This window comes from Delphinapterus leucas, chromosome 12, assembly GCF_059928025.1.
Source record: "Delphinapterus leucas isolate spDelLeu-1000000601 "Yukka" chromosome 12, BTC_Dleu_Yukka2, whole genome shotgun sequence".
NCBI classification, from domain to species: Eukaryota; Metazoa; Chordata; class Mammalia; order Artiodactyla; family Monodontidae; genus Delphinapterus; species Delphinapterus leucas.
The window spans coordinates 45,739,104-46,250,122 of NC_143140.1; the positions used below are offsets into that span (position 1 = coordinate 45,739,104).

Sequence of the window (511,019 nt, forward strand, 5' to 3'; positions counted from 1 at the left end):
GCACATGGTAAGTTCTCAAGAAATGTTAGTTTTCTTATTTTCTAATTCCAGCTCCAATAATGGATGTCTGGTGGCAAAGAGAACCACTATAGGCCTGTCATATCTCCTGTGTGGGCACCTCAGCTACACTCCTTTCAAAGTTTCCAGGGAGCTGTTTCCTGATGCATCTTGGAGCATGTGATGAAAACAATGAACCATACCCCCAGAAAATGCACGTTACCCAATAGTTTGTGTATTATTTTGGTGGGATTTCTGAATGCCTAAAGCCCATCATGGGTCCCAGGACTAAAGATTAAGTAGATTTTAACAGATTTTACAGCCAGTACTGCCCACTTAGTCCTCTTAAAAATGAGCAACATTTACCATACCATCCAACAATGGCACTCCTTGGTATTTATACAAATAAGTTGAAAACTTACATCTACACAAAAACCTGAACACGAATGTTTAGAGCAGCTTTATTCATAATTGTCAAAACTTGGAAGCAACCAAGATTTACTTGATGAATGGATAAATAAACTGTGCTACATCCGCACAATGGAATATTATCCAATGCTAAAAAGAAATGAGCTATCAAGCCATGAAAAGACAAAGAGGAAACCCAGATGCATACTACTAAGTGAAAGAAGCTAACCTGGAAAGGTTACATACTGTGTGATTCCAACTAAATGACATTCTGGAAAAGGCAAAACTATGGAGACAGTAAAACAATCAGTGGTTGCCAGGGGTTAGGGAGGGATGAACAGATGGAGCACAGGGGATTTTTAGGGCAGTGAAACTATTCTGTATGATACTACAGTGGCGGATACATGTCATTATACATTTGCCAGAATCCATAGATCTTACAACACAAAGAGTGAACCCGAATGTAAACTATTTATCTCTTTGGGTGACAAAGGTGCGTCAATATAAGTTCATTGATTGTAACAAACATACTACTCTGGTGCCAGATGTTGGCAGCGGGGGAAGCTGTGAGCGTGTGAGGGCAGGAAGCACATAGGAACTCTCTATAAACTCCACTCGATCACTCAGTTTTGCTGTGAACCTAAAGTTACTTTAAACAATAAAGTCTTTTTTGTGTTTTAAACAAGCACCTGGCCCTGTAGAGTGATGCCCGGTAGCTGTGCAACCATCTTCCCAGGAAACAACAACACAACGTACAAATATATTTTTTTGAGAGATACGTTCTCTGGAACGTTGGCATGACTCTCTGGTATCACCGTAGGCATGAAAAATACCGTTCTCTTTAGGGTTTCGAGAACTACTTAAACCAAGCAATAACCAGATTGTTGCAATCTTCCTGGGAATTTTTATTTTCTAGTACAGAGGATTACCAGCAGATGGCAATCAAAGAATATGAAACCTGAGTTTATCCTATTCAAGATATTTGACAAGTGGTTGAAGAATGAAAAGATGATAGATTGAAGGTGGGCAGACCACTGCATTCGACTTTTTTTTTTTTTTTTGCGGTACGTGGGCCTCTCACTGTTGTGGCCTCTCCCATTGCGGAGCACAGGCTCTGGACGCACAGGCTCAGCGGCCATGGCTCATGGGCCCAGTTGCTCCGCGGCATGTAGGATCTTCCTGAACTGGGGCACGAACTCGTGTCCCCCGCATCGGCAGGCGGACTCTCAACCACTGCGCCACCAGGGAAGCCCTGCATTCGGCCTCTTGAATACCAGTTCTCCATAGAGCCACGGTTTCTTATGCTCCAAACAAACAAGTCTTCTTCCACCAGGAATTGAAATAAATGTCTAGCCACAGAAGAGATACCAGGGACAAACTCCTAGATTTTTTTAGTTAAACAAATGGGGACTCTATGTGAAAATGAATTAGAAGAGCTTGTTGTTATTTAGACATTGCATTTCCTTTAGACTTTCTGCTTACATTGTGAGCCAGGGTAAATGTTCTTTGGTATAAAACTGAACATTTGTGTAAATGAGTTCCTAATGATAGAAAACAGACAGCTGTAGTAGAATAGAGCTGCAAAATCACCAGAGGAAAGGAATTTGCTCAAAACCGTCCGGTGTGTGTGTGTGGGAATGGGAGTGAGAAGGGTTCGTGAGGGTGTTCTTACCAAACTTAGGATTTTACAACCGATTTTACAAAATTAGGAATTTCTTCTTTCCTCCCTTTGCTTCTGGAGATGTACTAGTAAGTAGATTCTCAATTAAATCAAGCATTCTCAATAATGTGTCTATTAAGCATGGAAGACTTTGTCCCTGTTGGGTAAATTCTGGTATTTATGCTTTCCATTTGCTAAACTCACCGTGAGTCCACAGAGAGAGCTGCAGTATAGCAGAGCCTACAGAATATGAATATTGCTAATTTGTCTATTGAGACAAAGAAAATTTTGGTTTATAGTTTACAGTTCAGACATACTTGATGGCATAAGAGAACCCCGTTATACATGGCATGTGGATCATCACAGCAAATGATTAATCTGTTTTGTTTTGTTTATTGACAATATCTTTATGAAAAAAAGCCTCATAAAGCACTTGAAAAAAATAGACCTGGAGAGTTTGGGGAATATTCAATGTTTAAGAGAAGCAATGAACAGTAAATACTATTTTTTGGACTCCTACTATGTATTAGGCAATATTATCTCAAGACAGATAAATTATTTAGTCACATATTTACAGATTACGGAACTAAGGTTCAAAGAGATTCATAATTTGCCAAAGTTACATAGCTAGTAAGTAGCTGAGCTGGCATTTGAACCCAGGCCTGTTTAGGTAAATGTAAGTACTTCCCTACATTGTAATTTTTTATCTTATTCTGACAGGTGATGTTAAGCATTTGAAACCTAGCTAATTCAGAAATTTAACCAAATCAGCTGGGTAACTGTGAAAGAATCAGAGTCCCAGGTCATTCCCACAGAGATTCTAAATCAGAAGATTCAGATGGGGCCCAGGAATCTGAGTTTTTAACACGCTCCTCCTGCCCTCCCAGTGGTTCTGCAGCAGATAATCTTCTGACCTCAAACGATTGAAGAAAACACAGGCCCAACTCAGTGGACCAACTTTTCATGATCAAAGAATCCCCTGAGGACCTGATGAAAGCCCTGGACTTTTTTTTCAGAAAAATGCACATTTTACACCCAAAACTTTGCATACAACTTTAGGGAGTTCACAGATACTCTGAAGCCATGGACACTTGGTCTCCTACATGTCCCAATTAAAAGTGGCCTAATAAGAAGCCCCTTCCATCTCCCCACCGAAAGATGTCACTCTTCAGCCTCAAACAGCCTCAAAAAGCCACCCCAAAAGACACCAGTGTTTTTATTTGTTTTCCTTTCTCCTCAACTACAAAGTGAAGAGTTTCCCAGGAAAATGAGTTTACTGTTTGTAAAGGAGCTTCCCCTGTAAATAGAGCAGACTCTGGTTCGGTGCTTCAAAAAATTAGGTTGAAACAAATGATAATATTTTCTACAATCACGATGAAAGCTGACCTGGAAATTAAGGTGTTGTGATTAAAACCAACAGTAGGGACCACAGATTAATATGGGCACAACCAGAATGAAGGATCATGAAGTTTACTTTCCCAAAAGCCCCTTCTCTAACTTCTTTTCAATCTCTAGGTTTTCTCTTAGGTCTCCACCTTAAAGCTAGCTTTTGCATCAAGTAACTAAAGACTTATGCAGCATATCTTTTGAAACATGTACATAAGACGGAGTCCTCAAAAATTTTTACCATTAATAGGTTCTGGATTCTGTAAAATAGGAAAAGCATAAGGAGAACATGTAGTTCTCTGTGTAGGACTGGCGTCTTGATAAACCTATGGCTAGAAGTAAGAGGGGAAGTGTCTGCAAACACCCTGATTGTACATAAATGTCATGTTTACTATCTTTTCTGGGGAAAGAGTCCATGGCTCTCATCAAATTCTTAAAGGAATCTTTAACTAAAATGTAATCATTTGTAGGAGGAGTCTTGTCTCACAAGGCCGAGACAAGCAAACAGGGTGACAGAGCCATGTGGTATGGGCTTGGTGAGCATCTTCTTCAAACGTAAAGCAATAGTCCACATTGTATATGAAGTATGGACACAGCATTGTCAGAGCACGTGTCCTGATTTTGGTGCCCTTCTTCACCACTCTACCAGAAGGTCCACTTTTCCAGAAACGTGTTTTCCTTGGTATGAGAACAGAAGCATGTATTTTGGATCAGGAAGACTTTTATCAGTGACAACGCAGATTATATGTACCTCTCTGACACCGAATGTACTTGTAAATCAAGAATGATCATTCCTAATTCATCAGGTTACTGGGAGGCAGAAATGAAATAGCATATGTAAAGCTCCTGGCACAGTGTCTGCACAGAGGAGGCACTCAGAAATGTTTGTTTTTGTCCCTCTTGCCCACCACCACACTAAGATTTCCCCCATGACAGGAATGCTGAGCTCACACTACCTACTGCTCAGCTAGGGCTGCACCTATCAGCCTGAAGGAAATCAGGTTTCCTTAGGAATTCCCACTTTCCAGTCTCCCCTCCATCACTATTGTAAAGGTAAGCGAGGACCTCAGGCACAGAACATGCCTGAGGCTAACAAGAAGTCACAAGGGATGAAAAGACATCATCCCTCTCCTTGGAGTTGCCAGACCCTAATAGGGCAGACAGTACCAAAAATTAGTTAGCAGAAGCCACAGGGCATGGAATGCTAACAACACACATCTAAGCACCAATATTCTACACACATGAAAACAAGTTGTGATAGAAAGGACAAAGCCATGTGGAGTTGATTTAGGAAACTGTCACAAAGAAAATAATTATTGAGCAATATTTTTTAAAGTAGGGGAAGGGATATAATTTGAGACAAAGAAAGAGGAGGGGAAAAAGCTAAGAAAGGAGGCTAAAGTGCCATAGGGGCGGGCTTGGGAAGGAGGTGGGCATGGAGCAGATTTGCGGGGCAGCAGGAGAAGCCAGACTTGAGGGCTTGTGAAAAGCTGACAGCAGTTCTGTGTGGGGGAAGGCAGGCAGCTAATTGGTAGAGACCCTTGAAACCCATGATTAGGAGTTTTAATTTAATTCAAGAGGCAATTGGAGCTATTGTAGGCTTCTAAGAAGGGGAGTGATATGATCAAAACGATGCTTGAGGACAATGGTTCTTGCCGCTGTGAGCAGGGTGGATTAGATGAAGGAGACTCTCAGGCCAGGAGGCTGATCTGAGGTTATTCCAGGAATGCAGGGTTACAGGCACATGGCCTAGAGCAGGGCTCTGGGCGTGGGATGGAAGGAGCAGAACCAAAATATATTATGGAGGGTAAACATTCATTCTTTCATTTTAGAACCAGACACTGGGTTAGGTGCTGTGATAATATGGGGAACAGGCACAGAGGCTGGGATGGGGAGAGACAATTAGGCAATTATAATATGGTGAGAAAAGTGCTGTGACCATTGAACCAGAGACATATAAGAGTGCATAGCAGGAGCAGCACTTAACAGAGTCACGGGGAGGGATACAGGTGGTCAGGGAAGCCTTCCCTGAGGAAGTAGAGTTTACCTTGGCAATTTAATGAAGGATCGGAAATTAACTGACAGAAAAATCACTGGGGGAAATGTTCTAGGCAGGAAGCCTCAAGATGAAAGGGTAGGAGTGGAGCCATGAAGGAAAGGAAAGAATGCTTTCTAGAAAGGCTCAAAGGAGCAAGAAGGGTGGGACCAGACCAGGAAGGGCCTTGAGTCTGCAATATGAACTGTGGACTTTATCCTTAGGGCAGTGAAAGGCCAGGAGAGAGACATGGTTCGTTTTTCATCTTAGAAAAATCTCTCCGGCAATTGTGGGAGAAAAGGATTGGTGATGATTAGGATAGGAGACTTGCATAGTCTAGGCAGAGATGATTGGGAAATAGAGACGGAGACATAGATATTTAGGATAGAGAATTTATGGGATGAGAAAGAGATTGAGAGGAAGAGAGTATTAGCAGGATGTCATTAGCCCAGTGAGGGGAGGTCATTCTCTAGGGTCATACAGCCAACCTGTGGAAGCATCAATGTTAGAATCCAAGTCTCCCATTCTTTTCGGTTTTTTGTTTGTTTGTTTGTTTTTTGGCCACACCGCAAGGCTTGTGGGATCTTAGTTCCCCCACCAGGGATCAAACCCTGGGCCCCCTGCAGTGGAAGCATGGAGTCCTAACCACTGGACTGTCAGGGAATTCCCACCTGATTCTTTTTAAAATGAGTATCTTTCATATCTCTCCTCATCATGCTCATGTTTTCCTTTACATTGTCCAATATACCTGTATGATTTGTAATGGATGTTTTAAGCTCTTTGTCTGCTAATTCCATTACCTCTGTCATTTCTGGATCTGTCTCTACTGGTTGATTTTTCTCCTTGGTGTGGGTCATATTTTCCTGCTTCTTTGTATGGCTGGTAATTTTTATCAGATGCCAGACATTGTGCATTTTACATTGTTGGACACTAGATTTTGTTGTATTCTTAAAGAGTTTGGGACTTTGTTCTGACGTGCAGCTAAGTTATTTGAGTTTGATCCTGTCAATGCTTTCTTTTAAGCTTCTTTAGGGCAAATTTAGAGGAGGCTTTAGGACTTCTGCTTTCAGCCATGATGGCGTAACAGGGACTGGATCTACTCTCCCACCTGAAACAATAATAATGAACCAGATTAAATGTATGAAACATTGGTCATCAGGCAATGAAGGATAGTGACCCCTGAGAGATAGGAAACAAATGAGGTGAGTCCTATGACTGCCCCAGCTTTCTGCCTTGAAAAGTTACCAGGCCACAGCAAAGAAAGGTCGAACTCGTGTGGATCCTGTTGGACTCGTGAATCAAGGAGATGGAGCTGAGAGTCTGGGGAGATAAAGGCAGCTAAAGTTCACAGGACAGAGTGCCAGAGAAGAGAGAGCTGAACAAAGAAAGAACTCCAGAGATTTTCAGAAAAATCACCTTCAAATATTCAAGAGTATTTATCAGCACAAGCATGTGGAAAAATGATCCAAGGCTGAAGAAAGAACGATCTAACAGGATCAGAGAGAATACTACCTGGCACTTGCTCAGGGCTAAGAATAATGTCTGTTCCCACCAGCCAGTATAGAAAACCTCATAATTCATGGAGCATTGGTAGAGTCCTCAGAAGGTCTTGCCTCAATAATGGGGAATGATTATTAGTCCTGGACTAAACACTGCTCTAGTTTACTCTAAAATATCATAAATGCGAGGCCCCAAAAGAGCAAATGATTTCTAAGTAACTTAACTGCATTTCAGAACAATGTTGAAGAATATTTATAAAAATTCAAAAATACCCATCATCCAACAAGGTAAAATTTCTAATGCCGGTCATCCAATCAAAGATTACCAGGTGGGCTTCCCTGGTGGCGCAGTGGTTGAGAGTCCGCCTGCCAATGCTGGGGACACGGGTTTGTGCCCCGGTCAGGGAAGATCCCACATGCCGCAGAGCGCCTGGGCCTGTGATCCATGGCCGCTGAGCCTGCGCATCCGGAGCCTGTGCTCTGTGACGGGAGAGGCCACAAGAGTAAGAGGCCCACGTACCGCACAAAAAAAAAAAAAAAAAAAAAAAAAAAAGATTACCAGGTATGTAAAGAAACAAGAAAATACGCTCTATTTTGACGAGGAAAAAAATCAATTAATTGAAACCAATCCAGAACTAGAGGAAATGTTAGAATTAACAGAAAATATTAAAACTGTATTTTCCATATGTTCAAAAAGTTATGTAGAGACATGGAAGGTATTTTAAAAGACCCAAATCTAGAGATTAAACCTGAGATAAATTATACACTGCATGAGATTAGTAGCAGATTAGACATCGCAAATTAGTGAGATTGAAGAAAATATTCAAAATGGAATATAGAGAGAAAAAAGAAATTTAAAAAAAGAACAGAGCATCAGTGATCTGTGGCACAACTTCAAGCAGACTATATGCACATAATTAAAGCCTCCAAAGGGAATGGGTACAGAAAAATATTTGGAGAAATAATTTCCAAACTTTGATGAAAACTACAAGCTCACAGATCCAAGGAGCTCTAAAAACAAAACAAAACAAAACAAAACAAAAAAACCCAAGCATGAGAAACATAAAGAAAACTACTCCAAGGCATATCATAATCAAATTGCTGAAAATCAGTGATAAAGAGAAAATCATAGAAGCAGGAGAGGAGAAAAAATATACATTATATACAAAGGAACAATTAAAATGACAGCAGATTTTTCATTGGCAGTTAAACAATGGAACAACACTTTAAAGTACCGAGAAAAGAAAAACCCAACAAACTGTCAGCCTAGAATTCTACATGCAGCAAAAATATCTTTGAGCAAACCACAAAAAAAATGTTTTCAGACAGACAAAAGCTGGAAAAATTCATTACCAGCAGAACTGCACTACATAGGACTCATTATTGTAGAGTTAATTTAGCCCCTCTACAAGAGCAAGCACTCTATCTAAGGTCTCTATTCTGACTGGATGAAATACAGCTACTCCTAACCCTGTGTGGGCTTTGAGCATTGATCATCCTTACCGTTTTCGCAAGGCCGTTATTCCCAGGCCTTGCGGGGTTTCCTCTTATACATGTTCAGATCAGTACTCAGCCAAACACTCAAAGGGGGCTCCCCTGGAGCTCTCTGGAGCTCTCTTTCTGTTTACCTCCCTCCACTCTGGTACTGTATGCCACAAATTCCCCAGACTCTGATCTCTGTCTTTCAACTTGGCAAGATTATCAGGTTGTTTAGATTCCTTCTTCTTGCATCCAGACAATGAGCTAGAGTGCTGCTAAGGCATTCCTTGTTTCATTCCCTTTTCTCAGGGATTACAATTCATAACCCGTTGTCCAATGCCAGGAAACTGTTTCAAATATCTTGTCTGGTTTTCCAGTTGTTTATGGTAAAAGGAAATTCCTGTAGTATTTAATCCTTCCCAGACTGCAACAAAAATCTTTCAGGTTAATTTTAACTCTTCCAATTGTCACTGTGCTCACTGTCTTTGGGATTCAAACTCTGCCAAGTAAAATGCAACTCCAGTCCAGATTATAGGGGAAATTTGGGGTGGGTGGGGGGAATGTTTACCTGGAGGGGGACCTGAATGAATGAGGGGCAGAAAGAAAGCAGAGAAAGAAGTCAGGATGATGTCCAGGTCTCTGACTTGGGTGTTGAGGGGCTGGTGGTGCTATTAAAATGGCATGAGTAGAATCTGGGCATGTTGACATTGAAGTTTTGATAGACGATAACTTAAATCTTGGGAAAAGAGATCTGGGCTGGGCTGGAAAAACAGATTCCAGTGTTATCATTGTACAGGTGACCATTCAAGCTTGGGAATAAATGTAATTAGGAAGAGAAATATAAAGGAAAAGAAAAGTAAGTCAAGGGCAGAATCTTGAGTAATGACATTTTGGAGGATAACAGATAAAGAGAGAGGTGTACAAAAAAGAGACCGAGAAAGAGCTTTGGGAGAATTGGAAGAAAACCTGGAAGAGAAAAGAATGATCAGCTCTGTGAATGAAACAAAGATAGTACTGAAAATTGACCATTTGCCTTGGCAGTTATGAGTTCAGTGGTCTTTGCGAGAGCAAAGTCAGTTAGGTGGTCTGGAATGAAGCCAGGCCGGAACAGGTTTAGGAGTGAAAAGACAGAGAGCAAGTGAAATGAATGGAGGGGACTCAGAAAATTGGATGAGAAGGGAAGGAGGGAGATACAGTCACAGCTGGAGGAAATCAAGGACCTCAGTAGGATACATTTTTTTTCTTTTTTCTTTTTAACTAAAGAAAACTGGAGTTGTTCGTGGCATGGGGGCTAAGACCCAGTAGAAAGGAGAAGTTTAGAATTGGAGAGAGAGAAGATGCATGATGGAGGAAGTCCTACAGGAGCGCATAGGAGGACAGAATCAAGCACTCCAGGAACCCTGTGATGACTGCTTTCTGTGCAGTAAAACAACAATTTGTAAGGAAAGTAATTATGGATATTCTCTCTTTCCTCCTCTTCCTTCTCCTTTGCGCAACCCCTTTCCTGCTCTCCAAAAAATATACATGATTTATATACTCTGTAAGTTTGGATTGTCATATATCAGGTTTCCTTAAGGCAGAATGGCTTCTATATTAGAGTGCAGGGCCCAACACTCCCATTGTGTCCCTCTGAGATTGTTGGCTAGAGCATGGGCTAGACATCCAATTATCTTTTGTGAGTCAAACAGTGTTTTGGGACCTATTCAAATGTAATATATCCTGTCAGGGAAAGTCTCATGGGCTCAGTCATTCAGTGACTATTCATTGGGCATTGGATACCACTGGGGTAAAGGGAGGTCCCTGCCCTTGAGGAGTCTACTCTCCAGATGTGGAGGAGACAGGTACACAAAAGACACTAAACTGGCGATGCTAACCGTGTGTGCTGAGCGTGTACAGTGTGGACGTGCTGGAGAGAAGGTGATCAACAGTTTGGGTGGGTTGTGAAAGGCTTCTCAGAGAGGCAGGGCTTGAGCTGGTCCCTGGAGAAGGGCTTTCTGGGCTGGAACGTCACGTGAGCAAGTGCACAGAGGTTGTATTGTGTTGCGTGTTGAATGTGGTACATGTAAAGGGCAATCACACATACTGTCTGAGCGTGGCTGTGGGTCCAGAAGTGGGAAGAAGTAATGCTGGAAAGGTGGTTGAAACATTTCTCAAGATAGAGGCAGCAGGCAAGGCTGACACCAATTATCAGAAGCACCTGTACTCCTAATTGACAACAATAATTAAAAACAATGTGTTGGATAAGCACTATTCAGCGCCTATTGGAAAGAAATTGCTAAATGATGTTTTACAAAGTCATCTCAATTTGCCCACAAAGGCACAAACTGGACTTTAAGCAAAGTGAAATCCTTTAAAAATGGGAGCGGAGATTTCCTTTTTGTGTCAAACTGCTGCTAGCGAGTGAAGAAATTTGGGAGAATAATGGACATGCTCTATGTCTTGATTGTGGTGGTATTTATATGGGTGCAAATATTTGTCAAAACCCATCGAATTGCACACTTAAAATGGGTGTGTTTTATTGGATGCAAAGTATACCTCTCAAAAAAGTTTACTTTTGTTTGTTTTGGGTTTTTTTTTTTGCGGTACGCGGGCCTCTCACTGCTGCGGCACAGGCTCCGGGCGCCCAGGCTCAGTGGCCATGGCTCACAGGCCCAGCCTCTCCGAGGCACGTGAGATCCTCCCAGACCGGGGCACGAACCCTCGTCCCCTGCATCGGCAGGCGTACTCCCAACCACTGCGCCACCAGGGAAGCCCCCTTTTAAAAAGCAATTTGCACAATAAAAAATGAGAGTGAATCCAAAATAAACGAACAAACAAATAAATAACTGCCCCTGGAATTCCTTTCTTTCAGCTGAGCAATACCATTTTCGAGATAGTTTAGGACTTCTTGAGAGTAAGCAAGAAAATAAAAAGATTCTGAGTTACTAAGATGAGTGAAAACAAAAATTTCCAATGAACTATTATGGTTATTAACCAGCCAGCATGGGTTTACGTAATTAACTATCCCAGAGGTTTTATGACTTTCATTTTCTTTTGCCTTTAAACATGTTCTTCAATAAGCCAATCACGGGGATGCACTGCAGGTGGTGAGAGGCATAAATTGCTGGCTGTAATTATCTCCCTTAGACATTGCATTAGGGCACAGATACACTTAAACTAGCATTTTAGAATCTCTCTTTTCCAGCCTATAGTGTATGTGCTTGTTGCGTTATTTGAGAATATCCAATTCTACTACAGAAGAAAAAAAAACACGTGAGGTGGATAAAACTCATAAGAAGGATTCAGCATAGATAGAAAGTAAATGAGTAGTTTATGAGAAATAAAACTCAGGATCTGATAAGTATACATGAGTGAGCAAATAGCCTATGAAACACAGAATTCGTAAGATGTGCTAAGTATTAGGTAGTCATTGGTAACTCGTAAAATATGTTATATGTTAAAAAAGATCAATAAGAGTGTTACTCATAGACAAAAAGGGATAGAAAGACATGTCATACGTTATGGATTATGCTACCTCTAGGCTGGTAGTTATGTCATCCCTAAATCAGTAACCTTTCAGTGATCTCAGTATCATCCTTTATGGCCCCATGTGTGTGCTGCCCCAGAAATGCAGCTGAAACTCATAACTTTAGTAAACTAATTGGCACACTTTGACTCTGTGCAGGTGTACTTGCCCTGTGTCTTTCCAATAAAGCAAGCATGGGGTAGCTCTAGGTGCGTTCTTTCTACTGAACCCCCTACCTTGTCCAAACTCAACTCTGGTCCTTCTAACTACAACACAAGCAGAGAGAGAAGACTGATCTTCCTTCCATGCTGCTTGCCCTCATTCTAAGGATGTTAACCACCCCCCCATCTATGTCCCCCTGTTTCCCATTCTGTTTTAAATAGATTCAATAAATAATGTTATTTAAGAAATTTAATTTGGTCCATGAGCCTTTCTATTCCATGACCTCTAAGAAAGCTTTGCTGGGAGTGAAACTGGAAGCTGTCATTCCTTACAACACAGCCTGATTTGGTGGATAGTTAAAGCAGTCTTAAATTCATTTGATATTTTTAAACATATTTAAGATGCAAATAAAATTTTATTCCTGAGTTTCCAAGCTAAGTCAGTGTTTATCCAATCAAGTTCTTTTGTCACATGCCCTGCCAGGTAGCATGAGTGCTTATGTGGTTACAGAGAGGGGGTAAAAAAAAAACAAAACTTTTTTCTGCAGAGAAAGGAGAGGAGGAAGAGGGAGTTAGAGGAAGAGGCACATCCCTCCATGACTCTCATTCATTCACTGATTCAATAAACACTTAACGAGGCTCCACTATGTTCCACTTACTGTGGAAGGGCAAGAGTGATAAAGAAGACAGAGTTCCACCCTCAGGGAGCACACTTTCTCCAGAAGGCCCCAAAAGCCTGAAACATGAACAAATAAGTGAGCTTTGTGCAGGAGAAGCATTTGTAAAAGTCTATAGGAAAGAGAGGTGGTTGTGGATGCACCTGCTCAGGTGTGTGTGTGTGTGTGTGTGTGTGTGTAAAAGAAAGCAGACTTCAGAGGATGTTTCAGTTCAGCACTCTTGAAGGAGGAAGAGGAGTTTGCTTGGTGAACAAATGCCCACATTTTGGCACCCAGTAGGAAGAGTTATTATCAGCAAAGACCCAGGCATGTGAAAGAATCTGAGTGTGGGACATGGAGGAGATGGGTGTGAACAGAGCATAGAATATAGAAAGCGAGAGGGAGCTGACAGCACTGGAAGGTGGGCCAAATAGAAGACTGCAATGAAAAGTCCATAGGCCTCTCTCTCTCTCTCTTCCCCCTGCCCGCTTACATCCATTCTAATAGCAAGTCCTCCTGTTGGCTCTACCTCTACAAGACAGCGAGTCCAGCCACTTTTCACCACCTGTATGGCCCACCAGGCCCAGTTGACTGTCATCTGTGTTGAACTGTGGCAATAGCCTCTGAACAGGTTCCCCTACTTCTGTCCTTATGCAGCCCTCCCAGCATTCTACTCAACATAGGATAGCCAGAGTCATCTTTTCAAAGCTGAGGTTACATCAAAACTCTCCTCTGCTGAGAATCATTCAAAGCTCCTCATCTCACTCAGAGTAAAATCCAAAGTCCTTACAATGCCCCCAAAATCCAGCATGATCTCTCCCGACCTCTGCCTCTGATTCCAAGCACACTGGTGTGCTCCTCTCCACCACAGTGCCTTCCTTCCTCTGTGTTCCCTCTACCTGTGGAGCTTTCCTTGCCCCGGTTTCCACTTGGTTCACTCCCTCACTTCCCCTAGTCCCTACTCAGTGGCTTTCGCCCAGAAGCCTTTCCTGACCAAGCCAGGATAGCGCTGGCCTTCCCTTCGCTCGTGCCAGATCCCCCTCACTTGTTTTCTTTTCCCTGTAGTACTTATCACCATCTGACATACTATATACTTACTTGTTTATGTATTGTTTGTTTCCCCCATAGATATCAGTTCCACAAGTGCAGGGTTTTGGAGTGTTTTGTTCACTGCTGAATTCCCAGCTCCCAACACAATGCAAGGCACACAGCTCATGCTCTGTAAATATCTGGGGAATGAATGAATGAATGAATAAATAAATGAATGAATGAAGAACTGTGGAAGGATTTTAAGCAGAGGAGTCTCGTGACCATATTTGTGTCTTAGAAAGATCCCTCTCAAGGAGGCTGAGACTTAAGCGGGGAGATGGACAAGAGGTATTAAAGGTCCTGCCACAGAGGACTAGATTCTAGACATAGTTATTAAAAAACAGAGATCATGGGCTTCCCTGGTGGTGCAGTGGTTGGGAGTCCGCCTGCCGATGCAGGGGACACGGGTTCGTGCCCCGGTCCCGGAAGATCCCACATGCTGCGGAGCGGCTGGGCCCGTAAGCCATGGCCGCTGAGCCTGCGCGTCGGGAGCCTGTGCTCCGCAACGGGAGAGGCCATAACAGTGAGAGGCCCACGTACCGCAAAAAAGAAAAACAAAAAAAAACGAGAGATCAAATGTGTGTTTACAGACTGACTGAGATTAGAGGTACAATAAAGAGTAATTTCAGTGTGACCTAGCAGGTAGTAAGTATTAACTATAGGCAAGGGATCTTGGGAGGGAGAATGAGGGCATAGATAGGACAGATTCTGTCCCAAGGGGGTTACAATCAGGTGAGTCATGGGCACAAGAGAGGTTTGATGCAAATGCTGGGAGAGTGGAAGAGGGAAATATTTGATTTTCATGAGTGGGGGAAGTTAGAGAAGATGTCGTGCAAGAGGAAGTCTTCAAGTTGGGTCTCAAAAAATGGGTAGAATTTTGAAGGCAAAGACTGGAAAGGGCAGTGAGATGATAGATTTTCAATTTCACCATCTCTACCATCACTTACACAACTTTTGATGGAGTTGCTAATGAGTTGAGAAATAGTTCTTTCTATACCGTAAAATAAAATTTTTAAAAAGAGAGTGTGGGACACAGAAAAGCTGAAAGGAAGAGTCAGGATAATTCACTATCTGGATAATTTGGAGAACAAGTGAATCACGCCAATAAGATTTTAAGAAAACAGGGACAAAATCACTTCCTTGATCAGATGTGTCACAAAGGGAACAACAACAAAAATCATCCAAGCGAGTAACTCTGCTGACTCCTGGACTTCGACCTGGGATTTGAAGATCCTGGATAAGCAGGATTCCTACATAAAGGCTGGCAGTCATGCTGGCTTGCAGAGCTTGCCTACATTTTAAATAAAACTGTCAGATTAAGCAATGCCTGGCTGAAGCATATTATTAATACAAATTCTTAACTGTCAATTAGTTAACTCGCTAGTAGAAAGAACCTGGTTTATAAGATTGCTGCTAATGAATACAATGCTTTGTTCTCAGGCAAAACATCTGCTTTGGATATGTAATTAGAGGAAAGGCCCCTCCCACACTCCCCATAGGGAGAACATGTGCAGCTTTATTCAAAGGAGCTTATTATACCTGTGAGGGGTCAAAGTCTGTGGATTTGTGGCTTATGGTATTATGACAGATTACAAAATCACTCCATTATGCTAGTCAATCTGTTTCCAAGCACCTAGCGGGGAGCTAGCCGGCGGCACTGGATGCTCTGAAACAAGATTCCCATTGGTTTACTTCCTAAGGTCTTATGATAGGTCAGCTGTTGTTGACATCACCCGACAGCTCACATGTCAGAGCCTTTCTGTCTGACTTCTGCCTCTGTTACTGCCAAGCTGTCCTCTGAGAGCTGGCCTGTGCCTCAGGCCACAACCAGGCCCTAAGAAGAGCTCAAGTGGATTTGAAATCCACGGGTAGCCCCATCATTTGCGCTAATGACAAGGAAAAGGAAGCAGAACACTTAAACCCTATGTGTCCTTTGTTTCTGATTCTTCCTCTCTCCTACCCTTCCCCCATCCCCCCTCTTTTTATTTTCTATTATTTCCCTAGTTCCTCATCCCACTCCTCCCATAGGCATATGCCTTCTTATGAAACATTTAGAGAGGAGAGCAGCTAGTTCCAAAAGCCTTTGTTTCGAAGTCAATTGTCACATGTACCTACAAAACCATTTCAAACTCGAGGTTGAAAGATATTTGATACTTGCCTGATACTCCAAAGAAGTGGTTTGAAGGAAAGTCAATGTTATTTCCTCAGCAGAGTAATAATTACTTTTAAAGGGTTTTCTCCCTCATAGTCTACTTTTCCAGCAGTGCCTTGCTATGGGCTGGATAGTGTGTGCAGGGAGGGAGGGGGTGACTGTCTTCATTCCTGCCAACTATGCCCTCCTTGTCTAATTTCTGCAATTGTCCAAAGAACCCAGAGTTTACGAAGGTGAAATTGACTGGGGGATGTGACATGCCAAATCATAATATGTATAAGACTTAATGAGCTGGAATAAAACCGCAATTTTCAAGTAGTAACATCTGAAAGAAAAAAATAAAAACCATATCCACAGGGGCTAGGAGGAATGGAACTGCTTCCCTGAGATGGAGGAAGAGTTTGGCTCCAGTGGGAAACCAGCACTCACTGTTGCCAGTCGTTGGGGAAGTCACACCCCTTGGAAGACACAACTGCTTTTCATCAATGAATACTATTTAGGTGACCATTAGGAACTGAAAATACCTATGCTAAGACAAGACATGAGAGAAACCTGAATGGACCTAGGGGATAAATGGTGTCACCCAGAAGGGCTCTGCAGTTACCAAAGTGGGAACAGAAGCTGAGCTGATTAAGGGTCTTGTATCAGTCACATCTGTAATTGATAGTTTAGTGTTATTTTTGCCCCGTGTCTTCTACGTATCCTTAGAGCTCCTGCAGCCTTATTCAATGGTTCCATTAGTACAGTGTGCCATTGGACTGCACCCTCTTTGTAAGGAAGACTGCCTGGATCTACAGGGCTTTTACCTGGTGTGTATAAGATGTTCTCTAACACGTATAGAGAAGGGAAGTTAGGAAGAGATCCACTGTAGGTGAAAAATGGAGGAACTGGGTCCTGGAATATTTGAAACAAGAGCCTGTGGTATAGTGCAAGGAACGTGGGCTCTGGCACTAGGAACACTGGGATCTGATTCATGGCTTTCATTTACTAGTTCTGTAACCTCGAACCAGCTACTGAATTTTCCTGAGTCTCGGTCTCATCATATGTAAAAATGAGTTTAATATAATTGGAACGACCTTGGGAGAAAAACAATGTAAAAAATGCCCGGGGGGGCTTCCCTGGTGGCGCAGTGATTGAGAGTCCGCCTGCCGATGCAGGGGACACGGGTTCGTGCCCCGGTCCAGGAAGATCCCACATGCCACGGAGCGGCTGGGCCCGTGAGCCATGGCCGCTGAGCCTGCGCGTCCGGAGCCTGTGCTCCGCAACGGGAGAGGCCACAACAGTGAGAGGCCCGCGTACCGCAAAAAAAAAAAAAAAAAAATTGCCCAGGGTAGGGTCTAGCACATAACAGGAGCTCAGTAATGGGTAGCATTTTTTTTTTTCAAAAAATCATTATTTGTTTTGAAACACTGGGCACTTTTGTGGAGTCCAAAGGATCCTAGGCTTTGAAAGGTGAAGGATTCAGGAACCATTTCAAAATCTCATATTGTAGAACAACACTCCTGAGACTGCTTCATGTACTAATGAAAATTCTGTGGTCTGGGCCATTTACAAAAGACAAAGCCCCTTATGTCTTTACTCCCTTAGAGTACAAGATCTCTCAGGAAAGGGATGGAGGCTTTCTCATCTCTGTGTCTCTAGAACCTCCCAATACTGCTTGGATATTCTCTTATTGAGGAATTCAGACTGATATGTCTTGGGAAACATTACAAGGGACTGTTAGAATGCAGCCTAGTTTTAGGAAAATTCCAATTAGAAGAAATTGCCTTGGGGGTGGGCGGCAGGATGAATTGGCAGATTGGGATTGACATGAACACACTACTATGTATAAAGAGATAACTAATGAGAACCTGCTGTATAGCCCAGGGAACTCTACTCAGTGATCTGTGGTGACCTAAATGGGAAAGAAATCCAAAAAAGAGGAGATATATGTATACATATAGCTGATTCACTTTGCTGTACGGCAGAAACTAACACAACATTGTAAAGCAACTATACTCCAATAAAAATTAATAAAATAAATAAATGAAGTTGGATAGAAGAATGCCAAAAAAAAAAGAAAAGAAAGAAATTGCCTAGGGCCGATGAGTCTGTGTTTTCCTGTCCACATCGATATTCTTGGAGACTTCATTCCTGGCAGGCAATTCTGAATCCAGTTGGCATCATAATTGCACAGCTCATCGCTATTTGAACAATAATCTACTATCCTCCAGCTTGTTTTATTTGTTACTTCGTATATTCAACAAATACTGATCAAGCATCTACACTGTGCCAGGTAGAGATGCTGGGGCTGTGTACGGTGAACAAGACAAGAAAATTCTTACAGAACTTACCTTCTGGGGCGAGGGGAGAGGGCAGACAAACAGTAAAAAAGTAACTCAATTTCAGATTACGGCAGGTCTATGAAGGAAACAAATAGGATCATGGCCTGGAGACTGAGTGGATAGAGGTGGTGCCTGCTTCAGGTAAAGTGCCTCAGAAAGGCTTCCCTTGGGATGAGCAGCCAGTCCTAGGAAGGAAAAGCGTTCTAGGTCAAGGTATCAGGTGAGGACAGGGGCAGGGCCTGGAAGTGTGGAACAGCAGTTGGAATTTGAGGAACACAATAGAAAACAGCTGGGCTGGAGCATGGTGAACAAGGGGAGAGCGGTCAGCAATGAGCCTGGGCGAAGCAGGTGGGGTCAGTTCATGAGGACAATGCAGGCTAAACAAAGTGAGGGGTTTGGGTTGACTATGTGATTCTCTCATAGACTGTTTGGAGGATGCTTTCCATTTGTGTACACGGGCTCCTCTGCAGGCTACCAAGAGGGCAGTCTGCATCTCTATAAACCCCAGTATACTATAAGCGTTATTAAGTCAGTCTTTGTCTACCCCATGAACCACAGATCCCAATGAATTGGGAGCAGCCCTCCCTAGAAATATTTTTATTAAGGATAATCTATTTGATATTTTATTTTTGTTTCAACTTTAATTTTTAATGGTGCACCTGAATAAAGAGACATTGAATAGGTACCTTTCAAACATCTGGGAAGTAGTCAACAAAATCCATGAAAAGAAAGTAAAGAAACAGGTAAGGCATGTGAGAGAGTTCTAAGCCTCTTGCATTAGTCTAGGGCTAAGCGTCCCCGTGGCTCAATAGAGTATGATTAGAAGGACATTATCAGAGTTTTGAACTTAAGAACTACTGGGCAGCTAACTAGTGAACTGGAGAAACAAATCAGAGCTCTAATGATAAACTTCTACTCAAAGTATTTTTATTTTCTCATTTAATCAGGATTTTTCTCTTTTGTTTTGTGACCTGAGTTTAACTCTTTAACTCAGGAAATTAATATTTTGAAAGCACAAATTCATTTATATATATATTTTTCAAATAAAAGAAAAATACACTTTTTTTTTCCTGCCAGTACTGGAGCCTTCTTTCTTCTTACTATTCTCTTAGAGAAAGAAGCCAGGCAGCAGTACATAGTGGGACAAATTAGGGGTCATCAGTGAAAAACTGGTCTCCAACTGCTGTGGGCAAATCATTTCAAGTCTCTGAGCCTAGGTTTTCGCCTCAGGGGATGTTAAGCCAGATACTAGAGAGTCTATTGAGTCCCTTCCAGCTCTAAGAGCTGTGATTTTAGAAAGCAAGGAGATGTTTCTGAGGAAGGATGAAGAAAATATAATGAAAGATGAGGGAGGCAAGAAGAGACAGAATATGAGAAAAATAAAGTGAAGGTAGATTTCCCTCCTTACCCGACAAATTGACCCTGAAGTCCAAAAGATTAAAAGGGATCTCTACTCTGCCTGGGCTTCTCCCAACAACCTTAATTCAAAAGTATCCTGGTTGCTTAAATTATCCAGAATCGCCTCTTAAGCCCTTTGCAGTGCACTTCATCAAGGATTTCGACATGACAAAAAAGCCCTGAAGATTCTCTGATAGGTGAAGCTCAGAAAAGTTTCTTGGTTCTAAATCAAGTCTTATATTTTACTGTCTAAACTGACTAGGATTCATTTCAGGTCAAGTTATCCTTCGAAATATATCTGTGGGGTTTTTTTGTCTGTTTGTTTTTAGTGTCCAGAGGCCAGCCCTAGGGAAAGAATATTCTCGTTGAGTATACTAAGTAGAATTCCCAACTTCCTGTCTCCAGCAGTGACTTAGAAAATAGTGTCACTCAGATTCACTCATCTATTCGATACACCAGGCCCTGAGCTTGTGTGAGAGGAGGCAGGTGAGTAAACAGCAATTACAGCTCATGGCCAGGGGATGGTACAGGTGCTGAGGGGCTCATAGGAGGGCATTGCCAATGAGCTATGAGGGAGGCTTGCGCTAGGATGGTGCAGGGGAAAGGGAGAGAAGTAGATAGACTTGAGATACGTTGGAGGAAAAACTGACAAGAAGTGGCGATGGACTGCATGAGGAATACAGGGAAAGGGTGTGATTTTAATTTAAGCAACCGTGTGGGCATTGGTACTCATTTACCAAGATGGGAAATCATCTCAGTTTTTGACATGTTATCTGATAAACTATAACTCCTAAATTAAGCTATTACTCCTCCAAGGAGTATACGATTTTAAAAAAGAAAGCTCTCAAGAATCAAAAAGGGTGGGGACTTCCCAGGTGGCACAGTGGTTAAGAATCCGCCTGCCAATGCGGGGGACATGGGTTCGAGCCCTGGTCCGGGAAAATCCCACATGCCGCGGAGCAGCTAAGCCCGTTGCACCACAACTACTCAGTCTGCACTCTAGAGCCAGCGGGCCACAACTACTGAAGCCTACGCACCTAGAGCCCATGCCCCGAAACAAAGAGAAGCCATCACAATGAGAAGCCCGTGCACCGCAACGAAGAGTAGCCCCGGCTCTCTGTAACTAGAGAAAGCCCGCGTGCAGCAACAAAGACCCAATGCAGCCAAAAATAAATAAATAAATTTATAAAAAACAAACAATCAAAAAGAGTGGAGCTAGAGTGGTAGATGGGTGGGCAGTTGCATTGACTGTTGTTTGTTTGGGGGATGTTTTTGTTTTTTAATTTAGATATAATTGACATATTAGTTTTTTAGGTGTATGACGTAATATTCCAATATTTATATATATTACAAAATGATTCCCACAATAAGTCTAGTTAACATCACCATCACCATACATAGTTAAAGTTTTTTTTCTTGTGATGAGCACTCTTTTTTTTTTTTTTTTTGCGGTACGCGGGCCTCTCACTGTTGTGGCCTCTCCCGTTGCGGAGCACAGGCTCCGGACGCGCAGGCTCAGCGGCCATGGTTCACGGGCCCAGCCGCTCTGCGGCATGTGGGATCTTCCCGGACTGGGGCACGAACCCGTGTCCCCTGCATCGGCAGGCGGACTCTCAACCACTGCACCACCAGGGAAGCCCTGATGAACACTTTTGAGATCTACTTTCTTAGCAAGTGTCAAATATGCAATACAGTACTATTATCTATAGTCACTGTGCTGTACATTACATCCCAGGACTTATTCATGGGCTGTCATTTTTGAATCAAGGGCCTATGGGTAAGGGTACTTGGGGCATAATGACCATATTTTATGGAGGTGAGCACTTCCTCCTCTACCTCCTCTAGTCTAGACACACACCCTCCTTTAAAAAAAATAAAAATAAGAAAAAGGGCTTCCCTGGTGGTGCAGTGGTTGAGAGTCCACCTGCCAATGCAGGGGATACGGGTTCGTGCCCTGGTCCGGGAAGATCCCACATGCTGTGGAGCAGCTGGGCCTGTGAGCCATGGCCACTGAGCCTGCACGTCCGGAGCCTGTGCTCCGCAACGGGAGAGGCTACAACAGCTAGAGGCCCGCGTACCGCAAAAAAAAAAGATTTTGTTCTGGTGCTAGGAACCTGAGGTTTGGTGGAGAATTTTCCCTGAGTTGCTCCTGACTATATCTTGACCTAAAAGCCTGTATAAAATCTGTCTCACACGAAATGGCTTGTGGAAGTGACCACCATTCCCCCCCCAAAAGCAGCACCTCACCTCCGGCCCCTAAGCCCGCCACCCTTGAGGGAGGGAACAGCTGAAGCTTCCAAAAAGCTGCCAGTCTCTGTGTCTGGAAAAGGAGAAGTTGGGATAGGTAGAATTTCATATTCACAGAGAGCAAGGAAGAGAAAGAGACCATTGTCTGCCTGAAGCCAGGTTTTCTGATCCGATTCCCAGAAACCTCACTCTTCTCCAAATATCCAGGCACAGCAGTTCCTTCCAAACCCATCCTGAGGAGCACCTTTAAAAAAATCACAATCATCAGTTCAAAAGAATTTGTACCTAAAAATGTTGTTCATAAAAAATTTTTGTCTTGGGCTCCCATGGTGGCGCAGTGGTTAAGAATCCGCCTGCCAATGCAAGGGACACGGGTTCGAGCCCTGGTCTGGGAAGATCCCACATGCCGCGGAGCAACTAAGCCCATGTGCCACAACTACTGAGACTGCGCTCTAGAGCCTGCAAGCCACAACTACTGAGCCCGCGTGCCACAACTACTGAAGCCCGCACACCTAGAGCCCGTGCTCCACAACAAGAGAAGCCACCGCAATGAGAAGCCCACACACCACAATGAAGAGTAGACCCTGCTCGCCGCAACTAGAGAAAGCCTCCATGCAGCAACGAAGACCCAAGGCAGCCAAAAATAAATACATAAATAGATTCTTAAAAAAATAAAAATTTGTCTCTACATATGTGAACACCTACCATTCACTTAGCACTTAAAAGTTTTGAGTTATAACACCAGTCCTGAAGAAGATTTTAACTGGTCTCTACTTATTTTACTGAAATTAGAATATGCAGCCACCAAGTAAACTTGTTTACCCTTATATTATCCATAAGATCGGTTAATCTAGAGGGAAATCATCATGCGTTTATAGCCAACTTTGCTTTTCATATAAAATTAAAACAGCCAAAGAAACAAAAACAACTTTATTGAAAAGGATATACAATTTTAAATTTTAAATAAAATATAATTGCCTATTATGAATAAATTACAGTCTCCCTGTTCTTTATTAGTTAGTAATCCCTGGTTTTCTTACCTAGGACCTGCCTGGTTCCTGACATTGGCATTCTCATTAGATCAAGAACTTTGTGAGCTCAGGCTCATGTCTGTCTGGGTCACTGCAGGAGCCCCAGGCCCTGGCACACTGCCTGCCTCGCCTTAGGGGGCCAGAAATATCCCTTCAAAGACTGAGTGAGTGGACACAATCCAGCACCAGGGCTTTAGAATAAGCTGAATATGGTTGGATTATTTCTGGAGTGTCTGGAAGGAGACAGATAGAATTTAAGGGATAAATGTGAATCAGGGCAGAGGAAGGGAGCTAAGACCAAAGGATTATCAAATGTGTTTTGGTTTTTTTCTCCCCAAGCCCTCCCTAGGGGATTTTTATGAGACCAAAAATAAGAGATAAGGGGAAAGTTCAGGCAGAGGACGTCAGGAACTTCTCAGGAACTCAGGTGTGAATAGGGCAAAGAACAAAGCAAGGGTCTTGGATGTCATTCTTGCTGGTGCCTGGGGATGTGACATAAAGACCAGTTCTCCTACTTAAAGATTCGATTTGGTTCATTGAAATCAGACTCTTCCTGGGATGGCTTAAAAATTTCAAAACAATTTGACAATAAAAATCTTTACAGTGAGTTATACTGTAGTTAGGGGAACTTCAGTTCAAGGCCACATTCCCCAAAGTATATTTTTTGTTTTTTGTTAATAGTTTCAATGGGGAATTATAGGGTTTTGTGGAAGGAAAAATAATGGTGAGTAAAACAAATGTTAAGCAGATTACTTTCTTGCAGTAATTCTCAGAGCCTTTAATATGTTAATGTATATTATGAGTCTCAAAGAGAGAGAGAGAGAGAGAGAGAGAGAGAGAGAGAGTAGCATCTCTTGGGGGGGGGCGGGAAATATTGACTTAGTAATTCCACCTTCCTCTTAAGCACTCTTTGCTAAAAGAAATTCCCCATCTATGTCAACACTTTTCAGAGGGCTTCATTTTCTTTTTTTGTGGCATGGCAAAAGCCCAAATGAAAATGTAAAGACCAGAAGTATATATTTTTTCAGTAAGAAAGAAATATTCTTTTCTCCTAAATTTTGCCTACTGAAGCCAGAACTGGTATTATTACTTTATATAAATATAATAGCCATTCAGTGATCATGACAAACAGAAAAATATGACAAAACTGCTTTGTGAAAGAACACAAAGTTAGAAAAATGATTTACCAAAATATAACTTTAAAAAATACTTTAAAAATAAAACTTGGGCTTCCCTGGTGGTGCAGTGGTTGAGAGTCCGCCTGCCGATGCAGGGGACACGGGTTCGTGCCCCGGTCCGGGAAGATCCCACATGCCGCGGAGCGGCTGGGCCCGTGAGCCATGGCCGCTGAGCCTGCGCGTCCGGAGCCTGTGCTCCGCAACGGGTGAGGCCACAACAGTGAGAGGCCCGCGTATCGGAAATAAATAAATAAAACTTAACCATAAAAACAGAGATATAATGTGGTTTTATTAACAAGTATTTGAAAAGTAGAATGACTCATTATTTCTGTAATTCCTAAGGGTACCATTTTATAATTTGCCCAAGGATTTAATTTGATACTCTAGTGGCCCCAAAGGTGGCAACATCTGCTTATAAAAGACTTGATTTGGACTGTGTGGGCTGCTGAAGTTTTTTCAGGCTTTTTCTCATTAAAACAAGATTGTACGGTAGACTGGCAGTGTCACTTTCTCACTCATGCTTCCCAGAGGCTTAAGTGGTCAGAATTTACCTTTTCCTTTTCTTTGTAATACCAGTTTTGTTTCATCGTTAATGGGTGTAAAATATCCTCTGGGGAGAAGCTACAGAGTTTAGAATTTTTCCTTTTTCAGAAGTCAAAAGACAATAGAGACAATAGATTATCAATTTATTTATCCTTCATTTCCCACAAAATATTTTCTCACAGATTCCCTGCACCGCTCTTACCTCCTTTTAACAAAAACTTCATGAATGATATGAAGTAAACACAACTGATAGTGGTACGGGCCTTGGCCCATCATTGCTTACCATTTAAGAGGTGTCTACTGCAGTTGGAAACTAAGTTTTGGTTCCTGTGGATATAATATCCATGGATTTTCCAAAAATAAATGACTAGCAGCTTTTTGTCTGACCATCATCTACTCACTTCTTTACTCTGACAGCTGCCTCTCCTCCTGTGGCATGAAAGGATACAGCACTAAAGGTGGAGACTGTCCTAAAGGATGTCTGGAGAGGCTACATGGAGGAAAAGAGAACCCTGGGATTGCAGGGCTGAACTGCCTATGTGCCCTGAAGATTCCCTGCAGCAGGGTTATCCTTGCAAAGCAGGGTAAGAAAGGGAGTGGATCCTGAGCTCTGAGAGCTGCTCTCAGTCCTGTGGGATTTTTCCCTCAAAGAATTGCCCAAAGAGTCTGTTTTCTAGAAAAGTCTGAATGATGGCTGGATTACAGAGCTGTTGTAGCTCAGAGATGGACGGTGCTGGCTGTAATTCCTCTGCTTGCCTTCCTGACCCATTCTCCATCCTTCCCAGCCCTGCTCTGTGCCCAAGGAGACTGACCCCTTCTGATGAGAGGGCAAGAGGAGAGAGGGGTCAGGCTTTATTCTTTGCCCTCCCTCCTTAGTAGCTGCGTCTCTGTTGATAGCTGTGATGTTCCACACCTATGGCTCCCCTCAGGGAGCTCCAGCTCTCGCCAGGCTCCAAGACCACTTTTTCTTCTCCTTCAGCCCTAGGGGAATTAATGACTTTCTGCTGGTGCCAGACTCTGGGTGCCTCAAAATCCTTCATTCATTTCCTTAACCCTGCCCACACCTCTGGAGGCAGTCCCTTTATTACAGTCTCCCCATTATACTAACAGTCTTACCTGTCGGGATAAATTCTGTTTCCTGTGGGGAACCTGGCTGTTACACCAACTGACGCTCATTTTAATATGAAATTGTTAAAAGAGATCTCGATTTTGTAGAATATATTTCTTCACAACTTCAGTCAGAGTATTGCTTAGGAGTATGGGTGTTGGGGTCATGCAGATCTGTTATTAACTGTGTGATTCTAGGTATGCTTAATCTTTCCCTCCAAGTGTCAGTTAAGTATCTCTATGTATCTCATCCAGAAAATGGAGCTAAAAACAGTATTTAATTCATTTAGCACATAAATTGTTAGGATTAAATGAGATAATGTTTATAAAGTACTTAGCCTAGCACAGCGCTTAAAAGACTGTCGATAAGTTGGAGTGCTTCTTTCTTATTACTATTTAAGTGTATTTCAATTTTCAAACTGTGATACTGCAATTTCTCTCTATTAATTGTTCAGTGTTTCTTACTTGTGAAACTAAAAGCCAAACACATTATAAAACATTATTATTAGTTTACCAATATGGACACTGAATGCTCAAGGGATTTGCACTGGTTTAAGATTAAGGACCAATACCAGAGAAAGAAGGGAGTTCAAAAGCCTTGGCCTTGGTTACTTTTAGGAAGTAGCATTGTTCCTACCAACCCCCCAAAACGACTGCCCAGCTTTTCACGCTTTTCACTCCAGGCTGTCACACACCCAGCCCTTCCTGGGTGATATGACACTTTCCCTTGTCCTTTAGTACAAAATAGAATTCCTCTGCTCATCTGCTCCACCTGAAATATACTAAATCAATTGGTATTGGTTTAATTGTGAATGACCAAAATCTCAAGACAATAGTAGCTTAAGCAACATGGAAGTTTATTCCTCCTTCACATAAAATCTGAGTGGGCAGGCCTGAGTTGGTAGGGTGCTCCATGGTGTCAAGGACTCAGGCTTGTTACTCTGCTATGCATGGCCCTTGTCCTTTTCTTTCAAGATGGAGCTCCAGCCATCACAGCCACTTTCCAAGCAGCAGGATGGAGAAAGGGGAGAAAGATAAAGGGCCTTGTGAAATAATAGAAAATATATATTGGTCTCTGCCTCCCAGGTCCAGGCACAGAGATCCTAAAACCCTTGTAATTTCCTAAGTGATAAGGGCACTAGGAGCATCTTTTGTTCTAATATTTGGCCTTTGACCCCAGTTCCTGACACAGAGCTCCTAAAGCCCTTGGAAATTTGGATGATAGGAATTTTGTTATTCTAATGAGGCAACTCTTGGTGGGCTCTTGAATAGCTTCAGGATGGGGGCTGGTAACCAGAAAGACCAATCCATGATTAGAAGCTTGGAACTTCAATCCCACCCCTATCCTCTGGGAAGGTCTGGAAAGGGGCTGATGATTGAAGTAATAATTGATCATACAAAGCCTTTATAAAAATCCCCAAAGTATCGGAGGTTTGGAGAATTTCCAGGTTGGTAAACACATCCACATGTGGGGAGGGTGACAGACCCCAACTCCACAGAGACAGAAGCTCCTGCACTCAGGACCCGTCTGGACCTCTCCTTGTCATCTGGCTGTTCATCCGTATCCTCTACCACATCCTTAATTATATAATAAACTGGTAACTGTGTTTCCCTGAGTTCTCTGAGCCATTCACAAGGAGAGAGTCATGGGAACCCCAATTATAGCCAGTCAGTCAGAAGTATAGGTGACAAGCTGAAACTTGTGATTGACATCTGAAGTGGGGGTGGGATCTGAGGCTATCTCCAGGTAGTGTCAGAGTGGAGTTAGATTGTAGGACACCCAGCCGCTGCCAGAGAGTTGCTCGATATGTTAAACCCCACACACCTGGCATCAGAAGTGAAGTGTAGTAGTAGTGTGAGAGGAAAGGAGGAACGTGGGAACTCACCTACACCAGTTCTCTCTTAAAACAAGCGTCCTAAAAGTTGCCATTCAACACTCCTGCTGTGAGCCCGTGGGCCACTAACCTCAGTTGGATGCCGCTCCTCTCCCCCACATCAGGGAGGCTGGGAAATGTCTTTATCCTGAGAAGTCAGTCATCCAGTGCAAACTTCTATAGCTATGGAAGAAATGAAGAGCAGCCACTGGGGGCAACAAGCAACCTCTGTTAAAGACGTCTTCCTCTCTACCGCTCTCATTCCTCACCACAGTCAATAGGAAAAGAAGGCAAGGAGATTTTTTTTAAAAAAGCAGTGCCATCTTGACAGTAGAAGAGGGCATTTTATAGTGGTTTTCAGCTTCTCAGAAGAGGTATGGTGTGAAACTAAAAGAAAACCAGAGGGATTTCCCCGGTGGTCCGGTGGTTAAGACTCCACGCTTCGACTGCACGGGCCACGGGTTTGCTCCCTGGCCGAGGAACTAAGATCCTGCATGCTGCTGTGGCAAGGCCAGAAAAAACAACAAAAACAAAACAGAAAGCTGTACTGTCTCATTCTGCCCTACCTTGAACTCTGCTCAGAGCCTGGTTTCCAAACATGAGCAATCAGTAGACTTTGTCTTAGACTGTTGCCACTGCCCAAACATACCAAGCAGTCAGAGCACAAATCTGGGTAAAGATAGCATTGACTGTAACTGGAATTACAGAATACATTTCATATCTGAGAGGTGGAGACAGCCTGCCACGCGGCATGCGGGACCTTAGCTCCCCAACCAGGGATGGCCCAGCCAATCATAGCACCTCATTCTCCTGGGCACAGTGATTGGTCCAGGGAAGGGCATGTGCCCCAGTCTGGGCCAATTAGAGACCTTTTCTGAGACCAGTTTGGGGCTGGAGGAGAAGGGGTCTTGCTTTTTGGAAGTATTTCAATGATGACTGCCGGCAGCCATATTTTTTTTCACTACATGAAGAACACCTGTCTGCAGTAGGAAAGAATGAAGACAATATAGACAAATGGGTAGAGGGCACAGGTGGCAACCTCCCTGCAGTTCCTCAGTCCAGTCAAACCCGAAGCTAGATCAATTTCTGGACTTCCCAGTTAGGTAATCCAATAAATCTCCTTTAATGCTTAAGCTAGTCTGAGTTGGATTTCTGTCACTTGTACAAGTCTGAACTAAAAAAAAAGTAAAAGAAAAGTTAAACAACATGCTCTTTCTATTAGAAATACACTTAATAAACTTCTATGAGTCCACAGTAAATTCAACGAGATGAATGCTTAAGCAGGTTGGTATCTAAGAAATATTCGTTAGCATACTACGGACAAATCAAAGGTGTTTAGGAGAATGTTAACGAAGTCAGTTTTGCTCATTTTTGCTGTCTTCCTTCTTACACTGGCAGTTTTTGCTTTTGAAATTGTAAGAAGAAAAACAATGAGTCAGTCAAGAGAGAAGGGACAGAGAGGTAGTAAAAGGAGGTATGGGAACAGAGTGATGGAGAAGGGAATAGTGAGAGATGGCACAGAGTATCAGAGCTCCAGCCTGGGAGTCAGGGGACCTGGGTCACAGCCCTGGCTCTGCCACTACTGCTCCATCTGCTTGGGTGAACCACTTTGACTAGTTGTAATTTCTACACCTGAGAAATAAGGAGGCCTGGAATAGAGGTGATTAAGGTCCATCTTGGCTCTAATAGTCGATCCTTCTAGTATATCCTTATTTCTAGCAGGAAAATGAAGGACGCAAGGGAGTAGGGTGCATCACTGTTGGATTCACTGCTGTCAAGAGCATGACCTCAGGTTTCCCAAGAGGTCTAGCTCAGAAGGCAGCTGTTCCAATACCCCCAAACCAGCCTCAGATCATCCCAGGCAACTGAGGCTCTGGCTTTTCCCTGGAAGGGTCAAAACTTGGTCAACAATTATTGGGCTGGGGGTAGAGGTATATCCAAGACAGAGCTCCTTGTTTATAATTCATTAAAGAATTCATCAGACGCCCTGGGCAGACAGGGCAGAACCCACCTAATTCCCTTCTTCTCTCCCCACCCTCTTCCTGCCCACTGAGGAATCCTGATCCATATTAGATCCTATCCAGAGAAGCATGCTGGAGCTCATCCAACATAGCAAGTGCAGCCTGCCCAGCAGAGACCTGAGCAAACCAGTTTCACACAGGAAAATTCAATTGCCTGCTATTGTCACAGCCAGGGAGGCAGGGGAGGAGCACTCCTACCCATCACAGCAATTTTTTTTTTTTTTTTTTTTTTGCGGTACGCGGGCCTCTCACTGTGAGGCCTCTCCCGTTGCGGAGCACAGGCTCCGGACGCGCAGGCTCAGCGGCCATGGCTCACGGGCCCAGCCGCTCCGCGGCATGTGGGATCTTCCCGGACCGGGGCACGAACCCGTGTCCCCTGCATCGGCAGGCGGACTCTCAACCACTGCGCCACCAGGGAAGCCCCCCATCACAGCAATTTAAGTAGGAGGAGAGATGAGAATGGGAAGAAGTGATGAATAAACACGGGGAAAGAAAGCTCTACAGAAGTGTTCTCCTGCTCAAAAGTTGGGGTTGAAGGGTAGTGTCTGAGAAGAAAGGAGTTTTCTTCTAGCTCTTTTAAACCGTTTTCCCCATTTCAGCCAAAATAGCCAGCAAGAAGTTTCTCAGTTCTTACAGTACTGACGAGTAAGACTTAGCACACAGCAGGTGCTTAATAAATCTTCATTGAATGAATAAATCAGTGAACGGATGGAAAAATCTGTTGGTCACCATACTGACTCTCTTTGACGAATCACAAAAATGGAATATGCTCCACGGAAGAGAAGGCATGACGAGGATGGGGCTCCTTGCAGGCTTAGCTGAGGCTAACGGTCCCCTCTCCAGACTATCCAGACAGAGTCTGATGGGTCAGATGGGTCACATCACACAGAGGTTATTTCCTTCAGTCAAGGAGCAATTACTGGGCCCTTCTTTTGGGTTCAGGACCATATAGACGTTAGTCCCTGACTTCTGAGACCTTGCAGTCTAACTGAAGAGATAGTCTTAGCCCATATAGAACAATGATATGAATCATATAAATCACTAAATAAGCGGTCTTAAGTAATGTAGGGAGAACTATAATTGCAATTAGAGTCCAAAGAAAAGAGAGATGAGTGGGGCTTGAACAGTCTAGAAAGATCCATTAAAGTGGGATTTGACCTTGACGCAGAGAACAGACAAATGTGCATTCACTTGGGGAAAACTTGGGTTAATTTTCTGGACTCTGATTCCACCCGAGTCACAATGCTGTTTTCCAGATGCATAGTCAAGTCCCCTTCCACAGTCTGCATGGCAGGCGAGGTTTTCATCACCGTTAGAGCAGAGGGGGGCTTCACAAAGAGCAGTGTAATCTGAGTGCTGATGAGGCCAACAGGTTTGATTCTGAAGACTGTTATTGCTGCCAGGCTATAACCTAGACATATAAATGTACTGCTTCCAATGTTCCATCGGGAGAATCGGCTGGGGAGCACTAATCCTAAGTGAAACCATCTTGATTACAAAGGAAGAAATGACAACACCATATTGCTTAACTGCTGAACCTTACAATGAAACACAAAGTGGCATTAACGTTCTCTGCCTGTAATGCTGCAGTTTAAGCAGTTAATCTTATTTTAGCTGAATGGCATGTTCATTACAGTAAATAAGTAGGTAATGTGTGGGATTACTGAAAGGAAAGATAAATTAAACCAGTTATGGTTATAATGTTGATTTTAACTGTCTGATTTAACTTGGTATTTTCCAAGAGTCAGATCTAATATACACTCATTTAGCAGAGATTAAGCAGATGGGACTCTTGCCCAGAAAAGGTATTATATGCAACTTAAGATGCTACTTTTAAGGGCAGCAATCCATGACACCCGATACTGGCTCTAGCCTGGAATCTTCAGTGCTTAAACTGGAGGGGTCCTGAATGGTAAGATAGCACTTCTCTCTTTCCATTAAATAGTTATGTTTTCACCATTTATGCTTTTCAAGGGCAGCTGAAGGACTTTTCTTCAAGGTCTCAAACATCCTTCTGTGTGGACCTGCTACAAAACAGTGTAGTTCAACGTATATGTGCTTTCTTCAAACAAGTGTTACCCTGACTCCAAAAACCCTTCATTGAACTACAGGTACAAGAGGAAAAAGAGATATAGTCCCTGAACTGGAAAGGATTACAATCTGGTCAGGAGAGGAGGGATAATAATCTCAAACATAAGGAACCTAGGAAACAATGTGAGAGGGTGTCTAATCAAGTGCCAAATTGCATAGTGCAATTGAGCCGTATGAAGTACTAGATACTGGGCGCTGCACTGTAGGCTCTTCATATACCTAATCTCATTTAATTTCCACAATAATCTTGTGAGGCCAGTATTATTACCTCCTATTTGTCCAAGGAAGGGGAAGTAAATTGCCTGTCCAAGGAAGGGAAAAAGCAGGAGTTTAAACCCAGGTCTAATTCTAAAGGCCTCGTTTTTTCCTTTATGACAAGCTGCTTTCTTAAATATGAAGAGTCAAGAGCAGAAGAAAATCATAAAAGATGTCATGAAAGGAGTGGAATTGGATCTGAGTCAGAATGCACCTTCAATCCAATTTAAAAACAAAAAAATTCTTTACCAGTACCCACTTGACAATCAATTTTACTTCCAGAAACAGCCTAAAGAAATAACCTTCTTTCCACATAATACAACGACCTTAAAACATTTTAACTCCAAGAATCCTCTTTTGATTTTTATGCCATTGTTATGTGTTTTCATTATATATATGTTAATCCCACAGGGCATTATTGTTGTATAGTCAATAATTATTCAGATTTATTTATCTATTTTATCCTTCTTGTGCCTTTGGGTTTCCACCTAAGTTCATTTTATTTCTGCCTGAAGAACGATCTTTAGTATTCCCTTTAATGTAGGCCTGGCTTGTGAGAATTCTCTCAGACTTTATGCCCAGATATGCCTTATTCCCCTTTCAATTTGAAGAACACATTTTTGCTGGGCATAGAATTCTAGATTGTCAGTTACTTTCTTTCAGCACTTTGAAAATACTCCGTTTACCTTCCCGCTTTCATTATTTCTCTTGAGGAACTAACAATAAGTTTAATTATTGCTCTCATGAAGGTAATGTCTTTTTTCTCTAGCTGTATGTATGTATGATTCTCTCCTTGGTTTTCATTTACTATGAATGTGACTAGGTTTTGGGTTTGTTTTAAATCCTTTTTGAGCTTCTTAATTTGTGACAATGTTTTTCACCAGTTTGGGAATATTCTCAGCTATTATCTTTTCAAAAATTGTTTCTGTTCCATTTTTCTCTCTCCTTTGCTTCAGGGACTCTAAATACACTTATATTAAATCTTCTCACGATATCCCCTATATCTCTTACACACCCCACCCCCATCTGTATTTACAAACTTTTTTCTCTGCAGGTTTCCTTCTGGAGATATTCTTCTAATTTATTCTTAATCATCTCTTCAACCATGTCTTATTGGTTATAAAACCCTTCCACTGAGTTCATTTCAGCTACTATATTTTTTGGTTTGGGATTTAGTTCCTATTTATGTTTTCCATCATTATCCACCTTGCTTTTTTTGTTTCATCTCTTTACCCATTAAACAAATTGCACAGCAATTTGCTGTCAAGAAAAAACTTGACAACAGAGAAGCAATCAATGAGCTCCAGTCCCACTTAGGATATAGAAAAACAAGAAGCTCTGCTCCAACAAACTATGTTTCTTTGGGCAGAGTACAGAAGGAAGAGTAGCAGCCAAAACAGTAAGAGGAAAAACCCGAAATTTTAACAAATGCTTAAAGACAAAGTATGGGCCAGTGTGACAGCTTAGAATCTCCAGGAGCCACAGATACAAGAAGAGTCTGCCCTCACTTGCCAGCTCTTTTCTATAGGCTTCCACTGGGTGTTCATAAGAAAAATGGGGGATAGATCAGGAAAACTGAAAGAGCCACCCTTTGGTGACACAGGCATGCAGATAACAACCATCTGCCACTGGGGTAAAGGCATGAAACCCATGTTCTTTTATACAAAGAAAGAGCCATTTGCCACTAGTGGAGTGGTACAAAGCCTTCCTGTTCCCTGGTTCCAGGAAAAGGCTGTGGTAGAGAAGGAGTTGAAGGAAAAAGCATCAGATGCTGGAGGGGGGGTAGGAAACCCACCTGTGACCAGGATCCTGCCCTAATGCAAAGCATTAGGTCTGCTGCCAGTGAGAGAGGGACAGGAAACTTACTCTCATTTAAGAACCGCCCCCCCCATTACAATGCAGAGTCTGACTGCCATGGGGAGAAGGAGGTGCACCTATAAAGCTCAAGAGCCCGGGGCCTGAGGCTGAGGCTAGTGGGGAAAACACTGCCTGCCCCAACCACAAAACTTGCTCAAAGAAACAAGCAACAGATCCCTAGAGCTAAGGGAGGGGCAGGACTTGTAGAGATTCCACTTGTAGTACAGTTGTGCAGTCTGCTGAGAGCAAGAGGGTGAAGCAGGGACACTGAGAAAAACTCCCTGGCATTCTAGGCCACTCACTAAACACAAATTAGCAGCAGTTCACCACTGGATAAATTTTAAAGCTGTGGTATATTGAAGGTTACAATATCAACAATAAAACCCAAGCCCAGATCAACTACTACTGAGAGTTACTTGGTACCCCCACACTAATGGCCCAAGAGAAGGAGAGGCGTGCCCACTGTACGTATAAATACTATTTACCTCAGTTTCTACTGTTCTTTTACATGCAATGTCTGACATTCAATCAAAAATTATAAGGGCTTCCCTGGTGGCACAGTGGTTGAGAGTCCGCCTGCCGATGCAGGGGACGCGGGTTCGTGCCCCAGTCTGGGAGTATCCCACGTGCCGTGGAGCAGCTGGGCCCGAGAGCCATGGCCACTGAGCCTGCGTGTCCGGAGCCTGTGCTCCACAGCGGGAGAGGCCACAGCGGTGAGAGGCCCGTGTACTGCAAAAAAAAAAAAAAAAAATTATAAGACACATTAAAAAGCAAGAGGAAAAAATGACAATGATCCACTGTCAAGAGATAAAGTAGTTAACAGAACTAAATCCAGAGATGATCTAGATATTGACACTATCCAACAGGAATTTAAAATAACTGTGATTAAAATGCTAAGGGATCTAGTGGAATGAGTGGACAGCATACAAAAACAGAGAATTTCAGCAGAGAGATAGAAACTATAAAAGAGTTAAATGGAAACCCTGGGAATAAAAATACAGTATCAAGAGATGAAGAATCATTTTGACAGGCTTATTAGTAGACTGGACATAGCACAAGAAAGAATCAATGAACCTGAAGTAGGTCAATAGAAATGATGCACATTGAAACATAAAAGTAAAAGAGAGTGAATAAAACAGAAGAGTGCATCCAACAGAGCTGTGGGACAATATCAAATGGTCTAACATAAATCTAATTGGAGTCCCAGAAGGAGAAGAGAGAGAGAGTACAGGACAGAAGAATATTTGATGGTATAATGGATGAGAATTTTCCAAAATTAATGATATACAACCAAAAAATCCAAGAGGCTCAGAGAATCCCAAGCAGAATAAATACAAAAAGAAACATACCAAGACACGTCATAGTAAAACTGTTGAAAATTGAAAGTTAAGAGGAAATCTTGAAGGCAGTCAGAAAATAAAAATGTTACATAGAGAAGAACAAATATAAGAATCACAGCAGACCTGTCATCAGAAAATTTGCAAGCCAGAAGGCAATAGTGATTTCTTTAAGGTACAGTTGACCCTTGAACAACATGTCTTTGAAATGTGCAGGTCTACTCACACACAGATTCTTTTTTCAACATATATACAAAAATATATGTGTAGAACATCATGTGCAAGACTTGTATTGAAGTGGATAGCCTATCCCTACATAGGCACAAGGTGAGTGATATTTAACATAACATTAATGATATTAGTTTTCTTACTGTTTTATAACTTTGCTTTCAAAGAATTATGTAACTGTACAGTATGTCTCTCTCTTTCATAATTGGAGAAACTGTGTATCAGCCTATCATCACAGGGAAGTGTTTTTTAAAAATACATAATTATGTTTCCAATACTGTATCATGAATATGACTGCAATAATGCATGCCATAAAAATTTTATGCATGCCATAAAAATTTTATAACAATTCATTCATTAGTGAGCAGGCTAGGCTACCATGAAGCAATTGTATTGATTATCCTAGGCTACCATAAAGCAATCATATAGCTGTTTCTTCATTATCAATGCATGAATTGTTATACCTGTAAATAAACTGAATTTCTTTTTCACGTTATCTCTTCATTTCTGATGTCTAGTGTTAGTAATACGTATAACATCTACAGTATTTTGCATCATGTAAGACAATATTGATGTAGGTACTGACAGACAATTCATCTTGTAAACAGATGACATAAACTTATAGTATTGATAAATACAGTACAGTACTGTAAACATATTTTTCTTCCTTATGATTTTCTTAATAACATTTTCTTTTCTGTAGCTTACTTTATTGTAAGAATACAGCATATGGACTTCCCTGGTGGCGCAGTGGTTAAGAATCCACCTGCCAATGCAGGGGACACGGATTCGAGCCCTGGTCCAGGAAGATCCCACATGCCGCAGAGCAACTAAGCCCATGCGCCACAACTACTGAGCCTGCACTCTAGAGCCCACGTGCCACAACAACTGAAGCCCACGTGCCTAGAACCCATGCTCTGAAACAAAGAGAAGCCACCACAATGAGAAATCCGCGCACCTCAACGAAGAGTAGCCTCCACTCGCCGCGACTAGAGAAAGCCTGCGTGCAGCAACAAAGACCCAATGCAGCCAATAAATAAATAAATAATAAAAATAAAATATAGCACTTTAATTTCCTTAAGCTACTTTGTTTATTTCAAAGTGCCAAAAAACTAAAGGTGTTCTGGTGCACACACATATGCTGTGAATCTAAGAATTGAGAACTATGCAAAGAACTTTTCAATATGACTTTACAAGTGAAATATTTACACACTTTACTGGTAGTGCTTAATGCTTATTTTTGAAATCTATTGCTGATGCTCCTCTAAAGAGCAATGACTCAACCAGAAAAATATTAAAGGCTGCCTTTTCTTTTGTAAAGTGCTTATTAGCAACCATATCCAAAAGCAATGGTTTTCAGAAATACATGATATTAAAAGGTGCTCAAAGAGTCACCTCTTACAGAATCAAATATGCCATTTTGTAACTTTGTACATGTAAACTGATTTTATCTGCATTAATGAAAGATTGCTTTCAATGGCCCTCAACCATATGCTTCAAATCAAGATAGTGCTATTAGCATCAGCAGCATGAACAGTAACAGCAGAATAAACTCCAGCACATTTTAAATGGATCACAGCAGACTAGAAAAACTGTAACAGCTTTTGGATATGTTGCATATCCAAGGATGAGGCTTCTCTTTCACTCTGCATATATGGTAAACATTTTAAAAAATAATAAAAACACTTTCTTGTCTCTCTATAAGAGCATTTTACAGAGTATAAAAGGATTCAGATTCTTGTACCAATTAAGCAAACTGTTTTTCTATATAAAGTAGGCTTTATATTAAAGAAAGAAAGAAGGAAAGAAAGAGAAAAGAAAGCCTATTTCCACCAAGACAGCTAGAAGGAATTAACAAGTGAAACACCTAATGCTAAAAACCTGAGGGAAAAAAATGTGAACAATTCTGAAATGAAGCTTTTTTGAAAGGTTGATATAAACATTCCAAAAAGGAATTTGTTTTCGAGTGTGAAGTATCTGACTTCATTTCAATCATATATCACTTTTATCTGATTTAAATAATTTAGAAAAAAAATAAGCATCATCTTAACTGAACTACTTTCTGTATCAGATTCTCTTTCTGACTCATGCCCCCCAGTACGAACCATTCAATACTCTTATAGTGAGCATCCCCTCAGGTCCCTGTCTATTTTCTGAATCTTAAAAGCTTTTTTTACTCCTCCTTTTTTTTCCCCCTCCAAAACTCCCCACATATCCCAAGAGAAAATTTCTATTAAAAAATCATAATTTAAATACATTGTGACAATGTTACATTTGATTTAAAGTGGTAATAAATTATAAATTGCCAAATAATATAATTCACAATGCAAATCCCTGGTATAAAAAGAATCCATCTTGCCCTGAATATAATAAAGCAGTCCAGTGATTTCAAATTACTTATGCAATAAAGGCAAAAATAAGGTGTAAAACACTATTTATAAAAGTTAAGTAAGAAACCAGTTACCATAAATCTTTTTACAAAGATAAATGTAATGGGCCTTTCCATTTCTAAAAATTTTGGGGGAGGTTTATAACTAGTAGTTTCAAAAATGACTTTAAGGAAACCAGAGATTGAATTACATATTATTTGTAATATATGACATATTAAATATATGTGACAATAATACTGCAATGGTGAGAAACTTAAATTAATCTTTGGACTTGCTACTTTTCGGCAAGTAAATTTTTTTCAAAGTCTTTGCTATAACTGATTAATTTTTAAATGTTAGTTCTCAAAAACTTTGCTACTAGAGATACTATGTTAACTAAGGAGATACTGGAAGTCTCAAATAGTAACAATATGCCTACAAAATAAAACAAGATTGTTCTTGCATCTTTTGTTATTATAACAAATACACTTTAAAATAGACAACATTGCTATGCCTGTAAATTAAAAATACCCAAACCTTTAAAAAGGGGGTGGAACAGGAAAGAAAAATTGAAAATTCATATTTAAAAATAAATCTGAAGTCCTTGCATTTCTTAAGAACTTGACTTGTCAAATCATGGTTTATCTTCTTTTGGACCAAGCTGTGTCTTCCACCATTCATCCATGGGATATGATGTCAATTCTCCATTCTGTAGGTTTCAGTGTGAATTTTCTTGAATGTTTGCAAAGCTGGTACTGGACTTGAGACGTTTGGCTAAATAAATCAAAAGTATTATATTTTAACTTAAATTTAATTCTCTAAACATAATTATTCATTATTTTATGTAAACTATAGTATTCATCTATTAATTCTATGTTTGAATCTGAATAGATTCAATCTTATAAGAATTAAACCTAAATCTATTTTTTTCTACCAACCTCAAAAGATATAACTTTGCTAGAAGCTGCACATGATTTTGTTAGAAGCAGTGCCAAATAAAACAGATGTAATTTATATCATCCTGAACAATACAGTCTTAAATATGTAATAAAAATGAAAGTACTCTACTTTAAAAATGGAAGTGCTGTAAAGTATAATAATAAAATTATATATTTGAAAGTCTAATCTAGAAATCCAAATCTAAATTTCTCTTAAAAGAATTCAGTAAAAGAACTCTGTAATGTTTAAAAAAAAAACAAACATTCAAATGGCTTACAAAGAAAAGTGAGTTGGATATTACACACATGTGCACAAACATATATGGCAGCTAATAAAATATGTACAATCAGTTTTGATCATGATGCTAAAGGGACTGAGTCATTAGAGTTAATAAAGAAAATCATGGCTATTTGGCTTGGTAATATGTTTTGTTCTTCAGTTAAACATGAATGTTTCTCATGTTCCAGAAATTTAAAAACAACCATGCCATAGTGAAAGTATCTTACATTGGATAACTAGGAATCTCTCTACTTCAGAGGTTCTCAACACTAGAATACAGGTTATGATTTAGAAGGTCTACAATGGGATTCAGACATTTAACTTTTGTTTTTGTGTTTTGAAAGCTCTGCAGACAATTCTGATATGTGGCCAAGGATGAGAACCACTGTTCTAGTTTCTATCAGGGTCTCCCCTGACAACTGTAAGTAGAAGATGACAACATGGCTTCCTGGACCAGTGCATTGTTTCAGCCTAAACTTAAAAAGCAACTTAAACTAAAAAACAGCCTAAACTGAAAGTCTACTTCTTAAGCCTTCAGTGGATCTGGGAAGCAAACTAAATCAAAAGGGTTTTTTGTTTTAAATGTTGTTTAAAACTATTAAAAGTAGTCTAGTTTCTAATTACCAAATTCATTAAACTAACCAGGTAGCAATACCAGTGAGTACGTATAACTACAACTTCCTTGCTTCCTTATTCTCTGATAAATCCTTACATCCTCCAAAATTCTACTCCAGGGATCTTCTAATGGTGAATTCCAACACCCCAAATGCAGAGTTCGTCTTCTATGCCTCTGTGGTCCAACCACACTGTATGCACTTCTACTACATTTGTTGTAATGATTGGATTATGGTCGGTATGTTCTTTGAGGGCATCTATTGTGCTTTGTTCCTTTTTAAATCCCTAATTCCTACCATAGGACTTGATGAATGGAAGCATATAAAATGGTAGCATAAAGAAAAGTAAATTAAAATTTCTATGCGGTATCAGCACAAGAACTATTTGCTTACACTAGCATTTCCTTAAGTTCATCATTTAATTCGTAAACAATGCTTCTATGAAACATTAATAGGTATTATGCAAAGGTCCTATTGTCAAGTTTGGGGGATGTAATCTCAGAGGCCTTAATTTATATTCAGGTACATTATGAAGCTCATGAAAAGGAATTTCACAGGACTAGTATTTTAAGGAACTCACTCTAGGAGTTGCTCACATTAAGTACAATGTTCTTTTATTCAACAAATATTTTTGAGTATCTACTATGGGCCAGGTACTTTCTAGATGCTGGTGATATAGTGGTGAGCAACATAAACAAAATCCTTTTTCTGATGGAACTCACAATTGAGTCAGGGTAGACAAAAAATTAGGTAGAAAATAAGTGGAAAAGTTAATTGGAATAGACTAAATAGTGATTAAATGCTATTAAAGAAAGATGATACAGAAGAATTTTAAAAAGGGTGTATTCTTAGGTTGGGGGGGGTCATAAAAGTTCTCTTTGTGTCAGTAACCTTTGACCTAAGACCTGGATGACAAGGAGCCAGTCAAGGAAAGCAGGGAGGGAAAAATACAAGAACCTCAGAAAGAGGGCAGTGTGAATGAGCTTGGTGTTTGAGAGGAGCAGAAAGAAGGCCGGACTGCCTACATACAGCATCATGAGAAAGGAGAGGGGTAGACACAGGAGTTTACGAAGGCAGATGGGGACCAGGTCACATGCAGCTTGGAGAGCAGACCTTGGAATAAGTGTGTATTTTATTCTAGGTGCGACGGGTACACGGGAAGGGTTTCAAATGGGAGAGGAGCACGTGGTAAAATTTGTGTTTAAAAATTTACTCTAGCCACTATACGGACAATGGATTGTAGTGGGTCAAGAAGTAGAAGTAGGGATACCAGTTAAGGGACCTCTGCCTTAGTGCTGGTAAGAGACGGTGATGGCCTGGGCTAAGGTATTACCAGTGGGGATAGAGAAAAGATAATTTAAGATATATTTTTGGAAATAGAGCTGGCAGTACTTGCTGATGAATTGAATAGGGGTAGGGGAGGGAATAAGGGAATGGGGAAAGAAAAGAAAAGAAAAAGTTAAGAAATTGAAAGATATTAAAAGGATTTGTGGCTTATACAAGCAGATAGATGGTAATGACTTTTATTGTGAAAACAAACGAACAAAAACACTGATCAGAAGTACTATATATCTTCTGTAGAGTTAAACAGATTTGCAAAGCAAATAAGATGCTAAACTTTAAAAGTACACCAAGTCCTGAAAAATAAAGTTTCTCAACAGTGAGGTCCCTGCAATATTTTGTTATTACCCTAAAGAAGCACTTTTAGGCCCGAGTTATTACATATTTACAGAATGCTGGCAATCTTCAAAATACTTTACTAAATACACCCATGATAAAGACTCTCTCCTCTAGTAGCTAGCTTTTTGAGGTGACATTACAAATTCAATGTAAACTGATCTACAAGCAATCTGTTTTTTTTTTAAGTTAGATATATTAGACGTGAAGTTAGATAAATCATGAAAAAATGCCAGAAAGAAATTTATAAGGGAAAGAATTTTTATATCATAGGTTCCTAAACTAGGAATAATATTTAAGAGAAAAAAAGCCTGACTTTTTTTCTCCTGAAAATATTCTTTTTTAAAAAAACTAAAATTACTAAGGGATAAGCCCATACTTTCATTCTGATAATAAACAAGAAACCTATGAGATTTGGAGGTCACTTTTCTTTGGCTAGTTGGGACCTTCTAGTTAGTGTTTTTTTCTGCTCTGCCCTATTTGATGGGGAGAAAGGAAAGGAATGAACACATACTGAGCACATGCTATATGTCAAGTAACTTTCTTGCAACTACAATTCCAATTTGTTCATAAACAAATTGTCTGTGTGTAAGCTACAGTTTCTCCCTGCCTGCTACTTGTTTGGTGGTTCTGTCATGGGTGGTTCTGCCAATGGGCCTAAGAGCTCTCTACTATTTATCTCCCTATTATGGCCATTTCAGGTCTGCAAAGCCTTTGTTGCTATTCCTTTGTTGTTGTCAACCTTATTCCAGGGAATCTAGCCTTCTCAATTAAAGCTTCTGAAACATACTGTATGTCAAAGTTTGATTATAAAGTCACTTAACTTACACATCTCTTCTGGTAGTGAGCACAGTTGTAAAATTTGAAGAAGAGAGCTGTTTTAGGCTAATATACTTTGAGTTCTCAGAGTATATATTATTTCTAAAACAGGCTTAGATTTTTTTAAATACAGGTTTTTAATCTAAGTAAATAAACAACCATAAAAAGAAACTTACGTAGAATGAGTTTGCGTTTCTTTTGCTCTGAGTGAAGAAAACTACTAAGGTAGAAGACAACAGGTAGAAAGAGAATGAACACAGAAACAGCAATTACAGGCACTGTGTCACTGCAAGGGACTGAACAGTTGAAAGTTCGACTCCAAAGTTTTCGAGTAATATTCATCTGAAACAATAACAGATAATGTTACTCTATTTTATATTTAATTTGTCTTCAATTTCATAAAATTATTTTGTCAGTAACAAGAACCCCAAATTTAGACTAAATACACATCCCTAAAAAATCTATTAATGGTTGAGGACAATTTCTTCTGTCAGGGAAATAAGCTGGTTCACGATTAGTCATTGTATAAATTTATATCCATACAGAAATTTCATATTGTAAATTCATAATACTGTCCAAAGAATGTCAGCTTTTCACAGACTTCAAACACAGAACTTGTATCAATAGAAATATACTGTGCTTCATTCATTAAAAAAGATTTAAAAGGGTAACTATGTGAGGTGATGAATGTCAATAATTAGACTCTGGGAATCCTTTTGCAATATGTATGTATATCAAATCATCACACTGTACACTTTAAATATATTATAATTTTATTTGTCAAGTACACCTCAATAAAACTGGGGGGGAGGGGAAGTCTCACAAAACAAACAAACAAAATATTTTCTTTCATATGTTACCTACGTAATCTCACTGAGCTTGTTGTAATATTTTTAGAACGGAGATAAAAATATCAGCTTTATAGGGCTTCTCTTCAAGAGATGATATCTATGAAATGCTTAATAGCTTATCTAAGATATTATGAAAGATTCATACTCACAGCAAATAATTTTTTAAGTATATAATATCTAATGAGTCATGGAAACTTTATTAGACAATACTAATATCTTATTTAGCCCCTAGATACACTTAGGGGCTGCAGTACCTCACTTTCATTGAGCTCATGATTTCTGTCAAACAGGCTAAATGATGTAAGGAAACTATCAAATTTAGCATTTAAAACTGTTCTTGCCTGGATTTTGTTTAATTGAGATATGGTTTACAAATGGTGCACTGTACATCTGTTGTAATTTTTGCTTATTGCAAGATGGATGTTCTAAAATAGGTTGGTCATGTTGATTTCCTGTGTAATCCAACTTGTGTCATAGAACCAGTATTCATTTTTCTTTATTTTAAAAAAAATAAAGAGACTATTATTCTTTAAAAAGATGTTATTATTTATTGGGAACCTACTAGAAGCCAGGTACTACTCTAAACATTAGTAACAGGGCAGTAACAAACAAAAATCCCCATGGTGTATCCATTTTAAGTGCTTTTTACCATTCTGAATATTACAGATCCACTATGTTCACTCTGAGCTGCTATAATTCACACTCATCATTCTCAAACATTAAGTTTACCAACTTTGACCACAAGTTCTCTGCTTTTTGACAATAAATTTTCAGTTTCCTCTAATGCCTCAATAGTCAGGCATCGTATTCCCATAAAAAGGCATGATTGCCATCTAGTGGTGCTCCATGTAAAGGCAGGCTATTCAACGGAGGAAAAAAGAGTTTTTTTTGACTATTCATTCAATCAGTACATGTTACTAAGGGCCCACTATTTGGTAGGCGCTGTTCTAGATACCGAACAGTGAACAAAAAAGGACAATGATGTCCTTGTCTTCATATGGCTTATATTTTAGTAAGGGGAGAAAGACTACAAATAAGTAAACAAAACTTTTCAGATGGTAATAGATATAAAGAAATAAAGCAACAGGATAGGAAGTAACTGAGGAACGGCTTCAGAAACATATTGTAGCAAAACCTGGAGACTTCTTGAATTAGCAACAAGTGCACAAGAAACTGAAATGAAAACATTTAACAATATACCCACACCTCTGAAAATGACACACATTATCAAACTTAAAAAAACAAGTATAAATGGAGTATAATCTATAAAAATATTAAATCACTATGTTGTATACCTGAAACTAATATAATATTGTAAATCAACTATACTTTAATAAAAAGAAGTCAAATATACCAAATTATCAACTTACTTATGAAGTATCTGATTAATTTCCATTTTAGTTTGACACATCAGGATATTCTAAAACTTTACTACTTAGCAACTAGTTATTTCTGGTTGAAGACACCATATGCAAATTCCAATAATAATACCGAAGGCACATTCAACAACACTGCAGAACACGTGTTGTATCAGGAGCAAAGTACTTACTGCATCTTCCACATCAATGCATAAGTGCGTTCCAGATTCAGCCTTATTTTCAAGTTCATTCATTTTTTGCATTTCACTGTACAGACTACTCAGAGTTTTATATGCGTCATGACAGTTTTTGCATACTTCTGAATAATTTCTTAACTGAAGAAGACTGTGTGCGCTCCCCTAAAATGTCAAAGGCACATAAAATACACGCAATAAACATTACATTTTTAAAACTTATTTGCCCTCCTGGAGGAAATAATAGAATATGTTAAAGTGCTGAGCTGTGGTGTGGGGCAGGTTGCTAAACCACTCTGAGCCTCGGTTTTATCTATAAAATAGGGATACCCTTACCTGTATTACAGGTCCCAAGGAATAGAGACTGGTATGTAGCACACAGCAAAATATTTGGTACTTTCTAGTCGCCCCTGAATTTTGAAAACCACTGCACTAGCCACTGTTAACTGAGGGCAACACTAGCTCATATACCAAATTATTGATACCTAAATACCAAAAATTTACTAAGTTATCTTGTCATTTATACATCTGCCCTTATCTATCCTACAATCACCAAATAAATAAAGTATACCCTTGCCTGTGCTGACTTGAACCCTGAAGTCTGCCTTATTGAGACAGAGAAGACTTTATAATGAGTTAGGAAAAGGCACCCAAACTACATCCCTCCCCCAGCCCTCTTACCCCAATGCTTTTAATCCAGGCCTTTCAAGTCAACAAAAAGGGACTAATACCAATGAATCGTATAACCTAAAATATAACCTCAGGTACTGGATATAAGACATTATGTTAGTGACTCTCAATCTTTTCCACTTCTGGGACTGACGCTTGTATTTCAAGAACAAGTTTGCTAAACAGTCAATTCACACTTTTGTTTTCTATTCCCTTTATTCTTTACCTTATAGCCTGGAGAAATAATATTAACTGACTATCAGAATGAAAGAGAAAAGGAAAAATTAAAGGAATTAAGCTGATGTAGCCCCTACAACATTACCCTTACTATCTACTTGACAGAGAAACTCAAGACTCTCTTTAGTTCTGCCACAAGAAATAGCCTGTTTTTCACAGAACAATTGTACATTCAGCTAAATGTGTTTGATCAAAAATGGAGCACAAAAAAAAAAAATAAAAAAAAAATGGAGCACAGTACCTTGATGGGGGAGTATAATTTAGTCATTTATATTAAAACTTAAAATGTACATATCATTTGACATTGCAATTTCACTTCTAGGAATCTACCAGACAGATAAAGATACAAATACCTGCAAAAGACTATCCATATTTGTGATAGTAAAATACTGAACCAAACGAAATTCTCCATTGATACAGGGACTGACTGACTAAATGGTGGCATAGTCAAACAACAAAAAGCCCTGCAATGTTTAAAGCAAATGAGAAAGTAGGATTCTGGGAAAATGATGACATCAGCATGTGCCATTCCTGATTTCTTTTCTGAAGAGACTCAAGAACAGAAGAGTAAACCCAGGCCCTTGATAGCACTGTTAATTATAGAGGCATGACATGCACATTTCATCACAGGAAGGTTGTATGACAGCTGTCATACCACTCCCAGAGAAACTAGCCGGAACCACAGTCCCTTGTGACCCTCTATCCCCTGCAACCACCTACTGTCCTCTGGAGATGCGAGGGGCTGGAATAATAGCCCCACCCTATCTGCGGGACCACCCACAAAAAGCAGTCTCCACAGTCACCCAGACAGTCCAGGTTCCCAGAGAAGCCACCTGCAAACACATACTACATAAGGTGGAGCTGGTCTGGAACCTAAACCCACATCTCTGCCTCATCACTGAGCCAGAAGGCACTGCCACAGCCAATACCATTAATTTCACTGCTACCACCTATCTCTTTAGCTGGTTCTCCTCCCTTTTCAAACACACACACACACACACACACACACACACACACACACAACCTATAAAACACTGGCATTGCCCAGAACTCAGTCCTTGGGGCCTCTTCATCATCTCTATCTACACTCACTCACATCCAAGTCTCCAGGCTTGATACCATCTGTACCTGATGACTCTCAAATCTACAGCTCCAGCTCATACCTCTCCCCTGATAATAAACAACCTAACTAATTAGTTAATTAACTTTTAAAAACCATTCAATTTAAGGAAATAGAAAAATGACAAAACCAAAAGAATATAGGAGGAATTAATAAATGCAAAAGCATAACTTAACACATTAAGAAAAATAAAACAGAAACTGATAAAGCCAAAGGTGGGTTTTCAAAAAGATCAATAAATATAAATGTATCTTCAACAAGCCTAAAGAAAATTCAAGGGAAAAAAGGACTCACAAGCATAGCATTTGGAAATAGAAAGGAAATGTAGCTATATATATGATAGAAATTTTAAGGAGTAACCAATTACTAAATGCAATGCATTATCCTGGAATGAATCCTGAAACAGAAAAGGACATTAGTAGAAAAACTGGTGAAATCAGAATGAAGTCTGGCATTTAGTTAATAGTTATATACCAATGTTCATTTCTTATTTTTGACTAATGTACCTTGGTAACATAAGGTGAACATTAGGGGAAACTAGGTCAGGGATATACAGGAATTCTCTGTATTAGCTTTGCAACTTTTCTGTAAGTCTAAAATTATTCCAAAAAAAAAAAAAAACATTTAAAAATAGGCAGTTAAAATCTGTAGTGGGGCCTTTTTGTCCGACATCTTAGGGAGGTGAGGTGATAGCAGTTGCTCTCCCGGCTTCGCTATGCCGCCCAAGGATGACAAGAAGAAGAAAGATGCCGGAAAGTCGGCCAAGAAAGACAAAGACCCAGTGAACAAATCTGGGGGCAAGGCCAAAAAGAAGAAGTGGTCCAAAGGCAAAGTTCGGGACAAGCTCAATAACCTAGTCTTGTTTGACAAAGCAACGTATGACAAACTCTGTAAAGAAGTTCCCAACTATAAGCTTATAACTCCAGCTGTCGTCTCTGAGAGACTGAAGATTCGTGGCTCCCTGGCCAGGGCAGCCCTGCAGGAGCTGCTTAGTAAAGGACTTATTAAACTGGTTTCAAAGCACAGAGCTCAAGTAATTTACACCAGAAATACCAAGGGTGGAGATGCTCCAGCTGCTGGTGAAGATGCATGAACAGGTCCCACCAGCTGTATATTTTGAAAAATAAAGCTTTATTAAATCAAAAAAAAAAAATCTGTAGTGGGGGAAGAAAAGATATCGTTCATAAGGGCACCAAACACTATGTAATACCTTGAAATAGACTTAAGAAATGTATAAACCTATAGGAAATTTAAATAAATAAGTAAAACTGTGCTAGAGAACATTAAAAAATAAAGAATAATGGTGGTTACCAGGGGCTAGAGAAGGAGGAAATGGGGAGTTATTACTTAATGTGTACTGAGTTTCAGTTTGAGAAGATGAAACATTCTGGAGATGGATGGTGGTAGAGTTGTACAACAATGTGAGTGTACTTAATGCCACTGAACTGTACACTTAAAAGTTGTAATGTGGTAAATTTTATATTCTATTTTACTGAAATAAAAAATAGTGAATATATACTGTACTCCTAGATAGGAAAGCTTAATATCATAACAGGTCAATTTTTCCCAAATGATGACTCTAAAATGTAATGCAATACTAATAAAATATCAAAATGATTGATTATTTTGAACTTAGTTCTAAAATTCATTTCATGGATTTATTTAGTAAATCATGTTTTGAAAGTCAAGAAGCCAACAGGAAAAAAAGGTTGGCGCTAAACCTTACGTCTTACACCAAAATAAATTTCAAACAGATAAATAAATTTCAAACAGATAAAATGATGCTTAAATGTACAAAACAAAACCATGAAAGTCCTAAAACAATCACAGGAGAAATTTTTAAAATAATCTCAAAGTGGGAAAAGGCCTTCTAGTGTGACACAAAATCCACAAGCCATTAAATTAATTTTGGTAAATCTAACAATATAAAAATTAAAATTTTCTTCATATCAAAAAGAGAAGCATGATAAAAAGACAAACAACAAATGAGGAAAAAATATTTGCAACTAACATCCCAGGAAAAATGCTAATTTCCCTAAAGTACATTCATCAGAACTAATGTCTTTGGTCTCTAAAACCAGAGTTCCTAGTCAAATAGTCTTGGTAAATGCTGTATACAAAGTTACCATTTGAAGTTCTATATAATGTACATTAGTCCACTAAAGTTCTGCAGTCCTGTATTAAAGCATTTCTTACCTTTATTAAGAACACTAAACCTTTTTTATGGGCTATGTATTAAAATCTTGCAGAACATATTTTGGGAAATGTTCATCTAATAGTTTTTATTATACTCAGGGAAATTCATATTCTATGTTATCACATTTATTAAAGAGAAAGTTATACATACCTATATCCTAAATATATTTCTATCTATTTGTGGGGATTACCTACTTGTTAAAAAGCAAGTTTCAAAACTAGGATTTTACCAGAATTCCAATTTCACCCCTCACCACTACCAGGAACGTTCCAGTACTAACATTCAAGGGTCAGAAGTGGAGAAAACAAAACCCAAGAAGGTAGGTTTCTTAAAGGTTACCTTTTATATTATAATTCAAAACTCAAAGTTACCTTATTAAACAGCACCTTTTAAAGTAGGTAAGATATATTTAAGCAAATATTGAGGCAAAGAATAAGCTTTTTATAGACAGAATCATACTGAATTGCAAAATACATTATTGCATAAACAAAGTCAAGAAAAAGTACTGTCTGATAGAACAACACTGTGTTTTAATTAAACAATCACATGCCTCAGTTAATATGTTCACACTCATTAACTCATTGGATCCTGACTACAAAATACTGGAAGGTAGGCAGGGTAGATCTTACTATTCCCATCCTACAAATTAAAAAACTGAAGTTTTGATGATTTGCCTAAGGGCTAGTAATAGAAGAATTTAGCAGAAGTCCAGGTCTACCTCTACACTGTGTATGTAGATAAATATCAACAATTAATGCTATAAAAATTGGAATTATTTATTATTCACTTGGACAAGACAGCATTTTAATTTCAAGTGTCATATATAAAATACCTGAAGGTTATTCTCAAAGCAGGTCAAGGTGTGATTAAACAGATTCAGGAAGTATACTGTGCTATTTGATAATTCTTCACTTTTGTTCGTTAAACAATCTGTCAAGAAACCAAAAAGTAGATTAATATATCTCAAGCAGCAATTATATATAGTCATTTATCTCTCAAGCTGTTATCTTCTGTTTCACACTATCGTAATCCTTTATTCAAACAAGCATGAAGTGTTCCACATTAAGAGAATTTTCCAAATACATGAAGCTTACCCCTTTTAGTTTCCAAAAGGTTTTTTTTACATCATAACCATTTAAATGAAAATATTAAAATAGTCACATACTTTTCTCTCTTTGTAAAAACCATATACCAAGTAAAACTGAAATTGATTTTTGATGGTACAAAGTCTTACTCATGAATATCAGTTATCAAATGCCACCTTAATAGGAGTACTCTTAGTGCTGTTTAGGCATAAGACTATTTATCCTGCATTAATTTTAGCTAAACTCATATGCTGTTTGATTGTTTTCTGGGTTACATTTAGTAGTTCTGGGTCTCTTCCATCTTCACTAGTGGGTCAGTTATTGCATCTAAGAGGTTAATCTTTTAAAATGTGCTCTTTCTAATCTATTGTGAGTTGGGAGACCAGAGAAACAAGCTGGTGAGAACCTTGCATGAAATACTGATAAAGGGACTTCAAGTAAAATCTGGAAATAAATACACTTGTTTTATGTCTTTCTAAAAATCTTACATAAATGATATTCCTCTGCAACTTGCTACTCTCACTTAGCATTAGCTCAAGTTCATTCCTTTGAATTGTTTTCTATTTCTATGTATGAACATAGCACAATTTTTTAATCTATTCTCCCTTCTTGGATGGACTTATTCTTTATCCTCAGTTTGCTTTTACCTCTCCCTGTGCTCTCAGCTTACCCTCTGGGATCTAGGTTCAAGTGCCTGGCACCATATCCTGGAACTCACAGTCAACCATTTCAATCTCACTTTCCTAGAATCCTTGCCCTTTTTACATTCCACATACTCACAAATATTTAAAACCTTCATTAACTTTCTCTACTCCCAATTGTGGTTGTAGAACACTATTATAGAAAATTCTAAAGTTATAATGAGGAGACTCAATTCAAACTAGTTTCAGGGCCACAAAACAATCCTTGTAGATGCCCTATCAATTACTCCACAAGGGATGTTCAAATACTTTCTATTCTCTAGTACTCAACCATACTCTTGTTCTTCTTAAATTTAACTGAGAGCTGTATATTATACACACTCAGGGCCATCTATTATGATCTTTCAACTGGGAGGGGAGAGACAGGATAGAAGGCTGTTGCAGTTATCCAGGAGAAAGGTGGCAATGCAAACAGAAAGAAATCAATGGATAAGAGATACGCTGAATAGGTAGTGAAGAGTACCAGAATATGCCAACTCAAAATATGTCTCTTTGGCATATGGATTACTCTGAGCTAAAGGCCTTTAAGGACTTCCCTGGTGGCGCAGTGGTTAAGAATCTGCGTGCCAATGCAGGGGACGTGGGTTCGAGCCCTGGTTGGGAAAGGTCCCACATGCTGCACAGCAACTAAGCCCGTGTGCCACAGCTACTGAGTCTGTGCTCTAGAGCCCATTAGCCACAACTACTGAGCCCGCGTGCCACAACTACTGAAGCCTGCGTGCCTAGAGCCCATTCTCCACTACAAGAGAAGCCACTGCAGGGAGAAGCCCGCGCACCGCAAAGAAGAGGAGCCCCCGCGCGCCGCAACTAGAGAAAGCCCGCGCACAGCAACGAAGACCCAACACAGCCAAATATAAATAAATTTTTAAAAAGTAAAGGCCTTTAAGAACCAACAGATTCAGGAAAAACTCTAAAAACAGGGCACAAGTTTTTATTTTGTAGATAAAATTTACACTTGTAAAGGAAATTTCCATCTGTAAAGATGTCTCTCTCAAGAAAAAGAAAAGGGAGGACTCTTAACAACTAACTCTTAACAATAGAGATGGTTCTAACTTAAATCTATGTAACAAACCTTACTAAACAATCCCGTTTACCATACTTTTCCTGGTCACTTTCCCATAACTTGCCTCCTTCATCCAGAAGACCAAAACCCTTTCTCCTCTGATTATCCTAAGATGGTATATAAACCCAAATTCTAACCATCCATTTGGGTTACTCATCACTGGGTGCTCCCGTGTGTACATATGCAATGCACTTGTTAATAAACTTCTGTTTGTTTTCTCTTGTTACTCCGTCTTTGGCCAGTCTCATTAGAGAGTTCCAGCCAGAGAACCTAAAATGGATAGAGGAAAAAGATTTTTTCCCTCCCTTAGAGTAGACATTAGGATATGACACACTATATGATGCATGCACTATTATAAACAACAATCACTACAATGAAAGCTAATGTTAACTGAGTAGTTGCCATGTTCCAAGTGCCATGCTTGTACTTTAAACACATTTATTCAATTCTTACAACAATCCTATGAGGCAAGAACTATCATCTCCATTTTCTAAATAAGGAACAAAGGCAGAGAGGAATTAAGAAGTTACCCAAGGTCATAAAACTGGTAAGTAAAAACCTGGAATTTCTACTCAGTCTGATTCCTGAGCCTGCACTTGCAAACACTACAAATATAAAATATCTACACTCTAGACAATTAAAGTTCAATACTGGGAATCAATAAATACATGCCACTGCTCCTCCCTCCACCACCCATAGATTTCTTACACCATGCAGGGATTCAGGCAGTCGCTACCAACTGATCAGTGCTGGCAACTGAGATGAAGCCTAAAACTGGTAAACAGGGCAGCAACTAGCACATAAAGGCTCCTTTGTGCAAACTGGAAAAAGACATTCTGTCCAGGTAGATTATTTACAAAAAAGTGCTCCTACCTCCAGAAGCTGAGCTGGAATCCAGCCCCACTCATCCCCTTACATGGCCCCTAGTGTAGGACTTGGCCTGCACCTGGCATACCTGGGGCCCTGCTGATGAACCTATTCCAAGAGTCTTTCCCTCTCTGAACTCACACACTCTACATTCTCTGCAGCTTTATCTTCTCCAGCATGTAAGTCCTGTTCTGACTGTTCACCTTATCATTTAAAAATCTGAGGGATCACTTCACAAATTAGGAAACAGCTAGAGAAATAAAGTGATATACTGAGGATCATACATCAAGTTAGTAAGGCATTGAAATACAAAATATACTTTCCAGGCTCTTGATTAAGTATTATCTTAATTATACCATTTTTCCTTTACTATTTAAAAATGTTACTCTCTCTGTTGGCTTTCAGAAAGTTCACACACTAAATTCTTAAAAAAAAAAATAACATAAGTCTCTCTTAATCCTGGTTTAACGTCATCACAAAGTAGCCTTGAATCTTTTTACATGAGGTAGAGTATATATAAATAAAAACAAAGTTACAAATATGCATAATATTATTATATTGTGCTAACGAGATTGAAGAAGTTTTCAGTTTTTGTAGTTGACATTTTGGAGGGAAGTAGAGGGAATACAATTTCATCCACAACAACTGTACATCTGTGTATAATGAGCCACATCATGGCAACTGACATGCACAATATGGGGGTGTGTGTGTCCCTGGATTGTCTTACAAAAGCAGTATAAAGCATGAATGTGAGTGATTCATACTTCTATACAAAGTATGTAACTGAAATAATTTCTTTATAAAAAAGTAATTTATATGGGGCTTCCCTGGTGGCGCAGTGGTTGAGAGTGCGCCTGCCGATGCAGGGAACACGGGTTCGTGCCCCGGTCCGGGAAGATCCCACATGCCGCGGAGCGGCTAGGCCCGTGAGCCATGGCCGCTGAGCCTGCGCGTCCGGAGCCTGTGCTCCGCAACGGGAGAGGCCACAGCAGTGAGAGGCCCGCGTACCGCAAAAAAAAAAGAAATATTAGTAGTAATAAAGCTTCCTATAAGCACTAAGTGAAGTGGTCATTATGAATTTTCCTCATCTCAGATAATCAATGCAGCCTCATCAAGGACAGATTAGCATAGCTTCTTTCTCAGTGAGGGCTCAAGCATCAGCTCAAGAGGCATTCTTAAAGGTGTTAAGGATTCAAGTTAAGACCTTACATAGAAACCCACTAAATATCATAACAGGAATTATGTATGCATCTTTAGATAAAGTATTTGGCATCTATTAGGAGCTTGTATAAGGATCTCTGCTGTTTTTCAAAACTAATTCTATAGAGAACAACAGAGACGATTATCAATTTCTGAAAAATAGGGCAAGCTTCGGAAAACAGAGTATTAAACTATGGGAACTTTGTACTTAAACAACATAATTAAGTTTAATAAGTATGAAAACTAGGACATTTTAAGTTATAAGATATAAATGAGTCCAATGCTTAGTATGTTACCATTTAGATAAAATATGGGAAAGATGGGTTCTGATTAATTGATCTTCTGGTTAACTATCAAGTTTTATTATTGATTTTTAAAGAATCAAGACATAAAAAGTGAAGAGTGGCAGAATATTTGCCATACGGATTATTCTGAGCTGACGGCACTTGGAAAATAGCCAAGGCAGAGAGAAGCTTTCTGTGAATTCCCTTTATCTGCTTGAAGACAGAGCTTCCAAAAGAAAATCAGTTGTCATAAATCCCTTCTCCAGGAGTTTCATCAACTAGGGAAGATTTTCTCCTATCAGAGGAAAGGAGACCAATCAAACAGAATGGAGAGTCCAGAAATAAATTCCTGCATATACAGTCAACTATGAGCTGAACTCCCAGAAACAGAGAGCAGAATGGTGATTGCCAAAGGCTGGGGGGTGGGAGAAATGGGGAGATATTTGTCAAAGGGCACAAACCTCCAGCTGTAAGATAAGTTCTGGGGATCAAATGTACAGTATGGTGATTTTAGTTAGCAATACTGTATTCTATACTTGAAAGTTGCTAATAGAATAAATCTTAAATGATCTCACCACACACACACATACAAAATGGTAATTATGTGACATGACGGAGGTGTTACCTAACACTATGGTGGTAATCATTCTGCAATATATAAGTGTATCAAATCAACACACTGTACACCTTAAACTTAAACAATGTTACATGTCAATTGTATCTCAATAAAGTTGAAAAAAGAACAAAACAAAGTACCAAAACACTTTACCATAAAGCAATTCATAGTCTCATCAAATCTGGTCACTCTACTAATTATTCACCTGTCATATGCATAAGATAACCAAGAAGCATCTCAATAACCAGGCTATCCCTATATCAACAATACACTTCTTTTTTTTAAAAAAAACTTTTTTTTCAAACACATAGACATTTTTTAATTTATTTTTTTACACAGCAGGTCCTTATTAGTTATCCATTTTATACATATTAGTGTATATATGTCAATCCCAATCTCCCAATTCATCACACCACCACCCCCCGCCCCGCCACTTTCCCCCCCGTGGTGTCCATACATTTGTTCTCTGCATCTGTGTCTCTATTTCTGCCCTGCAAACCCGTTCATCTGTACCATTTTTCTAGGTTCCACATATATGCGTTAACAATACACTTCTGACAACAGCTTTAAAATTGTGAAGAGGAGAAATCCTTGATATATTTTCTTTACTTCTTAACAGTCACTCTCCACAAGAATTAATTTCCATGTTATTTGTAATATGAATTGGAAGAGTTGTGTATACTCCTTTTGAGTTTCAATCAGTTTCCAAAAACTCATTTCTAATGAAGACTAATATCATTCAAAGACACAGAAATTCTAAAGATAAAATAGATGGTAGTGGTAACGGATGGCACTCTTTTTTTTTTTATATTGGAGTATACTTGATTAACAATGTTGTATTAGGATGGCACTCTCTTTCATTGAGTGTCTAGCCTTCCTTTCATCAAGTAATAATGGCAAAGACTACGTGCCAAACCACAGCTAGATCAAGTAGAAAGGTGATTTTTTTGGCAATGTATTACTTTTAAAAGTATTCTTTTAAACAATATTTTAGCTTTTATAGCTTTACATGTTTATATTTTTAATAATATTATTTAGAAAAATTTTAATAGCCCCTTAAATTAACTTTAGAAGATATTTATAGGGTTTCCCTGGTGGCGCAGTGGTTGACAGTCCGCCTACCGATGCAGGGGACACGGGTTCGTGCCCCGGTCCAGGAAGATCCCACATGCCGCAGAGCGGCTAGGCCCGTGAGCCATGGCCGCTGAGCCTGCGCGTCTGGAGCCTGTGCTCCGCAACGGGAGAGGCCACAAGAGTGAGAGGACCACGTACCGCAAAAAAAAAAAAAAAAAAAAGATATTTATATAATTATAGTTTTGCATTTTCTAGCACAGAGGATGAAAAAGGAATAGTCATTTTATACCAAAATATATATTCTTACAAAATGGATCACATATTGGTTTAAGTCTCAATTAAAAACAAATTTTAAAAACACCTCAGTAGTTTTTGTTCTTCCTTCGTAATTTTTTTCCTTCCCATTTTATCTTTTAGGTGCCAGACTGAATAGACTCCAGATTATTTACCATTAAAGAGTTCTATTGCTGGCATCACTTATCAGCTCTGTATTTGCAAATTTAATAACTAGATCACCACAAAAAGTTAACTGAGACAAAAGGGTTCATAGCTTGTATTTAACAGTTTTACATAAGTTCTGAGAAAACTGACCAGTCTTTTTTTTTATGTCTATTTTTTTTTTTAACATCTTTCTTGGAGTATAATTGCTAAAAATATGGAACGCTTCACGAATTTGCGTGTCATCCTTGCGCGGGGGCCGTGCTAATCTTCTCTGTATCGTTCCAATTTTAGTATATGTGCTGCCGAAGCAAGCACGACCAGTCTTTTTATGTTTAAATAAAAAAGCAAATAATCTAGATTTTGGGGGGAATATTTATACTGTGTTTTCATGTATATACGGTAGGGGAGGAAACATAATTTTCCCTCTACCCTTGTAAGTTCTCAGTTGGGTCCCCTGTAACAAAAGACAGATCAATAGGAGAAAAACAAACAGAAGTTTGTTAACTTGTGTATCTTCCGCACATACACAGAAGATACAAAGGGAAACTGAGTAACTCAAAGGGGTGGCTTAGAAGTCAGACTTGAATATCATCTTCAGGTAAAAGCAAAGATGGGTGTGGGGGAGGTCAGTTATGGGGAAATGACCAGGAAAAGTGAGGTAAACAAGCATAAGGTTATGCAGATTATGTCCCTGCCTTCTCCATTTACAAGATTCTCTAGTGATTTAAAGTCATCCTTTTCTTCCTGGTACAGAGAGGGAGACACCCTTACAAGTGGAGATTTCCTTAATAAATATAAATTTCTCATACAAAATGGTTATTTCTACTCTGTTTTCAGAGCTTCTCCTGTGTCTGCGGTTTCTCAAAATAATCAGCTCAAAATAATCCTTATGCCAAAGAGGCATATTTTGGGATGGCACATTTTGGTCTCCTACAATACAAAATGACAACATCCTAGACAAACTTCTGATCAGGCACAAATTTATTTAAAACTATAGTGTGATATGATTGCTTTATTCCATTTTATTAAAAGAGTAAATATCCTTTGTATTCATTCTTTTACCTATTTCTAAAGGCCAAAGATTTTTTAAAAACAATGACTGGATAGGTAACAAATGGATTATCCTTTAAGTAAAAGGAAAAGAGAAGCCTTTAGCATCATTTATTAAGAAAATAAAAGAGTGAGGATTCCATGAAATCAGTGGTTTAATAGATCTGGTTGCTAGAGATGCGATTGTCTCAGAACCTGATGCCTGATTCCTGATCATTGCTGACCATTAACATTAGAAAATGTGCAACCCTATTAAAAACTTTTTTTTCACATTATCTAGTTTTAATTTTATGTAGTACTGATAGGTCTTTAGAAAAAAAAAGAGTATTTTACATTTATATTTTTAGTAAAAGACTAGGTTTTCCATAATATCAAACATGTATATAGCATAGATATTAAACTTTGTAGGGCTAAAGTGCAGGGCTAATATTTCTTAAAATGGAGACTGTGCAATGAATTTGTCAAATAGCACTTTAAAAACAAAATTAGGCCTTAACTCATGAACACTGTCTATTCAGATGAACAATCTTAAAGCCCTCCGATTTTAGTTCTAGGCTCTTGATCTGCAGTTCATTTACACTTTCTGAGCCCCCATTCTACCTCACAGGGCTTGGCTTATTGTGAAGTTCAAATGAACCAAGGGCCATGACATTGAGAAATATTATTTAATTTAATTGCTGACTTGCTATTCACCTTCTTTAGCTCATTTTCTCCTTCCTTCAAATTTCTTTTCTCACTGCTTTGTAACAGAAGACTATGTTGCTCAAGTAAGAATGCTTTATTAAATTTTGGTAAAAACTGCAAAGTTTTTTGAACAATTCTTTAAATTTTTCAGAAAATGTTCATGTTATCTTTATTACAGAGATTTGTAGAAAACATAATTAGAAGTGTTTCCAGGTAATTTGGTAAAGATTATTCATTTCTAGGTAAGGTGATTATTTTATTTTATTATTTTATTTAAAGATTTTTTTGATGGGGACCATTTTTTTTAAAGTCTTTATTGAATTTGTTACAATATTGTTTCTGTTTTATGTTTTAGTTTTTTGGTTTTGAGGCATGTGGAATCTTACCTCCCCAACCAGGGATCGAATCCACATCCCCTGCATTGGAAGGCAAAGTCTTAACCACTGGACCACCAGGGAAGTCCTAGATGATTACTTTAGAATGAATACCCAAGGGAAAACATCTGAGGAGCACAAATTTATAAAACTATTTTATTTCCATATAAAATACAGAATATAAATTATGATACATTTTAAAATGTGAATGAAACAATGAATGGAAAATAACTTTTTAAATGCATAATCTGGAAAAAGAAAGTAGCCAATCTCTCTGATTACATCTAACATATGAATAACCATGGCAGATTTGGACAGTCCATCAAGTTTTAAAAATTTTTATGTATTTTTGAATAGGTATTAAATGCTATGGTATACAATCCAAAGGGTACAAATGTAAGCAGAATGAAAACTAAGTCTTCCTGTCTTTCCTGCCCACTCAGCTATCTAATTCTCCAAAAGATGTCATATTTCTCTGCACCTTGCTTGGTCATATATTTTGGCCAAATTAATTTTAATTAGGAAGTAAACATTTCATTTTTTCTTCAGAAGAAGTTCAATCAAGGAATATTTTCAAGATAGGATGGCTCACAGAAAAACAAAAGTACCCTAAGAATTTATTCTAAAGAGTTTTAAATCTACCATACTGAGTAAATATGCAGCAAAATGTTTTCTTTCCTTTTTATTTTTTTTTAAATAGCCAGAGAAGAAAGCTATTTTAAATTAGTAAATTCATTACAAAATACCTTTTAAAGAAAACATGCTTTACCTCTCAAGTATGTAAATTAAGTAACATCAATCGAAAGAAGTGAATCCCAACACATACCCCACTTATTCTAATTAACTGATTTTATATTATTTGCAATTAACATATTTTTTCCTATATCAATGGATTTTTCGGAAGGGCTTAAGAATAATTAAAAACAGCTCTTCCGTATAAGTTAAGCAAACTCTGTTCAATCATATTTACACTAAAAAGTTTTACTCCAAAAAAGTAAAGATTTGCTTTAAAAAATAGTTAGCTGTCAGTCAAGCCTCTGTTCAAATTACCAGAAATTTTGAATTAATAGAGACAAAATTAAAAGTTAATATTCAATATCCATGGTATACTACAAAGGAAAAGAAACTTAGCAGGGAGTCTTTTTCCCATTTACAGATTTTCTTCATATGAACTAAACAAAAAGACAAAGTCCTTAAAAAGTTAAGCTCCTTAATGACTTACAGATACACAGATTTTTAATTTACTCTATCCTTTCTATTTCCACAGCCCATGCCCTACTTAATGTTTTCTTTGCTTCTTGCCTAAACCATTGTAAGAATTTCCTCACTGGTCTCTCTCTTCCAATGGGGTTCCACAAAAAAAAAAAGAAAAAGAAAGGGTCTTTGTAGTTTAAAAAAAAAAAAAGCTCAGAAAGTTCTAGGTTAAATGATGTTTAAAAGTTTTTTTTAACCTATAGTCCTTCTCACTGCCTTTAATATACTATGTGTATTGTAAATTCCCAAGATACTATAGTATATAACCATTTCTTAATACTATGCTGGTGTTCTAGGCAGTATGAAAAATGTTGGCATAAGTGATAAACTACTATATAGGTCAAGGTCTTACCTTCCCTTTCCAAGTTTACCTCCCATTGTGCTTCCAGCATCCTGTAATGTCTACTACTCTTTTATATACCTCTGTGCCTCTGTTCACGATGCCTCCCTATCTGCAATGTCCTTCCTCTCATCTCTACTTATTGAAATCATGCCCAGTCACAAAAGTGTAGGATCAAAAGGTACCTCCTCCAGGAAGTATTTCAAATTCTCTCCAATCTGATTTATTTTCAGCTTCCCCAAGACTCTATAACTTTATTATAGCAGTTATTTGTCTGCTTTAGGTTATATTGTAACTATAACTTCCTTCCTCAAACATTATAAGGAATAGAAAATAAGAATTTCCTAGTACATAGTTGGTATTCAAAACACTTATGAATTGAAATAGTGATTTTAATTTTCCTAAAGAATGCTTGAAAATAGATCTCATTTCATTATACAAATACATACAAGCCTGCAAAACTGGTAGAACAGACGTTATCACCTCCCCCTATCACAGATTATTATAAACATCATAACTACTATTATATTAAGCAGCTAACATTCCTTGAACATTAACTATATGCCAGATACTAAGCTAAGTGCTTTACACAGTTTATTTCATTTACTCCTCAAAACAATCATATAAAGTAGGTTCCATTATTACCACCAATTTACGGATGAGGAAACTGAAGCTCCAAGAGGTAAAATCACATGCCCAAGGTCTGACAGTAGTAGGTTAGGGCTAATAAATGGCAGAGCTTAGAATAAATTCCAGATCTGTCTGACTGCAAAGCTCACTGTTAACTGCTACACTTTTCTGCCTTTCAGTATTTGCCCAAGCATTTCTCACTAATAAACCGTGATGCTAATCACAGTTCATTTAAACTTAGTAACAAAAAATATTCAAAACTTTCAGACTCAAATAAAATGACATCTATACTGTTGAACCATGACAGCAACATGAAAATGAAAGAATTACTTACTTGCACAATTTGCCTTCTGCCATGTGGAATTGAAAAACTCAGACAGAATCACAACTATTTGCATTCTATCTGCCATTAAGAGACTTCTGGCACAACTATGACTCTCTGAGGAATTCTATAACGACAAAAGAAAAAGAAAGAAAAATACAATATGAATATTTTTAGACTTCCCAAACAACTACTTGAGGCAAAAAACCTTATAAAAATAATTCAAGTATTTATTATAAGCATTTAATTTTTTTTGCTATAATCAAATAATGATGTCATTAATAATAACAACTGTAATAAAACAATAGCAGCTAACATTTATTGGTACCAGGTTCACTTGCAAGGGAAGAAAATCTTTGCTTCTTAAATAAATAAATACTTGCTTCTATGATACAATCTCAACTGCTTAGGCCCACATGTAATATTTCTTACTCCTTACGCACAGGAAAAAATTCTGGAAAGCTATTCACCAAAATGTAGCAGTAGTTATCTCTGAAAATGGAAATACAGTGATTTTCATTTTCTTTTTTGCCTCTTTTACACTAAATTTTTCTACAATGAACATATATTATTTACACATTTTTAAAAACCTGGTGGATAAATGATCACAAAACATTGTTTCAGGGCTTCCCTGGTGGCGCAGTGGTTGAGAGTCCGCCTGCCGATGCAGGGGACACAGGTTCGTGCCCCGGTCCGGGAAGATCCCACATGCCGTGGAGCGGCTAGGCCCGTGAGCCATGGCCGCTGAGCCTGCGTGTCCGGAGCCTGCGTGTCCGGAGCCTGCGTGTCCGGAGCCTGTGCTCCGCAACGGGAGAGGCCACAACAGTGAGAAGCCCGCATACCGCAAAAAACAAAAAACAAAAAAAAAAATTGTTTCATCTTCTGGGCATTTTTTGGCTCAAAATCTTAAAATCCACAAGAAAATGTGATACATCTAGTTTGTACCGAAATAGTTTGTACCCAGATAGTACATGCTTTCCACAGATCGTTTTAATAATGAAACTCACACTATGCAAATAATAAATTCAAGTTCCTAAATTATTGGATCCTTATCTATTTCCTTTCCTTTTTGCCCCAAGCAAGGAACTAAGTCCTGCTGACTCTTCATTCTTTCAAAGTTATTTAACTCCTACTATTTACCAGGCACTATAAGAATCTTGGAGTTCTGAGTATACAAAGAGTATAAAGGAATGCCATCAACACTGGGTCTTCAAAACCTCCCCAGAGACATACAGATAAGGAATTAAATAGTGTCATTAGTAATAAAAGAGAGAATATGTTAACTCTAGAAAAGAACTGATCAGCCATATGGGATAAGAAAAGGGGGAAGGAGGGCTTAACAGCAGAATTCTTGTTTTAAAATATCTCTGAAGATCATTTTGGGATGATTACCCTTTCTGTGGCTTAGTTTTGTTGTCTCATTAAAACATGCAGCCAAATGAATGCTTGCCTTTAAAACAGTAAATTGAATAAAACATTTTACTTTTTTTTTTTTTTTTCTGTGGTACGCAGGCCCCTCACTGTTGTGGCCTCTCCCGTTGCGGAGCACAGGCTCAGCGGCCATGGCTCCCGGGCCTAGCCGCTCCGCGGCACGTGGGATCTTCCCGGACCGGGGCACGAACCTGTGTCCCCCGCATCGGCAGGTGGACTCTCAACCACTGCGCCACCAGGGAAGCCCTGAATAAAACATTTTAAAAAGCCCTTTTCTTGGAATTACTTTCTGAGCAATATCAGCTATAGAAGAAGATTTCATAAAAGATCAAACAATGGTTTGTGATAATTTACCCACCAGATTAAAGTAGAGCATGGCCTAAAGAGTCAGACAAACCTGGATTACTAGCTGGTAATCTTGGACAGCTGAGGTAAACTCTCTGAGGCTCAGTTTCATGATCATGAGTCCTACAGGTACAGCATTAAATGAAATACCATATGTTAATCACTTAGCACAATGTCTGGCACCTAGTAAGTAACTGATATATGCTATTTCACCTAGCTACCTGTTGTCAACAAGAAGTGCTCTAAGTGGGTGTAGCTGGCTAAGTATAAACAGTTACTTAAGTAGAGTCTTATAAGTGGATGATTGGATATTTTAAAAATCAATATAGATAGAAACTAGGGGCCTGAACCAAGATGGTGGAGTAGAAGGACGTGCTCTCGCTCCCTCTTGTGAGAACACCAGAATCACAACTAGCTGCTGGACAGTCATCGACAGGAAGACACTGGAACTCACCAAAAAAGATACCCCACATCCAAAGACAAAGGAGAAGCCACAATGAGATGGTAGGGGCACAATCACAGCAAAATCAAATCCCATAACTGCTGGGTGGGTGACTCACAGACTGGAGAACAATTATACCACAGAAGTCCACCCACTGGAGTGAAGGTTCTGAGCCCCACGTCAGGCTTCCCAACCTGGGGGTCCGGCAACGGGAGGAGGAATTCCTAGAGAATCAGACTTTGAAGACTAGTGGGATCTGATTGCAGGACTTCGACAGGACTGGGGGAAACAGAGACTCCACTCTTGGAGGGCACACACAAAGTAGTATGCGCGTCGGGACCCAGGGGAAGGAGCAGTGAACCCAGGCGAGACTGAACCAGACCTACCTGCTAGTGTTGGAGGGTCTCCTGCAGAGGCGGGGGTGGCTGTGGCTCACCGTGGGGACAAGGACACTGGCAGCAGAAGTTCTGGGAAGTACTCCTTGGCATAAGCCCTCCCAGAGTCTGCCATTAGCCCCACCAAAGAGCCCAGGTAGGCTCCAGTGTTGGGTTGCCTCAGGTCAAACAACCAACAGGGAAGGAACCCAGTCCCACCCATCAGCAGTCAAGTGGATTAAAGTTTTACTGAACTCTGCCCACCAGAGCAACACCCAGCTCTACCCACCACCAGTCGCTCCCATCAGGAAACCTGCACAAGCCTCTTAGATAGCCTCACCCACCAGAGGGCACACAGCAAAAGCAAGAAGAACTACAATACTGTGGGAAAAAACCCACAGCCTGTGGAACAAAAACCACATTCACAGAAAGATAGACAAGATGAAAAGGAAGAGGGCTATGTACCAGATGAAGGAACAAGATAAAACCCTGGAAAAATAACTAAATGAAGTGGAGATAGACAACCTTCCAGAAAAAGAATTCAGAATAATAATATGAAGATGATGCAGGACCTCGGAAAAACAACAGAGGAAAAGATCGAGAAGATGCAAGAAATGTTTAACAAAGACCTAGAAGAATTAAAGAACAAACAAACAGAGATGAACAATACAATAACTGAAATGAAAACTACACTAGAAGGAATCAATAGCAGAATAACTGAGGCAGAAGAACGGATGAGTGACCTGGAAGACAGAATGGTGGAATTCACTGCTGCAGAACAGAATAAAGAAAAAAGAATGAAAAGAAATGAAGACAGCCAAAGAGACCTCTGGGACAACATTAAATGCAACAACATTCACATTATAGGGGTCCCAGAAGGAGAAGAGAGAGAGAAAGGACCTGAGAAGATATTTGAAGAGATTATAGTCGAAAACTTCCCTAATATGAAAAATGGAATAGCCATCCAAGTCCAGGAAGCGCAGCGAGTCCCATACAGGATAAACCCAAGGAGAAAAACGCCAAGACACATACTAATCAAATTGGCAAAAATGAAAGACAAAGAAAAATTACTGAAAGCAGCAAGGGAAAAATGACAAATAACATACAAGGGAACTCCCATAAGTTTAACAGCTGATTTCTCAGCAGATACTCTATAAGCCAGAAGGGAGTGGCATGATATACTTAAAGTGATGAAAGGGAAGAACCTACAGCCAAGATTATTCTACCTGGCAAGGATCTCATTCAGATTCGATGGAGAAATCAAAAGCTTTACAGACAAGCAAAAGCTAAGAGAATTCAGCACCACCAAACCAGCTCTACAACAAATGCTAAAGGAACATCTCTAAGTGGGAAACACAAGAGAAGAAAAGGACCTACAAAAACAAACCCAAAACAATTAAGAAAATGGTCAGAGTAACATACATATCGATAATTACCTCAAACGTGAATGGATTAAATGCTCCAACCAAAAGACACAGGCTTGCTGAATGGATACTAAAACAAGACCCATATATATGCTGTCTACAAGAGACCCACTTCAGACCTAGGGAAATATAGATACTGAAAGTGATGGGATGGAAAAAGATATTCCATGCAAATGGAAATCAAAAGAAAACTGGATACTCATATCAGATAAAATAGACTTTAAAATAAACAATGTTACAAGAGACAAGGAAGGACACTACATAATGATCAAGGGATCAATCTAAGAAGATGTTACAATTATAAATATATATGCACCCAACATAGAAGCACCTCAATACATAAGGTAACTGCTAACAGCTGTAAAAGAGGAAATCGACAGTAACACAATAATAGTGGGGGACTTTAACACCTCACTTACACCAATGGACAGATCATCCAAAATGAAAATAAATAAGGAAACAGAAGCTTTAAATGACACAATAGACCAGATAGATTTAATTGATATTTATAGGACATTCCATCCAAAAACGGCAGATTACACTGTCTTCTCAAGTGTGCACAGAACATTCTCCAGGATAGATCACATCTTGGGTCACAAATTAAGCCTCAGTAAATTTAAGAAAATTGAAATCATATCAAGCATCTTTTTAGACCACAACACTATGAGATTAGAAATGAATTACAGGGGAAAAAACGTAAAAAACACAAACACATGGAAGCTAAACACTACGTTACTAAAACCAAGAGATCACTGAAGAAATCAAAGAGGAAATCAAAAAATACCTAGAGACAAATGACAATAAAAACACGACAATCCAAAACCTATGGGATACAGCAAAAGCAGTTCTAAGAGGGAAGTTTATAGCTATACAAGCCTACCTCAAGAAATAAGAAAAATCTCAAATAAATAATCTAACCTTACACCTAAAGGAACTAGAGAAAGAGGAACAAACAAAACCCAAAGTTAGCAGAAGGAAAGAAATCATAAAGATCAGAGCAGAAATAAATGAAATAGAAACAAAGAAAACAATAGCAAAGATCAATAAAACTAAAAGCTGGTTCTTTGAGAAGATAAACAAAATTGATAAACCATTAGCCAGACTCATCAACAAGAAGAGGGAGAGGACTCAAATCAATAAAATTAGAAATGAAAAGGGAGAAGTTACAACAGACACCACAGAAATACAAAGCATCCTAAGAGACTACTACAAGCAACTCTATGCCAATAAAATGGACAACCTGGAAGAAATGGACAAATTCTTAGAAAGGTATAACCTTGCAAGACTGAACCAGGAAGAAATAGAAAATATGAACAGACCAATCACAAGTAATGAAATTGAAACTGTGATTAAAAATCTTCCAACAAACAAAAGTTCAGGACCAGATGGCTTCACAGGTGAATTCTATCAAACACTTAGAGAAGAGCTAACACCCATCCTTCTCAAACTCTTCCAAAAAATTGCAGAGGAAGGAACACTTCCAAACTCACTCTATGAGGCCACCATCACCCTGATACCAAAACCAGACAAAGATACTACAAAAAAAGAAAATTACAGACCAATATCACTGATAAATATAGATGCAAAATTCCTCAACAAAATACTAGCAAACAGAATCCAACAAAGCATTAAAAGGATCATACACCATGATCAAGTGGGATTTATCCCAGGGATGCAAGGATTCTTCAATATACACAAATCAATCAATGTGATACACCATATTAACAAACTGAAGAATAAAAACCATATGATCATCTCAATAGATGCAGAAAAAGCTTTTGACAAAATTCAACACCCATTTATGATGAAAACTCTCCAGAAAGTGGGCATAGAGGGAACCTACCGCAACATAATAAAGGCCATATATGACAAACCCACAGCAAACATCATTCTCAATGGTGAAAAACTGAAAGCATTTCCTCTAAGATCAGGAACAAGACAAGGATGTCCACAATCACCGCTATTATTCAACATAGTTTTGGAAGTCTTAGCCTCAGCAATCAGAGAAGAAAAACAAATAAAAGGAATACAAATTGGAAAAGAAGAAGTAAGGCTGTCACTGTTTGCAGATGACATGATACTATACATACAGAATCCTAAAGATGCCACCAGAAAACTACTAGAGCTGATCAATGAATTTGGTAAAGTTGCAGGATATAAAATTAATGCACAGAAATCTCTTGCATTCCTATACACTAATGATGAAAAATCTGAAAGAGAAATTAAGGAAACACTCCCATTTACCATTGCAACAAAAAGAATAAAATACCTAGGAATAAACCTACCTAGGGAGACAATATACCTGAATGCAGAAAACTATAAGACACTGATGAAAGAAATTAAAGATGATACCAACATATGGAGAGATATACCATGTTCTTGTATGGGAAGAATCAATATTGTGAAAATGACTATACTACCCAAAGCAATCTACAGATTCAATGCAATCCCTATCATGTTACCAATGGCATTTTTTATGGAACTAGGACAAAAAAATCTTCAAATTTGTATGGAGACACAAAAGACCCCGAATAGGGCTTCCCTGGTGGTGCAGTGGTTGAGAGTCCGCCTGCATATGCAGGGGACACGGGTTCGTGCCCCAGTCTGGGAGGATCCCACATGCCATGGAGCGGCTGGGCCCGTGAGCCATGGCCGCTGAGCCTGCGCGTCCGGAGCCTGTGCTCCGCGGCGGGAGAGGCCACAACAGTGAGAGGCCCGCGTACCGCAAAAAAAAAAAAAAAAAAAAAGACCCCGAATAGCCAAAGCAGTCTTGAGGGAAAAAAACGCAGCTGGAGGAATCAGACTCTCTGATTTCAGACTATACTACAAACCTACAGTAATCAAGACAATGTGGTACTGGCACAAAAACAGAAACATAGATCAATGGAACAAGATAGAAAGCCCAGAGGTAAACCCACACACCTATGGTCAACTAATCTATGACAAAGGAGGCAAGGATATACAATGGAAATAATTGTATTTTCAATAAGTGGTGCTGGGAAAACTGGACAGCTACATGTAAAAGAATGAAATTAGAACACTCCCGAACACCATACACAAAAATAAACTCAAAATGGATTTGAGACCTAAATGTAAGACTGGACACTATAAAACTCTTAGAGGAAAACATAGGAAGAACACTCTTTGACATAAATCACAGCAAAATCTTTTTTGATCCACCTCCTAGAGTAATGGAAATAAAAACAAAAATAAACAAATGGGACCTAATGAAACTTAAAAGCTTTTGCACAGCAAAGGAAACCATAAACAAGACGAAAAGACAACTCTCAGAATGGGAGAAAATATTTGCAAATGAATCAACGGACAAAGGATTAATCTGCAAAATATATAAACAGCTCATGCAGCTCAATATTAAAAAAAACAAACAACCCAATCCAAAAATGGGCAGAAGACCTAAATAGATATTTCTCCAAAGAAGACATACAGATGGCCAAGAAGCACATGAAAAGCTGCTCAACATCACTAATTATTAGAGAAATGCAAATCAAAACTACAATGAGGTATCACCTCACACCAGTTAGAATGGGCATCATCAGAAAATCTACAAACAACAAATGCTGAAGAGGGTGTGGAGAAAAGGGAACCCTCTTGCACTGTTGATGGGAATGTAAACTGATACAGCCACTATGGAGAACAGTATGGAGGTTCCTTAAAAAACTAAGAATAGAATTACCATATGATCCAGCAATCCCACTACTGGGCATATACCCAGAGAAAACCACAATTCAAAAAGACACATGCACCCCAATGTTCACTGCAGCACTATTTACAATAGCCAGGTCATGGAAGCAACCTAACTGCCCATCAACAGATGAATGGATAAAGAAGATGTGGTACATAGATACAATGGAATATTACTCAGCCATAAAAAGGAACGAAACTGGGTCATTTGTTGAGACGTGGATGGATCTAGAGAGTGTCATACAGAGTGAAGTAAGTGAGTAAGAGAAAAACAAATATCGTATATTAACGCATATATGTGGAACCTAGAAAAATGGTACAGATAAACCGGTTTGCAGGGCAGAAATTGAGACACAGATGTAGAGAACAAACGTATGGACACCAAGGGGGGAAAGCTGAGGGGGGGTGGGTGTGGTGTGATGAATTGGGTGATTGGGATTGACATGTATACACTGATGTGTATAAAATTGATGACTAATAAGAACCTGCTGTACAAAGAAAAAATTAAAAATAAAAATAAGTCAAAATCAAAATCAATACAGAATAACCTGTATGAGTGGTCAATGTGCGGAACAGTTCAGTTGAGGAAGACATCAGAGTAGTTGGGAGAAATAAGGAGAGTTCATGGAGGAAGCAGGATTTGAACTAAGCCCTATACTAAGAAAGGGAAGAAGGTTTTAAAATGGGGTAAATAAAATGATCGAGGGGTGAAAGTAGGAATGGTTATGCAGTATTCAGGGAGTATTCAGGAGGCCAGTGGAAGGTACCTCTATGAAAGTAGAGGCAGTAGAGGGAGAAGTCAGGGCAAGGTAATGAAAGTTCTTGAGGGTTATGAGAGTCACACAGTGGGAAACCTTTTAAGATTTTTGAGGAAGATGGCATGAAAAGCAGAGTTTGGAGAGCACAGGTCTATGTCACAATATGTAGGGTGAAGCAGGAGACTAAATAGACTATTTCCATAGTTCATGTCTAATGAGAAGATAGTAGCAACAGTGAGAATGGAAGGTTAGTGATGAATAATCCCAACAACGATGATGTACTTCTGAATACCTAATGGTTCTAAAAGCTCTAAAGGTATAACTCACTTAATCCTTGTAACAACTCTATGAAATAGGCAGTAGTATCCTTTTGGATTCAAACCCAGCCTCTTTCACTGCATGGTCTTGGGTAAGTTACTTAATCACTCCGAGGCTCAGTTTCTTAAAGCCTGATATCCACCTATATATGTCTAGGTTCCTTATTTGGACAAAAGTTCCTTTAGGATGGAAACTTTGTCTTATATCTTTGTATTCCCAACACCTAGCATATGACAAAAAACATTGGCCTTTGGTTTATATTTAGAACTTTTAATACTCAAATCTGTCACAACCACTTAGCAGAAACCTAACCACAATGAATCCAACAATCCACTTTCATCATGCCTACTTGGCAAAATGCAAACAACCAAACAGATTATTTCCACAATAAATCCATAATCCCAAACTGTACTCCTCACTTTCCTGTCTGCTCATTCTCCCCTGATTAACACCACTATTGCAATCTTCTCCACTCTCCCTTGAAACTCTGATATCCCTCTCATCCTTTACTCTCAAGTGAAGATCTAGCCTCCTGGTTGACAGTGAAAACAGAGACCATCAAGCTGAAACTCTGATCTGCCTACCCCTCTACACCCAACCTCTCCTTCTACCCTCCTGTTAAGAGTGCAGAACATGCCTGCCCCTGTCAAAGGCTCCTCTCTCTCTCTCTCTCTCTCTGTGGATGCCTTAGATCTCAACTACTCTGCCTTCTCAGGAAAACTGACCTTGTTTACTTTCCCACTGTTTCCTATATCTTCACTGTCTCTATAGGATTCTTCCTATCAGCATTTGAACATGTTCAGTCTCTCCCATCTTAAGAAAGGAATAAGGGAAGTAGAGACAGAGGGATGGAGGGACAAAGGAACAGAAAGAAAGTAAAAGAAAATCCCTGAGTCTCAATTCCTCTTTAGTGACCTCTCTTTCTTATCTCTTCCTTATGGCCAAACTTTTAGTTGTGTAACATCACTATTCCCACTTCCTCATCTTCCATTCGCTATTTAATCTACTTTAATCTTACTCTCACCCCCAAGTGCTCCCTCAAAATGGCTCTTATGACACCAAGAATGCCAATGTTGATAAATTCACTTACGGTCCTCTCAGCTGGATTTGACACAAATAACCACCCCTTCCCTTTTCCCTGATTTATAGGACAGCACATTCTCCTGATTTTTATTAATCTCTCCGACTCTTCTTTCTTGGTCTCTTTCAATATTTTATCTTCTAACCAAATCTTCAACCCAGTATTTCTTATGTATTCTCACTTCTTACTCAAACTCATCATGCCATGGTTTCAAACACTACTTTTAAGCTGACTGCTCCCAAACCTATTATCCCCAATCCACATCTCTAGACATACATATCCAACCACATATGCAATATCTCCACCTAGATGTCTCATAAACACCTCAGAATCAACAAGTTCAATATCAAGTTCATGATCTTCCCCCACCAAACAGGTTCCTCCCTCCATCTTAGTAAATAGCAACCCTATTCACTAAGCTGCTCTTATTAAAACCCTGGAAATCATCGTTCCTTTCCTTCATATTCCATATTCAATTAACTACCAAGTTTTATCAGTTCTACCTCCTAAATATCTCTGAAATCTATCCATTTCTCCCCGTCACAATGGCCCCCATGTAGCCTAGCCACCACCATTTCTCACATCACTGTAAGAGTCTCTTAATTCATTTCCCCACACATACTCTTCCCCTACCCTCCCCAGTCCCTGTCCCCTCCATTTTCTCTCATGTAGCCGTAATGACCTTTTAAAGTACAAATCGGATCATATCATTCACAGAATTAAACCCTTCAGTAATATCACACTGCTTTAAAATCAAAGACTAAAACCCTTAGTAATACCCTACAGGTAATATGACCTGGCACCTGCCCACTTCCTCAGGCTCAGATCACTAGTCTCCTCCTGGCTCAGTGCTCTGAGTTCTTTCTGGTCCTTAAACATACCAGACTCCCATTCAGAGTCTTCACACCTGCTACTTGGTAACATGTATACATTCTCTCTCCTCCCCGACCTTCTCAAATTTTAGGTGTCAGCTTTAATCACTGACCACTTCTATCTACTCTCAGCTGATCTTGAATGCTCAAGATCTGCATTCTTGTTATATGCTTTGGCGGCATCTGGGATTTTTTTCTTTGCAACACTTATCACACCTGAATTAAATAATTACTTTTATAACAATATGTTTAATGTCTGTTTCCCCTACCAGACTACAAGCTCTGCTCATTCACAGCTATATGCCTAGTTACTACCACTACCCTGCACATAATAGGTACTCAATAATTTTTTTTTTTTTTTAGTGAATAAGAAGCACTACATTTTCTGATCTCCAATGAAAGAGACTAAAACTACACTAAAACTATGCTGAACACTTCCAGATACATACCTCCAATCATAGGTAATATATATATACATATCTATATGTCTATCTGCTTATATAAATTTTAAACAAACCAAGTATAATAAGATGAAGATTAGCAATTCAGAATTTGGGGGGCCAAAGCAACCTGGCAACCACTCTGGTGATGCTGAACAGCTCAATGAAACTACATCTCTTTTCAGTTTAAATTAAAGAAGAAACTATGACTCTAAGTAAGAGGGAATCCGTCAATTCTACTATTCAGGTTTCACAAATCACTGTATTCTTTACCTTGAGATAATAAAACTATATTATTAGTTTTATATTATTAGTCCTTGACCCAGTAATTCCAAGAGGAAGTGACTAGAAAATAGAATTCTCATCAGATAACTCTATTACAGTTAAATGAATCAGCTTGCTGTACCACAGAAATAGCTTGCTAATTTCTACCTTTGATTCTTTTTCTCCTTGTTATACTCCCCTCCTCTCTCAATCAATCCATGGACATTGATTCACCCTAAAGAGGTGAGAAAGAATGTCTTGTTCATAATTCCACTTGTAGGTATTCTCTGATTAACCCCACCTTGCTCTGTTCCCTCCTTTAATTCAGCATCTCCTTCACTCTTTTGTTCTAAAATCCTATTGTACAATTTATAACATTCACATTGATGATTTTTTCCCTTTTTCTTTTTCTCAGTATAGATTTATTTTTATTTCCCCAACTACACTGATAGTTTAAGGCCTGGACTTTACCCTCCTTTTCCTTCAAATACCCTTTAACCAGCCCAATATTTAAGAATAGCATGTGCTTGCTAATTAAGCTGATTTAAATGAAAGACTGAGTCTATGTGAGTCAAAGAAAATACATTACTCTCCAGAAACAATTCCCTGCCACACACACACAAAGGACAACTGATTCCTTTAAGTTCACTCCTAAGAAACTCAGACATAATTTTCCATAGGTTCATCATTACACATAATGGTTCAATTCCCAGACCAATCTGAAAAGGCCTATAAAATCCACGAAGTACCTCACAACTGCAGAAATCATGCTTTTGAGCTACCACATCCAGCTCTACTGAGGAAAGGGGGTGGGGGGTAGGCAAGATCTAGGATGAGTTGGAGAGGAAATACGGATTGGGGAAAGGGGTCTCTGCCTCTTTTTATCTCTTTACCCTGTTCCTTCACACAACAGTGAGGCGAGCTGGGTGTGCAGGTCACTGGTAGAATCAGACACAAAGCAGAGGAAGCAAGTTTCTGCCATTTCCACACTGGGAAGCCTCCTGTAGGCAGTAGGGAATTCAAGTGGAAATTCATATACAAATATGCCCATAATTGGCCCACAGATGCCCCCATATCACTGTGCCACCAGAGTTTGGGGTAATTTTTTAACCTCTTCTTAATTCCACAGAAACTACACAAATGAGGAATGTGTTTGCTGCCTCAAAAGATCCAAGCTTTGCTTCAGGACTCACGGTCATTCTGGCCACAGAACAATGCACCTAACTGCTTAAAACAGAATATGATGCTATATCATATCCTGCTGTAGTTGACAGGGACAAGTCTTTGGTGTTTTACTTTAAAATCATGGTGAGATATACTATATATATATGTATATATATACATACACACACACACACACACACACACACACACACACACACACACACACACATATATATCCCTTGCTATACCCAGTAGAAATATGCCTGAAAAATACTGCATGTAGGTCTACATTTACTTAAAGTACCTTGAAAAGTAGCTCTTTACAGAGGCTGGACACAGAATTTATTTAATGCAAATAAATTCCCTATTTTTGTAAAAAATACATATTTATGTCAAGTAATATCAGGCTGACAAAGTAGGATGCAACTATATATGTTTATATTTTGTCAAATCAACTATGATTTATGAAATAATTCCAACCACATTTTCATGAGACTTTTTCTCCCAGTACAAGAGGAACTTTCCACTCCATAATCGCAAAGTCATTTCTCCTGTTTTTCCTTTACAAGGCATATGCAGCCCATACCTCATGACTCCCACCAGCCCTGAAACTCTAATCCTTTCCTACTCTAGCCCCTTTAAGGTACTTAGGAACAAGGACATGTCTGTGCCTGCCTGTCTTCCTTCCTCCCTCCCTGCCTTCCTTTCTTTCTTTCTCTTTCTTTCTTTTAATTAAGACCCTCACAGCACCAACCACATGACCAGAAGAGCTTGAAGAGTACCAAGAGTGAAGGGCAGATTTACCCTTTTGTAAAATTTTAGTTCCCATTTACTGAGAACTGTTACTATGTGTAGTAATAGTTTTCTAAGAGTTCCTCTCATCCCCATCTTACAGATGAGACAACAGTTACAGAGAATATAACTTGCCCAGAGTACACCTCTAATAAGCAGAGAAGAACTGGTCTCCTGGCAGAATGGCTCCAGACTGTATTAATGACTAAAATGAACTCTCATGCATTATCTCTTTTTATTTTTTTAACAGTCACATCTGGCAGCGGTTTTTCTCCATTCTACAGAGGAGGAAACTCCAAGATAGACTCCAAGATAATTAATCCAAGGTCCAACTGCTAGAAAGTGGTGGATCTGAAAATGCCTGGCTACAGAGCTCAAGCTCCTTACCACCAGCACACTATAGTTTCCCCACTCCACCTGGGGTTTCAGGAAAGAGTCCTTCTTGGGAACTCCAGGTGGAGATGGGAAGAAGCTGTGGCAGACTGGGGGGAAAGAGATGACGAAAGGGAGAGTTGGGGTGCAGAAGCCCCAAGAAAACTAGTCATACCTATCTGCAAATATGTACCCAAAGATGCCCAACAGCAGCCATGAAAGCAAAAATCCAAACCCCACGCCCCATAATGCCACCCACTTTTCTGATACCCCTAACTCCACAGTCCCAATCCAACCTCTTTTTCTCACAAAAGGGGAAACTGAACACCCCACCACCCCGAGTTAACCATCATTCCATCCTCCTCCCTTTCCAACAATCCACGCCAGAGGTCCCGGGTGTGCCTTCTACCCACCCCCACGGCTCGGCTGATGTTGTCCATCTTGCTGGCGACCTGTTGGAAGAGTGGATAGCAGGTCTGACAGAGGCGCACCGGCCGGGCGCCGCGCACTAGACACCCGGTCAGCTCTGCGCTGCTGTTCGCGAAGTCCAGCAGCAGCTCCCGGCACTCGGGATCCAGATCCGGCAAGTCTGGGGGTAGTGACAGTGGCCCCATCCTTCCGCCCTGCAGTAGAGCCAGGGACAAGTCCTCCACCTTCAGCAACTGCTCCTCCGACAAGAGGTCGTGGAGGACCCGGTGGGAACTGCTGCCCAAGGAGAAGGTGCCCAGAGCCAGCCCCGACCACAGCAGCGCCACAAGCAGCAGCCGCAGCAGCAGCAACGATGACCTCCGCCGCGCGACTGTCCGGTCCGGGTCCATCGCGGGGTTGACGAACCCCAAGGTGCAGACCTCCACCTCTCCGCCCCTAATCGATGCTGCGGACAGCGGCCGCTTCCGGCTTCCTTGGGCGCAGGCCGCGAGCAGGGTCACGAGGCGCGCGCGTCACGGCCCCGCCTCCGGCGCGCGGCGCCCCGCCCCATTGGCTGCAGAGAGCCTCTCGCGCCGCGGGCCGGCGCGCGTGCGGGAGCGCGCACACAGGGGCGGTTTCGCGCTCCCAGCCTGTGGCAAGCGCCTGACCGAGGGGCGCGCGAGACCCGGTTGGCGTCTGCTGTGGAGGCCGGAGCTGAGGCTCGCTTGCCCTATGAATACAGGCGTCGGCCGCTTTGAGCAGTTAAATCTCGGGGGTCTTGCCCTCGGTTGCCCACCTCTTTAGGAGTTCGTTGAGTTCTAGAAGTCTGAGGAGTTATGTGCCACAGAAAGACGGACGGCCTCCGCCGTGGGAATTACGAGTGAGTTCTCTGAGAAAGCCTGCTGGCACGTGCCTTGGCAGGTTTTTTTACTTGGTATTTCTTAGCATAATTTTCCCCCTCAAAATATTTGGAAAGAGTAATGACGTGTGTTGATTATTTTTAATAGTGGAGCCTAGCGGCTTAAAGCTTTTTAAAAAAAAAAAAGCTCATCTGTGTCAGCGCTGTCCAATAGACTTCCTGAGGTGATGGAAAGATTCTGTATCTGCGCTCATACAGTAGCCACTAGCCACTTGCGGCTGTGGAACACTCGTAATGTGGCTACTGCCACCGGGGAACTGAATTTTTAACTGTATTTAATGTGAATGTAAATAGCCCTATCTGGCGAGCGGTGCTGTGTCGGACAGCGCAGGTCTAAGTTCTCTCACTGTGTAGTCTGGTCCTTGGGTGGCTAATGTCCAGGTTTCCTTGCGACTGAAGGGGTTCCTGGGGTGCAGCCCAAGCCCGTATCCCAGTGCAAAAACCTGGAAAATCCTTGCCAAACCGCTCAATATCAAACTCCTATCCAGTTTCTGACAAGCCCAGGGCAATCTTTGGGGACACTCGGAAAAGCTTCCTGATACCACTACTGGGCTGTAAAAAGAATTTAGCTAATGACCTGGAAAACGGTTTTCTGACAAGTATATGCGAACAAATTTGGTAGAAAAATTATTTCCTGGCTGTTCTGTGTCATCCCGCTTTCGTTTTTGCCTTGTAAATTGCAGAGCTACTGTACTAATTCCTATTCATCTTATGGTGCTAATTTATGTTTCTGAGAGTTGGTAGAGTCACTTTTTTAAGTCTGTTTGATTATTGTTTTGTGTTCCTAATGGGAAGGGAGAAAAGGCCCATAATTTCTTTAACATGCCTCTTTATTCTTTTACTGTTACAAACAATATTGCAGGTAATAATCATATCTATACAAGGTTGGTATATGTTTAAGATAAATTCCTAGCAGTAGACTTGCTGGGTCAGAGAGTATGTGTATTTGTGATGTTGTTGATTGTGCTATATTACTTTCCACGGAGGTTTAATAATTTACTCATAATGGTTCCTAAAGAACTCTTAAAGAATGGTAATTCTAACATGTAGAAAGACCTAAAAGTTATAGGATGACATTTGAGAAAATTAAGACAACCTTATTTTACTGGGGTGGCTAATGTCCAGGTTTCCTTAGGACTGAAGGAGTTCCTAGAGTGCAGCACAAACCTGCATCCAATGCAAAAACCTGGAAAATCCTGGACAAACCACTCAATTTCAAACTTCCCTTCCTGGAGCAATTCCATCCTAAAGCCGTTAGATCAAGTAGCGTAAGGTTGGCATCCATGCTTGGTGGGGTGGGGGTGTCAGAGGCCCAGAGAGGGGTGTCAGAGCACAGGGAAGAAGAAGAAGACATGACCGGGGTGGGGGCGGGGGTATCCTGATGCAGAGTATTGGATCCTGAGTTGGGTAAGAAGGGTTTCCCTGTAAGGGAGGGTACAGCAGTGACTGGGAGTTTGCTTACCTTCAGAAGGATTGATCAAATAGGTAAATATATTAAGGATAATGGGAGTCTGGTTTCTCCTTGTCCAAGAAGGGAGTTACAAATATGAAAAGGGAGAAAAGTAGAATGAACTCTGTAGTGTTGGATTAGAATTAGCAATGTATGTATTATTAGTGGCTGCAAATACATATAGAAATAGATTGTGGCTTCTAAATGTCATTCCCCACTAAAAGGAATCAAGAATCCTTGGAGGAATAGCCAATTCTACCACTGGGGTAGGAAAAGCAGAAGTTTAGCCTGGATCATCATTTTGTACCAGAAAGTAAGGAAGTGCTGAGAGAATGATGGGGATGTGTCAAGAACACACAGAAGCCAGCTTAACTAGGCTCCCACTGGCCAAATCTGGAACAATTTGAGCATCAAAATAAATAATGATGGTTAATGGGTCATAAACCATTGAATAAAACAGGAAACCATGAACCTATAGTGATATATTTAAATAAATGAATAAGCTGAATGTTTCATGGGGATTAAAATATTTACATATATTCAAAGTCATCTGCTAAAAAATGTATGAATTATAAATGGAAAAAATAAGTAAATTTACAGTGGAGAAGTCTGTCAGATCCCACATTAATCAAATGATCAACATGAACGTCATCATAATGGGACAAATAGAAATTGTATGCCACCTGATAGAATGCAGTTAGAAGAACATAGCACCAATTCTATTATATTCCTACCAAAGATGCATAACCTGATTCTAATCATGAGAAAACATCAGATAAATCAAGTTGTTTCATTCTGCAAAATATCTAGCCTATAATCTATAGTGTTATGTCTACAAGAGTCAAGAAAATATTGAGGAATTGCACCTGACATAAAGGACATTATTCAGATAACTAGCGAAATTTGAATGGGATCTGAGAATTAGAAGGTAGTAATGTATAATGTTAATTTCCTGATTTTTATAATTGTATTGTGGTTATGCAAGAGAATGTTTTTATTTGTAAATATAAAATACACAGGAAAGCATTCAGGGGTGATAGGACATCAGGTCAGCAACTTACTTTTTTTTTGAGGTATAATTGATTTACAATATTGTGTCAGTTTCAGGTGTACAGCAGAGTGATTCAGTCATATATTTTTTTTCAGATTATTTTCCATTATAGGTTATTACAAGATATTGAATATTTTTCCCTATTATACAGTAAATCCTTGTTGCTTATCTATTTTACATACAGTAGTGTGTATCTATTCATCCCATACTCCTAATTTATCCCTCTCCCCCTCCCTTTCCCCTTTGGTAACCATAAGTTTGTTTTCTGTCTGTGAGTCTGTTTATGCTTTGTATATACATTCATTTGTATTATTTTTTAGATTCCACATGTAAGTGATATCATATAATATTTGTCTTTGTCTGACTTACTTCACTTAGTATGATGTTCTCTAGGTACATCCATGTTGCTGCAAATGGCAATATTTCATTCTTTTTATGGCTGAGTAGTATTCCATTGGATATATGTACCACATCTTCTTCAGCCATTCATCTGTCAGTGGACGCTTAGGTTGCTTCCATGTCTTGGCTATTGTAAATAGTGCTGCTGTGAACATTGGGGTGCATGTACCTTTTCAAATTAGAGTTTTTCATCTTTTCTGGATATATGCCCAGGAGTGGGATTGCTGGATCATATGGTAGCTCTATTTTTTGTTTTTTAAGGAACCTCCATACTTTTTTCCATAGTGGCTGCACCAATTTACATTCCCACCAACAGTGTAAGAGGGTTCTCTTTTCTCCACACCCTCTCCAGCATTTATCATTTTTAGATTTTTTAATGGTAGCCATTCTGACCAGTGTGAGGTGATATCTCATTGTCGTTTTGATTCAGCAACTTACTTTCAGTTGGTTCTGGAAAGAAATGATTTGTACTGTGCTTCCAACTTTTTTGTAAGCTTGAAATTGTTTCAAAATTTAAAATACATTGTAAAAAAATTAGGGTACAGCAATGCAATAGAATTCTGTGCATTTGACGTCTTATGTACCCAATGTGGAACAATTGCCAACATAAATTAAATAGAAAAAAAGAAAGTGTCAAGAAAAAGAATTTTTAATCCTCATGCATACATATGCATAGACTGTCTCCAGAAGGATACACTAAGTGTGGTCACTTTGATAGAAGAGGAATTGAATTGAGTAGTATGGGAACAGGGCTAGAAGAGAGACTGTTCATTGTAAACTTTATTTTAAATTTTTGTTCCATGTGAATATTATTCTTACTCAAAAAATTAATAAAAATGAAAAGATAGTTTCTTAACTTGTCAGCTATCAGTGAGTTCAGGGCATTTGTGAATCCTACGAAACTTTTTTATAGAATTTTGTATGTATGTATATCTTTCTGAGAAGAATGACATAACTTTCATCATAGTTTTTTGTTTTTGTTTTTGTTTTTGCGGTACACGGGCCTCTCACTGTTGTGGCCTCTCCCGTTGTGGAGCACAGGCTCCGGACGCGCAGGCTCAGCGGCCATGGCTCACGGGTCTAGCCGCTCCGCGGCATGTGGGATCTTCCTGGACTGGGGCACGAACCCACGTCCCCTGCATCGGCAGGCAGACTCTCAACCACTGCGCCACCAGGGAAGCCCAAGAGTCTAGACTTTGAGCTTTATACAATGACAACATGGGACTTTGGAGCTGTTTCCCATGGAGGGGGAATGAGTGTGTATATTGCCTGCAGGGAGGAGAGTGAACCAGTTATTTAGGTGAGCTGTGGTAGTCATTAATATTTTTCACTAAATATTTCCAGTGTTTCTCCTGTGCACATGATAGGATTGCATTTTGCTGTGCCCTTGAAGTTTGTCCTGACTTGAAGTTAGGTTAGCCATTTGACTTAATTTGGCCAGTAAAATGTGAGCAAGAATGACAGGTGGAAGCTTTAGAGATGAGTGTATGATTCACCAGGGGTCCCACCCACCCGCCATCACAATGACTAACATTTTTCTAAATGATGGAAATTCTGTCGGCCTAAGTGAGAAAGCATAGAACAGAACTCCCAGCTGACTGACTTGTGATGGACGTGCAACTTGAATGAGAAATAAACCTTTGTTTTTATAAGCTACTAAGATTTAGGGATTGCTTTTTACCCCAGGAAAACCTAGTCATCTTAATATATATGTATTTGCTGATTTTCTCCCCACTATTTTCTCTGGTTCTCTCTCTTTGGATCTCCTTTTATTTGGATGTTAGACTTTATTGAGGAAATTGCTCAACTTCCTTCAATATCCATCCTCTCCTTCCTTTTAATAACTCTCTCCGGAGTTTTGATGGCATAGGCAGGACTACATCCCCCAGCCTCCCTTGCAGCTAGATGTGAACAGAAGTGATACATGTACCTTATGAGTCATATCTTTAAGTTTTGACTTCTCTTGACCTCCTTCCTGCTAGTTAGGGAATGTTAACAACTGAAACAGCAGCCCTGGCTACAGGGATGGATATGGATGTAACATGTTTGGCATGACAGAGCCAGCTGGTCATAAAGCAGAGCCATTTACCTACCCTAGGCTACAGAGAAATAAACTTCTTTGCTATTTAAGCCACTATATATTGGAGTCTCTTTGTTATAACAACTTAAGCTGCTTCCTAATATAGTCCCCCTAGGCTGTTACTTTAATTTTCTCATCTTCTATGTCCTCTCCTATTTTTCCATTTCTGTGTCTTTTTACCCTACTTTCTGGATATTTCATTACCTTTGTTTTCCAGTGCTTCTTCTAAGTTTTCATTTCTGCTGCTACATTTTTAATTTCCAGTAGTTCTTTTTTTGTAGATGCTATATGCTCTCTTTAACGTTTTCTTCTTCCTCATAGCCTGGTTCCTCCAAGCTGCTTTTTTCTTCATTTTTCCTTGGATTTCTGGTGAACTTTGGCTCTTTCTGCTTATATTTAAGAGAGAGGCACTACAAAGCTGAATGGAAGCTCATGGAAAGGGCTTTTTGACTGTAGGGATCACTATAGGCCAGTGGTTATCAACTGGGGACAATTTATCCTCCTCCACTGGGGACATTGGCAGTGTTTAGAGACATTTTTGGTTGTTACAACAGGGGGAGGAGTGTTGCTGGTATCTAGTGTGTAGAGACCAGGACTACTAAACATCTTACAATGCGCAGAATGGTCACCCAAAACAAAGAACTGAAAACATAAATATTTTAGATCTTTTCTCTTGTGCAGATCACGCTCTTCAGAGAAGACTTGCCAATATGCTATCTGGCTGCCAGCATTCTGAGATCCTAGCAATGGAAAAAGACTCAGTCTTTGCACTCTGTTAGTAAACCTTTATTTAATTACCCTATTTTTAGTAAAACACTCCTGCCCTCAAATATGCTTGTGCCTCTTGGTCCAGACTCCCTCTGTTTCACTTTCTCCAGAGATCAGAACTTCAGGGGTATTCTGATGGAATCAGAGTGAGACAGAGTTGTAGGGAGGGTATTGTAAACAAACTTTCAAACATCATCTTCTTTTTAGCTCCTCCACCTACATTTTCAGAGATACCTGAGGTCCCCCACTTCCTGGGTTATTTGAGAGTTCTATAATGTAATTCACTTGCTTTTTTTTTCCCTCCCACTGCAGGCTTAGGATTTAATTTTCCTGGTTCTGCTAAGTCAGTTATCATTAGTCCATCTGCTTTCCAGCTTCCAATATTCTTATTTTGTTTTCTTCCCTCCTGTTGTCTATGTCCTTGTGTGTCTTTAAAAAAAAATCCTTTTACTGTCATTTTGGTGAGATTTCAGGAAGAAGCAGATCTAATCATGCATTCAACTTGCTATCTTAAATGGCAGTTTCCCCTCTTTTACCTCACTCTTCGTTAAAGTAATTAGAATGTGTCCCTTATTCACCACCCCCCACTCCCATGAGATGATAACCTCATGGAGAATGTGAACTGTGTCCTATTTATATTTGTATACTCAGAAGTACCTGGCCTTAATAGGTACTCAGTACATTTGCTACACTGAACTTATGTAATGCAAATTCACATCTGCTTTAAATGCTTTTTCCATTAATATATCAGTGGAAACTTATACTTCTATTTTCCTAATTCTTTAATATGCAAAAATGCAATAAGTTAACTCCTAATGTCCGTAAACTTTGCATGCGTGACTAAAATGACCTGAACACGTGGAACACATAAATCATGTTGTTCATTCATGACACTTCGCAGAGAGTCTCATGTACTCACTCTGGTGGCCAATCTCATTTCCAAATCTCCTACTCCTAAATAGAGTATTTTATAGCCTCTGCGTTAGAAGATATTTTTAAAACAGTGAAGTTTAATTACATTTATCTGACAGACTATCTGATTGTAAATGTATATTTCTAACAGATGAATCTTATTAGGACTTCATGTTTGTATCTATATTTTAAATAAATATCTGCTCAATAAAGAAATGAATAGAGATACACATTAATATGTGTGTTCAGTATTTGTACATTATCAGTGACCAAATTCTGATCGCCGAATCCATGTCCTAATATAACAGGAAAATCTGGTTGTTAATTAGATACCTAATACATGATGCTGTTTCTCCCATTGCTAGGATTCACAGGTCCAGGACTCAAGGGGTAGAAATGGGAGTGTCACCACTCACTATCACCCCTAGTGACTTAGTAGCAAAATTTTTGCTTCCTGTCCATGTGACCTTATGTTTTGCTAGCTTAGAGGTCTTAGTTCCAAAAGGTGGAATGCTTCCACCAGGAGACACAATGATTCCATTGAACTGGAAGTTAAAACTGCTGCCTGACCACACTGGGCTCCTCATGCATTTTAATCAGTAAGCAAAGAAGGAAATTTCTGTGTTGGCTGGGGTGACTGATCCTGACTACCAAGGGGGACTTGGACTACTCACGATGGAGGTAAGGAAGAGTATGTCTGGAATATAGGAGATCCCTTAGTATCACCATGCCCTGTGATTAAGGCCAATGGAAAAATACAACAGCCCAATCCAGGCAGGACTACTGATGTCCCAAACCCTTCAGGAATGAAGATTTGGGTCACTCCACCAGGTAAAGAACCATGATCAGCTGAAGCGCTGAAGACAAAAGGAATTCAAAATTAGTAGTGGAAGAGGGTAGTTATAAATACCAGTTGTGACCACATAACTAGTTATAGAAATGAGGACGTAATTGTCATGAGTACTCTTCCTTATTTTGTTATGAGTGTGTGTGTGTGTATCTCAAATATCTTTGCTTTCTTCCCTCTCTTATTCCTTTATCATATAAAATAAGATATATTGGCTTTATGTCATAGTATTTAAGTATCGTTAATTTTACATCGTAGAATTTAAGTTATGGGATATCAAGGAAAAGAGTAAACACCATTCCAGGACATTACCTCCTCTTCTGTGGAAGTGGTTAGTTTGTTTCTGGCCATATGCAGGATAGTTGTATCATGGTGGGTAGAATTATGACCTTGTTATTGTCTTTATTTAGAGATTAAGCTTGTTTTAAGGAGATGCACATGGGTGCCAAGTTTACAAGGGGTGGATTTGTGATGGTTAATTTTATGTGTCAACTTGACTGGGCCATGGGGTGTCCAGCATTTAGTCAAACATTATTCAGGTTGTGTCTGTGATGGTGTTTTTGGGTAAGCCAACATTTGAATGAGCACAGTGAGTAAAGCAGATTGCTCTCCCTAATGTGGGTAGCCTTATCCAATCAAGCAGAGACCTAAAGAGAACAAAAGGGTTGAGTATGAGGAAACTCCTCCTGCCTCACTGCTTTGAGCTAGGACGTTGACTTTTTTCCCTGCCTTTGGACTTTAACTGCAACATTAGCTCTTCTTGGGTCTTGAGCCTGCCAGCTTTCAGATTGGAAGTTACACCATCGGCTCTCCTGGTTCTCAGGCCTTCAGACACAGACTGTAACTATACATCAGTAACTATACCCACTACAGATCTTAGGACTTCTCAGCCTCCATAATCATGTGAGGCAATTTCTCATAATAAATATCCCTCCCTCCTCCCCATGTATATCTATATATCTATATCTATATTATATCTCCTGTTGGTTCCATTTCTCTGGAGAACCCTGACTAATACAGATACCTAATTATAAATAGAAAGGTGATTGCACTATTTTAAAAATCTTGTTAATTATTCAATTCTTATTAATAACCATATACTGTAGATTTTATGTATCTCTTGGCAGTTTCAAAGTATGTTTTATTATTTATTGTTTGTTATCCATTATTAGATTTCCTGGGATACATAGATAGCTAGAGAAATAAATAAGGTGCTATTTCTATACAGTATGCCTTTTTAAATATCATAATTTAAGTATTCTTTGAAAGTTAAGTCATATTCACTGTGTACATGGCAACAGAAGCAGGAGGAAGCAAATGTTACAAACAGGGTAAAATGTATGAATGTCCATGTCTCAGAGAAATGGATGTTCTTCAGTTTACCTATGACAACATTTGGAGCAAGTACCACTTGTTGTCATCCCTTACTTGAAGATCCAGCCAATGTTAAATTGTTTGCTTTCCCTCTTTTGTAAACTATTTTATTTTCCTTCCAATTCTAATTCTGCCCAATTGCTCTATTCAAGTAAAGTCACTTAATCTCCCCTGTTCTGACTGATATTTTAATTATTCAGTTATTTCCAGCTGCATCCACCTCAGCTTTGTATGAAGAATGGAAAACTATGCTTTCTGTATTTGAATAATAAAACTATGGACTGGGTCATTTTTTTTTTCTTTCCAAAATTAGAGAAATAAATTACCCACACAAAAACAACCGTTCTGCTTTTCTGAGTACCATGGAGGAGATAGTTGCCTATCTGTGTTCCCTTTGTTAGTCTGCTAACATTTCAAAGGGTATGGCAACTATTTAAAATAATTACTTGGTTTTACAGCAAATCAATCAGTCAATCTTGGACTTGTCAGATGTGAACTAAGATATCATTTTGACTCTCCTGGGTACCTGGCTTGTATTCCTAGATCTTCAGAGACAGAGATTCTCTGTGCATTTGAGAATAACTACTGGCTGATCTGATAGAGGCAATAATGTGACTGTGGGACTTGACAACAGGCTTCCATCAAGACAGTCTGTCTGTTGGGTCTCTTTTGATTTCAAGAAACAAAACCCAACTCAAGTTAACTTAAGCAAAAAGTGGAAAATACATAAGGATCAAACCAAGGCCATGTCTCAGGATGGGACTGAAACTATGCACCAGACACTCTCTCTGTCTTTGCCCACTTTATGTATCTCTTTACCCAGTCTTCATGGTAGAAAGTATGGCTGAACAAACTCCATTTTTTATATTTCATGCATTAAAGATTTAAACCTAGGCAAAGACCAGATCTTTTACTCCCAATTTGAAGTTTTCCAAGGATGAATCTCTGTTCAGCCCAAACTGTAGCCAGGACAAAAATTAGGGTTCATAATTTATACCCATGGCTGCTTGGAGGCTATCCTGTGACCATGAAGATGAAAGGGAAAGGGAGAAGTTTGCAGAGAAGGGAGGCTGGATGGCACACTTAATAGGTATCTACTGTAAGGCCCTCCTCATGGAAAATTGATCTTAAACAGTAGCCTACTGGAGTCCATGCTGTGGAAAAGGAAGTGGATGGTATTAAGGTATGTTGGGTAAAAGGAGGAATTTTGAGGCAATTGGGCTTTTGGGGGTCACTTCAATATATACCATAAGTATGTTTTTTAAAAATATAGCTCATTATTTGAACGATTCTTACACAAAGAGATTTAATTGACTGTAGCAAATTTATTCCTGGATTTTGAGCCATCTTCAAATTCAAATGTATGTTAATTATCCAGGTCAGCTTTGCAGAGATTCAACTCAGTTATCATAGTGCCTGAAATGACCATAATGGACAAGCAGTGACTCAGTTGTTTTTGTCCTGTAAACCACTGGGTTCCAGCCTGAGATCCCTAGACATCTAGGAGTCCATAAGGGAAGAATTGAAGATCCATAAGCTATTTGCACTATTTCATAAAATCGAAAGGAAATCATATACTTACCTGACACAAAGCTACCTAAAACATCAAGTTTCTCCGTTTTAGAATGGAATTATATCAAGTCAGGGCAGCAAGTCTGTTTTTCCATGCTGATCTTAAGCTCTGGTTTAATACATAGATACAGATATCGATATTGATATATACATATACAGTGATTGGTTAAATAAATTCTGGGTAAATGAATTCCGTCCTGGGAGAAATGTGATTTTAATAAATGTATATATGGCTGCTATTATTCTGTTTATAATATAAAGACTGTAGAAAGAGAAATTTAAAGCTCAAGATTACTAAAGTCATCTTTCCTGGAGATCTATAAACATGAGATAATTAGCCAGCTCTCTAAAATAATGATCTCTGGAAAATCCTTCTACTTTCCTCTTAAAAGATATTAAAATATCATCTACCCCATTATTAGAAGGTATATTGATTAGGATACTACCATGCCTTAATGACAGAGACCTGTGGGTAATAAGTTGTTTTCAGAAATGCTCTCCCTTTAGAACATGAATTCTAGATCATCCTGTGAATATCAAGACCTTGGATGTTTAGGATTTCCTGCAAGTCCTCATCTCCATAATGATCATAAGCACTTGGTTATCTCTCTGCTTCATCCCGTGATTAGGTCCTCTGGACCCAGATGTAACAATAAAACGGATAGGAAAAATTTCTAAGACACTAATTCTCTACTTGTAGCCCTTTAAGCCCTAGGCAGTTATACATATAGTTGCCTGAAATCCACTTTGGAACAAAGCCATTCCTCTTCCTATAGCCAAAACATGTCAGTAGGGTATTTTCAGCAGCCTTGAACTCATCTCTCTCACCTCACCAAGACTCAAACCTCTACACTAAGTGGCTATTCCATTCTACCTTTCAGAAAATTAATTAATCCCAATTAAAATGAGAAAACCCATAATTGCAACATCATCTTTAAATGTACCCTCTACTTCAGTCTTAGAAATGATACATCTAAGTTTGAAAAGAAGTTAATGGGATTTAAAGCAGTATTGAAGACACAAATTCTAACAGGAAATATTAGTTTTCTAAAGCATTGTTTTAAATATAAAGCTACAAAAAATAAATAAATATAAAGCTACATATTTATTCAAAATTGATTCATATATGATGGACAAATCACTTCCCAAATGTGCTTCTTTGTAAAGCTATGAAAAGCAGGGAGGAGAAGTAGGTAGGACATGCATTAATGAGTGTAAGGTCTTCTCCTCACCCTTAAATACTTGTACAGGATGTTCTTTTTAAAACAAATGTAGTGAAAATTCCCCTTTTCTTCCTTGAAGCATCTGTGAGTCTTTCTTTAGATAAAATGAGCTTTTTTGGTGAGCACATGACAAGAAAGAGGTTCAGTGTAACAAGCAATCATGTTATTTTAAAAAGCTCCATCTCAAATTAAGTTTACATATGGCAGCTTTTTAGAGAGGCTGGGTTGCAACATGTGAAAAATTTTAAAGTGTGACGTTTCATTTACAGGTTCAGAGTAGCTTTCAATTCCTGTACTAGTGTGCTTCTAATTAAATCTTAATTGTACCATTCATTATGAATTGAAAGAAACACTGATATACTGGATTTTCTACAAGAGGAACACAAGATGGCCCTCATAAAATGGCTGGCTAATCCAAAGAAAAGGAATAAAACATGGAAATGATCCTTAAAAGTAAAGCCTAACATTTGAAGTTGCATGATTATTAAATTATCACAAATAATATCTTTTTTATAGGCCCATATGATTTAAATATATATGATTAGTTATAGAAAATCACCAGAATGCATGAGGAGCAGTGAGTAGGTAGCAAATGTAATGAAAATGACACATCCATTAATTTAGTTGCTACTTTATCATATACCAATTTAATATATCCTTGTGAAATAAACATTTTTAAAGTTGGTTTATCTTAAGGTCAGAAGAAGAAAGGACCAAAAATGTAAGTAGCCCAATGCTGCTTTCTCACGGAACAGGAGTTTTGTCTGAATTGTAGGATAATTACATTTGTCTCATTATACCTCTTTGGCATGTGCTTGGGTAATTTGAATTTTCAGTGTAGCATGAAATAATTTTCAAAAATAAATCAATGCCCCTTCCATTTTTAATTCCTCCTGTCTATAGAGTCATCATTCCTGAAATCTGGTGATTTCGAATTTAGAATTTAAATGAGCTCACTCTCTTTTCCATTATCTCCTACAAACAGCGCTATAGAGAATAAATGAAGCAATAACTTAAAAAATACACCAGGAAAGGCTCCAACAACTTTGTGGAGCTGAAGTTGAAAACAAAAGGTGTATTTCTGATATCCAGAGAGCTGGAAGATAGCATCTCAGCCCTAGGTTTTTTGATAGTCTGGGATTGGTCATTTATTCTTTTTTGAGATATAAAGAAAATACAGAAAAACACAATGATGTACCAAACACCCATGTATCTGCTACCCAGATTTTAACAAATAACATTTTGTAGTGTTTGTTTAAAGTCATTTTTATAAAAGTAATTTTTAAAATTCTCCTTTGTTTTTCCTCTAATCCCATTCCCTCCTACTCCTTCCTCCCCAGTCCAGGCTGTAACCCTCATAATTTGGTGTGAGTATTAGTATCTATTACTGCATAACAAATTACCCCAAAAGTTGGTGACTTAAAACAACACCATTTATTATCTCACAGTTTCTGTGTGTCATGAATCCGTGTGGTTTAGCTGGATCCTCAGGCTCAGGATCTTTCACAAGGCCTCAGTCAAAGTGTCACCTGGAGCTGCAGTCATCTCCAGGTTCAACTGGGGCAGAATCCACTTCCAAGTTCACTAAGTGGTTGTTGGCAGGATTCAGTTCCTTGAGGACTGTTGTACTGAGGGCTTCAGTTCCTTCCTGCCTCTTGGCTAGTGGCTGTCCTCAGTTCTTTGCTACAAGAGCAGCTCACAATATGAAACTTGCTTCATCAAAGCTAGAAGAGCCAGAGCCAACAAAGGAGAAGTCACAGTTTTTTATACCTCATCTTGGAAGTGACCTTCTATCACTCTTTTCATTACAAGCAAGTCACTAAGCCCAGGCCAAACTCAAGGGGAGGAAATTATAACAGAGCATGAAGTCTAGGAGGCAGGATTCATTGGGGGCCATCTTAGGGGCTAGCTAGTGTGTACCTTTCCATCTAATTATTATATATTTTTGTATAAATATCTATCAATGAATATTTTACATATATAAATATATACAATGTTACATATGTTTTCAGTTTACAAAAATGGTTTCATAATGTGTGAATTATTATGCATCTTGCTTTTTTTCATCTCAATATTATTATTTTTTTATTTTTATTTTTTTTGCGGTATGCGGGCCTCTCACTGTTGTGGCCTCTCCTGCTGCGGAGCACAGGCTCCGGACGCGCAGGCTCAGCGGCCGTGGTTCACGGGCCTAGCCACTCCGCAGCATGTGGGATCTTCCCGGACTGGGGCACGAACCCATGTCCCCTGCACCAGCAGGCAGACTCTCAACCACTGCGCCACCAGGGAAGCCCCATCAATATTATATTTTTGACATCTATTCATATTGATCTATTTAGTTCCTTTTAACCACTATTCAATATTCAATCTATGGATTACCACATTTTACTGAAAATTCTACTCATTCATTTTCCTATTAATGGACATTTGTTTCCTTTTTTTTTTTTTTTTTTGGTGTTACTAATGAAGTGACAGTGAGTCACAAGATAATGAGTATCTTTGCATGTGTCTCTTTGAGTACATAAGCAAGAGTTTCTAAAAACCTAGAAGTTATTTAAATATTATTGCCTACTTCCAAATTGTTCTCCTAAAGTGATTATACTTGTTTATACTTATGCCAATAGTTTAAGAGATTTACCTTTACTCAACTTGCATGCCAATCCTTAGTTGGTAATGATACATGAAATCTCATTGTTATTTTACTTGTTTTTTCCTAATAACCGATAAGGTTGAGCATCTTTTCACATGTTGATAAACCATTTGGATTGCCTAGTCTCTTCATTCTCTGTTCATACACTATGGCCATCTTCTTATTGAGTTACTTGTGCTTTTTATTACACTTTGATTATATGTCTTCTGTCATACAAAAAAAAATGTTAATGTAGCCAAATTTTAGTTCCTTGCCTTTATGATTTATTGTTTTTGTTTCTAGTTTAGGACACCTTCTGTGACCCAAGATTCTAAAGATATTGCGTATATTTTCTTCAAGCAGTTTAAAAGTTTTGGTTTTTTACACTTGGAGCTTTCTTTAATCTATTTGAAATTTGCTTTTGTGTTTTGTGTGAAGTAGGGATCTTAATTTTCTGTATGGAAAGTGAGTTGTTCCAATCTTATTTATTAACTCATCCATCCTTTCACCCCTGATTTAAATATCACTTCTGTTATAGATAAATATCTTTTAAAGGCACGAGTCTATTTCTGGAGTTTCTGTTTCACTCAGCTGATCTCTTTGCACACTCTTGAACCAGTACCAAACTATTTTAATTGCTAAAACTTTATAGTTACTAGTATTTTAAAGAGTAAGTCCCAGGCTTCCCTGGTGGCACAGTGGTTAAGAATCCACCTGCCCGTGCAGGGGATGCAGGTTCAAGCCCTGGTCTGGGAAGATCCCACATGCTGCAGAGCACCTAAGCCCGTGCGCCACAGCTGCTGAGCCTGCGCTCTAGAGCCCGTGAGCCAGAACTACTGAGCCCGCGCGCCTAGAGCCCATGATCCAAAACAAGGAGAAGCCACCACAATGAGACACCCACACACTGCAACAAAGAGTAGCCCCCGCTCGCCGCAACTAGAGAAAGCCCGCGCGCAGCAACGAAGACCCAACGCAGCCAAAGAATAAATGAATTAAAAAAAAAAAAGAAGGCCCACCTCCTTGTTCTTTTTTTCAGAATTTTTGGGGATATTTTTAGATATTTACTCTTCCATTTGCATTTCAATCAATTTCTCAAGTTGCGTAAAAATCCAGGTGGGATTTTTATTGGAATTACATTAAATTTAGATGTCAAATTTTTGGAAATTGACATATCCTGAAATTGAGTCTTCCCAAACAAGAACATAGTATGTGTCTCCATTTTTAACAAGCTTTCCTTATATCCTTCATAATATGCTATAGTTTTCTTCTTAAAAAATGTATACATCTTTTGTTAGATTTAGACCCAGGTACCTTATAGTATGTTTACTATAGTGAATAGTATCCGTTTTTCCTATTAGGTTTTTAATTTTTTATTGCTGATTTATAGCAATGCCATTGATTTTTATGTTATAAACTTCGTGAATTTTACAAGATTGCCTATAAAATACCTTAGATTTTCCATGTAGATTATTGTAGCATCTTCAAATAACAGCAGTTTTTACTTTTTCTTTCTGGGTGGACATTTGTCATTTGTTTTAGCCATCCAGCATCTGAACTCCTTTCTATGTTTAAGGAAATTTCCTGCTTTATGAGTCTGGTTGTAAGACAAAGACTTCTTCCTCTGTAGGAGCTTAAAATATTCCAAACTTCCCTCCCAGCCTTCCTTGCAGCTGAGGAGCAGGCATTTAATGATACTGTAGTGGTGACAGCAGTGAAGTAACAGTAGTGATAGAGCAGAGCTGGCATCAGTGTTAGCAGGGGTAGCAGTTGCAGTCAAGTTGCAGGAGCAGAAGTGACAGTGATCTAACAGTAACAGGGCTCAATGGTGGCAGCAAAGGATTCCTTGTCAGACTATTTCTACAGCGTGTTATGAGTACTTCTGGAAATTCAGCCTTAAGCCTGGTTTTTCAACTCTCCCAATGATTCTGTGAGCTGCCAAATATTCTTGTAACAAACTCTTTCTGCTTAATCAGCCAGAGTCAACAGCATCTATTGCTCGTAACTAAGAAGTATATATTTTTGGATCTTAAAGCTCTTATTCTTTTTTAAAAAAATCTCAGTGGATTTGCAAGGATCTCCAGTACAATGTTGAATAATAGGAGTGATAGTATTGAGTATTATCATGTTCCTAACTTTTGTTTTCAAATATTTATTTATTTGGTTATGTGGGGTCTTAGTTGTGGCAGTCCGGTGCCTTAGTTGTGGCTCACGGGCTCCTTAGTTGCAGCAGGCAGGCTCCTTAGTTGTGGCTCCAGGTCTCCTTAGTTGTGGCTTGCCAGCTCCTTAGTTGCAGCACATGGGCTTCTTAGTTGTGGTATGCGAACTCTTAGTTGCGGCATACATGTGGGATCTAGTTCCCCGACCAGGGATCGAACCCGGGCCCCCTGCATTAGGACCGCGGAGTCCTATCCACTGCACCACCAGGGAAGTCCCTCATGTTCCTAACTTTAAAAGGCAATGTTTCTGAAGTTTAACCACTCAGCATACTGTTTGTGTATGTTTTTAGTAGATACCAAATAATCAGGTTAGGGAAATCCTCTTCTATTAATATTTTACTGAGAAGTTTTTTTTTGTTTTTTGTTTTTGCGGTACGCGGGCCTCTCACTGTTGTGGCCTCTCTCGTTGCGGAGCACAGGCTCCGGACGCGCAGGCTCAGCGGCCATGGCTCACGGGCCCAGCCGCTCCGTGGCATGTGGGATCCTCCCAGACTGGGGCACGAACCCCTGTCCCCTGCATCGGCAGGCGGACTGTCAACCACTGCGCCACCAGGGAAGCCCTACTGAGAAGTTTTTTAAAATCATGAATGGGGACTGCATTTTATCAAATGCTTTTAAATGTATCTTTTGAGATAATCATACAACATTCTTAATATGTGAATTAAATTAATAGTTTCCTAAAGTTATCATTTTTGCATTCTTATTATAAATCTTATCTGATCTTTTTAATACAATGCTATATTCAATTTTCTAATGATTTATTTAATATTTTGCATTTGTGTTCGTGAGATTAGTTAAAGTTTTATTTTCTTCTACTCTGCTTTGTGTGTCAAGGTTATTCCAGCTTCATAAAGTGAGTTTGGTAGCTTTCCCTCTTTCCTATTCTCTAGGACAGTTTGCAAAGATAGAATTTTTCTTTCTTCAAGGATTGGTAGAACTCACCTATGCCTGTATATTAATCATGTTTTTTATTTTTGGTATTCTATGATGCCTTGACATCTTGATGCCTATGTACTTGAGGAGAGACTGCTCCTTCCTGGACTAGCTATTCCTAGAGATAACATAATTTGCCTTTGAACATATCTTTGTTGTGCAAACCAACCAATCCTGAGTCTATAACTTCCTCCTTTTATCAGAGTGCTGCAGTCTGGGACTTTTATCCCCCTGTGGTAAATCACCCTAGGGCCAGGTGCTAGACAACTAGGGACTACCCCTTTATAGCACAGAGCCTGCCAAAATTATTCAAACTATCCAATTCTAAATGTGCTCGGTTTGCCTGCCATGCCTCACCCATTGCTTCCCACCAAAAACCACAATAAAGGATCTGGGCATGCTTTCCCCCTTGCTTCTGCCTCTTGATCATCCCTGGTGCTTTCCTGTGTGGCCTCCCTGCTTGGTGTGCTGTGCCTTCTATTTTTAGGGATCTGAAAGTATAAAAACTTCTTTCAGGACAGTAATTTTTGGGTCTTAATGTCTTACTACCTGATTAGGACAAATCCTGGGTGCATTTTAAAACAGCCTTGTACCTTTTAGAGGAGTAAGAGTTTTTTTATGCCAGTAAAATTTTCTTAACCGTTATTGCTCTATTAAGTTTTTCTGTTTCTTCTTCAGTGAGTGTTGGTGATTTTTATTTTTCTAGAAAATTGACTATTATATCTGTTTTCAGACATACTGGCAAAATTAATAAAATGTTCCTGATTTTTAAAATATTTACAACTTCCGTAGTTATGTTGCCTTTTAAAATTTCTAATATTGTTCACTTAATGCCATTCTCTTGTTTTCTTGATTACTTGATAAAAGGTATGCCTATTTTATTGGTCTTTTCAAACAAACTGCTTTTGGTTTTATTAATTATCTCTTATTTTTCTGTTTTCATTTTAATTTCTGATTTTATCTTTATTTTTTCTTTTATTCTACTTTCTATGGATTTTTTTGTAGCTTCTGGAGTTGAATGCTTACTCCATTTAATTTTACTTTTTCTTATTTTCAAATATGTTCTCCACTCCCCAAATTTTTTCCATGTTAAAAGAGCCCAATTAGTGTAATACTCCTGGCCTCTCTCCATCCCTTTACTTACTTCACTGCAGAGCAAGTAAAGAGACTTATTTGATTGGTAAATTTTAGAAGAATTCTAAATTCTTCTAAGAACTAAGGACATTTGACCTAACTCTTCTTCCCTTCTTCTTGAAAGTTAATGATGAGGAAAGAGCTTGAGTTCTCCTCTGCTATTCCATGATGTAAGTCTCACCTAGGCAGGATCCAGTGTAGGCAAACCCGCCCATATCCAGTGTTCTTGTATATAAACTCTCAGTTCTGGACCTATGTTCCCATCTTCATGAGCCCTGGTTTGTTACTGTTTCTCCATGAAAGCTACCTATGCCCTTAAGATTACTGTCTTCCTTACTTTCCTGCGTGTCTTACTGAATGAAAGCATACTCCTTAGAGTTAGTAAATTGTAGAGGCCATGTCAATGAAGTATATTTAATATTGTTTCAAGTTATAATTACTGTGAAATCATATAAAGGTATTAAATGAATATTGGAAAGGGGGAAAAAGTGGCTAGTAATTATTCAACATCATAGAGCAGCCATTCTCACTGTTCTTTGTATATTCTTTTGTCATGATATATATACATTTTTCATGCTTGTAATCATGCAACATATCTAGCATATATATTTCTTCATGTGTCTAGATTGTCTTCATACTTATAATTTTCAATGACAGCATATTTCATTGAGTAGACATTTCATAACATAACCATACCATATTACTTTCAATTTTTATTTGTGAAATTAATAACTGTAATAAACATTTTTACATATTTAATATTTTCCTATTTTTAAATTTTTCCTTGGGATTAATATTCATAATTGTTGAGTCAAAGAAAGTGATCATTTTTATGAATCTTAATGTGGGTTCCAGTTATATCCCAAATAACTGTGTTAGTTTATACTGCTTCCTATAATGTATGAGTAGCCCAGTTACACCAAAACCTTGCCAAAATTGAATAATTAAAAAAATTTTAATATAAGTGTTTTTTTTTGTTCTTTTTTGTTATTAACTACTACATTTGAACATGTTTTGCTTTCTATAAAACCAGATTTCCTTCTCTTTTCTTTTTCAGGAATATCTGTTCATAATTTTTCCCAATTATTTTTTGAAGTTTTAATGTTTCCTTTCCAATATGTATGAGTTATTTATATGAAATATTAGTACTTTGGGGACTTCCCTGATGGTCCAATGGTAGAGAATCCATCTTCCAATGCGGGGGACACAGGTTCCATCCCTGGTTGGGAGACTAAGATCCCATATGCCACGGGGCAACTAAGCCCACACGCCACAACTGCAGAGCCCGTGCACCTCAACGAGAGAGCCCACATGCTCTGGAGCCCACGCGCCACAACTAGAGAGAGGAAACCCGCACACCACAACTAGAGAGAAGCCCGAGCACCACAACTAGAGAAAAGCCTGTGTGTCACAAGTAGAGAGAAGCCTGAGTGCCACAATGAAGAGACTATGCGCTGCCATGAAAGACACCACATGCCTCAACGACCTGACACAGCCAAAAAATAATATATATATACATATATTGATACTTTTGTAACAATTGATATAAATAATTTTCCCTGGTACTTAAGAATATTTGGGATAACACAAAAATATATATACACAGGCCTAAGATTAATACAAGAGTTTTTTAAAAGCTGGAAAAGAAAAAAAGAAAGAAGCAAGTATGCTAATCATAGGAGCTAGCAAATGACCTATTGTGAAATTTGGCCCAAAACATAGTCTATCAACCTCAGTCTATCAACCTGAGGTTACCTATTTAACCTCATGAAGCCACAGTCTTCCCATCTGGTAGAAACCGTACAGTTATCATAAGGAGTAAAAAATATATATGTAGAGTTCCTGGCACCTAAGTAGCTTTATTATTGGTAGTTATAAAATTCTCATTATCAGAAAAGGAAAAACATAATTATCCTTTATAGAAGACGAAGCTTTCCTGGTACTAAATTCTTAAAACTACCATCCACCACAAATATAGTTCCCCTCCTTTCTTCTCAAGGCATGGGTGGGCTTAGTAAATGTGTGGTTGGATAGAGCCATGTGACTAGTTCTGGCTAATGAATTTTGAGCAGATCTCTTCTGGGCTAGAGCATTTGATTGTTAATACAAGACCTTTCAAAGCCCTCTTTCTATTGGCTGTGGCAACTGGCAGTATTGGAGAAGAAAGCATTAGCCTGAGTCCCAGAGTGGGAAAGCAAGGAGCAGAAGCCTCCAGCCTCACTGCAATGGGCAATAAATAAACCTTCCCTTAGTGTTCTTATAAGCCACTAAGATTTGAGGTTGTTACTAAAACATAGCTTAAACTCTCCTAACTGAAACAAGAAAATAACAGTTTCTTTGGTCCTACATGTTACTACTGTAGGGACTGCTATAGATGCATCAGGAAGTTACAGAATTGACTTGTGCTGCACCCCTACTTATTGATGGACCTACCTAGTCTACAGTAGCAACATACTGGTCAGGTCCTGTCTACTTGAGTACCACACTGTCCACAAAACAGCAGCTCCTTCTGGGAAAGGGATCAATACTACTACTCACTACCCTCCATTTACCTTTTATTTTGGTGAATGAAGGAATCCTTTTATGAAACAGCTTACGGACAGTGAGAGAACTGTTAAGTAGGCCAAGTATATAAAAGGAAATCCTAAACAGTTTGCTGTTTTCAAATTGTCAACTAGTTATCTGTATAACATTTATTGAGTAAACCTTCCCTCTTAATTTTTTGGTGATACCTCCTTATTCTACATTATTTTATATAATTATCTTTATCCAGCCTATTCCAAATTTGTATAGGTTTTTATACCACTATATCAGTGTTTCAACCAATGTTATTAGTATTATTCATAATTGCCAAAATATTTGAAGCAACCAAAAGTGAATGGATAGACAAATTGTGGTATATCTATATGGTGGCATAGTATTCAGGGATTTTTTTAAAAGATGAAGAAGAGAGGATGGCAGAGTAGAAAGACCCTGAGCTCACCTCCTCTCACAGGCACACCAAAAATCACAACTATCCACAGAACAACCATGAGTGAAAAACACTGAAACCTACCAAAAAAGATCTTCTACAACTAAAGACGTAAAGAAGGAACCACAACAAGATAGGTAGGAGGGCCGGACTCGCAGTATGTTCAAGTCCAGTACTCCTGGGTGGGTGATCGACAAACTGAAGAATAATTACATTGCAAATTCTCCCAAAGGAGTGAGAGGTCTGAGCCCCACATTGGGCTCCCAAGCCTGGGGGTCTTGCACCAGGAAGACAAGCCCCTAGAGCCTTTGGCTTTGAAGGCCAGTGGGGCTTACTTTCAGGAGTCCCAGAGGGCTGAGGGAAATAGAGACTTCACTCTTAAAGGGCAAGCACAAAATCTCACACACTCTGCAACCCAGAGCAGAAACAATAATTTGGGAAGAGCCTGGGTCAGACCTACCTGCTGATCTTGGAGAGTCTTCTGGAGAGTCAGGAAGCAACTGCAGCTCACCCTGGGAATGTAGACACTGGCAGCAGACGTTTTGGGGCGCTCCATCTACCATGTGGACACTGATGCTGGCCAGTGCCATTGTGGAATCCTCCTTCTAGTTCATTAGAGCCAAGACCTGGCCCCACCCAATAGCCTATAGGCACTACTGCTGGGACACCTCAAGCCAATCAACTAACTGGGTGGGGACACAGCTCCACTGATCAGCAGACAGGCTAGCTTAGATGCCTCCTGAGTCCTCAACTACTTTTGGTCACCGCCCTTCCCACCAGAGGGCCCAGGACACAGGTCCACCCAACAGTCCCAGAATCCCTTGGGCCCTGGCTCTCCCCTCCAGGGAGCCTGCTCTAGACTTTAGACCAGCCTCATCCACCAGGGGGCAGACACCAGTCTCAAGAAAACCACAGTCCCACAGCCTGCCCATCAGCAGGCCACACCTTGCCCTGGGACCAGCTGGTCCCTGGCCCTGCCCACTAACAGGCCAACACAAGCTTTGGGTCACCCCAGACCCTGTACTGAGCCGTGTCAGGGGCCACACACCCCTCCCCCCCACCCCTCCAATCAGCAATCTGATGCCAGCTCTGGGACTCCTGGGTCCTGCAGCCAGACTCCAGGACCCAGCTCTGCCTGCCAATAGGCCAGCACTAACCCCGGGACCTGGCTTCACCCACCAAGGGTGGGTGGTCCAGAGTTTTCTGGACCCTGACTCTGCCCACCATTGAGCCAGCATAAGCCCTGGAGCCCCTGGGGTTCAGCAGTCAGCTGCTTTGTGACCCAGCCCCACCTTCCAATGGCTGGAAGCCTCTGTAAAAAGGCAGCGTCTGGCAACAACCAGACTAGGGGCCAACCAAGCCTACCAGATGACCAACATAGTCAGCCTGCCACAACAGAAGGCCCATGCAGCCCTCATAGGGTGAACTTAGAGTATATAGCTTGGGTGATGAGAGGGGAGTGTGCTGCTGGGACACATAGGATGCCTTCTTCAAGAGGCACTTCTCCAAGATCAGGAAACATAACTAACTAGATACATAAAAATAAAAACAGCAACCTAGGCAAAACGAGGTGACAGAGGAATGTGTTCCAGACAAAGGAACAAGATAAAACCCCAGAAGAAGAACTAAGTGAGTAGAGATGGGCAGTCTACCTGAGAAAGAGTTCAGGGTAGCGATCGTAAAGATGACCAAAGAACTCGGGAGAAGAATGGATACACAGAGCCAGAAGTTAGATGTTTTAAACAAAGAGTTAGAACATATAAAGAAAAACCAAACAGAAGAAGAATACAATAACTGAATGAAAAATGCACTAGAAGGAATCAACAGTTTACTAAATGATAGAGAGGAATGGATCAGCAAACTGGAAGACAGACTAGTGGAAATCACTGATCCTGAACAGAAAAAAAAAAAAAAAAGAATGGAAAGAAATGACGGTTTAAGAGACCTCTGTGACAACATCAAGCACACTAATATTCACATTACAGGAGTCCCAGAAGGAGAAGAGAGAAATGGGCTGAGTACATACTCAAAGACATAATAACTGAAAACTTCCCTAACATGGGAAAGAAAACAGACATCCAAGTCCAGGAGGCACAGAGAGTCCCATACAGGATTAACCCAAAGAGGAACACACCAAGACACATTGTAGTTAAAATGACAAAAATTAAAGATAAAGAGAGAATATTAAAAGCAGCAAGGGAAAAGCAACAAAAAACGTACAGGGGAACTCCCATAATGCTGTCAGCTGACTTTTCAGCAGAAATTCTACAGGCCAGAAGGGAGTGGCACAATATATTTAAAGTGATGAAAGGGAAAACCTACAACCAAGAATACTCTACCCAGCAAGGCTCTTGTTCAGACTTGATGGAGAGATCAAAAGTTTTACAGACAGGCAAAAGCTAAGAGTTCAGGAACACCAAAGCAGCTTTACAAGAAATGTTAAAGGAAGTTCTCTAAGTGAAAAAGAAAAGGCCACAACTAGCAACATGAAAATTACAAAGTGAAAAAGTTCATTGGTAAAGGCAAACATATAGTAAAGGTCAGAATTCATCCACACGCAAAGCTAGTATGAAGGTTAAAAGACAAAGGTAGTGGGCTTCATTGGTGGCGCAGTGGTTAAGAATATGCCTGCCAATGCAGGGGACACGGGTTCGAGCCCTGGTCTGGGAAGATCCCACATGCCGCGGAGCAACAACGCCCGTGCGCCACAACTACTGAGCCTACACTCTAGAGCCCGCGAGCCACAACTACTGAAGCCCGCGTGCCTAGAGCCTGTGCTCTGCAGCAAGAGAAGCCACTGCAATGAGAAGGCTGTGCACCGCAACAAAGAGTAGCCCCCGCTCACTGCAACTAGAGAAAGCCCTTGTGCAGCAACGAAGACCCAATGCAGCCAAAAATAAATTTAAAAATAAATAAATATATATATATTAAAAATAAAAAGACAAAGGTAGTAAAGTCATCTATATCCACAATAAGCAGTAAGGGATACACAAAACAATTAGATGTAAAATATAATATCAAAGACATTAATCATGAGGGGAGGAGAGCACAAATGAAGGGCTGCTAAAATGCATTTGAAAGTAAGAGATCAGCAACTTAAAACAATCATGTATATATAAACTTCATGGTCACCACAAACCACAAACCAAATAATGGGTACACACACAAAAAAGAAAAAGGTATCTGAACATAGCACTAAAGACAGTCATCAAATCACAAAAGAGAACAAAAGAAGAAGAAAGGAACAAAAAATACCGACAAAACAACCCCAAAACAATTAACAAAATGGCAATTAGAGCATACATATCAATAATTACTGTAAATGTAAACTGACTAAATGCTCCAATCAAAAGGCTGAATGGATACAAAAACAAGACCCATATATACGCTGTTTACAAGAGACTCACTTTAGATCTAAAGACACACACAGACTGAAAGTGAGGGGATGGAAAGAGGTATTCCATGCAAATGTAAATCAAAGGAAAATTGGGGTAGCAATACTTATATCAGACAAAATAGACTTTAAAGACTGTTACAAGAGACAAAGGAGAACATTATATAATGATCAAGGGATGATCAATCCAAGAAAATAAACAATTGTAAATATACATGCACCCAACATAGGAGCACCTAATACATAAAGCACACATTAACAGACATAAAGAGAGAAACTGACAGTAACACAATAATAGTGGGGGACTTTAACACTCCGCTTATATCAATGGACAGATCATTCAGACAGAAAAATCAGTAAGGAAACAGTGGCCTTAAATGACACACAAGACCAGATGGACTTAATAGATATATGCAGAACATTCCATCTGAAAGTAACAGAATACACATTCTTTTCAAGTGCACGTAGAACATTTTCCAGGATAGATCACACGCTGGGTCACAAAACAAGCCTTGGTAAATTTAAGAAAAATTGAAATCATATCAAGCATCTTTTGCGACCACAACGCTGCGAGACTAGAAATCAACTACAAAAAAAAAACACAAACCTGCGAAAGGCACGAACATGTAGAGGCTAAACAATATGCTACTAAACAATCAATGGATCACTGAATCCAGTTTAATTTGGAACATGTACCATATATAATGTTCAAAATTATTCTGATCTGTAAAGCAAGTTGTATCAGTCAGGGTTCTCTAGAGAAACAGAACCAGTAAGATACATATTGTAAATATGAAGTGATTCACTTATGGAACTGCCTCAAGCAGTTGTGGGGGCTGAGGAGTCTGAAATCTGTAGGTCAGGTAGGCAGGCTGGAAACTCAGGCAGCAGTTTGAGGCAGAATTCCTTGACTAAAAATCTGGTTTTGCTCATAAGGCCTTCATTGACTGGATAAGGCCCACCTACATTATTGAGGGTAATCTCCTTTACTTAAAGTCAATATAGTATACTATAAAGTCAAAGCAATTTCAAAATATAATGTTCTGTTGGTTCTATAATTTTTAAATGCAGTGATATTTTTTAAATAAATCACTGCTGTTACACACAGCTTTTTCTTTGGGGGGGGGAATTGTTTTTTGTTGCTGTTTCCACTCTGCTCAAGAATTCAACTTCCATGGAGAGATCATCAAATCGTGAAAATTTGGTCTCATCCCTGACCTTGGTCTGGGGGAGAGCAAGATCCTTGAGTTATAGTTCACTGGATTGCATCCCATGGAAAAGAAACAATCCCTCCAAGACAAAAGTGGTGGTCTTTTTTTTTTTTTAATTCAAGTATAGTTGATTTACAATATTGAGTTAGTTTCAGGTGTACAGCAAAGTGATTCAGTTATACATATATATATATGTATCTGTATTCTATTTTTTCCATTATAGGTTATTATAAGGTATTGAATATAGTTTCCTGTGCTGTACAGTAAGTCCTTGTTTTTGCCTATTTTGTATATGGTAGTATGCATCTGTTAATCCCATACTCCCAATTTATCCCTTCCCCCTACTTACACACAGTGTTGATGATTATTTTCATACTATTTCACCTTTTCTTTTTTCTTTTCTTGTTTTTATATGTATTTTTACTTGTATAGCACTACATTTTTCATGCTTTGTTTTAACTTTGTCTAGAGACCTACCTGGTAGCAGGAAAATAGAAAAGTAGTAAGGCAGACAAAACATATATAACAGAGGTCCCAACATAAGCCTAACAGAGATGGACTCTGGGATTCACACATCTGAGCATGTTGAAGGTGGAGGAGGGGAGGCAGCCTGCCAAAGTCTGGATCTTGAGAAACCCAAGGGCTTGCTGAGAAATAATGGATTCCCAGGGTCAGGGACTTGACATTTGGTTCAAGGATAAAGGGAGAGGTAGAGGAGAGAAGTGATTTTGAACATAGTAAGAAGTCTGGCGTGGACTCGCTTCCCAAGTCCAGCCCCTTAGAATCCTCTTCTGAGCAAAGGGGCTGAAAGAACTAAACCAACAAAAACTAAAAGGTGTAGTTTTGTTTTTAAAATTATGCTGTCTGTGAAAAGTTGAGATCATGAGTCTCCAGAGACATCAATATTAGTGACTCCCCAGAAGGGATCTGGGACTTCTCTGTGGCAGGAGAAGAGCCAGGAGTGTGCCCTAATGGTGGCATCCAGGGACTTGCACAGCCAGGCTGGTGCAGTGGTGAGTGGTGCCCTGTATTGGGACTTCGGCGGGATGCAATAGGACACATTGCCAGAGTGCATCAGAGGAAAAGGGGCGGTGTCCCAGGATGGCCACAGGACTAGTTCTAGGGACAACATGTGAGACTCCCAGGGGGTCTCAGAAGCAAAGGGCCTGGAGTTCCCACAAAGAAATACTGATGCATTTCTTACTACCTGTTTGGAAAACATGAGTTATATTTTTTGACCCTATAGTTACCCTTCTGCTCATTTCCACGTTTTGTAGTTTCCCCTCACTTCTCCTTCAAGCAGTCCTTCTCCAGTCAGAGGAGCTAATATTGGCCCTTGTATGGACAGTACCTTTCCACTGAGCCCCCCCACCCCCACCAGCCATGATTCTTTGTTCCTCAGTTGTGTATAATTGTTGGAGCTGTGGGGCTGATGTCTTCTATTCTGATGTGAAGGATATTCTGCTGGGGCTTGCAAGGGTCAGGGTCAGATCTCAATCTTATGAATACACCTCTCACCTGAAGAGGGAGGTCATTTTGGAGGGTCAGTCATGTGAGTGAGTTTGGAAAGTTCAGACAGGAAACTAGAAGTCTGGTCAGAATACAGGGAGGGAGACAGCCTCTCTCAATTTAGATTCCTAAACTAAGTGCATGCTTGGCTAACGGAGGTCAAAATGCCATCTACCAGGTGGAGGGAGGATAACCAAAGGATTTTTTTCCCTGGGTTTTCTGATTAATGGTATGAATCCTTAATCATGGATGCAATCTGTGTCTCAGAAACTGTGTTCATTTCCCTTTTATCATCCCTTTTGCTGTTTAGCCTTGAGTAAAATCTTTGTTTAATGTTCTAACCAGATCTCTGCTGTGCTACTGGGAAACAAAAGGACTGATTGCCCACTTCTGGTCCCTAGGGTGAAGAATCTGAACTTTATTTATATTAAATAAGAATGACATTATTTTACTTGAGGCTCTTTATATTTTTTAAAAATGTAAGTTAATGTTACTTTTCCAGAACTTTTTGAATTTTAACATTATTATAGATTTTTCCCACTGTTAAAGGAATTTTCAAGCATTCAGAAATCATACGCAGCAGACATTTTTGGACAGAGGTAACTAGAAATCCTTCTGCAGTGGAAACCTCCTGGTGTCAAGACTGCTTTCTGACTCATGGTACCCTGGCTTATTTTTTTTAATTGAAGTATAGTTGATTTACAATATTATGTTAGTTTCAGGTGTACAGCATAGTGATTCAGTAGTTTTGCAGGTTATACTCCATTATAGGATATTACCTGGTAATGGATATAATTCCTTATGCTATACCCATAGTATATGGGTATATCCTTGTTCCTTATCTATTTTATATATAGTACTTTGTATCTGTTAATCCCATACCCCTAATTTGTCCCTCCTCTCATCCCTCTCCCCTTTGGTAACTACAAGTTTGTTTTCCATATCCGTGAGTCTGATTCTGTTTTGCATATACATTCATTTTTATTATTTTTTTGATTCCACATATAAGTGATATCATACAGTATTTGTCTTTATCTGTCTGGCTTTTTCCACTAAGCATAATATCCTCTAGGTCCATCCACATTGCTGCAAATGGCAGTATTTCTTTTTTGTTTGTTTGTTTCTCAAGGGGAATTTTATTTTAATATGCTAAGGATTAGTTAAAACAGGCAAAAATTCTATCCTAAAGTAGACATTTCCAACACAATTCAGGATATGCTTGTTTTTGTCCAATAGATAATATGGCTTATTATTATCAATTATGCCCTTCGTGGCCAATGGGTTTAGATTAAAATTGTTTCAAATTTAAGAGCAAAAAACAATTTCCGTTTCCTTTAGAAAAGTATCTGAACCAGAACTCCTCATCTTTCTTTTTTTTTTTGAGCCTTTATTTTTTTTTAATTTTTTAATTTAATTTAATTTATTTTTTTATACAGCAGGTTCTTATTAGTCATCAGTTTTATACACATCAGTGTATACGTGTCAATCCCAATCACCCAATTCATCACCCCCCCACCCCCACCCCCCCATGGCTTTCTCCCCTTCGTGTGCTTATGTTTGTTCTCTACATATGTGTCTCAATTTCTGCCCTGAAAACCGGTTCATCTGTACCATTTTTCTAGGTTCCACATATATGCGTTAATATACGATATTTGTTTTACTCTTTCTGCCTTACTTCACTCTGTATGACACTCTCTAGATCCATCCACGTCTCAACAAATGACCCAATTTCATTCCTTTTTATGGCTGAGTAATATTCCATTGTATATATGTACCACATCTTCTTTATCCATTCATCTGTCGATGGGCATTGAGATTGCTTCCATGACCTGGCTATTGTAAATAGTGCTTCAGTGAACATTGGGGTGCATGTGTCTTTTTTTTTTTTTTTTTTTTTTTGGCAGCGTCAGGTCTTCAGTGCTGTGCATGGGCTTTCTCTAGCTGTGGCGAGCGGGGGCTACTCTTTGTTGCAGTGCATGGGCTTCTCACTGTGGTGGCCTCTCTTGTTGCAGAGCATGGGCTCTAGGCATGCAGGCTTCAGTAGTTGTGGCACGCAGGCTCAGTAGTTATGGCTCACGGGCTCTAGAGCTCAGGCTTAGCAGTTGTGGCGCATGGGCTTAGTTGCTCTGCGGCATGTGGGATTTTCCCAGACCAGGGCTCAAACCCGTGTCCCCTGCCTTGGCAGGTGGATTCGTAACCACTGAGCCACCAGAGAAGCCCACATGTGTCTTTTCGAATTATGTTTTTCTCTGGGTATATGCCCAGTAGTGAGATTGCTGGATCATATGGTAATTCTATTTTTAGTTTTTTAAGGAACCTCCATACTGTTCTCCATAGTGGCTGTGTCAGTTTACATTCCCACCAACAGTGCAAGAGGGTTCCCTTTTCTCCACACCCTCTCCAGCATTTGTTGTTTGTAGATTTTCTGATGATGCCCATTCTAACTGGTGTGAGGTGACACCTCATTGTAGTTTTGATTTGCATTTCTCTAATAATTAGTGATGTTAAGCAGCTTGACATGTGCTTCTTGGCCATCTGTATGTCTTCTTTGGAGAAATGTCTATTTAGGTCTTCTGCCCATTTCTGGATTGGGTTGTTTGTTTTTTTAATATTGAGCTGCATGAGCTGTTTAAATATTTTGAAGATTAATCCCTTGTCCGTTGATTCGTTTGCAAATATTTTCTCCCATTCTGAGGGTTGTCTTTTCATCTTGTTTATGGTTTCCTTTGCTGTGCAAAAGCTTTTAAGTTTCATTAGGTCCCATTTTTAAATTTTTATTTATTTATTTATTTTGTACTACGTGGGCCCCTCACCACTGTGGCCTCATCTGTCGCGGAGCACAGGCTCCAGACGCACAGGCTCAGCGGCCATGACTCACGGACCTAGCCGCTCTGTGGCATGTGGGATCTTCCTGGACCAGGGCACGAACCCGTGTCCCCTGCACCGGCAGGCAGACTCTCAACCACTGTGCCACCAGGGAAGCCCCCATTTGTTTATTTTTGTTTTTATTTCCATTACTCTAGGAGGTGGATCAAAAAAGATCTTGCTGTGATTTATGTCAAAAAGTGTTCTTCCTATGTTTTCCTCTCAGTTTTATAGTGTCCGGTCTTAAATTTAGGTCTCTAATCCATTTTGAGCTTTTTTTGGTGTATGGTGTTAGGGAGTGTTCTAATTTCGTTCTTTTACATGTAGCTGTCCAGTTTTCCCAGCACCACTTATTGAAGATACAATTATCTCCATTGTATATCCTTGCCTCCTTTGTCATAGATTAGTTGACCATAGGTGCGTGGGTTTATCTCTGGGCTTTCTATCTTGTTCCATTGATCTGTGTTTCTGTTTTTGTGCCAGTACCACATTGTCTTGATTACTGTAGGTTTGTAGTATAGTCTGAAGTCAGGGAGTCTGATTCCTCCAGCTCCGTTTTTTTCCCTTAAGACTGCTTTGGCTATTTGGGATCTTTTGTGTATCCGTACAAATTTTAAGATTTTTTGTTCCAGTTCTGTAAAAAATGCCATTGGTAATTTGATAGGGATTATATTGAATCTGTAGATTGCGTGGGGTGGTATAGTCATTTTCACAATATTGATTCTTCCAATCCAAGAACATGTTGCAACGGTAAATGGGAGTGTTTCCTTAATTTCTCTTTCAGATTTTTCATCATTAGTGTATAGGAATGCAAGAGATTTCTGTGCATTAATTTTATATCCTGCAACTTTCCCAAATTCATTGATTAGCTTCTAGTAGTTTTTCTGGTGGCATCTTTAGGATTCTCTATGCATAGTATCATGTCATCTGCAAACAGTGACAGTTTGACTTCTTCTTTTCCCATTTGTATTCCTTTTATTTCTTTTTCTTCTCTGATTGCCGTGGCTAGGACTTCCAAAACTATGTTGAATAACAGTGGTGAGAGTGGACATCCTTGTCTTGTTCCTGATCTTAGAGGAAATGCTTTCAGTTTTTCACCATTGAGAATGATGTTTGCTGTGGGTTTGTCATATATGGCCTTTATTATGTTGAGGTAGTTTCCCTCTATGCCCACTTTCTGGAGAGTTTTCATCATAAATGGGTGTTGAATTTTGTCAAAAGCTTTTGCTGCATCTGTTGAGATGACCATATGCTTTTTATTCTTCAATTTGTTAATATGGTGTATCACATTGATTGATTTGTGTATATTGAAGAATCCTTGCATCCCTGGGATAAATCCCACTTGATCATGGTGTATGATCCTTTTAATGTGTTGTTGGATTCTGTTTGCTAGTATTTTGTTGAGGATTTTTGCATCTATATTCATCAGTGATATTGGTCTGTAATTTTCCTTTTTTGTAGTATCTTTGTCTGGTTTTGGTATCAGGGTGATGGTGGCCTCATAGAATGAGTTTGGAAGTGTTCCTTCCTCTGCAATTTTTTGGAAGAGTTTGAGAAGGATGTGTGTTAGCTCTTCTCTAAATATTTGATAGAATTCACCTGTGAAGCCATCTGGTCCTGGACTTTTGTTTGTTGGAAGATTTTTAATCACAGTTTCAATTTCATTACTTGTGATTGGTCTGTTCATATTTTCTATTTCTTCCTGGTTCAGTCTTGCAAGGTTATACCTTTCTAAGAATTTGTCCATTTCTTCCAGGTTGTCCATTTTATTGGCATAGAGTGCTTGTAGTAGTCTCTTATGATGCTTTGTATTTCTGTGGTGTCTGTTGTAACTTCTCCTTTTTCACTTCTAATTTTATTGATTTGAGTCCTCTCCCTCTTTTTGTTGATGAGTCTGGCTAATGGTTTATCAATTTTGTTTATCTTCTCAAAGAACCAGCTTTTAGTTTTATTGATCTTTGCTATTGTTTTCTTTGTTTCTATTTCATTTATTTCTGCTCTGATCTTTATGATTTCTTTCCTTCTGCTAACTTTGGGTTTTGTTTGTTCTTGTTTCTCAGGTTCCTTTAGGTGTAAGGTTAGATTGTTTATTTGAGATTTTTCTTGTTTCTTGAGGTAGGCTTGTATAGCTATTAACTTCCCTCTTAGAACTGCTTTTGCTGCCTCCCATAGGTTTTGGATCGTCGTGTTTTCATCTTCATTTGTCTCTAGGTATTTTTTGATTTCCTCTTTGATTTCTTCAGTGATCTCTTGGTTATTTAGTAACGTATTGTTTATCCTCCTTGTGTTTGTGTTTTTTACGTTTTTTTCCCTGTAAATGATTTCTAATCTCATAGCGCTGTGGTCTGAAAAGATGCTTGATATGATTTCAGTTTTCTTAAATTTCCTGAGGCTTGATTTGTGACCCAAGTTGTGATCTCTCCCGGAAAATGTTCCATGCGCACTTGAGAAGAAAGTGTAGTCTGCTGTTTTTGGATGGAATGTCCTATAAATATCAATTAAATCTATCTGGTCTATTGTGTCATTTAAAGCTTCTGTTTCCTTATTTATTTTCATTTTGGATGATCTGTCCATTGGTGTAAGTGAGGTGTTAAAGTCCCCCACTATTATTGTGTTACTGTCGATTTCCTCTTTTACAGCTGTTAGCAGTTACCTTATGTATTGAGGTGCTTCTATGTTGGGTGCATATATATTTATAATTGTAACATCTTCTTAGATTGATCCCTTGATCATTATGTAGTGTCCTTCCTTGTCTCTTGTAACATTGTTTATTTTAAAGTCTATTTTATCTGATATGAGTATCCAGTTTTCTTTTGATTTCCATTTGCATGGAATATCTTTTTCCATCCCATCACTTTCAGTATCTATATTTCCCTAGGTCTGAAGTGGGTCTCTTGTAGACAGCATATATATGGGTCTTGTTTTAGTATCCATTCAGCAAGCCTGTGTCTTTTGGTTGGAGCATTTAATCCATTCACGTTTAAGGTAATTATCGATATGTATGTTACTCTGACCATTTTCTTAATTGTTTTAGGTCTGTTTTTGTAAGTCCTTTTCTTTTGTGTTTCCCACTTAGGGAAGTTCCTTTAGCATTTGTTGTAGAGCTGGTTTGGTGGTGCTGAATTCTCTTAGCTTTTGCTTGTCTGTAAAGCTTTTGATTTCTCCATCGAATCTGAATGAGATCCTTGCCGGGTAGAGTAATCTTGGTTGTAGGTTCTTCCCTTTTGTCACTTTAAGTATGTCATGCCACTCCCTTCTGGCTTGTAGAGTTTCTGCTGAGAAATCAGCTGTTACCCTTATGGGAGTTCGCTTGTATGTTATTTGTTGTTTTTCCCCTGCTGCTTTCAATAATTTTTCTTTGTCTTTAATTTTTGCCAATTTGATTAGTATATGTCTCGGCGTGTTTCTCCTTGGTTTTATCCTGTATGGGACTCGCTGTGCTTCCTGGACTTGGATGGCTATTTCATTTCCCATATTAGGGAAGTGTTCGACTATAATCTCTTCAAATATCTTCTCAGGTCCTTTCTCTCTCTCTTCTCCTTCTGGGACCCCTATAATGTGAATGTTGTTGCGTTTAATGTTGTCCCAGAGGTCTCTTAGGCTGTCTTCATTTCTTTTCATTCTTTTTTCTTTATTCTGTTCCGCAGCAGTGAATTCCACCATTCTGTCTTCCAGGTCACTTATCCGTTCTTCTGCCTCAGTTACTCTGCTATTGATTCCTTCAAGTGTAGTTTTCATTTCAGTTATTGTATTGTTCATCTCTGTTTGTTTGTTCTTTAATTCTTCTAGGTCTTTGTTAAACATTTCTTGCATCTTCTCGATCTTTGCCTCCGTTGTTTTTCCATGGTCCTGGATCGTCTTCACTATCATTATTCTGAATTCTTTTTCTGGAAGGTTGCCTATTTCCACGTCATTTAGTTGTTTTTCTGGGATTTTATCTTGTTCCTTCATCTGATACGTAGCCCTCTGCCTTTTCATCTTGTCTGTCTTTCTGTGAATGTGATTTTCGTTCCGCAGGCTGCAGGATTGTAGTTCTTTTTGCTTCTGCTGTCTTCCCTCTCAGTATTTCATTTTTTAATGGCTGAGTAATATTCCATCTTCTTAATTCAGTCATCTATGTTTTAATTTTTTTATTAGTTTTTGGCTGCACCCCCCAGCACATGGGATCTTAGTTCCCCGACCAGAGATCGAACCTGCATCCCCTGCATTGGAAGCATGGAGTCTTAAGCCCTGGACTGCCAGGGAATTTTCTCGGTTGTTGATGGGCACTTGGGTTGCTCCATGCCTTGACTATTATAAATAGTTCTGCTGTGAACACTGGGGTGCGTGTATCCTTTCAAATTTGTGTTTTCATTTTTTACAAATATATACCCAGGAGTGGAATTGCTGGATCATATGGTACTTCCAATTTTAGTTTTTTGAGGAAGCGCCATACTGTTTTCCATAGTGGCTGCACCAGTTTACATTCCTACCAACAGTGTACAAGGATTCCCTTTTCTACACATCCTTGCCAACATTTGTTGTTTGTAGCCTTTTTGATGATACCCTGGCTTACATTTTGTGTCCTGCAGATCTTTCACTGTTTCTCACTCTCACTCCAACCCAGTCGAATAGCTTTAAACAAACCATGGAATCCAAAGACTAGTAAAATTCAACTTCCTCTACCTTAGCACCCAAGGTATGCATTCCCTCCTGGAGGTTGGAGCCAATCTTTGTCTGATTACCATCCCTGTGGTCAAAGAAGTCAGGAATAAGGATATTCTTATTCCTTAGCATTTATTCTGCAGAATGAATGGCTGAGAAACTTGGTTTCATGAAAATGTAGGAGATCTTGTGTGTCAAAGAACAGAGAGGGGTGGGCTTGGTGTAGGTGGATCAGCATTTCATTTATGCCCAACCCCCATCTCTCTTGCTGCCTCTACTAGAGAGGATTGAAGCCAAATACTGCTTTCCCAGCTCTCTAGCAGTTCAGGATGCCGTATGACCCAGTTCTGACCCAAAAGAAAACTGCTAGGAGGTTTCTGATAAAGCATGTTTTCCCAATTGACAGGAATAGATGTGGCTGTCATAGCCTTTTCTTGAGCCCCCTTCTTCTGTCTTGAATGCAGACATAATGGTTGGACATGCAGCAGCCATCTTGAGACCACACGGAAAAGACTGAGAGCTAACATCTGCTCTGTCATCATCAAGCCACTAAAGCAGCTGCTAACTTCTGGCCTTCTTGTTGTGTGAGAAAAATAAAATCTTATTTGTTTAAGGCCCTGGAATTGGCATTTCTGATACTTTTAGCTGAACACAAACAACCCTTGTTGTAAACAGCCCAGTGCTGGGGACCAGAATATTTCTGATGAGTAAGAGGAGTGTCCTCTTTGGTTTATCTGTCCAAAACTATGCAAACAAAAGTTTGACTCAAACGATGAAGATGGGGTGTGGTTTTTAGATGTTAATAAGCAAGCAAATCAAGTTTCTTGTATCTGGTAATCCAGACCAGAGTGATCCAAACTGATTAACTCTCAATTAAGATTTTTAAGTCAAAACACTGAATCTATGAGTCCAGTTTTTAAATACTCCTTTGATTCCAAATGGCAGGACACCAGGAAGCATTATTGTCTGTCGTGTTTCTTGCCATACAAAAGGATTTGGAGTCAGGAATCAGAAGATTTGAATTTTGGTTATGTGTGTGCCCCACAGTCACTGTGTGGCCCCCAAAGTGACTTCTCTGTCACTCCTCTATACAATAAGGAAAATGATATGTATCACTGGTAAAAAGAAATAATTTACTTGAAAATATGCTTTGAAAAGGATGATGTACTTCCCCTGATGAAATGCCTGATTCAAAGTCAGAGGGTGATGGGAACTTTATAATGAGGGAGTGACATCACCTGAACCCATTGATCAACCTGTGCTTCACTCAAACCAAAACAAGACATTGTGGGCCTCCTGATTCTGTGCAATATGAAATTCACCTCTAGTGTATTCTTGCTCCAAAAATGGAAGAGAAAAAAGAACCTGAATTCATTCAAATTTTTAGATCTTATTTCTAGTTTTCAGGAAATGCAGAAGATAGAAAATCAAGTTAAACCTCTGCTTCATCGACACATGAAATTTCTGCTAAATGATGCCATGAGGAAGCAAGCAGGCAAATTCCGAATGTGGGACGTTCCTCAGGACAACTGACCTGGTTTCTTAAAAAAAAAAGTCAATGTCATGTGAAAAGAAAGCACAGGAGAAAGGAGTGACTATAGTAAAAGATTTGAAAAGACTCAAAAGCCATAACACAAACAAACCAAAAAACATTTTTAAAAGATTTAAGAGCTGTACAGTCAAAGACAAGTGTACTTTCTTTGGATTCTGATTCAAATAAACTGACTATAAAAAAATTTCTTTTAGATGATTAGAGAAATTTTAATATGAACTGGATACTATATGATACTAGAGAATTATTATTTTTCATTAGGTGTGATATAGCCATTGTGACATGTCATTTTTTAAGTTATATAATGAAATATTTAAGGGTAGAATGACATTTAATATCTGGCATTCACTTCAAACTACCCTAGCCAAACCAAGAGGGAGACAGAAAACAAGAAGGCAAGTGTGATGCTTATTGGAGTTGGGTGATGGATTCATGGGGAATTACTGTACTTTTGTGTATAGTGGAAAATTTTCACAATAAAAGCTATGAAAAAAGTGTGACATGCTATATAATGTGACATTTTATTCAAGTTTGCTATTTTCCACTGAATATTAATTTGTGGGTTTTTTAAATATAGACATAGTATAAGTAGATTTTCAGTTTTCACCAAAGGGATGATGGCGTCCCAACAAACCATTCAAGGTACTAAGTTCTTCTCACATACCCTGAGAATGCCCAAGAAGCTTCTTCTAAGGAGCAAGCTTGTATCTACAGAGGGCAAAGTAAAGCAAAATCATATGATCATCTGGTGACAGAGAGTGGACTATACAATTCAAATAATTCAGTCTTTATAAGTGTATATTCTGACCTGAATTGTGCAGTTTGGCTGTCTCAAAACTTAAAGTGCTTTAATAATTGTACATTCTTCTCTTTGCTTCATACTGTTTAGACTCAGTCCAAGTAGGAAAAAAAAAAAATCATCTTTGAAGTTAGCCAGAGCAGCCATGAGACATTCTGGCTGTTTTCAGAACGGTGGCTCCAATACTAGGATGTGCTGAGTGTGTCATAGGCTCTGATGAACAGGATGCATCTGACAAGAATTCATGAAAGCTTTAACAAAGAGATGGGGTGGTCTGAGGAGGGTGCCCTGTTCCAAAGTGGGGTCACCATGACTCTACCTCTTGCTCCAAGGTGGCCACAGGAATTATGATTCATTTGTCAGGGCTCTCTTTGTTGACTTGGCATCCCTTATCTCAAGCCTGAGTCATCGTTTGGGTCAGATTTGGGTCAAGGCTCAAGGCAATGATGGCTCTACCAGGGAGGCAAAGTGGAGAAAGTGCAAAAGAAGCATATGCTGTCACTGACAAAACTTTGTGGGACACAGTGCTGTCTGTTCTCATGAGAACATGTACTCACCTCTTATTAATATTTCCCTGTTTCTTTGGCAGCCTGTTTCTTTGGCAAATATGTGCTACAACTATTTCATTAATTTTTGTCAAGAGAGGCAATTTGCCCTCTGTCCAGGGTGCCAAACTGATCCTCCTGACCTGCTTTTCTCAAAGCAGATTTCAGGACAACTGTGCTCTCTGTGTGTCTGCCTGCCCCCATCTCCCTCTCCCCCATGTTTAGCACTTGCATTGGAGAGTCATAGGCATATCATGTAGGTTTTTCTTCCTATTATACACTCAAAACAGCCTTTGACAGCATCTTCATCACACCCCTCAGCAGGGGTTGTTCTCAGTTGCCAAAGAGTGGTTGTGGTTCACACCAGATTCCAGAAAGGCCAGCCCAGGGGCTTCCCTGGTGGCGCAGTGGTTAAGAAATCGCCTGCCAATGCAGGGTACATGGGTTCAAGCCCTGGTCTGGGAAGATCCCACATGCCACGGAGCGACTAAGCCCATGAACCACAACTACTGAGCCTGCACTCTAGAGCCTGCGAGCCACAACTGCTGAAGCCCGCGCACAGAGCCCGTGCTCCGCAACAAGAGAAGCCACTGCAATGAGAAGCCCACGCACCACAATGAAGAGTGACCCCGCTCGCTGCAACTAGAGAAAGCCCACAGTCAGCAACAAAGACCCAATGCAGCCAAAAATAAATAAATAAATAAATTTAAAAAAGAAAAAGAAAGGCCAGTCCAGAACCACCCTGCTCCTAGGCCTGGTTTATAAGCCCAAACTCTGAATCTCAGAAGATAGTTAAAAATTCAACAAATATTTCCTGGGAATTCACCCAAGGCAGAGTTCTGGGTAAATGGATGATGGGGAGGCAGGATGGACTTTCGAGAGGAAAATGATTCTGAGATGTCATAGATGCAGGAGTGATAGGGTGTATGAAAGAAATCCCTTATAATATCAGGACACATAGAAGAGCATGGAAGATGAAGTAGAAGGATGAGGAGGAAGCAACACAGAGGCACATCTTGATAGCAGAATCCAGAAAGGCTTTATTTTAAAAGAACTCGAGAACACAGATGCAACCCTTTGCACTTCCTTAATTAACCTGAAGTGTTCACTCCAAGTAAACAATGACTTGCTCCTCAGTGGGATCTTTATCTTTTTTTTTTTTTTCCTTTTTTGCGGTATGCGGGCCTCTCACTGCTGTGGCCTCCCCCGTTGTGGAGCACAGGCTCCGGACACGCAGGCTCAGCGGCCGTGGCTCACGGGCCTAGCCGCTCCGCAGCATGTGGGATCTTCCCGGACCGGGGCACGAACCCGTGTCCCCTGCATCGACAGGCAGACTCTCAACCACTGCGCCACCAGGGAAGCCCGGGATCTTTATCTTTGATGTCACCTTTTCTTTCTTCTAACTGGCTCTGGACATTGCAGAGGCTTTGGTACAGTGATTCTCCCTTCACTGGTTTGCTCTAGTGCCTGAAATACCACCATCCCTTGGGCACAAATCTTGTGCCCTAGATGTTCCTCATTAAAATTCAGCGATAAAGAAATACCAGAGAGGAATGGGGCTTGCATTCTAAGCTATTATCCCCCTTGGATAGGTTGGATTTTTGCCTTAGTTACTATCACTTAGCTAAGACTGAGAGGTTAGGATAGTGGGAGGCAGAACTTTGTTTAGAGTAAAGAGAAGGAGGATTCTGGGACCTGAATACTCTCTGAGACAGGCAGGCAGTGGCTGCCAGTGTCCAACAGAGACCTCCATCTGTCCTCTGTAACCATAGAACTTCCAGACCTCCACTGGAGAGAGAGAAGAAAACAGAGGTCCTTGCCTGATGGGTGAGACTAGTCAGGGCACAAGCATTGAGGATGCATACTTGACCCAAGGGCCCAAAAGGATTTGCTCTCTGTCTCATTCTTCCCAGTTCTCTCCACCTGAATTCCACCTGCTGCCGTGTGATCGCTCCTGTTTTCTGCCTCTTCCAATTTTCTTTTTCCTTATTTATCCTTTCCCACTCTCTCTTCCTTCCTTTCCTCCCTCCCTCTCCCATGTACAGATGTTTGGGCAAGAGGCTCTCCCAAGCCTTCCTTATATTCTTAACTTTTATTTTCTTCCACCAGGGGTCGGCTTTGTTTCTTTTTTCTGAGGCTGACGCAGCTCCCACAGGGCAGGAGATATTAGTCCAGAAACAGCCCTTTTTTTGGAGTTGTTGGAGACTCGGTGGTCAGGCCACAGGCAAGGTGTGCCCCTGTGCTGCAGTTATCCGAATAAGGAGGGAGCCTGCCAAGGGGGGAGGCTCCCTCCAATCTGCCACCAAAATGCCGGTTCTCTGCCCCCTTTGAGGCATTTGAGTTAGATAAAGTCTTCTGGGTTGGGATTACCAGGAAGCGTTGGGGACCAGTGGCGTTAAGACACCAAGACTGCAATGCAGATTACCTGGGCGGTCCCATATCCTAACCAAAAAGGCCCGCAGGTTCTGCCCACTTTCCTTTTGGCCTGAGGAGCAGAGGGATTTAACCCCATGGGTCTGAGCCCAGGAGGTGGAGTAGGGTGGGGGAGCCGAGGCTGAACACCTCAGCCCTGACAGCCAGGGCCAGGGCCAGGCAGCCGGCGGAAACTAGGCGAGGCCAAAGGCAGGCGCGCTGCTTCCAAGCTCTGTGCCTTCAAAGCTTCCCTCAGCTGGCCTGGGTAGCAAGCATGAGCGGCCAAAGCCCATTTCTCTTCGAACCCGCTATGGGACGTTCATCTCCAAAAGCGCTTCTTGTTCTTCCTCCTGTTTCTTCCTTCTCGTTTGTATCCCTCTGGCTGCAAACCAAGAGCAGCGCCCAAATGTACAAGTCAAATCGAATTTTGAAAGCGTATGGCTTGTGCGCTCCAAGTCCCCCTCCCCCTCTTTAAATTGTGTTTCAAAACAACATGGTGACTTTTGGACAAGATTTTTCTGTTTCACGAATACCACAATAGAGATACAATGAGTGCGGCTGGTGAAATGTTTGGTTGTGTCAAATTCAGTCCCGCAGGCTGGCTTGGGCCAGCATTGGGGCTCCGCTTTGTGTTATGTTCACGGAGAAGATATTAATTAAAAGAAATACATGATTAAAAAGTAATGAGTTGAATAAAAATTATCTCAGCTCATTTTCTGATTATGTTAATTGTTAAAAACCCTTCAATCACGCCGTTGCAGTCAATGGGCTTTAATGTGAAATTAGTGGGCTCTTGATAACTTACAGTCCAGAATAATCCTGGCGGTTTAGTCATCATCCCTAATAACAAGGATGTTGCTAAGAACAGAAATTTTACATGATTTTGATACATTCAGCCCTTCCCTCCCCCACGTGTCATTAAAAAAAAAAAAAAAAAAAAAGGCTTAGCCTGCCGGCGGATTTCCAGCTTCTTGCACAGATCGACCGTGGCCTTGGAGGACCTGAGTTTATGTTCCAGCCCCTTTCGCTTCCCGCGCGCCGCCCCTCGCGGGAGCGTCCGCCGTTGCCGGTTGCTGGTTACCAGCTCAATGGCCGGATGCGCCTTTGCGAGACTGAGCGCGCAGTTTCCCCTGCTGGCCGGGCCAGGGCGCGGTGCAGCGCAGCGCCTGGGGCTGTGCGGAGAATGGGGGTAGGGGGAGAGGACAGAATTCGCAGCTACGGGGGCTGGAGGGGCCGCGCAGCTACTTGGGGATCGGTCTCCCTGCGGCGGGCGAGTAGGGCTGTGCGTAAACGCGTCGGGACAGCGGTGCTGCGCCCTGTGGGGTTGCTGGGCAGGGGCAGGCCGAGTTTGTGGTGCGTGTGTGTTAGTGTGTGTGCCTACTGCTCGAGCGTTTTCGGAGCTTTGGATGACACCGATCTTGAGAACCCAACCAAAGCACAGAGGGGGAGGAGGGTCACGAGAGCTAGGCGAAGGTTCCCAGTGCCTCAGAACCTGAATCCCACTCGTGACAAAGTAACTGGTGCAGAATAGGCTCTTCATGGGTTTGGGGGGATGTAAAGGAAAGCTAGTAAATTTGTACATGATCTAATGAGTGATGATGGCTGGTGTTCTTAGCAGCCCCTTGTCCTCCTAGGACGTCCCACCCAGGACCAAACTTAGAGCGGAGGTTTGGGAGTGAGGGGGTTAATACGCGGGTCGAGGGTGAAGAGGGATGTTTCTCACATACAAACATTTTTTTTCAGTCTCAATGAGTAGAAGAGTGCTGCGCAAATTGGGCCTGTGACGGAGGTGCAACCGGGAGAGTCGTGAGGTCCTGGACCTTAGAGGGGTGTGGGCGATGGGCTGCTTGAGGCGGGAGAGATGTCTCAACCCACCTGATGCTGGACATCTAGGAACCCAAAAACTTCCTATTCAAGGTGCTTTTGACACCTTGGCCAACCGCCACCCGCCATCTAGCTGGAGTTAAAGGTTTCGTCTGCAGACAGGAAGAGATGCAAGCCCCATTTTTCTCTCAAGAGAACTAAGTGGGGGAAATTGCATTTCCTGAGTTCTGTCTGTAGTCATACATACTTACATATACAAAAGTTTATAGATATTGCTATGCAAAAGTATGTGGGCGGGGTCAGTAGGTAGGGAGTGGGGGGAGGGAGAGAGAAAGATAACAGATTTGATTCATTCCCAGAGCATGAGGCTCTGTGTCTCAAAGTACCTTTTTCAAAGCTTCTAATTTAAAACTATCTGGATGAAGTGGCAAATCTGGTATTTCTTAATTTGTTTTTTGTTTGTTTGTTTCTTTTGTGCCTCCAAAAGAGGAATTTTCTTTTAGAGTTTTTTTTTTTTAATATGTTTCCATTTTCTCAAGCCCAAACAGAGATGACTCTTCCCTGGGGAGTAGGGGGTGAAGGTGTCAGAAACGACTGGGACTCCTCCCAAGGCTAATTCTTGTTCGCCTCTCTATTTGCATCCACTGTTAGGCTGAGGATCATTTTAATAAATAACAATGAACGGGAATGGCATCTAGAGGGCTTGTCGGCAACATTTAAAAGCCAATAGAGTTTATAATTCTACTCTATCATTTCTTATTGATTAGAGTAATCAAGATAAAAAGCTAGCCGGCTCGGAGGACTTCAGTGGCATATCATTAAAGATAAGAGTCAGTTAATTCTGGAGCTGGGGTAATGTGGCTGGAATGAAGAGTTCATTTGCATGAGATGCTGAGCCCAGTAACAAGGGGACAAAAATCACTAATTAGGATTGTAGAATGTCGCCCTCTCTGCAAGCACCCTTTCCAGATCTCCACCGAAGCAGGGATCCACGTTTATGTAAATCTGGGGCTGGGCAGAAGGCTCTCTTGCTCTCGCTGGCCTTACAGATGGAGATTATCACTACCTGCCCCCACCTCCTATGCCATCCTCCCCGGGGGTCGCGGGGATGCCTGACCTGGGTGGGTGCGGGTCAGTCATGTCTGATCCCCTCCTTCCCTGTCCATCCCACTACCCAGCCCCATAGCGGGCCAGGCCACCAGAGGCCAGCTCGGCCACTCCCTTAAGGAGGCTCATGAGCGTATGTCTGGTGCTGGGGTGAGTCCCGCTGTCCAGTGTTCGCCACGGGCTCTGGCCTGATCGGTGTGGCTGCCTGCAGAGGCCCCAGCTCCGGTGCAGTGCCTGTGAGGTGAAGGGTGTGAGCGCCTCACAGGCCCCGCGAGAAGCTGGGGGCACCTGCCCGGGTGAGGATCCCCAAAGGAGGCCCGGGTCTCAGGGCCAAAGTCCATGACTCCTCCCCGGATTGTTCCCTCTAGTCCCCGCTGTCTGATCTGGCATTTCTGAAGGAGCCAGTACGTGGGTGCCCAAGGGCACGTGCTTTTGCACTTCAGGAGTGGTACACGTTTGATGTGTGCCTGGGTATGCAGGAATGTGTGCATGTCTGTGTGATTATGTGTATGCGGGTGAGTCCAGGTCTTGTGTAAATGTGATTATGTTTCGTAAGCTTTTTGCTGCCTGAACGTTTTTTTTCCTGCATTTGTGTACATATGTGATAACATAGGCGTAAACGGTATGCAGTGTGTCATGTGTACACATGTAGTGTGTGATTTGTATGTGGTGCGGAGCAGTGAGTGACAGCCTGGAGAAGTTCCCCAGAGGCATAAGCGCAACAGGCTTCACAGGTTGGGAGCCCAGGCGCGGGGTAGGGTTGGGGGGGTTGCCAGGAACAGGAGCCGCGCGCGGGCCATGCCTCTAAGGCCTGAGGGAGAAGGTGGCGAGAAAACACCTACATCCCACACTTGGTCCTTCCTCACTGCCCGCGAGCAACCAGGAGAAGCAGCTTAACCTCTCGATCACGGGAGGTCCCCTCGACCCACCCGGGGAAAATGAAAGTAGCCAAAAGGCACCTTAGACCGGCTTTGTAACATAAGTGGACGCGGAAAGGCCGCTGGACTGTGCGTTCACACCCCGGCCCGGCTCTCTCTCTGCCCGAGGTATTTGGGATTCAGGTCCTCCAAACCCGGTGCTGGCCGTTGACCCCCGCGTCCGTGAGCAAGGGAGCAGTCCCAGCCCTGGAAGTTCCTTCCCGAAAGGAACAGAGAAAGAGGCGCGCAGCTGCTGGGCTACCCCTCTCGGAGACGCCGCAGCAGCGCCAGGAATCCCACCCCGCGTCCCGCTTTTCTTTGGCCTCTTTAGAGCTAACTTTGCCCCTCACTTGGCTGCGGCATAAAGGAATCAAGACCTATGTCAGATAATTGTAGGTGTCAGCGTGGAAAGTGGCTGTGTTTGCACACTCTCACAGGTCTCTCTGTGTCTGCTCCCGCGGCTCCCAGGCCTCTCACACCCCACCCCCAGCCCACAGCGCTATGGGCCACAGCTTCCCCTCGGGAGACTGGAGGCTGCTGGAGCCGGTGGCCCACGGACCCCGTGCACGCACGCATCTTCTCTAGGATCCAGCCTCCGAGGCTGCGCGCCCGCGGGGCTTCAGGGACCGTGGTCAGAGGGTTGAGGGGGCGCCCCAGGTGGCGGCTGGACCCGGGCAGGAGAGGCCCAGCGGCCTGAACAGGAGGTACCCGACAGGGCGCGTTTCTTTAGCATTGACCCTCTGCACCCCCACCCCTCTCTCCAGCGACCTTTTTGTATCCATGCACAGCTGGGGGCTCCCTCGCCACCCAACCCTGGGCCTCCCCATACAGAATAAAGTCAGTCTGTATTTAATGGTTATGGCGGATATGAGAGGGATTTGGCAGAGGCAGAAGAGAGGCCTTTCGCTCTCAAATATCGCTCCTTACGTCGTGTGAGTCTTCCAACCCACCACGACCCCATATTCTTGTGTGGGTATCTGACTCGAATGACAAGCGAGCTGATTTTTTCAGTACATAGCTGGGAAATGTAGTGAGTGATAATAGAGATTTCTCTTTCATTTTTTACGCTTGACTTGGTTATTGTTGCTTTTCTTTTCCCGTGATTCCTTCTGAGGATTAGCTCTGACTTCCCCACTATTGGCGGTCAAAGTGGCCCCGACTCGGGATGACAATTGACGGGGATCAAGGGATTGCCCATTCTGTGCCTGTAAGAACGGATTCGTGCCAGAGAAACTCATCAAGTGGAGGCGGAGAATAAAGACCGTTCGGGGGTAAATGTATTCATTGAGAAGGGTTCTCCCAAATTGCTTCTAAGTTTTTTTAATGAAAAGTAACGATTGCAGCAATCAGCGGCTTTTTGGCGGATTACAAATCTGGAGGGAGCTGTGGCGCTGCAGTGAAAAGCGCCCCCGCCTTCGCATGGGGCAGTCAGTTCACAGGAGCAGTGCGAGGGGCCGGGGTCCAGTCGCCAGACAAAGGCGGGAAGAGGCGAGCGGAGGAGGGTGCCTCTGCGCACCCAGGAACTGGATGAAGGGTCGTCCACTCCGGCACTTGTGCGGCGGGGAGCTCCCGAGGAAAGCGAGGGGTAGGGTGCAGGGGAGGGTGCCGAGAGAGGTCCACCCCACCACCGCCACCGGGTAAATTCCGGGCATCTGGAACGAGGAAGGTGTGCTAGAGGGACGGAGCAGGTGACCGTGGAGGGCAGAGGAGCAGAAGGTGCGACTTCGTCCCCCACCTCCACCCTGGACCTGTGCACGCTAGTTCTTCTTTTAGGGACGTATTATTTTGCAAACTGGATCCTAAGCGTGGAAACCCGCTCGGCCTGGGTAGGATCTTACCCAGATGTTACAGGCAGGAGGAGGGAAAGATGGGTCCCCTCCCTACCCTGGGGGAGGGCAGGACGCCCGACATCAGTACCCGGCTGTGCTGGACTCGCACCAGTGCGGATCTCTGCTCCCCTTTACATTGATATGGCTCACACCAGTCCCTTCTGCCACCGAGGAACCCGAATGCATGCCGTCACCCTCACAGAATCCTGGTGCACAGTCTCCAGGCCTGCACGCACCCAGGCCCAGGCCACAGCATTCCCTCCCCCAGGATGCAGAGAGTGGCCTTAGAAAATCGGGGGAGGGGGAAACGAGGGCAGAGACAAAACACTATTCCCACAGAGGTTGAGATCAGCTGCAGCAGCCTAAAGCTGCTGCATTCATCCTGACTTTTTATACGTTTATTTTTTTAATAGCATACCTTAGCAGGGGGGTAGGAGGTATGTTTTTTCACACCGACTTCTTTAGGGTTCTCTTAAGTAAATAAGGGGAGCAGAGAGACAACTGTAGGGAAGAGAAGAAAAAGAAAGACTCTCCCCTCTCCTGACCCACCCCCCCACCTTATCAAGTTTAAAAAGAATAAATCCAGCAGGCAAGTCCATAGCCCTGAAGGTTTAACTTTTTTTCTTTGCAGCTTGTCAATGCGACCATTGCTTTGATGGGAGGCTCCTCAAGGTGACACATTTCTGAACTTCACCCCCTTTTCAAACTAACTCCCTACCTCCTTGTTAGTGGCCAGCTCTGAACTTCTGCAGAGTGTTTTTGTGTGAGTCAAGGCTCATTCACGGGCGCTTTTGTGGGCCTCTCCTCCTTTCAGGCCTCAGCGTGTTACACCAATTAAAGGGCGACGTGCTGTAAATGTAATGGGCCGCGCAGCGATTGTTTCTGACAAGCAACAAAACACATAGATCCACCCCTTAGATTAGGCCGTTGAAGGGGAGGGTGAGGCCGGTCAGTTTACTGAATAGTTTGTGAACTGTAATTCTGAGGACTCCTGTGAAAAAAAGTCTCTTCCCACCTCCCTGGCCTTGCTCCCCCTCTGCAAAAGTACCAAAAAAGAAAAGAGAGAGAGAGAAACAAGTGACATCTATGGCATAGAATGGGGGTCACTAGAGAAAAAAACCTGGGTGGGGAGCTTGTCCTTTCATTTGGACTGTCTGAAAAACCCCTTTAGTTCTTTCCCCTCCTTCCTACTCTTTGAACCTAAACCTGGCCCTCAGTTTTACTGGCCATAGCAGCCTTCTCCCCTGATGGCGAGCTTGGTCCCCCCCACACTGGACATCAGATCAGGGTAAGAGTAAGGAACAGTCAGGTTGCCTTAGAAAATTCCATTGATTTCATTGATCTGGTTCTCTTGGGACATCAATGAGTCACAGACTGCAGCTTCCCCTAGCAGGTCACTCAGCCCTGGCTTCCGCTCCAGCCTCTAGTCCTTCTCCACAGCCCTGCATGCTGTAAAGGTCTCTGATGCCAGCACTCTGCCTGGGCTTTCTCTATCCTTCTGAGATTTCCTTTGATTTTCCAGTGTCTTGGATCTTTCCTGGCTTCTGCAACTCTCTGTCACCACCCTAACGTTAAAGAGCACATTTCACCTGGAAAGGAGATGTTTAGAGATTACCTACTCACTCCATCTTCCTCACAAGTTCTGTGGCCAAGAAAAGAGAAGTGACTTGTCCAAGCTCACAAAGCAAGTAGCTGAGCTGTGACTGGAGTTCAGATCTCCCATCGCATCCCACCAAGCATCTACACTCCCACACCTCACCGCCCCACCTCCCCAGCCTGCCTCTTAGATGGTTCCTCTGCCCCACATCGTGCTCAGGTAATCCCAGCTCTAAGGCTTTGCTTATTTGGTCCTGCTCTCGCTCTCCTACTCTCCCATCCTGCCACACTCTGCCCATCCCTAGCCTTCTCAGCCCAACTCTGTTCAACAGATAGTTATTGAATATCAGTTACATACAAAGAACATTTGCCTTTTCTATGAAACTTTCCCCAGCTACTCTTATTCACTAAGTCCCCTCCCCACTCAAATTCCTCTAACTGGAATCCCCCCCCCCCCCCCCCGCCCCATCACTTTCTGCCTGGAAATCTCCTATCTATTCTTCAGGACCCTGCTCAAAACATACTTCTGGGAAGCCATCCCAGGGTGCAAAGACTCCCAAGGGAAGGAGGGAGGTTTAGCCTGACTGAGGAACTTGATGAAGCCCAGTGTAGCTGGAGCAGAGTGAGGCTGGAGAGAGGAGCAAAGGTCAGATCTCCTAACAGCCTTGTGGGCCACGTCAAGGATTGGGATTTTACCCTGGAAGCAATGGGAAGCCATTGAACAGCTCTGAGCAGTGAAAGTCCCTTGCCTAGACTGAACTTCTTGAGAATAGAGACTGGGTCCTTTTCATCTTTGTGTCCCTCTACTACTGTCCCAGTGTCTGGTACATAATGCTCAAAAACCATTTGGTTAGTGCATAAATGAACCAGTAACTCATTAAATGCATACCATCCAGACCTTCCTTATCTCTTAATTCTGGCTAACCAGGTTGTAAGTGCCAGGATGGCAGGAACCAAGTCACGATGTCTTTGAATTCTTAACCTAATTGACACTAGTTCCGTGCTAGGGATACAGTACACACTTGTCTATTGACTAAAGGTGTGTAAGGGAAAGAACTTAGAATCAGGACAAAGATGGAGACTTCTTGTCTTTGCCAGTACTAACAGCCTTACCTTGGGGAACACATGACTTAAACCGCTCTGAAGCCTTGGTTTCTTCGTTAATAAGATGGGGCCAGTGCCACTTAATTCATGGATTATGAGGACTAAGCACCATTTGTATGAGAATGACTTGATTGCAAAGTAATATGTTAATGAATGAAAATTAGCACACTCCCCTGGGGCCAAGGTAAAACCAGTGGTGAACACACCACTTTAAAATGACAAAAGATGGTCCAGGAGCAATCAGGATCCTGGAAGAACTCCTCTGATTCACAGCAGCCTTCCCTTCTCTTGCAGTTGGCTCAGAGCCCAGCTGGTCCCACATCTTCCCCCAGGGCGTGTCACCACTGCAGACACCCTTCACACTTGGCTCCCTCTGCTCTTGATCTAAGAAGCCTGTTTCAAAGAAGCCCACATTCCCTTGTTGCACGTAGAAGGCTGCACTTGGAGACAGGACAACTAGATGCTGGGACATCATGCAGAAATCACACAGACTCTGATTCCTGCTAAACCAGGCTAAAGAACCACTCATGGCAGGAACAGACGGGGCCCACCAGCCCCCTGGCTGCTCACCAAACTCTACTGCCCAGTGACTGTGGTTCTTTTCCTGGAGGCCTGCACGTCCTTGGGGATGAAATGTGAGTAAGAGAGCAGAGACTGCGGTGGCTGGAATGAGCATGCTTGCGTGTGTGTGTGTGTGTTTGTGTGTGTGCACGCGCGTGTGTATTCATGTTCCAAAAGCACCTTAGCCTCTGACAGACATGGAAAAGAATCCTCAAAGAGGAAAGGGAGTTTTTTGTTTAAGTTTCTATATCCAAATCAAATTTCTTTTTAAAAACTACTTCTTAACTTCCTTTCAAGAGCAGAGAGGAGAGAGACATGGGCTTCTTACCTTTCCCTGTTGTGCCTTCATTTGAACATTTTTTTAATCTCAAGGAGCAGGAGTAGAAGCTAATATTTGTAAAACTCTGAAGCAAAGTCAGCCAGCCAACCTGCCAGGGAGAACTCCAGGAGCATGAGGGGGCATCTAGGCGGGTGATGGGAATCGTTTGACTAGTCACGTCCTCCCCCTCCCCGTGGAGATGGCTTTTGAGTCTGGGGGCTAAGTAGATGCCAAACCAGAGGCCTGCTGTGGGAACGAGTATGTCTTTAGAGACTTTTCACTCCAACCTGATGTGTGTGCTGCTAAATCCTCTCCCATGGGCCCCAAACAACAACAAAAGCTATCTTTCCTCCTTCTACTGATGCATGCATCCCTCAGCCACAAGGAATGCATGTTGCTTCAGCTTAGAGTCGGCTCTCGCAACCGTAAGTGATTTCAGTCAAAGATTCTAGACCTTTATTTGTATTTTCCTGCACCAGATTCCTCTCAGAGGATATTTTTCAGATGATCTCCTCCCCAGCTGATGGAGTTGTTCATTTTCATAGGATAACTTTTGGGGCTGGGGAGTGCAAGGCAGTGGAGGGGGCAGGTTACTGAGCATCACCGGGGAGGGGAGTGTATAGAAGAATTTCCCTGGGGTAGGAGAAGATAGGAGCTGTGGGAGAAAGGACTAAGAGCCTCCGATACCTGGAGAAGAGACGTCCAAACGTGGTTTATGACTGCGCCTGTGCCGCATGAGAGCAGAGTAGCGCTGCCCTTACCCCTGGATAGAAGGTGGGGAGGCAGAAACCGAAACAAGTGAATTCAATTATATCTGAAAAAAGAATAGGCTAAATGAGGATTCAATCCTTGGGCCTGTTCCAGGAAATATTTGTGAGAAGTTGGTTGAAAGAATACCACTATCCAAATCCTAATTTCTCTATTATATAAAAGCCCCAATTTCTTTGCAGTTTCTGATTAGAAAATGTTTCCCTGGTTTTGTCTTTGCTACTGGTATGTGACCTCTTAATTTAATTTTGGTCTTTGCTTATACAAACCAATTGCCGTGGAAACTTTTTCCTGTGGTGCAGCAAAGACAGGGGGAAAGTAGAACATTAGTAATTATATATTGTGCTCCTAATTCATTTAATTAGTAGTTATCAAGCATCCTTAATGGTTCATAGCCACAAACTAGGTTTATGTCTGAGGGCATCAGCCTGCTTCAGAAATCTCTCATGTGTGTTTCTGTGATACAGAAAGAGGGAGAGTGTTTTTAGTGGACTGAAGTTAGAATCCAGCAGCCCCATGCCCCATCACTTTCCTGCTGCCTTCTGGCTCTGCATTGCCCCTAGCTGGGCCACTGAGGTTGCTGCCCAATCAGTGATGCCACTGCCCAATTTACCCAAATAGCCAGTCAGTGAGAATGAAGATCCAAAACCTGATATCTTAAAAAATTAATTTTTGACTTTTTAGTCACTTGCCTGAGCTACTAAAGAAAATGCTCTGGGTTTCTCCAATTCCTCCTCTCAAGGAGTGCTGTTAACTCTTTGAGAGAACTCTCTTGTCTATGGGAAATGTTATGCATTGGGGGAAAAAGACTAAATTAGTAAGTACAGATTTAGAATACGTGGTACATTTTTTTTGTCATGTGCCATTCCATAGTGGATGGAATTCAGAGATGTTGCATTTGATTGTATAGGTTGCACACTGCACAATGATAGAGGGAAATGTTCCATCAAACTATGAATGGAATTGGGTCTTCTGCTTATGGGGGTGGGGGGTGAGAACAGAAAGGTCCCTCCTGTGCTAGTGATTTTTATTTCAGCAACTAAGAAAACTGTGACAGGCAATGAAAATAATGCATTTCTTTTGGATGAAATGACAAATTTTAAGCTCTGGACCGAGGCAACTTGGGTCTAAACTCTGCTTGTGCCATATACCAGCTGAGTCACCTTGGACAAATTACTTAATCTCTCTGTGTCTCAATTCCTCATCTATAAAATAATAGATAAATAATGTTAAATAAAAAGAGTAACTGCTTCATAGCTTTATGAGGATTAAATGAATTCATACATATAACTAGATTAGAATAGTATCTGGCACATAGTAATTGTTCAATTAATATTAGCTGTTTGTTATCACTATCATTTATTATATTGAAAGACGTGTATTTTCCCCCCATTGTGGCAAGGGATAGAAACGCAGGGTTCCCACTGTTCTGTTTAGAAAATAGTGAGGACCGTGCATGGTTTGGCAAGAAGAGGGTATGTACTCAAGTAGGATAGAACAGGTTTAATTCTGTTGTAACCATCTATTGTGACCTTGGCTGTGTCCTCTACAGCTGCAGTCTCCTCATAAGCAAACTGAGGATGAGGAAAGTATCTATCTTGCAAGGTTGGTGTGAAGATTAAAGACAAAACATGGAAAGTGTCCAGCACAGTGCCTGACCCTGGATAGACTCTCAAAAAGTGTTAGCTATTGTCAGACTGGAATAAAGCCAAGACATGGCATTTGGGTACTGTTACATATACAGTCACTGAGCGTGTTCCAGCCTTGGTGAAAAAAAAACTTCTCCCCCACCTCAGCCAAGGACAGTGATCTAAAAATTGTTATGTGGGATTTATGTTCAGGCCCCAGCTCTCTTCTGAACTGCTGGACCTTGGTGTTTGTTCTCCTTCCCTCAACTCATTCTAGGCCCTGGTCAAAAGGGACTTTTGCAGGAACTGAGAAAACAGGTCATGGGAGGTGGAGTATATCGTTAGTGCCTTTTTGATGGGTGAGGGTGTTTCAAGTACCAGACTGTCAGCTCCATGAGGACAAGGATCATGTCTGTTTCTGTTCAACGACATGTCCCAGTGTCCTTGGTAAGTATTTGTTGAATAAGCTAAAAAAAAATGAATACACTATTAATGACTTTCTTGTACAGTAGCAACTCAGTTAAACCTGTATTCAATGAATGGACCCTCAATTTACATGTTTGTTTTCCTTCATCTCACTTTGTAAAAAAAGAAGCTAACATAACTAGCTCCTATGAGGAATTTGGTATCCAAAAAAAAACCACTAACCTCAATTTTTCAGAATATGATCTAGAATTTGCCCAGATTCAGCCCAATTTCCTATCCTTGTATATGGAGACCTTTTGTACCATAGAAGTCATTCAACAAACATTTGTAGAGCAAGTCCTATATACCAGAGAGTGAGCTAATAACTTAAGCTTTCAATTTTTAAATTAATTTCACATATAAATTTAAAGTGATTACCACCAAGATAAAAAGAAAAAACAGGTATTACACCTTCATTTCCTCTTTCTCATATGAGGAAAGCAGGGCTTAGAGAGGCTCAGTGACATGCCTGAGGTTCCTCTTATCATACAGCTGGGTTAAAGGAGGTGTTCCAACTCCCTGAACCCAGTACTGTTTCCACTTCTCCCTGGGATCTCTTCCATGGGAAATGCTATTAAAACTTATGATTCACATGTCACCAAGAGAGAGCAATACTGTCACTGTCTTAAAAAGGGAGTAAAGTAAACATTTTAGAAACACTTAACAGTGGAGTTGTTTTTAATAAAAGCATTTTGGGATTAACACAAAGGTTTTATCAGAAAATGAGTCAGAATACTTCACTCCTCAGTATGCCCATTAGTCCAAATTTAAATCTAATTATTTAGGATTTAAAATAGAAAAAATAAGGTATTTTTGGACATTTCTAACAATCTGAACAGAAATTTTCAGCATGAATTTCCTCAATAGATGCTTGATGACTTACAACCCCTGCCAGGCCCGTCCCACCTTGAGGTGGCTGAGAGAGCTATTGTACAGAGAGGTTGGGTAGACCTGCCCAAGTGAACTAACAAAAGAAGCCACAGGGCCTGGTGGGAGGGAGCGGGGGTGGGGGAGGGAGGAGGAAATAGCTGTAGTTTCCCAAGAAGTCCAGCTATACTCCCCACTGTATCCATCCACCCTCCCCTAATACATAAGTAAGTTTGAATGGGTCTTTAATCCTTACAATTAAATTTGCTTTGATTAGGACAATTATGACAAAGGCCACCTTCAAGATTAATTGGAGGGGAAGGGTGAAGAATCTGTATGATCAGAAGTCCCAGGGAAAACTGCAGTGCAAAGCACGTTTCTCTTGTGTCCTTCAATCTCCCCACCCTCACCTACTTCTTAGCCACTTCCCCCATAGGTGTCCCACACTCCCATTCTGACCTTTGCTTCTGAAAGATCCTAACTGCTACCCTTTTAAGCCTGTCCTTTTTGGAAAGTGCCTCAAGTTTCAAAATTACTGTTACAACAAGCTTTTCAGATAGGTATTAAGGTATTAAGTTAACTCACTCTAACATGTTATTCCTAGAGAAATAACAATTCAAAAGAAGATCTTATGAACTTAAATGAAACTCTAATCTGTGGGGTTTATGCCTGAAATGTTTCAGGGGCCTATCTCCTGGGTCAGGTGCTCACCCTGGCCAATAAGCTGAGGACACAGGAGCATGTACCCCAGGGGCCAGGTCAGGGTAGATTATTTTAGAAAGGGATATGGGTGGGGTCAGTGATTGGTATCTCCTTTATATGGTTCTTATATTAGTCTACTCAGGCTGCCATAACAAAATACTATAGATTGTGTAGCTTGAACAACAGAAATTTATTTTCTCATAGTTCTGGAAGCTGGGAAGCCCAAGATCAAGGTGCTAGTCAATCTGGTTTCTGGTGACAACTCTCTTCCTAGCTTACAGATGGCTACCTTCTCTCTGTGTCCTCACATGAGGAAGAGAGGGCTCCAGTGTCTCTTCCTCTTCTTATAAGGGTGCCAGCCCTATTGATTAGGGCCCCACCCTTATGGCCTCATTAAACCCTTATCACCCCCCAATAAGCCCTATCTCCAAATATAGTCACAGTGGGGGGTTAGGACTTCAACATATAAATTGGAGGGCACATTCAGTCCATAACATTCCACCCCGGGCCCCACAAAATTCATGTCCTTTTCACATGCAAATACATGTACTCCATCCCAACAACCCCCAAAGTTTTAACTTATTCCAGCATCAACTCTAAAGTATAAAGTCCAGAGTCTCATCTAAATAGCATCTAAATCAGATATGGGTGAAATGCATCCTAAGGCAAAATTCCTCTCCAGATGTAAATCTGTGAAACCAGACAAGTTATATGATTTCAAAGTGAGGCAGGCATAGAACAGACATTCTTGTTCCAAAAGGAAGAGACAGGAAAGAAGGAAAGTATGACGGGTCCCAAGCAAGTCTAAAACCTAGCAAGGCAAATTCCATTAGATCTTAAAGGCTTGGGAATAATCCTCTTTGGTTTGATGCACTGCCCTCCAGGGCCACTGCTAAGGGCCCCCACCATGGCTTTCTTCAAGAGCCCCACCCTCTGAAACCAGGGAGGAAACAGCCTTGCCCCCTGAGCCTGTGTTAGGCAGCCCTCTGAATCACCTTCAGGTCATTCTCTTTCCTTGAAGGATAACCCATGTTAGCATCCTTCCTTCATTCCGTCCCATTTTCTCAAAGCTGGCAGTGTTTCTGGTGGTATAATCTCTATTTCTGGCTTCTGCTGAGATGGCTGATTAGATCCATGGTTCATACTTAATCTCCTTATTAAAGGGTTGTTCAGCCACCCACACCCTTAGCGTTCTCCTCAGAACATCCTCCTCAGTTTTTGCAGTATGGATAGCTGAGAATTTTCCAGTCTTTAAGTTCCAGTTCCTTTTTGTTTCCTTCTTCAACTCATCTCTCTCCTCTTGTATTTTATTGAAAGCAGTGAGGAAGACTAAAGCCACACCTTCAGTACTTTGCTTAGAAGTCTCCTTTGCTAAATACCCGATTTCATTGCTGGCAAGTTTGTTCTATCACAAAACACAGTTCAGCCAAGTTCTTAGCCACTATATAATAAAGATCACCTTTCTTCCAGTTTCCAATAACCTATTCCTCATTTTTACTTGAGATCTCACCAGAATAGTCTTTAACATTCACAGTTCTACAAACATTCTGCTAGTGATCATTTAAGTGTTCTCTAAGAAGATGGAGGCTTTCTCTCCAGCTCTCCTTTTTTCTTTCTGAGGTCTCACCAGAATCACCTTTAACATCCATATTCCTACCACCAGTCCCTTAATGGCAATACAGACTTTTTCTAGCGTGCACCTCAAAATTCCTCCAGCCTCCACCTATTTTCCAGTTCCAAAGCTGCTTCCACATTTTTAGGTATTCGTTACAGCAGCACCCCACTTCATGGTACCAAAATCTGTATTTGTCAGGGTTCTCTGGAGAATCAGAACCAATAGGATGTATATCTATATAGAAATAGATTTGTTATAAGGAATTGGCTCACACAATTATGGAGGTTGACAAGTCCCAAGATCTGCAGTCAGCAAGCTGGACCCAGGAGAGTTAATGGTGAAGTTGCAGTCCAAGTTCAAAGGCCTGAGAACTAGGAGAGCCAGTGGTGTACAGTTGACCCTTGAACAACATCAGTTTGAACTTTACAGGTCCACTTATATGCAGATTTTTTTCACTAAATACTACAGTACTACACATCCGAGTTTGGTTGAATCTGCAGATGCAGAACTGCAGATAGAGGGCTGACTGTAAAGTTATGCTTGGGTTTTTTACTGCATTGAGGGTCAGTTCCCCAACCCTGGCATTGTTCAAGAGTCAACTGTAGTTCTAGTCCAAAGACTGGTGGGCTCAAGATCCAAGGAGAGGGCTTCCCTGGTGGCGCAGTGGTTAAGAATCCGCCTGCCAATGCAGGGGACATGGGTTTGAGCCCTGGTCCTGGAAGATCCCACATGTTGCAGAGCAACTAAGCCTGTGAGCCACAACTACTGAGCCTGCACTCAAGAGCCCCTGAGCCATAACTACTGAGCCTGCGAGCCACAACTACTGAAGCCCGTGCGCCTAGAGCCCGTGCTCTGCAACAAGAGAAGCCACCGCAATAAGAAGCCTACGCACTGCAAGAAGAGCAGCCCCGCTCGCTGCAACTAGAGAAAGCCCGCGGGCAGCAACAAGACCCAACGCAGCCAAAAGAAAATAAATAAGTAAATAAATAAATCTATTTTTTAAAAAAAAAAAAAGATCCAAGGAGAACCAATGTTTGATTTCAAGTGCAAAGGCAGGAAAAAACTGATATCCTGGCTCAAAGGCAGTCAAGCAGGAGGAGTTCCCTCTTACTCAGCCTTTTTGTTCTATTCAGGTCTTCAACTGATGGATGAGCCCCACCCATATTAGGGAGGCCAACCTGCTTTACTCAGTCTACTGATTCAAATGTTCACTTCATTCCAAAACACCCTCACAGACACATCCAGAATAATGTTTGACAAAATATCTGGGTATCCCTTGGTCCATTCAAGTTGATACATAAAATTAACCATCACAGTTCTCAACCCCATAAATCACCTTAGGTATATAAGTACACATTGGAATCCCCTGGGGAGCTTTAAAAACATACCATTCTGTAGTCCCACCCTCAGAAATCCTTAAGTAATTGGTCTGAGGTGCATCTTAGAAATTTTCAAAACTCTTCTGGTGACTCTAATATGCAGTCAAGCTGGCCAGATGAAGTACCTCAGCAAGGAAACTTGGTGGAGCAGAGAAGCCACATGGGAGCATTTTATATGTGTGGCTCAGTGCAGAGCCACCACCAACTAATCACTAAGAGTCTCTTAATTCAATTAGTTGAGGGTCCTTTATACTCTGCTAGCTATAACAGCAAAGAAATATGAAGCAATAACAACATAGATGCTAAGTACACGTAACGATAAAACTGAAATCAAAGGTACAAAGCTTTGGGTGGAGATAGGGATCCTTTGGATGGGAATGGTGGGGTCTTATTTTAAACTTTTGTGTTGGTGACATATAGAGCTATGGCTTGTGTCTCATAATTTATGTATTTTTGATTCCATGCATTTTTAATCATTTAGCTGATTTTTTGATAGTTACTACTTTTTCTTCTGGAAAGCTGGGGGCACTCACCCTCCCTCTTTTTCCCCAAGGCTGTGCCCTCAGCCAGGAAAGGAAGGATGACTAAAGGGACTGCTGGCAGGGCCTGGTTCGAAGCTGCGGGTTCTAGGCCCTGGTCTGAGCCATGGAGTTTGGCCTCCTGTGGGGTGGGGAGGAGGGAGGAGCTAGGAGGATGACAGAGGAAAGGAACTCCTCTCTACCTTGCTGAGGAAGAGACAAGGGCCTGGGTAATTTTGTATGTATAGAATAGCAGTTCTGTTTCTTTCCACGGTGATGCTAAGAACTGAGAGTGACACTTCCCTCTTCTCTGAGCAACTCTTACCCGCTCTGCCATGGGGTAATAAGGCAAACCAAAATGGCAATGTACTTTCTGGGTAAGGTTTAGTACAGTATTTGCTCAATATCAATCCAGCGAGAGGCAAAGGTACATAGAAATTTTTTGCATGGTGAACAAGGGCCACATTGTATTGTTCCTGCTTTTGCCATTGAAGGAGAACTATGCAAAAATTACTAACACCTTAAAAGATACTAATTCCTTAAGAGTTTACTGATAGGTTGGAAAACGATGGGACCAACCCTGCAATGTAGTTTCAAAAATAAGTCTCACAGTGTAGACAGTTTCGGTTTGGGAAGATGGATAGTGGTGATAGTTGCACAACAATGTGAATGTACTTAATGCCACTGAACTGTACACTTAAAAATGGTTTAAGTGGTGTAAAAAAAAAGTTCCACATTAAAAAATAAAGGCATTTCTTATTCCGAATTAACACCATTTTAAATACATAATACCAGAACGGAAACCCTGAAGGCTCTACTATCTAAGTTACAAATTCTAGGTTCAAATAAGTATGAGAGGAGACAAGAAACGAGATGGCAGAGAGGTCGCATCTATGCAACCACCAGGCTTTCTATTCCCTTTGTGGTTCTCAAGATGGCAAAGATCTACTCAGACAAGTTTTTCTTTAGTTGAGCTGGTGTTTTGGTTGCAGAGAACAGGAGGGGAGAGAGACAGGGAGAAATCTTCCTCCTCAACCAAAAAAGGGCGGGCACCCACCAGGACCGAACAGCCGCGACCAGCCCGAGCTGCCCTCGTCCTGTAGGCGGCTGGAGCCGCAGTGCCGAAGCAGAGCCGGCGCTGCGGGCAGAGCGTCTGGCTGCGCGGCCCACCCCGGGGGAGAGCTCCTAACTCCCAGAGCCTCCTGTGGCTGCGAGGCGGGAGCAGCGGCTTCTCCCGCCTCCCTCGCGCTCCCTCGGCTTCCAGGTTCAATAAGGATTACATCATGGAGCAAGTATGCGGGGCAGCCTGAGAATCAAAGCCGTCACAATCAGCGGCTGGTTAACTGTACTGTTGCTGAAACACATCCTTCCCACCCCCTCCTCTCCCCTCTCCCACCCCAACCCTCTGCTTTTCGTACTATTAAGGATAGCATTATTGGGGAGAGGAAAATCTGATCAAAACTGTCGACCGCCAACAGCAGATTTTCTATGGATTCTATAAAGGCCACCTTAACGATTTCCCTAATTAATGGATGACATCTTTGGCTGAAGGAGAGGCGATGGATTCGACTCTGTCTTCGCCTTTGTTAACCTTCTAATTAACTTTCGTAGGTCACCCAGGTCTCCCAAACCTAAAAAGTGAAGAGGCCCATTGTGCGAGGAGCAGTAAACTTACTTTTTCTGCTGGGATACTTAAAAGGGAGAACAATTATAGGCTGAGAAAAATAACTCCATTTAAAAGCTTTGTGGCTGCAGAGAATGCATAGGTCCCTCCCTTAGAAAATAATTGAAACACCTTTTATACCAATATTTCTATGCATAATAAAAACAAATTAGCAAAATGCATCTAAATTCAGCAGCACTTTCAAATTACCTTTTTTTGGAATGTAAGCCTCTACAAGTCAACAAAAGGAGCCGGAGTTTAGAGAGAACATTGCAACTGCAACAGCTATCAGCCTTTAGGCAGAGTGAGTGCAGCACTGGGCCAAGCTCAGATATCTGAGTCAGCTCCTGGAGGAAATGCTTCGAATTTAGTGCCCTTGCCCATGTTGGGTATGAGATGCCAAGGGGACCCAAAGACTATTAGCAAGTGAGCAGGTCTTTGTCTGGATGGAGTGGCCTTTGGGGGTTCAGAAATATTTTAATGGTCTTAGTGAAAAACAGAAACCACCATGGTGGAAAAGCCAGAAAGTTAGTGAAACCCCACTGCGATCAGTGAAATTGATAAGACAGAACAATTTTTTAAAATGTAAGACATATTCCTGTTGGAATTTTCATTTTGGTAGATTTGACAGACTATGCAGATGTGTTATAGTTTCTGCCCCAGCTCCTTGGCATCTGTGGCTAAACAGAGGAGACACTGAGGGAAGAGTAGATGCTCAGCCTAAAATGGAACTGAGATGAAGCCTCCTTTAAAGGAGGGCTTTGCTGAAAGGGAATGAGATTCCTAACCCAAGGACAACAGTACTGTGACTTTAGTATTGTTTTCTGATTACAAACAGACCCAGAGCTAATTGTAGAAAAGTATAAAGACTTTAAATACTGTCAATATTTTAATCATGTCTTTCCATTCTTTCTCCTATGTATCCCCAAATTTTTATACCGTTCATATTTGTATTCTTCGCTTTGTTCCTTTAACAAAAGAACATTTGGCATTATTTATAAAAATTACAAAACCATAAACATTCTTTGATGCAGCAATTCCTCTTTAGGAAGTTTCCCTAGAGGTATACTTGCACAAAATGACATATGTATAAAGTTATTCTTTGCAGCACTGTTCATAATAGATTGAAAGCTATCTAAATGTCCATTAATAGGGGACTGGTTAAAGAAATACAGTACATCCATTGAGTGGAATATTACACAGCCATAAAAAATAGATGAGGATGCTCATTATATGCCATTTTGGAATGGTCTTCAAAATAGCCCGTTAGATAAAAAACAAACAGCAACAACAAAATGGAGCAGAACAGTGGTGTAAAGTATGCTACCATTTGTAGAGAAAGGCATGGTTTGAATATTCATAAACATTTTCTTCTGGTGGCAGTTATCTTGGGAGAAGAGACCTGAGTGGCTGAGGAGCAGCTGTGGGAGGGAGACTTCTCTATAACTTTTATATCTTTTGAATTTGTACTGTGTGAATATATTATCTATTCAAAAATTAAATACATAATTTAAAAATTTTAAAAAGAGAAGGGTTGCTATTTTCCAGTCTGCTCTGTGCATAGCTCTGCACAATTCAAGGGTAGCCTAGTCATAAAAGTGTCCTATTCATTTCCATATACTAAATAGCTTATTTTAGACTTCTCAAAGTCTGCCTAGATTAAAAGAACCCTAAAATGGAAGGTACACAGTCACTTTCTCTTTGAAATATTTAAATATTTCTTAATGAAAACAGAATAATGGGGACTTCCCTGGTGGCGCAGTGGTTAAGAATCTGCCTGCCAATGCAGGGCACATGGGTTCGAGCCCTGGTCCGGGAAGATCCCACATGCCGCGGAGCAGTTAAGCCGTGTGCCACAACTACTGAGCCTGCACTGTAGAACCCATGCTCGGCAACAAGAGAAGCCACTGCAATGAGAAGCTCGAGCACTGCAATGAAGAGTAGCCCCCACTTGCCGCAAGTAGAGAAAGCCTGCACAGCAGTGAAGACCCAACACAGCCAAAAATAAATAAATTAATTAATTAAAAAAAATACAGAATAATGCATTCTGTGATTTAATTGTTTAAATTTCAACAAACTGTTACATCTGTGTAAATAAAACATTCACAGGCTTCATCAGCACATGCATTGGGACATATGCTTTGGGCCTCAGAATTGTAGAAATGTTTCCTAACATTTGAGATGTGCCAAGAAACAGATAAAGAAGTCAAATAAAATCTTTTTTTGTTGGCTTTTTCTGTTTGTTTTGGCCGTGCGGTGCCGCTTATGGGATCTTAGTTCCCCGACCAGGGATTGAACCTGGGCCCACAGCACTGAAAGTGCTGAATCCTAACCACTGGACCGCCAGGGAATTCCCAAATAAAATATTGTATTACACAAATTCTTCCTGCTCACAAGAGTCTGATTTACTTGTATCAATCAATTTAAGTGATTCATAGTTTATAAGCTACTATTTTAAGTGACTGGACTAAAACCTGGAGCCAGTATTATTCTCTCCTCAGTCCTCAACCCAATCTGTCAAAATGGCATTGGAAATTATTAGGCTGAACCATATGCAATTAGTGTGTGTCAAGTACAATAGCAGCAATTTCAAGATTCAGCCTAATATTTTTCATCATCATAATGTAGCCTGTAGCTACATAACAGAGACATTGTTATTGTTGCCAGTCCACCATCCATTTCTCCCTTCTTCCCTGTTAGCAGAACTCCCATTTAATTCCCGTTTAGGAAGGTAGTAAATCTCAATTCAACTAAACTGTATACATGGAATTCCCATTTCTTTTGTCTGTGATTGGTTTAGATTTGGGCATGTGATACAGTTCTAGGCCAATGAGATACAAGAAAAGAAAGCTAAAAGTTTCTGAGAAAGATTTCTCTTCCACTGGACATTTTCAGGTTCAGATGGATTGCCCAGAATTCTGGCAGTCATCTTGTTACTACAAAGAGTGCAGACATAATGGGCATCCTAGGGTGACACAATAGGAAATAGGAAGGAAGTTGGATCTCCATGATAGTATTGAGTGGTTGTATTAAACAACTCTGTAATCCTCTGACCTTATACTTCTTATTATACGAAATGATAATTTTCCACATAGTTTAAGCCATTTTGAATTGGTTTTCTATTATATTCCAAATATTAATAGACCATCCTGGTAAATATTTTCACCACTTTAAGTGGCATGAAGGCCAGGTAGTATCCTGTAAAAGCTCCTCAAGTAGTTCTGTTGTACTCTTCTAATCAAAATTGTTTTAAATCATAAAAATAAATGCCTCCTTGGGCTTCCCTGGTGGCACAGTGGTTAAGAATCTGCCTGCCAATGCAGGGGACACGGGTTCGATCCCTGTTCTGGGAAGACCCCACATGCTGTGGAGCAACTAAGCCCGTGAGCCACAACTACTGAGCCTGCGCTCTAGAGCCCACGAGCCACAACTCTGAGCCCACATGCTCTAGGGCCTGAGTGCCACAACTACTGAGCCTGTGTGCTGCAACTACTGAACCCTGCATGCCCTAGAGCCAGTGCTCTGCAACAAGAGAAGCCACTGCAATAAGAAGCCTGCGCACCGCAACGAAGAGTAGCCCCCACTCACCGCAACTAGAGAAAGCCTGCACGCAGCAACGAAGACCCAACACAGCCAAAAATAAATAAAATTTAAAAAATAAAAGAAAAAAAATAAATAAAAGAAATGCCTCCTCAACATCTTTCGTCATAAGGGAAATGCAAATTAACACCACAATGAGACACCGCTTCACACCCACTAGAATGGCTATAATCAAAAAGATGGGCAATAACAAGTGTTAGTGATGATGTGCATTGCTGATGAAAATATAAAATAATGCAGCCACTTTGGAAAACAGTTTGTCAGTTTCCCCCAAAAGTTAAACATAGAGTTACCATATAACCCAGCAATTCTACTCCTAGATATATGTTAAAGAGAACTGAAAACATAACATCCTCACAAAAAGTATACAGGAATGTTCATAGCAGCATTATTCATAATAGCCAAATGGGAGAAACTATACAAATGTCTATCAACTAATGAATGGTTAATAAAATGTGGCATGGTCATACATAGAATATTATTTGGTAATAAAAAGAAATAAAGTACTGATGCATGCTACAACAAGATGAATCTTGAAAACATTATGCTAAGTGAAAGAAGCTAGACACAAAAGGCCACGTAGTGTATGATTTCACTTATATGACATGTCCAGAATTGGCAAATCCATAGAAACAGAAAGTTTCAAAAATACGTATGACCAATTTGTTAAAAAGAAAGACTATTTTTTATCTAATCAGAGCTTCATTTTTGTGGTCATTTAAGCAAAAATGAGTGAGGATTCTATCCCCCAGAAGACTGTAAACTTCATGAAAGCAGTGTCCCTGCCTGTGTCTTGGTGCCAGCACATCCAGCTGGACTACACACATTACAGACTATGTGAGTGAATGGATCTTGGTGCATTTTCTTATGAACAATTCTCGGCTTAGTTCCTAAAACAGGCCTCTGTTTACTCATCTGCAAAATGGGGCTAGAGCAGTAACGACCTTCTAGGATGAATGTGAGGATTAAATGAGTTAAGGGAGCTCATTTAAACTTTGCAAAGTTCCTGGGACGTAATAAGAGTCAACAAGAGGTAGTCATTGCTGTATTGTTTTAAGTATTATTACTATTATTGTATTTGGGGACCTTATGCCCACTCATCACAAGGCGTAGAAATTTCTTACCACCTGGCATGAGCAATTCTTGAGTGATTATTGTTTTTTTCTTTGAGTGATTATTGTTTAAATATATATTTGCTCTTATAAAATTGAAGAAGGGATTAGCAATTTTCAGATTCTGAAACAAAAATAATTGGAAATTCAGATTCAGCAATCATAGGATTTTATAACAGTCTACAAGTACATGAAAAAAATTACAAAAATATAATAGATTTGAATTTCTATAAATGATCTGGTCTGAAACATTTTTCTAAACTTCTACTATTTTTTGTTTGTTTTGTTGGGTTGTTTTTTTTTTGTGGTACGCGGGCCTCTCACTGTTGTGGCCTCTTCCGTTGCGGAGCACAGGCTCCAGACGCGCAGGCTTAGCAGCCATGGCTCATGGGCCCAGCCGCTCCGCGGCATGTGGGATCTTCCTGGACCGGGGCACGAACCTGTGTCCCCTGCATCGGCAGGCGGACTCTCAACCACTGCGCCACCAGGGAAGCCCATTAAGCTTAAAATACCAAACTCCTTAAGTTAACTTTAGGTCAGCTTTCAGCCTCTAAGTTTTTAAATTGTCTCCCTCATCCCCCACCCTCCCCACTAATCAAGTTATAACATGCACCTTATTTGAGTGAAATATTTTTCACTTTACTTGACGTTTAACATATACTCATAGGATACAGATTGAGTCAACCATTGTTTGAGGGTAGGTAGGGGTGTGCTGGAGGCGAAACTTTGGTCCTCCCATCTCACACAGGGAAAAGCTTAGGTAAGTGATTTATCTTGCATCACAAAACTTGTTAATGGGATTTTGAAAGGAAAGTCCAGGACAAGGTGCTCTTTTTCCTGCTGCTACAACACGCCAGCCCCCTCCATCATACAACACATGGACAAACAATGGACAAGCAGCAAAACATTTCCCTAGCTGGGACATCAAATATTATGAGAAAGGACAAGCATAGGGAAAATGGAAAGTGCATGATTTTTAAGTGCATTCTTCCAGGTTTCAATCCAGATTTTGATCATTTATATGTTCACAAGTTTCCATTAGATCAATATGCTTCATTAATCTTGTTTGCTCTTGTGAGAAAAATACAATGGCCAGGGAAAAGTGGGGAAGAGATGAACAAGTAAGTGATTTGCTGGAGAGATTAGAAAATCTCTGTCAGAATTCTGTGTGTTCACAGCAACCCTTAACTGCCCCTCACCTTACCCCACAAAGAAAGAGAGAGAACAGATAGTAGCAAAGAATAAGAAAGTCTTCTGATGCCAGGCAGTAACAGAGTTAGCTGTCACCAAACTGGGCCAGAAATAATGGGTGACAACCTCACCCTTGCACACCATTCCTAGTATCAGTTCCTTTTCCTTTATTCTCATTACCAGCAAGACCCACCCACAAGGGGGAAGATTTCCTCCCAGTGTGAAAAAACTTCCTATCAAGTAAGTTGAATGTTTTCTCTGCTGAAAGGTTACATCTTGTTTATGGACGGGGTTCTCTGTTTTAAAAGTCCATGGGCAGAGGGGCCCTGTGGAGATGGATTATTCCTCATTCCCCCCAATTTAATCCCCTCATTCAATTCACCCTTTCTGACTCCTCTCTTCCTTTCTCTTCTCTCTTCCTATTTTGTGCCTTCATTTTATTCCTCTCCACTCTCCTTCCCTTCTCTTTGATCACATCAATCTTTAGTAGTATATTAATGTTACTCACCAAAGTAACAAAGCCTTGATTCTGAAGTTCTAAAGTCTTGATTCTGAATTTGCTTCTCTAAACAAAAGATAGGTTTAACATTAAGAACTACAGGTGGTCCAGCATCACTTTTTATATCCATCCCCAAACAAGGAGGCCATATATTTATCTCGAGATATTTTGTATAACTTAGTTCAGTATACATGCAATCTATGTATACATATACATTAAAGAATCTTTTGGATCTGTGTAAGGGCCTTTGAAGTCTCTTCTGCATGTTAATTTCTCTCCTAATCCAGATGCCACTGCTCTTTGTGACATTTCAGAGAGGTCACTGAGCACCATCCTTATAACCCTCCAGAGAAGAACAATGGAATGCAGAACTTTTTTTTATTACCTAACCTTTTAATATTCTTTTTTCCTTTTCAAGAAAATCCAGTTAAGTACTAGGAGGTCTTACCACTAATAGTAATTTCTCTCCAGCTCAGTCAGTACTTACCCTCTGCAGAGAAAATTATGAATGTATCTGTGTTCACAGATTTACACATTTCCTGTTTTATATGATTACTCCCCAGAAGGAACTACCTTGAGCCTCTGCCTAAACGGATCTTTCTGGCCTCCCCATGATTATGCAGTTCAAAGAATCACAGCTTTTACAAATGAACTTCCCTTCTGATTTGGAATTCTAAGAGCTCTAACTATTATTAAACTGTATATAAACCATAGGGATTTGAAAGGTAACAAATGTTAGCGACTGCAGCTTTTCAAGCTGTATATTTCACAAACAAAATGCCAGCTTAAATTAGAAGCTGGAAAAATATTTTAGTTTTAGCAAAGCAGATTTTTTTTAATCTGCTAATAAAAAATTCATAAATTCTGGAAGAATTAATCTAAAATATTGATACTTACCACACAAATGTATCAAATGATCTTAATGTGTTACCATTTGGGGAGTTTTAATTCTGCTAGCATGAAAACAAATTTTTTGACACTGTAATATCTTATTTGAATACAGTTTTATACAGTGGAAAAGCTTAGTCTTATATACTGTGTATAAGGAAAACCCATTTGTGTTTAAAATAAAAATTCCTCAAGATATTTTAGGTTCTTGCTCTGTACAATGAATTTAAAGATAAATTATGTTCTGAGTAAAACGTTTGTGTTTACGCAGAAGAATATAAAGAAGAAAATAATCGATAATTCCACCATCCAGACAACTATTTATATTTTCTTCCAGTCTTTTGACTAGGCATATATTTTGAAATTCCTTGTTTAGACTTTCACTGTTCTGTTTTAAGCAGTAATACTTCATGCTGAGGCATGGCTTGATTTTTAGTCACAGGGAGAAAGAAAAAAGAGAGAAAGATCAAGAAAGAGGAACATGGAGGGCACAGGATTCTCTTGCCTCCTTTCCTACTGACTGCCGACACTAGTCCCCCATACCTACTGCTAGAGGCATTCCCCAAAATCCTCAAATAGAACAACAACAATTAAAAATAAAACTTTTCCAAACCTGAAAAGCATTGTAAGTGAGCCTACTGATATTCACTGTGAAGAAAATGTCAACATTCTCTTTGTGGATAGCTAGGTAATTTGTGGATTTTTGCATTTCTATGGTCATCTCTTTCTAGGCTTCTAAGAAATCATGAATATCTTTTTTAAAAAAGAAAAAGTAGGGCTTCCCTGGTGGCGCAGTGGTTGAGAGTCCGCCTGCCAAGCCAGGGGACACGGGTTCGTGCCCCGGTCCGGGAAGATCCCACATGCTGCGGAGCGGCTGGGCCCGTGAGCCATGGCTGCTGAGCCTGCACGTCCGGAGCCAGTGCCCCGCAACGGGAGAGGCCACAAAAGTGATAGGCCCGTGTACTGCCAAAAAAAAAAAATATATATATATATATATATATATATGTTTTTAATCACCTGAAAACACCCTTTAGAGTCTAAAATGGGTATGACCATTATTCTGATCCCCCTGCGATGTAACAGCTACTCTCCTCAGTCTAGCTTGCTTTATATTTTTAGTATAAAATACATATTGAATTTTGGCAAGTTTGAGTAAATATCAATAATATAGCTTTCCAGGATAGCTTGCATCATTATGGCCTAGAACTTAAGGCAATTAAGTGTGTCTTCCTTTTCCTGTAATTTTATATGAAGAACACATTTCCCACAACATACAGTTCTTATAGTAAGCACTATAGGCCTGTAGTAAGCACTAGACTGTGAAAACAGAATAGTCCATCAGCCTCCTAAGAGGATGCTCAGTGTCTCCTTAGACCTATTTTCATTGAAACCTCCAAGCTGACATTACTGTATTGTGCTCCATGATTGTGGCTATCATTTCATCACCAGAAATTATAGCACTGGCTTCTGTTTCCAGCACTTTGGTGGGTTAGATGCTGCAAAGGTTAGTTTTCCGTGTCAACTTGGCTAGGCTGTGGTGCCCAGTGTTTGGTCAAACACTAGTCTAGGTATTGCTATGAAAGTATTTCATAGCAGTGTGGTTAAAGTAAATTTTTAAGTAAAGCAGTTTACTCTCCGTGATGTAGGTGAGCCTCATCCACTCAGTTGAAGGCCTTAAGAGAAAAGACAGGTGCCCTGAAGATGAAGGAATTCTGCATCCAGACCTGCCTTTGGACTCAAAACTGTAACATCAGCTCTTGCTGGAAAATCCAGCCTATCAGTCAGCCCTGTGGATTTTGGATTTGCCAGCCCCCACAATCTCATGGGCCAATACTTAGAGTCTCTCTATAGATATAGATACATAATTTATGTTGTAATATAATATAATCTCTTTCTTTGGAGCACCCTGATACAGATACCCTGAATGACAATCTCAGCTAAGATAGCTAAAACTCTTGATAAAATATTTTTTAAATGTCTTTTAAAATATATCACTGAGCTTGCACAAAAGGGAGGGATTTTTCAGATCCCCAAAAGTAAGTGAAAGCAGAAACCCTGGTAATTAAGCAAGTTCCAAAGCCAGCTTTCACCCTGAAACTTTCTGTCAGACTCTGGAGACCCTGAATCTCAACTCTGAGATGAAGCTCAGGGATTGCCCAAGGTGGGGAACCTGCTAGGAGAATCCTTACATAAAGCTGAAAACACAAAGGGCTACATCCTCAGTGTAAAGACAAATTTAAAAAAATAAACCCTGTCCCAAAGAGGGGTGTTATTTCAAGGACATTTGCCTATCTTAATGTTGATGCCGGGAGGACAGAAAGAAAGAAAAAAACTTCCCTAAGAATTTGGAAGCACAACTAGGTCCATCACAGGAGAGCTTTCTACCTGAATTCATACCACATATGTGGCTCCCCCAAATTTTAAACCATAAAATAGAGTATTTCAATATAAAAGGATCCCAAGTTGGTAGTACAACCAAGTAACTCAACCAGAAAGAGCAAGTGCAGATCTTCCCTGCACAAATTCATTTCCAACTTTGGCCTTAAAGAATCCCCAGAGATAAAGTGCCAAGACAAATGAGAAGATCACAGAAGAAAAATGTCATAAAACCTAGGAAGAAACATGGTACCATGAAGTGAAGACCAGAAGAAGCAAGCAGCAGACATCAAAAGTGGTCTTGCAAAGACATCAAATATTGACATTAGTGACCAAATACCAATTTTATATGATTAATAAAATAAAAGGGGAGCTTGAAAATATTAGCAAGGAACAGGAGACTGTAAGGGATATCCAAGCAGATCTGATAGGGAACCAAACAGTACTTCAGGAAATGAAACAAAATAATTTTTTAAATGGAGGAGAGGGGCTTAAACAGCTGTTTAGACCCAATGAAAAAGAGAATCAGTGAACTAGAAAATATATTTAAACATTTTCCAAAATACAATCCAGAAGACAAAGAGACAAAAAACATAAAAGAGATGTTAAGAGTTTTATAACTCCTAATCAGAGTTCATGAAGGAACTAATAGAGTAGGGCGAAAGCGCTTTCCAAAGAGATAAAGTGATAATAATAGAGGAGGATTTTCCAGTATTGTTAAAGACCACAGTGCTCAGATTCAGGAAGCCAAGTGAATCCCAAGCATGATAAATAAAAGAAATCTACATATAGAACTATGATTGTAAAAATGTAGAACTCCAAAAGGGAGGGAAAACTTTAAAGGTAGACAGGAAAGACAGAGCATCTGTAAATGTGCAGCCTTAGACCTAATACTGACTTTTCAACAAAAAACAACAGGAGCTGGGACTTCCCTGGTGGTCCAGTGGTAAAGAATCCGCCTTCCAATGCAGGACATGGGTTCGATTGCTGGTCAGGGAACTAAGATACCACATGCCGTGGGGCAACTAACACCATGTGCCACAACTACTGAGCTTGCGCGCCTCCACTAGACAGCCTGAATGCCGCAAACTACAGAGCCACACGCTCTGGAACCCGCGTGCCACAACTACAGAGCCCACATGCCCTGGAGCCTGCATGCCACAACTAGAGAAGAGAAAAACCTGCAGGCCATAACTAGAGAGAAGCCTGTGTGCCACAACAAAAGATCCTGCATGCCTCAACGAAGGTCTCATGTGCCGCAACAAGACCCGATGCAGCCAAAAATAAATAAATCTTTTTTTTTTGAAAAGCAACAACAGGGCTTTCCTGGTGGCGCAGTGGTTGAGAGTCCACCTGCTGATGCAGGGGACACGGGTTCGTGCCCCGGTCTGGGAAGATCCCACATGCCGCGGAGCGGCTGGGCCCATGAGCCATGGCCGCTGAGCCTGAGCGTAGGGAGCCTGTGCTTCACAGCGGGAGAGGCCACAACAGTGAGAGCCCCGCGTACTGCCAAAAAAAAAAAAAAAAGCAACAACAGGAGTGCGCACACACACACACACACAAAGACAGTAGAATCATATCAATGTGCTGAGAGAAAATAACTATGAATCAAGCCTTATATCCCCATGAAATATCTTCCGAGGATGAGTGTAAAATGTACTTTCAGTCAACCAAAAATTGAGAGACTTTAATACTTGGGAGACCCTCACCAAAGAAAAGTACAAAGGATGTACTTCAGAAAGAAGGAAATAATCAGAAAAGATATAGGTAAATATGTGGGTAGATCTAAGTAAATTTGATTGTATTAACAATAATATCTAATCTGTGGGGGGGGGAAGGATTAAGCTAGAACTGGATTCTAGAACTAGAAAAGGATATGTTGAAAAAATTTCTAAGGTCCTCATATTATTTCGGAGGAGGAAAGATGTTGATTAACCTTTTTAAGTGAAAACATTAAAACAGCGAGGCAACCCCTAAAAGAATAAACACACAGAGAATATAACTTCCAAACAAAAAATTCTCAGTGCAAAATAAGCAAAAAAGGAGCAAAAAATAGAAATATAAAGCACCAAAAAGATGGCAGTAATAAATCCAAGTACATATATCAATATTTATAATAATGTAAATGTACTAATATAAATGTCCAGTTAAATGTTGAGGATTATCAAAATGAATTTTTTTAAAAAAACAATTATAAACCGGTTTACAAGAGATTCTTAAAACATAAAGTTATAGAAAGGTTGAAAGTCAAAGGATGGAAAACCAAATATTAACAGAAGAAAGCTAGTGTGGCAAAATTAATATCAGAGAAAATAGATTATGGCCAAAGCATTACTAGAAATGAAAACAGTTCCTACCTAATTCACCAAGATATGTCAAGGGACTTCCCTGGTGGTCCAGTGGTTAAGACTCCATTTCCTGATTGGAGAACTAAGATCTCACTTGCTGTGTGGTAAGGCCAAAAAAAAAAAAGAAGAAGAAAATATGTCAAGTCTACACTCATATGCACCCACAATCATATACTTCATTTTAGCATCAGAGAAAATGCAAAGTTACTGCCATTACCACTGCTATTCAATATTGTATTCAAAGTCCTAACCTGTATAAGTATGACAAAAGTGGAAAATACGTTAAAGCTTTAGGGATTAAAAAAGAAAGATTAAAAAACTGTCATATTTACACATAATATTATTGGCCACATAGAAAACTCAAAGAAAACTATAGGTCAAAATTATTAGAATTAATAAGAGATGTTTTGAATCAGTATATGCTTTCATACAGCAAAACTATAAGAAAATATAATTGTAAAAGAATGCCATTATATAGCAAAAATATAATAAATCTAGGTATAAATCTAACAAAAGTCATGTACCTCATTTACATAGAAAAATTATATCTTATTGAAAAAAACATTAAAGAAGACTTAAATAAATAAATACCAAGTTGTTAGTATGAAGCTTCAGCACATGAAGATGTCAATTCTCCCCATATTGATTAAATCCAATTCTGATGAAAATCCCGGAAATATTTTTTTGTGGAACTTGACAAACTAATTCTGAAATTAAAATGGAAGAACAAAGGGCCAAATATAGCCAAGTATTCCTAAGAAAAAGTACAAGGTAAGAAGAATTGCCCTCCCAGTTGTCAAGACTTAGCATATAAGTTATAGTAAGTAAGAGAATGGGATGCTGGCAAAGGGCTAGACAAAGGGGCCAAAGGAATATGATAGGGAACCTGGAAATAAATCAAGGCATATGTAGAGACTTGCTTTTATAATATAGTAGGCACTAGAGATAAACAGAGAAAAGGTTCAATCAATGGTACCAAGAAAATTTATTAAACAACTGTGAAAAAAAGAAAACCCAAATTGGATCCCTACCTTACCCCATACACAAAAACTCATTCCAGTTGGATTAAAGACTTAGATGTGGAAAGGCGAAACTATAAAAGTTTTGGAAAACGATTTAGGAGAACACCATTACAACCTTGCAATAGGGAAATTCTAGCATATGTGTACAGGAGGCATGCACAAGAGATAGTCTAAGAGACAGAGAGAGAGAAAGGGAAGGGAAGAACCCAAATGTCCACTCCTAGTAGTGAGGAGCAATCACCTGTAGCATGCTCACACAGTGGATTACTATACAACAATGAGAATGAAGAAACCACATTGTGTGAGTGTACCACAATTAATTTAATACCAACATTAAACAGTGGTGGGAGAAAAATCACTGACAACTATGCTATATTATATATTATAATATGATATATATATGCTATATTATTTAGGGATACATACATAAGTAGTAAAATTATGAAGCAAGCAAATGAGTAGAACACAATTCAGGGTGGTGATTATTTCTGGTGTGTTGGTAGGGAGGAGAGATGCAATCCAAGAGGGCACAAAGGAGTCTCCTTGTGGACACTACTGAGATTCTATTTTTTTTACTGTACCTGCTGGGATAGAGCAGTCATTTTATTTTATTCTTTAAATCACACAGATGTATTCATATAGTATTTTATATGTATGATACAATCACACTCAAATGTTAGATATGTTATTTCTAAGATCTTGGCTTCATTCTCTTATTGATTTAAATCTAGTCCATCCCTGGATCAAGTGCTCCTTCTTTTTGGCTTATGATCTGATCTGGAGCTGTACTTGCACCTGCTCTACCATTATCAGAAGTCAGATTTCTGTACTTTTCTGGCAACCTAAGCCTGGGGTTACCAAGATCACCATCCTCCCTTTCCAGCAGTGTTTGCTCAGCCAGCAAGTGTAAGAGAAAAAAATAGCATTTAATTATAATCAGGTCTCCAGGAGCTTCTTTCCTCTAATGATATTCGCATCAAGTGACTCCAAAATAATTCAAGAGAGTAATTTAAGCCCTTGAAAGCTAACCAGAGTGAGTGATGGAAAGGCCTGATGCCAGTACGTTACCCCTTTCAGGGGTTGAACTTATCAAAATTACCTAGTGTTCCCCTCTCAGAAGACCTTCATCTGTAAAACAGAAATGATAAGCAACCATGCTGGGTGCTCTTAGAAGCTGTGGTCATAAGCTTTCTATTAACAGACAGTAGATCCTGTCATCAATTCTGTCTAAACCTACACATTGCTGTTAAATGATTCCTTCAATGTCGAAGTTTTATCACTCTGACTCATACTTCTATTTTCTTTTTTCTTCCTAATAATGTGACATCTCAGACTTTACACCCTCACTCAACTTTTGCTGACATGAACACACTCAGCATAGTCATACTTGCCAATAAAGGTCAAATACTATATTTTTTGGTAGGTTTTAAGAACTTTCATAATAATAAGCAAAAGGTCCTGTCATTTATTTGATTTGAATTTGCAAAGGCAGCAATAAACTAAAGGAAGACATACTGAGAATTGATGGGGAAAAAAATGTTGATTCCCAAATTTATCTTCTGGAAATTCAAAATACACAATGGAGTAACAGCTGTTCTAGATTTCCACCAGAGATCAGCTATTATTGAAATTCAAAGTTGTGACATCTTTAGATAAATATTTGCCTTTGACTTTCATTCAAGAGAAATCTAGAAGGGCTCACAGTCTGGCCCAGAGAAGATAATTTTAAATCTACAGTTTTAAACTGGGGTTGAAAAGGAGCCCAGGTTGGACTCTGCCAGCAGGTCTGTCTGCTGCTATTGTTTTCTGTTGTCAATGTCTAGGACTTTCTGTCTCCAGCCATGTTTCAGCCTATCCTCAAAGGATTTCCTCACCCCTCTTATTGAGCCTGCCACAGATTCGGTACGTGCCATCAGAGCTCCTCTCTCACTGTGCCTTCCCTCTCACTGTGCCAATACCCTGACCTGATGCCTTTGGAGGGTCTCTATACTAAACCCTAGCTATTGAAGACTTCAGTTAGCCAGCCTCAGAGCACACAAGTGCCTACAGGTCCAAGAGCAGAAGCATCCCCCATGAAATAAAAACATTGGGATATCATCTCTTAGCACATGCCAGCCCTCCACCCAACAAATGGCTTCCCTTACACCAGCACGTAGTCCCTCCTCCCTGTTGATTCACTTGGGAAGCCGGTCTTCTAAGAAGAATGTGGCCTTTGCACTAACCACATGGACTGGGTTGTCTTGTATGCAACCACTGCCAACCCAGCTTACAACAGTGTCAGTTAAAGAGACTTCTGCACTCATTCTCCTATTTTGAAAGGAGAGAAACAAGAGATGAACTCCTGGTCCCTCCATATGTGCTTTTCAGACCAGTGACAATATTAATCCTACAATTTGGTTTTTTAAAATTACTGTCACTTTTAACACTACCATGTATCTGCAAAGTAATTAGATATCTTGTCCCATATGTTACATGGGCAAGTCCACCTCATAACTTTACAGAGGGATGGTGACGCCTTCCTTTGGGGCCCCCATCCTGGCACCCCTTCTCCCCCACCTGCTTATTGATTTAGGAGTCAGCCTTCCTAAATTGTGTGTAAATTGAGGGCAAACTCGTTTTAGTCTCCCTCCTATCAGGACCATAGTAGTTGTTCAGTAAATATCTGATGAACGGTCACACCTCCCAAGGTCTTAGAATACCAAGGGTACGTCTCTTTCCCTTCCTCCTAAATCACCTGCCAGCACTTCCCCCAACCTGGTGCCCCCAAGCCTCACCACGGTCCTTGCCATCACCCCGTCCACGTTTTTCTGAAGCTACTACTCCTCAGCCAGGGATCTAGGGTCCTGCCCGGAAGGTGGGTGCAGCCAGGAGGTGGCAGCGGAGGGGGGGACAGGGATGCGGCAGCCACACCCGCGTCCCCTCCCACTCCCGGGCTCCCCCACGCCCCTCTCCTTCCAGTTTCCCCCCACTACAACCCCACCCTCTGCAGCAAGGAGGCAAAGGAGCAAGAGGAGAATCTTGGCCGCAGCCCCCTCCGCCGCCTTATAAAAAAGAAATTGACTTTTGTTTGGAGTTTGTGAAAAGTGGGGCTCGGGACCCAGTCAATGGGGCGCCCCGCGGTGCGGGCTGAGTGGAGCTAGCGCGAATCGCTCAGCCGCGGCCCCAATTAATCCGCCCTTTGTGCGGCCCGCCCGGCCGCCCCCGCCGCAGCAGTACCAGCGGCCCATTGTTCGGCCTCGCCGGGCCGCGGGATTTACCCTTTTCAAACAGCCGGTTTTGTCCACGGCAGTTCGAGCGGAAGTTTCTCACTGACAATTTGCCCCAAATAGATAGATTTGTCAGAAGCGACCTTCGGGAAGGAAGCAAAAAGCCACCGGCCTGAAGGTTGGGGCCGACACTCGGCGTCCCACCCGCGGCCGCGCCGCCCTCCGCGCCCCTAGCCCGGCGGCCCGAAGCCCCTCGGGGATCCGCGATCCCCGGCACCTGCTGAGCCAGACACTTCGTAGACCTGATCTCCATTTATCCGTCTGTAAAATGGAACAGCTTGTCGCTTGCAAGCCGTTAAGTCCAGCGCTTTGGGTCAATTAGCGTGGACAACGTTCATTTCCTCTCTCTCCTCTCACCTCCTTTTTAAAAAACTATAAGGAAAAAAAAAAACCTAGCAAGACCTCAGGGACGACGTGAAACATTCTTGAAGGTGGGTCTTGGTAACAAGTTCCGGATGGTGCACGTGTTTGTTTCTCTTCTGCCCTCCGGCTCCTCCTTAACAAAGATGTCAACCGTGCTAAATCACAGGTGGGGTCTTTGTAAGACCGGCTATTGTCCTCTCATAAGTCAAGATATAAAACGCTTTGTACTGAATGGCCCGTGATCTGTAGCTTTCAATTTGGGAGTCGGGCTGTTAGATTTTTTTTTTTCCCACCCACCAGAGCCACTCTTCCCCCAAATGACCTCACTTAAATAAGCAAAATCTAAATGGGGGGGGTGAATCCTAACATGCTGTTGATGAAAAGAATAGTTACTGATTTCTTCACACTTAATGGCAAGTATGTCTTTTAAAATACAGTCTCATACCAAACAGATCTGTGAATTTTAAGCAGAACTGAATTGTATTAATCAGTTGATGGGTTTGTTCATTTTCTATCGCTAGAGGAGAAATACAAAGGTTGGGACTCCACAGCTTCTATTTCTACTGTACTCACTCAGTCTCTTCCTTTAGTCCAGAAAATTTCCTGCTAGCTGCACATGAGAGAAAAGTTAAAACAAAAAAATCTGTTTTTTGTTTATCCATCAGGTGAATACACACTTCAGCATCATACAGAGGAAACCCTAGGTGGTCTTTAACAAGATTTCGGTGGTTAAGAGCTACAATTTAGAGAAGATGACAATACATACACAGTGTCAATAGTATTTAAACAAACATCCCAGACAACAGAATAATGGTTATTAACTATGATGCTTTGGGCTTCTGACTGATTTCCCATGCCTGTCTGCAGCCAAACAGCTGCAGGATTTCCACACACCCCGCTTTTAAACTGTTTATGTGCATCATTTTTAAAATTGCATTTAACAACCATATCCTTCAGAACAGTCCCTCCGTGTGGAACAGAAGTGAATGGTTTAGTAATAGTGACAAAGCCAGTAACAAGAATGTATTTCATGACAAAAAGACTCTAGTTAGAAATCAGCACCTTCAAAAGATTCTACGTCTCGAAATGTGGACCACTGTCTGATTCTGTATGTCCTGCAGCATGGGTTTACATGTCTAAATAAATAGAGCTCTTTAACCCTGCTCAACACTTGCAGTGTTTTCAAAAGTGATTAAATTGTACAACTGTCCTAAAGTGCCCACCCACCTAGGGTTTGAAAATATTAAAGAAATTGAAAGAGAAGTTAAGATTATTTTGTGCAATTCCTTTCTCACTTCCAGACAAATATTAAGTTTTAAAAATTACTTTAGTGATCAGGACATTAAAATGAATACATTCCTTGTACACTCCAAACATGCAACTCCAATCATTATTTAGCTAATGCAACTGGAAAACATATATTTAGGGATCCAAATATGTGCTATTATGAGTGCTTGGGTAATTATACATTATTTTAGCTAATCGTAAATGCATGGACTAAAGTTGAGTTACCTCCACTGTTTTCATTGTTGTTCAGCATCTGTTAAGCATCTGCTCTGCACTAAAGATGGTCAAAACATCAGCCTTCAAAAAAGGCATCTAAATATTTGTATCTTATCTATAGAGAGATACATATACGTTATATGTGGTACATGTGGGCATTTCAAATATCTAATTATTCAACGTCCTGATCTGAAAGAAACACTAGATTTCAGATGTTTCATCTATTTCAAAAACATGTCAGTTACACCTGAAATTTTAGAGACTTGGAGAAATGTCTACAACCTACCTCCTGAGCTGTGCACTGCTATACCTGAAAGCCTAAATCCTCCTTCTCCCAGCAGGCAATCATCTTATGCCCTGAAGCATGAGATCTGATTACCCCTATCATCATCTTAGCTTGCATAGATACAGATGTTATTAACGGCCGTAGTTTATCCAACCCTTTTTTAAAACGCAGCTGCAGCATTTGACTTGGGGACCTCCTGTGAATCCCACTGGTTGACTCCGTCTTGCACAAAACACATGGGGTTTGGGGGAGGGAGAAGAGAGGGGGAGGTTTGTTTTGTTTTGGAGGTTTTTTTTTTTTTTTTGAATCAGACTTCCCTAAATAGCCACTTGGCATCTTTGTAAGTGATGTGAATTCTGAAATTACTTACTAGAATAGGCGGACAACAGAGTACTGTGTGAACTAGATCATTTAGAAACAAAGCATACTAGAATGTATGATGCTTTTCACTGCATTGGCAGAGATCGAATATGTGGTCTTGATATACTTATTGACGGAATAAAGAATAGAATTGTAGTTTATTCTCAAATACGTTAGCCACATTTAAACCGGGCTATCCCGTTTTACATAACAATTGTTTCTACTAGTGTTGAAACAGTAATCTGGATAAAGCAGGTTCTAAACCTGCCGTGGAGGGAATAGAGAGATGTTTTTAAAATCTGAAAGGCCCAGATTGGCAATCCACACTGATCAAATTCTGTGATTAATTGTTCAATCTAATTATTGACCTTTTTCTCAGCATCTACAATTAGTGTCTCTAAGTGGTTCCTCTTGTAGCCTACATCATCCCCTCTACAAAACAGAAAGAGACCTCACACATTTTCTATCCATTTGGACACAGCAAATTTTAAGTACTTGCAGAGGGAGAATGTAAAGAAAAATCTGTGAAGTGGAAGAGTCTGAAGTTCCAGAAATACTGAACTATTGCTTCAAGATGCACAAAACACTTTTCTTAATTCCGATTACTTCACTTGTGAATGAAATTGCCTTAATTGGAGCTTCTAGAGGCCCTTCTGGGAAATGGGAGGTAGCTCAATGCAGTGGAATTAATATTTCAGAGAGCATTAGACTCAGCATGAAGAGATCTGGGTTCTGGGGTTGGCCTTTGTCTCTAGATGAGTGACCTAGTACAAGCTTTGTCTCTAAGGGTCTCAGTTTCCTCATCTGTAAAATGATGAAATTAGATGAGTACTGATCTCTAAGATCCTTTCTGGTTTGTGTGCTGTATAATTCTGGGCTAAATGGGAGCCAAGTTGGACTTTGCAGTTCACAGGAAATTAGGAGTTTGAAGGAGGCTTGGTGGCCAATCCTTCCCTGGATATAGTCTTTCTTGTTTCTCTAGTCATTCTTTTGTTTTAGAAAACCAAAACTGACCTCTTCCCAAGGTTTGGGGGCCTAGAGGACCTGTGCCTGCTGCCTGTCCTCCCCATTGCTGGGGCAGAGCAAAAGCAAGTCCTCCACCTCAAGCCTCAGCTTTCCTTGTGAGTACCATCAGGCAGCGTCACCCATACATTCCACATTTATCAAGCACTGCTGTGTGCCAGAGTGCTAGGGGCTGGCAACCCAAGATGAATCAGTCTGCTTCACGGAGCTCCCTGTCTAGTTGGAGAGCTGAGTATCCCTTATGTCTCCTCTAAACTTTTTACTCTTGCCATTAGGAAATAAGAAACAGGCAGCTTTGTCTCTGCTGACGTATCTTTCTGTGGGACACTATTTTCTTGTTCCTTTGTTCCTGGTAACGTCTGTGGTTGTTTCTGTTTTAAATACATTTCAGGTGAGTCATCTTATAGGGAGGGAGCCCAGGTCTTAACTTAAAGCAATTTGACATGAGAGCCATAATAAATTCTTCCTGCAACAAGGCAGGATATAAACAATTAAAATATTGTATGTAGGAAATAAAGTAAAAGATGGGAGAAAGATGTTTCTATTTGATTGTTCCTGGGGCAAGATGAATATAAAAGTGTAGTGAGACTCTGTAAACTTCTAATCCCCAGCCTGCCCCTAGACCTGAATTTCCTCTGCTGATATGGCCCTAAGAGAGTGTGTGAATAAATGCAGAGACACAATTTGTTATTTGTTAAGAAAGAAAAAAAAAGGAGCCCGTCACACGTGGCCTTTTCTTATTGTTGCTGCTGTTAGCACCAATACTAGATTGTATGAGAGAGGCGGGGTGCTGTTAGTAAGGAGTAACAGACAACTCTTAGATGACAGAGTTCTAGAAAATGTCAAGGAAGAACTCCACAACTCAGCACCAGTTCAGTTCTGGAGCACCTGGGCCTCTTTTCTGGATTGTTCTCAATGTTTCTTTATGAGAAGAGTTAGATAGGAGCCAAACCACTTGTAGACAGATCCACAGCAGACTCAGGAGCAAGCCTGGTGAGATTGCTTCTTGCATTCAGTTAGTGAGCCCTCACTGAGCACCTACTTTGAGCTGGACACTCTGCTCTATGACCCACCTTCTCTCTCACTCCCCATCCACTGGGGAAGCAACAAGCAAGTATAGGTTGAATTATGACCTGGAAGCAAATGAAAATCAACTTTCTCCTTCATGTAAACAAACAAAACTTGTGTCAGGGTCTTTTGGAAACTGAACATCAAACCTCAGGCAACCTTAACTTGTAGGTTTTGCCAGACATTTTCTGGGTCTGGGTATTTCTCAACCCTGCTTGTCCTTGAGGTGAGGGGAATTTTAAAGGAATGAATCTCTAGAGATAGGATAGCCTCTGAGAGGGGGCTGATCACTGGTTGGGGAGGGGAGTCTCTGCTCCACACCAACTTTAGCTTTGCTTGCTGATGGGAAAGCTTTTCCTTTCTACTTTACTGTTTTAATTTAGAATGTTGGAGGGGGCACTTAGTGGAGAAAATGGCACTGTTTTTAAGGGAAGCTAAGTGAATGGAGATCTAGAGGTCAGACCCAAATAATCTGATGCTAGAGGGGTGTCCTGCACCCGTGCCTCTCTCATGCAATCTAATTCACAGGACTCTACTTCCTGCCTTTCTTTGTTGTTCTAAAACATTTTTAAAATTAAGTATAGTTGGTTTACAATGTTTCAGGTGTACAGCAAAGTGATTCAGCTATATATGTATAATCTTTTTCAGATTCTTTTCCGTTATAGGTTATTGCAAGATATTGCATATAGTTCCCTGTGCTATACAGTAGGTCCTTGTTGATTATCTATTTTATATGTAGTGGTGTGTATCTATTAATCCCAAATTCCTAATTTATACAGTAGGTCCTTGTTGATTATCTATTTTATATGTAGTGGTGTGTATCTATTAATCCCAAATTCCTAATTTATCCCTCCCCTTCCTTTCCCCTTTAGCAACCATAAGTTTGTTTTCTATGTCTGTGAGTCTATTTCTGTTTTTCTACCTCCCTTTTTAAATGGATGAGAAAGAGGATTAGCAAGAGAGCGAGCTATACTAGAAGACAGTTTTCAGAGGCAGTAGATTCCCCTAACATATAACCGGTTTTCCAAGGGCATTGACAGCCTTCCCAACTCCACATTGGTTTAGGGTCCCTTGTATATTTTTCCAGAATGTCCTGTGTTTCAGTCCAGTCCAAAGCACTTATCACCTTTTATGAGCCTGCTCTCCCTGTAGACTCCTTGAGAAAGGGGTCATGTCATTAATCTCTGGCACATAGTGGGTGCTCAGTGTTTGATGAATGAGGTGGATTGCTGGATGGACAGAGACCCCTAGATTCCATCATCCTTCTGAAGGTCTTATTTCTTATCTCCTTGACCAAAATGTAAACATCCTGTGATAAAAGATGTCTTCCCTGTGTTTTTTGCTTTGGTTTTGGTTGAGAACTCCATACTCACAAGAGGATAAAGACTATATAGAGGCTATGTTTGGACCTGGTCAGAAAGGCTTGAGAACCTCTGGGGTGTGGTCACACCCTTTCCAAGCCAACTTTATAAACTCATCCTTGAACTTAACATCTTGTCTCTGTTAAAAGGTATTTCTGAGATACATGGCATTTGCCCCTCATCAATCACTTCTCTTTGTGGACTCACAAGAAAAATCTTTGAAAGTTAAGGTTGAACAGGACTTAATCATTTTACAGATAATGATCTGGAGCCCAGAGAGGTCTAGTCACTTGTCCAAATTTACACAGCTAGTTGGGACAGAGCCTGAAGCCCCACCTCCTGGCTTCCAGTGATTAGCCTTGCTGTGCCTCCAGTGACTTCTTGGGAAATCTGCAGGCTACATTCACCTTCATTCATTTGCCCAGTGTTTATGCAGCACCTACTGTGAATCAGGCAGCGTGCTCGAGCCTATGGATAGGAAGATGAAAAGTAACAGTCCCTACCTTGAAGAGTCTTTCTTCTCTGAGCTGCGACCACAAGAGTCCCAAGTTTCTTACACCTTAGATCCGAGGTCCCTGCGTCCTGCAGCAGCTTCCAGTGAGTAGAAGCCAGCGGACACTGGTGCCAGGCTCCTCCTGGACCTGGTGGGCAGCTGGGCCCTAGCCCCTCCCGCCTACCCTGGATCTTGTAGCTGCTGTTGCCACTGAACCAATCATGCCAGAAAGTCATCATGATGATTTCAGAACTGCATTGTGAGTTATGCAAAGCGCGCGCATAATTACAGCCAGGAGGGCAGAACATGCTGTGGGTGTGTATGCGCATGTTGTGTCTTTTGCCAGGGCTGGATGGTGTGTGTGTGTGTGTGTGTGTGTGTGTGTGTGTGTGTGTTTCTATTCAGTGGAATTCTTCTTGCCACCCTGCTTGATTCAAGACTGGTGGCGGGAGTAAGAAGGGATATTCCCATTTTGACTTTGAGACAATTTGGTAAGCCTCGGGAGTATTTTCCACGAGTTTTGGTGCCTACAACTGAGTCAGTAGGGCAAGAGTGTCTGGAGTAGGGAAACCGGTGGTTTGGACCCTCTAGAACCATAGTCCTCCTACCTCCAAGCCCCAGCACCCGCACAGCGGCTTCCAGGTCTCCTAGCCACAGACTCCTAAACTTCTCCCCTGGAGACAGACCTGGGCCTAGTCTTCCACGCCGGCCTTCATCTTTGACCTTCATCTTAAATTACTCTATAAAGTTCTTCGGCCTGAACCAAGCGCCGCCCTTTGCGTCCACGTGGCGGTGGTGATGGTGGTAGCGGTGGGGGGTGGTGGCAAGTGTCTCTCTGGCGTAAGCCGGAGCCCCAGGCTCCAAAATGGCACAGTAACTGTGTTTCTCAAACGCCGCCGGGAAATCATATACTTTTCTAGGTGCGGAGTTCGAGTTTGCATCACGTCTCGGGCAGGGCTAGCTGAGCACAAGTCTGCCCAACTTGGTTGTCAACAATGTTGACTTATTGTCCTGTCTCCTAAAAATCCCCTCAGGTTTGTGACTTTGTTCCACATTTCCCTGATCTCGTCCCACTTCGAAAAGCCGAGGAGGGATAACTTGGGAGGTAGTTGTCCCCTTTCTTGCTCTTTCCGAGTGTCCCCAGGCCCGAGTCCTGGTCGCTGCGCGGCACTAGCAAGGACGCGGGCTCTGGTGCGTGGCGTGCGTGGACGGGGGCTCCAGGCCCAGCCCAGGCCGCGGCGGAAAGTTGCGGTCACGTGCTGCGGCCGCCAGCAGGAGCGCACAGCCTTCGCCCCTGAACCTCCGGGGCCGAGGAACTGCGGCGCCCTCCGAGGGTCCGGGGGACGCAAGCACTCACTTGCACACACATACTCTGATCGAAAGCCCGGGTTGACACCGAGTCTGGAGAAAGTGGGACCGGGAGCGGGCGGGTAGAATTGCGGAGTGCTACTATCTGTTCACCTCCCCCAGAGCTTGAGCGGAGGGCGGGAGAGCAGGAGGTGTGACCCTTGACCTTTGGCCAAGCCCACGCCAGGAGGTGAGGCTGGCAAGCTCTTGTTTGACAAGTTCAAGCTGCTGGGAGAGCTTTAGTAAGAATTAATCTCTTAGAGATCGGGGATCACCGCTGTCTAGGCGTGCGCTCTCCCAGCGCGGTACAGGATCCAGGGCAGGAGAGAGCACAGGAATCGCGGGAAAGGCGGGCGGGAGGAGTAGGGGGCTAAGGCGGGGGAGGAAGCTCTCCAGAATCCCTGGACCCTGAATTGGGGCGGTGGGGGGCAAGCGAAGCCCACTGGGGACGGGCAGCGGGAGGGAAAGCTCTACCCTCCAGCCGCTCCAGTGCAGAAATAATGGAGGCGAAATAGCTTCGCCCTGCTCCGGATGGGCTTTACTTCGGCAAGCCGGCGGCACCCTCCCGGCGGCTGGTGCCCAAGTGGACAGCGCGAAGGCCACAGGAACGCGGAGCCTCCGGCAAACCCCATCCCAGGCCCCAAATACGCACACAGTGTCCTCGCCTATAACGTTCCGTAGATAGTTGCAAAATGAATAATTACTCACCTTGGACCAGATCCAAGTTTTACCCAACAGAAGGGGCACGAGACCAAGAATGAACCAACTCACATGGCCATATCCGGCGCGCACAATCACACACAAACACACAGCCACCCAGTTCTTCCACGAATCTGTCTGGCGCTCTGGAGAGAAGGGGGAAAGCGTTCTGAGAAAGCTCCAGCTCCCCTCCCCTTCCCCCTTGCCATGAAATATAATAATTCATTTTTATTACGAGAGCAGCACTGTCCTCACCATCTCGCACGCACAGAGCCACACTCCCTTATTCATACTCTAACTCCTCAGCTCCGAGAGCGCCTGCATTTTCTTTGGGAGCCGCTTGGAGGTTCATTAATATCATTAGCATTTAACCCCCTCCCTCTTTCCATCCCCTCCCCGCACATGGCTGACGTCAGACCCCGCCAGGAGTTGGGGGAAAAGCTAAGTGGGCCAGGGACGCCCTATTCCCCTCCCCGTGGCTGCCTGTCAGAGCGCTTCTGGAGATATTACAGGGGACCCAGTCCGCAGCGACAGGCACAAAGTCACGGGGTAATGAACTTCGGGAACCCTTTGCCGCTGCGTGCTTGGCTCTCCCCGGAAACCGGGAGCTGGCCTCCTGTTCCCTCGGAAGACTTCCCAGCAATCTAGTTTTTCCCACTCCGCGCTCGGATTTGGGCAGCGCGGAGCCCATCTGCCTGAGACTGCGGTTGTGTGTTTCCCTTCTTTCCGTAAAAGAGCAGCGGTCTGTAGAGATCTGCCCACACTCTGCCTGCCTAATGTAGAGGGAGGAACTGAAGACTGAGAGACAGGAATGGGGAAAGAGAGGGATTTTGCCCTTTTTGCTCCGTAGAAAGACCATTTTCGTGTCTCCATCTCTGTTCTTCAATACCCTTCTCTTGCCTGTCCTCCCTTCTCCCTCGATCTGCCTGTCCGTCTCTCCATTTGTCTGTACATGCCTGTGTCCATACCAAGCAACATTCCCAGCAGCTGCGGTTTTGCAAGAGGCGGGAAGAAACTTAAGGATGCTTAATTTTCCACTGTGGAACGAATTCTGAGCGCCCGGGGAGCAGCGCAGCGCGCAACCGACACCCACCTGTCCGGCCCCGGAGCCTCCCAGGCTGGAAGGCGGCTGGAGAGCGGCGGCGCCCGGCGGCGAAGCGGGCGTTGCCGGCCGGGACTCGGGCAGCGCCCACCAACCGCTCCGCCCCGGGACCGCCAGCATGAGCAAGCCGGCCGGATCAACAAGTGGGTACCTATCGTGCCGCTGCGGGGCTCAGGCGCGCAGGCTGGGACGGACGGGCGGGCGGGGTAGCCGGGGAGGTCCTGCTCCGACCTCCGAGACTCCGAGCCTGGGAGAGGGACTCCAGCGGTGTGTGCGCTTTGGCCCAGCTCCTTGTAGACCATGAGTCAGTGCCTTTCGTGGTGAGGGAAGAACAATTTCGTTACCTCTGGATTGCTTGATTCCCCCCTTTCTCTGGTATGGTGGGAAGGTTGCGACCCAGGCCGCCCAGCAGTCCCGCGAGTTGCCTCCACTTAGCCGCCAGGTGCGGGGAAGAGGGGGTGGAGGCGGCGGGGGCGGGAACTAGGCCTCAGCCCCAGGCTGCAGCACAATAACACGCTCGCTCAAAACTCCGAGCTCCAGAGCGCAAAAGCAACTTTGCGCAAAGCGGATTTTGAATGGAATGCTTTGCACCCCTTTTCTAGCTATTTCAAATAATCCTGCAAATTGGGAAGCAGAAACAATTTAAAAGTCACATTTTCCTTAATCCTAAATCCGCGTAGGTCATAACTGGGGAATTTAAAGTATGGCGAACCGCTCTAGCAAAGAGAGGACCAAATCCCTAATCCCAAGGAGTTTTCGAGCGAGAGCTCGGCAGAGGCAGGAGAGTGCGGCCTGTTCCCCTCCGCGCGCTCGTCTCCTTCCTTAACCCTGCTTAGCTGGAGGCTCTCCCTTGGAACGCCAAGTCGTGGCTGATCTCTAACCGCCCCTAGACGCCGGAGTGCAGGTCTGAGTGTATGTGCGAGGGCTTTTGCGTGCTCCTTGCCTGCGGACCCTGAGAATGTGCAGGCCAGAGCCGGCGCTGGGCCGGCACGGCCGCAATGCCAGGGTCTCCATGGGGCATTTCAGTTCCCGCCTTCCGGTGGCCCGGGGCTGCAGTTTCCAGGGTCCAAGGCTGGGGGTGGTCGCTGCCGAAGTCCCCACATCCCGGAGTGCTCCCGCCGCCCTTGTCCTTTTCGCTTATAGCATTTTTGGTGCTTGTGCTTTTCTCAAACACCCCCTCCCCTCACTCCCGCTCATTGTCCCGAGCCTTTGAAAGTTGGGAGAGTCCGAGATACTTCTGAGGACTGATAATGAAGTCCCACTTGAGTGGAATGCAATTCCTCCCCTCCCTCTCAAGAAGTGGGTTGTGTTTTTATTTTGTCCGTTTGTTTTGGTTTTGGGCGCTGCCATTTTAAAAATTAAAGTGAACGTGAACAAGAAGAAAAAAGGAGAAATGTTTGGAACTAAGGCGGAGGGAGGAGAGAAGGAATCTCAGCTGCCTTCCGAATCAGAGCCGACCCTGGCGGAGGACTGGAGTTTCCAGTTAACCTCGGGCCTACCTGGCCCTCGCTGTTCGAATCTCTGGGAAAGGAGGCGAGCTCGCATATTTTTTGTGGCCCATGTTGTGGCGTGTGTGCGTCCTTCCCAGGAGGCGCAGAAGGAAAGCCTTCCTGGTGCATTCCGAGCCTCCACCGCAAAAACTGAAGCCGGCAGGCCTCGGCAGGCCTCGGTGCTTGCTTGCCCTGTGACAGGTCCTCGCCTCCTTCCCTGGAAGTAAGGAGCCTCAGACCCCTCGCCCACTTGGGGTGCGCAGTCGCCGGGGTTGAGGAGCCTTGAAAAGTGAAGCCTCGGAGGTGAGGGAAGGGGCGGGCACGAACTGGGTTCGCTGGGAACCGCGCCCGCGTGCTGTAGATGGACTAGGACGCAGGCGGGCCGTTCGGACTTTTAGGAAAAAAGGCAGAATGACACTGGGGAAACTTTGGAGCTTTCCAGCTTCCCAAGAGCCTGAGTTGGGCCTCCTAAGCCTCGAGCCCGACGCAGGTCCGGACGCCTCCGCAGGAGTTTCTCAGGCCCGCAGAACAGCTGACCCCGCCCGCGGCGCCGCGCCATCCAGGCCTTCTCCACACCGGTGGCGGCAGCGGGGCCCAGGCCTGCGGCCCTCGGGCCCCGAGCAGCGAGGGGGTCGGCGCGCAGCGGGCGAGGTCAGGGCCGAGCCCGGCCGCGAGGTCTGCAACTCCCGCCTTGCTCGGATTCGCACGGCTGGAGAGCAGAGCGATGTCACCCGGGAGACCGCCTGGGTGGTAACAAGACCCCGGCCAGTCACCCCTGCAGCCCAGACTAACTTCTTTCAACAGCCTCTGATGGTAATTACAGTAATCGAAGCTGCCATATATCTTTAGGCAATTATGACACACAAAAAGCCCCGAGGGGACCCCCTGGCGAGGGAAGTTAAGAACGGTTTTCCAGCCTCAGGAAACTCCCGCCTGCCTCACGTCGGAGCTCGCTCGACTTGCTAAATGAGGGGAGCTTTGCAACGGGGTCAACCAGCTTGTCTCGTGACCCAAGTCACCTTAACGTGGCTGGGTGGCGGAGTCTGAGGCGCACACCCGCTCTGCCCCGGAATTTTCGCGTCCTCCCCTCTGTGCCCCGCCCCAGGTGGGTACGCCTGTCTCTAATCTGCCCCGGGAGCCTCGGCCCGGAGGTTTGCGCTGGGGCAGGGCCGCCCTGCCGCCCTGGCGGCCCCGGGGGGCCGTTGGTCTAGAAGCCCCGCCCCTGGAGCCCGAGTAGCGTCGCCCGCCCCTAACTGGTCCTCCCTCCACCCCGTCGGGGTTCTCCAGAGATGCATGTCCCTGGCCTCCCGTCTGGATGGGGGGCGGGAAAGAGAACCCCCACCACTGCTCCTCCCACTAGCTCATCTTGGCATCATCAAAACTGCCACCGGGAAGAGGACAGCTGGGACGACAGGATGGCTGGACCCCAAACACGGACCCCAGCTCAGCCAGAGCGTTATGCAGAGGAGAATGGTTGCAAAATATGGAAACCAAGTTTACTGCTTTCCAGAGTGAGGGCGGCTGCTGCGCGGCTGTTGAGTTCCCTTGGGCGCAGTGACAGGTCCGAGGGGGTGAGGGACAAAACCCGATGTCGCCTCCCCTGGCTTTCTACAACCCCCTCCTTCCCCCAGCACAACCTCTCCTCCCACCCTGCGGGAGAGGGGGCGCCGAGGCGGTGGTCGCCGCGCCGCGCGCCTCCCCCGCCGGCCTTTGTCGCCATCCGAATTCCCATGCTACTTTTTTTGACGGGTCACTGGTGGCTCTATAGGCAGGTGCTACGGCGGGGTTGTAATTGCCCGGGCCGAGCCTGGTGGTTACCAAACCCCCTCCCCAACCCTGCCGCCCGCGTCCTCCCCGCCCCCACCCCCTGCAGCTCCTCGACGGCCGCGGTCGGGGGTGCGCGCCCGCCCGACGCCTCGGAATCCACCGGCGAGTTTCCACCCTGAGGCCTCGGGCCCTTTCTGCGCGGCGCCCTCGCCTCCCCTACTTCCCTGGACCAGTCGTCCTCACCCTTGCCTCCCATCACCCCAGCCTAATCGTGGTCCCTAACCTGAGCGCTCCGGGAACAAGGTGCCAGCTTCACAGAGGCCAAGCCGGAGGCCGCCCGGGCCCAGACTGGAGGCCTTCGGGCCGGTAGCAAAGGGAACATTAAATGTAAAGAAGTTAATTATTAACTAGTATTGTTAAATATCATCATCATCATTATCAAAGTATTAATTAAGTTAACCCTTTATTTAACACTCCCTTTTTTTGCACGAGGAAGGATTTCAAAGTTCTTATGAACCACTTCAGGCTTGTTGGACCCTTGAACCTTATAGAAAAATAGTTCCCTCCCTTATAACTTTTCGAATTTTACCCTCTCCCTAACATTCCTCTAGGGTCCGCGGCCATCCCAGGCTAGAGGGGATTCCAAGGCTATTTCTCTTAAGTCAGGCGACTGTCGAGGCCACGGAGGGTGGGGGCAGTTTAGGGAAACCAGTCAGATCTTTGAAAGAATCAGCCTCAGACAGCGGTGGAAAAACAGAAAGCAAGGGACCCCCGCAGGATCTAGTGTGAGAAGGTAGGGCTTTAAGGAGGAAGACGTTGGGGAGTCGGGGCGGAGGGGTGTCGTCCCACCCTAACCTGCCAGGGAATCGACCTACTTACAACACTCTCCTCCTACTTGCCTACCTCGGTGCTGGTTACTTTGGGGAGAAAAATTTTTTTTTTCCTAAAAGAAATTATTTCTCAAAAGCGATCCATCAAGCATTATTTTAAATAGGTAAAGTGAAAGTTGGGCAATTACCACTACCCTTATTATCATTAATAATCCTAGTATTAGCATTACAATAATAATCCTAATAATAACAACCGCCCGGCAGCTCAGAGAAAACTCGATTGCCTTCCAGCTGCCATCCCTGGTTCCAGCCGTGTTTGTTTTTCTTCTTTTCCCTTTTACATTTCAAGTTTGTCTCCTCGCGCGCTCACTAACAACTTTCTCTGTTAAATGCAAGAGCAGGAGAGGGAGGCGGCCAAACTTTCCGCGGAGCAGAAAGGCAGCGGCGGCCGTGCTGCCGCCCTGGCCTGCTGTAATCTTTTATTCCAAAATGGGTTTCGGCGATTAGAGGAGACCCAAATACATGTAGCGGTGCATGAATAATGCTCATTGTAGGAAACTGACACTTGCTCAAGGAAAAAAAGTTTGGCTATAAAATCACTTCATTATTTGCTTTTACCGCAGCTTCGGTGCTAATCCCTTCAGAGGTCAGATTGCTTAGCATCTCTCTCTCCCTCTCCCCTTTCCTCCTTCTCCGCCCTCCTCTCCCTCTCACCCCATCCCCCCTTCCCTGTCTTTCCTGCGATTTCAGGCCGTATTTTAGATATCCCCTGTAAAGTGTGTGGCGACCGCAGTTCGGGGAAACACTATGGGGTCTACGCCTGCGACGGCTGCTCGGGGTTTTTCAAACGAAGTATCCGAAGGAATAGGACGTATGTCTGCAAATCTGGAAACCAGGTACCTTAGCAGGGCTGCGCTGCCCCGCTCCCCTCTGCCGCCTCCCCTTCCTTTGTTTGTGCCAAGGCCTCCTCTGAGTTTCCAAGCTGCTGAGGAGAGACTAGGCCCTGACCTCTCCTTTCCTCTCCCCTCCTTCCTGCCTCAACTCTCAGTGGCCCTTTTGCTTGGGAAAGGCAGAAAGAGGCAAGGGAAGAGAGCTGAGTTTGAAGGAGGAAAGCTGAAGTCCCAGCGTCTCCTTACACCCCCTATCAATCCCTCCCCCCCTTTTTTTAATCCTCTGACAGTTTTTGACACTGGGTAAGGCCCACACCCAGTGACTATAAAGCCAGCCCAGAGGACCTAAGGAACTTTAGAATCTAAACCACAAGTGCAGGCAGGTAAAAGGACTATTTTATGTCACTGCCACCCCAGTCCCATTCCTAGCAGCACCTAAGTTCAGTGCTCTGACCCAGGTCTGTCCGGGCAGAAGTGAAAGGCACAGGGCATTTCAGTCAGCGAAGTGAGTGTTGGCTAGTTGGAACAGAGAGGATGTGCTGTATGAGGGGCTGTGCCTTCGACTTCAGAGAAGCAGGGCTGCTTGGTAGTGGGCAGTGGGGCTTCAGCACCCATGTGACTTTAGTTGGGCCTTGTCAGAAAAGGGCAGAGTGAGCAAGAAGAGAAGGTGCCCAAGGAAGGAAACTGGGAGCCTCTCCACAGTCCCCAAATCTTCACTTTCTCTGCTTCTCTGGTTGATTCTGTTTTGATCTTGAGCAGGCAGAACTGTCTCAGAGAGACAGAAGAGTAGGGGCATGGGTTGAGTGTGAGCCAGAGCTTCCAGAAAGAGTGAGCAGACCCCTCCCCCTGACTCAGCTTCCAGCTCAGTAGTAGGTTTATTTCAGCCTAGGAGATCAGCCTTTTGGTCCCACACTTGGCCTTCTCCTTAGCCAGGCACACAGACCCTAAATACAGAGTGACAATCTCCACTCCCAAGAAGATCCTGGCGAGTGCAGTAATCAGAAAACATCCTTTGGTAACCAAAATATTAAAACGTTTTCACTAATTAATATATATGATACACATATATACATACACATATATTGTCTGGTGCTAGTGAATTGTTTATCTTTTTCTGAACCTATGTCTGCTCATACCAATTTCTGATAGATTTGGATTATCAACAAAAACAAGAACAAGAAGATGCTGCATTTGGATAAGTTATTTTGAACTCTCCAGCCCTGTTACCTGTTTAATTGGGTCCATAGCTCTGTATCAGTTTCTCGCTTCACCATATGGACACATCACATTATATACACACAGGACTGTATCCCATTAGCTCCACAAGAATATGAGATTGCTGTGGGTCATCAGACTTGAGCAGGCCTCTACTTAAGTTATCTTTTACTTTTATGCAATGCACAGAATTGGGGAATCAAAACCTCAGATAATACGCTTGATATTTTCAAAGGGGCTGGCTATCAATTCACACATATTGATGTCAGTCCAAGTGCTTGTAAAGGAGTGTTGATAGACTCATCAGGCATGGTGGTCCTCTTCTTACACAGAGAATGAATGGACCTAGCTGAAGTGCGCATCTTTCTCTCAGGCTCCAGATATTTATATACATTTGATCTGATTTGAAGACACTTTTAGGAACTAATGAAGACTTCTGTTATGCATTAGTATGTTTATCAGAATACTAGGAGGATAACATTTGAGGATAGGCATATGATTGCATTTAATAATAAGTTATTTAAACCTTTTTACATTGAGCTATTACACTGGCCAGCAAAGATGACCTGAAGAATTCAGTTAGGAAAAAAATTTATTTCCCTTCTCTCCTTTATTCTAAGCTTAGGTAAACAGCATTCTAGTTTATTATTAACAGTAACGAGGTTGTTTAGAAATTATTATGAACTTCTGCTCTACCTTTATTTTAAATAAATCAACGTATTTTAAATCAGAGGGGTGTGATCTCATAAAACTGTGTGTTTGAGTGTATAATTTTTTCCTAAGGGATATTTCAGAAAATATGCTTACTCCAAATTCAGAGTATATGAATTTTGAGATTATGAAACAAAATAAAAATACATTTATTTTATTCTCTTTCTTCCCACTGTAAATGTAAAAGTAGCAAGTAGTATAAACAGAGCACCAAACTTCTTATGTATTTACTGTGTATAAAATACACATGTAGACATGACTCTTTATGAATCTATGTATATGTTCTCTCAGTAATAGCACCTAACGCTGAGTGAATTCCATTAGAAATTTTCTCTGTTTTCCTCTTTTAATGGCCAATATTTTTCCAGAAAATTGCATTGGATAAAACATTTATTTTCTCATGCATCTCAAATAAGTATTTCTAAGGCACAATTACCTCTTTTTTTTTCAGTTATCTTGCTAATATTCTCAATCTATGTTATCATTTTGTCAGACAGTTCATCACATTATCTTCCTGGTCATATTTACATGGTGGGCATTTCTAGAATTTGTCCAGGCCTTGGGCTCTTCCCTTCCCACTCTCACATCTGTAAGCCTTGCCCTCCTAACCACTCTGGCTTCTGCCTCACCTTCCAGAAATGGCTGTGTTTCTATGAATCTGGGCTAAGGCTAGTCTTTAAGACAACTCTCAACATGCTGGTCAGAAGCATGGCTTGGAGTACAAAGGCAAGAGAGGAAAACAGGAGAGTGGAGAATAATGGGAAATATTTATCTGACAGATAAATGGGCTCACCCAGAAAGTGACAGAAAGAGGTAGACTCAAGACCTGAAAGTGGAAAGAATAGTTGGTGGGAGGGGGACGTGGCAGGGGTCCTGGCAGGCAAGCCTGCTCCTTGCAGAGCTCTAAGGCCTCCTCCTCCAGGGCAGGTCGCTGTCTTCGGTCCTGAAAAGTCTCGCCCCGCTCCAACCCCTCTGCGCCTGGCGGAAGTTCCCCTCGGGAGCTCCTCCCCACGCAGCGTAGTCTGGGCAAACCAGGAGCTCTGACCCTTCACCTGATTTGAGAAGGACTTTCCTTCTTGTCCGCTTTCATAGGGTCAGGGGCTGGTCCTTTTGAAGTAGCCCCAGGAATCCCAGCCCTTCCTTTTCCTGGCCCCGCTGGTGCCCAAGGCCCTCGCGTTTCGCGGAGCCAGGCTTGCAGCTCCGGGGTCTGTTGCGGGGTCCGTACCCGCCTCAACGCCTTTTCCCCGACCCGGCGCCGGCTCGCGTCCCCAGTCTAAAGGTCCTGGGGGCCGCTGACCGCCTGCGCTCTGTTCCAGGGAGGCTGCCCGGTGGACAAGACACACAGAAACCAGTGCAGGGCGTGTCGGCTGAAGAAGTGTTTGGAAGTCAACATGAACAAAGATGGTAATCTATTTATTCTTAGTACATCTTTTTATCCTTATGTTGGTTGAATAGTAAGTAAATTGTGTGTACAGAAGATAATGGCACTCCTATGCATGTAAATCATCTCCTGAGCATTTCTTTCCAGGTGCTGGGAATTGGCCTCCGGCTTTAGTCATCTCCCTGCATAAGCCCCACCCTCACCCCACTGAACTCCCCAGGGCAAGACCCATGCCCACGTGGGACACTTGCGCCTCACAACCATCCCCACGAAGCCAGCGTTCCTGGGGTCCCCACCCTGCTGGGGACCCGCATGTGACATTCCCGGCCTCCCATGCTGATTCTTCTTCTCACCTCTCCTTGCAGCCCTTTTGTGGTCAGACTTAAGCCTGTTAGCCTCCCGCAGGGTCTTGCTGTCTGGATACTCTCCTGGAGAGGATATCTTGGGGACTAGGAGACGGGTTGAAGGAGGAAGGGCAGAGACACGAACACGCGGAATGTCCACCCCTTGTTTGTAGGCTCACCAAGATTACAAAATCAGGACGGCCCTTGTGGCGATCTGAGCTTTTTCAGGGCCTTCTCTTAGTTCTAAAGAAAGGGGCTGGAGGGGCAGAGTGACGCCAGTGGGTGCCTCGGACACCCAACTCCCAGAAGGCTCTTAAAGGCGCGCAGCAAGAACTAGGTCGTCAGGATGCTTCTTGGGCTTAGAGTGCAATCCAAGCTCGTGCCCGGAGGTGGCCTGGCGCGGGCGCCCCAGGCCGGGACGTGGCAGGGGTCTTGGCTGGGAGGGAGGGATGGGACCTCAGGACTGGGTGCGGAGTGGGCTTTGCCCGGACGGAGACCTGGGCAGGGTGGCATCTCCACGAGGTACAGCGCCCATTGGGAGAGTTCCTTCCTCCGCGGCGCAGGAAGCAGGAGGGAGCGTCCAACCTGTTGAACTTGTGTATTGACAAGTTGTCAAGCTCGTCGAGCGGAAGATTGCCCTGAATTAATTTGTTTGTTTAAACTGTTGGTGGTAATTGTCACATCTCCCCTGCCTTCCTCCAGCACACTCTGAGAGGGCTTTCCCTCGTCCCATTCCCCAGCGGACCCGGGCTCGGGTCCTTTTCTCCTGGGGTCCTCGGAGGCCAAACGGCATCTCCAAGTGGGGCGAGGGATGGAGGTGGCGGGGGGAGTGGTCGTCGAGCGGACTGGGAAAAGTGTGTGCAGAGACGCTGTGCCTGGCTGTGCGCAATGCTCCCTCTACCCTTGGTTGTGGTGGAGACCCAGCTACTCCTGCCCAGAGGGTCTCTGGTTTCCCTGCTACCTTCCCTGGGTGCAGAGGAGCCCTCAACCGACAGAGAACACACCTAGTCTTGCCTGAGGCTCGGGTATTAGTGTGACACTTTGGGCCGGGCTGCTCTTCTCGGCTTCAGCTTCCTTATGCAAACAGTGTAAGGGTTAAACGGTCTCAGAGCGCCCTCCACCCTCACATTCCTTCTCCCTCCTTCTCTTCACCTCCCGGGTGCCCTTGCCTGTCCAGACGCAGCTTTTGGCCCGAGAGCGCGGCAGCGTCTAAGTGTCACCGAGTCTCTGATCTCGGGCGTGCGCCGGTCTGTCTGTCTCTGTAGCCGTGCAGCATGAGCGGGGGCCTCGGACGTCCACCATCCGCAAGCAGGTGGCCCTATACTTCCGTGGACACAAGGAAGAGAACGGGGCGGCCGCGCACTTCCCCTCCGCAGCACTACCCGCGCCGGCATTCTTCACCGCGGTTACGCAGCTGGAGCCCCACGGCCTGGAACTGGCCGCCGTGTCCGCCACCCCTGAGCGGCAGACCCTCGTGAGCCTGGCTCAGCCCACGCCCAAGGTCAGTGACCTTGCTGGGCCCGAGACCTTTCCGAGTGGAGGGTGGAGAGGGGCGCGCCCATTCTTTCTCAGCTGGCATGGCTCAGGCAAAAGATGGAGAGAGAGAGACCTCACGGGGTGCTCGGTGCTTCGCCGAGCCCTGCGGGGAGCTCTAGACCTCCCTCTCCCCCCTGTTGAGCTAGGGGTGCTCAAATTTTAGTGTGCAGTAAAGTCACTCTCTAAGCTGACTGCAAACGTGGCCGCCTAGGCCATCCCCCTTTCAGCAAATTTGAGGTGGTGCCCAGGAACCTGTATCTTTAGAAAACTAGTGTAAAGCCCTGGCTGAACTAAGAGGGCAGCCTAGGTGTTCCTGGAGGACAGAAGAGCAGAGTTTGTTTTTAGAAGAAAGAAGTTGCCTGCAGCTGGCAGAAGAGCCCCTGAATTGCAACTGCAGGGATCTAATCTCTTGGGCAAAGCCATGGGTCCCTAATGCAAGAGAGAAATGTGGAGCTCACTTTGTTAGGACAGTTTGAAGAAGTTGGCTTCATTTCCCACTCCCCGTACTCTCTTCTGAGCCGCATGAATTTACACAAGAATTGAGCCTCTACTAGCAGGGACACAGCCAGAACCACCTCAAAAGGCTGCCACCTAGGGACTACCTTCCAGGCTTCCAGTTGGTACCTACCCAAAGCCCCCACTCCAGGCTGAGAAGGGCTCCAGATCTCTCTCCCCAAGAGGAGGGCCAGCTGCAGCCCCACACTGCAGGGAAGCCAAACACCTGGGCACACGCACACACACAATATTTAATATTGCTTTCTTATCCTTGATGTGTATAATAAGCTTGGAAAAGTAGTGTTATGAATATGTCGTCAGTTATGAATGGGAATGCTCTATGAATGATTAAGATGTCTAATTGAAATATTTCCATAATATACTAATCCTTTCTAAAAATACTCATATGCATATTTGTGTTTGGGATGCCTATTAATTTATACTTTCTCCACATCTATTTTTATTTACTCAAATGCAAGAAGCTCTTGTCTAAATTGGGAGACAGGCTTGGCACTTGGCTCAGCCTGAGGAAAATTTGCTGCAGGGGATAGAAAAGCCAGATGCCCCTCTTGAAGGAACAGGCCGCCGAAGAGTGGAAATGAGCCTCTCCCATCAATTATTATTCCCCAAACTCTATAGATATTCCTATCTCCTTCACTGGTCTAATTAGAAAATTTTAAATTTGGCTCTTCTTGCAAAGCTGCAGTTTCCTTACTCCCTGTTGTTTCTCTTTCTTCCCCACCCAGTACCCCCATGAAGTGAATGGGACCCCAATGTATCTCTATGAAGTGGCCACAGAGTCAGTGTGTGAATCAGCTGCCAGGCTTTTATTTATGAGCATCAAGTGGGCTAAGAGTGTTCCAGCTTTCTCCACGCTATGTTTGCAAGACCAGGTATGACCAAGAGGGCACTGAGCTCTTGGGGGAAGGGGGTTGGGAAAGAAGCAACAGTAGCCAGTCTTATGAAACTAGAAGCTACCTGGATAAATCACCAAGGCCAAGCATCCGTTCTTAACAGCAGTAGGAAATGATTTTTCTTAGCTTCTTGCTATGGGTTCAAAATAGCTAGCTATGGAATCCTTACTAAGAAATGTAATTATGTTATTTCAGGAAAGTTGGATATGATCTAAAAAAAACAAATATACAAGACCATTGTCTTTTTTTTCATTATCTTTTTTTAGTTTAATTGAAACATCAAATTTCATCGCAAATTTTAAAAATCTTAATGATTTTTAAAATTGTTAACAAAACAATATTTTCTTAAGAACACTGGAACTGAGAGACAGAACGTGATGAGAGTATTCCCTTGTAAGATTTTGGGAACTAGTCTCATTATTTTATATTTGCAGCTTTATATTTTCCATTGTGATGCTCATAGTTTTGGCCACTGATTGATCAGCATGAAGGATTAAAGAGTGCATTGCACACCTCCCTTGATTCTTTAAATGCTTTTAGAGTTTTTGTAAACAAATAGGTCTGGTGCGTAATCCTGTGGTTGTAAATGACATTAAGAGGGAGAAAACAAAGTATGTGCCTTTAAAATTGCATCGTACCGAAACTCAGAAGTTTTGTTGTTAGGAATATCAGAAATGGCCTCTGCCAGAATTTTTCTGCCCTTAAGGGAAAGAAATAAAATGAAGTATTCACAAAAATTGGCCGTCACCAGCACATTCATGGAAATTAATGACAAATTTCCCAAAAGGCTAATAAGTAGCTCCAAAAGCAAAGGATTTGTTTCTTTAATTCATTTTATACCTAATTAAAGCATAATAGTGCCCCTTAATATGAAGTACATTTCCTACAGAGAGCCCTGGCAATGTGCTCAAAACATTTAATCTTCTAGCATGGGATGTTCTTTTTTTCATGGCCTGGACTTTCAGACATGGTCAGAATTAGACATTGTTTACCTTGCATTTTTAAAGTATTATTTTCTGTATTTAATGCAATAAAACTGAAAATAAAGCACTTTGAAAATTAAACCTTTTGGTCTAATTGTGATTTTGGTTACAAGCCTTCACAATTCAGCCCTTAGCTCTCAAAAGGAAATCCTCTCACATCCAGAACTGACTGGTTTTTGAGAGATTTTTCAAAAACAAATTTTTCAAGATGGTTAGTTTCTATCTTTGACCAGCTTTACTGGTTGACTCTGACCGTTTGCTCTGTGTGTGTGTGTGTGTGTGTGTGTGTGTGTAAGTTGGCTGTTTTTTCTCAAAACAAGTATTTGTAGACTCTTTAATCCAAACAAAATTTACTTACTGTCTGCCACTTAGCCCTTCGGTGGAAACCCTTTAACAACAAGCAAACTGCAGTGAAGTGGAATCCAGTACGTTAATTTCGAAAAGGAGCCATATTTTCATTTTAAATATTCAGTAGCACATTTTAATAGAATGAAAATGACAAGCACCTTGATGCTGTCCACTTATGAGTCTCAGAAAAATCAGGCAGTGAGATGAGGTAAACTCAGCAAAACCTGATTAACATAATTACACCCTGATTTCCCTGCATGCCTCTTGGGAATTAGTGATCACTCTCCCAGCCCAGCCCGCTCAACCCTCCGGGAAGATGGGGGCCCACATCTGCATGCTTAGCCTGGAATCCTCAACCCTGATAATATCAACATTTTCTATGTTGATATTATCCACCTGCTGTGCTGCTGGTGACATTTCATAGAGCCTGGGTCTCCTGAGAAGTTTTTAGGTGGTCAGGAACAAATGGATGCAAGAACAAGAAGGGTAAACTCTTTCCCAAGGGAAGCAAAATTTGGGGAATTGGAATGGCTGACTCTCAAATGCATGTGCTTAAGTATAGACACCTTTTAATAAAGGAAAATATGAGAAAATAAGGGAAAGCTAGAATATTCAGAGGAAAAACTATCAGGACAGGCATTTAAAACACTTCTTAAAATGATGGAAATTTACATATTGAAATTGTTTATAAATTTATAAATTACACACTATATTATATTATACATCTATTGTATGACAGCTGATGCTTTTGGAAGATGCTTGGAGAGAACTGTTTGTTCTAGGAATAGCACAATGGGCCATTCCGGTTGATGCTAACACTCTACTGGCTGTATCTGGTAAGAATTGCACAATTTAATGACTTTGTTGTAGAAATTACCATAAAAATACATTACTGAAAAAAGAACAACATGTAAAGAATAACAAATTCCTGCTGAACAATAGAGTATACCTGTCATTTATAAATCTATATTTAAATGCAAATAATGTTGTTTTGTTGTATTCATGACTGCTTGCATTGTTATTTAAATGCAAATTACTGTGTTTGTTATCATCCAAGAGAAGATTTTATATTAACTTTCATACAATATAGCCAGTTTACATGGAATCAGATATCTTAGAGTGACAATTGAATAGATATTGATATGCAGGATTTTGTCAAAAATCAATATTAAATCATGAAAATGCCTTCATGTTAGAGCATTTATTGCATATTTTTATTCTAGGCATGAATGGTGACAACACAGATTCCCAGAAGCTGAACAAGATCATATCTGAAATACAGGCTTTACAAGAGGTGGTGGCTCGGTTTAGACAACTCCGGTTAGATGCTACTGAATTTGCCTGTCTAAAATGCATCGTCACTTTCAAAGCTGGTAAGCAGACACAAACTGCTGTCTCTTCTCCTTCCCCAGTTTTGCCATCTCACTAATTCAGACACCTCCAAGTCCAAAAAAGAGGTGATGGTTTTCAAGAGAGCTGATACTCTTAGTCTGACTCCATTTTCGATAGCCATGGAACCTGCATGTTCTTCTGCTGGCCATCCACTTCCAGAGAGTGCTTTCCCCATCTGCATTTCCTGTGCTGCCTATCACAATTTCCTGGTCTTCATTTCTAGTTCCTACACACAGTGGTTCTGAACTGAGAAGTTTCCGGAATGCTGCCGCCATCGCAGCTCTTCAGGATGAGGCTCAGCTAACTCTCAACAGCTACATCCATACCAGGTGACCCTTGTTTGCCTTGAATGTGTACTTAAGAAAATTGCTTCCATTGTGAATGTGTGAGCAGACAGCAAAAAGCCAGTTCAAACACTGTGACTAATTATCCTGTTGCCAAGCCAGTTAATTTAATTAGAATCTGTGTCCTCACGTATTTCGAAGGGTAGGTGAGAGGAGCAAATCAAATTACATTACAAAACTGAAAGCACTGCCAGACACCATACACCTTTCCTGGATGAATAAGTTGATCCATCAATATAGCTGAACACATTGAGGTGAATGGGCCCAGATATGAGCAAGGTGAAAAATGAAGGCTAAAGTGTTATGTTAGTTGATATATTAGAGAGTGGTCACATGATCCTTTAAAAAAGGCAGGTGCCTTTCTTTGGATGCCAATCCCAAATAGAAGGACCAGAGAACTTTCTAAAGCGGTCATCTTTAACCCCATCATGACTGCCGTCTGGCTTTGGTGATTGGTATCTGTTGACTTATTTTGAGCCATAGCACCCATCATGTTACTTCTGGCCAAGCAAAGCCCACTGACAGAGGCTGTTCTTGGCTATTTGTAGAAACTCTCAGTCACTGGGGTTCCAGCAGTGCTCCTCCTGGCCCACCAAATGGGCAAATCCACCACGAGGTCTACAGACTTTCTGATTCCGTTTTCAGACGAAAAAAGCAAGGCTTTTAAAGAGCAGTGAAACCTTGCTAGCTTCCTAAGTTAGGGCTGCAGTAGATCTGAGGTTAGAATAGAGTTGCTCTTCTTACTTATTCTCTAGATCTTGAAGAGAAGCCCATGGAAACCAGTCTCTATCATCTCAACATCACCCATAGACACTAGGCTGGGAGAAACTAAATCAAATGGGTAGAGGCAGTTAATGCTTCCATTACTGAAGGGGTCAAAGAAACCCCAAGTCACCTGTGTTCATTTGGGATGATACCACTTCTGCAGGGATCTCCTTATCCTTTTATAAATCCTCTTTTGAATACTAATGAGTAAAACTGTTCCCTGTCCCAGAGTCGTTGAATGTAGCTTTTCGGAATTCCTATTCCTGAAAGCTTTAGGCTTCACAGTAGATCTTCAATAGCTGATAGCAACCAATATCTATTGAGTGCTTACTGTGTGCCTTACAACCCAGCATATTATGATTTTCCCTAAAAGTAGAGGAACAAGTAAATTTGTAAAATGTGAGTTTAACAGCAACAACAAATTGTTCCCTGTCCATTGAATATCACTGAAACTGTGATGAGTGGTAGAGCCTGTGTATGTTTTTCCAAATTAAAGTTCCGTGGTTTTAGATTTAAAATCCACATTTACTTTCAGAATGTATATAGTAAGCACTTACATTTGTTCAGAATTATAAAATGGAACTGTACATAATTTGGGCACTTTTTCCCCACTAAAAACTAAATTGTATATCATAACTGACCTCTGACATTTAGAATCTTTAAGGTATAAAGAACATCACACCAGGAGAATATGATACTAGGTATTGATTCAGTCAAGCCTTTGCTGAGTACTCGCTTTGTGCAGGGTGGCTGGTGAGCACTGTGGAACACGAGAAAGGACAAGATACTACCCATTATCGTTACAGGAAGTAGGCAGAAGTGTTACTCCAACTCAGACCAGGGAAGAGAAAAAGCAAAGTGGGGAGTGAGAGAGAGAAATTCCCGTTGGAGGGAGTGAGAAAAAAATCTGCAAAGTCTGATGCATCGAGAAGACATGTGAGCTAGTTCTTGGATTCCAGCAGGAGAGAAGGGGACCAACAGGAGGCAGAAGAGGGGCTGGTAGAGGTGCCATGGAAGGTGCCAGAGAGGGAGTAAGGAGAGTCTGAGAGAGCCTGACATTTCAGGAGCTGCTTCTAGGACAACCTGAGAGAGTTAAACCACAAATTAACAGAAGTCTAGTTTAGAGAAATGACAAGTATACTACTTCTCTGTCACCCTTAAAACAAGGAAATTATTCATGGAAGGAACACATCTGCTTTGACATGAGCCTTTCATTTCATGATATCAGCTACAGCTAGAATTTAATACTAATATCTAGAGTCATACATGTGACAAAACTGACTATACCTTACTGCTTAGCTCCTTCAAATCAGCGAACATTCTCCTCTAGCACTTTCCTGTCTAGAAAAATAAAATCTGAAATTGGGAAGTTAATGTGGCAAACTGAGCTAATTGTGCATTAATTGTTAAAGCTGCAAAGTGAGCTAATTGTTACAGCCCGGTAAGTGATTTCTCTAATTACCTAGGACACGAGGAGAGGGCTAGAAATCGGCATTTCAAACAAACTATATACAACTACATGTAACAACTATATATAACTACATATAATAATAAACAATTTAGTTATATATAATAAACTATATAACTGACAATCAAATACCCGAATCCGTGACAGACACAGAACACTTACACCTGGAAAGAAAACTTCCAGTTATGTATGCTGATGGATGAAGTCAAGGGCAAAGATACTCTACAAAATAATTTTGAGCAGTCAGAGAGCCCCTTTCTTTCCTTCTCTCTCTGTCTCTGTCTCACACACACACATACACATGGTTATTGTTTCTGGGTAGTAGAGTACTCCACATATAATAAACACTTAATTTGTGTTGACTGTCTAACCAGCCTCTTCCTAACTAGAGAATAAGAGAAGTGGGTGAGTAGGTGAGTGGATAATCTACTCACAGAAAATCAAGAGTTAACTGTCTGTGGAGTCACCAAAATACGTCCTTTCTGAAAGTAATTATTTCCCACAGTGTTTTCTCACTGTGGGAAACTTCAGCATGTTGGGTGGTTGCTGCAGACACAGTGGGGGCTTATCTAGGCAGCCACTGCTTCCCACCCACTTCAGGGGGCTTCTCTCCTCTGCCTGCCTGAGAAGGGAAACAGAGCTGTTGAAGAGAGTAAGTGGCCAAGGTGAAAGGGAGACGTGGGCCTTGGGAATACTTTCCAGGAAACGTAGGAGATGTTTCTGGCAAGTAGAGTAAGCGGTGGGATTTATGTATTTTTTTAAATGTAGAGAAGCTACACCGTGTCCATACCACATTATTAAAGGTGGTCTGGTGGTCCCTGTCCATTGGTGGTCATGAAGCTGGGCAGTGAAAGAGCCAAATGAGGTCCTCAGAGGCCCAGAATGAATTATCAGCCTCGTATCAGGTTTAAGAGAGGGACTCTCTTGTGCCCAAAGCTAAGAGACAAGCATGAAAGTTGTTCCCCTGGACTCTGCACGGTGGGGTTATTGGGCAGTTAAACTCAATGTTCAGCTACCTAACTCCTGTGTAGGAATTGATATCTGTCAGTTTCTAGCACCTGTGGCCATGGACTGAACCTGGCTGAGTCACAGATAAGTGTCTCCAGAGGTCAGTCTTTTGGGTGGTTTGTGTCCGTGGAGGGAGACCTCCTGGTAGACTGTATTGACACCTGATTCCAAGCTATTGACTGAAGACACATCAAGGCAGTGAGGAGGTGGCTTAGAGGCATCTAAAGGCAGCAGAAAATTGAACTTGCACATCTGAGCACAGATGTACGTTGGACATCAAGAGAGGAAATTGTTCAGCAATTTCTCACATCTTTAATTATATGCCAATTTCACTGACATGAAAGTTGGGTGGCACTGCCAGCCAACAGAATTTAGTCTTTAATTTTCAGTGTAATAAGGAGGGAATTATTCCTGAGAGTGACTAAGTATAGTGCCTGAATAATAATTTAGAGAATTGCTTAGAAAAGGAATCCATTTTATTTGAGGGAAATAGCCTCATGAAGGAGTCTTGTGAATCAGAAACTGTGGATGTTGTCACTAGTTTTGTCATCAATACCATTGGTTGGTTTCTACACTGGCAACCTTAAGTTTATTATTTGGTCTAAACTTAGTACCATGTTTCTTAAAATTACTTTTTCTCCAAAAAAACTGCAACCCCTGGGCTAATGAGGAGACAGTCACCATGTGCTTTTGGCAGCATCATTATGTTCTCCATGCCTCAATTATTCCACCTGCAAAACAGGGACAGTAGTGCCTGGCTAGGACTCTGTAGTATGTTATTAAAGAGGCTGAATCAGGAAATTAAGCTGAAGATGGTGTGTGTTCAAGGATGAGATATTAAGCCTGTTAGTGATGGATCTTACCTTGCTTTCATGGCTTCTCCTATTCCAGATATCCCACTCAACCCTGTCGCTTTGGAAAACTCCTGTTACTTTTGCCAGCTTTACGTTCTATTAGTCCATCAACCATAGAGGAAGTGTTTTTCAAAAAAACCATCGGCAATGTGCCAATTACAAGACTGCTTTCAGATATGTACAAATCCAGTGATATCTAAGCTCTCCAAGTCCCTACTTTTCAGGATGGGACAGTATCTGATGAACTTCTACCCATGGAGAACAAGCCTCAACTAACAAACCCTTCAGGAAGCATAAACCTGGGAATGTGTAGCCTTCAGGAAAAAATGTCAATTGACACAAAACAATTCCAGTAGCTCTGACCTGCTGCCTCACCCAGGGTGGGGTGGCCTGGAAGGAAAAGGGGGTGTAAGAGGACCGCCTGAGCAGAGAGGACTCACTGCTACCATGCCCTGGGAGGGGACCGAATTCGGGGTTGCCACAGGCCAGGCCATTCTGCCTCTTACCTGGAAGATCAGGCTGATCTATCAACAGCTGAAACATAAGTAGACCATTTTTTTTCCCTTTTAGCGTATAAAGTTGGGTAACCAAATATAGTTCTGTGTATAACATCATACAGCAGCCTTCAGAACTATCTTATGTTGAAGAATTTATTTCAAAAATAATGGTTAGGTTTTAAATCAAAAGTTTTATCAAAAGTTTCCCTTCTATTGTACTACTTCATAAAGTGGCCTTCAGAACTGAGTTAATAAGTGAAAGGTAGCTTATGCTGTGAGATTTGCTTTTTCTCTCTCTTCTTCCTTTCTCTTTCTTTCTTCCTCTTCCTCTTCCTCCTTCTCCCCCTCCCCCTCCTTCTTCTTCTTAATACCATAGGCCAGGCAACCTTGTCAAAGGAATTGGTGGACGAAAATGAGATTCTCACCAGGACTTCAGGTTGGATAACATCTAAAAATAGAAGAGCTTTACTAAAAGAACACAAGTCGAGGGAGGATGAATAAAAACAGCAAAACCAAATAAAGTGGAGATGAATGATGGAGTGAGGCAGACTGCTGTCCCATTAACACAGTGCTGAAACCAAAGGCAATGGGGGTCCAAACTCGTGTTTCAGTGAGTCACACCAGACAGTAAATGAACAGAGACATGAGACCAGAAGGAACTTCAAGGAGATGGATGCTAAAGGGCTTCTTGATCCAGTGCTAACAGCCTGAGACTCTTCAATGCCTTTCAGAAAACCGGTTTCTAGTAAAGCTTTGAATGCCTGCACGTGCACCCACACACTTCGTCCTACACTACAAGCTGCTCCTTTGGTATGAATCTCTGCTTATGGAAATGTAGACACAAACATTTTTAAATAGCTGCTGTACTTTTCACATTCTGATTTATTAGGTACTAGCACTGAGGAAAAATATTCAGCACTTGGACTATTATAGGATGAGTAAAACTTTCCTTGTATAAAGTGAATTAACTGATTTGTGAAGTTAAAAGGTTGTACTCATTGTATTTACAAAGAATAAAAAATATATTGCATTTAAATGAACTCTGCCTGATTTCTTAGCCTCCCTCCCCGGCTGGTTCTTATCCACCAGTTACAAGGCGGCGGCGGCAGCTGGTGTAAAAACTGAAGCTCAGAGCACTGCAGCCTGAAGAACTGAACCACAAAGGCAATTTCCTTTTTACAGTGAATCCCATGTAAAATGATGAATAAAGAAATATAAGATTCTGTTCTCTGCAGCTCTCAAATGTAATTGCATCTGTTAGAAAAATTACTGTGTGAGGAAGAAAGAGGCCGATTAACAGAGTCTTCATTCACTCACTCCCTGTTTCTAACTCTCTTGCCAACATTTCAGTCCTGACCAGGAACTTAAAATTATTTAATGATCAAAAAGATAAAGTGTGAAGAACCATATTGGTGAGTAAGATGCGGAAAGAGCAGTAGAAAGTGCATTGAGATGTTCCCAGCAAATCTCAGGGCACTGGTTCCACAGCCAGAAGCCGGTGGTGGAAATCAGAGTTGCCCAAGGACATGGGCACTATGCGTTCCTCCTGGGCAGCAGCTCCAGCAAGAGTCTGGAGCAGAGGCACTAGCATCTCTTGGCTAAACTGACTTGGCAGATAGCATGTGTGGAAGTTCAATCAGCCATCCACTCCTAGTCCACTAATTCCACTGAGAAAAAGAAGTTGGTCTTAAAGGAAAGCAAGCTACTCAAAGATTTGTACAAGAATGTTCTTTACAACACTGTTCATATTTAAGAACTAAAATGTCCACCAGCAGAGAATAGATAAATTGTGGTAAATACAGACAGTGTTACAATAGTTCAAGTGAATGGGCTAGACCTGATGTATAACATAGGTAAATCTGGAATATGGTGTTGGGGGAAGTGAATCCCACAGGATACATACAGATTGGTTTTAATATAAAATTTTGCAACCTACAGAACAATACTCCACCGTGTTCATAGATATACAAATGTATAGCATATATTTAAAACAAACATGAGTATGGTAAACACTAACCGTATGATAGTGGTTACCTTTGGGAATGGATGGGATTGCTGAAGGGTACCGAGAAGACCCTCCCTCAAATGTTTCTGAAATGGTTGATTTCATAAGACAGAAGAGAACTGCAAACAAATGTAAGTTCAATGACAAGATTTGGCAAAGATGAGCAATGGATTCAAGGCTGTTCATCCATGTATTAATCAAGTTTTACTTCAATAATGCTGAATTACAACCCCCAAGACTTTTAACAACAAACTTGTATTTCTTGCTCATGGGACTGCTGGGCTGGGCACCTGGCTGCAGTTTGGGTTCAAGTGGGCTCCAGTGTTTCCTCATTCTGGACTAGCATCTTCCTTAGAGAAACTTCTTTGCATGACAGAGTGCAGAAGTGCAAGGGGCTGAGCCAAACCATGCGAACACACTTAAAGCTGCTGCTCCCGACATGTGTGTTCACTTTCCACCAGCCAAAGCCAAACACACGGCCAAACCCAACCTCATGGGGTCAGGGAGTGTACGCTTCTCGAGGAAGAGGAGGGGGGAATCACTGACATAATAAAAGGATAAAGAAGATGTGGCACATATATACAATGGAATATTACTCAGCCATAAAAAGAAACGAAATTGAGTTATTTGTAGTGAGGTGGACGGACCTAGAGTCTGTCATACAGAGTGAAGTAAGTCAGAAAGAGAAAAACAAATACTGTATGCTAACACATATATATGGAATCTAAAAAAAAAAAAAAAGTCATGAAGAACCCAGGGGCATAAAGATGCAGAATAAAGTCCATTCTCTACTAGAGAATGGACTTGAGGACACAGGGAAGGGGAAGGGTAAGCTGGGACAAAGTGAGAGAGTGGCATGGGCATATATACACTACAAACATAAAATAGATAGCTAGTGGGAAGCAGCCGCGTAGCACAGGGAGATCAGCTCGGTGCTCTGTGACCACCTAGAGGGGTGGGATAGGGAGGGTGGGAGGGAGGGAGACGCAAGAGGGAAGAGATATGGGGACATATGTATATGTATAACCGATTCACTTTGTTATAAAGCAGAAACTAACACACCATTGTAAAGCAATTATACTCCAATAAAGATGTTAAAAAAAACTATCACAGTCAGAATCTAATCTATTTGAAATACTCTCAGTAAAGTTAAAAGGTAGTAAGTTTCCTGTGACATGCCACGGAATACTGATTTCCCACCGGAATTGCCTTTGTTTGGGGCATCTCTGCCATTACAAAGAAGAATCAAACCTGGCTTTCGTAAATCAACTATAGTTTCAAAACAAAACAAAACAAAACCCTGGCTTACAACATTTGAGAAAGCCCAGAATTAAAAACCCAGTAGTGCTCTCATCTGGGATTCTGAAATCTCTGCTGTATGCAGCCTGGATACTTTTAAGAACCTCACCGCTTGCTTAGATTTTAAGGCAGACATCCTCTAGGGCTACTGTTGTGGGGAGGTGTCACTGCGGTCTTGGATACACAAATTCCAGATCTACAGTTTCAAGTTCTGCAATTTGAATATACCAACAAGAGAAGGTGAACCCAGCCAAGTGACTACTGCAGTCAAAAACCAGACTTCAGTGCTTCTCCTTTGACAAATGTTTTTTCTAAATCTGGGAGGGTCACCTTTTAAGAGTAGTAATTGTGTACGGTGACAATTAGATATGGAGTCTTACATTTGTGTTTGAATTACTTTTAGTTGTTCTTTGATGCTAGGGAAGAGAAAGAACAGAGGATGAGTTCAGAAACTGAATTGAGATTCCCAAATTATTTCACTTGTAGTTCAAGATTTTTAGTTCAGTTTAGGAGCCCAAGAACTGAACCCACTGGCCAGAGACCTGCACTGTGGTTGCTGTCCTTAATCATTTATATAAAAATGGAAACCCTCTGTGGTGATTGTTTTGTGATGTATAGAAATATCGAATCTACATCGAATCTATGTTGTGCACCTGTAACTAACATAGTGTTATAGGTCAATTACACCTCAGTTTTAAAAGAAGAAAGGACATGTAATCACAGTATTCTAATAGGTTCTGCAGTTAACAATTTTTACATTGTTATAATAATACAAACACTAATTATTGGTATAATTAAAAGTATGATAGGGGGCTTCCCTAGTGGCGCAGTGGTTGAGGGTCTGCCTGCCAATGCAGGGGACGCGGGTTCGTGCCCCGGTCTGGGAAGATCCCACATGCCGCGGAGCGGCTGGGCCCGTGAGCCATGGCCGCTGAGCCTGCGCGTCCGGAGCCTGTGCTCCACAACGGGAGAGGCCACAACAGTGAGAGGCCTGCGTACCGCAAAAAGAAAAAAAAAAAAAAAGTATGATAAAATTTTTGGGAGAGGATGAGGGAGGAGAGGTGGAGGTACTAAATCTTCATCTCATAATATTTATAACTTTAAAAATTGCCTTTTCTTTTTATTGTATCTATGAGACGATAGATGTTAATCATTTCACAATATGTAACTCAAAGCGTCATGCTGTGCAAGTTAAACTTATACAGTGACGTATGTCAATTATTTCTTAATAAAACTGGGGGAAAAACAAACAAGGTAGAGAACAGGAAAAAAAAAAAAAAAGAAACCCTATACTTCTCTGAAGTTATCTGTGTCTGTGTGGCTGTCTCTCCCAATGGTATATATGGCTCTACTTCATTCGTTTTACCATCTGCCTAGTACTTCACTGTATGGATGGACTACAGTTTACCCAACGAATCCCTTATTGGTGGACTTGGGTGGCTTGCAGTTTCTCACTGCAGTAAATTAAACTACAAAGAGCTGTCCTTCTATGTACGCTTCTGTGGACTTGTGGGGTATTTCTGTAGGATAAATTCTTAGAAGTGGCATTTCTGGGTCAAAAAGATTATATGCATTTTTAATTTTGATACATATAACCAAATGGCTCTCCAAAAGGGTTGTATCAATTTGCACTCCTGTGAAGAGGGTATGAGAGTGCCCATTTCATTGCTCAGAATTTAAAAGTGCTTAATCAGACACAGGCTTGATGAACACTTCAGAAGCTGTTAGAAAAATACAGAGAATACATACGTTTCAATAATGAATATGCCTCTGCTACTGGACTGGTGAAGTTGGTTTCACTTTTCACCCATGGTTAGAGCTTGGTTCACTAAATTTTTCAATCCAGGCCACTTCTGTGAACTTTTGACAGTACCCATATCACAATGAAGGTTGAGAGACAGTGGATAAATGAAAATATAGAAGGAGCTTGGCAGACACTTTCTGTTGCTAAGAAGCTGCTCTAAGAATCTCAAGTCACTCATTTTACAATAACATTTTTTATATTTGCTTATGGAGGGAGATCCCTGGTGGCCTAGTGGTTAGGATTCCAGGCTTTCACTACCATGCCCTGGATTCGATCCCTGGTCGGGGAACTGAGGTCCCACAAGCCGCACAGCATAGCCAAAAAAGAAAAAAAAATTGCTTAAGAATAATAACTCCTTTTAACTGAATAGCTTCAGTACCTTTACAGCATATGGCTTATTTTTTTTTATATGGCTTATTTTTTAATGTAGTCTGTTTTTTAGATTTTTGAGGCTCATTTTAGAACATGAATTTGTTTTTTTCCTCCACATATTGCTGACCTGCATATAGACCATTAGGGAGGGTTGTCAGAGCTTTTGACCACAGCTGAGCTGGGCTTGTTGGCAATGTACAGAGGGCAGTCTCTCTCATGAAGAAACTAGGATGTTGCCACATAGCCTGGGTATCTTTCTGACGTACCAAAGTATTGCGAGTGTTTTGCTGGGAAACTGAGTAGGGTCAAGTATTGAGGAGGCCAGGGTCATAGGTTTGATCCTCAGGGGAGCCAGGTGGCCTTATTCTGTCTGTGGCCCTAGTATCTCTAACGTCCTTCGATGGTTATGTCCCAGGACACTGAGCAAGTGGCAGTGGAGGCCTGGGCTCCTCTACTGTGAAGGCTGGAGAACAGCTCCCAGCTCTTGTCCCACCATGTGTCATCCAGGGCATCTTCTTTGCATTGACCCAGCCATGAGCCTAGAGAAAGGAGCGCTAGCCAGGGTGAAGAGACTGGGGTTCTAGTTATGACCAGTGTGATCTCAGGCAAGTCAGTTGCTAACCGCTCTGCACCTCAGTATTTGCATCTGTGCAGAGGAGCACTAGGCTTAGTGATGCCTAATCTCCCTTATTCTGTTCTCATCATTCTCATCATTCTATTTTAGTGGGGCCAGGAGGCCACTGGAAGAAATTCTCCTTGGTGGCAAGAACTAATCAGATTGATCGGATTTCCAAACATGCTCAACCTTGACTACTTTCCTTCCAAATCCTTTCATTTCAAATTGTTCTCAATCTTGGCTGCACATAGCATCACTCCAGGAGCTTTCGAAATGCTCAGTGCCCAAACTGCATCCACACCAGAGCAATTACACCAGAATCTCTGAGGCAGGGCCCAGGCACCAGTATTTGAAAGCTCCCCGGTGATTCCAGTGTGTGGCTAAGGATGAGAGGCACTGAGGTGGCCTTCCGTTGGGAGGCCTGGGACAGGGGTCATGTTCAGGCTCCCAGATCGTCTGTGTCCCTCATCCCTCGTGCCTGGTTGCTCTCCCCCTACTCACTGGTGACCTTTAAAAAGTTAATTCTTTCCCCTTTTTCCCTGCTCTGGCCTGTCCTTGAGCTCACCCAGCTGATTGTGGCGCTTACGATTGAGAAGCTCTTCTGACCTCTTCCCTTTCCCCAGAAATTAACGTGATCATTAAGGCTTATAATTTCACTTACCAGTGCTATCAATCAAGGGGCTGCGAAACAGAGTTGAGTGCTTTTGTAATTGGCAGCAGCCTGTGATTCGGAGCAGGGCACCCAGGGGCTGTGAGGAGGCTGGAGGAGGGGAGAGTTGGTGTGCAGGAGGGGCTGTGCCTCCTTGAACTGACTCCCTCAGCTCTTTGTGACTGGCTCCCAGAGGGGCCAGTAAGCTCTCAGTTTCATCTGCCCTGAATGTCAAGGCGAGGAAACCAGTTCCTGCTGGTAGCGCTTCAGGCTAACCCTTGCCCACCCCAAGCTCTCTGCAATGGAAAGGAAGGTCTCTTCGGGTTCTGAAGAGAGGAATGGGAAAGATCAGTGGATTCTTTATACACTGGGCAGCTCAAGTCTTGTCAGGGAGGGGCAGTGGGTCTAGATTATCTGTAGTTCAGAAGTGAGGTTAAGGCTGTCAAGCCCAAGGGAGTGACACATTCCTCCCTAAACCGCTTGCTTAGAGATACCTTGGAACCCCACAAATAGCAGTTGAGCATGGAGCAATGCATGCTTTGTGCCCCCTCCTCCAGCCCAGAGTGACTCCAGGTTTCTTCCTGTATGCTGAGAGCTGGTGATCAGAGTGGCCCTGGGGCTAGAGCTGTTCTCCCTCCTGGGAAGATTGGGCTGGCTGATGGAGTTTCTAACAAACACAGTGCCTAGTGGAATATCTCATACATACATGGTAGGTGGATTATGGGCCAGAGGTGAAGGGGTAGTTATTTTTATTTCAAGTAAAACATTACAACAGTATTAAAAGTGACTTTCTTTTATTAGATAGTAATATAGGAAATTTGTAGGGGAAAATTATATATAATTCCACCTCCCTAACACTATTTTTATTTTTGCCTATTTTTTCTAGTTCTTACACATGTACCTATATATTTTAACATAGTTGTAATCAGTGAACATATTTTCCATTCTGATACTACTCTTAACATTCTATCACTAACATTTTTTACAGTATCTATGAAACTTCAGAATTCCTTTTGATGTTTTCATAATTCAGATACTTGGCATGTGCCATAATTTACCTCTCATTCAGTTTTGGATAATTATTAACCCAAATGTTTAATAAAGTAAGTTCACATTATATGGAACAACACACATAAGACCTACCCACGTAAAATGTTAAAATGTAGTTTCCTGGTTCCTACCTCCTGAGATTGGGATTCAGCCAGTGTGAGGTGGGGCCGGGGCATCTGCACTCTGACAGTCCCGATGCAGGTGGTCCCAGCTCCATAGGCTCAGGCAGGTGAGTGACATCTCCAAGGTCACACAGCTGCTCTGAACCCAGAAGCTCCCCAGCTTCTACAACTGAATTTTGCAGTCCATATAAAAGACCAGTCCCCTGCTTCTCAATATGGAATGTGTCTACTGAGTTAGTGCCTATATCAGGAGCTTACTTTTCTTCTCACTTATCTCCCAGGGCTCCTTCCAAGTGCTTCCCCGTCAGCAGTACTGGGGCCCCAGGACTCAATGCGCTTGAGTGCTCCCAGGAAGGGAAAAGAGTCTGGCCAGTGGTGTCATACTTCTTCATAAGAACTAGAGATCTAGTTCCCTGGTAGCCTAGTGGTTAGGATTCCGGGCTTTCACTGCCATGGCCCAGGTTCAATCCCTGATCAGGGAACTGACATCCCACAGAGATTAAGGATGGAAAACACATTTTCTTTTCTCAACAAATTCTTAGAAATCATGACTGCCCCCTTAAAGAAATGATTTTTCTTTGGTCTTTTAAGCAAATTACTGACACATGCACAACATGGCTGAATCTTAAAACGTTCTGTTGAACAAAAGAATCCAGACAAAAGGAGCACTGGCTCAAGGACACAGCTTGGGATTTGAACCCAAGTCTGGGTGACTTTAAAGCTTACCCCTTTCTACTAGTCCCCAGCCTGCCTCTTGGTTTCTAGTCTGGGCTGTGGGTCTGCGGTTAGGGGAGGCCCTCAGCCAAGTCCCTTCCTGTGTTGGAAAAATGAGAGGCTTGGATTGAATTGCTTCTAAGATTCCTTACAGTTCTGATGTCCTCTGATTCTGTAAGTCTAGTTCATTTAAACCATTCACTTATTTTTGAATAGTTAACAGTCACATGATATAAAATTCAAGAAGTTCCATAGGGTATGTATACATGTCACAGAGCAGAGGAGATTAAAGAGACATGACAGCTAAATGCAATGTGGTGTCCTGGATGGGATCCTGTGACAGAAAGAAGATATTAGTAGAAAAGCTGGTAAAAGTCAGTTTGGAGTTTAGTTAATAGTAATGTACCACGGCTGGCTTCTTAATTTTGTCAAAAATACTGTGGTCATATAAGATGAGGGGAAACTGAGTGAGGGGGTACATAGGAACTGTTCGTATTATCTTTGCAACTTTTCTGTAAATCTAAAATTATTCCAAAATTAAAAGCTTTTTTTTTTTTAAGAGTTCATATACAGTGAAAGGTTTTCCTCTCAGCTCCATCCACTGGGCACCCAGTCCCCCCAATCAGACAACCAGTGTTGCTTGTTTCTTACATAATCTTTCAGAGATATTCAATGAATAATCAGAGAAAATATCTATATTATATAATATCATTTCTCAAAACAGAAATGTTTTATCTGTGAGATAAATTCCTGGAAGTGGAATTCCTGGGCATATAGTTTTGTTTTGTTTTGCAGTACGCGGGCCTCTCACTGTTGTGGCCTCTCCCGTTGCAGAGCACAGGCTCTGGACACGCAGGATCAGCGGCCATGGCTCATGGGCCCAGCTGCTCCGCGGCATGTGGGATCTTCCCGGACCGGGGCACGAACCCGTGTCCCCTGCATCGGCAGGCGGACTCTCAACCACTGCGCCACCAGGGAAGCCCTGGGCATATAGTTTTGATAGTTATTGCCAAATTGCCTTCCATGGTGGGTGTGCCGTTTATCCTCCTGCCAGACACTGTGTTTGAGGGCCTCTCATTTCACCAACACAGACTCTTGTCTGAGAGACCAGTTCACTTCAGTTTAAGTCATACTGTTAACTCCCAAAATATTCATGAACAAACCTCTCTAGAATGCTGCCAACAGAACATGGGTCCATTCTGAAGCACGTAGCCAAGGCACGCAGGGCGGCTGCAACGGCCAGAGGCAGCAAGGCTATGAAGAAGTGAGAGCAAATGAATAACATTCCTAATTTCAGTCACTACTGTCCTCAGGAGAGGACATTCACAGAAGGCCATTGTCTCTGCTCCCTAGCACACAAAGGGTCAAGCCTCATAAATTTGCTCATAGTGGGGAAAAAAAACCTCAGCAGGTCAAAGTGTTCAGATTACAGGTCCAGGAAAATCCCTTTGCAGAAAGAGGACAGCAAATCCCCAGTGCAGTTGAAAGGACAAAACTTTCTTCACCCTCAGAGACTCTTCAATGAATAAACCAGTTAAACATGGTTTGGATTTACTGAACATGAAAACAACTGGATTAAAGTATAATCTAGCTAGAAAGGAAAGGAAATGTACCGAGAAAGCTAAGTAATGACAAAGCTGCAGTGTCTACGTGCGCCAAGCAGGGATGGCCATTCCAGTTTTATAACCAAATATTCTTAAATGTTTAGCTTTCCTTTAGATCAAGATAATGAATCTCTGCTTGCATTGGCCTCTTTGATAACAACGCTGGCATCAAGGCAACCGTGTGAGCACGAGGGACAATGATGCCCAGGAGGCCGGAGGCCCTGGCTGTCAGGATGGATGTTCTGGCCTGGGCCCTGGCCTGACTGCCAACAGTCTGTGCAATCCATATAGAAGGCAGCATCGCACAGGCACAGGCTTTAGAATCAGAAAGACCTGGGTTTGTATCCCAATGTCACTTCTTACTGGCTCTGTGACCTTGGACAAATTACTTACACTCTGTCTCAACTCTTCTGTTGGTAAAATGAGGATAACACCCATCCAATAGAGTTGTTCTGAGAATTAAATGAGGTAATAATGTGAAAAGCCCAGGCTGAAACATTAAGTCCTCAGCTCATGGTCGGTCGGTCGGTTGTCTCCCAGTTTCCCTCTCATGCATGCACACCAGAACACTAATGCCGAGTGAACCTACCCCACGCCACGCAGACTCAGGCACATCCAAATTACGTTCTATTACAGGAGGGTTCTGAGTTTTTCACACTGTAGGTTCCTAACCCTTTTTGTGCCGAAGATTCCTACTCAGATGTTTATAAAAACACATAGGAATACAAAGGAAACCACACTCAACCAATTTGTTGAAATACATTTATCCAAGTATTTTTTTTTAACTTGTAAAAAAATGTGTGCTTTTTTAAAAACACATTAAATGAGATCTTGGGGCGGGTCTAATCACTATAGTAATTTTCAGATAGTGAAAGTATTTCAAGATCTGCAGCAATAAATGTGATATTTGCATTTTTAAATTAATGACAGTCAAAAGTTCTGCTTATACTACTACTCTGGTTTGCTACTACATTCATAATGAAAAAAATGCTACATTTCAATTAGAGAATACTAAAGATACAACTTTTTTCCCATCCAAATTGAGACACCAGGTTAAGAACTCAGGTGTTATAAAACATCACCACCTCTGGCCTCAAGATGACTGATAAAAGGCATTTAGGATTTCCCTGGTGGCGCAGTGGTTAAGAATCCGCCTGCCAACACAGGGGACACGGGTTCAAGCCCTGGTTCGGGAAGATCCCACATGCTGCAGAGCAACTAAGCCCACGTGCCACAGCTACTGAAGTCTGCATGCCTAGAGCCTGTGCTCCACAATAAGAGAAGCCACAGCAATGAGAAGCCTGCGCATCGCAATGAAGAGTAGCCCCTGCTCACCGCAACTAGAGAAAGCCCACGCACAGCAACGAAGACCCAACGCAGCCAAAAATTTTTTAATTAATTAATTATTTTAAAAAGCCATTTAATAACTGTCAAACCAGCACTCCTTTATTTTACTCTTCCCCTCTGGCTTCTTTCAAGATTTTCTGTTGGTCTTGGATTTTCTGCAGTTAGAATATGATATGCCTGTGTTGTTTTGTTTTGAATTTATCTTGGTGTTCTCTCAGCTTCCTGGATCTGTGGTTTCTTGTCTTTAATTTTGGAAAGTTCTCAGCCATTAGAACTTCAAATATTTCTTTTGCTCTGTTCTCTTTTCTTTCTGGCATTCCAATTACACATGTGTTACACCTTTTGCCAGTATCTCACAGTTTTTGGAAGTTCCGTTGTTTTTTCTATTGTTTTCTTTGCATTTCAGTTTGGGAAGTTTCTACTGACCTATCTTCAGATGCACTGATTCCTCCCTGTTTTATGTTGAGCCGAGTGGTGAGCCCATGGAAGCCATTCCTCATTTCTATGACAGTGATTTTGATTTCTAGCATTTCCTTTGATTCTTTTTTTTAAAATAAATGTATTTATTCATTTAATTTTTGGCTGCATTGGGTGTTTGCTGCTACACGCAGGTTTTCTCTAGTTGCTGAGAGCGGGGGCTACTCTTTGTTGCGGTGCGCGGGCTTCTCATTGCGGTGGCTTCTCTTGTTGCGGAGCACGGGCTCTAGGCGTGTGGGCTTCAGTAGTTGTGGCTTGCGGGCTCTAGAGCGCAGGCTCAGTAGTTGTGGTGCGTGTGCTTAGTTGCTCCGTGGCATGTGGGATCTTCCCGGACCTGGGCTCAAACCCGTGTCCCCTGCATTGGCAGGCGGATTCTTAACCACTGCACCACCAGGGAAGCCCTCCTTTGATTCTTAAAGTTTCCATTTCTCTAATTACATTACCCTTCTGTTTTTACATGGTTTTTTTCCATTAAAACTTTTAACATATTAATCAGTTATTTATTTATAAATTTATTTATTTTTGGCTGCATTGGGTCTTCATTGCTGTGCGCGGGCTTTCTCTAGTTGCAGCAAGGGGGGGCTACTCTTCGTTGCCGTGCGCGGGCTTCTCATTGTGGTGGCTTCTCTTGTTGCAGAGCACGGGCTCTAGGCATGTGCAGGCTTCAGTAGTTGTAGCACATGGGCTCAGTAGTTGTGGCTCGCAGGCTCTAGAGAGCAGGCTCAGTAGTTGCTCTGAGGCATGTGGGGTGTTCCCAGACCGGGGCTCGAACCCGTGTGCCCTGCATTGGCAGGCGGATTCTTAACCACTGCACCACCAGGGAAGCCCTTGTCTCTTTCTTAACTCTGGTTTTCTCGCCTCCTCAGAGTCTGTCTTGCAGCTTTTGGCTGTAATCCACTATTATACTGGAGCCCTGGTGGTGTGGTGGTAAAGTGGGGGGCAAGGGCATTCTGTAGTTTCCAGATTAAGTCCCAGTGTTTAGTTGGCCTGTGACCGTCACAGGTGTTTCCCAGGGGTATAGCTTTACCCCTTGTGCCCCTTCCTCCCTTCTCTGGCTGTAGCATTTCCCTGAAGTCTTGACCCCTGCTGACTATGTTTTATTTTTCCTTTAGGTGAGATAGGAAGGCTAGAGGGGCTGGTGTGGGAAGCATGCCCTTCCCCCATCAGGGATAAGGCTCTGGAAGTCTTATCCTGGAGAGTAAGCCTTTGTAATAAAGAAGGTTCTGGTATTTCACACTGATTATTCATCTCTTCTCCCTGCCAGAGACATAGGGGATCTTTCTTGATCTTCACCGTGGGAATCTTGTGGGGTTCCTGGAGATAAAGCCCAGGTACATGTGGGGCCCCTCTAAGACTGTGGTCTCCAGGAGTTACTCTTGTGCTAGAGCACACTCAACCCCCAGCAATTCAGTATCAGTATTACCATATGTGTGTGCCTTACCAGTTTATGGCTCTAGCAGTTCCTGCTCCAGGTAAACAGGTTTTGACTGAGTCTGGCTAGATAAGCCTCTCTCCAGATTTGGGGGTGGTGATTTGCTCTGCAACATCAATTCACTGATGGGTGGGTCTAAGAAAAGTCATTGATTTTCAGTTTGTCCAGCTTTTCCTTGTTGTAGGACAAGGGTGCCAACTTTCAAGTTTTTTACACATTGGGGCTGAAACTCAAGTCTGATTTATTTTATTTGGAATGGCTTTTCCCCTCCCTCCACTTGAACTCCTGTGTCTCTTCCATCCTCACATTTGCCGTGTCTCCTGTCTGTACTGTGTGAGTCTTTTCATGACAGTGTCCTAACAAGACTGAGTTTCTAGAGAAAAGGGCCTTTGTTAACCTCTGGTCTATGTTAACGCTTTGCTCATATAAAATGCTTAGTGTTGCTGTTTGATTTTACTGGGTCACTTCCATTTACGGCACTCATTCTAACAGTAAAAAGCATCTGTGGTGAGGCGTTAACCCAGCATCCTCTAAACTTCCTTTTGTGCTTTTAAATGACTTTTCCCGGTCTCAAGGTCCTATTTTCTTAGCAAAGTTGGAATAAGGCAAACTTGATTTACTGTAAATCAAGATTTACAAAAGTAATTTCTCAGGATCTGATAAGTCCTGACTTTTTCTCAATTTCCTGATTTCTTTTTGTAATGACTTAAGTAGCCAGGTTAAGATCAAATCTAACCAAATACCAGGAAATCAAAGGGCCTCCTAGCTAAGTGCCCAAACTTGGCTGTTTCAGAATTACCTGGGAAGCTTAAAAAAAAAAAAAAATCCTGGACTCAGTCTTAGACGGTAATTGTGGTGCACAGCTAAGTTTAGGAAAATAAGATACTTCTGATCAGCTAGCTTTCCATGCCCCAAAGTGCTTTTTATACCCACTTAAAATCAAACTAAAAAACAAAACAAAATCAATTCATTCATTCACTCATGCTCAGCCTAAAGGACATTGGAAACGTTACTGGAAATTCACCCTTTCGTTCAATCAATAAATTTACTGAGCATTAAGTAAGGGCTGGGTAGGTGCCAAGTCACAGGCCTGGTCCACAGGAAGGAAGTGAACCAAGGTATGGCCTTTAGAGGCAGACATCCTTCCAGTCTAAATCCAGAGCCATCACATCCTGGGTAACCTTGGGCATATTACTTAAGCTTGCAGAGCCTCAGTCTTCTCATCTGTAAAGGATAATATTATTTACTTCATAGGGAAGTTCTGTGACAGAGATCACAAAGGAACTATCAAGGAAAACATACTCCATCCTCCTAAAACAGTTTCTAACTTGTTTCCCAGTCCAAACACTTTCATATTGTAATAATCACAGCTAGCACTGACGGAGCAGCTAACCTATAAACCAGGCAGTGTGCTAAGCTACCTGTTCATCCATACCTCAAACAAATTTTATCTGTAAAGGCTTAGAGGCCAGCAGCCTCCTCCTTTCATTGGCTATATTCACCCAAAACAGGCAAAGCAAGCTGAAGCAACAGGAGTGGCCCTTAACAAGAGGGCTGAGTTAAAAAGATGCCGGATATAATAAAAAGGAGATGCTCCCTCATGTCCAGCCCAGAGGTCATCATGACTACTGAGGGTCATGACGGCAGAACCACCGAGTAGGAAACCAAATACCAGATAAACCTATCCAGGAACTGCCATGGGCTTAGTGGTACCATCTGCTGCTGCTACTGCCACATCTGGGATTTCCACTGCCATTGGATAGCTGTCATTAATTCTTTACATGTCTCAGGCACTGCAGCTCTGTGGATTTTACATTTGGTCCTCAACAACTGTAAGTTACTAAAGGCACCACTGCTGTTGACCCTTTACATCTTGCAGGAGCTGGGACAAGGTGATAACTTACTGAGAGGACCTGGAGCCTGAGACTCTTGCTGCATAACTCACTGCCAATTTAACTTCTATTCTTTTAGGAAGACTCTTAAGGGCTTGTGGAACTTCCTCCTATATCATTAGAGTTAACAGCGCCTGCATTTTTACTTCACAGGATTAAAGGTGTCGTTTTAATAAAGACCATGGTTTCAGTTCTCAAAGAGACAACACTGAGGAGTACCTCCTACATTAGGTAAAAACATGTTACCTAGAATAAACAACCTTTCATCTAATTTGAAACCTTCAAGTTTCTAAAAGCAGGCCTGCCCTTAGGAAACTGTAAAGACTAAAAGTAAGCAGGCCAGTACAACCCATCCTAAGCCACACTATTCCCTTGTCTATAAATGATCAAAAGCAAAAGAATTCCACAGTGAGTAGAAACCTTGGCACTGTTGACATTTTTCTGTTGTGGGAGGTGGTCCCGGGTACAGTGTAGGCAGTTTAGCAGCATCTTTAACCTTCTGCCCACTAGATTCCAGTAGCATCCCCCAGTTGTGATAACCAAAACTGTCTTGCGAGGGGCTTCCCTGCTGGCGCGGTGGTTAAATCCGCCTGCCAATGCAGGGGACACGGGTTCGAGCCCTCGTCTGGGAAGATCCCACATGCCGCGGAGCAGCTGAGCCCGTGCATCACAACTACTGAGCCTGTGCTCTAGAGCCCGCGAGCCACAACTACTGAGCCCACATGCCACAACTACTGGGCCTGCGCTCTAGAGCCCGCGAGCCACAACTAATGAGCCCGCGTGCCACAACTACTGAAGCCCGCGCGCCTAGAGCCTGTGCTCCACAACAAGAGGAGCCACTGCAGTGAGAAGCCCGCACACCGCAACGAAGAGTAGCCCCTGTTCGCCACAACTAGAGAAAGCCTGCATGCAGCAACAGAGACCCAACACAGTCAAAAGTAAATAAATAAATTAAAAAAAAAAAGTCTTGCGATATTGCCAGATGTTCCCCGGGAGGGAAAATCATGTATGCTTTAGAGGAATTACTGAGTTTAGCAGAACTACCATTACTCTGTTCTGCATACCAAAAACTGACAACCTTTGATTTGACTGCTCTAGCTCACTGAAACACAATTCACAGTTGTTTAGCTCTGTACTTTTATGGAACTGTGACATATTTAAGCAACAAAAGATATTACAGAGCAGCTCTGACTTCTTCCTATGATATCCATCTGCTTGGGGGACATCATAGTTTGGTCAAGGCCTAAGCTGATTTCCTCTCAAACGGACTGACCTGTCTCTAAATGAGACACTTCTGGAGTGCAAGGGCAAACTTTCCTTACCTTGGAGTTTAACTCTAGGTCACAACGGGTCCCCCAAGCACCAGATGTTGTGCAGATTCAAATTGGAAACCACATTCTGGCCGTAAAGGTCTGGCCGCAGCACAAGTTAGGCAGCAAGGAGTCATGCATTTGCTGGTTTCTTATCAATAATACAAGTCAGCTAGAACACTGCCCTTCTCCCTTGGTTAAAGAGGAGAAAGCGTGCCACTATCCTAAACCAAACTAAAGAGAAAGCATGAACCTGCTGACTAAGAAAACGGTTATTACACCCTTGCTAAGTTTAAACAAGTCACTCAGATGAGCTAGGGAAAAAATTCTTCTGAAAAATAGGGGGCATGCTATTGACTTATCTTAAGAGGCCTTTTGAAAAGAATGACTTGAGATTATAGAGTATTTTCCAAATACACGAAGTACTTCATAACAACTCAGTAAGCTTTAAGGAATGCTTTTCCTAGTACATCACTTTTTTTGTTGTGTAAAAGAAAATAGCCCCATTCAAAGGGTAGTAGCATATTTGATATCACCACTGCTTAAAGAGGAATGGAGTTACAGGAATGAGAAAAGTATATAATTAGTAAATAATCCCTCTCAACAAGTGAGTTAAGTAGGAAAGTCTTCTGAAGGGAGAAAAGAAAAGCCAGAAGCAACACAATCCGTGCATATCAGAAATGCATTTTTATTTTTATTTGAAAACAACTTAAATTTTTAGACAAATGATTTTAGTATATAAATTTGATTTTGTTTTTATACAGAATATAAAGATTTCCCTCACTGATCTTCCATGTGAAGGGGATTACAAGCCTGAAGGGAGATACTTTCTGCACACAAGTGTGTATCTTACGTGTAGGGTACTGGAAACCAATGTGTAGTGCTTCCACACATAAATTAGGTCAAGTGACAGCACATATTAAAAAGGGGATAAGAGAAAAATTCTATTAATCAGATTCAAGAAGCAAACATGACACAAAAACTGCAGGTAAGACCAAATGAGTAACTTTAGTTAGGACACTGCAAGTTATACTAGAGTAACAGGTTTGTGAAGCTAGAGTGTGTACCACATTAAAACAGCAAGAAAGAACTATTTATATAGAAAGGCTGGAATGAGGGATTTTTTTCACGAAAGCAAATTAACTTCTTGTAAACTGCCAAAACAAAACAGAACAAAACTGAGCATATGGGTGTTAGTATACTGAAGGCATATTAGACCAGTTTTTGTGCGGCATGCTAAAGTTATTAGAACTTCTTCACTGGTGCATATGAATCATTAATAGTCATGGAAAGTTTTTCTTGCCCCTTCTTGCCAAATTTCAGGCATGTCTTATTTTAGATGGAGTATAGCTTTTATCTATAATTTCATCCTGTAAAAACATATGAAGACAACGTTCATTCTGTGCCAGAGGATGACCAGCGACCCTAGGAATAAAAGATACAAATTCAGTCCAGTATTTTATAAAAGTGGTGGAGGGGGACCAAACATACACATTTTAAGGTTAGGAAGCACAAACAACTTAGTAATAATAAGTGTTATTCTGGACTGCCCATAAAGCTATGGTCTATCAACTAACAGTATATTTTCTTTCCTTCAGATCATAAGGGTAATTTAGAAAACATTTAATCACTAGTTTTGCACTGCCTCTGGCGTATGTACCCAATTAACTTCTTTACATATTAGTTGGTATATTCGTAAGAAACCTAAATGAATTTTAATGTTAAAAGTGAAACAATGTCATTGATTCTAAGAATCCATTTTAAAGAAGGAAAAGATATAGGATTATAGTTAGAAATACACTGAAGTTCAATAAAAGCCCCAAAATACTAAGAAATAGGCACAAATGTTCAGGTTTTTTTGTTTTTGTTTTTTGCTTGCTTTTAAACGTTTCCATCAGACTAAACACAAGATCAGACTGAGCAACCAGACTTTATTTCAGAATTTAAAAACATCCAAGCTAGCACTGCCTTCTCCAAAAAGAAAGTATGTTCATAAGAAGACAATGAAGGTTGTGTGCTCTCAGATAACTAAAAGTTAAGGGCTTTGTATAACTTTCCCTCTGTTTACCACTCACAGATCTTCAAATTACTAGATAAAAATTAAAGTATTGCTAATAAATAAGCTCACACAACTGTATTCTCTAGGAGTTGACTTTATTTGGTCAAACTTAAGGCCAAATGCACAATTATAGTGAGTCCTTTCCAGGCATAACTCTTCCAAAAAAGAAAAAAAAAAAAGAGGCTATATTTCAAATAGGAGTAAAATTAAAAGCTAGAGTTTGAGTTTATTAAGTTTCTAAAGTAAAAGATAAATGATACAGTCTCCTTACATTTTCAAAAGAATATATTTTGCCACAAAAATTTTAAATGTGCACCTTTACACAAGACATGCTGATGATACTTCTATCTGCAATCAAGATGATTGCAAGTGTATTGTAAGTTTTACTGTTCATGCTAGAACATACCTTAAATCAGAAAGAATAAGTAAAACTATTTTTTAAATGCTGTAATTGTAAATGTAATTTGCATAAATTAACCAAGAAAAACAAATACAAAACTTAGGTCAACACAAAGATACTCGTATTACTCAAGTGTGTTAATATTTATCACGATATTCAACTTGTTATATGTTTTCACTTTGTTTAAATGATACAAAAAGTTAGGAAATGACCAAAAAGAAAAAGCACCAGTTTATCTAAATTAATAAACAGCAGTCACCTAAAGACAGCTCAGACCACTATTCACTCTTAGACCTTGAGGAACAGAAAGCACTTACTTGTTTATAAACTGCTCCAGCCCTTGCTTCCTTTCTTCAATAAAATTGTCATCAAATATTCCATCATCTCCTCTAAAAGGAAGCTGACGCAAAAACGCTTTCCCAGGGAGTGGGGGAACTACAACCTAAAACAAGATAAGGAAAGAAGTTCTTGAACATGCTGGTTGAGTTGGGAAAATTTAGAGAGCATAACATGAAGACAAAGTATATCTTCACTATGAGAACCATCCCATTGTTAAACTAGTTTAAATATACAGTAAAAAGGAATCAATAAAAATACACTGAAAAATGATTCAATGTTTTGGAGGCAAGATAACCAAAATGCCACAATAGTCCCTCAGACCAAAGCTCCTCGATGGCAGGGCCCACAGCTTCATTTTCATTTTTCCTGGACTTATCAAAGCACAAGTATACAAAGCAAATAATCAATACTGAAATAAAGGCTACCATGCCCCTCAGACAGTTCTGATGTCACTTGGGGAAGACAATGCTTTATTACAATGGTAACTGAAGAGATCAAACTCAACTCTCAATAAAATGAAGAAGTAAAATACTAACAATGTTCTTTCTGGCATGGGCAGATAAGAATTCTGTGGTAAATTTCTTCCACCTCATACCATCTGCATATAATCTTTCCTACCTGTGTTTGAGCTGATGACAAGATAATCAACTCTACTTGTTGCCACTCTTCCATTTCCTAGGCTAAGAAGCACGTCAACTTTCTCCCAAACCCATTATCCTATCTTTCCCCAAAGACCTGTCATTTCTTCCTTCTCACACTAGAGGCACATCCCAAATCTTCCCTGTCAAAGCCTAACTTTCCTCTAGGGACAACTTATGACTGATCTCCCTCTTCTGGGAATTATCTGGAGCTCAAATATTTGTTTGAATTAAATAGCACCTAGCTATTTATTTCACAGGTTAGTTGGGTTCTCTATCTCAGAATTTCTCAACCATGGCAATATTAACATTTTGAACTAGATAATGTACTGGGGGGAGGGGTTTCTTGTACACCGTAGAATACCTATTCAACAGCATCCCAGGCCTCTACCCACTAGATGCCACCAGTAGGCACCCCACAGTTGTGACAATAACAATGGTCTCCAGACACTGTCAAATGTCTCCTGGGGAACAAAACTGCCCCTGGTGGAGAACCACCAATCTATCCTATTAATGCTTTCAAATCAAGGACCCTTGTCTCAGGCTTTTTATGGTTATTTTAAGAAAAGCTGGGCATACAACAGAAGCTCAAATATCTGTTAAATGACTAACCACTTAGGTGAATCCTTATCTTATGTTAAAACAGAGAAAAGGTGTGGGCAAACAAGTCAAACAAGGAGAAATATAAATAGTAAACACCAGTAATAAAATCATATATATTCTAAGAGGTAAAACCTAAAACCCTTGATGCAGAGTTTCTATCCTAAAATGATAATTCAACAAGGTAAAAAAGGGAAAGATCATACAACTTCTTACAGATCAGCAAAAAACAAAGAGCAAAAAAGAAACACAAAACCAATGCCCAACATAAACTTTGTAATTCCTTCCTAGATCTACTCTCCCCAGACACCCAATGCTTAAGACATCTAAAGATTTGTCTTCATAAGTTTGCTTTAACATTCTTAAATCTCTCCTCTATATTAGCATTTGTCAAGTTGAAGAGTTAAAACCTGCAGGGAACTTACAATTAAAAAACAGGGATCATGACCACTAGCTGAGCTCCAGCAGAATAGTTTATAAGATGGGCAGGAAAAAACATCTGTATCTATAAAGCTATTATAAAAAAAAGGAATATAGAACCAGTGTGTTAACGAAATGACCACCATTAATTCAGGGTAGAATTTAGCATGAAATATAAGATTAAAGATTACTATGTATTATCATCCGTAGAGATACGTTCTTACTAATACTCAAAATACTCATTGAAATGGATGGTAAGGTTGTAGGCAACAGGATTAATCACCTACAAAAATCATGAGTGGTTTGTCCAGCTAAGATCCCAAAGATCTTCAACATCAAATTATTTTTGCTTAAGCAGTCTGAAAAGATCTACTTAGAATTCTCACACCAATTTAAAAGTAATGAGTCTGATGATATATGTGTGTATGTGGGGCAAGAAGTGGACAGAAGGGTATCTGGCCAGCATAATATAGTGAAAGCATACTGAAATAAAAAAAGCTAAAAGACTGAACCATAATGACCAGTAAATACAATAAATTTCATCTACTTTCTAGTCTAGTATAACAGATCTTAATTAAAAGTACTAATATATAAATAAAACAACTTGATTAATTGTTCTTAGCAATACTAATGTAAGTACAACTTTCACACAGGTTAAATGCCCAAAATAATTATCTGGTCTAATGTTAAAAGTGAAGCACTGTGCGTCAAAGGACAACATCAAGTGAAAACAATCCACAGAATGGGAGAAGATTTTTGCAAACTGTAAATCTGATGAGGGACTTGTAAGAGGTTTTTTTGGTTTTTTGGTTTTTTAGTATATTCTATATACAACTCAATAATAAAAGAAACTCAATAAAATGGGCAAAGGATCTGAAAAAAAATTTCTCCACAGAAGATATGTAAATGGCTGATAAGTACATGAAAAGATGATCAACATGATTAGTCATCAGGAAAATGAAAACCACGAGATACCACTTCACACACGCTAAGAAAGCTATAATAAAGAAATCAGATAATATTAAATGTTGGTGAGGATGTGGAAAAACATGGAACCTTTATACATTGTTGGTGGAAATGTAAAAATGGTATAGCTGTTCTGGAAAAAAAAGTCTGGGAGTTCCTCAAAAGCTTAAACAGAGTTATCATATGGCTGTAAATCCATTCTTAGGTATGTACCCAAGAAATACAAACACATATGTCCATACAAAAACCTGTACATGAATGTTCACAGCAGCATTATTATTTCTTTTAAATATTTATTTATTTGACTGCGTGGGTCTTAGTTGCGGCATGCGAGACCTAGTTCCCTGACCAGGGATTGAACCCGGGCCCCCTGCATTGGGAGCAAAGTCTTAACCACTGGACCACCAGGGAAGTCCCAAAGCAGCATTATTCTCAATAGTCAAAAAGCAGGAATGACCCAAATGTCTGCCAATGATAAATGGATAAATAAAATGTGGTTTATCCATACAAAAGAATATTTTGGGGAAATAAAAAGAAATGAAGTAGTGATTAACAATACAATAGGATGAACCTAGAAAACACTCTCAGTGAAAGAAGCCAGTGAAAGAAGCCAGACACAAACGACTACATATTCTATGTTTCTATTTATATGAAATGCCCAGAACAGGCAAATCCATAGAGAAAGATTAGTGGTTGTTTAGGGCTGGGTGAGGAGAAATTGGTAGTGATTACTCACGGGTATGGGGTTTCTCTTACGGTGTGATTACAATGTTCTAAAACTGACTATAGTAATGGTTGCACATCTTTGTGAATATAGTAAGAACCACTGAATTGTACACTTTATTTATTTATTTTTAACATCTTTATTGGAGTATAATTGCTTTACAATGGTGTGTTAGTTTCTGCTTTATAACAGAGTGAATCAGTTATACATATACATATGTTCCCATATCTCTTCCCTCTTGTGTCTCCCTCCCTCCCACCCTCCCTATCCCACCCCTCCAGGCGGTCACAAAACACCCAAGCTGATCTCCCTGTGCTATGCGGCTGCTTCCCACTAGCTATCTACCTTACGTTGGGTAGTGTATATATGTCCATGCCACTCTCTTGCTTTGTCACAGCTTACCCCTCCCCCTCCCCATATCCTCAAGTCCATTCTCCAGTAGGTCTGTGTCTCCACTCCTGTCTTACCCCTAGGTTCTTCATGACTTTTTTTTTCTTAAATTCCATATATATGTGTTAGCATACGGTATTTGTCTTTCTCTTTCTGACTTACTTCACTCTGTATGACAGACTCTAGGTCCATCCATCTCATTACAAATAACTCAGTTTCGTTTCTTTTTATGGCTGAGTAATATTCCATTGTATATATGTGCCACATCTTCCCTATCCATTCATCCGATGATGGACACCTAGGTTGTTTCCATCTCTGGGCTATTGTAAATAGAGCTGCAATGAACATTTTGGTACATGACTCTTTTTGAGTTATGGTTTTCTCAGGGTATATGCCCAGTAGTGGGATTGCTGGGTCATATGGTAGCTCTATTCGTAGTTTTTCCAAGGAACCTCCATACTGTTCTCCATAGTGGCTGCACCAATTCACATTCTCACCAGCAGTGCAAGAGTGTTCCCTTTTCTCCACACCCTCTCCAGCATTTATTGTTTCTAGATTTTTTGACAATGGCCATTCTGACTGGTGTGAGATGATATCTCATTATAGTTTTGATTTGCATCTCTCTAATGATCAACGATGCTGAGCATTCCTTCATGTGTTTGTTGGCAGTCTGTATATCTTCTTTGAAGAAATGTCTATTTAGGTCTTCTGCCCATTTTTGGATTGGGTTGTTTGTTTTTTTGTTATTGAGCTGCATGAGCTGCTTATAAATTTTGGAGATTAATCCTTTGTCTGTTGCTTCATTTGCACACATTTTCTCCCATTCTGAGGGTTGTCTTTTGGTCTTGTTTATGGTTTCCTTTGCTGTGCAAAAGCTTTGAAGTTTCTTTAGGTCCCATTTGTTTATTTTTGTTTTTATTTCCATTTTTCTAGGAGGTGGGTCAAAAAGGATCTTGCTGTGATTTATGTCATCGAGTGTTCTGCCTATGTTTTCCTCTAAGAGTTTTATAGTGTCTGGCCTTACATTTAGGTCTTTAATCCATTTTGAGCTTATTTTTGTGTATGGTGTTAGGGAGTGATCTAATCTCATACTTTTACATGTACCTGTCCAGTTTTCCCAGCACCACTTATTGAAGAGGCTGTCCTTTCTCCACTGTACATTCCTGCCTCCTTTATCAAAGATAAGGTGACCACATGTGTGTGGGTTTATCTCTGGGCTTTCTATCCTGTTCCATTGATCTATGTGTCTGTTTTTGTGCCAGTACCATACTGTCTTGATTACTGTAGCTTTCTAGTATAGTCTGAAGTCAGGGAGTCTGATTCCTCCAGCTCCGTTTTTCGTTCTCAAGGTTGCTTTGGCTATTCGTGGTCTTTTGTGTTTCCATACAAATTGTGAAATTTTTTGTTCTAGTTCTGTGAAAAATGCCAGTGGTAGTTTGATAGGGATTGCATTGAATCTGTAGATTGCTTTGGGTAGTAGAGTCATTTTCACAATGTTGATTCTTCCAGTCCAAGAACATGGTATATCTCTCCATCTATTTGTATCATCTTTAATTTCTTTCATCAGTGTCTTATAATTTTCTGCATACAGGTCTTTTGTCTCCTTAGGTAGGTTTATTCCTAGATATTTTATTATTTTTGTTGCAGTGGTAAATGGGAGTGTTTTCTTGATTTCACTTTCAGATTTTTCATCATTAGTATATAGGAATGCCAGAGATTTCTGTGCATTAATTTTGTATCCTGCTACTTTACCAAAGTGGGGTTTATTCCAGGAATGCAAGGATTCTTCAATATACGCAAATCAATCAACGTGATACACCATATTAACAAATTGAAGGAGAAAAACCATATGATCATCTCAATAGACGCAGAGAAAGCTTTCAACAAAATTCAACACCCATTTATGATAAAAACCCTGCAGAAAGTTGGCATAGAGGGAACTTTACTCAACATAATAAAGGCCATATATGACAAACCCACAGGCAACATCGTCCTCAATGGTGAAAAACTGAAAGCATTTCCACTAAGAAGAGGAACAAGACAAGGTTGCCCACTCTCTCCACTCTTATTCAACATAGTTTTGGAAGTTTTAGCCACAGCAATCAGAGAAGAAAAGGAAATAAAAGGAATCCAAATCGGAAAAGAAGAAGTAAAGCTGTCACCGTTTGCAGATGACATGATACTATACATAGAGAATCCTAAAGATGCTACCAGAAAACTACTAGAGCTAATGAATTGTACACTTTAAATTGGTGAATTGTATGGCATGTGAATTATGTCAATAAAGCTGTCATAAAAAAAAGTGATGTATACGTTCATGAAATGCGTATTAAACACTCCAGTGTGCCAGGTGCTATGTTAAGCAAAGCCACAAGCCTATCAAGACACTTCTTCCCATAATCAGACAGAAAAAGACAAATACTGTGTGATCTCACTTATATGTGGAATCTAAAAGAGCTGAACTCACAGAAACAGAGAGTAGTAGATGGGTTGAGGGGTGGGGGAAATGAGGAGACATTGGTCAAACGGTACAACCTTTCAGTTAAAAGATGAGTAGGTTCTGGGATCTAATGCATAGCATGGTAACTATAGTTAACAGGATTGTATTGTACTCTTAAAAGTTGCTAAGAGAAACATTGAATGTTTCAAGAGATATTGAATGTTACCACCACTAACAACAAAACAACAAAACCAAAAACCCCTATGTGAAGTGACAGATGTATTAACTAATTTTATTATGGTAATCATTTCACAATATATACATATATCAAATCATTGTGTTATATAACTTAATGTTATTTGTCAATTCTATCTCAATAAAGGTGGGGGAAAAAAAGACACTTTTCCCTATGGTCATAAAAAATTTCTTCTTTGTTACCCAAAACTTTCCTAACTTGTTTTGTACATGTAGATCTTCAAACCATCTGTAATTTATATACAGTGAGTTATAAATCTTTATTCCCAAATAGCCAAATGTTTCAACCCCATTTACTGAATATAAATTCCTTTCTGCACAAACTGACAATGTTATTTTTGTTATGAACTAAATTTCCAGTAAACATGTCGTCAGCTTCTAAATTTTCTGACATTCTGCTAATCTATTTGTCCATACCTAAAGCAATACTACATTGTTTTAATTACTGTAGTCTTAACATATGCTCTGATGTCTGCAGGTGCTAAACTGTTGGTAAAAATAACTTTTGACTATTCTTGAGCTTTCTCTGATTCTAAAGCTCTATATAAATCTGCAGGTTTATAAAGAACTCCAATAAGATTTGTATTAGAATTTTACAAATTTATAAATAAGTTAGGAGATACTGCCTTATTTCTGTCAGGTCTACTGCTAAAATGCCACCTCTAAGAGAGGCCTTCCCTTGACTATCCTATATGACAGTAGCTCTCCTGGCACTCCCTATTTCCCTTAATTTTGATTTTTAGAGCATATTACCATCTAACGTATTATATATCTTACCATCTTTTTCTGGTCTCCCTTCACCACTACCCCAACTTACCCAATAAAGTGCCATAAAAGTAGGGACCCTTCATTTGTTCACAGTTCTGTCTGCAACTGACAGAACACACAGAATGAGCTCTCAAATGTTTATAGAGTAAATGAATCTTCAAAAGTGAATATTCCAAACCAGGAATGTAATATTTCTGTTTATTATGGTCTTCTTTTGATCTTTCAATGAAGTTTTAAAGTTTTCTTTACTTGGGTCTTATATTTCCAGTTTTATCTGTAAGTATTTTATACTTGGATATTCTTTGGAGTAAAACTGTTTTTCCATTTTTGATGGAATGCTATGATTTGTATATGTTGCTTTTGTATCCAGCCACATTTTTCTGGTTAAGGACATTTTCCTTCCTTTTCTACCTTAGTACACTTCAGAAGCGAGAACGAGTTAGCCTTAACCTACTTCAGGGCTCCTACCATACCCACTTCTTATCCTACTACACTCGAGTCACAAGATAACTTTTCGCTATTCTGAGTATACTTTTCATGACTCCATGCCATATATGTCATTCTGATGTAGGGCTGAAATAAGAGACATTAGAATGAGACCTTGTTCTCTCTATGTTGCAGCCAAAGCCACCAAATTTCTTCTAAGAGAAGACAATTATTATCAGGATATATGACAGTGTTCTAAAACTGCAGGTAGCAACCCAACAGTAGATCATGGCCATCATTTAAAAAGCTAATCTGAGGAATATCAGTACCTGTCACACAGAGTAAGGTAAGTACTGGTTTATGAAACTTCTGTTATATATTAATGTGTGATGATAAAAAAAAAAAAGTATGGCGTCAGTAAAAAAAAAAGAAAATGGAAATACACTGATATAGGAGATGTACTGAAGAAGAGAAATTTAGCAAGGGGAGGAGAGGAAGGTGGGACAGGAAGATCATGGAAAGGAAGGAAGCAATAGCAAGAAAGTTCTAAGAAGAGTTATCTAAGTGTGAGTCAGCAAAGGCCTCAACTGGGCCACTGAAGTAGACATGAGAAGGAAGAGTTCTAAGGAAAAACTGCACACTTCCCCCATCTCCTATGAAGTAAAATGAAATTGAACTATTTGAAAAAAAAAAAAGAAATGTTTTCTTTTACTCACTTTATTCAAGATAATTCTCCTGAGAAGTCTTAAACATTAAAATTTGGAATGTTTTGTTTTACAGTCACATTACAAATAATTCTTACCTTGCTCTCTCTTTCTAATTCACTTCGCAGCCATTCAAAGTCACTGTATCTTCTTCTAACGGTAGATTCCTTCAGCTTGAAAATAGGCAGATTTGTCTGAAACAAACAGAAAATCACTCCTAAGCTGAAGCATGTTATAAGGACTTCAAAAAAGTGGGGGGTTGGGGGAGGACCTGTTTGTCAAATTGATAATATGGCAAGCCTAGTTATGTTAATATAAGAAAATCATAAAGTTATTAAGATGACATTTTACCTTTAAATGTAAAAAAGTGCATTTTTTACATGGCTGTTAAAAAGTATGTTACTTATACTAGAATACAACTTTTAAAATGCACGTTTGTACATATGCTTTTGGATGTCATTCTGCCTGACGTCAGTTACATAAATATAGGTCAGTTTTTCTATTTCAGTAAGCTGTAAAAATGTCAGGAGTGAGATGAAGCTAGCTCTGATTGCTATACAGTTTAGTATACAACGCTCATAGGGGAAACAGACCTTAACTACTTTGAAATGAAATACAAAATATTTTGTTATTATGACTAAATTAGATGTTTCATAGTGAAAGAAAAGAATACAGAATTATTCTTAATAGTCTTCTTAAAAATGCGAGAAAACAGCAGGGAAAGAGTGCAATGCACTCTTACCACGAATAGGAAATTAGGAGTTATACACATAAGGTCTATCTATCCAGAGCTTACAGGCTATGGGCAAGTTTAAGAACTGAAAACATAATGCCCAGTACCTTGAGGTTACATCGGAATGGAAGACTATTCTTGAAAGAACGCAAAGACTGCTTCGGTCAAATTCTAAACTTAAAGTAATAAGAAAGATTTCTATTATCGTTTACTGATCCTAAAGAGAAAATACACTATCAAATGCAATTTAAAATGGTTTACGACTGAGGGCTATTAGCAGAAGCTGTATACCACTACAATTTTATAATCAAGAATAGATTTTAAAATGCATATAATATCACAAAGTTGGTAGGGACACAAATGACCTAACACAATTAATGCCATACCATACTGAAAATGCTATTTAATACTATATACTCTCAGATTATATTTTGTCCTTTATTCAGTCTTTGCACTTGTAGAATGACAAATTATTTTAAAGCTGAAAAGAAAAAGTGTCACCAGAAGGAAAGACTGGCTTCTTACAGGGACATCATCATCATGTAAAATTCACCCCTAAGAAACTTCCAATCATTTCTTAAACTTAATGCCACTAGTAAGTGTCATTCAGGAAAAGAAAAGCTTTTTATTCAGGACCTTAAACCCATTTTGCAGTGGTTTCAATTTTTTCCAACGTGTATTAACTTCTCTATGTAGTATACCTTATAGCTTGGAATCTTCTACAGATGCTATTGGGCATAACACTGTATAGGTTTCAAGCATGAAACCAAATCTCACAAGAGGTTTAAAAGCACTTGAATTTTCTTTCCCAGGTAACCACAACATTTGTTCATTGTATTAGTGACTAAGAGCAAAATTGCACCTAACAAGACTCTTATTATACTAAAAGTCAAGCTTATATTTAGAGATGCTGGCTTGCTGTACAGAGGGGTATTCTCACTCCCCACAGGGAATAAAATTAGGTCCCCTGGAGAGCAGGATGATAATTCCCAGAAAGAAAGCACTGGATTATTTCTCTCTAATTTCACCCATTGGCTTTTTAACCAAGTTCACCCTTCCGCATTAAAATATTAAGTCTTTGTAAGTGTCTAAAGATAGAAAGGCCTTTACAGAATTGAGTGTTTTCTGCAGGTGAGACTTTACATTTTGAATTCCCTCCTCTCAAATTACTTTACAAAAGGGATTAGCTGCTCTCTTTATTCAATATGTTAAGATCAAGCTTGTGAAAAGAGTTCCCTAAGAATTTTCATACTTATGGGTACGGAAGTCTATAAAGTTAATCTCTGAAACAACATATCAAGCTTACAGGTACAATGTTGAGGGAAGAATGCCAATTCAGCTCATTTTACCTCCATTTTCCCTTTTGAACTTTTGACACAAGCATGATTATATCTGATTCACTTTAATAGACAGGTAGTGGGAGGGAGAAAAAGTCCATTCCTTTCTATGATTAGCTAAGAGTTTGATAGATTATATATTAAAAAAGATCATGGTTAGCTTAAGAAAATTTCATGGTTTTCTCAGCTGGTTATAATTTCTCTTTATATGAGGACTGCTTTAGAGTTTTTTGTGGTTTTTTTTAAACATCTTTATTGGAGTATAATTGCTTTACAATGGTGTGTTAGTTTCTGCTGTATAACAAAGTGAACCAGCTACACATATACATACATCCCCATATCCCCTCTTACGTCTTCCTCCCGCCCTCCCTATCCCACCCCTCTAGGTGGACACAAAGCACCGAGCTGATCTCCCTGTGCTATGCAGCTGCTTCCCACTAGCTATCTATTTTACATTTGGTAGTATATATATGTCCAGGCCACTCTCTCACTTCATCCCAGCTTACCCTTCCCCTTCCCCATATCCTCAAATCCATTCTCTATGTCTGCGTCTTTATTCCTGTCCTGCCACTAGGTTCTTTAGAACCTTTTTTTTTTTTTTTTTTAAGATTCCATATATATGTGTTAGCATACGGTATTTGTTTTTCTCTTTCTGACTTACTCCACTCTCTCTGTCAGTCTCTAGGTCCATCCACCTCACTACAAAAAACTCAATTTCATTTCTTTTTATGGCTGAGTAATATTCCATTGTATATATGTGCCACATCTTCTTTATCCATTCATCTGCCGATGGACACTTAGGTTGCTTCCATGTCCTGGCTATTGTAAACAGCTGCAATGAACATTTTGGTACATGACTCTTTTTGAATTATGGTTTTCTCAGGGTATATGCCCAGTAGTGGGATTGCTGGGTCATATGGTAGTTCTATTTTTAGTTTTTTGAGGAACCTTCATACTGTTCTCCATAGTGGCTGTATCAATTTACATTCCTACCAAGAGTGCAAGAGTGTTCCCTTTTCTCCACACCCTCTCCAGCATTTATTCTTTGTAGATTTTTTGATGATGGCCATTCTGACCAGTGTGAGGTGATACCTCATTGTGGTTTCGATTTGCATTTCTCTAATGATTAGTGATGTTGAGCATCCTTTCGTGTATTTGTTTATAGAGTTTCGATAAAGTCACATCAAGTAATTCTTAGTATTATTTGCCCATTATTTTTAGAGTGGTAAGTGTGCCTGTTAACTTCTCCCTGATCATCACAAGGACTTGCAGTTCAACTTGATCAAAATACAAATGAAAGATGCTGAGGTTTTTTGTTTAAGCCACTGGACTATCCCTGTTGATTACAAATTCTCATGATTGGTCACTTTCAACTTATTTAACCTTTATAAGATATTCTATTTTGGTTTTCTAAAGAGAAAAGAGTAAGGATAATTTGTTTCCCCTACAGTTTTGGGAGGATGCAACTATTACTACAGTTTAAGAGCATCTATAAAAGGGCACAGTGCTAGATAAGATGAGGAATATAACGATGAGTAAGATGCAGTCCCAGCCCTTATGAAGCTTATGTTAGGTTACAAGATAAGCATATAAAAAGTTAAATTTACATGGTTAAAAATACCATACACCATAAACAAAAAGTTGAAAGACCACAAAAAACTGTAGACAAATATATGCAATAAAAAACAAAGAAATAATTTCATGAAAATGTAAAGAACTTAAAAACTAATGAAAGATAAAGATGAATAATCTGACAAACAGAACAGGCAGAACACACAAAAACTATGTCAATAATGTTCAACTTCACTCACACAAGAAATGCCAGTCAAAACAGTAAGATCCCATTTTCATTTGTCAGACAAGCAGGTATTAAATTTTAATACCCAATGATGGTGAAGATAAATAGGCATCTAAAAAACTTGCTGATAATAGTGAAAACTGGTACAACCTTTTAAGGAGGGTGTTTCGATGATATCTATCATTCTTTTAAATGCATTTATCTTTTTTTCTTAATTAAAAATTTTTTTTCAATTTATTTATTTATTTTTGGCTGCGTTGGGTCTTTGTTGCTGCACGCGGGTTTTCTCTAGTTGCGTTGAGCAGAGGCTACTCTTTGTTGTGGTGTGTGGGCTTCTCATCGCAGTGGCTTCTCTTGTGGAGCACAGGCTCTAGGCGCGCAGGCTTCAGTAGTTGTGCCACGTGGGCTCAGTAGTTGTGGCACACGGGCTTAGTTGCTCCACGGCATGTGGGATCTTCCCGAACCAGGGCTCGAACCCGTGTCCCCTGCATTGGCAGGCGGATTCTCAACCACTGCGCCACCAGGTAAGTCCCAATGCATTTATCTTTTTTTTTTGCGGTACGCGGGCCTCTCACTGTTGTGGCCTCTCCCATTGCGGAGCACAGGTTCCGGACACGCAGGGTCAGCAGCCATGGCTCACGGGCCCAGCCGCTCCGCAGCATGTGGGATCTTCCCGGACCGGGCACGAACCTGTGTCCCCTGCATCGGCAGGCGGACTCTCAACCACTGTGCCACCAGGGAAGCCCGCATTTATCTTTTGAGCCAACAATTCCACCAGGAATTAATCCTACAAATATTTCCACATATGCAGAAAGGTATCAGTGCATAGAAATTTACTTTAGCATTGTTTATATAATACCAAAAAACAAAAAATCACAACACACACACACAAAAACCCAGAAAACTAAAAATCTTATTAAACTGTTACAAACATAAAATGAATTATTATACAGCTTTTAGAAAATATAACTCAGCCATAGACTGATCAGGAAGCCTGCCTGAGACGTGTAAAGTATAAGAAGTTTCAGAACAGTATCTGTCTACAGCATGATACCATTTGTATAAAGAAAAAGGAAAAAGCATAAAGGAACTGACGATTGGTTTGGTCAGTATTCCTTTAACACATGGAGTCAGCCATACTTCAGGAAGACAGTTGAGAATGGTGAAAACAGTGTGAACTACATGCAGAGAAGAAAGAAGTATATTTAGGAAGTAATTCTTGTATATTCTAAACCATAGGAGATGATGGGAATTAAAACTAAAAAGCCTGAATGTCTGGCTAAGGTATCTCCCTGTGAGCACCAGCAGTTAACAAACATCTCTGAACAGGAAAACATCTTTAAATCAAAAAAGTATAACAGAGAAGTTACTATGAATTCAACAGATAAGCTACATGTACTACCAAGGGGCAGCATGAAAACAGATGGTTCTATTCTCACCACACACAGAAGCATTTTTTTGGTGGTAATTATGTATGATTCTGGATATTAACTAGACTTACTGTGGTGATCATTTCACAATGTATACAAATATCAAATCATTATGTTATACACCTGAAACTAATATAATGTTATATGTCAGTTATTCCTTAAAAAAAGAAAAAGGTTGGTTCTAGCTAGTTTTAAGTTTTATCTGCTTGAAGAATATGGAAAAGAGACAGACAACTGAGGCAAATTATAGCAAAAATTCTTTAAAGGTTTTTTTTTGGATATCATTTAAAATGCTTTTGACTTATCCAGAGACAAATAAAGTGCTAAATTCTGAAACTAAACATAAATCAGACTTAACTATGGTTAACTTAAGATGACTAAAACTTCTGAAACTTAAAAGGCAAGATTTAGTATCTTCTCATCCTTACATTCATATTTTCCTCCTAATTTCAAGAAAAGTTGCTCTAGGGACTTCCCTGGTGGTCCAGTGGGTAAGACTCTGTGCTCCCAATGCAGGGGACCCAGGTTTGATCCCTGGTAGGGGAACTAGATCCTGCATGCATGCTGCAACTAAGAGTTCACATGCCGCAACTAAGAAGTCTGCATGCCGCAACTAAGAGCCCGCATGCTGCAGCGAAGATCCCATGTGCCACAACTAAGACCTGGAGCAGCCCAAATAAATAAATAAATAAATAAATAAAAAGAAAACAAAGAAAAGCTGCTCTAGTTGCTCAAGCTGAGCATAAACTAGAAACCACTGTTTTCCTCTAGCTATGGTTCATTTTACCTAACAGATAAAAGTGTCAAACTCAGCCATTTGTATGAAATAACAATATTTGAGGAACAGTGACCAGAGACAGGCAAGATCAGAGACAAGCAAAACTAAAGTCCATCATTAGGCAGGAACCATAAGCTAAGACAGCCATCAGCTATCTGTGTAGGTATGTGTTATTAGTAAATGCTGAAGGTGAGCTTAAGTACCCTTGGCCTATTTTAGACTTCTCAGTTTCATTCATGGAGTTATGAACGTTCTGCAAAGCAAAGACAGAGGCTCCTATAAATATTTACATCAACTATTGTCATACATATAAGAAACTGCAAATTAACCATAATTTAAAGCTATGTCAGGGCTATGGCCCAAACTAACACTTAAGAAGCAGAGAATTATAATCATCTGCCCCTCAAAAAGTTAAGCTGGTTGCCTGGAATCCATAAAGTCTATAAAAACTATTTTATTCCACATGGAAAATACGCTTTTAGTAATCATTACAAGCCAAATACTAGTTAAATGTCACCACTGCTTAATAACATCTTTTTGGAAAACTATAAAATAGGTTACCTATATTAACAAGGGAGGCAAAAGCTGAGAATACAACACGAGTGATCAGATCTGGCACTGAAAGGAGCTTTTAAAGTCATATCTAAATATAGAACACAATATTAAAAAGTCAGAGCTAAAAAAGTCAATCCAAAATCTCTACTCCGTATCCTATTCCTACTACTGAAGTCAAAGAAGTCTTCTTCAACCTGGTTATGCTTCAGAATTACCTGAGTAGTTTAAAACAACTTCTTAAATGAAGAATAACACAAATAGAGAAAAGTGCACAAATACATTGAGGGTACAGCTCAATAAGTTTTCCGGTGGTAGTAATCTGGGTAGTCCTAAAACAAAACAAAACAAAACATGGGGCATCCCTGGGGGCGTAGTGGTTAAGAATCTGCCTGCCAATGCAGGGGACATGGGTTCGAGCCCTGCTCCGGGAAGATCCCACATGCCATGGAGCAACTAAGCCCATGCGCCACAACTACTGAGCCTCTGCTAAAGCCTGTGAGCCACAACTACTGAGCCCACGTGCCACAACTACTGAAGCCTGCGCTCCTCAACAACAGAAGCCACCTCAATGAGAAGCCTGCGCACTGCAACAAAGAGTAGGCCCCGCTCGCCGCAACTAGAGAAAGCCCACATGCAGCAACGAAAATCCAATGCAGCAAAAAATAAATAAATAAATAAATTTATTAAAAAAAAAAAAGAATCAAGCACTGCCTCATTATTGCTCTTTTTTTTTAACGTTTAAAGTTTTTACTGATTTGACACAAAACGAAGATAACATAAAATTCTTTACAAGATTCACACTGGTAACAAATTGGTTAAGGAATGTCAGTTCAGAGTATTTAAGCTTAATACTGCACAAAGAAAATTCAAAATGCCCATAAATATGACAATTCATAAAATGAAAGATACTTGATGGAGACTTCCCTAAATTTGACAAGCCCCATAATCTACATGGCATTACAGATAATGATATATGACACTATTTTTTCCCTAAATTATCATTAGTAAAGAACAAAATTTTATTCTCCATGCTGGAGGAAGGAATATAATTTTTTAAAATTTTTTCTATGTAAAATATTATAAAATTGCTGTCATATGTAGAAGTGATCAACGAGTATACAGCAGCAAAAACCTCAAAAAAATATAGAATGGTGTTAGGCAGTTAGTAAAAGTATGTTAATTTCTGAATTTTGTGATGTCAGTAATATTCTGCAGTTTTCTTTTTTAATTGTAGTGGATTTTCAATATTATATTAGTTTCAGGTGTACAACAGAGTGGCTCAAAATTTTTATAGATTATACTCCATTTGTATTATAAAATATTGGCTATATTCCCTGTGCTGTACAATATATCCTTGTAGTTTATTTATATATGCCTTGTTATCTCTTTAGTCTCCTTCAATCTAGAGCAATCCTCCTGCCCTTTTGCCATTTAAGACATTGGCAATTTTAAAGAATGCAGGCCAGATATCTGAGATACATTATACACTTGAGTTTGTTCCTTTCCTCATGACCAGTTTCATGTCGTTCATTTTTGTCAGGAATGTCCTTACAGAAGGAATGCTGAAGCTTTCTCAGTGCCCGACATCAGAAAGCACGTGATGTCAGCTTGTCCTATTATTGGATCACTTGGTTAAGGTGAGGTCAGCTAGATTTCTCCCATGTAAAGATTTCTCCCATGTAAAGTTACCTGTTTTCCTCTTTACAGTGAGGTTTTTTTTTATTCTTGCACTTACCCTTCTTAATAAAATTTAGTGCCATTTGGAATTTACCCAGCTAAATTTAAAACTTATAGAACTGGCAGAGCACAGAATGAATTCTTCTTGGAGAATTCACATTTTTAGGTGAAATTACTTCCCTGACTTTAACCATTAAGAGAGAGACTGGCTTACTGCAGGAAAGCCCTACTCTCTGCCAGATACAGTGTGAACATGCAGATGTGTAAGGACATTATGTTCACAATTTGTTGATTCAGAAAAATTAAGAAGACTTATAGTCTACTTGGCTAGAATGAAGCCATGGATATTTGTTACTTGTCCTATGCAAAATTCAGGGCAATTCTCAAGCTTCTGTGTAGCTTATGAAAAGGTGATGGACTGATCACTATATAAGAAACCTGGGGCATTCAGAAAACTAGAAAAGAACAAGACTAACAGCTTGAAGAGAACTATTCAATATTATTTTATTGCTCTTTATTTTTCCTAATAATATACCAGAAACAAAACTGCAAAGGGATGAAATGTTATGAGAGATGCCTATATGCCTGATACTCTTAAAAGGCTATTTATATAAAAGAGAAACCAGTCATTTCCCACAAGGTATTACTAATCACATAGGGTAAAATCATCAGGAATCCAAACAGACATTATATACTAAAGAACAGATTTTGAAACCATGGTATAGAGCTCTAAAACAAGTGCTCCCTTCATGTCCAAGCAGAGGAAATGGCCACATTATTGGTCTCCAAAAAGCTAGGTCTTACACACTTACACAGGCTGACCTATTAAAGTCAGCAGCTCACAGATACCCTATATGTAACCTGATTATCACTGATAGCCAAGCAGAAAACCAAGCCTCAAAACGTGGTCACCTGAATATAGCTTAACAATAGATATTAGAAAAATGTTTACTAGGTGTTTCTAGTATTTCTTCAGATAGTGTCATGTGTACATTTGAAAAAAGAGACTGGCAAAGACATCAAAAGTATACCCAATAGACCATACTCTATTCAACCAATCCTAAGAGATGTAAATGGATGCCTCACTACAGTTCTCATTAAAAGGTTGTATTTCTCCAAATATCTACATCTAGAGATAAAGGATAAGCTGAGAAGTGCTTAAGCTATTACCTCGCCCTTCAGTACTTTTGATACTTGTTTTACCCAAACTGGAACAGCATGAATAACTGGAGATATGGTTTATAACCTAGATGAACTCTAAATATGGCTTGGGAGAAGTCATTGAAGTGAAGAATAAGCTTTTAGTCTGGAGAACCTTTGAAATGTAGATTGTCATTAAGCCAAGGTATTTAGTTTAGTTTCTTTCTTTCTTTTTTTTTTAAAATAAGGACATGGCCTTCCTGTGATACAATTTCCCGTTATTTTAAAAGAAGTATCCTTTATGGTATAATTTCTGAGACAGTAGAGAAGAAATTATCTAGACTGGTTTAATATATAAACCAAGTAATTCCAAATACTTTTCCTACTTTGTCCATATTCTTCATTTGTGAATGGCAACGAGATTCATTTGTGAGCTCATGCAAGGTTCTCAATGAACAACCTTTAATGGAATTCTGCAGTAATAATTCTACTGTAAAGGAAAATTTGTTCTTAATAGTTCATGAACACTTACATAATCCTACAGGCTTCTGCTGAAAGAACACCGCCTATTAACAGGGTAACCTTTTTTTGAACAATTTTTGAAGTGCAAAACTACTTTCTCTTTCCAACGTGCCTAATTGTAAGAATTGCCTCAAGAGGTTTTATTTTTTTTTAATGTATTTTATTTATTTTTGGCTGCGTTGGGTCTTCATTGCTGCACGCGGGCTTTCTCTAGTTGCGGCGAGCGGGAGCTACTCTTTGTTGCGGCTCGCAGGCTTCTCATTGCGGTGGCTTCTCTTGTTGCGGAGCGTGGGCTCTAGGGCACGCGGGCTTCAGTAGTTGTGGCACATGGGCTCAATAGTTGTGGCTTGTGGGCTCTAGAGCGCAGGCTCAGTAGTTGTGGCTCACGGGCTTAGTTGCTCTGCAGCATGTGGGATCTTCCCAGACCAGGGATCGAACCCATGTCCCCTGCATTGGCAGATGGATTCTTAACTACTGCGCCACGAGGGAAGCCCTGGACACTACCTTCTTATATCTTATCATATATCATAAGATATATCATATCTTACCACCAGGGAAGTCCCTCAAGAGGTTTTAAACACACTCCCATCCCCACACACTCCAAGTGCCCTCATCTAGAGAATCTCATTCAAATTAGCATGGGTTGGAATCCAAAATCAGTATTTTTAGGTGATTCTAAGGTACAACCAGGGTCAAGAACCACTGCCCTAGACTTACTAAATGTGAAACAGGGTAGGGGGGGACTCAGAAGTCTGTATGGTCACCAGTGATTCTAGTTTAGCCCGGACAGATAAGGGCAATATTTTACCTCCTCAAGGATAGTGATCTGGAACTAACACTATGAGAACACTGAACTGGAAACAGGATGCAAAGTCACTGTAAGTAAAACTATAATGTAGAAACCAGTGAAAGAATATTAGTTAAGAAGCTCTTTTCAGTAGATGTATTTTAAACTTCAGTATATGCATTACCACGCACATATGGACAACAGAGATCTAAAAAAGACACCCTCCTTAAGAGATATTTACAGCATAAAACTGGGGGGTGGAGAGCAAAGTAGTCTTCCAAGATTTATTACCTTTATCAGTGAAAACCATAATTCATCACAGACTTACTGTTTAGATAAAAGGGTAGAAACCTGCACTACAGTAATCAGTGTAGAAATGAAATAGACATAAAACATACACACATGAATATATTAGGTTAAGTCTGCATGGTAGGCTCATAAAAAGTATCCTTACCAAAAAAAAAAACAAACAAAAAAACACAATGGTACATGCTCATTTGCAGATATGTCATTTTGATACATTACTGACCCTTGAACAATGATGGGTATTAGTGGCATTGACCCTCCTGAGAGTTGAAAATCCAAGTATAATTTATAGTTGGCCCTCCAAATACATGGTTCTTCTCTATCTGCGGTTCTGCAAACATGGATCCTGTAGTACTGTAGTATTTACTATTGAAAAAAATCCGTGAATAGGTGGACCCATGCAGTTCAAACCTATGCTGTTCAAGGACCAACTGTATATCCTTTCAGACTTCCATATATACAAATTTTATTCTTATTAAAAATATCAGCTTCTCATTTGATATCGTTAACATGATTGTGTAGAGTCATCATCTACATGAGAGACAGTATAGTACAATGGTTAAAACATACAGCTCTGGAACCAGACAATCTGGTTTTAATCCCAACTCAGGCATTAATCAGCTATCTGACCCTGGGCAAAATGCTATGGATGAGAGCTAGATGAAGCCTTAATATAGATCCAGGGAACTGATATACTGTCCTAAGGACAAACCTCTAAAGGTAAAATTACTGGGCCAAAAGCTATGAATGTTAAGGCTTCAAAATGTCCTCCAGAGAGGCTACTTTGCTGTAGACTAAGGAGGTACACAACTGTAGTAGGCTATTACTTTGGTGGCCTACAATAAACAATGCCTCTCAGTATCTTTCTTTCTGTATCCTCCATATCTTTCTGTATCCTCTCCCATATCAGCCTGGCCATGTAACTGCCTTTGATCAATGGTATATTAGCAAATATCTATTGATTACAATAGGGCTGGTCCTCTTGGAACGCTTCTTCATAAAGACATTGTCTCTTGGAACCCAGCATTCTATTAGAAATCTAACTATCCACATGGAGGAAAACTCAGGACCTGATCAACAGCCCCAGCTTACCTCCCAGATGGTAGCCAGCACCAACTTGCCAGCTAGCTATGTGACTGAGTCATCTTAGAAATAAATCAGCCCCAATCAAGCTGCTCCAGTAGATATCAAGGAGAACAGAGATAAGCTGTCTGTTCTAAGATCTGACCAAACTGTAGAACTGTAATAAAGTGAAAGTAAATTGTTGTTTTAAGCCACCAACTTTTGGGAGTTTTGTTACACAGCAATAGATAACTGAATCAGTAACCTGACTTTGGTAGAATCATGCTAATAAGAAGAGACTGAGAGGACAGTATTTCACATATAAAGATGTGATACCTAAAGAGCGAATAGACTTAAAAAAATTTTAAACTCTTTGCTGTTTACTTTTTTGCTTCCTTATCAGCTCTTGACTATTTTCTGAGTAGCTGAAGTTTCCAGAAAATCCAAAAGACTTTATTGATTCTGGATTATTCAGCAAAGGAAGTGTTCCTCCATAACTTAAGAAGCTTATCAAATGAGCTGAACCTGAAGATTTCCTACTCTGAACAAGGCAAAGTTTTAAAATAATGGTTATAATTTAAGATTGAGTTGTTTTCTCTACAGTAACTTGATATATCTCTAGGAATAGATAGTATGAAATAGTTTGCCACCAATATTATAAAAGAATGAAGCTGAGGTGTTTCTTCAAAGAATTACCTGGAAAACTATAAAAAACATCAAAGAGGGTATTTAATGATTCTTAATTCTCTAAGACATGAGTGATCCCCATAGTAATAGACTCCCTTCTCTTCTAGTCAGAGTGATTAGCTGTAGTAAGAGCAACTAGACAATGATATTAAACACTATATGCATGCATGATTTAAATTTACACATTGACAGCAGTGCCATTACAATGTTTTATTCCTTTCATAAAGCTGCACAAAGAACGATTATTGTTCTATTAACCTGAAAGTACTCAAATCACTAATGCAAAATCTTTTTATTAGAAATAGTAACTCTCTAAGAATCCTCATAATATACCATGACTAACAGCACAGGTCACAAGAGGATTTGTAACTTGTCATCAAAGGTTCAATATATTTATAATTAGGTCAGTATAATTTTTAAAAATTTCTGGCCAGCAGATCCTCTTTCACTGTTAGATGTAATCAGTGTTTGAGGTAGGGCTGGAAAGCAAGGCATTCTGGTTCTTTCCCTTATAATGTAGGTTCATTTCAGAGTACTCTATCTAGCCTCTTTTCTTCTTGTACTTTCCTTTCCGTGACCTCTCCTCCAAGCTGTGTTGTGAAGTTTGTAAGAAAAGGAAATCATTCCAGATCCTTCACCTTTAGCCCCCGAACCCTACTTGAAACCCTATAAATATTTAATATTTATAAATATTAATGATGAAGTCTCATAAGCCATTAAACTGATGTTAGAATGCTAATAAGTATACAGAATATAAGGCATTTACTGAGACTCTACCATGAACGCTGACTAAGTATATTGACATGGTCCCTGACTTAGATTTTATACAGACAAGGATAGGTTAGGGTTAGGAGGTAGACACTAAGGAGAGTGGAATACCATGGGGCAGTTTCTGTGAGATAGTACTCAATTTGGGGAGTACATTATGATAGAGACATGTATGTACAACCTGTCAAAGGTCTTAAAGCTAATAGAAAAATTTTCTAAGTATATTTTCATGGCTGCTTACATCATTATGTATCAAAAGTTTCAAGTTTAGATGTGGATGAAAAGTTTAAAGTCCCCATTTTTTCCATTCACTTAAGGTATTCAAGGTAACAGCCATTAAGGTTGTATCTCAGGGAGAGACATAAGGTTTAAATAATTGTTGCAACACTTTTAGTGGTGGAAGTTCCTGACATGATACATTGTTGGGGGAACAAAATGCAAGCAAATATATATGAGTATATATACATTCATTCAGTATTTCCTTTGTATGATTGTAGACTTAGCATAATAGAAGCTAATCACAAATCTGTGACAATGATTTCTGATTCCTGGAAGCAGCAAACAAACAAACAAAAAAACAGATAAATTAATCAAGCAGACCTGGGCTCAAGCCCTTCTCTGGAACTAAACAGTATGACCCTGTCAAGTTACTTTCCCCCTCTATAACTGAGTTGCAGTATCTTTAAAATGAAGATACTGCCACTTAGCTCAATTAAATAGGAACTATTATTACTTCACACATATTATCACTTATTGGATACTTAGTGTAAAGTTTCACTTTATGGCTGAAGAAACTCAAAAAGAGGAGATATGAAACTTGTTCAAGGTCACATGTCTACTAACAGGCAAAGAGATAAAGAAGATTCTTACTTATGTTCAAGGTTCATGCTCTTAAGGAACACTATGGTTAGAGTACCTGACCCAAAACAGATGTTAAATAAAAAAGGTTAGGGGCTTCCCTGGTGGCGCAGTGGTTGAGAGTCCGCCTGCTGATGCAGGGGACACGGGTTCGTGCCCCAGTCCGGGAGGATCCCACATGCCGCAGAGCGGCTGGGCCCGTGAGCCATGGCCGCTGAGCCTGCGCGTCCGGAGCCTGTTTTCCGCAATGGGAGAGGCCACAGCAGTGAGAGGCCCGCCTACTGCAAAAAAAAAAAAAAGGTTAAAAACTCTACTAAAGGGACTCCCTGGTGGTCCAGTGGTTAAGAATCCACCTTCCAATGCAGGGGACATTGGTTTGATCCCTAGTTGCGGAACTAAGATCCCACATGCCGTGGGGAAACTAAGCCCGTGTGCCACAACTAGAGAGCCCGTGTGCCTCAACTACAGAGCCCACGCACTCTGGAGCCCATACGCCACAACTAGAGAGAAGCCCACATGCTGCAATGAAGAGCCTGCACACTGCAACTAAGACCCGACATGGCCAAAAATAAATAAATAATTTTTTAAAAATCTACTAAACATTTAATAAACAGTTCAACAACTACTATGTGCAAAGAGTTAAGTAATACTTGGTTAAGAGGCTTTTAAAAATATTTAAACACTGCATAACAAGTGCTTCTGAGCACCCATAAATTAACATTAAAACATAATAATATGAACTAACACAACACTGTAAATCAACTATACTCCAACATAAAATAAAAGTTAAAAAAACTTTTATTGACATATATACACTAATATGTATAAAATGGATAACTAATAAGAACTTGCTGTATAAAAAAATAAATAAAATTTAAAAATTAAAAAAAAAAAAGAGTACTTAAAAAAAAAAGTTCTAAAAAAAATACCAAAAAAAAAAAGGAGAGCTTCCCTGGTGGTTCAGTGGTTGGGAGTTTGCCAGCCAATGCAGGGGACACGGGTTCAATCCCTAGTCTGGGAGGATCCTACATGCTGCGGAGCAGCTGGGACCGAGCACCACAGCTGCTGAGCCTGCACCCTAGAGCCCGTGAGCCACAACTACTGAAGCCCATGCACCACGACTACTGAGGCCCGTGTGCCTGGAGCCTGTGCTCCGCAGCAGGGGAGGCCACTGCGGTGGGATGCCCGCGCCACGGCAGGGAGTGGTCTCTGCTCACCACAGCTAGAGAGGGCCCGTGCGCAGCAACGAGGACGCAACGGAGCCAAAAATAAATAAATTTTTTAAAAAACCCATAATGCGTAAAACGTTGTTTCTTTAAATTATGGAACCTAAAAGAAAGGTGTAAAGTGTGGACTAAAAATGTCACCTGCCATATCAGAAGCAAAGGATGTTGAGGCCATCAAACCATCAGCCACTGCAGCCGGCCCTCCACTCCACCCCCTCACACTGTGCACCCTCAAGGGATTCAGGATGGAGAAAAACAGGATACTGGTCCTAGATAGTTAAGGTGCATATCAAAGGAATGATTTCAATGAGCCCAGACTCTTGCATCTTCCCATACATAAAAAGCGCTAAATTCATTAACCTGATGTCTGTTTGTCTTTAATTAATCTTTTGATGTTCCAACTACCTGGTATTTGTTGCAAAAACTCCTATGTATCCTAGCTCCTCCCTTACCTCTTTGGAACAGTCCCTCAGAGCTATCTGAGAGGCTGCCTCCCGGGCTTAAGTCTTCAGCAAGTCTGCAGAATAAACCATAGTTCTCATCTTTCAGGTTGTGCTTTTTTTTTTTTTTTCAGTCAACAAATGTAAAAAGATACGGGTGGAACTGCCGGAATGGTGGGGTAAGGAGCTTGGTAAACTCTCTCCCTCCAAAAAAATCAAATATAAAACTAGTAGTTCTACCAGTGAGGCAACCTGTGCAAACCAGCACCATTGCTGCTAGAGGGAGACAGATCACTGATCAAGAGTAGAATGCAGAAAAGTTCCATATACAGGGGTGTTGTTCACAATAGTGATCTTGGTGGCAAACAATTGGGGAAGGCCAATACTGCAGTAGTCCAAGGTTGCAGTACTGACTGGGGCAAGAAACAAATCAGCAGACTTGCCAGAATTTTAGCAGGGGTATCCTGAGAATGGCACAGCAATGACAGGCCTTGATAAGCTCTCACTTACCCCTGGTGGTCTGAAAGGCTATGTGCTTGCACAAAGCTGTATGCAAGCTCAGAAAAGAATGGTGAGGACCCGCATTATCCATACATCTGTAACGGAATATGAGGTCTTTCAGAGATACAGGAGAGATAAAGACATGAGAAGACTTGGCACAAAGTGAAAGCTGAAACAAACTTGTAACCTGGCTTATACTTTCAATTCCCCAACCTACATACAAACAAACACACTAGCAAAGGGCAGAAGCCTTACTAGCTCAAGGTGTTTATGCAGAACCTCTGAACAGTCACTGTGTGACTACTAAAGCAGTCCTGATCCAAGGGTGACCCTCTAGGAAGCCAGGCTTAAAACACACACACACACACACACACACACACACACACACACACACACAGAGAGAGAAAGAGAGAGAGAGAGAGAGAAGAAAAATATCAGCAACTGCAAACTACAGACTTAGTACAGGCAAGTCCTTAAAAAAAATAAAGATATAGCATCAGAGCTCCCCTGGGAGGAAAGCCAAGAGGTGATCTAGCTCAACAGTCTCTAAAATGTATCATCTAAAATGCTTGGTTTAACAAAATAATTATAAAACATGCAAAGAAACAAGAAAGTGTAACCCGTATGGGGGTGAAAACAGTCAATAGAAACTTGTCTCTGAGGGTGTTCAGTTGTTGGACTAAGCTGACAAGGATTTCAAAGCAGCTATCACAAATATGTTCAAAGAACCAAAGGAAGCCATACTTACAGAATTCAAAGTATGATGACAATGACTCAATGAACAGAGAATCTCAACAAAAAGAGATTATAAAGAAGAACCAAATTGGAATTCTGGAGTTGAAAAGTACAATAACTGCAATGAAAAATTCACTGGAGGGGCTCAACAGCAGATCTGAACTGGCAGACAACAGAATCAACAAATGTGAAGACAGATCAACCAACTTTTCTATTCTGAAGAATATACAGGAAAAAAAACAAAACAAAAAAAAAGCAGTCTCAGAGACCTGTGAGACTCCACCAAGCATACCAACACAGGTGAAACGGGAGTCTCAGAATGAGACAAAGAGAATAAATAATGACTGAAAACTTGCCAAATTTGACTAATATCTTTAATCTGCACATCCAAGAAGCTCAATGAATTCCAAGTAGGAGAAACATAAAAAGACTCTATATACATCATGGTCAAAGTGTTTAAAGACAAAGACAAGCAGAAAATTTTGAAAGTAGCAAGAGAAAAAAATGACTCATCACATACCCCCCAATCCCCCACAATAAGATTAACAGCTGACTCCCCCCTGAAACAATGGGGACCCGGAAGCAGTGGAATATTCAGAATGTTGAAAGAAAACACAACAAATAATTCTGTACCTAGCATAGTAGACAGAATTCTGACATGGCCCCACAAATTCCCACCCCATGGTGTACACACCTCCTTTTAGGTGTGGGTGAGTCTTATGGATGTCACTTCAATGGTTAGATTACATTCTCTGACAAAGTGAAAGAATTTTGCAAATGGAATTAAATAAAGTCTCTAATCATTTTGACTTTGAGTTCATCAAAAGGGAGATTTTGGGGGGATGGGTTTGACTTAAATCAGGTGAGTCCCTTAAAAGAGGGCTTTAGTTCCTCTTAGACCAAAGAGATAGTCTGACTAGCCTTGAAGAGGAAGGTTACTATAAATTCTATAACCTCCAAGAAAATGAATTCTGCCAATTCTGTGAGCCTGGAAAGAATCCCAACCCTCACATGAGACCAAAACCTTGGCCAACCCCTGACTGTAGGCCTTGTGAGACCTGAGCAAAGGGCCGAGCTAAGCCATGCCCAGACCTCTGACTTATAGAAACTGTTAAGGTAATATTTTAAGGTACTGTATTTATGATAATTTTTTTTTTTGCGGTACGCGGGCCTCTCACTGTTGTGGCCTCTCCCGTTGTGGAGCACAGGCTCCAGACGCGCAGGCTCAGCGGCCATGGCTCACGGGCCCAGCCGCTCTGCGGTATGTGGGATCTTCCTGGACCGGGGCACGAACCCGTGTCCCCTGCATCGGCAGGCGGACTCTCAACCACTGCGCCACCAGGGAAGCCCCAAAGTGTGCAGTTTTAAGTGTACAGAGTTCTGTAGCATTAAGTACATTCACATTGTTGTGCAACCATCACTACCATCTATTGCCAAATAATAATACATTCTATAAGAATGTTTAAAATAATACATTCTATAAGAGAATGAGTAATGGGTTCTTAAAACTAATCATTTGCTGAAATCAGCGCTTTCTTCTCCTTTTTGACAGTGCAATAAATAGAAAGCTGGAGCCAACTCTCAGATAATAACAGCAGCGGCTAATATTAAATAAACAAGATAGTATTTAAAGTCCATAACACATGTCATTTAATTCTCATGTAATTCTGAGGAAGATCCTAACACTCTCATCTTAGGATGGACAAAAAGTTCAGAGGGGTTAATTGATCAAGGGCACTCAATTAGCAGGTAGGGCAAAACTGGGATATGAATCCATGTCCATAGTTCAAGTGCTAAACACTTAGAATTTGTTAAACGTTATCTCCCAAATAACAAAAAAATTAGTAGACTCTAAAAGAATGGAAGTCCATGGTACATAAGTACTCAAAGTTTTGTTTCTCTACCCGCAACGCACATAATACTAAGTCCGCCTCCAGTTCTCTTCTACCATCACTAGGTTGGGAAAGACTGCCCCAGATGTTTAGATCAACTGGGAGAGAAGTCTAGCTTCCTTGAGAGGAAAACTTAAACACTATGATAGACCTATCAGTCAAAACCCAAAAAGAAAATGAGATATGTGTCAGGTCTTCTATTGGTGGAATAACACCAGGGAACCCTATAAAGGAATGGATGGAGAGTGAGAGAAACAAAATGTAATGTCAGGGCAAGTATAGGAAATAACAATAGTAAATAACAGCAACTAGGAATTAAAACAAAATTTCTCTGCAGACTCTGGCACAGAATATAGAATTTCTAGCAATACTGACATCAAAAAACTGCTAAGATGTCTCTGAAACCACATGATACTCAATTTCCTAAAGTAATAAAATGATCCTATCAAGAAAATAAGTCGGACTTACCTGCTGGCAGTGGTTAAGATTCCGCCTGCTTGGGGGCTTCCCTGGTGGCGCAGTGGTTGAGAGTCCGCCTGCCGATGCAGGGGACACGGGTTCGTGCCCCAGTCCGGGAGGATCCAACATGCCGCGGAGCGGCTGGGCCCGTGAGCCATGGCCGCTGAGCCTGCGCGTCCGGAGCCTGTGCTCCGCAACGGGAGAGGCCACAACAGTGAGAGGCCCGCATACCGCAAAAAAAAAAAAAAAAGATTCCACCTGCCAATGCAGGGGACATGGGTTCAAGCCCTGGTCTGGGAAGATCCCACATGCCGCGGAGGAACTGAGCCTGTGCACCACAACTACTGAGCCTGCACTCTAGAGCCTGCGAGCCACAACTACTGAAGCCTGCGCACCTAGAGCCTGTGCTCTGCAACAAGAGAAGCCACTGCTATGAGAAGCCCGCACACTGCAATGAAGAGTAGACCTGGCTTGCAGCAATTAGAGAAAGCCCGCGCGCAGCAACGAAGAGCCGATGCAGCCAAAAATAAATAAATAAATTTATTAAAAAGAAAAAACCTTGCCTCTTGGGCAACTTAGAAAAAAAAAAGAAAATAAGTCTCTAACCTTTGTTTGATTAAAAGAGAGAAATTAAGAAAATTTCTCTCTCTCAATCAGTAAAGAATGGGGTGTGTCTGCAGTCAGTCACACCTGGAGTTTGGCACGGGGGTTAACAGTGACCAGATTGTGAGTGACCACTGACCAGAAACACAGAGAGACAGGGCAAAAAGGTAAAAAGCAAAACAAAACAAAACCTCAGGAGAAAAAGCCCTGGGTGCACTGGTCCCTTCATATATGAGCCATCCTGTATATTTGAGGCCAATATCAATTATAGTCAACTAAAGTCAAACAAGTCAATCTGAATTCCAAGGAAAACTGGACAAAGATATGTCTGGTAGTCTGAGTCTAAAACTTTAAATAGCCCAATATAGCTAATGGCTACTGTATTAAAGCAGATTTAGACAAAGAATATCAAAAGTTCTAGAGAAAAGCAGATCAAAGAACATATTAGTTCTAAATAATCCACTGAAGTATATCCATAACTGATGTCCTACTTCAACCTATAAAGCTTTTCTTAATTTTATTAAAGTTTGATCAGATTCTATATAATTATAATCCTTCTACAATGCTCTGTTAGCTTTGACATTCTTGAACCTTCTTCATAAAGAAGCTCTGGGTACCATACATATTTCATACATATTTTTATATGCTTCATAATCTTTTAAGTTGGATTTTTAAAACCTATTCTGTCACAAATGGACGTGGGTGTTTTAAAAGATTGTGTTTGTTCATTTTGAATGACTGCCTCAAGTTAAGGTTCAGGTTTCTTCTCAAAATAGAAACATAAAAAATCGTGTGACATCAGAAGAAATTATTTAGTTATACATTCACTGTTTGAAATCCTTAAATATATTTTAGACTTTGAGACCTAGTATCACAAGTTGCAATAGTCAAAATACTTTTCTCCTAAGGTGTGCAGTGAATGGAAGATACTTTTGCTTTAAGACTTTGCTTGGAATTATGGAGGGTCAAAGGCCTTACAATAGAGTATGAAATCTTTTCTAAGTTTTAATCAAGAGCCAATAACCTAAGGTATTCATGACCTAAAACATTATTTTACACTTGTCTAGTCTCAGAAGTTAGCCCTCTCTCATACAAAGGCAACAGCAAGGGTAAACAACTGTATCAAAGATTAGGTGGTTCTTCCTCTTATACTTAATACTTTTAAAAAAATGCACTGTTAATCTTGACCTACACTTGGACAGCCAAAGTGACAGTCTTTTAGTAATTTTCTCTATAGTCTGGAAAACTAATCCTCTACAGGCTATTAAGTAACACGCTTAACTTTTTCCATGAGAAAAAATATTTTTTTATGCCTTTGGTAAAACACCTTGGCAGACTAGAAGGCAAGGGATAATGAGAGCTGATGGTGCTAGATTCTGAGAAAAGAAAGATACGGCTGTGTGGCCTATGACCAAGGCTCAGAGTCAGGCTGAGCCCCAGTCCCCACTGACTCTCATTCTCTTGGAGTGAGTCTACAGTGTTTCCTTCTGTTGGAAATGATCTTTAGGACAGCGGCATGTCATTCTTACTAGCTTCCTATTGCTGCTTTAACAAATTACCACAAGCTTAGTAGCTTAAAACAACACAAATTTATTATCTCACAGTTTTGGTGGTCAGAAGCCCGAAATGAGTCTCAGTGGGCTAAATCAAGATGTCACTAGGGCTGCATTCCTTCTGGAAGATCTAGGAGAGAATTTGTTTCCTTGTCTTATCTAGATTCTGGAGGCTACCTGCATTCTTCAGCTCATGGTCCTTTCTTCCATCTTCAAAGTCAGCAATAAGATCACTCCAATCTCTGCTTCCATTGTCACATCTTCTGTAACTGACTCTCCTGCCTGTTTCACTTATAAGGACGCTTGTGATTATACTGGACCCACCCAGATAATCCAAGACAACCTATCCATCTCAAGATCCTTAATTTGATTATTATCTCCAAAGGTAACATATGTAAGGTAACATATTCACAGGTTCTAGTTATTAGGGAGTAGAAATCTTTGAGGAATTGTTATTCTGCTCCCACAATCACCCAAGCCACAGGTGCCACCAACTATGACATTTGGAGGTCCCTAACAAGTAATGTGTGGTAAATAAATGTTGCCACAAATTCTCTGAAGCTCCTTCCATCTGAGAGGTGGAGTCTATTTGAATCTAGACTAGCTTTATGACTTGCTTTGACCAAGAGAATGTGGTAGAAGTGACAAGCAAGTTTCAGAGCCTAAAACTCAAAAGGTCTTGCAACTTTCCATCTTCATTCTCTTGGAATGCTATTCTAAGACTGCCATATAAGGAAGCCAGTATAGCCTACTGGAGAATGAAGCCATATAGAAGAGAATGAGGCACCCCAGGGGATAGCCAGACATGCCATCAAATGCCAAACATGCCAAATCTCCAGCTCAAAAGCTGGAGAGCACAGGCAAAAACTGCTAGCAGAGAAACTGCCCAGCCAAACCACAGAATGGATGGAAATAAATCACTGTTTTATATCATAAAGTTTTGGGGTGGTGTGTTATGCAAATGATACAATATTGGTTAGTGGGAAAACCAGCCTATACAATGTATATATATCTGGATGAGCTTTTGCAAGGAGGAATAAATAAGGTCATTTGGGTTAGGTTTGGGAGGAGGACAGCAGGTAAACTTTCTTGGCTATATCACAAAGCATGATCAGGCTGATAAAGGAAATGACTACTGTTAAGTAAGAATGACCCTGGTTTATTTCTATGATCTGTTGTAACTGGAAATGAGAGTCATTATAGTTTCTAAGAAGAGGCAGTCAGATAACTAAAACTACATCAAAGAAAACACAGAAGAAAGTGCCTACCATACTGCCTGAGATACAGCAATTGCCCAAGAGATGCTTAAAACAAAACAAACCATAAATAAAGAGGTAGAGAAAGATGTACGAGCCAGACGGTAACAAGGGGTCCTAGGGCATAAAGTGGTCAGAATCCAGTATTAATACTGTGTGACTTTGGCAGGTTATTGACATCAGATGTTGGCAGTGAAGGACGGAAAAGACAGCTGCTCTCTCTGCCTAGAACATTCCCAGCCCATTCTGCCCTTACACCCCCAGTCCCTCATGCAGGCTTGGGTTCCTACTGCACATTATGACTATTTTCACCAAGTAGTACCATTAAATTGAACTGAATTGAACTGAATTGAATTGACCTACCTCCCTACCTCCAGTCTATAAGTTTCTTGCCTTTAAGGGCAAGACATATGTTAGCACAGTGTCTGGGATGTAGTAGGTGGTTCATAAATGTTCATTTATTGGACACTTTTAGGGAAAGCTGATAAAAGAAAACGTCTAGTCCTGTTTCAGGTTGGTGTGAACTTGCTAAATGCAGCAACCATGTCTTATTAAACTTAGCATTCCAAGTGCTCAATAAAACAACTGGCCCACGGGAGCTACTCAAATGTCAAGTTAAATCTAAAAAGAAATTTAGTTAGATTAGAATCTTGAGAGAATAAAACTGGGCAAATACACAGAGTACAGATAAGAACCATATCCTAACATCTTAGCGAAAAGCTCTATAATTTATTTCAACTTCAGTGTATCAACATCAACTACCGTTTAAACTAAGATAAAAATTTTACCAATTTACTATATTGTCCCGTTCTGAGAGCTAATATTACAGTTCCTCAATTTTCAACTTAACCCCTTTCTACAACTCAGACATTAAACTTACCCACGTCAATAGTTCAACCAATACTAATTTAATCATTTAATAATGGTATACTGCCATAATACGTAGAGAGTTACCATGTAAGAACACAAAACATTAAATGATGATATGGCATGAAAAATTAATTCTGAGCTGAAAAATATCCAAACCCCAATCCTGGCTAGAACTGACTATAGTTTTGTCAGGCACCATCTTCAGTTTTGCCACTGGTTTATTGACTGAACCTCAACTACCATGAACCAGCTGCTTAACAGTTTTTATCAGCACCAACTCTCTCTAAGTAGTTATTCAAAGGAGTTTATGAAAGGCTTCAAGTAGGAAAATTAATTTTATAAACTAAAAATCCTTGTGCTTGGCCTTAATATGAATAGTAGATGTAATCTAATAACTCACGAAGTTAGATTGTGTCTTTGCAAAAACAGGACCTTCAGAAGGAAAAAATGGCATCTAATATTTCCATTCAGCACCAAAGAATAGGACTATGCTTTAAAATCCTATTGGTATTTGATGAATGTCTAAGGAAAAAAACCTAACTAGCAGTGTTATATTTAACTACCATTTCCTCCATCATTTACTACTGGCATTCTAATTGAATGTTTTTTTCAAAGTCTCATGTTTTGAAAATAAGATTCTCCAAGTGCTTTTGATTTCCAATACTTCAATGCTACATAAAATTTAGACCAGGGATTGGCAGCCTTTTTCTCAGATGGCAAGACAGTAAATATTTTAGGCTGTTGCAACTACTAAACTCTGCCCTTTCAGTGCGAAAGTAGTCATAAATACTGTGTAAACAGAACATTACAAGGTGTGCTGTGTTCTAATAAAACTTGACAAAACAGGGAAGCCCATAGCTTGCTGATCCCTGCTCTAGAGTGATTAGTGTCTTAAGAATGTTCTCAGTTATATAATATGGAGGTAATATTTGAGTGTAAATTTAAACAAAGATCTGGTGATACACAGAAGTATGCCTAGCCAACAAGATTTTTATCTGCTTCTATTTCCACCTGAAGATGATCAATAATTGCGTGGCAAGAGAGGAGATACTGAGAACTAGACATGAGAAGGGGAGCTTTGAGGCTCCTTTGTTCCTCTCTATGGATTAGAATGCCCAAACTTCCTACAGCACAGAGAAGCTCATACCACAAGGACAGGAATGGAAAAAACAGAAAGCAAACAAGCTATAGGTGGCAGGTGTGGAATAATTTTAGGAAAGCCAAGGAAACAGAGATGCTACATCATTGATAAAATCAAAGCCTAGAGGGCAAAGAATTTAGAAAGTGACCATTCCAATATTGTTAGGCACTAAGTAATTTTATTAAAATAATTTAAAGTCTTCCTATGATTCTCTGATAAGAGACATTGACCTCACTTACTTAGGTGGCTCAAACAATATACTCCATCATTCAATGTCATCAGCTAAAACGCTGGTCCTAGGTAAAATCGCCTATAGTTTTAAAGTCACTGAAGGCCAAAAAATGTTAATCATCTATTTTCAGTACCTCTAAACCAAACTCAACCCCATGATATACCTCTATCAATACGCCGTGTCTTCATGCGTGCCTCCTTTCTCTACTCACCAAAATTTTCTCAGGAAGGGATGGAAACTTATTCACATTTGAGAATGTCAAAATGGGAGCTCAAATTTTATTTTTTACAAATCAAATGAACTTTCTCTAAACATTGAAATTTCAGTCATCAGCAAAGGAAAGAATCAAGAGACATGATCAGAATGTTGCTAGAGCCATACCCTAGAAGGCTGATCCCAATCACTTATTTGCCACTGTGGTGAAGCAGAGAGCAGCGTCTGTTCCTCCTTTCTTCATATGGCTGCCCAGCTAGACTAAATTCCAGCTTCCTTTGTAGCCAAATGTGGCAATGAGGCAGGAATATGCCTTCCCCTTGGCTAGAATATGGATGTGATACTGGGAGCTGATAGTCACAATACCAGCCCTGGACTGCTAGAGACTTCTTCACAAGAAAAAAATAAACTCATTGTTTGAGGTCTCTGTGAGACCAGTCCAAACTGTATCTTAGTTGATACAAGCTTTCTGGCAAACTACAGCATATGTCACATTTTACTACCTTGTCTAATTTCCTAGATTCTAAGTTAAATATTTCTTTAAAAGAAGTAGAACTTTGGCTGAGAGCTTTAAGTCATTTAACTAAGAAATCAGTAAACAGCAATACCAAGATTACAGTATTGCTTTTCTTGGACACCATCTTTCTTATCTAATACTCAAAAAATTGCTGGCTCTGCTTACATGGAAGCAGAATATGGTACAAACATAGAAGTATCTAAAAGTAACAGTTCAATCCTTTTTTTTTTTGTAAGCATGATTGTGAAGGTGAGGAGATGAAAAATCTCTCATGGAATCACCAAAACAGCTAAAAATTAAGCACTTGTAGATTTTCCACTTTAAAGGTATAGAGTGGGAATATTAATAAAATATAAAGATTATTTAAGTGGATAGATATTTTGTCTCTTCCTGATTTCTGGCTTACTCTCATGATTATTACACAGGGATATAGACATGGATGGTGCAAGACAGGGGCAAAAAGATCTGGCTTGGCTGAATGTAGTCAATGCCTTCCCTTCTTCCCCCAAAGCTAAGCTGCTGGCATGCTTTCAGCTTAGTATCTAAACTGTCTCCCCTCTAAAAATAGTTTTCTTCTTTGGCAAATATCACTGGTTTTCCTCTTTGCTGTAGGGATCTGCTGCTTCTTTCTTTTTTTCCCCCCAGAATTTGCCTTTTTAAAAAACTCATCAAGGCTACCAACCATTGTGACTCCATATTTTTTTTTTCATACTTCTCTGCTACCTGTCATTTCTCAGAGACAGAAAGCTTGGTGCCACCAGGGATAATCCTTGCTGCATATCAGTAAGGTGGCCTTGCTGGGGTGCTTTTTAAATTGCCACTTCCCAAATCCCACCCCAACCCAATTAAAAGAGAATCTAAAGGGTTTCGGAAGTGCTCCAGGTGATCTGAATGTTCAGTGAGGGTGGAAGAAAAAGGGCTCTGAAGGTCAGAAAATATACATTTAAATCCCAGTTCTGCTATTTAATAGCTGTGATTTTGGACAAGTTACTTAACCCCCCTAAACTTCATTTATTCCGAAGAATCCACTGCATGCCAAGCACAATGTCAGGTGTTGAGTAAGGGTGATCATGACAGTCCCCGTCCTCTAGGAGGTTAGAGTAGAAGAAACAGGAACTAAAGGAAGCTGCAGACAAGCAAACAGACTTAATCCTAATAGGGCTACAAGGGCACCCAGGAAGGAAACCCAGTCTAGATTCCAGGGATCAGCAAAATCTCTAAAAAGGTAAAATCAAGGCTGAGTCCTGCAGGATAAGTAATGATAGATGAGGCTGCTAAAGGAAGACTTTTTAACAGAGGAGGAAGTGTGTGCAAAGGCCTGGATACCAGTCAGCTTCCTTGGGAGATACAAGTAGTTCAGCAGGACTGAAATAAGGATGAAGGAAGGACAATAGATGAGGACCAAGAGTGACTTCAGCTTTCACATTTGCAAAACAAAGATATCATCTGCTCTGCTTGGTTACCACAAAGATCAAATTATACTATATATAGCAAAGTCCATTGAACAGAGCAGGTACTCAAGTGATAAATCCCCTCACTTTTCAGCTTTAACATAACATGAGAAAGCCAAGCAACACACTTTTTCTTCAGGTCATCTCATCATAGCACAGAATTCAACAGTAAGCTCTTTTAAGCTATTTATTTTTCCTGGGTGCATCTTATCTACTGTGGATTACTGAAGAGTCAACTCTCAGGTCTCAAGGGTGCCAACACTGGGATTTCCTTCTAAAGGTTCAGACACTTGAGGGTTACCCAACACTAGGCAGTAGATAACAAAGGTTTTAATGTATTGTTTTAAATTCAATTAACTGCAGCTGTGAAGCAATTCTGACCCAGGACCAGAATACTTCAAATCCAACCCTGGCTCTGACACTAGTTAGATAATTTACTTTGGGTTAGAGACAACTTTCTGTGCCTTGGTTCCCTTATTTGTCAAAATGAACAACATAGAACAGACTCCCTTAACACAATATAACAGGGCTACTTTTTAATTGCCACTGCCTCCCTCCCCCCATCTTAAGGGATGGGTTAGGTAAGATGAGACTCTTCAAAGCTAGCAAAATGCCTTTCCCTGATAGAGATCCTGGAGGTGAGCTGTAGCTGGCAGCAAATATGTATATCAGACATCTCATGGCCAACTGATAAAGCTACACAGATCCTGCAGATGTCCTTTGGCTCCAAAATGCCTTGATTCTTTAAAAAACTATTTTGGCCCTTTAACAACTGATTCTTATAAATCCTAAAAACAAGTCTAAAAATTAACTTATTTCTGATCAGGATATTAATGACTCTCAATTTAAAATGAGAGGACTCATCCAGAGAAGAATCACCAATACAGGTTTAGAATGGCAAATACTGTCAAGATGCAACTTTCACTATTTTTCTCATCACACTGTTTATTAGTAAACTTTACTATTCAGTGTTTTTAATATGCCTCAATTTCAAGAAGCTTCTTTTAGAACTATGTGTAGTGATGAATATTAACTAAAATTATTGTGGTAATTGGACTTCCCTGGTGGCACAGTGGTTAAGAATCCGCCTGCTAATGCAGGAGACAGGGGTTCGAGCCCTGGTCTGGGAAAACCCCACATGCCACGGAGCAACTAAGCCCGTGTGACACAACTACTGAGTCTGCACTCGAGCCCGTGAGCCACAACTACTGAGCCCACGTGCTGCAACTACTGAAGCCCGTGCGCCTAGAGCCCGTGCTCCGCAACAAGAGAAGCCACCGCAATAAGAAGCCCGCTCACTGCAACTAGAGAAAGTCTGCACACAGCAATGAAGACCCACCGCAGCCAAAAAGTTAGTAAATTAATAAATAAATTTATTAAAAAAATTATTGTGGTAATCATTTATATATATGTATATAGCAAATCATTATGTTGTACACCCTAAACAAATACAATTTTGTAGGTCAATTATATCTCAAACTGGAAAAAAATCCTAGTACAATCATAGGAAACATACTACGTTAAAATATGGAGTATTCTATTCATTATTTTTGTTCTTAAGTGTGAAATTTACTATGTTATGAATGGCATCACAACTTCCCACATGGAATGCCACAAAATATATGTTTCTTGACAAGAAAATTCAATGATTTTAGTAGCTCAGCTGCACATTAACATAGAAAATGTAGTTAGCTGATCAATGACTTTTTTTTTTTTTTTTTTCAGTACGCGGGCCTCTCACTGCTGTGGCCTCTCCCGTTGCAGAGCACAGGCTCCGGACGCACAGGCCCAGCAGCCATGGCTCACGGGCCCAGCCGCTCCGCGGCATGTAGGATCCTCCTGGACCGGGGCATGAACCCGTGTCCCCTGCATCGGCAAGCGGACTCTCAACCACTGCGCCACCAGGGAAGCCCCTGACTTTTAATTTAGAAGTAGCTGTATTTAGAAAGAGGTAACTTTTGAGTGCCTATTATATATCAGTCACTGTGCTAAAGAGATTTATGTGCCTTGTGGCATTTATCCCTATGAGGTAGGTACAGTCATCCCTCAGTATCCACGGGGGATTTGGTTCCAAGACACACACACCTCCATATTAAAATCTGCAGATGCTCAAGTTCCTTATATAAAATGGCTTAGTATTTGCATATAACCTACACACATCCTCCCTTTTACTTTATTTTTTAATATATTTATTTATTTATTTTTGGCTGCATTGGGTCTTTGTTGCTGCACGTGGGCTTCCTCTAGTTGCAGTGAGCAGGGGTTACTCTTTGTTGCGGTGCGTGGGCTTCCACATTGCAGTGGCTTCTCTTGTTGCAGAGCACGGGCTCTAGGCATGTGGGCTTCGGTAGTTGTGGCACACGGGCTCAGTACTTGTGGCTCGTGGGCTCTAGAGCACAGGCTCAGTAGTTGTGGTGCACAGACTCAGTAGTTGTGGTGCGTAGGCTCAGTAGTTGTGGCACACGAGCTTAGTTGCTCTGCGTCATGTGGGATCTTCCCGGACCAGGGCTCGAACCTGTGTCCCTTGCATTGGCAGGCGGATTCTTAACCACTATGCCACCAGGGAAGTCCTTCCCTTTTACTTTAAATCATCTCTACATTACTTATAATACTTAATATACAATGTAAATGTTATATAAATAGTTGCTAGTGTGCAGCAAATTCAAGTTTTGCTTTTTGGAACTTTCTGGAATTTTTTTCTATTATTTTAGATCTGTGGTTGGTTGAATCCTCCTATGAGGAACCAGCAGATACAGAGGGCCAACTGTACTATTATTAGCATACCTATTTTACAGAGGGGAAGTGGAGCTTAGATTCTGCACCTTACTCTGCTAATAAATGATAAATCTATTCTTTGAACTCAGAGCTAAAGAAAGATCCTTAACTTCACTCCTATTCAAAACAGTTGTCTCCAGGTACAACAGACCTTAATTAACTTAAAATCTCCAGAAAATTAAAGTTACATTATAGCACAAACTTCATAAACAGTGACTGAATCTCACCTTTAGCCTTCTCTTTAATATGCCAAAATAATTCTAGACCCTGAGCTTTCAAAAACCTTTAATCATTATGGTGCTCTCTGCTATATCTACCATTAGAACAATTTTAAAAAACATTACCACTGTACCAATTATTTTCAAAAGCCCAGAGATATTAATCAAGTGATTCTAATAGTCTTAAACACTATCCTCAAACCAAAAGATAAATGGAGACTGGGAAACTTGCATTCTAAAGTGCCACCATCCAGATAAAATTACTCTGTGAATTAGAGTAATTTCAATCAGATCCTATAAAATGGAACATTTTTCTCAAGATTAGAATGAGACAGTAACTATAAGATCGTTTAAGGGCCCAAACTTTGTAACATAAAATGGTTTGCCACATGTCAAATTCAACAGCAGAAGGCAAGCAGCAGGAGCTAGGGATAGCAGGAAGAGTTCAGAAAAGTAGTAATAAAAAAAATGACAAAATGACTTACCTATTCATCTCCCTGGCAGTTCTACCTTAACTTCTCTCAAAAATCACATGCTGCTAAAATAAGTTCTACTATCTTACTATATGGTGTCCTGAGTTTTAAGTTAATACATTACATTATTAAGAGAATCCCCAATGGCATTTCATAAGCATTAGAAACTCAATTACATTTTCTTAGAGGGCACATGACTTAATGACTTAACAGTCATTAACGCAAAACTGGTGTATATAATCTAACAAACCAGTGTAGATGTGTACTTTGTTAATTCCTTAACTCATTAATCACTCTTAAAAAGGATTTTAATCTCCAGAATACAAATGATCATACCATAAACACTATTTTTAAGTGTCACGTAAGCTATTTGGTAATAAAATATCAGATGAATTTTTAAAAATAATTATCATACTACAGTCCATTTAATATAATGCACTCAGCATGATAAACACAAAGTTATTAAATGGAAGAAATGTAGGCAGGAGATTCCACTTCAGTTGTGTGACAGGAAGTACTAGCTCTGGAAGTTTAGAAATAGGACCACCAAGCTCTGTTTTAGCACAAGAAATAAAGGAAAACATGCTAGTGAATAAGGGTAAAAGAGGAAGTTCTTTTTAGTGAACGATCTGCCATATATTTAAGACAATCCCAAACCATTCCAAGTTAAAAAAAAGTGCCTCATTTTTTTCACTTGGCTTACGTGATAATGTACTTCCCTAGGTACACTGGAGCTCAAATTTTGCAATTTCACTGTAACTAGACTGCTTGTGGCCCACACATCCTTAGGGAGACAACCATGGCTTCTAACATGAACCTGTTCATTTCATATCTTAAAGTTTGACGATTGTTACATTTTTCTAGCAACACATGAAAAGTAAATCATTTTTTAAAGTAAGTTTCACAACAGTGAATAAACTAACACTACTAAACTGTACAGTTAAAAATGGTTAAGATGTTAATTTTGCTGTATTTTACCACACAAAAAATGTGAGTTAATGAGAAATTACTCCACTTAAATGTTAGTAGTAACTTGCTATGTAAATTTTGATTACTCTAAAACCAAATTCTTACGCTTAATTTTTAGTAATTTGTTGTTGTTGTCATTAACAGCTGGATTCGTTTTACGTAACTAATTTTTAAGGATACTTCCATACATGAGGAAATTCTTTAATTCTGAACTAGAGAGTGAAAGTGAAGCACTATTCTCAATTAGCATCTTTCAAATCATCTGAATTACTTACTGTCAACGAATACTAGTTATTAAATTATAAATGTGTTTCTACTTCAGCTGATTCCTTCATTCAGTGAAGTGCAAATCTCAAAATTAGGAGAGCAAAATCCTAAATGAACAGGCTTTTCTTAAAGCAGTGGTAGTTTTGATTGTGAGGTAGGCAACACTCCCCACTCCTCAGCCTTTAGCACGACGGTGGCCCAAAATACTAACGTCAATCATTTCCAATCACCGTCCTCTCCTGGCTCAGCCCTACCAAATTTGTCAGGCTTTTGTGAAATCCCATGAGGTTCTGTTCAGAAAAGCGTACAACCTAGGTGAGTTTGGTAGCTTGGGAAGGGTCTGAAGCAATCAGCTTGGCTTGGCCACCTAGGAGAAAAGTATCCAGGAAAAGAAAACCGGAAATACTTCAACTTTGCGCAAACCCCCTTTCTCAGTCACAGCTAGCTCCCTTCCCGATGAAGGGCTGTGTTCTCGAAAGATCTACCCCTTTCCAACTCAGATGTCATTCTCAGATCAGCTGCTTGAGGGGCAAGCGGCGCTCAACCCACGCCCTCTTCTTCAAGTGCCAGCGCTGGGCTCAGCTCACTCTGCCGCCCCCATCCAAACCCTACACGAAGAAGGGCCCTGGCCCACGACCCCGCCCGCGGACAGCCGGGAGCCCCGGCCTAGGCGGCCTTGGCCGTTTGAGGGTTTGCGCTCCAGGGTCGGCTGGGGACACCAGGGGCCGTAGGAGGGGTCTCTCCGTAGGGGAGTAAGACGGCCTCACCTTGACCCTGATTTCGTAGGTGGTGAACCGGCCCCGGCCGACTCCCACTGTCTGCGGGTTGCTCACATCGATCTCGAGGAAGTTGCTGGGAGGCCCGTAGGCGTCATTCAGGTTCTGCGGCTTGGTGATCAGCCGCCGGGTGTCCGCCACGGTCTCCGCCATTTCGTTGCTGCAGCCGCCGCCGCCGCCGCCGCGGGCTCCGTCCACCCCCTCGGCGTTCCACCGACCCCGCTGCCGCCGCTGCTGCCCGCCGCGGGGACGCCGGGCTCGCGCGCAGCGGTCGCAGGGCGAACGAGCACGTACAGTGGGTGTTCACTCCGCACGCGTAGCTCCTCCCCGCGCTCCTCCGGCTTCCGCCTCCTGTCCCCAAGAGGGGAACAGCTGACGCGCTGGAACGCTGCGTCCCGGGCCGGGAGCCTCAGCGGAAACCGCGGAGGGTGACAGCGCACCAGGCAGAGGAAGAAAAGCGCAGTCAGGTTACTTGTAGGTGCGAACACGTTCCGGCCAGACTACAGCGCCCACAGTGCATCGGGCGAGCGCGCCGCCGCGGGTCTGCGGCCCAGGTGCTGCAGGACCGGGGGTGCGAGGGCGGGCGCTTCCTGTGTTTCTGTGTCTGTTTTGGCCTGGACCAGTGGGGAGAACGCCGGAAACGGTCTTCGTGGTCTTGGGAGCCGCGGGGACAAAAGTTAAAAGGCGAGGTAGGGGAGGTTTGCCCGCAATCAGAACAAAACTGCCTACGCTCAGTGGCAAACTATCCACCGTCTCACTGTAAACCACTGAAAACGCCTTTCTAGGTAACCTTGAATTGATGCCTCAAATGATTTTGATATCAACTTGAGAGTTTCACCGTACATGTGTCTGGCTTGGTAAATTGAACGTGGGAAAGTAGAGTGGAATAAAAACAACGTCGCGAGATCATAACCGTGCGGTCGAACCGATTGGGGAGACTGGTCGGCCCTCTAAAACAAGATAACAGATAATATATGGGCTGAAACCTGCTTTGACTTTCTGATGTTTGAGTGATCTGCAACTTTTTCCCTTCAGTTCCCACAAAGTTCCAGTAAATTAAAAAAAAAAAAAAAGCGGTAAACGTATTGGTACAGCATTTGAAATGGAACTCAAAAAAGCCTTTATCAGAAATGAAAAAAAGACAAAACAGTTAAGTAGATCGCGTTTAATCTCCAACAAATGCAGAGTTTGAGCATTGAGGTAGAAGGATAGATGTTTATTCCTGCCTGGGGAGTTCTCTCCCTTGGTGTTATAGCCTCACAACTCTTTCTGCGTTTTTTTCTATGTTGAGTTTCAGAAAACCCATTCACTTTAAATAATCTGATCTGTCCCTTAAGCTGAAAAATTGTCTGGATCATTAGCAACCATTCTTAATAAAAATAAGAAAAGTTGGTATTAAAAAATTTACTTAAACGTGATGTAGATTATTTTCAAGAAAACTCAACGTTCATTCATTAAACAAGTATTTATTGAAGGCCTACTAGGCGTTTTCAACTCTAGATACTAGAGGTAAAAGGGTGAGGAAGACATTGAAATTCGTTGGTTTCATCAGATTAATTGTCTAGTATATGCTCTATCTTGGGGAGACAGATAATAAAGCAATAAATAACATATCTGCCAAAATGATTGGTGCTATAAAGAAAATAAAACTGGAAAATGTGAGAGTGACCCAGACAAGCTCATTAGGGTGGTCAGACAAGTTCTCTCTGAGTATATCTCCCTGTCAAAGAGTAAGAGTAATATCAGAATAAGTACCCAGGCAGGGCTCCCTGCCGGGCCTGTTGCAAGAGACCAAGTGGAAACTTGACTGCTGTGATTAGGGCAGTGAGCTCAAAAATGTGTATAAATGACTCTTGGAATTGGAATATATGAGAGCTAAGAGACCAAGAACCACTGTATTGTGTTGTCATCCACAACCACTGTATTGTGTTTGACACCTGTACAAAGCAATCATGGGATATTCTCTTAGAAAGCTGTCTCATTGGAGGCCACTCAGTGCAGCCTTGGGCAGCAGCAACAATTGCATGCAGTGGGGAAGCAGCTATAGAAAATAGCAGCACCGTCAAATAGCTAAAGAAGAGCTTCCCAGGATAAACATCAGGAAAAAATCTTTATTTTTCAGGAGATACGATTGTATTCCTAGAAAAATCAATAAAGAAGAAGCCACTAGAATAAGCTACTAGAATTAACAAGAGAATTTAGTGACCAAGTGAAAGTAAAGAACTTAATTTATAATTTTCCTCTGTCTAGGCAATGTCTAGTTAGACTGGAGATGGAAAAAATACCCTATTCACATCAGTGACCAAAAGTAAAAAAAAAAAAAAAAAAAATAGGAAGGAAGACACAGGATCTATAAGAACAAAATTATGAAATTTTATTAAAGGATATAAACCAAAACCTAAGTAAAAAAGACTCCATGTTCCTGAATAGGAGGACTTAATATCAGAAAAATATCACTTCATCTAAAATTAATAATGCAGGGGCTTCCCTGGTGGTGCAGTGGTTAAGAGTCCACCTGCCAATGCAGGGGACACGGGTTTGATCCATGGTTGGGGAGGATCCCACATACCAGGGAGGAACTAGGCCCGTGCACCACAGCTACTGAGCCTGCACACCTAGATCCCAAGCTCCGCAACGAGAAGCCACTGCAATGGGAAGCCTGCGAACTGCAACAAAGAGTAGCCCCTGCTTGCTGCAACTAGAGAAAGCCCGCATGCAGCAACGAAGACCCAACACAGCTGAAAATAAAAATAAATAAATAAAATAACTTAGGAGGTTCCTTAAAAAACTAAATAGAATTACCATATGACCCAGCAATCCCACTACTGGGCATATACCCAGAGAAAACCATAATTCAAAAAGACGCATGCACCCCAATGTTCATTGCAGCACTATTTACAATAGCCAGGACATGGAAGCAACCTAAGTGCCCATCGACAGACAAATGGATAAAGAAGATGTGGTACATATATACAATGGAGTATTACTCAGCCATAAAAAGAAACGAAATTGTGTCATTTTTAGAGACATGGATGGATCTAGAGACTCTCATACAGAGTGAAGTAAGTCAGAAAGAGAAAAATATCATATATTAACACATATATGTGGAACCTAGAAAAATGGTACAGATGAACTGGTTTGCAGGGCAGAAATCGAGACACAGATGTAGAGAACAAACGTATGGACACCAAGCGGGGAAAGTGACGGGGTGGTGGTGGTGGTGGTGGATGAATTGGGAGATTGGGATTGGCATGTATACACTGATGTGTATAAAATGGATGACTAATAAGAACCTGCTGTATAAAAAACTTAATTAAAAAAATTTTTATCAGCATTCCTGATTGTTTATGTATACATCTGTTCCCTCTGACTTCTCTGAACCAATTGTAACATCTTATTCTCTCATTAATGATTTGATAAAATGTTTGACACATAAAAAATAAATAAAATTAATAATGCAAATATAATCAGAATCCCACTGTGATTGGTTTTAACCTCCTCTCCGCCTTGGGTGCATTGGGTAGTACTGGACAAGATTTTTTTAAAGTTCGTATGTTGGAGATTAGCCAAGAAGATTATGAAAGTGAAAAAAATCAAAGTGGGATTTGCTTTACCAAATGTTAAAACTCACCGCAAAGCTAACTATAAACAAGAGTATGGGGAATTCCCTGGCGGTCCAGTGGTCAGGACTCTGCACTTTCACTGCCGAGGGCCTGCGTTGGATCCCTGGTCGGGTAATCAAGATCCCACAAGCCGCGCAGCATGGCCAGAAAAAAACAAACAAAACGAGTATGGTTTGGGCTCTCTATAAAATAGAGTGCAGAACAGATCCTAACAACGAACATGATATACAACAAGGGGAGCATTTCAATTAATTGGGGAAATGTTGCTGACACAGTTGAGTGTCTAGGGAATAGGGAGACCACATAGCTAGTCCCCTGCATTATACCATGGAAAAATTCCAGATAGAATTTATTTATTTTTGTTGCGGTTTTTTTTGGCCGCACCACATGGCTTGTGGGATCTTAGTTCCCAACCAGGGATTGAATCCAGGCCCTCAGCAGTGAGAGCACAGAGTCCCAACCACTGGACCATCAGGGAATTCCAAGATAGAATTGAAAAAAAAAATTTTTTTTTTAAAGATGTTGGGGGTAGGAGTTTATTAATTAATTTATTTTTGCTGTGTTGGGGCTTTGTTTCTGTGCGAGGGCTTTCTCTAGTTGTGGCAAGTGGGGGCCACTCTTCATTGCGGTGCGTAGGCCTCTCACTGTCGCGGCCTCTCTTGTTGCGGAGCACAGGCTCCAGACGCGCAGGCTCAGTAGCTGTGGCTCATGGGCCCAGCTGCTCTGTGGCATGTGGGATCCTCCCAGACCAGGGCTCGAACCCGTGTCCCCTGCATTAGCAGGCAGATTCTCAACCACTGTGCCACCAGGGAAGCCCTGAAATATTTTTTTTTTTAACGTTTAGAGAAAATTTAGGAGAAAAATTGTATAACCTTGAGTAAAAAAAGTGCTTCCTAAGCAATATGGGAAACAAACTATAAAGAAAATGTCATTTAAGTACATAAATTTTTAATAAAAATTACATATCAAAAGGCATTATTTTTTAAAAAATTGGGGGAAGTATATCTGTAACACGTAAGATAGTGAACGGCTAATATTCCTAATATAAAAAGAACTCCCATTAATTGATAAGAAAAAGACAATCCCATAGAAAAATGAGCAAAGAATATGGATAGGTACAATTTTACATGTTTTTCAGATAATGAATTTGTCAAATCCTCCTAACAACGCTATAGGTGGGTACCATTACTGTCTCCATTTTACACATGGGGAAACTGAGGCAGAAAGGCAAAATAACAAGTACAAAATGGCAAAACTAGCTCCAGAATTTATATACGTAACCACTATTTCATGCTGCCTCTTAGTAAAAGAAATTCAAATGGACAATAAGTGGGAAAAATATGCTCAACCTCACTAATCAAATAAATGTATCAATACATTAAAGAAAATATGAAATACTGTTTTCTATCATATTGGCAAAAATCAAAAAGAACAGAAACATACAGTGTTAGGGAGACTGTAAGGAAACAGGCAATTTGCTCATATTTATCCAAATTAAAAATATTCAGGACACTTTGATCCCAAAATCCAGCTTTTGCTTCAAGAGACCATAGTACTTAAGGATGTAAGTCCAAGGATGTTTATTGCAGATTTATTTGTAGTGGCAAAAACTGAAAACAGCCTGAATTAGAAATGCTTGAATTATAGTATATTCAAACTAAGGGAAATTATATAATATTTTATGTAATTTATATGTAATATATAAATTATATACTAGAGCAAATGAAATCATTCTATTTTTTTTAAGTTTATTTATTTATTTTTGGCTGTATTAGGTCTTCGTTGCTGCATAGGCTTTCTCTAGTTGCAGTGAGTGGGGGCTACCCTTTTTTTTATTTTGGGAAGGCTACTCTTTGTCTTGGTGCATGGGCTTTTCACTGTTGTGACTTCTCTTGTTGCGGAGCACGGGCTCTAGGCGCGTGGGCTTCAGTAGCTGTGGCTCGCGGGCTCTAGAGCGCAGGCTCAGTAGTTGTGGTGCACGGGCTTAGTTGCTCCGCGGCACGTGGGATCTTCTCGGACCAGGGCTTGAACCCGTGTCCTCCGCATTGGCAGGCGGATTCTTAACTAATGTGCCACCAGGGAAGTCCCTATTTTTATGTCTTAAGATGTTAGAATATATCTAGTTTTAGTTATTAGAATTAGAAGAGGAATATCCATGGTGTTTTGGTAAGTAAGGATCAAAGAATAATTTGTGCAGTATGATCCCATTTGGGTAAACAAACAAAACCCTGTCATTGTATGTATGTACTTTTATATGTGAATATTTTTGTAGCAAAGGATATACACCAAACTGTTAACACTGGTAACACAAGGGTGGCAACTGAAGTGGGTGGTGGGGACGAGAAGATACAACCATGTTGTAACCATGGGCTAAGATGATAGAAAACTATAACCAATTTTATGTTTTTCTAATGGTTCAATTCTAGAAAAATAATTTGTCAATGTGCCTGAATTACTGTGGACACCTTGAGAGTTGTGTTCCTTGAGTAGTATATTAGATTATCACAGCTAGGTAGTTCTAGTCATTAAGATCATCCATTCCTCTTTATTCAGAGATCACTGAACAGTCGGCTGATAGTAATTTCATTTTCTATGAGGACTTTTTAAACATTTTTTTAAATTGAAATATAGATGATTTACAATGTTGTGTTAGTTTCAGGTGTTCAGCAAAGTGATTCAGTTATATATTACATATGTGTATATATATATTCTTTTTCAGATTCTTTTCCATTATAAGTTATTATAAGATATTGAATGTAGTTCCCTGTGCTATATAGTAAATCCTTGTTGTTTATCTATTTTATATATAGTAGTGTGTATCTGTTAAAACTGTTATTTATCCCTCTCACCCGCCCTTTCCCCTTTGGTAACCATAAGTTTGTTTTCTGTGTATGTGAGTCTGTTTCTGTTTCATAAGTAAGTTCATTTGTATAATTTTTTTTTTTAGATTCCACATATAAGTGATATCATGTGGTATTTGTCTTTCTCTGTCTGACTTCACTTAATATGATAATCTCTAGGTCTATCTATGTTGCTGCAAATGACAATATTTCATTCTTTTTTATGGTTGAGTAATACTCCATTATATATATATATATATATATATACCACATCTTCTTTATCCATTCATCTGTTGTTGGACACTTAGATTGCTTCCATGCCTTGGCTATTGTAAATAATGTTGCTATGAACATTGGGGTGTGTGTATCTTTTCAAGTTAGAGTTTTCATCTTTTCCTGATAAATACCCAGGAGTGAGATTGCTGGATCATATGGTAACTCTGTTTTTAATTTCTAAAGGTACCTCCATACTGTTCTCCATAGTGGCTGCACCAGTTTACATTCCCACCAACAGTGTACAAGGGTTCCCTTTTCTCCATACTCTGTCCAGCATTTATTTGTAGACTTTTTGATGATGATCATTCTGACTGTGTGAGGTGATACCTTATTGTAGTTTTGACTTGCATTTCTGTAATGATTAGTGATATTGAACATCTTTCCATGTACCTGTTGGCCATCTGGATGTCTTCTTAGGAGAAAGGTCTATTTAGATCTTCTGCCCAGTTTTTTGATTGGGTTGTTTGCTTTTTGATATTGAGCTCTACGAGCTGCTTGTATATTTTGGAAATTAAACCCTTGTCTCTTGCATTGTTTGCAGATATTTTCTCCCATTCTGTAGGTTGTCTTTTTGTTTTGTTTATGGTTTCCTCTGCTGTGCAAAAAGCTTGTAAGTTTGATTAGGTCCTGTTTGTTTATTTTTGCTTTTATTTCTTTTGCCTTGTGGGACTGATCTAAGAAAGTATTGCTACAGTTTATGTCAGAAAATGTTTTGCCTGTGTTCTCTTCTAGGAGTTTTATGGTGTCGTGTCTTATATTTAAGTCTTTAAGCCATTTTGAGTTTATTTTTGTGTATGCTGTGAGGGTGTGTTTTAACTTCATTGATTTACATGCGGCTTTCCAGCTTCCCCAACACCACTTGCTGGAGAGACTGTCTTTTCTCCACTGTATATTCTTGCCTCCCTTGTTAGAGATTAATTGACCATAGGTGTGTGGGCTTGTTTCTGGCCTCTCTCTTCTGTTCCATTGATCCATATGTCTGTTCTTGTGCCAATACTTCTCTGTTTTGATTACTGTAGCTTTGAGGTATTGTTGAAGTCTGAGAGGGTTATGCCTCCAGGTTCGTTCTTTTTCCTCAGGATTGGTTTGGCAATTCTGGGTCTTTTGTGGTTCCATATACATTTTAGGATTATTTGTTATGAGGACTTTCTTGTAGGCAAAAGGAGATGCTGCATTGTGGGACCAGCTAGTTTATATTTTCATTTTAAATTTGTAAATTGAGGTTCTGTCTTATCAATCAGTGTCTTGTGAACTTGACTAATGCGTCACTCCCCCAGGCCTAATCACCTCTGAGGAAAATGGTAAAACCAAGTAGCTGGACCTCCAGAGTGTCAGACTCTGAAAATGTGACGAACCTAGTGAAGTCCTGTAAACTTCTCAAGGGCAGCCTGGCCACTCTTATATCATTTTTCTAATTCAGAGCTCACACCCTGACCTACCTCTAAACCCCTGCTCCCAGACTGCTGTGATTTCCTGAAGAAAATCCCAAACTAGCTGACGCCTTTGTAAATTTATGGTTTCCAACCTCAGCTGACCCTTCAACACACCTCAGCATTCCCTTATTTTATCCTCTTCTTGTATTTCACACCCCTCTTCCTTACTCTCAGCATGTAGCCTCACTTCATGCAGTACAAAGCAAAGTAAAACCCACAAAGCTCAGTATCTCCCTCCTCCCCACTGAAGACTACTTACAACATGAGTCACCCTCAGAACCTCTGAGAGCTCAAGGCATGCCCAGGCTACTTCCAGCTTTTGAGAATGCAGGCATTTTCAGATTTGGTATTGAGGACATTATTTATAAACACTGCGGCTTGTTTGTTAATTTTAAATAAAGCATTTACATGATTCAAAAGTCAAAATGCACTTGAGTATCCATTGATATAGCTGCCTCCAATCCCTGTCTGCAGCCATCTAGTTCCCCTTTCCATTGACAGCCACTGTTACCAGTTTCTTGCTGCGTATCTTTGTATCCTTCCAGAAACATTCTAGCATGTTTACATATATATATGTATATACAACAAAAATGGCATCATAGGAAACACACACTTTTGCACCTTATTTTACAATGTATCTTGGAGATAGATCCACACTTATACAGCAGCAAAGCATTTCATTACCTGATGTACCATAATTTATTTAACTTGTCCCTGAAGGGGAGCAGAATGTGTGACCCCAAAATATGCCAGTTTGGCATGTGGATTGTCTTGAACGGAGGGCAATCAAGATGCAGCAGACTCAAGAAAAACTTGTACCTCTCTCGCCACTACCTAAAAGAACGTAGATAGGGGGCCTGGCCTAGAGAGAGCTATTACCAGAGAGAACTTTTGCCTGAATGACCTATTTCTGTGGCGGAGCAAACATCTAATTACCAAACATCTGTTCCTTGGAAGCCCCAGGCCCCTATCCCATTCCTTAGCTCAGGGTGGTACATAAGCTTCAACTGCCCAACTTGCTCTTTAGTCTCATGCTTCTATTGGACTCCTGTACATACAAAATTAAGTTTGTTTCTCTCCCGTTACATTGTTTTATGTCAATTTGATTATTATCTACCCTAGAAGGGTAGAGGAAAAAATTTTTCTCCACTACATCCCCTACAGACGAATATCTTTGGTGACCTCAGTCTTTCACTATTACAGTGCTGCAGTGAATAACCTTGAATATGCCGTCATTACACACACATGGGATTATATTTGCAGGATAAGCTACTGTACGGGCATACCTCAGAGATACTATGGGTTCAGTTCCCAATTTCCACAGTAAAGCAAATATCACAAATAAGCAAGTCCACAAATTTTTTCATTTCCCAATGCATACAAAAGTTATGTTACACTACATTGTAGTCTTTTAAGTGTGCTACAGCATTATGTCTCAAAAAACAATGTGCATACCTTAATTAAAAAATAATACTGTTGGGAAAATAGCGCTGATAGACTTGCTCCACTAAGAGTTGCCGCAAACCTTCAGTTTGTAAAATTTCAATATCTGCAAAGCACAGTGAAATTTTCAGCCCCACCCCCTGACTCCTGGGAATGTGACAGACCGGAGAGGGCAAGGAAGAGCCTTGCGCACCTCCCCCATATTTTGCCCTGGACACCTCTTTCATTTGGCTATTCCTGAGTTGTTATCCTTTATAATAAACTGTTAAACATAAGTAAAGTGTTTTTTTCTGAGTTCTGTGAGTCGAATTATCAAACCTGAGGGGGGAAGGGGGTCATGAGAATCCTCACATTTGTAACCAGCCAGGCAGGAGTGGGTAGCTTAGGCACCCCATTTAAGGCTGGTGTCTGAAGTGGGAGCAGTCTTGTGGGACTGACTCTTTAACCTGCAGGGTCTGTGCTAAATCCAGGTATTTAGTGTCAGAATTGAATTGAATTGTTGGACGACCAGCTGGGGTTGGAGACTCAGGCTTTGGAGATGATGTTAAGCCCTTCTAGGAGCATATCAGATAGTCTCTATCTTTCCCTTAAAGGTTAAGTTCTCTACTTCCACGGTCATGGAGGGGTCACTGCAGGGTTGCTCCTTGGACTAAGAGTTTGGGATCTTGGGGAGGTTAATACGTCCTCACACCGATTTTCCTTGTATATTTGTTCACAGTTTCATTTAAAGAAGAGGCAGGGGACTTCCCTGGTGGTCCAGTGGTTAAGACTCCGTGCTTCCACTGTAGGGGGCATGGGTTCGATCCCTGGTTGGGGAACTAAGATCCTGAAAAAAAACGAAAAAAAAAAAGAAAGAAAAAAAGAAGAGGCAAGACCTGGAGCAAGCCACTCAGCAAAATAAGCCTGGTAACGTGACTCACTCTCAGAAGGCAGGTTAGTGAGCATCTGTTGATCTGTTGTGTTTTAGGCATGCCCTTAGAGGGGTCTTACTCTGTACCCTGAGATCCTTCACAGAGTGTCTCTTCCAGTGCACACTCAATTCTACATTTGGTTACTTTTTTTTGCGTGATTTAGTGTCTCTTCTGTATTGGTAAATCAGGCAGTGCCCAGCTGGTTGTATCAACATCGGAACCCCCCTCTCTTGCTTTTATCCAAGTTCTTCTCCACCAATTATGCCTTTTTCCCTATATCTTCTCATAACCCTTTGTGGTAGCCGTGAGAATGTGCCTCTCAGATCTCTAGCCTCAGGAAACATAATTAACCTATGGCCTCAGCTGCTGTGCGCTGAAATTCATTACTGCATTTGTTCTGAGTCCACATATCCCGTGGCTGCTCGCAGCCAAATGCTGAGCACTCCAGCCAATGGCTGAGGACTGCTTAGACATCAGGACTGCTCAGACACTCCTGGGTGAGGAGGGACTCTCCTCTTAGAGATGACATTGGATCCAGTGTCTGGAAGAGTCAAAAGCAGCCATGACAATGAGCAATTTCTGTCCTTGCTCAAGTGGTTGACTTCTGGGGGGATAAAAAAAAACGCCGCAGGATTCCTTTTGAAATTGAAAGCCCCTGACCTCATGCAGAGTGGCTGATTTCAACCATGTAAGGCCAGGCAAGGTTAATGTAAACCTGAATCAGGGTGAAAATACACAATCCTGAGCTGTGGGAACAGTGGGAACCAGGCATTTGTATTCCTTCTCTCAAGAAAATGGATTATGAACTTTCTAAGTAAAGAACCAACAATGTTATCTAGAGCAGTGTTTCTCAAACATTAATATGCATACAAGTCACCTGGAGATTGTATAAAACTGCAGATTCTGATCCAGGAGTTCTAGGATGAGACCTGAGATTTTGCATTTCTGACAAGTTCCAGAAAATGCCATCGCTGCTGGTCTCTAGACCACACCAAATAGCAAGGATCTAGAGAATCTGAAGAATGCCATATATATTGTATTGATTAGTTGGTGGGGCAGGGAGAGGGTCATTTCCAGAACCAATAGCCTCATGTGATCTCCTTAGCTGAACAGATATGTCTCCCTTAGGACGCTTAGAGCATTCTAGCCATTCATGTGACAAATATGTACTGAGCAGCTACAGTAAACCAAGTGCTGTGCTAGGTGCTAGGGCAGGAGGGAGCATGGAGAGGAGGGAAGGTGGCGAAAAAGTTATGGTTTTTGTTTCCAGGATCTTTCAGTCTGGTCGTAGGGACACGTCAGTAGAACGTGATGAGAGCAACATAGCCCAGTCTCAAGGGTAGTAGGGAAAGAATTCCAGAAGGAAGCAACAAAACTGAGACATAAAGTTGGTGTTTGATGTGCAAAGTGCCTGTGATTTGGGTGTGCCTGTGTGTGGGAGGTGCATTCCAGAGAAAGAGATAAATACAGAGGCCCAGAGGAAAGCACTGCTGGGGAACTACACATAGTTTAGTACTACTGGAATGAAAGTGCAAAATGACAAGGACTAAGGCCAGAGGGACAAGGCCATGAGGCATTACAGTGTTTGTGGTTCTGACCCTTATCTAAAGACATTCTAAAGGAAACCACTGAATGGGAGTGACTTGATTTTTAGTTTAGAAAGGTCACTCTGGCAGAACTAAGATAACAGCAGTGGGAATGTAGAGAAAAGAATGGACTTGAGAAATAGTTGCCCCTGTTTCTCTAGTTTGACCCAAAGAAGGTACTGCATTAAGCACCTGAGGACTGCCCAGACTGGAAATCTATGAGATGCCAGGTCGGAAGAGAGTGTCAGGACGCAAACAGCGCCATAACTCCTACTGGGAGGTGAAAGGCCTGGCAAATCTCTGTGGATTTGTATCAGTGTTCTAGTGAAAGGCCTTAGCCACTAGGATATACACAGGCACACCAGCTTTGATTCCTAGTTGTGTCTGCAAAGGAAGTAAGCTCTCCTAACTACTCGTTTGGGAACATATCTTCACAGGAGGTGTATTTGGCCAGAACCTGTGGGCTGGTTTCAGTAGAGAGATTGACCAGGCCTGCTGCGACAAGGCTTGATCCACTCAGCTGTTTAATGCTCCCAAATCGATACTTACCTCAACTTGGAGTATGGGCATATTACTACAATGTTTGCCACCCCACAGCACACACACAGGCACCCATGGGCTATTTCTGTTTGTTGTCCTATTGACTAACCAAACTCAGCATATCTAAAGTCACTCTCATTCCATTTACTCTCAAGCAATACCCCCAATATTTATACCCTTTTTGCTGTAAGTATTATTTTTTGAATTGCTTGGGCTTTAGCTGTGCATCATCTTTTTCACCTCTTTCTCATCTGCCCTCACCCCCTTGCCATACCCTAGCTTGGTTAATGTTAGACCACAGAGATCTCCATGCTACCTTGCTTTCTCTAATTTCTTCTATCCATTAGGCACAATACTAGTGTGATTTACGTACTACCATTCTGATATGTTTTTATAGTATAGATATCTCTTACCTAGAAATTTATATTTTACATAAATGTGTCTGACTTGAAGACAATGCTATGAGCAAATCAATTATATTTAGTGAGGGTCTGGTAGAGGAAATGGGCAAAATCCTTAGTAGCCAAGTAACCCTAGAAAAGTTTTTTGCCCGACTGTGCCTCTGTTTCTTCATGTGTAAAATGGGGACAAAAATAGTATCTACCTTACCAGGTGATTATGAGTACTGAGAGTTAATATTTATAAAGCATTTAGAACAGTGCCGGACACATGGTAAGCCCTGAAATGCCTAGAATCTGTGAACAAGTCGATAAGGAAATGGCCTTACCTAGAAAGAAAGAATGTAGTTGAAAATCATAGGATGAGGCCTTGAAGCCATGATTAGAAGTGACTGGTGCTGTGTGGCCTGTGAGCAGAGGCTATTCAATCAATGTTGTAACTAAATGAATCTAGTACTGGAAAGCTTGATGATCATCTTGACCAGAAACCTGAGCTTAAATCTATTGACAGAGTGTTTCAAAGCCTTGATTTATTTACTGTCATTTTAGATTCAAAATATTAGTTTTCACAGGCATTTCTGTCTAAGGCAATGTCAATTAATTAGGTCCCAAGTAAAACATCTGCCATGGGAGATTTACATTACCATAGCCTGCATTTGAGAAAGTCAAAAATTTCAAAATATCGTTAGTTCCAAAGTATGTTTTTGATAGCCCAGCTTGAATACTGCATTGTGGATAACAAGGTTAAATAAAGGTTCTAATAAGACAAACAACGACAATTTTAAATAAATCAGATGTTTTTGTCGAAGATTACTCTGTGATTTTCTCCAATTATTCATGACATTTCACCCATTCATATTGTGATCTGCTTTAATAGTGAAGGGAAAAAAAACCTCATCTCCTTGTTTATTCTTTGTTCTCAAGGAGATAAGCTGTTTATAAAGATACGTTATTTGTTATTTAAATCACTTTTACTGAAGTTGTTTATTTCCTTGTTTCAGTTTCTAAAAATATTTCAACAATTGTAATGCTTCTTAGAGATGTCTATTTAATTCAGAGTGATTTGTACTGAAATTCTTTGCTAAATGGGCACAGGTGCTATGTGTATAACATGCTAGAGTGAGTCAAAACTAATAAATGCTAAAAAACAAAAAGGATAACGGGGATATACTTGTGTCAACTTTCAAAATCTGTGATTAAAAACATTTTAGACCTAACATCTCAGATATTTGTAAATGTCTAACTCTATACTTGCCACTTCAAAACTATTTAATAATAGTAATAATAATAAATTAGATAACACCAAAACTATACGCAGAAAAACTGTATAATTTAAATCCAGAAATCTGTTTCTTAGAAAATGCCCTTTAATCACTTTGCAGACTTTCAAGATCATAATTATTATATAAAAGTAATTACATTAGGGCTTCCCTGGTGGCGCAGTGGTTGAGAGTCCGCCTGCCGATGCAGGGGACACGGGTTCGTGCCCCGGTCTGGGAAGATTCCACATGCCATGGAGCAACTAAGCCCGTGAGCCACAACTACTGAAGCCCGCATACTTAGAGCCCGTGCTCCGCAACAAGAGAAGCCACCGCAATGAGAAGCCCGCGCACCGCAACAAAGAGTAGCCCCCACTCACGTCAACTAGAGAAGGTCCGTGCGTAGAAACAAAGATCCAACACAGCCAAGAAAAAGGCATCCAAATTGGTGAATTTTTGTGTAGCCATTTTAATATTGAAGATGAAAGAAAAAAGCAACATGTTTGGCATATTATGCTTTATTATTTGAAGAAAGGTAAAAACACAACTGAAAAGCAAAAAAAGATTTGTGCAGTGTATGGAGAAGATGCTGTGACTGATCGAACATGTCAAAAGTGGTTTGCAAAGTTTCATGCTGGAGATTTCTCGCTGGATGATGCTCCCTGGTGGGGTAGACCAGTTGAAACTGATAGCGATCAAATCGAGACATTCATTGAGAACAATTAATGTTATACCACGCGGAAGATAGCCGACATACTCAAAATATCCAAATCAAGCATTGAAAATCATTTGCACCAGCTTGGTTATGTTTATCTCTTTGATGTTTGGGTTCCACATAAGTTAAGCGAAAAAACCCTTCTTGACTGTATTTCCACATGCGATTCTCTACTTAAACGTAATGAAAACGTTCCATTTTTAAAACAAATTGTGGCTGGCGATGAAAAGTGGATACTATACAATAATGTGGAATGGAAGAGATTGTGGGGCAAACGAAATAAACCACCACCAACCACACCAAAGGCCGGTCTTCATCCGAAGAAGGTGATGTTGTGTATGTGGTGGGATTGGAAGAGAGTCCTCTATTATGAGCTCCTTCAGGAAAACCAAACGATTAATTCCAACAAGTACTGCTCCCAATTAGACCGACTGAAAGCGTCACTCGATGAAAAGCGTCCAGAACTAATCAACAGAAAATGCATAATCTTCCATCAGGATAACGCAAGACCACATGTTTCTTTGATGACCAGGCAAAAACGGTTACAGCTTGGCTGGGAAGTTCTGATTCATCCACTGAATTCACCAGACATTACACCTTCGGATTTCTATTTATTTAGGTCTTTACAAAGTTCTCTGAATGGAAAAAAATTCAATTCCCTGGAAGACTGTAAAAGGCACCTGGAACAGTTCTTTGCTCAAAAAGATAAAAAGTTTTGGGAAGATGGGATTATGAAGTTGCCTGAAAAATGGCAGAAGGTAGTGGAAAAAAAGGGTGACTACGTTGTTCAATAAAGTTCTTGGTGAAAATGAAAAACGTGTCTTTTATTTTTACTTAAAAACCAAAGGCACTTTTTGCCCAACCCAATAAGAAAAGTATCAGAACGCATTTAGGAAATAAAGATGGGTGTAGGGTGTGGGAAGATGAGATCAGTTTTCCAGTTTTTTGAGAATAGTATATATGGAGGTTCATGAAAACAAATGAGATACTTGGTAAATCACTGGGTTTCAATCACTTATGAGAAGATGGTAAGGTAGGTTAGGAACCAGATCTTGATTTTCTAAAGGTCCATAATAAATTGTATTTCATTCGGTAGACAGTAGGGAGGCATTGCAAGTTCAGAATCTGTGATGCAATGTGGTCAGATAGGTCACATTTTTGGAAACAAACCTGATAGCAATATCGATCAGAGGAGATAGAGACAGAGCCAGTTAGGAGATGACTGTATTACCCTCAGAAAGAGAGGAGGAAGACCCAATGGTAGTTGGTGGATTTATGCCATATTAAGATGATAGATTCAATTATATCTAATGAAAGATTGCATGTGAATCATGAGGAAGAGAAATTAATTGAAGGTGGCTCCCAGATTACAAATTTGCATGTGGATTTGGGGGAGGTTAGAAATGGCTGTGGGTTGCTGCTATTTTAAAAAGAAAGATGGGGGCTTCCCTGGTGGCGCAGTGGTTGGGAGTCCGCCTGCCAATGCGGGGGACACGGGTTCGTGCCCCGGTCCGGGGTGATCCCACGTGCCGCGGAGCGGCTGGGTCTGTGAGCCATGACTGCTGGGCCTGCGCGTCCGGAGCCTGTGCTCCGCGACGGGAGAGGCCACAGCAGTGAGAGTCCCGCGTACTGCAAAAAAAAAAAAAAAGAAAGATGGCAGAGAGGGCATGTGGAGAAATTACATAAGAAAAGCCTCTCCTTCCCCCTTAAAATTTGGGTAAGAAACATTTAAGGAGGAAATATATAGGTAAATAGACAAATAGACATATTATCATGTGGCTCAAATAAAAAAAAAATCCTGATAAAGGATATTCAAAACTGAAAAACACTCATACAACTCAATATCAAAAAATTAAAAAAAAAAAAAACAGCCCAATCCAAAAATGGGCAGAAGATCTGAATAGACATTTCTCCAAGGAAGACATACAAACAGCTAATGGGCATGTGAAAAGATGCTTTACATTGCAAATTATTAGAGAAATGCAAATCAAAAACACAATGAGGTATCATCTCACACCTGTCAGAATGGCCATCATCAAAAAGTCTACAGAAAACAAACTTTGGCAAGAATGTGAAGAAAAGGTAACACTTATACACTGTTGGTGGGAATGTAAATTGGTGCAGCCACTATGGAAAACAGTATGGAGGTTCCTCAAAAAACTAAAAATAGAACTACCATATGATCTAGAAATTTCATTACTGGGTATATATCTAGAAAATAAGAAAACATTAATTCAACAAGATACATGCACCCCAATGTTCATAGCAGCACTATTTACAATAGCTAAGATATGGAAGCAACCCAAGTGTCCATGAACAGAGGGAATATATATACACACCATATATGTGTATGTGGTGTATATATGTGTTTATATATATGTGTGGTGTATATATATGTATACATATATAAACAAATTATATATACAATGGAATATTACTCAGCCATAAAAAGAATGAAATTCTGCTATTTGCAGCAATATGGATGGACTTAGAGAATATTATCCTTAGTGAAATAAATCAAAGACAAACACTGTATGATATCATTTATATGTGGAATCTCAAAAATAAAACAAACGAACATAGATGCAAAACAGAAACAGACAGAGATTTAGAAAACAAACTAGTGGTTGCCAGTGGGGAGAGGGAAGTGGGGAGGGGCAAGGTAGGGGTATGGGATTAAAAGATACAAGCTATTATGTATAAAATAGATAAGAAAGAAGGATATATTCTATAGCACAGGGAATTATAGCCGTTATTTTATAATATTAATAGCTGTTAATGGAGTATATTCTAAAAATACTGAATCACTATGCTGTACATCTGAAACTAATATAATATTGTAAATCTACTATATTTCAATTAAAAAGCCTGAAAAACAAACCGAACCAGTTATTTTGAATCTGTTGTTGAAAATAAGTAGAAAGAAACTAAATAAAGAGTTGAGCACTGAACATGACTTCAAATATTTTGTCTTTGGCCAGTCTCTGGTTACAGATGAAATAGTGTTTCATTAAGGAAAAAAATGGTAGCTTTTGTTGGAAGTTTAGCAGTTGTGTAATTCTTACTTATTAGAAGGAATGGATTGCTTGCCACAACATCTATACTTGATATAAATTTATATTACTGAGGTGGGTATATCTTGTTTAGAAATTTCCATAGGTAATAAGGCACTTAGGCATATTTATTGTTTGTTGAAATTAAGGAACCTAAATTATATTTTTGACCAAGGATCTTTAATTACAAATATTGGAATTTAGAAGCTAGATATTTTGACTCTGACTCCAGAAAATGAGTTTTTATGGTTTAAATCATTCCTTATGTGTCTTCAAATGAACCATATTGTCTCTTGTAGCTAAAGTGTTTCTTTGTTAAATTAGAAGAACCTATAATTATGAGGCAACATGTGTGATGATAAATAAATGAATGAATAAATAAGTGAAAAATAAGGGCGCTTTGGCTGTATTCCAATTACTTCTCTGATATTGAATTAGATTTTTTTTTTTTTTTTTTTGCGGTATGTGGGCCTCTCACTGTTGTGGCCTCTCCCGTTGCGGAGCACAGGCTCCGACGCGCAGGCTCAGCGGCCATGGCTCACGGGCCTAGCCGCTCCGCGGCATGTGGGATCTTCTCGGACCGGGGCACGAACCCGTGTCCCCTGCATCGGCAGGCAGACTCTCAACCACTGTGCCACCAGGGAAGCCCGATGGTGTTTTTTATTAATCTTCAAGTGGACTCAAAATATTAGGAGCATCACTGATTTCATGAAGCAGGTAGTCTGGTTTTTGCAGAAAGACTAAAATGATGATAAATTTTGTATTTGTACTAAGACAACTCATTCAGTCACTTAATACACATTTATGGAGTGTGTACTAACTTAGGCACTATTCTAGGCCCTGGGGATACAGCGGTGAACAAAAGACATTAATCCCAGTCCACATGGAGCTTAAACTCTAGGAAGAGCAGTAAGAGCAGATAATAAGCTAATAAATTAGTAAAGTATATATAGTGATGTTGGAGAAAATAAAGCTAGGAAGGAGGAAGTTAGGTAGTTAGGTGGTTAGGAAAGGCCTTCACTGGCAAGGTAGCATAAGGAACTAAGGACACAAGGAAGTGAACCAAGTAGATATCTTGGAGGAGAGCATTCCATGCAGAAGGCACAGGAAATGTAAAAGCTTTGAGGTGGGAAACAGGTTTGTGAGTTCCAGAAACTCACCTACCATAGTATGTTATCGACCAACCACTTTCTTTCCCATTTTTGTCATCATTTTTTTTTAATGATTGCACTGATTGGTTGATTGATGGCTGTGTTGGGTCTTCATTGCTGCACGCAGGCTTTTTCCAGTTGTGGCGAGCGGAGGCTTCTCTTGTTGCGGAGCACGAGCTCTAGGCGTGCGGGCTTCAGTAGTTGTGGCACGTGGGCTCAGTCGTTGTGGCTCTCGGGCTGTAGAGCGCAGGTTCAGTTGTTGTGGTGCACGGGCTTAGTTTCCTCACGGCATGTGGGATCTTCCCAGACCAGGGCTCGAACCTGTGTCCCCTGCATTGGCAGGCAGATTCTTAACCACGGTGCCACCAGGGAAGCCCTGGCCTGGTTTTGTCCCTGAGATTAGAGTCCAGAACTAATTGGCACTTCTCTAGGGAGATTTTTTTAGTAGGAAAAGATAATGCTTTGTGATTTTCTGATTTACTTTTTCTGATAATGTTCAAAATGCCTTTTAGGGCTTTTTTTTTTTTTTCGGTACGCGGGCCTCTCACTGCTGTGGCCTCTCCCGTTGCGGAGCACAGGCTCCGGACGCGCAGGCTCAGCGGCTATGGCTTACGGGCCCAGCCACTTCGCGGCATGTGGGATCCTCCCGGACCGGGGCACAAACCCGTGTCCCCTGCATCGGCAGGCGGACTCCCAACCGCTGCGCCACCAGGGAAGCCTTAGGGCTTTTTTTTTGTTTTTGTTTTAGCAATTGCAGGAACAGCAGGAGTTTGGGATTGGTATTTTAATAAAATAGTTTACAGTGGCTACTTAATTAGTTTTCTGGTCATAATAAATTCTCTTGAATACAACAAATGTAATTTAAATTATTTCCAAGTTACCTCATACTTGTACACAATAAAGTTCATTTGCCATGTTTCTGTCCACTTGCACAGTCATGTGAAAATTTCCTGCAGATCTTCCTGCCAATTTGGCATTAAACTATCAATGAGTTCCTATTTCACTTCCATAATTATTAAGCCTTTGGAATCTCTACTAAGAGGTAATTTCATTGACCAAGACCAAGACAAGCAGTTTTTTTCCCAGAGGAAACAAAATGATACCCAGACACTCTCTAAAAGTCTTGAGAGTAATGAATATGTAAGTCAAGGAAGAAACAGTCCAGTTTTTTCAAAAGGCCTTTCACAAAGTGTCACACCAAAAATTAGTAACATTAAATGAAACAAACATGGAGGAATAGTTTGTCGTGTCAGACAATGGAATTAAAGATAGAAAAAAATGTGAAATGACATTTTGAAAGACACATTCAAAATAATTTTTCTATAAACGATTTGACAGAGTCAGTAGAGAAATCTCCGAAATATTACACCATGCTATATGCTCTCCTTTTCCTGTTTCTTTGGAATCTTCTATTGTAGACCAACTACCTAACTTCCTGGAACTCTTTCTAGTGTAGTCTGAAACGTGGCTTTCTCCTTCCTGTAATCCAGTTTTTTTATTTTTATTTTTTTTGCCCCACTGCGCCACCCGGGATCATAGCTCCCCCGACCAGGGATGGAAGCCTTGCCTGCTGCAGCGGAAGCGCAGTCTTAACCACTGGAATGCCAAGAAAGTCCCTAGTCCAGATTTTCTTGCTTGCCTGCCTTAGCTCACTCTATTTCCTGTTCTTGGAAGGTCTTCGTTTCCTGTTAAAAATAAAGCTTCTAGAAGGCCTTCCTGATTTCCCAGCCAAAGTGCTCTTTCACTGTTTCCAGAACACCTAGTAGAATCTTTGGTCGCTTTCTCTATCCTTCCTTACCGGATTGCCTGCCTCTTCTGGACAGCAGTTTGTATTCCCAATACAGTTATCATAGTGACTCAAAACATTTTTTGTTTAATCAAATTAGGGCAGATCACTTAGAAATTCCTCCTTAGATACACTATCCCACAGCCACTCTATCTACTTGTCCATCACGGGCCATTGGCTTTCCCATGTTACACAAATTTTCCATGTTCTTTCAAAACATTTGAGTATATGCCACATTGAAAATGATTTATGCTCTTGAAATACAAAAAGTAAAAGTGGTAGGAGCACATTTCATGTACTCTGCCAAAGATGCGTTGGACGCTGGAGGCAAATAAATTGGGGATACCGTTTACGGAGGTAACAATATTTCGTTAAAATATGAAGGCCCACTGGATCACCTACACTTTATTTAGGTTTTGGAATCTCGGTCAGGTACGCTAACCGAAAAGGCTCAGGAGTGGTTACTTGAATACACGCCGCAAACACGTTCTAACTCCTTGAAAATGTTTTTAGATCAGCTGCAGCAGGCGCTGGGCGGACAACTGCCCCTCCCCCTAGCCTAAAGCTGCCCTCCGCCCCGTCCCTTCGCCCGGCCCCCGCGCCGCCGCACTGCATGCTGGGAGTCGTAGTCCCGGTTTGCTTTGCCCGGAGGGTCGAAGGGCATCGGAGTCCAGCTTGCCCTCGAGCTACTAGAGGTCGCGTTCTTCCGCTGCTCCCTTTCGTTCTGTCGGGCGGAGCCTTCTGTGAGCACGGCTGGATTTGTCTGTGCTACCGTCTCTCTTTTGGGTTTCAATAAAGTTTTCCTCTTCCTTCCCCTGTACGGAGCTCAAGATGGCGGCCTCTTGGTCGCCCTTGGTTACCCTGCGCTTAGCGCCGAGCCGGCTGAGAGGAAGATGTGTCCGGTGCAGGGCTTGGGCCGCTGCTCTCCCCACTTCGGTCACCGCCCCTGGAAACCCCTTTTGTAAAGGTTAGTGACTGTATCTGGAGTAAGCCGAGACGACTGCTTATGACCGGGGAAGTCTCGGGGCAGTCACCCTCCCTCCTCGAGCTCCCCAAACTGCCTCCTTGGTTCACGGTTTTCGAGAGGTTTCTTCGAGAGGAGTTCCACCCTCTCTTGCACCGCTGTTACTGCCTGCTCATGAAGGAGCACAGAGGGAGGTGGCCCAGAGTAACTTTCATTTTGAGGGTTAGATGTCGACCCAGGGTTTGTTCCTTCCCGGCTGTTAGAGACCTGTAAACCCAGGTGTGGGGAGTACCTCGCTTGAAGGGATTCAAGTGTGGGGTTGAGGCCTGGGAACTCTTCCAACCTGCCCCATCCCAAGCTCTTCAGGCTGGTGACCCGGGACTGTACCTCTGACATCTGCAGGCCCTGCGTGCTCTCTGGATTGCGGGAATGCAAGTGTACTGACATTCTCAGATTGAGGGGTCGATTCTTTGTGTTCTTTTCAAGTCCTAGAGGCTTCAGCGAGGCGTATTTTGTCACCGGGCTTGCATCATTCATTCATTCTTTCAAATTGTTATTCATGAGTGAATGAACCTGTATTTTGAGTAACCAAGGCCACAGGAGTGCTAGTTTTACTATATTCATATACTCCCACTAAATTGCGGGCTACTCAAAGGCAAGGACTGGGTGTCATTGTTTCCTCAGCACTTAGCACAGTGTTTGGCACCTGATGGGCAGATATATTTTTTGAGTGAATGAATGACGTTATTCTTATTGCTCCCTCGTCCACATACTTAAGCTTTCCTTTTTAAAAAAAATCTCCAGGAACCCCACCCTTATACATCTTAATAAACTGATTCTCATTGGCAGGTTAGCTAAAACTCTATCAGTCTTTGATTATTATCATAAATAGAGTTGAAATTAATACTAAAACTGGGATTAAGTCACCTTAGGTTTTACTGTAAAGTTTAGCATAATCCACTTACTGTATAATGGAATATTTTGGTAGCATGAGGTTTCGATCTTAATATAAACTATTTAAAAAAAATTTGGAATAGGCTATACAAGTAAATAACACAAAATTCAAAAGGTACAAGAAGGAATTCGGTAAAATGTTGACTTTCTTCCACTCCTGTTCCATAGCCATTTAGTTTTCCTTCCCAGAGGCAACTTCTCATACTTGTTTCTTATGTATTCTTCCAGAGACATTCTGTATATATCCACCATATATATTTATAAATACCTGAATTAAAGAAAAATAGAAGTGGTAATATACTATACACACTGTTCTGGTCCTTTCTTTTTTTTTCATGTAGTACATCTTGGAGATCATTCCATATAAATACGTGTAGAACTGCCCCTTTTTTTTGGCTGCCACAAGGCATGTGGGATCTTAGTTCCCCAACCAGGGATTGAATGAGCCCTCCCTGCATTGGAAGCTCAGAGTCTTAACCACTGGACTGCCAGGGAAGTCCCTGTACCTCATGTTTTAAATGGTTAAAATAGAATTCTGTTCAATGCATGTACCATAATTTATGAAAATTAGGATTTAAGGAACATTAGCGTAACAACGTGAGCCTTAATGTTTGTTCTGGGTCATGCAATATGCTAAGTGCTTATTTTGTTTAATTCCCATTATCCTCATTTTGGGGATGAGGAACCCAAGGTTGCAGAAGTTATTTGGCTAGTTAAGTGGCAGAATTTTTTTTGTTTTTGGCGGTACGCGGGCCCCTCACTGTTGTGGCCTTTCCCGTTGCGGAGCGCAGGCTCAGCGGCCATGGCTCACGGGCCCAGCCGCTCCGCGGCATGTGGGATTTTCCAGACTGGGGCACGAACCCGTGTCCCCTGCATCGGCAGGTGGACTCTCAACCACTGCGCCACCAGGGAAGCCCCAGAATTTGTTTTGAATGTGGACATTTGATGAAAATGCAGTTAGAGGTCAATTTAATTGTAACTAAAGTTGCTCCTTCCCCCTCTTTAAGTAAAAGAAAAATTTAAGTTGAAACGTTATTCAGTATTTAGAGTCTGATTTAAGTTTGCTTTCTATCGTTTTCTTGATGTTTTGGGGGGGTATTTACTGTTGACATTTGTTTTATCTCCTTTTTTTCATCTTTTCAAGCCTACTGTTTACTGCAGTGTAATGTGAGGGAAGCACATTACACTTAATGTTAAACAAAAGAAGGAAGTAGATAAAGGAAAGGAATGAGGGGAAAGGAAGAGCATGTTCTTTGTTTTTGTGCTTCATTTCTTTCTTTCATTTTTTTTCCCTTAATTTATTTATTTGGCTGCATGGGGTCTTGGTTGCAGCATGCGGGATCTAGTTCCTTGACCAGGGATCGAACCCAGGCCCCCTGCATTGGGAATGCAGAGTCTTAGCCACTGGACCACCAGGGAAGTCCCCATCTAAGCTTTAATGCCAGCCTTGGCTCTAAGACATTTTGGTAACTGGAAATGTGAAAACTTTAGGGGTCCTAAAATGGTGTTCATTCATATCACCTAACTTTAAATTCCTTAGGAAGTACAACTTATGAATTCCATTTTGCGATATATGTATTTCCATTAGTCAGATTATTAAACAATTGAAAGTATCAATAAAATTTGGTATCTTAAATAATTTAAGTATATATGTCAATTTTGATATTACTGCTTGTTTTCTTTTAGGTCTAAGTGTATCTTCATTTAATGTAACAGTTATTCAGTCTCCAGATAGTTATGGGGAAACATTTTATTAGAAATCAGAGTGGTCATGGTGTGGGTAGAAAATGCCTCGAGATTGCTAATTCAGTTGAAGTCTTGTATTAAGTGTATGGAGGGGGAAAGTGAATGAAATTGGCTCCCAGGCCTTGAATAGCTTACAGTCTTGGGAGATGGAATTACAAGAACTAATGTTTATTGAGCCCTTTCTGTGTTCCAGGCAGTCTGCGAGCCGTTTCTTTCTCTCATAATTTTATCTTCATAAAAACTCTATTATAAAGTTATTTTAAAATTTTTAAAAAAATTTTATTTTTTAATGTTTCTTTTTAAAAATTTTATATTGGAGTATAATTGATTTACATTGTTGTGTTAGTTTCAGGTGAAACTGAATCACTTTAGTGATTCAGTTATACATGTACATATATCCATTCTTTTTAAGATTCTTTCCCTATATAGGTTATTACAGAGTACTGAGTAGAGTTCCCTGTGCTATCTATAAAGGTATTGTCATCTCTATTTTATAAATGACTAAACAGGCATGGCTACTCAAGTGGTATTTGAGCCCAGGCATTTTCCCTTCAAAAGCACAAACTTAACAAACCACTGTGTCCTACTAGCTCTTCACCGTGACAATGAACATTAACACCACCATAATCTAGGCCCATCTGAAGTGTTGTAGACTACAGAGGAGAAAGCAGCTCTGCTTGGAGAGGGGAGGGCTTTTTGGCAAAAGTGTGGAAGTGAGCTGCACCTGGCCCTTATTGGTGTATGTATAGTCCCTCAGGGGGAGCAGCTAGAGATGAAGCTTGGCAGGTGGGCTGGATTCTGGTTAGAAGAGTCCTGTATAGTATGCAAAGATGTGTAGGCTCAGGGGGATACTGCTGAAGATTTCTTAAGAAGAGAAGTGATCAGGTCCATTTTAGCATGATTATCCCTGTGGCTACCTGAAAAACAGGTCAGGAATGCCTGGATGGGGGAATATTGGAAGCTTGGTGATTATTTAGGAGGAAGTTGTAGTAGTTTAGGGAGAGAAATTTAGGCCCTGAATTACTGCTGTGGTAAAGATGGAGAGCAGGGCAGCAAAGGAGGGAATTCAGAGACCCTGCTTTGGTAAAATTGACAGGATCTGGGGGAGACAAGGAAAGAGAGGAGTTAAGGTCAATTTGGGTTTCCTAGTTTGGGTAATTTAATGGCATCAAATTCCGTCTATCAAAGGAAACTAAACAAATGAAAAGTAAGGCCAGAGGCATTTTAGGGAGAGGTTCCATTTTGGATATGTTAAAGTTGAGGTGTTAGTGATAATTCCAGGTAAACAAGTCTAAGTAGTTGTAGGAAATATGGGATCTGAGTCTACGAAAGGAAATATGAGGTGTTGAGAGCCATGAGAATGGAAGAACTAGCCTTGAAATATTTGTAGAATGAAAAGGAGAAAAGGCTAGGGATGAGTTCTTGAGGAAAACTGATGTTTTATGAGCAGAAGGTGACCTCATCAGAGAGCAGTTAGAGAGGTCATAGGGGAAATTGGAGAGAAGCCAAGGAAGAGAACGCTTCTTAAGTTTTCTAAAACTTAAAATCAGCGTATCTATTTTACTTAAGCTAGCCTTAGAAATTAAGTTTCTTTCTTTCTGTTTTTTTTTCTTACTTTTTGGCCACACCGCGTGGCATGTGGGGTCTTAGTTCCCAGACCAGGGATGGAACCTGCACCCCCTGCAGTGGAAGCGCAGAGTCTTAACTGCTGGACCACCAGGGAAGTCCCAGAAATTAAGTTTATTTCATAGAGGCAAGGTAATATGACAGTCACACCTTGTGATTTCTTATCATTGTAGTGTCCTTCTGTATCTCAGTGTTATATTTTTAGATCTCTATATTAACTGAAGATTCGTATTTACCTTTAGTCACAATCTCTTCTTTAGTACATGTACATTGGAGATCTTGATTAGGTATTAATGTGAGTAGAACTCAGCCATATGAATTGGTATTATTTATTGGCTGTATAGATTAGTGGTTAAGAAAATGGATTTGGACTTTTATTACCCAGTTAGATGAACACCCTGTGTGAAACTTCATGTTTCTTGGATTTCCGTTAATGTTTATTATTATATTAGAAAAGAAGGTTCATGCCTGCTCCTGAGACTATTAACTTCATGATAATGGTTTCTTTCAGTCAGTTTTTTTTTTTAAGCATAGCACAACTTATTACATGGCATAGCTAGTGCTCAGATGTAGTTCTGGGGTGGAGGGTGGGCAGATGAAATAGGGTGGGTTCAAGAGTAGATAGAACCCATTAGAAAGGAACTTTAGGAGTCCAGAGATGGATTATTGATCTACTGTAGATTTGCACTGTGTTATACCTCAAGAGCTTCATTCTGTTTGTTTAAGTAAATGATGAATATTTAAATGGGTTTAACTATTTTTAAAAAATTAACTTTTTTTTTGGCTGCGTCGGGTCTTAGTTGCGCCAAGTGGGCTTCTTTCTATTTGCGGCGTGCGGGCTTAGCTGCCCTGCAGCATGTGGGATCTTAGTTGCCCAACCAGGCATCTAACCGGTGTCCCCTGAATTGCAAGATGGATTCTTAACCACTTAAATCCTGGTTTTACCTATTTTGGATTTGTCTTTTCACAAAAGTACCACAGAAATAATAGATGTCAAGGGCCCAGTGCAATAATACGCTCTATAAATTCTGACAGAAGGTCATGTAGCCTCAGCTTGACTATATCTAATACTGTTTCCCTAGGCCACTCATATTTTTTTCTTGCTTGTGACTAAGATTTGTTCTAACTTCTCTTTTAAGAGCCTTTTGAATATGCCTGTTCTTCCTGCTGTGTTTTGTCTTCCTTGCCTAAGTTCCTCTGTTGAGGTCCCATTTTTATGTGTACCCTGCTGGAGGTACCTCATACTTTAATCTCCAAAATCTTTTTTCATAACCTTCTTTCACTGTCCTACTTGTCCTTCTTATTTCTTCTCTCCGTTCAGCTCATCCTAGAAGATACTTTTCAACACATTATCTATCCATATTCTTGACCAGGTGTGCCAGTTTTCAACAATTTTTAAAGCCTGAACATGCAGTTCTTAGTGTAGTTACTTCAAAGCTTCATAATGCAATTTATATCTTAAATGTAATTCCTGTAGATTCCATTTAAAAATTCTTATTTATATATTTGTGTAAAAAAATTTAAAATAAATGAACATAACAAATAGACGTTATTTTTCTTTATTGTTTGAAAGAAAATAGACCCCTTAGGTCTCATTATTAAATAGTGTTTGAAAAGGGTGAATATTAAGGAGTTACTCAGTATGCTAGGCCATGCCTATAATTACTTCAGAATAGCTTTATTCAGATTTTTAGGCAGTATTTTACTGATTTGTTATGAAATTTAAGTACTGTTTTTTTTCTTTTGTAAAGTTACACACATTGGCACATTTAAGATTAGCTTCGAAAGGAAAAGAATGATAACTGGCAAGCATTTAGTTTTAATTTTCATAATTTTTCTATTTAAATCAAAAGCACCCTTTTAAAGCCCCTAAATCATCCTTTTATAAATAAAGTAAATGCATTCCTTGATGATGGCTTATGTTGTTTTTTTAAAGAAAGAGTTTAATTAAGATTTGATTTTCTTCTATTCTGCACTTTGTTTATTCATCACTGAATCAAACATAGGTGTTTAATGTCACTGGTAAATCTGACTTTTTGGGTCATTGATGACCATTGCAGTTTTCGAAAAAAGCAGCTATTTCTCTTTGGGATATGAATAGAACATAATAGAGCATAAACGGGCTGCCTGTGACCTTAGCATGGGCTTCTGTCATTGTAGGAGAACATTTCTGGTCAGTGGCCACTGTTTACAGTTTGTTAAAATCAACACAAATGTACAAAACACTCATGAATAATTGTGAACACAGTATTTGAATGGATGTTTAATAAATATGCATTTAAAATATAATTACAGTAATGAAGTTACAGCTGAAATTTTAATCCAGCCCTTTAGAAATATTAAACGTGCTTTTCCTGATTGTGCATTTTTCGCACAGCAGTTGGGTAAACATTTTACACTGGAAATCTAAATTCCTTATATAGTTTTGATTTCATTTAACTAAGCATGTGTTATTTTTTGGCAACAATCTTCTTTCTCTTTGTGAAGAAGTGAAGCTCATTTTATTCCATAACTGTTACTAAGAAGAATTTTGATCAGTTCTGTCATAGGACTAATGAACATATGGGATACCAGATGAATAATAAAATGTGACCTGGAAAGACTAGATTGTGATTTTGGTTTCATCCTATGGCACTGGATCAATCATTTAATTTGGTATTTCTTTTTTCTCATCTGTAGAATGGGATTAGTCATCTAACTCTGCCTTTCTCACATGTCATCTATGAGGCTCAGATAAGTTATTATATAATACGAGAAAGTCCTTTGAAAATTATAAGAAATGTTATATAAATGTAGGGCTATGCTGGGAGTAATTGAAATATTAATATCGAAATGCTAGAGGTGGTAGATTCCAGTCAGTGAATAGGAATGGGATGAACTCAACTCTATGTATAATTACTAAAACCATTTTGATTTTCAGGGAGACTAATTTATATTAACAATGGCAAAGGGCTCAGTCTGATTTCAGTGCTTTGAATTCCAGAAAACAAAGTTTTGATTTTCTAAGATTGTGCAGAGGGCCTCTATAGATAACCAGGGATGGTTATTGTTATCCTGGGCTTAACCACCTTTCCTCTGGATATTCTGAATATCTAGAGGGTCTTAGAAAATATGAGCTACTGCTTTCGTCATGATGTTTCAAAGAAGGCTATTGAAATTTGATTTATAGTGTGCAGGTAAGTCACTAAGGTAAATTATCTTAATTTAGTAAGATACTGCTTATGAATACTGTTTTCAAAGGAACTCAAGTTGTTAATTATTTGCTGTGCAGCAAGATATGAAGATAACATTTCATGGGATCATAGAATAATAGAGCTGAAGAGGACCTCTGGGTTATGTAGTTAAATGTCAGGTGGGAAGGTAGTTTCTGCCTTTATTGTTTCTTTTTGAGGCATCCTGTTCATTTTTATATAGCCCTAATTGCTAGAAAATTCTTTAAGTAGAATTCTTCAAGTAGAGCTTTTCTGTAACTTCTCCTCATTCATCTTGACTCTTTCCCCAGGCACAACTTATATAACTCTAGTTCTCGTGTGCTTATGACAGTTTTTTAAGTATATCTTATTCATTTATATAGTCATTTATTCATTTATCATATTATTGGTTGCCTCCTTGTCCCAATTCCATTTGACAAACTTTAAAACATTAAAGACATATTTCTCCCATTCATCTGTTCATTCATTCCCCAAATATTTCTTGGTGCCATCTGTATGCTAGACACAGAGTACTGGGATGTTGTTACTCTCTCCTCAATGTCAACTGTCTCTTGTCTTATCAGTCAAATCTTATGACATGGTTTCTAGATCCTTGAACTACTTCCCTTCTTGAGATTACAGTCTGCTTTCTGAATGTCACTCTGAAAATGTGGCCCACATATCTCAATATATTCCTTCGGACATGTCTGGCCAGAGCAGTATTTTAGGTTACCTTTTCTGTGTCCTGTTGCATTAAGTTGGTGGCCAGGTCATATTCATGTCTCACCTTAAGACTCCTAGGGCTATTATAAGACAGGTCTCTTTTGTTTGTATTTGATTAGTTATTTTTTCTATTAAAAATAAATTATTTTTATTATAAAAATACTGTATGTGCATAGTAGAAAATACAGGAAAGATAATTACTGTTAACTTCATTTTTATTTTTTAAGCGTACTTATTAAAGTATAAGATTCATTTAGTAAAGTATGCAAGTGGTAAGTGTAAAGCCTACTGAATTTTCATAAAGAGAATAGATTTGTGTAAATACAACCTAAATCAAGAAATAGAACATTTGTAGTTCCCAGAGGCTCCCATTGTGCACCCTCCAAATCACTAGCTTTTTACTCCCAATGGCAATCAAATCCTGATTTATGTTACTATTGATTTATCCTTTCATCTCTTCTTTTTTCTTTTTTTTCTTTTAATTAATTAGTTAGTTTATTTTTGGCTGCGTTGGGTCTTCATTGCTGCATGCAGGCTTTCTCTAGTTGTGGTGAGCGGGGATTACTCTTTGTTGCGGTGCACGGGCTTCTCATTGCGGTGGCTTCTCTTGTTGCAGAGCACAGGCTCTAGGTGCACAGGCTTCAGTAGTTGTGGCATGCAGGCTCAGTACTTGTGGCTTGCGGGCTCTAGAGTACAGGCTCAGTAATTGTGGTGCACGGGCTTAGTTGCTCCGCTATCCTTTCATCTCTTGATGGACACTTAAGTTGTTTTCATGTCGTGGCTATTTAAATAATGCTGCAATGAACATGGGGGTGCAGCTATTTTTTTGAGATAGTGATTTTGTTTCCTTCAGATAAATACTCATAGGTGAAATTGTTGGATTCTATTTCTTAATGAATTATGCCAGATTTATAGATTGCAAATATTTTCTGTCATTCTGTGTGTCGTATTTTCACCTTCTTGATAATGTCCCTTTTTTTAAAAAAAAAATTTACTTATTTGGCTGTGCCAGGTCTTAGTTGCAGCATGAGGGCTCCTAGTTGCAGCATGTGGGATCTAGTTCCCTAACTGGGGATTGAACCTAGGCCCCATGCATTTGGAGCACGGAGTCTTAACCTTTGGACCACTAGGGAAGTCCCAATAATGTCCTTTGATATATAAAAGTTTTAATTTTGATGAAGTCCAATTTATTTTTACTTTGGCTGCTTTGATGTCATAGCTAAGAAATCATTGCCTAATCCAAGGTCATGAAGATTTAAAATTATGCTTTCTTCTAAGCATTTTAAAGTTTTAGCTCTTACAGTTATGTTTTTGATCCATTCCTACTGGGGTTTAATTGGGAGTCCTTAAGTCTGAGTTTCACAGGCGATTGTGATGTCCAGACAGGATTGGATTTAGAACGTCCACACCTGTTAAGAGAGATCAGGGATTGGCAACCTTTTTCTCTAAACATTCAGATAATACTTTTGTCCTTGCCTGCCATGGTCGCTGTTACAACTTTAGCTGACCCTCTATATTTGTGAGTTTGGCATCCGCGGATATAGTGGGCCAACTATTCATTGTACTGCACCATTTTATGTAAGGGACTTGAGCATTTGTGGATTTTGGTATATGCAGGAGGTCCTGGAACCAATCCCCTGCAGATACTGAGGGACAACTGTACTCAACTCTGGTGTTGTAGTGTGTAAACAGCCAGAGATAGTAGACTAATGTGCATGGCCGATTTGGCCTGCAGGCTGCTGTAGTTTGCAGACCACTGGACTAGGTAAATATTCATGTATACTTCTTTTTTTGGTTTGAAATTTTTTATATATTTACACTTTAAAACCATCTGGAAAGTATTTTGGTATGCAGTATGAGGGGATAATCTAAATTAAATTTTCTGTTGTCTTCCAGTTGTCCAGATGTCACTTGTTGAATAATCTCTTGGCTCCCATTGCTTAATTCATTTATTCAACAAATATTTATTGTGTGCCCATCATATGCCAGGCATTGTAGGTGCTAGGTATACAGTGAATTAAATAGGCATGGTACCTTCCCTCTTGTGGCTTGCAGCCTAGTTGAGAGAGACAGACATAAAATAAATAACAAATAGATAATTACAAGTTGGGTGATAAAAGAAAAGAACAGTGATAATATTTGGTATGCCTCCCTCTTTTATTATATATTAAATTATTCCCTGAAGACTTCCTTTTAGAATATCTATTCTATTCATTGATCTTTTGCTCATAGTGTTTTATATTTATTTTCTCATCTGGTAGTCAAGATCCCCCTCATTACTTTGCATCTTCATGATTTTCTAAGGATTTTGGATTTGGATTTTGGTGGGACTGTATTTAATCTGCAAATTAATTTGTGAAGAACTGACAATGTTATAATGTTGTGCATTTCTTTTCGATAACACTGTGTCCAGTCTCCCAAATTTTCATTTACGCCTTTGAGAAAGATTTTAGTTTTCTTCACATAGATCTTACAAATTGATTGTTACTATGACTCTTCTTTATTCTAGACTTTTTATCTTAATTGTAAGTGGGATCCGTTTTTTTTTTTTCTATTGTATTTCCAACAGGTCATTGCTAATACGTTAGAAAGATAAAGCCATTAAAATGTTTTCCAGTATTCTCCTTTGCTTAAGAGGGGGTATAATTAAGCCATTGAGTTCTTTAAAATTCGTAAGTGGCTTCCTGGAAACTTCAGGATTAAATTCAAACTGCTTATCGTTGTAAGGCCCTGTGTCACCTGGTTCCTTTATATTTTTCTAGTAGCCCAACTCTTGCCCCCTCTGCCTTTCACTTTATATCTCAATACTGAACTTGTTTCATTTTCTTCCGTGTACTATCCTCTCATATTTTAGAGCCTTCTCCCAGCTTAATGCATTTCCTTCCCTTCCTTCCATTTTTCCCTGGCTAACTCCTGTTTGTCCTTTTGTTCTCAATTGAAACATCATTTCCTCTGAGTGCCCTTATCTCCTTAAGCTAGGTTACTAGCTTTGGCTCTGTGATCTCATAGCATCCTCCTCTTCCCTTTACTTCATACCACACTTTGTTAAAGTTGTTTATCCACTTGTTTATATCTCCCCCAGTGCCCTGTTGGTATTTTGAGTGCAGTTACAGTGTCTGTCTAGCTAGCTGTGTTTGAAGTTTTCAGTACAGAGCTTTACACTCTATAGCTGCTTTATAATTTGTGAAATTAGTTGTTGCTTATTCAGTTTTTCTATTTAATAGGTTTTCAAATGATTCTTTTCAGTATAATTAAGTTTTTGAACCTAATTGCACCTGTTGGTACTTTTATCCCATTGTGTAGCACGGCAACATCATCTTGACTGTGATACAGCACTGATTTGTCTCTTTGTGTCATCTTTGTATTTGAGGGCTAGGCCTTCATTTAGTGTCAGATTTTGTTCTCAAAGCTCAAAAAGGTGTACACAAATCTAGTTAGTCAAAATTCTTAAAAGCCAGCTATGTGAAATGTAAGGGCTTTTAGATTTATATGGAAAGGAATTTCTTTCCTCTCACACTTCAACTTTGGGCTTTTAGTAAAAAAGCTGCTGACTCACAGACATAGAAAACAAACTTATGGTTACCAAAGGGGAAAGGCGGGAGGAGGGATAAATCAGGAGTTTGGGATTAACAGATGCACACTACTGTATATAAAATAAACAACAAGGACCTACTATATAGCACAGGGAACTGTATTCAATATCTTGTAATAGCCTATAATGGAAAAGAGTCTGGAAAAAGAATATGTATATGTATAACTGAATCACTTTGCTGTACAGCTGAAACTAACACAGCATTGTAAATCAACTATATTTCAATTAAAAAAAAATCTGCTGCTGCTGCTGCTACCGAGTTTTGCAAGAGTGCCGTTTATTAGCAGAGGCAGGTTGAGCCCAGAGTGCAGGCAGGGCAGAGCTCGAGCTGGGCCTGAGTAGGATGGAGACCCAGGAGGGGTGGATTGTTGGTTGCTCCAGGAGGCTTGAGTACTTCAAATTAGAGGGCCTGAGAGAGGTTTGTGTTTTTTCTGTTGCCTGGCTATGATAAATGGGAGCACAATCTTCACTTGTCTATAGTGTTATGGTGATTTTAATGAGGGCAATATCCTGGTGGTAGTTTGGGGTCACTTAGCTTGAGATCTTATCTTGCCTATTCACTTAAATTTTCTAACATTTTGTGGTGTTTTAGTTTCCTCATTTGTAAGAAATAACAATATCTACCTTAGAATTTTTTGGAGAAGATAATATATAGAATACCTTTCAGAATTCTATCACTCATAAATTTTCAAATGAATCCAAGGTCTGTAAAGAAAACCTTAAGTTGTTAAATGAACCTAAAGCATATAACTTTTCTGGGTTACATGGATACCTCTTGTAATCTGTTAATTTTGTATAACATCCTTAATTCTACTGAAGTAAACACATGTAATGCCTTGAAGTAGTCAAGACTCATCACAAATCGTATTGAATATTTCTGAACATACAACCGTCTAGGAAGGAATAATGCAAAAAGATAGTTTTCTTTACCTTGAAAACTCTTTAAATTTGTATGGTCATGTGTTATCTTGCATATCTTCAATTCTTTCCTTTAGTCATAGGATACTTTCGAGCTGAGAAATCTTTACAGAATGTTTTTGAGCTGAACCCCACTTTACTGACAAGTTGTATGTAAAACTTCTGCACATTAAACTACATCTCTACTGATTTTGAGTATGAAGTTGGAGATGGATTCTCAAAAAATATTTAACCTCAGGTATTAAAACAAAAAAACCTTAAGGGTGAAGCAAACCTTTAAAATAATATTTCTGAAAAGAAAATGCTTAATTTTTGTTGAAATAGTCTGGTCCACCATTTTGCTTAAGTCTCTAAAGAATATCTCTAAGACTTTCTTAACTATCTACCTTTGTGTAGAATTTGAAATTCCATTCCAATTTAAAGCACCAAAGAACACAGAGACCACACATCCCCTTTGTTGTTATTTCTCAGCTCTATGGAGACAGTGTCAACACAGTTAAGCTTTATGACATATGTTTTAGTCAGGGTTCTCCAGAGAGACAGAACCAATAAGATGTATATACATTTAGAAAGAGATTTATTATAAGGAATCAGCTCATGCAGTTATGGAGGTTGACAAGTCCCAAGATCTACAGTCAGCAAGCTGGAGACCCAGAGACCCAGGAGAGTTGGTAGTGTAATTCCAGTCTGAGTCCGAAGGCCTGAGAACCAGGAGAGCCCATAGTGTAGTTCTAGTCCAAAGACTGGCAGGCTTAAGACCCATGAAGAACTGATGTTTCAGTTTGAGTCCAAAGGCAGGAGAAAACCGATGTTCCAGCTTAAAGGCAGTCAGGGGGAAGGAGTTCCCTCTTACTAAGGGGAAGGTCAGCCTTTTGTTCTGTTCAGGGCTTCAAGTAATTGGATGAGGCCCACCCACATAAGGGAGGACAGTCTACTCAGTCTTCTGTTTCAGGTGTTAACCTCATCAGAAACATCCTCACAGACACATCCAGAATAATGTTTGACTAAATGTATAGGCACTCGATGGCCCAGTCAAGTTGCCAAATAAAATTAACTATCACAACATATGTCAAGATTATTGTTGTCCTCAGTGTGTGAGCAGCATTTCCCCTCATGTTCTTAAGGTGCTTGCAGCAGTCCAGCTATCTTAATTTCACAGGTAAAAGTACAAAGGCAGGAAGGAATGAGTTTCTGTCCTGGTCTCCTTTTGAAGAGCATCAGGAGAAACTTTGGCAGAAGCTGACTTCCTCTTAGGCATCATTGGCTAGGATGGTGATCATGTGCCCAAGCTGCCATGATCCAGAGTCAAAATGGTGGAGTCAGGAGATAAATCTGGAGGGTATGACTCCAGAGCCCATGCTGCTTCCACTATAACATCCTGCCTCCCTGCTGGACCTGTAGGTACAAATGCTGGCTCTGCCACTGCCTAGCTATGGGAACATGGACAGGTTACTTACTTAGTCCCTCTGTGCCTTAGTGTCTTCACCTTTAAGGTAGGAATATGTTAGTACCTGCATCATAGGGTGGTTGTGAAGATTAAATGAATGAAGGTACGTAAAGTACTTAGAAAAGTACCTGGCACTTAGTGAGTACCCACTAAAGGTTAGCAATTGTTGCTGCTGTTGTTATTAACTGTATGATCTTGGTCAGTTTACTTAACCTGCAACTTGCAGTGCTAACTCTCTGGTCCAAATCATAGACATCTCTGAACTGTACTATTGTTAAGAGTTTCCTAACTAGTCTCTCTGCTTCCACTTAAAAAAATTTACATATATATGTATTATATATATATGTATAATAGTTTTATTGAATACCATACAATATAAAAATACATACATATATAAAAATATATGTATATTATATATAATATATAATAGCATTATTGAATATCATACTATTCCTCCATTTCTGCTTTCCTTTTGAATTTCTATTATCTTATTTTCTACAAATGGATTAATCTTTTAAAAAACAAATTGTGACACACCCCTGATCAAAACCTTCTACTTGATCGTAATCCTATCACATTCACACTATTTACCGTGGCTTACAAGACCCTACATGATCTGGTCCTTCCTCTCCTTTCCAACTTCACCTTGTAACATACTCCACCTTGTTCATTTAAATCAGCCACGTAGACTTTCTTTTCTTTCTTTGAAAACGTGAAGCTTATTTCCATTTTCACTTTAGGGTTTTTGCCAGAGCTCTTTGCTCTGCCTGGGAAGTTCTCCCAGATCTTCCTCAGGGCTGACTCCTTTGGGCATTCAGGTGTCAACTTATGTCACTTCCACAGGGAAGCTTTTCCTCATAATCTATAGGAGTCCTCAATCATTCCCTAGCATAGTGCTTCTCAGTCTTCAGTGTGCATATGAAACACCTATGTATTTTGTTAAAAATGCAAATTTTGATTCAGACCCCTGGGGCAGGGCCTGAGATTCTGTACTTCTGTTGAGCTCCCTGGGGATGCCATGCTGTTGGTCAGAGGTCCTAGGATATCACTCTGTTTTATTTTCACCAGCATACTGATTATTATGTGATCTGTTGTTGCTCTTTATTTAATTTTTTGTCTCTCTTCCCCTTGACTGGAGGGAAGGCTCCATAAGGAAAGAAATTTGTTTTTAATTGTTGTTTCACCAGTGGCATGAATAGTGCCTGAGCTATAGTTGGTTCTCAAGAAACCTGAGTGAATGAATCAATGAACAGATTTATCCATGGATTTTTATTTTAATTATTATTTTTTAACATCTTTATTGGAGTATAATTGCTTCACAATGGTGTGTTAGTTTCTGCTTTACAACAAAGTGAATCAGCCATATGCATACATATATCCCCATATCTCCTCCCTCTTGTATTATCCCATCCCCCTAGGTGGTCACAAAGCACCACACGGAGCTGATCTCCCTGTGCTATTTGGCTGCTTCCCACTAGCTATCTGTTTTACATTTGGTAGTATATGTAAGTTCATATCCATGGATTTTTAAGTTATTTGTATAATAGGACTATTGTGAGGAGTAAAACAAGTAATTATGTTAAGTTACTTAACCTAGTCCCTGGCACACAGTAGGTGCTCAATAAATGTGAGCTGCTATCAATAGAATTTCCTTCTAAAACTGTTTTGACAATTATTTTTAAAACTGGTTCTTAATCAGTTTTTGTTCACTTGTTTGAAAATCTGAAGGAATCTGTAGTATATTTAGAGATCTTACCTCAGAAGAAATGCAAAAACATACACACACACAATTTTCTTTTAATTTCAGAGGGCTCTCAGACCATCCCCCCATTCCCTGCCAGTTGACTTGTCATGGACCCCAAGTCAAGACCTTGTTTAAAAAAAAACAACCTACATGAACATAACAATTCTTGTTAGGGCTGTTAGTGACAATTTGCCTTTTTCTAATTTCTTTTATAATTGTTGCTGTTGAATTGCCTCTTCTTTCTGTGTTATAGGTTACCATGTGCCATTAAGAAGAGCCTAAATGTGGTTTATTATATTACTTATTATTTTTTAAAAAATATTTATTTATTTATTTGGCTGTGCCGGGTCTTAGCTGTGGCACACGAGATCTTCGTTGAGGCGTGTGGGATCTTTTAGTTGTGGCATGCAGGATCTTAGTTGCAGCATGCGGGATCTAGTTCCCTAAATAGGGATCGAACCTGGGCCCCCTGCATTGGGAGCAAGGAGTCTTAACTACTGGACCACCAGAGAAGTCCCTATTATATTACTTATTAATGCCATGAGATTGTTTAAGTGGAACATATTAGCATAGACTGTAATACTGCAGAACTTCAGAAGAATTTTTTTGTTCTAAACCTCTGTCTTCAGATGAAAACTTAAATATTGGGGGAAATCGCTTCTTCCCCTGCCGATAGCACCCCCACAAACAGACAAACATGGTGTATATCCCTGAAACTTGCCAAACTAACTGTAAGAAGCATGCCAAGCATTAAACCCACAGAGTGACACAGGACAAGAAGGGCAAGGACTCTCTGAATGCTCAGGGAAAGCGGTCTTATGACAGGAAGCAGACTAAGCTGCTTTTCCGGAAAAAAGGCTAAAACTACAAATGGAGATTGTGCTGAGGCTTGAATGCATTGAGCCTAGAAAGTGCTGCAGAGTTAGAGAGTGCTGACTGTTAAGACCAGCAAGCATTTTGAACTGGGAGGAGATAAGAGAAAGGGCTAAGTACTCCAGTTCTAAACTTCATCTTTTGTTTTATTGTGAAGACAATAAAATCTGGAGGTTATGTTCACTTCAAAAAAAAGTTGAAGCAGGGGGAATTGAAGTAATAACAAATACACTCAGAGCCTGGGGAAACTCATTTATTTTCCTTTGGGAGAAAAATTGAAGTAATTGTTAAAATACTATCTAGAAAGTTATAATAGATTATTCAGATGCTAAGACATCATGATATTGAGTAAATCTTATAACAAGTGGGCTATGGAGTATAGTGGGATCTTCCTTAAACTTCGTTTAGGAGAAAGTAGTGAAATAAGGTACAAAATTGAGGTATTAGAACAGCGCAGACTTTTTGTGCCTCTAAAATCTTACATTTATGTTTGTAGATTAGTTTGTGGATCTTCAGAATGGCATTTTCCCACTGTCCATTTGGAGTACAATAAGACAAATTAATACAAATCAAAATAATATGGCAGCAGCATCACATAATTTGTGTACACTGATGCAGTAACAGATTTAATTTAGTGCAGCTTTTGAGAAGTCTTTTGTGATTCAATTTATACAGCTGCTGTCCAGGCCTAAGCTGGCCAATCTCTCAGCCTTGAGTGTCTTGCCTGACTGATTCTCTCTTTCTTTTTCTTTTTAAAAAGACTGATATTTTTTAGAGCAGTTTAGGTTCACAGCAAAATTCAGAGGAATGTTACAGAGATTTCCCATATACCTCCTGCCCCCCACATGTCCCCTGTTATCAATACTCCCCAATTATCAACATCCCATACCAGAGAGGTACATTTGTTACAGTCGATGAACCTACATTGACACAGCATCATCATCCAAAGTCCATAGTTTACAATGGGGTTCTTGGTGTAGTACATTCTACGAATATGGACAAACGTACAATGACACATATGCACATTATAGTATATTTTAGGGTATTTTCACTACCCTAAAAATCCTCTGTGCTCTGCTTATTCACACCTTCTTCCTACCTACCCTCTCCCTTTGTTTACTACTGATCTTTTTACTGTCAATAGTTTTGCCTTTTCCATAATGTCATATCATTAGAATATAGGACCTTACAGTATGTAGCTTTTTCAAATTGGTCTTTCACTTAGTTATGTGCGTTTAAGTTTTTTCCATGTGTTTTTATGGTTTGATAGACTCATTTCTTTTTAGTGCTGAATAATATTCCATTGTCTGGATGTACCGGTTTATTTATCCATTCTCCTACTGAAGGACATCTTTGTTGCTTCCAAGTTTTGACAATTATGAATAAAGCTGCTATAAATATGTGTGTGCAGGTTTTTTTGTGGACATAAATTTCCAGCTTCTTTGGGTAAATACCAAGGATAATGATTGTTGGATTGTATGGTAAGAGTATGTTTAGTTTTGTAAGAAACCGCCAAACTGTCTTCTAAAGTGGCTGTACCATTTTGCATTCTCACCAGGAAAGAGAGGTCCTATTGTTCCACATACTGGGCAGCATTTGTCAGTGTTCTGGATTTTGGCCATTCTAATAGGTGTGTAGTGGTATCTAATTTTTTTTTTTTTTTTTTTTTGGCCTTGTCACATAGCTTGCATTCCCTGACCAGGGATTGTGAAAGTGCCAAGTCCTAACCGCTGACCACCAGGGAATTCCTTCTCATTGTTCTTTTAATTTGCATTTCCCTGATGACATATGATGTGGAGATCTTTTCATATGCTTCTTTGTCATCTGTATATCTTCTTTGGTGTGGTTTCTGTTAAAGTCTTTGGCCCAATTGTTTTTTTTTTAAATTTATTTTATTTTAGTTTTATTTTTGGCTGCGTTGGGTCTTCGTTGCTGCGTGTGGGCTTTCTTTAGTTGCAGCAAGCAGGGGCTACTCTTCGTTGTGGTGCACGGGCTTCACGTTGCAGTGGCTTCTCTTGTTGTGGAGCACGGGCTCTAGGCACATGGGCTTCAGTAGTTGTGGCACGTGGGCTGAGTAGTTGTGGCTTGCGGGCTCTAGAGCACAGGTTCAGTAGTTGTGGTGCACAGGCTTAGTTGCTCTGTGGCATGTGGGATCTTCCCAGAGCAGGGCTTGAACCTGTGTCCCCTGCATTGGCAGGCGGATTCTTAACCACTGCACCACCAGGGAAGTCCCGTTTGGCCCAGTTTTTAATCAGGTTGTTTATTTTCTTGTTGTGAGTTTTTAGAGTTCTTTGTATATTTTGGATAATAGTCCTTTATGAGATGGGTCTTTTGCAAATGTTTTCTCTCAGTCTGTGGTTTGTCTTTTGAGATCATGGCATTGTCTTTTGCAGAACTGAAGTTTTTAATTTAATGAAGTCTAGCTTATCAATGATTTCTTTCATGGATTGTGCCTTTGGTGTTGTATCTAAAAAGTCAAAGCTATACCCAAGCTCATCTAGGTTTCTCCTATGTCTCCTGTATTTCTCCCATGTTATCTTCTAGGAGTTTTATAGTTTTTTCTTTTACGTTTAGATCTATGATGCATTTTGAGTTAATTTTTGTGTAGGGTTTAAGGTCTGTGTCTAGATTCATTTTTTTTGCATGTGGATGTCCAGTTGTCCCAGCATCATTTGTTGAAAAGACTTATCTTTGCTCCATTGTATTGCCGTTGCTCCTTTGTCAAAGATCAATTGGCTATATTTATGTGGGCCTATTTCTGGACTCTATTATGTTCCATTGATCTATTCTATTCTTTTGGCAATACCACACTGTCCTGATTATTGTAGCTTTATAGTAGGTCTTAAAGTTGAGTAGTGTCAGTCCTCCAATTTTGTTTTTCTCCTTCAGTATTGTGTTGGTTATTCTGAGTCTTTTGCTTCTTCATTTAAACTTGAGAATTATTTTGTCAGTATCCACAAAATAACTTGCTAGGATTTTGATTGAGATTCCTTTGAATCTATAGATCAAGTTAGGAAGAACTGACATTTTGACAATATTGAGTCTTCCTATACGTGAACATGGAATATCTCTCCATTTTTAAGTTCTTTGATTTTGTTCATCAGAGTTTTGTAGTTTTGTTCATATAGATCTTGTACATATTTTGTTAGATTTACACCGAAGTATTTCATTTTTGGAGGGTGCTAATGTAAATGGTATTGTGTTTTAAAAATATATATATATATATTTATTTATTTATTTATTTTGGTTGTTCCAGGTCTTAGTTGCAGCATGCAGGATCCTTTGTTATGGCATGTGGGATCTTTAGTTGTGGCATGCGAGCTCATAGTTGTGGCATGCGGGCTTCTTAGTTGTAGCATGTGGACTTCTTAGTTGCGGCATGCAGACTCTTAGTTGCGGCATGTGGACTTCTTAGTTGTGGCATGTGGACTTCTTAGTTGTGGCATGTGCACTCTTAGTTGCGGCATGCATGCAGGATCTAGTTCCCCTACAAGGGATCAAACCTGGGCCTCCTGTATTGGGAGCACAGAGTCTTACCCACTGGACCATCAGGGAAGTCCTGGTATTGTGTTTTTAATTTCACATTCCACTTTTTCATTGCAGGCATATATGAAAGCAGTTGACTTTTGTATATTAACCTTGTATCCTTACTATAATTACTTGTTAGTCCCAGGAGTTATTTTATTGATTCTTTTGTATTTTCTGTATAGATGACCATGTCATTTGGAAACAGACCATTTTATATCTTCCTTCTCAATCTGTATACCTTTTATTTCCTTTTCTTGTCTTATGGATTTATCTAGTACTATGTTGATAAGGAGTGAGGAGAGGGGACATCCTTGCCTTGTTCTTGATCTTAGTGGGAAACATCTAGTTTCTTACCATTAAGTATGATGTTTGCTGTAGGTTTTTTTGTAGGTATTCTTTATCAAGATGAGGAAGTTCCCTCTATTCCTAGTTTACTGAGAGTTTTTATCATGAATGTGTATAAGTTTTTTCAGATGCTTTTTCTGCATTTATTGATCTGATGATGTGATTTTTCTTCTTTAGTCTGTTGATGTGATGGATTACATTAATTCATTTTAAAATGTTGAACCAGGGACTTCCCTGGTGGTCCAGTGGTTAAGACTCCATGCTTCCACTGTAGAGGGCATGGATTCGATCCCTGGTCAGGGAACTAAGATCCTGCATGCCACATGGCACAGCCAAAAAAAAAAAAAAAAAGAAAAGAAAAAAGGTTGAACCAGCCTTGCATTCCTGGGATAATTCTCACTTGTTTATAGTGTGAAATTCTTTGTATACATTGTTGGATTTGATTTGGTAGTATTTTGTTAGGGATTTTTGCATCTATGTTCACGAGAGATATTGGTGTAGTTTTCTTTTCTTGTAATGTCTTTGTCTTATTTTGGTATTAGGGAAATGCTGGCCTCATAGAATGAGTTAGGAAGTATTCCTTCTGCTTCTAATCCTCTGAAAGAGGTTGTAGAGAATTAGTATAATTCTTTAAATGTTTGGTAGAATTCACCAGTGAACCCATCTGTGCCTGATGCTTTCTATTTTGGAAGACTATTAATTACTGGTTCGGTTTCTTTAATAGATGCAGGCCTATTTAGATTGTCTGTTTCTTCTTGTGTGAATTTTGGCTGATTGTGTCTTTCAAGGAATTTGTCCATTTCACCTAGGTTCTCAAATTTATGGGTTGAGTCATTCATAGTATTCCTTTATTATCCTTTTAATGTCCATGGGATCTATAGTGATATCCCTCTTTCATTTCTGATATTAGCAATTAGTGTCCTCTCTCCTTTTTCCTTGTTAGCCTGGCTAGAGGCTTATCAATTTTATTGATCTTTTCAAAGAGCCAGTGTTTGGTTTCATTGATTTTCTCTGTTGGTTTCCTGTTTTCAATTCTACTGATTTCTGCTCTTATTTCTTTTCTTCTGCTTACTTTGGATTTAATTTTCTTTTTCTAGTTTCTTAAGGTGGAAACTTAGATGATTGATTTTAGATCTTTCTTCTTTATAATATATACATTCATCGCTATAAATTTCCCTTTAATCACTGCTTGTGCTGCATCCCACAAATTTTGATAACTTGTGCTTCCATTTTCATTTAACTCGAAAAATTTTTACATTTATCTTGAGGTTTCTTCATTGACCCATATGTTATTTAGAAGTGTGTTGTTTCGTCTCTGCACATTTTATTTTATTTTTAAATTAAAAAAACTTTTTTTTGGCTGTGTTGGGTCTTCATTGCCGCACGTGGGCTTTCTCTAGTTGCGGCGAGCAGGGGCTACTCTTCGTTGAGGTGTGCAGGCTTCTCATTGTGGTGGCTTCTTGTTGCAGAGCACAGCCTCTAAGGCGTGCTGGCTTCAGTAGTTGTGGCTTGTGGGCTCTAGAGCGCAGGCTCAGTAGTTGTGGCACACAGACTTAGTTGCTGTGTGGCACATGGGATCTTCCTGGACCAGGGATCGAACCTGTGTCCCCTGCATTGGCAGGCGGATTCTTAACCACTGTGCCACCAGTGAAGTCCCATAGTTTCTGCATCTTTTAGAATTTTCCATTTATCTTTCTGTTATTGATTTCTAGTTTAATTCCATTGTGGTCTGATGGCAGACATTGTATGATTTCTGTTCTTTTAACTTTGGTAAGGTGTGTTCTATGGCCCAGAATATGATCTATCTTGGTGAATGTTCTGTGTGAGCTTGAGAATAATGTGTATTGTGCTGTTGTTGGATGAATTATTCTATAGATGTCAAGTTTAGCCAGTTGATTAATGGTGTTGTTGAGTTCAACTAAGTCCTTACTGATTTTCTGCCTACTGGATCTGTCCATTTCTGCTAGAGGGGTACTGAAGTCTCCAACTATGATAGTAGATTCATCTATTTTTCCTTATAGTTCTATCAATTTTTACCTCATGTAGTTTAACTTGATGGTCTGTTGTTAGGTGCATATATATTAACGATTGTTATGTCTTCTTGGAGAATCAACTCTTTTATCTTTATGTAACATCCTTCTGTATATCTGATAACTTTCCTTGCTCTGAAGTCTGGTCTGTCTGAAATTAATATAGCTACTCTTGCTTTCTTTTGATTAGTGTTAGCATGGTGTAATTTTTTCCATCCGTTTTTTAAAAATATCTTTATTGGATTATAATTGCTTTACAATGTTGTGTTAGTTTCTGCTCTATCCATCCATTTACTACTCATATGTATGTGTCTTTGAATTTAAAGTGAGTTTATTTTAGTCAACATGTAATTGAGTCTTGGGTTTTGATCCACTCTGACAATCTTTTAATTGGTTCATTTACACCAATCACTTTCTTTTCAATCTTGGGGGCAGCAGTTTGTCCTGTGTCCTTCCTTCTCTTATGGATCTGAAAAGATACGTTGATATTTCAGCTTTTTACTTGTTGTTGGGATAGAATGGCGACTTATAAGCTTCTTATATGCAGTACTAGATAACCTCTGATTCTCTTTTTATGTCTGCTGATTGCCTGAAGTGATGCCTCATCTTCAGTGTAACTTGGTTTTCTTTTTTGAGAAATGTGAATGAAGTATAAACTACTCAGTAAAGATGTTGGGTTAGTAAAAATAAAAGTGGAAGCAAAGGACTTTAAGCCTCTCCAAAGCCAGATCCCAATAGAAACAATGTACTTTGCCCACAGTCCTGATGGTTCCTATGAATAACTTTAAATATTAGATATTTTATAACTGTAAACAGGAATATGAAGACTGAGGAATAGCTACTGGATTTGGCAACAATAGGCATTGGGTGGGGACTTCCCTGGTAGTCCAGAGGTTAAGAATCTGCCTTCCAATGCAGGGGACATGGGTTCTATCCCTGGTCGAGGAACTAGGATCCCCCATGCCACAGGGCAACTAAGCCCGTGCGCCACAGTTAGCTGGTGCACCGCAACTGCAGAGCCCACGTGCAGCAACTGCTGAGCCCATGCACTCTGGAGCCCATGTGCTACAACTAGAGAGTCTGTGGGCTCTGGAGCTCACATGCCACAACTAGAGAGAAGCCCACATGCCGCAACGAAAGATCCTGCATGCCTCAATGAAGATCCTGCATGCTGCAGCTAGGACCCAACGCAGCCAAAAATAAATAAATAAATAAATAAATAAATAAATAAATAAATAAATAATATTAAAAAAAAAGGCATTGGATGAACTTGGCAGAAGCCATCTCAGTAGAAGCTTGATTATAGTGGGTTGAGAAATGAGCAGGATGTGAGGGGGCAGCCAGAAAAAGTAAAGGCAACTCTTTCAAGTGGTTTGGCTATGAAGGGAAAGAGGGAGAGCAGGTGTAAAGCCAAGGAGGTTGTTTGTTGTTGTTGTTATTATTTTAAGAGGAGAGGGTTGAGCTGATATGAAAAAAACTAGTAGAGAGGGGAAGGGAGATGATATAGTACAGAGGTGATTAATGAAGAGAATGATATCTCTGAAAATGTAAGAAGGGAGGGGATTCAAGAAATATTTAATAAGCACCAATCATGTCACGCACTGTTGCCCTCAAAGAGCATATGTTCTGATGGGGAAGAAAAACAAAAAGGTAAATAAGTATCATATAAGGCATTTAGTATAACTAAATCTAGTGGTTCTTTAGATATAAATAATAAAAATATATGTGTATAAAATACCAGAGAATATCATGCATAGAAAGATCCTTTTTTTCTTACTATTTCATACTTTTACTAAATTAGTTATTACTTCATGAAACTTGTTCTTCAGTTATGTATATTTGTGTGTATATTGGGTCATGATTTTTTTTCCAAAAAATTGAAATCCACTGATTAGAGGGTGAGTGAAGGCATTAATAGCCCTTGATGGAAAGAGAAATAGCTCTTAAGCTGTAACTGCGGAAAGAAAAGAGAATGGGGCAGATACAGGTGAGTTTGGAAATCTGGTGGTAGGGAGCTGAGGGTGAATTGAGATTTGTGGAGGAGAAATTAGGCTGGCAGAGGGTTGGAGGAGGAGGCTCTCCAGTTGGGACCATTGTGAACAAAGGCATGGCTATGAAATGAAAGAATGGAAAATGTTTGAGATATGGTGAGCAATCCAGTTTGACTAGAAGGCAACCCACATTATTGAATCTACCTTTGCATTTTCCATTCTACCCCGCTTCCTAACATTTTTGCTGTTGCCATCCTAATTTGGGCCTGTATTATTCCCACTTAGAATAGTTTCATAACCATTTTCTCTGTACCCAAATTCATTTTACTTGCTATTTCTAGTTGATCTTGATAGATTACTGCTGCAATTTTTTTGTTCTTCCACCCACACTTAAAACAAGTCAACTTTGGGACTTCCTTGGTGACGCAGTGGTTAAGAATCCGCCTGCCAATGCAGGGGACACAGGTTCGATCCCTGGTCCGGGAAGATCTCACATGCTGCGGAGCAGCTAAGCCCGTGCTCCACAACTATTGAGCCTGTGTTCTAGAGCCTGTGAGCCACAACTACTGAAGCCCACGTGCCTAGGGCCCGTGCTCTGCAAGAGAAGCCTGCACACCGCAACAAAGATCCAACGCAGCCAAAAATAAATAATTAATTTAAAAAAAAACCCCAAAACAAGTCAACTTTGATATTCCCTATTACCCATTACATGTGGTGGTACTCAGTCATTTCTTGTATCGAAAAAATAGATGCATTTTGAACAGTAGAGGGGGAGTAGTCTGAAAATGCAGGCTGTACCCCTATTATGGATTCCTTGAACCTCAGAATGAGGACACTATCTGTGTTGGGAATCCCCAAGACTACCCCCAGGTTTGGTGATTTACTAGGAAGACTCAGAGGACTCAGCATATGGTTATACTCACAGCTACGATTTATCATAGCGAAAGGATACAGAGCACAAGTAGCAAAGGGAAAATGCATGTGGGACAACGTTCAGAGAAAATTAGGCACAAGCTTACAAGCGTCTTCTCCCAGGAGAGTCAAACAGAACATGCTTAATTCTTCCAGCAACTTACTGTGACAACAGGTGTGAAATGTTGTCTATTAGGGAAGCTCATTATAGGCTCAATGCCTAGAGTTGAGCCGTGGTTACAAAGGCACCCTCTGCCTAGCATGTGCCAAAATTACAGACTTATAGAAGGAAACTAGGTGTTCAGCATAAATCACATTGTATACGATACAAACATTTAGGCACAGTGAGTCACTCTTACCATTTCTGGGAATGGTGGGAACCCAAGTTCCCAGTCAAGGGCCCATTTTTGCAAGCAGGCATTGCTAAGGATGGTAGTCTCAGGCCTGCTGTGTTAACTCTTTTCTGCACACTATTCTTACTTAATGTGATCCTATAAGGTGGGGAAGTGGCCTTAGGGGCTGATTTGGAAATGGGGTGATATGGGCTTGGGAATGAGGGAAATGTGAAGAGGTCAGGACTTTGTTACCCCCTCTTCTTTTCTCAAATAAATTTGGGATCCGATGGAAAGTTTTGTATAGAAAAAGATGCTGCTGTTAAAATTGCATTTGAAAACCACTCCTTTAGGGAATTCCCTGGTGGCCCAGTGGCTAAGACTCTGTGCTCCCTGTGCAGGGGGTCCGGGTTCGATCCCTGGTCAGGGAACTAGATCCCACGTGCCGCAACTAAAGATCCTGTGTGCTGCAACTAAGACCTGGCACAGCCAAAAAAAAAAAAAACTGTTTCCCTTAAAAAAAAAAAAAGAAAAGAAAACCACGCCTTTAAACAATGAGATGAATTTTAAGCAAAATATTGATAAAATCACATTGAGATTTTAGCAAGATCGTCCCTGTAGTTGATGGAAGATATTTTTAGAGATTGTGGTATGGTCATGGTAAATGTGAGGCAGGAGGCAATCAGAGACAGGGAGGCCAAGCCAGAGACAATAAGAGGCCCAGCTGGAGTGGTTGTGTGAAGAGGGGAGGAGGGAATGGATTAGAGAGTATTTAGGATGTAAAATTGAGTAGCACTGATGATTGATTGGCTGAGGACCTGGATGAGGGCTGGGGAAAGGGCTTGTGGGATGGAGGAGAAGGAAATTAGCATTATCTTAGGTTTCTTACTTGGTTGATTCCAGGGAGTGGAAAAGAGCATTTTCCCTGGTTGTGAGGTTCTCAAATCCTCCAACACTAATGGTTATCCGTCAATTCAGTTCTGGCACTATCTACCTGGAGGTAGCATCGGATCCCCCAAGTTAAAGGGCCAATCCCACAAAAGTGGCCCCACTTCAGAGGCCAGCTGCAAATGGGCTGCCCAAGCTACCCACACTTCCGCACGTCTGGCTACAAATTTAGTGGGTTGATACTTAGCTAAATTTGATAATTTACTAGTAATGGTCATAGAAATCAGAAAAAACACTTTACTTATGTTTATCAGTTTATTATAAAGGGTACATAGAACTCAGGAACAGACAAATGGAAGAGATGCGCAGGGCAAGGGATAGGAGCAGGGGTGTGGAGCTTCCGTGCCCTCTCTGGGTATGTCACCTTCCTGGCACCTTGATGTTTTTACCATCCTGGTAGCCCTCCATATCTTATTGTTCAAGAGTGTTTATAGAAGCATGTAAACATATAATTTTTTAAAATTACTTAAATAATTTTTGGCTGCGTTGGCTCTTTGTTGCTGCACGCAGGCTTTCTCTAGTTGTGGTGAGTGGGGGCTACTCTTTGTTGCGGTGCGTGGGCTTCTCACTGCGGTGGCTTCTCTTGTTGCAGAACATGAGCTCTAGGCGTGAGGGCTTCACTAGTTGTGGCACGCATGCTCAACAGTCATGGCTCATGGGTTCTAGAGCACAGGCTCAGTAGTTGTGGCGCATGGGCTTTGTTGCTCTGCAGTGTGTGGGATCTTCCCGGACCAGGGCTCGAACCCGTGTCCCCTTCATTGGCAGGCAGATTCTTAACTACTGTGCCGCCAGGGAAGCCCTTTAATTTTTAAAAGCTAACTTGTAAAACAGCATCTATAACCCAAAGTTTCCCTTTTTCCTGTGAAACCTTTATTGAATTTATATACAAATAACATTCATGATTTTAGGTGAACGCCAAGTCAATGAGTTATGACAAATGTATACAGTCATGTAACCACCATCATAATCATAATATAGAATATCTCCATCACCCCTAAAATTTGCTCCTACCCCTTTGCTACCAATCCCATAACCCTATTCCTGGGTTCTAGAAACCACTGATTTGCTTTCTTCCACTAGAAAAGTTTTGCTTTTTCTAGAAATTTGTATACTGTAGTCATATAAAATTAAATTTTGCTTCTGGCTTTTTTCAATTAGCGTAATACTTCTAAGATTCCTCTACATTGTTATATTTATCAGTAGTTTTAATCCTTTTTACTTCTGAGTAATATTCCATTGTGTGGATATACCATCGTTAACCCATTCATCAATTGATGGACATTTGGGTTCATTTCAGCTGTTAAATATTATAAATAAAGCTGCTGCTTTGAGTATTCAAATACAAAAAAAAAAGTGGTTATAGAATTTAATCTCCAGCCTCCCCTGCCCTCCCAAGTTGGTGGGTGGGGCTGCAAGTTCCAACTTTCTAAACACTTGGTCTTTCTGGGGACCAGCCATGTCCTGAGGTTATCTTGGGGCCCTACCCTGCGTTCATTAGCATATGTGGGATGGAAAGAGGCTCATTATGATAAACAGAAAACACTCTATCACTTAGGAAATTCCAAGGGTTTTATGAGCTCCGTACTAGGGACTGTGGACCAAGGGCAAATATGTTTCTTATACCACTCTGGTAGACATCTCAAATTGCTGGAAACCTTATGGAACTCTCAACCTATGCCTCCAGCTTCAACATGAACCCAAGCCTTGTTCTTGGTCCTATGAGGCCTAGGGTTCCAAGAGACCCTTAGTCCAGTTCTCTTTTGCAGGCTGTAAGCCCCCTGTATTAGTTAGGGTACAATTTAGGCCTCCGTAACAAAGAGACCCTAAAATACACTGCTTGAAAAGCAAGATAGACATTTATTTTACATAAAAATCCCGGCAGGTGGTCCAGAGCTGGTTTGGCAGCTCAGCATTGTTAGGGAACTTTGCTCTGCTTTGCTCAGCATTCTGTGCGCCTCTCCTTGCCAGGTTGGCTCTTCCAGCTGCAGTCATGGCACTTTCTTTCCAGTCAGAGGGAGGGAAGGGAAGGGGAGGAGTGGGATTCGCCCTTTCCCTTTAAGTGCTCCAGAGCGGAGCTGCACACATTTCAGCTTACATCCCATTGTTCACATGACCATCCTGGCTGCCAGAGAGGCCAGGATATGGAATATTTCACTCGGCAGTCTTGCACCCAGCTAAAACCTTTGTTCAGAAAAAGGGAGAGCAGTTATTAGAGGATAGCTCTGCCCTATCCCCAACAGTCATGGTATATTTAAGGATTTTTTTTTTCCTTCTTTAGAAAATGATGGAAATAATGTTGTGACTGTTAATTCTTTTCCTAAATTAAGTAGTTTTCATATTATTGAAATAAAGGAAACATGGTATTCAATGGAACAAGAGAAACAATGGCAAAATACCCTTGTAAAATCTTTGTCTAAAAATGTGCCAGTTTGCTGCTCACTGAACCTGCCCCAGATAAGGAATGGAGTTATAACTGGACCTTACCGCAGACAATCAATTTTCTTCCCCAAGAAGCTAAAAAAAGGATTAACACACCTCCCTGCTTTGAAACAGACACTCTGTTGTGTCTCAACTCTTTGTGTTCCACCTAAAGGTGATGGAAAAGGGAAGGAGTCTCACAAGCAGTGTGCTGAATTCAATGTGGTAACATCTGAATGCTGTGTTGTTTTAGACAGCGAATAAAGAGGCAGTAGAAAACCCTTTGTGACTAGTGTCTAAGTCTCTGTCTTCGTACTGAAGAACCAGATTTAGGCCTAATGCAAAGAAAGGTACCACCCCTGCTGTGAAGAAGGATGTGACGAACCCAGGTGGCTCATTCATTGGAGTGGAGGCAAAGCAGACATTCCATTCTTCCTGGAAGAGGCGTTGTAGTGATAGCTTATGAGTTTGGGGTTTATTAAACTGAGACATTTATAAATATATTTATGTTACAAAATGTGTTTTATATTATTATTTTCATCAAAGTGATATTTACAACAACTGCTCAAATATAATTATAACTGGTTAAAAGTTTTAATGTGGCCATTAAGAAATAATGTAGAGCACTATGAAATATCTTCATTTCAGAAAGTCTAAAATTTTATATATATTTTTGTTTATAGCCTATACAGTTCAGACAGCCAAGAGTATGTCTCCAACTGCTGCTACAGAGGTTTATTCAAAAGCTTTAGCTGTTTGCCATGGACCACTGGACCACTATGACTTTCTGATCAAAGCTCGTGAGCTAAAGGACGATGAACATCAAAGAAGAGTCATACAGTGTTTGCAGGAATTACATGAGGACCTCAAAGGATACAGTATAGAGGCAGAAGGCCTTTTTTCTAAGGTAAGGTTTGTGTGACATTAAAGATTGAACAGTTAAAAATGTAAGCATTTAAAAAATGGATTAAATGCAGTTGGGTACAATGATGAAAGAGCTTGAAAATTTCCTACCAGTTCCTTTAAACAATCTCTGTTGGATCCCCATTTCTGACCTCTTGATGTTCCATAGCTTTCTTTCACCTTCAGCGGGATTCAGATAGCTTCATATTGAGGTATTTAAAAAAAAAACCCTAAATACCAGTCAAAGTGAAAACTTGTGTGCATTTCAAAGCTTCTCCCTCCCTCTAGGTTAGGCCTGGCCCAGGATCAGCAGCAGAGAAGAGGGGGTGACTTGTTCTTCTCTCTCTCTTCTCCTCTCTCTGCTCGCTTGGCTTCTCTAGGCTCAGAATGAGGGGGATAGAAGATTAGAGTGAAACAGCAGAGTCTGAAGTGACCATTTAAGGGCCTTTTGTGTGGTAGATGCTGACATGCTAGCTTTCTGTGAGGGGCACTGGGTGGATTCTTCAGGACTCCCATGAGGACCTCCCTGCTGCTCCCCTCTGTGACTGACCTCTTACGACTCTAACGGAACACCTCACACCACTACATGGGGCTGAGACGGCCTTGCCCTTGCACTTAGCCTTCTTAGAGGGGTCCTTTCGGGACAGCGCTAACCAGGTCACCTTTATGGCATCTACTTAGGCCACGGGAAGTATAACATCTCATTTCTCCAACCCCTTCTGCATGGGCAGCTTCAGTCAGTCTCCTGCCCTTGGACTTCTGCAGATATAAGAAGCAAGCACCAGTGTCTGTCTTTGTCCTGTGCACCCCTATACTCCTGGGGACACGTGTCAAGTTCTTCCATGAGTTCTTTCACACCCTGCTTTGGTAGCTGTCTGTAGATTTTCTCACCTAAATGAGTATCCACCCCATTTTTTCCTTAATGCTAATCTCCTTGGGTGTTTCTCTTGGGGACCCCCTGCACTTGGCATGAGGTTCATCTGGGGGAAATGCCACAGAATTCTTTACCCAGCTAACAGCTCTCTGCCTTGATTACTTTGGTTTTAGGGCTTTTTGACTTTTTTTTTTTCTCTTTTTAAGTAATTCCTGCATGGATACAATTAGTGCCTCTCTTTAGTGTGTAGGGGGACCTGTCTCCCCTTGTCCTCAGCTTTGAGTTTTTGCTGAAATTCTGAGACACCAGGAAAACTCCCATTCCTTATCCTGCTGTAGAAGCCATTGTCATCAGTGGTGTCATCCTCAAATCATGAGGGGTATTAATAGTTATAAGAGTTAGAATATTGTTCAACCTAAGAAACTACTTTTCCTTTAACTGACTGACCAAACCTCCTCCCCCCACCCCGCTACACAAATATTCTTTTATTATAAAATCTTTATAAGAAAGGTATTGTATAACAATGTGTTAGTAGTACTTTATTTAAAAACTCTACTGAAAGTAATTTTACGTTTTAAAAAGCACTTCAGAGTGTAATGAAATAGTTTTCTTTTTATATAAGGAAAAGGCTGCCATTGTATTAACATCTTTTGGTTAAAAGGAATAGAGAATTATTTAGGTCTGAGAGAGAAATGGAGATGTAGAATAAGATTACATAAGAAAATAGCAATGAAGGGCATCTCCATCACTCAGCCAGGCCTCACAGAGCCTGTGCCAGCTTTCAGCAGTGTCAGCGGCTCTGAAAGCTTTGATGACTTGTAGTAGGAGGTACCCATTGATTCTCCAGAACCCTGCCATTCACATAATCTGCTTACTCTTTGTTCCTTTTCCCCATGCCCTTACCCACTTCTGTTCATTCTACCAGCTTCTCGGTTCTTTTCCTGTATCCATGGTTTAAATTCCTGAGTAAAAATCTGACAGTCCACCCCAACACTTCATCCCTGTTTGGGCAGAGCTTTCACACCAGTTTTCCAGAGGCTGCTAGTTAGCACAAAGATTGGATCTCTGTATAAGGTGCCATCCAGGGCTCCCGTGAGCAGGGCGGTTTTCCTCAGAAGTGGACTGTGAGTGTGGGAGCCAGAGTGTGTTAGCTAATCCAGAACAATGGTTATGGGAAATAATGATGAATTATCCCTTTTGATGGCCAACCTTTTCTCTTTTTCCTGTGTTTCCAAAAGTTGATGGGTGAGTCAAGAAGCAAAAAGTTTGGAAAATACAGATTGCTTAGGTACTGCATACCTAATTATAGTTTGCAATACAGGAGGTCTTCCAAATAAAATAACAACTTTGTTATGTATCACAGCCAGGAAACAAGATGTTTTACTTACCAGATTTTTTTTTTGTTATCTGAAAGTTGAATTTCTCTCATGACTGTTGTATCTTATTCCCTTTCTAGCCCTCTCCCTTTTGGAAATACAGTCCTTTTCCTCCTCCCCACTCTGTATCATCCCTAGGGCTCATCTTACAGGGGGTGGTGAACTTCCATTCCTTAATAAAATATTCCTTAAATTAACTTATCTGGTTGCCAATTCAACAACCTATTTTTTTTCTTTAAAATTATTATTTGGCTCTTCTTAAGGGTATTTTCCCATACTTCCACCTTTGATTTATAAATTGGCTATGCTGGATTTGCCTAGTAAATAGATAGCTATTTAGCAGTAAGTAAATGCAGTACTTTCTATCTAGAGGCCCTGGTTTTATTGGGTAATTCTTATGTAAGGAGGAAATTTGACAAGTCAGGTAGTTTCAAATGTGTCTAATGAAAGCTTATATTTGTTAAATCCCAATGCATATGTGAATGAATGTTTAGTAAATGGATCGACATCTCTTTATGATAGTATTTGTCCTATAGTTTCTTTAGCCCACCAACTCATTGTTTTTCAATGTTTTTCAAACATTGAAAAAGATCCAAATATCAAATGTATTTTCAATAAAACATATATAAAAGCTTTAGTTTTGAAGATTCTAAAGGTGCCACAGACCTACTTCTTCTACAAATAAAGACTGATATGCTGATTATCAGAGAAGGAAACTTTGGACTGTTAGGTTTTCCAGCAGTGGAACTTTGTTAGTATGTAGAGTTCTTGATTTTGGTAAATAGGGTTTATAATTTCATGGACATTTGATTTTTCCCCCAGCTTTATTGAGATATTATTGACAGATAACATATGTAAGCTTAAGGTGTGCAATGTGATGATTTGATACCTGTATACATTGCAAAATGATTACCATAATAAAGTTAGTTAACACCTATATCCCTTCACATAATTACTGTTTCTCTTTGTAGTAAAAACATTTAAGATCTACTCTTTCGCGGGCCTCTCACTGCTGTGGCCTCTCGCGTTGCGGAGCACAGGCTCCGGACGCGCAGGCTCAGTGGCCGTGGCTCACAGCCCTAGCCGCTCTGAGGCATGTGGGATCCTCCTGGACCGGGGCACGAACCCATGTTCCCTGTATCGGCAGGCGGACTCTCAACCACTCCGCCACCAGGGAAGCCCCTAAGATCTACTTTTTTAACGACTTTCAAGTATATAATACTGTATTGTTAATTATAGTCACCATGATTCCCAGAACTTACTCATATTATAGCTGAGAGTTTGTACCCTTTGACCAGTATTTTACCATTTCCCCTACCCCACAGCCCTTGGTAACTACCATCCTATGAATTACGCTTTTTAAAAATTCTGCGTGTAAGTGAGAACATACAGTATTGTCTTGTCTGACTTATTTCGGTTAGCATATATGGGCATTTGATTTTGATGCAGATGTTTAAATATTCATTTTGGTGGACTTGTTAAAAAAAATTGTACTCCTAAGAAACTTTCTGTAAGGGTAAGCCATAATGTTAGAGTAAAATGCACCTTCTTCACAAAATGCCAGAATTATTAGTCAGTGAGAAAAAATTGGTGGCAGACTATTAGGCTGCTTTCACCTACCTACATAAAAATGTTTTCTTTAGTAAAAATTTGAAAAAGTTATGAGCAGATGACTATGCTATATGAGCAACAGACTATAAAGAATAAGCATTTATGAATACTTTACTTTTGTTATCAAATAAAACTTATAGCCAGGTTAATCTGACACATTTAATGTATGCATAATTGTTATTGTGCTGTGAGGTAATTAGGCATAAATGGTAAGTAAGTAGTTCATGTAAATCACTATAACTAGAATTACTTTTACACAGCCAAATCAAGCATTTCTAGAGTCATGGAGGGAGAGAATTAAAGAGTGTGGAGCTACTCTGAAAATCTCTGTTTCCATTAATCAGGTGTATACAGGCAGCCAGGTTTTTTCATCTCTGGGGAGGATAAACCATAGCCAGAGAGACCTGGGAATTGGGAAGAGGAGTGGGGAACAAAATTCCTTTTCCTTTTCTCCTGCTCTTCACAAAATAATTTTGCTTTTCCCTCATGAGAAATTATTATTTCAAACTTCCTTTTACAACCTATGGTCTTTTATTTGGATACCTCTCCTCACTCTGCCAAGAACAATGCATATAGCAGGTAGAGACGACCTGTGCTGCCTTGAATCCGGCTCATCTAAGGTCTTGGTGCTTTCCGTGATCTGGCTTCTAGCATCTGGAGGCCATGAATAGGATACCTGGAATGCTGGGCTGTGGAATTTTCTCTCAGGAGATGCAGGAGGCCTATTGTCTGGGTCCCTTCAGTTATTTATCCAAGACTAGGCAGTTGCTGGTTTTTCCTCAGTTCCTCCCTTCTCTCCCCCAGCTAAGGAAGTGAGAACTTATACTCTCCGTTCCTCTTCTTAGAATTGGCATTTCCTATAGGTGAAGTAGGTTGAGCAGTGTGATTTAGGTAAAGCCTCCCTGTTTCCTGGTAATTTATCCTTCAGAACATCATAAGCAACACTGAGTATGAAATAGACATCTATAGCTACAGCTTTATTAAAGACCAGAAATATTTTTAAATGAATATTTTCTTGTATCAAATTTTTATGAAAGCCGAAACAAAAGATTATGTCCTAACCCAATGACGGAATTATTTGTAAGGAAGTGAGTCAAACTGCATTGTTTTTTGAGAACTAACACATGCCAAAGACTCATTTAAAGTCTGAAATTTGAGAGAGTGTAATGGGCCTGCTTCAGTCTCCAGAATAATTAACAAATGTATCCAATTACATTTTAAGTTTTGTCATGGTTCTGAAGGTAAAATTATGTCGTCAACGTAGATGAGAATGTCTTTTTTTTTTTTGAGTTTTTTCTTCCAGTTTTATTGATATATATTTGATATATAGCACTGTATAATTAAGGTATAGAGCATACTGATCTGACTTACATGCATAATGAAATGATTACCACATAAGTCCGGTGAATATCCATCATCTCCTGTAGATACAAAATAAAAGAGAAAGAAAAAAATACTTTTTTTCTTATGATGAGAACTCTTAGGGTTCACTCTCCTAACAACTTCCACATATAACATACATGAGCGTTAATTATATTAATCATGTTGTACATTACATCCCTGTTATTTATCTTATAACTAGAAGTTTGTACTTTTTAACCACCTTCATCCAGTTCTCCCCCCCCACCCCCTTGCCAGATGAGAATGTCTTTTATAAATTCCTTAAAATAAATTTAAAGGAAAGGGGTATAGCCCTATTTTATAATGTCTGAGATAGGAATTTTATCTGTCATTGTCCGCCAAAAATGACTACTTTGGTTATGGCAGCAGAATTATGTAGGCCATAAGGAGGCATTAGAGCCATGGAATCTATGCTGAGATTCTGGTCAGGTCTCTAGATCAGGGGTTGGCAAATATTTTCTGTAAAGGACCATGTAGGAAATCTTTTAGGGTTAGGGGGCCATATGATCTCTGTCATAGCTATTCAGTTCTGCCATTGTAGTCAGAGTAGCCATGGATAATTCAAAAATAAATGTATTCTGATAAATATTTATTTAGAAAAACAGATGTCAGACTGGATTTAGCCTATAGGCCATAATTTGCCAACCCCTGCTATAGATGGATGACTGCTTCCTGACTAGATTTGAGGGCTGGTGGGAGACCATTAATAGTATTCAAGGTTCTCTTGGAACTGTACTTAGTCTAGCTTTCCAATCTGATTTTTCATTACTTCCCTTTATGTATACCTGCCTCTAGTCAACAGAACTATTCACTGATTTATTATATAGACAAACAGACAAATGGAACAAAATAGGAAGTCTAGGAGATACATGGAGACTTGATATACCATTGAGTTGACACTGAAAATCAGTGGGAAGAAGATGGTCTAGTCAGTAAGCAGGGATGAGACAATTGATGATCTTTGTGAAAAGGAAAATAAAATTAGGCACCTACCTCTCTGAACATAAACATAAATTCCATAGAGTCAGTGTTCTAAGTTTAAAGTGAAATTTTAAAACTTCTTGAAGAAAATATAGAGGGTTATCTTTGTGAACCTGGGGAAAGGAAGACTCTCTTATACAAGATATGAAAGTTTAAATTATAAAGGTAAAGTTGGATACACTTGACTCTACTAAAATTTAAAACTTCTAGTCAACAGTAAGCACCATAGAAAGGTGAAAAGGCAGACCACAGACTGGGAGAAAATATTTGCATCAAAAGTAATTGACTAATAGATTGACTATAATAATTGACTGTATATATCTAGAATATATAAAGAACTCCTACCAAAAATAGAAAAAAAAATCAAACAACTTAGTAGAAAAATGGACAAAGAAGAGTCTGTTTTGGGGTGATAACTAGCAGATGCCACAAAAATAGATAAGTAAATCAGAACGTATTTTTTAAAATGGAATGTTGAGATGATAAACTTCAAAATCAGGATTGTTAACTCTGAGCAAGAAGGGCACAAAGGGGGGGCTTCAACTCTATCTAATGTGTTATTAAATTTTGGAATAAATATTTCAAAATATAAAGATTTGATAAAGCTGAGTGGCAGGTAACCAGGTATTCAATATTTTCTCCAATTTAGCGTGTTTATAATATTCCATAATAAAAGTATTTTTAAGTGTAACTGTGAGATATTTCAACAGGTTAGTTGATTTAAGAAAATAATTTTGAGGAAATTATAACTTTTCCTGATAATATAATTCTAGACTCTACTAGTTCAGCATTTGCTTTTTACAAATAGACTGAGTGAGGAAGGGGTATTATTAGCTCAAAAAGTACTCAGCAAGACATAGGGAATATCTTAGTAAGAGGTTTTTAGCGATGAAACTTCTTTCCTCTTTCTGGAATCTCATGAGCTGAGTTTTCTTGGCCTTAAATCTTTTTCATGAATGCCAGATGTTTCTGAGTTCTATGTACATTGGACTTAATCTTACCCCATGTTCAGCAGAGTTTGTCTTTTCCAGGTAATGTGTCCATTTTACATACTGGGGAAATAATTAGCCAAGTGTCTTCTTGTCCTTTAGGAGATTAATACATCTTCAAGGTGAGCACTGGGGAAAGAAGTTCTATTGTGTAGCTGGGAAAAGCAAATGATTTTTCATTTTACAGAAAAATTTATCATGCTTAGCTAGAAAATGTATCTCTTTGTTTATCAGAATGCCTGGAATTATCATATATAAATTCAGTTCAACAACAACAAGAAGAGTTGGTCCTCACTATGTACTATGTATCCATGGAGCCAAGGATACAGGTGTAATTAAGGTTAATTAAGGTGTATGTCCCTGTCTCTTGCCAGCCTCATCTGTCTTTGTTCTCTGCTGGCAATAAAAGCAGCAGCTGTGACAAGCTACTTGATTGTTAGACAAGACTGGGGCCTTCTCTTGCCTTTGGGTCTTTGTTAAGGCTGCCTGTCCCCCCATCCTTTTACTGTAGCCCGTCTCACATGGCCCACCTGGTGACCACATGCTCCTTTAGTAAATACCATGTCATTGTTTTCTGGATCTTGTAGGTCTGCAGAACTTAGCTCACTGCCTGATACAAAGTAGGTGATCAATGCTCAATCCATGTTTCTGGAATAAATGAAAAAAACATGAAGATTTGAATGAATAACAAAGCAATCACTGAAGATTCACAAAATAATTCTCTGCTGACTCTGAAGGCAGTTGTCCTGGTGGCTGTGAGCCTATCCATATGTCTGTGTGAGAGCATAGGTGTCTCTGTCAGTTTTTTTGTTTTTTTAAAAAAATTTATTTATTTATTTATTGGTTGCGTTGGGTCCTCATTGCTGTACACGGGCTTTCTCTAGTTGCGGTGAGCAGGGGCTACTCTTCGTTGTAGTGCGTGGGCTTCTCATTGTTGTGGCTTCTCTTGTTCTGGAGCATGGGCTCTAGGCACATAGGCTTCAGTAGTTCTGGCGCATGGGCTCAGTAGTTGTGGCTTGCGGGCTCTAGAGCGCAGGCTCAGTAGTTGTGGTGCACGGGCTTAGTTGCTCCACGGCATGTGGGATCTTCCCAGACCAGGGCTCAAACCCGTGTCTCCTGCATTGGCAGGCGGATTCTTAACCATTGCGCCACCAGGGAAGCCCTCTGTGAGTTTTTATATTCACTTGCTTCTCTGTGGACATGTTTGTGTTCTCATTTCCTCCATAGTGTCAGTTCTTTGAAAATCCAGGAGAAGCCTGGCAGGCCACTTTAATCCCTCAAATTCAGAACCTCAACTAGGTTCAGACTGAGGAATATTTTCCACATCCTTCTTTTGATAAACTCCAGGTAGGTTTGAGAATTATGCTTAAGTCCTGGACATCCCTCTGAACAAGTGGTGGACTGGAGTAGGTCACACCTAGCTTATCTTCACCTAAGCTGGTCCAGAATTCGAATATCAGGAGTGAGTGAACTGGAAGGATTTGCTGGAGAAATTGCCTCCTGTCATTTGTCTCCCACTGACGCACATAGGCACTTAGAAATGCTTGTTGCTTGAATGCATGCAACATTAAAAAGTCATTTGCATCTTCAAATTCTGTTATAATCAGAAATTGAGCCATTTCTTATGCTAGTTGTAGAGGTTTAAACTCTGCCCCCCACACTTGTTTATTATTTAGGTACTTAAAAGGCTTAATTATACTAGTAAACTGAACAAATTGGTGTACTTTAGGTTACAAGGGTTCTTTTGCAAATCAGCTGATGGCATTTAAAAAAAGATTTTCATTTAAAGAGCATTTGTGGGTGCTAACATATAGTTCAGTTCTTTAGCTTTAATGATCGTCTTAGAAACCTGAAGTGATCTACTTTTATTAAACAGTGGTCTATGTTGAGAATGATATAATGCTTGTTTTTAAAAGATGTAATTATGCTCTGTATTCCAGCTGGAATCACTGTCTATCATTTTAGGAGTTAGTAATGGAATGGTGAGGGGAGTAGGGAGAAACAGGAAAAGGAGTATTCCTACATTTTAAACAAATGAAACCAACTCTTTATTTTAAAGCATCACCCTTATTATCTAATTGTCCTAATGGAAATTATACTTGACTAGCAGGTAGACAGTAACCCAGAAAGGTGGAGGACATGCTGTTTTAATTTATAACTTTGATGAGAATCACCTTGGATTTTTTTTTTTTTTTGCGGTACGCGGGCCTCTCACTGTTGTGGCCTCTCCCGTTGTGGAGCACAGGCTCTGGACGCGCAGGCTCAGCGGCCATGGCTCACGGGCCCAGCCGCTCCACGGCATGTGGGATCTTCCCAGACCGGGGCACGAACCCGTGTCCCCTGCATCGGCAGGCGGACTCTCAACCATTGCGCCACCAGGGAAGCCCACCTGGGATTATTTTTAATGCTAGAATTTTAATATCATAAGGAACAAAGGATAAAGTTAGAATGATTAAATCAAAATATTTGGAATGATGGATGGCAAATGTTTACTTTGCAGAAGTTAAAGGAATAGTTTTGAAAGCAATTGTCTAAAATGCAAATATGTAGATATTTTAGAATAATTTTAGACTTAGTTCAAAAGTAAAAGTAATACAGTAATTAATCACCTTACCAGATTTTGTTTTGTTTTTCGCAACTTTTTATTTTGAAAAATTTCAACAGTACACTTAAAAGCACTAATGGTTAACATTTTGCCACATTTGTTTTCTTTTTCTCTCTCTCTCTCTCAATATTTTTTCTTTAATCATCTGAAAGTAAGTTGTAATATCATAACACTTGACCTCTAAAAACATCATTATGTATTTCCTAACAAGGACCTTTTCCTGAATAACTATATTACCATTATCACACCCAAGAAACTTAACATTGATGTAATGATATCTAAAATAGGGCCACCCGATTTAGCAAACAAAATTACAGCATGTCCAGATAAACCTGAATTTCAGGTAAATAATGAATAGTTTTTTAGTGTATATATGTACCATGCAATATTTAGGACATACATGTACTAAAAAATTATTTGATATCAGTGTGAAATTCAAATTTACCTGGCATCCATCCTGTATTTTATCTGGCAATCCTAAATATGAAGCCCATATTTAGATTTCTTCAGTTGTCCCCCAAATGTTGTTTTAACTGTGTGTGTTTGAATCCAGTAATCATGCTTTACATTTGACTTTGTCTAATAAAATTTTGATAGAATAATTGTCAGATATTTACTTTAAAAAGTATAGTCCTCACGTTCAAAAGATTCTCTATGTGGAAGTGGGCTTTTATGTATATAAAATTCAAATCATAAAATTTTTACTAAATTTAGTGGTTTGGAGTGCATCACTAAATGCATAACAGCTAGGACCCCAAACACTTGTGACATCAGCACATTTCCTTATTGGACAATTGGCAATTTATTCATATCATTTAAAAAAATTTTAATGACATTTTTCTGATAGCTGCTTTTCTTATTATCTTCCCTTTTGATTTAGTATATAGTATTGTAATACTTATTATAGTAAGTCTCCTAAACTTGACATACTCTCTTGACTAGATACCTATGAGTTTAGTTTTTTTTTTTTAGATTCCACATATAAGTGAGTTCATATGCTGTCTTTCTCTGTCTGATTTATTTCTCATAGCATAATGTCCTCAGTGTCCATCAATTTGTCACAAATGTGGATTTCTTTCTTTTTTAATGGTTGAATAATTTACATTGTGTGTGTGTATAACACTTAAGTTGTTTCCATGTTTTGGCTATTGTAAATGATGCTGCAATGAAAAAGGAGTTGCAGATATCTTTTTGAGCTAGTGTTTTCATTTGGATAAATTTCCAGAAGTGGAATTGCTAGATCATATGGTAGCTCTATTTTTAACTTTTTGGGGAACCTCCATACTGTTTTCCATAGTGGCTGCACCAATTTACATTCCTACCAACAGTGCATGAGGGTTCCCTTTCTCCACATCCTCACCAACACTTATTTCTTGTTTTTTCGGTAATAGCCATTCTAACAGATGTGAGATGATATCTCATTGTGGTTTTGATTTCATTTCCTGATGATTAGTGATGTTGAGCATCTTTTCACATGCCTTTTAGCCATGTGTATGACTTCTTTGGAAAGAATGTCTGTTCAGATTTTCTGACCATCTTTTAATTGGATCGTTTTCTTGCTGTTGAGTTGTATGAGTTGTTTGTGTATTTTAGATACTAAAATATCACATATGATTTGAAAATATTTTTTCTCATTTGGTAGGTTGCCTTTTCATTTTGTTGATTGTTTCTTTTGCTTTTTAGTTTGATAAAGTCCCATTTGTTTATTTTTGCTTTTGTTGCCTTTGCTTTTGATATCAAATCCAAAAAGTCATTGCTAAGACCAGTGTCAAGCAGCTCACCACCTGTGTTTTCTTTTAGGAGTTTTATGGTTTCAGGTCTTATGTTCAAGTCTATAATCCATTTTGAGTTGGTTTTTGTGTATGATATAAGTAGTGGTCCAGTTTCATTTTTTTTTTCATGTGGCTGTCCAGTTTTCCCAACACCGTTTATTGAAGAAACTATCCTTAAATCTTGGCTTGTTTGTATACCCTTGGCTCCTTTGTATACCCTTGGCTCCTTTGATATAAATTAATTAATCATATATGTGTGGATTTATTTCTGGGCTCGCTGTTCTGTTCCATTGATCTGTATGTCTGTTTTAATACCAGTACCATACTGTTTTGATTACTATAGCTCTCTTTTGAGAATAGATACTTTCAGATACTTTGATAAATACTTATATCAAACCATTAAAATGGCCTAGTAAAATATATTATGACATCAGTTAGAATGCTTTCAGTTGCGAATAACAGAAAACCCAACTAAACTAGGTTAAATAATACAAGTAATCATTGGCTCATGTAGAAGTCCAGGGATAAGTATGCTTCAGGTGCAGTGTATTAGGCCCCTGACTCTATTACTTACTTGGAAATCTTCTTGATCTTGCCTTCTTGATTATTTTGGCTTTGTGTTCAGCTTGGCTTATCTCAAAGTAGCAAACTAGCATCACATCTACACAGCATACTGCCCAGAAGACTGGAGCTTCTCTTTCACCTAGAGTTGAACAACAGAACTCTGCTTGACTGAACTTAGTCATAAGCTCACCCTTGAACCCCTCATCCAGTTGTGGAGGATAGAGCTGGGAGTGGGATCATTCTCACCTAAAGGACATGGCTACTGCACAGGTATAGAAGATTGTTGAGAACAATCTGAAAGCCCTGAGGCGTGTCCCTCCATTTTGTCAACAAATCTGTTTCGCTGGTTAGTTCACTCTTCTCTGTAACGATTCTCTATAGCCTTCTTAGCTCCCTTCAAGCTGAACTACACTTCCCCTATCACTTTCAGCAAATGTCTACATCTTTATAAAGAGAAAACAGAAGGCATTGGGTTGGACCTCCTTCCACTTCCTATGTGAAATTGCAATCCCAGAAGTTTGGGTGGACGTGAGGGAATGTGAGGGAAAGTCAATATCTTAGTATGAGATTTTTCTATTTTTAGCTATCCTTCCATCATTTATTTCTAATTTTATTCCATTTTGGTTGGACTACAGTGATTCTTTGGAGTTTATTGAGGTTTCCTTTATGGCTTGGAATATGCACAGTATTTGAAAATGTGCTCCATGTTCTTGAATGTATTCTTGATTTGTTTGGTAGAGTTTGTATAGATATAAAATAGCTTAAGTATACATTAATGTTGTTCAGATCTTTGAGAAGGGTGTGTCAAAGGGTGCGATGTTTCTTCTTAGTGGTCCATGGGTTTGGATAGAAGCAGGTATCAGTACATGAAGTTTACAGTCTTCAGCATGAGTGAGTGCGCCTTGTGATTAGGTGTGCAGAGGTGGGCAGTGAGTGGGAACTCCCCAGTGCCGTGTCCTGCACCCAACAGATAAGGAAATGGCTGGTTGTAGAGTTGATGTGGCTTACCCAGAGTCACATAGCTAATAAGTAGCCGAACCAGAATTTGTACCCAGATCTTTTGAGTTCAACTCTAATACTCTTTCCTTATATCTTTTATGCTTAGTGGAGGTAGGTGATAGCTTTCCACTGTCTTCCAACATCATCCTTAAGCTTACCATCTGCACAATCTGTAATACAGTATCACTGGATCCTTATCAAAAACACGTTAGAGAAGGTGTCATCATCCTACTTCACAAATTCCCTAAGGTATAAGTAACATGAGAAATCTTACAACCGGCCACTAGAGAAGCTCATTCATGTTCAGATCTTCAAGTCTTTGTCTAGTCAGTGTTAAGTAGGTGTATTTTAGAGGTTGGGCGTGTATCAGAGCGCTGTCAGGAAACTGTTCACAGCACTTTAAAGACTGAGTCAAGAGATGACTTAGAGAGTCATGGGCAGGGCAGGCCTAAGGCAGCAAACAAAGGGTGGAGGAGTGAAGGAGGAGCCTGCAGAAAGCTGTAGCTGTGGCATGAGGACCTAATGATTATGGAGGGATGCAGCTCTGCTAGAGACACAGCACTGAAGCAGGGAAGCAACGGGAGAGAATGACCCGGATTTCTCTCCACCTCCTCCCTCCTATCTCCTGCAAGTAGTGCCTCCCAGGGGCTGAACCCAGCTAGCAGCCAGCCAGCAAGGTTGCCCCCAGGGTGGAGAGCAGGATGAAGGAGGCTTGTGGAGGATGGGAGCACATGTAGAACCCCAGCACCCAGGAACTATGCCAGGGTGGAGTGCTCTGAGACATAGGAACACATTACAGGAAATTAAAACATTGGGAAAGGAAATTTAATGGACCTGAAAAATAGGGTAAATTGTGAGAAAATGTAAATTAGGAGCATGTAAATTATGTGGGTGCCTGTGTCGTTATTTTGAAGAAAACTGTGTGAACCTAACTCTCCCTGAATTGACCACTATGAATAAAGAATTAAAAAACTTCTTTAGAACCCATTTTACAGCCTTCTAAATAGTCTTACTGTTCTCCATTCAATCCTCTGATTTTCCCCTTAAAATATAGAGTTTTAAATCCTTTGAAATAATTTCAATAATTTTTGGAAGACTGAAATTTTATGAGGAGAAAACTAACCTGCCTCTCCAAGTGAAAATACTTGGTGTGTATATAACATAGTTTAGATAGATGATGTCTAACATTTATTGTTAGAGGATTATCCATTGTGTTTATCAATTTATTTGGAGTAAAATCTGCTTCTTAAACAGTATTTATGCCATACGAGTTATTTGTGATCTCAGATGTTTGAGAATCTTTTCCTTTGATACTCTATAACCATATCTCTTTATCATCTTCTAAATATTGCCATAAAATATAATATAATATAAATTATATACGTAATAGATAATGTACTGTAATATTTGCCAAAGTGCTCTTTCAAAAATACGTTGAGTTTGGGTAAAACAGAAGATAGGCCCAAGTGATTTTTTTTTTTTTTTTTTTTTTAGCAGCATTGAGCTCTTCCCATGTCATCTTTTTCCCCCACCTTTGTTAAATTTTTGGCTTGAACTTCATTGGTTCAGCATATGTTGATTATATCATGACTAGATCCCAGACTGTTTCTACAAAATGTGATGTGAAGAATTGCTATAACATTTCCAGTTACCTTATGCAAAAATTTGCTTTCAAAAGATTTCTAATACATAGAATATACTTAGAGATTATTAGGTTGTATATAAGTTTTCTAATTTGAAGCTGTTCTAAAATTATTGAGGAGCATGATGCTTTTTTTCTGGCAAATTGAAAATAGAATAACCAATGTACAAGAATGGTTCACATAAGATATTACACCAAGACAAATTAAGAGGTTTTGGCAGGAGTGGCATCTGTTTTCAGCTGAGATTTAAGAATAGATCGAGAGTTAATGTGCAGAGGAACACAGGGAAGACATATCCACCTGGCAGAGTCAAAGCAAAGAAGATCCTTTTGCCTAAACCATGGTGAAGGTTCTTTTGGAAGGGGTGTGCTAGAGTCAGAGGCTGGATTTATAGAGAAAGCTGAGGGATAGGAAAGCGAGAGAGGTTTCTGAGGCATGCTGGAGTGAATCCACAGATTAAAAAACAAAAGCATTAGGTAGTGGATCCTGAAGTCTAGCTTTTGAAAATGTTCTCTGTCAAAATATTGACTGCTCTGGTTGGTGCTAAGTGGCATAACCTTCGCTTCTTTCTGCTTTTACCCTTTCTGAACTCTCTCAGCTCTGGCTCACCTTGGTTTTTGCACAGGTGTCTAGGAACTGTCATATAGTTTGAAGGTTACTCTTCTAAGTGGAGCAAAATTCAGGAAGGTAATTTGGGTTGATAATAATATCAGGCAAAGAGAAGTTCCATTTTGTTTCTTCCTTTGAGGCCTCCATCCTCCTGTTTTGGTCTGGACTTGATTGCTTTCTTGTCCTGCTTGTGCCACTGTGGTTCTAGAGAGCAGCCCTCCATCTTACCAGGGCATTCTCCCCAGGATCCTCTGTGTTTCATGGAGCCTAGGTGTTCCTATTTCTGTTGCGGAGGGTTTTTTGAGACCCTGTATGTATGGAATGTCAGTTTCCCATTTTCACACTTGATGGATAGATTGGAAATCACTGCCCCTCAAACTTTATTCAAGTTTTTATCGGTTGTTTGTGACCTGTCTCCAGCCAACCACTCCCCACCACGTTTCCCCCTGAACGCCCACCCCACTGCCACCTTGGACGTTTGTAGGATTTCCTTTATATCCCTGGTGTCTGAAATTTCAGGATTATGACTTGGTATGGGTCTTATTTCCCTCATTGTGTTGGACACTTATATAATCTGTCCTCCCAATCTTGAAATTTCATCCTTCAGATCTGAGAAAAATCTTAGGTAATTTCTTCCTCTCTTTTTTCTCTATTTTCTCTTTCTGGAATTCCTTTTGGTCAGATATTGGACCTCCTGAATTAATCCTGTAATTTTCTTATATTTTCCATCTTTCATTGTTTATTTGTTGTATTTCTTTAACATTTCCTCAAGCTTATCTTCTAATCCCTTTTCTGGAATTTTGTTTCTGCTACCATATGTTAAATTTCAAAGTGCTCTCTTTTGTTCTTAATATTCCTTTTAAAAATTGCATCTTGTTCCTGCTTTATAGTTTTAATAACTTCTTTTATTTTCCTCAGCCTATTAATTATATTGGTTACAGTTTTATTTTGAAGTTTCCTTTTGCTGTCTGTGTAGTCTCTGTTTCCTTGGAGTTTTTTGCCCCCTGTATATTTGCTGTGGTCTCCAACTTTCATAATGGGAGTTTTTCTGTTTTTTTTTTTTTCAAATTTCTGTTGATTCTTGGCTGTCAATTCGTTTTAGAGTCTTTTCAGATACTAATGAACTGATTGAAGGCTCCATCTTAAGAGGTTTGTTGACTAGTATGCTTTACTGTAAGGTGATCTGATAGGGACCCAGTTCTTTCTTTGGGAGAAACCCACACTAGGTGCCTTTGGGCCTTTATTTCTGGAAACCATTCACTTTCTTCAGAAAAAGTCTTCTGATCTCTTGTTTGCTGGGAATGAGCTAGGCTGCCATTGTTTGGGGAGCCCATTTGGGAAAGAGGGGGAAGATTACATGGTTAGTAAATTGTGAAGTGGATGTAAACTTAAGTTGTGTGACTTCAGAGCCTTGCTCTGAGCTATTATGACTCTTGCCTCCTATATTAAAACCTAAGTGGGGCTTCATAGCCTTTTATATCAAGTTTTTTGTACTTATTGTGTACAGTAGCCCATTTCAGTCCTGTATATATAGCACGGTTAGGAACACTATGTATATGATGATATTCGATTATTTCCATGTTGGAGATTTATAATTTGTTCTTAATTTGCAGCTTTTTTCAAGGAGCAAACCTCCAAGGGGCCTGTATGTTTATGGAGATGTTGGTAAGTGTGTTAAAATAAGTTTTAAGTGGTCCAAACAAAAAGTTTCCCAGCTTTCACTCAGGGATAACTTCCATTTCTATCCCTCAGTACACTACCAGCAGGAACAGGATGAGGTGAGGTAAAATAGGAGAGAGGAGAGGAGTGCGGTTATCTTAGTTTTTACTTTTATTTCTCATAGGGTGACTGCAGTTGAAGGCAGGATTAGTTAGCATGTTAGGGTGCAAACATTATTTAATGTATAAAGTCAGTTGATCTCAGGGAAGGAAGTCATTTCCAGATAGGTTATTAGATAAACCAGAATCTCATTGCTCAGTGCTGTTTGACTCAGGTTAATAACTTAAAAAAAATATGCTGTTTGTTTTTACTTGTTTTAAAAAATAAATTTATTTACTTACTTATTTTGGTTGCGTTGGGTCTTCGTTGCTGTGCGCAGACTATCTCTAGTTGCGGCGAGCAGGGGCTACTCTTCGTTGCGGTGCGCAGGCTTCTCATTGCGGTGGCTTCTCTTGTTGAGGAGCACGGGCTCTAGGCGCATGGGCTTCAGTAGTTGTGGTGCTCGGGCTCAGTAGATGTGGCTCGCGGGCTCTAGAGTGCAGGCCCAGTAGTTGTGGTGCACGGGCTTAGTTGCTCCGCAGCATGTGGGATCTTCCCGGACCAGGGCTCGAACCCGTGTCCCCTGCATTGGCAAGCGGTTTATTAACCACTGCACCACCAGGGAAGTCCCTGAGTAGATGTTCTTAACATATGAGTGGTAACATTTCCTTGGTCATGCACTGGCACAAAGACTCACATTTTCTTGGAAACCTTATGAGCTGTCACTTACTTTCTGGATTTTCCTAATCAGTTAATGTCTTTCTTCTTCCCTGACTTCATTCTTGCTGAAGTTGTCTGTTTCTGGTTTCTATTTCCTTCAATGAAATCTTTTTCTCCAGTTTTAAACCTCTCCCTGGTTACCCACCTTTACTGATGTCATGAAGGTGGCTCCTCCTTCCTGTGACCTTATGGCTTGTCCTTCAGTTCTTTACATACTCAAAATGCACATTTAATGTAACGAGATCAACAAATTTGCATTGTGAGGAAGTGGTGGCAGAGGTTCGTTATCTTAATAAGAATTTTAGGGTAAGAAAAATAATAGAAGTTGAATAAGTAGTTATACTGCCTTAAAGATCAAAATGTTCTTTTCTGGGTCCTCCCTCTTCTTCTGATTTGTTTACTAATGCCTCTAAATGCCTGTTTTACATTTATAGATTTAGCAAATCTAATAAAAAGTATTTAAAAAGTGAATGATAGAGATTCTTCAAACTTGCAGATTTTAAAAATGTGAAAGAAGCTCAAACTATTCTTTTTCTTAGTTCATTGGCTAATTGGTATTTTTGAGACCAATGTATGCTTCTTATTTAGAATCTGATTTATACGAGGTACTTGAGCAGTTTTGTGTGTCTGCACCTTTGGGCACCGCTAGCAGATCTCATTCTGTTGTCATCTCTTATTTTTTGCCTCTTTGGAGAACGTTTACTTCCTATACCTTCACTTTCATGTTCTGTCATTGCTAAAATCTGCATCTTTGTTTCTCTTGTTCCCTTAACCACTTAACCATAAATGGAGATGGTTAGCAAGGCACAACTGTTTCCACTTCTACAAAAGGACTTAAAAAAAAAAAAACAACAACAACTATGAAAGTTGTTGGATTTTTAGTTTGGAAAATACAGCCATATTCTAACGAATTGAAGGAGGTACAATAAATGTAATTTATCTGAATGTTTGAAGGGATTAGAAAAGATGTGTAACATGGGATATTCACATAGGCTGGGTGTGTGGCAATCTTTGGCTAGGAACATCTTCATAATGTAGAGAGGGGAAGAGAAAGGAATTCTGAAATAGGAAGTGAGATGAACATTTTGGTGGCCATACTCAGTTTAGTTTAGAATACTTACAAAATAGGTAATAAAAGATAGGTCAAATTCTCATTTTGCGGGGGCTCGCTGGCTGGGAGAATAGCCTCGGAATGCCTTTACAAGCTCTTATTCTTTATTATTTTTCTTTTTTAGACTTGGGAAACAGATATTAAATTTTAAAGAGACTTGGTGGAAAAGAGATGTCTGTTTCATAGCATCCCTTTCCCTCTCCTTATTCCTGCCCTTGGCTTGGACTCTGTCATGCCCACTTCACTCTACTCTGTCTTCATAGGTATGTTGAGATGATTGACTCAGATGGACCCTCAATACGGGAACCCCAGGAGCATTGATATCATCATGGTTCAATCTTGAAATGTTTTCATTAATAAAATGCTTATCATATCTCATGCAGAAGTCAAAAGCTGCAGTAGTAGTATTTTGTGGCTTCATTCTTACCCTACAGCTGGCTTTCTTACAACAAGGTTTCAGCTCTAAACTAGCAGAATGAGTGGTGATGGCAGGGTTAGTGATTTCTCCTGTACATTAGAAGAGAATAAGTACATTTTTGTTTGTCAGTCCCTTTTTTGCTGTCTCCTGGTTTAACCTTACCTGTTCCACATTGATAATTTCACCAGTGGAAAGCTAGACTGTTTTTAAGGTTAGGGGTTGGAAAGCAAAATTCTTCTTGGGTGGGAGGCAGTGGTGGAGGATACCACTTCCAGCTCCTTCTGCAGGAGGTCAGCTGTGAAAAGGGCACCACTAGAGGGGGCTCTCGAGTAGTCATTTTTTGGCTTCCCAACTATAGGCTTAAAAGTTAGAATTTAAAAGATTTTTAGGTTTTATAAATGACTCCCCTAGTAAGAATCTTATCCTGAGAAAATTACAAGGTTTTATTTAGGATTCTGTAGAGACCAAAGCAAAATTATGAAGCAGGTGAAATTTAGTGCTGGTTTCTTCCCTCCTTTTTTCCAACATCTGTCCTCATTCTTCCAGTCACTTGACAAATGCTTGTTGAGCACTTGCCTTGTGCCAGGCAGTCTGTTGTTTCTGGAAACGTAATGGTGAATAAAAGCAGACACAGCCTTTGCTCACCCAAAGCTTACAAACTGTGGCAATGGCTTTGAAACATTTTTAAACATGACTCACAGTAAGTAATATATTTTACATCCTGAGGTAGTATATGCTTGGGTGTGTGCACACCACACACATATATATACATACATACTTATAAACACCTTTGTCCTGTAAGATTTCCTACAACTTGGATTTTGCTGATGCATCTCTGTGGTGTGATGTGAGTCTTCCAACTTTGTCTTTTTCAAGATTATTTTGGCAATTCTGTGGCCTTTGCATTTCCATGTTCATTTTAGAATAAGCTTGTTCATTTCTTTAAAAAAAATCTGGGGATTTTGATTGGGATTATGTTGAAGCTATAGAGCAATGTCTACAGAGAATTGATAACTTAAGATATTGAGTATTCCAATCTATGAGCATGGTATATTTCTTCATTTTAAAATATCTTATTTATTTATTTATTTATTTTTGGCTGCATTGGGTCTCCGTTGCTGCACACGGGCTTTCTCTAGTTGAGGCGAGTGGGGGCAACTCTTCGCGGCAGTACGCGGGCTTCTCATTGCAGTGGCTTCTCTTGTTGCGGAGCACGGGCTCTAGGCATGTGGGCTTCAGTAGTTGTGGCTGACGGGCTCTAGAGCACAGGCTCAACGGTTGTGGCACACGGGCTTAGTTGCTCCGCGGCATGTGGGATCTTCCCGGACCAGGGCTCGAACCCGTGTCCCCTGCGTTAGCAGGCAGATTCTTAACCACTGCGCCACCAGGGAAGTCCCTAAAGTATCTTCTTTAATTTCTCTCAGTGGTGTTTTGTAGTTTGTAGTGCAGAGGTTTGCCATATTTTTTGATAAATTTATTCCCGTGTATTTTACTGCAAATGGTATTGTATGTTAACATTTAAATTTCCAGTTGATCACTGCTAGTGTATAGAATCAATTGATTTTTTGGATGACCTTTCTAAATTCAATTATTAACTCTTATAACTCCTGGTTATTTGGTAGCTTCTTCAGGATTTTTTGTGAACGTAATCATATCTGTGAATAAAGACAATTTAACTTTTTCCTTTACAATTTCTATGCCTTCTAGTTCTTTTTCTTGCCTCATTGCATAGCTAGGATGCAGTACAATGTTGAACAGAAGTCATGAGAGTGGATGTCCTTGCCTTGTGTCAGATTTTAGGGGAGAAGTGTTCAGTCTTCCCTAGTTAAATATGATGTTAACTGTAGGGTGTGTGTGTGTGTGTGTTTGTGTGTGTTTGTGTGTGTGTGTTTAATGTATTAGTTTTTTTATTGTGGCAACATATATATAATATAAAATTTATCATTTTAACTGTACAGTCCAGTGGCATTGAGTACATTGATATTGTTATGCAAACGTCACCACTATTCATCTCCAGAACATTTTTATCTTCCCAGACTGAAACTCTGTACCTATTAAACAATAACACCCATTCTATAACCCCCTCCTTCCCAGTCCCTGGCAACCACTGTTCTACTTTTGTCTCTATGAATTTGACAACTCTAGGGACCTCATGTAAGTGGGATCATATAATATTTATCCTTTTGTTTCTGGCTTATTTCACCTAGCATGGCATCTTCAAGATACTATGTCAGAATTTCATTCTTTTTTTTCTTTTTTTTTCGTTCTTTTTTAAGGCTGAATAATATTCCATTATATTGTATATACCAATTTTGTTTATCCCTTCATCTGTTGATGGATGTTTGGGTTGTTTCCATCTTCTGACTTCCGTGAATAATGCTGCTATAAACATTGATGAACAAATATTTGTTTGAATCCCAGCTTTCAATTCTTTTGTGTATATCCAGAAGTGGAATTGCTGGATCATATGGTCATTCTGTGTTTAATTTTTTGAGGAACTGCCATACTGTTTTCCATAGCAGCTGCACAATTTTACATTCCCACCATTAATATACAAGGGTCCCCATATTCCACACCCTTATCAATACATTATTTTTCTGTTTGTTGTTTTCATAATAGCTATCCTAATGGATGTGAAGTGGTATCTCATTGTAGTTTTGTTTTGCATTTTTCAAATAATTGGTGATATTGAGCATCTTTTCAGTGTAGGTTTTTTGGTATTTGTCCTTTATGAGGTCGAGGAAGTCTGCTTCATTTCCTAGTTTGCTGAGAGTTTTTATCATGTATGTGTGTTGAATTTTGTCAAAATTTTTTTCAAACGTTGTGAGATTATATAATTTTTATGTGTTGAATTTTATTTTGACAGGGAGTTAAATAAGTTACTTGCATGCCACTTTGATTCCTTTGAAGTATTTTTTTAATTGAAAATTTCATTGAGATAATTACAGATTCACATACAGTTATAAGAAGTAATTCAGAGAGATCTGTATACACTCATTTCCCCTCTAAGGCAACATTTTGCAAAACTATAGTAAAAATATCACAGCCAGGTATTGACATTGATACAATTCACCAATCCTGTTCAGATTTCTCCAGTTTTACTTGTATAGTCATCCCTTGGTATCCACAGGGATTGGTTCTAGGGGTCCCCAAGGATATCAAAATTTGGTGATATTCAGGTCCCTTATATAAAATGGCCTAGTACAAGGAATACAGTCAGCACTCTGTATCCATGAGTTTCACATCAGCTGTGCTGTACTCATTTATGTGTGTATTTAGTTCTATACACTTTATCACCTCTGTAGGTTCATATATCCATCACCACAGTCAAGATACTGAACAACTGTATCACCACAAGGATCCCTTGTATTGCCCATAATTTTATAACCATACATATCCACCCTCCATTTCTACATCCTGGCAGTCACTAATCTGTTCTCCATTTCTAAAATTCTGTCATTTCAAAAATGTTATATAAGTGAAAAAGTATGTAACTTTTTAAGATTGGCTTTTTTTTTTTTCCCACTCAGTGTAATTCATTGGAGAGTCATTCAAGTTGTTGTATGTATCAACATCTCTGGAAATTGTTTATCACTCAGTTTCCTAGGGGTTCATAACGCAGCTTCCCTTGCCTCACATCATGAAGTATCACCCTACGCATGAGCAGCTATTATTCAGCCAAAGACTCAAGAGTGTCCACCTGTTGGTTTCTGGAGCTCTTTCATTATATAGCTTCCTCCTCTCTGGCACTTTGCCTTGCAAATTTCACCTGCATTTTGGACTCCCATAATCCTGATCTCTCTTAACTCACTCAGACCTGGGTGTTTAACTTGGATTCACCTTCTCTGTGCAGCAATCTGGAAGCCTCCAAGCTAAAAGTTGGAGTGACATAGGGCTCATCTTCTTAATCCAGTTGTCTGTTGATGGGCACTTGGGTTGCTTCCACGTCTTGGCTATTGTAAATAGCACTGCTGTGAACATTGGGATGCATGTATCTTTTCAAGTTGGTGTTTTCATTGTTTCCAGATATATACCCAATAGTGGAATTGCTGGATCATATGGTAGTTCTATTTTTAGTTTTTGAAGGAGTCTCCATACTGTTTTCAATAGCGGCTGCACCAATTTACATTCCCACCAACAGTGTATGAGGAAAAGTTATAAAGATATATAATGTTAAACTGCCAAGTTCCATGAGGACAGGGATTTTTGTTAGTTTTGTTCACTGCCATTTCCTAATAAGCACCTAGAATAGGGCCTCACACATGGTAGGCATTCAATGAAAATATGTTGATTAAATAAATAAGAATATTTTATTTATGGTGATTTTGATATTCAGAAGTTTGAATTTTACATATTCTAGTTTATCAGTTTTTTCCTTTATGATTTCTCCTTTTTGCTTTTATTTTCAGAAACTTTTTATATGATGGTTTTGTTACATTTTAAGCACATTTTTGAAGAAGAGCACAATGATTATGTTCAAATATATATTGTTCACATTTTTTGTTAGATAATTCATGACTTCTTTTCTGGATCTATAAGTATACTATGCTTCATGCAGCAGAATTTGAAACTTTATTAATTCACTTCTTTGTGTAAATGTAATGATATAAAATTTGCTGCCCTTCACTATATCAAGAGACTTGTAACGAATATTTTTGCAAAAAATTACTTTTCAGTCTAAGCGGTCTTCTCATTAAAAATCTGTCTGGTGAATTGTATTTTCTTTTTAAAAATTATTTATTTATTTATTTATTTGGCTTGCTGGGTCTGCATTGCAGCCTGCATGCGGGATCTAGTTCCCTGACCAGGGATCAAACCCAGGCCCCTAGCATGGGGAGTACAGAGTCTTAGCCACCAGGGAAGTCCTGTGAATTGTATTTTCATATACAAAAAACTTTCTGACAATTCAAATGGCATGGTCCAAAGTCATCTTATGGAATGGAGGAAAGCTCAACAGAATTAAGACTCAAATCTTGCTTCCTGAGCTGCCTTTGAAGTTAGTATAATAATTGCAGCTCCTGCAAGGAGAACCTGGACGCTTTGGTAAGGTGGTGGTGGAGGAAGCAGTGAGGATGAGAGACAAGACCAGCATCCCCTGGCCTACCTGCTGGGGAATGCTGGGTGTGAACCAAACTTGACCACTGTCAGTGTCCCCAAAGCTCTGGGCTTTCTGTGAGGGAATAGGCTTCCTGTGCATGCCTTGTGAAATGCTCAGGCTGTTGACTCTTCAATTACTAATGTGATCGTAGAGATTAACAGTTTGAGTGCTGAAAATTAGATAATTTAATTATAAGGGTTAACTGTATCTGAATTTCTTCAAGTAAGCCTCATTTTGAAAGCCAATATTCTCAGCTTTTTAAAAAAGTGTTATAGGACTTTCCTGGTGGCATAGTGGTTAAGAACCCCCCTGCCAGTGCAGGTGACACAGGTTTGAGCCCTGGTGGGGGAAGATCCCACAAGCCATGGAGCAACTAAGCCCATGCGCCACAACTACTGAGCCTGCACTCTAGAGCCTGTGAGCCACAACTACTGAGCCCGCGTGCCACAACTACTGAAGCCCATGCGCCTAGAGCCCGTGTTCCTCAACAAGAGAAGCCACCGCAATGAGAAGCCCGTGCACTGCAAGGAAGAGTAGCCCTCGCTCACCACAACTGGAGAAAGCCTGCGCTCAGCAACGAAGACCCAATGCAGCCAAAAATAAATAAACAAATAAATAAATTTTTTTTAAAAAAAGTGTTATAATTGGCAATTCTCCAGCTCTAACATCTATTATTTATTTTCAGTGTTTATGTTAGGTGCTAATCTGTATTTTCTTATTTTTCACTGGTAAATTTTCCTATAGTGCCTAAGACAGTTCCTCATCCTTTGTAATGGCCCAATAAATAATTAATTAATTAAAGTTATTTATACTGTGCCTTTTGGAAGAGAAACTGAAGAATGAATAATCTGTAAATCTTGCCAGTTTAAAAGCATAGTTCTCTGGAGGAAATACTCCCTGGAGTGCTAACTAAATATTGTATTTCTTAAAAACAGGATTTTAACAGAAAAGAATAATATCAACATTTTATTTTTAGATAGTTTAGCATAAGACATAAACACTGCTTTTAAAAAAGTTAACATAGCCTTAAGCTTTCCAGTAGCAGAGTGTGGTTTCATTATCCCAAAGCTAATGAACAATCATTAGAGCAATCAGTACATACTGTTTAATAGTTTTTTTTTTTTTAAGGTACAGGGAAAACAATGGTGATGGACATGTTTTATGCTTATGTGGAAATGAAGAGGAAAAAACGGGTTCATTTTCATGGTTTCATGCTAGATGTTCACAAAAGTAAGTTAATGATCTGAAAGAAGTGATTTAAATGGACAAACATTACAAGATAATTTTCCTCATCTTAAAGTTCTTAATCTTTTAAAAAATTAGATTTTTGCTAAAAGTAAGATTTTATTTGGTTTCATTTGTTTTGTGCTATATTGAAGCAATTAGTAATGTGTCCATAGTTGGTCCTAGAGACAAATTCATTACTTCCAAATCAGAGAACAGAGGTTACTCTATGAAGGTCAGGCATTTTCTCTTTCTACTAAGGATCAATAAGAAATCTTTAAGCCTCACCTGTTTCACAAAGTTATTCTTGATTAGGCCTTTTCCTCTGTGTCACCTTAGCATGTAGGCATTCAGTTTGTTCTTGTATGTATGCTTTATTTCTTTGTCAAGGGTATGTTATTTCATCTTTGCATTATTTGTTTGCTAGCTATACTGTAACCTTCTCAGGGCAGGAATATTGTACTTTTCTTAGAATACTTTCAGCATTTAGTAACATAGAGTGAATGAAGTGGGACTGGCCGGAAACAAGGGAACATCCTGATTAGATATGCTAGACATAGAGGGCAGGATCACTTCCTTTGCCTGCATCTCTGAAATCCTCAGGGCTAAGATCTGTGTGTTGATCCATCAGTCACAATCTGGTAATCTATTCTATCACTTTGTCATCTCTGAAGTGATTGAAGAGTGGAGATGGAATGACCACAAAGTGTTCTTACAACCATGGGAATATAGTAATACGTGAACAACTTATTTGAGGTGGAAAAACTGCAACCAACCTCAATAATCATTTTTGTTTGTATGTGAAATTTAAACTTCATTTTTATGTTCACACTCTGTTTCATTTAGAGATTTTAAAAATATGTTTTAGTTATCTAAAATGTACTGTTAATACAATATTTGATTTGTGTTTAACTTCATCCATCTAAGGAATACACCGCCTTAAACAGAGTTTGCCAAAAAGGAAACCAGGATTCATGGCTAAATCATACGATCCAATAGGTCCTATAGCTGAAGAAATCAGTGAAGAAGCAAGTCTTTTATGTTTCGATGAATTTCAGGTAAGGTAGAGATGTTTCATAGATGTAGAATGGTATACTGAAGGAAGTATTAAAATCCTGTTCCTGATTTTATCAGTTTTATAAATTGATTTAATACATTATCTCTTATGACTTTAATTTTATTATCTAGTCCGGGGGTCGGCAAACCACAGCTTGCACAGGGCAAATCTGGCCCATCTGCTTTTGTATGGCCAGTGGGAAGAGGAAGATTTTTATATTTGTAAAAGGTCATTAAAAAAAGAAAAAGAAAATGTAACAGACACCGTATATGGCTTGCAAAGCCTAATATATTTACTATTCTGCCTTTTATAGGAAGTTTGCCTACCCCTATTTTCTAGTCAATGGATTCACATTTCCCCTACACCACGATGGAGATAATATAATTATTACAAAATAATGTCTTTAAAGATGTTTGACTGTTTTTAAAAGTGTTATTAAAAAGAAACAGGTGATTCACACATCTCATTTAAGCTTCACCACTTATCTGTGATGAAGGAAGAGAATTGCCCTAGTTGAAATATCTTTTTCCCCCCTAGTTGAAATTTTAAAGTTTGTTCTAGTTTTAGGATTCAAAATTGTGCATTTAAATTGGTAATACATTATTTCCTGATCTTTATTTCTTATGAGAACAACGCATCAAAGCAAACACCATGTCTTATGCTTATTCTGTATCCTACGTCATGTCCAGTGTTATAATAGTAGTAATTAATAATATAACAGTAACAATAATAATAATAGAAGATACTCTAGGTTAAGAATTACTTTCTCTTTATTTGACTGCTCTTTTTAGTAGTTATAAAATGTAATAGTTGGTTTTTCTAAGTTGCTTACCATAAGAGCAATTGATTATTGGAATGAAAATAGAAAAATCCACAAGGACTGAATATAAGCTTAAAAACAGGGCATCACACCCAAAGCTTTTGAAAAAATATTTCTGGGGCTGAGTGCAGAAACTCCTGTCTCATTGCCTAGAATAAAGGCCCAGAGAACTTTCAGGAGTAGCAGACTAACATTTTTTATATGCCTACCCTGAGGCAGGCCCTGAGTGATTCATACATCTCATCTAAGCCTCACAGTGTATTTGTAATGAAGTGAGGAAATTGCCCTAGTTGAATTTTAAAGTTTCTTCCAGTTTTAAGATTCTCTGAAATTATGCATTTAAATTGGTAGTGAGTTATCTCCTGTTCTTCTGTGCTTAGAAACCTGGATTAGTGGGAATATGATGTGGCCAGGATGCCTTTAACCCAAATGAGGCATGTAGGTCTCCTCTAGCAACTCGATACTCATAGCTAACAGTGGTCTCAATTTATGATAGAGGAGAAAGGAGAATTTTTACCAGGAATGGTGTTATACTGAACCATCTGGAGAGGAGGAATTTTTATTTCTTTCTCCCTTCAATCATATTCAGACAGCCTGGCATTCACACTTTGTATTGTAGAACTACAAAGGTCTTCAAAAGAAAGGCTTATGGAAAAGAGATGTTCCTCTGCTACTCTGAAGGTACACTAAGTACACTGGTGTACTGCAGAAAGAGAAGGGCCTCATTTAGTTCTAAAAATAGCACCAAGTTAGCAGTTATGTGGATTTCAACAACAAAAGTCAGTGTTGAATCAGTGAAGGCCATTTCTCTTGGTTTCTCATTATGAGTCTTTTAACCAAAATATCTCTAAACAAAATTGAATCGACACAGGTAAATTTTTTTTTTCCATTTAGAAACAGAAGTTTTATTGAAACAGGGAAACAAGTGATGTGAACAAAGCACTATTTCTATATGTTACTTGTATTGTGTCAACTTTTTAAAGCAAAATAAACTTATACACGACTCGGTACCTTCTCCTTTTGCCACAGTTATCAGGTATTTGTCACAGTTAAATTTTTTTTTCATATGGTTTTTATTCTTCAATTTGTTAATATGGTGTATCACATTGATTGATTTGCGTATATTGAAGAATCGTTGCATCCCAGGGATAAATCCCACTTGAATATGGTGTATGATCCTTTTAATGTGTTGTTGGATTCTGTTTGCTAGTGTTTTGTTGAAGATTTTTGCATCTGTATTCATCAGTGATATTGTCTGTAATTTTCTTTTTTCGTAGTACCGTTGTCTGGTTTTGGTATCAGGGTGATGGTGACCTCATAGAATGAGTTTGGGAGTGTTCCTTTCCTCTGCAGTTTTTTGGAAGAATTTGAGAAGGATAGATGTTAGCTCTTCTCTAAATGTTTGATAGGATTCACCTGTGAAGCCATCTGGTCCTGGACTTTGTTTGTTGGAAGATTTTTAATCACAGTTTCAATTTCATTACTTGTGATTGGTCTGTTCATATTTTCTGTTTCTCCCTGGTTCAGTCTTGGAAGGTTATACCTTTCTAAGCATTTGTCCATTTCTTCCAGGTTGTCCATTTTTTTTTTTTTTTTTGTGGTACGTGGGCCTCTCACTGTTGTGGCCTCTCTTGTTGTGGGGCACAGGCTCCGGACGTGCAGGCTCAGTGGCCATGGCTCACGGGCCCAGCCGCTCCGCGGCATGTGGGATCTTCCTGGACCAGGGCACGAACCCATGTCCCCTGCATCGGCAGGCAGACTCTCAACCACTGTGCCACCAGGGAAGCCCCAGGTTGTCCATTTTATTGGCATAGAGTTGCTTGTAGTGGTCTCTTATGATGCTTTGTATTTCTGTCGTGTCCGTTGTAACTTCTCCTTTTTCATTTCTAATTTTATTGATTTGAGTCCTCTCCCTCTTTTTCTTGATGAGTCTGGCTAATGGTTTATCAATTTTGTTTATCTTCTCAAGGAACCAGCTTTTAGTTTTATTGATCTTTGCTATTGTTTTCTTTGTTTCTATTTCATTTATTTCTGCTCTGATCTTTATGATTTCTTTCCTTCTACTAACTTTGGGTTTTGTTTTTTCTTCTTTCTTTAGTTCCTTTAGGTGTAAGGGTAAATTGTTTATTTGAGATTTTTCTTGTTTCTTGAGGTAAGCTTGTATTGCTATAAACTTCCTTCTTAGAACTGCTTTTGCTGCATCCCGTAGGTTTTGGATCATCGTGTTTTTGTTGTCATTTGTCTCTAGGTATTTTTTGATTTCTTCAGTGATCTCTCGGTTATTTAGTAACGTATTTTTTAGCCTCCATGTGTTTGTGTTTTTTACATTTTTTTCCCCTGTAATTGATATCTAGTTTCATAGCGTTGTGGTCAGAAAAGATGCTTGATATGATTTCAATTTTCTTAAATTTACTGAGGCTTGATTTGTGACCCAAGATGCGATCTATCCTGGAGAATGTTCCATGCACACTTGAGAAGAAAGTGTAATCTGCTGTTTTTGGATGGAATGTCCTATAAATATCGATTAAATCTATCTGGTCTATTGTGTCATTTAAAGCTTGTGTTTCCTTATTAATTTTCTGTTTGGATGATCTGTCCATTGGTGTAAGTGAGGTGTTAAAGTCCCCCACTATTATTGTGTTACTGTCGATTTCCTCTTTTATAGCTGTTAGCAGTTGCCTTATGTATTGAGGTGCTCCTATGTTGGGTGCATATATATTTATAATTGTTATATCTTCTTCTTGGATTGATCCCTTGATCATTATGTAGTGTCCTTTCTTGTCTCTTGTAACATTCTTTATTTTAAAGTCTATTTTATCTGATATGAGTACTGCTACTTCAGCTTTTTTTTTGATTTCCATTTGCATGGAATATCTTTTTCTATCCCCTCACTTTCAGTCTGTATGTGTCCCTAGGTCTGAAGTTGGTCTCTTGTAGACAGCATATATAGGGCTCTTGTTTCTGTATCCATTCAGCAAGCCTGTCTTTTGGTTGGAGCATTTAATCCATTCGCATTTAAGGTAATTATCAATATGTATGTTCCTATTACCATTTTCTTAATTATTATGGGTTTGTTTTTGTAGGTCCTTTTCTTCTGTTATGTTTTCTACTTAGAGATGTTCCTTTAGCATTTGTTGTAGAGCTGGTTTGATGGTGCTGAATTCTCTTAGCTTTTGCTTGTCTGTAAAACTTTTGATTTCTCTGTCAAATCTGAATGACATCCTTGCCGGATAGAGTAATCTTGGTTGTAGGTTCTTCCCTTTCATCACTTTAAATATGTCATGCCACTCCCTTCTGGCTTGTAGAGTTTCTACTGAGAAATCAGTTGTTAACCTTATGGGAGTTCCCTTGTATGTTATTTGTCGTTTTTCCCTTGTTGCTTTCAATAATTTTTCCTTGCCTTTAATTTTTGCCAATTTGATTACTATGTGTATCGGCGTGTTTCTCCTTGGGTTTATCCTGGCTGGGACTCTCTGCGCTTCCTGAACTTGGGTGGCTATTTCCTTTCCCATGTTAGGGAAGTGTTCGACTGTAATCTCTTCACATATTTTCTTGGGTCCTTTCTCTCTCTCTTGTCCTTCTGGGACTCCTGTAATGCGAATGTTGGTGCATTTAATGTTGTCCCAGACGTCTCTTAGGCTGTCTTCATTTCTTTTCATTCTTTTTTCTTTATTCTGTTCCGCTGCAGTGAATTCCACCACTCTGTCTTCCAGGTCACTTATCCATTCTTCTGCCTCAGTTATTCTGCTATTGATTCCTTCTAGTGTATTTTTCATTTCAGTTATTGTATTGTTCATCTCTGTTTGTTTGTTCTTTATTTCTTCTAGGTGTTTGTTCTTTAATTCTTCTAGGTCTTTGTTAAACATTTCTTGCATCTTCTCGATCTTTGCCTCCATTCTTTTTCCAAGGTCCTGGATCATCTTCACTATCATTTTCCTGGAAGGTTGCCTATCTCCACTTTATTTAGTTGTTTTTCTGGGGTTTTATCTTGTTCCTTCATCCATCACAGTTAAATTTTTGATTAAGGTATTGAAATTAAAAATTTAAAAGTATATTAATACCCAACCTTTGTAAAGTAATTCAGGGTTTACAAAGTGTTTTTACATCCTTACTTCATTTAATTCTATTAAATAGTTATTATTATTTCCATCATGTATATGAGGAATATAAAGGCATCAGAATTTCTTAGGTGTCAGGTAAAACTCATTCCCCTTAACTTAAAAAATGTGAATTTTAAAACATTCTGAGAAATGATTGGCATGTTTCTGTGACATGAGGACCATTGGCAAGACTGTTTAAGAAGATTAGGAAAAGATAAAAGTATGGTTGTGCAAAGCAGATCCTGAGAAGATTTATGGCAAGCAGGTCCAAATTACCCATTAGGCACAATAGGTATGGTGCTGAGGGTCCATGATAGTTTTAGGGGCCCATGAAAATATTTTAATTTAAATTCTTTTAAAATTTGAAGAAGAAATGAATATGTCAATAATGAATCCAGCCTGTATCTGTCTGCATCTGTACTATATTTGTCTTATACCAACACATTTATAAAATATAATTTATGTATATATGTATATTTATATATATATATATTTTTAAGTAAATTTATTTTTTAATTGAGGAAGGGGCTTCTGAAGGTTAAAGGGCCCACGAAAGTCATAATGCCACCCTGATAGTGAGGTCCTAATGGAAACCTGTCTGGTTGCTCTGGGCATTCTCCATTGAGTTCAGATTTTAGAAGATTGATACATGGTTGGGAAAAAGGAAACAAAAGCAACTATCTATCAGGATGAACCAAATCTTGTAAAAGAAATATAAGGCAACAAAAAGGATTTTTCAAATTATATATTAAGGATGTGTAAGGGAGATCAAGAGGGAGACAGACCCCTTGCTCATAAAATGTTTCTTGCTAACGAAGAGAAGAAAGTGGATGTGATGGCTCTGTTTGTCATCTTCTGCCTTATCCAGAGTTGGTTTGATATTCATTCATTCACTTAGTCATTCATCCCAGTTGTCTTAAAGACCTTATTCCATACTACAGAACCCTATCTGTCCCACAGTCAAATGGATCATGTCTGGACATCTGATCTATGAGTAGCCAGTCCACAAGCTTGTCAACAACCTTGGACTTGTGTGGTGTGGCCTGGGGGTTGAGCCAATCATATACTTTTTCTCATGTATTTGAACTAAAAGATGCAGAGGGAAGTGCCCACTTAGTAATGAGACAGGAACAAAGAGACATAGGAAGGAGCTGAATCACATTAGGGGGAGGAATACCAGGGTGCTCCCTAGACAGCTGCAGAGCTACCTGTAATTTCATGCCAATCTCCAGTTCCTGTTCCTAGGAGGTGCTTTCAGTGCTGTTCCATCCTGAGGTCTCAAGTATAAACCCCTTATGTTTAGCTGAATCTCCTGTGCCTGTTTCTTGCAAAGAGTCTTGATGAGAAAGGAACTATTCAATTCATGTTTTGCTCTTATCTTCTATGTCAAGAAGGATTTCCCTATGATCTAGAAAAGAATAAATAGGAGTACTGTGAGGAAATCTCACCTTCCTTAATATAAAATCTGTTACCTCTAATGGAAGGAGGTTTACCTGATGAACCAAAGCCCAAGAAAAGCAAAGAGATGAGGTATCTACTAGGATGCTTTTGCCTGCAGGTAACAGAAAACCCAACTTAAAAGGGCTTAAACTTGAAGGTGGGATATATTATGCTATATAAGATGGTGTCATTACCCTTGCTCAAACCCCCCTGCTGCCTCTCTAACATTATCTCCTATACTTTCAGATTCACTCAATGCTCCCTACTTTTTCCAATCCTATTTTCTTCATAGATTAGGGAACCGTAGTTAATAGTGGGTATTATACCAAATGCTTCTTTCTCAGCAGGGTGCTGAAGAAAATATGCACAGAGACAACAGAACAAGACCGAAAAACAAATTGATTGCTTTTATTTGCTCACAAATTTCAGTGTAGCGTTCTAGTATGTTAGTGTTGACCCTCTTCCCTTGAGCAAAGTTGGCCTAAATGTCCTAGAATGAAAAATGTTAATAATCTTGCTGTTTTGTTTCCCCTGAAGTACGAAACTTGAACCTTGAAGCTTACCACTGCACGCAAGAAAAGACCAATATTTGCATATACCCCTTGTGGAGAAGAGCCAGGGAAAGCGAGAATATAAGGGCAAGAATGTGTCCCCTAAGGGCAGAGAGATCACTGAGCAGAGCCTAGATTTCCTAGTTTCAGTATCCTGGACTATCTTTCACTGGTCTTAGAGAAGCTCCTCTAGCACATCAAAACTGGATTAATTGCAAGTCCAGATCTCTACTTGTCCCCCTTTTCTAAAAATCAAAAGGGTAAAATGATACCCCAGAATGTTGCTGTACCAGCACTCTGACCCCCAACATCTGTACAATTTAGAACAAGCCAAGCCTTTGCAGTTTCTGCATGGAATAACCTCCCCCATATGTCCATCAGGATAACTCTTACTTCTTCAGATCTTTGCTCAATTACTTCCTTAACAAGGCCTATGCCCTGTTTAAAATTGCAATTTGCCATTGACCCCCCACTCTTCTAATTCCCCTTACCCTCCTTTTTTTTCATAACATATATTGCCTTCTGACATATATTTACTTATTTATTGTGTTTATTGCTTATTATCATTATTTCTCTACAGGAATGTAAACTTGAAGGCAGGAATCTTTGTTTTGCTAATTGACGTATCTGAAATGTCTTGAACAGTGCTTGAGAATGAATTAATGAACAATAATAATGAGTGAACAGATGAATGAATAAATCTTAGTAGTTTCAACTACTAGTTCAACAGTAGTTCAACTACTGTTGAAGTAGTCCCTCAACTAAGTCCCACTTCCCTTATAGATAACAACCTGCATTTTTTCCTGTCAACATTCTAAATTATCCTCACATTTTTGTCTAATTTAATAGGTGAAAAATGGGATCTCATTGTTTTAATGTATATTTCTTTAAGTAATATTATGGTTGATTTTTTTAATATCTATTTGCTTACTGTTAATACCCATCTTTTATGAACTGTTTGATTCAATGCCCATTTATTTATTAGAAAGCTTTTATTTTATCTATTAGTATATTCTGTAATAATATTACCTATTGTTTACTGAGTGCTTTCTGTGTTCCTAACTACTGTACTATGCTATGTATCATTCCATCTACAGCTAAAATTCTGTGTAGCTATACGTAAATAATAAGGACTTAACCTAGCATATGTAACATATATAGGTAACAGTCATAATCAACATTTCTTGAGGATTTACCATATGTATTGTAACGATTTTGCAGAGTAGTTGTTATTACTGCCTTTATTGGATCGATGAGGGAATTAAGGGTCAGAGAGGTTAAGTGACTTTTCCAAGATCATACAGCTGGTAACTACGTTTGAATCCATCATCAGTGCTCTTATTCACTAGTAGTAAAAGCTATGTTATGTGTTCTCTTTGCTATATGTCTTCTAGTATGTGTTTAAATATACAGACCTAGAACTGGGTGGGCTTTTAGTAGATGTTTTAATGATGGAACCTAAAAATTATCCTTAAGCCTATTAAGCCTAGTACGATACATTGCTGATTTACTAGCAAAGAATTTTTTAGGCACTTTAATCTTAACAACAGTATGTCTGCAATCACCACTTCACTTTTCAAATTGAATCCTATTAGTGGTCTTGATTTTTAACTAGTTATTATTGGCCATTAGGTGATGTTAATTAGTATAATATTTATTTTACTAGGGGGATGAATAGGAATTGTTGCTGCTTAAAAACAAGAATATAGTCTTTTCTCTTGAATTTAGGGCATTTTTAAGATTATGTTTTCGTAGCATTTGGATTACATTTGCAGAAGGTATTCCTCATTAGCTTGGTCATCTTTACTAAGTGTAGCATTTCAGTTTTACGTGTGATAGATGCAGTATTCTTATCTTGTTTGAGAAATTTGTAGATAGGATGTTTTTATGTGTTTTAATTACTGAAATAAAAGAATAAAGTTTTCTTTAGGGTCTTCATTATATTCTCTTTGAATATTAACATTTCTTATTAAACCATTTGTGATTCTGAAGATATCAGAATACTGAAAGAGAACAAATTTTTAAAAAATGTTATTTTTTCATGTCTCTTTTTAGGGACACTGGATAGATGTTTTACTAACATGTCCCCCCCCCCAAAAAAGAATTCTGATGAGCAGAATATCATTCAAAATTCTCCTCTGTAAGCTATCAATATCATTTAAAAAATAGTTTTGACCGTTTTTATAAAACAGGAAAGCTATTAAAAACTGCTAATAAAAATAGATGCTTATTTCTGTGCTAATACTAATTACTAATAATGCATGCTTATGTTTGTCACTCATTACATGGCACTGTACCAATCAGTGGATGACTGAGACTCAAGCACTTACACATGTAAATTAACAGTTAGATTTTTTTTCCCCTTTTTTTACTTAAGTGAGTCATAATGGAAAGCAACTCTAGGTCATAAAAAATCTTCTCTCTTTAATGCTAATGAAATGTCTCCACTCTGTATTAGCAGACTACCCTTAGTGGTAATCTGTAGCCTTCTCTTTTGTTCCTGGTGGTAATGAAATGCTGGGTGCTGAAAAAGCTCGCTCTTCAAGAATGTGTGGCCAATTGTCTTCTGTTCACTTATACTGTAAAATTTCTGTTCCCCAGCAAAGCTGAACAAGTGCAGGGACAAGATCAAAAGAGTATACATTGGCACCCGGCTACACCAAGTGACTCCTGCTTTATTAATTAGCCATAGCTTCTCCAAGTTAATTTACTCTGCTAGAGCAAAAACATTCTGTAATACAAAAACAACAAATGATAATTCACCCACAAGTCCTTATTGTTTGCTTTCTTCAACTTTCAGTTTAAACCTTTGTACAGTGTTATAAGCTAAACGTCCCTTCACTTTTCTGAACCTTAGGGCACAAAAGCTATTTTTATTTTTTTCAAGAACCTCAGCGAGATAGTCAAATGATCATTTTTATTCTCTAAAATTGGGTGATTTTAATTGATATCATTCTTTTTAAAAGTCAGTGCATTGGGAATCCAATTTAAAAGTGCAGTTGCTTCTAAAATTTGCAAGCTTGTTCTGTCCTCTCATCAGAAATGCCACTGGTGTTTAAGCATTTGAAAAGGGCCTTCTCTGTGAGTGTTTTGGCGGAAGCAAAATTTGACAGTGATCCTAAGCTCCAAATTAAATAATATCAGTACCACTTTCCTTTTCATTTTAATCACCACTTTGTAAGTTCCTGAAGTCTTTTTAATTTAAGGAATCTTCAGTAGGTTTTTAGTTAATATTTTAAAGTTATAGCCTGAAACAGCAAAAAAAAAAAAAAAAAAAAAAGATCTGCACATTCCCATATCCTGGTTTGGTTTTGTTTTGTTCAGGTGGAAAGGAAATAATTGAACTTTTGAGTAAGATATCAGCTGAAAGAGAAAAGTGATTTAGACCTCTGTCACCCAGGTTGTTATTGTTCATAGTGTTATAACCATTTAGTTGGCAACTTTTAGTATTATGATCTAATGTGAAAGAATTCCACTAGTTTCTATGTACTTTAACATGGTTTAAAAATAACAATGCGGGGCTTCCCTGGTGGCGCAGTGGTAGAGAGTCCACCTGCCAATGCAGGGGACACGGGTTCGTGCCCCAGTCTGGGAAGATCCCACATGCCGCTGAGCGGCTAGGACCGTGGGCCATGGCCGCTGAGCCTGTGCGTCCGGAGCCTGTGCTCCGCAACAGGAGAGGCCACAACAGTGAGAGACCCGCGTACCGCAAAAAAACAAACAAACAAAAAAACCAATGTGATATATATTGTGTGATATATTTTGTGAATATAAAATAAGTTTTATTGAGATTATCTAAAATGTGCTGTTAAAGGAAGATCAAAGCATTTTTACATTGGGAGAATATAAAACCCATGTTATTATATTCTTAGGGGAAGGTGCAATGATTAACATCGATCTTCACTATATATTTATTTTTTGAAGTCAACTTCCTACCCTCCCTAATTTCTGTATTTTTTGGGATCTTTTTTTTTCAGGAGCTCTTTTTAAAATTTTTATTATTATCTTTTTTTCACATCTCTATTGGAGTATAAATGCTTTACAATGTTGTGTTAGTTTCTGCTGTACAACAAAGTGAATCAGCTATATGCATACATATATACCCATATCCCCTCCCTCTTGAGCCTCTCTCTATTTTTGGGGATTAAAAAAAAAAAACAACAAAGTTACCATTAAGCTTACTTGCTAATTGTGGATTTTTAAAAATAATTTTAGAAAAGATCAGTGGTTATATGTATCTCTGTAACTTAGATGAAATAGTGTTATCTGCATTATGCATTTCTGGTTTTGTCAGAAGCTTTTTTTTTTAAAGCACTGTGTTAACCATTCTTGTAAGGTTTTTTTTTTTTTTGGTAGAAGGAATATTTGTGTTTGGGAAGGTTAGCAGAGGCTGGCTGTGCTGGAAGTGACTGCAGTGCCTTTTGATTATTCATGGACAGTAATAGAAGGCACTTAAAAAGAACAATGAAATTGCTTATTTTTGTGATGGGCCATCTGTTGAATTGTTTTGTGCAACAATTGCACAATAGTATCTATGTCATATCATTCTATTTTCAACAGCAGCTGATTATGTCTCACTGGCTACTTGTCCTTATTTCTAAAGTCCCATGACCATTTAAAGTCACCTTTTCAGGGACCTTTGCCAGAAAGGTATTAGAAATCTCAAACAGCCTGTGTATTTTTTTTTTTTTCTTTTTTTCTCTCTCTTCTTTATTTGGGGAGGGAGGCTGTGATGGGAGTAGGAGGGGGGAGTTGGTCATGTTAGTTCTAATTAGTTAGACTTCCTAGATGTTTAGGACAATTATCTGTGCTTTCCACCTGTAGTTCTATAAAATAAGTTAACATAGAATCAGTTGATAATTTGGATAGAAATGTAGGCTTGCAAAAAAGAAGAGTCAAGTTTAAAGACTGCAGGCTTTCATGCTTTTAATTATCTACTCTTTTCTTCATGATAATTAGAATTTTTCTCTTGGAATTCACTTCTTTTTTTTTTTAAAAAAAGGATGAGCCATTAGCAAATTTGTTAGAGCAGAAGTGAAATTAAAATAAAACAAATGTATTGCTGTCCATAGGTCACTGACATTGCTGATGCCATGATTCTGAAACAGCTTTTTGAAAATCTGTTCAAAAACGGGGTCGTCGTTGTGGCAACATCCAACAGGCCACCGGAAGGTAAAAACAAACACTGTGCTGTAGTGTCTTATCCAATTAGGTAGAAACGAACAAGCTTTTAAAAATTCACAATTTTGGACTCATTTTATTGTGTTAATAAATCTGATTACTTTGCTTTATCCTAAGTTTTATAACTAACTTAATCTGAAAAATCAGTCAGTATTTGTATAATATTTGAAAAATCTTTCCTAAATCCACGTGATCTCCCGTGTTTGATGCACTTGCAGTTTTTCCCTGAGCATTAGATATGCCATGTGTGCATATCAAAAAAATACAGGCCTCTCTAACTGCATTTTATGGGCCATAAAAGAAACTCAAATGAAATGAAAGAAAAAGTTCCTAATTGAATCTTGGAAAAAGACTTAAAGCTTTCCTGCATAAGTGGTTTCTGATACTTCATTTATCATTTCTGAAAAAGCACTTGTGGCTTATTAGGACATTATTAAAAATTAAAATACAATAATACATAGATAAAAACAAGTTTAAATTTTGTGTCTTTCAGCCCATCATGTGGTCAGTTGAAGGCTGAAAGAACCAAAAATAATATCTTATGCATTCTTAGTATTAACATCTGACTGGAATGCTATTCTGCCAGATACCTGCATGGCTAAGTTCTTACCTCTTTCAGGTCTTTGCTCAAAGGTTACTTTGCCAATGAAGCCTAGACTCATCTCCCATTTAAATCTACAACCATGCTCGTTTTTCCTGGCACCACTTCTTTTTACCTGCTCTATTTTTTTCACGTAGCACTTATGGAGCCACCATGTAGTTTACTTATTTACTATATATATAGTTTATTATCTGTCCTCTGCCAGGATGCAAAAGCTTCAGGAGGGCAGCAACTTTTATCTCTTCTGTTCACAGATATACATATTTTAAGTACCTAAAACAGTGCCTTGCACATGGATGGATCTCAGTAAATAGTCTTAGAATGAATGTTGAATAAATGTGTGTTCTCAAAGGATCTCTCTGGCTGCAGTACTGAGAATAGATTGTGGGGATGAGGTTTCAAGGTTGGAAGTAGGGAGACCATTTAGGAGATGACTGTAACAATCCCAAGGGGACATGATGGAGCAGTGCAGGTGGTAGGAGTGGTCAGATTTTGTAGACAGAGTCAAAAGGATTTACTGATGGAATGAATATAGGGTATGGAAATAAAAAACATCAAGAAAGACTCAAAGATTTTGACCTGAGCAATTGGAAGGATAAAATTGCTGTTTACTGAGATGGGGAAGACTATAGGAAAAGCTAATTTGGGTAGGGAAGTAGGGTTTCTACGATTATGAGGCTGATGATGCATTTAAGAGTTTGGATTTCAATGGAAAGGTTTGGACTGGAGATGTAAATTTGGGAGTCATCAGTCCTAAAGGAAGCTGGTAAGAGCAGCCAGTGAGTAGGAGGAGAGCCAAGAGAATGTCAAGCAAGGAAAAGGAAAGTGGTACAAAAACGATGGATGATCACCTTTGTTAAATGCTGCTAGGAGGTGAAAAATGAGGTTGAGAACTGACCACTGGAATTGGTAACATGGAGTTTATAACTGAACCTGAAAAGAGCAATGTAATAGTGTGTTTTTACTTTTTAAATTAAGTCATGTCACATTAATGACTTATAATGAATTTGTAATCTACTAATATGCCCAGATATTACTATGTGAGCTGTTGTCAAACTAGGTCTCTCTCTTTCTGTATTTTTGTAGTTGATCTCTTTTTTCTTCCTATTACAGTTCAGCATATTAGTTTGTCTACATTGTTCCATATTATTGATTTATGTTGATATTTTTTGAAGTATGATTCTAGTAAATTTTTTTTAACTACCCCTACTAGCTATGACATTTATAAACTTAGTAATCGTGCTTCTGTGTCTTTAGCCATTCATTAACTAAAATATGTAAATAGGGTAGGGCCAAGTTTAGACTCCTGTAGTATACCATTAGAGGCCTTATTTTAGGGAGACATTAATTAGTTAATCAATACCTTAAGACCTAGTTATTCAAACAATTACACTTATGCCTAATCTGTTACACTGTTAAGAGAATTATGAATGGTTTTGTCAGATGCATTTATTAAAATCCTTATAATGTTATATATAGCATTCTTGTGATTTATTAGTGTAACAACTCTATGAGACAAGGCAGTGAGTTTTTCATATTAGATCATCGATGGGGATGTGAGGCTTGACTCCTTCAGTTGACTGTTGACTTAACAGTATCTTCAGTATTACCTTTAGACATTCAATGATAAGCTATGTTCATAAAGAGCAAAGTGCTAGAGCAAGCTTGGAATGCCCCTCCCCTCCCCCCCCCCCCCCCCCCCGCCCCCAGCAAATACTGCTGAAAAGAAAATTGCAGTCAGCTGCTCAAGCTACTGCAGTGTGGTCCACTGAGGAAGGACAACCACAGGAGAGGTTAGGAACATTCTGGAGCTCATAGCTTTGTAGGACTAAGCAAAGTTACAGGCCCACCAAGGTAGCACAGAGAAATCCGAGATGGAGCCATCCTCCTGGAGAAGACTGAAAGTCTAAGATGCAGAATTCCAAAAATTGGGCATTAGCCACAAATTCAAAGAAAGCCTTTTCTAAATATGAACCTGGACAGGATGCTTAACATACACCAGGTTTTTTAGCCATGGCAGACAATCATCATAAGTAGCTTAATATTTTAATATAAAGAAGATGGTATGTATATATACCATCTCCTCGTGGTGTGTGTGTGTGTGTGTGTGTATAATTTCATGACTGAAGAAACAAGACTCAGATTAAGTATGAATCTCAGGAAAAGGAAAAAGTGTAGGACAAAGAATGGGTCAGTTGTTGCCAAGGGCTGGTGTGGGGAGGTGTTTGACTACGAAGGGCCAGCACCAGAGAATTTTGGGGGTTTTGGAACTGTTTTGTGTCCCGATTGTACTGGTGGTTACATGTTTAAACTCATAGAACTGGACAACAAAAAAGTTAATTTTCCTGTATATAGATTAAAAACAAATCACATGGTTAGTGAGTGATAGAACAGGGTCTAGAAAGTAGGTTTTGTGACTCTTTTGACACATTGTCCTCTATCTTTTCTCCTTGTTGGTCATCACTAATCTTTGTCTACTCTGTCCCAGATACAGTGTGTCCTCTTTTCCAGCCATCAGAATGCATTCAACTTTTTCTTTAGGTTACAGCTTTTAATACACAGCCCCCAGATAGTTATTATTATTTTAAAAATAGCATCTACTTATTCTAAGAGTGTTATGAGAGGTGGGAGAAGAACCTTCCTGGCAGAGGGTTGAGGCAAAGCCCAATGGTTGGAGAGAGAATGACCCATTTGAGGAACTGAAAGGTAGCCAGTGTGGCTAGAGTGCAGTGAAGTAGGGGAAGTAGGATACAGTGAGGTACAAGATGAATCTGGAGAAGTGAGAGCTAGGACCTTATAAAGCAGTAGTAAGGATTTTGGATTTTATTCTGAGAGAAATGGGGAGCCACTGTAGTGCTTTAAGCAGGGACTGATAAGATTGGATTTCGAATATCACTCTGGTTATCGTATGGAGAATGAGTTACAGGATGGGATGCAGTGATATGGTGGATTCAGGGAGACACACTAGGAAGCTATTGCAGTATACTGGGCAAGAAATGATAATAACTTGGTATAAGGCAGTGATTCTCAACTGGGGGGCTGTTTTGCAAACCAAGGGATATTTGGCAATGTTCGAGACATCTTTGGTTGTCACTGGACAGGATGGGGGGTTTGGTGCTGCTACTGGCATCTAGTAGGTAGAAGCCAAGAATTCTGCCAAAACATCCTATAGTGTGTAGGGATACTTCTCACAACAAAGAACTATCTAGCCCCAAATAATAATAGTTCTGAGGTTGAGAAAACCTCATATAGTATATAGAGAGGATAGATTTGAAAGATAGTTAAGAAGTAAAATGGATAGCACCTTGTCATAGGTTGGATACTGAGGAAAAGGGAAAGGACAATTTCTAAATTTCTGGCCTGTACAAGTGGGTGGGTAGTGGTGCCTTCATTCAATAAAGACAGAATAATCTGGAGGTTAGAAGTCCAGATCATGTTGCCCAGTGGACAAGAACACTGTATTTTCTTCCCCTCTGTTAACTCTTTAGCTGCTGTGTTTAATTTTCTTCCACATTATTCATCTCATTCCTTCCATTTCTAGTTATAATGCATCAATTTCCTGGACAAGAATAGGGGTTATTGTTGGTGGAGATTACAATCAAACACTCATCTTTTCTCAGTTAATAACTTAATTGTCAATTTATAGACAAATAAGTTATTAATTTTAATAGAAAATGATCAGAAACATTTAATAAATAATTAACAATTTTAATAGAAAACAATTGATAACGAGGTAAAAGCAACACCAGAATTTAGGAACTTAGCAGAGAAAATAGCTATGGAGGAAAGTGGTCTGGGAAAGTCCGGTAGAAGAAAAGAAAGGGAAGCAATACTTGAGGGGGTGAAGGGAATAAGGTACCAGTGACTGCCTTTATGTCACTGTTTTTTTCTAGTCCTCACTTCTAAGTCCTGCCTTCCTTGGGTCCAAGGCCTCATCCTGTACACCATGTAGTTGTTAAAATCTCAAACCAGTGTCAGTTCATGATGACAACTTTAGCTTTTAGCTTCCTGTTTGTTTACTGATCTTCAGGGATTTTCCTACTTTCTGGCAAGCTCAAAATATGTTTAGTATATTTTAAACATTTGTAACACAACACTTGTAGTGCTATTTTATATTTTCTAGGGTAATCTGATTAAGGTTCTTAAACTTGAAGCAAAGAGGAGTAGGAAATTGCCGGGAAATTTTTAGATAAACTATATCTAGAGATAGTTTATATTCAATTTTGTATTTTTATAAAATCTCAAGTAAATGATTTATTTAGCATTTTTGTCATTTAGGTAAATACTTTCATATGGCTCATGTACAAATAGACATATTTTTACTTTTCGAAGATTATATTGTCAGGTCATTAGAAGAGCCAGAAGCAAAAATCCACAATTAAAATATCATATATATGCCACTCACTTTTTAGGTTCTGAAAAAAATTGTTAATTTCATGATATTCTCGTAGGGAAAAGCAATATTATAGATTTAAGTGCATGGAGACCCTAAGAACAGATTAATAATAGACTGGTAGATTAAGTTAATTAAATTGAAATTAATAATTAAACTTAAGGACTTATTCAATCAAAAATAAGAATATATTTTTATGGGGAAAAAGAATATGTAACTTGAAATGACTATGCTTCTTTGACAGTAAAACACAAAGTGCTAAGGGAAAAAAGTCCCCTATTGACTGAAGAGTGCATTGTGGACTTTCTAGTTTTTAATTTGCTATTTATTATAATGAAAATGCTATAGATAGCATTAGAATGTCCAAGAATAAGTCTGCCTTAGATTATTAGGCAACGACACTGTGTGATTCTAACTCAAGCCAATGTATCTATAGTAAATAAAAGACTGGATATCACTAGAAAATTGGTGCATGCACACACACACACACACACACACTAATGTAATTGGTCATATTAATATTTTTAGGAAGAAAAAAAATCTATTGATGTTTGTTTGCCATAAAAGCTTGAAAGAACATTTGGCAAAATCCAACATCTTGATAGAATCACTCCATAACATGTAAATAGATGGAAAGTTTCTTAATATGAAACCAAATATATGTATATCAGTTCAGAAGTCAGAAGTATGCTTATTGGGGACACTGTGGTATATCTACTGCAAGAATGAACAAGGCAAGGATGTCAATTATCACTTTTTAACATTGAACTACATTACAGACAGTATAAGAACTAGGTGGATAGGGAAGGGAATCACCACATATCTTGATTAGAGGGGTTCTTCAAGATTAGTCATACCACTCCTTTTTCAAGGTTATGTGAATAGAAAATACCCTAATATGGGAACGATAAGTAGGAAAGAGAAGTAAGTAAGCATTAGAAGATTTCTGTTTTGTGTTCTTTAAAAATCAGGAAAACATAGACTGTGATATAGAAGATCTAAGCTGAGAGAAGACAAACAGATTAGATGAAAACCTTTTTACTGAGAAATCAGATGTAATTAAAAAAAGCTACATGAAATAAACGGGCTTAAATTAATTAAATCAATTAAAATCAGCATTTGAAGCACTGAAGTGTAGAATTAAAACTATAGAAAATGAAATCAGTGATAAGAGAAGCAACTTAAGAAGCTCTGCCAATGTGTAGAAAGAGAATAAAGAATGAAATGATTTTTTTAAAAAGTTATTTTATTTTTGGCTGCATTGGGTTTTCGTTGCTCCTTGCGGGATTTCTCTAGTTGTGACGAGCAGGGGCTACTCTTCGTTGCGGTGCACAGGCTTCTCATTGTGTGACTTCTCTTGTTGTGGAGCACGGGCTCTAGGCGCGCGGGCTTCAGTAGTTGTGGCACGCGGGCTCAGTAGTTGTGGCTTGCGGTCTCTAAAGTTCAGGCTCAGTAGTTGTGGCGCATGGGCTTAGTTGCTCCACACCATGCGGGATCTTTCTGGACCAGGGCTCAAACCCGTGTACCCTGCATTGTCAGGTGGATTCTTAGCCACTGCACCATCAGGGAAGCCCAAGAATGAAATGATTTTTAAAAAATTAAATAAGTCCTCTGGAGGAAAGAGGTCTTAAAATGTGAACTTATTAAAAAGAAGTGGTTGAAATAAGAAAATTGATCATAACAATGAATTGAGTATAAGTGAATATTTGTAGTTACTGCTTGCTTATATATTTGTAAATTTTGTTCCCCTTGGAGAGAGGGTTTACAGATCCTGAGTGACAGTGTCATTATTTGTGGCACTGATAACTAGGGTAATATACAGTCAAGTATTTTAGAATTTAAGATACACCTCCTACTTTTCAAATTACTAGAAAAGACGAGGGATCAAAGTAAAAATATTTCTTAGAGCAAAAGCTAGAAAGCAGAAGAAACAGCAATAAATAAATAAATAAATAAAAAACATGAAACAAAATCAGGCATTCCTTGTCAATGACAGGAAATATAAATGGGTTACATTCCTCTATTAAAAACTAAAACTTCTTCTGATGTGGCTGAGTAGGCTCCTAGTCAGTTGACCTTCTTGCAGGCAACAATAATACATTCTGAACAAAATATGTAGCACAACTATCTGAAGGTCCTAGAGAGTGAAAAAAAGTCAGAAAGATTATAGAGGGGAGACAAAACCTGGAAGAGGGTCCAAAATGGAGAGAATTTCCTGTTTTCTTAATTTGTTTTTCTTTTTAAAAAATAGCTATATAGCTTTAGGACAGGTAAAGTTATTGCTGCATTGGATGACTAAAATTCTGATAGAAAACCCACAGTCTTTCTGGCCAGAAGAACCAGATGGCAGAGTTTAGGGCAAGCATTACTGCTGGAAAATGAAAAACGAATCCCACTGAGAACTAGATTGGTATAGCCCCAAGTTCTCAAGTTCTGTGTATAAATTCTGCCCAAATCTCTGACTGGCCTCTGAACCATACATTTGCAGAGCAAACCACAAGCTTCCTAATGATAGGGTAGTGAACTGAGATTCAAGTTTATAGTTTGAGTCCAACCAAGGTAATTTCCTGCTAAAACAAAAATATCAACACTCTTCAGAAACAAAATCCATAAGGTCCAGGATACCATCTCAAAGTGATGAATGAGGAAATATTGACCTATTCTCAAGAGAAAAAAACCATCAACAGATAGCAACCCCAATATGACCCAGCTGTTGGAATTAGCAGACAAGGGCTTTAAAATAAGAACTATAACTATAACTTTGGGGGAAATGAGGTAAAGAAAATATGTTCATAATGAATGAAAGGATAAGGAATATCAGCAGAGAAATAGAAACCATAAAAAATGTACAAAATTTAAATTCTAGAACTAAAAAAGACAGTATCTTAAATAAAAAAATTAACTTAATAGCAGAATGGAGATAACAGAGCAAAGAGCCAGAGAACTTGAAATTATCCAAGGTGAAGATTAGAAAATGATAGAAGTAAAGAAACAGAGACTTCAGAATTTGTAGAGCTATAACAAGCTTTCTAACATATTTCTAATTGGAATCCCAGAAGGCAAGGAGAGATAATGGGCAGAAAATCTTTTGAAGAAATAATGACTGAAAATTTCCCAATCTGGGGTGAAGATATAAATTTACAGATTCAAGAAGCTCAGTTAAATGCAAGCAGAATAAATACAAGAAAACACTGCTTAGGCACATTGTAGTCAAACTGCTAAAAACCTAAGGTAAAGAAGAAATCTAGAAGGCAGCCAGAGAAAAATGACATTAAATACAGGGGAACAATGATTAGCTTTTGATGACTTCCATTAGAAACTATGGAGGTCAGAGACAGTGGAACAACATCTTTAAAATGCTGGGGAAGAAATTGTCAACCTAGAATTTTATATCAAATAGAAATTTCCTTCAAGAATAAAGACAAAATAAAGACATTCTGATATGAAAGAAAAGTAAACAAATTCATCAGCGTAAGATATGCACTACAAGATATTCTAATAGAAGTTCTCCAGGTAGAAAGGAAATATTAAGACACTTGGATCCTCAAGAAGAAATGAAGAACATCAGAAATGGTAAATATTAGAGTAAATATCAGTAACTAGTTTTTCTTCTTAATTTTTTAAAAATAGAAATGATCATTTTATGAGAAATTATAACATTGTCTTGTGGGGTTTGTAATGTATGTAGATGTGATCCATATGACACCTATAGCATAAAGGGAGGTGTTTAGATGGACTTATATGGATGGAAGATTTCTACATTTTTTTGTGTGAAATGGTATGATATTAATTCTAAGTAGAGTGTGAAAAGTTAAGGATACAGGCATACCTTTAAGATACTGTGGAGACATCCAGACCACTGCAATACAGTGAATATTGCAATAAAGTGAGTGACACAAATTTTTTGGTTTCCTAGTGCATTTAAACATTATGTTTACACTGTAGTCTGTAAAGTGTGCAATAGCATTATGTCTAAAAAAGCAACTTACACACCTTAAGTAAAAAATACTTTATTGCTAAAAAATGCAAACCATCATCTGAGTCTTCAATGAGTTGTAATCTTTTTGCAATAGTAATGTAACCGAACCCAGGTTTGGCTGCTTGCCATTCATAAGCCACTAATTTGAGAGGCAAGCGTCAGTAGAAAAGAAAGGTGCTTTAATCAGAAAAGCTGGCAATCTGCGAAGAAGGTGGACTTGTGTCCAGAGACCAACTCCAAAGATTCTCCTCAACCATGACAGTTTTTAAAGGGAAAAATGGAGGCGAAGAATCTCAGTGAATCATCAAGGCAGGAGGTTTGGTTCTGCATCATTCTCCATTGAGTGCAGACTGGCTGACTCTTCAGATGTTATCTTGCCTGTGTGATCTGCCTGCAGGATTGCTAAGGAGGGTGTTGGGTGTAGAGAGCTAGTAATTTTTTAACTGCTTAATTCTTCATTCTTACTTTTTGTCTAGGAAGATAATCAGGTTAGACAAGGTACGGTGTATATTCAAGAGAGCATAAGTCGGGAGTTAGTTTCAATTGCTTAATGATCTCATTCCTATAATTAGGCTCTTTTAAGGTTAGAGGGGAACAGAAATGGACAGAGAGGAAAGGGGCAAAAGAGCTGCTTTCAATAACATCAGAGATCACTGGTTGTAGATCACCAAAATAAATACAATAATAATGGAAAAGTTTGAAATATTGCAAGAATTACCAAGATATGACAGAGACATGAAGTGAGCAAATTATGTTGGAAAAATGGTGCTGATAGACTTGCATGACACATGGTTACCACAAACCTTCAATTTGGAAAAATGCAGTATCAGCAAAGATCAATAAAGCAAAGCACAGTAAAATGAGGTATGCCTGTATATATTGTAACCCCTAGAACAACAGAAATAAAATAAAAACCAGTTGACAAAAAGGAATTTTAAAATATATTCAAATAATTGAAAAAAGGCAAGAAAAGGTGAACAGAGGAAGAAAATGTAGAGGAAACAAAAAGAAAACAAATAATAAAATCATAGACCTAGGGACTTCCCTGGTGGTCCAGTGGGTAAGGCTCCATGCTCCCAGTGCAGGGGGCCTGGGTTCGATCCCCTGGTCGGGGAACTAGATCCTGCATGCATGCCACAACTAAGAGTCTGCATGCCGCAACTAAAGATCCCACACGCGGCAACGAAGATCCTGCATGCCACAGCTAAGTCCTGGTACAGCCTAAATAAATAAATATTTAAAAAAAATCATAGACCTAAATGTTAAATGAACTAAACATTCCAGTAAAAGGTAGAGGTTATCAGGATGGATTAAAAAATATCAAGAGATATACTTTAAATATAAATATAGATTGAAAGTAAATGGATGCAAAGAGGTATATTCTACAAACAGTAATAATACGAAGCCTGATGTGTGTGGGCTTATTAACGTCAGATTAAATTGACTGAGGCAGGCCCTGCAGTCCCTTTGGCCCCACCAGAGGATGCTTGTGCTGGGCTCTGCCTCTCTGTCCTCAGTTCATGGCAGCAGGGGTCCTGCGCCCCTGACTCCCGGGCCTTGGTGCTGGAGTTTGTCTACTAGGGATTACAGTTGTGGGTAAATCAAGTATTGTGTGGTGGTTTGTGGAAAACAGTTTTGAGCCTAAGATCAGTTCAACAACAGGGCATCTTTTGTCTAGCACCAAAACGAGTGACATAAATTCCTAACCTGATACAGCTACACAAGAATGATTTTCTGCTTTACCACCGATGTTCATTTATAATGATTTATGATGCCAAAAAGGAGAGGTATTTTCAACATTAAGGAATGAATTAAAAGATCTTTGACAGCAAGTCCCTTCTAATTTTGTAGTTGATGTGGCAGGAAATAAGTGCGATATTATTGCAAAAGGTGAGTCATGGAGAGAGATGCTAAGGATTGCACTGACTCAGCCATACAATTTTTGTAGAGATCAGTGCAAAAACCACAGTGAACTTAAAGGACTCTAAAGAAGTTTCTCAAAGAATTCCATTCACTCACACCAACCCACCGCCCCCCCCACCCCCATTTGGTAGTAAGGGCTTCTGACTCCAAAGACAACCTTTAGAGTCAAAGTGAAAAAAAGCTGTTGTTGGCTGAACCTCAGCCTCTCACATTTGATAATGAAATAGTTGGTTCTAAAAGTTAACAGGGGACTTCGAATCTCTGCCACTACTTTTTGCCTGGCTGGTTTTGAGTCTTCTTTGTGCACAGGGGATTCCCCAAAATACCCAAGGTCTGTTTTCTCCAGTCATGATATTTCTGTTCATTGAATTCTGTTATAAAAAGAAACTCTGGTGTGAAAAATGACTTCATTGGTGTTTGACTTTACTGAAAATAAATACATAAGGTAGTATTTTTGCAGTGAAGGTTTTATGTAACATTTTATTAAGTTTCTCTTTCATGGTTCTTAAAAAAAAAAAGCGTCTGTGGAGCCTGTAATTTCCCTGGATCCCCATTATCACTGGTATAAAGGATTTGCACCATTTAAAATGGCACAGGATATCTAAAATGGAGGCTGACAATTATTATCTGAATCAAAAATGGATTCAATTTATAGGACTGTTCATGGGATTGATGGAGAGGATTTCATCTTCCTGCTACCTCTAAAGCAGTTTTCATTGAAAACGTTAGCCAAGGATACACGTGGAAAATTAACATCAACAACAATAAATGTGTAGATCACCCTAATTTTTCCTTCAGATTTTTAAATTTGTGTGTCACTAAACACAGTATTGGTACTTGGCAATGAATAGGAATGAGCACATAATAACATGGATGAATTTCAGAAACATTAGGCTGAGTTAAAGAAGACTTGTACAAAAGAATATATACTCTGTAGTTTCATTTTTATGAAGTTTTATCTAAGGTTTTATGGTTTGCTTTGGAGATTTTAGTATATATCTTTAACTTATCACAGTCTACCTTCAAGTGATACTAGACTGCTTCAGGTATAGTCTAAGAACTTTCCACAGTATACACCCATTTCTCTCCTCCTAGTCTTTATGCTATTGTTTTCATACATTTTATTTCCACATATGTTATAAATCCCACAATATATTATTATTTTTGCTTTAAATAATTATCTTTTAAAAGAATTTAGATGATAATAATAATAAAAAAGGCTCATATTAACCCACAGTTACCATTTCTGGTGCTCTTTACTCATTTATGTATTCCAGGGTTCCATCCAATATTATTTTTCTGCCTAAGGACTTCCTTTAAAGATTTCTTATAGTTCTGGTGTTCTGGTGATGAATTCTTTCAGCTTTTGTATGTCACAAAAAGTCTGTATTTGAAAAGATATTTTTGCTCAGGATAGAATTCTATGTGGACAATTTTGTTTTTTCTCTTTTTGACCTTTAAAGATGTTGCTCTACCATGTTCTGGCTTGCGTTGTTTCCAGTGAGAAGTTGCTATCGTTCTTATCCTTATTCCTCTGTATGTAATAATATATTTTTGCCTCTGGCTGCTTTTAAGAGTTTTTTTTTTTTTCCTCCTTTGATCACCAATCATAAGCAGTTTGATTATAATATGCCTTGATGTAGTTTTATTCATGTTTCTTGTGCTTGGGCTTTAATGAGCAACTTAGATCTATGGGTTTATAGTTTTCAACAAGTTTGGAAATAATTTGGCCATTATTTCTTCAAATATTTTTTCTATCCCCTCCTCTTCTCCCCTTTGGGTACTGCAATTCCACATATATTGGGTTGCATAAAGTTGTCCCAGAGCTCACTTATTCTCTGTGCATTTTTTCTTAGTTTTTTTTCTCTCTGTGCTTCATTTTGGCTAGTTTCTATTGCTATGATTTAAAGTTCACTAATATTTTCTTCTGCAGTGTCTAATCTGCTATCATTCCCATCCAGCATATTTTTTTTGTCTCACATATTGTAAGTTTGCATCTCAAAAAGTTCTTCTTGGGTCTTTTTATATTTCCCATGTCTTTATTTGATATGCTTGCTCTTCCAGCTGCTTGAACACATGGAATACAGCAATAACTGTTTTAATGTTCTTGTCTTCTAAATTTATCACCTATGTCATTCCTAGGTCTGTTTCTGTCGATTGATTTTTCTCCTTGTTCTGGGTCATATTTTCCTGTTTTGCTGCATGCTTGGTAATTTTTTATTAGATGTTAGGCAATATGAATTTTACTGTGTTGGGTATTGGATATTTTTATATCCCTATAAATATTCTTGAGCTTTATTTTCTTTCTTACAAACAGTTTGATTCTTTTGGGTATTGCTTGTAAGTTTTGTATGGCAGGACTAGAGCACATTTAGTCTAGGACTAATTTTTCTCACTACTGAGATAAATCCCTTTTCAGTATTCTGCTCAATACCCTATAAATTTAGAGGTTTTCCAGTCTGTCTGGTGGAGACAGGCACTCTTCCCAGCGATGTGTGAGCCCCAGTGATGCTTTCCTTGAGTACTTTCAGAAGATTCTTCTCCTGGCTTCAGGTCATTTCCTCACACACATATACTGATCAGTACTCAGCTGGGGATTTAACTGGGACCCTCAGCAGATCTTTAGAGCTTTTTCACTGGGCAGCTGTCTTTTCTCTGGTATGCTGCTCTGTGAACTCTAGCTGCTTTTTCCTCCCTGGACTCTCACCTATCTCCTCAGCTGGGGAGACTCCCAGGCTCTCTTTGGGTTCCCCCTCCTTGTGCAGAGTGCTATAAACTTCCCCAGACACTAAGTGCATTTGTTTTCTATTCTTAGGAATAACTGTCCCTTTTTTCTGGCGTCCAGTGTTCATATAAAGCTATGATGACCAGGTCTGGGATTATGGAAGGCCACTCTAAAAGTCTGTCCACGATAGTGGATTCAAGGAAGGCTTGTTAGAAAATGTGGGATTTGAGCAATAGTTTGTATAGTATTAGAAAAGAAGGTAGAGGTAAAGTCATGAGCTTGTGCTGACTCTTCTGCCTAGGATACGCTTCCTTCTTCTCTGCTTGGTGGCACCCCGCTTATTTTTCCAAGGTGCTCTAGTCCCATTGTTACCTGCAAAGCTGCCTTTGAACCCAGGTAAAATGAGTAGTTCTTGTTCTGTATATTATGTTTATACCTTGTATCCCTTTTTACCTTGTATCATGGCTATGATCTGGTTGTGTCTGTCAGCTGGGACAAGTCTAGCTGGTCACAACATGGTTCTGAAAAAGCCTACGAGTTTTAGCTTCATTAAAGACCTTCCTCGGGCTTCCCTGGTGGCGCAGTGGTTGAGAGTCCGCCTGCCGATGCAGGGGACACGGGTTCGTGCCCCGGTCTGGGAAGATCCCACATGCCGCGGAGTGGCTAGGCGCGTGAGCCGTGGCTGCTGAGCCTGCGGTCCAGAGCCTGTGCTCCGCAACGGGAGAGGCCACAACAGTGAGAGGCCCGCGTACCGCAAAAAAAAAAAAAGACCTTCCTCAAAAATTCTACATATACCAATTACTGGCTGGGAATTCAGCAAATTATTTTTAAAACTTTGAGTATCAGTTTCTTTATCTGTAAAATAGAGGTAGAAATATTTACTATGCAGCGTTATTGTAATTTGTGTACAGTGTCTAGCAAATTGCCTGGCTCCTAGTAGGTGTTCTCTAAATGCTAGTTCCTCCTTTTATTTATCTTTTGTCTTCAGCACTCATTTCAGTGCAGACGAATAATAGGAATTCATGAATGTATGTTGAATTGAATATAAAATTGTAATATACCATCAAATGGGAACATTTAATTAGCTGTATTATCTATACATCTAGTAAAATACTGTTTGAACTCCAGTTAGATTTTTAAAAAGAAGCTAAGTAGCTCTTCCTGCTTACGTGGCCTAAAGGCGCCATTTTCTTTTAATCTGTACTAAAATAAGAATCTCCTGGAAAGGTAAATCAGATTGGTTCCATAGAGCCGTATAGTTATTTTGTGTTAATTTATAGGAAAACTCCTTTTAATTTCCTATCTTAAAAGTTTCTTACTCTAAATCCATATGTACTTATATAACTAAGTGGACATCCTGGTCGTTTTGACACTGGGTTTTTAAGGAAAAGATCTGCATATCCATGTGCATCTCCAAAGTATTTATGTAGATCCTTGTAATTACTTTATAAATCCTCTTTGCATGCACTTCATCTGTAAGTCTTATTACACTTATTCACTGTGGAGAATGTAGAGGTCCTTATACCATTCTCAAAAAATGAACGTCCTGGGACTTCCCTGGTGGCGCAGTGGTTAAGCATCTGCCTGCCAATGCAGGGGACGTGGGTCCGATTCCTGGTCCGGGAAGATTCCACATGCCACGGAGCAACTAAGCCCGTGCACCACAACTACTGAGCCTGCGCTCTAGAGCCTGCGAGCCACAACTACTGAAGCCCGCGCTCCACAACCACTGAAGCCTGCGCGCCTAGAGCCTGTGCTCTGCACGCAACAAGAGAAGCCACTGCAATGAGAAGCCTGTGCACTGCAACAAAGAGTAGCCCCCGCTCGCCGCAACTAGAGAAAGCCCGCCACGGCAACAAAGACCCAACACAGCCAAAAATAAATGAATAAAAAATAAAATAAATTTATAAAAAAAAGAATGTCCCATAATTCCAGTACTCTGTCTTATATGGCCAAGTGCTCATTTACCTCTGTTTAGAGATCAGTAAAAAATGATAGGCAAGAACTTCTGTTGAATTTTAAAATAATATTTAGTAAATAATGACAAATGTTGATATAAATGTAGTATAAAATCTTCATGTCTAAGAAAAATAATATTAAACAACTAATATTAAAAATTTTGGTAGCTAAATAACATTTCAGGAGATGGATCTATTGTACTGATAATTTGCATAATATTTGAATTGCAAAAAACTCTTCAATTTAATGAGTACAGTCCTTTTTCACTTAAGTGTCCTGTAAAAACCTAAAGGTTTTCCAACCAAATGAATTCTGTTTAGAATTTTGTTCAGAAAATACTTCCCAGAGCATAAAGTTTGAATTATATATCCTTGTAAAGGCTGATTTTTTTTTTGAAGTTAACCCTTTAAAAATTAAATCTCAAAGACTTAAAGGCATTGTTATTCTACTTTAATTTTGCTAAGTGGAAATCTTTTAATCAAGAATATTACAAGTGGGCCTTTACATTTCTCATTGTCATTAACCTACTGAACGGTTCATGCCTGTTAAGCTACATGTCAGGGCCTGCCTTATATGTCCATAAAAAAAGATATTCCGTGAGTAAGACCAAAATGTTACCTTAACATAAACTTTCATTACTGTAATATTTTAGTTTTAATTCTGTAACATTTCGTTTTTTGACATTCACTAGTGTTGTGTATGTTTCTCTAATAAATTTTCAAAGAGCTTATTGAGGCATAATTGGCATACAATAAATAGCACATATTTAAAGGATACAATTTTTAAAATACTGACGTACGTATACATCTGTGAAATCACCACCCCAACAATATAACATTTCCATCACACCCCAAATTTCCTCCTCCCCTTTTTCATCTCTCCCTGCCATCCCTGTCCCAATCCCTCCCTTTCCCAGGCAACTGATTTCTTCAGATTATTATAGATTAGTTGGCTTTTCCTACAGTTTTATATATATGGAATCACACAGTATGGTACTCTTTTTTTTGAGGAGTAGGAGGGTTTTGCCTCTTTTACCCCATATAATTATTTTGGGATTCATCTATTTTTTTGTGTGTATGAATAGTTTATCTTTTTTATTGCTGAGTAGTATTTCGTTTTACAGCTATGCCACAGTTTATCCATTCATCTAATGATGGACATTTGGATTGCTTCTAGTTTTTGGCTGTTACAGATAAAGCTACAATTTTAGCTATTATGATAAAGCTGCTATAAACATCAAGTGTATTTAAAAAATTATTTTATTTTTGATTTTTACCACTTACTGGCAATCATGGCTGTCAACTCTTATCGTATAGCAATGTGTTTATGCACCTTCCCCAGCAACTTTGTAATTAGGGAAGACTATGAAAATACCTAACTTTAAACCCATTTCCTGCATTTTACCCATTTTACTCATTCGAGGTATTGATTATAGGAAAAAAAGATCTCATTTTGAAGAGATCCTGGTTAGCATTATCTTACCTTTTATAATATCTGGCTAGCATTATCCCACCTTTTATAATATCACTAAATAAAAATTTTAAGTGTAACTGAATTTAAAGCCTGTAGTCCTTAATTAACCAAAGAGCTTATGCAAATACTTTCTTCACTATAATGTTATGATGAATATTTTTCTAAAGAGAATAAATGTTTCCTAATGACCATATTTTATTTCCATAAGTAAATGTGGCAGTTGAAATCTTAGTTATCAAATTTTCTTTAAACAAGGAAATATAGAAAGGATCCCTTAATGCAATACTTAAAAAGAAAAATTGAGACACAAACTAACTTGTGATTTTTATAATTTGGAAAACTTTTTACTGTTCTCATTTTTATACTTTTTTATTTTTTAAATCTCATTACTTTATAGAGTTGACTTTTTAAAGGAATATTTTATTTATTTATTTATTTAGGCTGTGCCGCATGGCTTGTGAGATCTTAGTTCCCCGACCAGGGATTGAACCTGGGCCTTTGGCAGTGAGAGCGTAGAGTCCTAAACTGCTGAACTGCCAGGGAATTCCTTAAAAGGAATGTTTTATATGCAATAAAAATTCAACCTCCTGAAAAGAATATTCCAAGTCTCCATTATTAACAAAAAGTATGCAAAGCTTAAAATTTGTTTCGCCTTTCCATTTATTTATTCTTAACAATATGTGTGTTTATGTGTGTGTATATGCGTATGAATATACATACACCATGGCACATATACATATATATAAAAAACACTATTATAAGGCAACAAAAACTACCTGTTTATGATATATAATTACATTAACTTCACAGTCTATTAAGAAGGAAATTTTAATTTTTAGGTAGTTTCTTGGAAAGTGGCCTTAATATTATTTACTTTAATGGAAATATATCAACTTGATATAAATGCATGCACAGTTCTGTCTGTTGATGTGTTTTCTTAAATGGCAAACTGTGTTACACAGTATTCTGTACTGAGAACTTTTATTATAGATGAGAAAAGGAAACGATAATTTGTTTCCCAGTAGAATCTGTATGTTCAAATATTAAATACTTTTAAATAGATCTTTTTATGTTGAATTTTTGATTTAGGATCATTCGTGATATCTTCCAAATTCTTTTCTTGCTTTTTATTATAGTTTTTTTTTTGTGGTACGCGGGCCTCTCACTGTTGTGGCCTCTCCCGTTGCGGAGCACAGGCTCCGGACGCACAGGCTCAGCGGCCATGGCTCACGGGCCCAGCTGCTCCGTGGCATGTGGGATCTTCCTGGACCGGGGCACGAACCCGTGTCCCCTGCATCGGCAGGCGGACTCTCAACCACTGCGCCACCAGCGAAGCCCTTTATTATACTTTAAAGCTAATTTGACTGAATTTTGATATTCTTTCTGTGATTGTTAATTTTTTCTGTTATTAAGAATGTAATAAATTTTGTATGGTACCAGAACAGAGATCAATTTTGGTTATGTTTCTTCTCTTTTGCTTCTTCATCTTTTTCATCAGTAGAAAGCTGTTTTGCCAGGCTAAAATATAAGCTAACATTATGATTTGGGTGAAGTGAAAAGCTAATACTAATTTTTTCTTTCAGATCTCTATAAAAATGGACTCCAAAGAGCTAACTTTGTACCATTCATAGCTGTCCTGAAGGTAAGGAAAATTAGTTACTTATGTTCACTGACTAATATCATATTGATTGATAATCAAGGGCTTTTATAGGATTGCTCTGGTCTTGCATTCAAGCAGAATTTATCTTGTTATTTGATGACAATGGTTAAAGACTCTGAAGGAGAAAAGAATCTTTTTTATATAGTATTCATCAATATGTACACAGGAAAAATTACAAAATATAGTCTAAATTATTGTCCAGCTGCAGCATTTGATAGTTTGCATTTTATAAATTTTAATTTGAGGTTTGCTTGTAAATTATAGTGGAACGTTTCAACTTATACATTGATTTCTGAAAAAATGTTTAATGTTCCTTGTTTCCTTCAGGTTAATGGCCATTAACATGTTTTCCCAGCTATTAAAGTTGCTATTTTGGAGTAGCATTATTACAAAAATATTGTAATCTATTTAAATGTGATTGCCATCAAGTTATCATGAAATTATGTCAAGTTGAGGTACATAAATAGTTTAAATATTTGTGTGTATCATCACTGCATAGAGTTTAAAATGGGCTTCATTACAATATGATGAAGAATAAAGTAGCCTTCTTTTTCACGGTTAATTTTAGTAATTTTTTACATGATTATTCAATAATTCTACATTCTAACAATATTTATTGGGAACCTACTATGTGCAAAGTGCTACATTAGGCATAATGGATAATATAATCATTAAGTAGGTTGTGTTTCTTGCTTGCAAGTCATTTATAATCTGGTTGGGCATATACTATGTACATAGATACCTATAACACAAAGCAAAATGTTTTTGGTAAAATAATTACCAAAAAGAAGCATATATGCCAAAATATACTTCCTGTAATTCTCAGGCACATTTTTCCCTGTCCATAACAGTATATCTAAAGAAAGGTTAGAATTGTATTTTTTTTTAAAAAGACCTAAAACCTCAAAAATTCTTACCAAGAAGGAGGAGTAAAAACATTTTATATTCACATATTCTGAAGATGTAGTCAGACAATCTTTTTGAAATATACTTTAGTTGGAGCTATTGTTAGTGCCAAACTTTATTCCCTGTGCTATCCAAACATCTGTTTCCTTGACCAATTTTAGGTTCCCAGAAGATTTTAGTTTCTCTGAGATGGTTTCAGATGTAGGAAAAAGTACTTTTTGAAGATTTATGCTGTTAGTAATTTTTTCCCCTTTGTATTCATGTTTTACATTTGAGGAGAAGGTAGATTTGCAATGTTTTCTCCACGCCAGGAATCCAAAGTAATGTGGTGTATGTAGATACCAAAATATAAACAGGGAAGCTAAGAAAAATAGATGCTAAAAATAGTCTTCATGTAGCATAAAATACACAAAATATAAAGAGATGGCTCACAAATGAAACAAGCTAAAAGATTCTCAGGGAACTTTGTAGCTCTACTTTTTTAACCCCAAACCTTATTTTTTGGTCAGTTATTTGTCATACTTTAACATATAATAGCATTACTAATAGATAACTAAATTGACCAGATTGAATTTAATTTCCTTTCCCTTTCCCACCCTTAATTTTTTTTTGAAGAGGAAGAAAAACCAAAGAGATGAATAATCTGATTTGAGATCCAACAAGATCTGAGATAATACACAATTTTTTTTTTTTTTTTTTTTTTGCGGTACACGGGCCTCTCACTGTTGTGGCCTCTCCTGTCTCAGAGCACAGGCTCTGGACGCGCAGGCTCAGCGGCCGTGGCTCATGGGCCCAGCCGCTCCGCGGCATGTGGGATCTTCCCGGACCGGGGGCACGAGCCTGTGTCCCCTGCATCGGCAGGCGGACTCTCAACCACTGCACCACCAGGGAAGCCTGATAATACACAATTTGAAATTAGATATGAACTGAAATTTCCAGGAAACTAAATACCAGATTGGATGAGAAAATATCTAAAATGTCTCATTTATTTAAAAGACTTTTCACATGTAGCAAAACATCAGTCTGATGAAATGTACACTAGAGCTGGTTTCCCTGGAGCTTTTTTGGTGGGCGTATGAAGTTTCCCTTGTAAAGCAAAGTTGTTTCATATTCATTTTACCTATTCACACATGCTAGCGTTACTCTTTCATTTTGACCCAGCTGAGAGACGTGTATAGTAGAAGTGGAAATACTAAATATCAAAACTTTGTTTTAAGATAGACTTAAAACAAAGAGGATCTTAATTTAATAAAAAGAGATTATAAACAAGATAGAAATTTATTTTGGGGAAAAGTACAGTGTAAAATCCTTTTTCTCCCTTACGTTTTTCTCTGTAAACTGAGTGATAACAAGTTTGTAATTCACCACAAGAATTTGTGATTTGTTGCTTGGAGTATTGCAAAATGACCAAAAACTTATGTAAGCTATTAGTGAACAGTATTTTCATAAGATAGTAAGAATGATGAGGAGGACTAATATGTTATTAAAAGCCATAGGTCTGGGACTTCCCTGGTGGTGCAGTGGTTAACAGTCCGCCTTCCAATGCAGGGGACACAGGTTCAATCCCTGGTCGGGGAACTAAGATCCCACATGCTGCGGGGCAACTGAGCCCGCACGCTTTAGAGCCCAGGGGCCACAACTAGAGAGAAGCCTGCGTGCCACAATGAAGATCCCGCATGCTGCAACTAAGACCCGATGCAGCCAAATAAATAAATAAATATTAAAAATAATACAAGCCATAGGTCCATCAACAGATGAATAAACAAAATATAATATATTCATATAATGAAATATTGTTCTGCCATAAAAAGGAGTGAAATTCTGATGTGATACATTATGGGTAAACCTTGAAAACATGTTAGGTGAGGTAAGCCAGATACAAAAGGACAAATATTATATGATTCCACTTACATGAGGTACCTAGGAAAGGCAAATTGATAGAGACAGAAAGTAAAATAGAGGTTACCAGGGGCTGGGAGGAAAGGGGAATAGGGAGTTATTGTTTTGTGGGTGCAGAGTCTCTGTTTAGGATGATGAAAAGTTCTGGAAATGGATAATGGTGATGGTTGCATAACATTGTGAATGTACTTAATGCCATTGAATTATACACTTAAAAATGGTTAAAATGATAAATTTTATGTTATGTGTATTTTACCACAATTTATAAAACAAGAAAAGAAGCCATAGGACTAGAACGGCTATAGGAAACGATCAGGTATATCCTCTAGAAACCGCTTGTAAAAAGCAAAGGAAAACAAAACAAAACAGAAAACTCTTACATGTATTTTTTACTGCCTTTTAAGTAGGGAGTTTCCTGTTTTTTTCTTGTACTTTCTTTGAGTTTATTTTGCTGTTCTTTTTTAAAATTTACTGAGATTAATTTTTATCTCACTTTAACCTTCTTTCTTAAATGCATTTAAGGCTATTTATTTCCCTCTGAATAGCTGCATCCATGAAGTTTTGATATTTAGTATTTCCACTCTCAAGTTCAAGGTGTTTTCTAATTTCCATTGTGATTTCTTCTTTAACCCATGAATTATCTAGAAGTCTATTTCTTAATTTCCAAACATGAGAATTTTCTAGTTATCCTTTTGTTACTGTTTTCTTAATAAATGCTTAATTGCGTTGTGGTCAGAGAATGTGCCCTTTGTGACTTCAGTTCTTTCAAATTTGTTGAAACTTGCTTTATGGCCCAATATGTGGATAACTTTTGTAAATATTCTCAACATTCTTGAAAATAAGTACTCTCCAGTTATTGTGTGATACATATAATACCCATTAAGTTATCAATAGTTTTGTTAATTATGCTGTTCAAATCTTTATTCTTATATATTTTTCACATCAGTTATTGAGAGGCTTATGGAAAACATCTCCCACTATGACTGTGAATTTATCCATTTCTCTTATAATTCTGTCATTGACCTTACATATTTGGAGACTGTTGTAAGTTGCATACAGATTTAAAATGATTCAATATTGCCTCTGAATGGAACTTATAAAAGTTATTTTTTATCATGAAGGAGTAATTCTCCTTGTTTCAAGCATAGTCATTATTTCCTGATGAAGCATTTTTATCACATCTGCTTTCAAATCTTTTTTTTTTTTTTATAACTTTATTTATTTATTTATTTAGGCTGCGTTGGGTCTTTGTTGCTGTGCATGGGCTTCCTCTAGTTGCGGTGAGCAGGGGCTACTCTTTTGTTGCGGTGCGTGGGCTTCTCATTGCAGTGGCTTCTCTTGTTGCGGAGCATGGGCTCTAGGCACACGGGCTTCAGTAGCTGTGGCACGTGGGGTCAGTAGTTGTGGCTCGCAGGCCCTAGAGCTCAGGCTCAGTAGTTGTGGCGCATGGGCTTAGTTGCTCCGTGGCACGTGGGATCTTCCCAGACCAGGGCTTGAACCCGTGTCCCCTGCATTGGCAGGCAGATTCTTAACCACTGCGCCACCAGGGAAACCCTGCTTTCAGATGTTTATCAGATAATTCTAACATCTCTGTCATCTTGATGTTGGCGTTTGATTGTCTTTTTATATTCTGTTTGAGGTCTTTGTGGTTTTTGGTATGAGTGATTTTCAACTGAAACTTGGACGATTTAATAATTTGTCATGAGACTTTGAATCTTATATTTGTTAATTGATATTTTATTGTGGTAAAATATGCATAACATAAGATTTACCACTTTAACCATTTTAAATGTACAGCTCAGTGGCATTAAGTACATTCACATTGTTGATCAACCATCACCACCATGCATCTCTGGAACTTTTACATCTTCCCAAACTGAAACCCTGTACTCTTTAAATAATCACTCCCTTTTCTTCCCCTCCCCCAGATCCTGGTAACCACCTTTCTACTTTCTGTCCCTGTGAATTTGTCATTTCCAGGTACCTTATATAAGTAGAATCATATAATATTTGTCCTTCTTTGTCTGGCCTATTTCATTTAGCATAATGACTTCAAGATTCATTCATCCATGCTGTAGCAAGAGTTAAAATTCCATTCCCTTTTAAGGCTAATATTCCATTATATGTTTATACCAATTTTGTTTATCCGTTCATCTGTTGGCCACGTGCTCTAGAGCACGTGGTCTTAAGTAGTTGTGGTGCGTGGGCTGAGTAGTTGCGGTGCGTGGGCTCTAGGGTGTGCGGGCTCTAGGGTGCACGAGCTTCAGTAGTTGTGGCGTGCAGGTTCAGTAGTTGTGGCTCATGGGCTCTAGAGCACCGGCTCACTAGTTGTGGTGCATGTGCTTAGTTGCTCTGCAGCATGTGGGATCTTCCCGGACCAGAGTTCGAACCCGTGTCCCCTGCATTGGCAGGCAGATTTTTAACCACTGCGCCAGCAGGTAAGTCCCCTTCATTGTGTTTTGATTTGCATTTCTTAAATGATTAGTGATATTGAGCATCTTTTCCTGTGCTTCTTGGCCATTTGCATATCTTCTTTGTGGATCTTATTTAAACTTTCTGTTTTAACTGGCTATTTGGACACTCTTCTGGAAGGAGGAGAGACACTGCCTTGTTACTGCCAGACATAGGTAGACGTCTGGGTTCCCTATTCAGCCTATTGACACCTGAGGCAAGGGTACTCCATGTTACTGCTGGTGGAGGGGTTTAATTTCCACTGACATTGTGGGGATGGGGAGGATGCTCATTATTGACTGGCAGGGATGAAAGTTCCAGCTCCCTACGTGGCCTTCCATCTCTCTTTTTTTTTTTTTTTTTGCCTCACCGCGTGGCATATGTGGGACCTAAGTTCCCAACAAGGGATCGAACCCACATCCCGTGCACTGGAAGTGCAAAGTCTAAACCACTGAACCACCAGGGAAGTCCCTGGCCTTCCTTCTTTGACATTAGCCTGGCAGGAGTGTTAGTGGGCCTCATTACATCCTTGTGAGACTTTAATTCAAGGCTCCCTTCAGCCTTTGCTAGAATGGGTGGAGGTGGCACCAGTTTTCTGTGGTGTTTGCTGCAGTAGAACTGTTATTGTCTGAAAGTTTTCTTTCTTGTTACATTGCCATTTTCCTGGTCCTTTGGCTAAAGAGAGCAGGCTTTTGTTGGAGCCTCATTTGTCTGTGTCAGTTGGCATTTCTGGGTCGCCGGCTTCTTCACTTCTAAGTTCGAGATATATGAGTCAAAAGAAGACTAGAGAACTCACCATTCTATTGTTATTCAGGTCTTGAGGTCCTTCGCTGTTTTTCTTTCTTTCTACTATTCTGTGTTTTCTTATGTTTGTTTTATATATAATTTCCAGGATTTTAAATTGTACATAGCAGGAGGAACAGGGGAATGTACAGCTACTCTGTCTTCCCAAAAAGCAGAAGTCAGTTTATTAGAAGTTCTTGTCTGCTAATTCTATCATCTCTTGTCATTTCTGATTTTGTTTCTATGGTCTGATTTTTTTTTCCTGGTTGTGGGTCCTATTTGCCTGCTTCTTTGCAAGTTTAGTAATTTGTGATGGGATGATGGACATTGTGATTATTGCACTGAGTCTCTGTTATTTCCTTTAAGACTGTTGACTTTTATTGGCAAGTGGTTTTTTCTTGCAGGTCATCCTGATCCTTCTGAGGCTTGTTTTTAAAATTTGTTATCGTGTCTAGTGTAACCTTTACTCTAGGACTATATTTTAACCTTCTTCTGGATGTCACCCCTATAGGTTCTCCACTGAATCCCCCCTCTTAGTGTTCACTGAAGTCTCTCTACTCTGGCTGTTCAGAATGCTTACATCTCCCAGCTTTGTGTGGATTGTTCTCCGCCCAGTCTTGTCAAGTTTCATCATATACATGTGCAATTTTACATTCAACTAAAGATTACAGGACCTTTTCTATGTAGATTATCTGAAGCTCTTTCTCTGTATAACTTCCTCCTTACTGAACTGTACCATACAAATTGCAACTGCCTCAGCTTTCCAAAACCCTGATGTTGTCTCCTCAACTCATTTAGACTGCTGTGCTGAAGTCTAGAAATTGCCTCTAGATGGAAAGCCAGGGGAAATATAAGACTTGCTTGCCTAATTTACTTCCCACGTCTCAGGGATTGCTGTCCTTTGCTACCCATTGTGTTATGTCTGACATCAGATGTTTCACATGTTTTATCCAATGTTTGTGATTTATGGCAGGAGGGCAAAATTGAGTTTCAGCTACTCTGCCTTGGTCAAAACCATTAGTCTTTTTCTTAGTTTTTAGTTGTAAAAAAGAATAATGCAGGATTTTATTTTATTTTTTTGGTAATTTGGGAGCTCAGAGCCATATTTTTCCATAGATACAAAAATATAAATAGGATAACTATAAAAAAAAAAGCAGTGATGGGCACGTCTTTCTCTCCCGTGTTTAGAGGATTTGTTAAGTAAAAGATGGTATAGTCACATGAGGGGATATACTAGAGTTATTTAGAATAACATTTTCAAAATACGTGATAATGTAGAATAATGCTCATGGATAATATGAGTGAAAAAAATACGACGTAGGAGTATATTACTCTCTCAACTATGGAAGTAATATACATACATGGAAAATAGTGGAAATAAATATCCCAAAATATAAAGAGAACTTATTTCTGAATAATAAGATTATAGATGACTTAAATTATCTCTTTTAGACCTTTCAAAGACTTCTGGAATGATACTGTATTATTTTTATAATAAACATTTTTAAGTAGGTAAATTTTTCCCCACCCTTCCTAGAAAATCAGCAGACCTGGATAAGACTACCCATATTCAAAACTGAGAAATCAGCAAAAAGCAAAATGGACTGAACATGGGTCCCATGTATAGAGACTGTTAAAAAGATGAAATGGCAGGCATAAGAAGGAAGCATCAGGAGCAGATGGGAGAGGTAGGCATGAACCAACAAGTAAAAGCACTTGAAGAATATGCTTTAGAAGAAGAATTATCTCAGGAAATGGGAGATTTTTTTTCAGATAACACTTTGTTATATTTTAAAAGAAATTAGGGACTTTCCTGGTGGTCCAGTGGTAAAGAATCCACCTTACAGTACAGGGGACGCAGGTTCCATCCCTGGTCGGGGAACTAAGATCCCACATGCCATAGGGCAACTAAGCCCACACACCACAATTACTGAGCTCATGTGCCTCAACTAGAGAGCCTGTGTGCCGCAAACTACAGAGCCCACACACTCTGGAACCCGCACACCACAAGTACAGAGTCTACGTGCCTTGGAGCCTGCACACCACAACTAGAGAAGAGAAAACCTGCATGCCACAACTAGAGAGAAGCCCGCGCACCACAACGAAGAGCCTGCACACTGCAACGAAAGATCCGATGCAGACAAAAAATAAAATAAATTTTTTTAAAAAATCTTTTTTTTTTTTGTGGTATGCGGGCCTCTCACTGTTGTGGCCTCTCCCGTTGCGGAGCACAGGCTCTGGATGCGCAGGCTCAGCGGCCATGGCTCACGGGCCCAGCTGCTCCGCGGCATGTGGGATCCTCCCAGACCGGGGCACGAACCCGTGTCCCCTGCATCAGCAGGCGGACTCTCAACCACTGCGCCACCAGGGAAGCCCTTTTTTTTTTTTTAAAAAAAAAGGAGAGTGAAAATACAATAGGACTAGTTAAAAGAAAAAGAAATTAAAGTTATGGTACTGATGAAATAAGAGATCAGAGATGAAAAAATGTAAAATCAGATGAAATATGAGCTGGCAGAGCTAAAATAAAACAAACTGAAGGTGGACCCATTAAAAAGTGAAAAGTGTTTTAGCAAAAGTAAGTTAAAGAATCAACACTACTGAAAATAAAATCAGCTATACAGAGATCAGAGTTAAGAAAAGAATCACACTAAATGAAGTCAGAATAGTCAGAGATAAAAACTATTACAGAGAAGGTGCTAGTATGGAAAATAGACAACAGAGATCAAATATTCACATAATTAGTATTTCTAAAAAAGAGAACATAAAGATAAAATAAAAGAATAATGTATTTTTCTGGTGCAAAACTGCACTTCAAGGATAAAGAGAGAATCCTACAATTACATAGAAGAAGAACCAATGGGAAAAAAATCAAGCTGGACTGAGACTTTTCCACCACAAGTTGATACTGGAATAGAATAGAATAGTTTTTACTATATTAAAAAAGAAAAGATGTGTCCTCTTGTCAGCTAGGCTGTTAATGAAAATCGAAGCCCACAGATGTATATTTTTGGATATATGGTAACTCAAGAATTACAGCCCTCATGAAGCTTCCTGAAGAACTTACTTTAAGATTTTGTACTACCAGTCAAAGCTAATAACTTATTAATGGAGATATTATGGTAAGAAAACGTTGGTGGTAGGACATTGAATTTGATTAAATAGTGTCTTACTTTGGTCTGTAAATCAGACAATAAAATTTTTTTCATATCGTGTGAACTTCTGTAGTTGAGTTAACCACAGAATGCAAACAGTATAAAAAAGGGACCTCAACCCACACTAGCAGTTTGAGTAGAGAAGATGGCACATGTAAGGAGTATTTCCTAAGAGCAGATTAGGTTTAAATTAAGACCTAAATGACAAATTAAAGTTACCAGGCAAAGTGAGAAAGGGCATTCATCATGGAAGAAAAAGCACATGGGAAAGACAGAAGCATGAGAATTACAGATTAAAAATGTTGTGATTAGTACTTAGCTCATTGAGTTTTCATAAAATAACTATTACTATTATTCTGTTTACTTGATGCTTGGGAATTTATTTAAAACTCAGATTTTCCCCCGCCCAACATAAAAGCAGAATATGTTTTGTATTGTATGTAAGTGGAAAAAAAAAACATTTTGGTAGTTAACATTCCCTTATTTATATAAAAAAGATTGTTAGTATTATGATTATTGTGCCTGCTTCAAACTTGAAACTTCATTATGACTTGATGTCCTGATTTTGCTGATTTACTCTTGAAGAATCTTTGTTGTGATTTTAGTAAAACTTGGGTAATTCTTCTGAAGTATGCAAACAGATATAGTTTTGGAAGCATTTGTTGGTATCTACGTAGCACCAATTTATAAAATTAAATACATCTGTCTCAGTCTCTGCACTGCAGTATTTTAAAGCAGACTGATAATCTGTACCAGAGGTTAATAAACTACAGCCAGTGGCCAAATCTGGCCTGCCACCTGTTTTTGTAAATAAAGTTTTATTGAAAAACTTAATGCTCATTTGTTTATGTATTTTCTATGTCTGTTTTCACACTACTATAGTTGGAGAGTTGCGTAGTTATGGCAGAGAACTATGGTCTTTAAAGCCTGAAGTATTTACTGTCTGGCTCTTTAAAGAAAAGGTTTTCTTACCCCTGATCTATGCAACATACAAAGGACAGAGTGACAAACAACTGTTAAAAATAAAATGTAAATAACACTTGTTTTCCATAAACTATGAGTTGTTTTATTTGATGGAAATTATGTGTCAGCATAGATTCATTAGTAGGTCTTGGAGAAGGCAGCATTTCAAGAGCTTGCTGGATAAATGGTTGATTGAAAGGAGGATGCTTGGTGAACTAAAGGCAAGAGGGTGGTCTAGTATCAGTTTCAAATAATTTGGTAACTTGAGAAATATCAGCTTTGCTAGGATCAGCTTTCTTAGAATGTCTTCAATTGTATACATTTTAAAAGAATAATATCTTAAATGTACAGGCATTGAATAATACTTGAACATAATCTCACTGCATTGTAAACATTATTTAAAACTATTGTGGTTAAAAGAAAAAGGGGACCAACTGATATTTTGATCAGAATAGTTTCTTAGGTTAATTTCAACTGGACTGCTATTATTAGCCTTCTTGATAAATGGATTGCCTGGCAAGCATTGCTCTTCCCATGTGGTCAAATCTTGCACTCCATATTTTGGAGGGTGTTTTATATTTAGGTAAAAAAATCTCTCTGTTCACTCCATCACTTACACCTACATCAATCATTGTTTGATTCATTCTGTAATGAGCCCTGAAAGAGATAAATGCTATACATAATTTTTAGAGTTAAAAAAAATTCTCCATGTGAATTTCATTAACTTTCTTTTTATGATTTTCTTATTTGGTTTAACAGTATAGACAAATCTAAAATAATCCCCTTGTGGGAAATGTTCCAGTGCAATATCGTATGTAGTATTTTTGCCACAAAACAATAGAATCTGTTATCAATAATACAGCACTTTAACTCTTGTTGACACTAACATTTTAGCAAACTAATCCTTAAATTTTTTATTTCTATTTAAAATTGAGTTAGGTGATTAATAGATTACTGAAATGATAACTGTAAGCTGGTCAAAAATAACCAGCGAGGAATTCTACAGTATAATTTTCTCTTTGATGAGTGTCAGATGACGAAATTGGAGAAAAATAAGATACTAGCATTAACATTTATAAATACGAATTTTCCTTTTCCTGATAAAAGAGTTGCCCACTTGGAAAGCATCATAATCTGATTTGTTTTAACATTTGTTGAGTGTAAATATGCAACACATAAAAATACTTTGTAATCCAAGGTAGTAATAGTTTTGTTATTATTACTGTTTTTATAATATTAGTTTAATGTCAAGCAGTGACTTCATTTCTTCTACTTGGTTGTTAATGTTTCTTAGCTGTTATGCATCCTTTATCTAAAGCTTGAAAAAAAATAAATTAAGCTATGTATTAGCCTTTATGTTTTTGTTTCCTGTGGATTTTTTTCTGAGGGATGTTATACCTATAGTGAACTTTTTTTTTTTTCTCTACTGAACTCTTTGAGACTATTACCATGGTGTGCTCTCTAGTTATAAACTTTAGCAAAATTGTGTATAACCCTTATATAAAATTCTTCAGTGTTCACCCTTTGTCCAGCCACCTGTATAAGGATTTATAGACTTGCTAAGTGTATTTTTGCTGTTTTTTCTGGCCACAATTTTCATTTCATTGGTGAAATTGATTTGTCAGTTTGTTCATTATAACTTTCAATACTAGAGCTTTCACAGGGCTAAATAATCAGAATCAGCCTTTGAGGTCAGTGTCAGCCCCACTGACCTCCACTGTGTTGTCACCTGAGTCAGCCTAGCAGGGATTAATCCTTTGTTAGTGTGATAATGTCTTTACTTATGAGTTGGCTTTTTAATACTTAAGATTGAAAGAAACAAAAGACAGAACAAAAGTAGTAAATTGAAATCCTGAATTGAAAAGAGTTTTGGCTTTCCCCCCCAAACCACTAAAGTGTTCATTTGAATTTTAGTATTTAATATTTTAAGATACAAAAATTACTGTTTGACTTGCAAAACATTCCTATAATTAGCAAGTTTTAGGCAGACAAATTAAGTAAATTACCTAAGATGTTTTCATAAACCTATTTTATATATGTTTGAGAAAATATATTTTAAAAAATTGGCTATAGTACAGGCATTAAACTTTATTTGTAATAGTGTTTTTGTGCTGTGTCCATGAAATTAACAAGTATCTAGAATAAAAATTGTTGTGATATGGATTTAAAATGTAATTTTGTCCATCTTCATACCAGAATATATACCTTCTATTAGTCAGAGCCTACCTATGAAATAGTGATTTTGGCTGTATGCCTTTTAAAATACTATTTTCCATCAATGTCTTATATAAAATGAGAATAACTATTTCCCATGAAATATATAAATATGTATTTGTATTTGTATAATTATATATAAAATATATAGCTACATATTTATATCAGACTGGAGTATAGCAAGCTATTGCTTATATGTAAAACACGTACTGTTTAAGTCTTGAATTCTCTTCTCTTAGAATAATAAATAGTTATTTTTGGTTAAATTACAAGAAATCAATTCTTTGATGACGAAAATGGTTTAAGGGAAGTGTGTCTTAAATATGAATTAGCTGTTTCTTTGACTCATGAGACAAATTAGTTTAATTACATGTGGCAATTTTCTTGACTAGTGATGTAATGTGAAATAAAATTCTCCCTTTCCCCTCCCTGAAAACTCAAGCCAATTAATAGAACTTTTAAGCTCTTTGTCATAGGCCACCATGGAGGTCTGCAGAGAAGAACTTTAATCCAATCAACATTTCATTTAGATCATGAAAAGAAAGCATGAGGAGAAGCTCCTGTAAGAGAGGGTGTTACTATGATTCCAACCATGAAGAGATGTGAGGAATTTGTCAAATTAACCAAGAGGTCCTCATATTTAACACATAAATGTGTCAAAACTAACAGAATAATTATTTAATTGCTTGAACTCTATATTGAGAAAACTCTAAAAAGCCACAACTGTTTTCTTCAAAGCCTTCACTGTTAGGCTGGATGGACAGGGCAAAGGGAGGTTGTGAGAAATCCAGATAGCAAATAACACTGGTTGGAGCTGGTCAGAAAAGGGAATAGATAATTAGACGTAATTAGCGTGTATGAATTGTTGTCTCTCTGCCCTTAGCTTGAATAAATTTTGAAGAAAAAACCCTAGTGGTGAAAATCCTTTGATGTAGGAAGAGTCATTGTGGTTTGGCAGCATAAAGGCAGTGTTTTATACTTCTTACATAATGGTGGTGATACAGAAAGAGTGAATGGATCCGCTTCCCCCCCCACCCCCCCGCTTTTGCTTTATAGCAAGGACTTTTGGATTCTCTTGAAACAAAATGCATCACAAGTTTTCAGTTGTTAGTAACGAGGTAGCAGACCTCATCAGTGCTCAGAGGAAGCCATCTTTAGCTTTTGTTTAAATCTTAATCACAGTTTTTTTTTTTCTGGGAAATCTGTTTTCTTAAATCAGCACTTCTTTTCCCTTCTTTGCTTGCACCTCCAATAAGAGAAAGGAATAATGATCAAGAAAACTAAATAGAGGAGTTAAAAATTATCACATAAAAGACTTAATACTTTTCTGTTTTTAATTCCATATGAAAAAGATTACTATATTCCTTTTTGCCTCAGATTGGTAATACTCTAGTGAGGTTGTTTTATAATAAAACGTATAAGAAAACATATAGAGGATGATTTTAGATTGGTTTTTAAAAGAACCTATTTTTCAAATTGAAATTACACAAAGTAAAGTGGTAACTATGTTTCTATTTCACTGTAGTTAAGTTCTTAAATGGAAATCAGTTTGGTTTCAAAATGTTACTCAGTAGATTTACTGTACTTACTTGAGGGACTTAGTGGAAATACAGGTTTGGGAACCTGGCTCTGTGTGGATATTTTGTGTCTACTACTGGGAACACAGGAAATATTCTTGAGAAAGAATTGCATTTATTTTCAAATTTTCTGAGACCTGAAACGATAAATCATCTAAAATGTAGTAACAATTTATTCTGGTAGCTGAATTATGTTCACTTTGACTATCTAAAATATTTTTTAAAATTAGCCCTCAGCAAAAAGAGAAATTAGCTATTTCAAAACTCTAATGTAAATCATGTATTTGGTGGGGGTGGCTAAAACAGTTTACACTTTAATATCAGAATAGTTTATCTCTAAGTTTATATTTCTGATAAATTTTTACCCTCTTCCATCAGCTATTTTGGAATTACATTTTTTAAAAATCTACCCTTCAATTACTTAAATGTTCAGATTTCCTTCTAATTAATATTCTTTTAACATATTTTACTTATAAGATTTTCTGCAGTAGTCATCAGTGATCCATTTCTTTTTTTTTTTTTTAATATTTATTTATTTATTTTTGGCTGTGTTGGGTCTTTGTTGCTGCGCGCGGGCTTTCTCTAGTTGTGGCGAGCAGGGACTACTCTTCATTGCGGTGCGTGGGCTTCTCATTGCGGTGGCTTCTCTTGTTGCAGAGCATGGGCTCTAGGTGCTCGGGCTTCAGTAGTTGCGGCGCACGGGCTTAGTTGCTCCGTGGCTTGTGGGATCTTCCCGGACCAGGGCTCAAACCCATGTCCCGTGCACTGGGAGGCGGATTCTTAACCACTGCACCACCAGGGAAGCCCCATGTGATCCATTTCTTAGTGTGTAATCTGTGAATCTATTTTTATAAGTACTGCTTTGCTTTAGTGTATTTTTGTTCTGACATTTTGATTCTGGATAGTCTTCTTTCAAGCCACAATGCTCTGAGATGCTTTTGGCTACTTAACCCATTTTGCATATTGTGCCATTTGTAGAATAAAGTAGGCTTTCATACTTGAAGTTGATTTGAACTCTGAAAGGCAACACCTGAACATCTCACAAAACTGGATAATTATGGCTGATTGTGTTTTTCAGGTATAGGTCACAGGAAATTCATTTGAGGTAAAGTATGTACAAAGCTAAGAAATATGCAGATTTTCTGTTGTAGGATTGTGTAAAAATTATTTACAGTTAATACTTGCATAAAGGTTAGAAAGGTTGATGAAGTGATATTTAGTTTTGCTTTACTATTCACTGCATGTCAGAATGTAATTATGACTGATTCATGAAACTGTCTTAGAAACGAACCATCTTTATTAAAATGCTGATCAAGATAAGAGCTGACAGTAATAAAGAATAGAACATTTTAGTCTTGTTGCTTTTGAATGATTGCTAATTACCCCAGAGGTCATGTATAGTGCTTGGTAGGATTCATTGACATTATTTCTTTTAAGTCTGCTGTTTCAACAACATCTGAGCATGAAGACACAAACTGTGTGCACACTGAACAATAGTTTGGCCAAGTTTTTGAGGCTTCAAGATATCCAAGAAATCTTTTCCTGCTATAGTAAATTTAGCTTTTCTCTCTCAAAATTATAGTATATTAGGGGTGCTTGGTCCAAAACACTTTATATATTTATTTACTACTGACTATATCTATACTTCCCATTTTTAAGTTGGTGTTAAATAGTATATGTAGGTTATTGAGACAATGACCACTCTGAATAGTCACACAAATATATAAAATTAATGAGAACAAAGTGTAGATGGGCACTTAAATTAGACTTAATAAAAAGACTTCTTGGTGTATAATCAGAATGTACTCTTACCATCTGTAGTCAGTATTCAACTTGTTTTTGTTGTTATTAAATGTGAACTTTGTAATTTGTCTCTGAAGACATGTGGAAGCTCTTTTAGTGTATTCCTCAGACAATAATGAATGAATAATAATTGCTAGGATTCATAGATTAGAAATATATAGTTCATTAACTGAATAAACTCTGGCATAATGTCTAAAATAACTTAAATCTTTAAAATTCTTAACAACTGAAAACAGAAGAAACCACCCAGTCATGTCACATATTTATGTGGTTTCCATGATACAGCAGAAAAAACAATGGGTTAAGAAGGCAGTCTCCTGTGAAACTGGCTCTGTCACTGACTTTGGGCAAGTCTCTTGAATCTGCTTGATTTTACTTTTTTTCCTCTGTAAATGATGGGATTGGACTACAAGACTGCCAAGGCCCTTATCATGCTACAAATTTTCAAAAAGATTGTTTCAGAAGTTTACTTGTTAAGTTATTTCTTTTGAACTATGATAGATTTCTCCCCCAAGCATTGTCCTAAATGTGGTATTTAAGTCCTGGGCTAACTAGTCTACAAAAGCCTAATTGCCCAAGTAGCTCAAATATTATACCTTTCTAAGATAAAATAGAAGAAAACAATATTCAGATTTTAACATGCATTTATTAAGTGCTTAGTCACTGGGGATACAGTGATGAATATTGTCCTGAGGTGAATTCTGCCATCAAGGAAATCGGGATGTTCTAATCAAGGAATTAGACACACCAACAAATAATTATAATACAGTATAGGAAAAATACTGTGCTACGATACAGAATGAGTGAGGAGTGATTAACTGTGTGTTGGGAGATTATAATGCTAACAGTTATATAAAACAGCAATATATTAAAGTAAAATCACAAATTTTAAATAAGTTTTCTACCTTCTGTAATGCTGATAATTATAGAGGATGAGTGGATGAAATGGAAATTTTTGTGAATTTTGAATGGGCTCCTGTATGTGTCTACAAATTTTAGAGGTTGATGAAACTGGACCTTTGTTTTGCCTTTAAAATTTAAATTTATTTATTTATTTATTTAGGCTGTGCCAGGCCTTAGTTGCGGCATGTGTGATCTTTGTTGCGGCATGCGGACTTCTTAGTTGGGGTATGCAGACTCTTAGTTGTGGCATGCATGTGGGATCTAGTTCCCTGACCAGGGATCGAACCCGGGCCCCCTGCATTGGGAGTGCAGAGTCTTACCCATTGGACCACAGGGAAGTCCCTAAAAATTTTTTTTTTTAGTTTGTTTTGCCTTTTTTTTCTTCTGTGTGTGTGTGTGTGTGTGTTTTGCCTTTTAATTTCTTTATTTAGATGTATCACTGCCATCATTCTTAGTTTAATAGTCATGCTTACGATTTTGTTTTGCTCTAATTGGAATGAAGTAGAGGCTTTCTTGAGAAAACTGGACAAGGCTTAGAAGGGAGAAGGTGAAGGCAGAGGAAGAAAGCTAAAAATAGTTTCAGTGTATGTGGGAAGTTACCTGACATGGAACTAAATAAGATATGAATAGTGAGAGCTGAGAAATACAGAACACAAAATGTGTAGAAACTCTTTTTGAGGTGGGAAATGGTAGTAGGAAAGGGGTTGTACTCTAAGTTACAACTGGAGGTTAAGAGAGCCTGTTTGACTTTGGAATATCCTCATTATGGTTGGAAAAGGCAGACTGCAAGCACAGGGCTATACACATTAGACATTTTGTAATTTGGGGGTGGCTGTAAATAGGATGATAATTCAAACTGTTTAACAACTGGTACAGCATTGACAGACCAATCAGAATGGGTGCTGGGCTGTGAACATCAGTCATGCCATACTTGTATAGGCTAGTGAGTACAGCCTTGCCTGTAAATAAAAGTAAGTGTGTGTGTGTGTGTGTGTACACACACACACACAGGATGTCAGAGTTTGAAGGAGCCTTAGGAATATTTATATTTATCCCACCACCTCGTTGTGCAGTGGAGGTAACTGACTCATGCCTAAGATCATCTTACCTAAGGTTGCCCAGCTACTGGCAGAGCCAGGTCTGGAAACCAGATTTCCTGCTTTTTACTGAGAGTTCTTTCTTCCAAACCATGTTGCACATTGTGTGTGTGTATTAATATTATATATTCACTCTATTATATATTATAATCTTATTGTCTTTGGGTAGAATTAATTCTCAATTGCTTTTGTCAATAAGAATATTGATAAAATATTTATCAATCTTTATCTTTCTTTTATAAAAGTATAATTTACCTTATTAATCTGCCTTTAGTCGTGTGCAGTGATAAGTTAAATATAGTGATATCCAAATCTTGTTTTAGCTTGTAGCTTAAAATTTACTCTTCAGATCTTTTATCAGAGATAAGAATAAGCTGAAAGATTGAATTTGTCTTCTTTCTCTTTCTCTTTTCATCTTCAGATAAAAGTGCTAATGAATAGTGAAATGACAAAAAGTTGAGCAAATACAATGAAAAAAGAGCAGATCTAGAGTTTAGAGTATTTATAATGCTACCCTGGATACTAGAAGTCTTAATAATGAACCCTCTGAAAATAGAAACATATTATTGAGACTTAGTTTTTCTTATTATTCTAAAAGTTGTGATTATAGATAGTGTAAATGAGTCATATGCGTTATGGACTTTATGTATTTATAACATGGTTACATATTTTGAGATTGAAAAGTTATTATTTACCTCTGATTACTTGTACAGAAGAAGGAAAAATCTTGTGGGTAAATTGACTAGATTTGAAAAAATAGAGTTTGCAAAGCTGCATGTGTAGTGGGAAGTTCCTATTCGCCTGGAAATGTATTACACAGTTCCTTTTTGTGGGAGAAAATGAAACTTATAGGAGCTGCAGTTATGCATTTGGTAGCATGCTTATAAAAAAGATTCTCAGGACTTCCCTGGTGGCGCAGTGTTAAGAATCCACCTGCCAATGCAGATGACATGGGTTCGAGCCCTGGTCCGGGAAGATACCACATGCCGTGGAGCAACTAATAAGCCCATGAGCCACAGCTACTGAGCCTGTGTGCTGCAACTACTGAAGCCCGTGCACCTAGAGCCCACGCTCCACAACAGGAGAAGCCACTGCAATGAGAAGCCTGCACACCGCAATGAAGAGTAGCCCCCACTCGCCACAACTAGAGAAAGCCCATGTGCAGCAATGAAGACCCAACGCAGCCAAAAAGAAATTAATTAATTAATTAATTAAAAAAAAAGATTCTCAAAAGGTACATGCATCAACTTCTTTCCAGTCTATGTCATTCTTAAGTTTTTCTTTTTTTACCTCCAGAATGAGAACTCTGGTTTTCTTGGATAAAGTAAACAGCAGAAGAAGAATGGAATATTAATTAAAATTTTGTTTGTTATGACAGAGCTGGAAATGTATAATAGCTGTGATTTTAGTAAGATAGCTATCAGCTTTTTCTGAGCACCACTATTTGGGCACAATACATGGAGTTCTCTAAGATCTTTCCTTTTATAAAATTTCATGAGAGATATATGAATGTGTGCTAGGTTAAAAAATCCAAACATCATATTAATGTATATATATTGCATATTGAAAGTTCCCCCTTCACTGCTCCCCACATTCTCTCCCCGTTACCTTCCACCCCAACCTCATTACTACTTTCCTCTTCAGATGTAACCACTGTTAAAAATTGAATGTGGAGGAGTAGCATCAGCATCTTGGCTGAATAAGATGCCTCTTGTTCATGTTTCCCCCTCCACCACCAACAATTTGGCATCCATCCACAGAACTTTGTGAGAGCTGTCAGATTCAGCACCATACACCAAGGGACCTGGGAGGAGGCTTGCCCACCCATGTGTCAGGCAACACATACAGACCTCGGTCCTTTCTGTGGACCCTGCAGTGGCCCATGAACCAGCTCCAGCCATCCTGACCATGGTTTGGGAGCCCCTGGAAACACTATCTTAAACAATCACTCAAGGACTAGGGAGAGCCTTTGTGGATGTCCAGATTTCTAGTGGAGAGGTTCTACCACACTGCTGGAGCAAAAAACAAATACGAATTTGGATGCATTGGAGAGGATAAGAGTAATATTTTGACTTTATCCACATCACTGTCCCCCCAAGGCAGCACAGCTTGGGACCAAGAGGGATCTTGGCCTGTGAGTTCTCCTGCAGGGCAAAGAGCACGTGAATGATCCTCCAGCTTCCCCAGCTATGCAGATGCTTCCAAAGAGGCTCATTTATCTTTTGCCCCATCCAGAGTACTGAATCTGGAGGTACATGACTGGAGGATGGGAAGAGGCTGGGAGAGCAGCAGATAGGACTCTTGGAGGACATTAAAGGGAGGTGGATCCTACTGACTGCTTCATGGACACCATCAAGAAGGCTTCCTACCAGCCCCTGGGACACCTTGCCCACAGATCCCCCCCCAACTGGTCCAAGTCATTCCCAGTGCTTTATGTACTCTCCCCCGCAACCCCCCACTCTGGGGCTGGTGCCCTGTGTGTGCTCCTAAGAGTGAGCTTTAGCAGATGATTTGTGAGCATGTTCAGAAAGTCAACCTGAATATGCGGACCAGGGAGAGACCACAAACTTGAACTTTAGTGCCACCTTTGGGAAAACAAAAGGGAGGCTGTCAGCACTCAGCTTCGTGTGTTGCAGGATCCAGAGAAGGCATACAAGCTTAAAAATTCTTCCACAAGAGGGAGCAAGAATTATCAAGCAGGTGTATCCTTAGAAGAAGCGGTCCCCAACCTTTCTGGTGCCAGGGACTGGTTTCCATGGATGGGGAGGGGAGATGGTTCAGGCAGTAATGCAAGCAATGGGGAGCGGCAGATGAAGCCTCATTCACTCACCGACACTGCTCACCTCCTGCTGTGTGGCCCGGTTCCTAAGAGGCCGTGGACCGGTACTGGTCTGTGGCCTGGGGGTTGGGGACCCCTGCTTAGAAGGTCTGAGAAAGCCTCAAAATCCCTAGTAGGGCTTATGGAAGGTATTTCTGTCCTGAAAGCACTTAGTATAGACTAGAGGAGTGACTGTTACTTCAAATGTGAAGACAGCAACACAAAACATCAAGGAACACAAAAAATCAAGGAAAAGTGACACCACCAAAGTATCACAATAATCTTCCAATAACTAGTCCCAAAGACACGGAGATACGGGATTTACACCATAAGGAATTCAAAATAGCTGTTTTAAGGAAACTCAGTGGCTTTAAGAAAACACATGAAGACAATTCAACAAAATCAGGAAAACAATACACAAAGCGAGAAGTTTAATAGATAGAAATCATAAAAAAGAACCAAACAGAAATTGTGAGGCTGAAGAACAAAATGAATGAAATGAAAAAAAAAATGCAATAGAGAGCATCCAGTATCACACCTCATCAAGGAGAAGAAAGAATCAGTGAGACTGAAGACAGGGACTTTAAAATTATCCAATCGGAGGAGAACAAAGAAAAAAGAATAAAGAAAGACTACATAATCTATGGGATACCATCAAAAGAAACAGTCTGTGAATTATTGGGGTTCCAGAAGGAGAAGAGAGGGAAAGGGGATAGAAAGTTTATTTAAAGAAATAATGGCAGAAAACTTCCCAATTCTGGAGAGAGATTTGGATATCCAGGTTCATGAAGCTTATAGGTCATCAAACAAACTCAAAGAATCCTCTCCAAGACACATTATAATAAAACTGTCTGGGGCTTCCCTGGTGGCGCAGTGGTTGAGAATCCGCCTGCTGGTGCAGGGGACATGGGTTTGATCCCTGGTCCGGGAATATCCCACATGCCGTGGAGCAACTAAGCCCATGCGCCACAACTACTGAGCCTGTGCTCTAGAGCCCGAGAGCCACAACTACTGAGCCCACATGCTACAAATACTGAAGCCCAAGTGCCTAGAGCCCAGGCTCCGCAACAAGAGAAGCCACCACAATGAGAAGCCCACGCACCACCATGAAGAGTAGCCCCCGCTTGCCACAACTAGAGAAAGCCCACACGCAGCAACAAAGACCCAATGCAGCCAAAAATAAATAAATAAAATAAATAAATTTATTTTAAAAAAACTGTCAGAAATCAAAGACAAAGAGAGAATCTTAAAAGCTGCAAGAGATAAGAAACTTGTAACTTATAGGGGAACCTCTGTAAGGCTAGCAGCAGATTTTTCAGTAGAAACCTTACAGGCCAGGAGAGAGTGGGATGTGTTTTATTTCAAAGTGCTGAAATTAAAAAAATTTGCCAACCAAGAGTTGCTCTTTTGAAGTAAAGTATAGGTAACAACTTTCTCAGACAAACGGAAGCTGAGGAATTTTATTACCACTAGAACTGCCTGACAAGAAATGCTGAAAGGAGTTCTTCAAACTGAAATGAAAGGACAGTAATTAGTAACATGAAAACATATGAAAATATACAGCACACTGGTAAAGGTAAGTACATAGTCAAATTCAGAATACCCTAATCCTGTAATATGGTGGTGTTTTAGCCACTTTAGTATAAAGCTTAAAGGACAAGAGTATTAAAAATAACTATATAGCAACAGTAATTTGTTAATGAGTACATAATATAAAATCGGTAAACCTGTGACATCAAAAACAAAAGAGATCGGGTAGTAAAATGGTAGAGTTTTTGCATGTGATTGAAGTTAAGTTGTTATCAGTGTAAGATAGACTGTTGTATCTGTAATATATTTTGTGTAAGCCTCACAGTAACCACAAAACAAAAATTCACAGAAGATAAAGAGAAGGGAGTCATAGCATACCACTAGGAAAATTATCTTTTCACAAAGGAAGGCAGCAAGAGAGGAACAAGGGAACTATAAAACAGCCATAGAACAATTAATAAGATGGCATTAGTAAGTCCTTACCTATCAATAATTACTCTAAATGTAAATGGGTTAACTCTCCAGTCAAAAGATATAGAGTAGCTGAATGGATTAAAAAAAAAAAAAGACCAAACTATATGCTGCCTACAAGAGACTCACTTGAGTTTTAAGGACACCTAGGCTCAAAGTGAAGGGATAAAAAAGATACTAAATGCAAGTGGAAACCAAAAGAGAGCAGGGATAGCTATACTTACATCAGACAAAATAGACTTTAAATTAAAAACTGCAATAAGAGGCAAAGAAGATCATTATAATGATAAAATGATCAATTCATCAAGAAGATATAACAATCATAAATACATACGCATGCAACATTGAAGCACCTAGGTATGTTAAGCAAATACTAACAGATCTGCAGGGAGAACTAGTCAACATTACACTGGTAATAGGGTACTTCAAAAAATGGGCAGAGGAACTGAATAGACATTTTTCCAAAGAAGACATACAAATGGCCAATAGATACATGGAAAGAAGCTCATCATCAATAATCACATCAGGGAAATGCAAATCAAAACCACAATGAGATAACACCTCACATTTATTAAAATGGCTGCTCTCAAAAGGATAAGAGATACGTGTTGGGGAGAATATGGAGAAAAGGAAACCCTTGTGTAATGTTGATGGGGCTGTAAATTGGTGCAGCCGCTATGGAAAACAGTATGGAAGTTCCTCAAATAAAAAGAGAGCTAGTATATCACACAGCAGTCCCACTTCTGGGTATTTATTCAAAGGAGACGAAATCACTATCTTGAAGAGATATCTGCATTCCCATGTTCCTTGCAGAATTATTCACAGTAGCCAACCTGTGGAAACAACCTAAGTGTCAATCAATGGGTGAATGGATAAAAAAGACGTGGCACACACACACACACACACACACACACACACAGAGGAATATTTTTCAGCCAAGAGAAAGAAGGAAATCCTGCCACTTGTGACAAAATAGATGAACCTTGAGGGCATTCTGCTAAGTGAAGTAAGTCAGACACGAGAAGGACAAATACTGGATGATATCACTCATATGTGGAATCTAAAAAAGCTGAACTGATAGAAACAGAGAGTAGATTGGTGGTCACCACAGGCTTGGGAGTGGGGGAAATGAGGAAATGTTGGTTAAAGTTTACAAACTTTTCAGTTACGAGATGACTAATGTACAGTATGGTGATTATAGTTAAGGATACTGTATTATATACTTGAAAGTTGCCAAGAGAGTAGATCTTAAATATTCTTACCACAAAAAAAGAAATGGTAATTATGTAAGATGATGGAGGTATTAACCAATGCTACTGTGGTAATCATTTTGCAATATACCAAGTGTATCAGTTAAACAACTTAAACTTACACAATGTGATATGTCAATTATATCTCAGTAAAGCTGGAAAAAAGTTAGTGTATATTTTCAAGCATTTATATGCATACCTGTCTCTGTATATGCCTAAACATACAGTTTTGTTTTGTTGTAAATCAGTGGGGTAATAGTTACATCTTAATCTGACTTGTGCTTTTATCCCTTGGAGGTATCCTAGAGATCTTTTGATCTCAAATATGACTCTATCTCATTCTTTTAAATGGCTGCTTTGTATTTCCCATTATAGCTGCACTATCATTTTTATAACTAATCTGTTATTTTATACTTAGGTTTATTCTAGTTTTTTGCTTTTTAAATAATGCTTAAAAAGCCTGTTTACAAATGTATTTTTAGTTGCATGAGTCAATGTTTTCTGTAGGTTGGATTCCTATAAATGGAATTTCTAAGTCAAAGTTTCTATGCAATTAAAGCTTTGGTTGGTTCTGTCAAATTACTCTTTATTTGTCACTGATAATTAAATGGTGAAATTGAATTTACAAATGGTAAGATGCCATATTTTTAAGAAGCCATATTAACCCTTGTATGACACAGTAGGATATAAATAAATGACAAATCATGTGGAGTTGAGGTAATATGCTCTGGGAATTTTCTTTCTTTCTTTCTTTTTTTTTTTTTTTTTGTGATACGTGGGCCTCTCACTGTTGTGGCCTCTCCCGCTGCGGAGCACAGGCTCCGGACGCGCAGGCCCAGCGGCCATGGCCCACGGACCCAGCCGCTCCGCGGCATGTGGGATCTTCCCGGACCAGGGTACGAACCCGTATCCCCTGCATCGGCAGGCGGACTCCCAACCACTGCGCCACCAGGGAAGCCCCGCTCTGGGAATTTTATTAGAAGTTGCTTCTACATACTGAGTCAGCAATAGGTTATTGCAAAATCGTAATTACCAAAATATTTAAGGGTGGTGGAATTTTTGAACTTTTGTTTTGTTCTGTGTCTTATATTGAACATAGGAGGTATGTGTAATGGTGAAGAGCACATGGTCTGCAGACCTGAGTTCAGGTCTTCTGCGCCCTATGAGCTAAATAACTCCAGACAAGTAGAGATTAGAATATTTGATCTTTTAAAATTTCCAGTACTGCATTGGTGAATTGAGGCCAATAATTCTATCTTTATAGGTTGTTGTAAAATTAACTACCAATAAATGGTAGCTGTTGTAATTTTTATTCTTCTGTGGCAGTTTTACAAAGATAACCATGATTAAATATTTATTTTCTTGATTAAATGGCCTTGGGGCATCCTCTGTATAACAAATAGAAAACATGTAACCTCTCTGTAGCATCCCTTGGCTCAAAGATTACCACTTTTCTGATGAACAGAAACAGTCTCTTCTTACAAATATTAGGATTCTTTGTTTTGTTTTCCGTTTCTGTGCCAAAACAATTTGATAGGACATGACTTCATCAATTCTGTTGCTCACCATCCTGCCACATAGCTATTTGGGATGCACACTGATATCTTAGATCATCCAAATTAATTAAGTCTTATCAGGAAACTGATAAGCTAAGGCACTCAAAGTCTTGACCAGGTTGACAGTCAGTACAGATTTTTGCTTTCCACAATTTCCTGTTTCCTGATAGATTAAAGATGATAAATACCATACTTTACTAGAGTCCACATATTTTCTAGAAATCAGTATGTCTAAGGTAAAGCATATGGAAGAGAAAGTAAGTCATTGACATTTTGAACAAGACCTCTGGTTCACAGCAGCAGTTGCCACAGTCAGCTGTTTCACCTTTCCTTTTAGAGGTGGTAAGAGTGGTGGTGTGATTGAAGGACGATGGTTCCATCTCAAAGTTCCAAACACTGACAGGAAGACCCTACAACTGTTGTGCTGGCCTTAGTGCTACACTTGCTGAGCTTGATGAGGTGTGCCACCAGATGCTGGTACTTTGCCTCCTTCTTTTTTAATTTTTTGTAATTAGTTACTTTGAAAATAGTGACATATTCAGAAACTTATTATTTCAAAGGAGTATTGGGATGTTCCAAATCATGGTGGTGTTCAAAAAGATAAAGATGTCACCTCATTTATAATGGGAGATGTGAGTTGAAAACTTATGGTCATCTATAAACTTATGGTCATTGTGTTTGAGATGTTGCAATCCTTTGCTGGACTCATTTGTCGTATCTTACCACCAGGTCTCCTTCTATCCTTTCTGTACATTCCCATAGTTTTTTTTCTAGGCAAATTTGTTCCAAACCCTTTTCATCTACTCAAACTACTCCAGCTTTAGAACATTTCTCTAGCCCACATTAAGTTTTATCAATCCTTTGTTTCCTTGTTATTTTATTTTTTTTCCTTTGTTCATTCAAATAGTGCTTGACAACACATAGGCTTTTATGTCCATTACCCCCATTGCAGAGTAATGCTGATTTCCTTTTCACCTCACTTTATCCAAACATAAACAAGAAGGGTATCAATGCTACCAATCTCTGGCTCTGTGAGTCTAGGATCATAAAGAGCAACCCGTTCGTCATCCTGTGGCTTTAGTTACCACCTGTGGTGGACATTGTGTATATTTCCCCCAAATCCATTTCATCTTTCTGCTTTTGTGTAGTAGCCATTTGATTTGGATGGAACTGATCAGAGGTGGGGCCCGATTAGGCTGAGCCAATGATTCTCAGCCTTGGCTGTCCATTAGAATCGCTGAAGGAGCTTCAAACAAGAGACAAATTCAGCCAACCAAATCCTCCCCCGCAAAAATGCCTGGGAGTGGAGCGGCACTTTCTAAATAATTCCCAGCTAAAGCTAACATGCAGCCAGTGTTGAGAACCACTGGTCTACTCACCAGGGTATTTCCATCTTCCCTGCCACTTGCATTGATTTAAGAAACTCAAACCTAAACCAGTTAGCTTGTGCCATTCCCCAAGCTACATGAATTGGTTGTGGTGGGTATAATCAGCCTAATCAACATAGCCCAGGACTTTTGTTTTATGGTTGTGGAAATATTTTCTGTTTTATCTCTTTGGTGTGAGGAAATCCTGCTTAGGGATGGAACTCTTAACTTGGAGGAGACAGAAATTCTTGGCTGAGTTCCTGTCCCAGCTGAGTTTTAACAAAGACTTTCCTGAACCATACTTTAGTTAGCCTCTTCTGACCCCTATTCTCTACTCGGCTTCAACGTTGGCCTACAACGTCTGTGTCCATCCGTGCTGAGTCCAGTTTTAGCAAGAATCTTGCTAAGTCAATTCCCATAAAAGTTCAGAGGACTGTACTGGTTGGCTTCTTTCTGTAGTTCCTAACATACCAACTTATACCTAAGCATTGCACATAGATGAGTTTGCTAATGATCCGTTCAGTTAATCAGTATTTACCAAGCATTTACTATGTACTGGATGCTGTGCTAGGTACTGGGGACACAATAATAAACAACATAGATATGATCCTTGTCTCATAGAACTTAACAGGCTTGAAACCAAAATCTGTTTCTATTATCTTAATTATTGTAGGAAAACTTTCAGTTTGTTATGTGTGGTATAATATAGCTGGACAGAGTCTCTAAAACGCTGCCCTGTATCATTTTTGTATGGAGCTAGGTTGTATATAAATAAACAAATCTGTTATTGCAATATAGCTGCTTCTCCAGATAATCGTCAAGACTAGATGCCTTACTTGGTTAGAATATGAGCAACAGAAGTAGGACTTTCCCCAGCAGGCTAACAGAGTACTGCAAGAACTTCCCAATAAGCTCACATGAATTTTGGGTATTTTTTAATCATTTTATTTTTATTTTATTTTATTTTTTAAACATCTTTATTGGAGTATAATTGCTTTACAATGGTGTGTTAGTTTCTGCTATATAACAGAGTGAATCAGTTATACCTATAGATATGTCCCCATATCTCTTCCCTCTTGCGTCTCCCTCCCTCCCACCCTCCCTATCCCACCCCTCTAGGTGGTCACAAAGCACCGAGCTGATCTCCCTGTGCTATGCGGCTGCTTCCCACTAGCTACCTATTTTACGTTTGGTGGTGTATATATGTCCATGCCACTGTCTCACTTTGTCCCAGCTTACCCTTCCCCCTCCCCGTATCCTCAAGTCCATTCTCTAGTAGGTCTGTGTCTTTATTCCCATCTTGCCCCTAGGTTCTTCATGACCAGTTTTTTTTTCCTTAGATTCCATATATATGTGTTAGCTTACGGTATTTGTTTTTCTCTTTCTGACTTATTCACTCTGTATGACAGACTCTAGGTCCATCCACCTCACTACAAATAACTCAATTTCATTTCTTTTTATGGCTGAGTAATATTCCATTGTATATATGTGCCACATCTTCTTTATCCATTCATCTGTCGATGGACACTTAGGTTGCTTCCATGTCCTGGCTATTGTAAACAGAGCTGCAATGAACATTTTGGTACATGACTCTTTTTGAATTTGGTTTTCTCAGGATATATGCCCAGGAGTGGGATTGCTGGGTCATATGGTAGTTCTATTTTTAGTTTTTTGAGGAACCTCCATACTGTTCTCCATAGTGGCTGTATCAATTTACATCCCCACCAACAGTGCAAGAGGGTTCCCTTTTCTCCACACCCTCTCCAGCATTTATTGTTTGTAGATTTTTTTTTTTTCTTTTGCGGTATGCGGGCCTCTCACTGTTGTGGCCTCTCCCGTTGCGGAGCACAGGCTCTGGACGCGCAGGCTCAGCGGCCATGACTCACGGGCCCAGCTGCTCCGCGGCATGTGGGATCTTCCCGGACCGGGGCACGAACCCGTGTCCCCTGCATTGGCAGGCAGACTCTCAACCACTGCACCACCAGGAAAGCCCCTGTTTGTAGATTTTTTTGATGATGACCATTCTGACTGGTGTGAGGTGACACCTCATTGTAGCTTTGATTTGCAATTCTCTAATGATTACTGATGTTGAGCATTCTTTCATGTGTTTGTTGGCAATCTGTGTATCTTCTTTGGAGAAATGTCTATTTAGGTCTTCTGCCCATTTTTGGATTGGGTTGTTTCTTATTTTGGTATTGAGCTGCATGAGCTGCTTGTAAATTTTGGAGATTAATCCTTTGTCAGTTGCTTCATTTGCAAATATTTTCTCCCATTCTGAGGGTTGTCTTTTGGTCTTGTTTATGGTTTCCTTTGCTGTGCAAAAGCTTTGAAGTTTCATTAGGTCCCATTTGTTTATTTTTGTTTTTATTTCCATTTCTCTAGGAGGTGGGTCAAAAAGGATCTTGCTGTGATTTATGTCATAGAATGTTCTGCCTATGTTTTCCTCTAAGAGTTTGATGGTGTCTGGCCTTACATTTAGGTCTTTAATCCATTTTGAGTTTATTTTTGTGTATGGTGTTAGGGAGTGTTGTAATTTCATTCTTTTACATGTAGCTGTCCAGTTTTCCCAGCACCACTTATCGGAGAGGCTGTCTTTTCTCCACTGTATATTCTTGCCTCCTTTATCAAAGATAAGGTGACCATAAGCCCACATGAATTTTGCATTGCTTTGTATATCCAAGCAAGAGCCCTGGTTGTGTGAACATATCCTGGGGTAGCAACATAGCAAAGTAGTTAAGCATATGAACACTGTAAGCAAAATGCTTGGGTTTGAATCCTGAGTCTACAACTTTTGTGCTCTGTACAGTGGGCAAGTTTCATAACTTCTCTGTGCTTTATTTCCTTATCCATCTGTAAAATGAGAATGTTAATAATAATGCCTACCTTTTAGATTGGTTAAGAGGAATATAAAGAGTTTAGAATGGTTTCTGGCACAAGGTACACCCATATATCACTGTTTGCTCTTTGATGATGTTGATGATAAAGATAGACCCACTTATTTACATCTCAAATTCTCTTACTGGTTTTATGGTAGTCTTATTATGAGATCTTTTAAAATATGAGCAGAATCTTCATGTGTAGTTTGCAGAAGAGGGTAATCATCAGAGATTAGTTTGTACTTTCCTTTTTCTACTCATGAGAGGGGGAGATCATCATCATCATTCGACTCCAGTCCTACTTTGTGGGCCCGTGGGTATATGGTGCTGTGCCCTGAGTTAAGCAGGCAGCCCCTGCTCTCTTGGAGTTTATCTTCCAAGAGTGACTACATCAGTTTAGATAATCAAGTAAAGGTCATAAAAACAGTGAACTGTGAGTTGGCCAGACACTTTAAACATAGAAAATGTCCTATATAATGGAAGTTTACTGTAATACAACCCATTAAAGTGTAGATTTAGTATAGTTGCATATATCTCATACACAGTTTTAGACTAAATACCTGAAGGAAATCATAATAGAATCATACAGTATGGGGACTTCCTGGTGGTCCAGTGGCTAAGGCTCCGCGCTCGCAATGCAGGGGGCCCAGGTTCGATCCCTGGTCGGGGAACTAGAACCCACATATCGCATCTAAGGGTTCACATGCTGCAACTAAAGATCGCGCATGCCGCAATGAAGATCGCGCATGCAGCAACGAAGATCCTGTGTGCCGCAACTAAGACCCGGCACAGCCAAATAAATAAATAAAAATTTTTTAAAAAATTGAATCATACAGCATGGATCTCTAGAAGAGCAATTAGCATATTTATACTGGGCAGAGGTAATTACTTTGGGACAGGGATGGAGGAGTTGGGGAGCAAAAATTAATCCTGTAAATTGTATAAGGTGAAAGAAAAATGAACCTGTGGCTACTGCTTAATAAAGCAGTGTGACATGGTGGGAAGACCATGGATTTGGGGGCAAGAATGATCTGGGCAAATCATGGCTCAGCTACCTACAAACTATGTGGCCTCTCTGGAGCTCGATGAATTCAAAGGAGAACTGTTTTCCCTTCCGACTGTAGCTGCAGAAAGGGTAAGATTTGTGGCTCAGCTTAGAAGCAAGTATATATAGGTGTGGTTTTTAGCTTCAGTCCTGGCTTTTTTTTTTTTTTTTAATCTCACAACTATTATTTCCTTTTTTACTCTTTTTTAAAAAATGCCTTCCTGTATGCTTATTAACGGACCAAGAGTATTAGTGATTGTATTGGTTCACTAGGGCTACCATAACAAAATACCACAGCCTGGGTGGCTCAAGCAACAGAAATGTATTTTCTCACAGCTCTGGAGGCTAGAAGTCCAAGATCAAGGTGTTGATGGGGTTGATTTTCTCTGAGGCCTCTCTCCTTGACTTGTAGATGGCTCTCTTCTCCCTCCGTCTTCACATGGTCCTTCCTTTATGCACACACGTCTGTGTCACCAGTTATATTGGATTAGGGCCCACATAAACACCTCATTTTAATGCAGTCACCTTTCAAAGGCTCTTATCTACAAATACTGTCCCATTCTGAGGTACTAGGATTAGGCCTTCAACATATGAATTTGCAGGGGACACAATTCAACCCATGGCAGTGATTAAAAAAAAAAATGGTAATAACCTCCCTCATACATTTCTTTAACTGTAAAATAGGGATATAAAAATGATTACTTTGTTCTGTGTATGATTATTGTGAGGATTATAATGAGAAATTCACCTCAGTTGACTGGCACAGTTGAGTCACATAATAGGTACTTCGCAATTGTTAAATATCCTCCTTTCCTGCCTTTGGCAAGGGAGAGAAATTCTGAAATTGCTTGATTAAAAAAAAGAGACACAGACCTTACCTGCTACAGTGATAGGGTGTGGGTGTTTTAAGTGTCAGAGACAACTGGGGTAGCCAGGGAAGGAAGAGTGGGGCAGTGGAGAAAAAAAAATGTTTTTATTTACTTTGGAGCATGAGATGATCAAGAAAGCAAAGGAGCTGAGGTGGCTTGAGGTAGACTCCAAAACTCAAAAAGCCCAAAGAAGAATTTAGCCCTGAAGTGAGAGAACTTCAGCAATAATGTTAAGAATTTTAGACTAAAAGACATCATGATTCAATTCCTTTATCTTATGGAGGAGAAAACTGACATCCAGAGAGGTTAAGTAACAGGCTAAAATCACATAGCTAAGCAATTGGTGGAAGACTAATCAACTCTGAAAAATTAAGTCTATGATTGGGAGGAGCAGAATATGATAACTTGAGGAAAATGTCTGAATTCTACCAGACTGTCAGAGCTAAAGCTGTATCTTATTCATTATTGTATCTCCAGTTACCAGGGATGTGCCCAGTGTATAGTATTCAATGATGATTGTTAGGATGATTCAAAATAGATATTGAATTTGCAGGGGACTTGTTAAACCATAGGTGTACATTTTTGTGAATAAATCAGTGCAGCATACTTATGAAATATATGGAACATCTTTAGTATCATCCTGGAGATCAGTATACAAAAAATTACATTAATAAGTGAGTTTCTAAGACTGCTGGATCTAAGGGCACTGTTCAAAAATCAATTGTATTTCTTTATACCAGTAGCTGATACATACTAACGAATGCACATACACTACTGGTGGGAGTGAAGGTTGCACAATCACCTTGGAAAACTGACAGTATTCACTAAAGCTGAGTATACTCTTATCCTATGATCAAGCAGTTACTCTTCTAGGCAGTATATATCCAGCAAGAGCATGTGCACATATGTACCAAAAATCATGTGCAAGAATGTTTGTGCCTGCATTATTTGAAAGAGCTAATAACTAGAAGCAACCCAAATGTCCATCAACAGTAGAATGAATCAATAAATTGTGGCATATTCACCTTGTGGGTATGGTACAACAATCAATAAGCTACAACTACACAAAACATGTGGATGGATGAATCTTGTAAACCATAAAGGAGCCCATTCACAAAAGAATACACACTATATAATTCTACTTATATAAAGCTCCAGAAACAGGCAAAATTCTATGATGCTAGAATCAGGATACTGGTTACCTTTGGAAAGGTAAAAGAGGATACTAAGGGGGCTTCAGAGGTGCTAGTAATGTTCCATTTCTTGATTGAACTGGACACGTATTTGTATACTTCTCTGTATTTTTTATACTTAAATTATAAAAGGCTTAAAAGTATGTATTGAATTTTTATATATCATTGATATCCTAGAAGTAGTATCACATGATTATTTTAAATGAGACTGAAGCAGCTGTCAGAATGTATAGCTGCTTCAGTATGTATATTTGAATGTATAGCTGCCTCAAAAAATAAATAGAATTTAAAAAGACATCCCCACCCAGTCTCCCACCCTTTTTTGGTTCAGTATTTCTTTTTGTACTCTTACTTGTTGTTTACTTATGGAATTGTATTTTTAACAAACAAAATAGTATAGTATGCAGTATAGCTTTTCAGTATTTAAATAGTTATTTCTCTCAGAAATTTTAAGGTATCAAAAAGGATTAAGCTTAGAACTGTGTGTAATATGATCCCAATTTTTCTTTCTGTCTGTCATCATTTCTAGGTGTAAAGGAAAAACTTGGAAGGATATAAGCGATAAGCAAACTTTTTTATGAGAAGGGGGTAAACTTCCTATTTTTATATGTTTGATATTTGAATTTTTTACAATAAGCATGTGTCTCTTTTTTTAGTTTAAAAAGGTACAATTTTTAAAAATTAAGCAAAAAGATAGATCTTAGCTATTAAAATATTTTATATCCTAGAACTAGAAAAACTCTCAACCTTTTTTCCTTTTATGCTTACTTATTAAAAATGTATAAAACCTAACAGTTGAATACTGTCAAGAAAAACACCAATAATTTAGATCTTTAAATTCCTATTTAATGTCATCACTTAGATAAAACATAAAACTTTGATTTATATGGTTGGTTTTTTGTTTTTTCTGTTTTTCCAAATTTTCTAGAGTAAGCAATATTACTTTTGTAATAGAAGTATTTAAGGGAGGCAAATCTTTAGTATTTCAGTCTTTGCTGATGAGGTTAATATGTTGTACTTTTAAAGGATTTTTCTCCACTAATATTTATTGTTCTTTTGTTCCAACTGGGAAGGGAAAAGCCAGACTGGAAGCTATAAAAAGTTATTTTGTGAGATGCTGTTTTTCTAATGGTATTATTAAGAATTGCTAAAAATACACACAATAGATCTTGAGGAAAATGCAAACTGTTGGAATACAGTTCTTTTAGTGGCATACTTTTCTTTCCAAAGTCAAAAGCCTTTGACTCATGAATATGCTCCCAAGGGTGAATTAACCTCCCTCCTTTTCCTCCTCAAGTTTCCTAATTGCATTTTTAGCTTGTGTAATTGTATTTGTCCTTTGTATACATAAATATACAAACCATTTTAAAATAAATTCAGTTTGCTGGCTGATTAGTTTTATACATTTGAATTGGATGGTGGTAAGAGGTCACAGGTCTTGTAAATATCCCTGGAAATTAGGAAATTGCTTAGAGACCAGGCCCGTTTGACTAGATTCATCCTCAACTTGGAAATAAAGTTAGTTTTCACTTTCCTCCACCCTTCTGCACAGTGGTTTGAAGACTCTAGCTTAAGTGAATAAGATCAGAAATTTTGAGGTTTATTTTTCTTTAAAAATATAAACTGAGTATTAGTATTTTTCAGACAATTAAGGGCTAACATCTAAAGGCTTTGGTTATAGTTCTTATGCTGCTGATTAGGTATTCCTTGCTGGTGATTAGTGAATGTACAAATGCAATCATTCGGTAGGGTTTAATCACTTATATGAGAGAGAAGTTCGTTACCCAGAAGGAGAAATTGAAGCTTGTATAACTTTCATTAGCCTTATTTTTTTAATAGCAAAAAAATAAAGAAGAATAATTTTTGACTAAATTAGGAATATTGACTAATATAAGATAAATTGTTGTTTAAAAGAAATAGGGAACCTGGGGAAATACACTTACATGAATATACTTTTCCACCATGTAGTATATTGTCTGTATTATAGGTAGCTTATGAATAGTTGGCCCTTACCAAACCAGGACAGATTTCCCTCAGAGAGAGAGAGAAAGAAGTGCTAGCTGAACAAGTGCATCTCATTCTTTCTTTGCACTGGGTGGCTGAGCCCCACAGTTATAGCAGGGGTCAGGGGAGGAAATGCCTCCTTTCCCAGGTTTCCTACATTAACTTAAATTTGAGAAGAAGAGAGATGTATAGCTATACCTTTTTTTTTTTTACAGGTCTCTAAGGCAATGGGAGAGTGGAATGCATGTATTTGGGCAATGCTGTATTTCTTTCTGGTGAGATGAGTTAAGGGCCTGAGCCCTGAGGGTAGGTTTGAGCCACTTGGGATGATGAGCTAGGGAGGTGTGGGTGGCTGCTTAGGCCAAGCATTGCACAGTGGCGTGACTCTGTTAGCTTCAGGTGTGGTTCTTCAAATGTGTAGTCAAAAAGCTTAGCTTTGGGCTTCCCTGGTGGCGCAGTGGTTGACAGTCCGCCTGCCGATGCAGGGGACATGGGTTCGTGCCCCAGTCCGGGAGGATCCCACCTGCCGCGGAGTGGATAGACCCGTGAGCCATGGCCACTAGGCCTGCGCGTCCGGAGCCTGTGCTCCGCAATGGGATAGGCCACATCAGTGAGAGGCCCGCGTATACTGCAAAAAAAAAAAAAAAGCTTAGCTTTGTAGGCTCCCCAGGGGAGCAGCCTCTTCTTGGGGATTATTTTATTCTAACCTAATTCACAATTGCTAATATATAAATCAAAATGCTGTAGCTTTTCCAGCCTTCCAGGCCAGTTGGTCTTCACTCCGAGGGTGACCAACTATCCCAGTGTGCCCAGGACTCTCGTGGTATTAGCACTGAAAGTGCTGCTTTCAGGAAAAAAATCCTCAGTCTTGGGGAAACCTCTCAGTCTCAGAGGGATGGTTGATCACCCTATTTTACTTCCCTGAGCCCTTAGCAGCTGTAGCATAGGAGGAGGGGAAATGCATTCTCGCTGCCACTGTGTGCAATCTCTTCCCTGTAGTACAGATGATGAAGAGCTCTTACATAGCAGTACAACCCAGGATGTAATTTCAGGGAGGAAGAATGTTGCTACATCCCAAGTGTGCCCAGATAGTGCTCTTGTGATTATCTATTGCTGCATAACAAATGACTACAAAATTTAGAGGCTTAAAATAACATTACTATCCCTTCTGGTTTCTGTGGTTCTGGGATTTGAGAAAATCTCAGCTGACAGTTCTGGCTCCCTCATTATGACAGTGGCTACAACTGGAACAGCTGGAGACCAGTCCAACACCTCTGTCTTCATGTCATCTCAAGGCCTCTCTATGGGCTACTTTAAGCTCTCCTGGTTGCTTTCAGACAGGTGATGCTTACCTGGCAGTTTAGGGTCCTGGAGCAAGTATTCTAGCCAACAAGAAAGAAGCTGCCTCAAATGTCACATCAGATATTATTGTATAGCATCATTTTCACCAGAGCCACAGGATTCAAGTGGGGAGCATAGACCCCACTTCTTTTTTTTTTTTAATATTTATCTATTTGTCTGCGCCAGGTCTTAGTTGCAGCACGCGGGATCTTTAGTCATGGCATGCGAACTCTTAGTTGCAGCATGTGGCATCTAGTTCCCTGACCAGGGATCGAACCTGGGCCCCCTGCATTGGAAGTGCTGAGTCTTAGCCACTGGACCACTACGGAAGTCCCTAGACCCTACTTCATGATGGTTAGAAGGTCAACGTCACAGCCTGTTGAGATGGAGACATTGCAGCCATCTTTGGAAAATATAATCCACCACAATTACCTTAGCTTCCAAATGCAGTTTTTCATTAATAAAAGTAGTAAAGTTGTTAAAATATGGTGTTTCCTCATGAATTTTCTTAATGCAATTTTTATTTCGAATGAAAACAAAAAGATCAGCCTGTAAATGTTACTTGAATCGTTCTGAGAACTCTTGCTTACCACTGTTCTACTGGAATGAAAGTGTGTATGTGTGTGTGTGTGTGTGTGTGTGTGTGTGTGTGTATCTTCCCAAAAAGCCAACTGACCAACATAGGTGTAGTAAAAGTTCATTTGCTTCCATAGTAAGAATTTTAAGGTGTGTGTGTGTGTGTGTGTGTGTGTGTGTGTGTGTGTGTATGGGAGTTTCTATGCATACATGCACCCCAGAGGATGGAAAGGAAAGAGTAACTGGGAGGAGACAAGGACAGCAGTGGCACAGGACCATTCGGGTTGAACGGAAGCATTCATAGCAGGAAAGAACTCTGAAGACATTGATGGCTGGAGAGGGAGCTAAGGAACGAGGGCAGTGGCTATCATTTAGAAGTGAAGGGCAGGTATACCTATAGCATCACTTTAGAACGATCATTCAGTTTAAAATGTGGATGCTAATGTTCTGATGCAGCTTTCTTAGACTGTCTCCCATTGTGATGCTTAAGACCCATGAGTTATTTTTTCTGATAGCCTCCAGCTTCTCACTTCAGAGTAATGGAAATTGGAATTTTAAAAAATCTAATGCGGTTATTTGGGGAATTTGCTGACAGCACAGTTTTAACAAAGTTTGAGGAAGGCATGCTACAAATCTTAATTTTATTAAACTGATATTTTTTGGCTTAATAAATGTTTAATATTGCAACATTTATGATTCTTACATGAGTTCTATTGTTTTGTCCTAAACTCATTATTTTATTAAGGAAAATTTGAAAAATTAAAAAAAAAAATAGGATAGCAGAAAGATTATAATTCTAAGCTACCATTTGTTTAAAAAGATATTTTATGTGTTTGGATTGTAGGAATACTGTAATACTGTCCAGCTAGATTCTGGGATAGATTATCGGAAAAGGGAACTTCCTGCTGCAGGAGAACTCTACTACCTGTAAGTTGTTTTTTAATTTTCATTTTCTAAGTTTAATATCTAATAATTAATCAGGAAAAGATGAGAAAAATAAGCAGGGTAATTATTAGAAAATGAAAGCCTAGTTCTAAAGCCTGTGATTTTTAAAATACAAAATGTTATAATGTTAACTTCTTTAAACTGTGTTTTCTGCCATCCACATTTGCATGATTTATAATGTGTGATTGGTGGAAACCCTAATTAGTTTTTTGGGGAGGAGTGATGACAGATGGTTAGAAAATAATGAGTATCCTTTTTAAGAAACTCTAGTATTAGAGAATATCTTTATTGTGCTCAAGTAATTAATTATTTGTGGACATCTTCTGACAAATGTGTCATTTCTGTTCTCTGAAAATTGTGTTTTATTTTGTCAATCTGTTTGTATTTATCATTGTTGATTGACTTCCATACATAACTATGTAAAATATATATACACAAGTACAACTGGATATATTTTGTCTTTTAAAAGCTCAGACTTGGGCTCCCCTGGTGGCACAGGGATTAAGAATCCTCCTGCCAATGCAGGGTACGTGGGTTTGATCCCTGGCTCAGGAAGATCCCCCATGCTACAGAGCAAGTAAGCCCGTGCACCACAACTACTGAGCCTGTGCTCTAGAGCCCGTGAGCCACAACTACTGAGCCCACGTGCTACAACTATTGAATCCCGTGTGCGTAGAGCCCGTGCTCTGCAACAAGAGAAGCCACCGCAATGAGAAGCCTGCGCACCGCAATGAAGAGTAGACCCCGCTCACCACAGCTAGTGAAAGCCCACGCATGGCAATGAAGACCCAATGCAGCCAAACAAAAAATTAATTAATTAATTAATTAATTTAAAAAAACCTCAGACACTCCTGAGTAGGAGCAATTTATAATAATAGATGTGTTCAGCATGTGTAGTTAATGCTGAAAAACAAATATAGTTTGTTTTAAAAATGTCATTTGTGAGAACCTGAAAAGGAAAAAGTGCCTTACAAATGCAAAGTGTTGTTTAGTGTATGCTGCTAGTGTTGGGCGCCTAGTGGGTTCTCAGTAAATAGGTCTGTCTAAGGGCTAATTGTGATTTAACTCAAAGGCATGTTTCTGCTAATTTCAATTTTGATGACAACGTGCATATGAGAGGTTCAGAAAAGTTCTTGTCTCTGCCACCTTGTAAGCAGAAGTACTTTACTGTTTTTGAAGCAGAAATTAGCTAGAAAAATCACATAATTAAAATTGCATACTTTACCGTGTACCAGGGGGACTGTTTCAGTTTATTATTCAGATTCTGATGATTATTATAGGAGGCTCTTCATCTGCCCTTAAGTACTTTGTCTTTAAATACTTTATAATTTTGAAAAATTCTTAGAACGCTTTTTTTTCTGCTTTAACTTGGAATTTTTCCTCTCCATTTCTTTTATGTTTGTGCTTTCTGGTCTTTTTATTTTTCTGATATTCACAAGATTTCCCTGAAGCTTTGTTACCTATTTCTTGATGTGCCAGATGTATGGTACTTAGAAATTAATTTATTGTTATTCCTTTTATTCTTTTTCAACAAATCCTTGTTTTCCCACAAAGTATATCCTTATGTGGAAGAATTAAAACATTTTCCTAAAGGGAAGTTCTTTCAATAAAGATGGTTGCCTGACTCTAAGTCATGAAATTTGTTTCCGGGTGCTAGAGAGGTCTCGGTGGAATTTACAGGAGTTGGAAAGGCTGCTTTTGCTTCAGCAGAGCCACTTTCTCTCTGACCTACTCTGTGTTGCCTCTTCCTCTTCCTGAAAAATGTAATACAGTTCTAACACATCGAAATTCAGGTTTGTACTTTAAACAAGTACTGGAGGAAATCAGAATCTAACAACGTCCCAGAGTCCAGAAAACTAGAATCTACAAAGGCTACTGTGAAACTCTAGAATGGCTTTCTTAAAAATATGTAAATTCTTTAACCTTCAAGGAAAGTAGATTTATTTTTTTTATTTTTAATTTTTATTTTATTTATTTATTTATTTTTGGCTGTGTTGGGTCTTTGTTGCTGCGCGCAGGCTTTCTCTAGTTGCGGCGAGCAGGGGCTACTCTTCGTTGCGGTGCACGGGCTTCTCGCGGTGGCTTCTCTTGTTGCGGAGCATGGGCTCTAGGAGCGTGGGCTTCAATTGTTGCGGCATGCGGGCTTCAGTAGTTGTGGCTCGCAGGTTCTAGAGCTCAGGCTCAGTAGTTGTGGTGCACAGGCTTAGTTGCTCCGCGGCATGTGGGATCTTCCTGGACCAGGGCTGAAACCCGTGTCCCCTGCATTGCAAGCGGATTCTTAACCACTTTGCCACCAGGGAAGTCCTAGGAAAGTAGATTTATTTATGAATTTAACATCAAAAGAGCTTTATCATAGTCTGATTATCAAGAATATAGAGCCTGGGGGCACACCTCAGAGGGAAGGCAGATACGTGTGCCTGAGGAGAATTAGGAATTAAAGTCATCTCAGAAGTGGGAAAATAGTATTAGATACCCAGATGGGATGCTAGGGATGTCATTTGTATTGTTTCACATGAGCCCTTGGGTAGAACTTCTTTCATGAAAGAGTAAAAGAAAAGTTTCTTGGGTCATGTTAACATTTCTGATTTAATTAGGTTTCGTTTTATCTTGTTCCTATAGGAAAACATTACTTTCCCCTTTGTAACAGATTTTAATGTGCCATGCTATATATTGCCCAATTAAAGCATGTATTTCTCTTTATTACCCTCTGCCTAAACATCTGGAATTGGTTCCTGAATATACAAGTCTTGACTACTCCCTTTGTCAATCTCACTGGCACCCCAACTAAAAAAAAAGAAAAGCAAAATTCTAGCTTCCCTCTAGGGGAACATCACGCATTATCTCAGAATTTCATATATGCAGAATCCCATATATGATCTTTAATTAAGTAGAAATAGTCATTAATTCAGTATTTTATTAGTCTAACTTTCTAAAAGCCAATCTAAAATGTCCCAAAACATAATTCATATAATATCAAGAATTACCAGAGATTTAAAAAACTGCTCCAAAATTTGACATGGAACAATTTCTATAGTTCATAATATTGTCTGAGTTACACAAAAACTAATTCATACAAGCCATTGTATGTTTGTATGTAATCTATTTCAGTTGTAGTTTTATATCACATTAAATTTAGAAATCCTAGAGTACCTTTATAAATAAGTTCCAGTTGCTTTTGGCTCATCCCAAGAAGTTTTTAATCTCACATAAAACTAACTCAAAAGAGAATTTAAATTTAGCATGTTGTAAGCCACAGAGCTTGAGTGCAAAAATCCAAACTTTTGCATAGATTAAAACATCCCATGGTTCTCCAGTTTTTCATTCTGTGGTAACTGATCTCCCCAGAGGTGAGCACAAAGTCATTTTCTTACTGGTTTCTTGGTGGATTGGGCTCAGTAAGATTCCCCATGAGTGGACTATGGTTTGCCAAAATCCATACAGGTCAACCAAACACTGGGCTTCTTGTTTGCACTTGGGCAGAGACTTGGACCAGTAATTTATTTTGAATTACCTGGTGTTTGCCAAAGGAGGCCCCATCCCGTGCCTTCCAGAGAATTTAACTGCTTCAAATTAGCTCTCTACTATGGGGCTGGTGACGCTAGAGGTTATCATTTTATATATGCAACAATGAGCATCTCTTTTCTGACAGGAAACACCACTGCTGAGGGGTCCATAGGATGCTGCCCCAGACCATTTTGCTGTAAATTCTGTGAAGGGTTATGTTTTCCTGGAAAGAGGAAGTCAGGTCACCTTGGACTCACCCTCACTCTCTGTCTCTTTTACTTTTTCATTCAGGAGCTGAGTAGTGCAGGTTCCTTTTTTCTACTAAAAAGAAGGAAGGAAGGAAGTTGAGGAGAGGTTTCCTATTCAAGCACCATATCTCCACCATACTCACATACAAACACCCTACCCCCAACATAGAAGCCATGGCCTCAGTGGAATATTTTAAACTGAACCAAAAGGGGTACAGGGAGGTGTTGGGCCTTGGATTTGATTTTACCCTACTTATGAAGTAATAGCTTTGCCTGTATTATTTCATGAATGCTGGCAGAAGACACAAGAAACCTGGGTCAGAGACAAAGGATTTTATTACTCTAGGCACAGATAGCATGTTGAGTCAGTTCCCTCCTTGCTCCAGAGTCCCATTAGGGAAGGGAAGAGGAGTTTTGCTGAGGGCGCAGATGGATGCCTGCATAGGCAGTGGGTTGTGTTACAGGAGAGGAACTCTGAGTTTGGGGATTGTACCAATTTATAGTCAGAAGTAAGCAAGACTGCTTTTTTCCCAAGGGAGACGTTGCCTCATCCCTCAAGGTTTCTCGCTGCAAATACACTTTAAGAAATGGTTAGGGCCTTGCATTCTTGGCATACTTGGCAAGAATGTGGGTGAGTGAGAGACCCAGGGATAACTGTCTCTCCTCACAGGGGACATTTATCAGACTTTTAACCTTAAAGAAGCCAGACTTTCTCCCTTTATTTCATTTGGCTCCTATCCACCAAAGTCATCCACCACTTCAACAAAATTATATCTGAATGGGTTATTCAGTTATTTAATCCCTCAATTAAATTGTCTCAAGATCATTTCAATTCCATGTATATGGGGACTATGGATCATACTGAAATGACGAAAAATATATGTTACAACTTTTCAGACAGAGACCAAATAGTCACATTTTCTTACCTGGCTAACATAGTACATGTATTCATCCATCTTTTTTTTTTTTTTTTTTTTTTTTTGCGGTACGCGGGCCTCTCACTGTTGTGGCCTCTCCCGTTGCGGAGCACAGGCTCCGGACGCGCAGGCTCAGCAGCCACGGCTCACGGGCCTAGCCGCTCCGCGGCATGTGGGATCTTCCCGGACCGGGGCACGAACCCGTGTCCCCTGCATCGGCAGGCGGACTCTCAACCACTGCGCCACCAGGGAAGCCCTTCATCCATGTTTTGAACAGTTTTAAGGAATTTCTTTTACTAATGGAAACTTCATGTCTCAAGTACTCTTAATTTTCCACTTGGGAAACATCTATTCCAAATAGGAAATTACTTCTAAGAATGTATCTTTGAACACCATTTAAAAAAAAAAGTTTGCTGGCTAAAAACACACAGCTTCAAGGTACAGCTCTGTTTTAGAAGAAAGGTCTGTGAAAACAAAGACTGGAACTCATGCATGTTACAACTTACTTCCCCACAATTAAAAATTTCTTGTTTTTTGCCTGTGATATTCCCTACACATACTACCCTGCCCCCAACTGGAACAACCATTGATGAAAATTTAAAACATTTCTTAGCTTGTTTGTCATATCTTCTCATCCCTAAAACTTTGACAGAGATCTGTCTTCTCCCTGGAACGTTGCCACCTTCTGGTTCAGCAGAGTCTCTAGGGCATCTTGGGACCTTCTCCTCATCCCCCATCATTACCATTCCAGGTGTTTCTGCCCCAGACATTGGAATCTGCAGTTTCAGTCTTAGTTTTTCTCACCAGAGTACCAGCCCAGTCATTTCCTGTTTCAGTTCCCACTGAAGAACTTCTGAAACACCTGTCAATAGAAGCAACTTGAAAATTGTTAAGTCTGGCTCCCTTCCTTTTATTTTTTAAATTTTTATTTATGTATGTATGTGTGTGTGTATGTATGGCTGTGCTGGGTCTTCGTTGCTGCCCATGGGCTTTCTGTAGTTGTGGCGAGCGGGGGCTACTCTTTGTTGCGGTGTGTGGGCTTCTCATTGCGGTGGCTTCTCTCGTTGTGGAGCACGGGCTCTAGGCGCGCAGGCTTCAGTAGTTGTGGCACACGGGCTTAGTTACTCCACGGCATGTGGGATCTTCCTGGACCAGGGCTCAAACCCATGTTCCCTGCATAGGCAGGCGGATTCTTAACCACTCTGCCACCAAGGAAGTCCCCCCTTCCTTTTAGACTGTGATTTGTTTCAGTTCCATGGACTAGGCTGCCCAGGGTCCCTGCATAGGTTAGGCTGTGTGCATAACCCCATTGAAACAGTCGCTCTCTGGTCACCTACACCAAAGTTTTTATGGACTGATGCCAAACGTGGGCCTGCTATACTTTCCCTTCAGTTCCCTGAATTCTCTCATGTGTCTTTTAGAGTCTTCTCCATTCATATCAGTCCTACTTCTGACACTAGTGCATGGTGTCACAGTGGAGCCATGATGGTATTGAAGAGAAGATACCATACAGGTAAACAATGTGAAATTTATTTGGCAGCAAAAGACACAGAAACGTATCCATATGGAGACAGTTGAGTAAAACAGAAGACAGCATAGCATATTCTCATTGGAAGTTTAAGTTTTGCTGGCCTGTGAAGCTGACATATAGCACCTGATCAGGACGAGGATCCCAAGAGGTCATGTTTATCATTCTTGGGTGAGTGGTTTAGAGAGACTCTGGCTATGTGCCTGGCTGCTTACCGGGTACAATTACCAGGTACAAACCCCAGGACATGCCTGAATGTTCACTGTCAATCAGTGTGAATGAAAGGTCAGTTTCCCATTCTTCAACAAGACCAGACTAGGCCTTCCCGAAGTCTGTTCCTCAGAGGGCGGGGAACAGGATTTCTGCCTCTGGTAATTAGAGAAACTATCTAGTTTCGTGAGGTTCAGACTGTTGATCTGGTTAATTCTTAAGTCTGGGGAAGGGAAGAAGACTGTTGGGGACATTTTTGACATTTACAGATTAAATTTTATTCTTAGCATCATGACATGGAACATATAGGTTTATCTACTTAGTCATAAGCATAGTCTAAAATATTTACAGATAAAATAATACAGTGTATGGGATGTGCTTTAAAATAATCCAGGGTGGGAGAATTAAGGGGAGGTATAGTTGAAGCAAGATTGGTCATGTATTGAGTGGGTGATTGTTACATCAGGTTTATTATACTATTGTCTTTACATGTATATATGTGTGAAATTTTCCACAATAAAAAGTTTTTTTTTAAAAAGGTACAGATCTTCTCTATTTTTTTTCCGGATTATGCTAGCGAGAGTTTTATTAGTTCTATTCATCTTCTCAAAGAAACAGCTTTGTTTTATTCTCTCTGTTGCTTTATGTTTTATATTTTATTGATTTCTTTTCATTTTGTCATAGTTTCCTTTGCTGTGGAAAAGCTTTTAAATCTAAATAGATCCCATTTGTTTACTTTTATTTCCTTTGCTTTAGAGGACAGATCCAAAAAAATATTGACAAGATTTATGTCAAAGTGTGTTTGGCCTAGTTTTCTTCTAGGAGTTTTATGGTTTCTGGTCTTTAATCCATTTTGAATTATTTTTATGTATGACATAAGAAAATGTTCTAATTTCATTCTTTTACATACTTTGCCTATTTTTAAATTGGGTCATTTGTCTTTTTATTGTTGAATTTTAAGTGTTCTTTATGTATTCTAGATACAAGTTCCATGTCAGATACATGATTTGCAAAAATATTCTCACATTCTTTTTTTTTTTATTTTGTTGATGGTGTCCTTTGAAGTACAAAACTTTTAAATTTTAATGAGGTCCAATTTATTTTTTCTTTTGTTGCTTATGCTTTTGGTGTCACATTTGAGAAACTATTGCCTAATCCAAGGTCACAATGATTTATGCCTATGTTTTCTTCTAAGAGTTTTATAGTTTTAGCTCTTATATTTAGGTATTTGGTTAATTTCAAGTTATTTGTATATGTGGTATGAGGTAGTGGTCTATCTTCTTTCTTTTGCATGTGGATATCTAGCTGCCTCAGCACTATTTCTTGAAAAGACTATTCTTGCCTTACTGAATTGTATTGACCCCCTTTTTGAAAATCAACTGACTGTAAATGTAAAGGGTTATTTCTGGTCTCTCAATTATTATATTCCATTGATCTATTTGTCTGACTTTATGTCAATACCACACTGTCTTGATTGCCATAACTTTGTTCTAAGTTTTGAAATTAGGAAGTGTGAGTCCTCCAACTTTGTTTTGTTTTGTTGTGTGTTCAAGATTGTTTTGGCTATTCTGGGTCCTTTGAATTTCCGTATGAATTTTAGGATCAGCTTGTCAAGTTCTACAAAGAAGCCATCTGGAGTTTTGATGGGGATTGTGTTGAATTTGTAAATCACATTGGGGACTACAATATGAAGTCTTCAGATCCATGAACATGTAATGTTTTATTCGTTTTCTAGGGCTGCCATACAAAGTACTGCTAACTGATATCTTAGAAAGCAGAAATTTATTCTCTCATTCTGGAGGCTAGAAGTCTGAAATCAAAGTGTTGGCAATTTGGTTCTTTCTGGGCAGTATGGACAATCTGCTCCATGCTTCTGGTGGAGTTCTTTGGCTTGTAGGTGCATTGCTCTAGTCTCTGCCTTTAGCTTCATATGCTATTTTCCTTGTGTGTGTGTGTGTGTGTGTGTGTGTGTGTGTGTGTATGTGTGCGTGTGTGTGTGTTTCCAAATTTCCTCTTCATATAAGGACACCAGTTATCATGTTAGGGACAACTCTAATCCAGTATGACCTCATCTAAGCTTAATTACATTTGCAAAGACCCTATTTCAAAATAAGGTCACATTCACAGGTATTGGGAGCTAGTACTTTAACATCTTTTTGGAGGACACAATTCAACTCATAACAGCTGTCTTTCCATTTATTTTGGTCTTCTTTAATTCCTTTCAACAATGTTTTATAGTTTTCAGTGTATAAAATTTGTAATTCTTTTGTTAAATTTATTCATAAACATTTTATTATGTTTTAAACTAGTGTAAATTGAATTGTTTTCCTAATTTCCTTTTTGGTTTGTTCATTGCTACTGTATAGCAATGTAATTGATTTTTTTTTAAACATCTTTATTGGAGTATAATTGCTTTACAATGGTGATTGTAATTGATTTTTGCGTATTGATCTCGTAACCTGAAACCTTGCTAAACTTGTTTATTAGTTCTAATAGTTTCTAGTAGATTTCTTAGGATTTTCTAAATATAAGATCATATCATCTGGAAATAGAGATAGTTTACTTCTCCCTTTTAAATCTGAAAGCCTTTTATTTATTTTTCTTGCCTAAATTTCCTGTCTAGAACCTTCAGTGAAATGTTGAATAGAAGTGGTATATTCTATCATAGAGAGTGGACATCCTTGACTTATTCCTGAGCTTGGGGGAAAGACTTCAATCATTCACCATTAATTATGATGTTAGCTCTGGGTTTTTCTTAGATGCCCTTTATTAGATTAAGGACATTCCCTTCTATTCCTAGTTTTTGAGTGTTTTTATCATGAAAGGGTGTTGGATTTTGTCAAATGCATTTTCTGTTTCTATTGAGATGATCATGTGGTTTTTGTCCATTATCCTATTGATTGATATGGTGTATTTTATTTATTGATTATTGGATTTTAAATCAATCTTGCATTTCTGGGATAAATCTCTCTTGGTTGTGGTGTATAATATTTTTTATACATTGCTGGACTCAGTTTGCTAGCATTTTGTTGAGGATTTTTATGTTTATACTCATAAACATAAAAACTACATTGGTCAGTAGTTTTCTTTTTGGTGGTGTCTTTGTCTGATTTTGCTATCAAGGTAATACTGGCCTCATAGAATGAGTTTTGAAGAGATCCCTCCTCTTCTGTTCAGATTTTATCTTTTTTCTTGAGTTGGCTTCAGTGGTTTGCATCCTTCTAGGAATTTGCCCATTTTATCCAAGTTATCTAATTTGTTGGTACACAGTTGTTAATAGTATTCCCTTATAATTCTTTTTATTTCTATAAGGTTGGTAGTAATGTCCTCTCTTTCATCCCTGATTTTAGTAATTTTAGTTTTCTCTCTTTTTCTTAGTCCATTTAGCTAAATATTTGTCCATTTTATTCAGTTTTTCAAAGAACTAACTTTTGGTTTTATTGATTTGTTGTATTATTTTTCTATTCTTTATTTCATGAATTTCCATCTAATCCTTATTATTTCCTTCCTTCCGCTTGTTTTAGGTTAATTTTATCTTTGTCCATGGTCTTATGATAGAAGTTAGGTTGTTGGTTTGAGATTTTTCTTCTCTTTTAATGTAGGCATTTATAACTATAAATTTCCCTATAAGCACTACTTTTGCTGCATCTCATGAGTTTTGGTATGTTATGTCTTCATTTTCATTGTCTCAAAGTATTTTCTAATTTTCCTTTAGATTTCTTTTTTTGACCCGTTGGTTATTTAGGAGTGTGCTGTTTAATTTCCACATATTTGTGAATTTCCCAAATAACTGTCTGTCACCAATTTCTAATTTCACTCTACTGTGATTAGAGAACATTCTTTGTATAATTTCAATTCTTTTTAATTTATTTAGGCCTGTTTTATGGCCTAGGATATGATCTTTCTTTGAGAATGTTCCATGTGCATTTGAGAAAATGTATATTCTGTGGTTATTGAGTGGAGTGTTTATATAGATGTCTGTTAGTCTAATTTGTGTATAGTGTAGTTCAAGTCTTATTATTTCCTGTTGATCTTCTCCCTAGTTGTTCTATCCATTATTGAAAGTTGGATATTGGAGTCTCCAACTATTACTGTTGCATTGTCTGTTTCTCCCTTAAGTTATGTCAGTTTTTGCTTCATGAATTTTAAGGGCTCTGTTTCTAGGCACATATATGTTTGTAATTGTTATATCATCCTGATGGATTGATACTTTTATCATTATAAAATATTCCTTTTAGTCTCTAATCACATTTTTGTTGTTGTTTTGTCTGATATTAGTAGTAGTTGCTTTTCTCATGATGTATCTTTTTTTCATCCTTTTACTTTCAACCTATTTGTATCTTTGAACCTAAAGCTATCTCCTGTAGATAGCATATAGTTGGAACTAGCTTTTTTATCCAGTCTACCAATCTCTGCCTTTTGATTAAATTGTTTAATTCATTCACAAATTATGTTATTATTGATATAATTGGATTTACATCTGCTCTTTTATTTTTCATTTTCTTTATGTTTCATGACTTTCTTGTTTCTCTGTTCTTCCTTTACTGATTTCTTTTACATTAAGTGAATATTTTTAGTGTAATATTTTCATCCTTTTAATGATTGTTTTCCCTTATATTTTTTGTCATTTTTTAGTGAAGAACTTTTATCTCTATGAGAAGTATTAAGTTTCATTCAAACTGAAATGTTGTCTCAAATTCAAAATGAAGCAATGCATGTTGCTATATGTTTTGATAATTAAAATATCAGTAATGGTAATGAAACTTTACCCTAAGACCACCAGTAGGGAAAAGGTCTCTATGGTGGGAAAATATAGTTGATTCTCAAAAGTAGATACACAGTAGTATCTTTGTCATAAGAACTCCTGTTGATGTTTTATCAATGAGTAAGGCTCTGTGACATTGCAGTCTTACAACTGTATATTAGTAAAATACAACAGTAAGAGTTTTCTTCTTTATGTACTATAGGGCATAGTCAAGTAGGCCATTTATTATGTCTCTTAAAAATCACAAAATTGTCCTATTTGACATAATTTAGATGTACATTTAAATATTAATTAATCTTATATTAACACAAGGACTGCTGAATTAAAAATTAATTTCAAGGATTTGAAACTATTTGAAACACCACCTAAAAAGTGGGAAAGCAGCGAAAGAAATCCATCTTGTATATATTTTGGTATCAGTTTCCATCAGTCAGCTCAGCACACCTTTTATCTTCTATTCCTTTATTGAACTGTAATTTGACAATAGCATGTTACAGTGTTTGTTTTCCAGCAGGCCAGACAGAACCAGAATAGAGCTGGCTCACCATTTCCAGCTAAACACATTGACAAAGTATTCAATTATATGACTGTACTCATCTAGTAAAGTATAAATAAGCTATATATACAACATGTACATGAGTAGATAATATATATACTTATACATAGAAAGTTGCTAAATTTCCTTAGAATTCTTGTCTTGTTATTTCATCTTCAAATATATCACATTTATCACTAAAAATCTTCAACATAAGTAAAGCTGATCTGGCAGAAGTCCTATATCTTTAGTTAGTTTTGCTGTGTACCTTTTTTATACCTATAAAAACTCCCTGGCCTCTCTTTCTGAGGTGGATGTGACTATCTTCTTCACCTAAAGAGGAGTTAGAGATTCTTACTCTCCAGCTTCTTCTTCATTTTTATTGTTGTTGTTTAAAATATTTAATCATTGTAGCCTTTCTGAAATTTTATGAAAAATAATTATTTTTAGATCTACCAAGCTGCAATTTTACATGTTACACCACTGAGTTATTTGGGGGGAATGCAATATATAGATTTAGTAGAAATTTTATGTAGAGTTTGGGGCTGAGAAAGGGGGAGGTGATTAAGGTCTGGAATTTGAGAGCTAAAGGTGCTAGATCCCGCTTGCTGCATTATGCATAGGTCAAGATTAATGGAACCAGTTAAGTTACTCTCCAGGTGATTGAGAAGGGTGGGAAATTTAGAGACTGAAATGGATCTCTGAACAGTCAATTAAGCCTTTGAGTGATTGAGAAGAAGATAAATACTAGGACAAAATCCATCCTAACAACTGGTTCTGTTATGTAAAACAAACCTACAGTATTTGAAATGCAACCAAGTCCGTTTTATATTAAGGCGAGTATAAACCAACTTAATCTTAGACCTGCCTCCAGCCCCAGATTATGTTTGGTATGAGCACAAAGAGCTGTACAGCATGAATGCACAAGGAATCAGTAGAGTGAGAAGGCTCACTGCCAGGGAAGTTTGGCACAAGAACTCTAAGAGGAAGGGGAAATTTCTCCCTCGTTGAATCAACTTTGGCTCTCTGGAATAGAGAACATGGAGAGAGAGGGACCAAGGAAAGCCAACCCTATTCTACTTGTTGATACCTTAACAAGCTGTTGATTTATAAAAGGGGATAAAGGGGTAAAGTGTGGGTAGCATTCTGTTCCTCTGAGTCAATCCTAATGAAGTAGGAGGTTCTTGAAGAAATTAATTTCCATTTAAATTCATGTGTGACCCTCTTCTAGAAACCTCCACTTGTTTTGGAATTTTTGTAGAGAATTTCAAATGATTCAGCAACAATAAGGTCTTTTTTGACATATTCTATTTCTTGAGTGTATGTCTTATGTTGAATGCCTTATTTCAGCTATAGAAATTTTCTCAAAATTGAAATGACTGATTACTTTCCTCTCCGTTTACTAATTTATTATGGAATAATAAATCATGATTCTTATACTTCCGAAGCAGTCAGGCTTTTAATCCAGGGTACTGTACTCCAGGATTCCTATGCCAAATTTCCTGGCAACGAAACAGTGGTCGATTCCAGGGCTTTTCTGACTTAAAGACAGAGTAGTTCTACTCAACAGAAAATGGAAACTTGCCCCTCCAGTGCAGCTTCTGAGCTTAACAAAAGGTGACAGGAGCAATGAAATGGGTGGATTTTACCCAGAGCATTTAGAACAAAGGAAAAAGAGTCTGTGCTCTGCTTGGGCCCCTCACACTCTGCCCCCCAACAAAAAGCATTTGAAAAGAGTGATTCTGCTTCTTCTTCAGAATGACTTTTAATTCTCTTACCATGGTCACCTTTTGATTATCTGTGAGCAGATTTTTTTCTTTTTTTTTTTTTTAATTTTTATTGGAATATAGTTGCTTTACAATGTTGTGTTAGTTTCTTCTGTACCGCAAGGTGAATCAGCTATACGTATACATATATCCCCTCTTTTTTGGATTTCCTTCTCACTTAGGTCACCACAGAGCATTGAGTAGAGTTCCCTGTGCTATGCAGTATGTTCTCTTTAGTTATCTATTTTATACATAGTATCAATAGTGTTTATATGTCAATCCCAGTCTCCCAATTCATCATCCGGTATTCATGGATACCGGTCCCCTTGGTATCCATACGTTTGTTCTCTACGTCTCTGTCTCTTTTTCTGCTTTGTAAATAAGATCGTCTATACCAGTTTTTTCAGATTCCACATATATGTGTTAATATATGATATTTGTTTTTTATTTTGCATCTTATCTGCTCTACATAGCATCCAACTGATGGGGCAGTTACCCAGAATTAAAGTCCCTTAAATTCTTTATCCCTACTCACTTGTAGGAGCTTATGTTTCTGTCTCCCCTCATGAGAGAAAAGGGGATACAATTCAAAGCATCTAAGCTTAATTTCTGTATTTTCTCCTGATCATTTTGATGCTACTCAAGGCACTCTTCCTTAAGATATGCCTCTGTGGTTAAAATTGAACTACACAAAGCTGAGCAGAACATGTTCTTCCATCCATGTGACATGATATTCTTGTAGCCCCAGAAGAAAACTCTGAATTTATCTCCCCTTTTACATTAAAAAATCATGTTTAATTTAGTGCCCTCTTTAGGCTGTAGCTTTTCCACGCAACTGCCTTTGACTACCAGGCTTTATCCCCCCTCAGTTTTATTGGTTAGGCTGAAATATTTTTCAAGTATGTTTATAATTCTCAATTATGTTTATAATTATAATGTGATCATTTTAATCACTGTATTTTTGTATAATCTATATCCTTGTGTGGTTTTTGTACATTCATTTTCTGAATATACCTGTTGCCAACCTTGGGTTGTATGTTCCAAACTTGATTTTTTTTTTTTGAAACTAGCTGACCTTCATCCCTTTTTAGAGTTTCACAGACATGGTTGTATTTCTGGGTATAGATTTTTAGTGTAAGGTAATGCTGCTGTCTTTTTAAATAGTTTCACTGGAAAACTGACAAGAGAGCCCTGGAGTTGCAGACTCACTGCTGTCACTCTAGTTTTTCTCCATTATAAGTGAATCGCCACCACCACCACCAGCCCCATTTAGAAGTTAAAGGCATTTTCTCTGGCTGAAATTTTTACAATAAAGTTGCATTCTTGAAATTTCCTACTTAAAGAAGTCCAGAGATCTTAGGTGTTTTTAAGAATAGATTTACAAATTTTCATGTATATCATAGTGACATTTTACCAAGAAAATGCTTCTGGATTAACTTGCATTGATTGTATTTTTATTCCATTTCCAAAAATGATTTGCAGCAACTTAGATTAAAATTATTTATCATACCTTCACCATAATCACTAAAATGGAAGAGATGGAAAATACAAAGTATTGGCAAGGATGTGGAACAAGTAGAATTTCTTGTACACTGCAAGTGAGAGGGTAAATTGCTACAACTCCTTTGGAAAACTGCTTGGCAGTATCTACTAAGCTGAATGTAGATATACCCTATGAATAGCAATTCTACTCCTAGTTATATACCCAGCAAACATATATACATGAGTTTACCAAAAGGCATGTACTAGAATGTTCACAGTAGAACTATTCACAGTGGTCCCAAACTATAAACTACACAAATGTTCATTGTTAGGGACTGAATTGTGTTCCCCCAAAATTCATAGGTGAAGCCCCAACCCCCAGTGGGACTGTATTTGGGGATAGGGCCTTAAAGGAGGCAATTAATTAAATGGGGTCATATGGGTGGAACCCTAATCTCATAGGACTCGTGTCCTTATAAGAAGAGGAAGAGACACCAGGGGAAAGACCACGTGAGGACACAGCAATAAGATGGCTACCTGCAAGCCAAGGAGATAAATCTCAAAAGAAATCAAACCTGCCGACTCCTTGATCTTAAGACTTCCAGCCTCCAGAACTGTGATAAAATAAATTTTTGTTGTTTAAGCTACCAGTTTGTGATATTCATTTGTGGCAGCCCTAGCAGACTAATACACTCATCAACAGTAGAATGATAATAAACTGTGGTATTTTCATGCAATAGGATATTACTGAACAGAAACAAAAATAAACAAACTACTTCTACATACATGGATGAATCTCACATAATATTGAGTAAACAAAGCCAGACACTTGCTAATAAAGGAAATGAGTTTATATGAAGCAATATGTACCCTAATATCCAATTTGAAAATGATTTAGGACACACTGTCATTGATTTGATCAATGTCAGTGCAAAATGAAAGACACTTTCCTATGTCTGGAATATTTGTTAACCAGCAAAGTTCAGGACTATCAGATTCGGTAATTAATACTTCTCGTTTTAAAAACCTTTAAGAAATAATAAAAATAAAAACCTTAAAAATGGTGACTTTTACATATTAAACTTCTGATGTATTTAAATTTTAAAATAATTTTATTTAGCATTTATTTTGTGTTAATGTTTCCTTCTAATGTTTTCTACTATCATAAGTCTTTATCAGGTAGAGAGCATTCTAACATGTTACTGAAATACATAATCTTGTCATAGTATATTGACTTATACTAGTGATAAGCCATGAATTTATTATTATTATGGAGTTTTTTGGACAGAAAACTGCTGAAACTTTTAGTATAATCCTATAATAGAAAAATGGTTCACTGTTTATTATTATTATGGGCACATTATTTGAGAACACATAAAGTATTGTGATAAATACAGAACTACTTAGGATTTCAGGAATTTTCCAGATTAATAACTTTTGGGAATTTGGAAACACTTTTTCTGGAATTCCCCGATTTTCCAGCTGTGTGATTACCTGCAACTCTCCTCTGGTTCTTCATGCCATAAGGACTGTAGGTTTTCTGTTGGAATTTTAGTTGCCCTGAGCAGTACTGATTTTATTGTCTTTAGTCTGAAAAAGCTGTGAAAATGAGTAACACTTCTCCCAAGTGTCAGCTTCTTCTAGAATCTGCCTGCTTCTGTTCACTTTCCAGTGCCTTCAGGTTACCTGTTTCTGTACTTTGTGCAGAGTTTACAGCTGCCATCAGCAGGAGAGTCAGCTAGGGCAGAGCTTAGTTTGCCCTACTAGAAGCATAACTCTTCTCCCTGTTCTGATAGAGCACAATTTCTACTATCTTCTTGAGAAGACTGCATGGGAAATATATTTTTTGAGGGCTCATCTGTCCAAAAATGTCCTTATTTTACTTGATTAATAGTTTGGGCATGGATAGTTTGACAGTAATGTTCCCTTCAAAACTTTTAGGCACTATGCCACTATCTTCACGTTTCCATTATTGCTGTTGCAAAGTTCGATGTGAAAGTTTCTTGATCTTTTGTATTTGACCTGTTTTTCCCTTCTGAAGTTGTTAGGATATTCTTTCTTTATTTCTAGTTTCCTGAAACTTCATAATAATGTGCCTTAGAATGGAGCTTTTCCCCCATTCTTTGTGCTGGGACTCTTTCAATTTAGAAAATCATGTCCTTCAGTTCTAAGAAATTTAATTTTCTTTCTTTCTTTGATAATTCCTCCCCCCCGCCAATAGTCTTTAGAACACCTCCTGGTTAGATATTGAACCTTCTGGATTTATCTTCTAATTCTTTTATTTTCTCTTTTATTTTCCATCTTTTTGTCTTTCTGCTCTATTTTCTGAAAGATTACTTCAACCTTTTTCCCTAAATTTTTTATTTAGCAGTCATATTCAGAGTTCTTTCTTATGCCCAAATTGTCCTTTTTGTTTATAGCATTTATGCAGTGCAATATGCCTATATAATAATAGGCATATTAGAGTGTATTTTTCCCCTTTTGGTCTCTGTATTTTTTTCTTTCCTTCCTCCAAGATCCTTTTCTCTATTTCTTTATTGTGATTTTTATCTTTTATCCTAGAGGATTTCCTTAAATGCCTAGAAATATTTGTTGTCCATTCACAAGAACGAAGCACTGAAAAGCTGATTAGAAGTTCTGTGTGCATAGATAGGGTTTTATTGATTGGTGGGCTTCACTAGATAAGGTGGCGGGTCAGGTTTTCCAATGAAGAACCCCCAAATGTCAGTATCTGCAGGTCTTTTTTTTTTTTTTTTTTTTTTTTTGCTATTGAGTTTCCTCCAATTTTTCTGTCTACTTCTTGGGATGGAAGCTTCCTGGACTGGTAGGGTTCTGGATGCTGAAGAGGTAAGGACTGTTGGTTTCACTGTTTACTTTGCAGAATTGTAGTACAGTGTCTCTCACCCTTTCTCAATGTTAAAAGTGTCCCAGACAGTAAACTTACCAGTTTCAGCTGGAGTGGAGGAATTATAGGAGTCTGGCTGTCCAGGTGAAAGGAGAGAATCTAAGGAACTGCCTTTGTCTTATTTTCAAACAATGCCTGTGTTTCCAGCCTGACCCCTCACCTGCATTTTTGAGTATATCTAGTAGTGCCAAACCTTTGGGGAGTTTGTGGTGAGGACTGGATTGCTTCATCTTGGCCCAGTACCCCACCTCCCACCTTCTGATTTCTCAATCTACTAAGGTCCTGCTCATCCAACTAAGGAAAGCAATGCCAGTCTTTTCTTCTTCCAGACTTCCCTAATCTTTCCAAGTGCTTCTCTAAGAATCACTTTCCCTCATCACTTGTTTTTTGGGGAGGGTAAATCACCCTCTTCTTTCCTAAGGGGAAGGGAGGGAAAAGGTTCTTATCACAAATACTAGACACGAAAGCCAGTGATTCCTGATCCTCCTTCCCCTCCTTAGAAAAACACTGTGGTGTGGGGAATAGGGGGGATTGTGGAGGAGGGTGGCATTTGGAATAGGGCTGGTTCCTCTCATTATTTAACCACAGGGGCAGGAGTCTGGATCCAGTTATTGGTGGCTTATTGGTGGTTCTCTTTAGAAATCTGAGTGTACTCAGCACTTCTGTCCATCAACTTTGAGCCTTAATTACAATTCCAGGACAAGAGGGAAACATTGCACAATGCAAAAAGTGCATAATGATCCATTGTATGGGTGTATCCAAATGTACTTCAAATTCCCCATTATTGGACATTTAGTTTCTTTTTCACTTTTTTGATGTTAGCAGTGTCACAGTGAACATCCTTGGAGTCGTTAAACATTATTATTTCCATAAGTGAGATTCCTGTGGGTGGAATAGCTGGGTGATATGATATGCATGTTTTTAATGCTTTTATTACATACTATCTGGTTACCTTGAACTCTTGTAACCAGTTTTACATTCCTCCCCGTGGTACATAAGAGGGTTCTTTTTCCCCTTACCTATGCTTGCTCCAGCTATTTTATCTTTTTCCTTATCTCTGCCAGTTTAGATAAAAGTATGGCCTCTCATGATTTTACATTGCATTTTTATCACTAGTAAGAATGAAACATTTTACACATGCTTTTTGCCTACTGAGCTTTTTTTATTAACGCAATTTGCCTGTTCAGGTCCTTTCACAGTTTTTCTATTGGGGTATTCAATTTTTTATATGTTGGCGTTTTTAATACATTGAAAATATTAGTCGTATGCCATAAATGTTGCCACTATGCTTCCCAATTTGATGTGTAATTTTATTTGTAATACTTTCTGTTATACAGAAAATTTAAATTTTTATGTATTCAGATCTTAGATAAAATGACTTAATTCTGAGTTTCAGTTTTCTCTTCAGTAAAAACATGATAATACATACTACATGGTAAGGTGGATATGGTTTAGGTAAATTAACTGCTACATAATAGTTGCTCAAGAAATGATAGCTTTTTTTATTCCGTGTGACACATTGAAAAAGTTCAGAATCATCCAAATTTTTTACTAGAATTAAAAAACATAGTCAAAGATATTTAAACCAGATATGAACCTGAATATTAAGTGAAACTCTGTATCTTTTAGGCCAGTATAGACAGGTAACTTTTAATTTCTCTTTTTTACTAGTCTAATTTTTGTTCTTAAAAAAATTAATGAGCTCTGATTGATGGATCCTCTTAAGTAGGGAAATCTGAAGTCTGAGTGGAGTGTGAGAAGACTAGTGTTTTCTTCTAAGTTATTGTTAAGGGATTATGAATATATTCATTTCTGGTAATGATTTTTTTCATAGCATCATTATTTATTTTATATCAATATAGATACATCTGATAAAACCAAAATAACACACTAGCCCCTCCTGCTTTTAAGACAATATGCAAATAAGGTTTCTGTTCCCCAGCAGGTCACTAGAGCTTCTTACTCCCTGAGGTCAAGTGCAAGTTGGCTTAGATAGATAACAGTCTGTTCAGTTGCGAGCTACATAAAATGCTTTTATGAATGTTTATTTTTAGGCCACTTTACACCAATAATTTTTTTTATTTTACATGTTGTAACTTCTGAGTAACTTTTTTTTTAATTAATTAATTTATTTATTTATTTTTGGTTGCATTGGGTCTTGTTGGGTCTTCGTTGCTGCTTGCGGGTTTTCCCTAGTTGTGGCGAGCCAGGGCTACTCTTCTTTGCAGTGTGCGGACTTCTCATTGCGGTGGCTCCTCTTGTTGCGGAGCACAGGCTCTAGGTGTGCAGGCTCAGTAGTTGTGGCTCGCAGGCTCAGTAGTTGTGGCACACAGGGTTAGTTGCTCTGCGGCATGTGGGATCTTCCCGGACCAGGGCTCGAACCTGTGTCCCCTGCATTGGAAGGCGGATTCTTAACCACTGCTCCATCAGGGAAGTCCCTGAGTAACTTTTTATGATAATATAATAGAATTCTTATAAGGTACCATTATAATAAAAATAATTTTATCATTTCACATATAATTTCACTATAAATGAAATCACATATAGCAATTTCATAGATGTGGCCTAACTAAAGTCTAGTGAGCCATATTTTAATATTATAGTATATTTGAGCACAGAGTAACAAAGAAATCACCACTGAGGAAGTTTATAAGCAATTGTTTGTTAACCAAATATGCTTTGAGAAACATGACTGTCTTCTATTTTAGTTATTTTTCAGAATTCAGTTCTCCCCCTCTATTAGGTAACATGCCTAACCTAAGGACAGGTTAACTTTCTGAAAGGCAGCAGATGTCCTGGGTGGCTGACATTGCTTTCTTCTTTATATATCCCTTAAAAAGTAGCTCCCTTCTCCATCAGTTGTATGTGTGTACATCTCCATTGCAAGGTGGAGATGATTCCAAATGAATTCCTATGAATGATGTTGGCAAAGCCATCTAAACATACATGTGCTTGGTGTGGGCATTGACATTTGCTTGTATGATTTCTTTGTACTTTAAAATTGTTTAGTCTCTATAATCACTATTTCTGTAGTGTAATTTTATTACTTTAATACAGCTCTATTCAAATATCATACAAGCCTTTATATAAGTCAAATAGCATTCCCCTGCAAAGCCAACCATTGCAAATGATATTTTTAAGATCCTTGAGGTGGAGTGGTTATTACTTGAAATGTGACAGTTCCAAACCCTTCATAATGACTGTGTGCTTTTACTGTAGAACATTTGAAGAATTAGGTGCTTATGTGTTAAATGCTTGCCACCTGATAATTATCTCAAGGGAGAAATTATTTTGGTTTAGTTTAAGCTTAATCTAAAGAAAAAATAATTTATCATATTAGTTTTCAGTAAGACTTTATTAAGACGGATGTCCAGAATGGAGGTTAATTTCTTCCACTCCTAGATAAGAGTGATTTGTGTGTCAAAATTAAGCATATTGGCAGGTCATCCTGTATAAGTTTATATATAGAGTTGAAGTAAACTTATATTTTAACTTGAAGTTTTTTTTTAACAACGTTTATTTCTTCTGTCAGTTATTTTTATTTTATTGACTGTTAATTTATCAGTCTTTTTTTTTAAAAAAAAAAAAAAGTGAGAGGAAGAAAAGCCATAGTATTATCACATTTTGTGTATGTGGGTTCCCTAAACCATATGGTGATTTCTAATTAGAATACAAAGGATTCTTTGTCGAGACTAACTTCATAGTAGCTGCAATGGTGGGCATCACAGAAGGAGAGAGTTTTCTTGAGTTTCCGACAAGGACACTTTTGAGAGAAACTGTGTGGTCTATAATCGTCCTTATACTCAAAGTCTGATAAAGTTATTGATGTGCAGATCAAGTTGGTATTTTGAAGCTGGTAATTTAATTCTGCATGTTTGATCCTCTCAGTCAGTGGCTTGGCTTGATTTTTTTAAAAGGCAGATTCAGTATTTAATTTCACATGTACCCTCGCAGTAGAGATTTCAAAGGATACTTTGCTGGATGCTTGACTGCCTTGTCTATTTGCTCTTGTTTTGCATGCAAGAGAGAGCCAGAAGCCTTTCTTCTCATTGTGTACACATAGTATTAATGGATTTACTCTGCCTGTATCGTCTCATTACTGAAAACAGCCAGAAGCACAGAAGTCTTTCAGTGTATGCAAATAAGGCAGAATCATCTACCTGAGAGTTAATATTCTCTGCTTTTAAGTGTATTCTAAATCTGATGTTTGTATTTAGAGCATAACATCCTGTTCTTTTTTTTTATGGGCAAAAAGCTAAGCAGGCTCAGGCAGCTGTTTGATGTTGGCTTCGAGTGTTATTAATTTCATATTCTATTATTCTTTTCACTGTAGCACAAGTGAAGCTGATGTGGAGGCTGTCATGGATAAGTTGTTTGATGAGCTGGCTCAGAAACAAAATGATTGTACGTAAGTTAATTTCTCTTGAAAGAGAATACATTTAGAACACAATGCCCAATCTCCACTGACCAATTAATAAGTTCCATTGCTGTATATGGGTTGATGCCACACTCAAGTGGCAGTCATTGTATCAGCATTTTGTCTAATTTATGTGTTGAATCATGTGCTATTATTCATCAAGCTATGCATTTCCTATCTGTAAGAGATGAATTTTATAGTAATTATCCAGACAAGATTGAGTCTTTGTTCATGTTCCCATAGTAACTAGACCAAGGATTCTAAAAGTGCAAGGCAGAGAGCTGCGGCTGAATAAAGCCTGTGGAACCATTGCCGACTGCACATTTGAAGAGCTATGTGAGAGAGTGAGTATCCAGACATGTTCAGACTCATTGGCCTTTTCACATGTTAAAATACTTCATATTTCCCTCTCTTCCTGTTTCAGATTTTAAAATACAATTCACAGAGTCAGAACTGATTTAAAACTCTCATTAAGAGAAATACTCATGTATATATACCCATGTGCTTTTTATAGATACTGGCACGAAATTTACTCTTAGAAGGGCTCGAAAACAAAATTAGAAACAGAGAGAACTGTCAGCTATTGCTGGAAGCAAAACTAAAATCAGCTTTAGGGATATTTTGTAAAAGTCAAACATAAGAAAATTTTTTTAAAAAATGAGGTGAGGTTAGTACCAGGGGAAAGGAAGATGAAGTAATAATACCATGATCCAAGGAGGTATGACATAAAAGAATTTCCATTCCTTGTTCTTATGGCTCATCTGTTATTGTCATAATATCTGACCTATTTGGGCCAAGGTCAAAGAAAGTGAATTTTTATAACTGTGACATCTATATTATATAACAATATATCCAACAGAGAAAAAAATATGTACATATATATTCATATAAATGAGAAAGATGTTGATTACAGATTAATTTTAGATATGAATTATGTCTTTTTTTTTTTTTTTTTGCGGTACACAGGCCTTTTACTATTGTGGCCTCTTCCATTGTGGAGCACAGGCTCCAGACGCACAGGCTCAGCGGCCATGGCTCACAGGCCCAGCCGTTCCGCGGCATGTGGGATCTTCTGGGACCAGGGCACGAACCCACGTCCCCTGCATTGGCAGGCGGACTCTCAACCACTGCGCCACCAGGGAAGCCCTGAATTCTATCTTTTAAAAGCTCTGGGAATTCTCAGTACTCAATGGGTATTCAATTGACTGTAAATCTTGAGAAAAACAAAGCCAGTTACATATATCTTTAAGCATAATATCTCAATTATGTATAAATTATCATTCCAACTAGTCTCTCTGATTTATCTTGAATTTTAGGTAGCTAAAAAAGAATTGTTTTTCAGGGGGAAGAGAAAGTATTTTTTATACCTGCTAGCCATTTTATGACGACTTTTCTTAAAAACTAGTGACTTCATTACTTCTAAATTTGTAATTTTCAAACCAGAGAGAGAATCCAATCTACAAATGCTATCACAGAAATAAAGCACTTCAAGACCAATAAGGACTAGGATGAATTAGAATCCTCTGACAAGGTGATAATGTCAGTCTCTGGTTGTAAAGGTTATTCTGTGTGATACGGACGCTTCACACTTCTATTGCATCTATCTCATCAAGGTCCTAATAACCTAATATCTTCAGCCATAATTTTATTAAGGCTTCCATTTAAGTTTTACTTACTTTGCCACTTGAGAAAAATCTTATATATCTGAGAAGCTCCCCCCACTTCCATAGAAGGGGACCTAGTGAGGAAAGGGGAAGGACAGACCTGTTGCGTCTTGAGGTGGTAAGGCAAAGGTGGTCTCTTGGAGCAGCTACTGAGTATTTATCTCTATTTTTTATGTGCTCATTATTTCAGGAGACTTAGTACCAGGAAAAAGCCACTAATCAGAGACCAACATCGTTATAGTCTTTTGTATCGGGGTGGTGAGGAAGAAGATTGTTTGGGACTTTATCTTGAAAAATTAAGATAATACTTATAAAAATAGATATTTTTATCTTATTTGACAAAAATATGGACTATAATAACAACTAAGAACTAAATTCCTAAAATAAACAGTGAACAAATTACTATTTATTTTTGGCATAACTTTCTTGACAAAATTTTAGGATGATAAACTAGTATATCCTACACTTCATGATTGGTTGTTCGAGTACATGGAAAATCATGTTTATAAAAACATTTAAGGATATCATCGGTTTTTTCAAAGTCCTGTTTTAATTCATGAATATTTCAGTTACTTTCTTTTAAAGTTTTTTTTTTCTTTTAAAGTTTTTATGTTGTCACTATCCTTGTTGAGTTTTTTCTTCTTCAGTTAGCCAGATCTTCATTTCTCAGTGGCTTTGCATGGATAGATTTGCTTTATATCCATATTGTAATTGTAGGATGTTTACTATGTCAGACTGGATGACTGACATTAAACATTGATATGATAGGTTGGATTAAGTACTAGTATTAAGCTGTGATGGAAGTTTGAGGAAGGGTTACATTTTAAAAATTGAGGTATAATTGACCTATAACATTATATTAGTTTCAGGTGTACAACATAATGATTCAGTATTTGTATACATTGCAAAATGATCACCACAATAAATCTAGTTAACATCAGTCACCTTATATAATTGCAAAAAATTTTTTTCTTGTGATGAGAACTTTTAAGATCTATCTTCTAAGCAATTTTCAAATCTGCAATACAATATTATTAATTATAGCTACCATGCTATACATTATACCCCCATGACTTATTTATTTTATAACTAAAAGTTTGTACCTTTTGACCCCTTTCACCCATTTCTCCCACCCCCCAACCCCCACCTCTGGCAACTACCAATCTGCTCTCTGTATGTATGAGCTTGTTTTTTTGTTTTCATTTTTTTAGATTCCACATATAAGTGAGCCCATACAGTTTGTCTTTCTCTCTCTGACTTATTTCATTTAGCATAACGCCCTCAAGGTCCATTCATGTTGTTGCAAGTGGCAAGATTTCTTTTTTTTTTTATGGCTGAATAATATTACAGTATATAGATATACCACACTTGCTTTCATCCATTGATGGATACTTAAGTTGTTTCCATGTCTTGGCTATTGTAAATAATGCTGCAGTGAACATGTGGTGCATATATCTCTTCAAGTTAGTGTTTTTGTTTTCTTTAGATAAATACTCAGAAGTGGAATTGCTAGATCATATCTATTTTTAATTTTTTGAGGAACCTGCATACTATTCTCCATAGTGTCTGTACCAATTTACATTCCTACCAACAGCACACAAGGGTTCCCTTCTCTCCACATCCTTACCAACGCTTGTTATTTCTTGTCTTTTTGATAGCCATTCTAAATGGTGTGAGGTGATATCTCACTGTGGATTTGGATTGCATTTCCCTGAAGATTAGTGATGTTAAACATCTCTTCATGTATCTGTTCGGTGTCTGCGTTTTCTTTGGAACAATATCTATTCAGATCATCTGCCCATTTTTATTTTAATTAATTAATTTTTGGCTGCATTGGGTCTTCATTGCTGCACACAGGCTTTCTCTAGCTGCGGCGAGGGGGCTACTCTTCATTGCGGTGCACGGGCTTCTCATTGTGGTGGCTTCTCTTTTCTGTGGAGCACAGGCTCTAGGCGTGTGGGCTTCAGTAGTTGTGGCTCACAGGCTCTAGAGCACAGGCTCAGTAGTTGTGGCACACGGACTTAGTTGCTCTGCGGTGTGTGGAATCTTCCCGCACCAGGGCTCGAACCCTTGTCCCCTGCATTGGCAGGCAGATTCTTAACCACTGCGCCACCAGGGAAGTCCCATCTGCCCATTTCTAATTGGATTTTTTTGTTGTTGTTATTAAATTGGGTGAGTTCTTCATATGTTTTGGATATTAACCCCTTATCAGATATATGTTTTGCAGATATTTTCTTCCATTCAATAGGTTGCCTTTTCATTTTGTTGATGGTTTCCTTTGCTGGGCAAAGCTTTTTAGTCTGATGTATTCCTGCTTTATTTTGGCTTTTGTTGCTTTTGTTTTTGGTGTCAGATTCAAAGAGTCATCACCAAGGCCTACGTCAAGGAGCTTACTGCCTGTGTTTTCTTCTAAGAGTTTTATGGTTTCAGGTTTATGTTCAATTTTTTAATCCATTTTGAGTTAATTTTTGTGTATGGTGTAAGATAGTGATCAAGTTTCATTCTTTTGCGTATGACTGTCCAGTTTTCACACCACCATTTATTGAAGAAACTGTCCTTTCCCCATTGTATATTCTTGGCTCCTTTGTCATAAATTAATTGACCATATATATGGATTCATTTCTGGGTTCTCTATTCTGTTGTACTGATCTATGCATCTGTTTTTATGCCAATACCATGCTGTTTTGGTTACTATAGCTTTCTAATATAGTTTGAAATCAGGGAGCATGATGCTTCCAGGCCTGTTCTTTCTCAGTATTCCTTTGGCTATTCAGGGTATTCTGTGGTTCCATATAAATTTTAGGATTGTTTGTTCTATTTTTGTGAAAAATAACACTGGAATTTTGATAGGGATTGCATTGAATCTATAATTGCTTTGGGTAGTATGGACATTTTAACAATATTAATTCTTCTAATCCATGAGCATGGACTATCCTTTCATTTATTTGTATCTTTAATTTCTTTCATTAATCTCTTGTAGTTTTCAGTATATAGGTGTTTCACTTCCTTAGTTAAATTTATTCTCAGGCATTTTATTCTTTTTGATGCAATTGTAAATGGGATTGTTTTCTTAATTTCTCTTTCTGATAGTTGGTTGTTAGTGTATAGAAACACAACAAATTTTGTATATGATTTTGTGTTCTGCGACTTTACTGAATTCTTTTTATTAGTTCTAATAGTTTTTTTGGTGGAGTCTTTAGGGTATTCTACATACAATATCATGTCATCTGCAAACAGTGACAGTCTTACTTCTTCCCTTCAATTTGGATGCATTTTATTTCTTCTTCTTGCCTAATTGCTCTGGCTAGGGCTTCCAATACTATGTTGAATGAAAGTGCTGAGAGTGGGCATCTTTGTGTTGTTCTTGATCTGAGAGGAAAAGCTTTTAGCTTTTTACTGTAGAGTCTGATGTTAGCTGTGGGCTTGTTACATATGGCCTTTATTATGTTGAGGTACATTACCTCTGTATCTACTTTGTTTAAAGTTTTTATTATAAATGATGTTGAATTTTGTCAAATGCTTTTTCTGCATCTATTGAGATGATTAAATGATTTTTATCCTTCATTTTGTTAATGTGGTGTGTCAGATTGATTTGCATATGTTGAACCATCCTTGTATCACTGGAATAAATCCCATTTTAATATTGCGTGTGATCCTTTTAATGTATTATTGAACTTGGTTTGCTAATATTTTGTTGGGGATTTTTGCATCTATGTTCAGCAGGGATATTGGCCTGTAATTTTCTTTTCTTGTGGTATCCTTGTCTGGTTTTGGTATCAGGGTAATGCTGGACTCATAAAATGTATTTGGAAGTGTTACTGCTTCTGTTTTTTAGAAGAGTTTGGGAAGTATTGGTGTCAATTCTTCTTTGAATGTTTGGTAGAATTCACCAATGAAGCTCTCTGGTCTTGGACTTTTGTTTGTTGGGAGGTTTTTGATTATTTATTCAATTTCACTGCTAAATTTTCTATTTTTTCACAATTCAGTCTTGGTATGTTGTATGCTTCTAGGAATTTATCCATTTCCTCCAGGTTGTCAAATTTGTGGGTATATAATTGTTCATGAGTCTCTTTTTTTAAATTTAATTTTTAATTGAAATATAGTTGATTAACGATGTTGTGCCAATCTCTGCTGTACAGCAGAGTGACTTAGTTATGCACATACAGACATTCTTTTTTTTAAATATTCTTTTCCACTGTGGTTTATCACAGGATATTGAATATAGTTCCCTGTGCTATACAGTAGGACCTTGTTGTTTATCCATCCTATATATAATAGTTTACATCTGCTATTCCCACACTCCCAGTCCTTCCAGCCCCCACCCCCTCCCCCTTGGCAACGACAAGTCTGTTCTTTATGTCTGTGAGTCTGTTTCTATTTTGTAGATACGTTCATTTGTGCCATATTTTAGATTCCACATATAAGTGATATCATATGGTATTTGTGTTTCTCTTTCTGACTTCACTTAGTATGATAATCTCTAGTTGCATCCATGTTGCTGCAAGTGGATGCACTTCGTTCCTTTTTATGGCTGAGTAATATTCCATTGTATATATGTACCACATCATCTTTATCCATTCATCTGTCGATGGACATTTAGGTTGTTTCTATGTTTTGGCTATTGTGAATAGTGCTACTATGAACACATAATAGTCTCTTTTATCCTTTGTATTTCTGTGGTATCAATTGTAACATCTCCTTTTTAATTTCTGATGTTAGTTATTTGAGTCCTCTCTCTTTTTCTCTTGGTGAATCTAGCTAAAGGTCTGTCAATTTTATGTTTTCAAAGAACCGACTCTTAGTTTTTTTGATCTTTTCTATTGTCTTTGTAGTCTCTATTTTATTATTTCCACTCTGATCTTTGTTATTTCTGGAAGGGCTACATTTCTAAGTGGTCAGTTTATTTGTAACTATTTTCTTGTTATGATGATTTTGCATTTCTTTGCAAACTTATAACTATGGCAATTCAGATATAGAGCCCTTTGCATGAAGAAGACTCTTAAAATCATTGTACTTTCAGATGTAGCCTAAAACTCTTCATTAGTTATAATGATATTATGAGCCAGGCTAAATAGCTGCCACAAACCACTCAGTAAAGAAGAAGGTACGTCCGGCTGAAGGTAAAGAGGCAGGCATCTAGTGTGTCTGGGACAGTCCCAGCGTCACGTTGCCCTTCTAGATTTCTGGGAGGCTCTTGAAGTCTGAGACTCAGCCAACCACCCATCCTGACATTATCATGAGAAACACCTTCGGCAAGGAGTGGATGGGTTGATAGCCTATAACCATTATTTTTGAACCATGGCCCTTTGCAAGAAAAAATAATATATTTATAGACATATATATTAGGTAGAAACTTATCTATTAGTATCTTAATAGCTTAAAGGAGGTTTAAACTCTAAACCCTTGACGTATGCCATAAGTAAAGCTAAAAAGGCCTGGGCTATTACCCTCTTCTCACACCTGTACCCCTCCCAGCACCAAGCACAGTTCCTCAGATCTGGAATCCAGCAGGTTAACATCTAATCTTTTGTTATCTGTGGGATTCTTATTCTCTGCAAATCAACAATTCAACACTGTCATGCTCAGAGAAGCAGTCTCAATTAGGAGACCCTATAGCACCTGCATAGTAATAATAGGAAATATTACCATGTATCAGGCATCGTTCTAAGTACTTTATATGTATTAATTCATTTTATACTTACAATAGGTAGGTACTATTATTGTCCCCATTTATAGGTGGAGAAATTGAGGCACCAAGATGTTAAGTTACTTTCCCAAGATCACATAGCGAGTAAGTGGCAGAGCCAGGACTTGAACTCCTTGGTAGTCTAGGAGTCAGATTCTGTGCTCTTAATCACTACAGTATATCTGAAAATGTTCTGGAAAAGTTCTACATCAAACCTTTAATATAATTCTGGTTCTACCATGAAGTACAATCAGATACTTTGTGAATTCCCACATCTGAGCTAAGCTTTGAGCCCTTTATAAAGCGTGAAGCTGGCTGGGGAACAAGATATCCTCCAGTCTGAGAGACCCGCCTCTCTGCTAGAACCTTAGTGCAGAACTGTCCAATTCATATGCCTTGGCATGCCCACTGGGAATGGGCCCAGCTACTGACCCCTCCATCCTCCTGAAGGCAATATAGGGCCTGTGCCTCCAGGACAGGGACCTCAAGCCTTAGGCAGCCTCATTCCTTTACTCCTTAGTGAAAATATTATCATTTTTTTCTCCTGGCCATGATATTAAAAAGGTTGGGAAGCCTTGCTTTAGAGAACTATGGGAGGGTAAAAGAGAATATGTTTGGGTGGTCTTTGTTCCCTGTCATTACCTCCATATCAGAGGCATGGTAAAGGAAAGTGAGGCAGATTCATTTCTCCAGACATGACATGAGCTTTAGGGATTCCTTTCCTTTCCTTGACATAGTTACTTGGCTCAATCAGAGGGTAATGGAGAAGTCAGAAATGTCATCACTTAAGTCAGTGGTTTTTGAAGTGCAGTTCTTAGGCATCTAGGGGTCCTGAAACCCTTTCAGAGGTCCTGGAGGTCAAAACTCTGTATAATAATACTATGATACTGTTTGCCTTTTCCACTGTGGTAACATTTGCAGTAATGGTGCAAAAGCAATGGTGGATAAAACTGCTGGTGCTTTAGCATGAATCAAGGCAATGGCACCAAACCATGTTATATTCTTCATTGCCCATGAAGAATACTTACAGTTCCACTTTAAAATGTCCTTGAAGAAGCAGTAATTAAAAATGATTAATATTGTTAAATCTTAACCCTTGAGAACATGTCTTTTTATTTTTTCTTTTAAAAAAAATTTATTTTTTGGCTGCATTGGGTCTTCGTTGCTGCGTGCGGGCTTTCCCTAGTTGCGGCGAGCGGGGGGCTATGCTTCGTTGTGGTGTGCGGGCTTCTCATTGCAGTGGCATCTCTTGTTGCGGAGCAGGGCTCTAGGCGTGCAGGCTTCAGTAGTTGTGGCTCGCGGGCTCTAGAGTGTAGGCTCAGTAGTTGTGGCGCATGGGCTTAGTTGCTCCGCAGCATTTGGGATCTTCCCAGACCAGGGCTCGAACCCTTGTCGCCTACATTGGCAATCGGATTCTTAATCACTGCACCACCAGGGAAGCCCTGAGAACATGTCTTTTTTTTTAGAACATGTCTTTTTAATACTCACTCTCATGAAGGAAGTACACATAAAGCTCTTCTGCTATGTACCAAATACAGTGGCTGTCTTTAGGAAAAGCACTTGTGCAATTGTTTGAGTTGCTAGCTAAACTAGTCACTTTTTTCTTGGAACACCATTTTCACTTGGAAGAATAAGTGACAGATAGACTACAGTTATTCAGGTTTGGCAGACATTTTCTCATAGTGTTTGACAGACATTTTCTTGAAAATGAACAAAGTATCGATAAAACTGTCACTTTAAGAAAACAACTGCAAGTATTTGTTGCCAATGATAAAAATTTGAGCAAACAAGTAAAAAATAGAATTTTGGAAAACTTGTTGCTGCCACCATGAACTTGGCACCTCTTCCCAATTCTTAAGTATTTTTTTCTGATGAGATTGATGGTGATATTAACAAATGCTAAGTTTTGGTATTGTATAATCAAATGTGTCAACATTTAGAAGATATGCATTACTCTTTGAATGAATATTTTCCAATAACCAATGCATACTCTTACAAAATCATGCATGACGAAGGTCTATTTAAAATGCAAGAAAGACTAATAATGGATTTTAATATAACAGAATTTAAAAATACACTAATATTGTTTCAGACTCTACATTGCAACTATTATTTAAAAAATTACTTCTTGTCAAGTTTTTAAAAAATTTTAAATAGACTATATTTTAGAAGTTTTAAGCTTACAGAAAAATTGAGGAGGTAGTCCTGAGAGTTTCCATATACTCCCAAATCCAACTTCCCCTGTTATTAACATCTTACATTAGTATGGTATATTCATTACAATTAATGAACCAATATTGATATGATTAACTAAAGTCCATATATTATTCACACTTTCTTAGTTTTTACCCAGTATCCTTTTTCTGTTCCAGGATCCCATCCAGGATACCACATTACCTTTAGTTATCTTGCCTCCTTAGATTCCTCTTGGTCGTGACAGTTTCTCAGACTTGCCTTGTTTTTGATGACCCTGACAGTTTTGAGGAATACTGGTCATTTATTTTGTAGATTGTCCCTCAAATGGGATTTGTCTGATGTTTTTCTCATGATTTGACTGGAATTGTGGGCTTTGGGAGGAAGATCACAGAGGTTAAGTGCTATTTTCATCAGATCATATCAAGGGTACCTATTATCAACATGACTTATCACTGTTGATGTTAACCTTGATCACACTTGTCTGAGGTAGTGTTTGTCTCCAGTATAAAGTTATTCTTTTCCCCTTCTTTCCATAGTGAGCTCTTTGGAAGGAAGTTCTTGTTGAGTTTTCATGTAGCAGCAAAGAAGAAAATCCACAATTATCTAACAAGGCTGTTAAAATACTTTTCCCTGGGCTTCCCTGGTGGTGCAGTAGTTGAGAGTCTGCCTGCCGATGCAGGACACGGGTTCGTGCTCCGGTCCGGGAGGATCCCACATGCCGCAGAGCAGCTGGGCCCGTGGGCCATGGCTGCTGGGCCTGTGCGTCCGGAGCCTGTGCTTCGCAACGGGAGGGGCCGCGGCAGTGAGAGGCCCGTGTACTGCAAAAAAAAAAAAAAAAACTTTTCCCTTTTCCAACTACATATTTGTGTGAGGCTAGATTTTCTTATATGATTCAACCAAAGCAACATATCACAATAGTTTGACTGTAGAAGCAGGTATGAGAATTCTACCATCTTCTATTATGCTGGACATTAAAGAGATTTGCCAAAAGTATAAAACAATGCTACTCTTCTTACTATTTTCATTTTAGAAATATAATTATTTTCATAAAAATGTTATTTCTGTTAATTTTATGGGTTGAATATAATGGTTTTATCATTGTTTTTAAAATAAATTAATAAATATTTTAAAATTTTCTCAGTTTTTATTTCTAATACAGTAACTATTGGGAGATATAACCCACATAAGCAAAAGCTCATGGGCTCCTCAGTAATTTTTAAGAGTGCTAGGGGGTCCGGAAACCAAAAAGTTTGAGAACTACTTTCTTTAGAGTTAAATTTCTGTGGACCTAAAACGAAAGTACCCTATTCAAAGAAAGCAGACCAAAACTAAATTCTAAAGGCTTAACAAGTAAACTGACTATACCTCAATTTTTCTTATTGAGAAATGTAATTTTTACACCTGCAGAAAATTGTTTCCTCAACTGATAACTGTGCCCACAAGTAACTGTTTGCAAGAGTAGTTTGTTATTTGTGTCTTAAAAATAATTACAGGTAGCCAGGTGTGTTTGTAAAAAGTCTGAGCAGAAAAATATACCAGTTGATGCAGATGCATGGGTGTATACATTGTTCATTATCAACTTTTTGTTCATTAGCTTTCTTCTTTGGGTCTTAGTATTCAAGGAATGGAGATCCATCAGATATGTGTTTTGGCTTTCAACTATTAGTCTTTATTATATCATATTAGTTTGTATATTGTTAGACTTATCGAACTGTATCGAATAGAATCCTTGGGGGAGTTGCTAAAAGACGTTTCCCTTCTCTTTCTCTGTTCTGTCTCTATTTCATTTCATGTATTCCAAATGAAACCACTGATTGGGAACTACTTCTGGTTTGTGTCCTTGGTACACTCTCAGTAAATACTAAAGGATGAATAGCTTTTATCTCTACTATTTGGCCAAGAGTCAAGGCTGATGGTGTTTGGATGCCAATGGTGGTGATTAGCATCAGGGAGTAAGGGCATTAATCACCAGAGCTGAGGCAGCCCAGGAATCTCCTTAGCCCTTTACCTTCCCAGCAGCAAAACCGTTCTGGTAGCATTGCTGATCCGTGTGTGTCCTTTTCCCAAATATTCTGACCTCTGGTAATACCATGTGCAAATAAGGCAGTCTGCTAGCCTGGCTAAAGCATAGGGAACAGGTAGGGCAGAAGTGAGGTAGCAAAGAGCTTAGTATAGAATGGGTCAGATTCTTGAAGGGTAGAATGTGAATCCAATGTCAAAAATGAGTCCTAAGTCTTTCTTTCCTTTGTCTTTCCCTGTCCTCATTCCTAGTCAGCCCTTAAGCTAAAGAGTCATAGTCTTGGTGTAAAAAGGCACCTTGAAAGCCATCTTATCTAACCATTCAACTAATCCTGAATCCTCCCTACAAACCCATGCTTGCCTTGCTGTGCCAGTTTGAGGGGTACAGTTAAATGTGTGAGAAGGAATATAGGGCATATGCAGTAAGATGTCAAATTTCAACATACATCTTGGAGCCAGCTGTTTCATATTGGCCCTCCGAATTATAAAGAAGGTTTTTGGAATAAAACCTCATAATAGACCTATACCATAATTTGATTTAAAAAGTTAAGGTGTATACAAGTAACTTTTTTTTTTTTTTTTTTGCGGTACGTGGGCCTCTCACTGTTGTGGCCTCTCCCGTTGCGGAGCACAGGCTCTGGACGCGCAGGCTCAGCGGCCATGGCTCACGGGCCCAGCCGCTCCACGGTATGTGGGATCTTCCCGGACCAGGGCACGAACCCGTGTCCCCTGCATCGGCAGGTGGACTCTCAACCACTGCGCCACCAGGGAAGCCCTATACAAGTAACTTTTAACCTGAATTTACATAATTATCCTGAAATTCTGTAAATGAAAGAAAAAGAATTCTCTATAAGGTTAGAAGTTAGACTGAAGGATCAGTTTTTACTAATTGTTGATGATGATTTGTCTCTTCCAGGGAAATAACTATATATTGGGTTAAAATTGTTATGTTTTTTGTGTTTTATTATTTTAAAGGAAAAAGGACTTTAAGAGAAATGCCCATTAAAAAGGAGCTAGATTAGGACTTCCCTGGTGGCTCAGTGGTTAAGGATCCACCTGCCAATGCAGGGGACACGGGTTCGAGCCCTGGTCTGGGAAGATCCCACATGCCACAGAGCAACTAAGCCCGTGTGCTACAACTACTGAGTCTGTGCTTTAGAGCCTGTGAGCCACAACTACTGAGCCAGCGTGCTGCAACTACTGAAGCCTGCGTGCCTAGAAGCCCGTACTCTGCAACAAGAGAAGCCACTGCAACGAGAAGCCCGCGCATTGCAACGAAGGGTAGCCCCTGCTCGCCGCAACTAGAGAAAGCCCACGCTCAGCAACGAAGACCCAACGCAGCCAATAAGTAAATAAATAAATAAATAAATTTTATATTAAAAAAAGGGGGCTAGATTAGAAGTTAGAAAACTGTGGCCACTTAAAATAATTGTGGTCATTTCCATGATAAAAAGGGAGATGAGAAGAATCTGAAGGAATGGAGAAAAGCTGGGTGGAGAGAGTGCCTTCCAAGTTTCTTCACATGGGAAGTTTTCTGTTGCAGGACTCACTGTGAGTCTGAGTAGTCTTGCTCAGCTTCTGTTCCCAAACTGGGGTGAGAACAGCTCCTTAGCTGATGCAGTGAATATGGCAACAAAAATTTTAAGCTCTGCAGGCCATGGACTTCTCAGACTCAGCTGCCTGAAGCTTCTCTAAGGGAGAAAATTTGCTTTCATTTTCTTGAATATATTTATGTTGTGCTGCTAACTGAAGCGATTTAAAAATGTATTTGTCATACAGAGTGAAGTAAGTCAGAGAAAAACAACTATCATGTAATATTGCTTATATGTGGAATGTAGAAAAATGGTACAGATGAACTTATTTGCAAAGCAGAAATAGAGACACAGAAGCAGAAGGAGAGAACAAACTTGTGGATACCAAGGCGGGGAAGGGGGGTGGGTGAGATGAATTGGGAGACTGGGATTGACATATATACACTACTATGTATAAAACAGATAACTAATGAGAACCTTCGGTATAGCACAGGGAGCTCTACTCAATGCTCTGTAGTGACCTAAATGGGAAGGAAATCTAAAAAAGAGGGGATATATGTATACATATAGCTGATTCACTTTGCTGTACAGCAGAAACTAACACAACATTGTAAAGCAACTATACTCCAATAATTTAAAAAAAAAAATGTATCCAGTCCCTATAATGGGGAGAAGTTGCCTCAGAATTCCCAGGGGACCTCAAGGGAAGAGTCCGTGTGCTAAGAACTGTATACCTTCAACATGTCCTCTTTCTTAGGAATAAAATTATTTTGAGAATCAGAGCTAGTAGTAGGCGCAACTCCTCATATTCCTCTCAAGACCTCTTCTCCTCTAGGAAGGCATGACAAACTAATATTTAGTATTTGCTTTGGTCTTTGGGAGGAATGTGTCTGTCTGCTCAGACAATGATTAAGAAGTATGAATTAAAACTTTAAAAATTAAAGTGGTCATTGGACTTACCTGGTGGTGCAGTGGTTAAGAATCCACCTGCCAATGCAAGGGACACAGGTTCGAGCCCTGGTCTGGGAAGATCCCACATGCCGTGGAGCAACTAAGCCCGTGTGCCGCAACTACTGAGGCTGCACTCTAGAGCCTGCGAGCCACAACTACTGAGCCCACGTGCCACAACTACTGAAGCCCACGTGCATAGAGCCCATGCTCTGCAACAAGAGAAGCCACTGCAATGAGAAGATGGCGCACTGCAATGAAGAGTAGCCCCTGCTGGCCACAACTAGAGAAAGCCCAAGGGCGGCAACGAAGACCCAACACAGCCAAAAAAAAAAAAAATTAAAGTGGTCATTAACTTTGTAAAATGAGAGTTTTAAAAAAGAATTTAAAGTACGTGATCTCACTTGGCTTTTAATAACACATGTATCACAGCCCTAAATAATTATTGGGAATAGTTCTCTAAACAGAAGACCTATACAATGAGATGATGGGTAAAGGGTTGAGAAAATCTAGGCCGATCAATTAACATGACTATGAAACACTTTAAAAGTACTTGCTTGATTTTTAAAAAAGCTTTAACACTGATGACTTTTCTAATGCTCACTTCCAACTGGCTTGATTTTTTTTTAAATAGAAAAATGTTTTAATCAAGTAATTGTTTGATCTGTAATTTTTAAGTTTTTCTGTTTCTCATCATAAAGTACATGATTTGATATACTCCATAGTACCTTCCCCTAGATTAGATCAGTTACTCAGAATTATAATTAATAATTAATTAAAGTAATTAAAGTAATTAATAATTACATTGCTAGTTAGAATATTCAATAAGGTACATCTCACTAGATATATTATTACTTTGAGATGTATTTTATAGAAAAAAGTTTGAGAATTATTAGAATATACTGTTTTGTTTCTTAAAATAACTTGTGAAGATACTGTGGAGTCAGGCAAAAGATTTTGAGAAAAAAACTAGAAGTGAGGTATAGTGTTAAGAAATCATAAGATTGCCATGTATTTTAGGGTGTGGACTAGAAAAAAAAGCACAACGTGAGAACTGTGAGTTCAGTTTTATTTGGGGACTTACTGAGGACTATAGCCCAGGAGACAACCTCTCAGATAGCTCTAAGGAACTGCTCCAAAGAGGTAAGGGGTAGATCAGTATATATACGATTTTGGCAAAGAGGATACGTGCAATCAAGCATACATCAAGGTTGCTGCTAGTAATGAGGAGCAGATGTCTCCATTAACGATTTTAGTGCTTTTCTAAGTATGAGAAAATGCAAGAAATTGAGTAAAATCTATCTGAAAATATCTATGTGCAGGCCTGTTCTGCCAGTTTTCCCAGAGCATAGAGTGCCTCCTTCCTGATCTCCACCCTGAACTCCTTTCAGGCTGTGTTAAAGGTCAGTGACTACCTTGACTAGTGACTTCATTCTTGTAGAACCAGATGGTAAGCAACATTATTTGTTGTCAAGGGTCAAGTATTACTTAACTCATTTATCTTTTATTGTTAATCAAGAAATATATGTTATGTAAGATTTCCCTCCCAAGACTGCTACAATGATTCAGTGGTCAGCAACTATTTAAGTGCTTCCATATCTGTATGCCACTATGTTATGAAGAATATAAAAGGAGTGAAAGAAGTTTTTTCAAAGAGTTTACAATTTAGTAAACGAAATAACATGAACCAAATACCAAACAATGCAGTAGAGTGGAAAGAGGCCCAATTGAATCAAGAAATATGAATCCGAATCGTTACTGACACTGTGTAGCTGAATGGCCTTAGGCAGGTCACTTAACCTCTCTGGGTCCAAGTACCTCATCTGTAAAATGCATAATGTGATCAGCTAGTTTCTGTCACTCCTTTCAGCTGTAATGGTATTTTAAAGAGCCGTGCTCCCTAGTTAAATACATTATTATGAGTGCATCAGGAGTTAAAGGTAAGGATAATAAGGATTGGGAAGGCTCTGAGGAGACATGAGATTTAAGGAGGAAAATAATCTTGCTTGAAAGGTGAGTAGAATTTAGACAAGCAGAGTGAAGGTATTTCAGCCATGATCTGAAGCCAAGCACCAAATGTTTCAGGAGGAAGAGAAGAAACTTGCCTAATAAGAGCAGAGTGCATGTTGGAGAGAAAAGGGAAGAATGAAAATCCTAGACAGATTCGCCATAAAATCAGGCAGCGAAGTATAGACTTCTTACCCTGATCCACAGGGTACATCTACAGAGGTTTTGAGCAGGAACATGGTACATAAAGTAATGTTTTAGGAAAATTAATGGGGCAGTAAACTCTAGGAAAGGTTGTAACTTTGACCAGCATGTTCTAGTGGATCAGCAAATAGTATCTCCTCTTGGGAATGTCATCCTTTTAGGAAGGAAACTTGCTAAATAAATAAACCAACGTGCTAGATATTTGTTTAAGTAACCTTTAAAGCTGGATAACAGGGACTTCCCTGGCAGTGCAGTGGTTAAGACTCCATGCTTCCACTGCAGGGGGTGTGGGTTTGATCCCTGGCCTGGGAAGTAAGATGCCACATGCCCTGTGGTCAAGGAAGGAAGGGAGGGAGGGAGGGAAAGAAAGAGAGAGAGGGAGGAAGGGAGGGAGAAAGGAAGGAAGGAAGGGAGGGAGGGAGAGAAGCAGGGTAACAGAGAGAGCCCTACCCATTTTATATTTTATGTCCCTTTTCCCCAGTCATTCAGTAGATGTTTACCGAGTACAGTAGTCCCTCTTTATCTGTGGTGGACACCTGAAACCATGGATACTATTAAGCCTATATATACTATTGTTTTTCCTATACATACATAACTATGATAAAGTTTAACTTATAAATTAAGCATAGTAAGAAATTGACAATAAATAATAAAATAGCTTAATTATAACAATATACTATAATAAAAGTTATGTGAATGTGGTCTCTCTCTCTCTCTCAAAGTACCTTATTGTACAAATTTAATTCCTTTTCCATCTTAACTAGGCACTTATCATGCACTGTGGCTGTAACTTTTTCAGTTTGAGGTGCAAGAGCAAAGTTAGCATGAATTTCTTTTTCCTTCACAATATTCCAGATAGAAGATTCATTCTTACTGTAGATCTTAGCAACCTCAGCATATGGTTTTTTTCTTTCCTTATTAAGTCGAGAACTTTTACCTTTTCACTTAAAGGAAGCACTTTACGGTTTCTCTTTGGCATATCCGAATTGCCAGCATTACTCCTTTTGCACTCTGGGGCCATTATTAAGTAAAATAGAGGTTACTTCAACATAAGCACTGGGATACCAAGAGAGTCGATCCGATACCTGAGATGGCTACTAAGTGACTAATGGCGGGATACCCTGGACAAAGGGGAGATTCATATTCTGAATGGGACCGTACAAGATTTCATCACACTGCTCATGTGTGCAATCTAGAATTTTACAAATTGTTTATTTCTGGAATTTTCCATTTAAAATTTTCTGACCAGCGTTCACCACAGGTAAGTGAAACCATGGAAAGTGAGACCTACTGTACTTAATGGAAAGCTGGCATAGTTCTAGGTGCTATAGGGGGTAACAAGATGAATTAAGAGTCAGTCACCATAGTTAGTCTTAATTTAGAGGAGAAAACGTGACTAGTATATAGATCACCAGAATGTGAGACAGATTATAATTAGTACCACAGGATCTGTGTGACCTGAATGCTGTGGGTAGTAAAGAGGAAGTGAGCCTTGAGGGCTGGATGGTTGGAGACTCGGCTGGTGCAGGGGAGAGGAAGAAGGGGTGGTTGTTTGGTTGTTCCTAAGGGTAAGGGATCATGAGGGCAACTTTTGTGACCTCTTCCTCCTCTGAGGTTTTATGTTTCTGTGAGAAACACAGAGGTAGGAAATTACAGAGTATGTTTAGAGACTTGAAGACTCTGGAAGATCCTACTTCCATTAATGACAGAGTAGCTCCTATTTGACCAACCCACCTATAGATCACAATTGTAACTCTGGACAAATCTAAAAAACAATTATCTGGAAGGCATTATTGAGCAACCAAAAGCAGGGAGAAAGTGGAACACTATCCACACATGGAAGAAGAGATTGATACCGATGAATTCTTATTTTTGTCATTTTTTGCCTGAGAGCAGATCACAGTTGGCTTCTTATGGGATATTTAAAAATAGTTGGAAACCTGCAGTATTCCTGACTTGAGGCATCAGAGGAGAGTGACCATAGCAGCTAGAGAATAAGAGGAGAAATTATGGAAAGGAGAGAAACACAGAGAAAGAGCCCAACATTCTTCATATAAACTCTGCCTAAATCTTGGGCTGAACTATATATGTACAACTAAGGCTAAAAAAAAATTGAACAGAGATTTCAGTCGCTGCCCATCACAGAGGAAACAGAGTTTGGAGTGTGAGACTAGCCAGATTAATTACCTGCTAAAATAGCAACAACAACAAAATCAATATACTTTGGTGGAATATAAAAGAATCCCAAGTCTCTGCAACATATCATTCACAATATCCAGAATACAATCCAAAATTCCTAGATGTGAGCAGACACAGGAAAATCTGACCCATTTTAAAAGAGGAAAAGGTAGTTAACAGAAACTGACCCTGAAATGACACAGATGTTGGAAATAGAGGCAAAGATTTTAAAGTAGCTTTTATATCTATACTCAGGGATATGAAGGAAATATATACTGGAATTGAATGAACAAATAGGAAATCTTAGCAGAGGAATTGAAACTATAAAAAAGAACCAAATGGAAATTCTAACACTAAAAATTAAAAATTCTAGACTTAAAAATTTTTAAGTTCACTATATATACTTAACACTAATTGCAGATGATTGGGAAGCTGGTGCCCTTAAAGATAGATAATAGAAATTATGCCATCTGAAACACAGAAAACAATAAAAAAACTAACGAAGCCTCATGACTTAAGAAACTTTATCAAAAGGTTTAACTTATGTGTCATGGAGTCCCAGAAGGAAAAGGAAGAAAGTGGGACAGAAAAAAATTTTTAAAGAAAATGGCTGAAATTTAGTAAAAGATGTAATTTTACAGATTCTAGAAGCTCAAAAAACTTCTAGCAGATACAAAGAAAATCACTCCCAGGCACATCATGGTCAAACTGTTGAAAACTAAAGATAAAAAAAATTTCAAAGCAGTTAGAGGAACAACGATATCATTAAGGACTGACTTCTCATTGGAAGCGATAGAGACCTGAAAACAGTACAACATCTTTAAAGTGCTGAAAGGAAAAAACTGACAATCCAGAATTCTCTACGTAGAGGACTTAAGAGTCATGGCTGGAACTTCGATTATGTGTGGGAGAGTGGTGTGTACTCAGGCAGGATAGAAGGGTTGAAGTCAGTGTAAAGGGGTTTGCATATCAGATAGTAGAGTTTGGATTAGAACCCTCATCAGCATAAAACAAACTAGTCATTATTTTTTAACAGATCTGTATTGGATAATCTGGCAAGATTGGCACTGCTACTACCACATGTGGAGCCTTGTGTGCATTAGATAAAGCCACCCGTGAAGATGGGCATGGACCTAAGTAAGCAAGTCATGCCTTTATGTGGAAAAAAGTGTGCCCCTTCTGCTAGGTAGACGCTGCCCCTCATCAGGGTGCATGGCTTAGCAAACAGCATGGACTGGATTTCAGTTCCTAATTGCCCCCTCAACCAGGGACATAAGCCAAATTTACATGATTGGAAAGAACAGATGGATATGAGAGAAATCTATGGGATTGGATGTAGAGGGGTCTCAGGTTCAAGGCAAGTCAGAGAGCTCTGACGTTTTCAGTTTGGGTGACCAGAGGAACAGCAGAACCCTTAACAGAAATACCAGAGGTAAGAGAAGAACTCTTACGAACAATTGGAAGTCTAGTATGGAAGATATAGACCTGGAAGATATTTATAGAGATGTGTTAGTTTGGAGCCTAAAGGGGCCAGTGAAGTCACCTGAACTGACATAGAAAAAAGAAGAGATGATGGGTAGGGGTGGGGTTGGAAAATGTGTTATCATGAGAATCAGTAGAAGGAAACAGAGCCAATGTACTACTGTGGATGAATCAAAGGTACAGTAGGAGCAATAAAATTTCCCACCATTTTATTGAATTTTTTAAAATGGAAGTAATTTACTAGCTTGGTAACATTTTAGGATTTGGATGTTACTTTGTAGAAGGTCTTAACAGGAATATATAACAAGCAACCTAATCTTACTGCTTTCAGCTTTAATGTATGTAAAAAACTGTGTAAACAGCAAATTATTATATTCTCAGCTTCTTTCCCGAACTTTCTGCATTTCCCTATCATGTCGTAATACAAATCTGAATTGTTAAATATTCACATCATTCTGGATTGCTGCAGCCCTTGCAATACATTTTCTAATCTCCCCCTTCAGTGCTTTACTGAAGCCAGTGATGGTTTGCTTTTCTCAGACTTCTTCTGTCTTCACCAAATTCCATTTAATTCCATGTTTATGAAATAGATTTCTACTTTCCTACACTGGGCAAATTCCCTCTCCATTGAAAACCCACCTTCTCTAAGAATACTGCTCTCTACATTTAGTACTGTGTAACTGATAGGTGTTCAGTGCATAATTGTTAACTAACAAAATTAAGAGGCACTGCTGTTTATTATTTGAAGTTCTTACTGACATGTTATTTCCCTGATTCTGTTTTACCACCTATCTAAAGGAAACTAAATAACAAAATAAGCTTTAAAAAGAAATAGAAAAAGGTAATTTTAGTGTGTATTTATTTATACCTTACTTGATTCCAAAAAGCATTTTGTATGTATGTGTACCCATATGTATACAAAAACACCCACATACATACACAAATAGAATTAAATAGACTTTTTAAAAAATTAGAGCAAAGGGAAAATAGAGAAAAGTTGAAAGACAAGAAAAGTTAATATATATCAATCCATATCATAAACTTCTACAAAGTTCTTAAAATTGAAAAATTAAATCAACACTTAGCCTCCCTCCAGCCAGAGAGGGGAAAGGATAGCCTCCCTCCAGCCAAAGAGGGGAAAGGATGCTTAGTAAGTTAGAAGATAGAAGCAAGTTAGCTACTCAGAAGTGAAGATTTTGCCGGGGGGGGGGGTGCGGAGCGGGGAGCAGGACTTGTACCTTTCATAAAGGGACGTCTGAAAGATGCCAGTGGACAATTTACTCAGCACCATTCCTGCTGCTAATACAAGTTTGTATTGTACAGATTCTTATATATCAGCTGGGGGCACAATGACAAAGTACAGTTCAATGAAACTAGGGCTATAGAGGTCAAAAAAGTACTTTGCAACTAAGCTTTTCTCTTTATTATTTGACTTGATCCAGAGAAATAGTTTTAAATGTTTAGAGATTGGATAGACTCACTTTCAAGCCTTTCACGAATGTTGTATCTTTTAATAAAATTTGGGTAGCAGATAATTCAAAGTTGTCTCTTTGACAAGAAAATGGAGTGAAGAATTCTATTGGTCTTAATAAGTTTCAAGGAGTTGGCCCTTTGTGTGTGCAGCGGTACAGAGAGGCATACAGCCTTGCTCTGTTTCATGTTTTAATATCTTCAGAGTATGAATTTAGCATTTTTCACTGAGTATTTCCATGATTTAGAAGGCAGAAGAGTATGAGGAAGGATAACTCTTTAATATCTACTTTTCCAACTCTGCTTAGGCTTTTCTAATATCCACCTCTAAGAGGATTCAGTTTCTTCCCAATGACTGCTCACAAAGCAAAACAAAAACAGTAAAATCTCTTCATTTGTTAGATTTTAACACGTTCAGAAAGCATCATTCTCAAATTTAAAATAATTTCTTTGCTATTCTAAAGTTCTTTACAAAGTTACTTTTTAGTGTCCTACATGTAATTTTTCATGCCGCTGAAATCCAGAGGGAAGAGTTAACATTGATGGACCTTTCATTTCATATGCGCATGTAGAACCAGTAGCAAAGGGTATAGAACCTCATGTTGCACCATATGGGGGTGATCTTTCAAATTTCTTCTGGATAGATCTCAAAGCCAGACGAATTTATAACATTGCCTTTCCTCCCATGAGATGTAACAAATACTGCCCTCTACTGAGGGATGCTCACGATGGCTCAATTATGTTCACCATCAAGTGCTAATCTTCTATCAGTTACTGATTTCAGTGATTTTGGTAGTATTGTTACTAATTACTTCACCATTATCATGTACATTCTTATTAAAATCATTAAATTAAAAATAGAAAATGAAAAAGATGGAAACATGTATCAGCCTTGGCCATGTACATTTATTACCTTCTGTAGTCTATACAATCAGATATCATAATGTCTGAGGCTTTAACAATAATGTTTAAATTTCCATTTGTTTTGAATGAGCCAAGAAAATCCCTTTTGCAGTGGGAAATTAGAAGGGGGTTGTTATAGCATTATTTTAATAAATGATTTTGTGAAATGATTCTAGCAACTATTGGGCTATTTTTCTTCCCCCTGCCAATATTTTTTTCAATGTCTGCTGGATTGCTAATATCTAGGTTAATCATTTCAAAGAACTAGCTGTTTGTGCAGCTAAAATAAAATTTCCTCATTGTTTATGATTTTAAGAGATTGATTATACATGGTTACTTAACAGTAGAGGACCACATTAAACTAAATACCTTCCAATCAAAAACTTAAATCAAAAACTAGGACTTCCCTGGTGGTGCAGTGGTTAAGAATCTGCTTGCCAATGCAGGGGACACGGGTTTGAGCCCTGGTCTGGGAAGATCCCACATGCCACGGAGCAACTAAGCCTGTGTGCCACAACTACCGAGCCTGCACTCTAGAGCCTGCGAGCCACAAATACTGAGCCCACATGCCACAACTACTGAAGCCCGCACCCCTGGAGCCCACGCACCGCAACGAAGAGTAGCCCCTGTTCGCTGCAACTAGAGAAAGCCTGCGTGCAGCAATGAAGACCCAAGTCAGGCAAAGAAAAATAATCTTTAGTGAAATACTTATTCACACACACACACATTGTATATGGCATGTTTTTGAAAACTGTCCTGCTGCCTGTGTTCCTGGACATGGAGAATGTGGGTTCTCTTATTAGGCTAAATGCTCAGTATAATGCCTTGTTCAGCTCACTTGTGTTGTTCCCATTTTTCTAGAATCTGGTTAGAATTGGTTTAAAGCTTAAACAAATTTTGGGAGTCATTATAAACAAAACCTAGTAATTCAAAGTATCCCCATGGCTTTTTTTTTTTTTTTGGCTGCTCTGCGCTGCATGAGGAACTTCCTTCCTGACCAGGGATCAAACCCATGCCCCCTGCATTGGAAGTACGGAGTCTTTACCACTAGACCACTAGGGAAGTCCCCCTGCTCCCCCCCGCCCCCATGGCTTCTTATAAAATCTAAAGCATAACCCTCTCATTACCTTGATTCAGAAACTTTAGATACCCTGAGAACTAGCAAGAGAGTCTAGCCAGGTTGAATAATCCCATGGTGAGGGTAGATTCTAGGACATGGTTAGCCAAGGTCTGTGAAGGAGGCTGTGAAGGCTTATTTCTCTCAGACTTAAAAACCAAAGAAGCAGTCCTGTTTTTTATAGAATCTAGGCTGCTTTCTGACTATCATGCATAGTTAAATTGAAAGCTTAAACTGAATAAATTACCTGGGCAGGACTTTCTAATTCCAGAAGTATTTAGGGTCTTTCTGAATAGAGGGTTCTAAGCTACACGAACTCATTCATGATGTTAATTTTGTTGGCATAATCAAACCCAGTTATCTCATTTCCTAAAGGGGCAACTCTTGACACTCCTCAAATTTTAGATGTCTATTAAACAATTGGACGTTCCAGTCAGATGCCAGCTAATTGCTTAACAAATTATGGTCTCTACTTACTGAATCCCAGGTGGTTAGTATAATCCATTCCAGTAATTCTTACCATCTCATCGTTAATGTATTGCCTTAGAGTGGTATTGATGCTTACACTCAGTGGTGCTTATTAATAATAATGATGATGCTAATGATTTCCTACTTCTTCATGTTCTTCTAATGTTGTGTTTTTGACCTATCTCCATATTTTTCATTTTGGTTTTCTATGCTGCAGGCTATAAGTCGAACGGGTTTTCCACTCCCCAGTCGAACTAGAAGAATTCCTAGAAATAAACCTGGCACAGTGCTTTTCACATAGTAGGCACTCAGTAGATCTGGTATGCAGTTTGTGTTTCGAGAAAGTTTTCAGTTCCATAATCTCCAGAATTAGACATCTCCAGGATTTGGAGATCTATTAGATACGCAGAGCTAGTTGCGTCAGGGTGGGGAAAGGGTACAATTGCCTCTGGTTTGCCACATTGATTTTTTGTTATTGTTGAGTCATTGTTTCTACAGATTCTCTTAAAATAAAAATATGACGCCCACCCCCCCAATAGAATACTATATTAACCATTGTTATTTGGCCATAGAGGGGATAGAGTGTTAGGCAAAGATCTGGCAGATCTAGGTAGGACTAGCCTCCTGCCATTGTGACTGTATAAATCAAGTAGTAAGACTTTTCCTCAGCACAAAAAGAACATCTGAAATAGAATGTGTAAGAGTTGATAGTATTTTCTGGAATGGCGAGATATTTCCCAGCTGGATGTTATGGTCTTCATATTAATGAGATTTCTCATATTAAGGTGCCATATGACCAATCTTGGGAAATTATTTGCACACATTTCAGTGCTCTTTTTCTAATTATTATCTTTATTATTTTGGTGCACATAGTTTTTTTTTTTTTTTTTGTGGTACGCGGGCCTCTCACTGTTGTGGCCTCTCCCGTCGCGGAGCACAGGCTCCGGACGCGCAGGCTCAGCGGCCATGGCTCACGGGCCTAGCCGCTCCGTGGCACGCGGGACCTTCCCGGACCGGGGCACGAACCCGTGTCCCCTGCATCGGCAGGCGGACTCTCAACCGCTGCGCCACCAGGGAAGCCCCACATAGTTGTTTTAACGTCAGTTCTTTTTATTGTTTGTTTTGAAAAGGACACATTCATCTGAATTCCATTCAAGCATTTTTTTTTCCTATTAAAAGGTACTTCTCTTTAAGATCTGAGATATTGTCATTTCTGTGTAAACAAAGCAAGGTGCCACACATACTTGTTTAATTAGGAGCTATCAGGGCATCACTACAAGGAATTTATAAAGAGGAGTCTATACAGATAAAGAGTAACCCTTAGGACAGTATAATCTAGACAGCGCTTGAAATAATAATCGTCCTACTTGAGCTGAAATAATGGTGGCAGAACAAGCATTAGCCAGGCAGAGAAAAAAGAAACTCAAGCTGGCAGCTCATTCGTGTCACTGAAGTGGATCAACTGCTCATTGCAGGGCAGAAGGCAGGCTGGTGGTAACGCTCGTGCCTTTCACATTGGTGTGGCATTCAGAAAATCCTCACTCCCGGCCTCAGGGTCAAACCAAAACAGACAGCTGTGCCGTTTCTCATACAGGAGAAAGAAGACAGCAGGCAAGCTCTTTATTCCTAAAAGTTTGTTAGAGAAACTGTGCTACATATAATGCAGCTGTATATTCTTGGTAATTAAGGAAAACAAATGCCCTTAGCAAACTCATTATAGATTTAAAGTTCTTTAAGTTTTCATCAGGTTTCCACAGAAACAAAGAGTTTGAAACAATAGTCGAGAATGCATAAACCATTGAATAAGTGGATTTTCATTGTTCCTGTTTAGAAAATTATTCAGATAACCAGCCACATCAAAGATAAACTTTTTTTTTACTAGAGCAATGCTGTTTATTTATTCTTTTATTTTCTTTAATTTTTAAAAAAAATTTATTTTGTATTTTTTTTACATCTTTATTGGAGTATAATTGCTTTACAATGGTGTGTTAGTTTCTGCTTTATAACAAAGTGAATCAGTTATACATATACATATGTTCCCATATCTCTTCCCTCTTGCGTCTCCCTCCCTCCCACCCTCCCTAACCCACCCCTCTAGGTGGTCACAAAGCACCAAGTTGATCTCCCTGTGCTATGCGGCTTCTTCCCACTAGCTATCTATTTTACATTTGGTAGTGTACATTTGTCCATGCCACTCTCTCGCTTTGCCACAGCTCACCCTTCCCCCTCCCCATATCCTCAAGTCCATTCTCTAGTAGGTCTGTGTCTTTATTCCTGTCTTACCCCTAGGTTCTTCATGACATTTTTTTCCCTTAAATTCCATATATATGTTTTAGCATACGGTACTAGACTTTCTCTTTCTGAATTACTTCACTCTGTATGACAGACTCTAGGTCCATCCACCTCATTACAAATAGCTCAATTTTGTTTCTTTTTATGGCTGAGTAATATTCCATTGTATATATGTGCCACATCTTTTTTTTTTTTAACATCTTTATTGGAGTATAATTGCTTTACAATGGTGTGTTAGTTTCTGCTTTACAACAAAATGAATCAGTTATTTATATACATATGTTCCCATATCTCTTCCCTCTTGCGTCTCCCTCCCTCCCATCCTCCCTATCCCACCCCTCCAGGCGGTCACAAAGCACCGAGCTGATCACCCTGTGCTATGCAGCTGCTTCCCACTAGCTATCTACCTTACGTTTGGTAGTATATATATGTCCATGCCTCTCTCGCTTTGAAAGACAAACTTTTTAATTGCTCAGGTAGAAAGATGGAGACTGTCATCCTTATCTATCATAAGAAGAATCTGCATTTGGTAATGCTACTTGAATTTTGAGCTAAAATAATATACTTAAGGATGCTACTAACTGGGGTGCCATTTAGTACTCAAAAATAATCATATGCTTTAGTTATTCACAGGATACAATGCATGAATTTATGATACTAATTATGATTTCAAACAGTGTCTTATGCTATGGTTTATTTACATAGGCAGATCGACTAATGCAAAACGTAACTATAAATATTTGCAGCTGCCATAGGTATCATGTGCATGCAATTTAGTGGTATGTTAGTGAAGTCAAAAAAGTGGAAAAATGTATCTTCTCTGTGTTTTGCAAAGTCCTTGTAGGATTTAGTACAATACCTTGTATTTATTAAACATTCAGTAAATATAATTGATTTTGAAGAATTGGTGACTGTATTCATTTATTCACCAATCTTGTATTATGCAAGACTCTGTTCCCTGGTCTGTGCAAGGTGCTAGGGACACTGAGGTGAATAAATAGTGCAGTTGATCCTTGAACTATGCAGGATTAGGGGTGCGGCCCTACACGCAGTTGAAGATGTATAATTTATAGTTGGCCCTCTGTATACTCTGTTCCTCTACGTCCGAGGTTCCGCACCCTTGGATTCAACCAGCCACGGATCACGTAGCACTGCAGTATTTACTACCAAAAAAATTCTGCATGTAAGTGGACCCACGCAGTTCAAACCGTATTTTTTAAGAGTCATCAGAAAAGTCTTAAAGTAGATCATAAAAATACCTCTAAGTCTATCACTCAGACCACTTAGAGACAACAACTGTTAGTATTTTTTACATATTTACTTAGCCTTTGTCCTACTTATATGTTTTGAATACAATTATAAATTTTCATTATCCTTTTTTCACTTAACTTTTTACCATAAGCATGTTTCCATATCATAAAATATTTTTCATAAACACCATTGTTTGTTGGCAGCATATTAGTGCATTATATTAATGTGCCCTATTGAGCCATTCCTCTGTTTGTTATGCTTTAAAGTTGCTTTTGGGTTCTCATAGTCATAAATAATCCTTGTGTGTAGCCTTTGGTTGAATTTCTGATTATTTCCTATAGATTGATTTCTAGAAGCAGAATGACTGGGTCAAGTTTATGACTTCTTTTAGGGCTCTTAATACAACCTAACAATTTTTTTTCTGGAACAGCTGAACTGATTTACTCGTCCAGCAGCAATGGATGTCTCATTATATGCTTTCCAGCATTGAGTAGTGTAATTTATTTTTCTTTACAGAATTGCAATATGAAAAATGATACATCATTCGTATTTTGTCTTACTTTGGTTACTACTGAGCTTGATTATATTTTTTGTTTGCTTATTAGCCCCTTGTAATTTTTATAATTTCTGTTCCATGAATTGTCTGTTCAAATTCATTATTTTTCTATTGGAATGCTCTTACAATTTTAATTTTATTGCAGTCAGTCCTTGTCTCCCCCAGTTCCTTTTTCATGTCAATTTGCTTTCTCTCTATGGCTTTCTGTTTTCATTCAGTTGGGTCCATGTTGTCTTGTACTCTAAATAAGAATGCCACATAATTTTCTGGCTTTTTTGCTTCTAGTTCTTATGTACAGTAAATCATGTTTTATTTTTGGAAATAAGTTTTATACTGCACCATAAAAATTCCAAAATTGATTACAAAAGTAAATGAACATAAAATAAATGACACTATATGTGCTTACATGTATTTATTAATTATGTAAAACCAATCTTTTAACATCTTTATTGGAGTATAATTGCTTTACAATGTTGTGTTAGTTTCTGCTTCATAACAAAGTGAATCAGCTCTACATATACATATATCCCCATATCTCCTCCCTCTTGTGTCTCCCTCCCACCCTCCCTATCCCACCCCTCTAGGTGGTCACAAAGCACCAAGCTGATCTCCTTGTGCTATGCGGCTGCTTCCCACTAGCTATCTATTTTACATTTGGTAGTGTATATATGTCAATGCTACTCTCTCACTTTGTCCCAGCTTACCCTTCTCCCTCTTCATGTCCTCAAGTCCATTCTCTATGTCTGCATCTTTATTCCTGTCCTGACCCTAGGTTCGTGAGAACCATTTTTTATTTTTTTTTAGATTCCATATATATGTGTTGGCATATGATATTTGTTTTTCTCCTTCTGACTTACTTCACTCTGTATGACAGACTCTAGGTCCATCCACCTCACTACATATATCTCAGTTTCATTTCTTTTTATGGCTGAGTAATATTCCATTGTATATATGTGCCACATCTTCTTTATGCATTTATCTGTCGATGGACACTTAGATTGCTTCCATGTCCTAGCTATTGTAAATAGTGCTGCAATGAACATTGTGATACATGACTCTTTTTTAATTATGGTTTTCTTAGGGTATATGCTCAGTAGTGCAATTGCTGGGTCATATGGTAGTTCTACTTTTAGTGTAAAACCAATCTTTTGCTATAAAAGCTAGGTCATATTTTTTCTACATGTGCTGGACTTGCTAATGACTTCTAAAACATGGGCTTTTCTTAGTAAATCTCTCTGTAGCAAGTATAGTATTTCAGCAAATCACCCCAAATGCAGTGGCTTAAAAAAATAAGCATTTATTGTCACTCTCTAGTCAGCTAGGAAGTTGGGAAGTCAGCTGGGAAACTGTTTTGATCTATTTTGGGCTCACTTTGCATCAGCACTCAGCCTTGCTGATCTTGGTTGGGCTCTCTCATCTGTTTGGGGGGCTGGCTGGCTGTAGGCTGGCCTGAGATACTTTCTCAGCTTAGACAATTGGCTCTCCTTCTGTCCCTTCCTCTTCTAGCAGGCCAGCCTAGGTGCTGCAACAGAGTGAGCAGAAGCAGGCAAAGCCTCTTGAGACCTAAGCTGACAACTGGAAATTTGTCACTTTTGCCTCATTCTATTGGCTGTGATAAATTACAAGTCCAGCCGAGATTGAAGAGTTGTGCAGATAGACTCCATGTCTTCATGCTACAGCTGGAAAGTCACAATCCAAAGGGTGTGGACAAGGAGGCAAGAATAATTGGAACCATAATTGTAATCAGACTACCCCACGTAGACATTCTTCATTTCTCCAAAAATATTTTAAATGAATTTTAAATTATCATAATCTTATAGAGAATTTTTTAGTTAATGCATTTGAATGCCCCAGACACCTTTAAATACTGAATGCTACTGAAAGTGAGGGGGTGAGTGGTCCTGTGGAACCATTAGTATCAGCTTCTCGGTCACAGTGATCAAGATGTCACATATCAAAAATGATACCATTGGTGGTACTATGGCACACTGGGCTATATTATGATTTGGCAGCATCTATATGTGGTTTGGTGAAAACATTTATTATATTTCTGTATATTATATAATCATGAGAAGAAAAATAAATTTACAAAGATGTTTTAAGTATGTCAAACACTGAATTTGAACAAAACTGTCAAAATCTTTTCAAATTTGTAATGAGAAAAGTTATCTCTATGAATATAGCTTAAGAATCACATTTGATGTTGGAAATGGCTAAATGCAATTCCTGATTTAAAAAATTTTAATGATAATCTGAAGAAAATTTGAAGAGAAACTTTTGATAGTTACCATCTTATGTGAACAAGAATCCTTGTTCATACAGGAAGTGTTAGGAAGCCATCCACTTCCAATAATTGTGGACTCTTTGTCAGTAATTTGCACCAACTTTGTAGTTAGGACAATGAAAGAAGTTGAATGAATTAAGTATTAGGATAGGCTAACTGTGGAAACAGACAACCCCCAAATCTCAGAGGCTTAACAAATAAACATGTGTTTCTTGCTCATATCACCATCCAGTGCAGGTTGGCCAGGAAACTGCTCCATGTGGTCCCTCATGGATCCAGGCTTCATCCCTGTTGTGCCTCCACCCTCCTTTAAGTCCTCAGAGCCCTCTCTTTTCAACCAGGAGATGAGTAAAGGAAGTGAGGAGTCTGTGTGGGCGCTATTTAAGGGCCAGATCTAGACGTGATGCATATCACCTTCTGTTGCATTCCACTGGCCTGAATTTGATCACATGGCCACACCTAAATGTAATCTAGTTGTGTGCCCAGGAAAATGAAGAAAACATAGATATTGGTAAGCACTAGCAGTCTTCTTTTAAAAAACAAGTTGAGCTGAACTGAACTTGCTTTTGGCAGCCTAGTTGGGTAGGGAGACAAAAGGCAGAGACTAAGGCCAGCCAAAGGTGGGGGACCTAGTAAACTGCTCTCCACTTTGGTTGGAGCCCTAAAGGACTGCACTCTAGGAATAAGAGTGAGCCCGAAGTAAACCAGCTCTCTGTGGGCTTCAGTCAAACTTTGTGTGAGCCAAGTAGTTCAGAATACTTTCAAGCCTTGAACTTGAAATTCTTTCTACAAGTGTTTCTTTTTTCAAAGAAAAAATACAGTACACAAAGTTAACCAAACATATGAGGAGACAAGACAATAAAATTAAAACACCAGATATTGGAATTATGAGTTCATATTTTAAACAACTAAGCTTACATATTCAAAGAGATTTAAAATGAAAGATAGGCTTGGAAATTTAAGTGTAGGAATCTAGAAAATATAAAAAGAGAGATATCAACTTTGAAAAAGAACCAGTAGAATTTCCAGAACTGTAAAGTGTGTAACCAAAGTTAAGAACTCAATGGATGAGTTTAAGAGCAGATAAAACACAGCTAGGGAGAAACATGGTGGAGTAGAATATAGGTCAGAGGAAATTATCCAAAATGAATCATGAAGAAGTGAAAAAAAGAAAATACAAAAGAAAGGATAAAAGAAATGGAGATGATGAAGTTTAACTTGGTTCATTTAGAGTAGCAGAAGGGGAAGAGAGAGAGAGAGAAAACGGAGCAGAGGTAATAAACACGTGCAGATGGACTGGATATTGTCTGACAGTTATGGAAAAAGGAAACACAGCGTGCTGGTCATCAAGCTCACGTGGAGAAAAATTGCTCAGATTAAGACACGATATCAATGGGAGCATATCCACCTGGGCCAACAAGCTGTAAATATTGTATACTATTGATTTTTAATTTTATATGAGCAATTTTTTATTTCCAACTCATGTACAGATCTCATTGTGTATATAGTATAATTTCCTGGAGAAAACAAATTTTGCAGTTAATTTTAATTATTTTAATTGTGGTAAGTATCGGGTTTAATTGTGGTAAGCATAGAAATGTCGATCTTTATGTTAAATTATTTTTCACCACTCATTTTCTTCAAAGGGTAGCAATAAATATATGCAAGTTATTTTTGATTATAGAAAGTTGGTCTGCAAAGATGAATCTAGTTTCCAATTCATTGCTTTAAAGAAAAGATGCACAATTAACATCATCCACTGTCTAATCTCAGGACCATTTCTGAGGTCCATATGTGTCTCACCTCTTTGTAATATACAGGGTGAACTCTTTACTGATAACACACAAAACAACAACCGTTAAAGGCAAAGACTTGCCTTTTGACATTACTAGGCCTTTGATCTGGGGACTCTGGTGCTCGGCCATGAGGGCTGAATATGAACTATTGGGGAATGCTGCCATTCATCCCATCCCCTCCCTCCCCCTTGTCTCCCTGGTGTGAAGAATCATTAGCTGAATGTAACTATACAACCAAAGTCAGATTTCATCCCAAATATCAAATCCATTTTCCTTTGTCAAACTTTAAAGGAGAACACACGCATTCATCTTATGATTTCTTTTTTTAAATGTCCCTGAAAAAAATCCTACTTCTATAGATTAAGAAAGCTTAGGGATAAAAAGAGAAATGTCCATGACAAAACTGATACTATGATCTCACACAGGTGAGGCATAAATGATAAGATGCTTGCTATAAAAATGATCTCCAAAAAAAGCATTATTGTTTTTGCTATTCAAAAGTAACACAAGTTCACTGGGGAAAAAAAGTCCAAAAAGTATAACAAAGAAACAAAGTTAATCTTTCATTTCACTATCCAAAGATAACCATTGTTAACATTATGGTCTATATCTTTTCTAGAATGTTCCTACATGTGTTTTCTAGGATATACAACAAAGGCTTACCTGGGGAGTGAGGAATTTGGGCCAACTAAGAAAAAGTGGGATTTTTTTGGTAGGTGTTTCAATTAATTTGGTGACAAATGGGTATAAAGGAAGGAGTAGGCCTGCTGCCCAGGCTATGTTGTGTTTTATTCATACACTCACTAATGCATTCAATAAATATTAAGCACTTCCTATGTGACAGGTACTGGGTTAGGAGCTGTTCATTATGTGGGCCTGGGGCTTTACCACACACAGGTGCTCGTGTTATTGCCACAAGACATGTGGGAAGGAGAGGGGCTGAGACATATGCTATTTTTGTCATCTACATATGACTTCATGGAGGGCTGAGGTGCCAGGAGGGCAGATATTTTGGTGGACCACAGACAGGAAGGACCATAGGGAGTGGCTCTTACCTCCTGAGTGCAAAGGCAGAGTCAGACTGGACTGTTGAACTGTTCACTTGCCTGGCTTTGTGAGCTGAGGAAAAGGTTATTTAATAGTTAATAAAAGAATAGCTATTATTTATTAAGTGTTGTATGCCAAACAGCACACTATGCATAATTCATTTTAGTTACTTCTCACATGAACTCTGTAAGTTAAGAACTAACATTTAGTGATCACTTACTGTGTAACCACCACTGTTGTAAGATTTTACGTGCAATCAATGCATCAAATCCTTGGGACAAACCTATGAGACAGGTTATGATCCCTCTTTTACAGATGAGGAAATGGAAGTTCAGAAAGACTTGCTCAAGGTCACATACTAGACGTGACAGACCATAATTCCAAAGTCCTTATGGTATTTTCTCTCACAACTATTTAACTTATTTAATTAATGAAAAATAGTATTTCTAACTAATAAGAAACCCCCATCTCTCCCCAGATTCAGTCCTGGGGAAGTTTGGTGAGTGTCACTTCTTAGACACTTCAACATCGAAGCCAGGATAAGAAAACAGACTCTTTAAATATATATATTTTAAAACTTTATGTTTTAAATTAATCTTTTTGGAGCTGATTTCTTTGGGGAAAAGAGTTCCTTCTTTGATTAATACATTTCATTCTTTTTCATATTTTTAAAGAAAAAGGTGATATTACTCTCTTCATAGCCTAAATTGGGATTTCTTTGGCAGTTAATAAACTCTCCTTTATTTAATGACTATTTTTTTATTGTGGTAAAATAATATATAACATAAAACTTACCACTTTAATCATTTTTAAAGTAAAGTGTACATGTCAATGGCATTAATTATACTCACATGCTGTGCAACCATCACAACTCTCCATCTCTAGAACTTTCTCATCATCCCAAACTGAAATTCTGCACCCATTAAACAACTTCCCCCAATGACTATTGTTCTTAAAGGAGATAGATAACTATATTAAGCTTAGTTTTCCTTACATGAATGAGCACATAATTGTATGAGGGATATGAAGGAAAGGGATATTTGCCAGTATAATGGCAAATGCAGAGCCTACTGACAAAGGTATATAATTTGTAAAAATAGCTGAGTGGGCAGAATTCTGATTTTCAGCTGCCCTAGGCACTTCAGTGCACTTCTGATAATGATTTTCCTTGGGCATGTAGTTATACTGATAGAAATCATATCCATGCATAAAGAGTGAGCTTAATTATACATAACTACATACCTAAGATGAGGTTTTACATATTTTTTTACATATAATTTCTGATTTACAAAAGATGAGACACTAAATTCTAACCGATCTCAGAAAAGTAGTATGGGTCACCCTCAGAGCATGAGTGTCTTATTGTATGAGTTCTCCTTTTTACCGGAAGACACTGTATATTACCTTCCCCCTCCCCCTTTCGGGAATTGTTTTCATTACGTGGGATTCCATAGTCTCATTCATCTGGTCCCTGCTGTGACTCTGAGGACAGGCAAATGCACAAAGGCTGGTTTTTAAGGTTTAGGATGTAGTCAGGGGGTAGAGCAACGCTACCTGGTCCTATTGAGAATGACACTTCTTCACACCTTCAACTCATTTGTACTGAGCCTAATCATTTGAGCTCGAAATAATAAAAATAAAAAGCAGCTAAAGTGGGTTGAGTGGTAATGTATGTTCCAGGCACTGTGTAAAATGCTTTGCATGCATTATTTTGTTTAATCCTCACAACGCTGTGAGATAGGAAACAATTCTCATTTTACAGATGGGAAAACTAAGGAACAGAAAGATTAGGTTACTTGCTGAAGACACACCATTTATAAGTCACAGACTGAGGATTCAAACCCAGGCTGTCTAGAGCCCTTGTTCCGAGCTGCTCTGTTAACACACTCTTCTGGTCCACATCAAGCTTGACAGCAGTGTTTCCTCATAACAGAGTCAAGGTTAGACCAAAATAAACCACACGCACATTCGAGCCCCTATGGCTGAGGTGAGCAGGGAGTCTCAGCTAAGGTCAGGCACTGGGTCTGGAGGTAGAGGCTGTCCAGCTAGGGAAGGGAAATGGAAAAGGCAAGGTCATCTCTTTTCTGGCCCCATTTGTTACTTGGTTGGTGAGAGGAGATGGGGGGAAGGGGCCTCTCTAAGCAGATTTCAAAGGCATCATGTCATTCTTTGTGCTCTCTCTCTCTGGTGGTGTGCCCCTTCGCCCTAGGCTCGTAGTTACTGCATCCTTCTTAGAACTGCTCTTCTTGAGGGAGCCACCTCCCCAGAGCTTCACTCTCCGATTCACTCTTACCTCCCCACACCTCCACTAGAAGTTTTCTGAATATAACTGATTTTAGCTGGTCATTAGGATACTGCTGGCCTTAAATGGATGGACTCTAAGGTGAGAATGACCCTCCCCTTCCTTGCAATTCCCTGATTCTCCCAGGAACATAGCCCTGTCTACATTTCTGAAAGCAGGAGTTTTAATGCAAATTACCACCCTAGTGAGGGAGACATTTTTGAACAGATATTAATGAATTCTGCCAGAAATTGAGGAGGCTTAGCCATCTGTGTCCCAGGGATCAGTTGTTGGGATCCAAGAGCTTCCAGAGGCACCTGAGAGCAGCTCCTGGCATGCTAGTCTCCTCCACATTCTCGCAGGGCCAGAAACACTCTCCTGGCCCTGCTCATGGTTCCTGCTCACAGGTCACAGTCATCCACACACAACTTAAAATGAGGAGTGCCTCTCCGGGGAGTGTTCCTAACCCCAAAGAGTGTTCGCAAGTCATTTTCATAACTGTCATGAGTTAACTTCCTGTTTCAGGAGCAAGCACTTTACATCTGTAGGTGGCACCTTTGTGAATGGTTTTGTGGACCCTGAGTGCTGCATCCTCCTCGTGTGTAGAGGTAGCAGCTGCACCACGTTATGCTTGAGGTCTTGGTCTACTTCTGGTCATGAAAACCCTCTGGTATTCCTTACAGAGGTTAGCAGTGTTTACTACATTGTAGTTGAGTAATTGTACCTCAAATTAAACGAAAAGTATTTTCTGATGCTTTTCATGCTGGAGCATAGTCTTTATTTCAAAATATTCAGCTGCCATGATAAGACAGCTCTATTTACCAGTAGTGACAGTTTGCAGTTGAGTCGTAGGAAGGATTTGTTAGGATGTGTTTAAAGTCATGTTGTATAAATAAAAAGAGTAAAGACTGGGTTTAGGATGGGGGCCTACAAGATACCAGCGGAGGCGGCCAGAGTTATTCTTTAACTTCCCACCAAGGTCTTGCCTTCTCTCTTACTTGTTTACAGCACTGTTACAGTATAGTGAATTCTTTCCTCAGCCTACTCTGAAAACACTGCCCCGTTTGGTCAAGTTACCCCAAAGCTACCACCTAGATCACACCATGACAAGAAAAAGAGATGTTTTCAACCAGAATTGGCTTATTTCAATTTTCTGTTCTTTATTTCATTTTAATTATAGCCACTTGGAGCCAGTGACTATTTGGAACTGTCAAAGAATTTTGATACAGTATTTTTACGAAACATTCCACAATTTACCCTGGCAAAGAGGACCCAAGCTCGGAGATTCATAACTCTCATTGATAACTTTTATGATTTCAAGGTAAGGATGTGGCACATTTTCTCAAAACTAAACATTTTGGACTGTGGAGCGAAATTATCTGGGCTGGAATCCTGGTCTACCACTTACTTCACTTCTCTGTACCTGTTTCTTCATCTGCAAATTGGAGATAATAATAGTATTTACTTCAGAGAGCTGTTGTGAGGACAAAATAAACTAATACAGGTAAACCATTTAAAACAACACTTGGCACAAGCTGAATGCTGTATAAGTACTATTTGGTAGTAGCAGTAATAGTAATAGTACTATATTAAAAATCCCATCATAAGACAGTCTGCTATATTACCAAATCCTTCATTCAACCAGACATATGCTCTGTCTATGAGGATGCACAGCACAATGCCTTACATAGATTGAGTGCTCAATAAATACTTGTTGCATGAATAAATTATTGGACTGGTAAAATAATGAACAAAATGAATGAATGAATGACTAAAGCACCCTCCTCAGTATTAGAGTTTTCTCTCCCTCTGACCCAGAAATCCCAGTACCTGTCATCTCTCTAAAAAAAAAATCCAGGTGTTTTAGCATGAATTGCAGAGCCTTTGTCCCTTCATCAGAGGCAGTATTGCCTAGTGGTTAAGGAGTGGTCCCTGGGACCAGACTGAATACCTTGAAGACCAGCTTAACCTCTTGAACTTGAATTGCCTTCTTTAGCAAAAGAAGGCAATAATGGTATTTACCTCATAAGATTGTTGTGAGGTACATGAGCATGTAAAGTACTTAGAACATTGTGTGGCGTACAGTAAGCTTTCAATGAAGGTGAGCCACGATTAATAGTATATACCTATAAATATATATTTACAGTAAAGTATAAGTACCACTTCAAATTAGAGTAAAATATTATTTCACTGTTAGATACAGTTTTTCCTCCTTATTCCTTGCACAGAAAGAGATAGAGCAGTGATTCTAAAATTGAAGGGACTTTGAGGGGAGGAGAAAGTACCAGAATCTGCTGGGAGGGAGAGGTGAGATGTTTAATGTTTCCTTTATTCATTCATTCAACAACATTTATCATGCCAAGCAAAGTGCTAATTCAGTGACAAGCAAAGCCAGACATGGTGCCTGCCTTCATGGAGCTGATAGTCTAGTGCTGAAGAAACACTAATGAAACACAGAGCTGAGTATAGAGTCCTCACTGGGATGTTCTCTTGGAAAAAGAGGGGAGTTGGTGCTATGAGAGTACAGGGGGAGAGTAAACTGATCTTTGTGTGGGACATGGGGCTGGGCATGGAAAGTCCTGCTGAGGACCAGCTGCACCAGAATCATCTGAGCTACTTAAGTTCCAGATTCCAGAGCCCACACCACCCCCACCAGCAAATGAGGACCAAGGATGGGGCCTGGAGCCTGCTCGTTCACCAGCTCCTCAAGTGCTGCTCACAAACTCTGAGATGTGATGGCCAAGCTCAAAGTGCAGAGTGAAAAGCCCTCACCGGGGCGGCGAGTTTGCAGCAAAGGCCCTGTGATGGGCCTGAGCATGAAGGGCAGCCAGCGTGGCTCTGGTGCAACACCGAGGGCAGCCTTCCTTAGTGAGCATGACCAAAATCTGCTGCATGCTTCCAGGGGGTGTGCGAGCAGGGAGTCAGCAGAGGCAGGAAGCTGAGAACACCAGAGCTTAGGGGTCAAGTCCTGTCACTTGTCTCCTTCTGGGTCACTCATCCAGAGACTCTGCTCTGAAATAATCGCGTGGAGTCCAGAATAAATCTCCTGGAGGTGGCACTCTGTTTTTAGAGGGCAGTGCTTCAAGAAGAAAGTGAGAGAGGGGCATTGGTAGGTGGTTCTTAGACTGGAGGATTGATAAACTCTTATTTTTTTTTTATCTTTTATATCTTTTAAGGAATACCTTAAAGAAAGCTTATGGTCCCCACCCCTTAGTCCCACCCCCTGATCCTACCTCCCCCCACTGTTTCACTTCTTCGTTAGACAAAAAGATTTATCTGGCAATATGATGAAATATCAGAACTACTCTCCTAACATTTGCTTTAACCAAATCACGCATTTGGAGTTTATACTCTTTTTTAAAGCATAGTCGAAATTATCTTATTTCAGAAATTGGGAGCATTAAACATTGTTCTAGAATGTATTCTAGATGTATCTGTGAAATAAGGGCATTCCCATCTGAGTAATGAAAAAAGTGTCATTTGTGATTTAAATCATTTATAAGAGGAGGTAGAAGGTTATTTGGATATAGAAAGACTAGTCCCAAACATCAATACATTATTTTGAAGTATCAGCATATTTACTTAAATAATGATTTTTAAAGGATGGCTGTGAATCCTGAAAACAAATTCAGGTCTCCTTAAACATCAAGAAGAGTATGTTTTATATATAAACTAGTGGAAATAAAATTTATAAAGATAAAAAAGCTGTTTCTGATATATGATCACATAGGTACACTCAAACACTATGTAATCAAGAAATATTAATGTCAAGCGTAGTCTTTTTGAAGGATGTCTGGCAGGATGCTGAAATAAATGTAGGTTCTGGAAACTCAGGGTATAAGTAGAGTAGCAATGCACTGAACTTAGCAGTCACCTACGCAGCAAAGTGGTAACGGTGCATCTGGGGAGCATCTTTGATGCACACAGAGATGGGCTCCAAACAGGTAAAAATGTCAACCTCAGTTGTAATGGAAAAACCACTGAACTTAGAACTGGAAGATCTGGGTTGGTGTCACAAGTTGAGACCTCTCCAGGCCCCAGGTTGCCCAATAAAAGCTTTGTTCCCTACTTCAGAGGGTGGTATAAGCTGTGTGGAAATATTTGGAAAGTACTATGCAGTTTAAAAGTATCACTTTAGGCCTTCCCTGGTGGCGCAGTGGTTGAGAGTCCGCCTGCCGATGCAGGGGACACAGGCTCGTGCCCCGGTCTGGGAAGATCCCACATGCCGCAGAGCGGCTAGCCTTATGAACCATGGCCGCTGACGCTGCACGTCTGGAGCCTGTGCTCCACAACGGGAGAGGCCACAACAGTGAGAGGCCTGCGTACTGCAAAAAATATTTTTAAAAAGTTAAAAAATATCACTTTAAAGAGACTCAAACTATAAGAAAAAATATGGACATGGTCAAAAGGCTTTTTTAAAAAGTATTTTGTTTCAAAAATACATTTGGAAACATCTGTGATCCTAGGCTATTTGAATATGGGTTATGTGGTTTGTCTATTTACATTTCAGAGGTATTCCAGAAATAGGAAAAAAGTTTTCCAAATATTGAAATCCACCTTAAAGAAATGCTGAGGCTTCCCTGGTGGTGCAGTGGTTAAGAATCCGCCTGCCATTGCAGGGGACATGGGTCCGAGCCCTGGTCCAGGAAGATCCCACATGCCTCAGAACAACTAAGCCCGTGTGCCATAACGAGAAGCCACCACAATGAGAAGTCTGCGCACCACAACGAAGAGTAGCCCCCACTCGCCGCAACTAGAGAAAGCCCGCGCGCAGCAAGGAAGGCCTAACACAGCCAAAAAAAAATTTTTTTAAAGAGATTTCCATATAATTATTTTTTAAAAAAGAAATGCTGTATTCATTTATTTATGCAAGATTTTTATTCATGAAGAAGATACAGTGTAAATGGATCCTGCCAGTTTTGAAACTTTGACAACCACATTTTGCTGATGCTTTTTTTTAGATGTTTAAGCATGGAGATTAATGAAATTTTTAGTAGCTTTAGGATAATTTAGGATAACTTCAGGATAATTAGCTAAAATCTCTAATTAGAAAAACAGATTAATGAAATAGGAAAAAAAAGTCATAGATTGAAGCTTTAAAATATTTATTTTTCCAAAATAAACATAGTACTTGGAGAAAATGTGTAGAAGTAGAAATAAAGTTAAGACTGTTACTTAGATTGAAAGAGAGGAGTTCAAGGCATTGTTCTTTTGTAAATACGCATTCTATGAACTTATAAGAGTATTTTCACCAAGTACCAGTTTTGCTGCATATATTTAGAACCATTTAAAATTATATATCACTTTAGGGCTTCCCTGGTGGCAGAGTGGTTGAGAGTCCGCCTGCCGATGCAGGGGACGCGGGTTCGTGCCCCGGTCCAGGAAGATCCCACATGCCGCAGAGCGGCTGGGCCTGTGAGCCATGGCCGCTGAGCCTGCGCGTCCGGAGCCTGTGCTCCGCAACGGGAGAGGCCACGACAGTGAGAGGCCCGCGTACCGCAAAAATAAAATAAAATAAAATTATATATCACTTTAAAGAGATTCAAACTATTAGAACAAATATGAACATTTTAAAAGCAAAAATCCAAGCTCCCTGTTATGACAAACAGATTTTTATGAGAAATTTGTTTTTACCTTCAACTTGTGAAAGGTAAGGAGTAACACCATTTACTCGTTTTCCTCTGTTTCAGGTGCGCATAATTTGCTCTGCATCAACTCCCATATCAAGCTTATTTTTGTATGAACATCATGACAGTGAGTTGGAGCAAAGCAGAATACTGATGGATGATTTGGGGCTGAGCCAGGTAGGCGATATTAACATAATCTCTTTTTATTATAAAACAGCTTAATTGTTTTTGGTTTGATGCATGGCTACATTTTGAAGAAGGAGTGCAGTATGTATTTAACCACTGATTTGCTGCTCTCTTCTAAAGCCAGTATAGCAGACGTATCCTCAGCATCACTAAATGTAGAGAATTACAGCTTTAGAGTGGAAGGAATCTTCGTGATCATTTTTGCATGATAAAAACAAAGTCCAGGGAGGCGGACTAATGGGCCTGCAGTTATACCACTGACTAATGGCAGGCCAGAGCTGGATCCAGGCACCGTCTTTGGCTCTGGGCTCATTCTGCATTCTGCTACACCATACTGCCTTTTCTGGATATCCTCTTCATGTCTGCTGGATTTGTAGAGTGCATGATACAGTATCCAACCATGTGAACTGGCTATTCCAGGACTATGAAGTGCCTGGCAAGGCCCCTGCTTTAAAAGAAATCCATGCTTCATCTCCTAACCCCCATTCTGTAGGCATTTGTGGAACACCTGTGGGTGCCAGGCTCTGGGGACACTGTTGGGAACCAGCCTATGCTGGCCTAGTCCTCCTGGAGCTTGGAGTCTGGTGCTTCACCCCAAGCCAAGCAGAAGTGACTTTGCATTTCCTTCTTCTGTATGTTACAGGGTATATTTCTCAACTGTAGGCAATTGAAATATTAGTCAAAAATTTTAAACTATAAACATTCACCCCCCGAATGAGGCCAGCCCCATTCTTTCGACCCCAGTGGTGAAAGGCTATTTGGAATGAGGAGACAGTTCCTTATTGACCTGAGTAGAAATTATGCATTCTCAGGAGTCTGGGAAAATGAGGCCAATAATTCTTTAAAAAGTAAACTTTCAAAATATGATTATTTAAATCTACATGTAGAAATAAATGGCTGCTTATGATCCCATTTCTCTAAGAGTGATACATCCAAATAAAGTCTTCAACAATTTGGAAGAATACACTTAAGGGGCTACATGATCTCAGTTCCTAAAGTCCTTTAAATCATTGGCTTTAAAATTTTTCTTCTGATCAGGGTTCAGATACAGGGCAAAGTAAGCTAAGCACTTGGGGCTAATAATCATGAAGAAATCAGGGCACGTGACCGTAGGGTGATGCAGTTTTACGGTAGGTCAGTAACTTGGACTTAGGAGTCCAGAACTTTTCTCTGAAAGAGTTTAATAGCAAACCCCTAAGGAAAGAGACAAAAGTTCAGCGTTCACTTCTGGCCACAGGCTGGTGTTAGAATCACCAGTCCCAGGATGTTTACTGGCCTCACAAGGGGCTCCCCAACTCAGCCGCTACATGGGAGGATCAAGTGTCCCAGCAGCTCAAGACCAAAAGCAGCTCTGGCCTTCCCGAAGTAAGCTCCCAGGCACGATCTCCAGGCCCACAGGAGACCTCTCAGTCACCCAGTTTGGAAAAGGTTCTTCAGAGGTTCATCTTCAGGCCTCCTGTCAGGAATGTGGCCCTGTCTGTGGAGCTTCAGGAGAGGGTCTTAGCTTTGTCCTGACATACCAGAACTTCTTGGTTTTTCTGTTACTTATTTCTGGTGTGCACTTTTTGAGAAAAAATTCCTTTCTGTCTGGAATGTCCTTCCATTAGATTATGTAGAGAACTTTCATCTGAGCAAAAATTTTCTTATTTGGATTTTGGGGTGTTGTTTCAGCTTTAATTATTCATCTAATGTTTTCTCCCTGGTAATTTGGTCTGTTTATTGATTATTGGTTTAAATTAGCTGATTCTCTAGTCTAATTTAAGAAATTGTATATGAAAAAAATTTATAGAATATTTTGTAATATAAACCCAAGAAGTATTTTTTAAAGCCTGTACTTAGTTCTTTAAATTTTTAGTTGTGGGGGTTTTAATTGGTGCTAGGTTGTTGTTTTGTTTTGTTTTTTGGTAACCAGGACTCAGCAGAAGGACTCGCCATGTTTACTGGAGAAGAGGAAATCTTTGCATTTCAGCGCACAATTTCCCGACTCACAGAAATGCAGACTGAACAATACTGGAATGGAGGGGACAGAAGGAAGAAGTAGCCGTCACTTTTGCATGAATAAAACTCTGGGCAAATCATTACCGCAGGGAGAACTCTTTATTATGGGACTTGAAGGAATCATTTTCTCATCATTAATTAAGCACTTTGTCCTCTGGACCATTTTTATCTAAAATTGCTGTCAAAGATGTAGTGGATTAGTAAGTTAAAGCCATTTTTAGGTCTACTTTTTGCCTATTTATTTGGCCTTATTTCTGCACCACAAAATTAAAATCAGCACTCCTGAAGTTGAATGTAGGACTAGGCATTTTGGTTTCATATTAAGCCACCTGAATGAACCTTGAACACACACACACGTGGTAAATGCAGGGTGTTGGGAAATCTCTAAGCTTTGGCTACATGGTAGCCGCACAATAGAAACACATCTTTATGAGAGGGGAAGAAAAAACTCTACATTTCAATTAAAAACAAGGAAAGCTTTATGATCTTATTTCTTTTCTTTTTCCCCCATGGTACTTTATATGACCCTGGCTTTTCTTTTTAATAAACATCTTTATTGGAGTATAATTGCTTTACAATGTTGTGTTAGTTTCTGCTGTATGACAAAGTGAATCAGCTATATGTATACATATATCCCCTTATCTCCTCCCTCTTGCATCTCCTTCCCACCCTCCGCATCCCACCCCTCTAGGTGGAAACAAAGCACCGAGCTGATCTCCCTTTGCTATGTGGCTGCTTCCTACTAGCTATCTATTTTACATTTGGTAGTGTATATATGTCCATGCCACTCTCTCACTTGGTCCCAGCTTACCCTTCCCCTGCCCCGTGTTCTCAAGTCCATTCTATACATGTGCATCTTTATTCCTGTCTGGCCCCTAGGTTCATCAGAACCTTTTTTTTTCTTTTTGTTTTCTAGATTCCATATTTTACGTGTTAGCATACGGTATTTGTTTTTCTCTTTCTGACTTACTTCACTCTGTAGGAAAGCCTCTAGGTCCATCCACCTCACTTCAAATAACTCTATTTCATTCCTTTTTATGGCTGAGTAATATTCCATTGTATATATGTGGCACACCTTTATCCATTCATCTGTCTGTGGACACTTAGGTTGCTTCCATGTCCTGGCTATTGTAAATAGAGCTGCAATGAACATTTTGGTACATGACTCTTTTTGAATTTGGTTTTCTCAGGATATATGCCCAGGAGTGGGATTGCTGGGTCATATGGTAGTTCTATTTTTAGTTTTTTGAGGAACCTCCATACTGTTCTCCATAGTGGCTGTATCAATTTACATTCCCACCAAAAGTGCAAGAGGGTTCCTTTTTCTCCACCCCTTCTCCAGCATTTATTGTTTGTAGATTTTTTGATGGTGGCCATTCTGACCGGTGTGAGGTGATACCTCATTGTAGTTTTGATTTGCATTTCTCTAATGATTACTGATGTTGAGCATCCTTTCATGTCTTTATTGGCAATGTGTATATCTACTTTGGAGAAATGTCTATTTAGGTCTTCTGCCCATTTTTGGATGGGTGTTTGTTTTTTTGATATTGAGCTGCATGAGCTACTTATAAATTTTGGAGATTAATCCTTTGTCAGTTGCTTCATTTGCAAATATTTTCTCCCGTTCTGAGGGTTGTCTTTTCGTCTTGTTTATGGTTTCCTTTGCTGAGCAAAGGCTTTTCAGTTTCATTAGGTCCCATTTGTTTATTTTTGTTTTTATTTCCATTTCCCTAGGAGGTGGGTCAAAAAGGATCTTGCTGTGATTTATGTCAAAGAGCATTCTTCCGATGTTTTCCTGTAAGAGTTTTATAGTGTCTGGCCTTACATTTAGGTCTTTAAACCATTTTGAGTTTATTTTTGTGCATGGTGTTAGGAAGTGTTCTAATTTCATTCTTTTACAGGTAGCTGTCCAGTATTTCTAGCACCACTTATTGAAGAGGCTGTCTTTTCTCCATTGTATATTCTTGCCTCCTTTATCAAAGATAAGGTGACAAGATGTGTGTGGGTTTATCTCTGGGCTTTCTATCCTGTTCCGTTGATCTATCTTTCTGTTTTTGTGCCAGTACCATACTGTCTTGATTACTGTAGCTTTGTAGTATAGTCTGAAGTCAGGGAGCCTGATTCCTCCAGCTCCATTTTTCTTTCTAAAGATTGCTTTGGCTATTCGGGGTCTTTTGTGTTTCCATACAAATTGTGAAATTTTTTGTTCTAGTTCTATGAAAAATGCCATTGGTAGTTTGATAGGGATTGCACTGAACCTGTAGATTGCTTTGGGTAGCATAGTCATTTTCACAATGTTGATTCTTCCAATCCAAGAACATGGTATATCTTTCCATCTGTTTGTATCATCTTTAATTTCTTTCATTGGTGTCTTATAGTTTTCTGCATACACGCCTTTTGTCTCCTGGGGTAGGTTTATTCCTAAGTATTTTATTATTTTTGTTGCAGTGGTAAATGGGAGTGTTTCCTTAATTCCTCTTTCAGATTTTTCATCATTAGTGTATAAGAATGCAAGAGATTTCTGTGCATTAACTTCATATCCTGCTACTTTACCAGATACACTGATTAGCTCTAGTAGTTTTCTGGTAGCATCTTTAGGATTCTCTATGTATAGTATCATGTCATCTGCAAACAGTGACAGCTTTACTTCTTATTTTCTGATTTGGATTCCTTTTATTTCTTTTTCTTCTCTGATTGCTGTGGCTAAAATTTCTGAAACTGTGTTTAATAATAGTGGTGAGAGTGGGCAACCTTGTCTTGTTCCTGATTTTAGAGGAAATGGTTTCAGTTTTTCACTATTGAGAACGATGTTGGCTATGGGTCTGTCATATGTGGCCTTTATTATGTTGAGGTAAGTTCCCTCTATGCCTACTTTCTGCAGGGTTTTTATCATAAATGGGTGTTGAATTTTGTTGAAAGCTTTTTCTGCATCTATTTAGATGATCATATGGTTTTTCTCCTTCAATTTTTTAATATTGTGTATCACATTGATTGATTTATGTATATTGAAGAATCCTTGCATTCCTGGGATAAACCCCACCTGATCATGGTGTATGATCCTTTTAATGTGCTGTTGGATTCTGTTTGCTAGTATTTTGTTGAGGATTTTTGCATCTATGTTCATCAGTGATATTGGCCTGTAGTTTTCCTTTTTTGTGACATCTTTGTCTGGTTTTGGTATCAGGGTGATGGTGGCCTCATAGAATGAGTTTGGGAGTGTTCCTCCCTCTGCTATATTTTGGAAAAGTTTGAGAAGGATAGGTGTTAGCTCTTCTCTAAATGTTTGATAGAATTCGCCTGTGAAGCCATCTGGTCCTGGGCTTTTGTTTGTTGGAAGACTTTAATCACAGATTCAATTTCAGTGCTTGTGATTGGTCTGTTTATATTTTCTATTTCTTCCTGGTTCAGTCTCATAGGTTGTGCTTTTCTAAGAATTTGTCCATTTCTTCCAGGTTGTCCATTTTATTGGCATATAGTTGCTTGCAGAAGGCTCTCATGATCCTTTGTATTTCTGCAGTGTCAGTTGTTACTTCTCCTTTTTAATTTCTAATTCTGTTGATTTGAGTCTTCCTTTTTTTCTTGTTGAGCCTCGCTAATGGTTTATCAATTTAGTTTATCTTCTCAAAGAACCAGCTTTTAGTTTTATTGATCTTTGCTATCGTTTCCTTCATTTTTCATTTTTTCTGATCTAATCTTTATGATTTCTTTCCTTCTACTAACTTTGCAGGTTTTTTGTTCTTCTTTCTCTAATTGCTTTAGGTGTAAGTTTAGGTTGTTTATTTGAGATGTTTTTTCTTTCTTGAGGTAGGATTGTATTGCTATAAACTACCCTCTTAGAACTGGTTTTGCTGCATCCCATAGGTGTTGGGTCGTCGTGTTTTCATTGTCATTTGTTTCTAGGTTGTTTTTGATTTCCTCTTTGATTTCTTCCGTGATCTCTTGGTTATTTAGTAGCATATTGGTTAGCCTCCATGTGTTTGTATTTTTTACACTTTTTTTCATATAATTGGTATCTAATCTTATAACATTGTGCTCAGAAAAGAGACTTCATATGATTTCAATTTTCTTAAATTTACTTAGGCTTCATTTGTGACCCAAGATATGATCTATCCTGGAGAATGTTCCATGAACACTTGAGAAGAAAGTGTATTCTGTTGTTTTTGGATGGAATGTCCTGTAAATATCAATTAAATCCATCTTGTTTAATGTGTCATTTAAAGCTTGTGTTTCCTGATTTATTTTCATTTTGGTTGATCTGTCCTATGGTCAAAGTGGGGTGTTAAAGTCCCCTACTATGATTGTGTTACTGTCGATTTCCCCTTTTATGGCTGTTAGCCTTTGCCTTATGTATTGAGGTGCTCCTATGTTGCATGCATAAATATTTACAATTGTTATATCTTCTTTTTAGATTGATCCCTTGATCATTATGTAGTGTGCTTCTTTGTCTCTTGTAACATTCTTTATTTTGAAGCCTATTTTGTCTGATATGAGAATTGCTACTCCAGCTTTCTTTTGATTTCCATTTGCATGGAATATCTTTTTCTATCCCCTCACTTTCAGTCTGTATGTGTCCCTAGGTCTGAAATGGGTCTCTTGTAGACAGCATATATACGGGTCTTGTTTCTGTATCCATTCAGCAAGTCTGTGTCTTTTGGTTGGAGCATGTAATCCATTTACATTTAAGGTAATTATTGATACGTATGTTCCTATTACCATTTTCTTAATTGTTTTGGGGTTGTTTTTGTAGGTCCTTTTCTTCCCTTGTGTTTCCTGCCTAGAGAAGTTCCTTTAGCATTTGTTGTAGAGCTGTTTTGGTGGTACTGAATTCTCTTAGCTTTTGCTTGCCTGTAAAGGTTTTAATTTCTCTGTCGAATCTAAATGAGATCCTTGCTGGGTAGAGTAATCTTGGTTGTAGGTTTTTCCCTTTCATCACTTTAAATGTGTCCTGCCACACCTTTCTAGCTTGCAGAGTTTCTGCTGAGAAATCAGCTGTTAACCTTATGGGGATTCCCTTGTTTGTTATTTGTTGTTTTTCCCTTGCCGCTTTTAATATTTTTTCTTTGTATTTAGTTTTTGATAGTTTGATTAATCTGTGTCTTGGCGTGTTTCTCCTTGGATTTATCCTGCCTGGGACTCTCTGCACTTCCTGGACTTGACTGTTTCCTTTCCCATATTAGGGAAGTTTTCAACTATAATCTCTTCAAATATTTTCTCCGTCCCTTTCTTTTTCTCTTCTTCTTCTGGGACCCCTGTGATTCGAATGTTGGTGTGTTTAATGTTGTCCCAGAGGTTTCTGAGACTGTCCTCAATTCTTTTCATTCTTTTTTCTTTATTCTGCTCTGTGGTAGTTATTTCTACTATTTTATCTTCCAGGTCACTTATCCATTCTTCTGCCTCAGTTATTCTTCTATTGATTCCTTCTAGAGAATTTTAAATTTAATTTATTGTGTTATTCATTATTGTTTGTTTGCTCTTTAGTTCTTCTATGTCCTTGTTAATTGTTTCTTGTATTTTCTCCATTCTATTTCCAGGATCTTGGATCATCTTTACTATCATTACTCTGAGTTCTTTTTCAGGTAGACTGCCCATTTCCTCTTCATTTGTTTGGTCTGGTGGGTTTTCACCTTGCTCCTTCATCTGCTGTGTATTTCTCTGTCTTCTCATCTTGCTTAACTTACTGCATTTGGGGTCTTCTGTTTGCAGGCTGCAGGTTTGTGGTTCCTGTTGTTTTTGGTGTCTGCCCCCAGTGGGTAAGGTTGGTTCAGTGGGTTGTGTAGGCTTCCTGGTGGAGGGGACTGGTGCCTGTGTTCTGGTGGAAGAGGCTGGTCTTGTCTTTCTGGTGGGCAGGGCCATGTCCAGTGGCGTGTTTTGGAGTATCTGTGAACTTAGTATGATTTTAGGCAGCCTCTCTGCTAATGGGTGGGGTTGTGTTCCTGTCTTGCTAGTTGTTTGGTACGGGATGTTCAGCACTGGAGCTTGCTGGTCGTTGGGTGGAGCTGGGTCTTAGCGTTGAGACAGAGATCCTTGCGAGAGCTCTCGCCAATTGATATCATGTGGGGCTGGGAGGTCTCTGATGGTCCAATGTCCTGAGCTCAGCTCTCCCACCTCAGATGCTCAGGCCTGACACCAGGCCGGAGCACCAAGACCCTGTCAGCCACACAGCGCAGAAGAAAAGGGAGAAGAAAAGAAAGAAAAAAATGGTAATAAATTTAAGAAGTTATAAAATAAATTATTAAAGTAAAAAAAAATAAAATAGTAATAATAATTTAAAAAAGAAGAGCACAACCAAACCTATAAACAAATCTACCAATGTTAACAAGCACTAAAAACTATACTAAGATAAACATAAAAGTCGGAAACAAGTCAGTCACAGACAGCAATCCCAAAGTCTACAGTTTCTCCCAAAGTCCACCTCCTCAATTTGGGATGATTTGTTGTCTATTCAGGTTTTCCACAGATGCAGGGTGCATCAAGTTGATTGTGGAGATTTAATTTACTGCTCCTGAGGCTGCTGGGAGAGATTTCCCTTTCTCTTCTTTGTTCGCACAGCTCCCGGGGTTCAGCTTTGGATTTGGCCCCGCCTCTGCGTGTAGGTCGCCCTCAGGCATCCGTTCCCGCCTGGACAGGATGGGCTTAAAGGAGCGGCTGATTAGGGGTCTCTGGCTCACTCAGGCCAGGGGAGGGTGGGGTATAATTGGAATGCGGGGCGAGCCTGCAGTGGCAGAGGCCAGCATGATGTTGCAACAGCCTGAGGCATGCTGTGTGTTCTCCTGGGGAGGTTGCCCCTGGATCATGGGACCCTGGCAGTGATGGGCTGCACAGGCTCTGGGGGGATGGGGGGTTTGGATAGTGACCTGTGCTTGCACACAGGATTTTTGGTGCCTGCAGCAGGAGCATTGGCGTTTCATGCCCGTCTCTCGTGTCTGAGCTGATAGCTGTGACTCGCGCCCGTCTCTGGAGCTCACTTAGATGGTGCTCTGCCTTCTGTAGGCAGACAGGGAAGGAATCCCCTCTCCTCACGCACCCCAAAACAATGGTCTCTTGACTCTTAGGCATGTCCAGCCTTTTTCTGGGCTCCCTCTGGCTAGCTGTGGCGCACTAGCCCCCTTCAGGCTGTGTTCACACAGCCAGCCCCAGTCCTCTCCCTGGGATCTGACCTCCGAAGCCCGAGCCTCAGCTCCCAGCCCCCACCCGCCCTGGTGGGTGAGCAGACAAGGCTCTTGGGCTGGTGAGTGCTGGTCGGCAGCGATCCTCTATGTGGGGATCTCTCCACTTTGCCCTCTGCACCCCTGTTGCTGTGCTCACCTTAGTGGCTCTGAAGCTTCCCCCCCGCCCACCCCCCCGTCTGCACCCACGGAGGGGCTTTCTAGTGTGTGGAAACTTTTCCTCCTTCACAGCTCCCTCCCAGAGGGGAAGGTCCGTCCCTGTTCTTTTGTCTCTTTTTTCTTTTGCCCTACCCAAGTACATGGGGATTTCCTTGCCTTTTGGGAAGTCTGAGGTCTTCGTCCAGCATTCAGTAGGTGTTCTGTAGGAGTTGTTCCACATGTAGATGTATTTTTGATGTATTTGTGGGGAGCAAGGTGATCTCCATGTCTTACTCCTCTGCCATCTTGAAGGTTCCCCTTCTCTGATCTTATTTTAAACTGAAGTCAATAACATTTTAGAATATGGACTTATCCATGTGATTGTTGGGAGCTATAAATTACTCTAAAATTCCCAGGCCTCCAGACTTCCTTACAACAGAGGGTATGTTTTCTACCCTGAGTTCAAGCTTGGCAGGCAGGACCTGATCTCCAGTGGACACAGAGTTGCCTGAAAAAGATCGAGGATTATGATACCATAGAAAAAGGAGCAAGGGTGTCAAATTCCAACCGACAGGTAGATCCCCCAACTCTGACAGCCAGGAGGAGGACAGACACCAGGAATGGGGACCAGTGAGAGAGTGTTGGGAGGGGCAGAGTCCTGGGCACGCTAAGCAGAAGAATGGGCTCTGCTCAACTGAGGCCATAGAACCCTGTGGACTGCGGCTCCTTCCCACTGCTCACATGCATTTGCTCTGGTCACAGGATGTCACTGCCACCCTTGCCTCTGCTGCTGCTATAAAACGGACTCACAGTAAATGGGAAAGAACGCTTGACGAACCTACTTAAATAAAATCCGATTTGTCCTCCATTGAGGTTATTCCATGACTCATTCAAGTACAACCTGACTTTGCTAACTGTTGTCACAGAAGGACTTGGTTGAGGCTGTTACAAGAGTCTAAATCCCTATCCAAGAGAAAAGAAAAAAATGTGAAATCCACAAAGTCTTGTGAAAATCAAATATTTTGGGGGAGTAGGCACAGGTGATTCAGTTTAAATAAATGATTATAATTAACATAAGTAAGCTCTTTGAACCTATGTATTAATAAGTTAATAATCTATCCATATTAGTCTATTTTGGACATTAACCTAAGTCAATCAGATGGATAGATAAGGTACCCAAGAATAGAGAAACATTTAAATTAAGCCTTCTGAAAATTAAATGTGATTTGAAAATATTTTTATGGAAGTGAAACACTGAGTTCAAAAAGAGGTTAAACAGGAAATAAGGGAGAAAGGACAGGAAATAACCACTGTGTGCCAGATTTATTGCTAGACATTTCTAAATCTCACATAAAAAATAATCCAGGAGAGACAATATAATCATCCCTGTTTATAGACAAGAAAACTGAGGGTTAGAAAAGTAGCTTGACCTGAAGATTCATAGTTTACAGCTACAAAACTCATGTACTATGTTTTATACCACACCACCTCTATAAAAACGAGATCTTTTTTTTTTTTTACAACTTTCTTGGAGTATAATTGCTTTACAATGGTGTGTTAGTTTCTGCTTTATAACAAACTGAATCAGTTATACATATACATATGTTCCCATATCTCTTCCCTCTTGTGTCTCCCTCCCTCCCACCCTCCCTATCCCACCCCTCTAGGTGGTCACAAAGCACCGAGCTGATCTCCCTGTGCTATGCAACTGCTTCCCACTAGCTAGCTATTTTACTTTTGGTAGTGTATATATGTCCATGCCACTGTCTAGCTTTGTCACAGCTTACCCTTCCCCCTCCCCATATCCTCAAGTCCATTCTCTAGTAGGTCTGTGTCTTTATTCCCGTCTTACCCCTAGGTTCTTCATGACATTTTTTTTCTCTTAAATTCCATATATATGTGTTAGCGTACGGTATTTGTCTTTCTCTTTCTGACTTACTTCACTCTGTATTGACAGACTCTAGGTCCATCCACCTCATTACAAATAGCTCAATTTCGTTTCATTTTATGGCTGAGTAAGATTCCATTGTATATATGTGCCATATCTTCTTTATCCATTCATCCGATGATGGAAACTTAGGTTGTTTCCATCTCCAGGCTATTGTAAATAGAGCTGCAATGAACATTTTGGTACATGACTCTTTTTGAATTATGGTTTTTCAGGGTATATGCCCAGTAGTGGGATTGCTGGGTCATATGGTAGTTCTATTTGTAGTTTTTTAAGGAACCTCCATACTGTTCTCCATAGTGGCTGTACCAACTCACATTCCCACCAGCAGTGCAAGAGGGTTCCCTTTTCTCCACACCCTCTCCAGCATTTATTGTTTCTAGATTTTTTGATGATGACCATTATGACTGGTGTGAGATGATATCTCATTGTAGCTTTGATTTGCATTTCTCTAATGATTAATGATGTTGAGCATTCTTTCGTGTGTTTGTTGGCAGTCTGTATATCTTCTTTGGAGAAATGTCTGTTTAGGTCTTCTGCCCATTTTTGGATTGGATTGTTTTTTTTTTGTTATTGAGCTGCATGAGCTGCTTATAAATTTTGGAGATTAATCCTTTGTCAGCTGCTTCATTTGCAAATATTTTCTCCCATTCTGAGGGTTGTCTTTTGGTCTTGTTTATGGTTTCCTTTGCTGTGCAAAAGCTTTGAAGTTTCATTAGGTCTCATTTGTTTATTTTTGTTTTTATTTCCATTTCTCTAGGAGATGGGTCAAAAAGGATCTTGCTGTGATTTATGTCATAGAGTTTTCTGCCTATGTTTTCCTCTAAGAGTTTGATAGTTTCTGGCCTTACATTTAGGTCTTTAATCCATTTTGAGCTTTTTTTTGTGTATGGTGTTAGGGAGTCATCTAATCTCATACTTTTACATGTACCTGTCCAGTTTTCCCAGCACCACTTATTGAAGAGGCTGTCCTTTCTCCACTGTACATTCCTGCCTCCTTTATCAAAGATAAGGTGACCATATGTGCATGCGTTTATCTCTGGGCTTTCTATCCTGTTCCGTTGATCTATCTTTCTGTTTTTGTGCCAGTACCATACTGTCTTGATTACTGTAGCTTTGTAGTATAGTCCAAAGTCAGGGAGCCTGATTCCTCCAGCTCCCTTTTTCGTTCTCAAGATTGCTTTGGCTATTCGGGGTCTTTTGTGTTTCCATACAAATTGTGAAATTTTTTGTTCTAGTTCTGTGAAAAATGCCAGTGGTAGTTTGAGAGGGATTGCATTGAATCTGTAGATTGCTTTGGGTAGCATAGTCATTTTCACAATGTTGATTCTTCCAATCCAAGAACATGGTATATCTCTCCATCTATTTGTATCATTTTTAATTTCTTTAATCAGTGTCTTATAATTTTCTGCATACAGGTTTTTTGTCTCCTGGGGTAGGTTTATTCCTAGGTATTTTATTATTTTTGTTGCAATGGTAAATGGGAGTGTTTTCTTGATTTCACTTTCAGATTTTTCATCATTAGTGTATAGGAATGCCAGAGATTTCTGTGCATTAATTTTGTACCCTGCTACTTTACCAAATTCATTGATTAGCTCTAGTAGTTTTCTGGTAGCATCTTTAGGATTGTCTATGTATAGTATCATGTCATCTGCAAACAGTGACAGTTTTACTTCTTCTTTTCCAAATTGGACTCCTTTTATTTCCTTTTCTTCTCTGATTGCTGTGGCTAAAACTTCCAAAACTATGTTGAATAAGAGTAGTGAGAGTGGGCAACCTTGTCTTGTTCCTGATCTTAGTGGAGATGCTTTCAGTTTTTCACCACTGAGGATGATGTTGGCTGTGGGTTTGTCATATATGGCCTTTATTATGTTGAGGAAAGTTCCCTCTATGCCTACTTTCTGCAGGGTTTTTATCATAAATGGGTGTTGAATTTTGTCGAAAGCTTTCTCTGAATCTATTGAGATGATAATATGGTTTTTCTCCTTCAATTTGTTAATATGGTGTATCACATTGATTGATTTATGTATATCGAAGAATCCTTGCATTCCTGGAATAAACCCCACTTGATCATGGTGTATGATCCTTTTAATGTGCTGTTGGATTCTGTTTGCTAGTATTTTGTTGAGGATTTTTGCATCTATGTTCATCAGTGATATTGGCCTGTAGTTTTCTTTCTTTGTGACATCCTTGTCTGGTTTTGGTATCAAGATGATGGTGGCCTCGTAGAATGAGTTTGGGAGTGTTCCTCCCTCTGCTATATTTTGGAAGAGTTTGAGAAGGATAGGTATTAGCTCTTCTCTAAATGTTTGATAGAATTCGCCTGTGAAGCCATCTGGTCCTGGGCTTTTGTTGGTTGGAAGATTTTTTTTTTTTTTTTTTTTTGCGGTAAGCGGCCTCTCACTGTTGTGACCTCTCCTGTTGCGGAGCACAGGCTCCAGATGCACAGGCTCAGCAGCCATGGCTCACGGGTGCAGCCGCTCTGCGGCATGTGGGATCTTCCCAGACCGGGGCACAAACCCGTGTCCCCTGCATCGGCAGGCGGACTCTCAACCACTGTGCCACCAGGGAAACCCATGTTGGAAGATTTTTAATCACAGTTTCAATTTCAGTGCTTGTGATTGGTCTGTTCATATTTTCTATTTCTTCCTGATTCAGTCTTGGCAGGTTGTGCATTTCTAAGAATTTGTCCCTTTCTTCCAGGTTGTCCATTTTATTGGCATAGAGTTGCTTGTAGTAATCTCTCATGATCTTTTGTATTTCTGCAGTGCCACTTGTTACTTCTCCTTTTTCATTTCTAATTCTATTGATTTGAGTCTTTTCCCTTTTTTATCTTGATTAGTCTGGCTAATGGTTTATCAATTTTTTTTATCTTCTCAAAGAACCAGCTTTTAGTTTTATTGATCTTTGCTATCGTTTCCTTCGTTTCTTTTTCATTTATTTCTGATCTGATTTTTATTATTTCTTTCCTTCTGCTAACTTTGGGTTTTTTTTGTTCTTCTTTCTCTAATTGCTTTAGGTGCAAGGATAGGTTGTTTATTCGAGATGTTTCCTGTTTCTTAAGGTAGGATTGTATTGCTGTAAACTTTCCTCTTAGAACTGCTTTTGCTGCATCCCATAGGTTTTGGGTCGTCGTGTCTTGTCTCCATTGTCATTTGTTTCTAGGTATTTTTTTATTTCCTCTTTGATTTCCTCAGTGATCACTTCGTTATTAAGTAGTGTATTGTTTAGCCTCCATGTGTTTGTATTTTTTATGGATCTTTTCCTGTAATTGATATCTAGTCTCATAGCGTTGTGGTCAGAAAAGATACTTGATACAAGTTCAATTTTCTTAAATTTACCAAGGCTTGATTTGTGATCCAAGATATGATCTATCCTGGAGAATGTTCCATGAGCACTTGAGAAAAATGTGTATTCTGTTGTTTTTGGATGGAATGTCCCATAAATATCAATTAAGTCCATCTTGTTTAATGTATCATTTAAAGCTTGTGTTTCCTTATTTATTTTCATTTCGGATGATCTGTCCATTGGTGAAAGTGGAGTGTTAAAGTCCCCTACTGTCACTGTGTTACTGTCAATTTCCCCTTTTATGGCTGTTAGTATTTGCCTTATGTATTGAGGTGCTCCTATGTTGGATGCATAAATATTTACAATTGTTATATCTTCTTCTTGGATCGATCCCTTGATCATTATGTAGTGTCCTTCTTTGTCTCTTCTAACAGTCTTTATTTTAAAGTCTATTTTGTCTGATATGAGAATTACTACTCCAGCTTTCTTTTGGTTTCCATTTGCATGGAATATCTTTTTCCATCCCCTTACTTTCAGTCTGTATGTGTCTCTAGGTCTGAAGTGGGTCTCTTGTAGACAGCAAATATATGGGTCTTGTTTTTGTATCCATTCAGCCAATCTGTGTCTTTTGGTGGGAGCATTTAATCCATTTACATTTAAGGTAATTATCGATATGTATGTTCCTATTCCTATTTTCTTAATTGTTTTGGGTTTGTTATTATAGGTCTTTTCCTTCTCTTGTGTTTCTTGACTAGAGAAATTCCTTTAGCATTTGTTGTAAAGCTGGTTTGGTGGTGCTGAACTCTCTCAGCTTTTGCTTGTCTGTAAAGGTTTTAATTTCTCCATCAAATCTGAATGAGATCCTTGCTGGGTAGAGTAATCTTGGTTGCAGATTTTTCTCCTTCATCACTTTAAATATGTCCTGCCAGTCCCTTCTGGCTTGCAGAGTTTCTGCTGAAAGATCAGCTGTTAACCTTATGGGGATTCCCTTGTGTGTTATTTGTTGTTTTTCCCTTGCTGCTTTTAATATGTTTTCTTTGTATTTAATTTTTGACAGTTTGATTAATATGTGTCTTGGCATATTTCTCCTTGGATTTATCCTGTATGGGACTCTCTGTGCTTCCTGAACTTGATTGACTATTTCCTTTCCCATATTAGGGAAGTTTTCAACTATAATCTCTTCAAATATTTTCTCATTCCCTTTCTTTTTCTCTTCTTCTTCTGGAACCCCTATGATTCGAATGTTGGTGTGTTTAATGTTGCCCCAGAAGTCTCTGAGACTGTCTTCAGTTCTTTTCATTCTTTTTTCTTTATTCTGTTCTGCAGAATATCTTCCAGATCACTTATCCATTCTTCTGCCTCAGTTATTCTGTTATTGATCCCATCTAGAGTATTTTTAATTTCATTTATTGTGTTGTTCATCGTTGCTTGTTTCATCTTTAGTTCTTCTAGGTCCTTGTTAAATGTTTCTTGCATTTTGTCTATTCTATTTCCAAGATATTGGATCATCTTTACTATCATTATTCTGAATTCTTTTTCAGGTAGACTGCCTGTTTCCTCTTCATTTATTAGGTCTGGTGGTTTTTTATGTTGCTCCTTCATCTGCTGTGTGTTTTTTTTTGTTTTTTTTGTTTTTTTTTTGTGGTACGCGGGCCTCTCACTGTTGTGGCCTCTCCCGCTGCGGAGCACAGGCTCCGGACGCGCAGACTCAGCGGCCAAGGCTCATGGACCCAGCCGCTCTGCGGCATGTGGGATCTTCCCGCACCGGGGCACGAACCCGTGTCCCCCCCTTCATCGGCAAGCGGACTCTCAACCACTGCGCCACCAGGGAAGCCCTGCTGTGTGTTTTTCTGTCTTCTCATTTTGCTTATCTTACTGTGTTTGGGGTCTCCTTTTTGCAGGCTGCAGGTTCGTAGTTCCCGTTGTTTTTGGTGTCTGTCCCCAGTGGCTAAAGTTGGTTCAGTGGGTTGTGTAGGCTTCCTGGTGGAGGGGACTAGTGCCTGTGTTCTGGTGGATGAGGCTGGATCTTGTCTTTCTGATGGGCAGGTACACGTCTGGTGGTGTGTTTTGGGGTGTCTGTGGACTTATTATGATTTTAGGCACCCTCTCTGCTCATGGGTGGGGTTGTGTTCCTGTCTTGCTAGTTGTTTGGCATAGGGTGTCCAGCACTGTAGCTTGCTGGTCGTTGAGTGAAGCTGGATGCTGGTGTTCAGATGGAGATCTCTGGGAGATTTTTGCCTTTTGATATTATGTGGAGTTGGGAGGTCTCTTGTGTACCAGTGTCCTGAAGTTGGCTCTCCCACCTCAGAGGCACAGCACTGACTCCTGGCTGTAGCACCAAGAGCCTTTCATCCACACGGCTCAGAATAAAAGGGAGAAAAAGTAGAAAGAAAGGAAGAGAGAGAGAGAGAGAGAGAGAGAGAGAGAGAGAGAGAGAAAAGAAAGAAAGAAAGAGAAAGAAAGAAAGAAAGAAAGGAAAAGAGGCAGGGAGGGAGGAAGGAAAGAAGGAAGGAAGGAGGAATGGAAGGAAAGAAAGACAGAAAGAAGATAAAGTAAAATAAAGTAAGATAAAATAAAATAAAGTTATTAAAATAAAAAATAATTATTAAGAAAAAAAATGTTTTAAGAGAAAAAAAGGACGGATAGAACCCTAGGACAAATGGTGGAAGCAAAGCTATACAGACAAAATCTCACACAGAAGCATACACATACACACTCACAAAAAGAGGAAAAGGGGAAAAAAATCATAAATCTTGCTCTCAAAGTCCACCTCCTCAATTTGGAATGATTCGTTTTCTTATTCAGGTATTCCACAGATGCAGGGTACATCAAGTTGATTGTGGAGTTTTAATCCGCTGCTCCTGAGGCTACTGGGAGAGATTTCCCTTTCTCCTTTGTTCTCACAGCTCCCAGGGCTCAGCTTTGGATTTGGCCCCGCCTCTGCGTGTAGGTCGCTGGAGGGCGTCTCTTCTTCGCTCAGACAGGACGGGGTTAAAGGAGCGGCTGCTTCGGGGACTCTGGCTCACTCAGGCCGTGGGGAGGGAGGGGTACGGAGTGCGGGGCGAGCCTGCGGCAGCGCCGGCATGACGTTGCACCAGCCTGAGGCGCCCCGTGCGTTCTCCCGGAGAAGTTGTCCCTGGATCACGGGACCCTGGCAGTGGCGGGCTGCACAGGCTCCCTGGGAGGGGAGGTGTGGATAGTGCCCTGTGCTCGCACACAGACTTCTTGGTGGCTGCAGAAGTAGCCTTAGCATCTAATGCTCGTCTCTGGGGTCCGCGCTTTTAGTCGCGGCTCGCGCCCGTCTCTGGAGGTCCTTTAAGCAGTGCTCTTAATCCCCTCTCCTCGTGCACCAGGAAACAAAGAGGTAAGAAAAAGTCTCTTGCCTCATTGGCAGGTCCAGACTTTTCCCCGGACTCCCTCCCGGCTAGCCGTGGTGCACTAACCCCCTGCAGGCCGTGTTCACACCTCCAACCCCAGTCCTCTCCCTGTGCTCCGACGGAAGCCCAAGCCTCAGCTCCCAGCCCCGCCCGCCCCGGCGGGTGAGCAGACAAGCCTCTCGGGCTGGTGGGTGCTGGTCGGCACCGATCCTCTGTGCGGGAATCTCTCAGCTTTTCCCTCCGCACCCCCGTTGCTGCATCCTCCTCCGCGGCTCTGAAACTTCCCCCCTCCGCCACCCGCAGTCTCCGCCCGCGAAGGGGCTTCCTAGTGTGTGGAAATCTTTCCTCCTTCACGGCTCCCTCCCACTGGTGCAGGGCCCGTCCCTATCCTTTTGTCTCTGTTTATTCTTTTTTCTTTTGCGCTACCCAGGTACGTGGGGAGTTTCTTGCCTTTTGGGAGGTCTGAGGTCTTCTGCCAGCGTTCAGTAGGTGTTCTGTAGGAGCTGTTCCACGTGTAGATGTATTTCTGGTGTATCTCCTGAGAATTTCCTGCTTCAAGCTGGTTCTTTAACTCGATTCCTGACTCGAATCACAGGACCATCCCTTGAGGCCTCACGGGTCCTCCGAGCCGGTGAGCAGTGGAGGCTCCTGATTTCAGCCCCAAACTCCCTGCAGTTCAACCTCCCACTCAACGAGATCAGTTTTAATAGTGATTCTTTTTTGTTTAACTCAGTGAAGATGAACTTACAATAGAACCATTGCTTTGAACTCAAAAGGTATAAAACGTTTAACTTTAGTCTTTCAATCTTAGCTTTTTGTTTTCACATTTCTTTGCCAGTTATGCTATTCTTTAATAGAAAGACAGTGTGAATGGCTAGACAGACTGGTGGACAGCCTGATCGATAGAAACAGGAACGGTTCCCGAGTGTGTGGGTGTATGTGAAATAGTCCCCCACTCAAGTTCTGTTGCAAAAGTTCATTTGAGGTCAGATATGTGAAACGAGAATTTCATTTTTCCATAGAAACAATAATGTGATATTAGTTAGAGCCTTGACTCAGTGCACAGAAGCCTATGGAGTTCTCAATGTAAACGCCTTATAATTTTGGTACTAAAGAACTTAAACTCCTTTTAAAATACAGTTTTTGTCAGTTTACCTAGGCCCTGTAGTTCGGGCCTAGGTACCAGGAAGTCAGAGGAGGGCTTATCAGGAGATAGCTGGAGATGGTACATTTTTATCCCTATCTCCTCTCCACAGAGTCTGTTTCATAAAACAGGCTGCAAGAAAAAGAAACCAAAGACTTAAAGAAAACCTCCTACCAGGAAACAATATGGTAGTTCTACTAAAAAGGAAATTAATGCTAAAGTGAAACATGAAAATGACCCCTAGATTGGAAAGCAACATTTCAATTCATGTGTTTTTTCTTCCAAGCCCTGTCCCAGTTACCCTCTCAGCATTCCAGTCTTTCTCCCTGGGGTTGCATGAAATCTCTCAGAGCAAATACGCTCTCTCTCTTTTTTTAAAAAAATGCTTTAAATTCATACTTTCAAGATGGAGGTTTGAGCTGAGTATTGCTGTGGAACACTCCTTCTCACTTAGGAGGTGACCAAGGGTCACACTGAGGGTCCTTATAGTTGGGAAAATGCCAAGAGTACCCTCCAAAATGACCACTAATCTCCAAATTTAGAAGAAATCAAGTGGAGAAAAAGGAACACTTTTCTTTAAAAAAAAAAAAAAAGGAGAAAAATCTGATCACTGCATTATCCTTGTATTTCTTTAGACAGTTGATAGGCTTATTTGTCAACATCAGTAATAATGATATAATAGACTTAAAGAATTTTTAACCTATTTCTGATGTTTACAAGACACCAAAGACTATAGTACTGTTCTAATCAAATTTATGCATTTTCAGTGGGATTTCAAATCTTAGTCATAGGCAATATTTTAATCTCCCTGAATATATATATTCCTTGTACCTACAAGTGTGCAAATAACATAATTTTTAAATTACTTGGAATTTTGAAAAAAGTTAAAATATTATTTGTAAAATATGTAAATGGCTATACTCATATCCATTTATTTATTTAACATTATTTAAGAAACACATCATGCTTACTATGTGCTGGGCATGGTTCTAAGTGCTTTATAAATAAACTATTTTGATCCTTATAATAATTCAGTGAGATACATACTGTTATACCATTTGCAGACAGGGAAGCTGAAGTACAGAAAACGGGTCCAACAACTGCTAAGATGTACACTGGAGTCAGTAAAATGATCAAAATACTAATTTAATAAACTTCCATGTAACTGCTTCTTTCCTGAAAACATTCTTTCTACTCCAAGTAACTTGAACCTACACTTGCATCCCCTTCATCTGGGGTAAAAACACCCAGAGGGATTGGGGTCCTGGGTCCTGACATTTGGGTTCCTGATCAATTGTGGGACTCCGTCTGGTAGTAAGTCTGTGATCTTGTAAATGACCTTCCTCAGATCCACTAGCCTCATAAGACATCACTTGCTAGTAGAAAAGGATTTTCTTTGGAGATGAATTTATAACTTTTTCTTTAAGGCAGATTCATTTTACCCACTGGCACAGCAGTTCATTTTCCTGGTACAGAAAATTTTAAATAATACAATCTATCCTCTTGTTGAGTGTCTCCTGCCTTATACAGCTTTGCACTAAAAACCTCACATACGTCACCTCATCTCGTCTCGACTCAACCCAGTCAAATGTGTCACCTACTGACCTGTTTGTCATCTGTGATAGTGTGAAAGTCCAGAAGGACATCTGTGCATCTTCCAAGCTCGCTCAGAAAGTCTTCCAGAGGTCATCCTGAGAAGTTTCCTCTCTCAGGGCTGTACTTGTCGGGGCCCCATCAGTTGAGAGCTGATCTCTCTGATGCACCTGCTCTTATCCGAGGATCTGGATCTGGTTCTGCCAACTTTTGCTTTGTGACCTTGAGCTAGTGCTTTGAGCCTTTGTTTTCTCATCTAGAAATGAGAACAGCAATTTCCATTTCATAAAGTTATTCTCAGGATAGCTGGTAAAGAGCACTTTGCAAATGGCAAAAGATTAAATACATATTAGTTGTTATTGATAGTGATGATTATGATCAGAAAGCAACAATAAATGTCTCCTCTGCTTTGCATCATAGCCCCTTGAAGAATGCAAAACGAGACGACCTATCCCAACTCAGTACGGTTTCTAGCAGAAGGGAAAAGATGCACATTACATGGCTAGACACCAAGGGCACAGAATTCTGGCTTAATGAGATGCTGTGAAGATTGTTAATTTCAAACCCATTCTTTCAGGATTAATAGAGAAAATGGATCGTTGTCGAACATCAACGATTTCCCAGAAAGAGGGCACCATCTTGTGGTCAGTGAGAAGAAGTGACAAAAACAAATGTCTAAGAATCACGGAGTTGGAGAGCCAAGGTTGTCAAAATTGTAGTTCCCAGGCCTACCCCGGAGAGTCAGACGCAGTTGGTGAGATGTGGGACCCCAGGTAGGTACTTGGTAGAGCTCTCCGTGGGATTCTCCCCAGGGGATTCTAATGTGCAGCCAGGGTTGATAACCTCCAATCAGGAGGTCTTTCCCCTGACCACACAGAGTTGGGCCCATGTGGGACTCCTGACTCCTCACTAGGGCACTTTCCAGAGAGTAGAGGCTGCTGCTGTGATGCACACCAAGGCCTCTTAAGGGCCTCCCTGCCGCCTCCGAGAGCCTGTTCCTCTTCTTCCTTCCTCTGCTTCTCCTCCTTCCCTAGACTCTCCTGCCATCTCCACCCCTACTACAGCAGACTAGCTAACCCACCAGTGCTTCCTACTTTGCAAAGCACTCGCTTCTACCCTATCATTTCATCCACAGCAATTCTATGAAGGTGTGATTATCTTTACTTCCTAAGAGGAAATGGAGGCTCAAGGTGACACAGCCCGGAAACATGTCTTCTAGACTCAATTCTTGTGCTAATGGCCTTGTCTGCCACAGCAGTACTAATAATAGCCCCCATTTATTTTTTATTTTATTTATTTATTTATTTTTTGCGGTACGCAGGCCTCTCACTGTTGTGGCCTCTCCCGTTGCGGAGCGCAGGCTCCAGACGCGCAGGCTCAGCGGCCATGGCTCACGGGACCAGCCGCTCCGCGGCATGTGGGATCTTCCCGGACCGGGGTACGAACCCGCGTCCCCTGCATCGGAAGGCGGACTCTCAACCACTGCGCCACGAGGGAAGCCCAATAGCCCCCATTTATTGAGCCATTGTGGACCTTGAGGGCTGGGATAGGAAAGATGTGGGTGTAGGGGCATGGACAAGGGGATTGCTCCTTACAGCACCATATGGGATGGCAAAGAACTGGAACATGGTAGTTGGCAAAACTTTGAAGTATCAATCAGCACGATCATTATGTAAAAGGAGGTATTATCACCACTAGTGTTTTTGTCTGATGAGAAAACTGAGTGTCAAAAAGATGGACTAACTGGAGGCCACTGGGTATCTATCACTAGGGGAATGAATGGCTAAGGAAGGTGGACTCTGCCCTCAAGGGAATCCTCTGCAGGGTCAGAAGCAACGAACCGTGTTTATGTATAGCATCATGGACAAGGCTCACATACTACTGAGGGAAAATTAGAGTTAATACCATTAACATAAGTTTGGAAACCCACATGCAAAATTACACTAAATATTTTTCTAGGGCACACAAAATCTATATATACTTATGGAAATAGATTAAAGAGAAACAACATACACTAGAGTGGATGCTTATGGGAGGAAGGAAATGAGATTGAATATGGTGGATAAGAGAGGAAAATTAAAAAGGCTGCCTCCCATGGGCAAATGATGTCAGTGTATCATAAACTGAGACATATGATCAACATAATTTGATGCACCAGAGGTCCCTCAAAAGAGAGAAGAATGGAAAATATTTGGGGCAGAATCGTCGGAAATTCTCCAGCATACCGGGACTCCAGGGAGGTACAAAGACAACAGACATTTTTGGGATTGGCGATGAGGGTTTGTAGAACGTCTATTCGGAGTGGGACAAATGGGACCTAATTAAAATTAAAAGCGTTTGCATAGCAAAGGAAACCATCCACAAAACGAAAAGACAACCTACAGACTGGGAGAAAATATTTGCAAATGATGCGCCCGACAAGGACTTAATTTCCAAAATATACAAACATCTCATATAGCCAGTATCAAAAAAACAAACAACCCAGTCAGAAAGTGGGCAGAAGACCTAAATAGACATTTCCCCAAAGAAGATAAACAGATGGCCAACAGGCATAAAGTCAAGCAGCACTAGCTCAAGCACATGCTAATCCTGACTCATAAGGAATCCAGACACTTCGCTCATCCAGTGGGGTAGGGATCCAGAGGCAACCTGACAGAAGGGCCAGCGGGGCAACAACAGAGCACTGGTTAGGAGTCAGGAGTGTATTTGAGACCTTGTATTGCTATAGCTTACATAACCTTGGACAAGTCACTTAACATTATTCTTTGGGCCTCATCTACGAAGTTTTTCTCTGTGAAGTTCTGATATTTATAATTTGATTGAATAGTGTACAGATATAAGTGGCCAATAAACGCATGAAAAAATATATTCCATATATTGAGCAAAAATGTTCAATACCTCATTAGGGAAATGCAAATCAAAACCACAATGAGCTACCACTTCACACTGCTAGGATGGCTAGAATCAGAGAGACAGGTAAAAAAAGTATTGGCAAGGAGGAAGGGAAACTGGAACCCTCATACATTGCTGATGAAAATGTAAAATGGTGCAGCTTTGGAAAGTAGCTTGGCAGTTCCACAAAATGTTAAACATTTAAAGTTACTGTATAATCCAGCACTTCCACTCCTAGGTATTTACCCAACTGAAATGAAAATATATGTTCCCCCAAAAAACTTGTACGTGAATGTTCATAGACAGCATTATCCATATTAGCCCCATAGTGAAACAACCCACATATCCACCAACTGATGAACTGATACACATGATGTGGTATACCCATACAATGGGTAATTATTCAGCATTTGAAAGATGAAGTACCAATACATACTACAACGTGGACGGACCTGGAGCACATTATGTTAAATGAAAGAAGCCAGTCACAGAGGCTGCATACTGTATGATTCTATGTATGTGAAAATGTCCAAAGTAGGCAAATCCATAGAGGCAGAAAGTAGGGCCTAGAGGTGGTGGCAGGAGTGAGGAGTAATTGCTGATGGGTACAGGGTTTTTTCTAGGGGTAGTTTCAGGGGGTCTGAAATTAGATTGTGGTCATGATTGCACAATTCTGAGAATATACTGAAAACTACTGCACTGTACACTTCGAGTGGTAGAATTTTAGGATATGTGAATTATATCTCAATAAAGCTGTTAAAAAATCGTGTACAGATATTCACTAATCATTCATTAATTCATCATTTACTTGCTGTCTACTCTGTGCCAGGAGCTAGGCACACCGAGGTGAATGAGACAAGCTCCTTCGCTGTGATGGGCTCCTGATCTTTTGGGGACAACAAATGGACGTAATGTAGTAAGTGCCAAGAGAGCAGCTTGCCCAGGTGTCCTGGGAACACTGAGAGCACTTAAGTCAGTCAGGAAGTTTAGTAAAAGGCAGAGAAAGGACAGAGCAACAGATGTTGTATGCTGGGGGAGAGGTGCAGGGTGACAAGACCCATCCCTCCTGCCCAGGAGATGAACTGAGTGTGGATACTCAGTGCTAATACACAGGGCAGAGTGGGATAAATACTATGAGAAATTACTAAGTGGAAATTCTGGAAATTCAGAAGAGGGAGATATAACGACCTGAATGTTATTCTTCTGAATGGTCAGAGAGAACTGGGATGTAATGTGGTCCTCCCAGACTTAACGGTTCATCTTTAGAACCCAAAATTCAGGGTGCATGGTGTGAAAACTGCTGATGTCATCAAAACGTGCCCCTCGTTTTGCCCTAATAACCTATCATATTTTTACCAAATTCTGTAACATGAAGAATATTAAATTCAATTGCTAAAGAAGCATCAGTTGATTTCTGTTGAGTAGAGTAACAGTCTACAGAATTAAAAATAATTGCTTATACCTTTGTGGTACTGACATAATTTAACAGCACAAAGGTAATCCTCAAAGCATGATGAGGTAACATTCAGTTTGGGGCAAAATAGACACCCAGTGTATGGGTGAGCTCCACCCTCATGGTGGGATCCCTGCAGTGTAACCCACGCTGTGAGGAGGAAGAGAAGAAGCTGCTGGGAGATGGCGGGAGAGGAGCCCTTCAGGGGGCAGAGGAGAGGGGCAGGACAGTGATACTCAGAGCTGGGGTCAGAGCACCAGATAGAGGGTTCCAGGGTGGCTTTCTGATGCCAGCTGAGAGCAGGTCCTTCTTCCTGCTGGAACTGGTGTGACAGCTCCTAGTGAGGCCCGGGGCCCAGCTCCTCATTCGGGGCTGAACCGGGTCTGCAGCCTGGGTGTGGCCTCTAGACTTACCTTGACACCTGTCTCCGGGAAGAGCTTTCTCCTCCAAGGCTCCGGGCCATCCCCAGATTGTGCCCCTGAGTTTTAGCCCCTTCAGTTCTGCCTCAAGGCAGAAACTGTGCCCCGGGGTTTCGAGGCCGGGGAGAGGGTGTCCTCACACCTGTTCTCTCCCTGCATTCACAGCATGCCTCTGCCTGCTTGTCCTCTGCAGAGCACAGCTTCCGGTTCCTGCTTTCCTTCCTCCTCTTGCCAAGCTCCGTGGGAGGTAGGACGGTCCGGACCGGGACCAGGAGACGCCGGCTGGCTTGAGTCCCAGCAAAGCCCAGAGCCTACAGACCTTGGTTTTTCTCACTCATCCAAAGGGGCTAGCTTGCTGTTTGGAGTCAGACAGACCTGGGGTTAAGTGCCTGCTCTGCCTGTCAACGGCCGCGTGACCCTGGTTGGTATGTTCCTAACCGGGAAAGGACACCTATCTCGCAGGTGTTCTGGGGACGAGCACGTGACACAGCCGGCATCCGTCTGATGGTAACTGTCGTCTGTAATGGTCCTTCTGAGAGCTGTGCTGGGTCACAGGGACGCCCATTCCTCCCCATTTTTCAGGCTGACACTTTAGTTCCCTCTGAAGAAAGAGAGAGGCGACCTGAGGAACCTGCCCATGAACTTGGAGGCCCAGATGGTAGCTGTTGTCACCCCTGCACTCCTGCCCCCATATCCTGGCTGGGGCAGCCCATTTCCACCTTCAAGCTTCCTCCTGCGGATCGCTGCCCCGAGTGTTTGTGTTTGTGCTTCTTCTGCAGCAGCGTAAGGAGGGCCCCGAGTCCCTCCCCAGCACAAACCTCGCCCTGTGGGGTGGGGCTGCCGAGGAGTGCGGCCAATTGGCCCTGTGATGCTGTGAAGAAACGGCCTCCTTCTCTAAGCTGAGTCGTGGGCTCCACTGAGAACCTAGGATGAATGCTCAGAAACCTCTTCTCAAGGTAACGGAAATGCGGCCAAGTTCTGCACACAGACCCTCAAGGCCATTGCATGGATTCTTGTGGGGCCCATGGACACCACATTAAGGACCTGTCAGTCATGGTCACTCCATGTACGTGTGCAGCAGCCTATTCCAGGAAGGGAAGGGTTCAGAGAGCTTCCTGCTCTCTGGAAGGTAACAGGTTCAGGGTGCCCCCAGCCCAGGCACGGCTGCTGGCGATGCTGAGGGCGCAGAAGAGACTGAGGTCCTGCACTGCTGTCCTCCCAGGGAGGCCAAAGGCCCTCGGCCACCCAAGAGGCCCCATGAGGTGTCCTGCACGTTCAGGGAGAGTCTGGCCTAGTGTCAACATTATAATCAGCAAATTGTAAGTAAAATCTTACATTTCTTTAACACTATTTTCCTTACAGAACTTTCAAGCAGTAGAATGAACCATTGATGTTGTTTTCTAGATGATGGTATAGGATCATTTATATATTGTTCCCCAAACCTGTTGAACCAGCAGAATCACCTGGGAAGCTTAATACAGATTGTTGGACCCCACCCTAAACTTAATGAATTTGAATCTTCAGTGGATGGGCCTAGAAATCTGTATTTCAAAGAAGTGCTCTCAGAGAAACTGTGATTAACTAAAATTGAGAAACAAAGACAACACCTTTAATGTTCCTGGAGAAATCAAATACTCAAAAGTTACATACCCCAAATATTTTTAATGTATTTATTAGTTCTACCACATTTTTCTATAACCTAAGGCACCTTTGAGAGGTGCAAAAAACACAGTAAGATTATTTAACCAAAGTAAGAGAAAATAATAAATTAGATTTAAATAGGAGTTAAACTAAATTTGCCTGGTAACCTCGTACATCAGATTTCACTGGAGCAGTTCCCACTCTCTTATATTCCTCTGTCTCTCTCTCTCTCTGTCTCCCTCCTCCTCTCTTTATTCCCATAAGTGGATTTGGGGTAATCTTAAGTTGGACCATTTCATCAAAATGACCTTATAACAAGTATTTTAAGAGGACCTGGGTGAAGTCTCTCACTCAATACTTGTACTGGGTGAGCACAGCAGCCCTGACCCTTATATTTGTATGTGGGGGGGGGGGGAAGTGTGGAGGGAACGGTAGTTAACAAATGACTATAAAAATAAACAAGAAAACATCAGGGTCTTAAGTGCTGAGACAAAAAAGAAGGGTGATGTGATGGAGAGTGCCTGCGCTCTCCCCTCAGTTGGGGGGTCAGAGAAGCCCTCTGAGGAGGCAGCATCTGAGTGGAGCCCCAGATGACATGGGGACCAGCTGTGTGACCCTCTGGGGAGGGCATCCTAGACAGAGGGAAGCTATTGCCTCTCTAAGGTAGGACCATATTACTGATGTGGGAGGAAGAGGAAGAATATCTGTGAGCCCACATCTAACGACTTTTTTTACCCATTAGGCAAACACTTTTATTAAAACTCCGATGTATCTGGAATTCTGAGGGGATGCTACTATAATGTCCCAGCCCACCTCCTGTGGAATTTTTTAGTCTGTCCTTGAGAGTGATATGGTGAGCTCTCCCTCCTCCATCTATACTTTCTCCCAACAGGCCCTCCTCCTTGATGACCTCTCCTAAAGGCCACTTCATCCTCTTCTCTCTATCCTTTCTCCTTGTTTCAATGGTACAAAAAACTATACCACTGAACAAAATGCCACCTCCCCCAGGAAGCCTTTTGCAATCCTTCTAAGGAGAATGAATGAGAACCAAAAGTCTTTTATACTCCATCTTCCCACACCCCTTGCATTTCTCCAGCAGCTCCTACTTCATTCTGCCCTGGGTTGTATGACATCTCATGTTTATACATCCCTCACCCCAGTACATGAGGAAGGCTCAAGAATAGAGCCTGGGGACTTTCCTGGTAGTGCAGTTGTTAAGAGTCCGCCTGCCAATGCAGGGGACATGGGTTCAAGCTCTGCCGGGAAGATCCCACATGCCCCGGAGCAACTAAGTCCGTGCACCACAACTACTGAGCCTGTGCTCTAGAGTTCGTGAGCCACAACTACTGAGCCCACGTGCCACATCTACTGAAGCCCATGCGCTCTAGAGCCCGTGCTCCGTAACAAGAGAAGCCACCGCATTGAGAAGCCCGTGCACACAAACGAAGAGTAGCCCCCGCTCGCCGCAACTAGAGAAAGCCCGCGTGCAGCAACGAAGACCCAACACAGCCAAAAATCATAAGCAAAAATAAATAAATTACAAAAAAAAAAAAGAATAGGGCCTGGGATTTATTCATCTCTGAGCTTACCCCAGCTGGGTCTGCACGGGCATCTGCACAACCTAGGACCCCTGGCTGGCAGAATGCAGTCATCCATCAATCCAGCGTCACAGAGCAGCTGAGCTTTGCTCTCCCTGTGCTGGGTTCTCTGGAGGGATGGGAAGGACCAGGCACAGCCCCTGCTCCTAAGAAGCTTAGAAATCCATGGTCGGGGCGGGACAGGCACGACCAGCATCCTGAAAGTACTACCAAGGGGCAGTGGTCTCCAGACTGGGGGGAGTGCACACCACAGGAGCACATGACAACCCTGAGATGCATGAAGAAAGCACAGAAGTTCTCTTTTATTGTATTGCTTATTTAAAATTCAGAAATAAACTAAAAACTTAGAAATAAACATTGTTTTCGCAATCTGGCTTCCCCTTAGCGCCTCTCTAGGTCCACTGGCAGGCAACCAGAGTCACGTGACTTGTCCTTAGGGCGCGGTGGCAACCACAATGCTGAGACCTGACAATGGCTCCCTCACTTGTCCATTCGCCAGCAATGAATCACCTCTCACTACAGTTTAGTGTTACAGGTTGTCATTGACATGGCTACTTTTATAAAAACAAGACCTTTCAGTAAGAGGATCTTTACAGTATTTTGTAAATGAAATGGTGGAGGATAGACGTAGCTATGAAAAACTTTTGTACCACATAGAGGTTTTTGAATTGCTCATGTCAAAGTGCTTAAAAGAAATTTTTGGACTTAAAGATGAGTTATGCATTTTTCTTTGACAAAGAAAAGAAAAAAACCTTAATTGTTATAAATTTGCCAACTTTTCCTGTGATAAGTAGTTTAGTAGTATGCTACTAATGAGTAATTTTAAAATCAGTACCTTGAAAGAATGGGTGATATTTTTAAAATAAGAGTGAGAAAGAAGCAGCTGTACAACGACTGTAACTGCTGCTATAAAGAGAACAATTTGAACATGTCTGGGAATATTGCATCAAGATGTGATTTGTGGCCAAAAATGACATCATCTATAAAATGCACACTTAAAAACATAAAGTCTGGGCTTCCCTGGTGGCGCAGTGGTTGAGAGTCCGCCTGCCGATTCAGAGGACGCGGGTTCGTGCCCCGGTCCGGGAGGATCCCGCATGCCGCGGGATGGCTGGGCCCGTGGGCCATGGCCGCTGGGCCTGCGCGTCCAGAGCCTGTGCTCCGCAACGGGAGAGGCCACAGCAGTGCGAGGCCCGCGTACCACACACACAAAAAATAATAGTAAGTATCAATGTTGCAAAACTTACTTTCTTAAATTTTTGTTAAAATGGCCATCTTCAAAAAATCTACAAATAATAAATGCTGAAGAGGGAGTGGAGAAAAAGGAACCCTCTTATACTGTTGGTGGGAATGTAACTTGATACAGCTACTATGGAGAACAGTATGGAGATTCCTTAAAAGATTAAAAATAGAGTTACCATATGATCCAGTGATTTCACTCCTGGGCATATATCCAGAGAAAACTCTAATTAGAAAAGATACATGCACCCCAATGTTCACTGCAGCACTATTTACAATAGCCAAGACATGGAAGCAACATAAATGCCCATCGACAGATGAATGGATACAGAAGATGTGTACGTATACAGAATGGAATATTACTCAACCATAAAAAAGAATGAAATAACGCCACTTGCAGCAACATGAATGGACCTAGAGATGATCATACTAAGTGAAGTAAGTCAGAGAAAGACAAGTATCATATGATACTGCTTATATATGGAATCTGAAAAAAATTACAAGTGAGCTTATTTATGAAACAGAAATAGACCCACAGACATAGCAAACAAACTTATGGTTACCAAAGGGGAAGGGATGGGGAGGGATAAATTGGGAGTTTGGGATTAACATACACACACTGCTATATATAGAATAGATAACCAACAAGGACCTACTGTACAGCACAGGGAACTATACTCAATATTTTGTAATAACCTATAAGGGAGAAGAAGCTGAAAAAGAATATATATGTTATATATATAAGAATATATATAACCAAATCACTGTGCTGTACACCTGAAACTAACAAAACATTGTAAATCAGCTATACATCAATTAAAAAATATTTTTAAAAAGACTAGGGCTTTGAGTCATAAAGTATTAAGCTAAGATTTTAAAAAAGAGAATAAAGTATTTCCAATCACAGTCTTGACGGCAAAGAGCTTTTGAACGCTGTTAATAAATAAAATAATATAAAACAACTATTTACAATTTTTCTTTTATTTCAGCCTTTAAAATATATTTTTGTTTTATAATGTACACATATATTGCTACATTAGTGGTAGCTACATTGGTAGCAAAATATGCATCATGTTTATTTATTTATTATAAATTTATGTATTTTATTTATTTATTTTTGGCTGTGTTTGGTCTTTGTTGCTGTGCGCGAGCTTTCTCTAGTTGCGTCGAGCGGGGGTTGCTCTTCATCCCGGTGCGTGGGCTTCTCATTGCAGTGGCTTCTCTTGTTGTGGAACACAGGCTCTAGGTGCGTGGGCTCAGTAGTTGTGGCTCGCGGGCTCTAGAGCACAGGCTCAGTAGTTGTGGCTCACAGGCTCTAGAGTGCAGGCTCAGTAGTTGTGGTGCACGGGCTTAGTTGCTCTGTGGCATGTGGGATCTTCCCAGACCAGGGCTCGAACCCGTGCCCCCTGCATTGGCTGCATTGGTAGGCGGATTCTTAACCACTGCACCACCAGGGAAACCCCTGCATCATGTTTATTGACTGAGGTATATGATGAAAAACACTGGAGACCACAATTAGTGTAGTATACTTGTATGGGCTACCTCCCTGGCATCTAGTCCTTTGCTTCCATCAAAATTCAGAAAATCGCTCATTTTCTTTGGCCATGCCCCACCTTGTTTTGTGGCAGCCAAGGGTGCTGCATGAGACTGATCCCACTCCAACTCCAGGAGTGGCCTCTGTTTGGTTTACACCAGTCAGAGGATCCCATTCCCCTTGGGCATTGTGATTGACTTACGGGTGAGCACAGGACCCAGCCTGGTCCTCACAAAGAGGGGGAAATATTTACCACAGACTTCTGACCAGGAAGTTTCCTGGATCTTCTGGGCACTACTAGAAGAGAGATCCTATCTTTCTTTGGACCATGTAGCCTGAAGATATGAGGCCTGCCCTGGCAATGCTAACAGTGAGTTCTGCAGCCCAGGGTTGATGCCAACATTCAGTGGAGGTCAGAGTAGAAAGAATCCCAGAGACTTGGACCCAGAGCCTAATACAACATGAACTTCTGGATCAATTTGTGCCTGGGTTTCCCCCCTCTTTTGTTTTTTTTTCAGTTATAGGAGCCAAGAAATTCCTTTGATTTGGTTGATATTTGCTGTTACTTAAAACATGAACAGTCCCAATTTAAACAATGAGAGAATAGTAAATGTAGCTGAACTATGCAACAGAGGCACCATAAATGTTCTGGAATATCACTAATGGGCTGGCTGCATTGCTGGTTAAATTAAGACTTGTTTGTAGAATCTGTCCTGAATCCTAGTTAGTTTTGCATTCAGAACAAAGTTGAGCTAATGAGAGGGTCCCGATCCTCAGGGCACCTCAGCTACCCAATTTCAGCAAAAGATCAACTTGCTAAAAGTTGGCATCTGATGTTTTCCGCCTCCCTTTTGGTAACTTTACCATGTTCTCAGACAATCAGTTTCTTTTCACTTGTTTCATTCTAAGGAGTAAATAAATTATGGGTCCAGTGGATTCTCCCTCCCAGGGTGTGGATTGCGAGGGACAGAGACCGATATAATTCAGAGCAAGGGAAATGATCGGAATTCGCATGCATGCTCAGCTCTCGGCCACAAGATGGCAGGAGGAGATCAGTAAAAACAGGCAAAGACCTGCGTCTTCTGGGCTGCGCAGAAGAAGGCCCTGGGGACGCTTGCTCCACTTAGGAAAACCACAACCTGCCAGTGCCTGGCCAGCTCCCGCTTTGGGGTAAGTTAGTAAGGAGAGAAATCACTTTCTTTTTTTCTGTAAAACAATAAGAGGTGCCAACCCAAACAAGCGGACGCTGTGAAGTTTGATACTGAATGCAACCACCAGGGACGGATACATGTTTCTGCTTCTTCCTCTTGCCCTCTGCCTCTCTTTCTCCATCTGTAAAGTGGGGGTCCTGGTTGTGGCCTACCTCCCTGTGATAAAGCAGGTAAGAGAAGTGCCCTGAGTGTCGCAGGTGAAAGGTGTTTTTCTGGGAAGATTGGCATCAGGGCACCACGTGTGTCCAACCCTCCGTGAACCTCCACGAACAGTGAAGTGCCCTGGGATTCAGGTGGCTGTGGTCCCTGGGACGATCCTAAATTCTGACATCATTCTCTACTTAAGGAAGACAATGACACCAACTGAGTTACAAACACTCACCAGAAAGAGGCGCCTCTTGACAAGTGCCAGAGGTAGTGGAGGAAGACATTTTCTTTGTCAGGGGGATTCTGGGGAGGATGGATTTGGAGACAGGTGCTGTGGCTGAGACCTCAGTCTTGTTGTGACCCCACCTGATTGTCTCAGCCTCAACTCCCCACACCTGAAGGCAACGCCTGTCTCACGAACCCTCAGCTGAGATGACGAGAAACATGAATTCTGGTCTGAACAAACTTTGTACGTAACCGTGTGTGGCAGTTAGAGACGGTCTCTTCCTGGTCCTTCGTGTTCACTTTCTCTCTTTTCTCAGGGTATCTGATTGTCCTCACCAGGGAAACGTGGAGTCTCAGTGCTTAGAGGAGCCTCGTGAGGTTAGAGGTGGGGGGAGGGCGCGGCCTCTGGCCAGCTGCTCCGCCAGCTTGGGCTACTCCTTCCGGTGAGTAACTTCATCCTATCTCATACACGTCGCTGTGTTTCTTGGCATCGTAGGCTGGGAGAGAAGCAGCATAACTGCGGTCACTGTGTATTTTCATTTTAATCAGGAGATTCTTCTTGAAACTTTACCGAAGTTCCTTCTGTTCCCATCCTGACCCTCTGAATGCCTTACACATGGCGGCTGGGAGGTGAAAATTAAAACGAACTGAAGATTCCAGAGTTACTAGGATGAAGGCCCTAGAGGAGTAGGCAGGGTGCTCGGGCCTTGATGAGTAGGGTGTCTCAAGGTGTCTGGCCTTCTCCAAGTGCAGTCACGGAGCAGACTCTGACTGCCTTCTGGGGGACCCGGAAAGCCTGGCCTAAGAATGAACCTTTCTTCAGTTGGCATGTTTTCTGGATTGGGCATCGGGAGAAAGTCTGGTGGTTCAGATGAAAGGAACTTGAGAAATAGATTTAAAGTGGATATGTGTCATTGGTACAAAACGATTATGGAACAAGGAGGCATTGGTGGGGTCATGCACGGGAGCTTGGAGAAGCCTGTAATCTAGTGCTCGGACAGCTGCCGTTCCCTGAGCACAGCCTGACGGGCCCTGCAGTGTGACTGAGTGAGCTCAGGGGTGCCCTGCCACTGGCCATTGTGCAGGGATCCAGGGTACCTGGCAGCCAGTGGCAGCAAGAGCAGGGAGCCCACAGCAAGGAGGTTAATGACAATCCACAGTGACCCCTGCAGAGAGACTGATGTCAAACAGCATTGCATGCATGGCAACAAGGATGGCAACAGCAAGGGTGTCAGGAGCATTGGGATGACATTTGGCTCAGGACACATAATGGACCTGGGTTCACGCAGGCAAAACAATGACACAAATACTGACTGGGGCCCCGAGGACTGATTTGGCACACCCAAGTTTTACCTCCCAAGATTGTTCTGAAAAACAAACCCTTTCAGGAGAAAAATGCTGCAAGCTTGGGTCTCATCCCTGAGGTGATTGATTCACTTCTCAGCAGCTATTTAATTTTTTAAAGATATGCAAGATTAGAGCCTTGCTGAGCGTCAGAAGAGTGACCTGACAGAGCCAATCTACAAGGACTGGAAAGTGAATTACAACAGGAGAAAATCAGATGTCTATGCAGTGGATGCTTGATGCATCTGTAGAAGCCTAAGATGTGTGGCTGACAGGGTTTTGGTGCTCCAGCCGGGTGTCAGGCCTGAGCCTCTGAGGTGGGAGAGCCAAGTTCAGGACGTTGGTCCAACAGAGACCTCCCGGCCACTCGTAATATCAATCGGCAAGAGCTCTCCCAAAGATCTCTGTCTCAACGCTAAGACCCAGCTCCACGCAACGACCAGAAAGCTCCAGTTCTGGACACCCCATGCCAAACAACTAGCAAGACACGAGCAAAACGCCACCCATTAGCAGAAAGGCTGCCTAAAATCATATTAAGTTCACAGACACCCCAAAACACAGCACTGGACACAGTCCTGCCCAACAGAAAGACAAGGTCCAGCCTCATCCACCAGAACACAGGCACCAGTCCCTTCCACCAGAGAGCCTACACAACCCACTGAACCAAGCTTACCCACTGGGGGCAGACACCAAGAACAACAGGAACTATGAAACTGCAGCCTGTGAAAAGGAGACCCCAAATATAGTAAGTTAAGCAACATGAGAAGACAGAGAAATACACAGCAGATTTAGGAGCAAAGTAAAAACCCACCAGACCAAACAAATGAAGAAGAAATAGACAGTCTACCTGCAAAAGAATTCAGAGTAATGATAGTCAAGATGATCCAAAATCTTGGAAATAGAATGGAGAAAATACAAGAAACGTTTAACAAGGACCTAGAAGAACTAAAGAGCAAACAAACAATGATAAACAACAAAATAAATGAAATTAAAAATTCTCTAGAAGGAATCAATAGCAGAATAACTGAGGCAGAAGAACGGATAAGTGACCTGGAAGATAAAATAGTGGAAATAACTACTGCAGAGCAGAATAAAGAAGAAAGAATGAAAAGAATCAAGGACAGTCTCAGAGACCTCTGGGACAACATTAAACACACCAACATTCGAATTATAGGGGTCCCAGAAGAAGAAGAGAAAAAAGGGACTGAAAAAATATTTGAAGAGATTATAGTTGAAAACTTCCCTAATATGGGAAAGGAAATAGTCAAGTCCAGGAAGTGCAGAGAGTCCCAGGCAGGATAAATCCAAGGAGAAACACGCCAAGACACAGATTAATCAAACTATCAAAAACTAAATACAAAGAAAAAATATTAAAAGCAACAAGGGAAAAACAACAAATAACAAACAAGGGAATCCCCATAAGGTTAACAGCTGATTTCTCAGCAGAAACTCTGCAAGCTAGAAAGGTGTGGCAGGACACATTTAAAGTGATGAAAGGGAAAAACCTACAACCAAGATTACTCTACCCAGCAAGGATCTCATTTAGATTCGACAGAGAAATTAAAACCTTTACAGGCAAGCAAAAGCTAAGAGAATTCAGTACCACCAAACCAGCTTCAAAACAAATGCTAAAGGAACTTCTCTAGGCAGGAAACACAAGAGAAGGAAAAGACCTACAAAAACAAATCCAAAACAACTAAGAAAATGATAAAGGAACATACATATCCATAATTACCTTAAATGTAAATGGATTAAATGCTCCAAAAGACACAGACTGACTGAATGGATACAAAACAAGATCCATATATATGCTGTCTACAAGAGACCCACTTCTGACCTAGGGACACATACAGACTGAAAGTGAGGGGATGGAAATGGAAATCAAAAGAAAGCTAGAGTAGCAATTCTCATATCAGACAAAATAGGCTTCAAAATAAAGAATGTTACAAGAGACAAAGAAGCACACAACATAATGATCAAGGGATCAATCTAAGAAGAAGATATAACAATTGTAAATATTTATGCATGCAACATAGGACCACTTCAATACATAAGGCAAATGCTAACAGCCATAAAAGGGGAAGTCGACAGTAACACAGTAATAGTAGGGGACTTCAACACCCCACTTTCACCAATGGACAGATCATCCAAAATGAAAATAAACAGGAAACACAACCTTTAAATGACACATTAAACAAGATGGACTTAATTGACATTTATAGGACATTCCATCCAAAAACAACAGAATACACTTTCTTTTCAAGTGCTCATGGAACATTCTCCAGGATAGATCATATCTTGGGTCACAAATCAAGCCTCGGTAAATTTAAGAAAATTGAAATCATATCAAGTATCTTCTCCGACCACAATGTTATGAGATTAGATCCCAATTACAGGAAAAAAACTGTAAAAAATACACACACATGGAGGCTAAAAAATATGCCACAAATAACAAAGTGATCACTGAAGAAATCAAATAGGAAATCAAAAAATACCTAGAAACAAATGACAATGAAAACACGATGACCCAAAACCTATGGGATGTAGCAAAACAGTTCTAAGCGGGAAGTTTATAGCAATACAATCCTACCTCAAGAAACAAGAAACATCTCAAATAAACAACCTAAACTTACACCAAAGCAATTAGAGAAAGAACAAAAAAACCCCAAAGTTAGCAGATGGAAAGAAACCATAAAGATCAGATCAGAAATAAATGAAAAAGAAACGATGGAAACGATAGCAAAGATCAATAAAACTAAAAGCTGGTTCTTTGAGAAGATAAACAAAAGTGACAAACCATTAGCCAGACTCAACAAGAAAAAAAGGGAAAAGACTCAAATCAACAGAATTAGAAATGAAAAAGGAGAAGTAACAACTGACACGGCAGAAATGCAAAGGATCATGAGAGATTACTACAAGCAAGTATATGCCAATAAAATGGACAACCTGGAAGAAATGGACAAATTCTTAGAAAAGCACAACCTTCTGAGAGTGAACCAGGAAGAAATAGAACATATAAGCAGACCAATCAAAAGCACCGAAATTGAAACTGTGATTAAAAATCTTCCAACAAACGAAAGCTCAGGACCAGATGGCTTCACAGGCGAATTCTATCAAACATTTAGAGAAGAGCTAACACTTATCCTTCTCAAACTCTTCCAAAATATAGCAGAGGGAGGAACACTCCCAAACTCATTCTATGAGGCCACCATCACCCTGATACCAAAACCAGACAAAGATGTCACAAAAAAGGAAAACTACAGGCCAATATCACTGATGAACATAGATGCAAAAATCCTCAACAAAATACTAGCAAACAGAATCCAACAGCACATTAAAAGGATCATACACCATGATCAAGTGGGGTTTATCCCAGGAATGCAAGGATTCTTCAATATACATAAATCAATCAATGTGATACACAATATTAAAAAATTGAAGGAGAAAAACCATATGATCATCTAAATAGATGCAGAAAAAGCTTTCAACAAAATTCAACACCCATTTATGATAAAAACCCTGCAGAAAGTAGGCATAGAGGGAACTTACCTCAACATAATAAAGGCCATATATGACAGACCCACAGCCAACATCGTTCTCAATAGTGAAAAACTGAAACCATTTCCTCTAAAATCAGGAACAAGACAAGGTTGCCCACTCTCACCACTATTATTAAACACAGTTTCAGAAATTTTAGCCACAGCAATCAGAGAAGAAAAAGAAATAAAAGGAATCCAAATCAGAAAATAAGAAGTAAAGCTGTCACTGTTTGCAGATGACATGATACTATACATAGAGAATCCTAAAGATGCTACCAGAAAACTACTAGAGCTAATCAATGAATTTGGTAATGTTGCAGGATTCAAAATTAATGCACAGAAATCTCTTGCATTCCTATACACTAATGATGAAAAATCTGAAAGAGAAATTAAGGAAAAACTCCCATTTACCACTTCAACAAAAAGAATAAAATACCTAGGAATAAACCTACCCAAGGAGACAAAAGACCTGTACGCAGAAAACTTTAAGACACTGATGAAAGAAATTAAAGATGATCCAAATAGATGGAGAGATATACCATGTTCTTGGATTGGAAGAATCAACATTATGAAAATGAGTATACTACCCAAAGCAATCTACAGATTCAGTGTAATTCCTACGAACTACCAATGACATTTTTCACAGGACTAGAAGAAAAAAATTCACAATTTGTATGGAAACACAAAAGACCCCGAATAGCGAAAGCAATCTTGAAAAAGAAAAACAGAGCTGGAGGAATCAGGCTCCTGGACTTTAGACTGTACTACAAAGCTACAGTAATCAAGACAGTATGGCACTGGCACAAAAACAGAAATATACATCAATGGAACAGGATAGAAAGCCCAGAGGTAAACCCACACACATCTGGTCACCTTATCTTTGACAAAGGAGGCAAGAATATACAATGGAGAAAAGACAGCTTCTTCAATAAGTGGTGCTGGGAAAACTGGACAGCTACATGTAAAAGAATGAAATTAGAACACTTCCTAACACCAAACAAAAATAAACTCAAAATTGATTAAAGACCTAAATGTAAGGCCAGACACTATAAAACTCTTAGATTAAAACATTGGAAGAATGCTCTATAACATAAATCACAGCAAGATCCTTTTTGACCCACCTCCTAGGGAAATGGAAATAAAAACAAAAACAAACAAATAGGACCTAATGAAACTTAAAAGCTTTTGCACAGCAAAGGAAACCATAAACAAGACGAAAAGACAACCCTCAGAATTGGAGAAAATATTTGCAAACAAAGCAACTGACAAGGATTAATCTCCAAAATATACAAGCAGCTCAGGCATCTCAGTATCAAACAACCAAATAACCCAATCCAAAAATGGGCAGAAGACCTAAATAGACATTTCCCCAAAGTAGCTATACAGATTGCCAACAAAGACATGAAAGGATGCTCACCATCACTAATCATTAGAGAAATGCAAATCAAAACTACAATGAGATATCATCTCACACCAGTCAGAATGGCCATCATCAAAAAATCTAGAAACAATAAATGCTGGAGAAGGTGTGGAGAAAAGGGAGCTCTTGCACTATTGGTGGGAATGTACATTGATACAGCCACTATGGAGAACAGTATGGAGGTTCCTTAAAAAACTAAAAACAGAACTACCATATGACCCAGCAATCCCACTACTGGGCATATACCCTGAGAAAATCATAATTCAAAAAGAGTCATGTACCACAATGTACACTGGAGCATTATTTACAATAGCCAGGACATGGAAGCAACCTAAGTGTCCATCAATAGATGAATGGATAAAGAAGATGTGGCACATATATACAATGGAATATTACTCAGCCATAAAAAGGAACAAAATAGAGTTATTTGAAGTGAGGTGGATGGACCTAGAGTCTGTCATACAGAGTGAAGTAAGTCAGAAAGAGAAAAACAAATACTGGATGCTAACACATATATATGGAATCTAAAACAAAAAAGGTTCTGAGGAACCTAGGGACAGGACAGGAATAAAGACGCAGATGTAGAGAATGGACTTGAGGACACGGGGAGGGGGAATGGTAAGGTGGGATGAAGTGAGAGAGTGGCATGGACATATATACACTACCAAACGTAAAATAGATAGCTAGTGGGACGCAGCCACATAGCACAGGGAGATCAGCTCGGTGCTTTGTGACCACCTAGAAGGGTGGGATAGGGAGGGTGGGACAGAGATGCAAGAGGGAGGAGATATGGGGATATATGTATATGTATAGCTAATTCACTTTGTGATACAGCAGAAGCTAACACACAATTGTAAAGCAATTATACTCCAATAAAGATGTTAAAAAAAAAAAAAAAAAAAGAACCAGACCATGCTGGCACCCTAATCTTGGACTTCTGGCCTCTAGAACTGTGAAAAATGTCTGTTTAAAAAAAAAAAAAAAAAAAAAAGATATGCAAGATTAGAATGTGGGTAGTGGTTGTGGTTATAAAACCCGGAATAGATGTCAAGGGTTTTATTAGTTGCTCATCTCTTTTTAAAAAGGGGTATTTCCCCTCCAAGGTGAATCTTTCCTCTGACAACAGTTGCAGGTCAACTAAGGCAGAAGTGCAAAGACATCAAGCCCATCACCCAATTTTGCAGAACCCCCTTGTCCATGAGAGAGTGTTGGCATCTTTCCTTAGCGTCATCACAAAAAAACAGGAAGCCAGGGATCTGGGAATGGGGATACTCAGCAGTCAGACAGGTAAAAACATCCATCGATATCTTTTGCCCAAGCTTTCTGTATATGAGGGCCCCCTTTTAATGTCAAAAGGAGCCAAGGCCTCTCCCATGATTGTCGCTCTACTTTATTATCGATGAATTGAGAAAAATTCATAATACGTGTTTACAATGGTACCTAAATACCATTCAAAAATAGTAATACGTGGATGTGTTAGATACTGTTTTTCAATCTCAGACAATGTTTGGAGGATATTGGCAGAGCCGTTGTAACAGCTCCTGTAAATCCAGGAGGGTAAAAAGGCTGAGATGTATCCCTACCCTTAAGAAATCTATCATCTAGTTTTTAAAAATGGGTCCACAGAAGCTTTGACCTCAGAGCCTTGGCGTTAGCAGAGCACTGGGAGGCTGAGAGCTTTGGGACAAACAGGCAAGGACGTGGCACTTGACGTTGCACCCTCCACCCCCAAGGTTCTGTTGCTGAATAACTGGGGACTACGAGGGTGGGGAGGGGAGAAGGGGAGGAGGGATGGTACCATAATCAAATCTGGGGCCTGACACACAGCATGTGTGATTTACTATGTCAGGGGAGCCTGACACACAGCATGTGCTGTGATGTGCTCCAGGGGAGCCAAAAGGGGCAAGAGTACTATGGTCATGTCTGTTTCCCACCGGTTCCCCTACTCCAGAACCTTAACTCCTCATTGGCATTGCCTGGTATAGAGCTGAGACAGTTCTCTCTGCCTTCCCCACTGAAATAGGGTCTTCCCTCAGAACCTCTGCAAGGGATGGCTGGCTTGAGAAAGGCAAACCTTGTAGAGAGAAACTTAGGCTGAAGGCAGTCTGGCTCTATTACAGGCTCATTCCAGTGCTTTAAAAAAGAATTCACCCTTCCACCTAGAGACTAGTCCTCCTCCCCTGGATACCTTAGAGCTAAGTGGTAAAGAAAAAATAAATCAGCAGCCTGATTAATGCTCCAAAACCAGCCAGTGGTTAGACTTTGGGGAGTGGGGTGGGGGTTTGGTGTTGGCAAGTCTATCCCTCCCCCCACCTTCCCCCATTCCCCCTCCCCACTCCAGGTCCAGAAGTCCATAGGTTTCTTTTCCCAAGGGCCAGGGGTTGTCACATGAGTGTAGGAGGGCACCCTGGCTAAACACAGGAAAACACGGTTGAGCAAACAAGAATTTTGTATTTTACACTTGAGTTAGGGACATGGTGGCAACTTTGGAAGCAAGTGTAATTGGGACATATTCATAGTAAATCACGGGTCACCAGGAAGTTGGCAGGGCCCAGAGCTGGACCCAGGTAAAGAAAATTAGACCTTCCTAAAGAGCATCTCTAAAACATACTAACACAAATGAACCGAAAGCAGGCTGTTTTACAGTAATGCCAATTCAGCAGAAATAAGGATCATCCAGGGCAGGTTTTCTATGGTTAGGAGCCAAATGAGTCTGGTAACTTTACTATATTTTTCTCTCCTCCTTTGCACTCAGGAGCACTTGGCATCCTTTATCACGGCCATGATTACATTAGGTACCTGCAAAAGGCTTCAATAAAAGTAATGTAATTTTGTATAGCTCTGATGATTTGCTGATACAGTGAAAGGTCAGAGCCTGCTACCAATGGCAGCTCCGTGAGCAGGGAGAGTAGTTTCAATAGCGACTATCTGTGCTCAGTGATATCACAAGTATAGGAAGATTCCAAAGATCTGTCCTCCCTTCCTTCCTCCTGTCCTTCCTTCCTTCTTTCCTTCTCCATTTGTTGAGTGCCTCCTATGTGCTGAAGAGACAAAGACAAGCTAGACACAATCCCTGGCCCCACAATCAATTGGGGAAACAGCAAAGATGGCCCTTGATTTAAAAAGAACTAAATCTAAAGGTTAGAAATAGGTAAACCATGAAGAAATGACAAATACCCACGAACATGAAACAAGGGAAAACAAAACAGCTCCGTGGCGCTTTACCTGTGTATCAATGATATGGGCCAGAAGTTTTGTTTGTAAACGGGTGGAAAGAGAAGGTGTTAGATAACTGCTTGTTGAAATTAACACAGTCACAGATGCTAGCGCTGGAAAGTGCCTCTGAGATTCTCTCGTCAGCCCTTTCGTTTTTATAGAAGAGGAAATTGAGACTGGGGAAGGTCAAAAGGCCTGAGTGACTCGAGGATGGAGCAGAGAATGGGAGCCACATCTCCTGGTCCCTGTGTTCTTTCTTCCATGTTGATCTCTGACCTGGGCATTCAACTTATAATTTATTTTATTCTATTTTAACCATTTTTTGAGGTATGACCCAAAAAAGCTGTACATATTTAACATACAACTTGATGAGTTTGAAGATAAGTATACACCCATGAGGTCATCACTTCCAAAAGTTTATTTCCACCCTATTTCTTTCTTTCTTTTTTGTTTGTTGTTGTTTAAATTAGAGATTTTTCTTTCATAGTAGAGCACTTAACAGAAGATCTACCCTCTTAGCAAAATTTTAAGTGTATAATACAGTATTGTTAATTATAGGCCACATGTTGTACAGACCTCCAGAGTTTATTTATCTTGTATCAATGAAACTTTGTACCTTTTGACTGACACCGCCCCAAACATGATTTTATTTATTTACTTATTTATTTGGCTGCGTTGGGTCTTCGTTGCTGTGTGCGGGCTTTCTCTAGTTGTGGCAAGCAGGCGCTACTCTTCGTTGCAGTGCGTGGGCCGCTTTTCTCATTGCAGTGGCTTCTCTTATTGTGGAGCACAGGCTCTAGGCACATGGGCTTCAGTAATTGTGGCACCTGGGCTCAGTAGTTGTGGCTCGTAGGCTCTAGAGCGCAGGCTCAGTAGTTGTGGTGCACGGGCTTAGTTGCTCCGCAGCATGTGGGATCTTCCCAGACCAGGGCTCGAACCTGTGTCCCCTGCATTGGCAGGCAGATTCTTAACCACTGTGCCACCAGGGAAGTCCCCATGATTTTTTTTAAAAACGGGATCAGTCTTTGCCCTCAAGTAGCTCAGTCTGGAAGGGAAAAATCCCATTGCAAAAGGACTAAGGCTGAAGCTGAAAGAGAAGAGTAGGTTTCTGGGCATTAAACGAAACAGAATAAGCTAGTTAAAGAGCATTTAAGAAGAATCCTTTATAACAAGAGAAATGTGTTTCTGCTGGGTTAGTGCAGCAGAAACCTCCTGTAATGTCTCCTTTGGGTGGTGAGATCTGTCATCTAGATTTGGGCATGTGTGAGGTCAGAGCCAGGGCCCAGGCCCCAGCAAAGGCCTTAGGTGGGCCATAGGAGGCACTCCAACCCAGTCAGCCGTCTTCCAGATGATGACGAGGGGAGACTGTGTGATAATGTGGAGAGACTGTGCTCTTTACAGTGAACCAGACCCGGGTTCAAGTCCCAGCTCTGTCAGGGCCTCAGCTGGGAAACTCCTGGCTGTGGCTTCAGTTTCCTTAGTTCTGAAATGGGGAGAACATCATCTCTTTTATAGGGCTATTGTGATTAATGATGATTAAATATGTACAGAAACTCCTAATCTAGGCACTGCTTCTTAGCAGTTGCCCAATTAATCTTAATTACATCTAAATTGTTTAAATCCATCATCACTAAAAGAGGAAAATTAAAAATTTAAACAGTCCAACAATTCCAAGTGCTAGGGAGAGAGTGGATGAGGCGCACATTCATACTGTGTTGGTGAGTGTAAACTGTACGACCACTTTGGAGAACTGTCTAGCATTCAGTGAATTGGAAGATGCACGTGGCTTTGACCTGGAAGTGCCTTTATTAAATATACACTAAACTCATGCACACATGCCTAGGAATGTTCAGAAAAACGATGGTCGCAATTGCCCTAAGCTGGAAGCAACCCAATTAGCCACCAATATTACAAGAGATAAATTTAGATATCTCTATACAGGTTATGGATAGATAGATAACTCTTCATACAACAGAGTACCATGTGGCCACGGAAATGAGTGACGTACAGCAGCACACAGCAACATGGGTGAACCTTACAAACATAATATCAAGAGGGAGAAGCAAGACACAAAAGAACATATGCGGTGTGATTCCATTCATGTGAAGATCAAAACCAGGCAAAACTAAATGATAGTGTTTAGGGATCAAACATAGGTGGAAAGCAAAGAAATGATTACCACAAAAGTTAGGAGTGATTACTTTGAGGGGGAGAGAGGAGGGTTTCAATGGGGAAGGGCACCCCAGGAATTTGTAAGGTGCTAGTGTTATTCTATTTCTTGACCCAGGTGTTACTTCTATGGGTGTTCTCTCTCTCTCTCTCTTTTAATACGGGTGTTCTCTTGGTAACCACTCGTTAAACTGTGCACTGTTACATAACTGTCAGCTGTTCTGTGATTTTCTGAAAGCAGGTTAGATTTCTCGATAAAAAGTGGAAAAAAAAGTATATGCTGAGGGAGATGGGAGATCCACTCTCAGAGACATAGGACAAGTAAAAAATATAAGTATTTTTAAAAACATTTTAAGTGCCTGTGATTCATATTGGATAAGTTGAGACATTCAAGGTTAATACATTTTTATATCTGACAGAATGAAGTAGCATTAGTAGACAACATTAAAGACTTCCAGAAGGAATTTTTCAAGCCATCTAACATTCTCTCTCATCTTCTGAGTATTTCTTTTTTTTTTTTTTTTTTTTTTGCGGTGCGCGGGCCTCTCACTGTTGTGGCCTCTCCCGTTGCAGAGCACAGGCTCCCGACGCGCAAGCTCAGCGTCCATGAGTCCTGGGCCATGGCTCACGGGCCCAGCCGCTCTGCGGCATGTGGGATCCTCCCGGATCGGGGCACGAACCCGTGTCCCCTGCATCGGCAAGCGGACTCTCAACCACTGTGCCACCAGGGAAGCCCTGAGTATTTCTTGAATTCAGAAGTTAAGAAACAGCGACAGATGAATTTCGACCTGGCCTAATTTCAGTATTAATGTACAGCAACTGTGAAAAAGTGGAGGGGAATAACTTAAAACCTATATGGACAATCAAGTCTTATACTCCTGAGAAAGGAATGCAACTCTAATTGTTCACTTGGGGATCAATTAGCTTGAGAAGAACAATTTGTTGATAACATGGCATTTTTAGAGGGGAAATGGGTCAAAATGGCCACCTCTTTTAGTCTGGGCCTCATGGAATTCTTTTGCCTACGGTTTCCCCAGATCAGGCCTGATTCTCTACTCAGCAGATAAAGAAACTTATTTTTGCCACTTAACCCAGAGAGTCATCAGGTCTGGGGGCCTGCCGACAATGGTTTCTGAGGCCACTGACCTTCCCTTAGCTTTTGGGCCCTCCTCTCCACTGCCTGTCCACTGGAGAAAGGCTGCCTGTGCAGCCCACAGTCTCTCCCATCTTAAGGCTCCATGTCACTCAGATCCCTTCCAGTCAGTTGTCATGACAGCCCATTCACTCTTCAACAACATTGTTAAAAAAAAATTTTGTTGGAGTGTAGTTGATTTACAATGTTGTGTTAGTTTCAAGTGTACAGCAAAAAGATCAAGTTATACATATACATATACCCACTCTTTTTTAGATTCTTTTCCCATATAGGTCATTACAGGGTATTGAGTAGAGTTCCCTGTGCTGTACAGTAGCTCCTTACTAATTATCTATTTTATACATAGTAGTGTGTATATATCAATCCCAATCTCCCAATTTATCCCTCCCCCCCATTACCCAGTGGTAACCATAAGTTTGTTTTCTACATCTGTGACTCTATTTCTGTTTTGTAGATAAGTTCATTTGTACCTTTTTCTTAGATTCCACATATAAGCCATATCATATGATATTTGTCTTTCTCTGTCTGACTTATTTCACTCAGTATGACAGTCTCTAGGTCCATCCATGTCAACAGCATATTTTTATGGCACAAAAAGTGGGAAAAAAAAGGCCCAGCTCAGACCTCATCCTTTTATTGGTTGGCAAAATCTCCACAAACTCCAAAGGGAGTTTCATAGAGAATAGGAAAGCCTGACCAAAAGTACCTGGGTTTGGTCAGTTCCCCAAACAGGACAGGTACCCCAGGGATTATGATGTTTGTTTTTTTTTTTAATCGAAATATAGTTGACATAGCATATTATGTTAGTTTCAGGTATACTACATAGTGATTTGACATTTGCATATATTATGAAATGGGGGATTGTGTTCTTTTATGGAATTATTCACTTGGCTTAGTTATTTGTTTCCCAAATACAGATTTTATGAAAGTCATTTTAAATGTAAAAAAAAAAAAGGCTTCAAATTATACATTTGAGAAATGAGATAACAAAAGGACTCAAAATGCTGTGCAAATGTGTGAGGTTCAGATTTAATGCTGGAGGCCTAGACACTTACTCCTCACATATGTCTCACTTAGCGATTTTGTCACCCATTTTGGTGGCATCAGGTATCCTTCCAGAAATGAGCATAAGTAGCCCTTAAGAGGGCACAGAAATGTGTTAAAGGAACGTGAACTACTCCAGGGAGCGGGAAAAGAGTGAAGGTGAGCCTTTCCCAGCATGAGGAGAAGAGCCACCTTCTGAGAAGAGGGGATTTAACCAGGGACCAGAATTTCTCCTTTGGCAAGAACCCGGGTGCTCTTAGGTCACATGCCTTGAACTCCACCCCCTGGAGTGGGCCAAGCAGGCTCACAAAGCACGTCCCATGAACACCCTTCTCTGATAGGCCACCAAGAAGAACCGGACTCAGAGAAAAGTTCTTTCAGTGAAGGAGAACTTTCTCCTAAGATGTTTGAACCATCGTTAATGAATAGCATTCAAGCTCAAATACACCATCCTCACAGCGACCACGGTAGTAGCTTTATGTGGTACTTTCTGTGTTACAGCCAGGGTTCACTGTAACATAAGCACAGGCCTCATACCTTGGTAGCTTGAGAATTTCAAATCATACTTGCAAACTTTGTCAAACTGTAAACTTTTTTCTCTGTCATCTTCCTGTTTCACAGGTTTGCTCCATTTCCAGGTGTGGATTTGGGAGAGGCAAAAATCAAATCCGATGTCCCCTGAGCCCTAAATCATACCCTGTGTGGAATTTAGTATCAGACTATTCCAGAAAACTTCAAACGTTAGTGGACATGCCACATTGCACCAGGGAAATGCCATACATTCTGAAGAGTAATGAATGGTTCCATATGGCCTTGATTTCTTTAAGTACCACATCAATGTTTTATAGTAATTTGTATTTAAAATTCCAATCACTAGGCATTTAAAATAGATTTCCTGGGGCTTCCCTGGTGGCGCATTGGTGGAGAGTCCACCTGCCGATGCAGGGGACACGGGTTTGTGCCCCAGTCCGGGAAGATCCCACATGCCGCCGAGCGGCTAGGCCCCTGAGCCATGGCCGCTGAGCCTGCGCGTCCGGAGCCTGTGCTCCGCAACGGGAGAGGCCGCAACAGTGAGAGGCCCGTGTACTGCAAAATAAATAAATAAATAAATAAAATTAAAAAAAATTAAAAACAAATAATAAATAAATAGATTTTCTACCAAGTGGACATGGACACATGCTCACTCCACAAGTTTTCCCAAGATGAGAAGTGGAGTAGATGGACCTCTTACCAAGCCCAATGCCACCTGCTGCATGCAGGCCAGTCACTGGCAGCATTGCACTAAGTCTGCTTTCATGTCTTCCTTTCCCTTAGAAGTGATTTGTTGGATCTTACAATAGAATATTGAAAAAGTAATCACAAACTGAGTTCTTACTGCTGACTTTCAAAAGCAGAGTTGAGTACTACTTTCCTTCGTTCAGTAAGCAATAACCTCTGAAGTGTTCAGCCTGGACCCTGTGTCTTCAAGGGGCTTGTGCCTCAAAATCTAGTTGGGGAGAAAAAATTAAAAATAAAAAAGAAGTCCTTTGATTTCAAATCCACTCAGCTTTTTAAACTTTTAACCTAAATTGCAATACTCAGGTTTTTTTTTTTAGTAGACTCTTTTTCCTTGTTTATATTTTCAAAGTTCTCTTTTATTTCTTGAAATACATTAAGCACACTTATTTTCTGCATCTGCTTATTCCCAATACCCCAAATCTCTGTGTGTCTGACGCTACTTTTTGTCTCTGTCTGCTCTTACTCATGGGGGCTTTGCTTTCGTGTGTGTTTTGTGTTTTCTGATTGTGAGCTTTTGTTCCTGGAACTTTATCTGCATCCTTAGCAGTGTAGGTTCAAGATATTCCTTCAGACAGGTGTTGTGTTTGCTTCTGCCGGTTGTTGGGAGCACCCAAAACTTGAACTCATTAAGATTTTTAAATTCTGTGGTATCATGAATTTGGGTCACAATCTTACATGTAGACCACACCATAGTTATGAGCTCTCAAGGAAGGTTTAGACATCTTTTCTAAATTCACCCAGCACCAGGATCAAGACAACCAAACTGTAGGGGGTCCTCTTCTGCATAGCAGGTCAGTTTCACATTCATCTTCACTTTGGCTCTTTGGAGTCCCAGTTTTATGGCGAGTTTCTTTTTTTTAATACATAAATTTTTAGTTTGTATGAAATTATTATTTTTTCCCAGGTTTATTGAGATATAATTGACATACAAGCTTGTGTAAGTTTAAGGTATATATGGTTTGATATACATATATATTGTGAAATGATTGCCACAATAAGGTTAACATATACGTTACCTCACATAGTTACTTGTTTTTTGTATGTGGTGAGAATATTTAAGATCTACTCTCTTAGCAACTTTCATGTATACAACAGTATTGTTAACTATAGTCACCAAAACTTATTCATTTTATAATTAAAGTTTATACCCTTTGACCAACGTCTTCCCATTTCCCCCATTCTCCAGCCTATGGCAACCACCAATCTACTTTCAGTTTCTGTGAGTTTGGCTTTCTTAGTTTACACTTGTAAATGAGATCATATAGCCTTTTTCTGTCTGACTTATTTCACTTAGCATAATACCCTCAAGGTACATCCATGTTTTCACAAATGGCAGGATTTCCTTTTTTATGGCTGAGGAATATTCCATTACATATATACACCACATCTTCTTTTCCCATGACAGATACTTAGGTTGTTTCCATGTCTTGGCTATTATGAATGGATGTGGGGTACAGATATCTTTTTGAGATGATTTCATTTCTCTTGGATATATACCCAGAAGTGAGATTGCTGGATCGTATGGTAATTCTGTTTTTAATTTTTTGAGGAACTTCCATACTCTTTTTCCATAGTGGTTGTATCAGTTTACATTGGGACAGATTCTTATTTTGCTCATGATCTTGTGCAGGCGTGAGGCTTTATCTTCTGTCTCTCAGCCCCTGCACCTTGGCAATGTGAAAACTCATGATACTATTGTTTGACAGATTTTCTATGAGCTTGCTCACTTCCCAGGGGTCCCACTTTAACTTTGTTTTTGGTTTCCGTGGTTTTCTTGCCAGCTCAATGATTCATTTAAAAAAATATTTTAAAATCTTATCCAGCTTTAGTTTTCATCAAGAGGTTTGTTCTGGGTATCTACCCACCATGTTAAATTGAAGTACTATAAAAACAAGGTTAGCAATTTATAATCAATTGCTAAGCAGAGCTGAGGTACAGTTTCTCAAGTTTCTGTTGCCTTCACTTTTTATTCAGAACCCATCTCTGTCCTCAGAATACTAGACAGTGGCTGAGAAGAGTAGAGATAATGGTGTGCTGGCAAACTGGCTCTCAGAAAGAAAAACAGAAGACTTGGTTATTAGCATTTGCCATTTCTGGGGGCTGAATATTTCCACAGCAGTCTACTTCAAGCTACCAGTTTGATTCACTAAACAAAGAGTTGGGAAGAGATGTACACAGTTGTTTCTCACACACTGGAATGAACCACCTCTAGCAGAGGTAGAAGATGCAAGACAGGGTGGCTGAATCAAGTGCCTAGAGATCAGTCAGGACTCATAAGTGAGGGAGGAGGGCCTGATAAGGAAGAGGGGAACTGGAGAGCATGTACCAGCTCATTGTTGCCCTGTGAGTATGGTGTCAGTGTTACCAGATCTGATTTTTCAAGGAGAGTTAGAAATCTAGCATTTAGGTGACATCTCCTTTCTAAATGTTGGCAATTGACTCAGAAACTTTAAAAACATATGAGAGAGCCCAAAAACAACCTGAGGGGGGCAGGTTTGGCCAGATAACCACCAGCTATTGTCTGGTTGGGTTAGTGCTTGGGGTTATGCTTGCTTATCTAGTTCTGTCCTCTCTAGGCCAAATGGCCCACATAAAGAACTGCTGTTGGAGAGGCAGTGCAGGGTTGGGGGAAGTGCACATGCCATGGATTCAGACAGACCTCAGTTCAAATCCTGGGCCTGCCGCTTACTGTGTGATCTCAGGGAAAATCCTGTAAAATGAGGGGGATGGTCCCTGCTTGAGTAGGTTGTTCTAAAGATAAACTGAGATGTTACATGTAGGACACCTACCCAATTAGTCATAGCTGAGGGCAAACACTGGAGTGTGCAGAAGAAAGACCTCTAGCTCACTCTTCTCAACTTTCCCTGCCTTGGAATCACACGGCAAACATTTAAAAATATATCAGTGCTAGAACCTACTCTTAAAGATTCTAATTTGGTTGGTCCAAGAAGGAGCCTGGGCATCATTATTTTAAAAAGTGCCCCCTCCTCCTCAGATTCTAATCCTAAATGCTTTAGATTCATAATTTCATTTCACCCAACCCTTCCAACAATCCTAGATGGTATTCTTCTCATTTTATGAATGAGGAACTGAGTCTCAATGGTTAAATAACAGCCCAAGGTCATACAGCTGGTAGGTGAGGGGATCAGACTTAACCTCAGAGCTTGAATTCTTAAACCCCATTCCATTTAGCACTACTCTACCTATTACATATAGTCTTTGTGAGGATTAAATTAAACACTGCCAATAAAACGCTTAGTTCAGGACCTGGAGCATATTAAGTGACAAAGGTTAGCTGTCATCATTACCTCCTAACACCGAAACAGAGAATACTTCCCACGTTCTCTGGTCTATGCAATTCCATCTCAGGTAAATCTTCACCCGTTTTTGGATCCTCCACCTTTTTTTCTCCCTGAAAGCACACATACTTGCCCTCCAGATGAACCACAGGACAGTCACTGTAATGACCTGGGGGAGGCTCTGCCAGGGTATGTCACATCTGAAGGGGGAAAAGGGAGGGGGAGAGGACAGGAGCTCCAGACTCTTGGAGAGGGTGGTGATGAAACCTGCCTGGGTTGATGCCCCAGAGGACAAGACAAAGCTCAGGCTCTTTGGTACATAGTGTTCAATAAATATGTTTTTCAGGGGAGTAGTTTGCTGAGGAGTAGGGAAGCAGAGGAAGGACTAATGAGGGTGTCAGACAAAGGATGGGGAGCAGCTATAGACCTGAATATTGGGGATCCTTCTTTCCTTTCAGCTGGGTCATACATTTGCTTGGAGGCTATATTGTGTTTGTGTTTCCTGTCTTCATTATTGAGGTGGACATAGAAGCCAATCCAAGAGGGACATGAGTGCCTTGCTCACAGGCAGCGTGCTCAGTCTCTGGTGTTTGGGCTGGGTCAGAGGGAGTATCCAGCTGACCTAGGTGCAAGGGGGACTGTGCAAGGACCCAGGTGCTAGTGGTGACCCCTCAGAGGAAAGCCTTGGCATCTACCACCAATACCACCACAATTAGATGTTTGAATTGGTGACTTTACTTAGCTTATTTTTTTTTGAATTTTATTTTATTTTATTTTTATACAGCAGGTTCTTATTAGTTATCTATTTTATACATATTAGTGTATACATGTCAATCCCAATCTCCTAATTCATCCCACCACCTGCCCCCACCCCGCTTTCCCCACTTGGTGTCCATACATTTGTTCTCTACATCCGTGTCTCTATTTCTGCCTTGCAAACTGGTTCATCTATACCATTTTTCGAGATTCCACACATGTATTAATATATGATATTTGTTTTTCTCTTTCTGACTTACTTCACTCTGTATGACAGTCTCTAGGTTCATCCACATGTCTACAAATGACCTAATATCGTTCCTTTTTACGGCTGGGTATATTCCATTGTATATATGTACCATATCTTCTTTTTCCATTCGTCTGTCGATGGGCATTTAGGTTGCTTCCATGACCTGACTATTGTAAATAGTGCTGCAATGAACATTGGGTGTAGGTGTCTTTTTGAATTATGGTTTTCTCTGGGTATATGCCCAGTAGTGGTATTGCTGGGTCATATGGTAGTTCTATTTTTAGTTTTTTAAGGAACCTCCATACTGATCTCCATAGTGGCTGTAGCAATTTACATTCCCACCAACAGTGCAAGAGGGTTCCCTTTTCTCCACACCCTCTCCAGCATTTATTGTTTCTAGATTTTCTGATGATGCCCATTGTAACCAGTGTGAGGTGATACCTCACTGTAGTTTTGAGTTGCATTTCTCTAATGATTAATGATGTTGAGCATTCTTCCATGTGTTTGTTGGCAATCTGTATATCTTCTTTGGAGAAATGTCTATTTAGGTCTTCTGCCCATTTTTGGATTGGGTTGTTTGGTTTTTTGATATTGAGCTGCATGAGCTGCTTGTAAATCTTGGAGATTAATCCTTTGTCAGTTGCTTCATTTGTAAATATTTTCTCCCATTCTGAGGGTTCTCTTTTCATCATGTTTATGGTTTCCTTTGCTGTGCAAAAGCTTTTGGTTTCATTAGGTCCCATTTGTTTATTTTTGTTTTTATTTCCATTTCTCTAGGAGGTGGATCAAAAAGGATCTTGCTGTGATGTACGTCATAGAGTGTTCTGCCTATGTTTTCCTCTAAGAGTTTGATAGTGTCTGGCCTTACATTTAGGTCTTTAAACCATTTTGAGTTTATTTTTGTGTATGGTGTTAGGGAGTGTTGTAATTTCATTCTTTTACATGTAGCTGTCCAGTTTTCCCAGCACCACTTATTGAAGAGGCTGTCTTTTCTCCATTGTATATTCTTGCCTCCTTTATCAAATATAAAGTGACCATAGGTGCGTGGGTTTACCTCTGGGCTTTCTATCCTGTTCCATTGATCTATATTTCTGTTTTTGTGCCAATACCATATTGGCACAAAAGTCTCTTTCAGACTTTTTGTTGTTGGTATATAGGAATGCCAGAGACTTCTGTGCATTTAGTTTGTATCCTGCAACCTTACCATATTCATTGATTAGTTCTAGTAGTTTTCTGGTGGCATCTTTAGGATTTTCTATGTATAGTATCATGTCATCGGTGAACAGTGACAGTTTTACTTCTTTTCCAATTTGTATTCCTTTTATTTCTTTTTCTTCTCTGATTGCTGTGGCTAGGTCTTCCAAAATTATGTTGAAAAAGAGTGGCGAGAGTGGACATCCTTGTCTTGTTCCTGATCTTAGTGGAAATGCTTTCAGTTTTTCACCATTGAGTATGATGCTTGCTGTGGGTTTGTCATAGAGGGAACCTACCTCAACATAATAAAGGCCATATCTACTCTTAACTTTATGATTTCTTTCCTTCTACTAACTTTGGGTTTTGTTTGTTCTTCTTTCTCTAGTTCCTGTAGGTGTAAGGTTAGATTGTTTATTTGAGATTTTTCTTGTTTCTTGAGGTAGGATTGCATTGCTACAAACTTCCCTCTTAGAACTGCTTTTGCTGCATCCCATAGGTTTTGGATTGTCATGTTTCGTTGTCATTTGTCTCTAGGTATTTTTTGATTTCCTCTTTGATTTCTTCAGTGATCTCTTGGCTATTTAGTAATGTATTGTTTAGCCTCCATGTGTTTGTGTTTTTTACGTTTTTTTCCTTGTAATTTATTTCTAGTCTCATAGCGTTGTGGTCAGAAAGGATGCTTGATATGATTTCAATTTTCTTTAATTTACTGAGACTTGATTTGTGATCCAAAATGTGATCTATTCTGGAGAATGTTCCGTGTGCACTTGAGAAGAAAGTGTAATCTGCTCTTTTTGGATTGAATGTCCTATAAATATCAATTGAATCTATCTGGTCTATTGTGTCATTTAAAGCTTGTGTTTCCTTATTAATTTTCTCTCTGGATGATCTGTCCATTGGTGTAAGTGAGGTGTTAAAGTCCCCCACTATTATTGTGTTACTGTCAATTTCCTCTTTTATAGCTGTTAGCAGTTGCCTTATGTATTGAGGTGCTCCTATGTTGGGTGCATTATATATTTATAATTGTTATATCTTCTTCTTGGATTGATCCCTTGATCATTATGTAGTGTCCTTCCTTGTCTCTTGTAATATTCTTTATTTTAAAGTCTATTTTATCTGATATGAGTATTGCTGCTCAAGCTTTCTTTGATTTCCATATGCATGGAATATCGTTTTCCATCCTCTCATTTTCAGTCTGTATGTGTCCCTAGGTCAGAATTGGGTCTCTTGTAGACAGCATATATACGGGTCTTGTTTTTGTATCCATTCAGCAAGCCTGTGTCTTTTGGTTTGAGCATTTTATCCATTTACATTTAAGGTAATTGTCAATATGTATGTTCTTATTACCATTTTCTTAATTTTGGGGGTTTGTTTTTGTAGGTCATTTTCTTCTCTTGTATTTCCCACTTAGAGAAGTTCCTTTAGCATTTGTTGTAGAGCTGGTTTGGTGGTGAATTCTTTTAGCTTTTGCTTGTCTGTAAAGCTTTTGATTTTTCCATCAAATCTGAATGAGATCCTTGCTGGATAGAGTAATCTTGGTTGTAGGTTCTTCCCTTTCATCACTTTAAATATATCATGGCACTCCCTTGTGGCTTGTAGAGTTTCTGCTGAGAAATCATCTGTTAACCTTATGGGAGTTCCCTTGTATGTTATTTGTCATTTTTCCATTGTTGCGTTTAATAATTTTTCTTTGTCTTGAATTTTTGTCAATTTGATTACTATGTGTCTTGGCCTGTTTCTCCTTGCATTTATCCTGCCTGGGTCTCTCTGTGCTTCCTGGACTTGGGTGGCTAATTCCTTTCTCATGTTAGGGAAGTTTTCGACTATAATCTCTTCAAATATTTTCCTCGAGTCCTTCCTCTCTCTCTTCTCCTTGTGGGACCCCTATAATGCGAATGTTGGTGCATTTAATGTTGTCTCAGAGGTCTCTTAGGCTGTCTTCATTTCTTTTCATTCCTTTTTCTTTGTCTGTTCCATGGCAGTGAATTCCACCATTCTGTCTTCCAGGTCACTTATCCGTTCTTCTGCCTCAGTTATTCTGGTATTGATTCCTTCTAGTGTAGTTTTCATTTCAGTTATTGTATGGTTCATCTCTGTTTGTTTGTTCTTTAATTCTTCTAGGTGTTTGTTCTTTAATTCTTCTATGTGTTTGGTTTTTTTTTTTTTTAAAGGAGGAGGCCATTTATTTATTTATTTATTTATTTATTTTTGGCTGTGTTGGGTCTTCGTTGCTGTACACTGGCTTTGTCTAGTTGCCACGAGCTGGGGCTACTCTTCATTGAGGTGCGTGGGCTTCTCATTGCAGTGCCTTCTTTCGTTGCGGAGCACAGGTACTAGGTACAAGGGCTTCAGTAGTTGTGGTGTGCGGGCTCAGTAGTTATGGCACATGGGCTTTGTTGTCCGTGACATACGGGATCTTCCTGGACCAAGGCTCGAACCCATGTCCCCTGCATTGGCAGGTGGATTCTTAACTACTGCGCCACCAGGGAAGTCCCTAGGTCTTTGTTAAAGATTTCTTGCATCTTCTCGAACTCTGCCTCCGTTCTTTTTCTGAGGTTCTGGATCATCTTCACTATCATTATTCTGAATTCTTTTTCTGGAAGGTTGCCTATCTCCACTACATTTAGTTGTTTTTCTGGGGTTTAAGCTTGTTCCTTCACCTGGTGCATAGTCCTCTGCCTTTTCATTTTGTCTATCTTTCTGTGAATGTGGGTTTCGTTCCACTGGCTGCAGGATTGTAGTTCTTCTTTTTCTGCTGTCTGCCCTCTGGTGGATGAGGCTCTCTGAGAGGCTTGTGCAAGCTTCTGGATGGGAGGGACTGGTGGTGGGTAGAGCTGGGTGTTGCTCTGGTGGGCAGAGCTCAGTAAAACTTTGTCTGCTGATGGGTGGGGCTGAGTTCCCTTCAGTTGGTTGTTTGGCCTAAGGCAACCCAGCACTGGAGGCTACAGGCTCTTTGGTGGGGCTAATGGCAGACTCCAGGAGGACTCACACCAAGGGGTACTTCCCAGAACTTCTGCTGCCAGTGTTGTTGTCTCCGCGGTGAGCCACAGCCACCACCCACCTCTGCAGGAGACCCTCCAACACTAGCAGGTAGGTCTGGTTCAGTCTCCCCTGGGTTCACTGCTCCTTCCCCCCGGGTCCTGATGAACACACTACTTTGTGTGTGCCCTCCAAGAGTGGAGTCTCTGTTTCACCCAGTCCTGTCAAAGTCCTGCAATCAAATCCCGCTAGCCTTCAAAGTCTGATTCTCTGGGAATTCCTCCTCCTGTTGCCAGACCCCCAGGTTGGGAAGCCTGACGTGGGGCTCAGAATCTTCACTCCAGTGGGTGGATTTCTGTGCTATAAGTGTTCTCCAGTTTGTGAGTCACCCACCCAGCGGTTATGGGATTTGATTTTATTGTGATTGTGCCCCTCCTGCTGTCTCATTGCAGCTTCTCCTTTGTCTTTGGATGTTGGGTATCTTTTTTGGTGAGTTCCAGTGTCTTCCTGTCAATGATTGTTCAGCATTTAGTTGTGATTCCAGTGCTCTAACATGGCACTGCTTCTGATCAAAGAAATAATTTCACGTTCCAGAGGCTGGGAAGTCCAAGATCAAGTTTCCAATAGGATTTGGTTTCTGGTGAGAGCTCTTTTCCTGGCTTGCAGATAGCCACCTTCTCACTGTGTCCTCACATAGTGGAGAGAAAGATATCTAATGTCTCTTCCTGTTTTATAAGGATAACAGTTTTAGCAGATTACTTAGCTTATTCAAGTAAAAATTAAAAAAGAATGTTTGTTCCTCCAGTGATTGAATTTACAAAATGGAGTGGACAGTTGCCACCTTAAATCATTGTAGAAATAAACACGGTATGATAAGTAGGGAATTTTTTGATAAAAAAGTCTACTGCAAAGGTAATGCTGGCACTCTTTCCTAATCAACAACCATAACTTATTCAGCTTTCCTATACTAAACACTTGGGTGAAGAAGTGAAGGACCAAGGAAGCCTTCAAGAAGAAAGCAAAGGTCAAAGCAATTTCAGGCTAAAAGGGAACAATCACTCTGAGTTTTCAAAGGCTTGCTTATAGGGACACATTACAAGTGTTAATTCTTTGGGTAAGATTCACATTTACCAGACTGAATGTTTATAGTCACTGCTATTTGAAGTTTTGATCCTCAACTCATTAGAAAATTACCCAACACTGTATGTATGACCTCTTGTATTTATCTTGTACTGCTTTTAAGCTCTTGAAATACTGAACTTTTAAACGTTTCATCCCCCTAAGACTGTAAAGCTTTTTGAGGGAAAGAGCTTTATTATGTCCCTACCCCTGTTAATCACCAAGAGGGTCACAATGAGCTCAATTAATCTACTGAATCTTTTAACTCTTTCATTTTTTTTGGAATGCCCTTGGGATATGCATTCTGTAAATGGACACTCAACATGTTTATAGTGAAAATATAATGGCTGAGAGCCTGGCCAGTGTAAACACATTCTTTCTATGTCTTAATGACAAAGGATTGCTTAGATTTAGAGAAGAAAACGGGTGATTTCTTTTACAGTGTGTTAAAGTATTAAAAAGAAGCACTGAAAGTTCTTTGGATTTTATGCTCTACCACAGTGCAAAGCCCTGGGTAATCTGGCCTCCTGTTTCTTCGTGCAAAGCAGAAAATCAGACTCAGGGTAATGAATTCTACCCAGCCTTGGGCACTTGAAGCTGAGCGCTGTGATCGTACATCGTCTTTCACACTGCCAGCTTATAAGCGAAATGCAAACTCTGGGCTTCTCAGTGGGACAGGCACAGAACGAGAGGAGAGGGGCCGCACGCAGAGGGGTCAAGTCCAGGAAGCAGTCAGAGACCTCTACCCCAGACCTCCCCTTCCGCAGACAACCGAAGTAGAAGGGCAGATGTACGTGGGCAGAGATGTGTGCCCAAGAGACGGGCACAGATGGACCGGGGACATTCGGAGCAAGGGAGCTGGGACACAAACCACGAAGGGTGATGAGAATCCACCTCGTGGGCGGTATTTTGTGCCAATGAGTGTGTGAACGTGTGAACTCTACTCCGGAACGGGTGGCCGCGGAGCCCGGCCTGGCGCGGCCTCCACGGCGAAAAGAAAGAGGTGGCTTTGTTCCCGGGATGTGAATAAGGGAGCTTACAAAAGGCAGCGTTCCGCGGCGAGAACACTTGTCTCGGTAGGGGCTTGGACAGCGCGCGAAACTCGCCATCAGGCTCCCAGCCGG

The 511,019-nt window shown here is 39.8% G+C and overlaps 5 protein-coding genes, 1 long non-coding RNA gene, 1 other non-coding gene and 2 pseudogenes across 15 annotated transcripts; 4 read left to right on the forward strand and 5 right to left on the reverse strand.

Annotated features, from left to right (window-relative positions):
* Window positions 1–442: 442 nt before the first annotated feature.
* On the reverse strand, window positions 443–75,521 carry OSTM1 (osteoclastogenesis associated transmembrane protein 1). Of its 5 annotated transcripts, none has more exons than XR_016395161.1 (8): window positions 75,019–75,517; window positions 60,839–60,953; window positions 49,674–49,771; window positions 44,616–44,783; window positions 42,392–42,557; window positions 38,425–38,661; window positions 34,439–34,682; window positions 443–14,015 (listed from the first exon to the last, which is right to left on the reverse strand). XR_016395161.1 is itself a non-coding variant. In XM_030760308.2 (6 exons), the coding sequence occupies exons 1-6, from the start codon at window positions 75,421–75,423 to the stop codon at window positions 38,606–38,608; spliced, it is 1,008 nt and encodes a 335-aa protein (XP_030616168.2). In that variant the 5' UTR covers window positions 75,424–75,521; the 3' UTR covers window positions 36,567–38,605. The 5 variants fall into 5 exon arrangements, 2 of the variants coding, with proteins under 2 accessions (XP_030616168.2, XP_089778032.1); XR_016395160.1 differs by having other exon boundaries at window positions 18,361–34,682; XR_016395159.1 differs by having other exon boundaries at window positions 443–34,682.
* On the forward strand, window positions 47,283–47,800 carry LOC111164306 (small ribosomal subunit protein eS25). The gene has a single exon (XM_022553847.3). The coding sequence runs from the start codon at window positions 47,360–47,362 to the stop codon at window positions 47,735–47,737; it is 378 nt and encodes a 125-aa protein (XP_022409555.1). The 5' UTR covers window positions 47,283–47,359; the 3' UTR covers window positions 47,738–47,800.
* Window positions 56,381–56,487, reverse strand: LOC115802063 (U6 spliceosomal RNA). The gene has a single exon (XR_004022443.1). It is a non-coding gene; the product is annotated as a U6 spliceosomal RNA (small nuclear RNA).
* An 84,207-nt stretch (window positions 75,522–159,728) lies between the features above and the next one.
* Window positions 159,729–162,526, reverse strand: LOC149747875 (uncharacterized; annotated as a pseudogene).
* Window positions 162,527–168,414: 5,888 nt separating this feature from the next.
* NR2E1 (nuclear receptor subfamily 2 group E member 1) lies at window positions 168,415–181,524 on the forward strand. The gene is made up of 7 exons (XM_022553859.3): window positions 168,415–169,498; window positions 171,085–171,320; window positions 172,597–172,743; window positions 174,835–174,931; window positions 175,319–175,468; window positions 175,711–175,816; window positions 179,964–181,524. Exons 1-7 carry the CDS (start codon window positions 169,486–169,488, stop codon window positions 180,124–180,126), a joined length of 912 nt encoding a protein of 303 aa, XP_022409567.2. The 5' UTR covers window positions 168,415–169,485; the 3' UTR covers window positions 180,127–181,524.
* A 16,260-nt stretch (window positions 181,525–197,784) lies between these two features.
* Window positions 197,785–241,547, reverse strand: SNX3 (sorting nexin 3). 3 transcript variants are annotated; one of them, XM_089921920.1, is made up of 4 exons: window positions 241,308–241,547; window positions 208,344–208,439; window positions 199,893–200,017; window positions 197,785–198,541 (listed from the first exon to the last, which is right to left on the reverse strand). In XM_089921920.1, the coding sequence occupies exons 1-4, from the start codon at window positions 241,401–241,403 to the stop codon at window positions 198,436–198,438; spliced, it is 423 nt and encodes a 140-aa protein (XP_089778046.1). In that variant the 5' UTR covers window positions 241,404–241,547; the 3' UTR covers window positions 197,785–198,435. The 3 variants fall into 3 exon arrangements, with proteins under 3 accessions (XP_089778046.1, XP_022409600.1, XP_089778045.1); XM_022553892.3 differs by having other exon boundaries at window positions 241,242–241,545; XM_089921919.1 differs by lacking the exon at window positions 241,308–241,547 and adding an exon at window positions 227,946–228,080.
* Window positions 241,548–262,759: 21,212 nt separating this feature from the next.
* Window positions 262,760–456,344, forward strand: AFG1L (AFG1 like ATPase). 3 transcript variants are annotated; one of them, XM_022553925.2, is made up of 13 exons: window positions 262,769–263,231; window positions 293,230–293,453; window positions 310,487–310,538; window positions 319,107–319,208; window positions 320,130–320,260; window positions 332,243–332,342; window positions 350,988–351,046; window positions 388,553–388,635; window positions 410,847–410,917; window positions 411,174–411,274; window positions 447,492–447,632; window positions 452,002–452,115; window positions 454,037–456,341. In XM_022553925.2, the coding sequence occupies exons 1-13, from the start codon at window positions 263,096–263,098 to the stop codon at window positions 454,163–454,165; spliced, it is 1,443 nt and encodes a 480-aa protein (XP_022409633.1). In that variant the 5' UTR covers window positions 262,769–263,095; the 3' UTR covers window positions 454,166–456,341. The 3 variants fall into 3 exon arrangements, 2 of the variants coding, with proteins under 2 accessions (XP_089778044.1, XP_022409633.1); XR_016395162.1 differs by lacking the exons at window positions 452,002–452,115; window positions 454,037–456,341 and adding an exon at window positions 411,897–423,843 and having other exon boundaries at window positions 262,760–263,231; window positions 447,492–447,603; XM_089921918.1 differs by lacking the exons at window positions 310,487–310,538; window positions 319,107–319,208; window positions 320,130–320,260 and having other exon boundaries at window positions 262,767–263,231; window positions 454,037–456,344.
* Window positions 263,245–291,000, forward strand: LOC149747876 (large ribosomal subunit protein eL42-like; annotated as a pseudogene).
* Window positions 454,138–478,614, reverse strand: LOC149747877 (uncharacterized). The gene is made up of 3 exons (XR_016395163.1): window positions 477,535–478,614; window positions 472,789–473,032; window positions 454,138–460,269 (listed from the first exon to the last, which is right to left on the reverse strand). It is a non-coding gene; the product is annotated as an uncharacterized LOC149747877 (long non-coding RNA).
* Window positions 478,615–511,019: the final 32,405 nt, after the last annotated feature.

Excerpts from the sequence above, each read along its gene's own strand:
- AFG1L (XM_022553925.2), top strand. The coding sequence starts at position 263,096 with ATGGCGGCCTCTTGGTCGCCCTTGGTTACCCTGCGCTTAGCGCCGAGC. Across the intron at positions 410,918-411,173 it reads GGCTCAGAAACAAAATGATT|TAACTAGACCAAGGATTCTA; the intron begins GTACGTAAGTTA and ends ATGTTCCCATAG. Across the intron at positions 452,116-454,036 it reads ATGATTTGGGGCTGAGCCAG|GACTCAGCAGAAGGACTCGC; the intron begins GTAGGCGATATT and ends TTTGGTAACCAG.
- LOC111164306 (XM_022553847.3), top strand. The coding sequence starts at position 47,360 with ATGCCGCCCAAGGATGACAAGAAGAAGAAAGATGCCGGAAAGTCGGCC.
- SNX3 (XM_022553892.3), bottom strand. The coding sequence starts at position 241,403 with ATGGCGGAGACCGTGGCGGACACCCGGCGGCTGATCACCAAGCCGCAG. Across the intron at positions 200,018-208,343 it reads AATTAGAAAGAGAGAGCAAG|GTTGTAGTTCCCCCACTCCC; the intron begins GTAAGAATTATT and ends ATCTTGTTTTAG. Across the intron at positions 198,542-199,892 it reads CTGGAGCAGTTTATAAACAA|GGTCGCTGGTCATCCTCTGG; the intron begins GTAAGTGCTTTC and ends TTTTATTCCTAG.
- NR2E1 (XM_022553859.3), top strand. Across the intron at positions 172,744-174,834 it reads CGCTATGTTTGCAAGACCAG|CTGATGCTTTTGGAAGATGC; the intron begins GTATGACCAAGA and ends ATTGTATGACAG. Across the intron at positions 175,817-179,963 it reads AACAGCTACATCCATACCAG|ATATCCCACTCAACCCTGTC; the intron begins GTGACCCTTGTT and ends CTCCTATTCCAG.
- OSTM1 (XM_030760308.2), bottom strand. The coding sequence starts at position 75,423 with ATGGACCCGGACCGGACAGTCGCGCGGCGGAGGTCATCGTTGCTGCTG. Across the intron at positions 44,784-49,673 it reads GCTTTGAGAATAACCTTCAG|GGGAGCGCACACAGTCTTCT; the intron begins GTATTTTATATA and ends TTGACATTTTAG. Across the intron at positions 42,558-44,615 it reads GCATTGATGTGGAAGATGCA|ATGAATATTACTCGAAAACT; the intron begins GTAAGTACTTTG and ends TTATTGTTTCAG.